The sequence below is a fragment of the Corvus moneduloides genome, chromosome 2, assembly GCF_009650955.1.
Source record: "Corvus moneduloides isolate bCorMon1 chromosome 2, bCorMon1.pri, whole genome shotgun sequence".
Classification (NCBI taxonomy): domain Eukaryota; kingdom Metazoa; phylum Chordata; class Aves; order Passeriformes; family Corvidae; genus Corvus; species Corvus moneduloides.
The window spans coordinates 109,553,818-109,965,614 of NC_045477.1; the positions used below are offsets into that span (position 1 = coordinate 109,553,818).

The 411,797-nt window shown below is 41.0% G+C and overlaps 1 protein-coding gene and 1 long non-coding RNA gene across 43 annotated transcripts; one reads left to right on the plus strand and one right to left on the minus strand.

Moving 5' to 3' along the window:
- Positions 1 to 9,110: 9,110 nt before the first annotated feature.
- On the minus strand, positions 9,111 to 304,740 carry LOC116440251 (collagen alpha-1(III) chain-like). 42 transcript variants are annotated; one of them, XR_004238482.1, is made up of 18 exons: positions 304,488 to 304,601; positions 298,038 to 298,117; positions 266,358 to 266,505; positions 202,240 to 202,301; positions 195,628 to 195,763; positions 189,071 to 189,131; positions 173,415 to 173,553; positions 154,521 to 154,677; positions 143,378 to 143,479; positions 139,158 to 139,253; positions 137,346 to 137,703; positions 135,591 to 135,783; positions 127,932 to 128,024; positions 126,532 to 126,646; positions 100,999 to 101,078; positions 76,959 to 77,178; positions 12,023 to 12,106; positions 9,111 to 9,243 (listed from the first exon to the last, which is right to left on the minus strand). XR_004238482.1 is itself a non-coding variant. In XM_032100816.1 (4 exons), exons 1-3 carry the CDS (start codon positions 304,723 to 304,725, stop codon positions 266,455 to 266,457), a joined length of 369 nt encoding a protein of 122 aa, XP_031956707.1. In that variant the 5' UTR covers positions 304,726 to 304,740; the 3' UTR covers positions 231,517 to 231,727; positions 266,358 to 266,454. The 42 variants fall into 42 exon arrangements, 1 of the variants encoding a protein (XP_031956707.1); XR_004238475.1 differs by lacking the exons at positions 9,111 to 9,243; positions 12,023 to 12,106 and adding exons at positions 69,194 to 70,550; positions 73,993 to 74,102 and having other exon boundaries at positions 154,521 to 154,644; XR_004238469.1 differs by lacking the exons at positions 9,111 to 9,243; positions 12,023 to 12,106 and adding exons at positions 69,194 to 70,550; positions 73,993 to 74,102.
- Positions 112,382 to 124,860, plus strand: LOC116440253. The gene is made up of 4 exons (XR_004238510.1): positions 112,382 to 112,696; positions 116,287 to 116,352; positions 120,492 to 120,606; positions 123,596 to 124,860. It is a non-coding gene; the product is annotated as an uncharacterized LOC116440253 (long non-coding RNA).
- Positions 304,741 to 411,797: the final 107,057 nt, after the last annotated feature.

Sequence of the window (411,797 nt, forward strand, 5' to 3'; positions counted from 1 at the left end):
GAGATTGTGGAGTCTCCATCCGAGGAAACACAAACTCAACTGCAGGCAACTTAGGCAACCTGCTCTAGATGGTCCTGCTTTGTGTGGGAAGTGGACTGGAGACTGCCAGAGTTCTCTTCCAACCTGAAATATTCTGAGATTCTCTGGCAGTGTTAATCCTGTAATAGGAACACTGTGTGAAACTAGAAGATGGTGGTTTAGAGACCAACATAAAAGCAACTCTTTGGTTAGCCATGTAGGTATGGGGATGTTGAGAACATTTGAGATGCAAAGGTAGACACAAGACCACTTTGGGATTTGTTTGACATGGTGAGCCAGTCATGCAAGAGGTGGGGGAAGGAGCTCATGCAGGGACCAAACATAATGACTGGGAAGCTACTAAGAGCTTTATGGAAAATCCTGACTTGTTGCATGGTAAATGCTGTTCACATAAAATTACAAGTGAGATATGTGAGCACCTTTTGTGAGAGAGATCAGCATTTCATGGTTGATAACTGTCTCCAGAGTGAGCTAGACTAATGTGCCACATCCAATGCTCCAGAGCCCTGAAAGCAGTTCCGATCGAGACCTAAACAATCCCTTTGAGAAAGAGCAGGTGGTTCTTTCAGCTGTTCTCCTGTACAAATAGTAATTCCTGAAAAAACACAAAGTGAACAACCTTAAAAGATGGCTTATTTAGTGAAGTAAATCTTCAGAGTTTTCACTTGAAGAGCAATGATTTTTAAACTGACTTTGAACAAATAGTTTGTGAGACTGTTTATTGTGAACTGACTGTAGTCAGTGGCTTGCTCACTGTAGCACTAGCTCAGATGTTTGCCTTGTATGTCCAGTATGACACCCAGCCTGTTCTCAGTGGCCTAAATGTATGGTGCTGATCCTCTTCTTTGGCGAGAGGCTCTAATTAGTACTGCATTTCTCAAAAAAAAAAGCATTTTCTTTAATTGCAGAAGAAAATTAATTAATTCTGGGAATTAATTTTCATGATAACAAGTAATATTTCAACACATTATTATTTATTATCTAGAAAATGGCTGGCAGCATCATGTCACAGGCTAGTTTTTCCTAGTTGTGACTTGCAAAATTCTTTTTTGAGAGAGGCTGCTAATGCACTCTGGCCATTATCACATACCTAATAATTGCAAAGGACATAACTACTTGACTTCAGGATTTTCTTTAGTAAAATTGCTATTCTCAGAATTCTGAAAGGGCTGTGTCAAATGGAATCCTAGAATGCTTCTCCATAAACCCATTTTTATCAGCAAGCTCACAATACTGTTTGTGTCTCTGCTGACATATATTGATTCTAACTTTCCACGACAGAGATAATGGCTTTGCTAATGGCACAGTAAGTATCACAATTTACATCAGCTATAAATCATCAAGTATCTCTAGAGCATATAATCTACCACGAATGAGCTGAGTCATAAATTGTGTGCCTGTTACATTTGTGTCAGTCCAGCAAACCTGTATCACTTATCTCACCCCAGCCTACACATTTCAAAGTGCTACAGGGGAGGAAGAAAAAAAAAATACGACAGATAACTCTAGAAATTGATTTTCAGACATGTAACAACACATCTAAGAAAGGTCAGCAAGTAAACTCCTTCTTGGGGTTGTTGGCAAAATAAAGCAAAATTGACACAAACTAAAAAAAATGGATGACAGCAAATTCATCTATCTGCCCCCTGGCTTTCAAGTGCACCTGTGGCCTCATCATTAGGAGGAAAGACATGGAGCCCAGAGAGCACCACACACATGGACAATGCATTAAAGTGGACTTTTTGTCCTTCATCACGAGCAGGTGGTTTTGCCTTCAGAAGTGGTGTGGCACTTTCCCAGCCTGCTGTGGAGAAGTTCTTCATGGGCAGCCAAGGAGTTAATTTAAATTATTTTCTCTCTGCTCCCTGCCAGGAAGATGAGCCTTCCTGGCCAGGGCAGAGGGCAGAGTGACCTGCTGCTGCAGGGGACACAAATGCAGTCTCAATTTTACATAACTGCTTAAAAAACTTAAGCTGTCATGCTTCAAGACGCAAGGACTTGACTGAATGGAGGGAGCAACCCTTGGCCAGTTTTCCACTAATCTCTGTCCTAACTGCTGTGCATTTTATCCATGTCTGACATTGACAAATGCAGTGGTTGTAAAAGCCTTCAGTAAAAGGAAAAGATTGAGGTAGGCAAGCAAATTAACACAAAGTTTAGCCTCAAGCTGTTCTCTGCTAAATGTTTTCCTGGCATTCTTTCTGCTGGGGCAGCGCTGCTTTGGGACTCAGGACTGTCTCTGTGATGTGCTCTGCCATGTGGGCTTTTAAATTAGCTGGTATCTGGTCAGACTCTGGTTTTCTCTCCCATGAGCACCAGCAGTTGTGAGCAGTGCACTTGTCAGGGTTTCTCTTCAGACTTTCAAAAGTTGTGCCTAAATTTGTCTTAGTACGTAGACTATATAATGTCAAAGAAGTCACACTGGGCTCTTGGATAGTTTAGTTTAGCTTTAGGGGGAAAACAGATCACTCTGCTGGATGGTTTATCAGGTTTGAAAAAATGAATTGCTCTCTTTCTGTGGGTTTATACAGGGCCTTGGTGGAATTAGCTATGCAAGCCTAGTTTTGCTGATCATGGAATCATAGATTAGTTTGGGTTGGAACCCAAAGTTGGGACCTTAAAGATCACCTAGTTCCACACCTCCTGACCAGGGATGCCATCCGCTAGATCAGGCTACCCAGAGCCCTCTCCAACCTGGCCTCAGTCAGAAACAGAAGTAGAACCAAGCCTGACTGCATGAGATGCAAAAACAGTTGATGTGAAGTGACTTGACATGACTTGATGAAGTGAGTCTACAGAACAGGCAAGTGCAGTACTGCCTTTCAGCATAGCTTGAGTGGCAAGCTGGCTCCATGCAGAGTATTTTTAAATGTTGTGATATTTGTCTTAGGCCAGGAAAACCCAACAGATCACCCCACCCATGCTGCAGAAAGGCTTTCAGCTAACTGTGGAGGATGCTCATTGCAGTTAGCAGGCTATACAATGCATACAGCTAACACTAACCTTGACAGGAACCTAACTGAGATATTTTGCAGAATAGGTGTTCACGAATAACAGTTCTATCTCTTGATCTTTGCAAGATCTCATTTTATTTAGAAGTATTTCTAATGGAAGTTGGTGCTGTTAGCATAGACTGTGCCTATGAAAAATTTGTAAACAACAACACTAACATAAATTAAATTGTTGAATAGTGAAACAATTGGCTTATTTTGTGCAGTGACCTTTGCTGAGACCCAGAAAAGCCATGAGAACCCCAGGTTACCCTGACTTCTTCAAAGTCATCATAAGATCCTTCACTATTCTGAGCAGAGATGCACAAGCCAGCACATGGAATTTTCTTATTTTATGCAATGCAGACAGTTAAGCAAAAATAAAATTCTGAAGACAGCACTAAGCACAAAATCTATAAATTCCCTTCACATTGGACCTGTGTAGTCATTTCTTTGGTGTTGAAGACATTTCATAGGAGTTTTGTTTGGTTTTTTTTACTTAAACTGTGCCCATATAAAGCTGCTGTCAAGCACAGGATTCCTGGAAACAAAAATTACTAACTAGAATGCCTTCACATTCACAACTATGTCATGTCATGTCAGGGGTTTCTGCCCTGCTGTGTATGTTCCATTTTAGAGTAATAACTCTTTTTCTTTGTAAACGAATAATATATGATATTTAATATTTGAATAGCCCCTCACACTGTAAAAGAAAGTACATTTTGAAGTGTTTTACTCTTAAATAATACTATAATTAGTATGTGTTTCATTAAAAAGTGTCTCAAGAACCTTCCTATTCCTCTTCCTAAGGAGCATTCAATCAAATTCAGTTATTCTGGGGCTCTGGAACATGAGAACTACTGTGATAGGTTCATGATGCAGTGTGCTTGCTGTGGAATGGGAGCATCCTAGCTCCACAGAGAGCCATAGATAATTAAGTAGAACTGCTCTCTTCACAAAATGTTTTTCATCTATGAAACAATGTACAGAATTTTCTCATTTCTTCTAGGAGCACTCAAAAAGAACTAAAACTCTTTTATTTTCTTTTTCTCCACCAAGATTGTTTTAGGTAGAGGCTATATTTCAACAAAAAATTTTCATTAAAAAAATAAAAAAGTTTTTGTTATAGTTGCCACCTCTTTTTGTTTCATCTTCAAAGTCAAATATTTTGCTTTGGGCCTTTACCCAAAGACTGCTATGATAAATAATAGATGCTATACTGTTTGTAAAATGTTATTTTTATGTTCTTTCTATTTCAGCAAATCCTGCCCTTTTCTAATATTAAGAAATCTCCATGATTGGTATCTAAAAATATTCTTCAGCACAAGAAAAATGATCTTCACTTTCCTTTACTCATTTGTTCTTGACTAAAGTTTATGGGTACATTTCAGCTGAAAAGGAATTAATACCATCATTGGGACTCCCCTGATATCACTGCAAAGAGCTGTGGGTGGGAGGAGGGAAGATGAGAAAGGCATGATTGCCCCTCTATAAATATTCTCTGCACATCACTGGTTCTGCACAGATGTCTGTCAATGACAGAGATGCTACTTCAGAAATTACTTAAACAGCTGCATTCCAGGCAGAGAGGAGACAATTAACAAATGGATTTGGGTTGCAGAAACAGTTTGGTGACAGATGTTTGGGTACAATCTTACTTTTTATTTATGGAATAAATGCTCTTAATCTGATTTCCTTCTATTATTTGCCAGAAGAGCATAAGTAATTATTTTCTAGGTGAATACATCACAATCTAAGAGTCAATAATTTATTATTTTACTAGCACAAAATAGATGCCTTTGAAGTGCTATTTGACTAACCACAGACCTTGAGACCTTGTCCCTGGGCAAAGGACATGCACAATGTTTGATGAGGGAATATATAAAATCTGAAACAGAAGGGCTGCTTTCCAAGAAGAGGACAGATTTCTCAGGGAGAGATTTTCTAGGAGTGTGTTGGTCCATCCCTGACAAATGTCCTTTATGGGGATGTATACTCAACTTTTTAAGTTTCCAAACCCAAAGTAAATTTCTTTCTGGAAATTCACTGGTAAACGAACGAGTCCTAGATTGTTATATAAACACTTCTGCCTAGAAAATAATTTTTTACGTAATAATAAACTACTGGATAACCTGGGGGAACATGAGACAAATTCAATATCCAGGATTATGCAGTCAGATTAGGTAACATACTTGTGCCTCCTTGTCTTAAAATCTATGCATCCTTAATAATTCCCTGGATAACTTTCAGATTTTGATAATGAGTGCCACTATACACTGTTTAAATCAAATTGCTTAGAAGTACCATGGATAAGGGTTTACCTTGCTTGGTAGTTCCCTCTCATTTCACTGACCGAAACAAACCTGGAGGACTCCTAAAGGGACTAGGATTGCACTACTTATTTTTGCAGCTATTTCAAAAAATATTTGAAATATTTTCCCTTTTTCCCCTGCTTTGCTAAATAATCTGTGTGGCTGTTCCAGACCAGCTGGCATTAATAGGGGGCTAAGGAGCAGGAGACAAGGCAAGGGGAACTGGAAAGGCATTTCAGGGAGTGTGGAGAATGAGGCAAGTGCAGTGGGAAGGAACCGGCTGCTGTGATTTAAAGCATGTGGTACATGTTAGCATGGAGCAAAATACACGCAGGGAGCTAATGGAGCTGGTGTAGTCTCTCAGAGGAGATAATTTAAGTATGCTGGATATCTTAACTACCTTTTTTAAAGCCTGGAATAATTTGGTTCTAATTTCTGAGCAGGGCCTTGCAGCCCACACAGCAGTAAGTCTTGATAATTATTAATTATATGTTTTTCCTCTGTTCTCTATGACCTTGTTTGTAAAAGCTGTGAGGTAACACTAGAATATTAAGAGGTTTATGGGCTCTGGCATGCCACCTAGCTGGAAAAGAAGAAAATATTTAAAGAACAAATGGCTAACAGAAAGTATAACCTTGAACTTTCACCCTTTCAGAAGGCACTGAAATGCAGAGTGCACTCATCCAGTGCACATGACCACTGAGGGAGTGAGTGGGTGATTTCCTGGTTTAGCTACAATTAAAATTCACACACACTCCCTTCTTTCAGTCTGGTCTAAAATGGCATCAGGCAGCAAAGGCATACGGCAAACTAGCCATGGAGGAACTTCTAGCTGGAAAACCTGCCTTAGCTTTATCCCAGCAGAGACCCAGATACTGCAGCTTTGGCTTAAGCACTGTGGTGTATCACAAAAGGAAAGACTCAAGTACCATGGGGAACACAAATTAAATCTGAAGAGGAGAAACTTTGGTATGAAGTTTTTGTTTCTACTTCATTACCTTCTAAGAAGCTGCACTACACTCCAAGATCACTGTGTTCCTCGCCAAATGTGCATGTTAGTCTAAAAATCCAGCCTCCTGTAAATGTGAACACTTACGTTGTTTTTTATGTTGTACCTTGTGCCAGTTTGGGCAAATTTTGAAATATATCCTCTGAGAGAAGGCAGGTTACAACTATCCCTCCCTCACCACATTCAGGACAAAGAAGAAATTTTCCTTGAAGGAAAGTGAAAGAGGTAAAAACAATTAATTTAACAAACACACAGATAAAGGATAATAATGCTAAACAATAAAACCTCTCGCTGTGGAGAGAAACCTTCAGAAAATTTCAGAGTCCTTCTGTAGATGTAGCCTCTCTCCCCCCTCCTTGGAGCTGGGTTGTGGTGGGCCCACCTCTAGGGCCAAGGCCTCAGTGGAAAGTCCTCCCAACGTGTTCTGACGTTGAAACAGTCCAGCAGAGAAAAAGGGAAAAAAAAATGAAGTCCCAGGAAAACAAAAGTTCAACTCTCTGTCTCCCTCCAGAGAAAAAAGGCCGAAAGCTGGCTGGAAAGCAAGCAGGGTGCTTCCTCCGCTCTCCACCACAGAAAGCAGAACGCACAGGAGTCTGTGTATCTGTGTCCCTCAAAACAAACTGTAAACTGCTTTGAAAGTTTTGCTGGGCTTTTCTTCTTTCCGCCCTCTCAGGCTGTGTTTAAAGGCACAGAAAAGGCAAAAAATTAATTTCTGGGCATAGAACAGTGATATGGGATACAACATCATAAAGTCTCCCCCAAGACAACCTGCTTAAAGAAATGCTGCCCTTTGATCTTTCTCCAGTTGCCTGACTCCCCCCAAAATATTTTTACCCCACTAGAAATAATGAAGCAACCTGACTTGCAATAGGAGAACAAAGTTCTGGAAACCATGAAAGCAGCCTGTTTGCCAGAGTCACGAAGAAAAAATATAACTGGACCTGGATTTCAAGACGCTGAGGAGATACATATTGCTTTTGACTCCTCTGAAAAATCAATTGGCCTTCAGTCCTTGACACACTCGAAGAAAACATTTCCTTATTAGCTTTGTCTTGGTTTTCTTCCACAGGTTTGGAACATAATGTCATTCTCTGCATGGTAGCTTGTACAGTAAGTGAATTGCAGTGCTGGGAAGAGGCCCTGAGAAATTCAGACACTACAAAAACAGTGTCCACCCACGCTTTTAACATTATCGCACAACACAAGCACAGAATATCTCAAATTAAGTTAGAAATCTCAAACCTTTTATCTCCTTCCCTTTTGACTAACAATGTAATGTGTTTTTCAGCTCTTTAAATTGCAGAAAGTGGTCTCACTAGAGTAGCAAACTTCTGGGGTAAAAATTTATGCACAATGACTAGTAACAGAGGAAAAAGAAATGCAGTTTTGTGAAAGCATTGTCTGCTGCAAAAGGTAGGTTGGCTAGGAAAGTTAAGGCCCTAATAGGTCACCCTTTCTTGCCTGAATAATATTTTAAACACATCACTGTTTGCAGTGTGATGAGTGCCTCAAAGAAGTCACAGCTGGCTCTCAGAGCTGCTTAGAAATGAAAGAAATTATTAATTCTGCTGTCATCTTGCCTTGTCTTTGTCCTCTCCACATTTTCTTCATCTCTCATTTGTGTCTTTTTGGTGAATCCGTAGAGGTATTATCTCAGAGATAAAGAACTGCCTTTTTGCCTGACTGGGCTCTCTAGTGATTGTGGAAGCAAGGTATTCCAAGACAGAAGTGGCTCAGCTCCTCCTGGTGAGGACTAGAAGCTGAAAACTGGTTAGCAGAACCCCTGACATTCAGATTAAGTGCTGCCAAAATTTTCTGTCTGGGAAGGACTTGGAATTGATTGCACCTGGGCCATTAATTTTATTTCACAAATAAAGTAGCTAGCTAATGTGAGGAGATAAAGGTTGGGTAAAAACAGGAAGAGAAGAGACCATTACTGTGCCCACCTGCTGCCAGTCAGCTGGGAGGCATCAACACTAAATACAGCTCCTGCAGCTCGTGAGCACATTGAGGGCAAAAGCAGAAGCACAGGAGGAAAATTTGGTGCCAAGGAAAAGCAACAGTCTTGAAACTATCTTTGGTGCCACCAATGGTTTGGCCCTCAGTCCTTAGAAGAGCAACAATAATTAGTGGACTTGTGTGGATGGATTTTAGAGAGTTGGAAATCCCAGAGAGAGCCATTTTCCAGGTGGAAAAACTCAGTCTGCAACACAAAATCAGGACTGAGTGTGTGTATTTCCGGATGAGTTCCAGTGGGGACTGCAGAGACATGGCTGCTTTACCCACTGTGGTGCTTTGTAGGAACACAGACCACCTGGAGCACCAGGTCTCCTCTTCCACTGCTTTACTCTTAGGGCCAGACATCACTCCTTTCCTTAACAGCTGCTCAGAAATCTCAAGCAATTCACATTTTCTTGTCTTCTTCTCTATTTACTTAGATCAAAATTTAGAAGACCAGATGCAACTTGGGCAAAAAAAAAAAATTAATGCACCATTACTTTATTTGAAACCCCTGCACCCAATGTTACACTTCCAATTAAATATTCTTAAAAAATACATAAGTGCTAGAAAAGGTAGCATGGGGTTATGTAAACAAAGCAGCTGGCCCAGAGGAAGATTTACCCTATTTGCTCCATTAAATTGAGCATGCAGTGAGAGAAATGACCACATCAGTGAACAAAAATCCCTCAGCAAAGGGAAAACACCAACAGATACAACATATAGCAACATCTTTACACCATGCACACTTCTGTCTGTAGTCACCTGGAATCAGATGGATTTTTGAACACTGTGACCCAGGTTATCACATCTCCAGTGTATGTCAGGGATATTACTGGTGCTTTAAATCTTGGGCTTTTTATGGCAATACTGTACAGAACCACATACCTGTCACCTGACAGTATAAGAACACACAGAGTTAAGGATAATAAGATCTTTTCTTAATGTTCTCTTCAGGTCCTAAAACTTTAGTGTTGTCTTTTTTTTTACTAAAATTAATATGTTACTTCTTTTGTAGTGTTCAAGTGCCTAGAACTACAGCTGTCCACAGCAGTCATCTGCAGCAGAAGAATAAGGGTTATTCAGCTTTAATGTGTGATTCAGCCATGAGAAATTGGGTGTCTTTAACCAAGCTTTTAAAATAAGCCAGGTACATCACTGAAGAAAGATGGCAGTGTAGTGAGAACATATTGTCTGGCACAACCAGACCCTATTAGGTCTGGCTATAGCCTTCCAATGGTATTATGAGCAAGACAGCTAATCACTCAGTGCCTCTGTTCCTCAGCTATATAATAAAGGTGATAATTCTTTGCCAGGCTATTCCTTTTCTCTTGTCTCTTCGAGGCATAGACTGCACCGTGTAGGACCATCCTACAGGGTATTATTTTTATATCAGTAGTACCTTCAAATATGAAATGTAGGCTAAAGCATCTGGTTTGGTTGTTATTACTATAATAAAATAAAGGCTATTTTAGATTTAACAAGGGCTTCATCACAGAACACAGCTGCTAAGTGAGCCATCCATTTAGAATTACTTTTGGATTAAGACACATCGGGTTTTAAATAATTCCAACTTTTGAATGAACTGTGATGGCATTTTGTTAATGAAGGCTAAAATCTTCAAGTTTTCCCTTTGTAATGTTTCTTGCCTGGTTAGAGTGTTCTAGCATATGGACCCTGCTGTGTTAATTTTGGATATGCAAAGCATGGAGGGTGCTGGGGTTTTTTCTTGCCAAAAAGAGAAATTCCATTTCTAAGCACAGAAAGGAAATACAATGTTCAAAGCTATTGCTTTGAATTGCATGGCAGCACTTAGTCTCACTCATGTTTATCACCATTTGCCACCCCACTGTAGCTGGGGCTGTGGAGGGGATTTTTCCTCCACTGGTGGGCTGCAGGGGAGGGGGTGCGCTGAGAGAAGCTGTTCTGCAGTGTTAAAACATCCAAACAGGAAGTAAGGCAGAAGGTGGGGATGCACGAAAGTGTAAACTGAAGGCAATGAAGTGCAGCCTGTCCCACTGCAGGCAGCAGCAGCAGTGGGTGGTGAGAGGCACCAGCAGTAAGATGCAGGAAGGTGCAATGGCCTTGAGAGGGATGCTGCCATCACCACAGCACGAGGCACTGTGCAGGACAGAGAGCTTATGAAAACACTTTGACTTGCCTGTGTTACACAGGTAACATGTTTTGGAAGTGTCACGTTGCCTTCAGGCTTTCAGGGCCTTTTGGACATATTCACAACCAGCTCCACTGTGTGCTTCTCTCAGCTGCTTTTCTTTCACACTTTCCTGTTGCTCAATTCGATACAGTGACAGGGATCTGTGCCACAGGAAAGTGTGGCCTGATTGTATTTTCTGTTTGCCCATCATATTAAAGTCCTCTGTGGTCTGGGCTTCTTTGGGTCAGGCAGACTCATGACACATCATGCCAAAAGCAGTGGAGGAGATGGGAGAGGCTCTTACACCTCGAGTGGCCCTGGAGACATACATGAATACAGACAGGGTCTATGTGGTTCTTTCAGACAGAGGGATGGGCAGGATGGATATTCAGTTCCCAACTTTATTAACTAGCTTTTATTAAGCCAGAAAGGCTTTTTAGCTTTGTAAATCTTTTTACTTTGGCCTGGCTGTTTGTGTATTAACTTGGAAGATTCAACAAATTCAGTCTGCTTGTAAGGCTTGAGTCACCATGCTGTCCTGGACCTTAATCTTTATTCCTGTAGCTGGTATATGAAGACCTTTCTGTTCTCCACAGGACCACAAGCATGGTTTTTAAGGCAGCACATTACTTCTTTTTCTTTCCTGCTCCTGCAGCTGTTTTGTAGAAGACAAGATGCTTTGCAGCAAGCCACAGAGAGGCATATTTTCTTCCAAGATGCGGCTTTAACCTGCACAATCCAAGCAACAAATGCCATGTTTTACATAATTGCGGGGAAGTGGATGTAACTAATGATCAATACCAAGAGTTGAACCATTTTCCCCATTTGCAAATTATTAATAAAAGGCCTGGGGTTTAATGATTTGTCCCTCATTCCAAACTAATAAATCAGGGAAGAAACTGTAAATTAGTCACAGTGGATTCACTGAGAAGGCATGGGTGCTGATGGCTGGAAACTTCACAGACAGGGTGAGGCAAGTCCAAGAGCCTTCAGGAGGATCAAGTGAACAGCTGTGGCAGCGTGCTGCCAGGAGCTGGCCACTGGGGAAATGCCAGCCAGATGAATTTTAAATCCTGCCTGCAAGGCTGTCTTCCCAGGGCAATGGTGTGGCCTCACCACATGTCCAGTGTCAGAGAACCTGCCAGTGCTTTCTGGTAGGGAGTAGAGCAGAGAACAATCCCTGCTCTCCCAGTACTTGCTTGGGGACTTAATTATTGTGTTACCGTCAGACTACATTTGCATGTGCCTTCAGACCCAATTACCCTGGATTTCCTTGCTGCATGGGGTTTGATATGCCCAGTATGTTGGGGAACACCTGTCCCAGAGCCTTCCCATGAGATCTGCACACTCTTAAAGAAGCAGTCTGATTTTCCCTGGAAAGCTCACAATCCACAAGAGTATCTAAAATGTGTTCCTCTGCCTTCTCTCATTTAAAATGAAAGCAGCACTTTAACATAAACACTAAAATGTCCATTTGGTTTATATTTGCTCTAAAAATGCCTTACAGACCACTACTTACAGGGGGCTCTGGTGGGAAGCCATCTTCTGCCTCACTATCCATCTTCAGCCTCTCTTCAGGACCATTCAAGCCAGATAGAAATACCTAGGAACACACAAATCTTTACGTATGTGACTTTTCATCAAAATGGTAGCTTTCCTCTTTGGGTATGCCTCCTCCTCACCATACAGTAGATTTAGGGTTCATGATAGTTGTCAGGTTTGGAAGCCCCCAAGAATTGTATTTAGGGCTTTGAGATATCTCACGTGGCATGAGGCAGCTCTGGGCTGCCTGCTGGTACCTTGTTGCTCAGCCTCAGCTGAGTGTGGGCATTTGGAACTGGTGGGGACCACAAGGGCTGTGTAGCAGAGCTGAGGCTTTCAGTGCAGGAACCTTCCTGATTGATAAGTATTGTCATTTCTCTGCAAGTTCCCTTTAAGTGTCTCTTTAGCATTCCCCTGGATTTTAAAAGGTTTTAAGGTTATTCACATGACCAAGATCAAGCTGCTGGTACCATGTCTTTGCTGAATACAGCTGTGCAGTCCTGCAGATAAATACCTGACTCCTCCAGCTGGATAGGTTATCCCTCCATGTCTAATCTGTCACAAAAGATTTGTGTTTGAAAGCAAAATAACAGTTTTCTTACTTTATTTTTTATTACTGTAAATCTGTCAAAGGGAAGCAGCTGGAGCAGACCTCTACATCCCGAGGGGAAAGAAGGAAAAATATTGTTTTGATGGAAAACTCAGCTAAATCACTTAAATTAAGAATTACTGACACTGTGGCTGCTGGAGGTGCAAATAGAACACCTAACTGCTTGAAGCAAGAGTCTGGGAAGTCAGAGAAATTGTGCAAAAAAGAAGCTGTGCATAACAGCCCCTCTTCTCTGGTGCTTGTTAACCTAAGGTTTTCCTCAGCAAAACACCATGGGGTATTGTATGCTGAGGAAATGGTCAATTTACTGTTGAACCATCGGGCTGGAGTCTGAAGAAGCAGTGGACAGGATATAACTGAGAAAGAAGTCAAGGATGAAGTTTCAGATTGTGTTATCCAATGCTTGTGTGTGTGGCCTCCAGCCAGGAAACCTCAGCCTTATATAGCATCACCTGTTTCAGTGGCGAGCAAGAACTGCCTCGCTTGTCCAAGGACACCAGGAAGGCTCTGGCCTCCAGTATGTCCATGCCAGGTTGCAGAGGTGTCCCAAACCATCTGACGTCACCTGTCTTTCCTGACCTACCAAGCTTCATTCAGAGATGAGCATGAAAGTGAAAGCACTGAACATCTCACAGCAATGTTCACACCAGAGGCTGAGCAAAGCCAGGACTGTGGTGTCTCTCCCCAGAGGTACAGGGAGGGACAGGCTTTGCGGCAGCTGGCTGGACAGGGAGGTGAGGAGGAGCTGGGTCCTAGGATGCTGGGTCCTAGGATGACTGAGCTGCTGAGCTTTTGTTCACACCAGCTTCCTTAAGGTACATGGGATCTCTGATTTCCCAGTGCTTCAACGGATATCCCCTGGGAACCCTCCTTGGAGCTGCTGCATGCAATGGCTGAAGCACTCCAGTGTGGAATCAGCATGGTTTTGCTTCTGGGTTACACTGAGCCAGACAAAAGGAAAACTGGGATCCTGGTAAATGACATTAGCCAGATGTTTTCAGAAATTATTCTCCCGCCCAGATGCTGAGAAAGGCAGGGGCAAAGGGGCGTCCCCAAGCCACATCTACACTGCGCAGGAGGGCAGGGTGGCTTTGGGACACAGTGGGGCACTGTTGCTGTTTCTGCTGCTGCCAGGCAAGGCAGCTACACCAGGGAGCATGAGAGGCCTTGCTACAGCGGCAGGAGCTGCCCCACAGAAATGGGAGACCTGCCTGAGCTTAGGTCTCCTCACTGTATCCCCAGCTATTGCAAAGGCTGGAGGGAGTTACTTCTTTTTCCCAAGCAATTTCTTTCTAGTAACAGATATTACATCAATTCAGGACCTTTACTCCTGTCAAGAACTGCTTTACTGCATAAGAAGGCTCCTGGAAGACCACCAAAGTGTTTCTAATGAAAGACATGAAAGTCTGGACAAATTGGTGAAGATGGTACAAAATGATGCTGCAATCCACTGCAGAAGGCTCTTTCCCTACTGAGCAAAGATCAGTGTCCTGAGCTATAAGGGGAAACCACTGCAGCACTTTCCATCAAAGTCACAAGTTAGAGTTAAACATTCACCTTCCCCATGTAATTAAATAAAGACATCAGCAAGGGCTTCAGCAGAGACAGCACCCTAACTTTAAAAACAAAAAGGTGGGTGCAAAATCCTTGTGTGTGAAATGGCAATATTGATTGCAGACTGGATGTGAGGGAGCACACAGGCAATATGACTGAACAAGTGTGTACATACCTCACTATTTATGATAATTAGAGTTTGAAGGTCAAAATGTGCCTTAGATGCAATTTGCTGCATTGATCTCAAAGCTCTTTAACACAAAGAATATTTCTACTTTACAGAAGCCTTTCCCTCCCTTCTGCATGTGCAGCCTGGTTGATAGTGAGAGCTCTGCACCTATATCCTGAGTGAACACAACCCACCCTTGAATGGCATCCCAAGCATGCCATCCATGTTGACCTAGGAAACGTGAGATTATTATAACCCCCTAAATGAGTTTGCAGTAATTACTCAAAGGCAATAAACTATTTTTTATGAACAGAACACAAGACATTAAACATTTCATTAATGACAGCTTCACATTTCTTTGAAGTCATTATGATTAGAGAGACATAATGTAATATTGTCCTGCATTATGAAATTGCTTAGACTTCAGTTTCTCCTTCACTGGTCACAAAATCAAATGTAGTATGTTTTTTTTTTTTTTCCCTTGTATAAATTCACCCTATCCGGTGTGGTGCCTCCAAGGTACACATTACATTTTTATTAGCTGGGCAGTGTGAGTCATGCTATTAATCGGTATCAGTAGCAATACATCACCAGATTGTCCTTTGCTGCACAGCCTATATTTAGAAAGGGAATGAGACTGCTGCTGGGTTATATAATGATGCAGCTATTTATAGATCTCCATTATACCTAGAGAGCACCATCCTGACATGTGAGCTGAGAGCAGCCAGGCTGACAGAGGTGTGATTATAGATTCATCATCTTCCCCACCTTTACCCCAGACACGTTTGCAATTCTGTTTACCTGCATTGTTTCTGTTTACTTCACTGTCAGAGACTGAAATATTATAGTTTTTGACTTAAACATTTTCTTGAAGGACTTTTAAAACTGTATTACAAAAGCTGCAGAGAAGACTACCACACCCTGAATGGACTGAGGCCTGACACTGCTCGCTGATGAAGATAAGATAAAGTAACAACTCAGGGCTGGGGACATTCACAAAGCACAGCCTTAACACCTCCAAGGTGGAGACCACAGCCCCAGGGCTATCAGCTGCCAGGCTTGCACAGACCCTCAAACCAAAGGGTGGAGGGAGGAGACGCTCTGGCTATCTTGGAAAAGCCTGTGGTGAGAGGAGCAGTGACTGCCCATCCTCCCCTGTGCAGAGGAGCCCAGCTGAGGGGTCCTCACCGGGGAGGGGAAGCTTATCCACAGCAGAAGGGGGTGACATGGCCCATCACAGGGGCCCCCCTCAAAGGGGTCCCCAGACCCTGCACCAGAGCACCAGAGATGGTGCAACAGACCCTCAGTGTTGCAAGGGACAGTGTCAAGCCGGCCCCTGCAAGGGAGACACGTGGGCGTTCCCACCTGGCCCACAGCGTGTATTAATCCACGGGATTCTGCACTCTTTGGCATGTGGCGGCGTGGCCACGGCAGCGATGGGGGACCCTCACCACCAGCAGACCAGATGGAGGGGAGCAACAAGATGTCATTGGGACCCTTGGATGGGTGACATGCTTCCACCTAACCCCTGTCACCTCTCCCTGTTCTCCCACCCCCCCCATGCACAGTTTTTTTCTTTCTTTCTTTCTTTCTTTCTTTTTCTTTCTTTCTTTCTTTCTTTCTTTCTTTCTTTCTTTCTTTCTTTCTTTCTTTCTTTCTTTCTTTCTTTCTTTCTTTCTTTCTTTCTTTCTTTCTTTCTTTCTTTCTTTCTTTCTTTCTTTCTTTCTTTCTTTTTCTTTTTCTTTTTCTCTTTCTTTCTTTCTTTCTTTCTTTCTTTCTTTCTTTCTTTCTTTCTTTCTTTCTTTCTTTCTTTCTTTCTTTCTTTCTTTCTTTCTTTCTTTCTTTCTTTCTTTCTTTCTTTCTTTCTTTCTTTCTTTCTTTCTTTCTTTCTTTCTTTCTTTCTTTCTTTCTTCCTTCCTTCCTTCCTTCCTTCCTTCCTTCCTTCCTTCCTTCCTTCCTTCCTTCCTTCCTTCCTTCCTTCCTTCCTTCCTTCCTTCCTTCCTTCCTTCCTTCCTTCCTTTCTTTCTTTTTCTTTCTTTCTTTCTTCCTTTCTTTCTTCCTTTCTTTCTTCCTTTCTTTTCTTTCTTTTCTTTCTTTTCTTTTTCTTTCTTTCTTTCTTCCTTTCTTTCTTTCTTTCTTTTCTTTCTGTTCTTTCTTTTCTTTCTTTTCTTTTTCTTTCTTTCTTTCTTTTTCTTTCTTTCTCTTTCTCTCTTTCTTTCTTTCTTTCTCTTTTCTCTTTGCCTCTTTTACTATTAAATAAAATACATCAATTTTTTGGCATCAACATCTAACCTCGTTTGGTTTTAATCTCGTTTCTGGGAATATTTACACCCTTCTAAGTTCTTTCCAGTTTATGCACAGAGACTTAGCTTGCTTTTCTGAGTTTAAACTGGATCATAACATTCACCTGCAGTAAAAATACATGTAAAATCTCTGTTCAGGCAAAAAAACCTCACAAAATTTTAGAACCTGTTATTACTTGTGGAAAGGTAAAACAGAGAGTCACAATACAAAAAAACCCCCCCAAATTTTCATTTACCTTCCTTTTTGATTGCACGAATGTAGTCAAATGGAGCTGCCTTAAAAATACGCCCATATTTCTAGTAGCACTGCACTAAAATTTTCAGATTCTGAGTTTTTTCCACTTTTTCTCTTTTCTTTTATACTGATTTCTAATGGCTATGAGTAGAAAAAGCAATGAAGAACATTACTTTTTATTGGGCCTGAACAAACATAAGGATGGGGGAGTTAAGCATTTGTGTTGCAGGTAGAAATGTGGTTTTTGCTGTATCTAGCATGTCTTACAAAAAACCACTGGTTCAGTCCTGCACAGCAGTTAGTTCACATGAAATATATTTTCAGACAAGTAGTTGCAAAGCAGAAATTAAAAATTTAAGGTGAGTTACTATTACAGCTGGAGAAGGGGGTCAGCGGCTCTGACCCAGGAAGAGGTGGCCGGTCCGGGGAGATGGTCCCGAAAGGAATCGCCTTCCCGAGATCTGGTGTCTTCCCTCAGCTGCTGGCAGGAGGGCCCACGCAGAAGATGTCAGCTCTTTAGTGATTATCAGCTTATGACTCCAGCTCAGCTCTGCAGGGCAGCCTCCAAGCCAGACCAGAGAGAGAGACGAGAGGCTCGTGTGGCTGGTTCCGCACGAAGGGAGCTTTATTGTGGGTCCCCTCCGGCGAAGGGGTGAGCCAGGGACGAGAACCCTCTCTCCCACAGGGGCCCATTGGGCTTGCTTTTATAGGGATACAGGAGATCAATAAAGGCCAATGGGTTACCGAGGATCTGGGATGGGTACAGACCAATGGGTTACGATGAAATCTGCATTGTGTCTCCTAAAGGATTGTGGGTTTGTCTTTTCTCGCCCTGACCAAAGAAGTGGTTGCCTTTCCAGGGAGTCCTGCTGGGCGATTGTGAAATCTCTTATCTCAGCAGAGATCCCTCCAGGGCAAGGGCTGGGCATACCCCACAAGTTACAAAGAAGGCTCAAAGCATGGTCTCCATGTTTGCACACCTGAGGTATTTCAGACCTTGGATGTTCATTTGTAAATTCTCTAGAACTGTAATTTTACTTGTAGAATAGTAAATAAACCAGATTCCTGCCCTGGTCTCTTGGTCCCCAGAGCACCCCAAACAGAAGGCTCAGCCCTGGCTGGAACTACTGAGGCAATTATCTCACTGCTGCATTTAGCTCACACCAAGGCCTGGTGTTGTCCCACAGTAGGCTCTGGCTGTGGGATAGCATAAGGCTTGGAGCTGGTAAAAAACTGGGAGGCGTGTCAGGTGCACCACAAAGTTGTGCTGACATCCAGAGGGACCTGAACAGGCAGGAGTAATGGGCTGTCAGGAACCTCATAAAGTTTAACCAGGGAAAGTGTCAAGTCCTGCCTCTGGGGAGGAACAACCCCAGGCACCAGCATGAGCCAGGGGCTGTCTTGTTCAGAAGCATCTTTGCAGAGAAGGATGAGAGGGTCCTGGTGGACACCAGCTTTGACAGGAGCCAGCAAAGTCCCTACCTGCAAAAAAGGCCAACAGTGCCCTGGGCTGCATTAGGAAAAGTGTCACCAGCAGGTCCAGAAAAGTGACTCAGCCCTGCTGAGACACACCTGGACTGATGGGGGTTGAACTTGACCACCTCTAGAAGTGTTCTCCCACCTCAGCCTGCCTGCAGGCCTGGGAAGGCTGCTCCTCAGCTGCAGAATCACTGCCTTGATCTTTAAGGTCCCTTCCAGCACTAGCCTTTCTATGACTCTATACCTGTTGAACAGGATGATGTCAGCATGGGACAGTGGGTGCCAGGCACTGCTTGCTGGAGGAATCCATTGGAGTCATCTGAGTGGATCTTCTGTGGATCCTTTATGCAGTGAACAGACAGGGTCAGGTATGTCAGAATGGATCTGTGGGACTTGGAGTGACAAGAGTAGAGTTACCAAAGGTAGTCTGGTTTTCAGCTGCTGTCAAATGCCTGCCTCCAAAAGGGATGCAACACATACTCTGGAGTTGTGCAGCTTCCTATCACAAAAGCAGCCAGGTGCTTGTCCTGCTGTGTAATAAATCACCAGTTAAAGCTCTCCACCAGGTTGTGGGAGATTTGGATCTGTCCCTTCCTCTGCTCCCAGGAATTTATAGCCTTGGGGCATGACTGAGAGCTGCTCAGAGTCCTGCTGGTTGAAGCCCAATTGCACACAAATACTCAGGAGAGACCAGTGACAAGCTGTTGCAGTGGCTAAAAGTAATCAGCTCCTACATGGAGAAGTCAAATGCATTTTCTTCCAGCTTCCTGATTTCCCGTGCTTTTGTTTCTCCCCAGCCCATGGAGGTTCATGCACCAGAGTGGAGCACAGGGAACCCCAGAACAGTAAGGCCAGGTGTCTTTGTGCTGTTGATTGTAGCTGTGCTGGGCAGGGTATAAAGGTGCTGCTTTTTAGCTGCTGTGAGCAGACTGGGTTACCTGATGCCAGGAGTGGGGACAAGGCAAGAAGTGAATATACCAAGGTCTTCATCTGGCAGTGAATGTGCTGATGTCTATAAGACAAGAATTTTTCTCTGTCTTCTTTTCTCTTTTTGATCTTTCCTTTCTTTTCTTATCCCGTCCTCTTCTCTCATCAGGGTGTTAAATGTGTCTCTTTCAACTATTCAGATACCCAATGTTCACAGAGCTGGCAAAAGTAGGATACCCTTGGAAGCTCTGTCAAAGCTGATTGAAACCAGGTACTGACTCAACAGTTTTCAGACAAATACAGTCACAGTGCAATCACATAAACATCAAGAAAACAGGATTAAAAATATTTCCTTGTAGTATCAAAATATTTTATGCAGCTATAGTACTAGTTACCTATACTATAGTACTATTGCCTTGTACCTATGCCTAGAGGTTGTTTTTGCTAGATTTGCAACAGTCCATGTCATCACATTGTCTCATCACATTGTGTCATCACAGGCCACAGTTTAGAGCAAGCACAATAGCTCCAGCTTACATCATCATGTGCTGTTTAAAGTGATTAAAATACTAACCACCAGGCATCAACCTCTTCATTGCAATTAAAAGCAGCTTGTTTCTGCAAATTGAGATAGGTAGTGATACAAAAACCTGATGAAATGGCGCACATTTCATTCCTGGCCAGGGTTGCATTTCTCTCAGGCCCCAGGATTTATTAAATTCCCTCATCCCTTTTAGCCTGTACATGCAATGCATGCATAAGCATCACAAGAGAATTACAATATAAAGGGGGCACTGTCAATCTGATGGCCATTAAAATATGGTCACTGACCAAATCCCTTAATATACTGAGTTACTGCTGTTGGCTTTAAATACACTTTGGAGAGGATTAACTGCAAAGCATGTTAAACCAAGGGCATCTCTCTCATCCTCAGCTGCCACAAATGGGATGTAAGTTTTGCATACAGAAGAAAGGAGAAGGATTTTGACAGCTGGAGATGCTTATCTTTCCATACCACAGGGAAGGCTGGACAAGATGCTGCCTGCCACCTTTCCAAGCTGACATTATCTACATAACAGCGAAGGTGCTGAATGTCAGTCTGTGATAACTGGGGAGCACCTGCTCCATATGCAGAGGAGCTTGCCACCACACAACAGCAGCAGATAATGTTGTTTGAAGTGGGGCAGGGGAGGCAAGGCACAAAGCATACATTCAGAATAGGCACCATCCTCACAAATTAATTTGAGGACTGTTTATTAAAACATGCAATAACATTGCAAATGCCTATGTTAGCTGGCAATCATAATCCATCATATTTAATTAATCCATTGATATTTAACTTACTCTGAACCTCTTGTTAATATATGGAGTTTGATTTATTGTGGCAGGTTGAACTGTAAATTGAATTGTAAAAAAAATATTCCCACAAACACAATAGGTCAAACTGCTGTGGAAAACAAGAACTGCTGCTGAAATGTAAGAGCTTTTTGATGTCCTGGAAGCAATTCAGGCCAACCTGTCCTGACTGGACATGGTATAAGCCCCAGCTGTTGAGCCACTGCAGAGGGGGTGGTGCCATTTTGTCAACACTTGATGCACCTTTGAGGTCCAGAATGTCTCTCTGTTTGGAGAAGAAGCTTTTCCAGATCCGACAGACAGGTTCTCAGAATATAATGATTCAAAACCTATAACACCCTCACAGGATATTATATTGGTGTAATATTACTCTGTGGACCCTGTTTATGTGTCGTGCTGTATCTCAACAGTTGTGTCCTCCTGTGGTGTAGGGCACCGCTCGTGCTTCTTGGTCAGTGAATCCCTTCACCAGCAAATATATGCCTTCTCTATCCTGGTGGTCTCTTCCAACAGGGATGCTTATGCAGCAAAAGTTCTCAGTTTTTCCTCCTCGCTGTGTAACTCAATGTGAGACTCCTGAGACCAGGGTTCAGCGAGGCCAAGTAAGGAGTAACCTCCAGAACTTATTTTTCTGCTGCAGCATAATGAAACTAGGGATACCAATGACACAGGGTAAGAGCAGGTAAGGGGGAACTGAGCTCTCTAGCCCTGTGATTTACTCAGTCAGTCACTTGAGTAGAAAAATAGTCAGAGGTTTCTCCCAGTTACCAGGACTGAGGATGCATTTTTGCAACCCACGACTAACTGTTCTCCCTTCTCTGCCAAATGAACAAACAAAACTCAATTTCCCCTCCCCCCACCAGGCCCCCAGTCCAGGATCAGAAACCAGATCCTTTCTCCCATGGGAGTGCTCACCACATTCATCTAGCGTAAGGACTTTTCTGTCCCAGGACCTTTCCATGCATGGCTGTGCACAGCAATTACTTTGAAGAGGAAAAGCACTTTAACCAGCCCCAGCAAGTATTTAAGGAGGCTGGACCTCATTCAGCTGTACACCTGCCTTCTGCAGAGGTAGGTATATTCCCAGCTCTATTCCCATGTGAATGGAGGCAGGTATACTCCAGAGGTAAGGAGGAATTCGGTTGTGTTACTACATTTAGAGTGCAATTCACCCAATCATTTATGTTGGAAAACACCTTTAAGGTCATTGAGTCCAACCATTAACCCAGCACTGCCAAGTCCACCACTAAGCCATGTCTATAAGCACTACATCCACACATTTTTTGATCATTTTCCACCATTTTCTTGGGCAGCCTGTTCCAGTGTTTGTCTACCATATCAGTGTAGAAATATTTCCTAATAATTTCAATACAACCATACTGTCAGTATAGTTAACTGACCCAGGAGAGCTATTGACCAGGCCAGATCTTGGTATCTGTTGTAGGTGAACCCCCTTGACCCTGCTGACTAGACTGAGTAGAGTCAAGGTTCATGTACTTAAATGCAGCAAATTATTATTAAATTATTCTGGTGTTACGTCCTGTGTCCCATCAGGAGGCTGAGGTTTTCCCTAACCTCCACATCACATCAGCCAGCCCTGTGAGGGTGTCTTGGCTACTACTTGGCTCAAGTGCCACCAGGATGTGATGCTGGAGAGCTGAACTGGAACCTGACTTCCCACTGCTTACAGTCAGGGTCTGGGCATGGTGTTCCCATCTTGACACTTCACAGACCATGCTTAGCTTTAGGTATCACACCCTAAAGCCAGCACGGTCTCATTGCCAGTGTTTCTCACTGGCAAACTCCTGGTAACTTCCCTCTCAGACTGTAGGTTTTTGCCTCCTGGTGTCCTCAGCTGGCAGACATAGCATCCAGACCCTAGAAGTCTCTGAACTCCAGGTTTTAGCTTTGGCTTGCAGATTTATGGAGTTACAGCAGCAAGAGGAAAAAGAACAAGCTTCAACTCCTCATGAGAACAGGGCCTGAGGTGTGGGGCAGGCAGGGATGAATGGGGCAGTGCACAAGGTGTGGCAGCGAGGTCTCATTCCTTTACTAAGCAGATCTCTTGGCAGACCTGCTTTTCCTTAATCACTGTTGAGTGTATTCTCAGTGTAATGTCTACAAATGATCCTTCAAATGTATAAACATTTTTTTTGTTAATAGACACATAGGTAGTAAAATAGTGATTGCTCATTCTTGCTTAAGTGCTGGCGGGAGCTTGAGTAGTTGGGAATAGCTGCTATAAAGGGTTCGAGGCCCGGATCCTTCAAGATTTTAAAATATTTCACCAGGTTTTTAACTAGTGTTAGTATGCTGTCTCTCCCTGCCCCTGATTAGTGGGCTTTGTATTTTGGGATCCTGCTATGCATAAAAGTTCTGCTTTACCTAAAGGAAAATAACACTGCCCTTTAGCAGATATATTGCTTTTCAAAGCAAATTGGTTTCACTATATTTGGAAGCCCATATGTGCTGAAAAAAGTCTTTTAACAGAGAAGAGTTACTCAAAGCCCATAAAATGAGCATACAGTAAATGTTCATTAGCTCAGACCAGCGAGCTCTTTCATTGAGCTGCAGGAGACATAATACAACTGTAGAACATTGTTTTCTCCTTTTCTTCACTTTTTGTTTATTACTATTCAAAGCAGGTGCTATCTAATGGTAGAAACAAGTTTTCTAGCTATATCCCTTCTGAGGTGTTTACAAAATTGATACAATGTAAATTAGGCAAATTCCGAGACTTCCCTCAGCTTTTTAGCTCTCTGTTTTTAAAGTCTCCTGTTACACTGCAGAGAGAGTTTGGAAGTAGCCTATCCTTGTGTGGCACTGGGTTTGGGGCACTCCTTGGGTCCCTATCTATGCCTCACATTTTGCTTTAACCTTAGGAGACCAAGGAGGGCCAAGGACAACTCTTGTTGTCCTTGAGCTTCAGAGAACTGCCAGAGAGCTGGACCCTGGTACCACTAAGGAGCTCTCAGATTCCTCATGGTGAAAGCATTTCCCAGAGCTGTAGCTGAGTGGGTGTCTGTTCTTAACACCTCAGGGATCAGAAGATAGGCAAGAGCTGAGTTATCCTGGGATGGGAGAGCTCCTGGAGAGCACTGCTTGAATTGTCACGCACCGTGCATCCCAGCCTGGGGAGAAGCTGCCCTCCTCTCAGATACAGAGGGAGATGGAGAGCCTTTTATTTTGGAGACAGAGAAATGAGGGAGTGTTACTTCACAATGAGGGAGTATTACTTCACAAGGGAGATTCCTTAATGATAAAATCTTTACAATGCAGATCAGAACTGCTGCTTTGCAGAGACAAGGAACTAGCTTGTGAGCCACACAGTATGATGGTAAGACAACATCCCACGTTCAGCCCCCATTTTCTCCTGCCTTCAGAAGCATTCTAGTTTTTCTGTACACTGATCATTGACTGAGAAAGTGGGACACAACACCTTCCTCCCCGGCTTCTAGGATAATTTATTGCTGATACCACAGAAAACTCAGCTTCTCCTGCCCTGCCCTTGCATGTCCCTATTCCTCTGAATTATTGCCTGAGGTGCTGAGACAAGCTCTCCTCCCTTGCAGTCCAAAAGGGACTTTCTTACCAGCAAGCTACAGCTGAAGCTGTGTGGCTTTCCTTTCTCATTTCATCTGGAGCTGTTTAGGGACAAATAAAGGTGAGCTGACATCTCTGAGTAGCTCCTGGGAGAAGGAAAGCTGAATAAGCTGCAGGGGAAAAGTGATATTTTGTCTTCACAGGACTTCAGTAGGCAGAGTAAATAAGAATACTGCCCTAGATGAATAAGTTAAACCTGGGATAGCTGGGGAGATTTAGCTGTCACAACCATCTGCCTCGCCTCTCTCCTGGAAGCTGCATCTCCAGCTGAATGATTCATGAACCACCTCAATTTACAGCTTGGCATAGTCATAGGAATTAAAATTAATGTGCACTGCCTTTGATACATTAAGCTGTAAGTGCAGCATTGCAGGGACAGAGACACATCCCAGTCAGGGTGTGCCTGATGTAAGCAGGAATACTTGGCTCTGCAAAGAGTGCAAGATGGTTCCTGAAAAGAAGAAACCCATCAGCCATCCATGCCAAATATGTGCCAATAACTTCACCACCCCGAAGCTATTTTCCTGTGCCCTCTCCAAATATGTTTCCTTGGAAAATAAAAAAGGGATACTGGGAAGTATTTTTAGATTATTTGATTCAAAACTTGTTTCCTCAGCAACACTTGTATATTTTTTGTTTCTTTCTGAAATGTTTTAAGATCCTGAATTACAATTGTCTCTAAATAGAACAGCTCTAACAGGCAGTTTTCACTAACTCAGTTTGCTTTGGTTTCACGCAAGGAACTGTCATGGCTTGTAATCACACTTACCAGGAGGAAGGAACAATTATATTCATCGCTTCAATGTCATCTAAGATGATCTTGGAATAAATTTTAGGCTTTTACTGGCATACAGATCCATACAGCAGAACCATGAATAGCATACATGAGCTGGATTAGGTGTATCTCTTCAAAATCCACACTGGGTTTGATCTGCCAGGTATGCCTTGGGAGGTCATCACCAAAGGAATGTAGTTTGTTCCCTTCCAATGTACCCAGTGAGTGAACTCAAAACTATAAAAGGCATCAGGAGGGCAGCCTGTGGGGTTTCCTGTGACTTGGAGATAAACCAGCAGTCTCTAACTACACAGAGCTGAAGAGAAAGGACAAAAGAGGACTTAGGAACTCTGAAAAAAACCCCAAAATAATAAAAGCTTTCTTTGACAAGTTATAAGGAGAAAACCAAACAAACATTTAAAAACAAAGTCTCTTAAGTGAATTGCATTTATATCCAGCTGGTGTTGTGAATGAGTCAAGGACAGATTCAAGTCCCTTCTCCCTGTTTTCTTTCCTTCTCCTCCTTCCCCCATTCCCTCCTCTCTCTGCTCCCCAGACACGCATGCTGTGCCCTCTGCAAGCCAAGTGTGAAATAGCTGCCTTCAGTCATGTGTGACCTGCATCAGCCCTCTGGGAGCGTGGAGGGGAGGGAGCTTTTCCTCTTGATTGTTGAATGCAAAGGGTCATAGGCAAGACCCACAAAGACAGCTATATTGCCTCATCTTCTGCGTGTGAGGCACACAAGTTCCCTCATACAACTACTGAAAATTACTCTACCAGGGCCTTTGAGTTGCATCTGTTCTGCTCTAGAGCCAGCTGCATAATGTTACAGTGATGGTAAATGCTTCAAGGCTGTGGGAGCTGGAGCAGAAAATCCTCTGGGGATCACTGATGGCCAGCACCTTGACCTCTGCAGCTCGTGTTCTCCCATAGCTTGCTCAGGAAAAAGTAGAAAAGAAGGAATCCACATCTCCCTGGTATAAAATAACAGTCTCTTTTTAGTGTCATCTGCATGTCTGAGCCACCTAAAACACACCATCTATTTAAATCTTTTGTATGTCTCTGGTGTACAATTGCTGTGATTGTGAGGACAGGGTTATTTCTTGCTTAGGAGTGATTTTTCTGAAAAAGAAAGTGGTGGTGGCTCTCCTCTTACCTACTGCTGCTCCATAGAATGTGAGCTTTGCTAATATAAGCCAAATCTTGCAGAGACCGGGAGCTGAAGCAGCCCAACATGGCACATATGAAACTGAAAAGTAAATGGAAATTGCAGCTTTGCTTTTATCAGCTTTCAGACAGCTGATTCTTTTTTGTCTTGGCTAGCAGAAGAACCACACCTCTTTTCTCCCACCATAGATCTGGAGGCTAAGAATAGACATGGCAAGTTCCTCTGATATGCTTTAGTCGTGTCTCTTGAGAAAAAAGGGGTAATCACTGGTCCATCAAGTTAAGAATCTGAGAGAAAGACAGCCTGGGAAGCACGAGGTGAGCATATTGATGAACTGCCTTGTTCAGCATTTGTTTAGGTGCCACCTGTTGCTGGAGAGGTTTTGCTTTTCTCTCCTGTGCTTGATTGCGTCAGCATGCGATGCTTTCCTTGCTACTTCCTTCCTCCTCCTCAACAAACAAACAAACAACTAAGTTTAAAGCCATGTTTATCAGGGAGCCAGGGTTGGATTAGCTTACAAAAATAAAATTTTCATGGTGTGCTGAAGACAGACACAGAAAACAGGGGAGCACTTCAACAACTGAGTTTATGCAGTGCTGTGAGCATTCAGTGTGTCCCTTTGACCTCAGCAATCAGCAGGAGCCTCCTGCAACAGAGATCAGAGACTATCATCTCTCTCTCTCTCTCTCTCTCTCTCTCTCTCTCTCTATATATATATATATATATATATATTCCATTCCATTCCGTTCCCCCCCAGCGCTGCTGACCTAGGGGTTACAGCTGGTTTAAATAAGAAGACTAGTTATGGTTCACCCAGCTGTGGAACACCTAGCTGATAGGTGTTCCCCAATTGAATGAAAAACGTGGGAAAATTTTTGTTGTTTAAAAAAATAGCTGATGTTAATTTTCCTAGGAATTATTGTGAACCTAAAGGGCAATTTCACAGCCATGCAGTTGACAGCAGGGCGTAAAGATCAGCTTGTGGCTCTTGGGAAATAGTAGTGGCTACTTTGTCTTCCTTTTCACCTGCTTAGTGGCAACCACATTTTTGAAGGATAATAATTGAAATTATAGCTCGACTTCACAAGAGCATGGTGAGAATGGTCAGTAGTTTGCTTTTCCATAGGAATGTTGCCTAGGAAACATCAGCCTGCAGCAGCTGTATGTTAGCAAAGACAGATTAACTTTGTCTGTGAGGAGGCATGTCAAGAAAATGCTTCTAAAAGGAAGGGGGTGCAGGGAGACAAAGCCCATCCTGTAGCCTGTCCTTGCTCTCCTGCAGTTAAGGCATATCACTAACAGCTAGAGCTGCCAAAGGACCATGGGATGTTCCTGGCACTCACTGGTACACTAATTGCTAAATTAAGGTGACCCACGCCTCTCCTTGGTGCAGTTCTAGAGGCACATGACACACATAGAGTATAACTGAGATGGATCTGCCTGTGCCTTGGTGGGGCAACAATCACTGGGAATCTGAGGATGGTGCTGACCCTCCTCCAAAACACCTGGACAGATACAGAAGTAATCCTTGAAACACTTTTCTGAGGCAGAGAAATGGCATCATTAAAGAATGAGAGGTGACAGATAGTAATGAAGATCCAGTCAATACTGAGACGGCAAAGGGACAAGAAAATAAAAGCTTTAAGAGGAACAGGGCAGCTCTCAGGAGAGAGGGAAGAAAACCTCACTCTTCCAAAGGTATAAGAACTGTAATTCAAAGCATACAGAAAACAAAGCACAGCAGTTTGGAAATGTTGAAGTTGAGGTGATATTGTCAATAGAGGAGGAGATAAGCCACCTTTTGTTCTTTCACAAAAGCTGTCAGAAAGCTACCAGGTGAATCAGGAAATAATTTTCAATATGAGAAAACTTGGAAAAAAAAGGTTTTGTACAAAAACCTAGGGAAAACTGGAACTAGTGAATGAAGGACTTCAATATGGGCTGAAAAATAACTAGATGTCAAAGCTAGCTGAAATCTAGCGGCATGCATAATGCCAGACACAGTATTGATTTCCTTGGAAGACAGGGTCAAGGGCAGGTGACTCCTATAACTTCAGAATAAATACTCTTTCCAATCCAGCACTGCAATCACTGTTAACATCTCTGCATTTCCTGTTAGTGTGAATACAATAATTCTATAAAGCCCATTTCTCTTCACTGCTCAGAAGCACCCTTTTTGCTTCCCTTGTTCATGTTTTTTGTGGGTGTAATAGTTGTACATACATGTAGTAGAGAATGAAAGATTGAGGTGCTGTTTAGAAAAATGGAGGTTCAGAAGTGAAGTTTTTAAAACCCAAGACCTGTTTTTTTGTTCAATCCTTTGCTATAAATCCCAAAGACCTGGGCATCTTCTAGCACTTCTAGAACTATGTCTGTATTCTGCAGCCATACCAAATAGTCTCTGCTGGTTGACACTTTGACTGGAATTCTGCTTTGTGGCTTGCCACGGAACACATTGTCAAGCAGCTAACAACAGAAGGATTCCCAAAACCTCATAGAAATTTAAAAATAGAGACAGAAGAGAGTATCTACTGTCTGTCTTTTCTTCTGGCAGGATTTCATGATCAATTTGTCTAACTTATGCTTTACAGTCCTCCAGTGGTGGAACAGCTGGCTGTCCTTTTCATCAGGAAAGATTACTCTATGTTTACCCTAAATTTCCCTTGCTGCTGTTTAAGCTCACTGCTGTTTTTCGTAGCCCTGTTGGGGGGCGTGGGGGGGGGAATTACTCTAGGTTTTGATTCTATATCTTGATCACATAGCCAAAAATAATTATCAACTCTTTTTTCAAGCTTTTTTTGTGAAAAAAAAATAAACTCAAACATCTCACATACAGCATCCACATCCAGTGCTCAGTAGATTCCCCCAAGAGATCCCACAGGTTTCTTGATGTATGCTGGATATCAGCAAAAAATAGAATATGGGGATTTTTCACCCAGCTACATGGGTTTATTTATCTATTTTCTTCTGAGTCTGATCCTGTTTTTTCCCTGCAGGAGGGCAAAGATCTTTGATTGCAGCTGGTAAACACTGAACGTGTTCTAGCCCAAGGCACACAGTGTTGGGGTTATGCTCCTTGGGAGCTGTGAACTGGTATCAGAGACAAAACCCAGCCAGAGCTTTCTCTGCACTAAGCAAGGTGCTCTCCCCAGGTCACTGATTGCATCTGTCAATCCCTATCATTCACCTTGAATCCTAATGCAAGTGACAGTACGATGTTATGAATGTCCTACAATTGCTCCTATTAGCCCAGGATTCTTGACCTCCTGGACTTCAGGAGATGCTTGGATTTTGAAAACAAAATATTTTTGTCATCATTATAATTTCACACTGTGGTCCTGGTTGTGTTAGGCAGTCAGCAATGATCTTCAGGTCATGGACTGACTTAGCAATGAGTGCAGCAGATGCTCTGAGAAGGTGAAGTCTCTAGAGGAGATTTTTGAAACTGATTCTACTACCTTCCTACTTGAACAACTCGCACCTGAGCTCACCATGGGAAGAAGGGATCCATCAGAACCTGTTAAGGCTCCAATAAAGATGGAACCTGCAATAGGAATAGTTCATGTTATCCATACTGGCACATATGGCCCCTTGTGGGGAAGTTCCTTTCACTCCAGACTGAGTCTTTGCAATAAAGACCTGGTTGAGTATGTTTATTTCTGGATTATCTGGAAGGTCCTGAAAATCCCAGGAACAAATGGACTCTATGTACGTGGACAATGAGTACAGTTGTGTCACGGGCATTAGTGGAGAGTCCTTTGTGCTTGCAAAGGTTATTAAACTTTCAGCAGTTCCTAACCAAATACAGCAACAGTTGGAATCCCCTTTCTAGGGAAGGGGTTAAAAAATTATTCCTCAAACAGTTCCATGCAGATTCTCTGCTGATACAAACTGGTACAGAGCCACTCCAGCAACTGTACTACTGAGAGTGGTAATGAGGTTTCTCTTCTGTTTCATTCTGTAACTTTACACGAGGTGTCACAGCACCTGATGGAAGAACAAGCTTTTATCAGGCCATGTCTCTTTCCTGCAATATCTCTGACAGGCTAAGGCTGTCTGTAGCGTTTTGTGCAGCTCCTTTTGGAAGGATGTTTTTCACCTGGCTCTGCCAACAGCAAAAGTTTCTCCTGTTACTCCAGGTGTTGCCTGGCACCTAGTGATGTTTCTAGTCACACAAATTGGCACACCCAGTTTAACCTGTCATTACTGCCACTTTACAGGTACTTCATGGGTACCCCATTTGTTTACCTTCTATGTAAAAAAAAAACATCATTCAAAATATCATTCATGTACTCATTTTCCCAACACATGCAGGGTATACAGATCAGCTGAAAAATCATCTCCTGACACCAGCTTGTTATTTTTTTCCCAAAAAAGAGTTACTTTTTACATGGCACATAGACATGTCTAGTACAAACCTCTGGAACAGGGAATAAGGAACTTTTCCCTTGTTACAGACCAAAAAGACCTCGTATAGGCTGCAGACTAACACATACTTCAGTGAAGTGAGAATGGACATGCTGAGTAAGAACAAAAGGCCATTCAGCTCTTTTTGAATGTACCCAAGAAAAGATTATATGACATGAGAAACACACTGTGAGGATTTTACATGATTTATTTTCTCAGCTCTCAGCAACCCCTGGTTTAGGGAAAATAGTAAGAAATTGCAAAGGTTCAGAAGACAGTAATAAGGAGGGGTGGACTGGAGGAGGGCACACAAACCAAAAGGAACATGGTGCAGGACATTTGTAGTGAAGACTTAGGCTTTGAGAAGATGGGTTTTCACACTTGTAATAGACATAAAATCAAAATTCTGAATAAAACATGGGATGTGTTAGCAACTGAAGGGCACATCTCTTTGACAATTACTGTCTCTCTAGCTGGCTGCTACAGACCTGACAAGGGACATGAACTGTGGATTACAGATAGAAAAATTTCTTGAAGAGGGGCTGAGCTTTGTTGGATTTAGTGCATAAAAACAGAGGTAGTGAGCAGAGTGTCTGTCATCCTGTGAAGGACAGGGGGAGAAAGAGAAAGGAGAAAACTGGGGTTAGCAATTGGCATGAATCAGCATGGCTCTACTGGCTCTGACAATGCTCTGATGGAGCTCTCCTGAGTCATCCATGTATGTAAGAAGCAGTGTTAGTGACTGAGGCTGTATAAAGAGAGAAAATAACTTTATACTGATAATTATACAGACTGGTAGTTATAACTCATTTTCTGACAAGGAAGGAGATCCATGCATCTGTCAATTTTTCAGATGTGTTACATCAACTATGTATGAGGTCTGACTTTAGGATATGGAGGATACTGGCTTGAGTGGAGCTCTGCCAAGAGTATTAAATGGCAAACAAGCAGAAGCAGTTTTAAATTGAGGCTGGAGATTTTGTTCAGAATCGACTGAATGATCCAAGCTGCTTTCCTGCAGTAGAAATCCTGACTGGCTTGCTTCTGAAATTCCCAGTACTTAGTGACCTGTGGATGTTGAGATATATAAAAACTGAAAATGATGGGGCAGTTTATCATCTGAATTTGCCTCAATGCAAGAGAAAAGCTCAAACCAGAGTGAAAATCATTCATCCACAGGAGTGTGTGTTGAATTAACTTTTTAAAATTCTGTTTTTAATAGACAATGCTGCCATTTATTGATTAGAAGGGAGCATATCACCCTATTACTCCTTGACATCCCGTAACTCCAGGACACTCAACTGTTTCTGCATTAACAAGAATGTATTGAAGAAATATTCAAAACCAAGACTTTTTGGATGATTTCCCAAAAAACTCCAAATAAAATCCTAATGTTCTTCAAGTTATCATAAGCATTGATTTCTCCTTAATTTTCAACAGACATATTATGACAATAAAACATTTTAACTTTACTTGTTCAATAGCAATATTCTTATAGAGAACTCTCTAATTAGCTTGTGTGTTTTTCATTTTCTGCTTAATGGTGACAAATGATATTTAATTCACGCCAAAATTAACAACATTGCAGAATTATGCTGAAGAAACCATTGTTTTTCATTTGAGCTTCACTATTTTCTTCTCAATAAGATGAAATGTATTTCTGTCTGACATACTGGGTCCTATCACAAGTAAAGTCACATGCATTGAGTTTCAGGAAGGAAAATGCTAACAGTTTTAATGTTCCCATACTCAATTTGACAGGGGAAAATAACTGAATTTTTATGGGAAAAGGTTGGATTTAGAGTAAATCATTGTTTCTGAGTGATGATAAAGGAAAGACTGATGTGATTATCATACTTGATAGTGTTTAGGGAAAATAACGATGCATCTGTCACTTTGATGGATTCCCATTTTAGCCAAAGCTGGCAATACAGAATCCTGGGGATACTATTGCAATTTTTATTTTCCAAAACTTCTTTCTCAGTAAACAATTCTTCCTCGTGAGAACAATATATCAAAATTAATCAGGCATGTGTGGGAGAACATGTGTGCTTTTATGTGTGTATGAAAGAGCAGTTTTGAATTAAAAAAAAAAAGGCAAATTACTGATGTACTATGAATCCATTAAAAAGAAATTTTAGGCCCTTTGCCTGCAAGTTGGCTAAAAATAACTGAACAGACAGCCTTGAGAAGCACCTTGAAGCCAAAGTTTTCTGTGTCCCATGGAGGGAACCATGTTCTACTCTGCTCTGGTATGGCAGACCAAAAAGCAATTGAATTCAGCAACCACCACGGTCACTCTAGACTCTTCCTATTGATTTAAAATTTGATTTATTTTCTTCTTTCCCTTCAGATTAAAGTAGGCTGTGGGTTATGGAAGGTGAAGGTATTAGAATTTTTGAGAAGTTAAAGGGGTTTTGGCAAAAATAAGATTTGCAGAAGAATAAAACAGCTGAAGATTTTCAGACAAGCAAATCATTGTATGTTTTGATTAAAACTGCTCTCAGTGAAATCATTAACATTGGTAATTAAATTGTCACTTTTAGATTTCATGATTCATAGTTGAAGGAGATGAATGGGAAAAGTCACACCTCTCCAGTCTTTTGCTGCAGGCTTTCAAGATTTCCTTCATAACCACAGAAGTTAGTAGCTACTTCCACAATCAGCAGCAGTAATACAGTCTGGGTTCCTTAGCTCTGCATTTGCGGTCAAATGCTCTAACACTGAATAGGGCTTGAGAGTCTTTGCATGTTTGGGGCACTGGAGCAAAAAGGAGCCAAGCACACCTGTCTAGCTTGGCTCCTCTGCTACCTGGGCAGTGGGCAGAGCATGCTGAAACCTGTTCATCCACGGGGTCATTTAGGGCTTCTCTCTAAGCCAGCCACTGATTTTCAGGAAATTCATAAAAACACATATTTCTTTTTTTATGGTTGTCCTTATGTTAAATTTGGATACTGTCCCAAGTCTAAAATTTATTAGAATCAAGTAAATAGATATTTAATATACTTAGATGTACAAGAAACTGTGTTCTCAGCAAGCAGGGTTGATAACAGACTATCTCTTCAGGTGGGATCAATACCTGCACACACCATTTTCTTCCCACTGAGAGTTAGGGCTTTATCTGTTCCCTGCCAAAGGTTTGGACACTGCATGATAAACTCATCACTGCCACACAGAGGCAGCCCTGCCTTGGGGACACTGGAGTGCATGCCAGCTTTCAATATCACCTTTCTTGGTGCTTTTTCAAGTCTTGTTTGGTATTCAGGGTTGTAGAACTCCTTCTCCCTTGGTGCACCTGCTGCTTAGTGCCTGTGTCTTATTATTTCAGTTTGCCACTAACCTTTTGTTTCCCCTCCTCCCCTTTTTCTATAAAACCTATGGAAAAAATCAGATAATTGGGAAAGTACAGACTACTGTGCTGACTCATACCCATCAATAGTTCTCTTAACAAACTTGTAAATGGAGGATGAGTATTACTGCTGATGGTCCACAAGGAACAAAATAATTCTGCTTGATATTCAGATCCACAGCTAAGCAGAAGTGGCAGTGGGGACAAACCAAGATACTTCCATTTGCAAATTGACTCAACTAATGCAGAGTACTTATAAAGAAAGAAGACCATTTTAAAGCTTCTTCTTAGGCACTATCAGAATTTAAGCAAAAAATCTGCATACAACTCACTGCAAAATGCTCTCACGAGCTAAAAGGGTCACTGTGAAGATCCATTACTTGAGCTTTCTCCACCTATTCACTCTATGAAGAGGAGGTGAAAATGACCTCTTGCCTTCTACATGGGAAGTGAAATTTACTCACTTTTAGATATGCGTTCCCAAAGGAGGAATGAAGTAATGTGATATTCAGAGCAGCAACATTTAACATTTCAGCCTCGTTGAATTCACAGCTGCTGCACTCGGTGTCTGTTCTTACACACACCAGGCAAGAGGGCTGGGTGACGCTGTGCATGTTCACAGCAGCTGCCAGGCTGGGGGAAAATCTGCCTTTCCTGCTTGGCAAAAAAGACTGAAGAACAAAGTTTCCTATGTTTTTCCCCTCAGGCCTAGGTTTAGATGCATCTCAGGTCAACCCTCTGGGAGGATGAATATTTGTATCTTCATTCTTAAGAGTTTTCCCTTTTTGAAGGCTGAGGTGGTGGAAGTCCTTTCCCGCAGTGGCTGGAGACCACCCTGAGCAGCACTGGCTTGCTCATTGTTCAGACCCACTGCCAGCTGAACATCCCTCCTGGGTGGGAGAAGTGGAGGAAGCAAAAAGAGAACATAACTCTGCGGTCAGTATTTAATGCCTGCCATTAGTGCCTTCTCAGAGCAGTGAGGACTTTTTCTCTCACAGGGAGGTTCCATCAGGCATGCCAGCTTTGTGTGTGGATACAAGGTCAGGTTATGCCAGGGACCAGCCCAGTGTTTCTAGGACTTAACTAGCTGTGTACTTGCTATGTAATTTAGGATTAGAGGGGAATTTCTTGAGTGGCAAAATGTCAAATATAGAAACTTAAAAGTTCCAGAAAAGGTTGTTGTTTATTAACTCTGTTACTGTTAAATATATTGACTCTGTCTGTCTTTTATTGTTTACTAACTATTCCACAAGGTGAATTAAAACCACAGAAGAGTCCCATAATCATATGTTTTCAGATGGCTTTAGATATCATGTGGATAATTACATTATTCCTATTAACTTAAAGGAAATGTAAAAATGAGAAGCTCATCTTCACACATGAGACTATTAATTAGGTCAGATATAATCTATTGCTTAATGAGATCCTTTAGACTTTGAACATAGCTTCTGTTTAATTCAGAGATTTATACACTCACTGTAGTGTACTAAACACAGGTGATTACTGGGATCATATAGGACTAGAAGTGGCCCTGTAAGACAATCAATTTCAGCACACAGTCTGGATTGCACCACATCATTATCACTGCCCCATAAAAAATGGAACCCAAGCTTTGAAGAGTGTCATGAGAAGGCCTGGGTTTATGAATGACAGGGTTGATCAGACTGTGATTGGTTGCAATCTGGATCAGTGCTATTTGTTAAATAGGGAATCTTTTAAAGGGAAATCAAGGGACAGAAGTTTGAAACTTATGTTCTTTTCTTCCTTGGGGTTTTTATCTAGCATTTTTTATCATGATTGTGGACTATATAAAGCAATAATTCATTATGGACCTGATCCAAAGATCATTTAAAGTCAGTGAAGGCAATCCCATGTAATTCAGAAACTGCCATTCACTGCAAAGGGCTCTGGATCAGTTCCAGCAACTACAAAGTCTGTTCAGGAAAAGCTCATGCCCAGACTGTATAGTAGCTCTGTATCAGCATGACCAGCAAATTAATACTGGAAATTTCGTGGGTTTTTCTCTGCTTTGATGAAGGCTTCCATGTAAATTTTCCCATCTGCACTTCATTAGGTATGTTAAGATGAGCAGCTGAGATCCCCAGGGTTGACTAGCATATCATAATAACCACAACCAGTGGTCTGCTAAGCACTAAAAGGAGTCAATCCTTTACCCCTTTCAGACTGCACCTGGAAAGCTTGCATGGCTATAGAAATTTTTTTTTCCCATTAAATAAGCCCCATACATTCATAAACACCATTAAAAAGGTGCTACTGCGGATGTTTTCAAGATACAAGTTAATGTATCCTTAAGGTTAAGAGATCCTTAAGGTCCTCCACAGGAATTCAAGACAAACAGCCAAAAAAAAAAAAGGTCAGTTCTTCTTTGTGTCATTTTACTGGGAAGAAAATCAAATGGTATAACCAATAAATATTTAAACCAGTTGAACTGTCCAACAAGTGAAAACAAAAAAGCTAGGCTAGGCTGAAATTAAGCCCTCAATTTTTTCACCACTATATTGCACACTAGCCTTTGTTAAACTGCCTTTTTGATATTTCTTCATCTTTTATTCTTCATCACCTTCTCTACTGTGTTTCCCTTCATCTGCTCATCATGCCTAATTCATCATTGGCTCCATGTGCATTCATCCAGCAAGAGGTCAAGCCCTCAGTCTGCTCCTTGGGACAGAAAGGTTTATCATTCTTTGGATAGGAGGTACATGCACACATGCTTTCTCCAAAAAAAAGAATAAATAGACAACTGAACCTTTAAAAGAGTGAAGCATTTTAGAGGACAACTATTGACTATTTTAGGCTTTAAATAAAAAAACTATATGATAAACCTGAAATTTACTTTAAAGACATCTTAATACTATTTTGAGGGGTTTCTCCTTTAATTTTAGTGTATCTAAACAGAATTCACAATGATCCTTGATAGAAGAGATTGTCATCCCCTATGTGGTTATCCACCAGCCTGCCCAGTAAAGACCAGAAAAACCATTTAAATATCATTCTAAGAGACCAGTTGGTTTCAGAGGAGAAAGGAACTGAGCTGAATAGTAAGCTGCAAGAACCAAATTATGGTCAAGCAGTGGAAGAGAGCTCTGTGGAGCAAATGTTGTTTTTTATCCATCTGTGTATGTTCAATGACGAGCTGTGTGGTAGAAACGATATGTCTTCCTCTCTTTAGTTTGTTCTTCATAAGATAGTCTGTAGTTTTGCATGTCTTCATGTGTTTTTGCAACATAAAGTTTAAAAAATTTTTGGGGTGTATTATAGAACTGCAGGGGTAGTTTTATATAATACTGCTCAGCACTGTAAATTTGACTGCAGACCTAACATTTTGGACCTGTTCCTACTTCAGTGCTAAAGGAGATTGAAGTACTTAAGAATTTTATATATAAATATTAGGCTTAGAAATCTCTGCCCTTAGAAGGACTTCTTCAGTGCTGGGGGAGGCTGTTTATTTCCTTCTTTGTATATAGAGCCATGGATTTCCCCCAAAGACCTGGTGCCAGCTCTAGATAGTTCATTTCTTGCACAAAACTCAGCAGCAAAGAGGATATGGGTAGTTAGAGATCTCACCCGAGAAAATGGATTTTTTTTGTCTCCTCTATGTAATATACAGCATTCAGTCTTAACTCCAGTCAAATTAGTGGAATATGGGTCTGGGTATCCCACATCCCAGCGTTATTTGGTCTCTCACCATAAACCATGGGAACACCTGACTGGCCTGTATTTCCAGTAGGGTCCAGTGTTGCAGATGCTCAAATACAACTATCATTAAAGAAAGCCTCATTTATAGTCCATGTCCTGGGATGTGGCTTGTTTCATGTACAGCAAATAGGAGACACTGGTGGGAATGTCCCTACCTGAGTCCAAGGGATGGCTGAGTAGGACCAAATTCTGTAAGTTTGGACTTCTCTAAATTTTCAGTTTGGCAGCCAAATACATTTTTAGATGTTTTCTAGGGCAATTAGCCCTTGCTTTGTCCACAGTTCAGCACTACTTAATATGTCAAGAAAGAATAAACTGAAGCTAATCAGTAATGTTGGAGACCAAAACACACAGCAGGTAAACAGAAATTTGGGAGGACCACACTGGAGGGACAGTTTAGGTACTGAGACATTTTATCCAGTGTCTAGGGACCAGATCTACAAATACCCATTTTTACAGGCCTCTAATATTTCCAGCGAATCATATTTTCTGTGCTTGCATGACTGGACAGTGTAGCTCAGACACAGAAGGGGATGGACATCTTCCTGAATTGCTGGAACCCCTGTAAATGATTTATGTCAGGGAAATGGGGAGTCCCAGAAAGCTTGTGGGATCCCCATCCCTGGGAGTGTTCAAGACCAGGCTGGCTAGGGTTCTGAGTGACCTGGTTGAGTGAAAGGTTCCTGCCCATGGCTGGGGGTTTGGAACAAGTTGGTCTTAGAATCTCTTTCAACCCAAACTGTTCTATGATTCCATTAATTGTATGTGCTCACCAGATCTGCTACAGGGCAATAGGCAGTCATCACTGGATCCTGCCCAAGCAGTAAATCCAGTCTTCTGAAACTGTCAGACTGAACTACAGATGTGCATGAAGGAATCCATGATGTCCAGTCAGAGTTATTGTAGGGTGGTTCTGCTTGGGCTGCTGTATGTCCACAAATTTAAAAAAAAAAAAAAATTTAAAAATTATGCATGTGGACAAAATCTGTGTTAGAGCCTGGGTACATCTCACATAATATTGTGTCACTCCACAGGAATTCAGGAGTCCTGAATGTACTTATGCATCAGCAGAAGTCTCACAAAGTGTTCCTATTAACTAAAATTACTTTTTCTGTTATCTGACATGAAAGGAGAGACTTCCTCCAAATTATCTTCACTTTTGATAAAACACCTTGCAGCTTTCAGAAAGGTGCAGAATAATAGAAAATTCACAGCCTGTTCAAAATCTGAGACCATTAACTGAGACTGATTTCCCAGAATAGCTGAGAGAGTGATCACTCCTCCTGGATATTCATGCACAAGAAAACTCTTGTGGAGAAAAAGATTGTCAAATCACTGAAGAAGGACTGGATAAGGGCAGATTAAATTTGAACTTTGCACCTACAACTTTGAAACAATAGCCATATAGGTCCTGAATCCAGGAGGCAAGTTGAGTTATTTCTCAGGGATGCAGTTTAATTTTTTTTTTTTTTTTTTAGCTAAGTGTCACTGACTAATGAAAATATATTGGCACAATCCTCTCAGGTTATTGTTCCATGTGGCTGTACTTCTTAGCTGGGAATTTGCAAGCAGGTCATGACTGCAAGCAATATGAATGCACTCAGCTATTCAAATATTCAAAATATATCATGCTGTATTTATTGGAAGCAAAGTCTGACAAGATTATGTGTATACTAGGAACTGATAATGAAACATGGCATTGCATTGGCACTGGCTGTGTCAGCAACAGAGAAATTACAAACCTTAAATATTTATATAGTAAAATGAAATGCAGCTATTAATGCTTCCAAGAAGCATGCACTGCAGTGCTATAGATAGACATGAAAAACAGAGTTTTGGAATATCTCTAACAGGTCACTTTATAATTTTTGCAGAATAGTTCCTTGTCTGTGGAAACATGGTCTTAAAGAAATTATAAAAAGAGTTGCAAAGAACCAGAACAAGGTCTGAACACGAAAAATGGATGTTCCTAAGGGCTTAAATACACAATGGAAAATGAATGTCGTAAGTAATCCATTTTTCTGGATTGCTGATTTATTCATGTTGATTTAAAAACAGTAAGTACACATATTTCTTTAAAATGCTTTGGAAGCCAATGATATTTATGCTCCTTCAAGAGAGCATATACTTATTTTCTTTTCATTAATTATATTCTTTGAAAAACTACCACTTTGATGTTTATTATTTTTGGTGTGAGAAGATGAGAAATAAACAAAACAGCCCTTAAACACGGTTAGTGGTGCTTAATCTCAGTTGTTTTTTTATGCTGGAAGAAATCCTGAAGTCCTGTGTAGAGCATGAAAAAGGAACCCTGTGAGGACTTAGGATCTGGGCCTGTTACACCATTTCCTTCAGCAGACTGATGGAGCAAAGTTTCCTGTTGCAGTTCCAACTTCATCAACTATAAACCGAAGGACTACAGTAGGGCTGGGATTTTTCTTTACTTATTCCCAAAATGGGGTGAAAACATGGTGATTTCTGCCCAGTGATAAGAAAAACCTGCTTTACTGCAACACCAAAGTTAGTAATTTAAAGTCCTGGGAAGCTATGCATATTGATTTGGATTGTCTTCAGTTGTCAAAGCTGCTGGTGTAAAATTACAGTATTTTTTTTGAGACAAGAAGGACTAAGGATATGGTGTGGAGCACTGTGCTTCAGTTTCTGTTTTCTGCATTTCTCTTTTGGTTGCTTGCTGTTGTGTAGTGTAAGCTCACTTGAACCAACTGAAAAGGTGAACTGGGAAAAAATCTCCTCCCAGCAGTGTAAATCAGACCAATTGCCACCGGGAGCTGCCTTCCTTTTCTCTTGCCCTGCACAGGCTGGGCCCAGGAGAACATCCAGCTGAGACCTAACCCAGCAAAATGAAGCAGTGCTCAGTCTGAAGCCAGAAGAGATCCCTGAACATCTTACCACCTCACCACATGAACTTCAGCATTAGCTCAGACAAGGATGGAGCTGAGTACTGGGATACTCTCAGGTTACATCATCTTAAATTGCTGGGGAAGCAAAAACTTGGTGTTCATACAGTTATGACAGAGCCTTTAGTGATTGTAGCCTCCTTAGCTCAGCTTCAGCAGAAGCATCCATGTGGTAACCAGGATGAATTTCGGAATCTAAGCATTTGATATGAATGATGTATTCAAAATGCTATTTTTTCCCCTCTAACTGTATATCTTGACTCTGAAAAATCATTGACAAAAGAAGAGGATGCATTGTGCAAGCGTTTTTTATCACTTGTCATGAATTTGACAAAATGTATCTTGTGTATTGTGTTTCATCACCACAGACATCAGACTCTTTCTGAAGGCTATGGAAGAACAAATCCTGCAAGCTGCAAACAGGCAACGCACCCACACTTGTGCGACACGGTCCTGAGGCTGTCCAGCCACTGGGACTCTGTGTTGGCAGAAGGGGGGACATGGTTTGGTCTCACGGTTTTAAGAAAAGCCTGTTCTATGCTTAAAACCACAGTCATGGTTTTGGAGCTCTGACCTACTAGAAAAATGTATTGATATCCCACTGTCTGTGTCACATGCCACCAAACAGCTGCTGGGACCTCTGTATATGCAGTGATCCTCAGGTCTTCAAAGTTTTAGGCAGGCCAAGAAGCTTATTTAAAAGTAGAAGGACTTATATTGAGCTCCATAACCTCTGAGCAGAATTTAGTCTATCATTAAATGCCTGTCTTTTCTTCCAACTATAAGCTTCAAGGCTTGAAAAAAAAATATAAACTTTTTTCCTTATACAGGCACAGAAATGCTATTGCTAAACTTAGTGCCTGTGGCATCACATACAAAGAAACAGGAGCTCAGGTTAATAGAGCTGTATAGTGCCTAAATTGCGTATTTTGCTTCTTATCTTGCAAATAATGTGGCAGCCTGCTTTGGTTTATCTTGGTGGATAATGACCATTTACAATTCTGTGTGGATGTTCCTTAGAAAGTGAAATAGTCATTCTGCATTTCCTCCTCAAAGTTGCTGTTCAGCAAGGGAAATATCATAGTACTAAAAAAGCCCTGAAATTGTACTAGAAACATACTTCTAGAAAATGTGGCTGATTTCAACTTTTAGGCTTAACCATCCCTCAGCATTCAGCTTGAACCTGGTAGATGGATATTTTTCAGCCAGGATCTTTTTCAACTGTCTGCTCTTCCACAAGCCAATTGATCAACTTGATTAAACTAAGCATCAAGCAGAGAAATACAAGGAATTCAGAAGAGTTTATGGTCAGAAAATACCACAGCACTCAAACCAGAAATTGCAGTAATTATTTCTGTTGCACAAAAGGGCATAAGTCTTGTCTTCTAAATTTAGCAAATGGGAAGGCCCCAGCAATAAGGAAAAATATATTTGCATTATGCATATTCTTCATGTGTAAAAGACTCTCTATGGGAAATACTGTGGTAGATCTGGTCATGAATACTTAAATGTCTTTCGGGAATTTGCAGTCAAATGTCTTTTCCATTTTAAGAAAAATCCTTCCTGGTTGAATATGCTCCAGGGGGTTTGCCTGATCCTGGACTGGGGTTTCCATTTTGCCATTAAAGTGAAATATCAAATTACAATTTGCAAGTAAATTTGCAGTCTATAGTGATAGCAATATATCATTAGATACAGAGAAGTATTTCCAGAGCTCAGGGAAACAACTCTCTGCATTCTTAAATGTCTGAATATTTCAAATAAAAGAGTGTCAGCAACAGCATTTTAACTATACTTCCTAATGGGCAGTGGCAGGGGGAAGTGGAAGGATATTTCACATCCCGTGTTTCACATCACAGCAAAATCGAATACAACCAATGGAGCATTCATGCATTTTTTAAGACTTGCCATTACTCTGCAGAGAATTTAGCTTATTAAGTAAGGGTTCATTTCAAGCAAAGTCACAATATTTCATATCAGATGTTGTTTTTCTCCAGAATTTTTCTGTTGGTTTTTTGTTTCTTGTTTGGTTTTTTTTTTTTTTTTTTTTTTTTTTGTTTTTGTTTTTGTTTTTGTTTTTGGTTGGGTTTTTCTTGGGGTGGGGGGGGTTGTTTTGTTTTCTTGTTGTTGTTGTTTTGGGCGGGGGCTTTTATTGATTATTTTTGTTTGGGTTTTTTGGTTGGTTGGTTTTTTGTGGTGGGGTTTTTTGGGGGTTGTTTTCTTAGTTGGTTTTTTGTTGTTGGTTTTTTCTTTTGGTGGGTTGTTGTGGGGTTTTTTGGAGAGGTAGGGGCAAGGGCACACACACACAAACAAACCCTTGTTCAAATTGGATCAGGACATTTTCAAAGGAAAAAAAAATGAGGATAAATGTAATCTTAAACTCTAGGTAATATTTAATCAGAGAGCATATTTCAAAATAGCCCTCCATATATGTATGTAAAAAAGCAAGTTATATATATGCTCATACTTTGATGATGAAAATCAATAGATTATTAACATGTTGTTCATCAATGAGAGAAAAAAATACAGTGATCAATATAAAGGGATAAGGAGAGTTTTATAGGTCATTTTATTATACAGTGTTTTAACTTTGACAGACATAATGAATGTTCATTTACTTTACTGCCCAATGCCATAGATGAATGTGCCAAAAAAATAAGGGCAACAAAGAATAGAAAATCTGAAACAAATTTTCTATTCTTTGCCTCCTGAAATTTTTTAAATATACCTACCTTACGATGCACCTCTCACATTTCTCTTACTGTTAAAGAGGTGACCTCTTTCTCTCTAGTCTTGCAAGGATTAAGAGCATCCCCACCACCTGGTGCTGGTAGCTTTATTGTGGCACTACAGCATTTACTGCATCTGATGTCAGTAATTTAATGTTGTATAGAGGGCAATAATTTCCTGTTCTGCTGAGCTTGTTTGTCAAAACATGATGCTTTAACACAGTTGTGATGCATTCAGTGGAGAGGAAGAAAACATAACACAGCAATGGTTGTCTAAGGAGCTGAACAGACCTGCATGGCAATGAACTGAAGCACTTCCTTGCCTCACTGTGTACTTGTGTTTTCATCTGTGAGTGCTTTCGTTCTATACAGATTTTCTAAGCCCTTGCTTACTAGGATGGTTGGCTTAAGCTTGCTTCCAGGATATGATTGTAACAACACTCCAAAACCACAAAAATCCCTCAATCTAGATCTTGAGTGACTGTGGACAATTTTAAAATGGTTTAGACACTTTGAGCTAAATTTTTAATGGCATTTATGGAGCTCTGTGATGTCTCTTAGTCAAACCTCTTGCTGGTGATCTGCTTGTATTTGCCTTTCAAATTCCTTTTCTGCTTCCAACACACACCTTTGCTTTCCTCAAGCAGCATCTGCCAGGGACAGTTTTCTCAGCCCTCCTTCATCAACAACATTTAGCAAAATTGACAACGAGCAGTAAACATTTATGTAACAGATTTCAAACCCATTATGAGCACAAGCTTTCTAACTGAGCTTTTACCAATAGCCTGAGAGCTTTTCAGGGATACTGCCTGCACATCTCTTGGAGATTTCCCATTCTTCCCCCTTGGGCAGAGACATTTGTGCCACAATGGCGCAAACCACACTCATGCACAGAAGTTTTCTGTGGGTTTGGGTTTGGTTGGTTGGTTTGTTGGTTTGGGTTTTTTGTTGGTTTGGGTTTTGGTTGGTTGTTTTTTGGTTTTTAGCTGAGTTGCTTTGGGGTTCTTTTTGCACTTGACAGTCACAAGGAAAATATTGTCCTTATCCCCTTCCTTTTGAGAGCTGGAGGAAGCCAAGCACTTTTTTTTTTTTTTAATGACACTCATCAGCAGTATCAAGCCATGTATCACAAGGAACCATTTTGGAATAGCAAGGTAGTTTTTAAGTGTGAATTAGTAATAGAGGTACCTGTTGCCTCATTTTTTTTTAACAATGTGAGGTTTCAAAGTAAACTGATGAATTCTATGTGGCTTTCTATAAATCCATGCCTCATCCTCTCTGGAGTTCCATCTATTTACTTTCCTCTGTGCTGCCTAGCATAAAAGCATCTTTGGTGTTGAATAAATGCAAGTAAATTTTACTCTTAGATGTTTCACTGAGAGTGGGGCAGAGATAGATAAAAAATTAGCAGCCCAGATCATGCTGTTAATGATACATTTCAAATAACTTTTCAGATCAATCATGTCTCTTGTACACTTTGGACACACGAGACAACACAAAGAGATAATCTAAGTCTCTCAACTTAACTTCTAGGCATATTTCTATTTGTTTCTTTATAACCTGCTCCTGAAACTCATTTGAATTCAATAAGTGTCACTTCTTCTGTTTGATCAGGTTATTCCTCTTCTTTCTGACAATAGTAGTCTGTGAAGAAAACTTTAAATGCAAGATTTATCTAAAAAATAAAGGTGAATCAAATCTTTCAACATTAGCACCTGTATTTTGCTCCTGTTAAAGGGGCTTAGGTAATTTTTTTCCTTCTCTCTTCTTGAAACTTCAGCATAGCTTTCACTTCCTTATGAGTCATAAAATTCAGAAATTGGTTATGATATGTTTTATTGCTTCAGTAAAAACAACTTCTCCCTACTGAGGAAGCAGGAGTCTGGGTGCAGAAAGAAATCTGCAAATATGCAGGCATGCTATTCTATTAGATAATATTTTAATTTATAGAGTTTATATTTTCATCACAGTTGTTGGCTAATGAATCAGTTGGAAACCAGACATACTTTGTTTGAATCAATACCAGTGTTTTCAGTATCCACCTACTAACTCAGCCAGTAATTTTCAGTGGATGTAGTGTTCATGACTGATTTGCTTAGCATCCCGAGGCCACTTATCTATGTTAAATGCAGTGGTTTCCTTCTTGTGAGTAAAAGATCAAAATGTTTTATGCAGAACAGTAAAGAATAATGAATTTCAAGTATCAGATTTGGATCTATACATGCAGTTTGGTAAAGTAGACTACTGAGACATACTTACTAGCCCATGACAGTGGTACAAATAGTTGTGATGAATCAATATTTTAAGCTTAGTTAGTCAGAGAGAGCTATGGTATTATTCAGGAGGATATGCAGATATGAATTCTTTCATAATTTACTATGTATGATAGGTTTAAACCAAAAGGTCATGGTAAAGAACAAACTAGTTCTTCACAGGATGTCTGTCTCATTCAGTGGATTAAAACAGACTGTGTTCACTTACAGGCAATTATTCAACATTGTGTTTTCCCTTTATTGCTCAGTGTATATTCCACACCATATTTATTGCACACAATACAGTCTTACTTTCAACACAGATCTACTCAAGTTCTCAAAGATTTCTATGGCTTTGATACCTAGTTTTGAAGCACAAGAGAGGTTTCCATAGGCCCTCAATTCGTCTTTATGGAAGATTTCCCCCTATGTGGACCCAAAATAATTAGAGATACAAATCATCCTGTAGAATTGACTTCTGCTTTTAATTATTTCACAATCTGTTAAAGTTTGTGCCATCTGAAAACAGTACCAGCAATGATTCATACTTTTTTCCATGTCATAGGTGAGAATATTAAAAAGCACCAAGCTAAAAGCAGGTCTTTGGGTAACTTGACTGTTGACAATCCTTTTGGGAGGTGATTTTTTTCCATTAAACCTGTAATTTCATATGTATCATTCACTCAGTTTAACTATCCATTTAAAAAAGGTTCCATTTTATTTCATGTAATGTTATTATTTTAAGCAAACAGTATTAGATCAACTGTTTTTAGAAATCTGTTGATATTTATCCTTTCTGCCAGTTAAGAACCTCATCTGACAAAGAATTTTTTGAGAAGTATTGTCTTTGAGAACCAAATTATAAGGTACAATTTTATTGAGATTCTTGTCCAAGGAATAACATAAGCATGATTGAAAAAAATCTCAAAAGAAAATTTAAAGTGTAAAAGGTGGGAAAGTTAAGTTCAAAAGATATTGAAATATTTATTTTTATTTTTTCTCCATACTCCCCTAAAAGTGATTTTCTAGTGCTGTTTTGCCAGAAAAATGGGCATTTTTAGTTCATTCTGCAGCCAGCTAAAGTGGAGGATTTATGATCCATTTTGAGAAATTTTATGAAAAAAAAACCCAAAGTATCAATGAAAAAATAGGCAATTTTGCCACAAAAGGTCAAACAAGAAAAGATAATTGATCTACTCAATTATGCATTAACAGATCTGTTCAACAAAGTAGTTTGCAAGTGTCCTCTGAGTATTATTGGTTGCTAGGGCTCACCTAGTTTATCAAGAACTGACTCAGATAAAGGAAAACAGTGATTTTCAGACTCCTAAGCTATTCTGAGATGCCATTTGTTTACTTTTTTTCTGACATGAATATATGCAGTGGGCCTTGAGCAATATCTGTCTGGAACCTTTAGAGTCAAGGTCAACATGGATTGAACCTCATCTCTGGGTTGTTTAAGATCCCCAAGACTGCAGAGCCTGACCTTGGGCCTGAGAAGGAGTGGCAAGACTTTACCCTGTTACAGAAATGGTGTCAGTCTGCCAGCTCCCAAGACCTCAGTCCTTATCCTTGTCTGCCTCTTTCCTAAGCTGAAGAAAACCCTACCACTCCTACATTTCAGAGTGGTCATGCCAGCCTCCTTGGATAGGCCATGGAGAAAGGGGGGCAGTAGCAGCAGACTGCTGGTTTATGACACATGCAATGGGAAGCTTAGAGAAGTGATTGCTTTCTTCCATTGGTTTGTGGGCCTGCTATATCCTACTGGCACTTTTACTGCTCCAGTGGCATCACCAACTGCAACAGGAACACAGAAATGATGATTATATCCTCTTAAATATGATTTGTAGTGGCTAAATCAAATTCTATTTAATTTGAAGATTTTATCTGAGCTTTTACTTGCTATCCAGAGACTCAAGGAGCAGAAAATGGCTTACCATTAATTATGAATATCTGTGGGAAACAGAAATCCAATGACAAATTGTGCTGCCAAGCCCCCTTGATGCCTAATACACATTGGTCATGCTTATTTTGTTCCCATAGAGTGGTTTGTCTGTCATATTCCTATCAGCTTCTTTTATGATTGCTTTTGGGTTTATATTATTTTTGATTAGCTCATGTTTTAGATCATTAGTTCAACAAATAACCTGTAGCCCAGTGACAGATAATCTGTACTGAGTGAGCATCATTCAACCAAGTCCTGACAATTCCCCCGATTTAGTTTTTAATAGTCATTTTAAACACTTTAAAGAAAAAGTTAAATGAACATGAATATTGTTCTCAGTTTCAAATTTTATATATCCGTCATTTATTAGAAACCCACTCTAGGCTCCATCATGCTAATCAATCATTTTGGGTAAGTTATTACATATGCATTACGTAAAGAGATAAACACACTTTCATTTTTCAAGTGCTGTTGTATGTGCTATTCTTTCTTGTATGTACAGCCAATGACCATAGGAACAGGTTAATACCAATTTCTGTTTAAAAATTGACCTTTGAATGCCATTAATTTATTGATTTTTAAGTTTCCATATAGTTTAAGTTGCACAAATGGATTTTAAATCACCTACTGACCTATGTTTCTCCTCTAAAGTCCTCCAATTTTCTGGGAAAGAATTGGATTTGGGGCAGTAGAGTCTTAATGGAAAGACATTGTTTGGGTATTGCTCAAAAGTGCTAACACAAAGAACAATGTCCTCCATCAGCACAGATGGCCTATGGAGGAAAATCAGCTGATTATAACATCAGAGAAATGGTTATCTTATTAGGGAAGTTAAAAAAGATTCTGAGTAGGTATTTGCAGCCTTGTAATGTTATATTCTACAGTTTCTTATCAAAACTGAGAGGAAAGAATAGGAGAAATATTGAGGTAGGAGGAAGTATTCAAAGGCTGCCTGCCACTAAGTTCCATGTCCTGATTATAGAATCCCAGAACAATTTAGGATGGAAAAAACCTCTAAAATCATTGAGTCCAACCATTAACTGAACAATCTAAGTCCACCAAGAAATTATGTCTTCAAGTGCCACATCTACTTATCTTTTAAATACCTTCAGGGATGGTGACTCAACCATTTCCCTGGGCAGCCTGTTTTGAAGGTCGGCAACCCTTTCCATGAAGTCGTTTTTCCTAATATTCAATCTAAACCTCCCCTGGCAGAAGTGAGGCTGTTTCCACTTGTCCTATCGCTTGTGCTTTAGGAGAAGAGACCAACCCCTATTGATGCCTTTTCCTGGTCTTAAAATCAAGAGTCATACACGGTTAGAAGGGGAAAAGGGATTTTACCTTGGTATTTATTTTTAAGGATCCTTAGGTGTACACTTCCAGGTCATATGCATCGAGATGCACCCCGCCGAGTGTGTATCCCCCCCAACATTGGGTATAACATTATAGGTTTTACTAATTAGCATATCTATCAAAGATTCCCCAATGAGAGGCTCAAGTGAGCTCCCCTCCCCAAGGAACCTTACCCTGGATGGTTGTATCTTGGTTTACAGAATGTGTTCTGGAGAGGACCTTGGGGTCTGGGGCGCACTGATCCCTAGCTACAAAGCTTCTAAAATGTTTAGTCTCTCAGCTTGACAAACAAATCCAAGAATGTAGGCAAAAAGCACTAAGAATACAGAAGTTGTAAAAAGGTATAACAGGGGTATAAAAGAAAAGGCAAAAATCTTCATGGCATCACTATCTCACCACAACCTCTTTTCAGGTAGTTGTAAAGAATGAGAATATCCCCCTTGAGCCTCCTTTTCTCCAGGATAAACACCCCCAGCTCCCTCAGCTGCTCCTCATCAGACTTGTGCTCCAGACCCTTCCCCAGCTCTGTTGCCCTTCTCTAGACACACTTCAGCCCCTCAATGTCCTTGTCATGAGGGGCCCAGAACTGGACACGGGATTTGAAGTGTGGCTTCACTAGTGCTGAGTACAGAGGGACAATCACTGCCCTGGTCCTGCTGATTGCTAATCCAGGCCAGGTGCCATTGGCCTCCTTGGCCACCTGGGCACAGCTGGCTTATGTTCACCTGGCTGTCAACCAGCACCCCCAGGTCCTTCTCCACTGGACACCTTTCCATCCACTCTTCACCAAGTCTGAAGCATTGCCTGGGGTTGTTGAGACCCAAGGCAGGACCTGGCACTTGCCTTGTTGAATCTTATACAATTGGCCTTGGCCCATTGATCCAGTCTGTACAGATCCCTGTCTACTGTGGACATACAAGTACTATTTTCCTTGAATGCTGTTGTTTTGAATGTCTCTGTGGAGATGGACAGAGAGGGCGGGGTTCGAGACAGACCACTATCTTCAAGTTGCACAGGGGGCATTTGTACATATGCATTATATATCTCTATATAACTCTATATATATGCCCAAATAAAATATACAGACTAGATATAATAGATACAGCATGCACACAAATTTCACAGGTACATCCATGTGCTGCATGAATATATGTTCCCACAGCCTATGCTAGATGCTGGCCAGGTCTGTGAGCATCTCCAAAGGGAAATCAAAAATCAAGGGCAAAGATGGACCAATAACTTCAGGTTACTAGACATGCTCATGCTGCAAGCTAAAGCAGAGAGAAATCATGAAAATCACTAGTTCTCAGTTCTTGACTTACTGTCTTTCACCTGAGGCATGCTTATCTCTTTTGACCACGTAGACTGGCTCAGTGTGTGCTTGCACATAAGCTAGGGGCACAACTTAGCATGTGTTAGTAGGACTGCCATGAAGGAGTGTAGTATTGAAAGGTCATTCACTAAACCTCAGTCCATGTCAAGAGATTGATGGCAAAGATGCCCTGACATTCTTACTGAGAATAAGAGATCACTACCTTGTAATGCTTGTGACCATGCTGTGCCATTCCCAGAACTGTGCCATAGTCCAGAAGATAATGATTTGCAGATCCAAGGCTGAGCTAATCCAGCATACAAATGCCCTGCAGATCCCAGACAAAACCTGGAGACCATCAAGCCCAACAGAATGCACTACAGCAAGAGGGTCTTGATGATCTCAGAGGTTTTTTCCAACCTAAGTGATTCTGTCATCACAGCTGCACAGTTTCAGCACTATGATGAATAGTTTTCTGGTGAAAGATTCTTGTTTTAAACACTAAAGAGAAGCTTCTGTTTACCAAAGTGTAGGCCCCCATCCATTGACCGTAAACAATCCAAATGGATGTGTGCATGGCTGGGTGAAGAGCAAGTGATAGAATGCAAAATGTGGTGTGACACATATGTATATTAAAGTGGGATGAATCAGGGCCATGGAATACTCTGATGATATTACTAGTCAGCTTCTACTTTAGTGAAAAGAAGAAAATTTCTCAGAAGCAAAAAAAAAACCCCTCCCAAAATTGAAAAAAGATATTTTGATGTCATTGCAGTTATTGTCTCTAGACAATTTTATTTTATTTTCTTGCATGTTTTCCTGATGCTACTTGTTCATGAAAGTTAACACTGTAATTTCAAGAAAGTGGCATAATATTTAGCTGAAGATTTTGAAAGCCTTAAAAGGTTGCATCTTAGGAACAGTATACTCACTGGAGTTTTATTTGAAAGCTTGACTCTTAACAGAATTTATTTCTCAGTCTTGCCTTAAAATGTATGAGTTGTGCATGATTAGTGGATTCATATACATTTTCCTTGAATAATCTTTTTTCTCCTAAACCTGTAGAGTGAATTTAGTGGCTTTTCAGTGCTAAAAGACCAAAGACTGTCCTTCTTCCCAATTTCCTTTCATTGGTTTTTTACTCTCACTGAAAGTGGAAGACAAACCATTAGAGAAGCAAATACTCCCCATGAGGCATATTTAATTTAACATGTATTTCTCTTGCAAGAAGGACACAGAAAAACATCTTCTGAGAGACATTTGAAAAAGGAATCAAACAATACTATTGTAAATCACCAAATGCAAGTGCAATCTTTTGAAAATTCCATGGGAGAAGTGATATGCACATGTAAAAATTTCTTGTTGAATTTCAAGCTCAACAGCATTCTCTGCTCCCACTCAAAAAATGACAAGGGCATGCCCCAAATTCACAGTTACAGAATGTGCTTAGGCAAAACACTTTTCTTTTTCTGAGTGGAGGAAATCTATTGTGTGTGTCAGATTTTGAATGCTCAAGGGATACCAGTCATGATATCCATTATTATCAGACAATAAATCCTCTTGTTACTCCAACTATTCTGACAGAGGGAATGCCTCAATGTAATGAAAAAATGTTTGAATTATCAACCTCCTGGCCATTGCACCATATGGGAAGCATTGCTTGGGAAATACTTGTCTAATTTAGCCGTATGTGGCATAAATTAACTCAATGATCACAGGTTAAACATCAAGTTACGTATGATGTAATATTTAGCAACACCCAGACTAAGAAAAACTGGTTAAAAAGTAAACAGTCATAATGTCCAAGTATGTGAAACAAAACAACTACATTTACATTTAGGCATCTAATGATAAAAATTTTGCAGAAATGGCATAATGTGCTCTGCTCCCACCAGCAAAATCTGTCTGAAGAGCAGAGAGCAGAGTGAATTCAATATATGATATCAACTGGACATGTATTAGGTAATTTCTCAAATTATATTCTGGTTTATGCCGTAATTAGATACCTAAATCTCAATGCCCACATTAAATATTTACAAAGTGTCCGTTGCATGTCAAGAAATCCAGCTTTTCCTTGGGAAATCAACTGCAGGGATAGTTTCCTCTTAAAAAAAGCCCCACAAAAGATTCTTAGTGAATGCTAAGTACAAGACTTTCCAAAGGAAAACAAACTGATGACCTAGGAAGTGTGACTCTTTGTCTCACAGAAAACACTATAGCAACTTTTCTGGTTTATAAGGTGCAAGTTTACAAGAAGTGCAAAATGCTGCACATCTGACCTTGTTTTAAGCCATGCGTAGATTTAAAAATTCCTTGGCAATATTTTATATGTTACCAAGAGTCATCAAGCAAGGTAACTCAAATCCAGATCTTCAAACTGATTCTGATCTCACACTGACTTGGCATCAGTAGAACACTGTTGGTATCAATTATATTACTTTGATGATTTGCACTGATACCAATTCAATCAGGAAGACTCACGATAAGTAGATTGTGAATGACTGGATATCATGTGCTCTCCCTTTTGCTTTCCACTAGAGGTACTAAATCAATTTTATAAAGTGCCATACATCTTTATAACTGTGGATTTTTGTCTCCATTAGGTCCAATTATTCTTGTTTCCCTGCCTGTCATTTTTCATGAATGCTTCACAAACATTATTGCAGTGGCAAATTACCATTGCCCTTTCTTGACTTCAAAATCAGTGTAAATGTTTATGGCATTGCTATATGGTGGCACTGTGATAAAATCTGAATGTTAACATAGGCAGGGAGATACTGCACCAGGCAGGTAATGGCAGACTGAAGCCAGAGTTCAGAGCAAGTCTGAACACAGCATGTTCAGAACACCTTGGAAGTGTTTCCTCAGCTCTGGGCTGGGCCCTCCAAACTGAAAGCTGTTGGGAGGTTTACTGCAATCATGGACAAGAGATAAATAAAGAAAAATACATCTTGTCTTCTTCATATTTGACTGAAAAAAAGTGATGGAAAGTAGGCCAAGAGTAAAGAAAAAGAGTCTTTGTATAAAACCATTGCAGAAATACTCACTGGCCATCACTCTCGCAGTCCCAGGAGGTCTTTACTGCTATCAGCTGGTTGACTCATTGCTGCCTATTGATTTTGACTTTTCAAATTTTTACTGAAACATTATTCCAGGTGACTGTTGTTCCTCATTTATAGCTAACTTTTGGTCTGCCCAGTATGTCTTCTCCTGCCACATACTTCTGTTTCACTCCTGCTTGTGCTTACACTTTCCTTTAATGTCAGTTGAATATGTGAGACCTTTGTCATGAGGGAGGCTCATGAGGTGGATCTCTTTGCCATGCAAGTCCTGCAATACCCTTTCTGATCTCAGCACTTAATTAACACCCTCAGAGTGGTGCTGGTTTTGTTACTAATGAAGTCAGCACGAGAAGAAATACCACTGTGGTAGTCAGGGATCAGAGCTGACCTCCTGACTTGGAGAGGCTGCAAAGCAGTCATGGCCAGCCTGACACATTTTTTGAGAGTTTGCAGTAACAGTATCTGGTATTCTGCTAGAGACCTGCTACAGTCCCGGTGTTTCTAGACACTCATCTGACAGACTAGAGATCAAATCTCCAGTTTCCATCTCTTCTTATAAAAATGTGAGAAACCAAGAGATCAGTCCTTCTACCAAGCAAAGAGGCTTTTCACTACGCTTAGTGCTCCACAAGATGATTTGGAAAACACAAAAGAAAATCTGTAGACAAAGACCCTCTTCCAGTTTGGTACTCCAAGACAGATAACTGCAGGCAAGCCACAGAGAGGGCTGTGCTGAAGCCCATGTGGTTTTATTCTTAATCTCAAGCAGAAGTGGTCTAGCCAGGCATACAGCACTAATAAAACACTGGCAGAAGAGCCAACTTTCTTCTGTTTGAAATCTCCAAAATTCATAAGCTACATGACAGAAATAAAAGCAAATGCTACATAGCAGTGCTTAAAAAATAGCAGGGGAAAACATTTTACATTTACAACATTGAAGCAGGGGTCCCATCTCTGATAAGGGGTTCACATTTATGAGCTGACCTCGAACTCAGTGCACCCTCTCACAAAAGCACCCATTCAGTGACTTCAGCTCCCCACCTGGGCCGTGGGAATGAATACTCCCTCTTTTCCTTGGTGTCATGTGCCAGCCAAAGCAGCTTATGAAAGGAAATAAATACATGAACATTCAAGCATACATGAGAGAATAGAAGTTTTATTATCACAGAGCCAAATGTAGCTACAACATGGCTGTAGCAGCAAAAGTCCTCCGGTGAAACCGTGAGAAATGTGCTGCCAAATTCCTCTGTATGTTCAATAGCTGTGGTGGGATTTCCAGGCTCAGCCCGAGTGTGATTACCTGACATGGGTACCACTGCTTCCCATGCCTGTTTAATGATGATACCCAGGCCCTCCAGCCTGCAAAGCTCAAACATTTGTGTCTCATCACTACAATGAGGAACAAGCACAAAAACCTAAAAGATTCATGCAGGAACCCTGAACACCTGCATGCAATCCTCCCTGGTATAAATGACATTTCTGGTGATTCCACTTGCGGCAGTTTTTATCCTCGGTGTAAAGGATATACCTTACACCCAGAATCTGTTTTGACGGAGGGAGGAGCAATATCACTGTGTCTCCCTCAGGGGCATCACTTTATCACCATCCAAAAAACAATTTTCCTTGTGTCAGGATTGAGGCCATTGTAAGAAACGCTTGGAGCAGCAGAATTTGAGACAGAAAAAATGTAAAATGGAGGCCAACCCTCAAGCATGAGGAGCCTGTGTGAACTGAAGAGCTGGGGGATGTTGGTTAAAGCTGTGATGTCTGGCAGACCTGTCTACACCTGGCCAGCCCTTCAGACCTACTGCTCAGTGGGCTCTGCACTACCCATTGCCTCCACACATGGGATGAGGAGATCTCAGCTGTGGGGCAGGTCTTTACCTGTCTTGTAAAGACCCAGGCCAAGACCTTCATGGGCACAAAAAATTGTAAGCCAAACCTCCTTTTTTTTCATGATATTTCCCCTGCAGATTTCCCATTCTGATGGAGATGGTGAGACTTGCTGCAGGTGGATGAAACCTCAGAAAACAGTCCTCAGAGCTGCATTTCCCTCAAGATCCACGTAACATAGCAGACTCTAGAAATATGTTCCCTTTCTCAAGAGAAATGGAAATGGGTATCACCTGCACTGTGGGAGGTGCTCAGATTGAGATGGAGTCCCTGCAAAGGAGTTAGTTAATACAGCTCCTGGCATTTCTCAGCATTTACAAGGGTGGTGTTTTCTATTGCAGCTGAACCCAAACTGCACCTGTAATTTATTTGGCTCTCCCAGAATGGCTGTTGATGGGCAGGAAAGAAGAAAGGCCTGTAGGTAGTTCAGATGGGCAGTAAAAAAGGAAAAGATAATTCTCATAAACTTCTGCTGCTGGTAAACACATAATTCAGACCTGAAGCTCATTTCCAGGTCTTTCATAATTCAGAAAATCCCCATATTGGAGACTTTGAGCTAAGACAAGTGTCTTGCACTTACATATTTTTAGTATACAGAGAAAGCACTTAAGCTGAAAACCAGAAAATTTGAGAAACCAGAAGTGCAACAGAAATGCCAGAGGGCACACTCTTTAACCACCCTGTAAAAGCAGAAAAAGAACTACTACCTAATTTCTATATTATTTGTTTTAATTCAAAAAATAAATAAACCCCACTGATTTATGGTTCAGGCAGTCCACTTATTCTTCCTTAAAGCAGCCACTTCAGTGAACAGATTTATAAAAAAGTCAAATCATTACAACTTTCTGAACCCTTGCAGTTTCAGATCTGTTAGTAATCTTGGCTATTCAATAGGAAGTATATTCTATCTGTAGTTAATGACCTTTGGTTCCTGCTGTGAACAAAAATGACAGAAAAAAACCAGTGCAACCCACTCACCCTTAATATTTGCACAAATCACCTTTGCCTAGAAAGGAAATGCTCTTTTATTTTGTTTTGTGCTTCTCCAACTTCTTCAGGAAATGAGGAGTACTGCCTTTTCTGGCAGCACCAATTAAATAAGCAGGTTTGTGGAAAATTACACAGCATCCTACATTTTTAATCCAGTTGCATGAAGCTATAGTCCTGTGGTGATCCCCAGCATGGCTCTGCTGTTTTGTAAGAGCAGACAGTGGTAGAGCTGATGTGCTAGAGGCACTATATATGATAATTGCATACAGGTTAAGTGCTTTGCAAATTAGCTGTGCTTCATCATCCACTTTCTTTTTACTGCCGTTCAGGTTGGCATACCAAGTGTGCTGAAGGTGACTTGTCTAATCTGCAGCAGCTGGAACACCCTGCCATCCCCACAAAATGATTTCCTGCCATTTTCAAATGAAGCTTTAGGAGACGGCTGTTGTTCCGTCAGAAGTGACACATGGCACCACGGATTTTGTCAAGGAGCAGCCTTCTCTGGGGCTTTATGTGAATCACTCTCTGAAAGAGCATCTGGGCTTAGGAGGCCCGTTTTGGATTCAGAACAGCACCTTGAGGTGTTTCTCTCAGATTTCTGCAATCCACCTCCATCCTTCCCCAGGTCTCCCCAGCACAGCTGTGCTGAGAATTACCTCTATGCACTGGTAGGAAAACCCCTACAGTGGCTCTTGTGACTGACATTTCCCTGGACCTTCAGGTACTTCAGTGAGATAATGCAAGATGCGTGCTCTCTCTAGGTGTCTAAGGTAACAGAAAGAGATTATGTTAAGTGCTTGGTAAGAGGCATTTTCCATTTGCAACATTCAACTTCATTTAGCTGTAATGCATGAAAAAATTGACCCACGTGGGTCTTAATCTAGCCATTTAATTGTACCCCTGAAGTGTGAATGCGATAAGCATCACAGATTTCGGCACAGTTGACATTTCTTTTAAGCAGATGACAGTTTGAAAGGATGGGAGCATATCCTTTTATCACTGCAACAGATAAATACGCTGCAGGGTGATAGAAACAGCTTTACACACTGGCAAGTGACAGAAGAGAAAGTGGTGGGGAAAAAGGCACAAAAGGCAGGACAAATTTAAATAAAAAATGAAGCACAAAACATACAAGTGCCCTTAAAGCCTCTCTGATGAATTCACATTCTGAATAACTGGTGCAGTTGACCAACAATTGTCGGTGAGAAAATTACAAGACTCTTATACAAGACTCTTAAAGCTTCCTCAGAAGTGTCTTTAAAACAGTGGATTGTTCCATGGCAGGGGGGAAGGGACCCCAACAGTGGATCTTGGACATGTACAGTGGTAAAGCTGAAGGGAGACAAGGACTTTTGGTAAAGAACAGGAAGGGGAGGCCCTCATGTTCAAAATCCTGTCCTCTCTCACATCAGTGTTTTAAAAAGCATTTTGTTTGTTGGTCTAGGAGTCTCAGTCCTTTTAGCAAGCCAGTATAGTGCTTTCTGGGATAGCAAGACCTAAGAATTTCCAAGAAACATACCTTTTTTCATGGTCAGAAGCAGTATTTTCCAGTGGTGGGCTGCAGAAGAAGCAGATGGGAATGGGTAAGGAAAAGCTCTGGATGAGGATCACCAGGACCGTAGAAAACAGGAAACCTGTGTTTTTAAGGGTCTTTGGTTGCTGTGGGAAATTGCCAAAGGAATACTTTTCTGACAGCGTTTAAGATTTTCAGCAACGCATTTTTGTCATTGACAATATGTTTTTTCATGCCCCCAAATCATCTGAGTAGCTGCCACCTAGTGAGAAACTCAGCTGAGACTATAAAGACTGGAAGACACAGGCACCTATCGAGTCGCCTGAAATCGGGCAGCTGAATTTCCATATTTATCAACCTAGATAAGCAGAATTAGCTGCCAGCTCAGGAAGATCCTTGGACTGAGAATCCATTATAACCTTTCCTATCTCAGGTTCTGTAACCATTGATTGTTTCCTCCTTGTGTACTTTCAGGGTGTGATAGCAGAGTTTCAATGCATATAATGGTAATTCAATTACATGCAAGCACCTGTCTAGCATATATGTATCTTAGCTTATCATTGGCTATCAACTATCTGTCAGATAACGTGGCAGAGTGAGAAAATCTATTACTAATGGAGCAATAGCTTCAAAAAGCAGTAACATGGGACCCTAGCAACTGTAAATGTGAAAAACGCCATTTGCATCTAAGAAAGCCTTTGGGTTTCTTTGTAAGAAAATTATTTGAGGAAGTGATAAATATAAGGACACAATTATTGCAAACGTAAAATAATTTCCTCACCCATTTTACAAATATTTTATTCCTCCCTACCCCCTATGAAAAAAGACCCTAAGCCTCTGGAGAAAGAAACAAATTCTAACAACATTACTCTATCAGGCAGGTAATTGGAGGGGATCTTTCTTCTCTCTTGCCACAGATAATAAATTACAGAAGTTTTTGAGAACCTAATTATGTCACTGAGGAAACACTAACATGACAATATGAATGTTTTCTTCAAGCTAACATGATTTTGGGAAACCGTTATTTTATTTTAAAAGTACTGCAGAACTCAACTCTGGTCTATTTTTAAAATGATGGATTAAACAGAAAATTTTTAATTAAATACTACCCTGGCTGCTTTGCCACAAAAAGACGAAAGACCAAATGTCAATTTGAAATTAAACTCATATAGAAGCTGAGCAAACAATAAGGGGATGCATCACTGAGCAAATTATAGCAGTGCAGATATATAGCAGATATCCTGATTATGTTTTATTTATTGTTGTTAAACCACTAGGCAAATGCAACTCCACAATACTGTGTTTCATGACAATACTTTTGAAGAACTTGAGGCAATAAAAGCATGCAAGTTTATGCTCACTATGTATCCATGAAGACTTAATGGCTGCTCAATACAGATTTGAAGCAGTTGCAAGAAAGGCCTCAGCACTGTGATACTCAGGGCAGAAAACCCTCAGCTTCCAGTACTCCAGACCAGGAGTCAGTGATGCTGTGCCAGCCCAACTAAGGATGCATTTCCTTCCTGCTCAGTGCTCTCATGGCATCCACAACACCCATCTTACAGAGCAAGGATACTTAAGCCAGTCCAAAGGGAAAACTAAGAGAAGGTTGCTGCTGGAAATTGTGAGACTGACTGTGGGCATTGTCCTGAGAACTGTCTCAAACTCATATGTGCAGGTAGGCTCAGGACCACCACCACAACAGGTGGACATGCTCCTGTCTCCCAGGCCCAGCTGGCTCTGCCAGGTGGTACTGAAGGCCAGAAATTGCCTCTTTCATGCAGGTTCTAAGCATATAAGAGCAGACCCCCTTTGTTTTCTTGGTCCTCTGCAGCATTGCTTCCATTCTGAACTTCTTTTTCCTGAGGAGGAAGGAGTGGTGCTTTCTTTTCACCATAGAAGCATATCTATACCAGCAGCAAATTAGATACCCCAAATGTAGGTTTCAATTCTTTCCAGGGCCAGGATAAATAAGAATTTGTATCACCTGGTTTCTAAGAAGGTACATTTGCAGCAAACCTAACACAAAGTAGAAGAATACCTTGCCTCCGAGGCCCACTCCTTCTCTGAGTGAGTGGAAGGCTACCAGTGCTGCCAAGATGTTATTTGAGTATGCCAAGCAAGCCAGGATCTTCAGGAGACTGTGATGGGGCCACCTGTCAAATATGTAGGTGGGCTTTTAGGTAAGTGCATTTTAAGATGGGGATGTTTGTCAGTGTATGCAATGGTAAAACTCCAGGTAACTGAGATTGCTATGGAAAACTAGGGGACTACCATCAGGTGCCTTAAGAAGGGTGAGTAGGGTTTTCTTGGATCATGCTGTTGGAGCAAGGTGTGTTACCTCTAAGTCACACTTGGTGTGACAATAGTGATTTCAGATCTCACCCTAAAAGTTTTGCTGTAGCAGGGAGAAAACCTGTACTGGAGAGAACCTGAAGATGCTGAGTCCTGAATCATATTCTAAACTGGAACAAAAACCCTTTGCAAGTTACTAGACCTTCTTTTTTTGTGTTAGGACATAAAACATAGGCAAAATATGTAAGGACATACACCTCTGTGTGGAGCTTAGGAGCAATAATGGAAAAGACTTAAAACTCATGTTGAAACAAAGTCTTGTGGAGTGAAGGATTTTAATTTTCTTTGTCTCACTCTCTATTTAAAATTATTTTTGTGGACTGCTAAAAACCTTAAAATGAAGGTACAACTCTCCTGACAGTATATTTAAGTCTGTTCACGATATATGCAATTCTCTTTGTTTCCTTCCAGAGAAATACCGTGCTCCCTCTCCCAGGGCTCCAGAGAACACCAGTACCAATCCTTTCAAAGACCTCCCTGTAGCCTTCCTCCTCAATTTTTCCAGATTCTCTTAGCCAGAGGCACTTTTTTTTCTGCATTCCTGTTGTTTTTATGACAGATCTATTCAGATAAATTTTTCATTTTCTCTTCCATAGAGCTACAGTTTGAGACCCTAAGGGCTTCCAAATAAAATGTAAAAATAGCATGAGAACAAAGCTTCCAGACAGTCTTTCTTCAATCTGCGTGGAAACAGCAAGATTTTTAGCTCATTACACTACCTTTTCAAAGTCTTATCTTTTTTTGGAAGTGTTTTTGAGACACAATTTGGATTTTAAAAGTCAGGTTTTCATTCCTGTTTTTGAAAAAATCCTGCCCATCAGTGGATTCAAGTGTAAATAGTGGACTCTATTTAAAGGGGTAGAAAACAAGACTTTTGAAGTTTTGATGTAATTAATCCTTGTTCCACTGCTTGCTGGTAGATCAGGGACCTGGACTCAGGTGGGCTCAGCCCATCTTTTCACATGGTCTCAGCACCCCCCACTACTTGCAGGCACTGCTGTGACTGCCTCCATTCCTCCTCAGCTCCTCTGCAGCTTCCCTGATCTCAGCACCAGGGCTCCCCTATAACACCTCTCTAACAGATACTGTTTTGTCCTGTTGAATCCCTATTTACTATTTTGTCTGGCATCTTTTTCACAAATTCTCAAAAAAACCCTAACTTCAGGCTTTGTCTCCCTGGGTCTCCTATCCTTATCTGTGCTGAACACCTTCCCAGCACACCTTCCCAGCTTACAGAGACCTTTCAGGCTTGAATTAATCCTTTCCTCTGTCTGGGTTTGCACTTGCACGCTTTCCTCACACTATACCTTGGGAAGCTTTTCTTTTCTGCCTTCATTTAGTGCAGAGGGATGCAATGTCTAGAGAGGAAGGAGGCCTGTATGGAAGTTTTTAAGCATGGATCAGAGCATTTAATGAAGGTAAATCATGAGAGACAAAAAGAGCAGGAATCACCAGTCAAAAAAACTGAAAAAGCTAAAGAAAGTATTTTATAAAATCATACATTGCTGCCTTTCTCCTTAAGCCCTTCCTTCTACATAGAACAGATAGCCCAATCTCAAAAATAAACCTCAAAAATAAAGAGAATTGCAGAAGGAGCTGTGAAGGCAAATCCCTTTTTTTTACAAACATATACAGAGCTGAGGGTCAGAGACAGTGAGGCAGAAGGAGCTGTGAGGGCAGCACAGGCACCATGGTGACAAACGTAGTGGCGCTTTCTGGATGCCAGAACAATTCCCCTTGTCACAGTGTTTGCCAGAGATCAGGAGGCAGATGTGCCTCAAACAGATGTTTCCCAGGGACAGAGAATGGGACATTTCTAAAACATTGGAAATACCTGAACAAAGGTTTGTCTGGGGGGAGTAAAGTCAAAGAGAAAGTTCCTCTGTGCTGAATTTCCTTCTGCTCCACCTCTGACAGACGCTGTGGTACCGACATTCCTTCTCCACGCCTCGCCAACACAGAGACAGCCTGCAAGGGTTTGTGCTCTAAATTATACATGGGGAAAACCAGGTCGCTTTTCATTCTTACAATACCACCACAGTTACCACTACTACTACTACTAAAATAATAATAAATCAGGTCTATCCCAGTCTGAGCATCAGCAGATGATTCTTAAACCAGGGAAGTCTCCTGCATATGAAAGGTAATAAAAACACTCAATAATGATGTGGGATAACTTCCCTGACTATCTGCTACCAAAAAAAAAGCAAATATGATCACTGCCTTGAATTCGAACCTGGAAAACTACTAAAATGCCAAAAAGAAGTGGGATTTTGCCTAATGACTAAAAGTTTTAATCCTTCCTTCAAGTAATGAGTTTGGCAGTATTAGTGTAATGTGCTTCATACCCTTTGAAAAATAAACATTTCTGGTTTAGATAGAATCTAAATGAGCTTGGAATTAAAATAATTCTTCATTGGCTTCAAATTAGATGGATTGGCCATGTCTGAGCATTACTGGTACTTTATTTAAGATGACATATTGGCCTGGCATTTCCATTTTTAATGTGGGAAGCTGTGTTTATAAATAAGACCTTTCATCTAAGGAACAGCAGCTTAAATTTTTTGAAAACTAGCAGAGATCTATTTAAATGGTGTCTTGCACACTGCTCAGGCTGGGTACCCTGAGAACATGTAAATTTGTCTTACTTATGATAAATGGACCCACGAATAACTTCCAAAACTTCCATTTTTTGCCTCCTGCAGTTCTTCCAGCCACGAAAGCATTAAAGATACAGTATTTCTTGGATGCTTTGATAGCACTGAGGAAGGTGTGCATTTGATTGACATCTTTCAAAATATTTCTGGCTTGACATTTTCACGTCATGTCCTGTAAAGGAGTTATATGCATCATACTGACAACATGAAGGAATTTTTTCCTCCCCAGTTACAAAACCAAAAGTTATCCAGAACAGTGCAGGAAATGTAGCCTGGAGATATTTCTAGCCCCATCTCTTCCAATTTTCTGATAGTATCTATAAAACTGTTGCTACTCTGGCCACCAGGAACTGAAGCAGAGCAGTGGGTGGGTTCTATCTGCCTTCCTTGAGGGGTAACCTTGAAGCATGTGATAGCATCAAGCCCAGCACAAATATAGCAACCATGGCCATTTTCATTCCAAAAGTCATCCTACATTTTACACACTAGTGTGGAAGTTAGAGCACTAAATGAGAAAAGAAAGCCCCTTGATCTCAAACCCTTCTCAGGATGACAGTATCTCCCAGAGGATGCTCCTCTGCACCACCAAAGTACAGGCCAAAATTGCCTCTGAGGACAGAGGCAATTTTTATTTGGTCAAACTGTAGTTGAATCTGATGGAAAGAGACAATCCCAGGCACATCTGCTCCTGAACAAGGGGACTTGCTGCTAGGATACAGCTGTACAGGGTGGGATCCAGGAGCAGCAGGGTGCCCAGAGCTTCACTGTGCTTCAGACTGGAAGACATGGAAGACTTTGCTCATGAAGCAGAAGTGAACTCACCCATTTTGTGAGACTCACAATGATACTGACCCCAGTGACCAACAGTCAGCATCAACATCAGAAGCAAACAAATTGCTTGTTCCTGCAGCTCTCAAATAACACCTCTCTGCTTCATATGGCTTGTAGTGGTTTGGTCCAAAATACTCATTACTGTTTACCTGCTGTGAGATAAGAATTAGGAGAAATGCAAAGCAGGCACCAAACTTGAAAGAATATAAAGAAGTTTATTAACAGACCTAAAAGAAGAAAAAAAATTATACCACACCTTCAGAACTCTCCTCCTCCCCCCACCTTCCTCCCTTCTCCCACTGACAATGTAAAAAGACAACCCTTAAGATGTTCAGTCTGTTTATCACTTCCATAACAACCTTGTTCAGTCCATTTAGAAAGAAGAGTCTCTCTTGCTCATGCTGTGAAAACATTATCACAACGAGACAGCCGCCCACTTCCAAATAACTTTGTTCAGTCCATTTAGGAAGAGGAGTCTCTCTGCTCGCATGCGAGTCCCTTCCCCCGACTTGCAGCTTTTCCCACAACTGCTTTCGAGGGTCCACTCTTGAAGGTTTTTGGGGTACAAATTTAAGGTTGAGCCATTCAGAAACAAAAGTTCTCTTCACCCATCTCTGGGAGCATTTCATCTCCAAGAAGAGAGGCCCTTCTCCTTCCCTGGGAGCAAAGGGTTTTCCTCATCTTCATCTTTAGGACTATCTCTGGGAGCATCTCTAGGAACTGAGGTTTTCTCCTTTCCCATTTGGAGCAAAAGTCCTCATCTGGTCCATCTCTCCCTGTCCAAACTTCTCATGAAATTACAGCTGCATCAGCATCTGGCTATCTCAGCACAGGTGCTGAGATCATAGGTACAAGCTGAACACTCCACCCCTCATATCTTCATGAAATTACAACGGGATACTCTGATATATCATAGCTTCACAACAGAATTTCAGCTTTAAGCATCTCCTCTTTCTCTTCCCTCAGGTTTTCAGCTCTTCACAGCACTAAAAGGGTTAATCTCACCTCAGCCTTGCAGCTGGAATGTGGCTTATCACAGTGGAGAGTGGGGGAGAGCTGAGCTGCTCCAGCTGCCCACAGCAGGGTTGGGGGGGGGGGTGGTGTCCGCGGGTGGAACAGGGCCCATCGGCTCCAGGATGGCCGTGGCCCGGCCCAGCCCGAGCAGCCCCGCTCGGGCCCCGCAGCCACCTGTCCCAGCACCGGAAACAAGAGAGAGAGCTGGAGGGGTTTGTCTATTCTTAAGTGTGGATCACAGAGGCGGTCACAACTTTAAGTGGCTTAAAGAATTGTCCATATTCAAACTGGCCAGCTGATAGGTACGTACATTCCTTGGGGGAGTAGAGTAGAAAGTAATCTTAGACAGGCAGAAAACAGTTATTCTTTTAATTTGATAAGCCCTTTCCTAGCAGTTGGTCAGCAGATGCAAGCAGGAGTTGTATCCACATTACAGTTGCAACAAAGCCATCCCTGCACGCTAAACATTTTCAGCACTTGCTGATGAGAGTTTTGCTTTTTGGGGACCCCCTTCTAAAACGAAGTAGCCCAATTACTCAGCATGCTGGAAATGCAGCTGAGTGGGAGCACATGGGATGGAAGACCTGGGCTATAAAACAAGAAGAACACTGGTCAGAGGATATAATTTTATCCTTTACACTGGAGCCCACAGCAAGTATGCCACATATTGGAGCATCTTGAAGGGCTGCTTTAGATCTGGAGCGAGATCAATTCAAAATCTGAGAATTAGCAGGTAACTTTGTGACTGGGAAAAACTGGCTAGCAGCTTTGAACTATACTGTCTTCCAAGGCTGGGGAAAACCTGTTGTGAAGAGGCAGTGTCCAGGGTTATTCTTGTTTTATTGAGGAGGGCATCTCCCATTTTTATTCTGTGCTTGCAAAGCATTGAAACTGTGGCTCCACTGCAAAGTAGCTGCAAAGTTCCTAAGGGTTTAAGACAGCCACTTTCAGCAGCCTTCATAAGAGGACCAGAAAAAGCTCAGCTAAAGCCAAACTGCCATGAAACATCCAATAAAGTCTTCTCTTTCTGCAACGGGCAGGCAGTAGCAATGAGATACCAGTCCAAGGGACTCTATATCAAATTACAGCTGTGCTGAGGAACGAAATTGCTGCTGTCAGTTATTTGCAGTTAAAGCACAAGCACAGCAGGGGGAAATACCAAATGCTTTTACAGTGCCCTAATGACTATGAGTCAAGAGCATTATTTATGTTTGGCAAAAAACCAGCGTGAATCCAGGGAGGTAAAGCACTGTTGCTGCCACCAGGCACCACCTGCTTTCCCCTGCTGACCTGCCTGCCCCTGGGGGAGCCCAAAGCAAAGCTCAGAGGATGAGGGTCTCCAAGCGGGCGAGCAGCACCGAGCTGCCCTGCCAAGCTCTGTACTGGTGCTGGTGCCTCTGCATTGTCAACCACCACCCTCCCATGTCTCCTTCCCTGGTGGCACCAAGAAGATGGATATAAAAACTAGACCAAATAATTTTTTATTATTTTTAATTTCCACAAACAGGATCTTGATAAATTAGGTTGCTAGATTTTGTTTGTAGCAGCTAAACAATCGCGTAATGGCTGAAGAGCTAATGAAATGTACTTCAGTCACTGAACTGAACTGGTACATGATTTAATTTTCCCATACGTTGAAAAACTATATAACTATCAGGATTTCTTCTCAAAAAATGTTTGAAAGACAGCTGATAAATCTAGAAGTGTTTATTCTATTCTTCACATTATTTTTCCTTTCTAATAGGGGTTAGGATTCCTCTTGACCTTCTAAATTTTAAATTCTTTTGTCTGTAGATCATATTAATTTGAATCTAACAATTTAGATCGAATCCTTTAACATCTGCTGTCAATTAATTTATGAGTTGCATTCACAGAGTACAGAAAGAGAGTATACAGCAAATTATTTTTAATTTCTTCAGTATACTAAAATGTGGAAGAATTATTAGAATTCACCACACTTGGGCCAGGGATAAGAGTTCCTTCAGGCTTGAAATTTCAAATTGGCTTCCTAATGAAGTTATATTCATAATGCAGAGTTTAATTATTACACTTGATGAGATATTCAGAAGACTTCCACTTTTATGGAGCTGCTAAAACTGTAGTTAGAGTTAATTAATAGTACAATAATCAACCAGTCTTTGTGTCTGGGTCAGATTTCTTTTATATAAACATAGTCCTGAAAAATCCATATCTGAGCTCTGTGTAGTTACTTGGACTGTCTTCACAGCTGCTAGGAGAGAAGGTACCCAAACCGTGCTCAGGTGGACCCATAAGCTGGTTACTGCCTTAGGGATGTCCATCTCCTTGGCTAAGCAGGGAGCAGAGCTGGTTTAGCCCAGGTGCCTCACATTTAGGTAGCTGAAGTTAGGCACCTAAGAAGGACTTAAGTCTTCATCTCTTGGGATTATTGCAGCTTTTTTTTTTCAGGCAACAGAATATTCTCAGGTTTTTTTGGTAATTTCTAGTCATGTTAAGTCTTGTGGAATTATACACAACTAAAGCTTCAGAATAGAGCATTAATCCCATCATACAAATTTAATCAATTAGACTTTGAAGTAAAGAATACAATTCCGATTTATGCTTCTTACATTTCCTTGCCCCATGCCTGTCATCCCTGTGGAAGACTGCTTTTTCAGATCATGTATCCATAAATATAGGAATATACGTACTAGTAGGGCTATCATTCCTATTAGCAATATGTACCATTTAAACTGTTCATGAAGAAAGGATATCCTAAACTGATGCTATAACTTTTTTCAAAGTTTTTTCATGCAGTTAAGTATATTTGAAGAGATCTATAAATGACATGTATTCCCAATATGTGTATGGTATATCACTGGTTTGGATTCTTATTTATCTTTATTAGAAGTCATATCTCAGTAATTCTGCAATCTAAATTTTTGATCCTCAGATAATGATATCTTAAAAGTACCTACGAATTCTTGAAACTGGGTCCCTTGAGACTACAACATAGTGATACACCAAAGAAAGAGTCAGGACTGAAAAACTTGCCCTAGTTTTTTTGTGGTTATATCAGGTTATATACAAAAAGTTAATTTAATCATAGTGCTTTCATAAGTATTTCAAATGGTTATTTTGAATATATGTTTCAGAGAGGTATTTTGAATGTAGGATCCCATGAGGCCTGTAGCAGTAAGACCATTAAGTATCTGTGTATAATATACGAAAAGATCAAAGGGTAAGATGAAAAGAATAAAAATATGGCCATGTTTGATGCTGACATAGTCTGCCAAATGCTACAAATTGAAACTGAGGATTGATCTGAAATAAAATGTTTGAAGAGGATCAAGGATTACAGAACTTTGTAAGCAGTGGTAAGGGCATCTGGAACACAGACAGCTTTTTCATCTATCCTCCCAAAAGTCAAATGGAAAGGGGTTGAAAGGGACAGTCAAATCTGGCAAATCAACAAATGGTTACAGGACTGGTGCCACAAGCCAGGGGTTTGGCTACTTGGATGATGGGACTTGCTTTGAGAAGCCTGAGGAGTGATGGGGCCCGTCTGTCAGAGAAGGGAAAGATCTTTGGTCACAGGCTTGCTGAGCTGGGGAAGAGGCTTTAAATTACAGTTGCTGGGGAGGAGAAGCCTCAATCCACCCCACTCCTACCAGTCTGATGCCAGGGCCAACAAGAAATGCTCAGAGCCTGGAGAGGATTTACAGGTCAGCAGGAGAGCACCAGAAGAGCAGCACCAAGGAATTACAGCAGGGATTGGGAGAACGAAGAGCTGCCCACCATAGGAGAAGATCAGGTCTGAGACCATCACAGGAAGCTGAAGGTGCACGAGTCCATGTGACCTGACGAGATGCGTGCACGGGACCCCAAGGAAGCTGGTGGATGAAGCTGCTAAGGCGCTGTCCCTCATATTTGAGAAGTCATGGCGGTCCAGTGAAGCTCCCACTGACTGGAAAAGGGGAAACCTAACCTCCATTTTTGAAAAGAGGAAAAAGGAAGATCTGGGTAACCACAGGTTAGTCAGTCTCACCTCTGCACCTGGAAAGATCATGGAGCTAAACTGCCTGGAAACTATGCCAAGGCACATCGGAACTCAGAAGGTGATTGGTGACAGCTAACGTGGTCTCACTAAGGCATACTTAGGATATGTACCTAATTTCTAAGTAATAAAAAATGCTAGGCGATATTTTTTATTTGAAATAACCACCTACTATTCCAGCTGCAGATGTATCATTCAGTTCCTAGATTCTGTTCTGTAGCAGAATCATTTTGCCTTATCTTTAAATAAAACTCTATTCAGAGGATATAGCCTGGAAAAAATATGCCTTATTCGTGAAATTGTTGCTGTAATCTAATCAATTAAGAACTTAATGTGTAGGCTTTTAAGCTACTTTTGACAGAGAAAAAACATTTAGAATTCAGATTGTGGTTTTGGTAACTGTAGCATCAACTGTGAAATGAAAATCAGGGTGGTTTTTTTTTTTTTAATAATTCAGAGGTTCTTTTTTATGAATGAAAGAAATTGCAGTCCTAAAAAAGTCAAAGCATGTAATCAGAACTTGTAAAATATTCCATTCTGTTTTATGACATCTCAACTCCAATCAAATAAACAGAGCCAGAAAGAACCGGAGACTTGATTGACTGTTTAAAGGAAAAGCTGTCAGTTTGATTACAGGCAAGTGAACAGACACATTACTAAATGTAAACTGCATTTAATTTTATTATGCAAGCAGCTTTAATAGCGTCACAAAAAAGTTATGCAAACTGAAACACTGGGTGCAATTGCACACAGATTTCTGATAATAAGTGGGGGCTGTGGATCAAAGCTATTTTCAATTTAAGTGTTCTAAATTTATTAGGGAGCAAAAGGTAATTAAAAATGAGTCAGCATCAGAGGAAAAAAATCCCCCCACCACGTTGTTTCCAACCCAAGTGGTAGAGCTTTCAAGTAGGTTTGTAACAGTAGGTTCTTGCAGTACTGCAAAGAAATGACTCTATGGTGCTTCTATTCAAAATTTGCAGCATTTTTTGACTCCCTTTTTGCTCTGGTTTCATTCCCCATGTGTAATTAATTTTGAAATTCAAGATTACTCATTAAGTGAGATGGATGCTTGACACTAAGCTTGTGCGGGTTTTTTGGTCTACCCACAGAAGGAAGCAAGACACGAACCATTTCATAGAATCATGGAATCATTTAGGACTGAAAAGACCTCAAAGACCATCAAGTAGGATGGTAAACACAGCACTGACAAGTGCACCACTAAGCCCTGTCCCTAAATACCAACATCTGCATGTCTTTTAAATACCTCCAGGGATGGTGATTCCACCACTTCCCTCAGCAGCCTGTTCCAGTGCTTGAAAACTCCTCTGGTGAAAAAATTTTTCCTGATATCCCATCTATATCTCTCCTGGAACAACTTGAGGCCACTTCCTATCATCCTCTCTGGTTAGGAGAAATCATTATTTTTCTTCACCTGGCTGCTCAGGGGAGATAGTTCAAACCAGACTCAGATGAGGACTTCTGAAAATGCTGGGATATGCAGCTGCTGTAAGCCCAAAAGTGGACTTTGCAGCAGTGCCAGTAGTTCTGGGTTGCTGTATGTTGAGGGGAGATCAGACTTCAGCTGGGTTCTCCCACAGCCCATGGGACCCTGGTTTGCCAAGCTGGAGAGCCCCTTCCTGCCTGCTTATTCCTTCCTCCTGACCCACCCAGCAACACACTTACAGACCTGGAACTGCTCCAGTAATGCACAGCTGAGAGAAATGTGCAATTACAGCATCTGATGCATGTCAGACAAAACTCAGGAGGGAAACTGAGATGGGGAGATGGGCAGGGGTGGCTGCTACATGATTCCCAGTAGGAGGGCAGCACAGCTCCCTATCTGAGCACCTGTTCCCAATGCAAAGACAGGAAAAAAATGTTGGGGGGTTTGTAGGTTTCAGCCAGCGAGCCTGCAGTAAAACACAACAGTACTGAAGCAGTAGATGGCACATTCTCACAGCAACGATATGTCCAACAAAAAGCAATTCTGTAGCAGGCTTTGTTGTTTTGGCTTTAAAAAAAAAAAAAAAAAAAAAGAAAATTTAGTCACTAGAAAGGAAGCTGGCAAAGCCTGGAGATCAGTGATCACAATCTGATTACATTCAGTGTGGAAAAAGAGAGAAAAAGGGTTAGTTTTGTCAAGCTGAGGGAAATTATGAAAAGTGATTCTTTTCTGACTGGCAATCTTTTTTTTTTCCTGGCTCCTCAGAGGACTGTTTAGAAACTTATATTAGATGACTAAAAAGACATGGATGTACAGTTGAAAAGATGTAATGTTTTTCAAAAAGCTCCTTTTAGTTCAGTAGCAAAATGAAGGTGATAATTTGAGTAACAGACGTTGCAAAGAGAAATGGGAGGAATAGACAGCAGTCAGTGCAAACTCAGGGTAAGCTTTTGGAGCACAGAAAAATGGAACAGAAGTCAGCAGATAAGAACTTTGGAAAAGATACAATCGAACAGCAGTGTGAATGGTGATATCTGTATTAGGAGAAAAAGAAATCTTAGTGTACTAAATATACCTGTCATGAAGAAGAATAATAGCACAGCTAGTAATGAAGGAAAATAGTAGAGTTTTCAACAAATAATAATAATAATAATTTTTTGTTTAGAAGGAAACAGAATAGCTCACTTATTCATGAAGACACAAGATGTGCTTATTATTCAAAAGGCACTGAAAAATAAGATATTATTTCTAACTGCCAGCTATTCTTAAACTAACTGGCCTGAGAAAGTATCAGCACAAAAGGGCTAGGCAAGGAGATGTGTGACTGATGCAGCTACCTTCAGTACTGTTAAGTCATAGTGCTTAACAAAATTCCACACAAAAAATGCAGCTATTCTGACTTCAACCCCAAATATAAAAATTAATTAATAATTATCAGAACAATGAAAGTCACTCAACACAATTTGACTGCAACAAGGCTTGGCAAAACAAACCTGATTTTATTCTTCAGTGAGTTTGCTTCCTGTCTGATTGCTGTACTACGTATACATAATAGATGTAATGGATGTATTTTTATTTTTTATCATCACACACACATCTACACACACATCCCAGTTGAGAAATTGGCACTTTACAATATCAATAACCTTACACTAAACTGTTTTAAGCTCTCAAAGGGCAATCCATGAGGGCATACCTTAAGTGGTTTTCACCAAAATTAGTGCTAAGGGATACTCTTCATCATTTCTATTTGTGTTCCAGAAATAAATATAAAATCATTCCTAATACAATTTGGCTTAAGCCTATACACAGGAATTTATCTAATGATAACTGCAACGAGGGCAGAGCACCAACAGAGAATGCTCTCACCATAAGTTGAGTCCCAATCATTACAACAGAGTCAAAAGAAACACTGTATGTGTTGGAACATGGGGTGCTGGTCATGCAGAGACTAAGACCCTCTGTCCCAGCACAAAGCACTTTTAAAAGATTTAAGTACCTTAAATGAGAAACTGAGTATTACTACAGAAGGTAACAGTTTTGGTGCCTATATTTTAAAGGAAATTAAAATTATTTGGGATGACAAAAATTATTGAAAATATTGAAAATTATTAGGTTAAATTAAATAAAATTAAATTTAATTAAAAATATTAAAATTTCTCATAGTGAAAAACTAAGGACTCTGTTTATCCTGTCAAAGAAAGGACTGGGAAATGACATGAGCTGATCGTCTTGCTGGAGAAAGATGCAAAAGCACTCAACTTTAGCAAAGATCAGCACACAGAGAGTCAATGGTTGAATACTGAGGTCATCCACAGCCAGGTGAGAAATAAAGCAATCTTCAAAAAATGACAGGCCTTGACAGGACATTAGAGGAATAAATTTGATAACCACAAGCCAGGATTAAGTGGCTTTCTGGAAGCTGTGCTTCAGTTAACCAGGGGTAACTGGTCTCTGGGTAAGGATAATGGGACCAATATTAAGCCTTTTCGTGCAGATCATCAGGCTGCTTGTTTAAAGGTTCCCCTCTAATCTTAAACACTAAAACCTGGTAAGACAAAACATAAGAGTCAGAAGGATAAATGCTGAAAGTATTAGAGGACGTTTAAAACATGTAAATTATAGAGATGATACTGTGCATCTCTCCATCTTGGGTAAATACCAGTATAATTTTGATTCTGCAAAGATCTTAATTATGGTAATGATTTTATGTGGGTTAAGTCCTCAATGTTTCAATAGAATTTAAGCATCTGTTTAGATCAATCAAAGTTTTACCTGAATACCTAAGACTGTGAAATTTCCCTTCTCAATATTAAAATGCACCTTCTGCCCAGTTTATCATTTGTCACTGATTATAACTGATTTCCACAGTCTTTAAGGAAAGAGGAACCAGACTGAATCACATGTTTTTAGTAATCTAAACCTTTCTGTAGCAAAAAAATTTTTAAAATAGAGGTTTGTCTGAGCAGCCAGGTAAGATGAATATAATGGCAAGAGATCACACTTGGAAAAGAGAGTTTGTGAATTTACTGGAAACTTTGTAACATGAAAGAGTATGAGAAAACCTGAAAAATCATACTTAATTTCATGCTGTTTCAATATGCCCCACAATATATTCAATGTACATTGTTGCAGAACCACAAATACTGCCTCTGTGTCTATATCAGGCACATCTGGTCTTTGATAAAACAATTCCTCCACCCTCATCCTCATCCTCAGTTTCTATATATTGAAACTCATCCTTAATGAGATATTCTTATTAACGGCAGTGGAGAGCACTGGGTCTACTCTTTCCTTCCAGAAACACATGGTAAAAATTTCCAGTTTCTCATTTTGGCCTCCAGAGGTCATCCAGACCTTTACCTTGGAGTGCAGTGTGTGCAGAGCGAGGGTGGCTGGAAAAATCCCATTGATAGCTTCAGTGACTCATCAGTCTTGTTATGGACCAGAATAAAAAGTGAGAAGATATATTCTAAAAATATACCACGTGGAAAAAAAAGAGAAAAAGAAAAAGATAAAAGAGGAGGGGGAGGAAGAAGAGGAGAAGAAGGAGAAGGAGGAGAAGGAGGAGGAGAAGGAGGAGAAGGAGGAGAAGAAGGAGGAGGAGAAGAGGAAGAAGAAAGAAAAAAAGAAGAAGTACAAGAACAAGAACAGGAGAAAGAAGAAGGGGTAGGGGAGAAAGAGAAAAAGAAAGGGAAAAAGAAATCTAACCAATTAATTACAATCTTTTAAATATGTGTTAGAGATTTCTTTGGTTATTTTATTTCCAAAGTGGTCCCCAAATGTGTGGAGGGAATGCTCATGTGTTTCCTGGCACAACACAGAGCAATCTTTGACCACGTGGGAATCACAGAGACATCTCAAGCAGCCAGACAGAAAAGTCCAGATGTCTTGTAGACTATTATACCATTATTTTATTCATTTGGAGACAAAATGCCAGGCTGTGCAAGTCAGATAATTCCTCTGCCCCAGTGCAGTGACAGGGGAGAAGATGTGAGCACATCTGTACCTGCAGAACCTTGTAGGTGGCCACATTGCTCCTGCCACTTCTGCCCTGATGAAGCTGACACAGGAAGCTGGGTTGCGCTGGAGAGGCTGAGGGATGCTGAAGCCCCTCCCCTGCAGTAGGAAAGACAGATTTTGGCAATAGGTTGTTAAGTTAAAGTCTGGAGTCAATAATTACTGGACTCAAAAGAGTCCTTAGCTGTTCTGTTTGTGAAGTTAGTATGTGTGTAAAGCACCCATTTTCCTCTGAGAACTGCCTTAATCTCTTTGGAAATTTGGCAGAATATACTCAGAAAGTACATTACATTTATTCTTAATTAAGAAATTCCAAGAAAGTATTTAACCTGTGGTCTCAAAATGAAATGTGAAGGTAGTTAATGAGAACGGAAATCTAGTCTGAATCTGCAGAGAAATCAGCAAAGTTTTTTATGTAAAAGATCCAGTAGAATGTATCTATATGGTATGGAAATCTTTGAGGGACTATGTCAAATGAAATCCAGGCTATTAGGATACTTATAAATGCAATGTCTTTGTTTCAGTGTTCCTCACAATGTCGTTCCTTGTTTTGCTACTTAAATTCTTCCTACATAATTTGTAGTTATCATTCACAAACTGCCTCATACTTCAGCCCTACTGATTATATCATTCCAAGGGTGTCCCTAGTCCATGTTTCCTCTTCACACAGACATATTCCTCAATATAACAAAATGAAAGGAGTGCTGAAAAAGGTCCCCAAATGTGTGATATGATAATGTATAGCAAGGATAACTGCTGGAACTGGAGAGACACTTGCAGGAACCTAGAGTGTCCTGGAGAAAGTACTTCCATTTTTTACAGGTTTCTGCACTTAAACCATCCTATGGTTTCTGCTGCTTCTTAATAAGATGCCTAAGATTTTTTATCAGGTTTTGAAAAATAATGGGCATGATTTCTAGAATAACAGTATCTATTAAAAGGTTGCAGGATGTAAAGTAGCATGATATTACCTCGAGATGATTACATATCTCCCTTTCAACGTATTTGTCAGCTTCAGTTTTTCTTTTAATTTCAAATTTCTACCATTTAATTATCAGGGAGACTGGAGAATGGAGAAAATTCCAGGTTTATGCAAACCACTGGATTCCTTGTGTACATGAGAGGTAAAAGTGAGGGCTGTTTAGATGGAAAGAAATCTCAATAACCTAGAGATAACAATGCTTGATACTTTCATGGCAGTGCATTCGTTCTTGTCAAATCTATGAGAACATATTAGCATACTTCAATTTAGATGACAGGTTTTCTTTGTTGCTTTTACGGACAATTTAGTCTGTTCTCAAATTCAAAAGTGCTTTAAATGACTTGTGTTGAGGTCTTGTGATCCACTTTTATGTGGTTTAGTGGTGGACTGGGCAGTGCTGGGTTAACAGCTGGACTTGATGGTCTTAAAATCCTTTTCCAACCTAAATGACTCTATGGTTCTATGATCAGCAATATCAATAAGGACATCCTGAGTAATTATTCTTTGGCTTTTGTGATATTCAGCAACACAAATAAAAGCAAGCATAAACACATAAACACATTTTTTTTCTAAAAAAATGGCAGCATATGTTATGTTTTAGCTTGTTCCTTTCCCTAGTTTTCAGTCTTTGGGATATTTTACTTGCTTTCTCTTTAAGAAAATTATGTGAGAAACTAATTCCAGATAAATGGCTCAGAGTACCTACTCCTCTTTGGAAAAATATCGAACAGAAAGGGGGAAAATCTTAGAAGACTTGCAGTTCACCTTAATATCAACTCCAAGCACAGTAATGGCACCCTGCATGTCCAGGGCAACAGAACAAATTGGCAGCCAAGGAAACCCACTGAAATATTTGAGAAGTGGAACTTGACTTCGTACTATGTCAGGGATATGGTGGCATTCTCTCCTATAAATCAGTAACAAAATCAAAATTAACTGCTCCAGGTAGAGATGCAGAAATGATGCAATTTTTAAAGCACTGTGCATATCCAGTATATGTTAGCTGATATGAAACTGAAATTTCTCATTTGCATGTTGTTATGCTTTTGTAACAGACTTGAGTGCTTGGTGGCCACAGAAGTGAAACCTATACCTCTCTGCAGAATTAATGCATGTGGAATATATAATCACTCTATTAATTTGGGAAATTTTGAGACCTATGGTATTAATTTATGCTGAAAGGGGTATTTCCACCAGAATTCAGATGAGTCACTTTCTCGGGGAAACACAAAGAAACTTTCTTTGTCTGAAGGTTTTTCTTCACATTCAATTTAATCTGTTATCAGGCAGAGAATGTGTAATAAGCTGCCTTTGGTGTTCTGCACCACGCTTACTGTACGTGCTTATTGGCTTTAGGAGATCTGCCAGAGCAGCTATCAGAGTACCTATCTTGTTATGTCATCCCTAAAATGCTCTTGTACAACAAACTCTTGTTCCTGATAACTTCTGTAATGTTTGAGTTGTTTCAATTTATTCATTGAATATAATCTCCCAACGACTTAAGAAGGTGACCTGCAAATAAAGCTTTGTGTAGTTCTATTGCGAAGAGTCTGGTATTTTTCAAAAATGCTAAAATCAAATTAAAAAGTAACCTGTATTCCTAAAGGGAACACTATGCATAAATGACATCCCTCTGGAACTTATAGATAAGATTTAAAACATCCTGAGGAATTCTGTATTTCTTCATTTAAAATCTTGGTATTTTTTCTTGGAGATTGTACCAACAAGCACAGAAAATACATGCACATTAGAATTGGGAAGGTGTATTTCATGAACGATAAACCCCATCAGCACAACTTACTGCCTATCCTGAGCTGACAGTTTAAGAACTCGGTAAAATACTCTGACAGGTTAAATAAGTGGTAATGGCATCATTATAGCTGTGATGGCCCAAGAATGCGAGTGAGGAATATGTGCAGGGAGCAGTACAGGCATTACTACAGACCTTGGAAAAAGCAGTTTTAATTTCTCACCTCAGAGGAACGTCCTCCCTGCAAGGAGGCCCCTTTTTACCAGCCAGGTGGGGGCCACAAGTGCCCTGCAAAGAGCACTCACAGCAGCACCCGAGGGCCTGGCTCTGCACTCCTGACTTTTTGGTGGCTTGTGGTTGATGGCTGGTTTGTGGAGGTGATTGTGTCAGCCCATGGGAGTTGGTAATTGCTGCGTTATTGCTGCTCATTTTCATTGCGGGCTCTGGTTAAGAGAAAAGAGTGGTGAATAACGGCTTTATGTTGAAGTCAAAGAGTGAAACCAGACTTTCAGTCCTCACTATTGAGAGGCCACCTATATGCTCCAGGAATCCAGCAGTTACTAATTAATTGAACAACATAATTACGTTAAACTTAGAACAAATGTTCTCCACCATACTTAGTTGAAAGATTTCTCCTTCTGTTTCAGCCTGAAAGGAGATAATTTGTGCTGGAAAGCCCGAAAAATATCTCTTCTGTTTACAAACCTTTTTAACCTGTTTTATAGTTCTGTTAAAATAATAATTTATTATATGTTTGTGAATTTGGCTTGTTTTCCTAGGACTCGTGTTTCTTCCTGACAATTTCCGCACTTACAGTTATGTACTCCAAAACACAGAGAAAATAACCAAGACAGTGAAGAGTTTGTTTAAACTACCACATCAAAGAAGTATGTAGCTAAGACCTCTTAAGGCCAGACATTGATAAAAACCCGTTCAGCAAGTACAAAACAGTAACTGCATCACTGTAATCAAAGCGTTCTCGTGAAGCCCATGATCAAGTGAACACAATACTGGGAAATAAGAACCCATTTCTTGGAAATAAAGTCACTTTTAAAAGGAGAAAATTCATTGTGTGTGTACTTGCAAATGAATTATACCTTTTTAGGTGCTTACAGAACCTTCATCTCTAGAAGGGGTAATATAATTACAGTTAACCTGTGACCAAAAGCTGAAAATGTACTTTTGGATGGAAAGATAAAAGAGTCATCTGCAATGTACAATATATTGAACTGGATAACAGCATTTGCTTCAAAGCTCAAGGACACCTCAGCATCTATAATTAGAAGGGCTCTCAAAGGGCACAGACAGATTCTTTCAACTGAGGTAGGTGACACTTCTTTTAAAACAGCCCCACAGCATGAAAGTCTGACTTCCTTTTAACCTTTTAAGGAAAGTGAAAGACAAGTACTGTCAGCTCTGCTTTTGACTTTACCATCTCAAAGCAGATATACCTCAATAAAAAGTCAAATGATACAGCCAATAGATGTAGTTGCCTTTTAAACTGCAATTCTGAAGTCTAGTGCTGACTGAAGGAGGTTTTCAATATTAATTTATTAAGGTGTCTGAGTTTTTATAATCTTTCTGGAATTATGTTCTCTCCATTCTTGAGTGTGACAATAAAGATTTATACTTTCCCCTCTCTCCCAAAAAATCCCTGAGATATAACCTCCTCATATCATGAAATTGAGGGACTATGACAGAAGCTAATCCTGACCTTGGAGGAGGCACCTTACAAAAGGAAACACCTATTTACTTAGAGGAGGGCCCAAGAGAGGCTTTGTTGCCTTTCTAAACACTAAAGGGTGAGTGATAAACATCAAGTATTGAATGCTGTGCATAACAAGCAGTATTGGAATGTCATATATTTTTCTCCTTTCCTTAAGTATTTTAAGCTTCTCCTGCATCTGGATAATTGATATGCTCAAGGCAATACCTCCCTGTATGATTCAGATACTGAAAGGATCCATGAGTCTCTAATGGGAACTGCATCTTCATGCAATACAGTGAAATAGCATGACTTCAAAAAGTTCATTATTTTGATTATTGAAGTATCATCTCAGTATTATCTTCAGTACAGCTACTGTGGTACAAGAAATAAATTTATTGGCTCTAAAGGGCATATTATGCTATCAGGTTAATCTGAACCAAGTTCCTGCAAAAGCTCAGAGTGAAATCCTACCTCACTTTCTGGAGGCAGACTGATTTTAAAGCATAAAATAGATGAAGCTGTTTTAATATTAAACTGTTGCTATGCTTTTATTAATTGATGCTATGAACTTAATATAATAATTTGTGTTGATTTTATATATTAGTCCTGTTTGAAGTTTGTACATTGTGCTGCAGCATACTGATGGGACACAGGCAGCTTTGGCTAGCATCCAGGAGTCTGAAATCATCAGAAAACATTTTTCTTAGTATGAACCAATGCGAAGCAGATTCTGTCTAGAATGGTAGAAAGTCTAAAGGGGCAGTGTTGTATCCCCAGTGGTCTGAGCTTGTGTGCACAGCAAGGCTTCTGGGGAAAAAGCAAAACCAGTCCTTGGGCAAAGCAGGCAGGCTTTTGGCACAACTTCCCATCCCAAAAGCTCTTCTTTTGGGAACACTGGCTCCTCTTCAAGGCTGAAATAGAAGCCACAACCCAGCTGCTATTTAAAGGTTGAGAGCAATTGCTCTGAATTTAGTTTAATTCCATCCATCAATTAGACAGATCTGAAAGGAAACGCAACTGGTACCTGGGGAACGGAGCAGGATTTTAGCAAGGAAAGAAGTGATAAGGTCAGTGTCTCCCATGGGATAGAGAAAGACCACTGATTACCACCTGTGGAACATGCAGATGCAGACTGAAATAAATTAAATTCTAGCAATTATCAGAGTATGCTAATATTAAACTGTACCAAATAGGAATCACTTGAATCAGCATATGATTAGCAAACAAGCTATTTTATTTGTGTAATGCAAGAAGCTAGTTCTATGATTCTAGGGGAGGGGTTAAATCTCTCCATTCTTTTCCAAGCAGTTGTAGACACAGGTGGAATTAGTCTTTATTATGCAAGATATTAGAAATATTTTTTTTTTTCATCTGCACCCATGCTTTAGGGACAACATTTAGTTATCCTCATCAGCCAGAAATCCCTCTGGATTTCAACTACATCAGTACAAATGTCTGCCCAGGTGTCAGGATGATGCAAAGAGCTGCTGGCTGGGGTTTGCTTTCTTGGTGCCAGACAATGAGAAGGAAGCCCTCAGCCTCAGATCAGCCCAGATCCAGGGTATCTCATGTAGCATTTACTACCCCTCTCAAAGCTGCAAATGATGGTCTGCAGGTGAGATGCAGAAAGCATGGTCTCTCTGGAGACCCTAAAATAAGGAAAACAATCCCTGACAAGTCCTGTGACTCTGTCACAGCATGCACATGTGTTGGTAACATACTATGCAGCTGGAGAAAAATTTGTCAGACTTCAGCTTACACCAGCTTGAGCTATTTCTGAACATAGACCTCCTGAATTAGGTTGAGATTCACCACAACAGCAATATAAAGGCCGGATGGTTTTACAAATCAGTTTGAAATTATGATGCAGTAATGAAATGGGTAGGAAAAAAGGTAACAATGTGAAATGAGTTTTTAATTCCAAGAAAGCAAAAGTAAGGTAATGATAAAACCACTGTTCAGTTTGCACACAGGTCTTTATTCACTCACAGACAAGAAAATTCTTTAGAGCAGGAAATTATAATGAGAAAATGAAAAAAACACTAGGCCAGCTTTAAAAGTCAATTTTACCGGCAGAAATATCATCTTTAATTGTAGGAATAGCCTGAATTCTGAGGACAAGTAGTATGATCTATCTTTTGCTCGAAGTAATTAGTTAAATTCGAAAAAAGAGGTGATTAAAGGCACATTTGAATTAGTCCTTAGACTCTCTAAGAACATTCTTGTCTATGCTGCAAAGGAACAAAAGCATTTTTATGGAAGTGAAATAACACCAAGTCCCAAGATGTCACATGAAGAGAGCTTTAATAGTTTCGATGACTCCTAGTTCAACAAGAAAACTGGCCAGGGTCATTACAGGTGGGGTGGACAAACTATTCCACAGGTATAGGAGAAAGGTTCACGAAGGATGTCTGCACTTCAGGCGGCTCTCTTGAAAGCTGTTTATTGCATAGACAAAGTTACAGCATTTCAGGGAGTGGGTATCCAGAGCCAGCCCTACAGCTGCCAGCTCCAGCTGTGGGCATACCTGAAGCCACTTTCTGTTCAAGTTACAAAGCATTTTATACCTTTCTTTGCAGAGTATCTTAATACATAACAACCAATAAGCACCATACACAATACTTTTACATTTGCCCATAGCCTATCATAGCTACTACCATCACCATCTTATAGTCATTATTATCCAATCACAAGAGTAAGTAAGTTACAATTTAAGCTTACAATGGAAAATTCTCAGACCTCTCTTCTTCTTCTTGCTACATCAACATTTCTTGTTTGCCTCCGATCTTTTTGGTAAAAACATGTTTTCTATTTACTTATGCTCTTCTTGAGACTTATTTACTTGGTGAAAAACATGTCTTTGTTTGTAGTCACATACCTTTGTCCTAATCATAAAAACTTCCTTCCAACTCATCTCCAACCTTTGCCTTCTCAGTTATTCAGTGGTCAGTGTTTCAGCAAAACATCTTTTATTCTATATCAAAACTTGCTTTCATTTCTATTTCATCCTTAGTTTCTACATTCAGAGATCTTTCTGCCAAGCCTACATATCTGTGAAACTTTCTTACCAAACTTTCATCCTCTCCAACACACAGGAGAAACACATCATGCCTTGCCAGTGATTTACACATCTATTTGTTATTAGACTGAATTCATGGGGGTTTTTTCTTCATCCTGGCAAGGTATAAACAACTCCAGTGCAAATACAACCTTGACAAATTTATTCTGAAAGGCAGTGGGCTTAACAAGCTAACTGTGCCATCATGTCATATCCCTAACCATGTCAGAGTTGACTTTCTGTAGCATCTTCCATTATCCATCTGTCAAAAAAGTAGGAGCCCTCAGCTTCTTGAGAGACAGACAAAAAACTCTTACTTTCATCTGCAGTAGCAATAAGCAGCGGAAGAACTTTCTCTGGATCCTCCCTGAGCACTTCACTACCTTGCTTTGCCTTAGCACTGCACTAAGAAAGAGTCAAGGCAGAGAGGAACACGCTTGTTTTAAGATGGTTAGAGAAACCGGACCTGAGGATGTTTTTCCAGAGACTGACCACTAACCAGACCTTGTCCCACCTAGCTATGTTAAAATGTCAGAGAAGGACTAACAGTGCCTCCACCATCATGCATCCCCATTCAAGGAATAGTCCACGGGCAGGGACAGAGGCCAGGATGCTCTGTGTCATCCAGGCAGGGTCTGTGCCAGGAGCAGAGGTCAGGCAAAAACAACTTCTTGCTTCTGAGGGGAGTCTTGTCAGGAATTTCAGCAGCAGCTTTTAAGAAGGATGCCAACGAACAAGTCTGAATAGCAATGATTTCCAGGGCCACTGACTCACTCCAAGCAATGGGTATCCTGGTGTGAAGAGCTGTGGCACCAGCCCCAGGAAACCAGTGCCTGCCTGGGGCACTGCAGGCTTGGGTTGTATTTATGCAGCAGCTGAAATCGCTGTGCTGGGGATACCCACACTGTTTGTTCTGGTTGACTTGTTAAAGCAATTTTCTGCTTCTAACAGCACTCCTGAGTGGTCATGGGAACCCAGTGCCACCATGTGGCACCTTGGTCAGGAAGCCACACTGGTGGCTTCCCCAGACACATGGCAGACAGATGGAGATCCCCACTGCTCTGTCATTGTATATGGGGGAGGAAGGGAAGGTCTCCCTGGCCTCTCTCCTCTTCTCCTGCCAGCCCCTTCTACCCAACTAAATCTGAATTTCCAGTGGCACGTGGGTCCCCACCCTCTGTCTGCTTGGTCCTGCCGAGGTGCACCTCTATCCTCACCAGACCCCTTAGATCCTTATGTGGCCCCCAGAGACACAGACCTGTTACCATGAGCTCTCCTGGCAGAGGGTAATGAATAATGTTTCCCTACAGGCAACACACCCTGAATTTTAGCCCTCTGCTAGTCTTTAGCACACTGCCCAAGAGAAGCAGAAACCACTTACGTGTTACTTATTCTTCCTAAATTTGTTCTTGGGAAGAGCTGAGGAATTATGGTTGAAATATTTAAAAAAATCCCACCTAAGGCAGAGGCAAGCGTAGCAAATTTCAGCTTGAGCAGTTCTGTGTAGTGATAAAGCAATGAAAATAGAGCTAATGGCAAATACTAAGCAGACTTAGCCCCAGGCAGTTTTATTAGCTCCAGCAGGAATGTGTGGTGTTTTTCCTACAAATACTGCATTGAAGTGCTGTATCTCTCACTCTGCTTCTGTTCAGCTAGCAGCAAAACCCTAAGCAAACTTCTCTGTATGCACAACCCTAATTGAAAACAAAGTAAATTAAATGAATTCTAAGCAATGCCAATAACAGCTACTAGTTATTTTGCAGTAAAAATACCAATATTTTATCAGTTTTTAATAACTGTGTTTTCCTGCTGTTTGCAATGACAAGAAATTTCTTCCAGTAACAACACAGTTCTTCCCATGAAATTATTCAGCAGGCCTCAAATGAGCAATATATTAAAACCATACTAAACAAAATTACTGAAATGTAATTGTGCTGCAAAAAAACATATAAAATTTGAATTTCCATTTGGTGACTTTGCCTTAATCTCATTTCCAGCTAAACTCTTTTGCAAGAGTTTCCATTCAATAACTTTCACCATCACTGATAAATGGAAAGGAAGATATAGTGCTGGGTAGCACAAAACAATTTCTAGGGAATGTATTATACACATTTATCTTATTTTATGCTTGTAATTTATAAAAATAATTTGTGATTTTTTTTTAGTCTCTTCATTACCTGAAAAAAATATTTAAAGTGTTTATACAATTGCTCTGCTGTGAATGCAATTATCCTGAATGTGCAATTAGACTTTCCAGTTAAATTATGATAATAAGTTTATTTAGAATAGTTCCAGTCAAATATTTTTTTGAAAAGCTAAAGTTCTACGTAAAAAATGAAAGGTTGGTTCTTCACCCGGCCCGTATTCTCACTCCAGTGTCTGGACTTGTGGCACACTTCTTGTGGCCTTATGTTTTATGAGATTCGTCAACCAAACAAGAGGTAACAGCACTTTCCTCATGCAGATATTCAGGAACAAAATTCTTAGGTTTCATTTCCAGAGAAAGCAAAGAAAGCAGTGCTATTGTTGAGCCTGCACTGACATGTTCCCAGCTGGGGCCACTGAGCCCCTTGCTCTGGGCTCTCCCTTCGCAGAGAGCCCAGAAGGGCTCAGAGCACAGGGGATCCTTTCAGTACTTAGTCTGGGTAAGGAAGGGGTCTTCTTCAGTGATTCAGGAGTCTATAAAATATTAGAATCACAATCCCAGGGGTTATTCAAATCTGTCTTTAACACTGTACTGAAAAGAGTTTCTTTGGTTGCTGCTGAACAGAAATACTGAGAAAAAAAATCCAAGAGTGTTGAAAGGTTTTGTGGTGACAAAGAATTTCCAGATATTTCAGAGAATGTTAAAGAATAAATTATTTCTGGTTTATTGAATATTCCTCAGATAGTAGTTAAATGTCAATTCAGCCCCAAACTGTCTTTCTCCTTCATGGTACCCTGCCTTATTCAGAGGCCAAATGATCTTATTGTTGAGCCTGGTGAGACCACATCACATGAGAGAATGGAGACTTATGCAACTCCCATGTGGTAACATGCTGATGGAGAAACAGCTTTTATGCCAAAATCATTCTTACAGAACTTGCCCATCCAATTCTAATTAGAAATTGGAAAATTTTAATGAAAGAAAACCATGAATATTTAAAAGACAATAGCCTGCTGGTAAAGTATTTAAATTCAGCTCTTCTGCTTCTCTCTTTTCGCCCACCATCCAGCCTTTGCCAGTGCCTCTCTTGGGGGACTCGGAGATGCACAAATTGTAGTCTCTCTTCCAAGCACTGGCTCTGATTTCCTTCCAGCCAGTTGTGGTCAAAAGACTTGCTGGGGAGAAAAGCTCCTTCTTGCAGAACAGTACTTGTGAGGTCTTGCCAGAACAACCGGGCTTATCCCTCACCACTCCATAGTCACTGGCACGGATTTCTAGTGAGTCATTGCTGCCAAAATAATCTGAAATGGTAGCTTACATCTAGAGCCATACAAAATATTTTCACTTCAGTGACAATGCCCCTAATTTTATTGGTCATTTCCATGGTAAATACTCCACAGCATGGCTAGAGTTTGCAGTCACGATCAAATGTTGTTTTCATAGGTGGTACAAATGTGTAAGGCTGAAACTAAGTACACAGGCATGTTGGACAGCTCAAGGCACAGGTAGCAGCTAGGGAGATTTTTAACTTGGCTCCATATGGTAGGCACCTAACTTCCACACAAATTACAAAAGTTAGGTACTTAGCCTGCTTGGCTGTTTTGATATACACTCATCAATGTGTGCCTACACTGGCAGGTCTCTAGATACCTTTAAAACATACTCCATTAAAGCATAAATCTCCTTACAACCACTTGAACTTTCTCTGTGCTAGGACTACCTCCTGAAGGATATGCAGGCATCTGTCTGCCCCCTCACCCCTTGAAAGCCATGTGGAACTATACATATCTCATTCTGTAGCCTTGAGAGTCTGGGCTCTTGCACACAAATCAGATCAGAAATTGGAGCCTCTTTATTAAAATGTATCTGGATTTTTTCAGTTAAAGAAAGAAGAATACAAAAATTACTCCTCTATTCTCACATACTAGCAGAAAATTAGCTTGAATGCACAGAATTATATAGTAATAAATAAGTCAAGAAAGAATGAAGATTGCATTAAACACCAAAGTGATCATCAGCAGTGGCAGTTAGCTTCTTTAGGCTCTTTTAACCACATTTTCCCATTCTAGTTTCCATTTGTTAATTTAAAACAAGTGTGTATTTTCCCCGCTTGAGTTTTTCTTAGCTGTAACGGTCACCATGGTTATCACAAAGACAATTTAAATGTTAGGAATGCACAAAATTTATGTTTAGTGGTTCATTCCAGAATATACTTAAAACTCCTGAAGCCTGTGGATAACAAAGGTGGTTAAAGAAACCTCTCTGCTCAGTCATATTTATTTCATAGATTTGTTCACCTGGATGGTTAAGATTTTAATAGGACACATTCCTGAGAGATGGAAATCTGCATCTGGCCCTTAAACTGGCTGTATGTTTTACACCAAAGAATCGTTGTGGGTTGCAAACAAGAGGAGCTATAATCCTGGGAATGGGCCTAGGAGTGCCTTGTCCTCAGTTAGTACTTGTACCAGGCAGTTCCTTACAGAGAGGAGAATTTATTACCTCTGCCTCCTTCAGCAGTGCCTAATTTCCATTCAGTAGTTTAAAGAGGAGAGTGTTATACATATATCTGGGGAACCAGGAATTTGACTCAGGTTCCTAAAATATAGGCAGTCAGGATTTCTCTCCACTGGCCTCCAAAAAGTGCCCATCTGTCCCTCTGTCTAAACTTGGCAACCTGAATATTTCCTTTAGGAGAACTCCTTTACAAGACATCCATAATTAAGGTGCAAGATTTACTTACATCTTTTTTAAGATGTATTTTAAGATGTATTTTATCCTTAGCTGGTGGTCCTAACCCTTGTGCAGACCCTGCTGGCAGTGCTTTCCTCTCCTCCTCCTCCCCTGCCTGCCTCCAGCTCTGCGCCACTGCCATCCACACCTGCGCTCCCAGGCAGCACAGGCAGCAGCAGGACTTCCAGAGGGGGAAACGAGCCAGCTCAAATCGTCCCCACTGTGGGTATTCCTTGTTAGACTCCTTGCAGCTCTCCAAACTCATCCCTGATTGCTGTCTTTGCTTTTATTTTTTGTTAACAAAAACCATTAAGCTGGGAACACTGAAATCCCCACTGAGCCTTCTCCTTTTCCAAAACTGCCATATACAGCCTGGCGCAGCTGTAATGAGAGTCTCAGAAACACAAAATCAAGCCAATGTAGTAAATTCCCACTGGAAATGATCACTGACATCTATAAAGTTTAACATTATCCTCTGTCTAATATAAAGTCCCTTGGCAGAAATGATGCAGACTTGCCTTCACTAAATGTATTAGTGGAGATGGGGGATAACTCTTGCTAATAAATAGACTGTAAATACTCCATAGGTTTCCTGCATCTGAAATGAACAAAGCAAATGGAAAATTAAAGGAAAAGGAAGAGGAAAGAAAAAAGTGTTTTCCTCTTTTATTCAGGTTTCTGTTTGTTGGGGTTTTTTTTATTTTCTCAAGACAAAGTAGGAACTGTACAATTACAAAATCATTTTCCATGCATCTTGCTAGAGGTGGCATCAGATGAACTCCAACATTTAGACCCAGCTGAAGGTTCGTGCAGGCAAGACCTTCAAGTTATGTGAGTTCAGTGTTTGCCCTCTTGGCTTTGATATGATTGTGGCCAAGTCACTTAATTCTGTGTTTCAGCCTCGCTTTTGCTCTGGTAGTGAGAACTGAAGCCAATTGGTTTTTGCAATTATACTTATTCATAGCAAAATCTGAAGGTTGCTCAATAATTATTATTTTCCTGTTTTGTTTTGCCACCAGGAAAAAATCCAGCATACAGACTCAGAGCAGATGACATTAACCAATCTGCTAGTAAAGCTTTGACTCAATTTGTTGGAACAGCAGTCCCTTGAGACTCCCATGGGTCCTGTTTGCTCAGGACCAAACACCTCTGCAGACACAGCATGTGGGTCACAATCTGGGGAGCTGTGATTCACAGCCGTGGCCTGAGCACAGGCAGAGGCTCCAGGGAAATGAGGCTGACAAAGGGATCCATGTGACCATTTCCATTGCAGGTGTAAAGACGAAATTTTCCAAATTCACATAATTTTACTGTCTTCAGAATTTGTCATGCTGATTTAATTTTCTTGCCCAAACAAAAAGCAATACAGAAACATATAATTTCCAAAGAAAAGAAAATATTTTTTTTCTTTTTCCTCTTAATTTTCTCTTATATAATTTATTTCCTCTCTCCTTGTCCTACACCTGCAAAACTAGGCTTTCTAAGGAATGTCCTAATCTTGCATGTTGTAGCATAGCAATGCTTTCCTTTTGGCTGGAGCTTAGAGAAGTGATGCCAAAATAAAAGAAAAAAGAAAGAAATATGGAATTACCCATGTATTGAATTTATCTCAAAGGGGAGAACAAGAGACATTACACTTAAGAAAATCCAGGTGTATGGAACAAGCATATACTGCCTTAATTGAAACCCAGAAACATTTTAATTGCTAGAAAATGCTAATAAGCAAAACCACTGGTTTGTTAAGTGAACATTTTACTAAATCACAGGCATTTAATTTCCTCTCATGCATTTCAATAGCCTGCATTGCCTGAAAATAAAGCACTAAAAGAAATGTGAAGATTCTGTTTACCAAAAAAAGATTTGTTGTGACAATTAGAGTTTCTTCAAAATAATATTTTAAAATATTATCCATCAGCTAAGCTCAGAGAAAGCACATAATATGACATTAATTTGCTTCTAGCTTGAAATAGAGGGCAGATTTCAGTGAAGTGTCTTGAGTAACCTTAGCAAGGGAATTGAAAGGTGCTCCTTGTATGACTAAGGAGATGGAAAGTTCTGGCACTTTGGAAATCCCAGCAATGCAATATCCTTATATTTCTAATCAGAGCAACTTCATTAGTGCATTTTTTAAAGAACTGTAAGTGATTGACCGATAATTAACCAGTGGAATTGATTTTGACTTCAGACCATCAGCCCACACATTGTTAAGGCCATTTGACTTACTGACAGATAACTTCTCTGCAATTCAGAAAAGACTTCTGGAACAGAATTAAGACATTTTGCCTAGAATTACTCTGGAAGATTTATATTAGTTGTCCATGTTTGATACGACCTCCATTTTATTGCTCTGACTGGACAATTGGAATATTTCTGGTCTTTCTACTAAAACATCAGAGTGGCCCTTGAAGTAAACTCAATTCCCAGTCGGCCTATGAATTTTCTCAGGACAAATCATTCATGCTGAAGGACAACCTCATTTCTAATCTTTCTTTCCTACTGAAAAAGATGTGGCAGTAACCCTCCCCCATGCAGCCAGTCAGCCTTGGGAGCTATTCAGACACTGCAGTGAGACACCCCCATGTCATCAAGGCTAAGCATTCAGTATTCAGATAATGGGACTTTTCAATGAGTTCAGTGCAGGTGTGAGTTGGCATTCACTGTTTGCTAACCAGTCTTCCCTCTCTCTGCCCACAAAACCATGATTGCACTGGCCCTGCTTTATTAAGAAAATTGGGTTAATAATGTATGGGGAAATGTATGCCCCAAGAATATTGGTATAGACAACACGAACACTGACAGCTTAAAGGGACAAGCTTCTGAGGAACCAGCAGCTGTGTTTGGGCTGGGACTGGAGGTCCACAGAAATGAATGGACCAAATGACTTCAAAAAAAGCACATTTTTCATCTCAGTGGTCACATTCAGTGCTTCAATGAATTTTCTAAATTCATTGAAGATACAGAAACTGTTACACATTATTCCTCTATAAAAGGAAGTGCAGCTCTTAATCTTTTTACAAACCTAATACAAGTAAGAACTTTGGTGAAGCTATACCAACTGGAAAAAAACCCAATGAGGATTGCTTTAGCAGAAAATGGGTGATAAATATAGCCTTGTGAACTGTGTAAGCCAACCCAGTAAAAGTGTTACTGTGCAGAAGACTGGTAAAAATCTAGCAAAAGCATAGGACAAATAAATGGGAAACAGTACAGACATCTCAACTGTGCAAGGCTTACAGCACAGTATATACAGCTTATAACTTCTATTTCAGTAATATAAAAATATATTTAATCAAAGCTACAGAGAACTGTTTTATGAAGGAATTCTGTGTTTCTTTCAGTGCTACTCTTCAGCTGAGTACTTTGCTTCCATAGGTCACTTCCACACACAAGAAGCAATTGCTTTTTTTACAACATTTACCCAAATTATTTTCCATGCCTTATAATACTAAAAAAAAACCAGCTTCCCTCTTCTAGATTTACAGAAGGTTTTTTGCATCTCCTGAATAGAAATTGATTTCATCCATGATGACAGGCTGCTTCAAGGACACTGACACATGTGACATCCACAGAGTCCATCCCCATTTCCTGGGAAGGCTGGCATAATTTCCTCAGTCATCCTCATTTTCACTTTACCATTTCCCCATGTTTTCTCACAAATGGGGGTATCTCAAACACCTTGCTGAAGGACAAATCAGATAGATCTAGATTTATCTTAATTTTCTGTAAACAGGCATTCCCACCCACTGTGTTTGCTGTTCTGCTGGATGATGTCATCTCACAGCAGGCCCCAAAGTGCTTCAGTTCCACTAGAAGTTCAGTCATGCAAAGGATCTGGGGATAAAATACTTGCTGAAATCTCTCTTACTCTTTCAAAACAAAAAACCAAAATAAAACAAAACAAAACAACAACAAAAAACCCAAAACACACAAACCCACAAGAAAGAACCACAGTGCCTGACCATCTACTTGCACAGCCCTGCCATCAGCTACTTTAAGGCAGTGTCATTCACCTGAGATAACTCCAGATCCATCAGGCAAATTTCACTGCCCAAACATTTCTCTGCATGATTCTGAATATTTCATCCACATTATAAACGAAACTCTTTCTTTTAATATTGACCTTTGTAATTTGACTTCTGTTCACTGCAAGTTCAAAACTGCTTCTTAGTTCAGGTAGGGAATTGTTTTTTCAAAGCAACACCCTGAGGCACACCAAAGTAACAAGGAAATTCAGCTGGCACGCTGCTCTCTCCACTCCTTGCTTGCCAACAGGAGTCAACAAAGGGCTGCTGCCAGCAGCACTTTAGGGGCCGCCTGGGATGAGCCACCTCCAGCAGCAATGTCCGAATTTATGGCAGTGCTGGTGCCTGTGGACTGTAAAGTTTTTCTGTACATCCTCAAGCACCCAGAGTTTTGTCCTACCCCTGGCAGTGTTCCAGGACAGACTAGATGTGGCTTTGAGCAACCTGGTCCAGTGGAAGGTGTCCCTGCACATGGCAGAAGGGTTGGAACTACATGGCCTTTGGAGTGCTCTCCACCCCAAAACACTCTATGGTTCTATGATCACCTAAGGCTGTAGGTCCATCTGACATTCTCAGAGACTTGTGTTGCTCTTCTTTCCATGGGTGACCCAACTCACCAAGGAGCCCACACTTCCAAAGCATAAAGGCAGCAGGCTCTTGTACTTGGCAAAGCAGGAATAATTTTGCTCACCCAGACTGACAGACAGTGCCATGAACCTGCCTGGAGAATCCTTTCATCATGTCTGGCCCACAAGATAAAACAGGTGAGAAATTTTCTAAGAGATTATTGTCACATAAAGAATATATTCTTGGGCCAACAAGTCATGAAAATTAAATCACAGAAGTTTTATTAATTCTCATTCTGTCTAAAAAAAAATCAAAAATCCAAACAGACATTAAAAACCACAGGAAAAAAAGAGTAAAGTTCTTATAAAAATAATTAAATAAATATAAAAGATTATAGTTGTGCTTAGCAAACACCCAAACACTGAGGAGGAGGTATATTTTACATACTGACCAGGAATCCTACCTCTGTTTAGGGTCCAGAGAGGATTTAACTTTGCACTGCTGATGAAAGGGTGAAAGAATCTGAGGATAAAATGAACATATATAAAGTGGGAAATGAGATTTATGTGTGAAAGTCAAATCCAGAGTCTTGCCCTTTCAAGCAAATTGCATTTGTGTAAAAAAAAATACATCTCAATCTTTAGTTCACACAGAATTCAGTAGGTTTCTACACACAGATATGGGGACCTGCTTACACAAACTCCTGTGAGGAACATGAACACAGAATAATAAGAATAATAGATTTCTATTCTTAGTATGGAATCACTAATAATGAAGTAAATCAGTGCAGAGCAATTTCTCTTTCAAATACAATTCAGTGGTGTCAACAAACACCATTCCAAACTCATAATGATTTTTTCTGCCCAAGGCTGCGTGGGAGAGACAACATCTATTTTCATTCCATGTACAGTTCTTAAAAACAACATTGTAATTGAATGATTCAGAAATGCTGAGTCTGGGAGGAGTTCTTTTTCCCAGTGCTTCAGAATAATGTTTCAAAATCCCAGAAAAAGTCCCCATAAAAATGTAGGGGTCCCATTATACATGGCATCAGTAAAAGTCTATGGTCTAACAGTCTTCACGCTCTTCAACAGGAGATGTCTTAGTTTATTTGCCCTGGAAGTTGTCTCTGCCTCCAGTAGACTCTCCTCCTCTGGCACATGGTTCCCAGGTAGCATTAAAGCAGAAAGCATCAGGAAACTACATCTACTGCTTCCCCATCCTCTGCTTAGCCTCCCAACACCATGCAAGCAGCTATTCACATTCCTTGCTGTTCCTCTGGCTCCTCTGGTCTCTCCTGTTAGGATGTGTCATAAGGATGTGCAGGTGTAGATCCTTGACTTCCCCAGGGAAGCCTTGGAACCTCCTTGGGAGCCTCCAGCGCTGGTCATCAGGCTCTCACAACGATCCTCACAGTACCCCTCTTGGGAAAGGCCAGCTAGTACTAAAAAAGAGCCCAATAGACAACTTCTTTCAACAGCTTTTGAAGGTATCTGACTTTCTTACTGGCTTTTTTCCCTTCTGTCTTTATTAACTTCACCTTCTAATTAGGTCCCATGAAGATACATCTCCTCATTTAACTTAAAAGGTTCATTGACCCTCTGGCGTACTGCTGTAACCCAGTAACCTGTGAGTACAGTAATTAGGACATTATAAAACACTGAGTTGATCTGCACACTTCACATTCAGAGGAAGAGACGTGTGCTGTGTTGCAAAGAGAGCTGGCTGAAGCAAGGGAAGCCCAAGTGAAGCAAAAATTAATATTTTAAGAAAGAAAGTTGGGATTATTCATGGGAAGAAGAGATTGATTGGAGCAACAAACTTCAAGGAGAGTTGCTAAGGACAGCACTCAACTTGCTTCAAGAAAGCTCCAGGAGCAGTAAGCAGTAAAAAGAGAGCAAAAGGCAGGAGAGGGAAGGGCAGCAATCACTCATTGACTTTTGTAACACATTCCTACTGCAGCAGACTCGCAGCAACAGAGCACATGATAAGAAACCAGCCAAGAGTCACCTCTCATCACATGCTGCTCCTGGTGTGACCTGTGAGATGAAGACGAACCCAAATTGTCTTCACTGCATTCTTACAAACAGTCATGTAACTGCACAAGGATATTTATCCAAATTCAAGAGGCACCATTTAATCGCCACGGAAATCGCAGCACCTTTCCTAAAGTGTTTTTCTTGTGAAGACAACCGGCTCATTCTATTCTTATTTCTATATAAAACTATTTCATTGTTTTTCAGCCAATAAAAGTAGAATGTGTCAAAATGCCTGATAGCACCAAACACCAAGAGACAGATGAAACTGCAGATACAAGCCGGTGCTATACATCACTGTGAGTATGAAGCAGGATTTCAAGCACTTGTTTCAGACATCCCTGAAAGTAATGGTTTATGAACCACATCCTGGGCTTTTTAATCATCACAGATATACTGCCTTCAACAGGAGTGCACTGCTAAATATATGTGTACTAATGCACAACATGATACTCTAAAACAAGTGTATCGAGCTTAGATCTATGTCAAAATAAAAAGCGGATTAAGCATGTACATGGAACTGTACTTGTCCCAATGAAAATTGCAGCTCATTAAATTGCTAGATTTAATGACAAGATTGTTAACATTAAAGAGATATCTGCAAAATCCTTTGGATCATCCTGGATTATCTCTTCAACTATTCCTCTTACATAATTTTTAATTTCTTTGGCATTAATCCTGTTATGGAGGAGGTTTTGAGCAAACACTTTAATTTTTGCAAATTGATTTCCATGATATCCCTTTTCCATTGTGCCCCTTCACCACTCAAGCTCTGCAATAATATTATGTAATGGAGCCCACACATCACCCTTCCCTCTTTTATAAAACAGTCACATCACACCATGTACTTTAACAGGCACCTCAGAAAAATGATTTGCTGGTTATAAAACCCACACACTATTCTTTTTTTTTCTATTTTTTTCCCAAAGAGATCCTGATTTGCTTCTTCAACATCAATTATTTATCCCTGTAGCAGCCTGAAAAAATAGGCAATGTTAGTCATTCCTGTAAATCCTGAATAAGGGATGTTAACGATTACAGTTTACAAAACTGTTACTGCAGGAGACACCTCAAAGTTCATCAATGAAATAAAGTGCACCTTAAAGTCTAGTGCTGTTCCTATTAATCAAAGCTTTCCCACTTTATAGAAGCAGGCACACTTTGAGAGTGTGCCTGGGGAGCTCAGCTTGCTATAATTCCATAAACATTTGTCTTCCCTGCAGAATCACGAAGCTGAAGGGAAACAATCAGGTATGATGTAACTTAGAGCAAAAACGCTGGGATGCAGTTCAGGGACTGAGGGACACACCTTCTACTTCACCAGATGTGCGCCTGTGAAACTGGGCCCTTAAAGCCCTGCATTTCATGTTTGGCCAGTAGAAAGAGGAAAGGCTGTGGTGATGCACAGACAAACTTCAATGCCAGTTCAAAAAAACCTTTCTCCCTGTTTTCGATTTTTAAAAAATTTTAATTCTCTGTTGTATTAGAAGATATAACACCACTGCGTCCATAGTGCACCTAATGGTTTAAAAGGAAGGAGTTTCTGGAAGAAACAGCTATCCCAGTGTTACCTGGTATCTGACCATATTCTTTCTCTCAAATATCATCTTTATCAACCATGCTTTGTTTTCACATTAGAAGAAACTTTTCCTCTAGATGGTCAGCATGAGATCCAGGTAAGTGTGGGATGATATTTTTGGCATTTGCTTGTTTAAAACAGACTTTATGCCAATGATAAACAAGCCTCAATGGACACATTCCAGGCAAAGGCAAGACTCCAGGATTCCATCTCTCCAACAGGCTGCTACCCAGCCTTTCCACAATCAGCATAAGAACTCACAAATGTTCCCATTTCATTTCCATATTTTCCTTGTTGTGAACCAAAGAGGTTCACGGGAAGCTTTAGAAAAATCTTTCAAAAGAGATTATTCAATGAAAGACATATTCTCTGCTCAAACAGACCTGATCCCCAAACACTATGAAAAATTTTGCAAATAATTGGAACTATATGAGCCAACTCTCATCTAAGCTGTCAGAAAAGATCGGGAAGCACTTGCAAAGGACTAAGGGCATTTGGAAGCATGCCAGAGGGATTAAATGAGGAATAAAAATTTTGTGGGTCTTTGAAGGAGATGGCACAAAGAAGAAAAGAATGGAGAGGAGAAGACAGCATAAATAATGTTTCAAAGCTGGAAGTGTCATAATCCGGTCAAAAGGGAAAAAAAGATGGCTTTAGCAATCTGTGTGGTAAAGCTTGAAGGGAGATCAGAGAGTGTGTGTTATCACAGACAAGAAAGAATGTAAAGGGATCTGGAGGAGGAGATGTAAAATTGTTTCAGTCCAAGTTTTCTCACTGTAGAGCTCAAAACCTCAGTGTCCTAGCCTTATTTGAGAGCATCACTACAAAAATATAAGCAGTATTCACAATCATTTCTGCTCCTCCTTTTTCCCAATCCCACATTTCACAACTTAATAAGTCATCATGGTGGATGAAAAGACTTTGGCAATATTTAAGCTGTTGGTCTATTTACACGGCAGGTGCAACAAAAAAAGCTGCCCTTGAGTTTCCATTCTCCATTAGCCTTGCCAGCAAATGAATTTGTTACTAGTTTGGGAAAAAATCACATTTTATGTGGCTGTGGGTAGAGAAGGAGGAGAGGAGCAGGTAGCAACAACCTTTTCTCTCTCTTAGTGTGGGGCTCATTCCAGCTGCATTGTTTATACTTAGGCTTTGTTTCTAGGCATTTTCCCTTTAATCATATATCTCTATTAACACACACATATTATGAGAAGACAAAAAGGTTAGGTGTAAAAAGTCAGCTATCAACACCAAAATTTGGGCTGTCTTCAAAAATCAGTATCAGGGTATGTAGAATTGAAGCAGCATCCTACAGAGCCACCTTGGTATAAAATCTCCCTGGCTAAAAAGTAACCATGTGTCTCTATCCTATACAAACCAGCTACTGCCAGGGACAAGAAATGGGGTTGCATAGTGGCCATTCCAAGTGTTTTCTGGCAACAGAGAAATAAATGTATGCCCTTGTCCTCTGGTCCTCTGGGTGTAGGGTGTTCAGCATCCTCGGGTCTCAGGCACTCCCTCTCTCACCACTTTCCAGGTCTCTTATTTTCTCTTCTTCCTGCCCAGGCACCTCCCCCTGCTCTGCCCTGCTCCAATTCCCAGCCTGCTCTGGCTCGTGTTTCCACTGCTATACAATCCCATCGGGGTGCTGCTTCTTCACCTTCTGGCTCTCCCCCTGCTCCCCCACCCTGGTACCCCCATCCTGTGTTGTGCCACTTCTTTTTGGTTTCTCACTAAGACTTGCACACAAAAATCCCCTGGCCCACACTGGAAGTACCAGCTTCTCATTCCTGATCTATGTTTCTGACACCATCCCCATTCTTCCCTACCTTGTTCCTGACAATGTTAGATGCTCTTTTGACATTATACTTTCAGGACAAACAAATTTTTTTTCCCCTTATTTTTATTCTTGGAAACTGGTCTCCCACTTCTGCTGAAATAGAGAAAAAGTCTTGAAAGGAAAAGGCTACTTTTAAAGTCAGCTAACACTGATGGCCTGCCCAGGAGATCCAATCCAGTCCCATGTTGTTCAGAAAATTCTGATATTGTTTAAGTGAGATCATCAGGAAAAATAATTAAACTTGAGCACACAAATTGAAATTCACCCAGCAAAAATAAGCTTCTCCATAGCCCTTCTAGTCAAGAGTAAACCATGTCCATGGACTCTGACCACAGATGAATGTGGTGATAGGTGATCCTTTTTTTTTAATAAAAAAGGGAAACATGAAATCTGTTTGTTCAGCATGTCCACAATCCCACTTCTGGGAGCCAACACAGTCATACCAATATATCACTGTCACTGCTTGAAAAAAAGCCCCAGATTTATGGCAGGCAGAGAACCCTAAAATAAACATACCACAAACAGTTCTGGGACCAGTAGAAGAAGCAAAGCCTGATTTATTACAGATGAATTATAGCTGAATTTGCTAACAAACTAAGCTCTAACCAATCCTTTTCCCTTGGCTGAAACAGCCAAAACACCTATTTCACATATGACCTGCCTAGTGCAGTTGGAGATGTGCTCATGTTACTCTGTGCCTTACTGGTCCCACCTCCCTTTTTTTTCCTAGTCACTTTTCAACTTCAAACCTGTTAGAAAATTGTGTCTCTAAGTCCTCTATCTCCGTGCAAAATTCAGCAAAACAGCTTGAAAGTCACTGGAGAAATTATACATATATGTGTATTTTCTTCATACAGACATTAGTCGAAACAATGAATCTTAGATCTGTGCAGGAAACTGATATTTTTTCATAATTTTCCAAGCACTGATACAATTTTTCCTTTAATAAAGGAAAGAAATATCCATTGATTCGGTAGATCATACAGGTCTGTAGATCATTTTTAGGTCATAGAAATATAAAATTCAAATTATAATATCAGTGACCTGCAATAACCAAGTGTGTTTACAGAGGAGTGTGTCACAGCCAGCCCTCGATGCCTCTGACTGCTGATCCATGTTCATGCAGCAAAGGCACACACACTGTGCTGTGGGGCACCTATGTCAGTAGCTTCTGGGTCAAGCCACTAAAGATCTTTCAGCTTGGCTTCCACGTTGTTTCTTAAATGTATTAGTGAGAATATCCAATATAAAAATATCCTGGTATATTTGATGTGATTTCTCCATATTGTAGGAGGAATGTCCAAAATGATGCCACATTCCCATAGGTACAGCTTACACTATGGTGAACAAACAATTCCAAAAGTCAATGACAGTGAAGACAAAGACCTCCTAATGTGAAGTATCACCAACAAAAATTAGTTGGGAAATAAGCAAGGGGAAAATAAAGAACTGGTAAGACATATGGAATAACCCCAAATCTCCGAATAACCTACGACAATTTACACACCCTTCAGAAATGCAGTTTTTGAGTTAGTGTATTTATGTGGAACACATATTGCTATTCCACCAGCCCATGTGAATACAGATTTAAGCCCTAGGAAGAGTATGTTTTTTCAGGGCACTCACTGATACCTTTTTGAATACCTGTTCTGCATATCCTATCCTATCCTATCCTATCCTATCCTATCCTATCCTATCCTACCAGACCCTATTCTTCTTACACTGCACATATCATTGCATCTTGTCAAAATCTTTCAGCTGAAGGTTACATAGTATTACTCAAAACTGTTACATACCACTTTCAAAGTTTTTCAGCAATTGTTTTATTCTCTGGATGATCTTTTCCTAAAAATAATAATAAAAAAAAATGCAAATTCATATTACACTGACTAATTTATATACTTTTTAAAAAATCCAGATAGTCTCACAAAATGCAAAGTGAATCTTTGCATTCCTGAAACTACAAGGGGATTTAATTAGACAGAAGGTAGCTCTTGGTGCTGGGGCTAGTAGAGTTAGCATCCCTACAGCCATTCCCATGGCTAGAAAATGCCAGCTGGTAGCTTTTGGTGATTTTTGCAGATCAGACACCAACAAATAATTTTTAACCTTTTGATTGCCCTTTTGCAACTAACCACTGTGCTTGAGTGCCCTTTTTCTTCTTGATTTCAAGAAGTTCTAGGTGTAAGCTGCACATCTAAAAGTGTCTGTGGTCCTAAGCTCTAGTGACTGTAGGTTAAACACTGGAATTGTTTTGGGTTTTTTTATGAAAGGTATCTGAAAGCTGCCCCTTCCAGAATCAAAATGGCATCGGGTACTTTTACTCTGAAGTGACTGTTGGGGACAAAGGCCATCCACCTAAACGTCAATATTTGCTGTTGTTTTCGAGTATCACAGCTGTGTAGCTCCTGAACCAACTGTATTTGACCTGCAAGTCCTAATGATGCAAAGCATAACGTGGTGTGACCTTGTAGAGTAGACTTCAGGGTTCCAGCATTACAATAATGACACAAAAAGATGGCTATGAAACTAAATAAAGTGCTCAAAGTTAAAATTTCTCTTTTAAGATCAATGAAAAGATTTTATTTGAAGAAGTTATGGCCCATTTCTGTTAATAATGAGGCTGCTGCCAGACAACCTAAGAGATATGTCTCCCCAGGCCATGGTACAGAACTAAAACCAAGTGAAAGAGACTACAATATATTAATTAATCAGTGGACTTCCAGATTCTCATTAGCAGTCTCCACTGAAGTTTCAGTAATTCCTAAGCATTCCATAACAAAATAGAACCCACTTCAGGGATTCAAGCAGCAACAGATTAATTCAGCAAACTTCTGAACCTAGTGTGGGGATTGAGTTCTAATCCTAAATCTAAGGAGGATTAAGGAGGAAAATTCCATAAACACAGAAAGGTCAAGACAAAACCAAACAGCCAAAAAACAGTGAGGTAAGGCAAGGCAAATTTTTTATCATAGGTTCTCACAAAAACTACAGGATTTGGATTGCCTGATGCCATTAAGAGATTTTTCAAGGGAACGCAAATACTACCATCTACAAATTAGTCTTTTCAGATGAACTTCCCTGAAAGGTTTGGGTTTTTTTTTTTGGGGGGGGGGGGGGGGTTGGTGGTGGAGTTTTTTGTTGTTGTCATTTGGTTGATTTTTTTTTTTTTTTTTTACATTTTGACTTAATACATATAAATTAAAGGGTTTAATTAGTGAAAAATCAAAAACTTTAAATTTGCTGAGACATTCTGAAGGCTCCATGTATCTAGTCAGATGCCAGGAAGCCTGGGTTTCAATTACTTTGCATCTTGTGGTGAACAAAGATTTCTGTTGAGTTGTGTCAAGGCTGAAGTGTGAACTTATTAGACATGTTACCACTTATTAGAGACAAGAAGATCTATGAGTGGAGGAGTGGACAAGAACAGGAGGATTTGGCTAAGATCAAATCCTTTGATATGTGCTTCCTATGGCATAGTGCTGCTTAGTCATGAGGAAGTGATTCAGGTCAAGGAGTCCTTTTTTGGAGCCAGATAAATACAGTTTTCTAAGAAATTTTACAGAACATTCAACTCCTGTACATTTTCCTTAAGTGTCCTGTGTTTCTTGACAAAAACAACCCCAAAAACCAGAAAAACACTTTTCTTTTCCCAAGAGTTCCACTTTTCATCTTCAGCATGGTGTTACAAGTTCATGAGGATAAAAAAAGACAGCAAAAGGCAAGGCAAAGCAGTAAGTCAGTCCAGCTTATTCTAATAAACAGTGTTACTGTTTCAGTCACCATCTAGCTAAATGGTGCCCCACTTCAAATATTAGCATTATAAGTTCCCAGGGGAAAAAAATTAATTCTATAATTTTTAACATTAAAAAAGAAAAAATCTACTCAATACAAGTAAGAATGCAATACTCTGGGAACTTTGAATTAAGTTTGCCATAAATTAGAGGGCTATAGAAAAACGTATTTTAGGAAAGGCTGAGTTTCTCCTTAGCAAAAGTTACAGTCTTTTTTTTCTTTTCTAAATTAAGTCAGGATAACTCTAGAAGTGCTCTTCATCAGTTACTCTACTGATAAAATGCTGTCTATGCAAGGCAGTGAAGAGCTAAGGAAATCACAACGGTCTCAAAGAGTCATAAAGAAAAAAGCCAGGGACTGTATTGGAGTGGTCCTTCACCCACACAATTTAAGTTTGCACATTACTTTTCGGTATCTCAGTCTCGGTGGCAGGGACTTATTCAATGCATGGAAGTATGAAGATGAACAATGGCTTTTTTCACCTTATCAGAAATCAGCTCCACAACTGCAGTGAGCAGATATTCTGCACAATGCAATGACAGCAAGGGAGGATTGAGTTCTAAGTTTAATTCTGCTGGCAACAAAGAAGTTGCAAAACTTTCTACAGAAAGTGAGGAATTTCTCAGCATGCATGAAACAGGGTTATGCCAGCTTATATTCGATCTCTATTCTTATTTTTGCCCGTATTTGAAAAGCTTTTGTTAATGATTCTGCTTTAAGTCAGAAAATCAAGCTAGGAACAGTGTAGAGAAATCTAATAGATTATCTGGGCTACCTACCTGAAATGGATCATTATCGTATTATTGCATAATATACTCTTCAAAGAGATGGTGTCTTAAGCAATAATCAATGTCTGAATCTGTGGAGCAAAAGGAAGAAAGTTTGCTGGATTAATAAATGTTCTTGACTGAGTAATTCAACAGAACAAAATATAGAAAGCAAAAAGATCTTAGTATCGTGCTAACAAGTTCACAAAAATGCAGGGAGGGTAACATCTGTGAGCCATATAAAGTAGGAGGCAGAGAAATAACAAATGAGACAGATGCTGTCAGAGATGGAAAGACTCACCTGCAGGATAAATGATTCCATCTAACCAACTCTAGCTCAGGGACCTACAGCTCTCCCATGGGCTCTGAATTTTTTTAGCTGGTTTAGAATTTTCCATTTTTTTCTGGGGTTGCAGTACTGCGAACATACTATAACTCATTTATATTCAGGATAATTTGATTTGGTTTTTTGTTAAATTTGTTTTGTGTCAAATGAAAACCCCAGGGATATTAGCTGCATTAATACATGCAATTACTAGCTTTTTTTTACCAGCTGAATGTCATTTTGCCAACTTGGTAAAGATCAGTAAGGCTACAATAAAAAGAAATCATGATTTTCAGACACATCTGTTAACTCTGGGGGCTCTCCCACCTTCCTCACTACAGATGATGAACTACAAGCAAATGGAGCTCATTGGTTTCTTCCTGGTAATCCCATTGCACAAACTTATTTTACATCACTTTTGGGATGAGAGACAATCAAATGCACAAGCAAATACTTCCATAAATTTGGCATTCCTATGATGAGAAATGTTTAGAAGTTCAAGGTAATTCAACATTGGAAATATAAAGAAGAATGTGTAGTTAAGTTTGGGCCATTGTATTCTGAATACTAATTTACAGGTATTTTGTATTAAGAGGAGGTAATCCACATTTTTTTTAGTTTTTCTTTTCTCAGTGAAATCTCTGTGAAAATCCAGAAGATTCCTCCCACAGTGACTTTGAACCACAAGTATGCTGACCTTTAAAAATCAACACCACTTTGTGGTTCCGTTCTTATCTTTCCTCTCACTGACAACTATGATAAAATTGTTGGCAGACTGTCAATATCTCAGACCACTTCCAGTGAGTCACTGACTGTTCAGATACCTCATTATTCACAGTCCAGTTTCCTCCTCAAGCCTCAAGGCACCATTGGTGTGGGAAGTACAAGGTGTTAGTTGTGATTCTGGATCTGGCACCTTAACAGTAAAGCTATCCTGCCTCGAGCCCTGAGGCAAGAGCAGCTATATATCCAAGTGGCATTGAGTTTCACAGCTGCCATAGTGGGGTTTTGGCACATAAAATGCCTGTGCTGCTTTGGGGTCCCATACTCAGGAAGGCTTTGCAGAGGATATTATTATATTAGTTGCACCCAAAGAGCAACAGAACAGAGAGGAATAGACAAACATTCTGTGTTGCAGTCCCCACGACGAAGCCACATCCTTTCCCCCAGCTGTGGCAATGCTGCTGCAGGAGTCCCACCAGGAGGAGCATAAGGAACAGGAAAGGTGAAGATTGCAGTGAAACAGAGCAGGACTGCAGGAACCCAGGAGGTGCTGGACTGTACAGGCTGGGGATGAGGGAACGAGACAGGCTTGGCAGGCTGTGTCTGGGATGAGCAAGGGGAAGATGAGAATATGGGGATTTGTTTGGTGAGATGTTAGGCACGTGGTCACACTTACAGCTCTGGTTTGGTTAGAGAAAAGAGGTGACAGAAAGATATTTTTTCAATATCAGCAAGAAGCTAGGTCTTGAGGCAATGTAAGTCAAAATATAAATGTAGCTGCTGACCATGACGCCTTAACACAGATTCTCACCTCTCTTCTTAACCTCTCTAGCTAGTATTATGTCCCACTTCTGCTCCAGTCATGGCATTTTGTTACAATGAACTTTGTAGCTTCTTTGGCTTCCTATGGAGATCTAGTAATCTGGTTGGGGTTTTTTATTTTTTTATTTCCCCAATAATCAAATCAAGACCAGCAGCAGGTACTTTTGTACAGCTGACTAAAAAGACTCCCCATGTTTTTGCTTTTGACATGTATAAATGAATGTAATCAGTTATCACCATTGAAAGGCACTACAGTGAGCATTCACTAGGAAAAAACAAGCAAAAATCTTGTTGAAAATCCACCCTGGTGATTTTTGCATCACATATTTGTGTCCTTATAGTATTTGAACTAAATTTCTTTTTGTGATATTTTATAGAGGCATATTATAATCACACATAATTAGCTGAGTAAGAAAATTAACACTGGCTTCCTAAAGAAATACAATAGATTTTTCAGATCTTTGTTTCAAAGCACAGTAAGAGGTGTCAAAGCCCTCACAGTTGAAAGTTTCTGGCCCAAGTCCAACCACTGCAGCTCAGGGCCATGCAAAATCATCTGCTGAGGTCAGAAAAAGCAGACCCCTGCTTGTGTGACACTGCCTGAAAAAGTAAACCCTGCTTCTCATCACAGAGCTGCTTCCAGGTCTGTTTGGGTTCCTGGTGCTTTCAGTCCCTCAGTCAGAGGTTCTTTGGTGTCTTCTCTGTCTGCAATCCTCATATACCCCTTCAGACTGAGAGAGATAAATACACGGATGGGGCACTCTTTAAAGCAGTATGATCAAGAGTGTCTTTCTAATGGCTTCAAGTGGACTTTGGAGTAGGCCTTGGTGCTAGTGCCTATTGTCTGAGCAGAACAAAGCTTCATGGAACTGGAGCCTAGCCATATAAAAATTGTGAGCCATCCTAGGAGCTGGCTACTATATTAACTCCACAGATTAGAAGGTCTATTCCTTTTTGTTTTTCAGGGGTAGGAATCAAAGCTCTGTGGCATATTAAACATTGTCCATTAAGTATGATATGGCAGAAAACTACCACCTGGTTCTACCTAAACCTCTAAAAAATTGGGATCTTAAGCACAGAAAAGCCCTAAAATGCTGAAGCACATCCCTGTCTCAGGGGCACTCAACAACAGTACGGCGGAAGAGCTTAAAAATAGGGCCCACCTGTTTAAATCAGAGATGGCTGAAGACAGGTAGAGACAAGTAAAAGACTTCGCAATTAAACTGCAATGTAAGAAAAAAATCATCCAGAGCCTTTATGTTCCTGATTAACAATCAGTTCCTGGGCTGCTTGAGGAAGCCACTGATAAACCATGGCTGGACTTTTGACCACCCTGAGCTATGTGACTCATGTGGTTGCCTCCACCATTCCATTTCCTCTAACACCCCACACTGCTGCTTCTGATTCCTGTGATGCATAGGGGATGTCTAAACTCAGCTCTGGGGGTGTCTCTTCTGTAGTGTGCACCTCCCTCAGCCTTTGTGAGCTGAAGCTGTAACACATCAGAGTTGCTGGCAAAGCCTCTGCATGGCTGTTTCACCAATGGCAGATGGTGACAGTAGAGCAATGTGGGAGAAAGAATGGATAGAAAAGCTTCAGCTTGAGTTGGTTGTCTTGTGTGACACAACTGCAGTTACCTTCTTTCAAGATTACTAGGCACAATACTTTTTTTCTTTAAGTGTCTCACCTGAGGCTCTTTTCCTTGTTCCTCTAGCAAATTTGAGACTATTTATGTTTCTATTAATCTTCTACTAAGACATTTTTCATCTTTCATTCTATGATCTCACATTCTCTTTTCTTTGATAAAACAGCTCTTCTGTTAAGGCACTTCTCTATCACATTTGGATATAACAGGCTTTGAAACAAATTAGTCCTTGATTAGTCCCTGCCTGTTTCCCCTCTCTCTCTGCCTTTCCTTAAACTTATCACAAAATTTCAGTGAAAAAACACATTTCCACTTAAAACTTGAATTCTTGAGATTAAAACATGTGCAGTGAAACTCACTACTTTTTATCTGAAATGGTGTAGACAGCAGGTAGCATTTAGTGTATTCCCTTTTTCTCAAAATTGCTGTCTGTATTTTTTTATGCTGTTGTTCTGTACCTTTGCCATATCTGTATTGAAGAATACATTAGAAAAAGAGCATAAAGGAGGATAAAATGGATTTTTTGCCTCTCTGGTGTCATTTTTTTTGCCATTGGTTTCTGTGAAACGATCAAAGCCATCTACCAAGATTGCAGGAAAAGGTTTAAAATGTGTTTGTCCTCTGGTTTCCTGCTGCTCTGCCCGAGCCTCTTTTCCCCTTTGCCATTTACAGCATTGGTAGCTTCGTTAGCAAGGGATTACAACAACCAAAACTGCCCTGATTCTCCAGGGAGTGTCCTCCCTCCTGTCTTCAATTACCTATTTAGCTACTGCTGTACATTCAAACCAGGCCCTTTTCCAGCTAGTTTGACCCAGTCAAACAAACAAGAGCAGCCCTAACCTGACAGTATATCCCCGTTGAAAGGATCCCTGCTGGGTGAACACATCCTCACCTGACACAGAGCCTCCCCAGCCATGTCTTTGCTCACCCCATAGATTTGCAGGAACATGGATAAAGACCAGGATCAGGGAGACAACTGCAGCTCCTAGAACCTTGGCCATTTATAACTAGTTCTAAGTCACCTCTTGGACCTAAGGGTTATGCACCTTAGCCAAAAGTGGTCTCCATGCCAGTCAAATTTAAGCAGAAGAAACAGATAGTCCAGGTCTGAAAGCGTGTGCACCTTGCTCTTCACACTTCCCTCTTCCTTCCCACCACCCAGGGACTGAAAGTTTTGTCACTGCTGACAGGCTCAGATTCTCACATCACACTTACCCCAAGGAATTGTAAAATGTCTGGCTTTTCTGCATAGAAACATGGATTCAGATGCACTCCCAAAATACTGAAGGGAAACATGCAAAGTTAAGATAGCTCAACAGAGAAACCATGAGAACAATCATTCTCAGCCAGTGAAAGAAGCTGACAAAGGATTCATCAGTGACCTCTAGAAATTCAGAAAATCAGTGGTAAAATATGTTCTGCCACCACAACATGTAGCTCTCCAGTGGATTCTAATGAAACCAAGATGATGCTGAAAATAGAAGGACCTCCCAACAGCTTGTTTAGCACCAAGGAGGTATCAGCTCCTTTGGGAATCTGAATAAGAAATACATAACTAGCTTATTGTATAAAGAATACAAGTACTGTCAAAGGTGGTATCATGTCTTCTGCAGGGACCGTCTACACAAATCCAGTGAATCACAGGAAATCTGCTCTACCCCAAAAAAAACTACTTCCCCTGTGTACAGCAAAGAAAATGTCATACTCTGTTAAAATCAGTTAGTTACTGGAAAAATTTTTAGCTGGGACCAAAAAAAAAAAAATAAAAGAATGGGAAAGAAAGCTACTATTACAGTCTTGGTATATTTAAATGTTTCTTGATTTTATAAACAAGGTTGCATTGATAGGTAAAATACCAGTGTCCATCCTGCGTGCCTTTGAAAACAGCCATCAAGGAAGATTAAAACTGACATTATTTCCAGTCTAAAAATAAGCTCTGAAAAGCACTGTACTGCATGTATCTCTCAGTCATGCTTTGTTCCTTTTGCAATGCTCTGGCACAAATGCGCTCTCAAACCAGCTGATAATACTGATCACCTTGCAGGGAGAGATAAAAGGAGTCTCTTCTGAGAGGACTGAGAACTCTTCTCTTGTCTGTCTTACCACTGGGAAAGCACTTGCAGCACTGGACACTGATTTCTGAACCCAGGAGCATGAAGGTAGCACTGCTGCAATCACGACATGCTTCACCATGGGCAGAAAGTACAAACAAGCTCACATCCCCATTTCTGAAGAAAAATTGCAGCAATTCCCAAATCTAACTTTTTTCCTATTGGTACCTGTAAATTGACCAGATAGACCAGTTCTGCTTAACAAGTCTGGTCTTGACCAAAATATCACTAAAATTAAGGGGCCTCTAGAACAACACTGCTTTAACCATACTGATGCTCTGATTTGCAAGAAGACAGGTGAAATTGTGAGCTTAATCCTCTCTATTTCAATGCAGAGTGCCCAACAGATAAACCTTCACTACCATCAAAAATTTCTCCATAGCAGGACAGCTGGCAGACAAATCTCCCAAATGGCTATTCAGACAGATTCAGAAAAAACAGAATTTAGGCAAATTCTGGACAGCCTTATGTGTCCTCCTCCCTCAACCTGCTGGCCACGCTTCTCTTGATGCAGCCCAGGACACAGTTGGCTTTCTGGGCTGCAAGTGCACATGGACAGCTCATGTTCAACCTCTCACCCACCAGCAACCCCAAGTCCTTCTGGGCAGGGCTGCTCTCAATCTGTTCATACCCCAGCCTGGATGGCACTGGGGTTGCCCTGACCCAGGTGCAGCCTCTTGCACTTCATCTTGTTAAACCTCCTGAGATTCCCATGGTACCAGTTCTTGAGACTGGCCAAGTCCCAAGGCATCCTGTACTTCAGGTGTGTCAACCACACCCTTCAGCTTGGTGTTATCTGCAAACTTGCTGAGGGTGCACTTGATCCCTTAATCTATGTCATTAATGAAGATATTAAATGACACTGGTGGCAGTAAGGACCCCTGAGGGGCACCACTTGTCCATTGGCTGAGCTGTTGACCACGACCCTCTGGATGTGATGATCCAACCACTTTCTTCTGCACCAAAGAGTCCGTGCACTGAGTCCAGCTGTCACCAATTTAGAGGGAAGGATGTTGTAAGGGACTGTGTCAAAGGCTTTGCAGAAGTCCAGATAAAAGACATCTGTATCCCTTCCCTTGTTTACTGATGTGGTCACTCCATTATAGAAGGCCGCTGGGTTGGTCAGGCAGGACTTGCCCTTGGTGAAGCCCAGTTCACCTCCCTGTTCTTCACATGCCCTAGGATGGCTTCAGGGAGGATCTCTTCCATGATCTCCCCAGGCACAGAGGTGACACTGACAGGTCAGTAGCTCCCAGGGTCCTCTTTTTGACCCTTTTTGAAGACAGCTACAGGGTTTCACTTTTTCCAGTCACCAGGGACTTCACCTGCATGCCATGACTTTTCAAGTATCATGGAGAGTGAATTGGCAACTACATCAATCAATTCCCTCAGGACTCTGGAATGCATCTTATCAGATCCCATAGACTTACATACATTCAGGTTCGTCTGTGGTCACAAACTTGATCTTTACTTACAGTGGGAGGGACTTCGCCCCCCCAGTCCCCACCCATCCTGCTTTCTGTCCACTCAAGGTGTGGGAAGAGAGGTTGCTATTGAAGACTGAGGCAAAAAGGTTGTTGAGTACCTCAGCCTTTTCCTCCTCCACTGTTAGCAGTTTACCAGCGTTGTTCATCAGGGCATTCATCTTCTCTGGTGTTTTCACCTTCTTCCTCTTCTGGTTAACACACCTGTAGAAGCCCTTCCTGATACTCTGAGTCCCTTGCCAAGTTGAGCTTCAGCTTCGCCTTGGCCTTCCTCACGCTATCCCTACACAACCAAACTTCATCTCCATACTCTTCCCTGGTCACCTGCCCTTGTTTCCACTGCCTGTGCATTTGCTTCTTTTCCTTTAGTTTGACCAGCAATTCCCTATTCAGCCATTCCAGTCTCTTGCCTTCCTTGCCTGACTTCTTGCTCCTGGGGATTGCCAGCTCTATTGCTATTTTCATAACTTTTTGCATAGGAAGAAAGGTCCTATGAATTATATACATTGCTGTGCTCCAGAGACCCCTACCAATTCAACCTACAAACCTCAGTGCACTCCATATTTGCATCTTCTGAAAGACTTTCTGAGCACAGTGCTGGGCATTTGCAGTATTTTATGGCCACTTACAAGACCATCAGATACCAGAGTCTTGTTGGGCTGAAAGAGAAGCAAAACCTCCAATTGCTGAAGGCCAGGACTGCTATGCTGACTTAAGTGTGTGTGCCGATTTGGGGAAACTTGGAAATATATCCTCTGATAAAAGGCAGGTTACAACCAGCCCTCCCCCACCAGGTTCGGGAAAAAATGAATTTTCCTTGAAGGAAAGAGATAAAACTATTTATTTAACAAACACACAGGAAAAAGATAATGATGCTAAATAAGGAAACCTCTCGCTTTGCTGAGAGAAACCTGGGAAAATTTCAGAGTCCTTTTGCAGATCTCTCTCTCCCCTCCTTGGAGCTGTGACGGGGTGGTGGGCCCACCTCCAGGGCCAAGGACTCAGTGGAAAGTCCTCCCAATGTATTCTGATGTTGAAACAGTCCAGCAGAGAAAAAGGGAAAAAAACCCAAATTAAGTCCCAGGAAAACAAAAGTTCAACTCTCCGTCTCCCTCCAGAGAAAAAGAAAGCCGAAAGCTGGCTAGAAAGCAATCAAGCAGGGTGCTTCCTCCCGCTCCTGCCACTGCTGAACACAGAGAGAGTTTTATCTGTGTCCTTGAAAACATGAAAACAAACTGCAAACTGTTTTGAAAAAGTACACTTTTCTCTCTCCCCTCTCAGGCTCAGTTTAAAGGCACAGAAAGGCACAAAATTAATTTCTGGGCATAGAACAGTGACATGGGATACACATCATAAAGTCACCTCAAGACAGTGTGCTCCTCCTTGAAACATGTTGTGGTCAGACCCCAGTGAGCTGCCTTGTAGGGGTGACCTGCCTTGTAGGGGTGACCTGAGCTGGTGACTGTCCCCTCCAACTTGGAGATTGCACTGGAGGAAAGCTGGGGAATGGAGCAGACTCCTGCTTCACGTTGGTCGGTTGGACAAGCACTACAGCTTCCTCCTGTATGGCCTTGGCAACAGCAGTCCCATTCCTTTCCATGCTCCCAGAAGGTCAATGTCTATTCTGACCTTCTCAAACCTATTTTAGTTTTGCTTCTGACAATTCTACTGAGGCCACCTTTGGACAACAACCGTGGAGAGCAGTGAGTCAATAATTCTGCTGTGGTGGCTGTCCCTCAGTGCTGCTACAAACCCTTCTAAATCACACTGCTCAGAACATGTGGAAATTATGTGTGGTCTTCCAGGAAGCTTTTCATTTGCTATTCACTTCCAGCAGCAGGAAAGTCTTTCTCAGATTTCCATTTTAAACATCAAATCAAACTAAGTCTGAAGATTATTGTTTTCCTATGCAAAATGAATGAATAATTAATTGCCATGGGATTTCTCTGTGTAGTTCCCATCCCTGAGGAATTAGATGGAGTCCTTGAAATTGAAAACAATTAATGAACACAGGATGTGCAGTCTCTGCATGAATATTTTGGATTATTCCACATCATATTCTGCCAATAATCCCACTGTTGCTAAAGCACACATCCAAAGCTCACAAGTTATGGCATGTGTGATGACGATACATTTCCAATAATGCCCCAGATGTGATCACCATTAATTTCAATGGAACCCTGGCAACAATACACATCCAGCACGTATTACAGTGGCTGTAAGAGAGTCATTACGGTGGGATGCAAATATTTGAAATTAACAATGGACAAAATTTGGCAAGTGCTAATGGAACCATTAAAACATCTGAATAACAAGAGAAGTGTTTACTGTTCCCCACAATGGAAGGATTTAAAACTATTCAGACCCTGAAAATTAAGCTCTTCGTGTTGTTCAGGAAACGCAGCAGTGTTACCACCACTGGTAACCAGCCTCTCCCAGCCACATTCTCACTGCCCATACAGGTGTCCCAAGATCATCACTGTTCACTGCCCTATTGATTTATAAAGGGTACCTTGGGATAAACCCAGTCTAAACCCAAGAAATAGAAAGGATAGGATTAGTTTACAGCTAACTATTATGGCTGCAACCCTGGCCTTGTTTGCTGCAGACTCCCCACTATTTTCTAGCACAGATTCCTTTGCAAAAGCCCTCAGTCTGGAAACAGTGTGTTTTAATATGGAAAATCTTTTTTGGCCTGTTTGTATCCTTGCTTTAACGTTAAAGGACATCCCTTTCTTATCAGGAAAGAGCATGGCCACACTGGCCTTATTCCAATTCCTAGAGAACATATGTATCAATAACACTTACATAGAAGTATTAATTTGTTTCAGTGGCTTTTGCAAGCTGAATGAACTCAAATTCTCAGAACATCTAGTCTGTTTCTTCCCAGATGTAGATGCTATAGAACAAATCCTAGCAATTAATGAGTAAACTTCAAAAAGGCTTGAAGTTGCTTTCAATGGAAAATCAAATGTTTGAACAATTTTTTTCAGTAATCAGATCCCTGATGACATAAAACTGATCTGGAAATCTCACAAGCACTGTCATTGCAAGGTCAGCAATTCAAGCCTGAGATGCCACAAAGCCAGCTCATGATATCTTGAGGGCTGCTCCTGACAGTAGAAAATGCAGATGGATATAAAAGAAAAAAAGCATCTTTAGAGTTGAACAGAAACAAAATTTCTCCGTTAATAAAACAGTGGCCCAAAACACCAGAGAGATCCAAGCATTCCACCTGAGAGGAAAACCCTTCCATTTGCATTCATAGTTTTGCAGATACCAGAGAAATCAGAGGAGAAACTTGGAAGAAGTCCCAGAGATAAGAAAAACTTCTGACAATTTTGTTCACATTCACAAATATAATCAGCGAGGAGACAATAATTCACAATTTCTGATATTTCTGATGAATATGCTGAACATGCTGGAATTTACTCCACTCTGACTTTCAGAACTGCTGCCTTTTGACTTTAGGATGAAAGCTTGGATAGCTCACCAAGTAACCCAGACTGGTTCATCTGTTTTCCCCTAGCCTGTTTCTTACCACATGTCTCATGAAAGACATTAAACACATACAGACTGTAAGGAATCAAAATACCAGATACTACTGCATAAATGTGCACAAGTATCTCAGTGAATCGTTGGGAAAAGGGAATGGATACTGGTTGAATTCATTAGGAATAAGAATTGCAAAATATATTAGAGTCCTCTAGAAACTGTGCTGTGTGCTCAAGAGCCTGGTGCTCCAGCTGCTGTTTTGTGGAGCCTAAGTGAAAAGAAAGCCTCATCCTGGGCCTAGGTCACCACCTTAAATGGTTCCCTCCCTAAGACATGTCCTAAATGCTGCTGTTATTCTTTTGTGACAATTATGCTTTGTATGAACAGGAACTTGTTTTATACAGCTCACTTATGCCCAGAAGGAGAAACCTCACTGGTTTTGTGATCATTTTCAGCAGCAGTGTCCCTGAAGGTGGCACATTTGGAAATGACATTATTTCATACTGCTGCATAGCAGCAGTTGGCACCCCAGTCTCTCAAAGATACTACTTGAGCAATATAAAATAGCCAACACCCACAAGGAGAAACAGATTTCTTCTCTATCCCAAAATATACCTCTGCAGAGTACCTGTTGTATTGCATTTAATCTAATTTACTAAAGGAGAGTTGAACCCCCTTGCTGCAATCAAGCTATTTTTAAAAAGAGATTGGTGATTCAGCTGAATGGTGACTAAATCACTGACAAATTTCCCCTGTCAGCTTGTGTGTATAAAAAGATGCTTTGCTGGAATGTATCATCTGCAGATACCACTATCTTTTTGGAGTGATTGGGGGTTTTCCAGTCAAACTATATTACTTGAATAATTATTTAAAATTATATGCATATGAAGCTTTTAGCACGTTTCAGAAAGGCACCAGGTCATACAATTGAGCTGTACTGGGTTTGCACGGCCAGGTTTTGGTCACAACTGGGGCTAGCAGTGGCTTCTGTGGGCAGTTTCCAGAAGCTTTCCCCAAATCAAACAGAGCCAATTTCAGCTGGCTACAAGATGGACCCACCACAGGAGCAAGACTGTGCGAGAGGAACAGCTCTGCAGACACCAAGGTCAGTGCAGGAGGGGCAGGAGGAGCTCCAGGCGCTGCTGCACAGATTTACCTGCAACCCATGGTGAAGATCATGGTGCGGCAGCTGTGCCCCTGCAGCCCATGAAGCAGAGATCCATCTGTAGGCCCTGCAAGGGATCTACACTGGAGCAGGTGGATGCCCAAAGGAGGCTGTGACCCCACGGGAAGCCCAAAAAACTCATTTTGGAGCCATTATGGAGGATTGTCTCGCATAGATGGGACCCCCCACTGGAGCAGGGGAAGAGTGAAGAGTCATCCCCCCAAGGAGGGAGGAGTGGCTGAGACAAGGACTGACTGCAGCCTTCATTCCCCATCCCCTGAACCACTGGATGGGAGGCAGGTAGAGAAAAACAGGAGTGAAATTATGCCTGGAAAGAAGGGAGAAGTAGGGGAAGGTGTTTCTAAGATTTCGGGTTATTTCTCATTATCCTACTCTGATTTAATTGGCAATAAATTAAACTAATTTCCCCAAGCCGAGTCTGTTTTGCCCATGACAGTAACTCATGAGTGATCTCTCCCCATCCTTATCTCGACCCACAAGCTTTTCATTGTATTTCCTCTCCCCTGTCCAGCTGAGGAGGGGAGTGACAGAGTGGCTTCAGTGGGTACCTGGTGTCCAGCCAGCGGCAACCCATCACACGAGCCACAACAGAGAGAATGTAAAACAGGTATTGCACAAGATCATTAGCAGCAACTGCTTGTTTAATTTACTTTATATGAACTGAATGTATCTTCTGAAAGGCTAAACAGAGATACATTCCCATGAAGAGAAATGCAGAGTCATCCCCCATTCTGAATGTTAGTCTGCAACTCAAAGGGTGCATGCTGAGTTGCTTGCTTCTCTGCAAGCTGCTGCCTTTGGCAGGTACGGGATTACGTCTATGGGCTAGAGACGACTCTGATGCCTCCTACAGCTGTTCCTGCCTGCAAACTTCCAGTTAATATAGCAGAATAAGGAGGGGAGAAGGTGAGTTCTTCATTTACATCAGCAGAGGGAAAGAAATTAAATCCGTAAAGTAAGCTAAACTGGAAACGAAGTTGAGCAACAACTATTACAGTCCCTTGAGTAGGGCACTTAATTACGCTATAGCTCCTTGGAAACTGCCTTCTAGGGACTATAGCAGAAGCTCATGTTTATGACACTTATCAGGATGTAAATTTGGAATATAATAAACCTGACAGTTCACTAGTGGGTTTTCTTGGTCCTGAAAAACTGATTTCCTAAGAAATTACTTTTTAAGATCTACCTGTAGCTCTGTCTGGTTTCTCTGATGATTTACAGGACCAGGTAACATGTTTTCTTGCCATGGTGAGAGAGTCTTAGAGAGCACAGATGAATGTTTGTCCTTCTCTTCACCTTGATTTTAAAATCTCCCCGTTTATGTCAGCGAAACATGTTACACATTTAATTAGCAATTTCATTGATGCAGAGTTAAAGACAGTTTAGTAAATAGTCTGTCTATTATTTCTATCCTCATAAGTCAATAATGAAAATTATGTCACTCAGAGGACAGCATATGCAAATAAATGTGCATATGATAGACTGCAAGCAGAATTCACTGGCATCTAATAGGTGTTTAATTGCTTTGGAGTGCTACTAAAAAAAAGCAATATTATTAGGATGTTTTTCTTGCAAATGGGTTTTAGAAGCATACGGTCAGTGCTGTATAGTCGCAGTCTTATAATTAAAACTAAATAGGTTAGAAATTACAATGTAGAAGAAAATAAAAGCTCAGCAGCAAAGCATATATACGGCTAAATAGTGTGTGGTGTGTGGGGCTTGTGGGTGCACCTAAATGCTGTGCTCCAGCACTACACCTGCCAGGAATTACCATTAGGGCTTAGGAGGGACTGTGGCTGTCTAGTGAGGCCTCAGAGAAACAAATACTGAGCTGGGGCTGGCACGAGTACAAATTAACCAATTAAGGCACCTGTATCAATATAAGCATCCTGACCCATTGTTTAATGGGATAATTGAAATTCTGTAGAGGAAATAAAGTTGATTACAGGGATCAAACAGAGGGAAAGCTCTCTAAGCATTTGTCTCTTGCTTGTGACAAGCTGTAGCTTATGAGGCTGCTGACATGGAACAAATAGCAGTATGGGGAGTGAAACGTCAGGTCATGACTTTTTAGTGATTACAATAAAATTGTGTACATGCTTGTCTATGAAGAAATAGACAAAGTTCTGCATGTTTAAGAATAAATGTGAAGTCTATATTACAACTTTTTGTATGTATCTGAATTCCCAGAACATCTTGGTTTTACGTGATAAATTCTTGGTATAATGCAGTTCAGCAGACTTTCCCATCATTTTGCATGAATCTAGAAAATAATTTACAATACAGTCCTAGGTGTCTACTCCTTGTTTTTGATGGGTGGATTTGCCCATGAAAGCATATGATGGTGGAAGAGAAAAAGTCAAAGTGATGAGGGGCTGGTCGGGTTCTTCAATCCAAGGAAATAAGATGCAGGTGATTTACTCCCTATAAACAGAAGACAAACGGATCTCCAGAGAGAAGGAAGAATGAAAGGGAAATTCACTGTATTCTCAGGAAGCAATCAATCACAAAAGGTCAGCAGGCCTTTCACCAGAATATGTTTGAAGAAGAAAATGAAAAGTCATCTGTGGCTTATTGTGTCCAAATGTATGATTTCCTTTGAAGGATTCAAAATACTTTTGTCCAACGGAAATTGAGGCCTACATAACTTCTCTTGCATGTTTCTGAAGAGTAAGCTGATTATTTGGGGGGAAAAAAATAAAATCAAGTGCAATAAAAGACCTAGCATTATCTTTTCTTCATGTGTCAGATGAATGTTTCAGGTGCACAAGACTTGTCATATTTTATCTGAGATATCAACAGAGAAACAATTAAAAAACACCTAATGCTTTCTTTATTTATTTATTCTCATTCTCCCATTTTTATTTGTTTTTATTTAAATCTGGCAGCCATCTTTGGAGATGGAGTTAAACTGAAACTATTTCCTAAAAAATTGGAAGGTACAGTATCCATTATTAAATACGGTTATATGGTATCTGGAGGCCAAGTACAGTTGGACTTGATGATTTTTGAACTTTTCTTCCAACCTGTGCGATTCTAAGAGTTTTGTACATGCTCTCTTGGGAACTACTGACTGTGCTCATGGATTGTGTGATTAGACCCAGCAGATTCCTCAAAAAAGGCCCAGGGTCAAGCCTGGGCCCTTTCTCACCTCTCACTTTGCACAGGATAAATTGTACCACTACTTGATCTAGCCTGGAGATAAACCTGGGCTGCCCTGCCTGCAAACCCAGCTCTGCATTCCGGACAATTTTTCATTCAACAATTTCACTAAGATTTGGTCAGCATGTTTTTCTGCACTGAGCCACTCTGATGCAGTGTGTTTCTCCCTAAAATCTGTACAAACTATTGTTCTCCAGGCTCAGGAGACACACTTGTGGGATATATTTTTTCTATATACTGGAAAAAAATTTCCATTTACTGGAAAATACTAGATTTTCCATATTTTCCAGTATATTTCCCTGTATTTACACTGTTTACTTTCTAATTCCTGCCGTTACTCTTTGCAGGGCACAGATCTTTAAAGGACTCCAGCTGTAATGAGCTGTATTTCTCAGGATGCAGATCTTCCATTGGTAAGTATAAGAATCCTATAGTTCAGTTTTGGAACTGCAGGAGCAGCTGGGAACCATGAAATTGAATAAGGGCCAGTGTTACAACTCTCTTTGGGCTACAGAAATTTGCAAAGCAAAAGTCTTCCAATTGAGGAGTTTAAAAGAATTTCCTTTCAGTTGAAAATGTCCAACCTTTCTGTTCCAATTTAATGGAAGTCTGGCATTTCAAAATTTTCCCTAATTTTACATCAAAACCAAAGATGAAAAAGGATAGAAATTCTCTATTCAATAATAGAAATTCTCTACTTAATAATGACTGACATTGACTAGAACACACAGCACACCATAATGTTATTGAAACAAATAAAATAAATGAGTACTCTGTAAGCTCCAGAACACATAATGAAATGAAACATAATGAAACACATAATAAAACACAGAAGTCCATTAAATTTATTATTATTTTCTATAATGAGAGTCTACCCATCTTATCAAACTTCTGTGATAAAATTTGGCCCTTCTGGGCCTGATGAGTTTTGCAATTTGTACAAATGAAGCAATTCTTACCCAGCACTATACACACAGAAGAAAGGTGCACGCTGACCAAAAACAAGGACGTGCAGAAATTTTTTAAATGAAACCACACTGAATGAGCATTAGGATCCTTCTGTAGAAGAAAATTAGAAGAACAATCATATTGGGACAAAAAGATGATGAAAAAATATGCACTTTCTATAAGCCCATGATGAAGTTAGTGTCTCAGCAGATGCCAGATTCTGCTTTGAAATCTGTTTATTGACCTGTAACTTATGCAAGCAGGATGACTCAAAGGTAATTGACAAGAGAGAAAAAGAAGTAATATGTTGTTGAATGTGCCCTGAGCTGTTTTCTCACCACAAAACTCTCCCATACATGTATGTCTTGTAATTAAATATTATACAAAATTCTTGCTGAATACAACTATCGTGGCTTTCAGATATGTCTGTCCTGGAAGAGCTCACAAAAAAACCCCAAAAACATAACAATAAAAATAATGTATTCTGCTCTTGGCATTTCATATAGTATAAGGTATACTCTTTGTTGCCAGTTGCAGCAACAAAGCCAACAACAGCAGCATGTGATTAGGACTCTGAAATCTCTCCTTTATCTGAGATTGCTTTCTGAAATCAAATTCAGGCAGAGAGAAAAGGAGAAACAAACAAGTTTACCGCAGCTCTGCAGTAGCAAATAATCAAGATAACTACTTGAGGAACATAAAGTGAAGCACCAGATTCTTCATATAATATGATAATTGAAACACAGGTGTTGAATATCCAGTTATGTGCAGATCTCTCTCCTCTCCGAGAATGGAAAGGGTGCAGAAGGGTTAGCCTGAGATGAACAACGATGCAGGGGAAAAGAGAGCCAGTCTGTGAACTAGAGGACAAATCTATCTCAACCTAGAATTTGTCATCGCCTGTGTTGTACAGACAGTCTGCTCAAACGCATGACAAACGACACTGCTATTCATAGAGCAGGCATAACACAGGTTGCCACAATCTAAATTGTTACCAATACTGTCTGTCCCATGCACCAAGAAATGTCATGAATTAAGCTGTAGAGTACCACGGGCTGAAGGTGTTCTTAAGAGGAAATTACAGTTAATACAGCAAAAATTATCTAACAATTAGTTATGTGCAACTAACCGTTATGGGTTGTTAAAAAAACAAACAAAAACCCAACCACTGAGGCTTTTAGCACCTCTTTTTACAGTTGCACTGCATTTCAGGAAATGAGAAATATTTAATCTCTGGTTATAAGGAAGTAATATTTTGTTTTGACATCAGGTCTGGGGAGAAGATTCATCCAAATGCTCCACATCAGTCCTTGATTTGCACAGCTATGAAAACAAGGGTGCATCTTTGACTTATTTGTAGCCCTCTTCTGTCTTTTTAAATATATTTTAAGACAGGCACAGATTGTCTAGCCAATGAGTTATACTGTATGCATAAAAAGATGTGGATAATAATGTTCTGGCTTCTTCATACAGCTTCATGGAGAATCTTGGCCTCAGGCCAAACAACTGCAAAAGCAAAGCTTTTTTTCCCCTCAGCATTTTAGCAAAGTGCACATAATACACCTTTAAGTAAATTAGTGTTATAACAGGTTTCTACTGATCCATCTTGAGGAGTCAAATGAGAACCAAAAATAAATCCTGTTTTCAATTTCCCCTGAGCAGCAAAATGATTTGAAATCCTTCCTTGCCACAGGAAACAAACAGATAAAAACCCCAAGTTTGGCAATGATTCAGTAAATATATGTGCCTGTTTAGTATTTAAATCCAGGATCCAAGGAACTCTTCATTAGAGAAGAACTTGCAACATATCCAATAAAGGTAGGAAGCAAGTGCGGCTCTCCAAGAAAACCCCTTCCTTTGTAGTCAGGTGCTTTGTGGCATTTGCAAAGGAAAACTCAACTCAGAGCATGCAGCAGATGTTAAAGCCTCCTCTGCAGAGAGGTGCAGAACACGTAAATAGCCACGTACCATAAGTATACCTGTGCTTTAAGGGACTGGCAAAGTATAGGTGAAGATATGAGCAGATACTATTTATGGGAATAAACAGCACAGGCTAAAAAATAGATTGTAACTTCAACTTGAATTATGAAAAGGGGAAACCCCCCCCCCCATTTGGAAAATTCCTGCAGAACAGCAAAGTCATTGAATCAGTAACAAACACAGCAAGCATTTTGAAGCAGAAGAGCCCTTATCTTTAGGGCTGATGGAATTATATGCAGTTTTTCAAGTAACTGCTCCTGGAGTTGTCTGAGATAAGTGATTGTATTTTCAAAAATGGAAACAAGATGATCTCATTTGAAAGTTTAGTACTTCCTTAAAATATTTATGTAAAAAAAGTGGTCTCTAGCAAGGAGATTTGAATGTGTTGAAGAAGAGGACAAAAAGTAGAAACAGTAGCTCAGCATTCAGCTGAATTTTAGTACATACTTTTTTAAAAAGCATAAAACCATAGTGTATGATTTCATAGATATAGCTGAGATCAAATCCCTGAAAGGAGATTTCACTGAATGTACTTGACTGGCACAAACCAGACCATCTCTAATTTTGCTAAAAACACATTTCACTGAATGTACTTGACTGGCACAAACCAGACCATCTCTAATTTTGCTAAAAACACATGCATGTTATATTATTTTTCTTAGTGCCTGTTAGTATAATTGGCATCAAGAAACAAAAAGAAATCTTTTTTTGTATCATTGTTGCTAATGTGATGTTCTGTTTGGTTTTCAGCAAGGCATATGTATAACACTCGTCACTAGTGGCAGCGGCAGTGTAAGGAGGGAGCATGATTATCATGACATCTAGCTAATTAAGATTAGCCTGAAGAAAGCAAAGGATGCCCTCCTCTCCAACTCTGTAGAACTAAAAGAAGGGGGAGAACAAGGGAAATATTTATAACAGTTTATATAAGAAGTGCTTGATTTTGTTCTGCTTATGTGGAATTGCAGCTGAATAAAGTGAAAGGAGAGAAACGGAAAGTATTTCCCGGTCCTTAGAAAAATAACAAATGGGTTGTTAATTGGCAAGTGCTTAAAGGGCTGGTTCTAATCAGGGTAAATGGGCTTGTTTTTCCAACACTGGGTCCCACATCAAAACAGCAAGAAACAATTGAAAAATCTCTGCTGAAGAAAGCAAGAGGAAGTGGGTTGTCACCAGCTGTTCAAAGACAAAATCCTGCAACAAATGTGTAGCAGCAGATGCCGTGTGAAGCTCAGGGAATGTAAATGCATATGAATCATCACATAAGCTTAGGGGGGACAAGCTGCAGGCCAGATCCTGGGGGCAAAGATTTTTGTGACTTTAACCATCTCTCCACTTGCTTTGTACTTTGTTCAAGTACACAGTATATTTTTTTGGAAGAAGGCATTTTTAAGCCCTGTTAAAGAGCCCTAAGCAGAAGGAGAGTATCTTACAAAAATACTATTCTTTGGGCCTATGACATCAAAAAAGGAGATGGTCCAACATCTTTGTCTGTCCAGCAGGGAGAAGAGTTTAAAACATTTCCCCCTTCCCCCTCTTTTTTGAGGTTCATGATAATGATAAAAATCGTTAAAAGGATAATTTTTATAATTTCCAGCATTTCACTACTTGTTTTCCCCTGCAGTTTCATAAATAGCTGAACTGGCACCCTGGGAAAGGATACAAAATTGGCATAGCAGCAAAAATAGAAGAACTACCTGCTGTGTTTCACTGAGATAATCCCAAGGATCCCATCTCAGGTTGGTTGCCCCTGGGCAGAGGGATAAGACTTTCCAAAAGTTAAAGTATGATGGAACTTGAAAGGAAAGTGACAGAAGTATGCTCTCCAGGAGTTTTCAACAAAATTCTGTTTCTCTAAAAGAAGTAGCAAGACAGAGACAGAGGGAGGAGTCCCAGACTCAGCTCTTGCCTTGGCTGTCCCAGCTGTACATATTTAGGCACTCTCATACTCTAGTCATTATAAAAAACACACTGATTTGCACAATTCCATAATCTTATAAGAAAATAGGTCATTGGCGATTATCAAATTCTCATCCATTTAATTTCAAAATTCTCTTCTTGTTTTCCCCCAGCAACACCAAGATCTCACACAGAGAGGAAAAAAAGGCTTTAGCAGAAGAGGTGGATCTACATTTTGCATGGAGGTGGATCTACATTTTGAATTCATTTTTATGTTTTATGCTACCATGTTCCACAGTGACAGATCCTGAGAACTCCCTCCTCCCAGTTGCCCTCAAGGCAGCCATCCCCAGTTTCTCCACCGAATTCACGCTGCTTAACATGTCACAAACAAGGAGAGGCTTTTTGTGCTTTAAAGGAGAACTCCAGAGCCGACTGGAAAGAGTGATTTAATTACGTGAAAATATGATGATATTTTGATATTAAAACATACTGATACGTGATCTTTCCTAGTTTAAAGAAAACAAACAAACAAAAAAAAAACCCAAAAAAAGAGAGAGAGGGAGTGAGGAGTATGGGCCCTCAACAGCTGGTGGTGCAGACATTTGGAAATTCACCTGTGCCAGAAGGCACACTGCAGGAGTATCAACCCAGTGGGGAAACAATGACACTCTGAGCTGCACTGGGTGATGATTTTCAGGCTCCATTGGAGTGATGCCATGAACCTGGTGGAACCTGTCACATATACCTGCAGACTCTATCAGTGGTTAAGGGAGGCATATAAGATTACAGTATTCTTTGGGATATTTTATCTGCAAAGCTACCCTTTAAGAAACAAAAAGCCCCAAACGCATTTGTACCTGATCTCAGGAAGGAGGCTTGAGGACTGGGCTTTGCCATGTCTCACTGCAGAGCGCAGGCAGGAGCCAAGCATTAGCAAGTCCTTCTTCTGTACCTGGGATAATTTAGCAGGAAAGGAATGAAATGAGCTCCTGCTGCCCTTTATCCCCTGCTTTCCAGGCATGTGGTTGAAAGAAACCGCTAGTGGCATTTTATGTGATCCAAGCCAGATTCTTCTCCAGGCTGATGATGTGTTCACTTCTCCAATTGCACTTCCCATGGCTGGTAATCGGGGTCCCCCCATGGGAAGGGATGGGACAGCCCGGGGGAGCCTGACAGCACACAGGCTTGTTCCTGGATGCAAACTGTGACATGAATCCACAGCTCATGGTGTTTGGTTCCTCAGGGATGAGAGTGGACCACAGAGCAGTTACTGTATTTCCAAGGGAGGGAAATCCAGCCTGACTTGGTTTTGTCATAAGTGATTAGATTTTATAGTGTGCTTATGTACTTCTCCTAATCAAATTAGCATGTTGGCTCAAAATCAGCCTAGCAGAAAACCTCTCATTTTCTTACCCATTCTGCTTCATTTATCACCTGGAATTACCAAAGTTTTGAGGTTTTCTTTTCTCTCTGACTAGGCCCAGTTCTGCTTAGCTTATAAAATTTGAAACATTCATTGCCCAAGGTTGCAAGAGCAATGAATATTTATAATTCCATCTTCCCAGCACACTCAGAGGTGTCTCACAGTGTGACTTCACATTAGAAATGTCCCACCTGTAGGGATCACTCAGAAAAACACAGATTACAAGTCTGTACAACATAGAACAAGGTCAATACCCAAATTATGGGAATTATCACGTTAAAAAAGGTTGCATATCTGATGATGCACTGCACCAACACTGATTTATAGGTGCTGTACTAGTGACTCTCCCCTGTGAAGACAGAATTTCAGCTATTAAGTTACGCCATTATTCCCTGGTTCTTTTTCTGAGGCTTCTCATGAATCAGCTGCAAATTGTATAATGCACTCCTCTCACCTTTTACAAAGTTAGCCCCATCTCCAACAGCAAGAAATGAAAAAAGAGTTTCTCACCTGGCTTCAGAGCCCAGGGAAATATTATAGTTTAAAGAACATTGTGACTAGTGCTGGTGACAAAACACAGGCAGGACTCCAACTATGAGAACTGCTTAGAAAATACTGCAAATGAAACTTCCTGACCCTCCTGGCACCTTCTGTTAATTTGCTGCAAATATGAGTCTTTTTCTAGGCTGAAGCCACACTTTAAAAAACACAACACCCATCCCATTCATCCCCAAAAATGCAATTAAAGCTTAATGTTAATTCAGATTATTTTCCTATTCAAGACAGAGCTATGAGGATTACAGTCAGTTTTAACACTTGTCAGGAAAATATGGTTCCTTCCACTTTGCAGACAGGCAATTAACATTCAGCAGCAGCACTGAAATTAGAAACCATCTAGAGGCCATTTTAGGCCAAGAAAGTTTTGCCATTGATTTTAATGCATCAAGATATAACGTATTCTCCAGTATCCTGCCCTTTCCTATTTTTCCCAAACTTTGGGTGAACCATTAAATTGAAGCCTGCCCTGTAAATCCCATAAGCTATTAATGTAGTTCCCTTAGCTGGAAGATAGATTAATGACCTGAGACTTCTGTAGAATATTTGCTACTTCAGTGCAAATTAATATCATATTTCATCCTCATTTTATACGCACATCCAGCACTTCCTTCTGCAAAGGATACCAGAAGGAGCTGATTATTCAAATGCCAAGATTCTAAATCTTATCTTCAAATTTTTAATCAAACTGTTTAACATGAGTCTTAAATTGCTGCATTTCCATTTTTCATACTTCTCTCACCTAATTTTTCATGTTAAGAACAAAGAAAAAATTTAAAACTCAGATGTGTTTAGGAGGGGTTTTTTTTAATACTAATAAAATTTTTTAAATGCTTTATGTTTTTCAGGACTCTGCTCTCCTCCATACCTTGAGCTGGGACTAAATACAAATGTCTTTCACTTCACCCAGGTCTAAGTTCTCAGTTTTAAAAAAGGTAGTTTTAAATTTTCTAGGTATTGTATGCTATCCTGCAAATAATGATTTTGTCCACAGTCTGCTATATTTTTTTATATTCTCAATTAAATTACCGATTTTTCTTCACTGCTTAAAAGAACATTGTTCACTAAACACATTTCTCTGACACTGAATGCAATTGCTGGAGAAAGCAAAATCATGAAAACATGAAAATGGCTTGAGACACGTTTAGTTCTAGAAAACTGTGGTCAGGCTTCCTTTCTGTAGGAATTAAAATTTATGGCAAGGTCTCCAGTTCCTCAGGCAAGCACAGCAGGCTATTAGAGGAAATAGAAGTGGCAGTGGGGGAAAAGACGAAGTTGTTTTCTCTTACTGTTCCTTCTTGCCAGCACTTTAAAAAAGTTTCGTCTTTACTTGTAAACAGTAAAACTAGGTTGAAACTTCAAACTAACAGCAAAAATGTTCTTTCTTACTATACTTCAAACCCTCAATAATAATATTACCATTAATAAAAAGAAAAAATGTTATGAACATCACAGAAAACACCGGTTTGGAATGAAACTACACATTTTATTTTCTGTCTATATTTGCTATTATAAAAAATCTATGAAGAAAACATAGTCCCTTTACAAAATTTTTATTCTTGAATCCTTATGCTCTGTTTTGGCACTAGCATTAGGTATCAAATCACAGGCACATCACAAATTTAACGGAGACTTGCAAACACATTCACTTACACTTGATCAAGCTACCTTGTAAATTTCATTAGCTGGTATTGAGGATTGCTGTGGTCAAAACAGTATTGGAGAGCATATTTCAGACACTCACCCCTCTCTTGATTAAAAATATCCTTTATATCCAGTCTTAACATATTTAGAACTGACTGTGTCATTTGTAGAGGACCTGCAAGGAACATCTCATTCAACTGGCTGACCACTTCAGGGCTGACCAAAAGGTAAAATACGTTGTTAAAGGTATTCTCTAAATGACTCTTAAATGCTGACAGGCTGGGGACATCCACCACTTCTCTAGTAAGCCTGCTGCAGAGTTTGACCACCCTCTTGGCAAAGAAGTGCTTCCTAATGTCCAGTCTAAACCTCCCCTGGTGCAGGTCAGCAGTCCCTCCTGAGTGTAGGAATTGTATTGATTTACCAAAATATGAATATTGATCTAATATCGATATCCAACTGAAATGGACACAAACTCTCTAACAGTTTAGAGTTAGAAAGTGTATGTTTTATTCGGTGCCAGGCACTGCGTGGGATAGCTCCCTAAGATGCAGGGCCCTGATCCAAGCAAACACAAAGCTTTTTATTTACAAAAATTATGACTATCCAAAATACAATGCATATTCATAACATTAACACCTCCCATTCTCCGCTTCGTATGGAAATGAGCTTAAATGTCATTAAGCATGCGTAGTGTGTGTTCTGAATGGAGTCGGTGGTCTTGAACTGGGTCAGTGATCCTAAAAAAGATGAAGTAACTCATCTTCCTCATTTTGACCTTTTTGCCTTTCTGAACTTTAACAATCCTAATTACTTTAGTGACCTCCAAATTTCTTCTTGTGTGACTTTTGAATAAGTTCCCACAGAAGGAGGAAATTGGTAATTGTCCTTGTTCCCTACACCAGCTTATCAATGTTTCTGTTCCTTGTTCTAAGCACAGCTAAGCAAACATGCAAATAACAAATCATCAATTATTCAGTAATCCATTACTAACATCTTGAAAACCCTTTCAGGTCCAGCTCTCTTAACTATTCCAATTAACTCTAGCTGGGCCCGAATTCCTTCCTATTCTAACTAATTTCAACACAGCTAGCCTACAACTAAAATCTTTATGTTTCTTTTAAATCTGTGTTTCAGTATCTGCCAGGTTAGTGGTTCTTCTCTCCTCTCCTGCCACCCCATTTCCCAACTGTGCTAATTCTCACTGCACTTCAAAGCAGCTGATGCCCTCCACAGTTCTCCTTCCTCCAGCAGCTGATCTCTTCTTTGTGCCTGTATGCACGCTTCTGGACTGACTTTCCTGGGGATTAACTTTTCTATGGATCAACCTGCTACATCTTCCTGTTCAACGAGGGTCTCTGACTCTTCCTGTCTTCTCCTCTCTCTTACATAATTTCCTTAGTGGCCATCTGAATGTCACCATTTGTGTGACCATGCTGTGAGTCCTCCCTTCCAGCTTGCGAAGGGACACTTGGAAGAAGGTTGGGCCATGCCCTGAGGTTCAGTTTTCAGTGAAATAACCATGAGAAAATACTCATCAAGGCAGAAAACAGAGCAAGAAGTCAACAAGCGATACAGATGATACCATGAAGGATGACCAGATTTCACAGATGGTTAAGAGGGAGTGATGTGAAGATGGCCAAAGTGGGAGGTTTAGATTGGCTATTAAGAAAACTTTCTTCACCGAAAGAGTTACTAAGTATTTGAACAAGTGACCCAGGGAAGGTATTTAAAATATTTAAAAGTGTGGATGTGACACTTAAGGACATGGTTCAGTAGAGGACTTGGCGGTGTTAGGGTAATGGCTGGACTGGATGGTCATTTCCAACCTACATGACTCCATGATTCTATGGAATCTCACATATAATGGAGGGGAGAATAAAACACATTTTAAAGAGTAAACCCTTGCTAGGTCCCAGGGACTGCTAGATGACTGGCTAGGTAACCCTATCAGAAACACCAAGTTTGGATACAGAGGTAGCAAAAGAGACTTGTGAGGAAAAAGTAACCAGGGTACAAAATTATTTGAGTAGACACTGAGAAAGGGAGGTGATCAAGATAAATGGGAGAACAGGCATGGGAAATGTAAGGGAGGGGAACAAATGGGGACAGCTGAATTGCTGTTGCTTGAGCTCTGCACCTGATCACCACAATCCATCCCATCTTCTCATTCAACTTGACTCCTATTTTCTGTGTAAGGTGTTGGATTTGTCTACCATGAGAATTCTTGCACAGCCCCTTGGTTTGAGAAATAGCTTTGAAGTTAGAAAAGAGAGATAAAAGGTTACAGAAGTAAGAGAGGTAGCAATATACAGAACATGAAAAAATTCAGACTGACAAACTCCCCCTGTCCTGGTTTCAGCTGGGACAGAGTTAATTTTCTTCCTAGTAGCTGGTACAGTGCTGTTTTAACTTCAGTACGACAATAATGTTGATAGCACACTGATGTTTTGGTTGTTGCTAAGGAGTGTTTACAGGACAGGTGACCCAAACTGACCAAAGGGACATTCCACACCACAGAACACTGTGCCTCCTATATGAACTGGGGCAGTTACCCAGAAAGGAGCTGATTGCAGCTCAGAGATGGGCTGGGTACCCGTCAGCGGGTAGTGAGTAACTGTGTTTAATTAGTCTCTTTTAGGTTTTATCTCTCTCTCTCTCCCCCTATTCTTTTTATTACTATTATTGCTATATTTTACTTCATTTCAATGATGAAATTGTTCTTATCTCAACACATAAGTTTTACTTTTTTCCCCCCATTCTCTTTCCCATCCCACTTGAGGCAGGGTGGGGAGTAAGTGAGCAGCTGCATGGGACTTAGTTGCCAGCTGGGGTTAAACCACAACACCCCCATAAAATCCTATTCAGACACTGCTATTGTTATTAGTTCATTGGTGCCCAAGCTGCTAAGCCTTTTGGCAAGGAAAATCAGAATGCAGTTGACTCCACTCTGCTGTAGCCAGCATGCTTCCAGTGCCCAACATAATTATTTTAATGCCAGCTCGAGTACCCCTGCACTGCAGCACTGCCATACTTTGTCTCAGCAAGGAAGAGAGAGAGATAAACAACTACACCTCCACTCAAAGCTTCCCCTTCTTTTGTCCTAGAGGTAACACTACAAGCAGCACTAACAAAAAGAAATAAAAAGAAATAAATTGGCACTAGTATTGCCTCTGAGATCTCAGTAACTCTAACTGTAATAATCCAAATAAATTAGATAATTGGAAGACTCAATAGAAGCTTTCATAAAAAACACTGAGACCCAAGCTATCCTATCTATAATACTGACGAGGGGAAGAAAAGGGAAACTCACTAAACCAAAATCCAGAGGAAAAAAATCAACCTTGATTTAATAATTGAAACATCATGTTCCCTAACATTACACGTGACATGGTGTGGCATGACTTCTCTGATGCGCCAAACTCACAGACAACTGCCTGGTTTAGATGTTATTAGTCTGCTGACACCCTGTCTGTCTTAATTCTGCCATTTCCAAGTAGAAATAAAGTCACAGCTCTAAAACATGGTGTGGATACTCACTCATTGCACTTGTCTTTCCAAGCGAGCCTTCCCAACAGATCAGTTTACAAAGGCCAACCCCATTTGGCTGGTGTCATTCTCTTGAAATCTAAACTGTTTGAAAAGATAAATTATTGTTACTACATGCATAGCACCTGTCATATTTTACCCACTGAAATGTGCTATAAAATGCATTTCCAGTGACTGTCAGGGAAGGAAGGATTGGTGTTGGCTGCCACTAGTGACAAGTCCCTTCCTCCAGCCTTTTGCCTGAGTTGTGCAAAGCCCTCATGAAGATTTATCTACATCCTTTATCAGACTTGAGGAAAACCTCGACCTGGGCTCTCAGGTACTTGCTACAAATTCTTTCAACTTTAACCTGTGAAATAGATGCTGTCTTTCGACTGTTGGCAATTAGCTCAGTGTGAGAGGATGACAAGGAGGAGATTCTGAGCTCTTGTTCAGCAATGATACTGCTGCTCTTGGTTTGTCAACCAGCCAGGGACAAACAGTTTGTTGTGCTAGTGTTATCATTTTACTGAGCAGATCCCCAGTGCCACACTACAGCTGGCAAACAGCAGAAACAGAAGTAGCTCCATTAAAAGCATGTGCTGCACTCCAGCCTTCTATGGGACACACTTCTCACATCTGTCATCTTCACTCTGACTTCCCCACGTCACTCACATTCACCCTGGATTTTCCACATCCCCACATTTGCCACCTTAAGAATACCAAGTTTGAAGGTTTTCAGCCTACTGAAGAAAAAACACATTTAGCATTCACACAGTGAGAAAGCTGTCTTTTCCAAAATGTTACATTTAAGATTGATTCAGAATCATAATGGAATGAGACCTCAGCTGAGAAAAGGGAGAAGATGAAGTTAATTAAAGTGCTGTCCAGCTGGAACTTGAAAATTCTTCAATCAAGGAAATATATCATACCCTGCCTCTTCCCATGTACATTGAAAAATAGCAACTGCTGTGGATTTAATTAAAATTTAGTTTTTAGTTAATACTCTTTACTTGATTCATTATTATTCAGTCAAGATGCAAAGTTATGACCCTCATCATGAAAAGAATGCTTTCCTACATTATGATAACCTATGTGATTTTTTTGTTGGTTTTGAATTTAGGCAGTTTCTTATAATACCTAGGGAAAGCTGGAGAACAGAAAGGTTACTAGCTCAGCTGGTTTAACTTGGCCATTTAGTTTAAAGGTGGAGGTTTCTGCTTGCTCTGTTTTGCTCAATAAATTTTCATTGTTTCTCAACCACAGATTTGAAATCAAAATGTCATATTTAGAGACAGATACTCAAAGATTGCACAAAACTCTTTCTCCATCAAAGCCCATAATCCACATTTTTTCACTAGTGAGGAACTGTGCTGCAGCTAAACAAGCCCACCTTGGCGCAGCAATGTATTAATTTTAATCTCTCTGTGGTTTCCTCATCACCTACAGAATCCAAATCCCAGCTCACCAAATACACCTGTATATAATTTTGAAAAGATTCAAACACATTTCTTCTTCCAGCTACAAGCACAACAACTCAGAGATCTTTTGGCATCAAGAGCAGTAACATTTATACCAGCATCCCTCAGCTGCAGTGCCACATTATGAATAAAGGATGAATTCAAAATCCCTGCAGGGGTGGATAACTCAACCTGCAGTTGCTCTGTCAGCAGGCCAGACTGCTCTGAGCTGGTCCCATGCTCCAGTGGCATAGACCCAAGTCTGGTGGGCTTTGCACAGCTGCATACAGTCTCACACTGACAAGGTTCTGCTGATTTCAGAGGCTATTTGGATCAAGATGGGATGGTACGTGGCCCAGGCTAATAGGATGCTCCAGACATTAGCTGGTCTCATCCTGCTATCTGCACTGCCTTCTCAAGCATGGGCATGCTGAGGAGCCAAAAACATACCACATCAATCAGTTTTCACCACCTGAACATGCTCCCTACCACCCTCTATGCTGATAGATTGGATTCACTTTGCGAACTGAAAATAAATCCTCCTGGCCTAATTGATAAATCAAATCTACGAGCTAAAGGCACTGCTTGACTGTCTGCCTTAGTGGCTGGGGAAAATGGCAAAACAACCACATTACAGACTTACATCCTGCCTTCAGGGACCAGCATTCAGCAGCAGAGGAATCTTTTCACCCTTCTAACATAACTGCCCACCCAAACTCATACAGAGATGCTGTGTTAGTCTCTGTTAGGGCAGTGAAGAGCACAAGCAGAGTCACTGGGGCTCCTGAATCAACATAAAAAATAAGCATGGTCTTTAAAAATATGCATAGTAAGAAGACTGCAGTTAAGGTGAAAATGTCCACTTTAACCTGGAGATGCAAATAACATAACAAAATAGGTTTAAGGCTTGTAAGGGATAGATGAAAGAAAATCTTATATCCAGTAGTTATCTGGGTTCCCACTGTGTGGTTGTGTAAGTACCATGCTTTCAACGTGTAATCTGTAACCCCAGCAACCGAGATTGTTTTAAAGGGGACAGGACTGGAAAATAAGGTCTCCACTCCCCAAAGCATGAGATAACCATCACAAAACAGCATAGGCTTAGGCAGGGAGACACATCTGGTAGGAAGGAGTCAAGGAGAGGCTGAGGAAGTTGCAGAAGGGTTAGGGTCAGGCAGGTGAGGAAAGGAAAATGCTCTCTGATGCCTACACACCTGCAATATGCACCACTGCTCACTTACAGGGTCTGTTTCATTTTAAATCTTTGTTGCATGATTAACCTAAGGGTTTAATAAATTAAAATGTAGTTAGAAAAAATAGAAATAAAAGAATCCTAAAAGAGGTTTCCCTCCATAAGGACTAGGATAGAAATGAGGAAAGATAACAGACAGCTGCTGCTCTCTGTGACTTCCTGCTCCACTCTCCACCTCAGCAGTTACAATTTTATGTCACATCAAAGATTCATAGAATATGGATCTAGATGCAAGAAAATGCTACCTAGATTTTAGAGAGACTATATTCTTCATATTAAGAGGTTTTAGTGTCTGTGGTTTTTCACTGTTTCATATCCTTTACAAAAGGAAAGGAGGAAACCTCACAATACTTCCTTGAATAAAAACCTTTATTTTGATGTTTTCTGTTCTGTAGACAAACTCACATAATGAAAGAATATGCAACATAAATAAATCCCCCAGTTTAACTTAAAACATGGTGGATAAATCCACAGAAAGCCCTATACAGTATTGATATACTTCTATTCAACTTTTAGAAATGTGTTTCCATGTGTCTAGGATAAACCAGAAAAATAGACAAAAGACTCAGCATGACTATAAATGTTTTTAAAAAAGAAAAAAAAGTAAAAAAACACCAAATACATTAAGTGTGGGAACTGAAATGAACGAATTAGTATTCCTGAAATTAATTTTTCACATTCATAGTAGTGCAGAAAAACTAAATTTAAGGCAATGTGATAGAGGACATGTCATTTACATACCTCCTTCTAGAGCAGGGAGTAGTGCTGACAAGTACACATGACATAAGAGAAAAGAAAATGTTGTAACGCTCATTCAGCAAGACCCCAGGAAGATCCACACAGAAAAATGCTTCTCTCTCTGAATTGTCTAGTGCAGCCTTTGAATTTTCCGTAGTCTTATTTCATGTTAACCTGTGTTAATCAAGAAAACCCAACTCACTGCCTGTTTTAGAGACCCCAGAGGCACACTCTGATCTGTGATGGTGAAGCCTTGCTACCAGGCGGCAGGAAGCAGAGGTAGGGCAGCAGCACAGCCTCTGCACCAAGGGCATGCACAGAGCAGAGTCAGTGCATCCACAACAATTCACAGCGATGTGGGTTTGAATTAAGAGCCACCACGTAAAAAAGTAGCCTGAAAAATGTGGTCCACAACACACACACTCACTGCTTACACTCGGATGAGTCTGAATATACACCACAAACATTTGCCAAGTGTCTAGACAAGCACTTCTGGTGGTATTAGCCGAGTAAATTTGCAGTGAGTTCGCACAAGCTACAACAGAGCTGTGAACATCAGCCTAGAGAAGGCCAAAAGAGGTAACAGATTAATCACATGGGATCAATTCCCATCTTTAGAGTAACACAGTGGGTCAGGCACATCCACACAAGAAAATGGTTTAAAAACAGAAGAAACGAAAAGATGATGTCTGTACACAATACCACGCAAACCAATACGTTAGGATAATGGCAAGCTCAAGTTCTACTTGCTTCAGTTTCCCATTCCTCACTGAATTAAGTAGCTAGAAGGGATGGATGATACCATGTGGAAGAAATAGGCAAATTAAAAGGATAAAATGGGGAAAGCCAGAAGGAGAAGAGAGACGACCAAGAGAAGGTAGAACAATTTTTGTCAATTCACTGTCCTTGCTATATTCTGCTGTATTTTTAAAAGATAATTTTTCCCTTTAGAAATACTCATCATTGGCCACGTGCCTGGATGAGTCAAAAAGAAGACACATGGGCACTCAACAGACAGGGAGATTTAATATATTGCCATTGTTCTCTGGAATTTATTTCAGATAATGAATGTTCTAGAACAGAATTCTTTTCCTTTGGTCCAAATATTACAGAAAATATTTAGCTTAAATCAGTCTGCTAATGTATTCTCATAACCGTGTATCTTTGACAGTAATGTTAGCAGCTAAAAATCCACAAAATAAACAATATAGAGAAAACTAGGTCATCAGTCATACTATGGAATGAAAAATGCAATCAGAGCTACTTTTAATAAATGCTCACACAGCATTTCTGCACTTCTGGGTTTCTTATACAGAAGCTTTGACATCGCTAAGTATTCGATGTTGAATTTTTATTTCCAAAAGAAGTTATAAATTAAGCAGCCTATTGTGCCTAGAGTAAGGTTATGATCACTGTACTATATGTCAAGTCATTCTTTCAGACTTTGTGCTAAAAATACAACCTTGTGAAAATCCCTGCTACTGCTAACAACCCTGCGAAGTTCTTTGAAGTGCAGTGTGGCTGTCAAATATGTCAGCTGCTGAGGGAGCCTCTCATGGTGCTGAAGAATGAAATATTTGATTTGTGAGTCAGGAAAAGTGGAATAGAGACGTGCTGACACAGAATTGAGCGGTTCAATAGCCTGATCACCAGTTCTTGAGCTGGGTAGGCAAATGTCGGATGCCAGAAGTAGATCAAAGCGCCCCAGGTTGCTGTGAGCTCTGTGTGGCACATTTGGAGCCATTAGAGAGTCTGTCCCTACACTGCACTGCAACCACACAGAAGTCTGTGCAGAACAGAGGCCAAAATGCAGGAGGAGGCATTAAGGGAGAAACACAGCGAGACAAGTGTTGGGAAAAGCAATCTGCGCAAACCAAATCAATCGGAGGGACTTGTGGCTTGAGGCATCCTGCAAGACCTTAGGTTGAATGCAGCATCTCTGGCACATCCAGCCACACTTTGCACTTCTGCTGTTTGGGAAGGATGTCCCACAGCCTCTCCCCAGAGATATGGTCTTTATAGGGTGAAAGAACATAGCTCAAATGCTGGTTGTCAGGGCCAGTTCCTACTGTTATGCATTATATGCAACATCTGAACTCTCTGATTACAACCCTGTTATGTTAATCACTGCCCAAAATACTGTGAACCCCCACTCCAAAACCAAAAATACTATTATCACTCATATAGTTTTGATTGTGCTGAGCATTTTTTTCAATATACTAGAAAAGAAAAAAGAATGAGCACTAAATGAAGAACATTTAGTCTTTTTCATTTTTAAATTATAGCTACACCTCCTAACAAGGGACTGCAAAATAAAGTTATGTCAGAGGACTTTGAGTTTGCTTCTTCTTCTGCAACATAATGCAACAGATTTTTAGTTTCTCCATTTCTAAAGTCATAAAAGAAGCTGCTGTCACTCTGCTGACAAAAAACAGATTTCTCTTCTTATTCCCACCCTCAAGATATTTCCAGGTTTTTTCAAGTTGAATCTGAGCTAGTTTAGAAATTGTTATTGTTTTAATGTAATGGTTTGGCTTTTAAAATTTGGACATATTTATTTGAAGGAAATAAACCAGAACAGTTTTACTTCTCTTTCTAATATCCAAATATTAGAAGTATTGCTCTATGCTTTAGTTCTCCAAGGCTCAAATCTCACTGAAAGAGTTTCTTATATTTTTCCTTTATTTTTTATATTTATATATGAATTTGAATCTGTCTTAGCAAATTCCTCCCAGCTTCTAACAGAAAGTAGCCGTAAGTGAAGACTGACATGTGCTATTCTCCTCAAAATCACTTTGCCGTGTTATTCCACCTGATGTACACGTGTTTGCTACATTATTTTTAGTATAAGTTGTAAATTAAGCAGCTTATTGTGCCTAGAGTAAGGTTATGATCACTGTACTATATGTCAAGTCATTCTTTCAGACTTTGTGCTAAAAATACAACTTTGTGAAAATCCCTGCTACTGCTAACAACCCTGTGAAGTTCTTTGAAGTGCTAAAGATGAAAGATGAAGCACTGAATTTCAAGAAATTGTAAATCCTACCACAATTAATCTGAAAATGCACATGCCAAGCATGTGCCAAGCCATGAACCCATGTGATTAAAGGAGAAAGCATCAATCTTCTTTTAACACTGCCTAGATTTTATATCACAGCCCTAATGTTTTTTAAACCAAATTTTAATATTTGACTATGGAAAGGGTGAGTTTGCTTTGTTTAAAATTAGACGTACACCCAAGGAAAGTTGAGGGAAATTGCTGGCCTGTAGGGTTAGGCAGGAAGAGCATTGGTCACACCCTCAGTAATGCCTGGATGTCTGTGAAAGTCACAAGAAACACTCAAGAGTTTTTAGAAAGAAGAATCTCTGTACAGGTGTGCAGATTAACCTTATACTCTTGCAATGAGTTCCACTATCTTTCAATTTAAATAAATAATAACTTCCAAAGAATGTTAGAAATAATGAAGTAATGATGAAGTGCAAAAAGGGAAAGTAAGCCAAACCTCAGCCTGAGGTGGCTGGCAAGTCATAGAAACATTTTTACATGCTTAAACTAGCAGGAGAGTTGAATAATTGATTGGAAAATTTCAGAGAAAATAAACTTTCATTGGAAGATAAAATTTTGTGCCCAGGGGGTTTCACTCAGAAAGTTCATTTGGTGTTCAAGCACTCCACTCCAGACAATTCATGTCCAGGAGCGGGAGTAACACATCAAGCTACAAGTCCTGACAGCTCATTAACGTGAGCTCTGTATCCCATGAAAACAGCCACCTGGCCCTCCCATCTGAGCAAGCCTTCCCAGAGCAGTGGCACAGCCTAGTGTTCCCAATCCGGGCATGCTTCCCTCACCCCAAGCTGTCTCCCCTTCAGCTGGATCTCAAGAAAACAGATGAGCCCTCACTGCTGAGCCTTTTAAAGGAATCTCACATTCCCATTTAAGACACACCTTATTAGAGATCATTTGGAGCATTTCCTCAAAGAGGAATCTTACTGTGCTTCAGTCCTGTTGCAATTCATCAATGTTGATTTTTTAAACTGGTGTCCACTGTATTTATTTGTTGACTTTTTCAATATTTACACAGGATGTAATGATCCACTGATAGTTCATTAAGTGGTTCATTTATCTTGTTACAAACCAAACTAGGAAATCTCTACGGAATGTGGCCAGCAGGCCAAGGGAGGTGATTCTCCCCCTCTTACTCCATTCCCATGACACCCCACCTCGAGTACTGCATCCAGCTCTGGAACCCCCAACATAAGGATGTGGACCTGTTAGAGAGAGTCCAGAGGAGGCCATGAAGACGATCAGAAGGTTGGGGAACCTCTCCTATGAAGAAAAGCTGAGAGTTGAGGTTGTTCACCCTGAAGAAGGCTCCAGGAGACCTTGCAGAAGTCTTCCAGTACCGGAAGGGGCCTACAGGAAAGGTCAGAGGAACTTTTCACAAGGGCATGCAGTGATAGCATATGGGGGAATGGCTTTAAGATGAAAGACGTTTAGGTTAGAAATTAGCAAGAAATTCTTTATTGTGAAGGTGGTAATGCACTGGAACAAGCTACCCAGAGCAGTGGTGGACGTCCCATCCCTGGAAGTGCTCAAGGCTAGGTTGAACCAGGCAACCTGGACTAGTGGAAGGTGTCCCTGGCCATAGAGGGGTTGGAACCAGATGATCTTTAAAGTCCCCTCCAACCCAAACCATTCAATGATTCTATGATCTACAAACCACAGATCAGTATGCAGAACCAGTGCTTTCAAAATTCCTCTGTTCCATGTATTTCCAAGAGAAAGTCACATTTTTTAAAACCACAAGTGCAATCTAGCCACTGTACCTAGAGCCTGCAGGGCAAGTGGCTATTTGGAGCACAGATCCTGAACCGTCCCTGTGCTAGATTGTCCCTGTGGTTCCCTTTGCCTGGCCCCTCTTCTTGCCACCCTCAGTTCATGGCCAGAACAACCAGGTCTCAGTCCTCCTGAGGGAGACTGAATGATATTGCAACACAAACAAATATTAGCAGCAAGATTCTTGAAACCCTCTGAAAGGGAAACAAAGGAGGACTCTGTTCCCACCATTAGACCTGTCTGTACTATCACACAGGGAACCTAAGTCACCGTTCCTTGCTTCTTCATCAACATCCAGCTTTTCTGGTATTCATTTTCTGGTATTCAGTCTTCGGCTGCGTTGGGCTAGCAGCCACTCCTCGACGTATTCTAACTAACCCCACTGGAATCAGTCACATTTTTCCAGCTTTACCCAGAGATTACAGACAAGGACTATGCAGAGTGTTGGTCCAAGGCAATGCAGACATTTAAGATCATAGTATTAGATACATTAGGAACTTCAGAGTAATCATGTTCACACACTGCTGAAGGCAATGTATACATTTTACTTTGACTAAAGAGGTGATAAGATTTTTCAGGGAAAAGCTGGAGATTATTAAAATGCTTTGTGATTAATTATTGCATTTCTTTTATAGCTTTTTTTTAACTGGTTTGTAAAGTTGAATGTGATAAAATAGCTTCAGAACACTGTATTGAAATGGAAAAAGAAAATCCATTACCTTTGCAAGGTCCTCCCTTTTCCAGTAATTATTTGTTGAATTCAACAGAAGTTAATTAGAAATTTCAGAACTTTTTTCCAGAAAAAAATGGATTTGTTTTAGGAAATAAAAAAATTTGCTCTAATTCCAAATTTGTTTAGCAAGGAAATTTCATACTTCCATTTCTTAATGATCAGAGCATATATAACCAATAGTAGCTGCTCTTATGTCAGCTGTCAGGGGAAAAATAATCAAAAAGACCCCATACATATTACTATTTGACCTTTCAAATTATTATTTCAGGTATTTAAAACTGTATGCCACAGACATGTACATTTTACCCCGTGTAAAGCAGAAATTCTCACCTAGACCCAATTAAGAATTGCATCTGAGTGCACATAGTAATGTTCCCTCAACACCACATCCAACCCCAGCTTGTACCTGGACAGCCTGGGGGTCACTGGGAGGCCAGCAGCAAACTGCAGAGAGCCAGGGGATGGGTGCCTTCGCTATTCCTTGCTCCCACATGCTCAGAGATCACTGACACTTTTGAGGGTCGGCATTAACAAGACTTGGCATCAGAATTATTATTTTCTTCCTCTTCTCCCCGAAATGATTCTGCACTGTGCTCTTATATACACAAACATATGTCCTCATGGCATGGAGTCAGTCTGTGGAGTCCAGGGCACATTCACCCTGGCTTAAGGAGGGAGAGAGAAGTAAAGATCTCAGTTTTGTCATCTTCTGTCACACTGGTGTGTACTTTATTCTGCAAGTGCTTCAGCTGGAGCCAACAAACCTGTATGGACAGAGTAGAGCACTACTCAGGTTAAATAAGATTAAATAAGGGTGGCGGATTCAGGTCAAGCCAAAGGTAAAAATATCATTTTTTTTCAGAAATAAAAAGGTAGATACCATAAAATAGGAAAAGACAATACATATTTGACAAAATTTTGGATGAAGAGACAAGCCTTGTAGACCACTAAGACCTAGCAAAGATTATTGATGCCACAAGCTCCATGTCTGGAAGCTCTCCATCTCAGTGGGAGCACTGAGACAACCAGAACAACCTGCCACAAAATCACTACCTGAGGAAATACTGCCCTCATTGATTTCTTTGATTTAAAAATTATTCCTGTGCTCTAGTCAGCCAGATAATTGTTTTACAAAAAGAATTACTAGTATCAGAACTTCAGCAGCTCTGCAATGTCCCTCGTCAAGCAAACAACTAACTCTTCCACCCACTCAGTACACCTCCACTTGTGAATTGCAATTAGCATTGCAAATGTCTTTCCCTTTTCAGAACCATCGATTGTGCTGTTAAATAGCAGCAGAGAGTTTAAATGCTTAGAAATCTGCTTTAGCTTCCATCCTCTATCTACCTACCAAACTATCTATCAATTACCTATTTATCAATCTATCAATCAAAAAAAAAAATCCAATCCTATACAGATACTACCATCACACAACCATTGTACAACCTCCTAGTTATGGGCAGTATATATTATACTATAGTATTCCCACTCACATTTCAGAAGCTTTATTTAATGTGGTCTAAATTTCTTCCCACCCTTTAGGGGAAATATTCCCATTGTACACCTCCCCTGAGCATACCCTATATCAAAATTTTATGGCTAGTTAAAAGAAACAGTATTAGGCCACCTCATCTTCTGTGAGCCTCTTTGTTTTTTCTGCTTAATACCTCACTTTATTTAAACCTGGATATATAGATATGTATGGATGTGTTGGATATAAGGAGGCAGAAAGAGAGTGAGATATTATAGTTGCTCTTACACGCAAACATTGCTTTTAAGGGTGAACAGAAAACTGTATTATGACTGACAGTTCAGAAAATTGCAATGGTGGGCAGTGAGCAAAACACCACATTGGTATGAATATTCTTAATACGCCTTGCAAAACCCTGGTATAAACCCAGCAATTTACCACACACTGCAAGATGATTACAAACATCGTCTATAAACCTGAGCTGGCCTAGGGGTGGAGCTGAGAGATGAAGCAGCAAGACTAAGAAATATTAGGGCTCTGAGGAAGAGATTGAGCTGGACCCTCACTCTGCTGCACTTACATCCCACATCACAACCTCCTCAATTAAGAAAAAGAAGGTAAAGTAGTAAATACCTGAAAAAAAACCTGAAAAAAAATAGGTGACTCCCTTTTGAGAGGAATGGAGGGCCAATATGCTGACTAGACCCACTGTGTCATTGGTTAAAGGTCATGGGAATCAGGAGATACCTGAAAACTGGAAGAAAGCAGAAGTCACCCCAGTCTTCAAAAAGGGCAAGAAGAAGAACTCAGGGAGCTCCCGGCCAGTCAGCCTCAGCTCGGTCCCTGGAACAGTGATGGAGCAGAGAGGAAAGTGGTGGATATTGGTTAGCTCAACTTCAGCAGGGTTTTCAACAGTCTCTCACAATATCCTGATAGACAAACTCAGAAAGCGTGGACTGGATGAGTGGACAGTGAGGGGGATTGAGAACTGGCTGAATGACAGATCCCAGAAGGTCACGATCCATGGCACAGGGTCTAGTTGGAGGCCTGTCACTAGTGGTGTCCCTCAAGGTTCAATACTGGGCCCAGTATTGTTTAACATCTTCATCAATGACTTGGAGGAAGGGGCAGAGGCCTCCTCAGCGAGTTCACTGATGGCACAAAGCTGGGAGGAGTGGCCGATACCCCCAAGAGCTGTGCAGCCCTTCAGAAGGGCTTTGACAGGCTGGAGAGATGGGCAGAGGAACGCTCTGAAACTCAGCCAGGGCAAATGCAGGGTCCTGCACCTGGGCAAGAACAACCCCAGGCACCAGCACAGGCTGGGGGCCGACCTGCTGGAAAGCAGCTCTGAGGAGAGAGACCTGGGGCTCCTGGTGGACAACGAGCTGTCCATGAGCCAGCAGTGCCCTGGGGCCAGGAACACCAATGAATCCTGGGGTGCATTAGGGACAGCACTGCCAGCAGGTCAGGGAGAGGATCCTGCCCTGCTACTCAGCCTCAGTGAGGTGTGTTTGGAGTGCTGTGTCCAGTTCTGGGCTCCTCAGGACAAGAGAGACAGGGAGATCCTGGAGTGGGTCCAGTGGAGAGCAACAAAGACAATTAAGGGATTAGAGCACCTCTCTTATGAGTAGAGGCTGAGGGAGCTGGGTCTGTTCAGCCTTGAGAAGAGACAACTGAGAGGGAACCTCATCAGAGTCTATAAGTATTTGAAAGAAGGATGTCGAGAGGAGCCAGGCTCTTCCCAGAGTTGCCGAGCTTAGGACAAAAGGCAACAGGCAGAAACTGATGCACAGGAAGTTCCACCTGAACATGGGGAAGAACTTCCCTGTGCAGTGACCAAGCACTGGCACAGATTGCCCAGAGAGGGGGTGGAGTCTCCCTCACTGGAGATGTTCAAGAACCATCTGGACAGACTCCTGAGCCATGTGCCCTGGGATGCACTTGCTTGAGCAGGGAGGTGGGACCAGATGACAATTCTAACAACTTCTGAGACCGAAGGATGAGCAGGGTATGGAAAACCAACACATCAGAAGGGCTTTGTTTATCTCAGTCACAGGAAAAGCTCCAACAGGGCTTCATTTGCATTTGCACAAACACCAAAGTGTGCTACAGTAAGGCTCTTGTCCTGGGTTGCAGTGTATTCTATCACCATCCTCATGAGCTGTTGAAATCAGGTGGGGCAGTGTTTCCTTGCCTCCTCCCCCCAGACTATCTTTCTGTTAATGGCCCATCATTGTCCTGCCACATGACTCAGAGATAGCTCCCTCTGGACTATCTTCTGTTAATGAGCCTAATCAACACTTTGCCTCATGACTCATGACCCCATTGTGAGATGCTCCACCCAGAGGGAGGAACCAAGCATCCCATCGTGGATATAAGCTGGGTCTCTGAACACCAGAGACAACCCTTCCTACTGGATTTCCAGAGGACAGGAGCTGCACAGCCACCATTGGACTTTCTGAGGAAGAGCAGACTGTTTTACTACAGGATCACTGCTTCAGAGGACTGCAGCCACCATTCTACCAGACTGCTACCACCACCGTGCCTAACAGGGTGTCAGGTTGTACCTTGACTCTGTCAGTTTGAACCCGTGTTTTCTTTTACTTTTTTTCCTTTTCCTTAATTTCCATTAAATTGTTATTCTGACTTGGTGCCTCCCACTGGTTTGTTTTCAAACTAGTACCGTTCTCTAAATTGATTAGCTGGAGGAGGGGAAAGCAGACCTTCCTAGCAAGTTGCTTTGAAGACTCATTTGCATGCAGGGCATGATGCGATGAGCAATCGCATGAGGTGATCCAGAGCAGGGGCATCCGCTCAGCTCCAGAGGACTCCGCCCCGGGAGAGACCACAGAGTTAATCCTCAGCTGCAGCTACCAAGACAGTTTTTCCTGAAGTGCTTGGGGGACAGACTAGTTTTTGACACAAGTTTACCATGCTTAATTTGATGCTTTCATAGAAGCATGTCCATCTCCATAATCAAGAACTTTTCTCTTTGCTTTCCTATTTTGATTTTAAGCTTGTCTAGCCACAGTATTTTGACAAATTTAGAGTACATCAGCATTAGGGATGTAATACATTCAAGTGATGTTGCAGACAAGCCGTATGCAAACTGAGACAAGTCTGGGAATCCATGGGGTCATGGTGAAGTGCTAGGAACAAAGGGAAAAACTTCACGGGGAGGGATTATTCACTGGTTTCTGACACAGAGTTTCAAGCTGAGAGAATCAGCTGCTTTGAAAAAGTCTCACATCATCACGTATGTCCCTTCTAATAAAAACATCAGGTAATCTTATGTTCCAGATGTAAAGTACTCAGATAGCTTGCTTATTGACTGCACAATGGTATTCAATAATTTACAGTGGTAAATTCTTCATTAAAGCTGGTTTCTAGCTGTGTCTCAGAAACTGAATGTTCATTTAAGTGAAAAGTGACCCTGAAACCATTGATACTGAGCAATCTGACCTTATGTGGGAAAGTGTGCAAGTCATCAGACAGATTGCAATAACGTATCTGAGAGGTGAAAGATAAAAGCCCAACTACAGTTGGCTTGGCAAAAAGTGTTCTCACAGGAACATACTGCTCCATCAACACTGCCATTCACAGAAACAGACCAGCTTTAGGCATGGTTTCTAAGATGCAGAGGAGTCTGCAGATCAGACAAAAATCCCTTCTTGAAAATGAGAACTTAAATTATTTGCTGAACTGAGATGGACCAATCAACCCAGGCGAGAAGAGAGTAATTCCCCAGGAAAACTGCCGTGTATACAGCTGGCCTGCATGATGAGAAGGGGAGCTTGAACTTGTGGCTCCTGCCTGCCAACAAACTTTTGTAAGTAACTAGACCAAGACCATTTAGTAACTAGACCATAGAGACTTGTTTTAGTCTCTATGAGTTCAGGAACTCAATGACCATTTTATATATGTATATGAGAGTAAGACCATTCACCAGGCAGGTGGTCCCACACTCTTGCATCTCTAACCTATAATTTTTCATTGGAACTACATTTCACTGCTCTAGTTCCAGCACCTCTAGGTGAGCTACATGCCTCACATTTCAATCAAGGTAATTTCCAGCTACTGATAATTTTTATCCTCCTACTCTTACACTGATTTATAGAAACTGTGATGAAAGATTAGGAAAAAAAATCTGTTAGTGTTAAATTGCTTCTTTTTTTTAATAGTAAGCTGGTTACATTAAACAAAAAAAAATATTAAACTGCCACACTGACATTGAGCAGCAAGCTGAATTAGATTTGCTTATTGAAAAAAAATTCAGCAGAAATGAATTTATATTTCCTTAAATGCTGCATACGTGCAAATATTCTTAATGTTCAGTGAGCAGGCAGTTCAGTAAACCTACAGCATGCTATAAAACCTTAGCAGCATCTGAATGGGAATATCACAGAAAAAGGAAATATGGGTGCAAAATATGCTGGGACAGAAATCACCACTTCTCTGTACAATTACATAGTTTATTACAGCTGATCTTTCACACAATTAGTAAATTAGATCAGGATGTTCTAAGTTCCTCTTTTCAGCAATCTGCAAAATATTAAAAGCAATAAAATAATAAATGCAGACATTTATACTGAAGTGCCTATGGGGCAAGTTGCCATATTTCAGGCTTACTAAGGACTTTATTGCCAAATCCCAAATTATGGGACTCTGACATAAAATGAATCCTTTTAGTGCAGCTGTGTTTATTTTAGTACAGAGTATGCCTACGTTTGTGCTTTAGTTCAGATCATGAACATGCTTTTGAAGGCAGATTGTGCAGTTGCTGCCACTTAGCATGCTTTGATTCATATGATGGAAAGGCCTCAGAGGATACTTTTACAATTAACCAGATTCTTTTCAAATTAAATCAAACTGGATGATGGGGTTGAGGAACACATTTACTGTCCTCCAGCTGCCATGACCATTTTGTCCTTTGGACCAGAACAGAGCTAGTTTGAAGCAAAACTCACCTGAAATGGGAAAAAAATTGCCCTCAGTGAGTCCTCAGCATCAGCTGGATCTCCTCCTATGGCACTGAACTTCTTGCACGTGTAGGTACAGCCTCCAGAGACCTACAGTAAGTACCAACAATTCCTTTCCATCCTTCATAAGGAAACAAAATCTCAGCCTCAGTGTCCTGTGGGTTTCCCAGGCAAGTGCTTTTGAGCCTCTGATGTACAAATGAGATCACAAATTAACAACTACAGAGAAGTTTAACCTAAGATCTTTCCCAAATGGCAATTGACCTAATATTATCCTACAAAACCACCAATGACGTTTCAAATCCTGCTGGTGTATGTCATTAGAACAACATTGCTTATGTCATGTCATATTCATGGGCTTACATGAAAACCCCCAGAAACAAATACCTCCCTTTTGTCTTTATTTTAGACTGTAAGGCCACTGGCTTAGGCACCACAACATTGTGATATGAGAGTGGAAATCCCCATTCTGTTCATGACTTGTACTTGCTGCTGCTTATCAATTCAGCAACATCACCTCCCTGTGTATGTACTTCATGAAAGCTAAGCATGCTGGTCCACACATTTAGCAATTAGGGATTTCCACCTTTAGTTAAGTTATGCACTGTTACTGAAGTGTCTCAGAAGGACAGTCAGTCTCAGTAATACAAAACCTCCTACAACAGATAATGGCGCTACTTCAATGTCAAGTACCTAGACTTGTTGAAATATTTTAAATTTAAATTTGAAATCAAACCATAAAAGTTGTACAGGATATTTTAAGTCAAGTATAAGCTCTGCTTCTGTGACCTTAGACTTATCTATATCATTTGGTGATTTTATTTATTTTGCTTGAGGATAATAAATAACGGGAGTAACAGCTAGTTTCCATGCAGCCACATAATGATTAGTGCTCCCAAGGACAGAGCTCAAGTGAATGTCACCCCTTAACCCTGTATCCCCTCAGGAAGTTTAGTTGTTAACATAGTCTCAAACAAGAGCAAAGTAGTATGTAGCACATACAAATTGCATAGTTATGTAATTATGCAAACGACACTTGCATGAAATATGTCATCCATAAGAGAAAAAATACCACTAAGCCTTGTGGAAAAGAGTTTGCTGCATTTAGAGGAACTAAATTTAGATGCCTAATCTAAACACCAAGGCAGCCATTATCTGATTCTGTTTATAATCTAACCAGGGAATAATTGCAACTCACTCTGCCGAGGAACAACATAATTTTCAAAGTAGTGGGTGGAAGCCAGTGATGCACTGGGAGGGATTAGGAAATACATGAGCTGGATGGCAAAGTCTTTGATTCTGAATGGAAACAGAAGGAGACCCTGGCACATCCGGGTCAGCAGTTTCCTACCAGCCAGGACTTTGAGGACATGCTGTGTAGACCATATTCGAGTCCTTGCCCACACATAGTAGATCCACTTCTGTAGCTTGCCAACAGATGTATTTCACAGGCTTTTCTGGATTTGATACAAGGATAGAACCAATCTTGAGTTTCCTGAGTTCCCATTGCCTACATTTTTATAAGGCTGTGACTGTGTTACTCAGTTTTGGCATCGCAAATGTACAGTTCACTTTGCTTTTATATGTGTGTGGCATAGCAAGCTTTAAGAGGATAACACTGGCATGCTCTAGCAAAGCAACCACACCAATACAATCCTCCAGGGGCGTGTTCCACCTTAATGCCAGGGCCAGCCTAGGAGCTGGTAATGCTAGAAACTGTGTGTAAGAGACATCTTTCACTAGCCAGCAGCACAGGACTGACCCTAGGAAGTTGTAGGAAAATAAGAACCAAATGGTAAAATGGAATGTCTGAACATGGAAGGTCCTCTCAGGAGTTCTTAAGAATAGCAAAGCCGAGGCAGGACTTCTGCCTGCCTGTCATTTAACTTAAATCATAGCTATTCCCTGACAACACAAGATCAATTTGCAATGCTTTGGAGATTCCGTGTGTGTTTGCTTTGCTTGCTTTCTCTTTATTTGGAGAATATAAAAGAGGATAGGAAAAAAGACAAAATTTTCAGAGGAAATCTTGTTCCCAAGGCAGAGAGCGAGCAACTGGAACAAAAAAGCCTTTTCTTGATAAGGAATAGAGTGGAATTACAGAGCCATGAACAAAGCAGCACTATGTAAACCAAACTTAACACAGCCTGATAGGCCAGTCAGGTGTATAAACATGTGGACATCAGAAATCTGCTTACACAGAAACAGAAGTGATGGCACTGAAAAACTTTTCAGAGAACACATTATTGCTGAAAGGCGGGTACAGAGTTTAACCCAGACTGGGAAAACTGCCTGCACTTTTGGTTTTCCAGTGAAGGTGGTAAAGCAGGAGTTATTTCAAGCCTAGACATGTAGACACAGGGAGCAGAAGAAGTTGTTTGTGAGAGGTAGGTGAAATTGCCAAAGAACATTAGGACTGGGTGGGAGTTAAGGCTGAAATAAGTAGCTGTGGGGCAGCTGAACGATCATATCCCACGAGGAGAATTGGTCATGCTCATCTTACAGAGAAGACTCATATACTGAGGAATGACTTACCTTTTTTTGAAAGTGCAAAATGTAACAGAAGATCCCAAGATGTACATTATCTACAGCAAGAGTGGAAAGCTTAGACCACTTTATCACTATACTACAAAAGAACTTGGTATCTTCTGTGTAAAGAGACTTTATGATGAATATTTAACATCTTTTCAAGATGCAGTATCAAAACCACTGGAGCTTCTAGAAGAAGAAGAAAAAAGAGAGGTTCATGGAAATGTCTGTTAAACTTGCTAGTTCTGCTAAGTGGATAAAGTGGAAGGAGAGCCTTACTTACACAAAGAAACCATAACAGGGGCAAAGCTAGCTTTCAGTAGTAGGGGGAAAAAAAAGAAATCTCAGTGGGGGACCAGAAAAAAGGCAAGACAAAAAAGGCAAGAGAAAATTATTTAGGACTCATCCACAGAGCACAAGAAGAAACTAAATTATGAAGACTGGTGCAGCTAAACTCCAAAACTCAACACCTTTTGCTATTCTGAAGCTGAAACTAGAACAACAGGTGCTGCAAATCCTGTCAATCTTTGTAGTGGTTTTGTGAGGTGGGCAGATGGGCCCATTATAAAATCATCAGCTTGTACACAGCATTTCAGTACAGCTCAGTTATGACCAGTGCATCTATTTCCATGTTTCAATTCCCACTTATTTCCTTCTTTGCAGTGAAGAGAGCACAAATGCAGAGACAGAGCAATTAAATTGTCATTCACAAAGGCTGGAATTGAAGCACCTCTTCCCAATAGGGGCATCTATGCCTGCATTCACATTATCACTAGATCCTTCACTGTTTCCTTTTCAGTGGTTTTACAGTTGCCTAATAATTAGATATTCCCTTAACTGCTGAAAAAACTCCAGGAAACATGATATGAAAAAGAAAAAATAAATGAGAAAGTGGTACATCTGTCTGAGGAAATGCAGAGAAAGCCAAACTCCATCTGTCTGCATTCATCTGCCTGGACATCCAATGTAGATTGTCCAAAAGCCACACACTTGCAGAGTAGGTAGAGCTGCCCATCAATTTGCACACCAGAGCTGGCCACATTAGCTTGCCACCAAGAGAATGTGCTGATTCAGCCTTTTGGCCAGCCCTGCCTCATGTCCCATTAGCCCTGGCCATAGGAGACTTGCCCAGTCTCGCTGTTCCCAGATGAAATTTATTCCCAAAATCTATCCCAACAAACCACCACAAAATACTATCTTAGTTTCTTAAGCTATAATTAGATATTTCATTCCCCTTGCACTGACCTACTGCTTTTGAGAAAATTTTGCCTCTGTTGCTAGATAGGAATAGTCTTTTCCATATGTAACAAGTTTTCATTAATTGTTTTTACTGGTGTCCTTTCAAAATCACAGGCCCCAGCATATCTCCAACTAACACCTGGTGACAGTTGCTTTAAAATCTGTTTCTGCATGCAAGAGTTGACGGGCGAAAGAGGACAAGATACTGGCATTGCAGCACAAATAAAGGTGGCAGGTCAGGTCCAGAGTGAATGACAACAGCATCCTTCAGGCTAGGTAGGGAAGGGCAGGACAGGGAACACAGGTGCAGTGCAATTGAGGGGCAGATGGGGAATAACTGATAGGAACACATGGAGAGAGGACAGATGATCCTGAGGTTTATAAACCCTTCTGTATTTCTTGAGGCTTAGCAGCATTCAGCCAGAAGCAGGAGCTCATTTTATTTAAAAAGGTGCTATCTTGGCATTACAGAAATAGACTGGTCTCTGACTGGAATGACATTAATCAGTCTCACTATCACTGCTATAACAAAACTCCTCTCTGTAGCTACATAGGATATGGCTACAGATATGCAGAATATGGCTCCAGCAGAGCATGGTCAGGGACTACTGCAGCAGATGATTTCCTAACAGCAGTAGAGCCATGTCTGTATTTATCCATCCTGCTGAGCTCTGTGCCCTGCTCCTCAGAAAAGTGGCCTTTGCCATATCCCAACACGACAGATGTATCAAAAGATCTGCTTCTTGGTGACAGCGTTGCACATAATACCAGGTGCAGAACACGAGATGATATCAAGGAGTTGCTTAGCTATCCTTGCTTGCTCAACATCTGTAAAGTAACAATGATGAAGCTAATTAATTGGAGGCAATTAGTGCAGGTATCTGAAGCAGAAAGAATATTGTACAAAATTAAACAGATTGACTTTGGATGTGGTTGTGTCTTTTTCTACCTTGTCATGATAATTTCTATTGAGTTACACAGTTGACATCATGGGAAGAATTCAGTTTGGTGTGAAGATATTTACGTATAGGCATTCACAGACAAATGCCTAACCTCTATCTTTATTAGCAAATGCTAAGGAGCTCCTTAGGGAGAGCTCACTTAGACACCTGCCTAGAATTCAGATGCCTAAACATAGACAACCCATGCTGTTTGGGTGCTGTGGAGATCCCTGGACCAGTCCCTAGCTTATGCTCCAGGGAGTGCTCCTGGACCCCTCTGATACTGGCCAGTCTTGTGCAGACATCTGGGGGACCAAGGGGCACCTCAGAGGGCCCTCAGAACTGTGGGCAACTGAGAATTGTCCATAATGGCCTTGCTGAAATTATTTGGACTGTCTTGTGTTCAAGAAATGACTGGACAAGGCATTCAGTGCCATGGTCTAGTTGACACGGTGAGCTTCAGCCAAGGGTTGAACTTGATATCAGAGGCTTTTTCAACCTAATTGATTCTGTGACTCTGTGATCTGCAATAATTTTCTGTATTTGTTTCCATGAATATATAGCAAGGTTTTATGCTTACATAATGTACATAAAAATAATGCTCTTGAAAGTAGATGGTCTCTGTCAGCTGAAGTTTCAGTTATGTAAATAATTTACTGTATCTTCATTAAATCCATGAACTTTTCCTTTGTTAAAAAAAAAAAAAAAGCAGCAAACAAAACCAAACATATATCCCAAAGAAATCTGTCTTTGCACACAATTTATTTGTATTTCTGAGTTTTATAAATGAGCTCTCCACATGTCTCCATTAAATTTTTAGTTCAGATCAGGAATGCATTTCTGAAGCCAGATCTCCCAGTTTTGCCCAGTTACCATGCCTGCTTTCCCTCTTGATCTACACTCTCATTGTATGTTTCAGAATCACTAGACTGAGATTCTAGATATGATGGGGGATTAAAAATTCAGTATTTGGAGAGACATTTAACTACTGTTTTTCAAAAGCTGTGGTGAAACAAGGAGCTAAGAAATTAGTAAGCAGAGAGACCTTCCAAAATAGAAAGAATCTTCAGAACAAAACACAAGTTTATCTGAGGGTTACTGCAAAGGGAATCAGTAGCAAACACAGTAGGGAATCAAGGAAGAAAACATCCAGATTAATATATTGCATGAATCATGAAATATTACTGAAATAATAATGCATAGCATCTCAGTAGCTTTTTTTGGCAGATTACATGGTCAATGGAACAGGATATAAATACCAAACATTGATTTTAATAAGGCATTTGAAACATTCTGAAATATTCTTACATTCACTGGTTTGGACATACTCAGGGTACCATGCTTTATCTATCTGTAATATCACACTGAGACATCTGACGTGGTATTTCCACTATATTCACATTTGGGAAAATGAGGGGACCGTATGTCAGTTTTACAAATAACAATATTTTTCCTTGGGGATGGGACAGCAATCTCTTATTTTAAAAACTGACCAAAGAGATCTCCATTATTTATAGTCTCACGTTCAAAGCTGCAGAACCCACTTTTCAAGCATCACTGAAGGTCAACAAGTGCTGGAAAGAATTGTTAATTAATTTGAGTTCCAAATGAGGAGCATAGCAGGGAAACACGTTGAGAAACCATATAGCCTGTCTTCTTGACTAAGGCTCTGGAGAGAGACTTGGGAAATTCAAAAAGAGCAGCCAGAAACCAAGTCAAAATCTGCTGTTTGTAATGTGGGCATCATTATGTGACTTGATATCATAAAATCCAGACAATAACCAATTTCTTGGTTCATGGGAGGAGCCCACAGAACAGAAACACAAATACCTAAGGCAATGCACTAAGGAGCCTCATGATATTGTCTAGAAACACTGAAGGAGATACAAACTGGAGAAATGCAGAGAAGGGAATCTGATGAATCATACACTGCAGGATAGACACTCTGTGGGAGAAAGGGAACAGAAAGGTAGCAAGGCTGAAAAAGATATGAGCAGTATACACAGGAAGAAGGGTCAGAACTGGGACTGTGGTATTCAGTAACAACAAAAATTAAGCCCCAACTAACAGCCAGTGCAATTTGCAGCTCTTTTATTAGTGCTCCACTGTGTGCAGTCTGTAATACAGAGCTTATGAGCAGGAAGGCACCAGGTCCCCCCCCCACCATGGGTTTACCAAGTCCACCTGGGAGATGGCAGGGGTTGGGTGGCACTTCCTGCTGGTATATTCTTGAAAGCCCACCCCAAACACTGCCATCTGGCTATCTTCATGCCAGGATGAACTGGAAGGGATCCAAACAAAAGCAAGACAAATGACAAAGAGCTGGAGGGAATGACTTCAAAGGAAAGATTAAATGAGCTAAAATATGCATAGCATGGCTAAGGAACCACTGTAGGTCAGGACACAGGGAATACAGTAACTATGAGCCATTCTTAGGCAGAGGTGTAAATGAAGAGGTCTATCATTAACAGTAAATAGGCAGGCAGAAGAATTTGTCATCTTATTAATATTCTTCTCCTTCAATTTTTGCTTGGTACATGGTAGCTTTACTGTATCATCATGGAATGCCAGCAGCAGGAAAGACACAGGCACTGAAAAAACACCCCTCTTTCTTACTAGTGAATTTTGAATTTTGTTTTATAATTCATTTCATTGCCTCCTCTCCTTTCTTACTGCTCTAGGCCAGGCTCATCATTACACAGGACTAAAGAACGAGTTTTCTATGAAACCAAGAATATTTCAACAAGGCATGTTCAAAATTATTTATGAACATTTCCAGTACTGCTACAAGATTGCTCCTTCTTCTATGCCTTGCAGGACCAAAAAGTCTTGGAATTCCTTGGGTTCATATAATTTCAATGAAATAATAAATGATATAATGATTTTTCATGAGCATTCCTCCTCCCATCTGTTTTTGTTGTTATTTTTTTGTTGTTGTTGTTTGTTCGGGTTTTTTCTGTTCTTTGGGGCACAGGCAGAGACATCTGAAAACAGATTCACCCAAGTCTCACCTCTCAGAAGGAGAATCCTTGTCCTGGCATCAGTTCCCTGTTTAGGTAGATTGTAGCTAATCAGGGAGGGCAAAGACTATCTACGGAATTTGTGCCTAGGACAATTCTTTCCATGTTACTCTCCCCTATGTCCAAATGCTAATTTTTCAACAGCCACCTTTGTACTGTTTTCCTTACATCAGTTTCTTCTTTGATTACTAATGATGGTAAACTTTTCTCAGTAAGGATTTACTTCCCTTGTAAACCTTTTGAAGATGTCACTCCCACTATACCTTTTCTTCCTTCTCACACTTTACGCACTGGTGTAATTTATGCAGCTCCTTTTGTGTTATTTTTAACATCAGAAGGCCACTACCTCGGCTGCCTATAATCACACAAGTGAATGTTTAACACTGAGGAAGGTTTTCTTGAATCATGGAAGACTGAGTTTCTTCCAGGCAGTAACATTACCCCCAGTGATATGAAAGAGAAAGACACTTGCTTTGCTAAAAATTGTTTTAAAAGTATGAGTTAAGAGCATCTCATTCTTTATGTTTAACAGCCATTTGACCAGGAACTGAAAGAACTGAAAGAAAACGACTGAATCACAGAAGTTACAGCTGTGCAAAGCTCGCACACTGGGACTTGCCTTGTCTGCTCTATGTTCTGCTCTTTATATTATGGAAGAGCTCCCTACACCACCATTTGCTTTCTTTTTCAGGTCATATACTCATGAGTTTATTTTGATGAATTTCCCCATAAAAAATTGGGTTTGAGTAATCTCTTTATGGGAGTGGAATGGTGCATTTTGGCAAAGAACCTCTGTATGATATTGATACTTCTGTGCAATATTATGCATACATTACAACCAAAATTAAATTTCACACTGCGGTATTTTATATTGTCAAAAATGAGCAGTTCTGGGGATTCTATTTTATTTAGAAGTGAAAATAGATGGAATTCTATTTTTTTACAGGATCTGGTAATACCTTTTCTTTTCCCTTCTTGTTGCTTTCCTGGTGAGCAAGCAATCAAATTTTAAAACGATTATCTTTTCCCAACCTTTGGCTATAGTTAACAATATCACTTAGAGACTGCAGTTTGAAAAGTTACAGTATAATTGATGCAGCATGAAGTGAATCAAGAGGGCAAAGTTGATAAGCAGATATTAACATAATCTGCTCCTCACATTCCAGAGAAGTTCACATTCTTTCCCAGCATGTAATTTCCTTATAGAAAAATACTTCTACCTTCACAGCACAGTTCTTTCTTGGATGCACAAATGACAGCTTTAACATCCTGAAAGACACTCTGTAGTCTTCCCTGCTGACATAGCCTGGACATTCGGAAGTGAAAAATGCCCAAGTTTGGGAGGGCTTTTGCACAGAGAGCAGTCAGCCAACAGCAGCCTTCTCATGCAGCTGTTTCCACATACATACAGAGCCAAAGGCATGAATAAACCTTTTAGCTTCCTAATAACATGTAAACACACTCAAATCAGTTCTGCATTAGATTACTGATTCTCATTTATGTTACTGCCTGAAAACATATGAGAGTGGCTCAGAGGAGATTCTTTTTTTTTTTTTTTTAATTTACTTAATTGTTTGAATAAGCAGACATTAAAGGAAAAGGGCAGATTAATTTGTTCTCTGAAGGGATGCATGCATTGCTAGCTTTCCAGTGGGGCACACTGTTTCCTCTCTACTGCAGGCACACTTCTGAAATTAAAAATTCCAGAATAAAGCCAAAGGTTTAGATACCACCTTATTTGGGCTCATGATTAAGCTTTCAGGTACTGTTTACTAACACGGCCATTTTCCAAATCCGACCACACACTTGTGAGATGAACCAGTTTTGAAATACCCCATTTGCCCATGCTCCACACAGAACCAAGGAGTCATATCTGTGATATCTCACTCTCAAAACCAACACAGCAAGTTACTTCTGCTGCTTCAAGTAGTCTCTGCATCCAGCATGGGCACCAGCGTGTGAAGAGAAAGGGACAGAAGGATGTGAAAAAGGACTGAAGAAGTCAAGTGTGGTGGGGTTCCTCCCTCAGCATCTCTCCTGGATTCCTACCTGGAGACTACAGTCAGTCAGAAAGCTCAGCAGCTTCCCCATATCTCCAGATGTACTCACATGGCACATGATGCCTTGAAGTGGCTACCTAAAACCAGAGGCTAGACAAGAATAAGAGACTAAAAGTAGGTATTTATTAGAAGGGCCTTCAAAGGTACACCTTGGGAGTATAAAGCCTATAAGGGGCTCCACCCAAGATGGACCCTGGGTCACAGGTTCTTCGCACTTTTATAAGTGTGGTCCACTTGCATATCAGGGTTAATTCTCCAATTATAACTACAGTTAATGATGTAATTACCCCAAGTTTGCCCCTCCTCTTCAAAGGCTTTTAGTTTACATATTTTGGGGCCTGGGACAATCAAGGTGTTTTCAGAGAGCAAACCTAGAGAGGGTTTGTTATGTCTAATCAGCATGAGAGAACAGCAGCTAACAGGCCACATGAAACTTCAGAGTTACACAGTAGGCAGTACAGGATTTGAAAAATATAAAAGTTAAAACCTAAGGCATCACAAATAGGTCCTGTAGTTATATGTGGCTATTTGCCAGCTAGACACGTCAGAGGAGACCCTATAGGATCTCCTTCCTGACAGCTGTTTCCCAGAAATAGAGCCAGTGTTAATAACAGAAACAGGCAGATGCAGCGGTTGCTCAGCACATCGGAAATGAGGCCACTTGCATTTAAGAGCTTATAAATGGATTTGGTTTTCTAATTTCAGGACCTGCATTTGAGGGAAAAAAATCCTAATTCATCATATGGTTTTCATTTTTAACCTCTCTGTAGATGTGCAGATCTTTAATTTTCAGTTCCGTGTATAGACATTATAATATCTCTAAGTATAAATCAGTCAAATGGTCTTCCTGTATATAAATTTAGTATTCCCTGATCAATGTATCTTTCATATGCATGAAAGAACTACCCCACACGCTACTGTGTGTAGCCTCCTACATTTCCCTGTTCTTTTATTCAGTGGTATTGGATTTTCTTTTTTTTTAAGTGGTCATACTCCTTTGACAGTACATAGCTGTCTTGGTTCTGTCTCACAGGTTTCTACACATCAGAGACCAGCTTTAAAACTATTTTGACAGGTTAAAAGCTGGGATTTTTCCAGGGACAGGATGGAGAGAAGCAGGAATGAGAGAAGTGAAAAAGAGTATTCCTTGACACCCCCTAATCTCCTCAGAGCAGATGGCACTGTTGTTTTCAAGTGGCTTCTGTGCACAACAGCCATTGCAAAAGAGTGAAAGTTGGAATGCTGAAAATAGTCTTTTTGGGAGATACATACATATCTGTCTGTGCATCTATCCAATATGCCCAGCTGTGAATGCATGAGCAGACAAATGAGCAAAGCTTACCTTCCTTCTTCCTCCCCCTGTCCATTCACTAAAATTAATTGTTCCCCAAGATGCTGTAGGCCACATTGTTAATTATTGTCTCTCTCTTCTGCACCTGAGGCATCACACTGGTTTAGAAAACAGCCTGGAAACAGATGGAGAGCTGCTGGAGATGAATCTGAAGGTATGTGAAAAAAAAAAAAAAAGGATACAGACTTTATGATACTGCAGGCTCAGATGGTCTATTAATTTTCAATAATATTCTGGAAAGGGAGGAGGTCTCTACATGTTTTTAGGCTTAATTTGTTTTCAAAAAAGGAGTTACAAGAGCCAATTACTTTTATGATTTCATCACAATCATTTACACGCTTAAAGAATATTTATGGGAAAATATTCCAGTCATCCCTGCACCAGCCTTGCTGTTCCTTAGACAAGCCTTCCCCAGCAGGCAGCTGTACATGCACTGTGCCTGACAGCACCAAGGCTGCCTGTCTTGCAGACCAGACAGAAATGCCAGCTTGAACTGGATGCAGCCTCTTGCCTGCTGCCTTAATGCCACTGGCTCATCCCCAACACCTACCTAGCAACCGGATTCTGCCACCATGTTGCCACAGAAAGCCACAGCAGCCTGGGGCAAAGCTGTCCCTTACATGCCCAGCCTGCCTCCACCCCACTTGCATGAGACAATGTCCTGACACAATCTCAACAAAAATGCTCCACTCTTTGATCCAGCCTGGCAGTTAACAAAAAGCCACTGCAATTGTTGACACCAACTGGTTTTTCATCTTCCCATGCTGAGGATCAAAGCCAGTACAACCATAACAACGAGGCAGGGATGTCTCTAATGGTGCTCAAAGCTGTCCTGTCCTTGCAAAGGCACACAAAGCACAGGCATCCAGACCTACCCGGTATGCATCATGCCAGCTTCAAAACAGGTAAAAGGGTTTCCCTTTCACAAGTACTTCAATGTGATCATTTTCTGTGTAAAAGTACCCAAGAGACGTATCCAAAAACCATAAGCTCTTCTAATAGAGCCATCTTAGCCTCTTCTAAGGGAAAACTACTGCTGCACATAAGGAACATTTGCAATTTCTAAATGGGGAAAAAAGCCTTTCAGACTTGGCTGGAAGTTCAGCTCTGCACATTAGCCAAATTACTTTAGAAAGGCAGTGGAAAAGTTATTAATAGATTTATCAAATGACTATCCAAAGGAATCCAGACATTTTAGCCAAGAAGCAAGAAAAAGCGAGTTAGATATAACACGATCTCTGATCCATATAAGAGTGAGGAAGAGAAGGTGATATTTACAATGCAATGGCCACCCTTCCTTTTCCAATGTTGGCATTGTGCATATTTTTCTGGAGCAGAATCTACTTGGTAGAGACTGGTACACAATTTGTCATGTGTTTTACACAGTTTGCCAGGCTGTTATATGAATGTGTAAAGGAACTCTGGAACTTAAGTATGGTGTAATTTTCTGCAGTACCCAAATTCTGCATATAAGTATTTTGCAATCCAGTAGAGATTTTCAACTGACATCACTTTATGAAATTCTTGGTATAGAAACAACTAAATGCATAATGCATTGTATATGCTCCCATACATTTAGCTTAAATCACTAAATCTACTGTCTCTCACTCTTTTAAAAAACTCATCAAACATAATAATAATGTCACAAGAATCAGTCTGTATCATTATCACCTGTACAGGTTAATAAACAGTTTATTGTTGCTTGACCTTGGGATTCCTAATCAAGGACTGGAAGTGAAGGATTCTTAATTTGCCTTTTCTCCTGTTCTGCAGATGGTGCAAAACATGAACATTTAAAGCCAGTAGGGCTGGGTACTTCTCCAGCTCCCCCTCTCTCTGCAAAAGCACTATCAAGGCCTCAGGCACTCCATCTGCCCCATGGGTAAGAGGTGGAGGTAAAGGTGGCTCTTGCTGAATTATCTTGCCCCTCGGTGCTGCAGAGGATGAGATGGGTAACTGGCCAGCAGTGGTGCTAAGCCAGAGCACTGCAGACCTCCAAAAAGCAATGCTGCAAATAATACTAACATTTGATCTGGAAAGGACAATCTATTTCAACACTTCTTTAGATTCCTTTCTTCCTGCACTGAACCTTTTGTTTTATTTTGGACAACAGTTCTTCGGTAAAATGCAACTGTCTTCAACAAATTGCTTTTCCCAGCTGTCACTGTCATTGTACCAAAAGTTCAGGGTGATTTATTTGACCTGTAGCAGAGGCGTAAGACTAAGACTTTAGCTCTTCTCCATTCTAACAGGAGTGTTTCCTCTGGTAGGAGCAGTCCACTGATGGGGGCTATTGACTGTAGATAGGCACAAAAGAAAGATGCCAGTATGTGGATACCTATCAGACACTCTAAGGTTTGTAGGCTGGGCTGAGAGCAAATTTGTCCAATGGTGGGGATATATAATAGACTGTGCCCTGGCTGTCATAGGCCCTAAGACGCTTCCTCCATTTCTGCCTTTTATGAGGGAAATGAGAGAAGATCTATGAAATCAATTCACACTCTCAAAACGGTGCTTTAGTCATGGGTCACACAATTAGCCACATCTGCAAAGCAGTACATTTGCTGATTGCTAAATTCTCACTTCCAAGAACCTGGGCTAAATCTTAGTTTAAACACCTTGGTACATGGAAAAGATGTTGCCACTGCACACCTACATGCCAGGTATTTCAATGAACACATGAATAAAGGAAGTTTTTTTCTCTGGGAAAAAAAAAAAAAAGGTTGTGGCTGAAAGTTCTGGTCTGTTCTATATCATTTGTATCCCCTCTTACTGTACCAAGATATTTCTATCCTTTAGAGCCACATGATATTTCTGGTGAGAAGTATATCTCAGATAGACTTTATCTGTTAACTTTTAACTCACACTTGGTACAAAAACCTTTTACAGCTCCACAAAATAAGATTTTCCCTCTAGCATCAATTATCATTCATCTAGCTATTGAAGAAGCTGACAGGTCTGTATTGTCCTTGCTCTCCTTTTTCATGCATCTTCAAAGATATTTGCCTTTCTTTCACCTCATGGCACCTCAACATCCTCCTCACTTCTCAAAGATATTTGCTAACAAAGCTTTCAGACATCATCACTCCACTGTTAAAAATTCAGCATTGACATCCATACATGCAACCTGATTTAAAATTGTCTTACTTAGCCAGTTCCTCACCCCTTACACTGCTAAATAGGGTTACTTCTGTAGGCATGTAAGGCCTGGTGAAGTTACATAAGTAAAATAAGTAAATATAAGTAAAATATGCTAAGCAGTCTTCTAGTTCTGATAATGAACAATAGTAAGGCCAAAGTGCTGCTATTTACAAAATATTGGGAGTTGTTAATAGACATCACAGACTTTGTTGTATGCGTCAAACGGATCATATAGGACATCCTTCTGTACAAGCCTGCCAATGACTCCAGTGACCTTGCTGAGCTCACCAGAGAATGATCAGCCCAATGCAGAGAGGACAAAATAGAAAGCAAAAGCAGAATGAAAAACAAACAAACAAACAAGTTCTCTGTCATACCAATTAGCAAAGCAATCTTTTGGGGGATGATGTCAGCACAAGCTGGCATCTGCTCCTAGGAGGGGAAAAAACAAAGTGAATGGCAGACAGGAGTGAAATGTTTCCAGAGAGAGGGAAGACTTGCTTTAAACTTCAAACAGGAGACACTGCTAAAAGAAAAGGAAATTGAAGAGCATCAGAACAGGCTACAAGTGATGAAAGCAAGCCAACATGAAGGAAAAGGAGAGCAATCAAGGAGGATAAAGAGAGCTCCATGAAGTAGTTCTGCCAGGGGACCATGTCAAAAGCCAAAACAAGTGCAGCTTTAGCACTTTAGTAGAGGAGAGAAATCCAACCCAATGGTAGCCAGGAGAGGACCCAGAGGTACATAAAGCCTTCACTGAATGGATGCACCATGAGCAAAAATGTAAGGAAAAGAAGAAAATTTGCACTAATGTCTCATACATTCTCTCATAAAATCTGAACTTTCCCCAAACCAGCACAGCCAAAGCAGCTAAACTAATTGCAATATTTACATGTAGTGCCTGCACCTGTTAATAAGAGTGATTATTAATTTTCTGCGCATAGGTCACGTAAAAAAGTCACGTAGTTTCTCTGTGATTTAGTTTCCCATCTGTAAAGCTGCCACCTCTGCTTCATTAAAGGCAAAGAGGCAATAAATTGAGAAGGAAGAATATAAATAAAGAAGGACAAAGCAGATGATTTAATGGCAACATCAGGCTCAGATCCAGATTAAAATAAAAAGTATATAAAACAGTGAAACAGTTAACTGATGTATTTTATAATAAAAACATAAGCATCTTCCAAAATATATCTGGAAAGGGAACAAGACAATTCAAAGTATCAGTATGAAATTAAATTCCTCTCTTTGTTGTAGGCATTCACAAGCTCCGTTTCCTCTATTGTCTCCCATCTAGTAAGACTTTTCCCCCTTCTTTACTCTTCCTAATTGTCAAGGTTTAAAGGACACTGAAGAGCACAGGATGGGTTCATTAGAATTGCAAAGTATCACCGAATACCATTTGCAGCAGGGCACCATTTATCTCTGTTGCCACACCATACTGTGAGGTGGCACCAAAAAGCAGACGCTGCAGTCCAGAGCTAGGGAACGCTAATCATCCTACATCAGACCCAAACCATGCAGGATTCAAGGTTAACTGTGGTTGAGAACATCTGTTCAAGACAATAAATGACTCCCAACAGCAACTGGGAGTGGGCTTTACATTTTCGACATGACCAGCTTCTTTCTGTTGGCCTAGAAGACCTGGGTCAAATTCTTGGTCATTTATTTCAATCCCTTATGTCTAAATAACCACTTCTCTCTCCTTCCTTCAGCAGAGGACACAACTACCTCTCCTCAGGCTCTTTGAAGGCCACCAGGTTGTTACCCACAGTAAAAAATGAACATGACCATGTCTTTCTTTGCTTAGTTGCAGTGAAGTAACAATACAAATTACAACTCCTGCACAGACCTCAGCACAGCAGTCTATGCATAAATACCATTACACAGTTTAGCTAAAGGAATCTGTCCAGCCAGTTGCCCAGGTTCACCCTAAAGTCATGTCCAGACTGGCACCTCAGTTTAGTCTGCCCCAGAAATTTCTACCTTTCCCCAAAGTTTACTTTAAAAATATTTCTATTTTAATGTCTTTCATATTAAATGCCACACATTATGTCCTGTCCTATAGCAAAAACAAGCAGAACTGGAAAAGGTACTCAGTCAGCACTATGTTGTGGTGCCAAAGCACAACTAAAGAAGTAACTATGACATTGCCAGATCAGAGACTGCACATTAAATTACTTTGCATTTGGTCTAAGTCTGTAGTCCTGCTCTTATTTAAGTCAACAGCAAGCCTGCAGCTAATTGCAACAAAAGTAAGATATATTTTAGGGAGCCACCATAAAGAGGTAGGCAGGATTATCTAATGACATATGCGTATTTTACTAAATGTGTTACTTGTCAAGCTAATTAGTTACCCTGCAAATGAAAAGGTCAACCCTGCATAATATTTGCATCTCATCTTTCTGAGTCAAATTTCCTGTACATGGTAGGTGGAAAGAAATAAATTCTACCAAAGTTGTGAACGGCTGATAGGAACACTTTGGCAGGCAGAGGAAAAACTTGCAAAAAGCTGTTCAAGGTTGATTTGAAGCTAAGAACATGGAACGTGTCTGTCAGGACACCAATCCCATGTCCACCAGCTCCATATCGTGCAATTTGTTTTGAATAGCTCTGCAGCCGAGCAATACATTGAAACTGTCAGTCACACTTTTTTCACTGCTTCTGCTGCTCTTTACTAATCCACATGTGCAAGTTGAGGAGAGACAAGGCTCATGAAATCACTCTACTTTTGACCCCAAATTGCCATTCTCTAGAGAAGAGTTACCTGACAAGCCATGCTATCGTGTGCACACTCCACTGTGTGCATATTTCCCCCTATTTCTACAGCTGGAGGAGAAATCCACCACAGTACAACTATTCTACACCTGCAGCTTACTAATTTTGAAGGTCTCAGAGACTTACACATCTACAGCAGCCCTTTTCTTTTCCAACACCTTTCTCATTTACATATATCTGGAGTATGAAAACTTGACACAAAAACAAATGCTTGAAAGATATTGACAAAGCCATTAGAAAGAGGTTAAAGAAAAATCATCAGAAGCTTTCTTGGAAAATATCAAACTGAAACAAACAGAATGTTTCAGGGCAGTCAGCAGATTAACCAGGAAATTTGGAATTTTTTCTTTTTCAGTGAAACAGCCAGTTTGTGTTTCAGTCTGTAAACATCCTATGTCAAAAGAGGATCTTCAGAGACTCTTTGTCCTTGCTAAAGGGCTTTACTTAATGGGGTGTTACATGAAAAAGCATATCTGTCTTTCAAGAAAATGTGCCCTGCAGGCTCACTGAAACAGTGGCAATATCTAGGGGAAAAGAAAACCAGGATATGAAATATGTCCTGGCTATTGTAGGTTTAAATATATATTAAGTCACTCTGCCAGGACTGAAAACTCTGGTGTCATAAATTTCCCAGCAACCTGTGTGCATTAAGTAGGTGTCAGGGGACCCTGCTCCCTTTGACAAGGAGTCACATCTTCCAAGCAGTGAATCTCACTGGCAAAGGCTTGAGTCTTGCTTGCAGAAGCTGCCCAAGCCAGCTCTGAGCTCACTCTCCAGACAGGCTCTCCACTGCAGGGAAGCCACAGGGTCCTGGGGCGCATCCCCCTGCCCTTGGGCCGGCCCTCTGCAGCACTTCCACTGTGACTGACACATGAGCTGGGAATTTAAAGCCCTTACACCTATATTACAAAGGGTTATGTCATTCTTCAAATGACAGATCATTTGAAATACCTGAATTATGTCAGACTATTTCCTTTGTGAGCCAGGATAAGAACTTTGCACCCCACTTAGCTGGCCTATATGTAAGAGGAGCAAGTGGATTGCTTAAGATACAATATAAAGAAAGTTTAGCTGATAACTTGTATTTCAAAACCCTTCATTCCCATATGTTTGAACCAAAGTTTGAAATTCAGATGTACTTAAAGATGCCTTCTTTTTTTTTTCTGGTGCATATACAAGCTTATGGACAGCTAGCACTAGGAATCAGCTAGGCTGTTACAAAGGAAGTGAACACATACTCAGTTCTAGGCTTCGGAGAAGACATATCCCCCTCCCTATATCTTTCATCAGGCAGGATTTTCCTGAATTCAAATGGCAATGAATATGGCACTCATGTCCACCCTCCTCTACTCATGGTTCATCTAAGAAATGCTTCCTTTTGGCTCTGAGTTACCCATCTTACCTGTCAGAAGGGATAATAACTCCTCTGTGTTACATCAACTCAATTATCTAAAAAGGAAAAAACAAAATTTCCTGATCTTACTCGTAACACTTGCACAAGAGAGATTTAGGAGGTAGCAGTAAATTTTAAACTTTTTTCTTGTGTGATCCTGGCTGAAAGCTCTCTTTCCTCCCTCATTTGATTTTGATTTGGTTCAAGAGTTTCTATTTCATATGCAACTGTTGAAATCTTCTGGAACTACTAAAAGCCCCACAATATGTACAATTGTGGAATTAATCTGAAAAGGTTTTGGTGTTTGGAAGGCAAACATTCTGTGTCAATTTTAGCATTTTATGAGCAACTGAAATTCCCAGTGTTTACCTCAAGGGCCCAAGTACCTTTAAACCCAAATTACCTTTGAAGCCAGTAACCAACAGTTCCATTTGGTACCCCTTCTACTAGTTCAGCTCTGTGTTGTGCTATTTTCTCCACATCAGTCCCAACTGTCCTATTCTTGAACTGCATTTTGTCCTGCTCTTTAACATACAACTTGCTGTAGAAAGAGAAAATGTGAACAGCAGTGCAGACTTATTCTTAAAATAAATGCTCCCTTAATCAAAATTGGATGACTAACAAGCATAAAATTATGGCTCTAATACCACATATAATCGTTTATCTCATTGCAAAGAGGCATACATCATTTCCATTGTGTTCCAGTAGTGTTTTATACCCACTTTACCATAATCTAAATGAGCATGCACAGCACAGACAAATGGAGATTTTAGCCCATCTTATACATTTGCCTGGAGAGCACAATGATGTTTGTTGTGTGTGCTTTTAAAAACTGTGTTCCTATAAATAAGCACATTAAAATGTAAAGACAAAGCAGTGGGCAATCTCACTGCCTGAGCAGTTTTAATTGTGAGATATACTTTTCACAAAGAAGGCACGTTTTTAATTTATTTTTTTTCTGGACAGCAATTTTAATAAAGTATATTTGAAACTTATATGAGCTGTGGAATAAGTTTGTTGAAGGGAGTTTAAACCTGTGGATACATCAGCTCAGCACGTGGGTACTGCCAACCATACTGTCCACTCCTCATTATCTGGGATGCACTTAACAGTCCAAACCAGGGACTCAGCTTTAAACAACTTTAAAAACTTATAAAAATGGCAACAGCCAGAGTATGTATTTCTTTCCCCGAAATTACTTCTGCACAAAGGCTGTAAGAAGCTTTCACTTCTCCATCTGCAGCATTCTTCCTGTTCCCAAAACCACCACAGCTGTGAAGTTCAATAATGCATGGTCCTTCAGGGAGAGCAAGTATGGCTTCACGTGACAGTATTTGCAAGAGCTGATAGCCAGCTCCCATGTATGACTTTACAGCCTTTTCTGACCTTGCAGATATGTGAGAAACTGGCACTTGAAACTCTGACACTTTTATGAAAGACAAGCTGATCTTATACCTAATTTTAGAGAGCTGTATAAAGCTCTTTTTCCCTCTACACAAGGATAACTCACTCGGCACAGCTGATCTTACTGTACATACTGAAGTATGTGGCTTTACAAGCAGAAAGATATGCATACTAAAATACATGGTAAAATTCTCTTCTGTATAGTTAAAATCATTTATCTGTGACATATGTTGCATGAAGATGAAGATGTGATATGGTCTAAAGGCTTTATTGTTACTTCACTTGGACTGAACTGCATTGCTTATGCTCAATGCACCATTTGTGCAACATGCTTTTCTGATTCTGCCTACAACCTAAGGCTACCATCCAAAAATCAAAGGAGCAGTACAATCTTGACACAAATTAACCTCAAAAATAAACTATAGCTGTATTAAAGAACTGTGGAGTTCTTCCTGGAGATTATTTGCTCAAAGAACAGGAACATGACAGAGATGGTAGGAGGATGGATTGAAGATATCCCCACTCATCGCAGGGGTGTTGGTCTAGATGACCTTTAAAGGTCCCTTCCAACTCAAACTATTCTATGAGTCTATGAATGATCCTCAGCAAAATAAAAGAGATAGATGGATACTCTGCACAGCACACTAAACCCTTTAGAGTTCAGCAGAGTATCATTCCTCATTTTCCATCAGTCTTTCTTGTATGGATTTAGCACTTAAGAGAATAACTGTATTACATATAGGTGTAAGTATGTTTATATGTGGAAATTAAGTATTCTGTATTATTTATCTTGGTACGCATTGTGCAGGTAGTTTATTATCTGTATGCCCAGCTCTAATTATTGATTGACATTCAATGTTCTGCTGCTGGGGATGGGTTTAATTGCATTTCTCTAGTACTTTAAACTTAACTACTGCTTTCCTACCAGCATAATACTGAAAACATTATTTTGTCTCTACACAGTCATGTTTCTGCATTCATTCTTATTTTTTCCTGCAAAGTCTGCTCTCTTTCCAATAACCCCCCTCTTGTATACCAGAGTGGTCTTCAGCTTTGACCACTAATTCTGCCTCATTTGTCTCATGTCTTCTTACAAAGTATTCCCCTTTAGTTTGCATGCTTTATTTTTTTTTCTACTAAGTTAATTTGAAATTCATTTCATCAATCCTTGGTGTTTATCTCAGCTTAGCTTTTTAGAGAAATCAATTTTGTGGGTGTCTACATATGACATAGTGTCAAGAGACTCGTATGTCCAAGCACAACATGTCCTTTAATTTACTTCTCTTTGGCTATTCAGGACTGTTCACACAAATATTGCACATTCATCAAGCCTGATTGCTTGGTCTTTAAACAATAGTAATTCTTCTTTCCATATTACACATCCACAGAATCACAGAATGTTCTGAGCTGGAAGGGACCCACAAGGATCATCAAGTCCAACTCTTAAGTTAACAGCCCATACAGGGATCAAACCCAAACCCATAATCTTGGCCTTATCAGCACCATGCTCTAAACAGTTGAGACAATGCCATGTATTTCTCCCTCTAACTTCTCCCAAAAATACAGAAAAACTACTACCCTCTTTCTGTCTTTTGATGTTTCCCTAGCTGTTAACAAGATGTGAAAAAAAAAAGATATTCTAAAGGCTTTTCTTTACCTTAATAATTTCTCTGGAATTTGTGAATATCATTCATCTAGATCAGTTACCTTGTCAAAATGTAATGGTTCCATATACCTAACAGTGTTCTCTCACATAATCATAAACCCTTTAGTACCTTCTGTGGGAAAATACATTTTCATCTTCCAGATGTGACCTTCAGCTTTTTTCAGAAATGCCTATACTATGGAAGAAAAAACATATTGAGTTCTCTGAAATATATTCTTTACTAACAATAGCTCTTATTCATGTTGCTTTATGACCTTGCAAGCTAGGTTTGACAGATAACTCTACATATTCTATGCTTATAAAACCATTTCTTTTTACCATATTAATGCCATTAATTAGCATTATTGTTACCACATTAAAGTCTAAATTTTGCTTATCAATTTATCACCAAAATCTCCAGCCTTCCTTGCAGCTACAAGAACTCTCCCTTTTTCATATAAAGCATTTTCTTCCTCCATAAATAATTTTATTGAGTGTGAGGTAAAGTCTGGGTTGTCTGGTCCAAGCAATCTAGCTTACACTTGACATTCACATACTTTTCACATATGTAAGTGTATACTTTGAGAGCTTCTACCTTCTGCATCAGACTGTTGTGCAGAACAGAACCATCTGTAACCATCTGTAATGACATATACAGAAAGGGGGAAATTCTAATTTTGCTTTACACTTCCAGACTTGTGCATGGGACGTTGGGTGTTATAAGAGGGAGGCAAAAGTTTGCAGGCCTAACAGCACTTCTAGCAGTGGAGAGCACAGGAGTAAGAGGATGCATAACATACATGAGCCTGTTCATTCATGTAGTGCAAACTGACAGCTGTGAAATTCCATACTGTAGACAGAGCTTGGCCCAATGTGTATGATATTACACACATGGCAAAACTTCAACATTCCAATCCAGATTTTTTTCACACTGCTCAGGTATGAAGCACCCATCTGGCACTTTCCAACCTAAGCCTGTTGATAGATCCTGTGTTATTCGTTTTATATCATTTCACTAATTGTTCCCTTGTGAATGTTTTGTGGATATGCAGAAAGAGAGAACCTGAGTGTACAAATGTATCTGTGCAATGTACAGGGTCTGAAGAAACTAACTACACTACCAACAACAATGAAATCAAAGTACACAAGCAGACAGTTGTTACTGTGAAATCTTACAACATGACACATCACCGCACAAGACACATTTGACCATCCAAACTAAAATACATACACATGTGTATATATATGCTAGATAACGAGCTTTGCATGGTTTTCTCCACAATTAGATCGTTACCTGAGCAGTAGCAAGTCCCTATTTGAGACAGCTGCAATGCAAGCTTATTCATTCCAAGCAGTGCTATTCCATGAGTCTACGCCAGTTTGCACTGATTCCATTTGCTCCCCCTCATCAGTTCATGCTATCACCCTCACTATGTGTCTTTTACTGCTATTGTGCCTTTCATCTGCAGATCACTTCCCTTTCATGTACTGTCATCTCCACCTTTTTCCTTAGAATAGTATTTCACTTTACTGATTCTATATTTCAAGCTTGCAGCTCTCCCTGCTTGATTTGTCTAATTGGCTCTTAAAACCTTTTTCACAATGAAGTAACTAATTAAATTATTTTGACCAGTTTCCAAAATTTTCCTGAGGAAATGCATAATGTATCACAGTTTGCATTATAAATTTCTTAAGTATTTCATTTAGGTCTTTTTGGACATTTTTGTCATCATTGGGACAGAGATAAAGAAGCAAGTTTGGCTCTGTAGGGAAGCTGGCTAGAGAAACTGTTTCCAAACAGTCCTATTTATCACTCTCTAAGTAATACAATATAACTAAATTGTCCTTGAAGCATAGACTAAGTATTCCAAACCTATGGAAGTGATCTAACCGCCACACTGCAGAATCAGGGTTACACTTACTCCTACTCCCACTCCATAGAGCATTGAATCATTAAAGCTTTCATACAATCTGCCATGACTTCTGGGGCAGGGTTTGAAAGTACTCGTCCTCCCCAACAGTCTATATGCTGGGGAACTTTCCAGGTCAGATTGTGCTTGTAAAAGCAGAAAAAGGGGCTGAAACAAGATGTCCTCTTGAAAAGGCTGAGGAGGAGGTGAGAGGAATCACCACCTACTTCTGCTCTGGATCCCTTTTAATAGAAAAGATTGATTCTTCTATGTGGTTTTTCTGTGAAGAGGAGGATTAAGTTCCTACTTTCATGGCTGTAAATTATGTGTGGAGAGAAATGCATGCAGAGAAATGCACAGTTAGGCACGTAAGCCTCCAAGAGGGTGGGGATTTAAAACAGGAGTGAGTCCTCAGGGCTTTGCTATTGCTACCTCAGCTGGCTCAATGCTTAGGTTTGTGCATACCACTATGGATCATACATTCTTTCTTTGCCATTGTAGAGGAAACCTACAACTCCAACTCAAGGCCACAGATTCTGCCACAAGTCTCCAAGTATTATGTGGTATCAAAGTCCTTCTTTGACCAAAACTTAAATTCTGTAACTCATCAATAATGTAATTACTTCTTTTACACATGCAATATTGTATGCTTTTGATCACTCAGACACATGAAATGTTTCAGCAGCTGGAACAGAGCAGGATATATATGCAGGTATATGAATATCAGCACTGTCAGGCAACATACTGATGTACTGTGTTTAAATGCTTCTGTACCAAACCTGGTAGGTGCTGAAACCATTGATATGTACCTCACCTGCCTGCTTTCATACCTTACCATCCCATGTATGACACATCAGAGGTCATGCCTCCACTTGTTGTGTGTTTTTGTGGCCTTGCTACAGCTCTGAATTTTCTTCTCATCCACTGCTCCCCTGACCACAGCCAGGATATTGCTCCCTGTGTGATCCCACTGATGCAGCAGGGGCAGGGGAAAGGAGCAGGGCAGAGCTGCCAGGTACACTGGGATGGTTGGAAGCTGTAGGTCCTGCAAGAAGAGCCTATTGTATGGGGTTTGTATTTCAGGAGTGGAGGGAACAGCAAGGTTTCAAGCTTCCTGACATCCTCATGCTACAAATTGCAGCATGATTTACAGGCCTCCTTCTCTCCCCTAGTCAGGTGCACCATCAGCTCCATAGTCAGCAAGACAGAGCGAGACGTTAAATCTCCCCTTCCACCACCCCTCCAAACTTCACGGAAGCTTTGTCCCAAGGCCCTACCACAGCAACTGCCAGCTGGGATGATTTCCTCACACACTGAGTCACAGTGTGGGCTGGACATTCATCCTGAACTCTGACGAAACCACCTAGCTCAGAACTTTGACAACCTGTGACAATAAAGTTACTGAGTGATCATGACGATTTTCTGTTAACTCTTTTTTTGCATGTTGCATTTGCTAAAAAGACAATTTTAGCTCCTGAAGAAGGCATTCTAAGCGAAACTCAGAAAAGCGAAATAGAAAGATCATATAAATGGGATTTTCTCTGTCATCTCTCTATGCTTTTAATTATTCTTGACATTGTATAATGTTAAATTGTAAATAGAAAGCATTTTGAAAATGTCCTAATATCCTGAATCTAAGAGAATACCAGAGCTAGAAAATATGCTTAAGAAATCAAGATTACATAGCAGACTCAAGAAGAAGAATTAAACTGGGCTTCACTGCAATGGAACTTAACAGCTACAAAAAAATGGGAATCGTGAGCTCAAGCTGGAAGCTACAATTGAAATGTAAACATTACTTATTGAAAGCAAGATGCTGCATTAATAACAGCAACCACAAAAGCTGAATACTTGTGGCATTACCGGATAGAGCAGTGATGCTTTTTCACCCTTTCAAGTGGATCTAATTCAGATGATGTCCCCCAGCTAACCCAAACGTTCAAAGTCCTTGTACTTGATCCTTCAGTAGGGCATGAATTTGTTTTGGAATATTCTAGCTGAATTGATTTCTTTTTCTCTTGCCTTTCCATCTCATACAAAAATTACTCTCATCTCTTTTCAGGTCTTCTGTGTCTTAACTTTGCACAGGTAAAAGGACTGGTACTGATGAATATATGACAAGCATTTCCAATTCTTATAAATTAAGCCAGAATATTTACAAAAAATCAAAATTAATTCTGTCTTTTCTATGCTTCAACCTAAAGGAAAGAGCAATTTCTGCTTTGATTTGTCCAGAACACTTTGATAACTACATCAATAGCTACAAATTCACCCCAGACTATGTGGGACGAAGTTTGGCCCATAGAATGTGCCTGCAAGTATCTCAGGGGTTCAGCACCACTCTCCAGGAGGCACCAACCACTGACTTCTCTGGAGTCTAGGGATGGCCAAGAGAAGTCACAAACATGGCTAGAATTGTTTTTGACTAGTACTGACACAAAACTAAAGTTATGATAGTAAAACCATGGCAATAAAATGATATGTGCTGATATAACTCTGGTGAAAGTTTCAATGAGCGATTTGAGAGATCAATAAAAATTAAAGTCTTAACATAGTAAATAAATAGCTTGGAAGTATTTCAGAAATGGATAAATGAAGCAGAAAAATTACAAATAACTAAGGCAATTTCTGTGTATCTCTGTCCAAATTGACATTTATTCCATTATACCATCCTATTCTAACAGTCCCTCATTTAGACAACTAATGCAACCAACAAAAACCCAAAGAAAAATATCTTTTTTCTCCCTAGAACACTAGCTTCTTGATTACAGTGAAGTGAACCTAAGACTTTGGGTAACTAAAGGTGACTGGTCAGAAAAGAGAACACTAACAAACAGTACCTAAGATCAATGTAATCTGACAGGCCCAGCTGCAGAAGGGCAAGGTCAGTCACACTGCCACTGTGGAATTAACATCCACAGTAATAAGCAAGACAATATGGGTCTTAAAAACTCTACAGCTGAGAATACAGATTTTTGTTTTTTCACCTGACCCAAGCAAAAATATTTCGCTGTAATTGCATGATGTGAGAAAGAACACACTTTGAAGTTTAAGAGTTACCTGCCTACTTAGAAGCTGTTTTCTAAGATAGGTCATTTTTGTTCCAAATGTGACTGATCTGTTCCACATGAATGCAAATTCTCATTTCTGCTTTGTTATTTGTCAAGAAAATTGCAATCAATATTATTTTAATCCACCTCTTATATACAGTGTTGAACTTTTATTTGTCTCAATGAATAAGTAATTTGAACTGAGATTGTGCTCAGCGCTTTCTGAGTATCTAAAAAAAAATGCTGGATTCTCCTTTTCACTTTTAAGCTTTGAATTATGGACCATATCATTGCATGGCAGCAACTGAAGTTCTTAAATTATAAATAGTGAATTATCTTCTTGCTTTTTTTATTTAAACAAAAAAGTAGACAAGTTTGGGAGACAATAAAAATTTCATATAATCAGTTAAAAGTCTATATAAATTGACATTTTTTTTTTTTCCTTTTCAGCTTTTAAATTAGCATTTCCTAGACTTGATTGCAATAATTTAGTTTTAGAAAAGATTGCCATGTTGGACATACATATGTACCAAACCTTTACATTAACACTAACTGCAGTCCCCAGAAATTATGGGAAATTTGTGTGTACCCACCTAGGGAGAAGGTGAATTCTCACAACCCCAACATGCTTAAATGCATATAACAAAGGTAATTTTGGTAATTTTTCAGAAGAATAGAAATAAATGTCCTGCTGTGATGCATATTTCTGCACCCAGACTGACATTCCTCTTTTGAAGAGTTTTAGCATCTGTAACAAGTAATATTTATAATAAGTTAAAAGTAGGTCTTGAGAAAATCAAGCTGACATTTAGAGAGCTACATTTGGTGCAACTCAAATTTACTGCAGCTGCAGTATAAATAATCTGAGCACTGCCAAAGATGAGCTTCTTACGTCTGTATACACACAGAACAATTTAAACTTCTCCACATTTAATTTCAAATAAAGGACAGTTTTACGGCTGATCAGTGCAGTACACAGGATCTCAAGCATGACAAATCCATGAAATGTGAAGGAACTTCCATCACAAACAGCCTAAGAACACAACAATTTCTTCAAAATGACTCCACAGCCCTCTCCACTCAATCCAGCTGTAATGTGGGAATTTGGTGTAATTCCCTCTTAATTATGCTGAATACCGTTTGCAGGTAAAATGTGTAGAAATTTAGAGACTCGATGCTCTCTACAGCACTTCACATTTTTGATAGTGCTGGATAGACAGGGGTAGGGAAATGCAGGAAAAGATAGAACTGGAATTTAAGGATGAATTCTTGCTATAGAAAACACCTCCATGCTAGCTTTTCCCCAGGTACTGCACAGCAGCTGAGCCACAGATGCTCAGCCCCTCTGTGGGTTTGGAAGGGTTACAGCCAGCACTGCCACCTCCTCAGGGATGGCATGGGAGCCACATCACTCACAGGGACTAGAGACTCCATCCAGTCATTTTGGCCCAAAGAAACACATGGGATGGAGGAAAATGAGACGCTCAGGACTCGGGTGGGCCAAGTCAGTATTGGAAGATTTTGACAGTTAGGGCACACTAGATTTAAGGAAGGATCTCTCAACTTGTCCTCTTGAAGTCAGTTTTTTTACAATCTCAAAGTCAGTTTTTACAAGAAGTTTATGGACCATGGACTTTAAGGAAGCATTTATGCTACTACAAGTTTTAAATTAACATTTCCTGGACTTGACTGCAATAATTTAGTTTTAGAAAAGATTGTCATGTTGGACATACATATGTACCAAACCTTTACACTAACACTAACTGCAGTCATCAGAAGTTATGGGAAATTTGTGTGTACCTATCTCTGGAGAAGGTGAATTCCCACAATCCCAAAAGCCTTAAGGATAAGGGAAACAATGGTGTGCTGATTCTTCTAAAAAATTGCATTGCATTACATCAGTGCTTGCCTTATCCACATTTCAGTGTTGTCTCACCAACAGCATGGGCTGTGGTAAACTGCAAAGGCAATAGAATAATGGTGGAAATAAAAACAGAGAACTCTGCTGACAAACATTTATTCAGATGTTGTTTCTCATCATAAAAATCAAGTTCCTATTTCCAAGCTTAAAAATTATATAATTCAGATGGTATTTTCAGATGTCTTTGTCCATCTTCCTATTTTTTTTCCTTTGGCACAATTCTTAAATTCTTAGAGTTGCCTTATCGTTTTAATGACATAACATCCAAATTGCTGCAATGTATTGACTTTCATTGAGAATTATTCTGAATATTTAAAGAAATAATGGATATGCTTGAAAGTGTTCCAGAATTAAAAAAAAAAAAATTAGGCATGTGTTGATGTTTAATAGAATTTTTATTGAAATCTGTAATTTTTAATTCATTAGCTCACTTTGAAATCGTTGAATCATCTCATGAAGGAATAGAAAGCCTACGTTAGATTTAGGAGACTAATCATGCAATCAAAGAACAATTTAATCCATATTCAGTGTGATCTCTACAGAAACAGAGTCAGACTTTAAAGTGTTCATTGCAACCTTTTCATGAACATTTTTACTTTTCAAGATAAATTACTCACTCACACAGGAACATCACTGATTTTGCAGGAGTGTCATCATCTAAAACCAAGCCGCTCAAAACCTTGTAAATTATAGCTGAAGCTACAATTAAGAGTAACTTCTGATATATTTAGGGAAAAATATGAAGTTACATTACACAAATGCCCTTAACCTTGTCCTGCACAGATTATATTTAATAATTACATTTAAATATCTTATCCTATTAGGATCAATTGGATTTTTTAAAAATGTGTTTCTTCTTTTTGGCATCCTAGAGAGAAGAGAGAAAGTTGCTGAAGTACCATACCTATGCATTCCTTCCGCTGGCTCAGAACAACAGCTGCACATACCTGTGGGCATAATTTTGCAGCTAGGACATTAACCAATATATCTGTCAGTCAGGAAGACATAAAAATGACTTAAGTTGCATCTGTAATTGAATGTGCCTACAAAGTGAGGGCCAAAAAAAAAAAACACAGACAGCAATTAAAAAGTCTACCCCTTCTGGCAGATCTGACATGACCCTGATCTCTTGTGTCATATACGTGTCAACACTGTCACTAGTGCAATTGTTCTGAAGGGTCTGTTCTTGCCTGACCCCACTGGGGAAGTCAGAATCAGGCCCAGAGATGCTCCGATCACCAGATGGATTCTACAAGTGAGATGGCCTTCCCAGTCTCATTCACAAAATGATTTGTTGCTCCCACTGCCAATGGCAGTGTCCTTGCATCATAAGCTTCATTCTTCATGCCAGATTTTTTCAAGAGCAACAAATCATCCAACATCAAGCTGTGGCTGATATCCCACGGCCTGTCCCTTAATTTTATGATTTCTCAAAATAGAGCCAAGGCATGGAACAGCATGAGGGAAAAATTCAATGCAGCTTCCCTGTTCTAAGCACTGTCTAAACTGGAAAGAGGAGGGTATCACAGCCAAAATAAACTTACTGGCACAAATGCAAAGTCTGCACCTGTCTGAACTTGCACAGAGAACAGTCTGTGATTCCCTGGTGGAAATCAGCTGAGGATGCTTATGTGCTTCTCTCCCACCTGGAAATGATGAGCAATTCAGGGTCTGAACAGGGTCTGTGGCTTCAGGGCTGATCTTGTATTGGCTGGTCCATCAGATTTGCTCCTCTTCTGAGAGGGCTGCAGATCCCAACATTAGTCTTGTTCAGAAGAGCTCCGACTGAAATAGGTACAGCAGAGAGAGATCTTTTACGTGCTTTGCTTTTTCATTTGCTTGTCTGTAAGACAGTGATTCTCTCATTTTTTTCCTATACATTTAAAAAAAAAAAAAACCAGAATCATGGGACAGTTTGGGTTGAAAAGGATCTGGTTTGAATTGCCAACAGCTCTGTAGTACCTTGAAACAATGCATTCAACTGCTAAAACTTGAGCAAAAGGGAGACAAAAAAAGACATAGTACATGGTGCTCATTCTATTTCTGACAGAAACATCCAGATATACAGATGGCTGGAGCAAAGGCTACTGAGTTGCTCTGCCTTTCTGGCTCTAGAAAATGTCAAACTGGTTGATTGCTGCTGCATTATGCTAAGCAACACAAGTAAAGGAGTCCTCTTCTGTCATACTGTAAGTGTGCTAATATCTTCCCCGTTATCTCTAAGGTGCAGGAAATCCTATGAGCCATATTTTAAAGGTGAGATGATCTTTAAGTTGGAGGTAGAAAACTACTTTCTTAAGGTAGAAAATTCTGTCAGCATCAAAGTCACAGCTGCTAATTGACTTCTTTACATGTTGGCTACATGTAGCTGGGGCAGAAGAGGAACTTTCAGGCTCCTGACACCAATACACTGTCCAAACAAGCACATCTTCTAATGCAGCACGGCTGGGCCACGTCAGTTCATCTTCTACCTTATCAGTCATTCCTAACCAACTTTCTTATCATAACTACTTCTTCATATCATTTCTGGTTGCTGCAACATTATGGCCCAGAGGCAAACAACTTAAAATTTTTTAGCTCATAATTTCATGCATTTCTAATTTATTGTCTCACTTTAAATCCCCATTAAAATGAAAATAGAAGAAGGGAAAAAAACAAGCCCTTTGCATGCTTATTCACCAAGCAGATTTCTTAGGTTCTTAGAGGTCTAATTATGATATGAAAACATGATTTCCAACTTTGCAGACAATACTAAATTGGAAGAGAATAAAAACAAATGAGGAATAATTAGGTAGTGCAGCCAGATATAAAAAAAATTTAGACCATTTTATATTTCAGGAATAATAGATGGCAAATGCAGGGCTGTGCAAGTAAATTGAGAATAATTAGCCTCACAGTGTGGCATAAAAAGTAGGACCTTGTTTAGAAAGATAAGAGGCTACAACATGCTGAATGAGATAAATTCTGAACTTTGAATGCAAAATTTACATCTAAGATTCCCTTACTTATGTGACTTGCTTATGTGACTCCCCCAGAAATAAGATAGAACTCAGTGTCAGCAAGAAAAACACCACCTGGCCTCTTGTGAAGGAAGGGCTACATGGCATAGTCTAAGAAGAACACTTTCTTCCACAGTAATTACACAGGACTGTATTGCCTAAATAATGGCCCATAGGCTGTATTCAGTCTGCAGGACATCTCTGCCCAAACCAGTATCTTTCTCTGGGGGCAGAAAAGAGTGGGGAGAACACACCAAGGAAGCATTTTGTTTCTTTGCTCGACTGCTCCTGCAGAAGAGCCACCTGACTCTGCAGCAGAAATGCACTGCTTGTTTGGAAAGAGCTCTAGGCTGATCAGGAGCAGTCATTTTTTATTTCCTTATGTTATGTTCCTTAATGTATTCAGGCCTGAAGTTAGAAAAAGGTTTCCAACAGTTGAGCTGGGAGGTTCCAGGAGAGCTGTCAGTGGGAACAACGGTAGCAAGATTCCTTGCTGGTTTTAAAATGTTGCCTCATGAACCATGACAGATTAAATGCTGAGATAGCAGGGATGGCAAGGGACATCACTCAAGGAGATCCCTATGGTTTCCTACGCTGCTGCTTTCCACTCTATATGCTGCTGCCTACTTCTCTGCTCTTGACTGAAACACAACCTGTCAAAAAAGCCCTCTTTTGCATATATCAGCACATTAATTTTCAGCTATGTGATATAGGAGGTCCTTCTGTATCAACCCAAGAAAAACAAAAAAGGCTCTTTTTTTTCTTGAAGAGATGAAAATTTGTTCAGGAAGCTAATTTTTTTTATTTTGTTGAGAGTTGTCTGTTTATTTTGAAGGTGGGTGAAGATGGAAAATGGACAAACGCATGAGGGAATTAAGATCACTGCTGGTGATTCAGTACTGCAAGGGATTACTGACTATGGAATATTTTCACTGAACAGAATTAAATAGACCTCTCTCGAATAATGATGTCTAAAATCCATCATTAGTTCATGGAATTTGAAAAGTATTAGGTTGATCTGTTTGCCCATCTAGAGATGCCCTTATGGGGGGTGAGGACTTACTTTCCTAAGTTTTCTTGTGGTAAACTTTCAGCTCATTTCACAATAGCAAAATAGCGACAAAAGCTTCATTCTTAGGGCATTTATACATTTCTTTCTAGCCATGTTTTCCATGGAATAGTTCTGAATTATTAGCCATCTTTCAAAGCATGCAAGTGAAAGGACATTCAAAGCTTCCAAATGCAATGAAATGTATTTCAGCATTTCAGCACTAAATGCCTGCATAATTTATGGCAGACTGCACATAATTTCTGTGTATGGCTATACCTCACACAGGCTCATTTCGCATTTGAAATTCAATTCTGCCAGCTGACTAATTGATTCATTTTCATAAATACTCTAAAATTCATAATAAGAACAATGCTTTGTTGTAAGATATTGTTTTGGCCAGTACCAAAATTAACTATGAATATTTACTTTCAAAAAAAGCCAGTGGGACCAAGAGCAAATAATGAAAATAGTGATTTATAATTTCTTTCTACAATCCCTATTGTTACTTGAGATTCAGCAAAATTTCAAATCCTATAAACCATCCCCCTTAAAATACAGTTATTACGTTATTCAATCTCAGTTTTCTGTTCTCTGTCACCGTCCCCCCATCCCTTCCAAGGGCCCTCCCTCTGCTGGGATCCCTCTAGCTCTGTCTCAGGATGTGAGACAGTGAACATGCTCCTGACATAAGCTTTGATAGCCACCATATCCATGACCCTTCACCAGAAGGGTTGAATTAAGATGTTTTCAGGGAAGGTGGGAAATAGTTTGATTGCAGGAAGAATGATAAATTGTTCCAAAAACCCTGAACATATACCCTGAAGTCACTCTGGTTTTCAGAGCAAAGATCTGGTTTCAAACATACAAGCTCAGACTGAGGCAGTGTCCTCAGGAAGCGCTGCTGAGGGCTGCAGTTCAGTTCCCACAAGACCTGTTGGGTCAAGTTGTGCAGCTATGGCAGGAAAGATGGGATTAACATAAGTTATGGGAGCTGATTCGTTAGTCCAGTGCAACTGTTCATCATCTGGCTTGGAGAGCAGCACCTGCACTGGGGATGGACAGTTCTACCAGCTCTAGACTCTTGGGAGCATAGCCCAGCCTTGTCACATCACCCTTCCCCCCAACTGCAGTACAGCAGCTCTCCCTCCTGCCTGACCATTAGTCTGTGGCACTGACACCTGGCATTTGGGAAAACAGGCAGGATGGGCCTCATGTAGCTTTAGGACTAAAGATATTCATTTATAGTTAACATCAGTTTTAGAGTAGCATGATTTTAAGTGTATGAACAGTAACTTAAAGGCTGTGACTATCATTGAGCTCTCTATGTCCCAGAGCTCTTTAAAAGAGTTCAGGGACAAGCACACCTTCCCCTGAAACCCATCAGCTTCCCATTCTTCTTAACTCTTTGCTATTACTTTGGGTTGTTTCAGCCCCAGACCGGGCAGGAAGAAGCAGCAGAACCAGATCTGCCCTCCAAAAGGGGTCTGTAGTCTTCCATAGCCCCAAGGAAAGCCTACCATAGAAAACCTCCCTTCAAATCCACCAGCTCTGCTCTGAGTCCTCACTCTGTCTGCCAGGTACTTAGGAAACCTGTAACTAGGAATCACAACTGCTGGAAGCTGCTCCACCCACACCAGGAAGCAAGCACCCCATGAACTTGCACTGCAGCCAGCGTGTAGCTCCCAGGGGGGCTGTGCCTGTGGCCACTGCTACCATTAAACAGAGGCTAAGGGCCCAGCCTTATGCTTGGCACCAGGGACCCACAGCCTTGGCTGTATTCTTGCCCTTCTTTTTCTGCAAAAGACATGTACAGTTTGAGCCTTTTTTTTGTCTCCAAGAATTAATCCTGACATTTAATTCAAGTATAATTTTGTTAGTGATACATACATAAGTCTTTAATTTATTTGTTGTTGAGAAAAGCAACTCTGTATAAATAAAAATAAAAACTATTAAAAAGTTAATAAAAACAGCCTGACTTGCTCTGCAGAATTTGCAATGCTCCAGGATTCAGCAAAAATAGAATGAAGTACTTATATCTTCAGAAAGCATTAAGCCAAGTACTTCATCAAAGGTTAAAGTGCAGAAATATGAAATAACTGAAAACTTGGCTCACTGGACTGCAAGCTGGCCAAGAAGAGGAAGTGAATTTGAAGAGGAAAAGAATTCATAAGAGGTTGTGACAGAGATCAGCAGATCTTCAGCCCCTCAATATTATATTAACAATGGCACCAAAAGTTTCTGCTGTCAGTTCCTGATAGTAAATTCTGGTTAACAATAAGGAAAGAACAATACAATCAGAAACAGGAAAATGTAAAATATTCATGCACTGCAGTACTCATAAATAACAATACATGAGAGAGAGAAACAGTCAAGAAAGGGATCACTTTCTAATGGAAAAATGTTGCAGAATTACAAGGAAAACAATTCTGTTCCAGAAGAAAAAGTCTATACCCAGTTCAACTAAAAGTGCAGTTCCTGTAAACAAGAGAAGCTAAATCACCTTAGAACTAGGCTCAGCTCTCAGGAAAGCTGAGAAAGTCTTAGGTGTATATATAGATATATACATGTGTGTATATGTATACATAATTAGTAAAATATAATCTAGATTAAACTGAAGTCAATACTTTGTGAAGAGTGAAAGCATATGAATAGGCACACATTTATACAGTACAAGTTTTATCTAACCTGCAGTGTCCTATTGGTCAGCCTTGCAGTGTCTGTGATTTGTCTCATACCACATTACCGAGTATTTTCCACTCTTGCCAGTTTTGCAATCATCACAGGTGCTCTGTTTTATGTGTATGAGGTTCACCATGGGTCCGGGATAAACAGACAAGTCATGGGCACCAGCTGTCCTGCATCACTAGAGATGCATCAGCACAGATTGTGCAAGCAGAGAGTGGGACCCACATTCCTAGCTCAAGTTTAAAAACAGGGTGTTTTTTTCCTTCAAGCCCTATAGTTTCCTCATAATCCACAGAGGTGTTAAAGCAGACAAACTCGCACCTTTCTCTAATCAAAGGCTCAGGGCTGGCCTTCCAGTTGTTGCCTCTCTGCCAATGCTCTAGTGAAGTCTAAAATGAAGCATAAGATTTCAAAGAACTTTCTCACCTCTTTAAGAAAGAAAAGGAAAACAGACAAAAGAAACCTTGTAATTTAAGTTTTTACATAGTGTTTGCTTTGCATGCGCCTTTCAAATATTCCCTATGGGACTGTGTCTCTAACTAGACACTCTTTTTGCAATTTTATCATTCAAAATTCCTGAGGAGTAACATTGTAACTGACCATGTAAATGTAATAAATTTCCTTCATCCTTTCACAGGACGCTGGTTCTTTCCTTGTTAGATGCCAATGCTATTTAAAGGAATTTCTACAACTCTTTTGTCATTCTGAGTTCCAAAAATGAGAGAAAAACATGTTAAAAAACAGTCTCTTTCAGGTGTGTAACTTTTCCACACTCTGATCTTGGACAAATTTGGCTACGAATGCAGACAAACACTGAGCCAGGAAGTAGGAACTGAAATGAGATTTTATGCTGACATTGGACAAGTGGACTCAGAGAAATTATGAGTTGCTAAAATTTCAACGTGACCGGTGAGGCCATGACAAAAGGATTTTGAGAACCTCACAGAGAAGAGGTCTGATGATATTAGGCTAAGGATAATATTAAACAGGAGAGAAAATACATACTACTTCTTCAGAAGAAAAAGGCCATCCTCTGCTCCTGAATGGTAAAATATGCAAGTGGCACCACTGAGACAACAAGTGCTGTAGTGGCTAGATCTTTGCACAGAACCGGATGGATTCCTTCACTGCAAAAGGAACCTCAGCACAAAGAAATGAAATTTCTTTCTGGGAATTGGTTTTAATAGTGCAGGTTACAAAGAGGCAGTGCTGTTTTCAAAAGACTGTTCCTCATTTTTCCAATCAGTTCATAGCAATTTTATCCCATAATATATGATTCATGTCAGAACAATTGCAAATTTTTTGAAATCTATGACGCAGCACCTTTATTAAATATTTAGGCATGAAAATAAAAAAGGATGACAGAAATATAAAGACACCAACTGTTTAAGAAATCTACAGTGGAATAATAACCATAAAGAATATCTCCATAATAGATGTTCAAAAATAAAAGCTTTTGATTGCTCTTGCTTCTGAAAATTGTGTTTATCTAGGTAAACATCATTCTCTTTGAAGACCAGACTATCCTTTAACAAGCATTATTTTCCTGTCAGTCAACAATTTCCACAGCCATGCAGTTGCAGTGTGGCCAAAGTTCTCTGGATACTTCATTACCAATGGCTTGCACTCCTCCCAGTGCCACTCTGTTTTTAAAAACCACGCACTCTTGGAATTACTAGTTTTCATAACTGAAATTATTAATGAGAAAAACTTGGAGGGAAAGGAATGTGTCCCTAGATCTCTTCACAAAGGGCAGCATCTCAGGATATAACAAAGAGAGAAAGCAAAAGCTGAAGATGAATATTCTTGTTTCAGTTGACACGTTCATTTTCCCGGCATCAGTCTAAGAACATTCATGCAAAAAGCAGTGGGAAATAGCCTGGAAAAATTAAGCGACCTCATCGTAATAGACGGTGCCTTGTGAGAATGAACTTTAGCAAAATCTTTTCTATGCCTTAGAATCATGGAGTGAGGACTTCCAATTTGCCTATCTATGGAAAGTCCCCACACAACAAACTTCTTGAAAACAAAAGCTATTACATGTCTTCTGGTTCAGAGCTTACCACACAGGACTGTTCTTTCAAGGGCAGTTTTCTTAATCCTTTCTCAAAGGTAGGTTTACATCTTTCCAGTGAAGGGCTTATCATTTTTCCTTTATTAGATTCATGGTCATCTGCATTCATTGCATTGACCGATGTCTGACTTCCTAGTATTACAAGCTTTATTTTGTCCAGAACTAGATTCCTGCTTTCCACTGGAAGTTATGAATCCTTTAGTAAAAGCAAGACTTACATAAAAATAAAGATGTAAATTTCAAGTGGGTATGTAAAACTGAAAGGCAGAAAACTATGAAGACGGACATAAGGCAACACATCACTAGGAACACCAGTTTCTTTTTGATGTGTCATATTATATCCCCTAATGTCATGGCTGAATGACCCCCCCCTGCACTTTGAAAAGTGGTTTCAGTGGGCCAGGCCTTTAATTACTATGAATGGAAGTCACAGTCATCTAACTGCACTAAACGGATCCCCTTTTTATTCCATTTTCAGACCTTCCAAATACTGCAATTTTTAACTGTATCTCCAAAAATCAGTGGTTTTTGTCAAGCTGCACATTATTTCTCTGATTCTCATCACATATCTCCTTCCATCATCAATTTATTTTTCACCAATGAGATCACTAATAATCCAAATGGAAATTTGGTGCAACCACTTATAAACTGCTTTCCATTACAGAAAAATAACAGAAAGTCGAATAAAGTCTTTCATGCATCTATGTAAACTATGAAAATATAAATAAAAGAAGCCAAAGATTGAACATAATAAACAGAAAAAAATCATGAAAGTAACTTCCAATACACTAGAGACACATGATTAACCACAAAGTCAGGAGATACTAACCCAGAAAAGACTTGCAGGAACTCATGCCTTCTGATCAACGAATCAATATGGTTTCACAGAAGAGTCTTATTGTTTAAAATACCCCTGTGTTCACACATCTCACAACTTTGACATAATATCTTACTCATACACTCTGCTTACTTATACATTCTACCCACTTATACATTTCACTTGCTTATCTTATACTACTTATACATATACCTATCACTCTACTTATACATTTTCTTACTTACACTTTTACAACTTCTACATAATACAGTACTTATGCATTTTACCTACTTACACATTTTACCTACTTATACATTCTACCTACTTTTACATACTACTCTACTTATGCATTTTACAACTTTTACATAATATAATACATACACATCTTGCAACTGCTGTGCATGAGATCTCCCATTGCTTGATTGGTTTCTCGATTTTGTCCATGAGCTCCACACACACTTTTCTGAGAATATGATTGGTTTTAATCCAGTGCAGCACAGTCCTTTTTTATCTATTCCTTGCTGTCTTGGTATTTAATTTTTCAGCTTCTTTCCCAATTTAGCCCAGTTTACCTTTCAGTCCTAGATGAATTCCTGAGGGCTCTAACAGGTGGGGCTCCTGATCCAGGCAAGCAGCATAGAGATGATAACGGCAACAAAACCCATCCAGTGATCAGCAGCCAAGTTAGCCCAGGAAATCCAAACAACAAGACAGCAAAGAACATGGAACAAATATAAACCTATCCCACCTCTCCCCTCAAACCTTCAGACTGGAGCTTAAAAACCCTCTTGGGGCTGATGTGCTGCAGCTGAAGGTGGAAAGGCCAGGTGAAGCCAGTGAGGGTAATTCCAGCCTGGTCCCACTCTGAGGGCTCTGGTAAAAATAACTAAAAATGGTTTGGCTGGGGCACGCTATCAAGGTTTAAATACTTTACAACAAAGACTACAGCTTTGGGCAGAATTTCTCCTTCTTTCCAAATGCTGATGTATGTATCAAAGAACAGTGACCATTTTTATGTTGAACCTACTTGACATAGCATGACAGATAAAATCAACCTACAATGCTAAGCAAATAAATTCAGAGCATGCTGATCTGAACACAGACTTTCTGTTCTACTGGAAAACACCAGATTTGTTTTCACTATGATAGGAACAAAAGGAAAAGCTGAATTTTATTTGTAAGGAAAATAATTGGATAAACTAATACGTTCCACTTCAAAAATTAGTATTTTTGTTCTGATTTTGATTTAATATTATATTCTAACTATAGGTTGTAAAAATAAGAAGTATTTTGAAATGAGAAACAACAGTATTTCATTATGGATAAGACTGAAAATGACATTTTTATCATTTCTCCTTAATTAGATTTTATTGAAAGTGAAGTTTCACACAAAATTTTGTTATTTATAAATAAAAATGCTTTTTCCAATGAGAAACTTTTATTTTGGAAGCCTCTCAGTTTTTACTTCTACAACTGAGAAAATAATGTGCCCATGTTATCAGTCCATAGTACAACTTTTAAATGGTCGAGAATTTCACCAGAGCCAAATCAAACCAAAATCCACTTAGGTGAAAACCAACTTGTTGGAGCTGACAGACTGTTAAAAGTGTAGATACTAGAGACAAGCCAGAAATTCCGTGCAAATTGTGTGTCCTGTACACTGTATACACTGGACACCAGTAAGCAGATAACATTAGAGAATGAAGAGCATTAAATGTCAAGGGCAGCAGACACAGAAAGAGGAAGGCAACGAATGCACTTAAGAAGTCATCAAGAAGTGGAAGCAATGAAGAAACACTCACACAAATACACTACAATGTGAACAAAAATGATGCTCTTAGAGGCTACTGCAGCAATACATTATGGGAAGGAAAAAGTCAGAGTATGCACCAAGACTTTAAGTGTAATCACTACAAACCAGGCAAAATAGGAAAAAAACAGTCAAGGTATTTTATATCTTGCATAAAAATCTTTATTCAGAAATCAATCTGGGGAACTAAAATTCTGCAGAGTCCCTAATTATGCTCAGTTCTGTATCAACCAGCAAAAAAATGGGGAAAAAATCACTTCCAGCAAGAGATTAAAACAAGCAATGGCTCAAAACATTAAAACCATGCACTTAGCCTTTATTCATACATGCAAAATTAGTCTAAACACTACGAAGAAGTCCAAAAAAGATGAGCCATGAAGCTCATTAATCTCAAAATCAGATTATGTGCTGAATTATGTGCACTTAGCCACCCAATATTAAAAATTACAATCCAGTAAAATGAAGGAAATGGTTGTACTTCAGACTGTCATAAAACACTGCTTGGAGAAGTCAGAGCTGAAAAACAGTATGTTGCCTAGTATCCTGATAAAGGAGATCACAGGTGAGGAAGCCAAAGAGAATGGACTGGGGGTTCTGCAGGAGCAGAGGTGGCAAAGGGGGTCACTCCAAAGGATTTGCTACAAGCAAATTTTCTTTAGCAGCTGTGGGACAAATCCTGACAACCACACTGCCTTAGAGGATCAACAGAAAACATGCTTCATGCCTACTGGGTAGTAGAATGCCTCCTTTCCTTTAGGAGGCAAAAAATGCTAAGGTGAAAGACAAGTTTTCCCAAGCCAAGTTCCAGCACAAGAAAATACAACTGAAGGCACTCAGCCCCAGAGACCTGGGGTGCTCAGGCAAAGAAACACTCTTACCTCAGGTTTTAATTTTTATTTGATTTATATCAGAAAGAATATTTAATAGCTCCCCTACTCACCTATGTGCTCTGTAATGCTCACACATACAGAGTATGAAGATGAGACAGACTAATGCCTCTCTCCACTGAAATTACTGTAATAGCAAAGCCATTTTGCAAATGACAGTGTAAGTATCAGCTCAGATAATTCTGGAAAATTATTGCCTCAAATGAAATGCTGCCTCAGAGCTGAGGGTATACATTTTATTCTTTGGTCTTTTTACTCTTACTTTATATATATTGTTTACTACTCTGGAGTAGAATTTCTTTTTTTTTTCACCCCCACCCTTCAGCATGAGGCCAGTGCAGTCATTTAGCAGGCTTTAAAGCCAAAAAGGATCTCAGAATCAGCTGACATGGATGCTGAGTGCTACTAAACAGAGAAAGGTGAACAGCTTGTAGGATGAGGTGGAGATCAGAGGCATGCACTCAGTCTCCCTTAACCTGGAAAATGAGATGGGAAAGCCACACACAACTCCAGGCAGCAATTCATTCATCTTAAGTGCCCTAAAATTGCTCTGCAGAGGTGCCACTCTCTCTCCACACTAATAGATGGAAGCCAAATCATTAGCATGCACTAAAGCAGCTGATTTTTGAAGCCTTAGAATACATTAAAGAGATCCTACGCTAAAGACTATTTGACCCTGCAGGACAATGACAAGGAAGAAAAACTTCACAGGACATCACCAGAAGAACAGTAAGGGTGGAGTAACAAGGTGACTGAAACAGTATACAGGTTTGCTGGTTGTTTGCTTTTCGATTTGTTGATATATTTATATTTCTGAGAGGTAGAGTACTGCCTCATTCTATTTATGCTACTAGTAACTTGGTATTTATTACTAATAATAAACATTTTTCTTAAAGTGAGTTTGTGTATTCCTCTCATTGTATCAGATTGTACAATTATCAAACAGGAAGGGCAAATCCTTTCCTTGGCCAGATCCTTGGAGGTTCTTAGTCCACAGGACACTAAACACAGGCTTTATTCATTATGTGGAAAACATCCATAATACATTAAGCACACTCCAAGAATCCTCTAAGAGGGTTGAATATAAAACAAAATCAAGTAGGGGAAGAATATGGAGCCTATATACCTCAAAGATGCTCTGAACTGCAGCACATTATGATCTGTGTCATACAGTGCAAATAGAGAAAATTCGTTCTTTCTCAAGATACTATTTACTATACCCAGTTCTTCAATGACATTTAATTTATTATCTGTTTTCTGAGCCACTTGATATTTTCTGCGCTTCAAGGCTATGGTATCTGCTTTTGATACTTTATGTGTGAGTTATCATAGAGTTTTAATTGTTATACTAATTGTAGTAATTCATTTCTCGTGTTGTCTTTCTACTGAATTCAGACTCCACATCAATCTCATAAATGGATAAAATGAACTCTGTTACTGAATTTACCTGGTTGCAGGACACCAAAGAATCCTTTCCAGAAACTCAAGTTCCCAATCTACAAAAACTCTCATAATAATGGACCATTCGGTGGACAAGAAATTTGCTGAATGATAACTCTCAAAGAGTTGTGTCAATGGCTTGATGTCCAAGTGGAGACCAGTGACAAGTGGTGTTCTTCAGGGGACAGCACTGGGATCAGCACTAACATCTTTGTCAGTAACATGGACAGCGGGGTTGAATGTGACCTCATCAAGTCTGCCAACAATCCTAAGCTGTGTGGTGTGATTAAGATGCTGCAGGGAAAAGATGCCATCCAGAGGGACCTTGACAGGCTTTAAAGATGGGCCCATGTGAACCTCACAAAGCTCAGCAAGGCCAAGTGCAAGAGCCTGCACCTGGGTCAGGACAGCCTCAAGCACAAACACAGGCTGGGCAGAGAACAGAGTGAGAACAGACCTGGGGAGAAGGACTTGAGGGTGTCAGTGGGTGAGAAGCTGGATGTGAGCTGGCCATGGGCAGTTGCAGCCCAGAAGGCCAACAGTGTCCTGGGATACATCCAAAGCACCACGGGCAGCAGGGCCAGGGAGGGGACTCTGCCCCTCTGCTCCACTCTGGTGAGACCCACCCAGAGTGCTGCATCCGGCCCTGGGGTCCCCAACATCTGAAGGACATGGACCTGCTGGAGTGAGTCCAGAGGAGGGCCAAGAAGAAGATCAGAAGACAGGCTGAGGGAGCTGGGGTTGTTCAGCCTAGAGGAGAGAAGGCTTCAGTGAGACCTTCCAGCAGCCTCACAGTACCTAAAGGGGCTACGAGAGAGCCAGAGAGGGACTTTTCACAGGAACAGGTAGGGATAGGACAAGGGGCAATGGTTTCAAACTGAAAGAGAGCAGGTCAAAATTAGACATCAGGAAAAAATTCTTCACTGTCAGGGTGCTGAGACACTGGCACAAGTTGCCCAGAGAAGCTGTGGATGCCCCATCCCTGGAAGTGTTCAAGACCAGGTTGGATGGAGCTCTGAGAAACCTGGTCTAGTGGAAGGTGCCCATAGCATGGGGTTGGAACAAATCTATGATTCTACGATTTGAAGACTTGAGGATTCCGTTCAGGGCTTGTCAATTATTAGTTCAAAGTTGGAGCTAGGAAAGAAATTTTGCTGGTTTTGGAATCCGTAAATCTGTTGGTTATTTCTGACTGAACTGTTTGATAGGAAACATACAACATTATAGTCAAAAAGAATTATAAGGACAAAATTAAAAGCAAATGAAGAAAAGACAGAAGATAGTCACAAGCTATTTTGGTGCCAAAACTGGAAAGCAGGTATTACTGCATCTTACCATTTAGACAATAATTTTCTTTTTTTTCTTATCTCCTTCCCTTTATTACAGTTTTCCTTACATGCAATTACACTATTGCTTTAGTTAGGATGAAAAGTAAATCTTCTCTCTCCGCTTGGGTTCAGAGAGGTCTCAGAGCAAGTGAATTAGTTTCCTAGTAGGGTTACTCAGTGGTCAGTAATAATAGGGCCTTGTACATTTAATACTTTCTTGATAACCTAAGCATAACAGAGGTCATGCTTTGCTAGATAAGGGGATGTGTGGGACTGAAAACACTGGGAGACATTAAATGCAAGATGTTCTTGACAAACTGGAGAAATGGTCTGGAAAAATGTAATTCACTAAGTGTAAATTCTAGCTCTAGATTAGTGTACACAAATACAACATGAGAATCAGCTAACTACAGCAGCAGCCATGCTGGAAAAGATCCGGAGGAGGCAAACAGAAAATGACTCAGCACTGATCTACTGCTGTGGAAATTAATGCCCCTTATGCTAGGAGCTTATACTCCTTATACAAACAGGAGTTTAATCTCTAAGTGGTACAAAATAATCCTCTTTCCTACTTTCATCACCAGCCCTGGAGTCTCAGCAGATCTGATGTGTCAGGTGTTGAGTATCCTTTCAAGAAGAATGTAGACAATCAAAAGAGAACACAAAGGAGAATGCTGAATAAGGTGAAAGAGATTTGATCTCTGAAAAAAAAAATTGAAATTTGGAATTGTTTTATCTTGGAAAGAATGCTTGCAAGGCACAAAAGAAAGTATGTTCTTTGTGAATCAGAAGAAATATGAAAAATTTAGATTGTAGCGAAGGGCTTTGAGAAGTTTTTTATATTGGTTAAACCAGTAGAATAAATTTTTCTGGAAGTTGTGAACACTTGATCGGCATGGTCTTAAGCACTGTTTGATTGAAACCATCAGAAATGTCACAGGTAAAGGGATCTTGGCTGGAAGCAAGACTCCCCCATCCAGATGGCAGACATGGTTCAACTGAATAGCCTGCAGTCTGCCTGTTGCACTTCGTATTTTTGCTTTGCAGATGACAAAAAGACATACTAGGATTTAATACTTTGCAAATTCTACAAGAAGATAAACATAGGCTTGGCTGGTCCAAAACTTCCACAAGGCATTGCACCTACTGTGTATGCACAGGCAATGTTAGACGGGAGAGAGACTTCCTATACAGGATGCGTGATCATCAGACAGCCCTGGCAGCACTACTGCTCACACACATCACCGCATTAACACACTGCACATGGTGGTGCTGAGGAGGGGGAGCAATGTCCTGCTGACCTCTGCTCTTCATTCAATGACCCCCCAGTGTCTCCCCATCTGACTTTCATGTTGCTTTTGAGGGATGGTCAATTAGATCACTGCTCCTTTCCTCCTTCTCATTGTTTCACCTGAACCCCCTCTTTACTTCATTTTTCTTTTATTTTTCTATCCCTTGCATCTCCTCAATTTCTTCTACTTGTAGCAATTTTTCAGAGCCATGTCTCCTTTTTCTTCAACATGGTTTGCATCCATCTAGAATGTGAAAATGTACTATTAGCTTCTCTTCAGCTCTTGCAGCTGGGGCTTCTTTAAGGCCTTGTCAGAGATCATACCTTTAAGTGTCAAACATGGAAGGGGTTCACAATCGACATGGAAATGCCAACAACTCAGAGTATCTCACTTACCAAAACAATCCTGCACCACGTCAGCCAGCCTGCTTAGTTTTCTGTTGTCAGATTGTTGTAGGTTATGAGCAACCATCTCCAACAGAAGTGATGGGGATAACCCAAAAGCATATCAAACCTGTTATAACTAAATACTGTTGGAAGAGGTGAGACTGGGTTCTTTGACTCCTAGTGGCTTATGAAAAAGCAATCCTTAAATATTATTGTATTTGAAAGACACCAGTTAATTCTGTATAATGTACACTATCAGCAATTGATACACTTGCTTTGTTTAGGGAAATTTGAAGAATAAAACAGATTGTTGTTTCCATCAAAACACTTCAAGCTGGATTTAATAGTGCTGAAATGCTAATTGTGAATTGTATTTCACATCATACACTGCAGACTAATTTAAAAAGAGGAAGACATATTATGGCAAATACCACAATGCATTCACTATGAGTCATCTAAGCATATGATGAACTGGAACAATACCAGCAGCACAACATAAAGCAGCTGAATTTAAGCTAGAGGGAGTACAATACCTTTTGATCAGGCCTAGTATATGCTGAGAATATATACAGCTGCACATACACCATTAGGTTTCTGGCAAAGAAAACAATGTGAACATTTTTTGTCTCTCCCTCTTCTTTCCCCAGTGCAACCCTTCCAAATATATTTGCATTAAGTCACTAAGAAGCAAAATAAGTAGTCTTGCTTGTATGAAGAACAGGCAGCTTCAGCATCAGTTCCCCATGTTCCACTGTGATGCTGACCATGCTCATATTACACAGATGCTTGCTTTTAGCATCCTAATGAGAACTTTCAAGAATTCAATTACTATTAAATTAGCTTTACTGAATGTTATCAGAATGCTTCTGAGGGTTTTTTATTATCCTATCAGCACAGGAAGGAAGGAATAGCACACTGTCAATCCAATTTTTTTTTTTTGGTGTACTTTTTACAAGGAGGGGAAGGGTCAAGCATATGATTTGCCTTTCTCAGGGGAAAAATATGAGGGGACCTGACATCTTTGGGAATTCAGTACTAGTTCCTTGGAACTTGAAGAAAGCCATTTTTGTCAAAGCCTCTCAGTCACCACCACCTTTTAGTAGTCACTGTAGCATTTCCAGAGACACAGGCTCTCTGAAACAAGTAGTCAGGATCCTCATTATCCCAATACAGTGCTGGAATTCAAAAGACATTAGTTTATTCTTTGCCTCACATAACTGCAGGTCTTCTCTGAGGTGAAAGAAGCTCTGAAAAAGCCCAGATGGCTTCCTCCAGCTGGGTTCTGAAGCCCTCTCAAAAGCCCTATGACTATATGATTCTGAGATACCTGGGTGTGGAGTGGTGGTTGCTCCCAGGGATACCTCTGCTTTCAGAAGAAAGGTCAGAACACTGGTCCCTAGCCTTTCCATCCAATAATAATTTATGTTTTCCCCAGTACCTTAAAGCATTGTCCAAAGCAATATTACAAAGGGTAGTGTTCTTCAGTTATAGTTCCATGGTAACATTGTGTGAACATTAGATATTTGTAAATAGGCATTACATGAACACATTACATTTCTCTCAGCTTTCCTCCTTCACTTCCCTGGATACTCGTATTTTTCTCTAAAATATGCACTAGAAAGCTCTTTGGTACTTTACTCCTTTGATTTCCATTCTGGTAGTTGTGTTTCCACAACTTTTTTTCTGAGGATCAAGCATTAACAGGCCTCCATTGGTTCAAAATTGTATTCTGTTTCTGAGATGTGTAACAACCCCGTTAAGAACTGAGCCAGAAACTAGAGTAGGGATTTGATATATAAATCCTCAGACATTCCACTGTGCCCATCATTCATCAATAGCTCAGTCAACTGCCCTACTATTAGAAACAGAGGATGCCAGCAGGGATCAAAGCACAAGGGACTCTGAGTGCATATTAACTGAATTAAATTGCCAATGTATTAAACCTCCATGAATTCACAGGTTAATTTTAGCTTGTTTAGAAACTAAACTTCTACCGGGTGATATAAAAATACCCACATACAAATACATACCTACAAAAAGTGGGAATCAATACTCTCAATACATTGCAAATTTAAAAGAATCAAACACAATTAAAACCTGCTTAGCTTAGCAGTAATGCAGAAGAATATAATTATTTCTCTCAGTGCTTAGATTACCTTCTCTGTTAAAACCTTTTCTTCTGGAAAACTTTAGCTGTTCAGAGAGCATAAAGAACAGTAAATAAATATGTGGCAATAGTAATTTAGTTATTCATAGTACTGGAAAAATGGTTGTACTTATTGCTTCAGCATATACAGTGCCATAAGATTGCCTTTTCTAATTTATTGAACTAAGCCAGGAAACAATTACCACCCAAAAATGCCAAATCCCCAGGTACACATACACCCAGCTAACTCATGTTGTGACTGCAATCTGGAACATCCCTGGGCCATGCAGCCACAGGGGACCTCAGTGACACTGTAAGGTGGCAAAACATAGCACTGTGCTCGTGAATCAGCAGCATGGCATGTTCCATGCAGGAGGCAGCATCCAGAGGGTGCAACATTCTTCCAGCATCAGCCACTTTTGAGCCAGGCAGGCACCATCCCTGGGGAGAGCCGATGTGCTCCCATCTCCCATCCTTCAGAGCCAAGGCAGGATGTATCCTGATCACTTGCACTCCAGGGCAGATATTTCCATGAGCCACCAGCTGTCACAGCACCAGGAGCTTCTGCCAATGAAGGGCAACACACAGCAAAGGGATGTTAGGCCCAGGCAGCTCCCAGAGGAGGGCAGGGTTTCCATTCAGTGCTGTACAGACATGAGGAGGCACCATACAGGTAGGAGGGAGTGAACAGGCATCCAGTCTGGCTGGCCTTGTCCTTACACCTCCCTGAGAGGAGAGCATCTCCTTCTGCTGCACCCACGGCCTCGCTGCCCACCTGCCTCCTCAACATTCACAGAGCTTCAAGAGCCAAGTGATTCAGATTGTATTTTTTTATTTCAAATGAACCAAGGGGCGTTGTCTAGCATGGAGCATACAAGCCATGCATCAGCAGCCTTTGTAATGCCAGAAGAGTAAGCACTGCAGAGAAGTCTCCCCACTGCCAGTATATTGGAGAATTAGATAACACACCATGTTTTTAAAGCTGTGCAAAACCAGGAGAGTTTCCCAGCTACTTTCCTTCATACTTCTTGTACATTCATTTTTATATGAGATTTTAGACTAAACTTTGAAGGCTTTTTCAAAGTCAGACCTATGGCTTTTCCCTGTGTTTATTTTTACCCAGCTGAGCTTCCACTTAATTGATCAAGAAGAGCTTTGGGGAGACCTTGGTATGCCTGAGAACAGGGACTTCCAGCATTCCCTCCTCTTCTGCTACTCCAGGATAACTGGCAGCAGCACCACAAGCTACTTTACCTCGTCACCTCACAGCAATAATCAATATAAACTAAAAAAGGCAAACAGTGCAGCTATTATTTGAGAAAGAAACTGCAAAGACACCCATGGTCTATGGTCTGTGGAGATGACTCATTCCACAGCACAATCTAATTCCAAAACAATTACAGCAAAATCAAAATCCTCACACAAAGGAGAGACAAAACACAAAGTCTGGACCTCTGCTGAGCACATGACTCTATAAAGCTGACATGACTGCAGAGATTGCACTGCCTTTTAACCATAAAACATAATTGTCCATTTTCTTTAAACTCTTCCATGGAGAATTAAATGGTAAAGAAAACAGAATTTTCTGTTACAGAGAACCATACAAACGATACAGGGCAGTATGGTTCAAATGTGAGTGCTTGCACACCAAATTTACTACTGCAGTTTAATTCAAAAAGAGAATTAGCATTCTTTTCCTCCACTGTATCTAAAATAAGTTACCCGCTGACCAAAACCAATAGATTATCATATTAATTGGTAACTTCTATGTTCATCATATTGTAAGAGAAAACCACAATTTCTCTAAATACGTTCATTACTCAGATAATTATCCAAAACAATTATGCAATACAATTACCCAAACAATTACTTAGGAGGGAAATTATCTCCAGATGCATCACAAGCTATTCTATGAAGTGCTCACTATTTATCATTTTAGTTGTATTGGCTATGATTGATCAAATGAGTCATACATTGTTCTGTCAATTCTCCATTGGGAGCAAATACTTCTAGAGCAAATATCCACTAATTCTAACTTCAGGTGGTTTAACTATCACACATGTGAGCTCACACTTCACATTCATACTCTGTGGCAGAGAAAGTCTTAACTAACCAAAATCTAATCCTGATAAAATGCCACTTGACTATGTATTGCATTGTCTGTACTTGCCCTTTTCTACCTGTGAAAAGCAAACTAGGCCAATTTCTGTGAAACAACCAGACAGATTCCTTCTCTTGATCTGAAACTAGTCACTAATTTGGTAGCAAGACTATTTTAAAAAAAGTTTTCCATGTCAATGCAGAAAGTTAAGTGGTAACTATTGTGATCTCATACAGTATTGCAAATTCTCAATCGTGCAAAAAAACCCTTCAGCTTTTATTTTAGATCTGACTTTACGAGCATCTTGTTTTGAACTTAATATAGATTATTTTTTAATTATTACCTTTTCTTGAGGTTTGGAATGAACATAGGAATTCAAAGCACAACCACAACCAAAGCAGGCAAACTTCACCTGTGTTTGTGGGCAATAAGAATGGAAATGACAAACCAGACTTCAGCATCCATTAACTCTGAGTAAAAAATTTAACAGACTAGCTGCTTTATAATTAAAGTTTTAGGACACACTATGAAAACCCTAAGAAAGCATAGGGCTGAATCAACAAAGTCTTGAGCAAGTTCACCACCAACTTATTAGTAATTCTGCATCATTGCATTTCTAACATTTTTTTTGAAGTTTCAAGGGTCATAATGCCAAGGCTCACTGAGGTCCAGTATGGTCTTTGAAACACCTTAAGCAGCAAGGTTTAAAAAGCCCACAAAGTACACCTCATTTTACTGTTTTAAAACATAGCATATTAAGATGTTCCAGTTTGATCATTACAAAGACTTGCCACAGCTTACCCTGACAGCACATTCTTCCAAATATTCTTAGGCCTTATTTTCAGATGTTTTTCTCCTAGTTGGACAGATTTGACAGTACAGATAGGCAACTAAGCCCTAGGGCTAGGCATGAGTTTCACTTCTTAACAATATTTTATCTACAAAGAGCAGCATACGAAAAGACAAGTTGCTCTGTGCTCTGCAGCTTCTATTGACTTTAAAACGCAAACTCATACTTCCTCCTCTGCTCTCATAGAAGAATTTAATTGGTGCCAAAGTGAAAGATCCCAGCATGACCTGTCTCCACTCTAAGCCACTCCAGCTGTGATTGTGAGCAAATTTGTACATTCAGACACTGCTGCATGAGAGACCTTCCTAATAAGCTGAGATTCTGCACTGATGGAGGAAAAAAAGAAGTGCTTGGTTGGAAACAGGGAGAGCTGAGACTTGGCTTACCCCACCCTTAGAATTAAACAAGCTTTAAAGGCCTCAATAAGGACCAAACGAAAATAGAATAAGGACCTGACTATTTACTCCACACAGAAGAGTTAGTACAGGTAATAGTGCTAACAACTTGTGTAGGTAAGTGTTAACCTATAGTTTATTAATCTATATTGTATAGGCATTAGGATTGCAGTTTCTCACACATTTTTTCCACTTTTCTGACCAGAATCTCACTAGGGATGAGCCTCCTTTGCACTCACTAGGTTTTTGACTGCACTATGAGAAAGTCTGAGTTAGCTTTAAACTACCTGCTGCTGCTTATAATGAAAAGTGAGCCAGTCAGCCTCAGCATAACATGTTCACTACCTACCAGTGCAAGGTGGGCATGCTTTATCACAGAATCATAGAAGGGTTTGGGTTGAAAGGCACATTAAACATCACCTAGTTCCAATCTCCCTGCCATGGACAGGGACACCTTCCACTAGACCAGGTTTCTCAGGATCCCATCCAACCTGGCCTTGAACACTGCCAGGGATGGGGCACTTCTATGGGCAACTCATTCCTGTGCCTCAGCACAGTCACAGTAAAGAATTTGTTCCTAATAGCTAATCTAAATCCTTTTTCAGTTTAAAACCACTGCTCCTTGTCCCTGGAGCCTTCTGTTCTCTAGACTGATCAACCCCAACCCTCTCAGTCATTATTAACTACAGTGCTGCTGGATGGGCATCCTTTGCTTACACACACTGGCCTCTTTGCTCGGAGTGTTGTGAAGGGGATGGTCTGATGCAAATATACCACACACACCCATCACTCATATGGCAATATCCTCAGCCAACACATGTGTGGCAACCTGTTCCTCTTTATGATTTTGACTTCATAAAGCTTAACCCTTGCACATTAAAAGAAGAATTTAACCACAAAAAAATTTAAGCAGTAGTTTGTCTGAGTGTGTTGAACTAGGTATTAGGAAAAGAGGTTGACTATTTCTCAGTACTGTCAGTGGAGAACCACAGCATGCAGGTAAAGAGCAACAGAGTGAAGAAATTATTGGAAAGATAATTCCAGTTGTTTAAAACAGTGCTTCAGATGAAGCTAAATGTGAACACAGGCTAAATGGTCTCAGTGTCCTTATAGTCTTCTAAGGAAAAACTGAAGCCTACTGAAAACAGCCTTGTTCTAGAAGAATTTTCCCAACCTTGAGTATTTTTCTATTTATCTTTAATGTATCACAGACATATGAAAAATATACCACACACCAATCTGGACTGAATGATGATTTCATCCAATTAAATGTATTATTTTAAACTTAGGAAAATAATGACCAAGAGAAATACACAAGCAATAGAAACACCTCTAAAATTCTATGTCTTCATAATTAATAAAACATAAAACCACACAGTTTGCTGTAACTTCACCTTGAAACAGTTGAGCATTATCTCCACATGCTCAGAGGCATGCTTTCTACAACCAGTGGAACTAGAAAGGAGAGAAAGCCAGAGGTGAAAGGCAGAGCTGGCACACGGGTATTATTCTTTTCTTGCTTTTTTGTGCAACTGAATGGGTCCATAGCCTGAGTTTGTCACATTCACTCCTTTCCATCTCACTCATAAGCAGAATACCTCAAAAAGCTCCTCTTCCACTTTTGAGACTGCAAGGATGGATAAATCAAAATTTTCATTCTTCAGTAGATGTCCTTCCCCCCGGTAGCTTGTCTGAAAGAAGTTTCAGCTTGGCACACTGGGAAGTAGTTCATTGCTAAGAAAGAAAAAGGTCTTATTGAGCTGCTATGCCATAAGAGAAGGTAAGGAAAAAAATAACCTGCAGGATGAGTTCAGGACAATGTCACTCAAATACAAATAATGGACAGAAGATTTAATGGCCTTTGGGGTACCATTACGGCTGAAACTTGTGATCCAATGAAGCATTTATTTGCCACTGACTGTAATGGGACTATGATTTAATTGTTTTTGCGTTCTCCCGAAGTGTGGAAGACTCAATTTTTGAAACTTCAGGCACAATTCTGGAAAGAATGAGTGAAAGAAACTAGTCAAAAATCAGAAAATGTAAACAGTAATTACAAAATGAGTATTTTCTTTAACGGGATTTTTGAACAGAGAAATAGCCATGTAGATAAAAGTTAATCAGACTATTTTTTGTTAAGTCTAAAATGTTTTGCAGAGAAGCATTCATTTCACTGACATTTTAAAGAGGGTCCATGCCAATTTCAAAAGGAAAACAAGGAAGAGAAAAAGGAATCAAAATGCTTCCTTTCTCAATTTGAAAACTGACATTTTGATTCAAACATTTTCACCTAACAGAATTATAAGGCTGTGACTTTGTGCCAATTTGGAACAAAAATAGATATATAACCTTCAAAAAATCATCATAAAATCAATCTCTTTCCTTTGACCTGCTCTCTAATTCACTGGAATTATATCATATAGCTTAGAAGATGCCAAGAAATGTCCAAAACCAAAGACATTATGGAAGTAGGCAAAAAATAAGGTAATTTTTTTTAATGTGACCTCACTGATTTTGAAAAAACCTTGGCTTGATGGCCTCTTTAAATTGCTTTTTTCCTCTATATGTGAAGCTGTAAATCCCTTCTTGCTACTAGATGTTTTTGAATCTCTAGTGATCTCAGATCCAACTGCCTCACTTTTTATTAGCAAAAAGAAAAAAGAGTTGTTATTTGCCATACCACCAAAATTTGAGAATATAACTGCTGTTGGATGGGCTTTAACTGGAAGCTCACTTCTGCTTTCAAAAATATGCATTAATGGCAGGATGGGCACAGAGGACGCAAATCCCTCTTCCTGGCAGCCTGAATGTGTGATGTTGGCAGGTAGGAAATCAATGCTTCTTTGGAAACCAATAATACAAAAGATGGGCCAGAGTTTTTCTCAGTGGCTCTACACTACGAAACCTCCTCTTAGGAACTCCCAGAGTCCATTTCCAGAGCCAGGTCTTTACTCTGCACTGCTGTTCTACCCCTGCCTGGATGGGTAGAAATCCAGTGGAGGCAACATCTGGCACAACTTGAAAAGGTGAGGCGGAAACAAGCTAATTAGGAGCCTGTCACTAGAGGGCAATGCAGCTCTACAGCTGTCCCATTCCTGTCATCCCGTGTGTCCAGCCTGCGTTCTCCAGGAGCACTGGGCAGCCCCTCGCCCGCCAGCAGCCTGGGCCAGGGCGCAGCAGCACTGACTGCGGACATGGTGCCTGGGCCTTCGCACATCCTGGGGCTCTGCTCTGTGAGGAAATGAGAACAACCTCACTCTAAGTCTAGAGGAAGACACTGCTTAAACAGAATCCATTTGATTAGGTGGAGGGATGTGGGATTTTGCAAAACGTGTAATGCTTGGTGTGTAATTGGCAGGCCATTAACTGGGGCAGGGGACATCTGCAGGTAACGGGACCTCCTGGCAAGGTGATATGGTAGGAGACAACAACAGAAGAGAGGCAAGAGCTTGAGGGAAAATTGAGTCTTCATATGAGCAAGCAAGAATCCCATTTAAGATCCAAAATCACACCAGTTGTTAGGCATCCGAAACAGCATCTATTCACAAGCAGTTCTGTGCAGAGAAAGAGAGAGAGCAAACAACCAAGTTTTCAATGGGCAGAGTCCAAAGGATATGTCAGATTTTGAACTCAGTATTGAGGTGCAATAGGCTTGGTGCCACTGTTACATTACAGGAGTTTGGTCTGAGATTCTCACTACTTAAAGAAGATGCTTATTTTCACAGAAATGTAAAAATTTCTCTTTTTAATGCAGATTAAAATTCTCTACCCAGTTATAAATCAAAAATTAACAACTTTATCTAGGTCAGGGCATTGAAGCTACATTAAAGTTTTATCCTCATTCACTAAATTTTAATTTTAATGTGGCACATCTGACAAGTCTTGTGGGACTACTTAGAATCCATTGACATCCTTCTGTCACTAGTATCATTTTGTCTCTGCAACGGTGTCACAGTCGATGGCTGTGCAGGCATTCACATGCATGTCCCACATATGTCAGCTAAAGCTCACACACCACAGAAATAAACAGCTTTACCTCTAGAAACACAGATTTCTATGTAATCACTTAAAGGTGAAGCTATAAATCATTTTTTTATCCCTTCCAGCCTTTTTAAAGTTACTGGAACTGGTTGCCTGTAAATTAAAACTCCACAACAACTCTACGGTTTAATTTGCAAACAATATTTAATTACAGGAATGGCTATGAGAAGAAAAAAAAATTTGCATATGTCTGTCATCATTTTTATGACTATTTGTGGCAGAAATGTTGATGCACAATTTGACAAAACTGTCTGTGGATCTGGAAGACATCTGATTCTGGAGTAGAAACAGTACCACATGATTTCTCTAGTCAATCAGTCCAGAATTATGGCAGAAATTTAGTGTTTCAACTATTGTGGCCTTTAGTGTTTGAGCAATTACCAGGCTTAAATACAGGCCTCTCACAGAATAATAGCTATGACACAGTCATGGAATGTCAAAGTACATTCACAGATCATTCCTTGGAAAAATTCAGTGCCAGTGTTTCTAGAATACAAATGGTGATATGCATATCTATAAGGTAGATGCAAATGGATTCATATCAACTTCTTGGAAATTAATTTGCCCCAGGAAAAAATCCCCAAACTTTTCTTCTCTTTGTATTCCCAAGGAGCTGCCAAGGCTTGTCATCAGACCTGCTGTTGGCACGGCTATGACTCAATAGAGGAAATACCCTGTCAGTCTGGGCAGCTGCTAATCCTGGCCTTGTGTGCAAGTGTATGGAGAGGGGAAAGATGTAGGACAGAAAGAGACATTCCTAACACATGCAAAATGGTAACACATGGCAGAATTACAAAGAGATTTTCTTTTCAATTGCAGTTGTGTCCCACAGCACATTCCCACTGCTGCTGTCTTGCTTACAGGTTCCCCCTGACACACTCAGGGGAAACACCACTTGTCTTGTGTTTCAAAAGATGGAAGGTGTTGCACTAGGTCTGAACTCACCAAAGTACTACATCACCCTGCATTTCTCATCACAGTCCTGAAATGTTTTGCTACTGGAAAGCTTTTAAATCTACTTCTTCCTTCTGTGACTCTGTACATAGACCAACTTTTGGGCACTAGAGGCTTCTAACAAACATGGGGCTGGGATGAAGGAAAGGAAGGACAAAACACATCCAATAATATATGTTGTATCTAATTAACGTAAATTGGCAGTGCTCTCACCACATCTTTGACTTTCAACTCAGCATGCACTCCATTCTGTCCCAACCTGTTCACATCACTACACAGCAACCTTTTAACCTGAATTTATGGACAATGTTAAACGTTTTGCCTGTCTCACAGTCACTTGAAGCTTCCTGCACTGTTTCCTCACTTCTCTCCTTCAGAATCACTGCTTAGTATGGGGAAATTATGCTTCACTTACTTTCTTCTGTAAGAATAAAAATGTGAAGATAAAACTCCAAGAGTGCCAAGAAATGTTTCTGCCCATTAGAAATACTGGCCTGGTTCTAGCTAGTCCAGCCTGGTCTTCAGGTGGGAAGACTAAATAATGTACCTCACAGCAATAAGGCACTGGTAACTTTTCTTCAGAGAAAAATATTTTATTTACATGTGCTTGGTATTGATAATTGACCTTCTAGTTCAAAGCTGAAGTGCTACTCCTGAACCCAGCTACAACTAAGTCCCGAGTATTTGTTCTTTTTGACATGTTAGGATTACATTTATTGAACTTCAGCTTTGTTTTTAATTGAATGCTGATGCACGATCTTACCACTTATTAGCCTTTTTTCTCTTTCTTGTTGCAGACCCTTAAGCGTTCCAAGCACCATTCCTCCTTAAAAATAAAGCTCCTACTTGTTTGCTTTTTCATTTCCTTAGCCAGACTTCAGATTGCATTTTCCTGAACACCACAGCTATTTAACCAGGAGAAGGACTAAAGGACAGATTCCTTCTGACATTCTCAGCATGCTGCTGTGAAGGCTTCTGGCTTCAAGGGCCCATAATAATGGAAGATGAAAGCTTTTTAACAGTTCACCTTCTTGAGTAAATTACCAACATACAAAGTTCAAAATAGGTTCAAAATTCATATTCCCCTCCTCAGAAACTGACACCAATGAAAGCAAAATGTATCATGACCACCACACATTTTTGCATTTACATACAGCAGAGAAAAAAATTACTTTTTTCCAAAGGAGAAAAAAAGAAGTAAATAAAAAGGCCATTTTATAGGGCCTAATTTCAAGGATATTTCAGGATCCATCCTCCATTATTTGTGCCTGGATTAATATCTTCAGGCACATAAATCAGCCAATTCTTCAACTTGGCTTCCTTAAATTACTTTATACATAATTCAAGATGGAACTAAATTCTTTTCTTCTTACTTGCACCCTCCCTCTTTACACCTGCAGTCAGTCATACTACTACGTTTTGACAGATAGAGTGGCTCAGTGGCTTTTAAACCCTCTGATAGTAGCAAATGGAGAAACATTTTTTAAGCACGGCCATTCCTGTGGCTGTGGGCAGGGGGGAATTCTAATTTCCATCAGTAAAACTTGTGAGCTGCAAGGAGTACACTGAGCATTGGTACCACAGAGTCCCTGAAGCCATGGAACCATCCAAAGCGCTCAGAACAGCTCAGGCACTTTGTTCCACTGACCCACATTCACCACCAGGCCCTGCCCATTCAAATAAGCTGTTTATAGTCCCCTAAGTCCCTCTATCAGTTGATGCTTGTCACTGGTTAGCATTCTCAAATACCAAGGATATTTCCTAATTGCAAATAGGTAAGGACCTCAGATGTTACAGCAAGGGAGCAGTTTGATTAATGTTGACCAATATATGCAAAAAAGTGAAGAAAAGAGTCACCACTTTCTTTTAGACATCAAATACGGCACTTTGCACCAAGGAAAATCCCCCACTGAGTTTGTAATTGCCTGGTAGAGGACAAGTAAAAAAGGAACTCAAAGAGTTTAAAACTTCACTGATCTGTCATAATATTAACCATTTTCCAACTTTTACATGGCCCTGAATAGAAGATAGAGCTAAAAGCAAAAATAAAATGTAAAAATTCCCCAAACTCCTTCATCTTCACATGAAGATGGATTTTTGCAATGAATGAATAACCTCTTTCACTTTTAATTTAGGCCTACCCATCAACATGGCTGTTATTATTCACAGCAGCAAAGTGATGCCACACTACAGCAGAAATAATAGCTGCATCTCTGGGTTCTGTTTTCCCCAAGAATTCACAATGTTATTTAAATAAGTCTAGTATGCCATAGGTACAGCAGACAAGGCTGCTTTTAATGAAGGGCTATTTTTATTTCTGTCCCAACTTTATATAACATGACTGGAATTTGCTTGTGGAAGAAAGGATCATTAACAGCATGCCATCTCTCCCCTGCATGCAAGGACTCATGACACCCTTGGACATTTTCAGTAGTCATGTTGACATCTGTATTCTACCAAGAAGCACTATGTCGCTTACTAAACAGCACAGGAAAGACATTATCCTTGATGTTTCCATAATACATGATGCAGTGTTTTCCTGAGAGAAGCAAAGCAAGAAATAAATCTACTGCCAAGTAAGTCACAAACTGTGGAAAAGCCATCAGCTTCTTCATCTATGCTTGCCCAAGACCAAGCACAAAGGGATGCCACTATCTGGCTTGTGACTGGGACTCTGATCCTGCTGCTACACAGGACCATTGGGTCTTCTCTCCTGCATGGCAGGGGAGTGAATTATAGCATTGAGTAAAGCTTTCCCTGATCTAATTCCACAGCTCAGTCTTACAAAAGGACGTTAGTGAGACGCCCAGACCACGTGCTGCTATGATAAGCACTGGGTGCTCACGTCCCCAGGGCCCACCTGACCGCTCCCTACACGCTTTCCATAGGGATATTTTAATTCAGAATCCAGAGGAGGTTGCTCTGCAAAACTAGCTGAAACAATGTTGTATGTGTGCTTCCCAGGTTACTTTTTGAAAACAAATGCAAATATCTTCAGTCTTATTATTGACACATAAAATAATATAGAAAAATTAATTACAAGTGATACAAGAGGCTAAGTTATTATATAGTACTTAGAATTTCCATCCTTTTTGTGGACAGCCTCCAAGCGTATTTATATTTCTTTGGGTGAACTTCTGTAGCATATTCAGTATTTCTCCCAAAGAGATAATTTGGGATGTACCAACAAATGCAACTGTAAACATATAGCCTACCTTTCAAGACAGTTGACAGCCAGTTGTGATGGAAGATAGAGTCATCTTATTGTAATTCAGATCTGCTGAAAACCAAACAGAGAATTAAGGAATGAACTGGAAAAGCACCTTGATGTGAAGATCTCTGTTTAACCACCTCAAAAATAACTGTTTCTCTGCTTTCAGATATATTATTGGCTTACTTATTCCCAGTCTGTGGGGTTCACCTTAAAGGCGTTATTTAGAGCTGCTACATTCAGGGGTAAGTGATCACTAATCAGAGAGGAAGTAGGGAAATGTTACATAACTCAGGGAAAGGATCTCCACAGCAGGCTCTTATCCACCAACCAGAAGCAATTTTGGAACTAGCCATGACTTGCAAGGAGAGGCTAATATACAAATAAAACCCAGATGGACAGGCTTTCACTGGTACAGATGTTTTACCTTTTTACTGACTATTTGCAGAAGATACAAAATACACCAGGTCCTGAAGAAAAGGCTATCTTGAAGTGTGTAATGAGCACTGCCAGGAGGCAAGAAGTTTCTTCCAGGACCTGGTTCCCAATGCCTTAAGGCTGCAACCCACTGAATCAGTGCAGGAGAGGTTCTGCCTCCAAGTAAGCTGTAGAGGTAAAAGAAATGAAACACGCCACTTAGGAGGTAGGGCGCCTGGAAGACTCTGAAGCTTTTTGCTCCTAACTTGCTGAGAGATAACCTTGCTGAGAAACATGAAAGCCCTGTAGACTGCCTTTCATGTTTTATGCGCAGGTATTCCATATAGCCAAAATGAAGAACACATTCTGAATACCTACCAACCTCAAAAAATGCTCAAAATAGTAGACACACCCCTAAATTCTACTGAAGTTATTATAATTTTGCAGTTCAAATTTTGAACTTTATGAACTTTTATGATTGCTGAACTCAGAGTTTTATAGTGGCCCAATTAGGTATTCCATATAGAAAATATTTCAGCCTGCAGTGCTGTAAAGATGGGATCCTTTTTGAGCAATATTCTGTTTTAAAATAAAAATACATGCCCAAAAGTCCATAATATTACAAGGAACACAAGTCTAAAAATCTTCCTAAAATCAAGCATGTGTTTAAAATTATGCAACTTGTATCAGATTTAGGGCTTATAAAAATAAACTACTTATTCAACAAAAAGTAGGTTTATGTCACAGTTGGAACACAATAGACAACTTATAGTTTATTCAGAGGAACCACAAGTGATTTTTGTTTCTATCAGTATAAGTATGTTGTGCATCACTTACATGTGCGTGTAACAGCAGTTCCCAAACTTTGATCATTTTACTCATTTCTACTGCAATGCACAGCTAAGTGATTAGCTCCCCATTTCTCTGATTAAAGTAGGTAGCAAGGAAAGATGTGTGAACAGTATGTTGCTAATGAAAAAATGTGGGTGCCAAGAATGAATTGCAATAATTGTAATATTTGATATTAATAAAATGAGATAAAGAAATTAGTGACATACTTTCCCAGCTGCTCACTCAGTCACCATACTGATAGGTAAGCTGCTCAAGACTTATGTATTAGAGACTTAATACAGCTAATAATAAATTATAATGAAGTCTGAGCAAGGTATATGAAAATGACTGTGTCCACATGACACTTTGTACTGCAGGAGGAAAGGCTGAGTCAGCAGGAGGCTGGAGAGCTGTAGTAATGAAATGAAAATGAGCTTTTCAACTCAAGGAACATCAGAGAGATGGAGTTCTAACTCCCAGTGAAAGCCAGCAGGCAGAGCATATAACCCACCTGGCCCTATACAAAGTGATAAAGTAAGAAAAATGCAAGCCCTCTCCCAGCACCATGCCCGGGCTGGAACGGTGTGCAGAAAACATATTTACTGCAGCTTTGTGCCACATTATCTGCAGGGCTTCAAGTCTCTACTGCAGGGTAGGATAGTTAGCTTTCCTATTAAACATGGCAGGATACGGCTGGAAGCTGAAGCAGAAGAGATTGTGTTTAATGAAACTTCCCTGGGTCTTACACTTCAGTGGTATATTAAGACCCAAAAGCATTTTAACCGAAACCTTGGACTTTTCTGTAGAATTCAAAATACAGACCCTGTGTTCCAGTTTAGCAAATGAAGGATGCAGCAGTCTATCTCTTGTTGAGAAATACTTTTTTCCAGGTATCTGAGTACAACCCTTGGGGTGACTAATCTTCTACCTCAGTTTGAAAATCCCAGCTCCACTGGTATTTTAGCTGGGGACAGGAGTGTGCTTTTGAAGAGACTCTCCTAAGCATTCCCCGTTACTTCATTTTGCTTTTCACTGCAGGGCAATCTCAGAGCACACAGGGTGTGTTCATTTGGGATGAAACTAAACTGGGGTGCCCTGAGTGTGCTCCATTGCTCATGGGCACTCATTCAGCAGGGTGGAAGTGCATCTTTAAGAGGGTGTTAGTGTGGATGTCGGGTCTCTTGCATTCTCTGCTCACCTCTGCAGGATCATCCCCCCTGCAAATACACAACTGTGCACCATACATACAATATAATATAAATGCCAATATAAACCCCTTTGTACAGCTTCACAGGGACAAGAAATGTAAGAGTAACCAAGGGCATATAGACAGACTAGACAAGCATATTGTACCTATGAAATGCTCCTCACCATTACTGCAAGCACTAGTCTTTGCATGCTAGGCATGTAATTCTTGTCATGTTGTCTGTAGCATCATGACAGAGGTTATCATTTCTGGAGGGATGTGGGCTGAAGATGAATTAATTTCATATGTATTCAGATATTTTCATTTTCTCCCACATAGAAGAAACAAAACGAGAGGCAGATTAGAAGGAAAAACCTTTTAGTTTTAAACACTCTTTCCTAAAATTAAGTATTTTCTCTGGAACAGCATATTAGACTTCCTTAAAAGAAGACCTGAATAGTGAATAATAAATAAAATAAAAATATTTATTTCTTTAATAATGAGATGTTGGAGCACTATATAAATTTCTTTCCTTTGTTGTTGTTATTATTACTTGATTTTCCATTTCAGTGAAAAACTGTTTGATACTTGGAACCAACAAAGAGGCATGCTTCTGTTGAATAATGCTAATTCATATTCAAGCTGTGCTACCTAATTACAATGCATTTTCATGGTACCATCACAGATTACCATGGGTGATTCTTGGTCAGTTACAACTTACTTAATTAGCAGGAACTTAACTGTTACATTTTTTGACTTTTCATGGATTGAATAGGGTACGCCCTCCGGCTCTCATGATCAAACATACTCCCTCCACAAAGTATAGGATTAAAGCCATTACCTTGATCAAATCACAAGCAAGCATCTTTTTGCTTTGCTCCACAATTGTAAAAATGAAAGCAATATTCGCAAACCAAATGTATTACAGTGAATAAAAAACTGACTCACTCCTGGAAAAGCAAAACACAATGTATCTGAGGAACTTCACCCTAAAAAGCTTCATTCTTGAATAATTTTAAGAGTATTTTTAGATATTAGTGTAGGTGTTGGGGAAAAGCCCACATTGCTTTAAAGTCTGCCTTTTGTTTAAAACACCATTTCAAGAGATGATGTTATGCAATTAGAAAGAAGAAAGGAAAAGAGTCTTAAACCAAGTGGTTCAACCCAGTTATAGTAATAGAATTTCACACAGCCTGTACAAGGTTCTGTCTTAGAAAGCTTTAGAAATATTCAGGTATATAGTTTAGTAGATCATTGAGATTTATGTTCATGTTAGATGAAAATATCAATATAAATCTTTCTTTCCAAACAGGTTGAGACCAAATTATTCTCTTTACAAGTAAGTCTCAATCCATATGCCTATATGACTCTGTCTTAAATACCAAGTCCTAAAATACTGGAATCTTAAATAGATGTTTTTGCTACCTGCCTTAGATTAACTGCAGTCCTTTGTGTCATGCAGTGGGCACTGTATCAAAGAAAAAATCCATCTATGTCTAGGAAGAGGCTGAGCTGGTACTGGAAGGATACTGTCTATAAAAGAAGAATAATACAGCAAAGGAAAACCAACATTTTTTTCCACAAACCTTAGAGACAGTTTCTGAGGGAGAAAAGACTCTTTACTTTCAGTGCTGCTTGCACTCCTTACCCCTCTGCTTAAGACTGCCAAAAAATTTACACATACCAGGTCGCATCAATAGGACTTTCCACACCAATGTCTTTTTTTCTGAGGACAGCCATTAGCAGATACTGAATGGAAGTGGAAGGACAGAGAAGGCACACAACCATGTTTTGTTCTGATATTCCCTCTTCCCTTCTGGGAGTTTGGGGACCACCAAACTAGGAGGTTACACCCACAGCATGGTGCTTTACAGGTTGTCAGCCAGCTTCTTGCCATGAATCCCCTGGACTGCTTTTTAACCCAGTTACATTTTGTACACTAATAAGCTCAGGCTTCAGTTTATGGATGAATTCTTGGTGTGGTTTAAACAGCTTTCACGGGGTATCCCTTATCTCTAGACATGTGAGAAGCAGTTTAGAGAGAAAGGGGAAGAGGGACTACAGGATTGAAGAAGATCAAATCTCTGTCTCAATGGGCTTCAAATCACAGAGGCTTTCTGATGATATTGGAAAATTTGTCCACTCTTCTCTGTGTGTGCTTACCTGGACACGAATATCTGAATTATTTAAAGTCTGTGTAAAACAAGACCGTGTAAGTTGTTGCTCTGGCTTCCAGCTGGAGCCTCCATTGCAATATATGACCCCCAAAACATGACCTTTATCTCTCAAGAAGGCATGACTTTGCAAAATTTTTGCTTTTTGTACCATAGGTCTGTCAAGAAAACTAAACTAGAGATTATTGGGAAAATACACTCCACTGGGAGCTTGGGGCTACTCAGTAAATATGGCAAACAGGTTACAAGTCAGATTTACTCCAGTGGAGCCTGCCAAATGGTGTCACCAGCCATATGGAAGATTTAATGTCTTCTCATGTATCCAGCTCAGAAATCTTCACACTACACCACAGATACTCCCATCAACTTCTAAGAAGGAGGTGTTTTAGGACAGCAGAACCTTAACAATGAGAAAAATAAGGCTTTTGAATTTTACTCTTTTTTTTAAATCTGGCTGGAAAAGCTCAGTGCCTGTATTTTAGTTCCATTCCTCTGCAGCTCAGCAGAGGTAACAGAAATGACAGGGTGGCAGGCAGGCAAGTAGGCTGATCGCATTAACTCACATCCTAAATAAATAGCAAAGGCCTTTCCTTTCAACAATTTATGCACTGACAGGCCACTCCAGCAGCTAACACATCTCTACCGAAGTCCAGAGTGCCACCTCTAAAGAATACTTTACCTTTAAGGATACAACAGATCCAAAGCTCAAAATTAAAGATTAAAATATTTTAGGTAATGACAACAACATACATATTTAAACTTAGTTCCAAATGCAATAGGGTACTTATTTACCTATGAAGTCCTAAGGTCAGATCTTTTTTTTTTTTTTTTGCTAGAAATACTAGGAGTTGTGGGAAGATGTCCAAGAATTTTAATGTTAGCAGCTCACCATGTCTATTCACCTGTCAGGCGCTGCACCATATTTAGCAGCTCCTGTCACCTCCATGATGACATTTGTCATTGGATTGCCATTTTTGCCTATTCCTGAATACCCTGCAGCTGCTTCTCTGGGAGTGAGTCATCCAAAACTGTTAAATCTGAAAGCCAGTCTCAGCTTGGCTTCCAGCAAAACCAACACATATGACAAATCATCTACACTTGTGTGAAGGTGGTGGAGGTGTTCAAGGGACTTGTAGTGAAACCCTAAAGTACTGTGGGGAGGCAAAGATTCTAGCACCTGTATTAAAATGCCCTAGGGTATATTACCATGTCCTGCAGCCGTAGGGAGGAGGAGAGAAGATCCAGCAGGCAGGAACTGTGCAGCAAGATTGATTTATTTAATTATTTTACAAACTCTTTTATAGACTTTTTTCTTCATATATTTTCTTTTCGTCTAATTGGACGAGGATCAACCACGCCTTGGGGGTGATTGGCTAAAATCCTAAACCATCCATTGTCAAAATATTTTTCTACTTCACTATAAAAAAGACTTTTCAAGGCTGCAGGTGTTTCATTGTTTACAGAACTCTACTATCTCTTCTGTGAGAGAGAAAAGTCTCATGGACTTAGAAAATAGCAAGAAAATTCTTGCTAGCAGCATTTTTGTATCCACACACCTGCACACTTTGCATGGTATGGAAGCTCAATAACTCCACTGTAAGTCTCCTGGGGGCCAACCAGGAAAGTCAGTCAGCATCACGTCATGAGCTGCAATTCAATTGTGGTGAGACACCTATTCCTTAAAATAGGCTTGATGGGCAAGAAGAATCCCATGCCCTCACCCACTGCAAACTTGGTATGATCAGCACTCAAGTTATGCAGATGTCCCCATTCTCCCATACGCAGAATTCACAGAATCACAGAATATGCCAAGCTGGAAGTAACCCACAAGGATGATTGAGTCCTGATCCCTCACAGGACCACCCCAGAAATCCCACCATGTGCCAGACAGCATTGTCCAAATGCTCCTTGAAATCCTTCAGGCTTGGTGCTGTGATCAGTTCCCTGCGCAAACTGTCCCAGTACCCAGCCACCCTCTGGGTGAAGAAGCTTTTTCTAATACCCAACTTAAATCTCCCCTCACACAACTTCAGGCCATTCCCTTGGATCCTGTGCCTGCTCACAGAGAGATCAGTGTCTGCCCTTCATCTTCCCCTCACAAGGAAGTTGTAACTGCAATGAGGTCTCCCCTCAGTCTCCTCCAGGCTGAACAGACCAAGTGCCCTCAGCCACTCCTCATACGGCTTCCCCTCAAGGCCCTTCCCCATCCTCACTGCCCTCCTCTGGACACTCTCTAAGAGCTCAATGTCTTTTTTAAATTGTGGTGCCCAAAACTGCCCCCAGTATTCAAGGTGAGGCAGCCCCAATGCAGAGCAGAGCAGGACAATCCCCTCCCTGGCCCAGCTGGCGATGCTGTGCCTGATGCCCCCCAGCACCCAGCTGGGTCATGTTCAACTTTCCATCAACCAGGACCCCCAGGTCCCTTTCTGCAGTGCTGCTTTCCAGCATCTCATTCCCCAGTCTGTCCATACATCCAGGGTTGCCCCTCCCGTGTGCAGAATGGAGCACTTTCCCTTGTTGAATTTCACATGGTTGGTGATTATCCAGTCCTCTGATTTATCAAGGTCTCTCTGCAGGGCCTTCCTGCCTTCCAGGGAGTCAACACCTTCACCCAGTTTTGCACAGTTGCTCAGTGTCCCTTCTGGTCCTGTGTCCAAGTCTTTTATGAAGATGTTGAAGAGCACGGCGCCAAGGACGGAGCCCTGTGGAACTGCACTAGTGACAGGTCACCAGTCTGATGTCACCCTGGTCACTATAACCTTTTGTGCCTGACCCTCAAGCCAGTTGCTCACCCATCACATGATGTGTTTATCCAGCTGTGCGCTGGACATTTTGTCCAGAGGGATCCTATGAGAGACAGTATTGAAAGTTTTACTGAAATCCAAAAAGATTACATCAACTGATTTCCCTTGATCAGCTGGGGGGGGTTACTTTGTCATGTAGTTACATTATACCAGAATCAAAGTCAAATTTAAGATCCAATCTCACCAAACTAGGACAAAACACTAAGCAGTTATGAACACTATATACGTAGAATACTACATACGAAGACATGTGCATACGAAATTACGCGTTTATGCACATGAAGCTTCTAAGGAAGGTGCCTTCTGATCAATAAGAATATTAAGAATTATTTAAATTAATTTCCAATTGATCAATCTTTATATCATTGAGAAAATATAAAATGGAGTTCAGCTGGACATAAATTGATCACACTAGGCAGCCTCTTAAATTCTAAAAGCAAAAAAATTTGTATTTGGCTGCAGAAATTCTTTCCAACAGCAACAAGAAATAAACAATAGCAATGCATTTAGTTACACACATATGGGAATGAAACAGCAAAGTTATACACTGACATTTTGCCAGTCGTTTGCTGTAAATGGTGCATTTTTAAGATTGCCAGTGATAATCACCAATTTCTTGATGTTCAATGCCTTCCCCTACAGTGATGTTCCCAGAGGCCATTTGAATTTTGCTTGGGGAGGTCCCAGGAGGTAATTTTATTTGGTTTCCGACTTTTCTCTCCTGTAGAAAATCTGATAGGATATTTCAAGTGGTAAATGTTGATGTTCTATTATTACTTTGCATATTTCAGGTTTATAACTGAACTACTGAGTGACATTAGACTATTTTGTATGTTTCCAGCTATTCCAATTCTTTGCTTCATAAACTTCTGAAAATAATAAAATCTTGTTTTGATGGAGCAGCTTCTAAACATGACCACAAGGTAAAATACCAAAAGCAAACATTCAGGCTGTTTATGTAAGCACTAGGGGAGTGATCAGAAGGTAAAACAAAGAAGTCTCAGGAGTATATCAATCAGTGGCAACATTTTTTATTGATTGATTGATTTGAAAATATTAAAAATAAATAAATAAATCCTTAGAATGTACATTTCAGGCTACCAAGTGGACACCACACTTTTCTTTCTCCCCTACACAGACTTCATCTCTTTCATTCCTCTCTCAAAATTCTGATTTCAAAATGATTTTGTCATCTAGGCTTTTTTTTATCATACAAGAATAAGGTTAGGCAGCCCAAGATAAGCTCAACATTTATGTATTCAAATCTGCATTTTGCAGGCACTTCTGCTCTTTTGGCATTGTTACTGTTCCTCGGTTTCTGTTCTTCCTAAGATGAATTGCAGAGTCTTCCTGCAGCCTGGCACTGGTCAGGCCTGATGAATGTGTCCCTTTGGGGTCTGGACGTGGTCAGAGGAGACACATTCTCTCCTGTGAGATTCCTGCTGCAAAATTGGGGAATATAATTCACCAAAGTCTTGAAAATCTAGAAGTGTTAAATTACCAAGATGATTAGGGGTCTGGAGCATTTCATTTATTAGGAGAGACTGAGGGAGCTGGGTCTGTTTAATCTGGAGAAGACTGAGAGGGGATTCGTTAATGCATATAAATATCTCAAAGATGGGTGCCAAGAGGATGGTGCCAGACTCTTTTCAGTGGTGCCCAGTAACAGGATGAGGAGCAATGACCGTAAACTAAAATACAGGAAGTTCCACCTCAACACGAGGAAGAGCTTCTTTACATTGAGGGTGGCAGAACAGGCTGCCCAGGGAGGTTGTGGAGTCTCCCTCTGCGGAGACATTCAAAACCCATCTGGACACATTCCTGTGCTACCTGCTCCAGGTGACCCTGCCTTGGCAGGGAGTTGGACAGGATTATCTCCAGAGGTGCCTTCCAAATCGAACAGTTCTGTCACTCTGCGAAGAAATGCATTAAAAACTCGCAGTATCTCAATATTCACTTATGGGAGAGCTGCGTCAATGGCATCTGTGAGGGCACCACTGGCTCCCAGCCAGCCAGGACCATGGAGGGCTCCCCATGCTGGGGACAGCAAGGCAGGGCCTGCAGCCCAGCCTAGCCCAGACAGGAGTGGGGCAGCCGCAGGATAATGGGGCAGCCCCAGCACCAGGCATCTCCATGGGGCCGGGAACCGGAATGGCCTGAGGCTGGGCTGGGACATGGAGCTGCAGCTGTGCCTGGCTCAGGGCCCATGGCCAGGCAGGGCTGCGGGGAGCTAGAGAAAGGCCCTGCTGCAGCACCCCTGGGGCAGGGGCTGGCATGGGGTCCCAGTGGGGTCCCGAGCCCCGGGCAGGGGATGGGGCGCCCAGAGGGGGCCGAGTTGGCACAGGCAAGACTGGGGGTGTGCTCAGGGCCCTGACAGCACAGGGTATTATTTACATAGCTTTAGGCCAAGGATTAGATAGTGAGACACAGTCTCTCCAAAGCTGAGCATCTGGTGACTGACGAGAAGCAGTGTGTCCAAATTAGATTTGCTGGTTAATGTTTGGGCTGTTTTCAGAGGGCTGGTACTGAGTAAGGCTGATTTGATGTTTTCTATTTTGCACAACCTTCTTTCCTCACTACTGTGCTGATGACAGAGCCAGCTCTAGGCATGAGAACAGTGTTTCTACTGTCTAGTGTATCTGAGGGGGCAGATTGCTCCAGCCAGCAAAACACAAGGCCTTGTAGGATGGCTGGTGAGTCTGAGGAAGATACGTGTAGGAAAGCAGGTATTTCTGGGGAAGAGTGGGCAGAAAGGCAGAGGAAATCTTCCTAAGAGCAGCAGTCCTAAGACCTCCAGGAATACCTCTCCCTGACAGTACACAAGCAAATCCCAGCTTGCCAGGGCTTTCCCTCTTTGCTCCCCAACCAAGATCATAGAATCAAAGATTCACAGAATGGATTAGGTTGTAAGGGACCTTTGAAGATCCCATAGTCCAACCTCCCTACCATGGGCAGGGACACATACCACTAGATGTAGTTGCTCAAAGCCCCATCCAACCTGGCCTTGAGCACCACCAGTGCTGGGTCCCTGTAAGAAGTAGTGCTGCCTGGCACAGATTCAGTTCTGGCTTGGGCCGGTCTCTTCATGAGTGCACTTTACTTTTTAACTCAACTTTCTGGTGAAGTGTGAAGGTGTTGGAATTGCTCCAAACTTATATTCTCCTACAGATCATTAAAATGCCCACCTCAGTGAGGTAGCATGATGCCACAACAGTGGCATTTTCATGCAGAAAATTATCCAACTGGATAGATTCTGAATAAACAACTGAGTTTGGACTTTTATAGAAGGAGTAAGAAGAAAATATACAGGGAAAACAAAGAAATACTGATGTCTCAAGAAACTTTAATGCTAATTTTGCACTCATTTTTCAGCAAGACTCCTACCGGGTCTTGAACAAATCCTCTATCCTCATCTCTTTTGAAATGATGTTTGCAAGCATGAAATCTAATACAGTAATGGTGTCAAGTAAAGAAAACAGTGTCTCCTTATGTGCAGTAAGATAGTTTACATGCAGCTCAAAGAGGGAAGATATTCTCCCAGTGCTCGATGGGAGATTTTTACTGAAAATAAATGAAATTCAATGAGATTTTTATTCTGACGTTAAAAGTTCAAGAAGTCTAGCCAACTTCTAAAAGCAGTTGAACTCCCTTCAAATCACTCTTCCTCTCAAACTTCTACTAAATAACATGTTTTCATATTAAACTTGATGGAATTTCAGAGCACTCAGTTGGGTTTTTTCCGAAGATAAATAAAAGTGTTAAGCTGTGGGCATGTTTTGTCAGATAGGTGTGTCACCTTGTGATTCTGCCAGACACCAGAGCTACAGAATAATGTAGATCAATAACAGTGCAGAAATCAGAAGTGGAGGCACAGCACTTTTACAGTTTGGTTTGGTTTGTTACAGTCATTTTATATTAAAGCCATTGAATTAGAAAAGAAGCAAGCGGCTATTTTAAGAACCTTTTCCAAATGCTGAAGATCGGGGTGAGTTTTACAAAAACAAAAAAGTTTTCCACAGATAAGCACCCAGCTTTTTGTATACTTTCACTGAACTACAGCACAGCACTGTACCATGATAGTCTTTCACAGACCTCTCTCCTCCTGAGGTTCCTAGGAAGGTTCCCAGGGATAGTTTCATAACAGTGTGGGACTTTATGCACAAAATTAGGCATCTGTTAATTAATGTAGGATTGCCTTTATCACAGAAGGTTACCAGGAATTTCCTAACAAGATAAATTCAAGGTGAAATAGCACAAAAAAGTAACTGAGATTAACTGAGGATATCAAGAAACAAACATGCTGATTGAGACAGCTTGTGCTCCAGCAGAGACAGACTTATTTTGTTTCCTGCAGAAATAAGATTACCATCGTTCAGCCACAAAACACAACCCTGCATTGACAATCTGCCTTAGTTTTTTTCCGTGTAACCTACTGCACATTATCATTTTCGGCTTAAAGTTACCTGAACCAAAGAGGCCCCAAATGCAGGCACCCTCCTGAATGCTTTTATCAGAGAGAACACATTAGAGGTTAAAATAGTTCTAGCAACCTTAGTTTTCACTCAGATACTCAGAGCAAATTTTTAATCCACTCCCACTTTTCCTGAACAGAAAAAGGTTATTGCATGCAAGAACTTTTCCCCCAATTTTTATGCACATTAAGTAAAAGCCAGTGTTCCCCATTTAAAATGTTGCGTAGCAGAGCACAAACTCCAAAAAGTCTACAGTCTAATCAAAAGGACAGAGAAGATCATTTTCAGAGGAATACCTCAAAAGGATATTAAGAACTAACCAGAACTCATGGCTTTTCAAAGTCCTTGGCCGAAAGAGACAGTTTCTGTATATTCTATATAGATACAAAAAGGAAAGGGAATTCTAATGTGAGAAGAGAGTCTGCTGAGAGGAAGGGACAGGTTGTTCTCAGCAGGCTTGAATATGAACAAACTCACAGGCAAGCTTTGAACCTTACCTCCTAATTGGTGTTGATATAAGAAGAGTGACTGTGTGCAAGAAAGGAAGATGATGCCCCCGTCCCTGAGGCATGCACTTCAAACCTGATTGAGAGAAATTCCTCCCTTGGTACAATCACCTCTACTTCAGTGAAACTCCAGCATAACAAGCATTTTATATGCACTGCAGAGGGACTAGAATACTAATTTCTAAATGGAAAATGATAAACATCTTCCTCTATTTAGGCTTCTGGCTATGACAGGGAAGGCAGGCATGGATAGAACTCCAAATAGAAATGCCTCTGCAGAGATGAAGGCATTCAATATCCAGTAAAGACACAGTTCTTTACAGCAAATAAATCCCAAACAACAAATTTTTCTGGTACCAGAACATTCATTCACAGAATGATCTTTTAAAAGCCATCACATTTGATTTTGCTTTTGGATAGTTAAAAAGTTATTATATCCCAAAAGGCAGAACATATTTGAATAATAAACTCCTTAATATAACAAGATGATTATGTATAAATATTTGCCCATCACAACAATGTGCTTGAACTACTGCATCTTTAAAATTGTATTAGCTATCCACATATGTCAAACTGGAAGTGAGATTAATATAAGCAAGCGTCTCATTAACTTCCCTTCCTGCATTGGAAAAATGAGCCATGAACAAATTTCAGAAGTTATGAGGGTTAATTTGGATAAGCAGACAAAGTGTTGATGTTTGCCTGATTTATCTTTTGAGTCTGAACTATAAACCTCATAAGCCTGAAACTCTACTTAATTTAGCAAGGTTTCCCTGATTTTTTAGCTCAGACAGAAACGAATGGGAGTTCATGAGATTCTTGTGCCTCAGGCAGGGGATGTACAGGTCTTGCAAGTCTGGATTTTTTGTCTAAGGTGGTTTTTATCAGCAGAAGAAGTCACTTTTCTGCCTTGCCAGTGTTCAGAACAGTAAATCACATTTTTAGTGAGCCTTTTTTTAATTTTTAAAATGGTGGTATGATGAATGATACATCTTTTGCCTGACTATTTTGAAAGCCACAATCAAGTGACAGACAAGGAAGAACTGCTAGCCTCATCTTTTGGATGTTATATAATGACTGCTCCCCATTGTCTCAAGAAGTTAATCTTACACACCTCAGGTTATTGACAGACAGAAGTTTCTCCTCCTTCTCTCCACCTACACTGACTATGAGACACGTTGGTAATTCTAGTGTGAGCATGCCATCCATGCTTTCATCTAGTGTGGGGGAGTCAGAAGATGATTGGGCAAGGCACTGCAGGAACCAATCCCTTCAGCTTGAGGAGAGAAAAGATGACTTCTAGCTCTGATCCTGAGAGAGGGAAGAAGGAAGACCTTCCTTTTGGGACATGTGGTAGAGGGAGGGACGATGGCAACAGCAGGAAACAAAATGATGAATGCAAAATTCCCAAGAGACAGGACTGCAGCATAGCTACAGCATATTGGGGGCAATGGTCAGCACACAGGAACTGGCTGTACTTTCAGACTGTGAAACCAGACTTGTCTGACCCCTCTCAGTGTTCTGACAATAATAGTAACTTTTCTCTGTGTTTGTTCCCAGGGACATTCCAGACGGTTTCCATCATACTGTGTATGATCCTTGTAGACCATGAACAGTTCTGAACGGAAATACATTAATAAAATCACCACTGACAATTTAAAGACACCCAAGTTTTATCAGCTGCAGTAAAAAGAAATCTGTCCAGCTGAGCCTGCAAGGTTATGCTAGTGCTAAAATAGATTGCAATTAAAGAAACTATTAGAAGACTATTAAAGAAAACAGGATTGTCTTCAAGATACTATTTTTTCCCCAGAAGGAGCTCTTCACCATACAACCACATCTACTGGCAAAGGACAACTGGGAAGCAGTTGCTTCTGCTTGATTTACCTGAACTTTAAATAAGTAATAACAGTTTCTCACAGAATGAGCTTTGCATCCGTCATTCACTTCTACCCTGGTAGCACCCTCACCTCTGTTCTAGGCTCAGTAACTTTTTTGAACATGATACAAAATGTATTTGACAGAAACCACTAGTTTTATTTAGAGCCAACAGCAGTCCATCCACTTCATGCCCATAGATACAAGGATTGTTAGCACGTAAGTGACAGAGCAAATAAAATTATCCTATAAAATTCAGTCTTAAATGGATGCTAATTATTTAAGATGTCCCAGGGCACTTTGTGGGCAATAAGCAAAAAATGAAAATATCATTGCTTCCTAAGACACATATTTAAATTCCAGTATCTTGTCTTAAAACAAATAAACTAACCAATCAACCAACCAGAGAACAAATCTGCTGAAGGCAAATACAGATTCCTCTGCCTTCCTATCAGGATGACAGTAAGCCTTAAATGAAGAAGGTTCATCTCTTTTCAAGTGGAATTTAGTGCTTTCCCACCAGGTTATACATATAAGCTTGCACTTGAATGAATATACACTTTTCATCTTCATGATGAGTTATGCAGAAAGAAAAGACAGATCTTGCATATGTCTTTCCTTAAGAAAATTTTGTATTTACATGAATCTGTTCACAGCTTAAGCCATTTCTTTCAGATGTCTTCAGTTAAACAGTCCTGTTGCCTCTTCATTCCTTTTGCAAATTAGGCTGTCACTAGGTCATGCCTTGCTGTTTAGTTATTTTTAGCCTTTCCATTACACCTGGAGATGTTTGCAGCTAAAGTGCTGCCATCTGGAGTTGTTAATGGCATGCTGGTGAAAGTGTAATCACTGCATGACTTTGTTCTGCACTTCCCCGGGGTGCAGAAAAATGTGATACACATTTAATTTATGTTAGTTTGGGCTTACAGCTGCTCATGATCAAATGTTATAATATATACAGTTTGGTGCTCTCCTTCAATATCTTGCCATCAAAAATTACCTTTGACATATCAACAGTTCCTATCAGCACCAAAATACACCTGTATACACTAAAAATAGCTTTAGGCAAAACCTGTTTAATTTTTCTAGGAATTACAAATCTACAAGCCTTAGAAATCAAGATGCAATTATATTCATCTTAGTAGGAGGTTCCTCTCTTGTTTGCATTGCCACTGATTTTGGGATTGCAATTTATCTCTGCTTCTCACTCACTTTAAGCTACAGAAAGGAGATTTTATCTGCATTATCTGATTTGTCTCTGTTATGTCATAGCGGAGAATGATGTATTACTGTCTTAGCTGTAGCCATTTATAAACCAAGAACCTAAATTCTGCCTTCCAGCCAGGGGCTGTATGTATAAGCTTGGGAAAGGACATTATCACGTAGGTGCTTTGCTGTTTCATTTGTTGTCATTTGGGGGTTTTTTTTGACTACAGCATTTTACCAGGGAACAATCAAAATCATGCTCATATTCAAAACAAATGCAATCTTTTTTCCATATTAACAAGTTATTCTGACTCAAAGGAGACTTGGCCTCCTAACTGGAAAAAAAAATGAAGTTTGAATTACAGAAGAGGAAGCAAGAAGAGCTTTAATAGGCTTGCAACTGCACAATTCATGGAAGAAGAAACAACACATGCAGCATGGTACCTGTTGTACAGAAGACCTATACTTTGAAGTGCTGAGCAGCATTATCAGTCACAGCTCTTGTCATTGCTCAGATGTATTCTGCCTAAGCTCCTTACTCTTGGAAAAAATCATTGATTTTCACAGAGACGCTTGATTTAATTCCCCAGACTGTACTCCACTAAAGAATGTACCCCTAGCTTGGCTCCATCCTCACAAGCTCTCTTCTTGGTCACCAAGCACCCCAAAATGCAAGTCAAGCCAGAGACAAGACTCACTCACTCTCACTCTTACGTGGGAGGTCTGCAGTGACTCTTCTCTCATGGCAGTCTTGCAAAGAGCCCAGAGGTGGAAGGATTTGCTTGAGTGTCAATAAATACCAGGTATGGGGAAAGCTGATGTTTTACAGAATGGAGGGAGCCTTCTCATCCCAGATAGGGAGCAGGAAGATTCTTCTGAGTCAACACACACACACAGATCCTCTCCCACATTAGTGCTGCCCAAGGAGGGGGCAGAACAGTATCCCTGATGAGGCTGGGGCCTCCCTTTCAGTGCCACAGAAGCATCCAGCTCTCAGTGAAGTTCAGTCTCTACACTTAGGAGGCAATGCCACCCAGGGGGTTTGAGACCTCTTTTTCTCCCCCCTCACACAAAGTATATTCATTTGAGAAGCACCATTGTATAAAGGCAGCACTGAAGAGAAATCCCAATGCTTTGGTCTCAGGGCAAACAATAGAAAACTCAGCTGAAATTAGACAGTTTTGAAAAGCAGGGCATGTTGTTAGGTAGCCAAGCTGGAAAATTTTGACTCCTGACTTTTATACAAAAATATTTTTGACAAATAACAGTTTGAGAATTTTACTTCGTGTATAACCTACGTGTTTGAGTCACCCCTTCTCTGAAAATTCAGACATAAAACTCTAAATATCAACCAATTTGAGGAACTGATAGTGGACATGTGTGGATGAAGGGGTATGTAAATTCTTGTAGATACTATGTTGACGCAGTTGCAAATTTCCATATTGCATTACAGCAAAAAGACTATAATTTGTCACAGTCACACAAAATGAACTTGGAAAGCTATCTTGGCAGTATTTTTCCTAAACAAACTTCTAGTATCTCTCAAATGTGCTCTATATTTTCCATATTTGCCCAAATGCTTTGAAGTTTTGTTTCTAGCTCTGTTCTTTACATTTTTTTTTTAAATCACATCCTATATAAAAGTAAGATGAGAATACAGTTGAAGAAAACAGAAAAAAACATTTTTTTTTTTGAAACAGATTGCTTCATTCAGACTGGTGGGAGGGAGGATAAAGGCTACTCTGCAGATCTGGTTGTCCATTGAGATGAAGGTGTTGAAAATGCAAGTGAAAATGTGTTAATGTTAACATTAATATTCTGCCAAGAGACAAACTTGACTTTTATATTAGAGGATCTTACATCAGGAGAATGCCTGGAATGGACATGTGGAGGGAACCTTTATATTTAGTTCAACATTTACATACCATAGTTTAAAAAAGGAGAAAAAAAAAATGAAAGAAAATAAAAAAACAGAGAAGAGAAATTTGGAGGCTGTTCCTGTTACTAAAGTAGCAAGTTTTAAGGTAATGGAAAGAAACATCTCTGGCTGAACTTCATTTTCCACATTTGCAAAACACACACCTGTAAGTCTACTATCTTTGGACCGCAGCTGCTGTGCTTTGCACTCCAGGCTTAGCTGAAAGAAAAGAAATGAAATGCTTCTCTCTGGGAAAAAAAGCAGGTACATCATCTTAACAGGACACACCAGGGTAAGAAGATTGTGTTATATGACCAGTGACAAACTTTGGTTTTGTAAGTTCAATATGAAAACTTCTAGTTTGTTTTTACTGTATTCTTAGGTTTGTATTCTTGAAGGAGGGGAACGCACAGATTCCCTTCTAGGCACGATTTTGGGCCAGCTGTAAAATTTGTCATAGGTGAATTGTCAGTAGGATTATTCTCCAGTGTGATCATATTGTTCACATCAACATGAGGGCAGTATGACCAGTATGGTTTTATTAAAGTTTCTTAAATAGATATTTTTTTAATCTAAGTGCAAGAAGGGAATGTATGATGCCAATTTCCTACTAGTATTCCTTAAAAAAACAGGGAAAAATTTTTATATGCCAGGTGGAAACAATGACCTTGTGAGAACTATTTACTAATAAAAGAAGCCATCAGAGGATAGAATATTCATAATAATTGGGAGCTTAATTAGATATCTGGCAGTGCTTAAGCAACTAATTTATTTAAAAAAAAAAAAAAAGCCAGATCAACTACGGTCACCTCTCCAATGAAATGAGGAAAGTGACAGCAATGTTTTCCTTAATGTGTATTCAAAGCTAAAGTCCTTAAGTATCATTTGACTTTAAAAGAATGTTTTGACAGAGAAAAGGATTTCCTTTTGGGCTAATTTACATCAAGATTTCAACTATGGTTGATTCTAAAGGAAATAAAGGAATGTCTCCAAAAACAGTCTGCCGAAAAGAAAAAGCTAAATTGTCAAAAATACATTTTAAGCTTCCTTAAAAAAAAAGAAAGACTAATATATCTCAGGGTATGGGGTGCAGGTACCCAGGTACTGTCAGGGGCAACACCTTTGAGGAACATCCAGGGCTTCCCCATGCCAGGCACAGCAGGTTCCAGGCAGGAATGAAGGAGTGAACTTGAGCCTGCAAAAGGCTGGGGAGAGGGCAAGTGTTTTAATTTTGTATTTGTTTCTCATTACCCAAATCTGCTTTAACTGTCGATAAATCAAGTTAATTTCCCTCAAGTTGAGTCAGTTTTGGCTGTGATGATAACTGGTGAGCAATCTTCCTGTCTTTATATCCACCCAGGAGCATTTTCGTCTAATTTCCTACCCCTGTCCTGTTGAGCAAGGGAGGGAGGGAGTGCCTGGGTGGGCATCCAGGTGCTGGCCAAGGCATTATAACCCACCACATTCAGGGTGGAGGAGCCAAAGAACACCTCCTGCTGCCACCTCCCCACTCCCATCCTATCACACCACACCACAGGTATGTCTTATCCTGCTAATGCAGGCTGAGGTCACAACAAGCAGCACAAGCCATTCCTACAGCGGGACATCTCCAAGGGAAGCAAATTTCCACTTTATTGTCAGGAAACAGCTACTTTTTAGTTCTGCACCATGAGCACAACTGATAACATGAACTTTTTTAAACCACACAGAGGTCAGTACAGCAGAAGTTAAAATTCAATGCTTGTTTTAACAAAGTTAGTGAGATACAGAAAAAAATCACTCTTATGATACAATAGAAGCAGCCTTTTCTACAAAAAACCATAATTTGAAATTCCATAAAGCACCAAATGGGGAACATGAAGCCTTCTACTTCCAGGCATGTGAGCCAACCTTAGTAAATAGACAAAAGGGTACCATTTCATTTGGATCTAAGATACATGTACGTGCTACTACTGCATAGTAGCAAATTAAAAATAAAAGTACTTCAAAAACCCTTGCAACCCACAATCCTTTTGAGTTACTTTATATACCTTGGGGGAGCCCTAAGCTTTAACAGCAGAAGGACATCCGAATTGATTGAAACATGAGGAAAAACTGTGCAAGGTCAGCAAGGCAAGGTAGAAGATAGATCTCTTAATTATTAGGGGAAAAATGTATTTTCTTCAGGAGAGGTTCTGTTTATATCTTGGTTATTTTATCCCAGTCCTTGCACTCTTCTTCACCTGAAACCATGTTTTTATTATTCTTTTTCAGGTTGCTTAATCCAATTTACTCTTGAAATAATTTCTATTTATTGCTAATGCATATGGTTTGCTACATTCTTCCCTTATTTGAACTCAAATGCTTCACTTCAATGCTTTGTCTACAAGTTTCCAAGTCTACTTGTCAACTCCATGTTATGTGACCTCACATTTTTGAAGCAACTAGTCTTAAACCACAGAGAGGTATCAATCTATAGCATTCCTTCAGTGTATTGCATCCCACTATGAGATGCCCTCTTAGCCTCAATTTATCTATGCTGTCTAATATACTACAGCCTGTAGCTAGGTCTGTCTAATCTGTCTTCATAACTCACATCCTCACAGTCCTAGGCACTTACACAATTCTTTGCTGCAGCCTCTTCAATCTTGACAGCAGGTTTTTCAATATGGGAAAGAATTTGCTCACAGCATTTAGAAGCTGGGTGAAACTCAAATTACATTATTATAGATTTAATAATAAACGACAGACTCATTGGAAATAGTTTGAATGACTCCTTTTTGTAGATATTGTTATAAAATTTAATAAAGATAAAACTATTAGAGTTCAGTTGATAGTATCTTTCAAACATTTAAAGGAAAGTAAGGAACTTGAAATTACTGCCAAAAACTTATTTCTTCAGTAAGAACAATCAGCTTTTAAAGTAGATATTATGCTATGTGGTATCCATTTGGGAATTTGCTCCAGAAAAATCTTGCAAATATATACACATATATTGCAGTATGAAACTCTTAGAAAATGGATTAATTTATATTTCCATGGACAGTAATGTCAGTTTTCCCATACATTTAAAACCACTGCAGTATTTCATTCAAGTGTATACTTCTAAGAACAGACATGGGAATGTTCAGGTTTTTGTTTGTGGGGATCAAACAGCACTGAAAGCACACTTTGCATCTGAAAATGCAGAAAACACTGAACTGGTATTGATATGGCATTCACCCTGTGGGGGGATCTAGTGAGGCACAATCCCAGAGCCAGGGTCTAACTGCTCTAAAGGAATCCAACAGTACTTGCTTTGAAGTCATTAACAGAAACACCTGCCCCACCAGATTCATCTTGGAAGATTTCTGGAGACTGGGAAGCCTGAGTTGTGGGTAAGGTGAAGATATTTTATCTTGCATTCTTTAACTAGTAGCTCATTTGCATCGAGAGAAAATCACAACAAAACCAGACCCCTCCATCCTTCCATCACCAAAGAAACGGTTCTACTCAAGTGGAAAAAAACTCCAGCACCACCCCCTTGTAATACCTACTACCAGCATTGCTTTCAGCCATTTTTGTACATACCATTACACACACACAAAAAGGTGAACAATCACTTTTCAAAGATTCATGTGCAAGAAAATAATGCGGAATGCTTAAGTAAACCAGAAGACCCAAACCTGCATTTTATAGGTCACAACAATATTTTGTGTGAAAAATCTGCTGTTAACCTCCTTTGGCACTTCACACTTTGTTACACTGAGACAGGAAAAAATCGAGGAATTACTGTAAAATGCAGTAACTGCAAAACAAGTTTATAAAAATGCATCATTAAAATAATAATAATATTTAATCATATTTCATCACTACTGTAGTTATTCTTTTATCAAAACTCCCAGACAGGATCTGAACCAACTCCTTGACTGGATTCCCAACAAAGTCAAAAACATAACCAGAAAGGGATTAGTTAATGTAGGAAAATCACAAACACAAAGAAACGGAGCCGGGAAGATTTGGAACCTTGGTTGCATGCATAAAACTGATGTTACCTGAGGCACCACTGGACAGCCCAATATATCACAGAAATCTTACATCTATTTCAGACAGTGGGCTATTATTCCTACAGAAAAGAATGTTGTCTTGCCTGTGCTTTGCAGCCTTGTGAATGTTCGTTTCAGTGACAATGAAATTGCATGTAATCTCTTCTGATTACAACAAAATTGCTAGGATTTGCAAAGAACACATTTGAATTCATACATCCAAAAAGTAAACCAAGCTTATAACTTAGGCAACATAACTTTTGTAGATCTGACATCAGACCGTTCTGACTGAAAGGCTTAAGTCTGACTGAAAGGCTTAAGTCTGACTGAAAGGTTTAAGGAGGCTATTTTCGGATCCATCAATAAAAGACAGTTTCCCAAGGAACTGTGATATTTATGTGGAGGGAGAAAATCAGTTCTGCCTGCATAGATAGGAATGTTCACTCTTTATCTGCAAATGTGACATTTTCTACTATGCATTTTGAAATAAAGGTTGTTCAGCAGTGTCAGACTTCCATAGCCGTGATGGGGAGCATGCACATAACTAAGCAAGGGACCTGTGCATCCAGTCACAGCTTCATTGACCTACAGCAGTACAATACAGCAATAATTACCAGACAGCTCAGAAAGAGACCTAAATAGGTAACTACCATCATCATAGAAAGGGATGGAGATACTGAAAAGATTACAGTGGCAAATCTACTACTTGCAATTTTAGCATAAAGCAATCTTTCAATGCTGAATTATCATCCAAGAAAATGAAGAAATACCTTTCTTCCATTCTGCATAAAGTCTGCTTCTGCAACACCTCCTTTTGACTTCAGAGGTGATTCACTAGGATTTCCAGACCTGGATGGTTAAACAATCCAAACAATCCCTTGGGTTTGGGGTTTTTTTCATTAAGTATTATTAAACAAAACACTAATTTAATTAATTTTCTTGGGAGATAAAAATCAAATAGCAATCAGAATACCTTTAATTCCCTCTTTGCTGATCCACAGTATTCAATAAAATGAGAGAAAGGCTTTTGTTTCCAATATTACTACAGCACAGCAGTTTCTTTGTGTGGTTTTACACAGGTTTTGGACACTTGGTTTGGCAACTTTATTCAAACAAAAATTCAGATCTAACCCTTGCAGTGGTGGGAGGAGAAGGTGCTTTTAGGATTCAAATAGAAATAAAAATTCTCATGGAAGACAGGAAGAATTGTATTCCTAGTTGTTCACAAGAGTGTTAAATTTGTCTTCTCACCATCAGGACACCCATTGAAATTCTTAGCCATTAACAAAACAGTGAGGTCAGTGGCAATAAGTAAAAACAACTAATATCCCGCTAGAGAGAATCAAACAAACAGAGCCAGAAGTCAATTTTCAGAATCTTGGCTGACAGCAAAATAACTGTACGTCTCTCCTGAGGTTTCTAGTTTAAATTCTCTGTCAACGTAGCACAACGTAGCACACGCAAAGTCCTGCAGCAGCTGACTTCACTAGTCTCCCTGTCCTCTCCAGCACTAAGGACCAAACCCCACAAGCAATAACATGGTTGGCCTCACATTTAGAAGGCCTCACATGTTAGTCTAGACTCACTGAAGTCTATACCCACACACATAGAACAGTTCCCTTCCTTCCTCTCTGGTCTGAGTTTTACCTGTGGGGGAGACAAGGGCCATGCACTGGGACTCTGTCCCTCTGTTTCCTCCCCCACAATACTAACTTAGAGGCAAGGCATCAGAGACAGGTACTATCATAGATTTGAGTCGTTCCTCCAGCTCAGCAGGACACAAGAGCAGCAGTTTGGCAGTGTATTTCCATTATGTTTGCTCTCCTCTGCTTCCCCATTCAGAGGGGGAAGTTCAGTCCAATCCTTTCTGGCTATGAAGAATTTTGCTTTATCAGAGTGGATTTGCTGCTTCAGTCACACCAATGACAGAGACCTTTAAAAGAAAAAGACTCCATTCCCTAATATCTTCTGCACCTTGACTGTCATGCTCAAACTTGAAGCTTGAGCTTTTCTACATAGTCAATCCACTTGTTAGCAAGATCTTAATCACTGCACATGATTAAGATCTGGGCTTAGATTTCACCCCAAAACTAGAACAGCAGGAGCAAAAAAGCCTCCTCATACTAATGCTATTCTTAAATTCCATGGTCTGGATCATCTTCTAATCCTAACACAGATTTAGTGCTCTTCATCACAAAAGAATGAAGGAAAGAAATGAATGAAACAATTCTACTAGCTTCTTAACCTTTAATGCAGTTTAAGCATTGCCTGCTCTGCAAGTTACTGCACAGTCTGTTTGATCTTTAACACATGAAACTTTAAAACTTACTTATTGCAACTTTGTTCTTTCGCGTTCTTTTTTTGCTTTCTTTCTGCTTTCCCTTTCTTCATTTCCAACATAATCTTTTGAATAGTCTAGCAATTTTTTTTCTGAAACTTACTGTGTATCTGTATTGTCTACAACAAAGATCCACAAATGTTCTTCCCACAGAAGTAAGTGGGCAAAGGCATATAAATCCCTTTGTGACTGTGGCCCCCAAGGCTTAGTGGATCCACCTACAAACTGGGTTTTGAACATACTTATTAAGTGACGGTCTTGTCCCCAGAGCTTATCATCTGATTAGGTAAAACAGGAGGAGGATAAGGTAAGGTTTGTTCCCATTAGCAGATGAGAATAAAGGTATATTTTCATTATCTAAGGTGATCCCAAAAGTCTGTGTTAGAAGCACAGTGAAGGTCATTTCTTCAGACTTGGCATCCAAGCAATATCCTACCTCCATATAAGATGTTTTTCTCCTTATTTGCAGTAATTCCTACTCTTTAGCTCAGGTTTTGTTTATCTAAATATGCACAGTGAACAAGTCATTCTGATTACATGAGTCAAGTTACAACCACTTCTAAGCTGGACCAATGCATGCAAATATGGAGCAAGGAGGGGGCACCAGTCCTCCTCTCGGATATGGCCTCTTTCTTTGTAGTGGGCCACACAAGCTCTGCAGGACAAATATCCACTGTGCATGGGAACATGACTCTTGATGCCCATGTCTGGAACTGTTAATTACAGTTCACATGTCCAGCAGATGTTTATGAGCTCCATCCAACTGTTCCAGAAGTCCTGCATGGAGTTGTAAGTCGGCATTTTCTGCTTTAGTGGCTGAAAAGGTCATAAAGGATCCTCCTAGCATGACAATTTCAAGCTGAAACAGAGGTTACTGGAAGCTCTTACCACTTCTTCAGTTCCTCTTTACTGCCCCTCTTTGCACAGAAGACCTTGCAAGTATCACTATCCCACATTTGGATAACAAGATTAATGAGAGCTGAGCTCCAGAAAGTTCTTTATTAGGCATTTTTGTAATGAACTGTAATAAGTACTATGCCTACTGTGACCTACAACTGCCATTTCTGTGTGACCCAGGCTCTGAAATGTGTCACCTGGCCAATACTGTGGCAGTATAAATACCTAGAATATAGTTATAGATGACAATTCTTTTACCAACATAAATTATCTTTGTTCTATATACTTATTTACAGTATAGTTTTGCCACTGAATCTGAATTGGGAGCATTGCAGTTACATTCTATCAGTATTCTTACACTTATGTAGCATGAAAAACAATTCTGGAAGCATTAATTAATTCTAAACAATCAGCTAGGAACCTTTCTTCTTCAGCACACAAGCAAATTCCCAATGACAGAACAGTGCAACCAGCATATTTACGTAAGGCTAACTTCCTCCCAGAAGATGTAAAATGTGTTTTTGACCAGACAAGAGTGTTATTGTTCTGCAGTATACACAGAATCTTATTAACCTGGCTGAGAAGATAAAAGGAATGGCAATAGCACAGTTAGTGAATTTTAATAGAAAGTCTATATATATACTGACTCTTGTTAAAATGAAGAAAAAGGGAGACATTTTTTTTACCCTGATGAGACAGAAGACAATTAGAGGAGTCGTTCCAAAACAAGATACAATTTTATCAACTGTGTTGCATTTTGGGCTATTGATAGGCCTTTACTTCCTTTCTGATTTTGCCCTATACACAGTGAATGAGCTGATGACCGACTGAAATGAGACAATAAACATCAGGAACTTCAGCACTGCACAGTCATTTTGTCCTTCCTGCTGAGACCACAGCCTCCATCCCTATGTTAGCAGCTTCCTCAGATCCCATTTAAAAAATCCTCTTAACACAGAGGTGTTCCTTCTTTCTCCTCTATGCTTTTCTGCTCTTCCTTAAACAGTTTTTGTCTGATCTTGGTTGAACAGGACTGTTTTGCTGAAGGTAAGAGAAGTCAAAGCCTACATACATTGACATGACTCAGTCTCAGAGTATATACTGAAAACAAAGAGGGGCAGCAATTGCTATTACTGAGAGATAACGTTAAAAAAAAGCCCTACAAGGAGCTCAGTATCAGCATATTACTATTTGGGAAGAGGACAAGAAACAACATTTTTCAGGTCATACTTGTGAGAAAGAAGATTCTGTGCTCAGTTCATCAGTAACACATGGCTCCAAAGCAAATTGAATATTGCTTCATTTTCAGCCTCACTTTATATTTGGGGACTTTTTTGCTGATGTGAGCATTCACTTTATTCCCTTTGCATTTACTTGTAGTTCAATGTGCAGTGCTGATTTAAACCTCTCACCTTCTTTTGTCCCTTCAGATTGCACTCAGCTCCTTTTGTTCTTGTCATGCCATCCCTTTAAGAGTTTATGATGTTCATCCTACAATCTTCTAGGCAACTCTTTTCCTATGTAATATTTACACAACCTGGCTGAACATGGGAACAATCATGGCAGCACTTTCCCCGGTTTCTCTGATTCATTACTGGGGATAATAATCGAATTTTACTTCCATTAAAAACAGATATTACCTATGAGCAACCTACTTCAAAAAGCAAAAATTCTAATAGATTTGGGTTAACTTACAGAGAAAAGTATGTACATGTAGCACAGCCGTAATCAAATGAGGATTTACAGTAATTTATGTTTTATAGCAGAAATTTCATTTGCACTTGTTACAATTCTTAATCAGGTCTCAGAAATACAAACTTAATCCCAGCCCTTTGCATCTTCAGGTTAATGAGCCCCAACCTGAAATAAGGAGAACTTGTTGATCAGTAAAAGACATCCCAACAACAGAAAAGCCTGGCCTTGAAAACTATTCATGCTACATCAGGAGGTGTTACAACTTCCATATTTATAACAAACATAACTCCGACTTGCTGAAGCAGTAAGAGAGTAGAAGTGTTTCAATTGTAGTAAAAGGTTAGGCAGGCCAAGGTAACCGATACTCGAAACAACACTCTCAAAAAGGGGTTCAAGCACCTCTCAGGTTTTTTATTTCACAAGAATATCAAATGAAGTTTGATGAGAGTAAACAAAAGTTTCAAGCCTTGAGAACTCAAGAGGATGCCTGTTTATCACTAGTGCTCTGTGAACTGGAGCAAGCACTCTCAGATCTGCAGTGCACTGGTTGTGCTACACTTTTTGGGGCAGGGCAGGTTTTGAGCAGAAAGGAGGGGTGGAGAGAGGGACTGGTGATCTGTTTCTGGGACACCATAAAGAAACGCACCCTGAAACAGCAATGTGTGGCCATATTACTCCTACTCTGTTGTCACACAGCAATCACACAATAATTAAATGAACAGTACGTGCCAAACAGATTAAATCAGGATTTCCTATTTTCTTATAATGAGGAGATAATTTCTTATTTCTGGTCACAAACAAAGTAAATGCAAAGAAGTAAAGCCACATTAGATGCCTTCCCTCAGAATCTCTTGAGGAGGCATAGAGAGAGAAAACTGTCATCTGAGGTGAGACCTAAACTAAGAGAGACCCTTGGAGGGAGGTATAGAACCACCCACCAATGATTCTGAGCCTTTCTTCAGAGATGAAAAATAAAAATCCACCTACTCCCGCCTTAGGCCCATGATTACCATGAGCATCATGATAGTAGAAAGCAGTGATAAAAAATGGTAACTTGGACCAGAACAAAGATAACTATTGCTCTACTGAGGCCTGAGACTGCAGAGTGGTCAGAGAGTCTCTGCCTTCCAGTCAGGCACTTTTCTCAGCAAGGTGCAAATAGCCTTAAGACATAAAAAAAGAACAGCTTTTCATCAGAGAGTCAGGAGATGTAATATTAATGTCAACAAGCAACAAAAAATAAGATGGGACTGCTCACCTTCTTGATCAGGAGTGAAGAGATGGTCCAATAATCTCTTGAGGAGCACTCTGGGGCCATCATCACACCAGCTTCCCAGAGAAAGGGAATGTGTTGGGCAATTCACCCCAAATCCTCACACTGGTAGGTAGTCACTAGACAACCCTCCCTTACAGTTACAACACACCCTGATATCAGAAGGGCACAGTTCTGGCCTGGATCTGGGTCATGAGGAACTTCGATGCCATTCTGTAGCTGTAAGCTGAAGTGCTTGTCAAAGGATTCATTGCATCTGCAACATCCCTTCATCTTAGCTGGTCTTTTGGCTAAAGAACCCAGAAAAAGAGGCCAAAGGACAATTTGTGAACTACACAGGTATACCTCCAAATGAAGGAGACTGATGTCTTGTGCAGTCTGATGACTGCTATGTTGTAAAATTTCCTTTTACAGTACGTGCTATCTTTACTGCTAGCAGAGGCTCTGGGGGGGGTTTTGTTGACTTTTCTTACTTGCTTGTTTTGGAGAACGGTAAATTGCCATTTCATAGACTGGTAAGAAGTCATTTTTCTATGTATCACTGCAAGTAAAGGGTCTGTACAAAAATGAAACCAACCAAAAAAATGCTATTTAAATATACTTTCTTAAAGTAATGAAGTTGAGAAGCTGCTGCAGTTACCAGCTGACAGATATGTAACTCTGGAAAAGAGTTAATTAATATAGTCAAATAGTTGTACCTTCTGTTCCTTATTATATCTTGTTGTGGACAACACTTCTAGGAATATCTCATTTCCTTTGTCATCTGAGCTGAAGGGGGAAAATGAGCTCTGATTTAAGATCCTATTTCCCAACATCTACTTCATAAGCTAGCTACTATACTTAATCAACAATGAGGCTATAAATATGCACACCTTGTTATTTCAATGTTTCACTTGATGAAACATAAGAGGCCACTAGTGGACAGCTAGAATAAGAATGAAGGATTACTGCAGTAGCTCCTAGATGACCTGATATAATGCAAACTTGATGATAGAGTCAAAACTGGGGGGAGGGCAATATTTCACTCTGCCAGGTTTCACTGACATAGACACCATATCAGGGCTATTATCCAGGATGGAAATTTAGATATGTTACAATTTATTTGGAAAAGACAGGCTGTTTAACAAGGAAACAAAAGAAATGATAGATTGAAACAGCGGAGTCCACCGCTTGTGACCAGGTGTACTATCACAGAAAAGAATAGCTAATAGACTTTAATGAAAGATGCAACACCACTTTTCCTTGGCCAGGTGTGATGTATTCCAATCTGAAAGGACCTTTTACACCTGAAATATTAATGAGAGGCATCTGAAAACAGAAAATGAGACCTGGCTGCACATAGGTGAAAATGTTATGATAAATATGCCACCTATGCATAAGATATATAGAGAAGGATCCATTGAAGAGGAGGGAGTATATATATAAGGAGATGTACAATGAGTAGATTACAAAAGTGTTCACATGTGACAATCCATTTTCTACAGGAAATAAGGATGGATTGAGTTTAAGTTAATGTCCAGACCATCTTTTCAACATGTTATGGCATCAACACTCAGCACCGTTGCTATAGCAAAAGAAAGGGTGAAAACAAAATAAAGAGAGACAAAAAGATCAGTGAAAATGATCCGCTTCCTCCCACACATGCCTTTATTACAGAATTTTGCTTCCAAATGAGGCTGCCCTTCTGTACACATTCACATGAATTGAGGAGAAAGAGTTTCAAGGGACAGAGCAAATAATGAAGCTCTATGAAAATGACTTGCAGAGCCTTACATTTCTGGAATTTCTTCTATGAAAAAATGGCAACTGCATAGAAAGCCCCACCTCTAACAGGAAAACATCAGGTCCAATGAAGTGTTTTCTCCCCAAATAATACATTTTTTTCTTGTGAACCTAAAGGAAGAGAGAAAAAGATTTCATAGTAGCCAGTCACACAGGGACGTGATTCAGAATAAAGGGCTGGAACACAGATCTCTCCAAACACTCCCAAATGTGCTAGTCACTGAGTTTCTGGCAATTCACTTCTGATCCATGCTGGGAAGAAAATACATTCTGAACTATTACAAAAATTTAGGCTATTTCAAATAACAGGAGATATCATCTAGCAAACCCTCATCTCCAGTCCCAGAGATACAGCAAAAGGATCAAAGCTATTCCAAAATCCACTGTTGGCTATGTAGCTCCACATCATATATTTGCAACACTTGCATGGACATTCTCTAGAAAATCAGCAGTAACCCCTCTGGAAATTAATTCTTCTCTTTTTGTACCACAAAAGAGCACAACACATTTTAATCCATTTTCAGTGTATGAAAATCTTTCCCTGATGGGATTTAAAAGAGAAATTAATCCCAAAACAGTGATTCCAGTACGATTCACAACCCTCCCATAAACTCCTCAGCACTGTTTCAGGACTAATTGACAATGCAGTTACATTGTTGGTGATATAAAAAGAACTCTACTGCAGTATTTCTTCAGTGTCTTATGACTTAAGTGCAGCAGGTATTTGCTGAAGCAAATAAAACTATCCAGTAAATCCTCTGTAACATTCTGGGGTAGGGAAAAGAGATAATATTTTCAAAAGCCTGCTACTGTAGAGTTGTTTTCATGATCCACCTGGGAAAAAAAGGCCATAGCTAAACTGAGTAAGACGACTTCACTTAGTTTCTCTGCAATAAAGATGAAATCATCACTGGGCAGCAACACACTGAATTTTAAACTCCGTGAATGGAAAGGATATTTTGAGGGGCATATATCTTTTTCCATTCATGCTGATGAATAAGTCAAGCACTTCATCATCAGACTTCATGATCATAAATGTAAAGTGATTTAAACCCCAGAATTCACAAGAAGTCACAGGAAATTTTGCTTTCTTACCATTACATTTTCAATAGATTGGCAGTGTGGCAGAGCCTCAATGCTGAATTGCAAATATTAGACTTAAAAATTCCTGCCCGTGCAGCACAGAACTATGATGCAAAGAGGCTGGGCAGGGGCTGCTATGCAGTGATCTGGTATCTGGGCCAGTAGCTAGTTCGTCTGCAGATTTTTGAGTCTATTAAGATTAATAAATATTTAAAAGCTCCACCACCAGCTCCAATGGCAAAGAAGACAGAGATCTGATGTTCTGATCTGTTTTCCTATTTAGACAGTCTTGAATAATTCCATGGCAGCGGCAGCCAACTGTGCTGATATTCCCAGTCACTGAATTAGCAGATAATGTTCTGAAGATGTGTAACACTGCATGGGTACCCCTATGGAGAAAAAGGCTCAAACACTGGGTTTAACGGATGCAGTAACCTTGTCTTCAATGGGATCAGGATATTCTTTAATAACTATTTTTTTAAACTTAGACATGAAAAGTCCTGTAAATGTGTGTTGTAGTGAACCTGCCCTTATTACATTCAATATAAGAAACCTTCGTATTTATTGCACTTCTTTTGGTGTTTAAGACAGAACGAAAAAAGAGTCACTTTATCCAAGCTTGGTGATACCTAATTCAGTTTTGTTTGCATCCTGCTGAGATCATCCCACACTCTTGCAGACAGGAGGCAGTTAACTATTAGAATCTGCCAGAGTGAATCAGCAGGATCTATACAACTTCTCACTGCAGACTTCCATGTGTTGCAAATCAAGGAAGGCAAGAGAAAAATGCCTGGTTATATCCCTGATTCAGACAAAGTCTGAGTTACTAAAAAGAAGCTGGGTTATTTTTTGGGAGAGAAAAAAAAAATCAAACAAAAATAACCAACCAAGCAAAACAAAAACAAACAGGGTAATTAGCATATGCCAGAGATGGCACAAGTATATTGCTTCCTTCCAATAAATCACAGAGACACCAGCATAGCTCAATAACAGCAAGCATTGCAAAACTGCTACGTTATATAGTTGTTCTTTCTCTCAAGTACACAATTACAATTAATAATAATTCAATTAAATGAGTGTGTTACACATTAAAAAAAATTATTTTTAGCTAGGAATAAACATCTTTTCTATAATGCCTTTGGAAGATTGGGATTTTTGTTTGGTTGGTTTGTGTGTATGTGTTTTTCCAGTGGAATTTTTATAAGCACACAACTAAAGATGACTCAGATTTTTAATGAAGAGAATTGGGATAAATATTTGCAATAAGACAGAAGGGACAAGTCTACTGCAGAGTCCCACAGTTTTATAAAAAATGCTAAAGCTAAGCTTGTTGAACTCTGGACGCTGTATTAGCAGGCAGAGGCTGGGAATACTAATCACAGAAAACTTGCAGTAAATCTGAGAGATAAACAACAGGGTCAGGGACTGAAAATTTCTGGCAGATAAGCTTTGTGCCAGAAATGTTTTAAGGATGGTAAAAAATACTGCAAAACTGCCATGAAATAATGGAAGAGGGCATCACATTCTCCCCTGAGAAATCTGTTCTCATTTGGGCATGAATCACCGCTTACTTGAATGTGAGACCCTCTTCTCCCAAGATGTAAATTACACAAGTACAGTATCATTGCCACCAGCAGCAACAGCTGCCAACAAGTCCTTCATGGAATTGCTTCCTATCCTGTTCATACAGCAAAAAGGTGCCAACATGCTGAACGTACATACACCCTTAATCGGTAAAAAAGAGAAGCTGTTGCACATACATGAGCTTTTCCCCATTATTTGCTTTTAAAAGAATATCCTCACCACCTTGTTGGAAAACCAGAGCAGAAGGGCAAGGAACTAATGGGGAAATTTTAGTGCATCTGAATGGTTTGAAAACAGAAAGGTGATATCAATTACACTGACAGTAAAAACCATGGCAATTAAATCACTTTGGTAAACAAAATTATTACAATTTTCTGCACAGCATCACTACATTGAAAACAAATGAGAAAAGTTTAGATTTGTAATCAACAGAGAAAAAGAAACTATATAATTCTATTATCTTTAAATTAATTCTGTTGTTGGACAGATGAGATATGTGCTAGTACAAGATACCTGAATAATTAATTTGCATAATTTCAAAAAAAAAAGCATGTGAATTTATCACTAGTCAAGAAGAGTGCATTACTTTCTTGCATAATTTCAAGGTAATGTGCAGGAAAATAGGAATTATAGGCTTTCCTCTTAGAAACTTGGGGGGAAAAAACCAAATAATGTCAGGATGAGAACTGTTGAATGATTTCATAATTAAAACTGGAGTCCTAAAGTCTTTACTATGAAAATGCATGATTTTTTTAAAGGACCAGTAAGTTGTTTCTCCAGCCCCCACTGCTAGAAACTTGCACTTTTGTCTGCAATTCCCAAGCTTCAGCTTCCAGTTGTCCACTCCCAGTGTATCTACTTGTCATGGTTTAACCCCAGCCAGCAGCCAAGCCCCACGCAGCTGCTGGCTCACTCCGCCACCAGCAGGGTCGGGGGGACAGCTGGAAGGGTGAAAGTGAGAAAAATCATGGGCTGAGATAAAAACAGTTTAATAGGTGAAGCAAAAGCCATGCACACAAGCAAAGCAAAACCAGGAATTAATTCACTGCTTCCCACGGCTGGGCAGGTGTTCAGCCATCTCCAGGAGAGCAGGACCTCATTACACGTAATGGTAACTAGGGAAGACAAACACCATCACTCCAAACATTCCCCGTTCTTTTACTTCCCCTTATACTGAGGATGATGACCCATGGTCTGGAATGTCCCTTTGGACAGTTAAGGTGACCTGTCCCAGCTGTGTCTCCTCCCGACCTCCCATGGACCCCCAGCCCCCTCAGCAGCATGGCAGTACAAAAAGCAGAAAAGGCCTTGGCTCTGTGCAAGCCCTGCTCAGCAGTAACAAAAACATCTCTGTATTATCAATCCTGTGTTCAGCACAAATCCAGTACATAGCCCCATACCAGCCACTGTGAAGAAAATTAACTCTACCCCAGCCAAAAGCAGCTCACTCCAAAATTCATCAGACTTCTGCTGTGAGACAGCTTCCTGCTACACAGGCACTATGTCTACTTTTAAATGTCCTCTGCAGTGAACTGAATTTCTTTTTTCAGTCTCTTGAAAGGAAGACTATGATGAAGTGTCAGAAAATAGCCTTGTACTTGCCTTCTGAACTCTTCCCAGCTAGCCAACCTACTCATATGTAAGCATGCAGACAACACAATTGCACTGAGTGGCACTACTTTCATTAATGCCAAAACAGTAATAGCATGGCTATATTTTCATTCAATATGCAGCCCACTGACATTTGCTAGGACCTCACTCATCCCTGTAATGGGAGTTCAGCTCAGGCTCACAGTCACTGCACCTGCTGGGGCCCAGAGCTATTGCCCCACGTCTGCCCGGACAAGCCAGGCAAGAAAGTGCTGCTCACTGTTGGCTGCCCCCCTCTCTGGCTGCGGTTCCCATGTCATTCTGGAAAGCCCATCTTCTCCCATGATAACCCTGATACTTCTAAATGACTCTTCTGCCTTTACTTTATACTTCATTAACCTCTTGTTTTGTGAAACTTCATCAGCAATTATTTTGTTCAACACTGGCGAAAATTTTTTAAAAACCCAGCATTTTTAGAGAAGGATGTGGGCTTCTTCACCCTACTTTCTTGATCTCCCACTCTTGCTAAGGACAAGCATAGCCTTTTCAAACAGAGCATCTGAACTTGCTCATTGAAACATCTTATTATTACATTTTAATTCATTTAATATATGCTATATTGATTTCACTTGGCAGTAATTATTTTTCTAATCAGAATGCTTCTCTGCCAAAAGCCAGTTGTTTTACTGTAGTCCGTGACAACAGTGTTGCCTTTATCTCACAGATTTGTAATTTAATTAAAACTGATACCAAAGAAATAAATGAACTGTTTATTATAAAACCATGTTGAATAGCACTCATCACAATGAAGGGATTATGGCTTATATTGATTGTTATCATTCTTTCCATGATTTGTTAAGAACTGATAAAAGGCTGGCCAATTTAAAGCTACCTAGCACAGCCTGTTAATTTATAAACATACAGATGGAACATTAGTTTTTATTGTGTCCGCCATATCTTCTATAACTCTCCCAGAGATGCTGAACTCAAGTGGTTTGGAGAACTCTTCAGCCAGTTCTTTCAGCACTCCTGGCTGCACTGCAAGATTGCAGTGTTCAATGGGAGCAGCAGCTACTCACCAACAATGCTGCTCACATACATCGCCACATTTCCAGGCACTTGCTCTTCCCTCTGGGTACTGACATTTGAATTTGTGCATTTGCTGACTAGGTGAAGGAAAGAAAGAACACTACAACACTTCTGTTCTTATGAGGGAAACAAAGGGCAACATATTTCAAAATTTTCCAGTGGAACCTAATTCCCAAAATTTAAAACAGTAAACATTGTCTTTCTTTTCTTGAAAATACTTGAAGAGTAGTGAGTAGCTTTGAAAAGAGAAAACAAACAACAAACAAACAAAACCAACAAAAATGCAACGAAGAAGCCCAAAGCCAAGAGGACAAACACAAGAGAAGAGAGCAAGTAGCACAGGAGAAGACAGGTTGGTAACAAGGAGCAGCTGGGCAGTCCCCAGGGAAATCCTGTGACTGAATCACAGCCACTGACCTCCCAGCCAGGGCTGAAGCACGCAGTGAGGCAAGGCATCCTCTGGGAAACAGAAGCCTTTGCTGTGCTGCCAGCCTGAAACCTTTCTGATCGCTCTGTTAGTCCTCTCCAGCAGCTCTACACAGCTCCATATTTCACCCTCACAGAGGAATGTAACACTTGTCCAGAAACTTTCCAAGGATAACAAGGACATACTTACTCCTGTGAGCACAAAAATCACCCTGAAGATTAAATGCAATAAATATGCCTACTCTAATCTTGGGATTATGGAACCCAGCCAAGAACTGGAGTTCCCATCAGCACTGATTAAAGACATGTTTTTTACAGTATGAGCAGGACATATGGTGAGTGGACACCACATAAATTACAATACTCACCAGCAAAGGTCAAAGAAACTGAAAGTGTAGTAAGAAACAAGCAAATAAATGACCAGAGTATCTTTACTGAACCAATAGAAACTTAGGCTCTCAGTGTGCTGTTATAGCACACCATTTTAAGGAGCTGGGCTGATTACTATCTCTCCAGATTGAGAGAGAATAGTAACTAACACCTGAGAATGCTAAAATAACTTTTAGAAAAAGGTTTCAAAATACTCCAAACAAAAAATAGAGAGATAATGGTCCAAATCTAAAGTCTAAAACTGAGTCATAGAACACAGGCATTACATCCCTGTGATCTAAATGCATTATCTTTTCTAAAATTCATGTCAAAGTAATACATGCATAGACAGAGAGCTAACCATAGCTCTCGATGTACAAACAGAAACACATAGCCTATTTTGACAGAAGGATTTTGCAAAGTCTGAGATGTTCCAGAGTAGGAACCAGCAGCCTGTGCAGCATAGGTATCACATGCTTTCATCTGACTGCTGCCTTGAAAATGAGAGGACCATGCAGCTTCAATACCCAGAATATTATGAGACTTTATTCAGATTAAAGCTGAGTATGACATTTGCCAGGCCTCAAGGTAACAAGAAAATAGCTATCCATGCCCAAAATATTTAAATGCCAGTACAGACTCTCAGGTGACTTATTACTGATCACCCCACTTCTGCCAAGGTCTAGGAACACAAACATGTTCCTCGTGTCCCATGGGTTTTGAGTCACTTCCACATTCATATGTTAAATAAATGTTCTTAGCTGAGGAGACAGTCCCAGTTCCTACCAAATAATGACCCAGACTGCTGTGGCAACACAAGAGAAAGAGAGCTCCCCCTTGAGTCCAGAGGAGGACCACTGTCTTGGGGTGACCTTATGATGTGTATCCCATATCGCTGCCTATGCCCAGAAATTAATTTTTGTGCCTTTCTATGCCTCTAAACTGAGCCTGAAAGGGGGAAGGAAAAAACTGAGCAAAACTTTCTCAAAGCAGTTTGCAGCTCGTTCAAGGTTACAAAAAGATAGCAGGTTTTTTTTTTTTTTCCCTAGCTGGGGCAGGGGAGGGAGGAAGCACCCGGCTTGTTTTTTTTTCCAGTCAGTTTTTGGCCAGTTTTTTCTTCTTGTTCTCTGGAGAGAGACTGAGAGTTGGACTTTGGATTTCCTTCTCTGGAATTCCGGATTTTTCCCCTTTTCTACTGGACTGCCTGATTGCTGTAACATCAGAGCACATCGGGAGGACTTTCCACCGGGCACAGAGGGCCTGGCCCCGGCCCAAGCCCCAGCTCCGAGGAGACCAAAGGGAGGACTCGAACACTTTCCCAGGTTTTTTCCTCTACCGCGAAAGATTTTACCATCTAACATTGTTTTCCTTCCCATGTGTTTGTTAAATAAATAGTTTTATCTTCTTCACTTTCCTTCGAGGAAAATTTATTTTTTCCCGAACCTGGTGGGGGAGGGGTGGTTGTGCCTTCTCTCAGAGGATATATTTCTAAATTTGCCCAAACTGGAACAACCACCAAGATGATTGGAGGGATTGAGCACCTCTCCTGTTAGAAAGAGCTGAGAGAATTGGGATTGATCAGCCTGGAAAAGAGAAGGCTTTGGTGTGACCTAATTGCAGCCTTCCAGTACCTGAAGGAAGCCTTCAAGAAAGATTGAGAGGGTCTTTTCACAAGGGCATGTAGGGACACAACAAGGGGGAATGGCTTCAAACTGAAAGACAGTAGGTTTAGATTGGATACTAGGAAGAAATTATTTACTGTGAGGGTGGTGAGACACTGGCACAGGTTGCCCAAAGAAGCTGTGAATGCCCCATCCCTGGAAGTGTTCAAGGCCAGGCTGGATGGAGCTCTGAGGAACCTGGTCTAGTGAAAGGTGTCCCTGCCCATGGCACAGAGGCTGGAACTGGATAATACCCTTACAACCCAAACCCAAATTCTATGATTATGTGATTCTCTTCGTGTCCTCACAATCACAGTCTGGTGCTTCAAAACTTCACATGTCAATCATGCACACAACAGGACCTTTACCATTGTCAATGTGTGGCTTCACCTACATGCCACACACAATCAAAACAGAGCAGTGAGGCCAAAGCTCTGAACAAGAACACTGGCAGGTGAATCTATTGAGAGAGAAGTGGACAAAAAATATCTCCCTGCATTGCTAAGAACCTAATTCTGCCATCTGATCAGTGTTCCTATCAGTGCTCCCTGAAAACAATGAGGCTTCACTTGATTTCAAGAGGATCACCTAAAAGGTCTTTGTATCCCAAAACAAGAATTATTTTCTCTGCTGGAAGTAGGAAAAGGGCTGACTAATACACCACTTTTTACCCAGTGCAAGCCTCCAAAGGAATTTTGCACAGCCACCTGCATGAGCACCCAGGGGAGTCCTGTGCTTGTCTCATCAGCCATGAAATCCTGAGCTGAACAAAGCAAGGTCAAACATTTTCTGTACAGACACTGATGTCACCTTTTCACAAGAATCAGTCTTGACACATTTTTTTTATGTTGTTCTCCATTACAGTGATGCCGTATTTCAACTACTACAAGGAAAAAGAACAGCCTGTAGGCCAGAACAGAACTACAATGGAATGGCAACCTGACACACTGGATGTAAGTGTGCATATATTAAAATAAGCCCTTCTCCTCCTGGTCAGCTGGCACTGAGGAGAGCACAGTCCCCAGGAATGACGTCCTGTTTTACATCACGTGTAACGTCTGCATCCAAAACCGAGGCAGGAGTGGTTCAAGAGTTTGTGGGTGTGTTCTGGATCAGTGCCATGCCAAAATCAACAGCAGCACTGCAAGAAGGTGACAGAGAAGGCGGAAATGCAAATCTGCAGTCAAGACCAGGAGGAAGAGGTGGGATTCTAGTTAGTTATTCTACCTTGTGGGTGACTGCATCTGCAAATTAAAGAGATGACGAAAACCGTTTGAAGTTCAGTGAGGGTACCATTATAAGAGAGGAATAACAGAAAGCTGGTCTTAGCTCGCATTCCCCAATATCATTCTTACAGTGTTCTTGCTAGACAGAGATGTTTCCTTCTTTTTATTCCCATCACCTTAACACTGGACTGAATGAACTTGCAGACGTGTACAGACTAGTGCACATACGATTAATACAGATTTGAACCTGCAATTATCTTCATTAGTGCTTGTTTTGAGTAGTGTGGATGTTTTTCTCACAAAGTGTTCCCTTTGCATCTTCCAAGCAATCAAGTGCTATAAAAACAGCTTTGAAAAACTACCATCGTTTACACTTTATTCTTCCAATAAATACTCCTGTCAATATTGATTAATACTGAATAGTTAATACTACATCATTTTAAGAGCTATTGCAGAAATTACTGAGCAGAGAGAAAAAACCGAAAACTTCAACTTTTCACTGTCTCCAATTGCAGATGTTATTGGTTCCTATTAGCTCATTGGAGGACTTCAAAAACAACTGTATATTTTCCTAAGCTACAAAACATTGAGTGAATTATCCACTGTATTAAAATAAAGATATTGTCTCCAGAATATTCAGATAGTGTTTTCCTGTTGTACAGACATTATTCTGTAAAAACATTTGTGAATTAATTCCATGCTGAAACATAAAAACAGGAGAAAAAGGGTATGAACTATTTATCTGTAAGGTAATTGTCTGTAGGCAGACAGTTGGTTTGTAGCAGACTGTATTTTTCCTTTTAATCCATAGGTCAGATCTCAGGTCCAGTATTCTGGTCCCTTCTGAAAAAACACACAGATTATCAAGGGTACAGTGCATTTCCAATGGTTCTACAGAAGTGCATCCAGTGAAATATTACTAGGTCAGGGAGGGAGCCAGGAGCGCAGCATAAGTAAGCAAAACCTAGTCTTCCTCCTAAAGCTATATGCAGTTCAGCACAACATCTTTGCTGTGATTTTCTTCCAGTTCCATGTACACTAGAGTGAAAAGGAATTATCCCTAGTGTGGCAAAACCATACAGGAGGAAGTAATCTTATATCTGTTTGTCTCGGTTTTGAAAGACAGGTGTCTGCTAAGGAAGGCAGAGGCCCTCCTTGAAGTGGCAGATATAACCCCTTTTCCCTCCAAGTTACTATATTTTGAAATCAAGAGCCTTTAGGCGAAGATGTGGGAAATAGGAATAACAGTTCTTTACTATATATATATATGTATATAACCAGTCAAACAGAACAACAACAACTCTGGCAGTAACAGCAATCACAAACCCAGTCCCAGCCTTCTCGGCTGTCGGGCCCTTTCCCCTCGGGTGCAGTTCCGCTCGCAGCCGGCAGGGGCGCTGGCGGCTCCCGGTGAGCAGGGCAGGTGCGATGGTTCCCCCGCGGCTGCAGGGGGCGCTCCGGAGCGAGCTCGGGACACACGCGGCACCGGTGCCCTGGGATCCCGGGAAGGATGGAACAAAGGCTTCACAAACCCCTGGGCAGCTGATCCCGGGCTCTCAGGAACAGCAGGCTGAAACAGCAGGCTAGAACGGCAGGCTGGAGCGGCAGGGACGAATGCAAATCCCGGGTGGCAGGCGAGATGTATCCAGATGGGAGAACCCCACGGAGGCCCAGGCAGGCAGGGCGAGCAGGGCTACAGCGTAGCGGAAGCTCGAAGCAGCAGCGGGGCAGGGCAGCCACAGCCCGGTCTCCAGCAGGGCAGGGAAAGCGGCTTTTGGGGTCCCGGCGTTGCTTCCAGCAGGAAGAAAGAACGGCCAAAAAGAAAGAAGCAGCAGCTCCTTTCTCTGCAGCTTCTCTCTCCGGACGCTCAGAGCGAACTGACCCCACACCCAGGTGTAGACAAAGGAGTAGCCAGGCCCGCCCCACTCCCCTTTTTGTCTTTCTTAAGTACAGCTATTTGTCCCCTAGCAACATGCATATGGGAGAAAATTCCTTTAACAGGAAAAAAAACTAAGACTAAACTAAAACCCCAACACTGTTCATACTCTATTTTCATATTTCCATGTTTACTATGGCAATTCATTGTGTTTTGTAAGCCTATCATCAAATGATGAATTTTTATTGCATTTAAGCTTCATGATAAATAGAGCACCTAGCATACCTAATTATTACAGCCTATCCTCGTTACCACAGGAAGCTACATTCCAAAGTTGTTTAGGGTAGACAGCTCCCCCGGTCCCAGGTCCTTCCTCATTAAGCCACAATTAGTATGATAAATGGGGGTGGTTATTTGGTTACAGGCAATAATGGCACTGCTTGCTCATCAAAAAATGGGGAGAAATAATTAAATATTACAAGAAATGGCTTAATAATTAATAATAATACCTCAGTCACCAGCAAATAAAGCAGAAGTACATCCAGGTGTTCATTACAGGCTGCAGTTCAAAGCCAACATGGCCTTAACCTCAAAATAGCTATCAGCATTAATGTGGTAGGCAGAAGGATGAAATCGTGCTTGCCCTTGACAGGAGTGCTGCAAGGTGCTTGAGACAGAGTGTGTACAGTCAAGCTGAAGCTGGAGTTGGTAATCATTTTGGCTAAAGCAGCTGCAGCCTGAGGAGCCTGTGAGTGCATCCTTGGTGGCCCCCTAATTCGTAAGTACCATCTAGGCCAGCATCTCCCTGTCCAAAAAGAGCACTTGAGCATCCGATTTTTTAATATACATTGAATTAAGGAAGACTATTCTGAGGCATATGGTCAGTACTAGGTTAAATGAAAAGGATTCCATTTTCTGTCACTTAGTTACAAATACAGAATTACATAATCTCATTTAATTGCACTCTTCACCTCTTTAACATCCTCAGCCTTCTGTCTCAAGCCATCTCTCCTCAGGAAACACATCCTGCTGACTGAAACTGCCTTCCTATAATTAAGCTCAGCATCTTCTTTTCTCCCAGGGGTCCACAAGACCACATCCGTGTCATAGAAATCAAATGCAACAGGGCTCAGCAGCACCTCGAGAGGGTCACCTAATTCGCCTTTCGTCCCAAAGGCAGGATCAACTTCTTCTAAATTGTTCTTGACAGAAGTTCATTTAATCTGCTCTTAAATCCTCCAGTGGCTCCACAGCCTCCCTCAGCAATCCAGGCTGTGATCAGCCTCCTTTACCATCAGAAAACTCCAAATGCTCAAGGTACATTTTCTTTACTGTAATTTAGCCCATCACTTCTTGTACCAGTCTGTCAAAGATACAACTGCATCAAGTCAGAGAATTTTACTTGACTTAATTTACTGCCAACCAACACAAACATACAATCATTGGTTCACAGTAAGGGGAAAAAAAAACCAAACAGAAATCACTGTGCAAAAACCTACTTAAATTCCTGTCCTTCCCCTTCCTGCTCTCAAATACTCTCACTTTTGCCTTTTTTTAATCTCAGTGCACCAAAATTCCTCCAGTGAGGCATGGTTGTATGGGAGGCTGAAGCAGTCTAACTCATTCTAACACTCTATGGTTAAGGTTTCCTGCCATGTTCCTTAGTTTCCCTTTCCCAGTGTGGGTTACCCACGAACCCCAGCCCCTCAGCAATGTCCCATCATAGGTCAACCATGGCCACAATCTCCCTGTTGTGCCCTTTCCCCAAGCATGTTCAAGCATGCAGGTCTGTTGACTTCTCCAAGCAAACTGGTGCCCACAGGTAGATACAACATCCTCTCTGGAGCCGCACCAAGCCGCTTTCGAGCAGCAGCCACACGCTTTGCCTGTGAGTCATGGGCAGTTCAGGGAGGAGGGGCTGGCAGCAGTGCAGTGGTGCTCAGCTGCCTCCAGCCTGAGGGCCCTCATCTCTAGGCTCTTAAGACAGCTGGTGGTCAATACCTGCAGACACGTCCCTGGTTTTGGCCTTTTGTCTTTCCCTCTGTTCCCAGTGCTGCTCCTAGAACAAGTAAAGTGTGGTACTGGTCTCAGGTTGCACAGGCAGGACGTGACTTTTGCACAGATATCCCTGGGGGTAGCCACATCCAGCTCATCTCCACCCCTGACGGAGCCCTGATCTGCTCAGCTGCTCAGAACTGCTCTTCTTACCAGCCCTGCTATTTTTGAAGTCAGGCTCTCTTCCTTCATATTTCAGTTTCATTGCTCTGCTGCTGAAGGTACTTACACATGCGCTTAAGTACTTTCCTTTGCTTAATCAAAGCCTGTGTACTTGTATGCAAACATACTAATTGCAGGCAAAATTGCTGTTATGTAAGCCACTACCTGATGTTTTTCATGGAGTTAGAAATGCACAACAAAGACCTTTGCACCCATTAAACATTTTAGGAAAAGCTTTTAACTTTAGGTGAGGAAATGTGTCATGGGGAATTTGAGTGCATTACCATCAATATCATTAGAAGAGAAGAATAATTTATTCCTGACAGTTGTCTTTTACAGCATGTCATTAGAATGATCCCTTTATAGCATCCATTCATACACATGACATCTTAAGTCATACCAATCCATCTTCCTCAGCAGATAAAAGACTATGATCTTTCTAATATCTCATTTTTTCATTTGAATGCCTGAGTCAAAAATCATTTCACAAGCATTAACAAGTCCAGCCTATCCATTTCCTGGAGTCCTCAAGCACTTTCTAGAGCCATCTTTTCTTCCTTTCTTTCTGCCCTCACCCCAATTTGTAAAGGAAAATTAAGTACAAGAATGCAAGACACTTCCCAAATGAAGGACTAAGTGAAACAGAGCATTTTTACCAACCCAGATTACTGATAAGCATATGATTTTGTCATCAAGAAGCCTGTCTGACCAGATGGAATATACACCTCATCTGTTTGGTTTTCAAAGCCACCCCCCACAAAAATAATCTCTGAGTTGGAGAAGACTAACAGCACATATGAGGACAGCTGTCTCTCTGAGATGCTTGGAACAGACAACAAACCAGTTGGGATTTGGTGACCAGCCTAGCAGAGGCTCCTTGCTCTGGTGCTATGTAAAATTCTCATAATAGTTAATATCGGACCTCAAGCTCTCCTCAGTCCTATCTTAGACCTCTACCGTTCATTTGCTCTGATCTCTCGCTAGACATAAATATCTCTCACTAGAGAGACAAATATGTACACCTCACATTGTGCTTTCCTCACTTAAAGCAGACGGGGAAACTGAGGTAACTTCCACACATATTTACATCTTCATAACCTGGAACCATCATCCTGCAGCTGACCAGCTTGTCCTAAATTCAACGTCTTTTACATTTTTGTGGTAAATCTCAGTAAACAAATGTGCTTCCTCTCCTCTGCAAGTAAATATTTTTTCACACTTAGGTTCTTGACATAACTCTACTGGTTCATCATTTCACACCTGCCTTCTTCAAGGAGTGTAACAGTAAGACTTTCCATTCCATACACTGCATCTAGATGGGTAAGGTCCAGTCTAACATCCACTGACAATAATGGTGTGATATTAAATCAGACTCACAGGATGTGTTCCCTTCATACAAAGAAGGGAACAGGGTAACTGTGTTCAGTCTATGGAAATACTTCATGTACTGACTCACACAGTGCTTCTTTACATATCCTAAGACTTATTTGCCCAGTCTCCTGTTAATTGTTTGCATTGCTGGCCCTCGATGTCAGCATGCTGTCACTGAAGAAACATATTATTATGATAGGGCTTTTAGCACAAAGATTACTTATCAATGGAAGACAAAAAAAAAGCAAGAGTACCCATTCAAGATCTTGTAATATAATTAGCACAGCATAATAGATAAGAGTTTTAATGCAGTAATCACCTCCTTGATTGTGGAGGGAAACATTAACAGTTTTATCTTCTGCTGCAATATTAAAGAACTGAAGTATATTCCTCAGCAGCTGAAGGTATCTCTTCACAGCCAAGTCAGTACCAACCAGAAAAGAGACAAAGAAGTAAAACCTGTACACTTCTGTAAAGGCAAACCTTCAGATTGGTAGCTTGTTTGGTGATGGATAATGAAATGCACATTTATTTCTCGCTACCCCCTGCTCCAATAGGAAAAAGGCAGTGCAAGCCACAATCCTCTCAGTCAGAACATACAAACAATAAAAGAAATATAAGCAGAATTCACCTCACTGTGTCTAGTACATGGCACTGAATCTGAACTTTCAGTCATCCTAAAAGCAATCCTTTCCCAAGATCCACAGGGAAGTCATCTCCCTGTATTTTGTTCATACAGAAGTCAGATTTTCTAGTAGACCATCATATATATTTCTGAAATCCATGGTCAAGTGAGTTCCATTTTAAGTATTTAATATTAGGTAGAATTCTTTGGAGTTATATGGAACGGAGGAGATTTTCTCCTAATTTTTTAATGCTTACACTTAATAGTGTTGCATACTTGGAAATGTCCATTTTTCATGCTGGATACATGCAAGGGAGTGAGGCTGATAAATAAACAAAACCAGCAGGTACAGGATTCTGGGATTCTGGATAACTGGAAGTTACCCAACATTCAATAATTACGGATTTCTATCAAAATACACAATAAAAGATTGAGAGCTCATTGCAAGCAGACATTTTCACTTCTTGCTCTCATCAGCAGCAAGTAAATCCATCTGTTTGATCAAATCTTTGTCCAAGAAATGCACCAAGTACAGTTTGCTGCTAAAGTTGAAGTACATCTGAAAAGGTAAAAATACAGTCCTTTGAGTACTCAAAGACCCTGGGTATTTATGTATTTTTACAAGAAGTTCCTTCCTGTTACTATCCCTATTTTAGCCAAATTCCACTTTGAGTAGATACATTTTCCAGTTTGCACACTCTCTGGGTTTGATGAGATGCTTTGATTGGGACTCAGCTAGTACCTGAAGCACAGGATTGTGGGTGTGGCAGGTACCTCTGCTCCTGCTGTACTCAGTGACCTCTGCAGAGGGACACAGCTCTCTGCCCCATGGGCTTCTACTCTGCAGAGGCCTGAATCCTCCTGGCCAACCAATCGACCCTGTTGCCTTTATACTGGCCATGCCAACCTGAATTTAAATATCTTCCTTCTCAATCTGGAACTAAATCTCGCTATACATGGCCAAGCAAATCCTCTGCCCTCCTTTCTAAAACCCAGCAAACAATGATGTTGACATTCAACTTCTGCACAAACACCCACACATTTCCAAATTTCAGTTTGAAGTGAAATAAAAACAAATAAAAAAGCCTCTTTTTTTCCAATGTTACAGAACCATAGAATCAGAGAATTGTTGAGGTAGGAAGGGACCTCTTGGGGTTATCTTGTCCAACCTTCTCTGCTCAAGCAGGGCCACCTGGGGCTTGCTGCCAAGGAACTTGTCCGTATTTCCAAGGATACACGGATACACGGACGGAGACTCAACAACCTTCCTGAGCAATCTGTGCCAGTGGTTGGTCACTCTCATGGTGAAAAACTTATTTCCTCTGGTTCCACATGCTGTCTGAAGTAGGGTACTTTTAATGGGAACTTTAAATGACAACAAGATTCCTTGACCATGTATTGGTGAGCAGAACACTGCCATTTGTGGATGAAGATTAAGAACTACTGATCAGTACAGCACTGCTACTCTTGTGACTTGAAGAATAAAGCTGATTGTACTCATCAATATCCTCACAATGTGAAGAAATTATCTCCATAGATCTTTATAAATCTATGAAGAGAATTGAGCAAACCACAGGAAAGACTAATGTCTGTAGCATAAAAGCAGAACTGGCTTATGCAACCAGCTTCATGTGTATTTTAGTACTATTTCTTTTAAGCATAGCAGCCAATAGATTAAGTCTGAACTTGAAAGGTCATTTAAGAAAAGTAGGAAAGAAATGCTATCTTCTAATATTCATATTTTTACATAGAAAAAAATTTGATTTCTCAAGATCAAGCTGCTTTCTCCAGCTTCTTGCCTGTGGTAGATGAGCATAGCTATATTTACTTCAGTAAGACTCACCAGATGGTAATAGTGTAAAATAACCTGTGTTTTTAAGCTGTGTAGTTTTCAAATCATATCTTTATATATATAGATAGATAGATAGATAGATAGATATAGATAGATATATACACACACACATATGTTTTAATTCTAATACATGCTAGGAAGATAGAAGACCCTTAATTAAAAAATTAAAAAAAGAAAAAAAAACCAAACCAACCTACAACCATTCAGAGGGTTGACAAGAGTGCCTTTAATGGCCTTAAAATGCCTGCTAAGGCAACTTAGATATTCAAATAGTCATACCTGCTCCTGGTGCTTAGCATGTACCACCACAACTATTCTGGGCAGCCCCAGTTATTCACATTTTGATTGTTTAATGTCTTTGACTTTTTCCAACCTATGTTGATTAGCTTGCAGGGAGAGGGACAGCACAGGCAACATGGCTTCCATTTGATGTACCATTTCACAAAACCCTTACAGTAATCAATGAAAAACATGCCAGAAAAAGAGATGCTGCAATAAATGTTGTACTACATTGCAAAGAAAATCTAACTTTCTACAGCAGAGATGCTGTATGTCATGCAAATGTACATGCAAAGATGCATGTACATTTATCTCTCTGGTGAATAAAGATTTAGCTCTAGTGAGAGAAGGATACACTTGAAAACTGGAGTCATATTTCTCAGTCAAAACAACACTAGGGTACATCTTCAACAGTTTTCATGCTCTTATGTTTTTATTATTAAGCGACTGACTATGGCCTTATCACATACAGCAAGAAAACAAGATGTTTTGCCAGCACATTTCTAATTTGATGGATCATGACTTTTATCTCCCAGAAAGGATTCGATCTTTGCATGTGCTTTTTTATGGCTACTATTTAAGGCACTGAGCCATGGCAGTATCTCACATGAACCACTTCTAGAATACAAAAAATAGTTTAAAAATGCAAGAGCAGGTACCAGTGATTTTTGCAGTAATTGGGGCTGAGGGGTACATGACCCATGACATTCACAATGACTGAACCTTATAACACACTTCGCTAGTGCTTGAGTCTCAGTTTTCCTTTGGCACTCAAGGTACTTCAGTGCCATGCTTGAAATTTAGCTGGTTTTGCCAGTGTGTCATCTTCATATATTGTTGTAAGTATACAAAGAAGAGTAAAAGACACCTTTACTTTTTGATTCCCCTACTGTCCAGTCCCCCTTCACACACCATATAGAGGAAAGGAATGAACACACAAAGCTCTTGTGACCAGAAGTTACAGGTTTCCTGGGAGGGTGATGTGGGCCACATTTTCTTCCAAACATTCTGTGGACAAGTAGGTAGCAACATTTTACATAGTGCCTGTATACCTAAAGCATCAAGTAACTTCTGCTAAGTACATACTCACCTAATCCCCTGCTGCTCCCCACAAGAGGTTGTCAGGCCCTGCTGACTTCTTGCAAAAACTCAGGTGACAAAAGAGCCAGCAGCATTTCTGCACTGGTCTCAGAAATTTAGTATTTAAGTGGAATCAAATCACTTGAGAGAGAAACAAAGCCAGAAGTCATGCAAAGGCTCCTGTGCCCTGTGTGTCAGTGCCATCCTAATTCACAAGTAGAAGGCTATTATTCTACCAACCCAGAATACTACCCACATCAAAGAATAGTGCATGATAACGGCATTAGAACAGATTAATTCTGTGAGATCAAAGCTTAGCAGTTTCTAACATTGGATGGTTCATGATGAATGGTCCATGATGACTGAACAGGCAAAGTGTTTAAGAAGATACACAAGTGCAAGTGCAGAATTATCTTTCCCTGGGGACTCCATGATTTTCCGAGGTGAGCCTATGGATATTTCTTTTATTTTTGTAATGTTTTTTAAGCTACTTAGGTTTTTGGTTTACAGACTTCCAAATTCAGTTTTGAAAAGTCACTGACAGATCACCAACTAATGGAAGCCAACAAGCAAAAATCAAGGAATGCCTGAGCAAGCCACAAGTAGTTTTTTTCTTTGGTCTTTGCAAAGTTCTTCAGAGAACAGGGTCTCTGATTTTCTTCCTCTACTTTTCAGACTTGAAAATAGCATTATCAATGAGCTTCCCTCAGCAGATGCGAATTTTGGTATCTGTGAACCTCACTCCCAGGGATCTGGAGTGCAGACCTGCAATAATTGCATCCTATCTGGATGTACTATGATGCTTTCTGGTCCTACTATGTCAGGAAGCAGCATGAGGGAGCTGTTCCATGAGGAAGAGGAAGCTGAGAGCCAAGCAGGGTGACAGAGCTGGTAAAGGCAATGGTATCAGCAGCAAGAGCCCAGTCTCACCACACCGTGTGAGGTAAGATCCCAGGACAGGCAAGTTGGTAATCACAGAATCATATAATACTTTGAGTTGGAATGGATCTTTTAAAAATCAAGTCCAACCCACCTGCAAACTGATCATGAATATTTCCGTGGATGGAGAATCTCTGGGCAATCTATTTCAGTGTTTTGTCACTCTCATTGTAAAAAACTTCTTCCTTATATCTAATCTAAATCTAATCCTTCATTACAAAACCATTATCCCTGGTCCTATCAGCACGTGCCCATGTAAAACATTCCTCTCCCTCTTTCTTTTATAAATTCCCTTTAAATACTGGAAGGCTGCCATAAGGTCCCCCCATATCCTCCAGGCTGAAAAATCCTAAATAAGTAATAAGACATCAGGCCTGAGGTCATGAAATCAGTCCACAAGTCAGGGCCAGGATCTAGTGTGTGTACAGGCACAAGCAACAGGCTGCAACACCTACTGTGGAGAGTCCCAAGCAGGAAGCAGTCTCATTCCCAAGCAGCTGTGGGAAGCCTCTGCCATGGGAAGCCTTCTTCCAGCTTTTGGTAAAAAAAGCCCAAAGGTAAAAAGGGCTTTTCAAATATCTCTTTCTGACCAGAGACGTGCCCTTGAGTGCAGAGGGCCAAACTCCTGGGAGGGGTGTGGAATTGTGTTCCAGGTTCTGCCACTACTATTCCAGAGGCAAGGGGGGCTTTCCCTGCTGTCTGCATTTCTCCATACATTGCAGTTGCTTCTGTGGAAAATGCTTTACAGGCTGGATGACTGACATGACTTCCTTGCTAAGTGTCTCCTCTCTGGCGTGGCCCTTCATTCACTCTTTAAAAAAAGCCATTGAGGAATTTCAATTTATATTATTTGAAATAACAAGATTTTAAAGGCAGTTCAAGTAGAGGAAATCACTGTTGGAAGGCCATAGCTGAACCACCAATTTCATCTTTAAAATGGATTTATAGCCCATCCTCTCAAAACTCCTATAAAAAGAAACTTTAACCCACAAGAGCTGACATCAGGTCAACAGGAAAACGTCTTCTTAAGCATCACAGTGATGGTAACAAGTGTGTTTTCAGTGACAGTTTAGCCAATGAAAAATTCCCCTGTTTAGGTGTTGCTATAATTCAAAACCTAACTGAAAGTTACACAAATACCTCAACACTTTTCATTTCTTAGAATAGTACTTTGTGAGTTAAGGGCAGGTAATTTCAAGACAAAATACGTGCATCAAAGCTACCTTAAGGAACTGGTACAGGCAATAATGACCTCAAAATGACTACTCACAGAATTAAATACTGTATACAGGAGCCAGCAATTTTAACCTCATTAACTGTAGAGTAACCTCAGTTCACTAACTCAATTACTTAAATGATTCACACAATCACTATTCCTTAATTACTAGCAAAACTTTAATAGCAAAGGTGTAAAACTGTGGAGACATCATTAAAAAATAAAGTTGCTAGGTTGTCCTCCAGTGCTTTAAATTCATTCTGCCTGAAAATGGAGCTTGGAAGAACACTGACTATTAAAGCTATGGTCCTTCCAAATTTGTCTGTTGCTTTGGAAGAATTTGAGATGCAATCTGTGAAAATGGAGAGAGACTTAACAAACTCTGGATCTGATATAGAGAGGTCATCTTCATGACCGTTTTTTTGTCGGCAGTCTTGCATACAAATTTAAGAGAGACAGAAATGGGCTCTGGATCAGTTTTTCACTTTGATTGATGTGGGCGGTATGGTGGTGGTGTTTGATCATTTAAGAAAGCAGTAGAAAAGTTTGCAGACAAATAAGTGAGCTGTCTTGAACCTGACAGCCATTGAAAAAATCAGAGGTAGGAGAAAATATTATCCCGAAAAGAAGGAGACAAGACAGCAATAGACACCTGCAAGTTTCAGGGTAAGGATCACTGTTGAACTACCATCTTAGTAACAAGTTCATTGTGCATGGAAAAACAAAGGGATAGAGGAGGAAGTTCCAGGACATCTCTTGGAAAACTAGCAGGGAATGGAAGGGGAGAGGGAAGGAAAAACGATTTCTCTCAGGGGTACGCTGAAGAAGCAATTAATTACAGAGTGAAGAAGAGAAGCAGTACCACAATCACAGCTGAAAGCATCAGAGGAGTCAAGCAGATCCCTTCTTTCCTCATTTCCTCATTTCCTCAGTGCTGCAGGAAACTGCCCTGTCATGTCATTGGAAGTCAGATGCCAATTTTGAGCTTAGGTGCATAAGGAGGCCTTGGGAATGTTTTTAATAGAGCAGACCGAGACACAGAACTTGCTTCAGTTTTAGTGCAAAAACAAAGTTTGCATGAATTGGTTCCTTATAATACTTTCATATGTTGTTTTTTCCCCTGCTTTCTACAGCTGTGTAAAGCATGACAGTAAGAAAAGTGTCCCCATTAGATCTATTCATTCCACAACAATAATACATACAGTACAACAACAGAATATGAATGAGCCACAAAATAATGAGCCTGTAAAATCTATGGAGGCAAGAAGTCCATTTTTTTAACCAGCTGAGAAAGAGACTACAGAAGCATTTAACCAATTATCTGTATACTCTGCCCTTTTCTCAGCATATCCGGAAGCACAGGCTCTCTTCCCTGACACCTCGGGAGAGGAGCTGCCAAGCATGACTCTGCCTCCACTGCTGCAGCTACACCCACTCCTGTACTCTGTGGCAGCATCAGGGAGCAGCAGTCTCCCTTTTCTTCCTGCAAATGTGAGTGAATGTCCACCAGTTCTAGAACTGAGAATCCCAGACACATTGCTGCCAGTGACTAACCCAGCCTCCGTCACCCTGAAATCTGGAGGGAACACAATGAATTTCTCCATAAGGCATATCCGTTTTTATTGATTGCCACAGTTGTGGGGTCTCTTTTTAACACAATGCACTTAAGAAACTGTCATTTTTGTTTCACACCAGATATGTGCACATGTATGCAATTTTTATGAACTACTTTCCTTTCTAGAGATGAAAGTTATCTGCCTCTGGTGTCTTTCTCTCTTGGGTTTTGTATCCTTAGTGATGCTCCCATACAGGAGCTCTGTTTTGCTCCCTGTAAGTGCCAGTCTGGATTGATTTCCGTTCCTCAGCAAATTCTGGTCACTCCCTTCAGAATGATTTCCAAGTCTTCCTGTGATCTCTCTCTGGCAGTTGGCTGCAGTCCAGGTCCTTCTGGAACCTGACATTGCACTAAGGTCACTTTCTTAAGTGTAGGTTTGTGACTAAGTTGTGACAAAAGGGGAAATAATTTTACTTTCTGCTTTCCCCTTTTACTTAAGAACATGCTGTATATATAGATTTCTGTCTCTAGACCAGCTCATGAAATGTTTTAGTGCTCTTTCACATTTAGCAGTGCTGTAAAATAGCAGCAGCTCAGTTCAGTGCTTTAGCAGTATTCCTGTTACTTCCAGTGCCTGATCCAGCTATTCTAAAGTTAGTTCATGGATCTCAACACTTCCCTCTGCCTGCCTTTAGACTATAGCCTTCTCAGTGCCTGCTGTGTTTGTACCGTCCTGACCAAAGATCCTCCCTCACCCACAGCAACTGTCCTGAGACCCAGCAGTAATGTCTGCAATAGAACTAAATGTGGTCTTTTTCCTGTGTCACACAGAGGTGTCAGGCTTAGAAATGTTTGTTATACTGTCCTAGGAGTGAAATTTAATGTGTCTAGCTACTCTTAAGTTTGCAGGATTGATTTCCAAATCCAGGGAGGCATATGCCAAACACAGCATCAAACAGACGCAACTACCACTGCTCCAAATTTTGGCTTCACTTCATGTCATTACAAAAAGCAGCTCATTTCCCGCTGTGGAGGAGGTGCAGAATTATGCAGGAGGTCAGACTCCATCATTCTGCTGATCATTTCTGTCCTTTACTGTCTAAAAATAAGTTTTCAAAGCCCTTCTTAGGTCTAATGGAGGCTTCATAAGAAATCCTTGAACTGAGATCCATTTCTGGATTCATGCAAACAGCTGAATGGATCCATTTGCAAGCCAAGGCTCTGATCCAGCAGAGAGATACATTCTTACTCCCTTTACTAGCTGTTTTTAAAATTCTAAATGTTGATGCCTCATTCTTCACTTTCTGCAATTTCTTTTAAGTGACTTTCACAAAGGACAGTTGGCTAATATTCAGTCCTCAGCTTTGTACAGGAGCTGGTGGTCACAAAAAGTGCAAAGCAATATTCCAGCAAATTTCCTTGTCCTCCTGCACTTCAGTGGGGTTATTTGCTGTTGCTCATGAACATTTGATTTGCAGCAGCAGCACAGGTGATATTAACAGTTTCTTCTTATATCCTCAAGCTAATAATTCACTGTACCACAGGAAGCCAGTATAAGATGATTGAAAAGGGCAAAAAAAAGTTTTGGGAAATATCTAATTCCTGAAATGGTAAGAGGTTGGATCAACTTTTCTTTTTTTTCCTAACCAAAAATCACAAATTTCTATTTTCACATTATATTTATAGCAGCTGCTGAATATGCTTATGGCAACTTCCACTTAAAAGAATAACCATGATTTTTGTAGATTTGCCCTATATTAAAATTTTTTGGCTTAGCAGTATCTGGTATCTGAGCAATACAATATTACATAAAATTCTTGGATTTTAATAACATTTCTGGATATGGATCAGTTAATAAACTTTGTTTCACCAACCACCTAACAGATACCCAGCTACGACTGCTTAATGAATGTTTCCCTGAAATGAAATCTGGAACATTTCGAACTATCAGACTGATGGAAAAAATAATTCTCTGTAAGAAAACCCTGTTGCAGATTCAGTTCTACATAGCTGAAGCTCACTTTATTTCAATTGGCAGCGTCTTCACGTTTGAAAATCTTCTCATATGGCATTGTGGCAGTCTTTTATGTTCACAGTGATTATTTACTGAACAATATGCTAAAATAGGTTGCTGGAAGTGCAAGGCCAACTGCTCCCACGCAGTCTAGCTTCCAGAAGTGCTGTATCCCTTCTGGACCTATAGGTTCTGCACGGTAAGGTAGGCACAGAGCCTTTTCCAGGGGCAGGCTTGAAATGCTTGAACATTACATTAGGACTAAAAGTCTGCACACTTTGAAGTGGTGTTACACAAAGTCAAGTGGCCGAGCTGCAAATGTTAAGCCCTCTCCCTGCTCTGGGGTGCAAAATGCGGAGCCGCACCTGCAATGGCAGCTGCACCTGGTGATGGAATCTGCACCTGGTGATGGAAGCTGCACCTGCAATGGGAGCTGCACCTGCAGTGGAAGCTGCACCTGCAACGGGAGCCATGCAGTCCATGACAGCTGCCTCTTGCTGCCCTCAGCTGCAGGTGTCAGGATCATAAGGCCACCTATGCACTGCTTGGAAGGCTTGCAACGTGCCCTGAAGAAAACTGTAACACCTTGGGCTGCCATGCTTCCATCTTTCTTTTTATGAGAAGGAAAGACTGGAAAGTGGGAACAAGCTCCAGTGCCTGAGCTTACATTACAAACCTGACAGGGAGATGCCAGCCAGCTCTAGCATGAACCCAAGCTGGATAAGCACAGGCTTGCTTTGTAGTCCTGTTGTACAATCCTGAGCTCAAGGCAATAAATCAGCTTCCTTGTTCCCATCTTAACACTTTTATAGCCCCTGCTACAGACACTGCCTCATAATATTATCACAAAAAATAGTATTTGTGATAATGGTGGAGTTGAACCAGCAGTGAGTGCAACTTAGGCACTGAGCTGATGATGAACACTCACTGTGAAGAGGCAGCCACAGCTACAGTAACAAAACATTGGGGACTGTGGTTCCTGTGATAAACAACATGCCACTTCTTTGCTGCTTCCACCAAAGCATTGTATAAGACACTACTGATCAGCTGCATGTAGGTGACATAGCAGTTGCCAAATTGCTAATTTATGGGGGTTTGTCAGGCAAATAGCAGCAGTGGCTGTGGAAGAACTATTAGCAGATGTGAAAATGGATTTTGCTTCATAATTGTCAGGACACTGTAATACATCGGTAATCAGACAGTTTAGGCAGCTCCACCTTTTTTCCAAAATCATTAATTAGAACAGTTCAGCTAAGCCAATGGTGTACATTTCTCCTGAGTTCATGAACTGGCTTTTGACAGAAAAACATGCAGACAGGAAAAGGGGGCAAAAAACCCACAAAGGTGGAACTAAGACATCCTAGTTAGGGACTGCCTTTTTCTTTTATGGCATAAGTGAAAAGATACCAAAAACGACCTTTTCACAAAACAAATACCTTTCAATCTTGTCAGCTCAACATGAGTGTGGGTATTTCAGCTGCTGGACTGAACTACTAAATGTCACAAACATCAAATGCAGGTGTATTCTCTCTGGTACAGACACTGGGGTTGTAGTGTCATTTTTGCAAAAGTAACAAAACAAAACAGAGCTTACTACACCTGCTGAGGAAGGAAGGAAGCACAGGAGAACATCTAGTCCAAGGAAAGAGATTTCACAACCTCTCTGGGCAACCTGTGCCAGTGTTTGATCGGCCTTTGAGAAAACATTTAAGTGGAACTTCCCGTATTTCAAATTGTGCCAATTACCTCTTTTCCTGTCACTGAGCACTAGAGTCTGGCTCTGTCCTCTTCCCTCATCCCCACCCAATCTGGTATTTATGCCAATGGGTAAGATCCCCTAAATCTTCTCTTCTCCAGGCTGTACAGTCCCAGCTCCCTCAGGCCCTCCTTACATGCCAAATGGTCCAGTCTCTTAATCTTCTTTGTGGCCTTTCACTGGGCTTGCTCCAGTACATTCAGGTCTCTCTTGTGCTGGGGAGCCCAGCAGTGAACCCAGAACTCCAGATACGTCTCACGAGTGCTGAATGGAGGGGGAGGATCACCACCCTCAGTCTGGTGACATCCTGCCTGCTGCAGTACATGGGCACAGCCAAGCAGGTCCCAGGGGCCAAAAGACAATACAAAACTTGTCATAGAATCATAGAACCATTTAGATTGGAAAAGATCTGTAAGATGATTGAGTCCAACTGTTAATTTTGCACTGCCAAGTACACCACAAAACCCTCCTCCTTAATGCCCAAGCATTTGTAGAAATTGGAAACTACTCAGCCAACCAGCTAGGAATGTGAAGGCAACATCAGAAAGCTGGTTGGGGGAGAACTTTTTCAAGTATTCTGGGGAATAATGCTGAGGGATTTATTTTATTCCTATACTTAATCTACCTAATCTTTTGTCATTTTCAGATAACACTAGTAAACTTTTACATAAACAAACTACTCAACTATTCAGCTGGAAGCCATGTGTGGAAGCCATTCTCTAGCCCTTCTCATTGTACAGAGTCTACAGCTGTTAAATGTTGACACTTTTTTTTTTTTGCCTGTTTAAGAGACAATCAATTTATAGAAAAATTTCACAGGTCTATGTAGTTTATCTTCACAAGCCTTTTTACTTTAGCTTTTGGACTGAAACACTTCAAGCACTTCAAACAAGTATCACATGGTGTTCTGAAGCCTGCTACAGAAATCATAATAAACAGCCTATTGTAGAAGAAGCACCTAAACACACAAAGAAGACATGATTCATTGGAACTGGGACAATTCAACATCTTCTGTAGAGAAGTATTTACTTCTTTCTGATTCACCATTACCTGAGGTGTTTCTCTAAGCAGCAGCAAAGTATCAAAGGTAAGAAGAATTTTAACAGCTCAGCATATGAATAACAGACTTATAGTGAGACACAGCAAACCAAAGCTGTCATAACGAAGATGAGACAGACAGGTTTGCTCAGAGATGGAACACTATAAGCAACTCAGTAGTGCTGGCTGCAGACGTGCCTGTGGGAGAAAGGCAATGAAAGCCCATAAAAATGGATAAGAGAAACTTTTAGAGATGCAGTGCAGCCTGGAAAGGGGTGTGGAATTATGACCAAAACTAGACTCCTACTCTATTCAGAGAAATGGGATTTTGTAGGTGTTTGAAATAACATTTGTAGTAAAGAAAAAGCAGGCTCTGTATCAATTCTTTTTTTGAATGAAAAAGCTTGTAAGACCCTGAATAATGACTAAACCCTCAGGTCAAAGGTACACCTACCCGGACAGGAGAGAAATTGAGATGCTATTCTTGCTGAGCCAAGGTGAAAAGAAGATATTCATTGAGCTTAATCAAAAAGTTAACTGAAAGTATTTAAACAAACCTGGCAGAAGAGCTAGAGGCTTTACTGCAGGACTATGGAAAGCCTGAGAATGTCTCCAAAGGCCTCAACACCCACAGCTGCAATTTTTGCTGCGGAAAAACATCCAAAGAATGGTTGAAACCTGGCTTCTGAATTGCTTTTGGAGGTTTTAGGAGGTTTGATCATAGGTTTGCTATTTATAAAAAAAGAGCCAGAGTCAACACATTTCTGGACTAAAATCACTGTAACTATAAAAAGCCATGAAATATAATTTCTAAATATGCATGTTAAGTATCAAGCAGATACTTGATAGCAGATACTCATACAAGAAAGGAGTTCAACTATTGATTTACACAACAAATTTTTGTTCTGGAGAGAAGGACAAAATCCTTGTTATTTTGCACAAAATCACCCTGGGAGGATATGAACTACCTACATTTTTATTTAGAAGCCTCTTAATGCCTCATATTTCATGGGTGATGGATAGCTGTCTATATTTCACAGGAAGACCTGCCATGCAGGAAGGCGCCCTTCAGACAAGAATCACAGAATAGCTGCTTGTGATAATGGTTTACAGTGCACTTGCAGCACATATGAAATCCCTTCAGAAGCAAAGATGGTTTTTATAGAAAAGATAAAACCAGAACTGAATTCTAGGGACAATCAGGCAATAATTCCATTGTGAATTGTGATTATGGAAGAGCCATAAATCAGGCAAAGATCTGCCCAGCAGTGTAACCCACTTGCCAGCAGAGTTATCTGAAACATTCAAGTCTCTGGCAGCAATTTTAACTAATGAATCCACTGTAATTAACTCATTAGCAGTTGTTCCAATGACTTTAGCACTGTAAGCCTCTGAGGCTCCAGAAAGCTAGATATTTTAGAGGTTGTAAATTTTGCTAGAATGTGGCAGATGTTTGCACAAGGCTCTCCTCAGTAAACAGAAGTGAGTTCAACCACCTTCCCCTTCTTGGGTAAATGTAACATTTGTGGCAACCCTTCCAGGCAGAACACATCCTATGGTGCTTTTCCATAGCTACTCAGGCTGCACAGCAAGGCCAGCAATATACACACATCCTTTTATGCTTAACAGTCAGGTCTTTCTTTACTTTTGGGGCTAAAACAAAACCTCCTGCAGCTACAGCTCCATTAGGGACTACAGCAGCTGGCAGTCCTGACTTTGTGCAGCAAAGAACAATAGATGTATAACACACAAAGGTCATTTCTGTGACGGAGTGGGACCTGCTCTAACAAGTTATGAATATGTAGCCAAAAATGGAGTTTGACAGGTATTTTCTGTTCTCTAGGCTGAAGGCCTGCACAATGCACTCTTCCCTTAAGTGGGTCTTGCAAAAGCTACTGAAACCCACTACAGCATCATACCAAGCCCCATATCAGTCGATGCTCCTCCTTGACCAGGACTGCATGACCCAAAGGCTTCCTTGCAAAGCATCCCAAGCAGGAGCACCTTATCCAAGTCCATACTGCACAGGTTCAGGCACTGAGAGAGGACAGGCCACTGGGGGGCCAACTATGCAGCCACCAACTGCATCCTCACTTAGATCTCACCCCGATTCTCTATATGTGCCATGTACAAGGCCAGAATGCTGCCTAGCCAACACTAATCCCAGTGTGCAAGTGGGACCAGAGGGTCTTTCCAACCTAGGCAGCCCTCAGCATCCCCTGCCCCTTTTCATCAGGGGTACAGCCTTCCAGTAAAAACATATTGCAAGAAAAGAGGGAGAAAAGCCACTCCACACCAGGACAGCTATCCACACTTATCGTTCAGAATCCATTCTTGCCAGTACTCCCCAAGGACAACACATGCAAGTCTTGGCCTCCACTAGGCTGGACTCCTTGAAGATCCCTGTTCCACAGGGGGTGCTCTCCTCCAAGTCTTTCTGGCACATGTGTGTTTTACCACCATCCCTGTCAACTCTGCTGCTACTGGTTATGTCACACTCCTCCCCATGGAGAGACACTGTGCCATGTTTTCCTGTGGGACTGGCTCTAACATGCACAACAGAGCTAGAAAAGCCTAGCCTGCCCTCGGTTCATATGCCTAGTACAATCCTTTATACCTAAGGCAGAGGATCTGGACAGACTTGTTGCTTTGAGAATAAAAACACGTTTCAGCACTTAAGTTGTTTCTTGTATCAGATGCTTAATGCAGAATCATCTGCATTTTATTTTTAAATATTGAGAGAAACATTTTATGAACTGTCACTATCGAGTCTGGCAGATAGTAAGTGTAGCTGGGCCATAGTTTCTAGAGTTTCATCACAGTTTGGTAGTAGTTAAGCATTTTCTAATGAAAGATAGAATTTGTAGACACTGACAACATACCAGAACTGCAGGGAGTAGAAAAACACAAAACCAGACAATTCTGAAAGATGTCAGTGACGATCATGAGAATTTGCAGTCCAGGCAATGCCTGCCCAAGTCTGGGTACAGCAAAAACAAGCACCCTGGGGTGCTGCTCTATTTCTTTTAGATCTGGACCCTGCTGACACTAAAAGAGAACTGGGGGAGGAAAGGACAGCTCGGTTATGGAGGCTGGAAGGAACAGGACAGCCCAGTCAGGACACACCCGGGGTGCTGGTCTGACTTTGTTTAGCTCTGCCTGCAGCCAAACTCCGGCTCACAGTAGTGATTATATAGCTCCTAGTGCACCAAAAGCATGGCTCCTCAAAAGCCATGAGGAGATGTAAGATCTGTTGGGCCAAACAGTGTCCAGAACAGCTGGCAGCTGGCAGCTCAGCCACAGACCAAACACACTTAGAAGAGGCACCAAATCTCCCCTGATCTGCTGGCAGAGCAGCAGCTCTGTGCTGGTGAGCTTGAGCCCTTCAGGAAGATAACCTTCCACCACTCCTGTGGTGTTGGCACTAGCTAACTGGGCAGACAGGACAGATGACCCCAGAACAAAGTAAAAAGCAGCTGCAAGTGCCAAGCAAGACAGGACATCACTTCAGCTCCATCAGAGTGTGCCAGACAGGTGAGGATACAGTCCCTGAAGCAGCAATCTCAAACCTCTGGTGTAGCAGATAGCTGAGGTAGCTGTCCCCACATCTTTAGCTAATTTTCATATGCAAATAGGGTCTCATCTTGCATGTTTGATAAACAACCTTTACTACTGCTACTGATGTCTTCTTCAGCACAGATAGACTGTGCACTTGCCACAATCAACTGATACAAACCTAGTCTTTCTCAGTCTGCAGCATTCCAGTTTTTGGAGGAGGAAAAGACTAAATTTGAAGCTTAATTATTTAAAATAAATTACTTACCTCACTTAAGAGTTAGAGATGTGATTTAACAAGTTAAGGACTGACATTTAAAAGTTTAGTGGTGAGTCAGACTGTGCCAAAAGGGTGCAATTGAGAACAGAGTGAAAAGTGAATGTAAACTCTCTGGAGCTTTAATCTTGATTGCAATATTACTGACAAAACTCAGCCCAGAACTGACCCAGATTCATCTTGCCTAGCTTTTTAAACATAGATGTGACACCCCATTTAGAAACTGTTGTCCTACACACCATCTGTAGTTTATGGAGAGAAATCAAGACCTCTGGGGGAAATCAGCCTGATCTGAATCCCAGATCTCAACAGCCTGTTAGCAATATTCCCTTCCCGTTTAAAAGAAGTCTCCTGATTGCATCACCCCTTGCATCTGTGAGCTGTAGGAGTCAGGCTGTTCATAAAAATCTGCTTTAGACACCACAACATCTAGAACTTACCCTCTCTACTCAACTTTCCTAGCTTGCTGTGTTGCCTGCTCTGTCACTCTCCTACAATGACCACAGAGGATTCCTGTGGTTTAGGGGCATGGCCCAGCAGGTGCTATTCTGCACACACAACAGGTTAAAGCATGGAGTTTACACAGCCATCTGGAACACATCTCCAGTTCATTTTGAGCACCCATAGGCACAGGACTCCAGATGAAGCCTCATGAGCCTTTTTTAACAGCTGCCAGTTTGTGGTGGCCCCCATGGCCACCAGGGACACTGCTCTGCTGTCCAACTGGACCCACACTCCTCTTCCGAAAAGCTGCCCCAGCCTGTACTGGTATTTGGGGTTATCCTGCCTCAGCTGTTGGTCATTTTGGCCAGACTGCCAGGATGCTTCTCAATAGTAGCCCTGTCCTCCAGCCTATCAGCCTGGTGTCATTCAGGGAGGGCTCTGCTTCCATTTACCATCTTTCCAGGCATTTCAAAAGGTAAAAACATCCCACCTTTGTTTCCTTTTGCCTCTTTCTGAATCCTCCCATACAAGGGGCATCACTACAAAGTGGAGTAAGAAACTATGTGTGACAGATTGCATTAACAAAGCTCAGAAAAAGGAACAGAATGGGAAAACTTTCACTATTCTTATGTTTTAAGCGCACACAAACAATGCAAGATTCCTATTTGCCCTAAAGGTACATAAATTTTTACTGGCTTTATTTGCTGGAAACAAAGCGTAATGTTCAGTATCACAGCACAATGATAGGGGTCTGTAAGTTGTGCAGTCACTGGCTGGATCAATAAAATAAAAATGCAGTTTCAAATCGACCAAACATAAAATAACATCTCTGAAGGCAAAGAACCAGAACAGTCTACAAGGTTGATGGACTGTTGAAGAAAAAGATTCAAGAGTTCTTTCAGTAAAGTTCTTCAATTTGTCAAGGTGTAATAAACTGGTATTTAAAAATATACACTGTACTATGCTTAGTGTGAAAATCAAGAGAGACCATACCACCAATATAACTAACTAACTAACTAACTAACTAAATAGATTCTACTATCAAAACACTGTATTCATTTTGCATTTTCTTGAATAGGAAAAGAAATATCTTTTCCTTTAGTGAACTCGAGGTGAAGAGGGATTAAAGTGATAACATTCAAAAGAAATGCATTTGTTTATATCATCTAAAATAGGTGGGAAATAATGACACAGAAGAAAATATCAAGATGACAATGTAAGCTATGGAAGATTTTAAGATGCCCTTTCATGCTGAAAAGCAATGCTGTAATAGCACTTTCCAATTCCATGTATCTCTGTTTTCCCTAATTTTTCCCCAAGATTCTCCATATTTATAAGTGGTTACTGTTTCAAACTTGTGATCAGACTTTCAACACTTTTTTTTTTTTTTTTGCAGTGGGGATACTGCCCAGTTTCAGAATTCCTACAGGAAATTAAGGTTCTGCAATCACAGTTTGCATTTAGAGATAAGAAAACATTGAGTTGTCCCCATCCTATAAACCAGCTCCCCAGTTAGGGAAGACAGACCCTAAGAAGATCTTTTTGTTTCTGTTTTTTTCTGGAGAAAAGACAACAGGCTAGTCTTTAAAGCACACCCACATTAGATATGGAAAATCTAATTCCAGGTGTTTCATTGGTATTGACCACACCAGGGATTCAAACACAGGTGTCACAGGGCAGTGTCCTAAGTGGAATCACACAGTGCTATTAGGAGCACTTTGCAAATGGTCCATGAGCTGAGAACAGCAGGAGCATATCCACATATTGCACTGATGCTTCAGGAGTTCATGGGGTGAGAAGCACAGCAGGGCTGGGAACAGGACACTGGGAACAGGCTCCAGATTTTAAGGATAGAACTCCATAGGAAGAGATTGCTTTCCTTAGAGTAAAGAGAAGAAAGTCACAAGAACACTGGCTGGAAGACACCCCCAGTGGTCACCCAGAGCAACCTCCTGCCCAAAGCCAGTACCCGCTCGGTTCTGCCATGGCTTGGTCTTGCTCAGTCTTGAATACTCTGACAGGCAATGAGGGCATCACCCACCCATAGATAAGGCTTCTCCTCGCATTTAATCTGAGCCCTGCAAGCTTCAGTGCAGCCATTTGTCCCTTACCATATGTTTTGACTCCACCAAGAAGACTTGGGCTCTGTCATCTCTATCCCTGTTCTTTAAATAGCTATACACTGCTCTATACCATCCCCACCCTTCGACTTCTTCACTGATTCGCTCAATCTCACACTGTAGTGCTTGTTGACCCACCGGACCCTCTTCTGTAGGTAAAGAGATGCTACTGCTCCTCTGAGGGATATCCAAACAAATCAGGAAACACTGCATTAGGTCACTTCAAGGTTATTCTCCTTTTCTTTCCCTTCCCTGAACTTTTTTTGCAAAACAAGCATATTACCACAAATAGTTGCAATGATACAAATTAACCTTATCTGATAAAAATTAACATGACCCAAAAGCTGTTCCATTGATCCATGACAAAATATGGGGTTATCTTCTTTACTTGAGGTGCCTAACAAAGACAAATAAAGAAACAAAGAAAGATTTACGCCTAGGCTATTATTTTATTCCTAGCTGAAAATTGAAAAAAAGCACCTGAAAAGAGCAATTAATCTTCCTTAGCTGAGCTGACTTATCATAAGAGGCATCGCCTTCTGGAGTTGTCTGTTCACTTCATTGCCTGCAAATGGAGGGTGATAGACTTAGGCTCAGACATCGAACTTAGTGTAGATGACTCCCATGTTACTAGCAGTGTTCGCTAATAATATGCAAGCTAAACAGACAAGCTAACTTCCTCTCCTAAATTCAATCTGGTTTGATAAAGCAAGAAGGAGTAAAAATGTGGTTATGTTTTGATAGAACAAGAAGCAGTTACAAATCTAAATGCAAGGATGGCATTAATGGTGCAATTTGCATCACTCTCCAAAGCTAATGTGCAGCCATTACACTTTCTTTTAGTATAGTGTAAAATGTACATTGTATATTTAACTCAAGAGTTTGGAGACTCTGGGAAGCTTCACTGCTTTCTTACTACAGTGGACACCTTAACTCTGTTCCCTTACTTCATTCATCTCCTCTATGAAATTCCTATACATTATTAAAAAAGGAACACATGACATCTCCTAATGTTATTCTCAATTGCACATTGTTATTTTATATGATTTATATTACATTTCTACACACTCATGATGTGTAGAAATGTAAGCCCTTCTCTACTAAAAAACCACTCCAAAGCCTAAGCTCTAGCATTATTCATACCCCTGCAACATCATGGCAGATTTAATTTATCAGCACCAAAGTGTTTTTCAAAGCTGACAGCAAGGAGTAAGAGCATTGTGAGGGGTCATCACATATCACAAATGTTTTGGCTGGGAGAGGTAGATCAAAAGGCATTTTGGCAAGGAAAAAGAGGACCCCTAGGAACAGAAATGTAAGAAAAGTACCTAAGTTAGGAATTTATCCACCTCCTCGCTCTGGAGTAGAAGCAGTGAGGAACTGAACTGAAACCCTGGCTTGCCCTCAAGCAGCCAGGAGGTGTGATGGACTGGACTAGACCAAGAAAACTGAGAACACACGGAACAAGGGGGCCGGAAAGGGAAGATGAAGAGTGGTACCTTCACTCCAGTGCAGAAGCAGCCCTTCCTCAAGACACGATGCAGTGTCATCTGAAAGCCTTTATGTGCAAGGTCTGATTTCTACACAAGGTGTCTTTCAAAGCTCTTCAATCGTGTAGATCACTGTTCCATGACTGATATTGCCATTCTGTCAAAGAGAAATAGTTGGGACCAGTGAAAAAACTTAAATCTTAACTACTACAGGTTTTTTCTTCTATAAAATGCTTATTTTATACCCATTTATATACAGGAACACCTATGAAACAAAGTAGACAGTACAGAATTGCAATTCTATGCTTTTTAACAGAAACACTGTAGTTCTGCCTAAGCCAAAATTATTCAAAGGCAAAACATATTTAACTGATGAGATGAGAAATTCAGTGTGGCAAAGATCTTATTTAGCCTCGATAAAGTCTGAGCAAGAAAGAGAATGAGAGACAAATTCACAGTAGCACTGGCACTGAGGATACAGAGACTAGCTTGGTGGGGGGAGGGCCAGGGTGAGATGGACATTTAACACCATAGTTTTGGCAAAGACTCATACCCTATAATTTTAGCTATCAACAGAGCATCCTCCAGAGAGTGGTGTAAAGCCTAAATTCTGACTCCTTCCAGTCCCTTCCAGAGAAGCAAAGACAAACTCGATTACTAACAGAGGGATCTGTAATTGTTGACTGGAGTTAAAAAGAAGTATTAATTTTCTTCTGTCAAATTTAAATAGATTTATATTTGGCTTATCAAAGGTATTCTGGTACATAATGGTGCAAAAAAAATATCCAGCAGAGAATTGGTAGCAAAAGCAAAATACTTCAAAATTAAGCCCTGTGCCATACCTTGGAGTCACAGCCTTCAGCTACAGCAGTTTCTGCTTCTCCAGCTCCCTTATCTACCTTTCTATAACGAGTCCAGCTCACAGAAGGTGAGTTCTCTGAGCACATTTTCAGATCAAGAACCTTATTAAAGGAACATAATGTGAGGAAGATAGGACCAAGTGATTGACAGTAATTGTATTGGAAATGGGAAAGGCTGCATAGCCTTTTTGAAATGCAGATTTTCCAGGAGTGTGAGAGGTTGAGATCCAATGCTGCACTGGGTCCATTAAACAGCTTTTTAGTCCAGAAGGGCCTTCAGAGTCTCACTTCACAGGCCACAACATTTCACTGTTTAATTCCTTCATTAAAGCAGTAAGAGTTCATTGTGCTGTATCATATCTAGATTAAAAGGATTTTCAATGAAAAGAATAATCTATAAAACTCCTAGATAAAGTTATTCTAACAGTTATTTAGCCTTGCTGTGAAAAGTCCTCTTTTTTGTCGCCTGAAATAATCTGGTTTTAGAGATTGAGTAGCATCATGCTTTCATTCACTGGATTAAATTGTCATCCTGTATCAAAAAATGTCACTGTGTAGCAACTCTTAAACCACGATAAAATAGCGTACCAACCTCCTCTTTGTCAAAATAAAAAGATTGTGCTTTTTCACTTCTCCTCACAGGCAGCATGCCCAGACCTCTGACTGTGCTGGAAGATTTCAGAGGCATTTGAAACATCAGCACCACAACTGGACTCAGACCCCAGCAGCAGCTTCACCAGGATAGAAGTCACATCATACCTTAACTCCTACAGGATATCTTTCACCAGATATATTCAGGTATCCCTGGTTTCCTTAGTGCCACACTGTACACGGGGTGGTTCCAGAGTTCCCTGACAGCACAATGGCTTTGTACCACCAGTCAGAGGTGACAGCTGTAGAAAACAAGAGCCTGAAACAGCTGAGTGAATGCTGTCTTATGAAAGACTATGTTGTGGTGATGCCTAAAGACTTTTAGCTTTTTTCATGTATTTGTGGCCTTGTAGATTTTTAACATATAGTTGTATAGTTTCTAGTACTTTTCCTGCCCTTTCTCACATTTTAGAATAATGAGCTAACCCTTTCTAACACATTCTTGAAATTCTGTTTAGTCTTATTCTCAAGAAGAGAATTTCTGACAAGGACATCTTGTTTTTCACCAGAATTTGAGAGACATAACAAGATATAGGGCAAAGAACCTCCTGGACCAACTCCAAGGGGCAGACACAAGGGTGGGTTACTGGGGCAACTGATCTCTTATTGGATGTACCTGCAAGATATACTAATTAATTAACCTTTTAATAATTGTGGAAATCCTGTATCACATGTGTGCAAAGCCATATTTGTGCACCTGAAAGCTTTCATTAAAGAACTGCTTTTTATCTTACCCCTCTTGTTTGGAAAGTTTTTGTCTTTTGAGTCTAGGCAGCAGTGGAATCAGAAATACCTGAGCTGGCTTTTAAAAACTTCACTGTGACAGCACGGAGCTCCACACAGCTAAATTTATCTTGTTTCTTGGCAGTCTACAGCATAGACATACTGGGTAAGATTCATCTGGCCAAGTGTAGACATACACATCTGAGCCAGACACCCTTGGCTCCTATATGGACATCTTCTCTGAGAGTAGGTGTTTGAAATAGATTACATGAGTCACCCCTCAAAAGAGCCTACTTTTCTCCATGGATCATACAGGGAACCTAGAATAGCTCAGAGGTAGGCACCTCCAGGATATAGTAAAGTTTGCCAAATTGAATCCCACCCACTCCAAGGAGAGAGGAGAGACTCTTGAAAAAACCCATCAGAAAATTTCAGAAGTCCTGTTTTTGCCTTTTTCTTCTTCCCCTTTCCATCAGGCTAGGTATGAAAACACTGAGCATTTGAGGCAAAATAGAAAAGAGTTTTGTCAAACTTCTTCATTCAAAATGAACTTTTCCAAGTACTGCTTCACTTCAAACGTGCATGTATTAAGAATTTCAGATTAATTTGCTTTATTTAAAGAATCTCTGGTGGAAAGTTACACTTTTCCATATAACTTTCTACCTTGTTTAAAACTATCAGCCTTCTGTCATTACAATATTTTGGTAATTTCTTCCATTTTTCTGTATGATTTCAGATAAGTCTGGAAAAAGGTGAGTGAACACTTCAGTGTTTGCATTACGACACTAATGTGTATCAGGGTACTGCACCAATTGCAGCTTGGTTATTTTGGAGACTTTTCTGTTTCTCATTTGATTTTGGCAAGCAAAAATAGTTATGTGCAATGTGTTGCTTAGGAACTACATACTAGATACTGCATGAACTCAATAATTATTACTGCAGTTGACCTTCATTTCTTTGTAGACATTAATAATTAGAGTACATATTTTCATTAGGATTAGGAAAAAAAAAACCAACAACTTAAAACACACAAATCCAGATAACACAGTATTTCTTTCTGCTTACAACTTTCCAGTCTCATACTGATCAAATGGGAACAGTGTGTAAGTGGGGCTCACAACCTGAGATTCCAAGAGGTCCATGCACCTTCTTCATTTCTTTGATTTATATTGTGAGAACAAAGTGATAGGGCAGGTTGAGCTCATGGTGCTGGAGATAAGGTGTTTCAAGACTTAGTTCAAGAGATTTCAAATGAAGTCCTCTGCTACAAGTTGCTTCAGTAAAAACAGAATAAATTATTTTTAGCTGAAAAAAATCCGTTTTAATTTTTTCTTCCTTTAGATAGAAAAAATTAGTATTTTATATTAAAAATGGTTATTTTAACCCCTCTTCTGTGCTGTTCTCCTGGGATGCAATAGTTTAAGAGAATCAGGAAGATGTGGCCACAGAAATGCCATTTATTTGCCAGTACCAATTACTCCATGTGCTACTGATCTTAAAAGTTGTGCTAGGTAAATGAGCTGGAAGAGACTCACAAATACAATGTTCCTGTTGTCCTCTCTTTGGTTACTCTGATACATTAATCTTCCACGTGCACAGTTTTCTCTTACTGGCCTATCGAGCATGTACATTTGAAAGAAGTAATACTTCTTCCTGTACTACAGCATTATTTCTCTTCTTCCCTGTTTGAAGAAAACAACCAAAGATGTTCTCATTTTAAATGGTGACTGAAAATACAAGAAATTCTCAAAATTGCTCTAAAGCAAGTTAAATTAAAGTTTTGCCTTTGAACTGGGATGGAACATTATAGGTTAAATTTTCATTTACTTTGGGGTATATTTAATCTGAAATTTTGGGTGTTCTTTTGGTCTTTCTCAGCAGCTTTTTTAAGTTTCAGCAATGAAAAAGGTTAGCAGGCAAAAGCTGAAAAGTGGGGTATTTCTGAGTACACTAAATGAAATGCACCTTTTACATCATACCATAAAATTAATTATGCCAGAGAGAAAGCAAACTTGTGTTAGACAAGCTCTCAAAGACTTTTCCGTGAAAAGAATTCAGACCAACAATCAACACAGACATATAAAACTGCATTGTTACAAAGGTTTTCTCCTCAGAACTTATAATTAATGTAAATTTTAATTCCACACTGCAAGATAATGCTGAATGCCCAAAAGATAAATTATGGCAAGGTAGATTTCAAATAGAAGAAACTATGAAGTATTTAAGAAACTAGATTACATAAACAGTGCTACATTATAAGCATCCAGCTTGTGTGGTAGAGTCCATTTTTATTTAATAACAACATAATGCAGGATCATTTACAGATAAAAGAGCAAGAATCCCATTTTTAGACACAAACCAATTAGTTCTTTGAATGAGACATGGATCGTCATGTATTTACATTAATTAAAAATGACGTGAAATCTTATCTAAAGACACTATTGTATCACTATGAAGCATCACTTATACCTTTTACTTGTCAAGTTGTCAAACTTTTTATGAGTAATATCTGAGTTTCCTCAGTCATTCTGTGATTGGTATACAAGCACAGAGCAGTATTTAACTTTTTGACCATGTAACTGCACTTGTTGGCTGACTTGATTGTTTCTGTTGTGGATAGGACAAATTACATTGCACTGGGCTTTGTTGTGGTACAAGGATTGTGTCATCCCTTTTCATTATTTAACTTTTTTTTTTTTTTCAATAGACTCACACTGTAGCTACATCAATTATAATGAAAATTACTAATTATAGTAGTAATACTCATTATGTTGTGCATATATTAACAGCACAAGCAGCACTTGATTCCTGGTGTACAGCACACCAGAAATTCAGCTTGATTTTTGTGGCTCTTACTGCATCCCAAAACTGCTCTTGCCCCCAGACAGACAAGGTCCTTGTGTTACTGCACAGGTTTGTTTCAGAATTGGCACTAACTTGTACATTCATTTTACAAACTTTGAAACATAAGCATTTTCTCTTCACCTCCAGATTTTCTCACCCCTTGACACCGGTCAACTCTTCAAAGCACCGCCTGACAAGGAGACAGAACAGCCTGCACAGAGGCATCCTGCTGGGAAACAGCAGCACCCCCTGACATACATCTGCCACAAGTTTCTTCTAGCCCATCATTAAGACCAGTGGTCATAGACCAAGATTTTTTTTGAAGTCTAATTTGATTTCACACAACAATATTCCAGCTATTGTATTCATTCAACAGGCCTAGTGCCATGATTTAGGAGTGTGCTTTTACAATGTACACAGAAAACATCTTCCCAGGGTGTGAATTCTTTTGTGGTTCAACATACAGAAGCCAAAAAAAAAGTTCCTGGATTTTATGTTTCCACCTTGGAAAAATTTAGTGTTTCTATCCTTCAAAAAAACCGAACAGTTGAATATTTGTATCTTCTGCAAAGATTTTCCCCACAAGATCACGTTTGAGAGCTTGTTCTGGGGATGCTCAATAGTCTACAGCCCTGTGTACTGTCACACATGCTCTGTCTCTCACCAGGCATGGTTCTGCAGCTCAGAGTCCAGAGAGAGGGGCAGGGAGGCAACTGCAGAATAGGAGTTGCTGCAAACACTGAAAGAAAGACAACCCAGTAGGACAAGGCATCAAGATGAGCAGAGGAGAGCCCATGTCATGGTCTCCTCTACTCCTCAAACATGTTTATTTGTAAAATAAACCAAACTGCCAACAGCTTTCTGTGTAAGAATAAAAATAAACAAAAAAACAACCCTAAACCAAACAAACAATCAAAATAAAAAACAAACAGCAAAATGTATGTGTATAGTCCTGAATACTCAGTAGCAGCTTTAAATTGACTGAATAAACCCCCTAAACAATAAATCAATGACCATAACATGAGCACACATCTGCCTCTCATGTGCTACCTGGCATATATAAATATATTTCCAAAAAAAATTTCACAAGGATTCACTTCTGTCTCAACAGTGACAAGGTGAAGGAAGGGATGATGCTGAGGGGCAGGGAGGCAACTGCAGAATAGGAGTTGCTGCAAACATTGAAAGAAAGACAACCCAGTAGGACAAGGCATCAAGATGAGCAGAGGAGAGCCCATGTCATGGTCTCTTCTACTCCTCAAACATGTTTATTTGTAAAATAAACCAAACTGCCAACAGCTTTCTGTGTAAGAATAAAAATAAACAAAAAAACAACCCTAAACCAAACAAACAATCAAAATAAAAAACAAACAGCAAAATGTATGTGTATAGTCCTGAATACTCAGTAGCAGCTTTAAATTGACTGAATAAACCCCCTAAACAATAAATCAATGACCATAACATGAGCACACATCTGCCTCTCATGTGCTACCTGGCATATATAAATATATTTCCAAAAAAAATTTCACAAGGATTCACTTCTGTCTCAACAGTGACAAGGTAAAGGAAGGGATGATGCTGAGGGGCAAGAAGTTAAGGCTGACAGTCTGGAGCAGTACTGTTATTTACTTGGCTCTCAAGCACACCCAAAGCACACAGCTTTGGTACCTACCAGGTAAAGAGAGCTTTTCAGGGTGCTTACTGCTGCAGGGCTGTCCAAGACCTTCACTAAGCTGCAGCATTTGGCATAACTGTTGCAGCAATCCTGCACAATGCCTGTGTGTTTCTCAAAGCCCTTTTCCAAGTCTCTGCATGATTTAACTGAGAGCCAATATTCTATTTCCACCATATTTTAAGTTAACAGCACAAAATTCTGGACATATCTTATTACTCTGCTCGTCTTTTCCCCCAGGGCCTTTCGGCCGCCTCTGACAGCTTTCTGATTGCAGCCTCTCCTTGCCCAGCAATGCTTCAAGTTTCATCATCCAAATTACTGTACTTTAAGTCCCCTGCAGTAACTGTGTTTATTTCCAATATCCCAACAGGAAGACCCCCATCAAGATGAGTCATTCTTATTTCCAAGGGTGTTGTGCTGAGGCCACTCAGAGGAAGATGCCACAGCAGCTGCTTTGTATTAGCCTAGTGGGGGGAAAAAAGCACAAGACCCTGCTTTCAGCTAAATTTCTTTCCAGCAATACAGACATTTTTTCTAGAAATGATGAAAATTACAAACACTTACTCTAACAAAAACCCTGTTGGAAGCACCAGAGTCCTGAAAACCTCTGGACTTGTGCCATGATGTGCGGAAATGGGAAGCGGCTATTTTAAACTTGCTGCTGTCTGGACAGAAAGCGATGCTTTGCTGTGAACTGCTGGGCCTCTGAGCTGTTCATTCATGCGTTGTTTTTTGGCAGCCTTCACCATTTCCACAGAATCACTGGCAGCAGCCTCACTAGAGAGCAGGTAATTCTGACCCTGCAAGTTATCTACCACTATTAATCACAAACAGGTTTTTAGCTGCCTCCTAGCAGTGATTATTCAGAGCTGTTTTAGGATGGTCTAACACTGCCATGAAATCTCACACATACAGATTCTCTGAGGATTCAGAATAATCCTTGCTTTCCACTCAAAGGAGCACAAGGCAAACTTTTCAGCATGTTACTGATGTAGCACAGATAGAGCCAGCTCATGCAGACCTTCAAACAATGGAGCTAGAATTGGGTCAAGATGTAGCAGAAGTCTGAAAAGTTTAGGTTCTAAATCAAAGATGGATTTCCAGCCCTAATTCTGTTATCTTTGAAAAGAATCCTTGCATATTATACACAGGCAGCACAGACTAGTCACTGGACTATAGTATCATTTACTCTTGGGCTCCAGAGAGGTAGTTAAAAATATACAAATGCCCATGTGTATCAGCATAAGAACCCCACATCACCAAAACTTCAAATATCAATGGAAAATTTGTCACCATATGCATGCAGTGCTGAGGTGTGATATGATGTGGCTTTCTGGAGCCACTGCAATTAGTCAGTGATACACAAAATGAGGAGTCATGGTAAGTGCACAGAAAACACAAGCAAGGCCACCCAACAAGCAGCTGAATTTTCGAAGTGCTGCTTAAACTCTTACAGGCGGTTCTATGAACAGTGGGACAGCCCAAGGTCAGAGATGCAGGATACAGTTTCAGAGACGTGGTGGGGAAACATCTTCTCTTAGAGTCCATCTCACATACACAACTTTGAAAGCTGTCATTTTAATTGCAGACTTTTGTTACATTTCCTCTTCCTAGCTACTCTTCTTTTCCCAAGTGAAATAAAAGTGGTGCCTGACAGGCTGTTTGGAAGATTAGGGATTTCTTTGTTTTTTGCTCTTAATGTTCTCGCTGAATTTATTTATAGCTTGGCTGGTTATTAGAATTTGTTCCATATGGTAATCTGGCAATGCCAACACAAGGATTTAAAATTAAAAAATAGATTATTTCAGCAAGAAATATAAAGAATATTTTTGTGATTTGGAAATTCACTCAAAAGTATTGGGACACACACTTTAACCCAGCTTTTCAGGAGAGAAGTGAGGGAGGAAAGTAGCCAGAGGGTAAATAGGAGACTATATAAAAGTAGAAATTTTCTTTCATGTTGTTGGAAAGTGGCCCAAAAGCTCATTGTGTTGAAGCCTACTTCAACAAGAGGAAAGAAGACAGCTTTTCTGGATTAGAGGGTTTTCCAGTCTTCTGCTTCTGTAGAAAATGCAGCTATGAACCCCTGGGAGGAGAGCAAAAAGGAAACAGTCCAGGAAGCAAACAATTTGGATCCAAACTAAGACAAATTAGATACATGCCCATATAACAGAAAATACTAATAAATTACATGGTTTCAGTTTTAAGCATATAGAGAAAAGGCTGTTCTGCAATGCCAAGGGGACAATAAGAAATAAGAAATTATATACATCTAGGTTACCTTGAAAATTATGCTTTAATGTTTCAAATGGCATAGTAATACTACAATGCAGGTTTTTGACCCCTGCTTCAAAGATGCCTGGACTAGAGTTGACCAAAAATCTCAGATACACATTTGATGAGGGGGCTTTGACTAGAAAAGAGAATGTCCCGCTTTGTAACTGGTTAGAATAGAGATTTGGTTTGCAGCCTACCTTCAGCATAAATTTATAAAAAAAGGAAACACACAAGCAAAACATAACAAAACAGAAAACAGATTTCCAAGTCCCACATGCTTTTGAATAAGTATGTCACAATTTCCCCAGAGTATTCAAACCAGGATGGCAGCAGCACTGGAAAAATATATTGCACAGACAGCATCAGTAAGTGAAAATTATATTTTTATTACCAATAAAGTAAAAAGTCTGAAATCACAGAAAAAGTACTTTTCCCACACGGACAAATTATTAAAAAATAAACTCATTTAAAGTGAAGACAACATTCTCTATTCCTCCAATTTCAACAATGGAGACCGATATGTAGAACAGAAAAGACTGATCAGTACAATCTTTGCCAAATTCTGAACAAAATTGTACAGGATTCAATATTATCACTAGCAGTAAGGTCAATGTGACATTCAAATATGACTGATTGCAGCCATAAGGTTTGCTTTTTTGATTTCAGAGTCTTTTGTAAATCCAAGTAAAAATACATAGAAAGCAGGTGTGCTGCTGATTTTGTTTCTATTTTGGCCAATGTGCAAAATAACAGTATCCAGTAGCATCAGTCAAAAAATACAGGTATTAGTGTACTGATAAGGAAATGAATCTTTGGGTTTCATTTCCTCACCTTGCACTTAAAGGAACAAAGGAGTTTGTTACAAAACTAGTCCTAAGAGAAGTGCTGACACATACTGCTCTCGGTTTCAAGACTTTTAAAAGGCATTCAGTTATTGTGTTAGACAGAGTTTTGAACAAAGGCCAAGATTTGTGAGCTTTTACAGAAGTCAGTGAGAGCTGGTTGGCTTATGGGGTCCAGGAAGAAAACAAAACTGTTCCAGAGAAGGGGGCCTGACACACAGAGATGGGACATCATCTGGCTTGATTATTGGGTTGCTGCTATCAACAAGACCCAGCCAAGGGTCCCCAGGTCCATCAGAGAGATGGTGATCTGTCCCAGTCTCTGGGGATCCCCTCTGAGCCAAGCAGCAAGGGAGTGCTGGTCTTCTCTGCCCAGCACACAGAGGAAGTGGCACAACACACTGAGGGACAGCGTTATGGTGGGTCAAATAATCCCATCCCTGTCTGCACCTACACAGTGACAGAGCCCTGAGGCACATATCCCAAGCAGCCTGTCCACCAGGAACACATCCATCACCCTCCAGTGAAGCGAAGAGATGAGTGAGTGCAGGGAGGGACAGAAATATTACGCTGTTCTTGGACAGCAAGAAACCCTGCTGTAGGAAATGGCACAATTGCCAGTGGTGGTTTAAACCAGCTCAATACACCTGAAGAGAAAGCAGATAATACATCAGTAAAACCACAATGGATATTAGAAGTGCTCAGGCAAATTTTGTACTCCATATATGAGGGGAGAAGAAGTCCTGTGCTCTTCCCCTACTCCAGCAAAATCCGTGTGATTTTCATGCCTTACTAATTCATTCAATAGTTTTCTCTTCAACACATCTCAACTGTCATTAAGGTTACACCAATTACAAGGACAATCCCTTGCTTGTATGAAAACATATCTTTATATTTACAACTGTTCACACTTTAAGACTGCCTGGCAAACCAAAGCACAATGAGTTTAACAATTACAGGTTTGTTTCTTGCAGCAATCAAAGGTAAATGATCCTTTTCTGTTCCAGTCTTTCATGCTGATACCAAACTGGGAAATGCTCTAGGCAGGTGGGACCACAAATTCCCGGAAAAAATTCCTCTTTTCTCTGCCCTAGTCAGTGGGCAGGTCAGGGTCAGAGGCTATTGCAACACAGAAGGGGAAGCCAACTAAATTCTAATATTTCCTTTTATTCCCCCATGAAATTTCTTCCTGAGACATACTTTCACATACATGTTTTATAAAAGTGTAAAGGTAAAAGAGATTTTAAGGTCATAATAGGGAACAGCACATCTGTGAAAATTCAATTTTTGTGTAAGTATATGCTGCATTTTCTAGTTTCTTCCCTGATCCTGCAGAAGTCAGGATCTAGTGCTTGCCATCTCATGTATGCACCAGTTTTTCATTTGCCACATCCTTTTACAGTGAATGCAGTGCTAATAATGTTCTTATCCCTTCCAATAGAGCGCATTGCAGCAGTAAGAATACTTCAGGCAAAATAGGATTATCACATCTTACATCCACAGCACAGGACATGTAAGGTCAAAAATTTCCCTTGATTATGGATATCCCAGTTGAGATACCACCCACCTCATTTTTTGAGACTACTTAGCATTCTCTCTGCTATTGTGCTGACAGCAAAAACTTTATGCACTGCAGTTATGGCCATGAGCGCTCTGTATTTTCTAAAATAAGATCCCAAGAACATTTAGTCTAACAAAAAATTAATGACAAGCTTGAGTCGATGAGAGTGGGGTTAGTGGGTGTACTGGCATTATAGAAACACCAGCAGAGAGATTGCCAAGATCTCCTTAAAGGTGCTCACCTCTCCCCAGAAGGAAACCACTCGTCCCCTCCTCCTCCAGTCCCCCATATCATTCACACTAGCCAGATCTCAAAAAAGATGCACTTTGGTGTCAGGACCACTCCTCCAACCGACCATTCCTTGACACAATTCAAAAATAAGCACAGTTTCCCTGCAGAGAGAGCTGCCATGGTGCTTAGCCATGCATTGCTGCAGATGGGTTTATGTTATTTCCAGTTCACACCACTGAACAGGGAGGTCTCCTGCCAGCAACAGACACAGTGCCAGGATGAGATCTGTAGTGTGGATTGTGGACCCTGCTCAAGTGTTTACATGAGTCTCCCAAATAGGAGCACAGAGATTTTTCCCACCAGCTGACAAAGGATGATAAAGTGGAAATGAGAGCAGCTCCTTCCAGTTCCTCTGCACACAGTCTGTCAAAGTTATAAGCAAGCAGGTCTGTGGGACAGCAGTGCTTTCTGTCCTGCCACAGAAAAACAGGCAGGACCTTTGAACTTCATGGAGGATCAGTGAAGAAAAAGGGAAGAGGCTTGGGTATAATCTAGTCCATGAAATTAAAAAGTATTCGGGATGAGATGTGTGGGACACAAAACAATCACTGCCCATAGCTGTGTTCTACCTGGGGAAAAGGGCTGAGAGGAACCAGTTTTATTACCCCATGACTTATCTGAGCCAGGGGAAATACAGGGACACTTCTGACATGGATCATTATCAGTGAAACTGCATAGCTCCTACCACAGCGTGTTCACAGCACATCCCTGAGAGACACAACTCTGCCTCTCAATGGTCTGCAAATGAATGAATTCCAGGAAAAATTATACGCTGCTCTTGTTCTTATATGTAGTCTTGTTCTACTCCACAGGCACGAAATCCTTGCTGCCTGGCCTGGAAAGAGAGGTGAAGTTTAGCACTCCTCTCTGGCAAAAACTTTGCCAGTGAGGCATCCAGCATTCCAAGAAGTCCGGAGGAAACACTATCAAAAACGCCAGCAGAACCTGCTGCCTGCTGCTTTCGTCATGACTTCTCTGGTCGAGAAGGGATTAGCCTTCCTACACTGCAGAAAATGGATGGTGATGAGGGAGGATATAAAGTGGTAAATGAGTGGACAAGATGGACACATCAACCACTCAGGGCTGTAGCTTCCATATGCTAACACAGGAAAAGAAAGAGAAAGCTCTCAAGGAAGTATCAGCATGTAATCCTGATGACAGAGCATTATACTGGATGCTGCACCCAATTTCTTCCAAGAAGAGAAATAATGGTTACAAGAGTAGGAATTCCCTGCTGCAGGACTGCAGAAAAACCTCAGAGTATTTCTTCATTCGTGGCAGGGTTTAAAAGACAGTGCCTATTGGCTCTGGCACAGCTAGTGTATGTGCACACACACAAGCACACACAGCAGACTCAGCCCTTCTGTCCTGTAGTACTAAAACAATATTTGCAAAAGCCTAGAAAACCCTCAGCTCCTGTCCCATGGGACACTCAGACAAACCATAAAAGTGTGTCTGAACGTATTTCTGGCTTCCCACATTTCTGTGCTGCTCAGCATTCTTCTTGAGTCTACCCCAGATCTTCGAGTCCATACATACACTCTCTGGAGGCCTGCAAAACACTCTCTGAGCAAGCATTGAAACACATGGCTTCAGTCTTCTGAAACTATTACAGCTTAAAACATTGGAGCAAAACAAATGAAAAGGGGGAACTGTATAGCCTGAAATCCATGCATGCAAAGGTTCCAGCAACGGAAGTGGGGTCTCCAGTGCAAAATGAAATTCAGCCCTCACCTCGTCTTTAACTTCATTCAAAACCTTCACTGCTTAATGATCAGTAACATTTCATAAAGCTGCTCTGTCTGTGAGTCACAGTGGCTGTTCAGACACACATACATGTGTGTGGGACAGTACAGCGCAGCATGGGAGACTGCAATCACAGGGAAAATGAGTAGCATTCACAGGCATCACAGAGCTGCAGCAGGAAGCAGTTCTGCAGCGACCTTACAGCTCTCCGTAATACCTCAAGAGCTGCTGTTTTCTCTTATGAGCACCACCTGGAGAAGTCTGGAGCCAATCACTGTCTTCAAGGAAAAAAATTCCTCCATATCATGTCTTGTCTCCAGTGAAAAACACCACTATAGCATCATTAACCTGAAGGATATGAATAGAATTCCTGTAGTATTAAATATTTTAGGCTTATAAGATAGGTGTGTGTCAGGGTTCCTTCCCTCCACCATGTAGCCCTGGGAGAGGGGCCCTGAGGGCACAGACACGGGGTTTCCCTGCCCCTGCTCAGCCTCGTTCCCCACTGGTTGGTTTGTGTTCCCTGCGCGGGCAAGGACCCTCGGGTCCCGTGACTGGAACAGTTCCTGGGCAGAGATCCCGGCCATGCGGCTGGAGAAATAAACATCTCTGAAATATCTATCAAGAATTGGTCCATATGTATTTCTTTCCCACAGGCCTCGTTGTCTGATACGCGTGTTACAGTATCCACACTGCAACAAATGGTAGAGAACATGGGCAGACACCGATCCCTAAGGACAGAAAATTCATGAGTAAAAACCGCTCTAGATCTCTCTCTTCTCACCTTGGTTTGGATATTCTCTCTGGACTATGGAAGAATCATGGGAAATGTGGCTCTCTGAACCACAGAAAGAAATGTACCTAGAAGTTAAAGGAATCCTTGAACAGCAAAAACAAGAAAGTATTTGTTCTGGGAGATCTAGAACATTTTTTTAACTGGCTTTTCAAAAATTTCTTCTATATTTCTCGAGACTTACTTTTTGATATTAATCTTCCTGGAACTATTTACGGGTGGTTTTGGTCCAAGATCTTGTGTGAGATGAAGGATCAAACAGAACATGCATTAGTGATTGAACCCCTCTGTGGATGCCTTGTAATCACTGAAGCTCTTCAAGAGCATTTGTATGGTCCCATTACCCCTAGAGCAGAGGATGGCCATAATCCCGTGGCCGAGACTGTGCAGCCACCATCCCAGGAGCGCGTGACTGCAGCCGTGCCAGTGGAGGTGCCTGCGCTGGATGTGCCCGGCCCCCTCGGGAGCGCGCACCTTACTGTGGACCCCATCCGTCTCGAGGTCTGCGGCCGCTAGACCGCGAGTGAGGGACCGATGCCGCAGGCGCCGCGGGTGCCGTGGGCCACGAGCAGCCAGGAACCGGGCATCGGCGTGGCAGGCCGCTCTGAGCACACGGCTCGGAGAGCCCTGCGGAGGGAGAAGCGGCGGTTTCCACAGCGACACGAGAAGCCGCGCAGCGCAGCGCCGAGCCAAAACGGGGCTGCACTCAAGGCGGTGTGGAGTTGACGGAGCGGAACCGCTCACAGGGCACAGAGCCAGCGGCGATGGCAACGCGGGGCCGCGCAGAGCCCAGACACGCGCCAGAGCAGCGCCGCTCGGAGAGCGCGGAGCAGCCGCAACGCGGAGGCCCGGCCGAGACGTCGGAGTCAGCGAGGCGGCGGCCACGCGGGACCAGCACCCACGACGAACACGCAAGCACGTGATAGGAGAAATTGTAGCAATGAAAATCACAGGAACTGTGAAATGGTACAATGTCAAAAACAACTATGGATTTATAACACGAGATGACACAGGGGAAGATTCATTCATCCACAGAACTGCCATCAAAAGGAATAACCCTAAAAATTACCTGCAAAGTGTAGGAGATGGAGAAGTTGTACAGTTTGATATAGTGCAAGGAAAGAAGGGTTTTCAAGTAGCGAACGTTACTGGGCCTGGAGGTATTCCAGTCAAAGGCAGCTGTTATGCACAAAATTATAAACAATATCCATCCCAGCAATTTCCCTACCCACAGCCTGCTTTCCCCTTTTACCCCATACCCAGTATGAAGCCCTTCCTAAGTTTACCCTATCCCCAGTTTATTCCTAATCCGTTTTTCACCCCATGGCTTCCCTATACAATTCCCTTTCCCTACAATTCCTCTCTGATGCCAAGGGGGGGATGAAAAGGGGGAGGGAAGAAATTAAACCCTCTCCTGCCTCAGTTTCCCCAAAAAGCATGCCCGGAGAGTTCTGTCTCCCTTCTGTCAGCCCTAAGATGTTCCACAGAATCTGTTTGGACATTTAAAGACTCAGGAGGGGGGTTTGTTTTGTTTTGAAACTGTCCTTGTTGTTTTCAATGTTAAGTTTTACATCTCCTTTTATTAAAAATAAATGGGTGAAATGTGGAGTCCCTCCCCCCCGCCATGTAGCCCTGAGGGGAGAGACACAGGGTTTCCCTGCCCCCGGCCAGCCTCGTTCCCCATTGGTTGTTTTGTGTTCCCCTGCACGGGCAAGGACCCTCAGGTCCCGTGATTGCCTCAGTTCCTCGGCAGAGCCCCGGCCATGCAGCTGGAGAAATAAACATCTCTCTGAAACAGCTATCAAGAATCCCACGGGCCTCCTTGTTTGATATGCGTGTTACAGTATCCTCACTGTAGCAGGTGTGACCAGGCTTATTTATTGACAAATTTATTTCTCAAATATTTCTTCTGGTTCCTAGAAGATGCCCAAGCTGCTTGGCACCAGTCACAGCTGTGCTGGGCACCATGCTAACAAGTGAAGAAAATACATGGTCATGGTGCAGTGTAAACTTTTTGGTCGGCCTAGAGAGATCACACAAATGATAGATACCTTGCAACCACTGCCTGTGACACTGATTGATACCAACAGCCCAAACAGATAACACATAATGCTTTGTAGGTGTCCTGGGGCAGCTCTCAAGTCTCCCTGTCCTATTCATTAAGGCTCAACCCAGAACTCTTCCAGCACTGTTGTCACACTTTCTCCCTCAGCACAGATAAGGCTGCTGCTCCCTTGATGAGTCTGTACTTATGTTCTTTACCAAAATATAGACTAACACACTGCCATCACCCCCCACTTAACCACTGTCAGTGGGAAAGAACTGCAAGTAGAGACAGTCACTTTATGACGCAGAAGAAGAAAGAGGTGCAAGAGCTATTAACTATTTGAAAATTAACTATGTATCTCTCAGGCTGGGAGAACCAGAAGATGAGGCACTTGCCCTAACAGCATCAGCAGAGTCCCCAGAAAGGAAAGTTGAGTTTGATGCAAAGCCCTGTGCGCCTGTTCCTTTGCTGCAGATGATCCCACAGGACCCCTGCCATTCCCTACAATGCCTTGGGACATTCTTGTACTCTGCTCTGCAATGGGAAGTGGCAGCTGCTCCTCCCCAGGACAGCCTGGTCTTGAATCCTCTTAGCTGCAACTTCATGTTCTTACAATCAGGCACTGTGTCCAAACATCTTTTGGTTTATTTTGTTGTTTTATTTATAAAAGATAAACACCTCATGGGAAAGACAGGCAGGCAAAACACAAATCTACATCCTTTCTGCATTTATTAAAAATTGTGAAAAGCAAATAAATGTTTTGCTGGGAAAAGTAAATGTTCCAGCAGTCAAATATGATCTCATTCTGGTACAGTGTTCATATGTTAGTTGAGTCTCACAATGCCGTTTCAGACACCTGCATGCTGTGTGCATCTCTATTTCTCTCTTCTCCCGTATTTACGCATAACATATTTAAGATACGGACACTGCTGGCAGAAGAGAGAGCAGAAACTGCTCTTATAAACACATCAGTAGTCATGGAATTTCAGAGCCTAAAGAGAGAGTTGATAATTTCAATACCACAAACCAGCACATTCCCCAGTGGCAATATATTTCTAGCATCACTAAGAACTACATGTTCTTCCCACAGTTATTTTCTTCTGCATCTGTAACACCTTGTTTTCTGTAGCCATTTCATTGTGAATGGAGAGACAGTCAGGAAACAGCTCTGGATGGAGAGGGAAACAATCCTTGAAAACCTTGTGTCACTTTCTGATCTTGTTGCTGCAATTTTAGGAATGGAGGTGGCCAGCTTGTTTGCCTTATAACACACAGGAAAAGACTACAACTATGAGCTACAGCCTGCTAGATTTTCTACAACATCCCAAGACCAGAAGGAAATTAATATTACCAAGAAATATATAGAATATCTTCTTCATTATAGAAAGGAACTGTGCTGAGGACTATTAGATGGCCCGTAATCAACAACCTGAAGAACTGGCTAACTAAGACATTTATTTGAAAATTTCACGGAAGTGCCAGTGTTAGAGAGCACTGCAATGGAGAGTTTGATCAACTCCAGTGTTAGAGGAAAATGCCATCCATGTTTGTAAATGCATGACCAGAGAGCCCACTCAAGCTGCTGTAATATCTGGTGCAGTTCTGATACTGTAGTCGAGGTAGCTGATAATAACATTGTTTCAAAGTGATTACCAGGAGTTATCTGTACAGCTAGAGAGGGAAAATTTCTATTGTGTGTGTCTTCAGAGAACAGGTACAACAGCCTCATGCAAATACACGTGCCTTTGTTTCTCTCCCTTTACAAGACTACCCTCCATAGCACTCCATCTCTTCCCTTACCATCTTCCAGTGAAAGACAGCCCTAAAGTCTCTTTTGTTTGTGCCAATCCTTGCAAAAATACCTTTCTTTTGATCTAAGGGCTGCCTCTCTTTGTGAACTCTTCCAACTGAACATCCCATGAAATCAGTCCATTAGTCCTTCTTGAAGCACATACCCTCTGTACACACAACTTTGTTGTAGCTGCACAGAGCCCAAAGCCTCAGCCCAGCAGCTAAGGGACTCTGGCTGACCTTCTCATCATAAGCATGTGTTGCAACACCACTAAAGTGTTCACACCATCCATAATACACAAGGTATTAAGGAGTTCTCAGCATAATTTCTCAGTGTGACTTCTCACAGTAACACCCTGTCTCTTGAAGATGACTACTACTGCACTATTTACTTTCTGGATAGGAAATAAAACCACTTGAATTATAAGGAGAAAGAATTTAACTAAACCTAAGAAAATAATTTTTCTTAAAGTAATACCAATTGTGTGAGTTTCTTTGCATGCATACAGTGCACAATACACACACAGAGTTTGAATCTTTAGTAAATTAAAGAAAAAATGTCACTGCTCAAGAAGCTGCAGCAAAGTCCTAAAAAGTGCAGAGTTCTACTGTTTTTCTTCTCTCCTTTCTTCTGTCATAGATCCTGTAATACTGATTTTGTCCCTGCTTCCAGTTGCTATAGATGGTGGGTGATTAAGATTTAATTCACAACCATTTATGCTAGCATGTCTTGAGACAAATCTGTAAAGGTAAATTGGGTGCATTCATTTAAGTCTCAGACATCAAAGAAACTAAGATGAACCTTAAGCAGATTGCTTTTCAAAAACTAATTTTAAAGCTAGTCTCATGTTTTTGATCATTCTGAGCTGGAGGTAACTCAAATCATTTTCTCTCCATCTAACCTTCAGCCTTGCTCACTGTTCTTCCCATGTGCTGAATGAGAAAGGAGATCAGCAGATCAATTACTTAAAGCCTGTTGTAAAATGGCTGCATGCATTTTATAAGATTCATATTTGCTGTGGAGGATGATCAGTACAGATATTTATCATGTAGTGAGGATGCAGCAGAAAGATTAATTCTTGGAAGTAATTCAGCCTGACGGATAAGGTACTATGCAGATACTGTCCATGTATCAAACCATATCCTGCACACTAAGATAGACAAGGCTGTTCACACACAGCAGTTTTGGAATCATGTTTTGGAATCATGTCCTCTGATAAATATGCCTAGTCCTGACCTGGCTGCAAGAGTGCAAACACTGAATCCAAATAATGCTGTAATTCCTGCCTCCAGCCCCACCTTTCTTCAAAGAGAGAAGCAAAGTACAGCTCAAAGACTATCTGAGGTCTGAACACGGTCTTTGCCCCTTCCAGCAAAACAGCTGCCAGTTTCACTTTGTCAAAGGTCTCTCTTCAAAATGTGCTCTTCTGCATTGATATAGTTCCTGTGCTACCTATAAACAAGGAAGTTTGAATATCCTTTTAAATTCAGAAATCCCACAATACAGAAGTCACTGAAGCCAATTTTTTGAAGTCCTTTTGTTTTTCTTAAATTTAGGATTCTTAATGTCTTTGCTGTCCCAACAGATAGGTAGCTAAAAGGAAGGCAAACTGTTTAAAAAGAAAAAGGGGGATATGAGGAAACCGTACAACAAAGTAACTACAAATGGGGCACTGCTGTAGGACTCCATTTTTGAGACACAGGAGCAAATAACTCAGACTGTCCAAGGCAATATGACGGAGCACGGAATTTTTGGCACGTAACAGTCTCATGATGAATGAAAACACAAATAAAAATCAATGGCTGAGTTGTTCAAAGAACAAATTTTCCCTAGCAGTAAAAAGACTTGAATACTGGCTGCCAGCCTAATTTCATTAGGAAATGCATTCCAATTAATGGAAGATCTGCAAACAAGAGATAATTACTAAGGCGAGACAGAGGAAAGGCCTTACAGCCTTTCAGCCTCTCTTCTTTGGCTGCAGCTTGCCCTTTTCTCCATCCAATTCATTACAGATGGGGTTCATTGGAATTCTGTAAGTGTATTTTCCAACCTCCTCCCCATTCCTGCTGCAGAGGACTCTCCTTGCCTGCTTCTGTCATTGGCCTCATCCCCCATAAACACTATGTACTGAGAAGTTTCCCATGCTAGGGAGGGATGTGTTTGTTCTCACATCTCAGCGTCTGAATGCCAGTTGTGCCATTATTTTTGTGCTACTTGTTCATATTCATTTTGATCCTACATTTCCTCTGCCAAATTAAATACTGGCACAGACAGGTGCCTGAAATCAAAGTTGCGCCTGCTTATGCTCTGGCAAATTTAGCTTTTTCACTTCCATGATTTCATTTCCCAGGAAAACAGCAATTATGTAACCTTGGTAGAAACAGAGGCCAACAATATTAAGCTCACAACTGCACTCCTTTCACCCCAAGGGCTTCTTTCAATGGGAGGATGGAAAGTTTCTTAAAACCAAACAAGCCACCCGGACCTTTTGTTTTAACAGACATGCTTCCCTATTCTATCTGCACGTAGGCAGACAGTTGAGGTACTTTGCCTCCCTCACGTCGTCCCCTTGAACGCTGGGCTCTTACAAAGTGTCTCTGCCATGTCTTTCTCACAATCAATATGGGCCTTGACCCATAGGATATTGGACAGCCCGTCATGAAGGTGTGCAAATTAGTGCCTTCTGCAGAGCTCAGCAGTGAGGAGGAACCACCCCTGAAGTCCCTCCACTGCACACCAGAAGATGCTGCTGCCAGGGACAAGGATGCTTGGCAGGAGCTGCATCTCACTTGGGTTTTTTACCCTGCAGCTCTGCAGAAAACACTCAGTTACATCCATCTATACAGCGAATGAAGCCTAAGTGGCTGCAACTCCATTCTCTTGCTCTCTGATGTGCAGCACGAGCTGATTGTCCATGGACCCAGTGACTGCTATGTTAGCTCACACGGGCCAGCATGGCACCCGAGGGCTCAGCACTAACTGGGCTGCTGCCAGCTAGCCTGGGTATGGAAACATGTGGGTCAAGTCTACGAAAACCAACAGCAACATGAGCATAAAGACAACCCTATTGCTTTTGGGAGACATAAATCTCAGCAGGACACCCACTTCACCATCTGTTTACATTTAACTTACTTATTTGAAAACTCAAGAGTCTGTCCACAGCTACCACATGGCATTACATACTTGCAATATCTTTCCTAACAGGCAAAAAGAAAGGGTAAGCAGAAAAAAAGCACTGGGTTTCACAGAATCATAGAATTGTTATGGTTGGGAAAGACCTTTAAGATCAAGTCCAACCATCAACCTAGCACTGCCACCATCTTCACCATTAAACCATGTCCTCATGTGCCATATCGTCATGTTATTTGAACACTTCCAGGGATGCTGACTCACCCACCTCCCTGGACTGCCTTTTCCAATGTTTTACCACCCTGTCTTTGAAAAAACTTTTCCTAGTATCTAAGCTAAACCAACCCTGGTGCAACTTAAGGTCACTTCCTCTCATCCTGTCACTTGTTACTGGGAGAAGAGACCAAGTCCCACCTGGCTACACCCTGCTTTTGAGAGCAATAAGGTCTCTCCTGAGCCTCCTTTTCTACACACCAAACAACCCCAGATCCCTTAGCAGCTCCTCTTAGGACTTGCACTCTTGCCCCTTCACCAGCTTTGTTGCCCTTCTCTGGACTTGCTCCAGGGTTTGCAAGGGATAAAGGCCTAATTTACCAATGCTAATAAGCTGAGGCACTGATTAAAAAAAAAAAAAGAAAGAAAAAACCAAAACAAACAAAACAAAACAAAAAAAGAATCAGACAAAAAAAACAGCCTATACCACAGACAGCAGTAGCACTATGTTAACTACTGTGATGCCATACAGTGCCTGTTTCCAGAGGCTGATCAGCTCACTATGTGCATTTTAGACATGGCTCTGCAGTTCTGAAGTGTTGGGTCAGATGTGTAATACATCTTTCTCTCCCACTGTGGCGATAAGAGATCATCATTTTAAAGGTCTTCCCTGGCATGGCTGCCAGGGTGTTTGTCTGAGTTGCAGTGGTATTTTTGGAGACAAAGACTTGGACGGGGCGCAGGACAGGTGGCCTGGCAGCAGTGGTAGGAAGCTATCAAACCGCGCAGCGTACATTTCAAAACACAAACCAGAGGAAGAGGAGATAAATCATTTACTGTATTTAACTTAGCATATTGCTACTTTTTGTGACTCATATAGTCTTGCGGAAGACTACCCAGACAGGTTAAGCCAAGTTTGAAAGAAAGACGATGTAAAGTTTACAGACTGCCAGGCATTTGTGAAGTTAGTATGCATAAATGCATAGAGGCAGCAGCGAAAACAACAAAATTGAAAATGGGGAGGAATCTGTATCAGCCCATCTTCCTTCACTCTCCATGGGTTTCAAGGACCTTTCTATGCTTCATTGGTCAAAAATAAACCTGAACCATCCTCTGAAGGCCAGTGCAAAGAGGCAACAGCCAGAAAAAAGCATCAGTACCTTGCACTCCACCTGAAGAGTCTGTTCACAGCACTGCTGTTGGTTGTACCAGGCAAAGCAAGTCCCCACCCTCCTTCCAGTTGCAGGGCTGGACACCTGCCACCATGTCACCAGGTCATTTGGCCAGAGCTGGTGTGCACCCACAGCACAGTCAAGCCACAGGTGGCCCTGACCTGCAGCCCAGGTGCACACAGGAACCATCCGGAACCACATCCACAGCAGGACTGAGAGTGCAGGAAAGCTGGGGCTCAGTGGAAAATGTCTCACACAGCACCTCTGTGCTGTGCCCAAGCCTTGAGCACAGCTCCCACAGACACTTGTGTATCCCACAGCTGATTACCCTCTTACTGAAGGTCTTCTCAGCAGCAGACAGCAAAAAGAATTCTGACTGAACTGAAAAGGTATCCTTCTGTTTCTGGGGTACTTAGAGCCTCCAACTCAGCATGTCACTAGAGATGTACTTGTGGTGTGCAGGGGGCTGTCAGGCACATCTGACCAGACTACACATGATGTGAGATTTGCAAACCCAGGCAAAGTGCACAAGGTTTTCCCTCTCAGCCCAATTCAAGTCCAAAAATTCCAAACTAGGGCCTCCTTGGGAAGACTGCACTGGATAGCAATTCTTTTGAAGGCAGTTAGTTTTAATCCAGTTACCAAGAGCTACACTAATTCTGTGTTCTTCATTTTAAGCTGAATTCCTTGAAAAACAGGATTTTCTGCACACTGGCACTTTTGTCCCCATGCTTTCAAACATGCAGGCTGTTCTCAGCTAAATATGACAAAGGGGAGGCATCACCAACCTGCTGAAATTCAACAAGATTCAAGACAGATGCGGCCAGACAAGGGAAGCCCAAACTGCAGTCCCTATACAAGAAAAAATAATCCCATTAAAACAACCACAATGCCAGATACTAGAGTGCTCACAGGGTGGAGAGATTTTATTGCAGCTTAGCAGTGCGTAAAGCTTCAAGCAGACCTCATTGCTAGTTAGTCACAGGGTAATGCAAATACAAGACAACACTACGAAAACAATCTTGTGCAGAGCTGCCCCCATCTCACAGAACAATTTATGAAAAAATTAGGATGTCACACAATGCTTCCTGCCCTGCAGCATGTGGAATTATCTTTACCAGACAAACTTATAAGAGAAGTCATCAGCTATACTTGGCTAGACATTTTCCCTGCATCCTTCAATAATTTATATTGCATTCATAAATTTACTGACTGGGCTGTCTCTCTCTCCCCCTGACCCATCTCAGCCTGGCCCAGAATGGACACCAGAATAACCTGCTATCATTTCCAGGGTCATCACAACAAGTGTGCCCTTGCAATCTCTCATTCTTTTATTGCAAATGCACACTGTTCCCATGCCGGGTTCTTTCTTCCATCTGAGTCAGGAGAATGAATCATCAAAAATGCTATTGTCAAATGCTTTCTATGAATTATGCTCTGCACTGCAGTGGCTTGCTCTGCTCAGGATTCTCTAGTTTATTGGTATTTCTCCGTGGGATTGCTTTTTGAAATCACTGAACCAAAGTCTGATTATCCCCAAAAGGGGGCAGCCCATTTTAAGCCATTTTTAATGGGCATGAAATTGAAAGCATAAGCCAGTTTGTTACAAGACTGATGTCAAAAAGTAACATCCCCATAGGTGTCCAGAAAATATTATTCCAAAAATATGGAAGATGTATTATATATAGACATTATATAACTCAGCAACACCTGATACCCGTAAGCTCCAGGAGCACATGTACCAACACACAATACCAGCTGCTGTATTTCTCAGCCTCACTTTGTTTCAAGGGCATTTGCTCACATCGGGTACCTGAGGTACAGAAGAGAACAAAGCGTTGCTGCTGATCTTTGATGTACAAGTTTATCCTATTAATATTCTTTAGCAAGTACAGACCATTAAGAATTCTGTGTGGGTTTTGATCCCTCTGACCCTGACTGGGGTAGGAACTGAAGGTGCTGAACGACCTAAGTGAACCAAAACCTGCACCTCCTATAAACCATGCGTACACCAAAATTAGGCATCCTTGCTTATTATTTTGATGTTGAATAAATAATACAAAAGACAAAAATATTGTAAAAAAAGCAGAGTCTAGAAACTAAAACTAGATAGTCTGAGTCTAGAAACAAGGCATATGGTTTGAACAATGAGAGCTTACGAAATGAGAAGTCCAGTACAGCAGAAGCCGAATTACATCTGTGTATTAATTCTTCTTTGAAGCTACTCTTTCTCAAGACTTTAAATTGTTAAGATTTTTTTTTTTAAGGTTGCATGCCTGTGACAGGCAATTCATGTCACAAATAGAAAGTTATTTCCGTTATTTTCAATTTCACTGCTTTTCACCCAAATAAGTAGTCCCCCAAAATTGCTCTGCAAAAGCTTGTATTAGATCCTCCGTCATTTACCCCTGGCAGATCAAAGCTAGATGACTTTCTAGCAATACAGAGTCAGATGCAAGAATCCCTAGATCTCTTTCATTCTGTAAGTCAGACTAGAGAAAAACAGGTATTTTCCTTCTTAGTGTCTACAACATGAAAGTCCTGATCACTTTTTCTTATCTTTAACCAGCTGTTAAAGCTAGGTCCTAATGAAAATAGCATCCTAAGACAATTATTTCTTTAAACAATAACATCTTTAGAGTGCCAGGAAAGAATATCATTTCCTACCAAACTCCACCTATGCTACAAGACACAGAATATATTATGAGAAAATAATTATATCGGGCCTTAGGAATGTAAAAATTGAAAAAAAAACAGAAGTGATAACATTCCCTGTGTAATGATTGTAAGGAGACCAGAAAATGGCATTAAGTATATCCATTCTCATGACAAAGGCTGTAATGAGAAAAAGAAAAGTGAAAAACTAATCTGCTTCAGAAGTCTGCATGATCTGATCATCCATCAGTTACCTATTCCAATCATGTAGGCAAGAGTTTCTGTCTACAGAGCAAATCCACTCTGATAGTTAATCCTGTTGTCTTGTAGCTACCCCTGAACACCTGAGGATACAAAGTATTATGTCCCTGTGTAGCACTGTTCAGATCTAGTTTAACAATTCCACTCATCAAATCCTTGCCATGTACGTATCTCCTTGAAGAACACAGAGGATGGCAATCCCATCTCAGCCACATATTGATTTCATTCCAAGCTGATGTAGCAGGAGCCCAGCTTCCAGGTCTGTCTTACTCCTTTGCAGCTGCTTCTACCAACACACTCCCTGCACAGCAGGAGGCTGAAGCCACAGCTTTAGCTCTTCCTCACGCTATCAGCTGCTTAGTGGAATGTTCTAGGTCATGAACATTTGCAAATTAAACATCATAATGGGATCTCTGAACTACCAGATAATCAGACTAAATCTCTTTTTCTGAAAATTACATACCTCAACTGATACAGAAATTAAAACGCAATAAATAGGATACAACCTTTCCCACCTGTGCAGTACTGTTGGACTGTGAAATTCCCTTCACTGTTTGAAGTACCTAGTTTCTAAAGGCCAGTAACTCTTCATCACATTTTGGTTTGTAGTCTGGAAAAGGCCTCTTTTTTTTCTTGCAAACATACCTCTTTTGTGATCTCATTTTTTCTTTCACCTGCCTTTTGACACACAGACCTTTTGAATGTGACAGTGGTTGTTATTCCTTTCCGGTTTTTCATCATTTTTTCTTTGAAATTAGCATTCCAGTTTGTAGAAATAAAAAGCACCTCATATACTAACTTCAGCATGCCCATTTATTTATAGCTTGTGCATTTTATTCCTCCCCTACTAGGCATCTTCTTCATTGGGGCTTTCAATTACATAGAATTTCATCTCAGCAGAACTTTTTATTACATGGTGCTCAGATCAAATAGTAAGCCACAGAAGATCTTTATAGACAGAGTACACTGCATTTAATATATGTGGGATATGAAAGATTTTGTATATAAACAGCTTTTTAGCCCTAAGTAATGTATTTCCAGTAACGTTTTTTTTTACTGAACTAATATCTTCTCAATTATCTACAGATCAACACAGCTGATCTATTTCCTTAAAAATCATACATATGTAATTTAATATCATAATAACCTTCAAATGTAAAGCCTTTTCAATGTAACTATTTAGCTTCTCATGTCTTATAAAGATATTCATCAGAGAACATGATTCCAAAACAGATTTCAGACTACAGAAATCCTTTCCTTTGTGCAGAATAAATATTCATATACTCACAGAAACACCACTTAAAGAATTTAGGAGACATTAGGAAACGTTTTCCATCCAGAGGAAATAGCATTTTAAAAAAAGAAGTAAAATGTTCTCCTGATTTTGATTCAGTTACATGGAACCACAAAACAGCAGTAGATTTTTAGTTACATACGGAAAAGGGTCTTTGTCATATCATTCTTCCCTTTATCAGTCTATCTTCAAATACCACCATCAACAACCTCACCATTTCACTTTTTTATATTCTTCTCCTGCTCTTTATCTTCCCTTCATATTTTAAGAAATAAGGGGTTTTGGCATTAAGAAAATTCTTTGTAGTTCTTTAACTTTGTAAGCTTTTCTGCCCTTGGCCACAGAAGACCTTCAGTCCTAGACAACTTCTCCAGGAATTATCTTTTCCTTGTTAATTTTATTCATGTAAATACAACATTTAGCTATAAACATATATATGAACACACATACACATGGACCCATCTGTATTTACCTCTCCCTGAACCAGCCTTGAGCTGGCAACATGTGCCTCCCAGAACTAAGAAAGCGGGCTGGGGTTAAAGCTATGACAACATGTCGTAAGATGTGAATTTGCATCAAGGGAAGACACAGCTCAGCCACTTCCAAAAAAAGCACATCAAGTGCACTTTATTTAATATATTTCTTCAAATAAAGTGTTTGAGCAGCAGAGGAACTGCTGGGAGCTCAAGCTCAAGCACGCTGCACTGTGCCCCTGCTCCCAGGGCTCTGCCCTGGCATGCTCTACCTGACGCACAAGACTTGCCCAGCACAGATACACTGACGGTGGCTGGGGCCTGCCCATGTCCCATGGCATGCACAGGCCTATTGTTTTCAGTCAGCTGCTTACAATCACTCGTAAGTCTGTCAAGATTCATGAGCACTTCTTAAATACAATTGTGGGAACAGAAGTTCAACTTCCATGCCATTTTGCTCCATGACAAATAGCGCTGATCTTTAAAGCTTGGAAAAAAAGAATATTTTTATGACCTCATTGCAGTTTTCTCTGTGCTGTGACCCTGATGTTTGTGGAAAGGGCAATGAATCACATACCATACATCTTGCTAATCCTTTCAGTCCTTGTGTTTAGGAATCATCCATAAATAGCTACTGGTCATAGAAAATACTCATGCACCTAAGGCTGGGTGCTAGATTGCAACCAGAAAGTTCCTAATCAGTATTGCTCTTGGCATGTATGCCTATGACATTGGTATGTGTTTCTTTTCCACCAAGGTTGGTCACTATCTTTCATATAGATGATTTAATATCATCTGTAAAATGCTCTGAACAGAGGTATCAGACAGGCGAACAGAAGTTCTCTCAGGTAGGCTTGCAATGCCTGCTGGTGGGAAGGTCACTGGAATACAGACATGTACAGCAGGAGCACTCTTGTCTTCTCATCAAGGGCAATGATAGTCCTGGCTACACATGAGACAGCCACAGCCAGGTTCATTCTTCCGGCAAGATAGAGAAAATAGAAAGAGATAAGGATAGTCATTTTTAGACTGTAACACTGAAAGACCAACACACAAGACTAAGAACACTACACTAAGCCCCAGCTGAACAACGCAGTCCTTTATCAGAGGCACCTTCAATCCAGCCGTACAGCAGGAGGGCACAGTTCAGCACAAATTGAGGGGGCAAAAGAAAGCAACTTGATGTTCTTCTTAAGCCTGATGGGAAGTTAACAGTTCTTATAAGAAATTAAACTTGTGGCAAAAATTGGGGAGAAAGGATCATTTTAAGGCATGACTTCATAGAGGAGAAAGAGATAGTTCTACTGATGTTACAAACAGTTCCAATCTGTAAGTGCTGCTGCAACTGCTGGAGAATATAGACTGTGCATGTTGTAGGCTGCTACCACTGGTAAACTGAAAATAGGAATTGAATATAAAAAAAGAGTAGGCTTCCAATGCAGTAACTGCAGTGGGGGTAGGGTGGGGAAGGAAGTATTTTTACGGTAACAGGAAAAAAAATGTAAATTTGTTCTTGCGAACAAACATCAAGGGACACATTTTCTGTTTTTCATAAATTAAAAAAAAAAAAACCTATTTGAAAAAGAATTTATCAACACAGTTTAAAAAATATTCTCAGTATATTCCTAGAGCAAGACCTGAAATTTGGTTATGCATTTGCTCTTGGGTACTTATCAAATTTTGTATTTAGTGGTGTCATCAGCATGGTCCAGTGGATAAAAGAGCAGCTTGAGACTCATAGATACTACCCCTGGCTCTGTTTCTAGGTGATCTCGGCATGTAATTTCAAAGTCCTCTGCAAAGAAGGCCAGCTTCATTATTTTCCATTTTAGTAGGATGGAAGAATAAATTGTTCCAGTGGGCAAAAGTGCAAGAGAAATGGCACATACAATTACTAACTGTACTAACTGTATATTAAATACCTGGATTCAACTGAAGAGCATTTTTCATTGCTTTAGCAAAAAGGTGAAAAACATGCACATGAATATTAACTGTTCTAGATGCAAAACATTTTCATGCATTAGTTTCAGAGCCCTGTCAGTAGTGAATAGCATTAACAAAAGCTGAACACATATTCAGGGCTGTACTTAAATGCAATGGCCTTTCTGAAGATCAAACTTCTAAATTCTTCTGATTCTTGAGAATGTGGAGCAGAACCCGTTTCTGTGCACTGAGATCCTGTGGACTGATCATGATGTCTAAGTTGTAACTCTGAAGTTGTTTTTCCTTTCTGTCACACACCATTTCAATATTTAGAAATTTCAGTATAATCTTAAACAATCACAGCTCTGAAGAGAGCCACAAAATTCTTACAAATGTAAGCAACATAAACATAGTCACAGGAAAACTCTCTACCAAGGCTTTCATACAACCTCTGTCAAGCACAGCACAGAATCTCATCTAGCCCAATGTAAAAACTTCATCTTTGTCCCTTACTGCATTTAGCCAATTCAGAAATCTTGCCTGAGTTGAGCACTACATTCAGCTGCTCTGGTTACAGGCCAAAAACAGCTGCAACAGAGAACAGAAGGAATAATAAGTCAAATTCCTGGTTTCTTTATCCTGGCAATTTAGGAAGTCTCAAGGAACATGGCAAGAGAGCAACAGGAGAGGGGAGTATAGACATTAAGTCTTAAATTCTAAAGCATACACGTGACTTTCCTTGCTTTCATTTCCGCCAACAAAAACCTTCAACATAAAGCCAATTCTTTAATAAAATATCTGAGAAGAGCAAGAGACTACAATAAGTTTCATCAACATTCAGAGACCTGAATAAAGCTCCAAAGTTCTCTAATCAAATAGAGAACCATGGTCCTCTTGGAAATGGCCATAAATTGCACAAAAAACCACCCTGAATTGAGGTAATATTTTTTTATATGACAGAAGTCTCTAAGAGTTCACATCTGAAAAATACAAGTCTTCCGAAAATCAGAGTCCTTTTTAACTAGAATTTATTTTTACATAATGTTTGTACTGTTACTAATATTCCAATGGTGAATTTACTTCACTGTTAAAAAGACAAACCTTGCTTGCTCAGTTTCACCTTCTAGACAGTGCATTTTATTGGACTTGTGTTAGCTACTCTGAAGAATTCCTTTCCCTATGATGAACCAGAACAGGTACTTAAAACAGAGCAAGCGAAACGGGGCCATCCCTCTTTGGTAAATCAAGCAGATGGACCTTGGGGGTCCATTTTTCCAAATCCTTTACTGTCATGACATTATCTAATCCCTTTTCTCCCTCTTAGTAGCAATACAATGTACATGTGCAAAATACTTCTCTACCCTTACTCAGTATTGTCATTACACGTCTAAGAGCCACAGCTCTCAGACTAAAACCTCACTCATGGCACACTACAGCTTGCACCCACTTTACTAACACTGACAGATCCCTTTGCATCAGATAGCTTTTCTCCTTTCTTAAATTTACTGAGGAAAACTGATATTGTTAACATCTAGGTAATCAATAAAGTGCTAAATAGTCATTGCTAATAACTAGTTCTCATAGGATCCAACAGAAAGGCACACACTCAGTAAGGATTCCCCATTTACAGTCATGTTCCATAGCCTGTCTGCCAGCTTTTAGTCCATTTAAGAAGCATCAAATTGATTTCATTTCAGTCTAGACACTTGATCAAAAAATCATGCCTCACAGAAGCATATTATATATTACTTCCAATGCAATGGCATTGATCAAACTGTATTTGTTATCTCTCAAAAAAAGAAAATAAAGATAGGAATAAAAAGGCAGGTTGATAAAATCTGTTTTCCCAAGATCATGGGTGACTAGACTTAAAGAATGATAGGAAGCTTAAATGTAGTCCAGTTAGAGAATTTCTTTCATTTTTTCCAGGACCAGAGCCAAATTGATAGGCTTCCAAATATCCAGAAGATTCCTTTTGAAAGCATTGGTGACAAATTTCCAAGTTCACTGTAATTTCTCCATGTTTCAAAGCTTTATAACCCAAAGAAGTCTACAGTGAATTCTGTAAAAACTTCTGGGTATTGGTCATCAGGTCCAGGTGTTTAAATAAGTCAAACAGGAGCACAACAGCAGCTCACACAGCAGAGGTGGAGGAGGCTGTTACGTGCTTCACCATCACCACCAGCCGAGATACAGTCTCGGTACTTTACTATCCTTTGCTGACACCTGAAGAAGAGACGTAATTCAATGAATACTCTTCTCTAATTCTCATAGACATTTTTCAACCAGCAACAGCCCACTCATTTTTTCAGACTCCTTTTGTTCTGACTAGGCTTCTTTGAAATAAAAAAGAAGACAAGAAAAAGGTATTTCATCCATTATTCCATTCACCATTGAGATATTTGTCTGCCTTTATCAATTTCCTGAAGTACTTAACCTTTATTTTATAGAACCTTCATGCCCCTACCTTCTCACTTGGTGATTTCCATAGCAGTAACTTTTCTGTGTTGGTTTCCTTTGTCTTTTTGGTCATCAAGTCTAACATTCCTAGACAGAAAAAAAAAATGGTTTTCCATTTTTATTTGTCTTGAAACTTGTTTGCAGCACTATGAAGTTGGACATTTTCATAAACCAGTGAGAATAGGGACTTGAATATATTTATTACAGGAGAACAGAATAAAATCATGATCACTTATGCCTAATTAGCTACTCATTAGTGATTTGCATGTCACACAGAGAAGCACTGTAGGAGAGGAAATGCTGTGGTACTGATGACTACAGCTACCATAACACTCAGTACAGAACTTCGCTGTCACGGAAAATCCTTACGTGCATCCCCTGGAGTTCCATTCTCTGCTGTGGAAAATATCACCCAAGAGAAGCTGCTGGTCAAAGGCTCATGGCACAGATGGGGGCTTCTTACAGGCCATACCACAGCTCCTCAAGGAGCAGCAGCACAGACCAGATGGCTCCTGGCTCACCCTGCAGCACCCTGCATGTTCCCTCAGAACAGCCTTTATAATGGCCCTCTGTAACACAGCAGAGCAATTCTGCCTGCAGCCCACCGTCCCAGGAAAGTTAAGTACATCCCATTGGATCCAGGGATATTGTCTTGGCTCTGGCCAGCTGAGACACACACTAGATAGCAGCCTGAATGGCATTTCAAGATAAGATCCCAAAAGAAAAATTCAAGAACAGGGTACAAAAGTCAATGAATATCGGATCCAGTGAGGAAAAGAGATTCTTAACCAGTGTGTGTAAGACTCCACAGTGGATGGACTATATTTATTAATGGTAGTTCGTTATTTATACTATGTCCCAGGACTGTTCTTTCTGCTGTGCAAAGATCAAAAGAAGCCTTTTTACTTTAGCAAGAAAAGAGTAATTTGCTAGATGTCAATGGACTGTGTTTTCTGTTCTTCTGCAAGTTATTCTTGAAGTTATTCTCTGAAGGCTTAAACGGATTGTTCTTTAACCATAATGTTGTTAAAGAAATGCCAGGAAGTTTATTCATGGTTTATTAATACTGCAGAGGGCCCAAAGCAGCAAGATAATGTCCAGACTTCCAAAAAACAGGCTTGCCAACCATCCCGTTGGCCCGCTTCCAATCAAAGGAAGAACATGATAGCCAAGCTGCAGCTACAATGACTTCAGAAACTGCTGAAAAAATAAAAAGTAGAATGATCCAAGACATAGAGCCCTACTCCAATTTTATACACAAACACCAAAAAAAAAAAAAAACCAATCCCAAAATGCCACTCACATTTAACTTGCACCATCACATAAAGTCCAAATTGGGTCTGTAAGAATATTTTTTCCCCAAATGCTTTTTTCAGAGATCAGGTTAGTGTTCTGACACCAAAAGGCAAACCCCCTAACTAATCGCAGTACATTTATTCATCCTACCATATGCTTTCTGTCCCTGCAGAATATTGATAATTCTGTCATCTGGGCTCCTCTTATCTTTTTGATAAATGAGGCTATTGCCTTCCTAACTTATTAAGGCATTTAGCCTCTCCTTTACATTTGAAGCATGTATCTGATATACAAAATAATTATGAATCCCTTCACTAGAAAATTAATTTGGTGAACATCAACTGGACTCAGGTTTGCAGTTTCTGAGATCTTTTAAGATTGCTCACTAACAAGATCACCTGTATTTCTTCTGTCAGGGCCAAACATGTTTCCTTTTCAAGGTTAGTGCTTGCAGATTTTTGTTCATCTCTGGCATGTTACAGGATCAAAAGTGATAGTTTTCCCAAGAAAAGTAGCTCAGCTTCTTCTGAAGGCACATTCTACTATTGATCAGTCACTTTGCTTTCCATGAAAATGAATGACCGTATGAAACATAGAAGTGTGCTATTGTATTCCTTAATAGAGAGAGGCTCCCAGCACAAAGTCCAGGAACAGACTCCAAAGGCATTGCAAGGCTGTCCCTCACCACTGGGGAGGCAGGGGCCAGGGCATGGTACCTTCAACAGAACAGATTCCACTATGCCCATTCCCAAGCATTCAGCTCCTGCCACCAGGCAATGCCTCCTTGCTTCTTACTCCTCCATATTCCAGAGATGAAAGCAGAGATATTTCAAATGTAATTGCCTGTCCCAGTTGTTTCAACTGTTCATAAAGGAAAGAAATTCCTTTATTATAAAAGTTGCCCATAAAATGGTGGCTGTTCAGTATTTCTGCTGGATGAAAACATTTGTCACTAGATGACATTCAGGCAGCCTTTCTTATTTTTCATAACATATGCAATGAGTTTACCTGAGTTTACCAGGGCTCCAAGTCCTGTAAACACAAGGTGTCGATTTTTTAGAGCATTCTCAAATGCAGAACTGCTTCAATAATGCCATACAATTTAAATCCAAGGATTATGTATCAGTGTTTCTTCTGTAATCCTTTTTCTTCAAAGAAATAAAAATTGACTTTATCAAACTGCAGAATCACAAGGAAAAATCTGGGAGCTTGACGGGCAGAAGCCACTCACTTTTCACAGTGCACTGTTCCTCACCATCTCAGTGCCAAAACATTTCTGCAGAGCTGTCACAGGGGAACTTGAGGTAAAATCCCTAAAATGCATATTAAGCAAGAGTTTGGGTATCAGGAGACAGTTATTCTTCCTAATGAGGTCATGAAGAATTTTGTTTTCAAACATAGTATTTCTGATTCCAAAACTGTAACTTTTAAATAATCTGACGGGTTTTGGACTGTATTTTAACATGTGTTTCAAGATGTTTTTAAGGTTCATTTAAGGTAGCAACTACCTTTGAATATGTACCCAGCTCTCCTGACACGTAAGATGAAACAATTGTTCAATAAATCTTGTCATTTAGCTCATGGGGATTGGGATTTCACTTCAGGTTTTGGCTTAACGAAACCAGGGAGAGCATCCTAAGAGTGGACCTAGCACTTAGAAAGAGGACAAAAATCTGGAGAATTACAACCAAGAAAAGTGTGAGCGGCAGGTTGAGGGAGGGGATTCTGCCCCTCTACTTTGCTCTCATGTGACCCCACCTGGAGCACTGCATCCAGCACAGGAGAATGAGGAGCTGTTGGAGCAATTCTAGAGGAAGGCCACAACGAAGCCTGGAACACTTCTCATATAAAGACAGGCTGAGAGAGTTGGGGTTCCAGTACCTAACAGAGCTGGAGAAGGAATTTTTACAAGAGCCTGTATTGACAAGACAAGCAGGAATGACTTTAAACCACTCTTTGAACTTAAAGGAAGGCAGGTTTAGATCAGTTCTTAAAAAGAAATTCTTTACTGTGCGGGTGGCGAGGCCCTGGCACAGGTTGCCCAGAGAAGCTGTGGATGCCCCATCCCTGGAAGTGTTCAAGGCCAGGTTGGACAGGGCTCTGAACCACCTGGTCTAATGGAAGGTTCCCTGCTTGACAGGGCTTTGGAACAAGATGATCTTTAAGGCTCCTTCCAACCCAAACCATTCTATGATTCTGTAATTTTACTATATGGTTTATTTATTCAGTGATGCCAAGGAGACAGCCTTAGCAGTCTTTGCATATTTCTCCTATAATGCACAGGGACTTTGTTTGTTTGTTTTTTTTTTAAAGCAGTAGTAAATAACAGTCCTAAACAATGCAGTATTACTTCATGGTGTTAAACACCAGTTCATGTACTATGTATTTTGTTTTCTCCCTTCTACTCTAGGCTGCTATGAAAACATAAACAAACTTAAAACATTTGTTGCTCTGCTATGTATAGCTCTACTCAGCTCGGAGTCCTTTTCTCTTGTTCATTATTTCTATCTGGAACTCGGAAACTTTTCTTGAAGCAGTATTGTTTTTCATTTGGAAAATAAAAAAAGGAAGGAAAGAGAAAATGAAGTATTTAAAAGTCTCGCATCTTACAGAGTACACCCAGTTATAAATGTGCTACAGTCAGCACACTACACATTTTATGTAGAAAGAACCAGATGATGGTGGAATTCAGTTCGTGCTAAGAAAGCAGGAACAGGGCTTATAAGAATGCTTACATCTGTCCCTAATTTGCTTGCACACAAACCCACAGTAATCTGCTTTATTGCCAAAGTCATATAAAGAAATTGGGCACCAAGCAGCATAGGTAATCTTGAACTGGAGGCCCTCCAGCCTAATTAGACACAAACACCCAGAAGGCCTGAGACTGAAATACGGCATGTAGATTTTGAAATGTATGAAGAGACAGAACAGTCTCATTAGCAGCCATCCGAGTGTATGCTTAAGCCTCTGAAGTTCCTTTTTTGACTGAGAGAAGGCGTAAGCCATGTCTATGCCCAAGGCTAAGCACAAGCAAAAGCATCCTGCTCTTTCTGGAAATGGCCCTGATCTCCCAACCCCCACCCCCGCACGTTCCTCCTGGGCTTTGTGCAATTCCTGGCCACTCTCTTTGTAAAGACATACCCGCAGTCAGCCAGCTGATTTAGTATCAATAATGCTGGAAAGCCAAAACGTTACAAGTCATTGAAAAATTAGACACAGAAGTAATTCTGTGGATAGTTTATAGAGGTATTGGTTCATCATTCACTATTTAGTAGATACATTTCTTAAGAAAGTTAGTCTTGGAGTTTTGCCAGAAGCCATTTAAAAAGTGTAGTCTTCCTTATTTCAAACCGCTGAATGTTTTTTATTTTTATGGCCTCAAACAACTATTGTTGGCTACTTTCTGACTACAAGCTTGTCTCTCTTTGATTTCATATATGCACCTACTTCATAGTAGTATGAGTGAATTAAAGAAATAGACAGAGGAGAAGTCCATGACAATTTTAAGGCAGAATGGCTGTGGCAGAAAAGGCTGTACACAGAACTGACCTCCACGTTGCAGACTTCAGGCAACATTCAGGGACTATCTATTTTTGGAACAGTAATAGCTACACTTAACTAACCAGAGGGTGTCATAGAAATGTTTTTATCAAGTTATCTCCCTCTAAGTTATTTGGAGGAACAATGCAAGGCAACACATTATTTCCTTTTTCAATTGAATTTTAACATTATCAGGAAATATCACACTGGCCACAAAACTATAAACAACTTTTGCTTTTAGTAAAGTAAAAGGAGCTTTGTGCTTATTTTCTTTTTCTGCAAACAACACAAAGGAAACACAAGGGCACAGAAGGGGCCAGAAATCTTGTATGATATAAAAAATTGTGGATAAAGCCTTCTGTTAATTGACATTCAAGGTCAATTTGTATCTTCATCTGTGATGCCATTTTTGTATCACTGCCTGAGATCACCAGTCAGCCCCATTTTCTTGATAAATTTTATGGGAAGATTATTTGACATCTAACCTTAGCAGCAAGTGCCACTGAAGCATTACTATTACGAAACAAATAGGCAAATGTTAAGTGGGGATAATTTTTTTAAGAACTTTTCTCAAAGATTATTTTTAATGGGTTTTGCATTTGTAAAGGTCTTGTTCAGGGTTTTTTTAAGAATACGTACCAGGATACCCACTGTTCTCTTTTGCCCTTCACTGTGCCTCACGTTTGAGTTTCAAGGAAAGAAAATAAAGCAGTAGGAAAGGAGTTACTTGGCCACAGCGTGGCAAGCCTTACAGTACTGGCCATCGCTGTGTGACCTCACCCAGCAGTGCAAATCAGGGGATGCCCCTCTGGTAGGGGACCCGCAACCCGCCGAGGGAACAGAGCCTTGGCCCGCGGGCCTGTCTGCCTCCGGGGGCACGCGCAGACAGACATGAGCTCACCGCCCACGCAGGAGCCAGCTCTGCTCGGGAGCCACACAGCCTCAGCAGAGAAACCCGTGCCCAACCTGATGCGTCTGTGCCCAGCACAGGGAGCCGAGATCAGGCGGCAGGCATCCACCCCGACGTGCCCGGACTCCGCACAGAAAGCCTGGCGGGCGCCAGGAGGGAGCGCACGGACCAGGCAGCGCCGCTGCCCCGCTGACGATGGGGGGACAAGGCACCAGCGAGGCCGGTGGCCTGCCAGCCTTCGCTAAGGACAAATGTGAACAAGAAGAAATTCGGGGGAAGCGGACAAGCCTTGGCTGGTTGAAGCGCATCAAAGGGCAGATGCCACCTCTGTGGGCCCAGGCCCACGCAGGAGCGAAGCGGCCCCGAGGGCACACACAGGGGCGGGTGTCTGGGACGGGGTCGCAGGTGGGGACCGAAAAACCCGCCCAGGCACGAGGAGGCCATCGGCGAAGCCAGGCAGGGTGGCAGAGGCTGGGAAGGGAGACGCCACGGGCGGGCAAAGCAGGGCGGCGAAGGCAGAGGGCAGTGAGGGGGAAGTCTGCGAGCCCCGGCAGCAGGGAAACAGGGCTCAGCTCTGTGCTGAGGAGCTGCACCCTCCCCGAGGCAGGTGCACCATGCACGGCCCGGGGCGAGCCCCGCTGCCTGACCCTAAGAGCTGCCCCGGGCCCCCTGCATCGCCCCGACCCCGCCACGGGCAGGACCCCCCCTTACCTTCCGCTGCGGGCGGGGCCGCTGCTCGCCCGGACCCCGGCTGCTCCTGCCAGGGGCGGCGGGACCGGCCCGGGGCTCCCCGCGGGGCAGGGGGCGGCCGGCCCGGCCCGGCCCAGCCCGGCGGCGAGGCGCTCCCGGGGCCGCCGGCGGCGCGGAGCCGAGCGGGGAAACCCGGGCTCTCCCGGCTCCCCCGGCCGCCGCGGCACCTGTTGCCAGGGAAACCCAGGTGTCTCCTCATCCGCGGCCATCCCCGGCGCAGCGGAGGGGGCGAGGGGCGCGGGGGCGGCGGCGCTTGCGGCGGGGTGGGGGCGGCGGAAATTTAACAAGCAGCTTTTTCTACGAGGGGCTGGCAGCGTGTCTTTGGGCAGGCTTCTCCCAGTTTGGGGCTCAATAAACCCCGCTCGTCTGTTAAACTAGCGCCTCTTTCAGAAAGAATATTTGTGATTTGGGCAGGAGCTGTCAGTCCCTGCGAGCCGAGTGAGGCTTTTGTGTCCTGGCCTTGCTATGCAGGACTGTGTGAAACAGGTGGAGAAATCATGACCGGATTTCCTTTGGCTTTCTGACAGTGGAGAGCGATGTCATTGCATTGACTGGTTCAGCAGCAGTTCTCCTATCCGTAGCATAAGGGCATGTCAGTGTGGAGGACAAATCACAGGAGAAATTACACCACTCAAAAATGGCCTCTATTCCCTTTTGCTGCACGACTATTTTCCTTGTAGTTAACAAGTAATCAGTTCCAGGAGTTTGAGGGAGGCTGTGTATTAAAGTAATTCTGCAGCTAGCTGTTCTTGCCAGCACCCACTCACTCTTAGGGTTGATCGCTTGTGCCAGTCCTGGCTCTCTCTGTCTTCTCCTTTGCATTTTTCTTTCACAGCAGAAAGGATGGGTCTCTCCATTTGGATCCTTGTGGTATTCCTTTGTTTCCAAAATCCTGTAGTACTCTGCCCATAAACTAAAATAGTGTCTTATAATAAAAGTAAAAATTAATTTGACAGTTTCTGATCGTATATTCATTACAATTAATTTTCTTTTAAGCACTTGAAATTAACTTTTCCTACCCAAGGAGAAGTTTGAAGTTGTTTTATATATTTCCTGCTTCAAAAAACAAAAATGAGGCATAACTGTATATATTTTGGAGATGTTAATAAGCAAGAAATATATATGATTTTGTTCAATTTAATATGTTGAGACCTGACAGTAATGATTTACAAACCATTGTTTGAACCACTCACAACTAAAGCAGTTGGGAAATGTCAGAGCAGATCTTTTTCTCCCTCAGAAAGGCCAGCTCTGCTAAACTGAAAGTTTTCACAGAAGCATACCAGTTTTCAAAGGAATTTTCATCAGAAAAACTCCTAAGATCAGACTCCAACTTCTTTTTTAGGCAACTAGATATAGCTTCTGCATAGGCAGTGTCTTGGCACTGGGGGCCCAGAAGGAGGTGTTACAATCCCGTATTCTTCTGCCAATAGTACTGAGGAGCAGCCGACACTCTGGACAATACTGCTTTCTGCCCCATAGACCTTTTAATCCCATTAAAAAATCACCAGACACTGGCTGGCACTCCTTATCCCAGGAAAATCACATCAGGTTTCAGCATGTGTGCCTCTTCCACATGGCTGGGCTGGAGTGTCTTCTGAAACTCCAAACCAATCCTATCCCAACAAAAAACTGCTTGTAGAGACACTGCCATTGTAGCCTTGGACGGGAAGAAATGTGGTAAAATTAGAGAGATAGCGATATTTTATTTCCAGATATATCCTCCTGCAGCAGTTGCTATGGTTTTGCACATTCTGAAGTAGTTTTGCTGCATCAGCACTAAAAACTGTCGTAAAACATCAAAGGCATCAGCTGAACAAGGGGCAACTCAGTACCTGTGCTGTGTGCTCGTTTCAGGGTTTCTGTGTCAAGTTATGCCACAGGTGGTAGTTTTCAGAGTCCATCAGACCTTCAGACCCCCTCCACACTGACCCACAAGACAAGGTCCTCTACTTTTCCCTTGTTTGTGCAAGACTAAAAGCTCTCTTGTGAATTAGAAGGACACATGCAATGTGTAGCATGTGCACTAATAAATGATCAGTAATTCCTTTGTCCTCACTTCTTTGCATAATTATTTCACCTTTCTCACAGTGTGGGAAATGACTCTTCAGTTTAATAAATACCCCCAAGAATGTGAAGTGCCTTTCACTGAGCTTGGGGCAGTTACAACCCATCCTCCTCAAGCATTCAAGTTACTGAGCCAAGAGAGAGGAGCTTTATATACTGATGTGGCAATTACCTTTCCAGAATGTAAGATTGCTTCTCTCCTCTCTGTTCTTGTTTCTTCACAGGCTTTAAAAAAATGCACATGGAGGGGGGAAAAAAACAAACTCAAAGTTTGTTCTCAGTTCAGTGAAATTGCAATGGGTACTGTTCATTTGCAGAAATACCTGACATAGCTTAATTCTAAAGAATACAAAAAACAAGAGGAACTTTGGAGAATTTTTTCTAATGCTTTTTGACCATGACTGTTGTAATTCTCATGAAACTTCTGTATGTGTAATGCCAGAGTGTCTTGGGGTGACTTTATGACGTGTATCCCATATCGCTGCCCTATGCCCAGAAATTAATTCATGTGCCTTTCTGTGCCTTTAAACTGAGCCTGAGAGGAGGAAGGAAAAACTGAGCAAAACTTTTTGAAAGCAGTTTGCAGCTTGTTCAAGGTCACACAGAGATAGGTTCTTCTTTTCCAGCTGTGGCAGGGGAGTGAGGAAGCACCCAGCTTACTGCTTTCCCGTCAGCTTCTGGCCAGTTTCAGCTTCTTTTTCTCCAAAGGGAGACTGGGAGTTGAATTTTTTTCCTTCCCTGGAATTTCAGGTTTTCTCCCTTTTCTGCTGGACTGCTTCAATATCAGAGCACATCGGGAGGACTTTCCATAGAGCACAGAGGGCCTGGCCCTGGGCCAAGCCCCAGCTCTGAGGAGACCAAAGGGAGGACTCTAACACTTTCCCAGGTTTTTTCTCCACAGTGAGAGATTTTTATTATTTAGCATTATTTTCCTTTTCCCATGTGTTTGTTAAATAAATAGTTTTATCTCCTTCACTTTCCTTTGAGGAAAATTTATTTTTTCCCAAACCTGGTGGGGGAGGGGTGGTGACCTGCCTTCTCTTAGGGGATATATTTCTAAATTTGGCCAAACTGGCACACAGAGAAATGGTACATTTTTAAGCTCCCAGTTTGTCACTTTGCATGAACTCACAATTCATGATATGAATAAGGCTAGGAGTAAAAGAAAGATTAAAAGGGGTATGAAAAGAGCTAATAGTAGTTTTTTTAATATGCTAATTCTTTGTGGCTGGTGTTCAGATGACAGCTGACCTTAAGAAATCTACCAGTGATGAAGATTTTTACCTGTCATTTTGTCTTGCATACAACAACAGCACCAAGTCTGAAGTATTTTTAATAAGGGTACCTGCAGGATATCACAAGGTTTAGATAGTTTGGTCATTTGTCTCATGCACTCTTTCATCTTTCTCATACAAGAAGGATTCAATTAACTGAGTCACAGCAAAGAAACCATGCAGAATTTTATCAGAAGGGTTATATGCAAGAACTATGTGCTACTTCACTGGAAATCAATGGCACCAGTCCAGCAACTAACATATGCTATGGCGACGGTGACACCACATGGGAGTGATGGGCTGGGCTGCAGGGTGAAAGGAAGTGCTAAGCAAAGTACACGGTAGACGGAGGGAGCTATTCCAGGTTTATATTCCCAGTGCTATTTTTAAGTTTTTAGATGAAATTTGATCTCGATACAGTTCTTCTTTCCACAGATACAGTCCTTCTTTCCATAGATTTGGGAGTCAGCACAGCACAAGCACATGGAAAATACTTTCCAGTTACAGCATGAACAAGCTAAGCAGCAGGGACTCACTTCAGGATTTCCATCCACATTGCCATCTGCCCAAGGGAAGGGACAGCATGTAGTTGCACTATTCCTGGAGCAAAGAAAGGACCAGGTAGTTACCAAGTCTTCCTTGCTCTCTGCAGAAAGTTGGTACAGCCCACCTCAAGAGGTTTTTTCCTGCACTGGCTTGTTCATGCTGAAAAAGCAGCAGCAAAGACACATGCAAACTTCTCCTTGTGTCCCTGCCTCAAAGTCTCTTTATTGCAAGTCCACCAATTTTTTAGGGTGGGGAGGTGAGAAACAACAACAAAAACAGAAGAAAGAGATGGTAGGATGAGAATATATTTCCCCTTGTACACATATGACATTGTCCCAGCCTGCATCTTCTGAAGACATTCACAGGCCAGCCCTATTTTTTATTGTTTACTGTGACACAGTTTCTTCAAGTAACAGAGTGCTTAGGATAAATGTCAGACCTTAATTTTGGGAAAAAGCAGTCTGAACATCTATTCTTTACATAAACAAAGGCTTCTGTAAAAGTTATTTGGCCACTTAACAGTGGAATTGCACCATCAAAGAAGAGGAAACTCTTGCAGCTTATTTTTTGAAATGAATGATCTGTCTACAAAGAGCCATTCATGGAGCAAGTCCCTAAGACTGCAAAAGGGAAAGGCTGTTCAGTTACTCAGTGTAATCTCTACCATAAGCTCTATCTTATCCCACAGGTGTAAAATAACAACATCTGATCTGAAACCATCCCTAGAGTACTAAGTAAACATATAAAAACCTAAAACTGTAACTAAAACTGCTGCTAATTGTTAGCTGTTGCCTGTATAAGTGAAGGTGTAGGAAAAGTCAAGAAAAGCGCATTTCATTCCTCAGTTTTCCTCCTGGCTCTCAGCTGCTTTTACTCCAGAAGTGGTCAGACCCCAGAAGCTATTCGGTTTCTTACCATGTTAAGAAGCTGGCCTAGAAGGCATAGACAAGTAACTTATTCCAGTGAAACCCCGTCCTCCCTAGTATGTCCATGACACTCCCTAGCTTTCATGGGGGCATAGAGAATTGCTCCTGCAGACCCACCCACATCAGCAGGATTCCACTTTCCATTGGGTTGAAACTGGGGAGCAGCCAGTTACACCATCAGTGCTACTCTCTTTCCCTGCTGTCAGGGAAGCATGAAGAGCTCATGGAAGCTGAGCACTGAGTCTGACATTTTACAGACTGAGAGCAAGGCTAGCTGCAATGCCTACAAGCATAGAACTTTCATTCACAGTTTCTAAATGTTCTGCTTCACAGAAGTCAAAAGCTCACACTGGTCCCTCAGGAGCCTACCTGGGACCAGAAAATAATTTTATCTAGCACTGAAGACAGCTGGACATTACCGTGATCAGGTTTGGCACGTTCTGGGAGGTTGGTAATTCATTGGACAATATTGCCGTTACGTAGGGTTTGTGTCTCTGCTACATGGATGCATAATTTAAAACAGTGAGATGAAACTTAGCGCACAGTATTCTACTTGCTTTATTCTTATCTTAACCATTGCAGTCAGTCAGTCATTTTATATCTGTATATAGCACCTAATCCATATTGCAATAACTTGTGTACCATGTTATATCGCTGCACTGAACCTCTGCCAGTTTCAGATCAGTCACCTCTGTCAAGTCCCATAGGATAAGAGGGCCTGTAAGACCTGTTCAAAATAATTTTTTAACCTGGATGGCCACACATGATCTAATTTCCATCACCAGCCAGGTGCCAGGGGAAGAGCAACTGATGTGGGGAAAGGCTGTTGGAAATGGTATTCCTGCCTCTGTCATAGCAGCTGCTGAACTTCTGCTCTTTTGTTATCTGAATCTGCACTTGCAATGGCTGCCTGGATAGCCTCTTATTTTAATTGCTATTACTTTCAATGGCATTAATCTGGGGGAGGGAACTTAGAGTTAAAGCAGCATATTTTATGTTTATAGAAACGATAATCATGTTCAGAGAGCAGATTAAAAGGGCTCTCATAATGATGGCAGTGAAGGCAGAAGATAGAGCTTTCATTTCCATAAAGCATCAAGCAAACCCTACTTTACTGCCAACACAATCTGCTGCTGGCTCTAACTATTTATGTTTATTTTTATGTATTTATTATGAGTCTGTACCCTGCTGTCAAGGAGACAGGCTTCTGCTCCTTACCTTTCAGGAATGCATTAATCCTGGTGAATGGTTAATGTATGGGGAGGGAACAGAGCAAGGGGAATACAAACTGCAGCAACCTAGTGCAGTGTAAATCCTGGGAACAAGCTGAACTAGATAGAGATTAAATCTGGGAACTGTTCTCAATCCTGACAATTACAAGCAATGAGAAAGCACAGAACCCAAAATAATTTTGTTTTTTTCTCCAGGTGGAAATTTAATTAATGCATCCCAGGTTGGGGTTTTGAAACAGCAAAATACAAGTTGATGCAGAGTTAATTCTCGTTTCTGCTGCTGGCCCCAAAAAAGCAGGTGTCGTCATGGGCTGTTGGCTGCCTCCTCCTGTGCACAGGGTACAGTGATTAGAACAGCATGAAAAGCCCGGTGAAGCCACCAGAGCTGGCACGGGCCAGTGTGCCTAACAGAAAAGCAGTGGGGGAAGTAGTCTCTTGATGGGTGATGTCGCTGTAAATAAGCCTTAGGTTAGCCCAGAAAAATTCCGTTGAAACCTTACTTTTTTTCCTGTTTGCTCAGTTGCCAAATTTGCTGAAACTACACTGGCTGTATGACTAATCGTGCCTGTTAGTATTTCCCCCACTGTGAGGAACCTAAGTAAAGTTACATTCAGAACACTCATTGCAAACCCAAAAGCACTGAAGGAAAACACAAAGAAGGGAGTCCTAAATTCTAAAATTTTCTGTTCCTGTCCAACTGAACATTTTTCATCTTCTAAACCCTATGAATGCCTCAACTTTTTAATTATTTTTAATTATGTGGTAGTTTAATCCTTGCCTTGCTGGTTCATCGTAGAGACATCAGTGATCCAATCAAATGTTGTGGGAGGTGAATGGATCAGGTACACAAATGAGCTCTAGTAACAGCAATTTAAATGTCTCCTCCACTCCATACCTCTTCTCCACAGCCTCCATAGCAACCATGTTTTTGAGAATCTTTGCAAAGATTCTCAAAAATTCAGTCTCCAGGGGAAAGTAAACCCCTAAAATCACATTAAAAATCTGAAGCCAGAAAACCAGAGAATTCTTGCACAAAGCACAAGAGGGAAACATCACAAAATCTGAACCTCCAAGTCACACATCAATTCCCATTTTACAGTTTTCAATTCCATCAGTGCCAGTTTCAGCATCATTATAGCCCTGTGATGCCTTTAAAAACTAAGAGGGAGGGAGGGCTTTTCAGTGCAGCTCCACTGAAACCTGTGTCTAATGATAATTTAAAGTAATTTATAACCCATAAAGCACTCACAGCAAGGCCAGTATCACAGTATCTAGTGATATTTATGAGTTTGCAGGTCCCAGTTCTATTAATGTGAATAATATGCAGATTATTAATGAGATAAAAGAGTGTTTATTGTTCATCTTTCATTAAAAATACTAAGCGAGTGATCTGCAACCTACTGACATCTGGAATTATGGTTTGTGTTATCTGCAGATTTTGCTTTGTTTGCACTGAATGGGTCAGATCATAAGTGGTTTATGGTGCTCTTTAACATACAGCTATGGCATAAATAGGCTGAAAAGACAGATGCTATGCAAGTCAGCAGTTTACTGATTTGACATTCACTGCATATGCAAGGTTAACACAACTTCTGTCCTGAACAAAAAGAAATCAGGGGCTTCTACATTCCCACTGAACCAGATGAGTGCTGGTAGTTTCAAGGAATAAGGGCACTGCTGCCACACAAGAACCTGCATTATGGCAGAGAAAAAGCCCAAAGGGTAAATATGAAATTCTCTGCTTTCTGAAGCAGCATTTGTGCAAAATGTATGTATGCATAAATACTTCTGAACATTGTTTTATTGCCTTTCATTTAGGGAAAAATGTGGTGGTTACATAAAAGCAAGCATCAAACATTCTTTAAAAATAAACTATAGTATCAAGCCTAAATTAGCAAACCTGTAAGTGTTCTGTAATATCCTCCTGAACCTAAATGTGTGTTATAAGAGGTCTTTTGTATAGAGGGCGTGACATGATTTAACACAAAAAGTAGGGAACCTGATATGAGGTAAGGTACTTAAGCCATGCAGAGGGGAGATTTAAAATCAGGCCTGCGTATACCAGGTAAATAATAACAAGTATGTCACTAGAACATCAGGCAAAGCCGATGTGAAGGCACCCTTTCTGCATTTATCTCCTCTCTCGTACAAAGTACAGCAGCAACACTTTGACTCTATTTTGCTAGAATGTAATTTCTGGCATTATATATTGTCCAGTGCCTCTGCTGGCATTTGTTTTTGGATCTCTCTAGACCCACACCACAGCAGCAGCAGCATTACCCTCATGATGTAGTGCTGCAATCCCTACAACTGTGTATCATTAGTGGGAAATCATTTAAATGCTCTTGTAAACACCATCAGAGAGCCAGGAGACTATTTGTATTTGTTTTACTGTCACAGACTAATCTGCCTTATTCCAACCCTGTCCATCAAATTAGTGTTGGACCAGGTTCAAAGCACTCTAAACCTGCCAACTCCAGTCTGGCTTGAACTTTAATAGAACCAGGCAACCAGTTTCCAGTGCAGACTCTGCAAGCATATCAGTTGCAAATACATGTATTGATAAGGTGCCCTTTCTCCATCAGACAGAAGACTGCAATCCCCATGTTGGAGGTACAGCATTTTGCTCCAAAGGTTTTGTTACAGGTTTTGTACTTCCCATTGGTAGAACTTTTTTGTTTTCCCCACATGGAGAAAATGTAGGTGTATAAAATATTGGATAATCTTCTTACATAAAACATGTTACACTTTTATGTAAGAATACAGTCTATATTTAGTCCGAAGTCTTCCCCTCTGAGGTAGCTCTTGGTTTTAACCCAAGAAGAAGGAGAAAACTTGGCAGAGTGTTGAAACAGAGATTTTCTGACCTGGTCACTGGAAGAGATGGTATGATTTTTAGGAAAAAGTTTTACTTTTCTTTCAAAAAGACTGAATATTCAGTTCAGCCCACCACAGTTAGCTATAAAACACAAAACTGCTAACCAAAACGTAGTTGCTGAGATGGGTTTTCCAGCCTTAGCTGGGTGGGAGGAACAGGAGCCTGGGAACCTGGGACCACAGCTAGCCAGGGAAGTGGAAACACCATCCCACAGAGCCACCAGGATGAAGTTTCTTCGGCAAAGTGGGGTGGCACTAATAGCTGCAGAGCACCCCTGAGGATGTGCTGCAGTGGTGGTATACCCCGATCTGCAGTTCCAGCTCTTCTTTAGCCACTGCTGCTGGAAGTTGAGAAGGAAGCCTCACCTGCCCAGTCAAAGGCCAAGTCTATATTAAAAATATTTGCCAGAAAGAACTGCAGTTACAGGGAACAGGAAGACATAGAGGTGATTAATGTATTTTTTTCAATGCTGAAAAAGTGCCTGTGGGCAGTTCTCAGGAGCAGTGCTGGTAACAAGAGAAATTCTGAGTGACTGCACACTCAAGCACATTTCTTTTAGCCTTCATTCTTGATCTTTTTTGTTCACTTTCTGACAACAATAAAATGTTCAAAGCTAAGCTCCACTGCTCATGGAAAGCAAGATGTTAGCTCGCCTCTCAGCTGCAATCAAAATTTGAATTGTATGTTTAATAAATTGGGATTGCAATGGTTAGTTACAAGAGCTAACAAAAGTATCTCTTAGGATTTGCATAGCAATCCTATACAGGAGGAGCTTCCAAGTACAACTATCAAATATTCACAAGTGCTTGTAACCTTTTCACTTGTGTCCAGATGCTCTCCCCCATACCATGCTGTTCAGGAACTGCCACTAAAATCAGCACAATTCCCAGCAGAAAATACTACTCGGCTTGAGTAAAGGTGACAGAATCGAACCCTTGCAGGGGGAGGATGAGAAAACTCAGTATTAGTTTGAATAATTAATGTATCTGAGAATATCCTAATCTCCTTACGAAGAGAGAGGCAAAATCTAAATACATTATTCATTATGAATTATTCAGTCAGCTGTGTATGAATTATCCTGGGACTATTTCATTGGCTTTTAAAACTTCTTTCTTAGAACAAATAAATCTAGCTTGGGAAAAACATCCCCTTTAGTGGCCAACCACATTTTCAAACTAGTCTGTCAGCCCAAGAGAAATTTAAAATGTTTCCTAGCATTTATATCTACTGTAGCATCATCTAGGAATCCAAGCAAAACATTTACATCATTGTAGCATCATGTAGGAATCCCAGTAATAGCTTCTCATTATCTTCAGTGCAGTGCAGACAAAGATATGACTATAATGCTGTTAGACTCAAATGAAAGTGTAAATGTATGCTAACACCATGAGATTTTAGAAGACTAGGTCTAAAATTCTGGAAAGAAGGATTAATTGTTGACTAAGCATACAATTAGATATGCACACCTTCAAGGCCATCACCATGAAAAACAGGGTTTTTGCAATGTCACACCTGCCACATGTAGTGAGAAAATTTTTCCTAGGACTCCTTTACTAAGCCCTACTGCCAAAACCTCAGAAACTCAAGGAAAGGATGCATCTATGAATAAACAAGATAGCTGGATTTCACTTTCTGAGCTCTGAAATCCCTTGAGTGCAATATACCTACTAAAATTTTTTTTTCAGAGATTTGTACAGTTAAAATTATCGAGGTGGGAGAGGTTTAATATATTCATGCATAACAAAACAAGCCCACTCCAAAGTCATCAGAGAAGACACCAGATCAGGCAACTGAGGTTTCTCCATTCTTTGCATCCGTCTCTTTTTTCTTCGGTCGGACAGTTTACGTCCTACCACAAAATGTTGTGTCCCTAGTAGAATGTAGAAGAGTAACACAGCTTTCTCCTTTGCTTATTCTAATGCAATGAAAGGCCTATGGGATGGACTAGTGGGAATGTCAGGTGCTTAAAACTCTTACAAAAAATACCCAAGAGCAAAACCTTAGTACCGCAATGCCACAAGAAAAGTGTCACCAAGCTCAAAAAAAAAGAAACAAGCTGGAAAAAATTTCTTAGCCTTTTAAGTTAAGACAGAAGAAGGAAAAAGGGAGGATAAGAACTGGCATCACAGATGGAAAATGGAAAACAGCTATGACAGATCTCAAGCTTCAGTGAGAAACTCTGCTCTGTCTCAGCAGGGGGACCTTTTGAATCACATTTGTGATTCTTACTTCACTTATTTGAGGTCTATTTCGCTTTAAATCCTGTGTTCATTCCTGGGTATTTTCTCTCTCTTAATTAAACCTTCATATCTGACTTTTATTAAGATAGAGGCAAAGCTTGTACCTTCCTCATTCTCTCAAGGTTATCTTCTGAAATAGGATTGAATTCTTTTAATGGAAAGAGACGGGGGAGAGAACTGCTAAACCTGTGGGAAAGTTGTAATACCACAGTTATTTCTAAGAATACAAAAGATTATTCTATCTTGTATCTGGACAATCCAATTAGCCTAATGTCTGGGAATTAAGCAGGCTGCTGATCATATTGGAGAACTGACCTATTTCAATGGAAAACTGTTGTATTTGCACAGCAGTCTCACTGTGGCTTGGTAGCTGAGTCTCCAGAATCATCCTGAAATTAACCATGGACCATCACTGCTCAAAGAAGGAATGGTAACTTGTCCTTGAAAATTACAGGCACTATAATACCTGTTCACTCACTGGCATGCACCAAAAAAGTCAGTGTGGTCAGATTTTCAAATAGGTATCCCTGGTTGCTGAATTCACAGGGTTTTTTTCTAAACAAGTATTTAGCTAATGGACTCAGGATCCATAAAATATATTTAAAGTTTTTCCATTTCAGAGTGTGAAAAGAAGCCTTGCTGGTTTGAAAATTTTCAGTAAATACATATCTCAAAAACAAATTTCCCTCCCCTTTCCATTCCTTTTTTTCCATCCTTGAATGACACGGAGTGACATAGAGTTACTGAGTGTTATCACAGCTTAGGAAGTGTGTTTTGGAGGGGGTTTTTTGTCCTGTATTTGGTTTGCTTCACTAGTTCACACTTTGGAGTGTTTCCAGCTGCAACCAAGAGCAGAACCATGCAAAGCTGGTTCCCCTCTGCCACCCACTGGGAGTGCCTTTTCTGCCAGCAAAGGTGCCAGAGCTCTGGACTCTCCAGGGTGTCACATACTTCCGTGGATGGCCACAGCCTCAGTGACAGCTCATCCCCCTCAGAGAAGGGATAAAGAGCCATACAAAGTTATTGGCTATGCTGGGACAGCACCGTACACAGCATAGGGGTTCTCTCACAGAGAAACATTGCTCTCTTCATCCTTCCTTAAATGTCATTTATAATACTTAAAACATTAGCATTTACCTCCACAAGCTCTCCTGATACTTTTTTAATCAGTAACAACACAACTGGAAATTACAGAGAAGTAATTGTTTATCAAAAAGAATTAGTTAAATTTTTGGTGAAGAAAGTTTCACAGTTTCAGAGGTGGGGATTTTTGTGTCACCTTCACATTTTATTTTCATTCTCAAACTTTGTGTTGATCGCCTTCTAGACAAGATAATTACTCTACAGAAGACCTTTTTTAAATCTCTGCATGCTTTAAAAAAAAAATAAAGAAAAAGAGGAAGAAAATTTAAAAAATCAGAAAACATAGACAAAATTAAGAGATGGTTGCAAAAGTATAGCAACATGTCGTGCAAAGCATTTGACACTCACACATGACATCTTTGTCTACAAACTGGAGAGACATGGATTTGACAGATTGACCACTTGGTGAATAAAAAATTGACTGGATGGTCACACGCAAAGAGTTGTGTCAATGGTTCAGTGTCCAAGTGAAGGCCAGTGACGAGTGGTGTTTCTCAGCAGTCAGTGTTGGGATCAGCACTGTTTAACACCTTTGTCAGTTACAAGGACAATGACAGCAAGTTTGCTGACAAGGCCAAGCTGCGTGGTGGTCAACATGCTGGAGGGAAAAGATGCCATCCCGAGGAGTCTTGACAGGCTTCAGAGGTGGATCTATGCAAACCTCATGAAGTTCAGCAAGGCCAAGTGCAAGGTCCTGCACCTGGGTCAGGACAATCCCAAGCACAAACACAGGCTGTGCAGAGAATGGATTGAAAACAGCCCTAGGGAGAAGGACTTGGGGTTGCTGGTTGATGAAAAGCTCAACATGACCCAGCACTGTGCCCTTGAAGCCCAGAAACCAGCCACGTCCTGGGCTGCATCCCAAACAGCATGGGCAGCAGGGCGAGGGAGTACCCCTCCCTCGCCCTGCTGCCCACTACTCTGCTCTCATTAAACCCCATCTGTAATGCTGCATCCAGCTCCAGGGTCCCCAGCTCAGGAAGGATGCAGATCTGCTGGAGTGAATCCAGAGGAGTCTATGAAGATAATCAGAGGGCTGGAGAAACTTTCCCATGAAGACAGATTGAAAGAGTTGAGTTTGTCCATCCTGGAGAAGAAAAGGCTCTGGGGAGACCTTCTAGCAGCTTTCCAGTACCTAAGGGATCTACAAGAATGCTGGAGAGGAACTTTTCACAGACACATGTAGGCATAGGACAAGGGGGAATGGCTTTAAGATAAAAGAGAGTAGGTTTAGGTTAGATACTAGGAAGAAATTTTTCACTGGTAGGGCAGCGAGACACTGGGACAAGTTGTACAGAGAAGTTGTGGGTGCCCTATCCCTGGAAATGTTCAAGTCCAGGCTGGATGGAGCTCTGAGCAACCTGGTCTAGTGGAAGGTATCCCTGGCAGGGACATTGGAACTAGATGATTTTCAAGGTCCCTTTCATTCCAAACCATTTCATTCCATGACATTAAGAGGCCTAGTCATTCAATATAAAGGTAATAAAAGATCTAACTACCAGAAATACATAAAGTTAATAAATAAGAATTGATATCACTTTCTTATGTGGCACTGTTCATAAATAGACCTCAGAGAGCTTTGTATGGGAGATCACTCTCACTCTCATGAAGATAAAGACCATTAATCTTCAGGTGTATTAAAAATACCATTTAGAATTTCAGTCCAGAAGGTGACATATCTCCCCAAAAAGGACTTGCTTTCTGAAATCTGCTCTACAGCTTGAGCATATATATTGTCATATATATAAGCTGGATGAAGAACAGTCAGGTGAGGAAAGAATTGGCTCATATGGGAAAGAACTGGCCTCATATGAGGCACCAGAACTATTTCTCTTCTTGACCATTTTAGCAGTTCTGAACAGAAGGCAGTTTAACTGCTCATGTCTTTCATGATGTAAAAAGTCTTAAGGCATAGAAAGTCATCTCTCCTTTCCTCCATAAAATAGTTTACCATAGAGTTTTTGTAGGAAGGCATATACCAGAAGATTACTGGCTATTTGGATTACTCATCAGGGTCTGATATTATGGTACATTTAAAAGAATTATGAGAAATTTAAAAATAATGTCCCTGTTCACTAGCAAGAAAAAAAGTTGGGACTGTAAATTGTGATGTTTCCTGCTAAAAGATCCCCAAACTCTTTCATTCATCCAGTGCAAACTGTTCAGTGCCTGAACCCTCTTGTGCAGCAGTAAGCAATAAAACTGTCAAAGGTGGAGAATTAGCCCAGCCATCAGAGCAGTGTGCTTCTTACTTCTCTCAGTTGGCCCTATCTCTGCTTTGAACAGTTCACTTGACAGAAAATTCAACAAATCAGCATGTTACCTTTTCAGTGATTTTATTCACTCTAAGTCAGAACTGTACTGCAGGATGGAAACAAACCCTAGGGAAGCCATCTGATCCAGCCGGGCATGGCTGGCTCCCGCGCTGTTCTTCTGCTGCCAGCCATCATAGCAGAGCTTGATGCGATCAATACCACATCCCAGCAAATGCCAGCATTTGTCATCTTAGTGAAAAGGGACATGGCTCAGAAATTATGACTTTAGAATGAAATTCATACAGCAACCAATGAATACCAGTCACTGAAAATAAAATTGTATTACAACCAGTGGCTAACCCGCCAGTGTCCCCACACTCCAGCTTTGAAGGAAGCATTATAATTAGAAGAACAGCATTTCTTGAGGTGGGTGGTTTCTGTATCAGGCTTCAGTCCTAAGGGTAGATATATCATCTTAGATGTTACCTGAATATCTAGGAAGGTGTGAGATCTTTGGAAGCTTTTAATCATTTTGGAGTTTCTTTTAGGCTGAACTTACTGTCTCTGCCTTCTGTTTTGCTTTTCTCCTCAAATTCTTTGATTAATCTGATCCACTTTTTGTTCCAGCTGAAGCCAGTGGCAGTTTCACCTTTGATTTCATGGAGCTTTGGCCTTGTCGATATAAAGGAATTAGCCTTTTCTGATGAGGGTAGTTAGCTGTTAATGGGCATAAGACAAGGGAAAGGCAAAGGTCATGGATAGGAGGACTTGTATCTCCCATACACAGATTAGATAAAGCCGAACAGAAGCGGGGCAACAAGTAGACACTAATAAATGCCAACACTACAAAGCCAGCATGTAAGGATAGATGTTGAGCAGAAAAAGGATGGGGTCCAAGATCAAGCAAAAAAAAACCATTTCAGGCCAGTGCTGTCACAGGAGACATTACACTGACATATTGATTACATATTGATGGGCTCTGGTGTGGACAGGGGTGCTGCTGCCCCAGCTTGAATCCTCTCTATCTCCTGGGAGGAGAGAAACTGCCTACAGCTTTAAATATGTTGGTTTTGTGCCACAATATCCACAGACTCTATGTGCTTTTGATACTGCCCTATGTACAGTACTTGTCACAACTACAAGCAGCTCCCTTTTCAACTACTCAAAGGACGAACGCAGCCACATGAAAGAGTTTTCGTCCTAGAGTTTGTGTTTGCCACTGAGGCCCACCCTGTCTCCTGACCATTTTGCAGATATGTCCAGGATCTGGAAGCAGCACCCTCATGTTAAAATCCTATCTGCATCCCCATTCTCTCACCACAGCACCTGCCACATTTGCAGGGAAGGATGTCCAAAAAGAGAGAGATGATTTACAGAATGGAAAAGGACTTATAAACAATGAGTCATTCATATTCCCTCTGAGACAGAGGCAAATCTCAGCAGCTGCAGAAAGGAACATAAATGCCAATGGAGAGGGTTTGGATGGAACTATAATGTGCATGTTTGAGCCTCCAAACATGACCCTTTGGGGCAGTTACCTGTCTACCAATCATTTGAGGTCCCAAGCCTTAAGCTCATATTCAAACAAAGCTAAGAAATGAGCCAGCACTGTGGTAAAAGCTAAAAACAATGCAGCCCACAATGTATTTTGTTTGTAGAAATGAAGCTCAGTTTTCTATTATACTGAGACTTTTATTATTTTCTGGTAAGTGTTTTCTGATACACTTTGTTAGAAAATTATGATACTGTCGCAAATAGATAGCTCAAGTTCTTGCCTTCCATTTGGACATTTATTAGGGAGTGAAGTCCCTTTTGGGGGGTATTAGTTGTCACAGGTGGATACAGATCAGTGAGGTATAAGACCATTTATTTGTTTCATAGTCTGTAAAAATGTCAAGTAAATTTATCCTAGTATTTTAATGCTGAGAGATACAAAATGCAGAAGACACAAGGAAAAGGGAGAGGAAGCAGTACAGGAAGAGTGTGAGCCAGGGAATATAGAGGGTATCTTCCCATCCTTGGTGCTTTGGTCCATACACTGTTTCTGTTTGGAATGCAAAACAAACCTGTGCATGGCTGCACCCTGATCTGTAGCAAATATAAACTACCACACCACTACTAAGTGGCAGTTTCTCGGACAAATCTTCACTTTTCATGACAACAGATTCCCTTGTAACAACAGTCTAGGGATTTGCTTGGTTGACTTATTGATTACTGAAAGCAGTGCTTTAATGCTGATTTTCCCAGAAGACCATGCAGCACGTTTGATTTTAGCTATCCCTTGCTATTAGTAAGTGTAAATATTCATTTTCAGAATTTAAGCTTATTAGGCACATATCTACAAAAGAATAATGGTTCATGCGAGATGAAAGCAACCAGGGATTTTGTCAGATGAGATCCAATAAGAAAATTAATGTTATAAGCTCTTTGTCTCCATTTGCTATCAAGCAACATGAGCTTAAAATATTGGCATAGATTAGCCTGGAACCATTCAGGCAATATATTCTCCATAGAGTAAGATCTACTTCCTGCAAAGATAAGCACACATATATATGCACACACACACATATTCTTATATCCATGAACTTGGATCCCTTTTATGATATGCAGATGTGTAAGTATTTACAGAATCAAGTGTCAAAGGTACCACAGACCCAGAGAGCTGCTGTCATGCCAGGGGCTAAACTAATGGTTACAAATAGGGTTTTTCTCTTGCTCTTTGACAGAGAATTATGTTTACACTGAAAAAGGGAATAAAATTACTTGTGAGGTTTTTTTATACAGCTGTCATAGCTACCTCTTCACTCTAGCAATGCCTTAGCTTTAGGGAGAAAGGGTCTGCCCACAGCTCTGCCAGGCTGGGTGGCAGAGGGTCAGCAGGGCAAGTCAGAGCTGGGACCTTTCTCCACGGTCCCATCCCGCTGCCCAGAGGTGGCAAGCGGAGCTGGACTGGGGTCTGTGGCCCCAGACATAGGAATGGTGCAGTTCTGGGGCCAAGCAGGGACTCAGAATCAGTGAAAGTTGTGGGCAGGAGTGGGCAGAGATGCAGAAAGCTCAGAGAGTGACCAGGGGCAAAGGCTGAAGCTGAAATGCAGCTGAAGCTCCCAGAGGCATCCCTGCCCCAATAAGGTTTCCTGCAGCCTTTCTCACACAACTCTGCCTCTGAGTTCATACAGTGTTACTCCACTGCACCCTGCAACCTTGGGCACACATCTCAAAACCCTTTGGGGCTGTGAAATTTCTTCAGGACCCCATCAGAAAAGCACATCATTTTATATCCTTTAGAAGGCACTTTTTCTTCTGTGTGTAAAAAAACCAACAGTGAGCATGAACAAGATTTCATGGTTTTGGTGATCACAAAATATATTTTTCTTTCTGGTTTTTGTGGGTTGTTGGGGATTTTATGAACTAAAGAGGTGATTTCTGGTATGCCTTTTGCCTGTTTTGTAGAAAATGCCTTTAAAAACTTCAACTATTGTATTTCTTTTAACTCCAAATAGTGAACAGTATTGAATTGCTGCCATAAAATACGAGTCTCCTAAGGAGACAGACATGATTACCATATTAATATTCCATGTAGTAACAAATATATGAAATGGTAACTCATTGCTCTGGGAAGAAACACACTCTGATGATTGAAGAAACACATCTGAGAGAAAGGCTGCTATTAACACCAGTGTAAGTGACTGGACATACAGCATGCAATAAATCACTTGAGGGTGGGATTTGCAAAAGTTTTTTGGATGGGTGGAGACTGCAAATGTTGAATTTGGCAACCCCCATCCTTCTAGAGTATTCAGTAATAAGAATGACCATAAATGTCCTTCTTCTGATATTTGTATTCACAAATGCTATGAAAAGCATAACGTAATGCCTCAAGCAGAAATAAATTTTTAAACATCTTTCTCCTTGAGAGGAGGCTTCTTGAACAACTTTATATCCCACTTCATAAATGATGGGATTTTGTGGAAAGATGTCTTACAGTTTGTCCTTCTTGGCTCTTAACCCACAGACTTCATCTGTTTCTGCCATTCTTGGTATGCCTTTACTCATCCTGTATAAGCATTCAGCAATCCCTTATTACAGTCTTAGAGCTCTTTATTAACAAGGATTTTGATCCTGCTCTGCCAGGTTGCTGTTGTGCAGCCAGTGAAAGCACATCTGCCCTCTCTCCCCCCCAGCAGTATTGCCTAAGCCCACCTTTCCACCCTGGCATTGCCCTTTTCCACTCCTGTAAGGCTTCCACGACCCACCCTGAGATCAGACAAACTCCAGCACAGCCCCTCTCACACCGCACTGTTCTGGAAAACCCTCTGAACTGCTGACAGTGCCATCTGCAAGCAGTGCGCCGGCACAGCCGGCACAAAGAAGCACCACTGAGGCACTCCTTATCTTTTAGCAATCTTCTAATGAACATGTTTCAAAAAGCTCTAGATTCAAAAACCAGAGGCATGAAACACCTTTAGCAGACCTCAATGGAGAGAAGTTAGAGTGCAACAACCCTGCATCTTCTATCACAATTTTTAGTTTAAACGTAGCCAGGAATATTCCACATTAGGCTTCTAAATTTGATGCCCACAAAGGGAATTGCTAAACTGACATTGCTGGGAGCTATTACAGTGAAGGAATGATGCTTGTCTCTGTCTGTATCTTGACATAAGTACATGCAATATATATGAAATGTTTTTCAAAATTACTATAAGCCAGAATCTAGGCAGCCTCTGATGAGGGCAGTCATGCACTTTGCAGAAAGGTCTATCTATGTAATTTTTACCTGCTGCATTTCTAGAGTGACAATTTTAAATCCTAAAAGATTAAAGATGCTTGAAAAGGGCCACCATCACCTGATGAAGCAGCTTCAGAGCTAACAATACTTACACTTTTCTTCTAAAGTTGGGAGTGTTACTCTATTGACTTCAGATCTTCCCACCACTTTTGTCACACTAACTAGCAGTTTGCTTTGTTGCAAAGAGGGTGAATCCATCTTTTCTCTGTGGTCATAGTGCCTAGGGGAAGTCACCTAGGCCCACATTACAGCAAGAAAGATTTGGACTGGATAATAGTGGGAAAACTGTTCTAACAGTAGAGTTCCTAAGTGGCTGCACTCGTAATTCCGGAGGCTGTGGACCCTTTCATGCTGGAGATTTTGAAGAACTGGGTACACATTTGCCAAGAAGTGTGTTAACACATCTATGAGGGGACAGAAGCTTCTCAAGCTTCTGGTTGCCTATGAATCTCTGAGACAGAATATGTCTTAAAGCATTAGACTGAAATAGAAGAGCAGTTTTCCTTTTTGCCCAGTCCCAGAAGAAAAGCAATATTCCTGTGCCTCACAGTACTGCAATGAACTCAGCTGTGAAAGCTGTCATAACAACATTCATCCAACTGTGCATACAAAATGCACACTCAGTTACCACAACCATTGTAAGACTAAATGTGTGTTTACCTACAGCTATTGCTTGCCCAGCCTTGCATTTTTGCGCAGGCATTGACTGATAGGTGCAATTACAGGGGCTGCATGCATAATTCAATGCACAAAGACCGGGCTAGGTTCATAATTTTTTTTCCCCAAAGAAGCATCAATCTTCTCCTTAGAAAGAGGAAAAACAGGAAAGACTGGTTAATAAAAATAGCAAATAAGCTAGCTATCACCACTAGCCCAAGTGTTTCAATTACAATTCATTCCATTTCAGCTGCAACATTCAAGACATAGCATGAGAATCACGCAGTGATGTGCATACTCCCACACCCATGGAAAGTGGATCATACATCAATATACCATATACTACAGTCACTACCTGTATTTTAAGTCTCTATTCCTTAATAAAGACTTAACAATTTCACTAGATTTTGTGGAGTTTATCTAGATTTACTTTGGCAGAAAAGTAAAGGAATGTACTGCAGAGATGCCTGTTTCACTCAGAAGTCATTTAGTTCTTAGAGACAAAGGTTTGGCTGAAAACAGCATAGAAATCCAAAGATCCAAAGTGTGTTGGAAAAAAACAGAGCAACCCATCATAACCAAGCAAGAGATTTTCAGTGACTAATGCCATAATTTGATGGCAGTCTTGAATTTAACAGAGAGCTTGGGAGTATATGAGTGTATCAGAACAAGGTGCTTGACTCATAAATAAACCGCTTTAAGTGATGTCATATTTACAGGCCAAGATGCACAGCCTGCGTTTATTCTTGCTGAATGCCAGGCACTTGGTGAGTAAAAAAAATAATTGTAATTACAATTTTTTCTTTTTTCTTTTTTTTTAATTAGGCTTCTGGATTGGCCAATCGTGCCATATTGTGGAGTCTTGAATGGCTGTTTCACTGCCATTTCCTTCTCATGATGCTTCTGAAAAAGCCATTTTTCTATTCTTATTTAAACATAAGGCTTTCCAGAAAATGGGGAGCTTACTTTGAAACAATCGTTCCTGGATGGTTTTATTGATGTTATAGAATCTTAGCTGAAAGTTTTCATCAGTCTTCACCAGATGATGCATAATCAGCTTAAAAGAAAGAGCTTTTAGTCTTAGAGAAGACTAAATCACCCTTCCCATTCCCAGTGGGCTGAGCCCCATCCAGCACCTCATAGGATTGCTGCTTCCCAAAGAAGCTGCAAACATCAAAGTAGTCTGATGGCAACAGTCTGGCAATGAACAGAATGACATGGAAGGTTTCCACTCACATGCTCTGGATTTACTGTTCAGTCCCTCGATGTACAGAATCATGTCTTGACCCTTGACAGTGATCAATGATTATCCTACAGAGTGTACTATTGATAATCTCCTTGTTCTTACTGCAAATGCCAGCAGAAGTTCTGCTGCTTTTACAGTCTGTCCATGCTCTTGAACTTGTCTTTGAAGGCTGTACTTACACCAGAGTTGGCTGAATGACTTGGAGTCTGTCACCCATGCTCATGACTCTGCAGATCGTCTTCATCAGCTGGTATTGCTTTCAGTCTTCATCTGGCTGAACCTGTTGATTGATTATTATATGAATGAAGACTTGGGGAGATGTGTAATGCAGTATTTGTGAGGCCTTCAATTCTACTTTTGAACTTGAAATTTTATATTTCCCAAAGCACTGCATTTAATTTTGCAAGACTTACTTCAACAATATGCGTGCATTTTCTAGAGCAAGCAAATATTAAGCTTCTGTGTCCATATGCCAGAATGGCAACTATGTTTGTGTTCACTTGAGACAAACAGTGAGAACATGTGCATGTGTGTATAAGTTCTAAATGTATAGTATTTATCAGGCACATTATCCATACATTATTGATGGACATCAGAATTCCCAGCCACATTTCAAACAGTTTTCACAGCTGATCCTATAGCGGCTAAATTCTTCTCTCCATAAAGATTTCTAGAAGGACTCATGGGTGCAGAGTCTTTAGCACTGTTGTCACCTCTCATTGTCATGTTGTGACATGAACATGAATTTTAATTGCAGATTTTTGTTCTATCAGCTGTATCAAGAAGTAGCTTTGAAAAGACAATACAGTTATTTTAAGGCATATTGAGGTTTTTAGCACCCGATAATGACAGTTCAACAAATACCCATCTGAAAGTGATATCCAGAGACTATTCCTTGTCCACTCATCTTACGCTTTATCTCTGCCAAGATTCAAGTAGCCATTTTTTGACCCCCAGGGTGAGAAAGGACAGACCAGATCCCCACAGCAGCTGGCTGAGGGATATTGAGAACTGAGGAAGCTGGTGGCAGAAGCCCACCATACCCACACTAGGTATTTTCTCACTGTAGGGTTGGAAACTGGAAGTTGCAAACATGGTTGTGAAGGGGGAAATGGGATGTTGCATAGGAGCAGAATCAGAGTTACTTGATTCTCAGGGCCACTTGAGGCCATGTGCAAATGCATCACACAGACACAGAGCTAATCTCAAGATCTGTAATCAATTGTTAGTAAGGGACAAGGAGCAAAAATAAAATTCCCAGATATGACTAAAATTGTTTAAACCCTCAAGTAAAAATTCTCATTAGCATACAATACTCATATTTCACATAGCTCTTGAATATGTCAATTCAAAAATTATCCACAGAATTTTTTTTGTACTTCCCCACAGGCTGAGCCTGGCCCCACCACACAAGGCACTTTCCTGAAGCTTGAAAGCTGTTTAATCTTCTTTTCTGGCCCCTGTTAGATAACTTCTAAGTGGATTCTCTAAGCTCCTTATACTAAAAGGTGATCATAGTGTAAGGCCAGAAGTTCCCAGGTTCCCTTCAGAGGGTGGACACATGCTGGGCATGACCAGTAAGCTGTAAACACAGATAGATTTCAACCCATTGCACAAAAGGGCTTGTGTATGCTGGAGCAAATATACGTATTAGAAATTTCCTCATGACAATAAGAAATCACTAGGAAATTACTGGGAGGGAGAAGAAGACAAATATTTTTAAACGAGTGGTCTGAACCTGTCCCTTGGTGACTGATTGAAATGAGTATTATGAGGTCTGGATTCAGCCTTTTATTATGAGACACTGAGGTTCTGCAGTATATTTTTTTTCCTTTCTTTAATTTCGATCTATGCAAAAAATTGGCATGAAATACAAATAAATGACAAAGCACTGAGAATTAGGCCATTTGTCTGTAAAACCAGACATAATCCCCAAAATAGCAAAATACAGAAAAATGCATCAAAATGTATTAGCGGTGACAGGCCATATATTACACAGGCTGTTAATGCAACTGTAGGTCACTTGTCAGTACCAGTGACTCACAGAAGCCTCACAGTAAATGTAAGAGGCGTCATACAGACAAATATTAATTAAAATAACAATTACTGCTAAGTGCAGCATTTTGCTAGATACAATGACAGCTGGAAGACTGGTGAGGTGCTCACAATAATGAGCAAAGTAAACATTTCCACCCTCGAGTATATACCTATATACATATATGTATATATTGCTTGTAGGAAAGAGCTGAAGAAATATGCAAATCTCTATGAATACATCATTTTAAATGCTACAATAATCTTTCTTATTTCAAAAGCCCTCTAAAGAGAGATTTAAAAACCCCATAGCTGTTGCCTTACACTGACACCCATAGGTCTTAAGAGGCAGTGGATTTGCCCAGTTCATGTGGGTTTTCTTTCACCCCAACCTTGTCTGGCTTCACTTACCCCTAAATCCCTGTTTTCAGCACAGTGAGGCTGGGCTGGCCAGCAGTGGGGCAGCCTGCAGCAGGGAGCTCCCCCAGCATCCCTGTCCCCAACACTCAGAGGTGACCAGCAGAGCCAGGCTGGGGTTGGCCATGGGGACAGGGCACCTCTGGGACCAAGTCAGGGAGGCAAGTCTAGGATCAGCAGACAAGATTCATAGGGATGGGTACAACTGTACCACAGCATGAGGGCTGGAGCTGAAATGCAGCCCTGAAGGCCAGGGATGGTTCTTCTCACAGCTGCTTCTGGCCACGTTGCTGCTCTTCCAGCATTGAGAGTGCAGTTTGCATGGTGTGCCAGTATCAGAGCAGCCCAACCACTCGTGTTACAGAACGTGGCAGAGCCTGTCCATGTGACCAGGGCACCTCATATTTTCTTCTGGAAGTCTCCAGATCTTCAATTTTTTTTGGACAATACTAAACATGAAGGGCTGATGGATATGGCCCCCAACCTCAATGTCGGAGTGCCACTGAACAGAGAAGCCATGCTCCAAACTTAGCACAGTGACAGTTTCCTGTCCAATTCCCCTTTGGCATGTTTTCATGAGGCACAGTTTGTTTTAGACACAGACTTACAACATTGCATCTTCTCCACCTTTAAGCCCATACGTGGGAAGGATATTGGCATCCTCTCAGTGATTCTGCACTGAGTTCCTGTTAATGTTCCTTAGCATGAGAGGTGAGTCAGAGCCACTCTTCACATCACTTTCATCTAGAAAACAGTGACTGTGTTTCTGTGCAGGCCAAAGCGTGGGGTCTTACAGGCATAACTTTGCCACAATGACTGTAAGCCTGCAGGAAAGCTATATAGATAGGACATGAGGAAGTGCTGAGTGTGCTGCTCTCATCAGTGAAGATGTGAAATAAAGTATTTCCTGATGAAGGTTCAAGGGGCTTTTTATAGCACATGAATTTTGTGATTAACTCACCAGAATTATCACCAGAGGTTTCACCTACTGATACATGTAGGCAGGGTCATAGATCAGAGCACAGACCTGGTGGGGGATGTACACACACCCCCTGTGCCTCAAGGCATGTCAGGAAGGTCTGTGGAATCACCTGCACTGAGTAAAGAAGGAGCTTGCAAAGAAACATCATCCCATGTCTCTCAAAGACAGGCCATCCACTTGGCCTATGAAATTTCAGATCAATATAGTAATTGTTTGAGTAATTATGGTGCTATTTGCTGAGGTGGTAGTACTTTCCCATTACAAGCTGTCTGCTCTGATGGATTAGAGGTAGTCTGGTCTATCACGGAGCTGAAAGGGTTGTACCCTTTCTGGATAACATTTGTAGCTGGAAGAGAAAAAGGTCATTTATAATTATTTTTCAGGTATACTGGCTTAGCTACTCATTTGATTTATCACGTGTCCTTTCTGACACAACATGAAATAATAAGAGAGTTAGATAGTCTTTAGAGGAAACAGGCATCCAACTCATAGAATATATCAGTTTCAATAACACAGTTCAAAGAAATACAGCTCCTTTCAATATATTCAGGGATTTGTTCACCAGTTTGGGTTGAGCTGCTTTCAAAATAGATAGAAGAAACCTCCTTGTGTGATATAACCAGATGCCATTTGCAGAGACTGTGACATATGGTCCTTCAGACGTGGAGATAATCACAGAGGATAATTCTTGAGAGCCCGTTAGGATTCCAGAGTAGCTGTCTCTGCCATGTGGTGCTTGCTGATGTCTAAATATGATAAATTCACTCACTTTATTTTCAAAAACACAGCTGAAAGAGTTTTAAAAGGAGTAGCATGAAAGCAAAAAAGTATCAACCCTAATTACTCAATCAAAGTGAGAAATATATTCCTGATTCCATCCAACTTCAAGGCAAGTTAATGAACTAAATAGAAATCTGCAGCTGAAACTCACTGATATGAGAATAATCTAATTTTCCACAATGAATGCAATAAGGATTTCAAGGGAGCCTACACAAGCTTTTGTTCAATACATGGCTTGGGCAGGCAGTGGGAATACCTCGTTCCTTAACCCCTTTTCTCCCCTAAAGAAAACCAACCCTTGTATTCAGGGTAAGAAGCAAAAAATTTAAAATTTATGTTGTTATCACAAAAAGTATTTTAAAATGGGCCTTAACACAGAGGCTGTAAACTACTGGCTTCCCCAGCTATGCACAGGGGGTCCAGGCTGGTATTTTGATCATGTGCCTCTCCCAATCTGGTATTCAACCATCAGTATTGACAAAAATAACTATCTGGAAGAAAAAAATCACAGTAGACAGTTGTGACCATCTAAAACTGCAGCAGTGCCTATGCTGCACACCTTTACCCTACACAGAAAAGGGCCAGGGCTGAAGAGCTAAACCCTTCTCCTAGCTCACTCCTACCACCATGCCTGGGTAGGCACTGGGGCCAAGGACAATGCCAAGGACTGGTCCCAAAGGGAGTGTGGGCAAGAGTCCATCAGCATCAGCTTGACATGAGATCACCATGTCATTGGACACATACAGCCACACTTTATGCCATGAAACCACTGCTCAACTGGCCTGTGGCACAAACCTTAGAGAGTACATCAGGTCTCAGGCACTTTGAAATAAAACACATGCAATAACACCCATAGTTTAAGCTGCAGGCTGAAGGTCAGAGGCTGTGCAATGCAAATGCAACCAGTCTGCTCTGCAGTGAGCCTGCCTTACATAGCATGGTGCAAGACATTTTGTGCTCCCTTAACCTGTTAGGCATAATCTGTAAATCACTCCACAGGTCCGAGATACATAATGAAAAAAGCTCCACACACCAGGTCGACAGAGTTAGAAGTTTCTTTGGGCATCAGATTACTCCCAAAACAACCTAGAAAGATGTGAAGGGAGATGGTGCCATCAGTTGAAACACTGAAATAAAGATTTTAGTGGTTGTTGCCACAGTAGCTCTAGCATGTAAAAGGAAGTCCTACAGGCTTCACAGGAAGATGTAGCACATAGGAAGACATAGCTGACTTAATGTCAGCTGATGAATCTCTATCTCCAATGATATATTTACTGTCCTATTATTTGGTCTCTCTCCTGACACAAGGAATCTTTCTTGTGTTGTTTTTTTCTCTCAGTGCAACACAAGACACACTGGATGAAATAGCATGCAGAAGGTGAAAGTCGTTCTGGCCTTATACACCTGTGAAAGCAATACGTGTGAAAATGGTGCCAAAGTATCCCATAGGTATTTTTAAACCAATACAGTTTGAAAACTGCTGAGTACTCAGCTTACCTGGATAAAGGAGACTAAAATACTTCTGCTGAAGCTAGAATGGGGTCAGTTGTTGGCAGACATGCCTTTCCACAGAGGCATATTCTATGTGTAGTATGTGACTGCTCACTTGTTAAGAAATGTCAGTGCCCAGCTCAGATGTGGAGAGTGTTCAGGAGACCTCTTCATGTCTTTTAGATCCAACATATCCCACTCCAACTGAAGAGTACAAGAAAATTGCTCAAGTCTTCAATCTCTTATATGCCTTTTAAGCATTGGAACGGGCTGCCCAAGGAGGTATTGGAGTCACCAGTCAAAGACTGCACATGGCACTAGGTGCCCTGGTCTAGTTGACAAGGTGGGGATTGGTCAAAGGTGGGACTCCATGCATCTTTTCCAGCATTAATGATTCTGTGATCCTGTCTTGCCTGAGAGGACAATCAGTTATTCTGTGTGGATTGTATAAAGCTTGGTGTGCATGCTCTGGAAACCTGTGCTTCCAGACATCAGCCGGTAAATGAGGAAGGAAAGACTGTTTCCAATTCACTTGTAAAGTTTTAACTGCTCACAAGCTCATCTATGCCACAAGGCAGCAGCAAATTGGCATTATCAGACTTGGGAATATGAATTTTGTGCATCCCAGAGTAACAGAACATCCACTGTCTGGAGGAAGAAAATAGTATGAGCAGTTAACTTTTCGTATTTGTCATTCCTTCCATTTTAAGAAATGAAAATGCTTCAAGTACTTTCATTAAACTCATTTAACAACAGAGGAACTAGAACAAAGACGCAGGATTTCCATGCTGCAGGAGATGCTAATCACCCTGGATTTGTTTCCTACAAAAATGACACAGAAAAATAGGATGTATGAATGGAGGGAACAGAAGTTTTGGACACCCATGATTAAGGCATTTTTTAACTTTTGGATTAAAATAAAGCATTTCTTGGCATTCCAAAACCAAAGCTTTCCCCTTTGATTCACTGGCCAGAAATGAAACCTTTTGTTTTCACAGAAACTATTCACAGTTTGCAGAATAGTGTGAGTTGGAAGGGACCCACAAGGATCACCGAGTGATCAGAGTCAACATTAATCTCTGCGTTCAACCCAGCTGCAAAAAAGCCTTTGGGGAGTTGACTCCCCACATCTTCCTGTTCTTCAGATGGGCATTCCTCCCCAGCCAAACTGTATTTTCCATGGCCTCACCACACAGCAGAGGTCTAGGAGAATCCTGTGATGTATCAAACTGACTCAGCCACAAGGAGGAACAGCCGTTGTTTCTCATTTTTCACGGGCACAGTTTCATCAAAGTCTTTTTTCCTGTGGCAACTTTCTATTTTGATGAAACGCACTGTTTCTCATGGAAAAATATGTGATGTTTTCTATAGGCTATTAAACACCCCTCATAAAACAGATTTGAAGAAAGAACGAATGAAGACCTTTACCACTGAAGGCAGACTTTTCCCTGTCAGAAAAACAAAAAATAATATTTGAATTAATTTGGTAGGTAATTCTTCTAAAATGATGGAAGTTTATCAAGCATTTATCTGTAAATGTATGTTACACTCAAAGATGAAGTAACACATTCTGAATTTAATAAACGTGGGTGTTTACATAGCACCAATGACTTCAATTTTGTATGGCATGGCTTGTATTTTTAAGAATTATTTATTAGTAATTTAGGAAAAATGTACAGTCTGAATGTTAAACTCTGTAATCGTTCTGTTGTGCTACTTGTTTCTAAGGGGCAAATTCAATACAATTCATGTATTTTCCAGTGTAGACATATGTATAGGAAATCCCTTCTATTACCCATGGCAAAATAAATTATTTATTTCTTCACATTCCTCACAAATTCCAGTCCTCTTTTTGACTAGTAATTACACAGTCATAAATCACAATTATCATGAAATATTGTGTTATTAATAACATGCTGTCCAAAAAGTCAACAATAATATTGAGAGCTTCTGTAAATTTGCTCATTTCTGCTACCTGTTGATAATCTTGATGGATCATAAATGGTCATCTGAGTCATATGAGATTGATTTTGTTATCTGTTTGGCTGACATCCAAATTGAATGAGAGGAAAAAGAGCTAAGAAATGATGGAGAGTTAGAAATTCCAAGTGTATTTATTTTTGTTATCATAGATAATTTCAAATACTCCCTCCAACCATTCTGGCATGAGAACAGATACAATAATGTGTCCTTAGAATTGCAGCTCTATGGATCAGTTCTACACATGAGCATTCCAGGGTATTCTTGTCTTCTGTGAGCTTCCCTGCTTAGGCACTGTGCTAGAGACTAGAAAGTGGAGGTCATATTTCCCCAACAGACTGGAGAAAGAAACCCTAGAGACAAAATGGGCTTTGATATAGGTACAAGTGTAGGTGGAGGGGTAGGTGTAGGCGTGGGTATAGGCATATACTGTCCCAGACAAATAAAACTATTTTAGAAACGGAGATTTCCTTGGTAGCCTCCCAGAGGTGTCTGACAAAAAGAAGGACAAGGAAGACAAGTCTCCTCCTCGCTGTCCACAGTGGTTCTCCAGCACTGCGCTACAAGGTGGGGGGAAGGAGAAGTTTCCTACTGTCTTTGGAGACACGGAGCTGTAAAGTGAAACAGCCAAGAGCTATTTATACAAAGGAAAAACGTACTTCAGGCTCCCCTCGCCTGTCGGGGTGGATGCCTGGAGATTCTGATCACACGGCTGCTGGAGGCTGCCTGGGACAGAGACCCCACACACATCTTCCCAGCTGGGATGAACTGCTCCTCTACGAGCAGGAGCACGCAGCAAGGAGCAGCAGCCAGCGCCAGCCCCCTCTGCGCTCCTCGGCGCGGCGGGGGATCACTCAAAAGGGGAGGAATCTCCTCTCTCCTGCTCTAGCAGCTGAATTCCCTCGCCACCACGCTGGGAGCTGGCGAGGAGGACGGCCTGGGCCAGGGCTGTCGTTACCGATGTAAATTAAACAGTTACCACCGCAGGGTGACTCTCTGCTCTTTTCCCTGAGCAGACAGCTGCTCCAGAAAACACATGCTCTGGCTGCTCAGGCTGAAAGGAAGAACCGCAGAGATTTTATTTATAGATGCAATAGGCAGGTGTTCCGCATTTAATGTCTGCCCGGTAAGAGCTGGAATTGCCTCTTTGCCCACAACGACTACGTACTTGATTACTTTCTGTGTACGTAATGCATTATATATACTCTATACCTCTCTCTTCCCATTGGGATTCAGTGCATAACCTCTGTACAGCTGTGTTGCCCTCTCCTGCAGCAAAACATTTACTGATCTTATCAAGACAGAAAGATAAAGTGCCGCAGACTGTGGAAAACTAAACTTTAATGGAAGAGTTCACGCCAAGGTGTGCCTGCTGTGTTTCTGGATGGCAGAAGAGTGTTGTGCAATGAACGTCCGTCCGTCATTTCAGCACGAAATGTTTCATCAAGGCTTGGAAAGCCGTGTATGAAATATTAATTAAGTACTGCTAAGTCTCACTATACCATTGTGAAACTGGCACAGTGCAGCTTTGTGCAGGTTGTTTTCAGAAACTGTTGCCTTTTATTTCAGCTACTTGATCATAGCATGCTGCATAATTTATATATGTAAGAGCCTTTTGTAGGGCACTTTGGTAGAAAAGCTCATAAGTACCACAGAAGCTGGGATCTTGTCAATATTAACAAGGATTTTTTGAGGCTGGCAAACAAGCACAACAAAAGCAGTTCCTGTGCTTGTTGCCATCCATGATTTTGGTAACTGCAGGTTTGCTACAATGACTTCTGACAAAGCAGTAAGAAAGCAAAACTAAGCTCTCCCAAATCCAAATGAAACAAAAAAGACACCTTGCTGTTAATGCAGGATGCCAGCCATACTGTGGCACAAATGCATTTTGAAAATGTATGAAAATGAACTTTCAAATGGTTTTCATTTGAACTGAGGGAGAAGGCAGATCCTTTTGGGATTGCAGTGCTATGCACCAATCACCAAGAATGCAGAGCATAGAAGCATGGGCAACTCCACTGTAGATTGCCTCTGACAAAACTGGGAGATTTTTTTTCCACAGTTCTTGATCAGAATAAATATTCTGACATGCCATTTTTACATTAGGGAAAGGCATCATCAGATTGAGGATCATTTTGAAACTCTTTCCCTCTTTGGAAATACCTTTTTTGTGTTTGGAAAAATATCCATAGGAAAGAGTAGAGAGGGCTGTGGAGGGCTGGGGGGTGTCCTCAGAGGCTACTTAAGAGGCCATTAGTGTCAAAGAGACCATCCGGTGAGCAGACCTCAGCTGGGAATCATCAGGAAGCACCACCACAATGCTTCCTGCACAAGCAGGTAAGCAGCAGTGATGCAAAAGTCAGGCATGGCAGCACGACAGCACAGCTCCAGACCTGTGAGTGTAAGGATTAATGCCACCAGAGCTGCCTACCCAAAAGCTCAGTGCCTATCCCAAGCCAGGTGTCCAAACTCCCTTGCCCCACAGTGCAGAGAGCACCTTCCTCTCCTCCTAGGCTGTGGAGGGAACCTCTGTGATGAGCTTGGGTTGGACCCCCTAAAATTTACAGAGCTACAGCTGGGTGAGGGGAATGCAAGGGATGTGCCAGGACTAAGAATAAAGCTCGCAACTCTTTGCTTTCCAGCTCTACAATTAAACTGCTAAAACATGTTGACAATATGCCTGAATCTTGTTGGAACATCTATGGCAGAAAAACAGCTTATGCCTGCGCCTGTAATTACTTATAATTAGAATGTGTAATTGGGATGTGGACAAACAGCTAGGCTCAACTGCATACAGAGGCCTGTCCCTGCCACAGCAAAATTTTTAGAAAGATCAAACAACAATAATCACATTTTGTAGGTGCTAATTTTCATAGCCTGGTAAAGAACCATATACAATAACTTGCTGAACAATTCTGGTTGTTTACAGTTCTGCACCCTTAAAAGACAGACTGTAGTCAAGATATTTTGAGAAAGCCAGTGTGTTCTTTCACATTCTTGACAATGTCTGTACAGCACAGAGGATCACCCTGGTCTGCACTGTGCACAGGGCTATGCCACACATCCTTGAAAAAGTGATGGTAACCTGAGTAAGTAATGGCCTCTAGAGCCAGAGCACAGATAAGCAAAAGGAAATGTGGCCCTGGGTATCTTGTTGGAGAAGGGTGCAAAGAGGTGTGCTTGATGCTGTTTCCACTGCTGTGGCTGCCCAGGAAAAGGGATTCAGCAGCAGCAGCTGGGAAGCCCCAGGACATTGGTGTTGGACAGTCCCTCAGTCAACACAGCCCCTCTCCTTGCCTCTGACTGCCATCCCTTGGTACTCCAGGCCCACATGTTTTCCCATTGGCACCTATGGGCAGAAAAACGTCTGTATATAAGACCAAAGGCAAAGGGCAAGCTGGGCAAAAAGATGACTTGGAGGACCAAGCCATCTGGAGGACACAGCACAGACTGTGCCAAGACAGCCCATCCAGGCTCTGCCAGGCGTTCCACCTCACTGCCATCTGTGCTCTGCCCAGGGCCCCCAGGCACAGACCACGAATCCAAACACAGAGTGCTACTGATACCTGTCAGAGAGGACATTCAAATGGAAGTGAGATGCTTTGCCACTTCTGCTCCCCCATTTTCCTGGCAAGGGAATAATTCTCCAGAAAATGGAAAGTATTCAAGGAGTTATTCGTGAACATGGCGATGCCACAGCATCTTCCATGTCCCACCAAGACAGTGATGCTGGGAGAACAAAACAGAGCAGGTCACACAAGAGACAGCACTTTTGTCCTAACCCTTATGGCAGTGTTGAAGAGCTGAAAAAATGTAGAGGAAGAGGGTTAAATAAAAAAAAAATTTAAAGTCACAATATCCTTGAGGAAGTTATTCAGTAGATATTTCCGTCTGGTACATAATGAAGCTGCTTCTCTATCATTGATGGGTTTTATTCTCCACAGGTTCCCTACAGAAATGTAGACAAGTACCAAGCCTGCTCAGCCTACAGGAAAAAGCAACTGCTGACTTGCAAGTAGAGCCAAAGCCTCAGTCAAAAATAGGCTGGATTTCAGGATTCACTCCAGTAGGAAGACGAGGCACAAATCTGGAAATTACAGGTGAGTTTCTAGGGAACTGGAAATGCATCTGAGAAAGTGCAGCTTACCTGACAGGAAGCATTCTCCATGCCCTCTGCATCAAAATATTTGCAGGGAGGCTAAAGCAAGGAGAGACAAGAAGGCTAAATTTGGCCAGCAACCTCCCTTGCTGCACAGGAGACCTGATGCTGTGCAAATATTTCCAGTCAAAGACATAAACTGCAGCCCAAAATCCAAATATGTTCTCAGACACACCTATTTTCCCCAATATTTACTTTTTGTAAGTATATTATCAGATGGCGAGTAAAAATTATTTCAGATCCCTAAAGGCACATAGGCACCCTCATGCTCACAAGAACACAGTGGATGGGCTAATTGTTTAACTTCTCAGTTTTCAATGGTGGCAGGCTATTAAATCAGCTTGGAGCTGACTCGGTACGATGCCCTTCAGTTGCAGAGCTGAAGATTTGTTCCTGTTCTCCCTAATTACTTTGGCATAATTAGTTTCTGCATTGCAACTGACTTGGCCTCTCTCCTGCCAGCACAGTGTTTTGTCAGTGGCTACTCCAAAGTTCACATGTGCCATTTTGCCCTTACCTACCACATCCTCTATGCCCCTAAGTCATTTGGAAGAAGACACTTTTTGCCTGTGCTGATCATTTAAGCACTGTACGTGTCCCTAATTATTTTCTTTAGTAATCTATCTAATAATGAAGTAAAGGTTCTTTGTAATAACGGAACTCTTACTCTTGCAAAATTCCAGTCCTCCTTTATGGTAGCTGGCTTTAATGATAGTTCATGTACTTTTGCTTACAGATGAACCACTCTTGAATGTTTTCAAAACTCATAGATGAGTACTATCTGGCCCTAGTGATTAATTCATTTTTAAATTGTTCCTCATTTTTATTACCTGCAAGAAAACAAGAAGCTCTAGAGCAGGTACTTCCCCCTTGTCCACTGTGGTGAAGATAAATGCAAGGAATTTGTTTCATTTTGCTGCAATTTCCTTATTATCCCCAACAGTTCCTTTTCAAAATGACAGTATCATCTGATGGACACATTGGATGGAATGCATTTGTTTCTCTCACTACATAGTTTATGCAATAAATCTTCTTTTACTTTTCCAACAAGCTCTGTGGTTGGCAAGCTATCCTATGACTACCAATGCACTACTGAGCAAATAATTTGATTTTTCCCTCCAATGATGGGGGTTTTCCCTTTTTTTTCCAGCCAATTGCTACTGCAAGCATACTGAAACTGCCTCCCCCTTCACAGACTCCTGATCCTGAGGTTCTTGGGAAGATTTTCACTTTCTTTCCCCTCCCTACTAGTTACAGTCATCTATAAAGTGTGTGTTCCTTCCCACTGACTTCACACAATCTTAGAATTTACTTTTTTCCTTCCTTTGCTTGCTTAAGAATACAAACTGCTCTTTTAAAAAACATACAGCACCTTGCAAGTGTTTTAGCACACCTTTATAGCACAAATTTTAAAAAATTACACTTCCAGTGAGTTCTTGTACTGAAAACCCCCGACACTTTTCTTCACTAAGCCTGCAGGTCCCAGGCCCTCTGCAATATGCTGCAGAGACACAGAGGAGACAGAGAGTTCCAGCTCCAACCAGAAATGGAAATACAAGCATACACTATGCAGCAACTTTTCAATATTTAAACACTCACCAGACTCTACAACACTTCACGTAGCACAAGATAATCTAATTTATAATAATACTGTGGCAAAATAAACCAATATATATGTCTTCAACCTGCACAGCCACATTTGGAGAAATGTCATTGTGGGCACAGTAGAAGCAATGTGTAATAAATGTTTCATTGGCTCCCACAGGTAATATTTTTGCCAAGGCAGCTGGAGAAACTGTGCAAGTTTACTAGCCCTCATATTCAAGCTCAGCATCTATTTGGGGAAAACAGCTGAGGACTATACGCAAATTTATGTCATAAAAATAATAGAAAGCCTCAATTGCAGTGACATATTTAGCTCAGACAGTATCACTCCATTATTGTTGTTGTTATTGCTAATACTAACACCAGTATTACAACACCCAAAGCATGGGAAGTTTCAAAGTTTCATATATATAAAAAACAGATCTTGCATGATGGGGATAAGAATTGACCAGAGCTGGGAATCCCAGCAACTGCATTGATTCAAAATTGTTCCAAAGCTTTCTTTTATAACAGACCTTTTTCCAAGTGCAGTACATGGGGATGTGCATAACACAGGGATGCAAGAAGGTAGTAAATACATATATCCTCTTAGAGTCGGCTTTTGACTGTAATGGTGGCTTCTGAATGAGTTGGATTGGCTTTTCAGTGCCAAAAGTACTGGAGACCATTACTTTCAATGACTCCCAAGAGTTGAAGTAATCTCCAGAAAGCCCAAGACTTCTGAAAAGTCAGGACGCTTAATTGCCACCCATTGCTCTCATGCTTCTCCTTTGCCATGCTCACCTACAAGGGATATTTGATGGAGGGATAAGTGTCCAACACACCATCCCATCCCTGACCTTGCATTTTCTAAGGTGCTCCCCTTAAAAAGGGGATCTCCCTTCTGGAGAGAAGGGGTCAGACTTTTTTCTGGCCTGAACAGACCAATTAAACGTGTACTTGGGAATCACTCATTGTTAATGCCAATGCAGGCAGGAGAAAGTGCAAATATCAACTCCTCCAGGAGGACAACAACATTTCCAGGTGGCTGCCTTTGTTGATGTCTTTCATCTTCACCAAGAAATGGAAACCAGAGCTGGGGCTGAAACCCTCATTTTTCTGCTGTGGGCCTTTCATAGAACTTAATGCCAATTCCCAGAGCATCACATTGCCTCTGAGAGCACAAATGGTGAAGTTTCTCAAGGAGCCAAAAGACCATGGAGTGTTCTCCCACATCGAGGAAGCACCATGTACTCAGAAGGATCCTTCAGCCCTTTTCCTGTAGGCACCTAACTCAAGCATTTAACCTTGAAAAAATGTGTCCACACATCACAGTAGCCACAGAAAGAAAACATGTCTTGAACAACATTCACCCTTTCATCTTCAACACACATCTAAACAAGAATGATCTGTAACAAGATTGTACTATTTCTGTTTGTCTTGTTGTGGTAATAAAAATATTAATAAGATAGGTATTAAGTTATAGTGCTCCATTTTCCTGCATTAGTAATTCTGATGGAAAACCATATGGACAGCTTATACTGTCCCTGGGCAAATATTAAATAAACAAAAGGCTCAAATACAATAATCATTAATATTTCATGAAGTTGGGAAGACCAACAAGAAAGCTTTTCTTGGTCACTTTACCTAGCACTCTCCCTGTGGAATTGAAAATAGCATTAATGAGAAGCAGAAAGAAATATCTCAAGCAGGAAAAGTACACACCGAGTATGAAAATGAACTCCTTTTTGGATGTCTCAGAGAAGCAGGGCTGTGCAAGAGACAATATTTCAGATGTCTTAGCAGTATATTTTGAAAAGTCAGGCAGCCAAGTTCTATTTTGCTTGTTATTTTATTTGCTGTTGCCCACAGAACTTTTCAAAACCCTGCTCCATCAAAACACCTTACAGATGCTGTTTCAGGATGGTGACAGCTAGTCAATATGGGACAATTTAGACCAGTGGATAACTCTGAAAACTGTGGCAATCCACAAGTACTGTGCAGTACCCACAATGGTTTAACCGGCACCTGAAGAGGTGCAGGAAGTCCCTTCTTCTTTCACTGCAGGCTGGAAGGGATCCAGCCCCAGGATCCCTGGAAGAGAGTGCCTCAGGAGCGGGCAGGACCCCCTCAAGCCAGCAATCTTATGGTCATTGGTGCCCATGGGGGTTTGCATTTGAAACCTACATGAAAAAGTGAGGAAACTCAGCCGCCAGTATAAGGGAAAGCAGAGACCCAGCTGACTCTGCAAGCACTATGCTGGAGCTGCAGAGCAAGAGGTTTTTGGATGTGTGCCATGGCCAGGGTGCACATGGTGTTAATTTGTGTCCCCTCAACGGGATTTGTTTTCTTGGTCTTAGACAATTATAGCGCAGACATCTTCATCTGGACTGGCTGTCTAACTCAAGGAGGAATAGGTGCTCCCGGGGCATAATTCACGTTCTCCTCAGATAGATGTCTGAAACAGAGCCGATGAATAATTTTCTAGAAGCACCTCCAGACTCTCTGTTGTCTCCAGAGTCATAAAGGTGGCCAGACAACCAGATCAGATGTAGGCTTCTGCTTTTTGGGCTTATAAAATTAAGTGAGAAGAGGGTCACCTTTTGTGACTGAGTTGCATTAGACTTGTACGTGATTCAATGTGAATGCAGCAAAGAATACAATCACCTTCATGTAAAACAAAGGACACCGTAACTATAATTTTCATCAGCCTATGTTTTATTGAGCTGAGCCACAATTTTTTCCAAGTCCATTTACGAGGAAAATGCCCACTCTTCCTGAAAAAACTCACAGAATAATGTATAACTTCTTGGAGCACCTCTTTATGTCTCCTGTGGCATTTGTAGTTTTGCAGGGCATGCATTGGTCCCTACTTGCAGTTTCTAATGCCCCAGCTGGGATGTCTAATATTCAGAGTGCATGTGCTCTGTAGGCAGTTTATTTATTTTTCTTTCTAAAAATCAGTCTTTTAACAGGTGTGGAGGGTTTATTCTGGCCATGGCCATTTATAATTATAATAAAATCACCGTTTTATTGTGACCCTATATTCTTCAACTATGTGTACACCCGACAGATTTTCCTGATGTCTAGAACACAAAATGTGCTGCATGCTCTAAACAGTGGTTGATGACTACTGCTCTATTCCAGTAGCATTCCATGCCATAAAAATATCTTCAGCCTGCAGCAGAAATTATATTCTGTAGTGCTCTTTTATTTTAATTCAGTTCAGCCTTGCACAGTGATTCTGTTCCCGGAAAAGGAAGAGTTGGCAATCAATATGTTTAGACTATCTGTAGACTTTACCCTGAATTAATTACCAATTAACTCAATGTACTTAGCACATTTGTAAAGCCCACAATGGACATGCTACATATTTATTTATGGTTATAGACGTCTGTTTCTTACCCAAAACGGATCTTCTAATCTTTATGTAAAAAAACATTATTTTTTTATTGTTTTGAGGAAATGAGAAATGGTGTCCATAGTAGCATTTATTAAATGTGTTAAATACTTGCTGCTAATTGACTGTTAATAGTTCAGAGAACTAAAAGTCTACAGTAGATGTATCTGCTAGGATTTGTCAGGCAAAAGCATTTTTTTCATTCACCATCAAACAGCGTTGTGGTTAACTCCAGACACTGCTCTTCAACCAAGACCACAGCACACAAGCATAGAGCTCTTATTCTGGTGCACCGGGCGATTTAAGTGGCAGAGACCAGAAGTTCACAGTGCTCCACTGGCTGAGAGTGAGTACCTGCGATGTCACATGAACTCCAGACACATCCCAGCTTTCCTGCCTTTTCTGGGCCTCCCATAAGCATTTAGAAACAAGGAGCATTTGAAGACTACTGTGAAGCAAAATGGGCAGACTTCAAAAAATGAAATTAAAGTTAAGATGCTCTGACATACCATAACAATTCACAGAACTTACAGGTAATTCAGAAAGTGATTGCAAGAACACGTTTCCCACTTGCTACTCATATATATCAGCTCCCAGGGAAGGCTTCATGTTAACCTTTCACCACAGAAACATTTTCAAATTAATTCCATTTCCTCTGCATTTTATACTAGAAATAGAGTTTCACAGAGTTTAGAACAGAGTACTGAGTAAGCTTTAATGTACTCATTATGCCATAACTTGGCCTTTCCTTGATTTTAGCATTTTAAATTCACGTTGTCTTGAAAGAACACCTTACCCAAGGAAAGAAAGAAATTTTAGGGAAAGCATCTGAAAAGAAAATAAATGAGTTTAATTAAATAGCCATTTTCAGGTCTTTGTGGTTTATATTTGTGGAGCAGATTCTTTCCTAAGTACTAAAAGTCCACGTTGTTACATTAATTTAACTAATAGGCATTAGTTATGACAGCCTGCCTGGTAAAGGTTCTGAGCCAGTGTCGTTTCTATAGATTTATACACTTGGAATTGTGCTCTTTAAATGAGAATCTTGCCTGTGTCAAAATTAAATTAAACTGAATTAAATCATATGCCTGATCACAAAGACCTAAGATTCTTTTCAGAATCAGGTCCAAATTATAATCGTAACTCTAGCTCAACTACCGAAGAAAATTAAAAGGGAGTTCCAACTTCATTATACTCTGCTGAAGTTGCCGGCTATACAACCAGGGCAAAATCCTTATCTGAGCAAAGTGACTGGTACTGGAGCACTTCCAGGACAATTACTGCCACACTCACAATCTGAAAACCTCCTACAACAATGACATCCTGTGGAGAATGGCTCCTCCAAGAACTGTGATCATGGTGGGGTCAAATGCTCACAACAAGATGAGCATCTAAGACTAAAATTCAGGTCCACCAAGTCCCCACTCCTACTCCCCACCCCCTGACTCCCAGTTTCAGACCCAGAAGGATCTAGCAGTGAAGTTCTCGCAGGATGTCTGTCATTTGTCTGTCATTGACACACAAATGTCTCAATGGGTTGATGTTTACCTCATCTGAAGTACTGTAGTCAGTCATAGTCCTGTCTGGCCTCAGAGCACACCAGTCAGAGCAGCCTTCACAGAAAGCAGAGTAAGTGATGCTCTGCCAGCTTTAATCCAGTTGTCCAGTGGTTCGCGGCACTTAGGTGTGGCACGGTCATAGTGAATATACAATGGGAGCTAGGAAGGGTTTTTCCTCAAAGAGAGAAGATGCTACTACTACGTCAATGATGGAGTAAGGTTCAGAGTGAGCCAGGATCCATCCTGCTGAATTTGGACTCCTGTAGGAATCAGGAGCTGGAAAATGGTGTCTCTCAAAAATATTTCATTTTGTATTTATGTGGTTCCCACATGTGCTGGCCAAGAGCAGCCCACCTGCTGCTTATATATCCATGACAAAGGCTCTTACCCTACCTTAAGCTACTTGAAGCATCAATGCATGAGCAAGCAAATGCAACATCTGTAAGGCAATGTATACTGGGAGCCTTCCCAGCATGAAGCCTCTCTCAGCTGTGCCATGCAGAATCTCAGACCCTCCTGCTGACAAGCAAATGCCTCAAGAAGTCTCAACAGAATCACAGAATCATAGAATCATCCATATTGGAAGAGACCTTCAAGATCATCTAGTCCAACCCAGCACCACTATAATTACCCCTAAACCATATCCCCCAGTGCCACATCCAGATGCCTTTTGAACACTTTCAGAGATGGTGGCTCCATACCTATCTGGGCAACTTACTCCAATGCCTGACCACTCTTTCAGTGAACAACAAACTTCCAATATCTAATCTGAACCTCTCCTGGTGAAACAGAAGGTCATTTTCTTTCATTCTTTCCCCTGAGACACGGCAGAACAGACTGATCCTCACCTGGCTTCAACCTCCTTTCAGATTATTGTAGACAGCACTGAGGTCTCCCCTGAGCCTCCTTTTCTCCAGATTATACAGCCCCAGCTCCTTCAGCTGCCCCTCACAGGACATGTTTTCACCAGCTCCATTGCCCTTCTCTGGACATGCTCCAGCTCCCCAATGCCCTTTTTGAAGTGAGGGGCCCAGAACTGAATGCAAGATTTGAGGTGCAGCCTCACCAGTGCCAAGTACAGGGGAACAATCACTGCCCTGGTCCACTGGTCACAGGATGCCATTGACCTTCTTGGCCACCTGGGCACATGCTGGCTCATGTTCAGCTGAGTGTCAACCACCACCTTCAGGTCACCTTCTTCTGGGCAGCTCTCAAGCCACTGTTCCCCAAGCCTGGAGTGTTGCATGGGGTTGTTCCAACCCAAATGCAGGACCTGACACTTCACCTTATTGAACCTCAGTCCTCAGCTGATCGATCCAGTTTGTTCAGATCCCTCTGCAGAGCCCTTCAACCCTGCAGCAGATCTACACTCCCACCCAGCTTGGTGTCATCTGTGAACTTACTGAGGGTGCACTCAATCCCCTCATCTAAATCATCGATAAAGGCACTAAGCAAGAGTGGCCCCAACACTGAGCCCTAGGGAGCACCACTTAGGATTGGTCACCACCTGGATGTAACTCCATTCCCCACCACTCTCTGTCCAGCAGTCCAGCCAGTTTTTACTCAGCAAGAGTACAGCCATCCCAGCCATGAACAGCCGGTTGCTCCAGGAGAACACTGTGGGAGACAGTGTCAAAGGCTTCACTGAAGTCTAGATAGACAACATGCACAGCTTTTCCCTCATCCACTGACTGGGTCACTTTGTCACAGAAGGAGGTCAGGCTGGTCACACAGGACCTGCTTTTCATAAGCCCATATTGGCCTGACCCCTAGCTGTCAAGCACGTGCCATGTGATGGCACGCAGGGTGATCTGCTCCCTGAGAATGTCTGGCACAAGTCATAGCACAAACATACCAGACTCACAAAATCAAAAAAATAACACCATGTCCTTATACGCATTGCAAATGCAGGCTTAGGTGGGCCCCACATCTGTCAGGCTCTTTTCAGTCAGAAATGGGACCATGGTAAGAAAACTTTGGGTATCATTATTGATCACAAGTGATCTCTAGCCTTCAATCAATATAGCATTTGTTAAGTGGGGTATGAAAGGTTTGAATTACATGAACATCAAAACTTTACCATGAAGCATCAATTCATTTGGGCTTATCTTTGCTGGCCAGACCACAGTCCTGCAGCACCCATGGACTTGTAACAAATGGTGTTAGAAACTAGTGTGAGTGAGATGAAGGTTTATACTTTGGTGGAAAGAAATTCTATCATATTTATCTCTTCCTTAAAAATATGTGGCTCATCTCAGGGTGAGATTTAAGGAATCTCTTATCATACAGCTGGATCACAGTCATCACAGACAATCTAGAAACCTGCCAAGTATCTGTCATTAAAAGGATCAAGGGAACAGCCCTTCCCCTTTGATGTCACAACACTAAAAAAGAGCAGATACAAACAAAAGGAGACACAATGCACAAATCCCCAGATATCACTCCTTCCACTCAGAGGGTCTGTTGGGACTGGGGGTGATAGTTGTGCTGTGCTGGTGACAGACCACCCTCTACCAGCCCACACCTGCCCTGGGAGAGGGAACTGTTCTCTGCAGCTGTTGCAAGCTGTAATTCTGATACATACCCAAAATATGCCAGACGCCAAGCTTGTACCTAGCTTTCTCCAACTTCCCAAACCCTGCATAGCTCATCATTCCCAAGGATCATCTCACTGGTTTTCCACTCATCTCTCTTTCCTGCAAAGAAAGCAAAATATCTTTTTCCAAAAGATATCTGCTACAATCAGGATCCAGCTTTGTGCAGCTACCGTGCCCAAAGGCGGCTGCTTGTTAGTCAGTCTCAGAAGTCTCTTTGAAGGCTGGTTTATTGGCTGCCTATGAGAAGACTGAGGGAGAGTGAGTTTTTTCCTTTTCTTTGTATTTTCTTTTAAAGAACTTTTCTTTCTAAGTAATGCTCAAAGGAATGCCTACTGCTCCATGCAATATTCTCTATGGAATGGGGAATTACAGTTCAGCCTTCTGTAGAAAAACATCAGTTATTTTAACAGAAAAACATAAATTATTTTTACAGAACACAACTTGTATTACTGTGCTTCCCAAACACATGCAACAAATACATGTACATACAGCACACCTTTATTTGGAAATGAAGTCTGATATTGCATTTTTCCCAGATGCTGAGGGCTTCCTCACCTATTTTAGTGCAACCAAGGTATGTCAGTATAGCTATTGTGTCTCACTTTTCATTTTCCTGAATAACTTTGAAAACTGTTGTTCCCTGGCAATACTTCCATGCACATCTGCATTCAAAACAAACTCATCTGTGCCCTTCTTCAGGGAAGGGATGGGGTGAAGGGAGTGAAGGGTGATAAAATAGCTGTCCTGCCAGCCCTCAGCAGGGCAACACAAACAAAATCAGCAGCCCACTTAATTCTCTGAAAAGAAAAAGCACATTCCTCTGGCAGAGCACCTTATAAGTACTCCAGATCCAGCAGGGATCTCTCCTATCTGTGCACACTGAAGGGCCACGGTTTGAATACCAGAAGTATTACAGTGAAGATTGCATGGAATGAGCTCTCTACCAAGTCAGGATCAAGCTGCAGAAGTAGCTGTAGTGACTTGCTAAAGTGACCTGGACCTTGATGACAAGCTGCATTCTCCATGTAGAGAGTAGTAGCAGCCATGGAGGGTAGCCACAGGCCTCAGGCCCTCACTCTAAAATTCCTTACTACAGCATCCAAAATCATTGGATAACCCAAATCTTGTCATTTCCACCAGGACACTGGTAAAAAGGTAAAACCTCCTCTACTTCTGCCAAAAGTAGCTGAGTTATCCTTCAAGCTTCCTTGGTCCCTAATGAGTGATCATTAATCATGGGTATTTTCTAAGCACAGTTTAGAGTTTTAATAAATGCCAAATAAAGAATTAACAAGGCCATAATCAAGCAAATGTGTTCCTTGATCACTGCAGCAGGAAGGCTCAGAGCCAAATAAACCGTGTGCTGTAGTTCCAAGCCTTTCCTGTGTTCCTGCACATTCCTCCACTGGTTGTTTGTACAGAGGAAGGCAGACTCATGTTTTCACATGTCTGTTGTCATAGAAGAAATCTGACTTCTCATTGCTGCTCCAGAGGGAGAACAGAAATGAGGGGAGAGGGGTTCCTGATCCAATTTAGGACAGTGTGTGCAGGACCTGCAGCTCACTCACACACAGTTGTGGTGTCCACAAGAGATCCCTTTAGAGGAAGGAAGCCACAGGAGGGAGATGGTTAGGTTAAAGCCACAAAGCACATGCCTTTTCCAAAACTCAAATGAAACAATCTCTTCCTCCTCCACCTCAGCTTGCAGGTACTTCCTTCTCTCCCAGCCACCTCCTGCTGCTCCAGCTTCAACTGGGAGTCCCTGCCCTTCGAGGAGGGGGCAGTACAGCAAATCCAACACTAACTTCCTCCCTGTCCTGTCTCTCCCACCATGGCTTAATTTATGGACAAACAGCTGCAGGCAGAAATGGAGCACAATTTCAATGACCCATTCCAAGTGCACAGGGAAAAACCCCAAGAAATGTGCAATCTATCTTGGGACAAAACAAAACCATGCCGCGTGCCAGGCAGAGGAAGGCAATGACAGGAACAGTGCCCAATCACAACAGTTGGCTGCTGCACGGACTGAAGGCATCATAAATGCACACTAGGAAAAACCATCAAGCTGAGCTGAAACCATCTGGACCCAGTTAGGCAACAGCAGTTGGCTGGGGAGTGCGGAGGATGGTTTGAAGGGGAGTAATGCAATCACTGGTTCCTTTATGGATGGCAACTCTCTAAAACCCTCTCGCTCCTCTTCCCAGCAGGACTCAGTCCTAATCTATGATACCCAGGGCAAAGTGCAGTTGAAGAAGAGGCCTTTTGCTATGCAAACTACACCCTGCCTAGGAAATAAGATTATAATGATCGGATCTATCAAATCAATGGGAGAAGGTGAGGGTGATGCAAAATGCTGCAGCAGAGGCAGTCACCACTCAACCAGTGCCCAAGAAACACCCACAGCATAATGAGGGGGCTTCACAGCTTTGGATACGTACAATGTGCTGGGTCTTTAGTGATCCCAAAACCTAAAATGAGCTTTCTCCTTGTTGTGGACCTCACTGACCTCGACACAGCTGAGGGCATACAAGCCTGGCCAGAGAAGGACTGAATTTGTCAGTGTCTGCTTCCATTGCAGTTTTGACACAGCATCAGACAAGTCACTTAAAATCAGTTGCATTCTCTATAATGGTGTTTTTTTCACTCCTTGCTGGTGTGACACGACACCCCAGGCCTGACAGATGCAAGTGTCACATTTGAAGCTAGGGGCAGTGATTCATGGAGCATGTGATGGCAGCTAAGTGTTCATAACAGTCATGCATTTGCCACACTGAATTCATGGAGATCTGTGATTTATTTTCTGCTGCCAGGCTCTGAGTCCCTCCCTACATTTAGTCCTGCCTGATCCTCACTCCCAGTCTTACCAGGCTCCCACTGGATCTCAAACCTCCCTTTCAGCCTTCTGTCCCCTGCCCTATCCCATCCCTCCTTTCCCATCATTTGCCATACCCATATGCAGCCCATGCCATGGGAGCCCTCCTCAATCTCCTTTCCCAGGTTCTGTCCCCTCCTGAGCCCCACTGAAGCCCCAGGCCCACCAAAAGCCTCACTGAAGCCACCTGGAGCTGAAGCCCCTCTGCTTGCCTGGTGAATCTCTGTGCCTCCTCTGTTTCTCATGGATGTTCCCAGTGCCTGACCCAGCTCAAGCTGGAGGTGTCCATCCTCTGGAAAGCTAATGTTAGGAGTTTTTTAACCTTTTCATTTTGCTGAGCTGCTATGGGGTTTTATCCTTTCTCTTTTTTTCTGCCTTTTTCTGCTCCCGATCTCTTTCCCTCCCACTTTGCCAGCTTTCATTGTCTTCAGACTCAAATCAAAGAGAGCCCTTTTTGCCCTCCCTGGACAGGGCACTGGGAGATGTCCTCTGCCCCCAACATCCCCCCAGAACCTGTCTACACCCTCCTTTAGGAGAGCTGTGTCTTCAAAGCACTCTTCCATACCAGACTATGTATTCAGTTGCACAAACTTCCTTTGTTCACTGTAAAAGAAATCAACTGATGTGCATGCCTATTTACAAATTACTCAATCCAACCCCGCAAACAGTTGCAGTAGAAAATGGAAAAAAGTTTAGAAGTGTAAAATTGCATTAGCATTTTTTAAACAAGACTATTTGCTTCAGAAAATTTCATGGCCAACCTGAAAGAGTTTCTTTTAATACATGCTGCCAAAAGGAAAAATAAATGTATTTTGGGTCAGACCGCAAGAATTCCTCCATGTTTTGGTGGCTGGTTACAAAAGCAAAGACCTCATTAGCTTTGTTCTGATGCACCTTTTCAAATCATACTGATGTAACATTTGTTTCAGATTCATGGGTAGAAAACTTACTATTAAATATTATCTAATGCATAAAAATCTACATGTACATTTTGTTCCATATAGTAGTTACCATGAAACCAGTCCAAAATATATCACGTGTGTAGCATGTGTTTGTGTATGACTCTCCCCCCACTATACATCCCATCATGCCTGCAAAGTCTTTAAAATGCTTTTTGAAAATGCAGAAACCTCAGAAAAGAACTGCGAAAATTATTCCAGGGCTGGAGATAGCATTGCACCACAAGGCATTTTAAAAGCTTGCCAGGAAGAAGACTCCGACATTACTGGATTACAGTATCTAAGGGCCTCTGGGGGAAGCTTTTCTAGGTGGCAGAAGACCCTTTAATCCACCAGAAAAAAAAGCATTAAAGGAATAATGGTTGGAAGCTGAGGTTGATCAGGAATTAGGGAGATGGTTTTAATAGTGAAGATATTAACCAGTAGAATAAGTGGTGGGGGATGTTCGTGGTGTCTCAAGGTCTTTAAATCAACTGTGGATGCTTTTCTAGAGACCTGATTTATCAAATATGCGTTACTGGGATCCTATAGGAGTATTGAGGTGAGATGCCTGCAAGTCCCAGTCATCTTAGCAGACTATGTTGAGATCCCTCCTGAATACATGACATTAATGCAATCCTTCTTCCTCAGAACTTAGTTTCTAGGATGTGCGACATGGCAAGGATTGTGACATCTCCCACACTTTACAGAACAAGCCATGGGGTGTCTAATACCTACAGATGGTCTGAGAGCAGCTTTACACCTTGTACAACAGCACTGGATCCTGATGCCATACTGAGGGAGAAGCATTCCACTGTCTCTGACCAGAATATCATTGGCTGGATTCCTAACATAGTTTACTGTGGCATCAGAGACATTCACGGAACAGTTTGACCCAGTAGCACACCAATTATATCAGGCATCTGACTACCTTGTGAGATCTTGATGGAGTCATGGAGAAGGTGGAGTGGAATTTGCTTTATTCTTTTTATTATTCTATCCGTACTTGAGGAAATGGAGATATTCCCCTCCTGAGTGGAGAGCAGAAAGAAAAGAGGTACTGAGGGGAAAAATCCTGGCATTTTTCATCATCATTCACAGTTTTTTAAGTCCTTTGTACTCCATCCAGACTGTCAGCTGCAAACCTCACCAAACCCATGGCTGTGGCGCTTCCACATCAACTTGTTCATTAGGTAAGGACAGTAGAGGCCGCCCCTCCAGCACAGCTCCACAGCAGCAGGCAGAGCCTCTTCCATTTGACCCTCCAGCCCAAAGTTCAGGGAAAGAGAGCTGGCTGACAGCTGAAGTGGATACAAGGAGAGAAATCCACCTCCAAGGGCTTTCTTCCCCAAACAGTCTCTGTTCTAAGAAGTTAATGAAGGGGCTTGCAAAGTTAAAAAATATTGTTTGTATGTTTTATGCTGCCAGTTCTCCCTGATTACTCCTGATGTGCAATTTATAAATATTTACCCACATTTTTATTGGGCAAATGAGTTACCACCCAAGTTGGTGGTACTATTCTTGTCAGTAATTTATTTAAGAAAAACATGCTCATTGTTTTATTAAAAGGTCATTAATTTAGCTGAAAAAATCATTTTCTACAGGAGATATTCCCTCCTGTGATTCAGTAACACAGAAATAAACACTCTCTAATTGTGCAGACACAAACTGCCTTCTAGAAATGAACTTCCCCACAACATTTTATTCAAGCAGTTTGTAGTTTAATACTAAACCAATTAAAAGCAATATAGAGCTACATGAATAGGATATTAATTTCCTCACCAGAAGTGGAAATGAGTGGGTGCTTTGATTCCCACAAGGAAGGGAACTCCACTAACCAGCAGTTTATCTACAAAGGCTGCAGCCTCAAATGCGGGATTCCCCGTGCACAACCGGATCATTACTCTGTGTGGATATTACTGCTACAGCCAAAGCCTCATCCACTCTGCAGTAGCCCCAGGTAATGCTGAAAAAATAAAGCAAGGTGATCTTCTTACCAAAAAAAAAACATAAAAAGCCCCACACTTTCCCCTTGTAGCTTATGAGACTGTATGAATGTGAACGTTACTGTGCCAAAATCTCTCGTGTAAATTGTCATTCCAAATCAATTCTAAGTATAAAAGAAGTGCTTACATCGAACTGATCTTTTCAATCTCTTTTTTCCATTTGCAGCCAATAGTGAAAAAGAACATTTAATCCACTTTCAGCATCTTCTTTTATTGAGGATTAGCCACAGGAAACAATATTAGTTATCTCTCTATCCACTGGGGTGCCATGCGATGCTATTCAGGTAGGGGGAGAAGCAAATTCAAATGAATTCTGCTGACAAAGCTCCTGCAGTCTGAAGTGGGACTGGATCATCCATGGATAAAAGCCAGCACTCCAGAAGCCATTTCCTATTCCCTACTTGTACCACAGGTGTGATGGCCAGGCCAAGCAGAGAAGGATGTAGCAGGGTCACTGTCCCATCAGCCCTCCAGCAAATACACTAATAAATATTTCCACACGTTGAGAACTAAACCTGCTTTCATTAATGTGAGAAACAGATGTATAACAGATCTAGCATAAGGAAAGATACAAAATACAAGGTAACAAAGTGAAGAAGCAGTAATGATGATGGGAAACTTTTCCAGAGTTTTATAATATTAATTGATTCTTTAAATGTTGCACATCCCAGGCAGGCAAGACTCCTATTTAGAGTGTTGTATATCAAAATTGGACAGATCACCCAGAGAGGGGGTTTAATTTATTTTTAAGCTGCAATAATCTAGTTCTTGTAGAACAATTTGTCATATGTCACCAAATAATAATTCAGGGCATTTAAGTTTCTTAAAACCACAGCAGCTGCTTTTCCAAGTGCTCCTAGATCTGTGCACATTGTTCCAGTGGGCTTCAATATGTTCAATGCATCTCAATGAGGTTTTATGTAATTTTTATACTCATATAATATGAAATATTACCCACACACATTGTCAACTTCAATATAACAGCAATTTACTCTACTATTAAACATTCCACTCAAGCAAGGTTAGATCAGATGAGGAGTTCAGGAGATTTGCAATGGGGAGAGAGAAATTCAACCCAGCCAAGTATCTCCAAGCTTCCCCAGCCCCACCATGTTTTGCTTTCCCCCAGAACTCACAAAAATCAGCTTTGCCAGTGGTAGCAGTACATTACTTTGTTCCTTGTGGGTTAAATACTAACCTAAATTTTTGCCTTCAAATGCCTAGAACGACGTCCCTCCTCCCACTTTCTTCATGCAAGTTCACACTGCAGGGTGAAAGGAGGGACAAAATGTCTTAAACCTTTAGCTGTAAACCTAAAACATCTCTCCTTTGGCTTATGGGAGGTTCCCTGTCTTCATAGATCCACCAACTGTTTCTTTTAATACCCAGTAAAGCAGAAAGGATCTTTATATCCCTCATAAGGTCAGCTACACAGTTCAGTACAAACATACAGTTCAACAACCAAACATGCCATATATTTTTTTCTGTTTTCAAGCTGTCCAGCAGCATACCACAATATCTGCAGTGTGAGTTAGTTGCAATAGCCTCTGTGAAGAATTGTTATCTTTTAGCTGATCAGCAACATACACCTTGCCAGTTTTGAGCATCTTCATCTAAAAGCATTTTTGTTTACAGAATAATAAAGCGATACATTTTTGTTCCGTGACTCTGAATGTAATGCATGGGTTTCCTTGCAAGCCTTGCTGTGGATCTGAAGAAAAGAAGTCTATCATCACTTGCAGTATTTGCTATGATTTTCAATTTCCATGAATACTGCTGCCAGAAAACTACTTTACAAAAACATTTGAGTAAAAAAAAGGGAGTAAGTGTGAGTATAGCCAAAGAGAAATTCCTTAAAAATGTGAATGAATATTCACCCTGTTCCCTCATTGTTTCCAGGCTCCTATCAGTTGGAATTACTACCCTGTTTGCTGGCTAGAGCTGGATATTGATTCAAGCTAGTGCACTTTCACGTTGTCATCTTACTATATCAGCTGGTGGAATTTCACTGATTGCAATGAGGGGAGGAAAGCAGAGAAAATCCAAAGCAGATAGAAGCATCCTTAAATAGTTTATCTGTGGGGACTTAACCTAACTTCTTCCCCACACCAACACACAGATTTTCTAGGTTCATCTTCCCATTCATTTTCTAACTATCTCAGTGTAGAAGCCTCTGGAAGTGCCAAGTGCTTTTTAACTACTATCCTGCAAGAGTTCACATTGTCACCCATCTGCCTGCCACTGAAAATACACCCAGCATCAGTTTTCACAACAAATCTGTAAAGACAGGGTCTTGCTCAACTATCTTAGTTAATGAAAAGCTATTACTTTGATTGCAAGTTGGTAATTGTTCTAGCCCTGCAGAAAATACCATTAAAATAATTTTTACAGAATTCTTTTAATAACCAGCTATTTTTGTGGTGCAATTGCTTTTAAATCTCATGAGGCCAATGTGTAATACATGACTGTTCCAGCTCACAGCTCTCAGCACTCAGAGGGCATATATCAGGTTTCAAGTTGTTAATTTGTTATGGTAATCAATACCTTATTCTTCTTAACCACAGAGGCAAACTCATTTGCTCTTTTTGGTTTGATATTGGATTATGAATGATTTACATCCATAGCTACTGCAAATGCCACATGACACTTAAAAGCATCAGTTAGGGATTTAGAACTTGCTTTTCACTGGGTTTTCAACAGAATTTGTCTGCAAGTTGCCAGATGACAGCACCAGAAGTATTTGATGGTTTGGGACCATTGTTCCAAGATGATCACATAGATAATGAAATATTCATAAATATTCACATTAAAATAAATTTGAAAAAATCAGATCTGATAATCAGCCAGTCAGCCCTTTCCATTTTACCAGCTACCATCCATGCCTGCTACAGTAGCAACAAGCAGGCACTTGGAGCTTACCAGCTCTATTACATCTATCAACACCTTTGAGTTGTGCAGGAACATGAGTAAATCTGATAAACACTCCTGCTAAACAGATTTGTGTCAGCTGTAAAGAGGCTTTTCAGAGTATAATTTCTTGAAGCATTTCCCAGGTGTCATCCTAGGTTATAAATTATATGTAATCCAAAGTGTAATCCAGAAGTAAAAGATACAGAATTTTCAGCATTCTTTTCCCAGTGGTTGTAACTTCATCTCACATCATCTCTTAGGCCCTCCTTAGACCACCACATTGATGCTTTGTATGTTTAAAGAACATTGTGAGGACAGACATGAAGGGCCATAAATATAGACTTGTTTACAGGATTGGGGATTTATGATATTTCAGATATATTCATTTTTTAATATTTTTAAAGGTTAGAATGACATTTCTTTCTTCAATTATTTCCCTGAGTTTCCCTGTCATTCATTGGAAGCCTCATTCCTTCTTGTGATTCCTCTTTTATATATAGTTTTTAATTGCTTTTTATTTCCTTAGCACCACAGATTTCCCTACCTTTCTTTTAAAATTAGTTTATTACCAAGTGCCATGGTGACACTCCAATATTTCATCTGGGATCTGGGTGACACTAAACTGAAGTGGCTTCGTTTATAGGCCATGTAATTTTGATGAGTCTTAATTTTGCATGAAGATCAAGAAGCCAGGGCAGCAAAAGTCATTCATGGAAAGTGCTTTCTCTGTGGAAGAACACTTGTATGATGAACTCGTTCCTTGATTGAAACTATTTCTAATTACATTAACCGTATTCTCCCTCTAATCTCCCACCATTACTAAGCTTGTTATTTCATTTCCTGAAGCCCTTGCACTTCCTATCTGACAGATCCCACATGAAAATATTATGGCTATATCTAACTCCAGCATATTTCAACCTGATGTCTTTAGCTACACCATAGATATTGAAACATATGAACCTTTTATTTTGCTAATAATCCAAAAGAGAGTGCTTTGGCATAAGATCAGTCAGTGCTTGTCTAATGTTAATGGTCCTCAGAAAGCACTGATTCAGTAATTTATTTTAAAAATTCTCATTGCTGTTTTGTTTGTGATAAGTATGTACTCAGAGCATTTCCAGAACAACTTGACACAGAGCAAAATATGGGAAGCATTTGCAGGAGTTCAATCAGCTGACACTCAGTACATGAAAAACCTCAGGGGACAGGAGTTTGCCTTATGCCTTAAGAGTGAGAGCTGTGCTCTGCCAGAGCACAGCAGGAGGCACCTTCCAGAGTAAGAGCTATATAGCACTGACACTTCAAATGCTGGATCCCAGTCTTCAAACCTCAGCTGCAATGTCCCTTATTTCAACCATAAAATTGGGAGAAAGGGTGATCTACAAGTACCAATACATTAATCACATTCAACATCAAATCATTGCATTGAACTGCATCTTAAAGTCATCTGGAAGGTGGGTCTCTCTAAGCAGAATCAATGCTACAAGTTCCTACCTCACTCTTATCACTGAACAGAGCTAGCTGGGTTTAAAAGAATATGATTCATAAATGTATTTGTACACTTAGCCTTTGAGTTCAGCCAAAGCTATTTCTAGGTCTTGCTAAACATCAGTATTCTCAAATCCAGTAGAAATTCAAATTAATTTTCAGTTTACTTCTTCCCTACTATCTCTGCATCAGTAGCTGTATCTTACTACCACCTAGTCCAAGGTACCGGGTTTTTTTTCCGCTTAGGTTTTCAGCTAAGCACCTTCTATTGCTGCTAGGAAAAAAAAAAAAGCCAACAAAAGACATGCTTATATGCCTTCTTGGAGCACTCTCTTGCCTGATGTCTACAAAGATGTCAGCATTGAGCTTTGAGTGTGCTGAGGTCACTGTACCATGCTGAGCCACTTTGCCTGCCCATTTCCCTGGGCTCCTCAATATGCTATCAACATCAGTTTTCTCCCATCTTATCCCTAGATTGCAAGCTTCTTCTTCCCATTGTAAACTCCTCTGTACAAGTCTGTGCAACAGCTAAAGGGTCTTGGTCTATGAGTCAGTGTCAGCAGCAGCAGCAGTAACTAAACCCTAAAGGGGTTTCACAGGCTTTGCTACAAATTAATAGTTAACTAAAAATTCATACAGACAATTCAGTGTCCACAACAGAAAATCTATGATTACGAAAAGGAGCAAACACCACACCAATCTTACTCTAAAGGGCAGATCTTCAGATTGCATAGAAGAGCATAACAACATCGGTGTCAGTATAATAATGACAACTGATACCAAGGACAGATGTGTCAGTCTTTGAGTAAAGTTTACATGATGCACAGGTCTTTTTCATAAGGATTTATTGAGCTCAATATATTGCTAACAGTTGTCATAGGGCTTTCATTTCACAGTTTTTAAACCAGCAACAACTCAGTAATCCCATGAGGGAAATAAAATATCATATGACCTAAGCACCCAGTGCAATTTTTTAAAATGAAGCATTCCTAAACAGCCTCACAAGCCAAAGTTATTCACTCAACTAATCCAGGAGAAAATGTAGATGCCAAATCTGTTCTGAACCAATTTGAGCAGTACTCACATAAGTCTACCACCCACATCCTGCTTAGTCAAATCTTCTAAGCTTTCCTCAGCAGTAACTATGGTGGTGTCCAAGCTTTTTGAAGATAACTGATGCATGGCTAAATATAGAAAAGACAGTCTAGAAAAAAGAACAGCTGTGAGTTTGTGTATGAACAGGGAGACAAGCAACTGCCTCTGACTGTGTCTGAAAACAGCAAACAGTCCCACAAAGAAGGCAGGGCTTCAAACCACTTCAGCAGAAAGACCAGAAATGTTCCGTCCATTCTAGGCCCCTTATTGGGAAGCTATCAGCATGCCTAATGATTTGATGAACTTCTACACATGGCACAGAACCATCCCAAGGTCAGGAAATGTGAGAAATAAACCTGCCAAAGAGAACACAGAGAATCTTTCTTTGTCTAGAACTTTCAAATACCTGGGAAAGCCAAGTAAAAAATTAAGGTCAAAACTCCAGTTGCTTCAAATTATTTTTTGGTGAGGTTTCAAGGAATCGGTAGAGTAACTGAAGCACAGAAATATCTGCCCCTAGCAGAGCCAGCAGGAACCCAGCATGGATTTGTAGTCTATCATATTTAATGTTGTTGAGTGATCCAAATGAATTAGCATTGATTTTTCTATATATTTGTCCCTCTCCAAGATGTAATCACTTATTAATAATACCAAAACTGCTATTCTAAGAGATATTTTGTCTCCAAATTATTGGGTTGGTTTTCCTTTAATTTTCATATCTGTCTCTTTTTTTAAATGTTATTAACAGGATCAAAGTTTCTGAGAGCACATGTGTACTAAAACTGGCTTAGTACTTCCTCCTGTAAGGAATGATACCATAATCAGATAACCTGTCTCTCCACCTTTTCCCAAATCGTGGCTTCATTATACAATGTGTAGGACTATTTCTGACAAATAAGTAACAGCTAATTTGTACACAATGGTCTACATGGCACATCAAACCCTTTTTCTACCAACATTTATTTTTTGACCCCTCAGGAACATACTTTTTTTTCCATCACCTTCCTTCATATAACACTAATTTTTTTTGAGGAAAATACTATTACTATTGCAGAGATCTGGTAAAGTCTCATAAAAGCAAGGAAAAATGCAAAGCTTGTGCATTGACACCAGCTGTCAGCTCAGCATTTAGTGAAAATGTTAAGAGACAGAGCCAAGGATAAATTTGAAAGCATAATCTCATATATATCATGATGAATCATATCTTGAAATGTCTTACCTTAACTAGCCTGGAAGGGTGATTGTAAGCGAGTTGTAAACGAGATGTCTGAGCCATTTTGGAAAGGAACTACATAGTGTGTGGCAAATTTATGTGCTGGAGGAATAAAAATTTACTAGCAGCTCTTAAAGATGGTGTGAATATGTATTAATTAGCAAAGTTACAGTGACATCATTGGTAAATTTCTTTTTACAGAACTACAGATATAGTAGAGATATAGTACTGTAGGAAGCCATGTAGACATAGGCACGAAAATCAAATAAAAGCTCTACTGGTGGTCAGGATTCCTAGTTGAAGTTCAGAACAATATTTTGCTTCCTCTGAGGTCCAGAGTGAAATGCTAAAGATACTTTTTTTGGCTATAAATATCTGTAATGCTAGGATAACATCACAAAGGTACTAGGATCTGGCATCATCATACAGAATAAGGTTTCCCTACAAGATCCAAATGTCATCAAGGCATGCAAATAATATATGATTTAGCCACTTTAGATTTGAATAAACCATACCCCTTAAACTTAACATCACTGGACACAGGCACTTGTTCCATGGCCCCTATCCCTTGCATCTGTGTTAAACATAGTGTCATAAGAGGTTAAGGGAAAAAAAACCCACATCCAAACTTTTTTCAAAAAAAACCCAGCCCTGTCTGAGAAGACTTAGGACAAATGTTACATTATAAATGCACAGCCACATTGCAACTGAGGAAGGGGTAAGTGTGAAAAATAAGCACTGCAAAGTTTCTCTATATATCTTAAATGCAGAACAGTTTAAGCTAAAAGATCAGAATTTAAAAACAAACCTGAGGGTGGATGAGGGTGTTAGGATCCATTTATTAGAGACATGCCTCCACCCAAATTGAGGTGCAAACAAGACCATAGGCTGAAGTCAATAGTACAGATTTTATTTACCCATAAATGTGAGGTAGAGAGAGGTAGAAAGAAATAGAAAAGATGGAGAGGGAGAGAGAGGGAGGGAAAGAGAGACAGATTAAGTAGAAAGATACCACCACCCATGGATCCAGCAGCATCCCACTGTCCTTCTTCACCTGGTCTTCTCGGTGATGGGTTTCCCAAGGTTCCAAAACTTTTCACTACTTATACATTTTAACAAACAAAGGAGTTAATGCTCACTGGATACACAGTTCTCTGACTCTGTTAGTTAAATGATTCCCTTGCTTCCAATGCTAATCAGTCCCATGCACAGTCTTTGTCCTCTTTTGACTCAGTGGGTTTTTTGATTCCGTGGGTTGTGCACGATCTCCCTCTGCCAGAAGCACCTCCACCCAGTGGGAGCTGACCTCAGCACAGTTGCTGAGTTGTCTTCCCTTGGGTATTTTTTGCAGCGATACATTCTGCTCCTCCAGCTTGTTTACCTCCCCTCTAGGCCTGAGATAACACACAGACAATAGTAACATTTTTATCTTATTTCAGCTCTCATCAAGTGCCTTAACTTACAGCCCACGTTTCAGGAATCCAAAGGTATATTCAGGGGCCAGGGGGACACTTTGGTGGTCACAGATGCCATCTGTCCCATACCTTGGGGTGATCTTTGTTTGACTGGCAATGTGCTTAGGGGCAGTTGTCCCCTCCTCATGTTTTGGCACAACTGGGGAATTTTTGTCTGGATTCATTACCAGGATGTGCTAGCCAGACCTCACCAGGCCTGGAGTTAAAGCCATTCTGTGTCTCTGTCAGGGCAAAGTCCATCTGTGATTTTAACAGTGTTTGAGACAGGCAATTGTGGTCTCCCTACAGAGGATTAGAAGTTTTGGGGAAATATTTGCCTTTCATCTGCACTCAGCAGCAGAGACAACAAACAATTTTGCCTGCAGTGTAAGGGGGAAGGGACACAGAGGAGCCCCATCTGAGGAGCAGTTCTGAAACAGGAACAGAAAGGTGTCTTCAGGTTTCACAAAGAAATCCTGTGTGACAGATGGAGCAATTGTAGATGTGAAGTATATTTGACGTTTGCATTTATTTATTTCTTCATTTTTCTGTACTGTAACTTTGTTGCCAGTAAATAATCAAGAACTTAGCCCTTTGCTTTACTGTTTTTTATCTGAATGCATATCTAGTGATCAAAGTGACTGCGATGATTGTAAAAAATAGAAAATGGGGTATTTGCACTTCCATGGAGATAACATATCTAAGCAAAGAAGTCTTCCAGAGAGCTAGGAGCCAAGACAACTTCAGGACTTCCAGGAGTTGTCTGTTTACAACCACCTTCCCTTTGTGAGCTGACATTGTGAAATAGCAGGATGGAAGGAGAGATTTCCCTGGGGTGCATTACCCTGACCCCTGTTGCAGGTGGTAAAAAAGATAAGGCATGTTTTCAAGAAATTCCTTATCATTGCTGAGTGTTATAACCATCTCCTAGTATTTCTGTGAGTGAGAGGCATCCTGTCCCTATCATTTCTTAGTCCATATATCACCTTTTCAAATCTTTCTAACTTTGCATCAACAAGCTCATTAACAATTCAGTGCCAAGCCTAAGTAATTTCAGGACTGGTTTATTGTCGAATTAAGAATGAAATGGCCAGCAAGCAATGGCTGCACATCTCAGGTTAGTGCTGCCAGATGCTTCTTTCCCTCAGTCCCCCTTACTTTGGCCAGAACTGCAGGAGCCTGTACTCCCACCTCTGTTTTTCCATCCTCTATGAGGAGGTGATGAGTGCCACATGATTGCATGGCTCTGGGCCCTCCTCTGTGCAGCAGCAAAAAATCAGTGTGTTTTGTTCTCCATAGTAATTCAGGAGAATTCAGTGTAAAGACTGTGATTTATTAGTAATGTATTTATGAGATACTGAGATAGAAAGCCTTTAAAACTACTGGGGAAAAAAAAGACAACCACATGGGCAGTAGCTTTAAAAGCAGTAAGAATTCACCCTGTTAAACACTGAGCATCTACAACTTGCTCCTTTCCCTACAAGCTCAGGACAACCAGTATTTCACACAATCAAGTTTTAAAGACTTGGTTGCCCCTGTTAGATCAGGAAACCCAGCTCCTAGGCACAGCAGAACCTTGTTGCACAAGGACAAGGACTGACATATGTGGAGATTAAGGGGTTTTTTCAATTTGGTCTTCTGTGTGAGTAGGAACTCCAAGACCTTTGACCCTTGAAGACCTCAGCAAATTAGGCTTCTACTGCAAGGTGCAAGTCTGCAGTCATCACTTTTCCTTTCCCTAACAACCAAGTGACAGGTACCTATAGGAAAAAAAGGGGGGCAAATCTGCTGTAATTTAGAAAGTGAACAGCTCAAACAATCCTGCCCACGGGGAGAGGGGATAAGAGCAAGAACAAACTTACAATAAGTGTTAGTTCAGTGTTAGTAAACAGAGTACAGTCAACATACTTCTGGTATTACATCCTGACTGCAGGAAATAGGCTACGGTAGGGTACAACAGGATCATTTTCAGTTGAGAAAACAGATAAATAACTTCTCTTCCAAAGTCTTAACATGAACTGAAACTTGTGGGAGTCTATTAGAAAGCTCATTCCAGTTCAAAAAATATAGGATGAATAATTTGTCTTAACTACATATACCTGAAAGATCTTCTTGAGGTTCACAGATAAATCTAAGATCATGTCCATTCAAGAATATTAATTACATCTAATTACAGCACATCTAAGAACTGTATTATAAAACTATTTTAGAAATAGTGAGGATCTGAGTTCAATATTAAAGGTTAAATTTACAGTTTCAGAACTGAAAGATAGCCATGAGGTTTAAATAAGAATACCAACATAATATTAAGTGTTTTTAATTAGAGAGAAAAGTTAGTTTTAAAAACTGACTAACACTTGTTAAGTGAACTGTCAAATTAATTAATAAAATTTTAAATCTTAGCATATTTTGATATTTTTGTTTTATTATTTTGTATTATTTTGTATTTTATTTATTATTATGCATTATTGGTTTTGGTTTTAACTTTAATATTTTTCTTTTTAATGCTTTTTTCCATGACTAAACCAATTCTTTCTACTTTGTCTTATCCATCTGGGCCCCTGCTGGGAAATGTCATTAATGTTTCAGACCCCACTGAGTGGAAATAGTGCTACTTGATGAACAGAGATAATTGAAACAGGGACAGGTATTTCTGAAAGTATTTCCAGAATTCCTTAGAGACAGACATATAAACCTGGAAAATATTATTTAGCTTTGTGCAGAAACACAAAGTAAGAGGGCAGAGACCAGTGCTGCTGCTGATTTGCTTCTCAAGTGCAACACAATATTTTGGTCTGGTTTCTACCAAGTTTGCAAGGCTTAGACAAAGGCCAAAACTTCTTTGAAAGACACTCAACCACCTGGAGAAGGACAGCAATTTTATATAAAAAAACATATGTTACTTATTCAGCTGCTCCATCTTTCTGAAGAAATTGTCCTTGGTCCCACCAATGTGTACAAGCTGTCTGGTGTAACCATCTCCTGGCCAGCATCTCTGGAAGCCATAACTCCATAACTGGTGTCTGAAAGACACTGGTTTGAGAGAACACTGACACAGAGTCAGTCACCAGAGCAGCTGGCAGGGCTGTGCTCACCCTCCGTTTGTCTCTGCAAGGTGACCACAGACCTCACCTCACCATGGCAAGCAAACACCAACTGCTCTAGGTGGCCTTCGGTGGGACTTCGGAGCACGTGGGGTGCTTTAGGTAACTGGCAGGCACACAGTCTTCTCCTGAGGCAAGTGTAGGTTGTGCCCCCCATCCAAAATAAGTGAGTTAGTTCACAACGGTAAGAGCATGAATACTGCTTATCACGCAGGTCCTGCCCACCTGTCAATGCCACAAAGGTAACAGGAAGGTGTTGAAAAGAGTGCAAAAGGAAGAGACATCTACGGAGATGAGAGTATTTTCTATCAAGTGTCTACTTAGATAGTCAGCACTTGCCATTTTCACAATGTCTCTGAGCAATCAGGAAAAGCAAGTGGGAGAGCCATGGAGACTGAAGGAAGCCCCTATACACACTGCAGTGTGAATGCTTCCCCTTGGGAGACTGCTTCTGAGAACAGCCAAGGCACCCAGCTGTGGCCACCAGGCCTTTATGGCAGACCCTTCTCAACAGGAGGCCCCTTCTGAGGGATGCAAGTACACCAATAGGTGCAAACAAGCTTCCATCTGCAGAGCCCTAGCTCCATCTGCCTTGTTTATCTGGGACTATATTCCTATTTTGTGGATAGACAGCATCATCCTCACTGTGTGAATTATTATAGGCTGCAAATGACTTGCAAAGTATGGGCACACATACTCCAACCATGTAGTACAGCAAAGACAACTTTTAACTAAGTAGACACTGGCTAAAGGGGTGAGACAGTCTGTACTACCACACACAGCGGCTGGGGGCTGCTGCTGCCTGCCTCTCATGACAGCACTGGTGAGAGGTTTGCACAGAAAGCTCCAGCAGAAAGGATGTTATTTTACACTGCAGGTGGTTTCCAAATGACTAACTCCAACACTGGAAACAGCTCAAGCACGGCAGCACAGAGCTGTGAAGCCTGGTTTGTCCTGTTTCACAGCAGCTTCCTGCATAAACAAGCTGTTTCTTTCACACATCTTTTTACTCTTTCCAAATCCCATCACATTGCAATGCAAAGGAGGCTGAGTTCTGGATATTTGTTTTTTACCAAAACTGTTCTCATTTCTCTGTAGGCATTTCCACTGAAAATATCCCAGCCGGGTGTAGTGACAGCATCTGAAATGTGATAAGACATCAGAGACATGAAAGAGATCAGCACTTAGCCTACTTGGAGGGGGCGGAGGAGGGGGTGGTTTATTTCTTCCCTGACATCATGTTGCTGGGTGAAGTAAGATTTCTCCCTACAGCCTGGGGCTGTTTGAGGCTGGGGCACCCCATCGAGGGCTCTGGCTGGGGCTGGGCACCCATGAGTGCCAGCCAGGGCACCTTCAGCCCTCTGAAAGCCATGGCCATCCCCAGCATGTGGCATGGAGGCAGAGACTGACAGCTGCTCCCAAGACTTCCAGCTCCTCTCCTCCTGTCAGCAGCTTGGAAGGCCACCACTCTTCCCAGGGAAGTGACCCAACCTGTAATCATGGTACAGGGCCAAGCAGCTGGAAGGGTGTCAGGGAGGGAAATGTCTTCCGCAGTGGAGATGAATGGATGGTGGATCCTTCAAATTTAATTCCGAGTCTTGAAGATGTCAAAGAATTACAAAACTTATCCAAAGCAGCAGTGTACAGCCTTTGGAAAACACAAAGGTACAGAAATGCTTCACTGATTTTTCCCTGGATCGGGTTACCAAACCTGATATTACTCTGACTAATTCCACTTCTTTCTCCCCTCCATACCCTCAAATACAGCTAATTTTAGCAAGAAAGTAATGTTCCTTAGACTCAGCAAGGCACTCTGAAGTTTTTTTAACAATTATTCAATTTATTTAACAATTTACACACTGTGTCAGTCCCAAAGAAAAGCACAGCTCTGCAGACCCAAGTATGATATGACACAATCTGCTCCTGGGTTTCCACTCATGGAATGGCTGTATCCCACTGCTGACCCACACTATCAGTGCACTCCATCCCCTCGGCAGCCTGAAGTTCACTTTGCAACCTGAATGTGAGTTAAGCTCACTTAACAGACACAGAAATCAGGATAAATTTCTCAGCAACAAATTGGATGCCTGCATTTCACAGTGAATTAATTTGGAATTCTTATCCCATCATGGTAACCACATTTTAAAAGAATCACCTTGCTATCATAGTAGCTTTAGTAACTGTATGGAGCTAAGTAAAAGTGTAGCGTTACCTGTTTTGTGGGCTGGCTGGAAAGAGCCAATCAAATTTTGCTCAAAAGAGATGTGCATTATTTCCACTTATCTGCACTTTTCTTTGGCTGCATCAGTGAAAAGCAAAACTGAGAAGTGTCCAGGAAAAAAAAATTAAAAATACAAGTAAACCTGCCCACCAAAAATGGTCTTTTTGATTTGAATCCCCAGGCATCATTTTAAAATTAAACATTTTAATTATGAGTCATAGCTGAAAGTTTATTTTCAGTCCCATATAGTTAGGCTTGTGATGTTATCCCTAGGCAAAAAATAAAAGGTTAAAACATTTCTACTTTGACATTACGATAAATCGACACATTATTTCACTGTCACTATTGGCAGATCACAAAATAATAGAAATTATCAAAACAAAGTACAAGCAAAAGGACTAAATAGAGGGAAAAACCCAAACAACACACTTCCGGGCTTTGAAATTGAAAATTTAGACACCTTGTCCTGCCCCGAATTTTTTGAAAGGCAACATTTTGAAAATCCTGGATTTTGTTCTAAGACCAAACCAAAAATTAATTTCAATATGTGCAGATTTTGAAAGTTAATAACAAGGTGTTTCTCCTTGTTAGTAGTAGCTTAACAGTAGCTTCTCCTGCAACACCAGTGTGAACTGATGTGAGATTCCCAGACAGGTTTTAGAGGTCAATAGGAGAAAGGCAAGTTTTAATCAAGATGACTTCTCCAACTTAGAGAGAAATGTTGAGACTTTTTCGGCAGACTTCAGACAGACAACGGGGGGGGGAGGGGGGAGGGGCGGGGAGTGGGAATCCATATTCTTTTTCAGTGACATAATTTGCACTTGTCTTGCAAAACCAGGCTGAAATTATTTTACATCTTATGAGAGGCATTGGTCACACAGAGAAGCCAAAAAAACTTATGTACAGGAAAAATAATCTGAGAGAGCATAAATAAAGGGAATAGGCTAGAGATTTGTGTAATGTCCCTAGAGAAACTGGATCCGAGGGCATGCAGAACATTGTGAAATACATTTGAATAATGCCTTTGAAATAGGAAGAATGGGAAGACATGAAAAGTGATACAGGAACTGTTAATTTACATCTCTCCACTCACTGTCTGTGCAGGCATCACACCATTGCCCTGAAACTTTCAAGCCTTAGTGCCTGTCACCCAACTCTGACAAGGCACCAGAATAGTGCCTCGGCACTAATGGCTCACAACGGGGAGCAGCAGCTCAGTGACTCTCCAAACTGGGCCGGTTACTTGCTGATTTCCCCAACTACTCCACTGCGGCTGAAAGTGCATCAGGTCAGGTGGAGCTCCTGCCTTCAGGTCTCATCCTCAAGGAGCACCAGAGTCGAAGTTGATTGATCTGAATGAAAAGAGAAGAAAGTAAAAACACTGGCATCTTCTACTTACCAGCCATATCCAGTGAATGCACTCTCTTCCAATGTAGGAAGGATCACCTTATCTAGTTCAACCTTCTATCTTTTGTTTTCTGTGCTGAGATTTTCTCTGAACTGTTCCCCAAGACTTGACTTGAAGATTTGAAGAACATATGGTGGAACCTGACCAGAGTAAACCTTGCTCAGCTGTAAGGCTCATTGGTAAGATTTCATAAGATGACTCTTCCTTTTTTTTTTTTTTTTTTTTTTTTTTTTTTTTAAATAAGCCAGTTTAGGAAGGCAAAGCAATTCACCAACAGGCCAGATGAGACTCAGGGCCAGGGTAAGTGAAGCAAGAAAGCTGTTTGTTTTAGACAGGACAAAAGAGGTCCTATATTGTTTGCCACCTCCAAATCTTCTCTCAGGTATCCGATCAAACATCACCCCTAAGAGCAGCATCAAAATAAAGACTACAGGCATTCCTTACATCCTTGCTTCTGTTTAGATATTACTACAAAGAAAGGGCCTCCTGCACCTTTGTCATCTGGGGTCAGATTCATCAGGGGTAGGGTAGGAGGATGAAGTTACCTGTGGAGGAGACACCCTGTGACCCCTGAAAGCCCTGATCCAGCCACCTGTTCCAGCTCCACTCGTTCTTGCCATCCTTCCTAACATAAAGCTTGGGAATTAAGCTGGCCTTAGCACGAGATTAATGACAGAATTGCACCTGTTTACACACAAGCAAGGGCCAGCCATAATCTGGTCTGCACAGATAAGTGGTTTACAGGGAGGAGCAGAAAGCTCTAAACTACAGAAAACAAGAAATTGAAACCAAGCATGGTACAAAGTTGTTTTGGCTTAGATCAAATGACACATACACAATTTTTGAACCGCAGAATTTATGTGCTTTCCTAGTGATTAATATTTAAAAAGATTGTTTGGCAATGGACACTCGGTACATGTCTTGCAAGGACTTGGCACAGAGAAGAGGTAAGTAATCAGAAATGTGCCAAAGACTTGTCAAGGAAAAACTTACGCTCAATACTAATCAAGCTCAAATCTGTGCCAGTCCTCCCACTCATCCTTTCATAGGAGAAGGTCTTTCAGCGTGAGCCTGCCCATGCTGCTTCAGAGACAAGCAACACCTTTCACAGTCAGCTGACAAAATGAAAGTTTGTGAGGCTGAAAACAGAAAAAAAATACAACTCACCTTCTGCTCTGCAGCAAGGATCACTGCTGGGTGCAGAGTCCTGCCTGTTCTGCTCAGGGGACTTCCAAGAGTAAAAGACTTAATTTGCATGTCTGCAGCACTAAGAAATAAATTTCATCATGCCCCTCATCCAGCCTGTTTCAGTCCCCAGTGCCATTGCTGTGGCAGCTTGACAGCAGCCACCATATTTTTCTGCTACAAAAAAATTCATGCTAGAGGCTGTATCAGAGACACCAAACTCATTAAGAGTTGTCCCTGTCTGGATGAGAGATACAGTTGCGGAGCAAAGTCATCTCTTCACTTGACACGTCTGGCATTGAGTGTGCTAAAGGGCTCCCCCAGGATACAGCCCATGCCCAGCAATGGTGTGGGGCAGGGACACACAGGAGGGGCTTGTCTGGAGTGGACAAAGGACTCGCAGGAGGGGATTGTCTGGTGTGGGGCAGGGACACAGAGGTGACTTTTGTCTGGTGTCAGGCAGGTTTTTTCTGGCATGCTGGGGCAAGTTGGTGTGCTCAGGCTGTGGTTTCCTACTCTTTTTAGAGGAAAACCTCTCACAGGACAGCCACAGACATCACCTCCCAGAGCCAAGCTTCTCCTTGTTGGCAGGGAGGCGAGCACCAGCTGAGCGTATGCACACCCCTCCTCCTGCCCTGCGCTTCCAAATGGTGCTCCTCACCTCCCGTCATAGGTAACATTTACTCTTCTCTCCCACCTTCCCTCACAGGGTCTGAGGGTGCCATTCCAATATTAATGAGCATGGCTCATGACAGTCCTGCAAAGCCCAGCGTGCTCATGTTGCAGGATGGAGATGGAGAGGTTAATTATCATCCTGGGGGCGGGAGGTCCCTGTTGGAGCCACCGGAGTTGTTAGCACTCCTGTCATTAATTTACGGGGTAATGACCTTCTTCTGGATGACTCACATCCAGGACTTAAAAAACGGAGAGCTATTCATACCACTTAATTTTTTGCACCTGAATTAGAAGATGTGTCCCCCAAAGTGCCTAAACTAAGTGCTTTGAAACATCTCTTGAATAATATTTCTGTCTCCAATGACTATAGAGAGATCCCAGAGACACAAGTCTCTGTCTGAATATGGTAGTTATAGTTAGCTGGTGTGTACCCCTGTTTCCTGTACAGTTTATGTACCCTGATTTTATTGAGGCTTAAAAATATAGTGCATCAAAAATCTTCTGAGAATCTAAACCCATTTATCCAATTTGCAACTGCCTATGCACAGAAAGTTTCACTGACTTCAAAATGTTTGTTAATATCACTGTACCCACACAGGGTACACATGTTTAAGCAACTGCAGAATCAGAACTGCATTTGGCTGGGAATCTGAACCAAATCCTCCCTTAATTTTTTGCCATTTATAAAAGTAAATATATTTAACACTATATGGAGATAAGAGCTTTTCAAAAAAAAAAAAAGAAAAAAAAAAGGCAAAAGAAGAAAGCAGCAGTTGGTTTCTCCCAAAGACATGCAGTCTCCTACCTGCCACAGCTAAAGAGTATTCCAGAGCTGCACACATCACTGTTAATACTATCAAGGATACTGCATGAAAAGTGAATGCTAAGGAAGCCAGGGCTACACTGGCACCTGTGCCACTGAAACACAGGAGAAAAGACAGGCACAGCTTGCGTCACTCTGGCAAACAGCATTAGAAAAAGGCAATTAATCTAGCAGCTTCCAAAGCACATCGCAAACATTACAAGAGAAAATATATATATTGTGAGGGCAGTCATTTTCTTTTTTCTTTTTTTTTCTAATCCCTTTTCTTTCTCTCTCTAATAAACATTTTGAAATGTTAAAAAAATAGCACTTACACATCATTTCTACAGTGTTCATTTCCTAGCAGGGAAAGTTGATCAGCAAACACGATCACCACAGTGCCAATCATGAGTCCAAAGTCAATTATTTTTCCAAACTGACTAAAGCAAGTCCCTTGTCCCCCTCAGTGAGAGATAACACACAGGTGTACAACCAGTAGGCACCCAATGGGATGAGGGGAGAGGGGGAGACGTGGGATAGGAAGGGGCCAAAGCAGTGCAGACACATGCACTGTTTGCTTTAGAAAACAGCTCAGAAGCAGCTCAGAGACAATAGAAATCTTCTGGCTCTAATCTGCAGATTGAAAAATATTAAGGTTGAAAAAAAACTCTGATGGAGCAGCTAATATTTCAATGCTGCTGTTGTCTGGGGACATTAGCAGGAAATGCATCCACTGTTTCTGGCACATCTGATTTTCTCTCTTCCCCCATCTCTCAGCAAGGGTTCACATACATCCTCAGAAGTCCTGCACACCAGAGTGACCTGTGCTGCTTCTCTTGCTGCAGTTGGCAGTAGGGGAACACCACTGTGCTTCAGAAAGCATTTCAGGATCCCTCATTCCCAGGACTGGCAGGGCTGAGACCAGATCATGGAGCTTCAGTGATGCTGCTTTTCTTTCTCTGCCTGATGGATGCAGAAAACATGGTCAGGCTGCTACAATAGAAGGAGCCCTGGACCCCAGTTTGTAATGCTATACTACTTGGTCCCTCCTTTTGCTCCAGCAAGAAAATTTTGCAGGATGCAACATCATATTGAAAACTGTTCCCTCTCTCATTGCTAGATAAATTGGCCATGAGGAAATGATCCTCTCATGGTGGTGGCTTCAGGTGTAAACTGTGATCTCAGAGAAAGCAAAGGCAGAGCAGTACAGAGTTTAAAAACTTTTCATTACATCTTTAATTTCAGTGTAACTTTCAGCCTATTATCTGAACAATAATTTCTATCAGTTTTAGATTCTCACTGCTTTTCCCCCCTAAAATAAAAATCTTTGCAAATTATTGTTGTTGTTGTATTTATCACACTTTCTACAGCAGGACTTATGGCATCAAGGATTAATGAGCAGATAACCAAGAATTAATATAGATAAATGAGATCTACCTACCTCTATTTCAAGCACTTACCCCCATACACTGCACACTGGAGCAAACAGATCAGATAATGTATCTTTCCGTGCATCCCTATGGCACCAACCCTCCCTAATACCATCAAAGTATCAGGACCCCAGGGAATCTACAGTCCAGATAGGCAAGACAGAAACAGGAGAGTGAAAGTGGTGATGCACTTGAGTGGAGTATGGTAGGTGCAGGAAGGGAAAGGTGTATCAGTTGGGAGAATGGGATGATCAAGGAGAGAACTGAAAACACTAAGAAGACAAAAAGGCACTGCTAGGGACAGCATGAAGTGGAGGCAGTAGGAAGGACAATGAGGATAGGTGACACAGCTTCTTACACAGGGAGAGCTGACACATCCATGTGAAACAAAAGCAGCCCAGTCACAGCTGCACAACCTCCTTTGACTCATCTCTCTTCCCTGGCCCAAGAGCCTCCAGGGCTGTCCTTGACAGCTGGGCACCCAGAGACTTTGGTGGCACTGTGCCAGCAAAGTGACACTCCAGAAAGGGGACAATGGGGAGCCTTGTCCTGGATCTCAGGGCTAAAAGAGGCATTTGGAGCAGCTGTGCTCAGCCCATTCATGAGAGACAGAACCGAGGGTCAGCCAGTTATCCCTGCACAGACCCAACCAACCCATCTCTGATTACTGTTCAGAGGGGCACTCAGACTGGCTATGAAGATATCAAGGGATGGCAAATCCATCATTCCTTTCAGTCATTGATTCCTCTAGTTAATCCTCTTTACTGAGAAAAAAAAATTGGCTTCACATCTCAGTCCCTTATAATCTGTCACCCTCAAAATATAAAACAACAGTCCTGGAAGCTAGATGTTCAGGATAGTTCTGTGTAAAAGTCTCTTAAAAAAGAAATTCTCTTGGACAAACAGCAAGTGTTTTGACATCTGACCAACCAGCCACATCTGGATGAAAGCATTCATTTTAATTATATGGGCATATTCTTTTGGATCAACTCATCTGCCAACATTGTGCACCTGTATTATGTACCTCACATTCAAAAGAGTGCTGTTTTATCATGGAACTTCGCAGGGCGAGCAGGGGGAGCCAGGACTGCCCAGAAGAAGATGTCTTCACACACAAACAGGCAGGAGGTTTCATTCAAGTATGTGCTTTGTAGAAATGCCAAGAGAAAAAGAAAATGGTGTTTTTTTCACATGGACTCAAAGATGTCATTTTCTGCCCAGTTGCCTTGTTTTATGGAATGTCAAGTAAATCTGCCCGTTTAGTAGACATACTCAGGCAATAAAACCCAGTATGTGAACAGAAAAAGGACTGCTTATTTGGCTTTAAAGTATCATAAATCAAAATTTTCCTTACACAAACTTGTGCAACAAAGCTTGTGGAGTGTGAGCCAGCAGGAATTTCAAGGAAATAACTGTATTTGAAAGTCAGCCACAGCATCTGAACATGACAGCAATGAAAACTTATGCAAAAATAACTGCCCAAAGAGAGAAAAATGCACCTGGTATTAACAGTCTAGTAAAGATACCTTAGGGATTCAAAGGTTAATGGAGGTTTTAAAAACATTAATGCTTTCATTTCAATTATTTTAAGAATAACCATATACTTAATGCTTTGCTGAGACTCCTTGGGCTTTGCTTTTCTATAGCCTTGAGATCCCAGCAAGGGCAGTTCACCACTTGGTATAAGTAGATAGTAGTTTAATAAGAGCATAGGACAGATATTTTTTCCATAATTATCTGACAGGTTTTTATCCACTTCCAATCAAAACCTTCTTCCCACTGAAACATTTAATTTGCTTAAGTTGAACTTTAAAATTCCCTTGCAGCCATCAGGCTTGGGGTCTGTCTTAATATCACTAACAGTAACAAAATAAAATTTATTCTATGGCAACACTTTAACCTTTCAGAAGAGTTTTCTTCTCTTCCCAGTACTGAAGGGAGGTTCAGAATTATCTATCAGCAAAACATTCCATAAGGGAGATGAGAGACCAGACATGAACTGCAGACCAGAGCAAGCAGAATATATATGCAGCTAGGGGAAAAAAGTGCAATGTGTGTGTTTTTCAAATGTATTTCATTGGAGGGAGTTTAAAGGAAGGATTAACGACAGACAGAACTCAAATCTTATCTCTCTAAAGGGCAGTGAGCCTTTTGCAGACAAGAAATGCTTTCAGCTTAATTGTGGAGTTAAGTAAATAACTATTTTTTGACTAGGCAGAAGAGCAAAAATTTGCAAGAATTTGAATTGTATTTGAAATTATCTGTGACTTTAAATTAAGAGGTCTCTAGAAATAATGCTGGGTATCATCTTTCACATAGAACTGGAAGTGAAATCGGCTTTTCTACACAGAAGGTCCTCTCCACAGTACAATAAATTGTATTACTCCATTAGCAGAAATGTCAAGCTCAACTGATAATTATCAACTGGCTTTGTAAAACCACCAGCCATTCCTCATTAAATTTATATAAGAGATCTAACTGGAGAAGTCCATTCTGAGATATCTGATGATCTTTTACTTAATGTAACAACCTTCTTTCAGCACAAGACTGACTTTGCTGCAAAATGGGCCGTGACTTCCAGGCTCCAGGGTTTCACATCAGGCAGAGCAGGTTCAGAGCATCCTGCCAGTATGAGCAAAACTGCACTCTACCCTTCCAGGGAAGAAGGATGCACCAAAACTTTACTCCTATCATGGAAAGTCTAGGGTGGAAGATGTGTCTGTAAGCCAGACAGAGGGATGTGAGAGCTGGGGCTTGTGGGTCACCGGGGAGCAGTGGTTTTTGGTGTCCATATGGATGGCAGCACCAGTAACAGGTCCCCTGGCACACCCACAGCAGCAGCATCAAGAGCAGCCCAGCTGGGTCAGCCTCTTGTCTTCTTTCTGCCTCAGCAGACAGTGTGCATCTACAGGATGGGGTTCGAGGCACCTGAGGGAAGTTCCTGGCTCTGTTGAACACAGCGGTGGATTTCCCAACTGTTCCAGTAGTGCTGGTGTTTAGAAAAAGGGCTGTAAAAAAACATCATTGGCTTGCTGGTGAGAGGGATGAGCAAGGAAGATTGTTTTGGTTTACTCCAACCCACTCTGCTTTATTCCTAATAGCTGAATTTATGCAAACAATGCAGAGAAATGTATATCAACCAACTCAGCTGAAGGGATATTTTTTAAATCAAATGTCATCAAGATAAAATTTTGCCAGTTCTGCTACAGAAAAAAAAAATCAACAAAAAAACAGAGAGTCTGTTCTAATTTTAGACAATCCTAACACTTAATTTACCATAAAGGTTATGGAGATACCCAGACAGATTCTGGGGGTTTGCACATTAGGGTGACACTATTTATGGTACAGTCTCAGTGAACAGAAGGAGGGAGAAGCATAAAGGCTTAATCTGTTCCCCCTGGAAACCAGAGCAGTGCCCTGATGAGGCAGGACTGGGCTGCCTGCTCTGTAGCAGCATGTATAATGGATGAGACTTTCAGGAGGTGGGTGTTCAGGTGCCAAAAACTGATGCACACAGAACCGTTAGTCACTTCTGAAAAGTCTTTGGCAGGATCCCTAACTACATGGAACCAATCCATAGCTCTACAGCTCACAAGTGGGATGCTACAGACTTAATGGTCTGCTCTCAAGCAGATATATGGTTTGTTTTTGTTGAGTTATTGAGTTTGTTGATGGCTTCTTGGAGCAGAATGGGATTGAATGAAAAAGGGAAGGTGATTCACAGAAAAATGTCTCAGCTGACCAATATACACCTTCTCTACTCTGTGTCACTGGCTATCACTGTCAGCTCCAAATACAGACAACTTGGAAATATTTTTTCCTTCCTTTCTTTTTATCTCTCACCACACAGCAGCACGAATGTGTGTCCTTCTTCACAATGACTGATGAAGGCCTGAAAGCATTTTAGGAGCAATAGGGCTTAAGAAGAGAGGATGAGGGATAAGCCTGATCCTAGACCTGCCAGAGCAGTTCAGGGTGAGAACCATGGGGATACATCACACCAGAAGGGAAGAGGTGGCAGCACCAAGCCTTTAACCAATTTTAACCTCTGTCAGCGGAAGATACTGGTCACCAGGATGAAAGGGGTGAGAAATGAATGAGGTTTGAAATGGGCATGGCTAATTTCCTCCTCAATCATTGGCAGTTTATTTACTCTCAAGTCAATAACTTAGTAGTTGTAGCCAATGCCATCTCCTTTCTTCTACGTGATTACCCAAAAGGATTAAAAACCAGTTGTTTTTACTGCCTCCTCCTTTTAAAGCCATTCATGAGACTGAGCTTCAAAACAACAACAAAACAAACAAAACAAAAAAAAAAAAAAAACCAAAAAAAAAAAACCCAGAAAAACATAACAGGCAGTAGAGAGCAAAGATGCACACAACAGCTCCTCAACCACTCAGCATTTTGGCTACATTAAACAAGACACCCTACTGGCATTCAGAGGCCAGAGGGACTGTGGCAATAACAGCGCCTCAGAACAGAGACACTTCCACGTGCCATGGCAGACACCTCCCTGAGCCCAGAGAAGGCACTGCAGACACACTGACAGGGACACACAAATCAGAAAGGCAAGAACTGCAGCACAGATTTCCCCTCTGTGTGGAGCTAACAAGGGCTGCAGGGGATGGACAGAAAGCTGCCCATGAGAGCAGTGAGGGGCCTCCCCTGAGATGACAGCAGTGCCCCACTACATGCTGCAGAGCAAGGCAGAGCAAGCGCTTGGAACTTTTGCAGTCAGCCTTTTCAGTGGCAACGTATCTCCCCTTGAGATGATACTGCAGTGCCTTCATCCACCTCTGACATGTCCAGCAGCAAATTCTAGTAGCCCACATACCTATATTCTTCACTTGGGTCTCAACCCATGCAACTCTTCTGGCATACACTCAGACTTCTAATATTCAAACTCCTCAGTGGATCTGAGCAAAACAGAAAGCTTGGCATGCCACAGAGAGCAGGGGCAAAGAGGCAAGTTGTGAAAATAGCCATGAGGAGGATGTAGGGGGAATGGCTTTAGACTGAGAGTAGATTTAGATCAGATATTAGCAAGAAGTTCTTTACTGTCTGGTGAGGCACTGGCACAGGTTGCCCAGAGAAGCTGTGGATGCCCCATCCCTGGAAGTGTTCAAGGCCAAGACGGATGGGGGTCTGAGCAACCTGGTCTAATTCTAATGGAAGGTGTCCCTACCTACAGCAGGGAGGTTGGAATGCGAACATCTTTAGGACCCCTTCCAACCCAATCCATTCTGTGATTCTATGATATCCTAAATCCTTGCTTTTTGTTCATCTTGGACTTCACAGTGCCATTTAGGAACCTGTTTATCCAAGCAAAACATTTTTCTAGATAAGTAGTCCAAAACTAAGTTTAGCAACTCTACACATGTACCTGAACATGGATAGACAAAGCCATTCCATTGCAGCACAAAGTATACTGTGTTGGCATGGCTGGTTAGCAGTCAACACAGAAATCAATTCAGCCAAAACCTGACAAAAACCCCAGCCTGTTCATTTGGTTCCCACTTACCACAAGTAAAGGAGATCCATGGGGATTTTCAAGAGACAGCCATGAACAGTGCACTAACACTAAGATATTATGTTTAAAATCTACAGAAGGGCTCTGGTCAAACATCCCCTCCTCCCTTACCCCAGGATGAATTCAGCAGTGACATGATCAGCTCCTGGTCCTCTAATGGTGCAAGTCTGTCAGATTTCATATACCTTCCATGATCTGTGCATTTGACAGGCGTGTCACCTCTCTGCAGGGCTCAGATACAATCTCAGGCACTGACAAGGGAATGAAGACCATTTGGCTTAGGTACCAAATTGCCAGTCAGGAGAACAGGACGTTAGTATTTGCCTCTTCCCCAGGCAGCTTTTGACATTTTGCAATTTGCAAGCATTACCAGAGGGCTTTTCACACCTGCCTGGGAACAGAAGTCAGGGCTTCATCATGGCAGGTCAAATCGAACACTCTCTGTCACAAGGACTTTGAGAGCAAAAGTATCCAGCTCTGCTATATAAAATCAACACTTCACCTACAGCCTGCTTGACAAACGAAGAGAAATCAGACCAATATCAAAATCTCTTTTAAAAGTCCTCTGGAACTCATCACTACAAGTAATAGGTCAACCTGTCTTCAGGTAACTTATTCCTAGTCTTCAAAACAGAGATAATCTACTTTTAAGTAGCACTTACTGGAAGGCTGGATACCTCAGCTTAAAACAAAACAAAACCCTTAAACTCAAGTATTTACAAGTGGACTAAGCACCTCTTACATCCAAACAACACCAGTGAGTTCACCAGCTTAACAATTACAAATCACTGATTTAAATACCACTGCTACCCAAATAGCATATGTTCTGAGCCCTAACACCAAATTAACTTTATCAGCCTAAATCCATGCATCTCATTTCTATTTTCATCAAGACGCTTGGCACAGACCAATAAACTGGAAAGGCCAAGATGCAGGGAGAGAAGGGATGGATAAGCATTGCCTGGCTTGCTTGAAGCACAGCAGCCATTGAGATTGGGGCACACCAAGCAGCTAAACGTGGAAGCAACTCAGCTGTATAAAGACATTCAGTGAGGCTGACAGTTTTCTACCTGCACTAAAGCACATGGGTTTATCACCTGAATTTCACTGATCTGTGCAAATTACTTGCCGAATGTAAACTAACTCGGGCATAATTTGCATAATCAGCAACATGAAACTGAAGGTAACATAGCACTTGTGTATTCATGCCTCCCAGGAATCAAAGAAGTGCTAATATGAGTGCATAACCCTGTCCACTATAGAAACTCACCCAGGAGGACAGCTCCAAAATTGTTTGTTTTCTGCATGAGACAAGTTATGCACTCATTACAGACATGGGGGGAGCCTGCAGCCGTATCCCCCCACCTTGGAACTACTGAGCTCAGGTCAAAACAGCAGTAAAAGTGCAGCCTGACATGGCCATGCATAGCCCAGGATAAGCATGTGCTGGCTGAAGCCTGCAGAGCATCTTCATTCTTCCAGGTCACTGCTGGCAAAGCTAAGTGAAGAGCAGTGCAAACCCATACACAGTGCCAGTTATCTGTTGCAGAGGGGATTCTTGCAACACGTGTATCAGACAACAAGGCCTGTGGAAAAGAATATATGGACCGATTCTTGGTAAATATTTTCAGAGATGTTTATTTTCCAGCTGCCTGGTTGGCGACTTGGCCAAGAACTGAACAGTCACGGGACCAGAGGGTCCTTCCTGGGCAGGGGAACACAAAACAACCAATGGGGAACGAGGCTGACCAGGGAGTAGGGAAACTCCATAGGCCCTGCCTCTACCCCCAGGCCCCTCTCCCAGGACCACATGGCAGGGAGGGGAACCCCAACATTTCACCCATTTATATTTAACAAAAGAGATTTAAAACTTAACATTGAAAACAACTGGATAAACATGAGATAACAAGAACAGTTCCAAAACAAAACAAGCCCCCCTCCTGAGTCTTTAAATGTCCAAACAGATTTTTTTTTCTGGAACATCTTAAGGCTGACAGAAGGGAGACAGGACTCTCTGAGCATGCTTTGTGGGGAAACTGAGGCAGGAGAAGGTTTCTTCCATATGTACCTGTTGGAACTCTAAACAACAATAGTTAAATTCTTTCCCCACCCTCGTCATCCTCCACTCAGCATTGGAAAGGGATTTTTGGGGAAATAATTGGCAAAGGCATGGTTTTGTGAGGGAAACCATGGGTGAAAAAATGGATTAGGAATACACGGAGGATAATAGGATATAGGATAAAGGGGAAAGGTAGGATTAGGAAAGGGAGGCTGTAAGGACTGCTTATAATGGGGATATTGTCCGACATGACTACAATTTTTAGCATATAAACTGCCTTTCACAAAAATACTACAAGGCCCAGTGACCTCTGCTGCTTGTAAACCTTTCCTTCCTTGGACAATCCTGAACTCTACCACTTCTCCATCTCCTAAGCTTGGGATATATTTTTTGGGGTTATTCTTTTTAATAGCAGTTCTATGAACGAATATGTCTTCCTGGTTGTCACATCTCATTATAAAACCATGATTTTGTTTAACATTATACCATTTTACAATTCCTAAAACCTTACCTACGATGATTTTTTCCTTTTCCTGAGGGGCTGCTGTTTTCTGTCTTGCTGTGTTTTTGCTTTCGCTTGCTCCTGTGTTGGAACTGCGGGTGCTGCCAGTGCTGCCGGGACTGTCAGGGCTGCTCGTGCCTGTGCGCTCTCACCGCAGGGTTTCAGCTTCCCAGGGTTGCATTCGGGGACGCGCAGGCCGGGCCAGGCTGCGCCGCTCAGCTCCCCACGCGCCGCCACTGCTGCCACCTCTGGTTGCAGCTGCACTGCTGCTGCCTGGGGCCGCGCCCACGTCTTGGCCGGGCCCCTGTGCGATGGCCCCCTCGCGCCTTGCAAATGGCTCCGTCCTGGCGCGTGCCTGGGCTTCAGGCGGCTCAGCTCCGCCGCCATCGCCACCGGCCGCCGCCCGCACGCCGCCCCTCTCAGTCAGGCATTCATGGGGCTCGCTCCACCATGCACTGCGCGGGGCCGGGCGGGCACCGCCGGGTCCTGCCAATCCCGCCGCACCTCACTCTGCTGCCGACACTGCAGCTCGCGTCACTCCGCCCACACACAGGAGCTGCCTCGCTGCTGCTCGCAGAGTGCTCGGCGCACGTGGTCTGGGTCGCACGGACTCTGAGGCAGGCTTCCCTTCCCCAAGACACAGCTGACATTGTTCAAGACTCTCAGTAATTAAATAATAGTCACAAAAATATTCTTCCATCGGCATATATTTTGACTCAGAAATTAACTGTGTCCAAACAGTCTTCCAAACATCTTTGGTAGGAATCAAGTCCCAAGAAACATAGAAAAACCTCTTAAACAACCATGTCAGGAAGTGTTTCAGTTCCTTTTGAGTTTGAATTAAGCTAAAATTTACAAATCATTGTTCAAGAATCTTTTCAAGCTTAATATAAATGTCCATATGCGGCTCGGAGAGCCACACGTTTTTCCACAGTTCCTCCATAGTTTAGAGATGGAACAACAAAACAAAAACAACAAGAGAAATCCAGAGTTTACTCACAAATCACAGTCGCTGTCCCAAGGGATCGATGTCTTGCCCGCATTTTTCACCATTTGTTGCAGTGGGGATTCTTGCAACACGTGTATCAGACAACAAGGACCATGGAAAAGAATATATGGACCAATTCTTGGTAAATATTTTCAGAGATGTTTATTTTTCCAGCCACATGGCTGGCGACTTGGCCAAGAACTGAACAGTCATGGGACCAGAGGGTCCTTCCCGGGCAGGGGAACACAAAACAACCAATGGGGAACGAGGCTGACCAGGGACTAGGGAAACCCCATAGGCCCTGCCTCTACCCCCAGGCCCCTCTCCCAGGACCACATGGCAGGAGAGAGGAACCCCAACAAGTATCCAGGCCTGTAGCATGATTCAAGTGTGTCTTAGTTAAAAGGTGTTAGACAAAATGATCATTTGGCTCTTTTCAACTAAATTCACAGTCATCAAGCCCCAGGGGAGGCTAATGCCCCACCTAAATACCTGTCAGTCAAAAACAAAGGTCACTTGCATCTTTTTGTTGATGTCTACATGAGGGCATTTAATTACTTCATAAACCTGAGTGTGAAAAGGATTGATACTCCCGTTTTCACCAATTACTCATAAATCTGTTGGTCCACATCATAAACATTTTTGAAGAGTATGTTAAGGATCTTAACAATATTTTTCCACTGTCCTGAGAGACTTTAAGAAAGTTTCTCCCACCCATAAGCGAAGACCACTATGGAGAAAATGTCTATGTGAATCCATCAACACCAGTGCTGTGGAAAATGTTTTCTCTTCTGACATGGTACAAAATTATTTTATAAGCTCTCCATGAGAAGCTATTCTGGGAGAAAAAAGGGGAAACATTCTTCATTCCCACATAGCAGAGGGGAAAACTGTGTGTCTTCATCTCCATGGGATTGACCAGGTCTAAGTCATTGTTCTGAGGAGTGCCAGGCCCTGTGCTCTGGGGCTGGGCTCCTCAGTCCCAAAGGGATCATGCAAGCACCTGGTTGTAACTCCATCAGGGGGGTTCTGAAAACATCAAGGATCCAGGAATAGCGTGCAGATCTACTACATATGTGCCAGTCGCCTTGCTGGAGGTAAAAACCCAGGAGAAAGAACCTCAAAAATTACTGGAGCTGTTGGGGGGGGGGGGGGGGGGGGGGGGGGGGAAGCATTCCTTGCTGTAAAAGGCATCTTTATCTGTTCAGCTCATCCAAGAGAAGGTTGAAAGGTGGCTTGATCACAATTTACAAGGGGCTGCACCAAGACACAGATGGATGCCATGTCTCTTTCACAGCTATTAAAGAGCCAACACTGGGAAGTCAAAGCTAGACAGATTCAGATTAGAAATTATGTGTGAATTTTTAACAGAGCAGGTAATTAATCATTGGAACATCTTACTCAGGGATGTGGAGTACTGCAGTCTGCATCACTTGCAGTCTTTAAATAGATGTTGGATTTTTTTTAAAAGAAGACATGCCAGGTCCCAAACAAGAGTCAGAGGCCCAGTGCAGGATTATAGGCCAAGAAATTTTAGTCTGTCCCTATTCATGACACAGGTTTACTAACTATAACTCAGTCTCCAGGCTTAAATATCTCTGGAGGGCATTTGTATCATCCAACCTCAGATATGCCCAACCTCTCTCTACAGCTGGAAGAGGCAGTGAGTCTTCTCCAGAGGGTGATGTGCAGCAGGGGCCAAACTTGCATGCTCTGAACAGCCACTTTGCACAACTGAGGTCGTTTGTAACTGAGCTTAAACTCCAGAAAACTGAAGATAAGCTCATAATCAGAAAAACAGCAAGTCATCCATACCTCACAGCCTTCCTCCCCTGCCCCACTCCCTCCTTGGATGTGCAGGGAGGCACCGGAGGGAGGCAGTGAGCCAGTGCAGAGGTAGCACCCCTCTCCTGCTCTCCCTCCAGGCTTGTGCTGCTCTCACAGCACCAGAGTGTCACCACACAAGTCCTGCTGAAGCTGCACTCTGCTCCTCACCCAGCTTACAGCCAGTTCCCCTCACCATCAGGGAAGCAAATCCATTTTAGAAGACTTCAATGTATAGTTAAACAACATATTGCTATTTTCTAGTGCTTCTGCTGTAGGAGAGAGGAGTTTATTTAATACAAAGGCAAGGCTTACTGGAATATTTGATGGAATAGAAAGATTCAGTTGGATCCCAAATAAGCTTGGAAGAAGGTACAGGTTACCTCTTTACAATACCACTGTGGAAAGAAGCCTCACATCTTCAGTGGCAAGTCTTCCTACAAATTCCTCATATTTTTTTAAAAACTGCAGTTCTTTCTATATCTTTGCAAATATTTGGCATTTTCTGTGCAGTTAACACTTGCTGTTGCCAACAGATGTTATCAATTCCTGTTTGAAATACAAGAAATGAACCATCATAACTTTGTATGCATTTGGAAAAAAAATTCTTCTCCAGGAAAAATACCAAAAATCCAGACTTCAAAATTTACCAAACTAGAAAGGAATTCATAGCCAGATTCATGACCAGATACCTGTGAAATCTGATTCAGCAAGTCACAGCCTGAAGTAAGAGCCAATATTTCTTAGCAGAAACACAAAGCATTTTAGCTATTGAATTTGTTAGGCCTGAAGATAACAAAGACCAACCACTGTAATTGGCAGCAGACTGATCTCCTTGCTTGAATGCAAAGGCTAGAGCAGACTAATTTTTATAATTATACATAAGATGCTGAAAAATTAGATGCCTGGCAATTACAAGACGGAAGAAAACACACCTTGTTCTACAGTAGCTAAGCCCAAGAAACACATGTGTTCATTTGATGATAAAATTCTTCACTGTTTCTTCTACATAGTTTCAAGAAGTTACATCATGGGTCTGCAAATTATTTGCTTCATCAGACTTTCCAAAATACTTCTGATTTTAGCTTGGTAGCTGTAACATCCATCCTGGCCATGAATGTTTAGGATCACCACCCATATTCATATAGACAGACACATATATATAAGTGTGTATATGTGTATACCCCCATATATATTTTATACACAGGTATATATTTCTAGATATAAAAGTTTCCACTAACAATTTGACAGAGATGTGACCTTTCCCATTACTGAATGCTATTGCATTTTGACTACTAATGAGTAGCAGAGCTTAGACGTTAACACACGGAACAGGCAGGAATTACTTCTGTGTGATGCTTATTTGTGGATCTTGACATTTCTCTGAAGTCAGCCACTCAAGGAAGCAGCTATGGCCACTTGGAGGGCTTAGAAAAATGGAGGCTAACCTAAAAAAATCAAGCAAATTTGTGATGACTCACTGTCTGACACGTCAGTGTACCCATCACAAGATCCGCTGGGAAGGAGGACTTGCCCGCCATTTCCTCAACCCCATATATGACTTGGAATCACAGAGTAATGCTAATCAGTACAGAGAGCTAGAGTAGCTTCAGAAGGATACTCAGAAAAATAATTATACATGATGAAACATTTCCTGACACCTTTCAATCCACTTGGCAGCATGATGCTCAAGGAGCACAGGAACAGCCAACATTCAACCATGCCCTTTAAACAGTTTGCCTGTAGAGACAGTGCATGACTCACAAAGCAGGGTATTCTCAGCTGAGACAGCAGCTTCTGACTCAGCAGTGAGCAGCCAAATGTCTGCTGGTAAAGGTGATGAAAAGGTCAGTCTGATAACTTCAAGTGAAGGAGGAGTTGGTAACAAGTTGAGCTCCCTACCTTGGGCAGCACACTTTGGCTGGAGAAGCTGCAAGGCGTCCTTCTGGTGCTGCAAATAATCAGTGAAGCAGTAGATACATTTTGAACTGATTTACTATTTCTCATAACTACACCTTCCAAAAACAAGCTGTTCTTTGGAAGTAGACAATGACACGTGTGGCACTGCCACACAGAAACTATCCTGTGAGTTCTTCTTAAAGAAAAGGAATTCAAGAGCAAAACTCTTCATGCTGTTTACGGATCTTAAGCAAAATATGTCCCAGGCTAATATTCACCCATCCCTTCTCAACAAATTATACTTGCAACTCAAAGTATGTCACAGCACAAAAGGGCATTAATGAGTCAGATGTTGAATCGGTCCTTTGGATCCAGCAGGGAGGGGCCCACAATGAGCCCCAGGGTCTGCTGCTCTGCCTGCAGAAGGACAGGCACAGCCAGCCAGACACAGCAGTAGTTCTCAGACAAAGTCCTGGGGTACCACATAGAGCACTGGCAGTCAGAGAGGACAGAAGTTTCACAGGTAAACCTGATGGCTGACTATTGAGAGAAGTCCTCCTTTTCCTGTATTGCCATGTAAGACAGAAATTATGGCAACTGGAAATGAAAACATTAAAGATGAAACTAAATGTAGAGAAACTGCACTCAAGCAGATGCTTTGTGGTTCTGAGTTCCTGTGAATTTGGTGAGGAGCTCAGAGCATAACAAACACACCTCTAAAAGAAGTAGCTACAAAAACTCATCATCGCTTTATGAGCTGGGTTTATGTTCTGCAGTGACATTTTACTTGCTAATAGCATCTTACATTACCCTTAATAGCACCATAAAGAACACCCCAAGAAAATATTCAGTATAAATTTAAGAAAAGTATTACATACAAACTGAGAAGAACTACTTCAAGGATGCCATGAATTGTCCAATATCTAAAGTTTTCTTTTCTTTGCCCAGGTTATAGACTCACTAAGGGGTGCTGTACTTACTTGACACTGGCAGTGGAAAATGTTTAATTTGCCCTTGTAAAGGTGAGTGAAAACTTTCTAGAATGAAAAGACTCAATCATGAGAGGACTCCCATCCATCAACTCAAATGTGCTCCAATTCATCCAGTCTTTAAGTATAGGTCTGTAAAGAGCAAACATTGGGCCATCATGACTATGGAAACAGAGGAGATTCATATTTACTCAGATGAGAAGAATTAAAAACAGGTAAGTTCACTGGGCATGCAAAGAGGCTGGTGCATAACCTGTGGGTGTGAATTATGGTGTGAAATCAAAGTGCCTCTCCTATGCCACGAAGACAGAAGAACTCACTGCATGCGTGAAAGATGGTGTGAGGGCATGGTGGGGTGTGGTTCTGGTGGTTCTGTGGTCCTGGTGGGCAAAGCCTGCCAGAACAGCAGTGGAGGCCTGCTTAAAGTGCAGGGAGACAAACTTGGTGCAATCACAGCCCTGCTGCTTTTTGGACTTGGCCGCTGCTACCAGCTGTTTCACAAACTGACTGGGCAGCATCTCAGAGAGCTCTAATGGGCATGGGCCAAACCAGTCAGAGAATGTGCTGTTGTTTAGGCAGCATGGGCAGTCAGAGAGCCAGCTCTCAAGAATGCTTTGTGTTATTCTGCTGCAGATTTTCAACCAATGCAGCCAGGTTGGCACAATCCCTTAGCTGAGCGCATCCCACCCCTGAAACATGGCATGCCTAGGGAGGGAAAGGGGTGTCAGTCCCAGCTCCTCTTAACTCTTGGGTTTTACCCATCCTCACAGAAAACTACCACTACTGCCAAGGTTGCTTCCTCTCCTCCAGGTCTCTTTCCATGATTACCTGCAGAGATCAAATGTCCTACAGAAAATCAGCGCAGATGCTACAGAGCTATCAGATGGCAGTGATTCCCCAGCTGATTGCAATATAGCCTTTTTAGTTCCTTGACTCACTTCACAGAGATTTAGGAAGAAGGGAGTTCCTGCAGCATAGGATATTGTCATTATGCAGCACAATCAGGCACTGTGATGAAATGCTCTTTTTTCGACAACAGGGTTCCCATGAAGCCGTGAGAAGACACAGAGGCTTGTGAGACTGACTGGACTGGCAGATCTGGTCTTGGATTTCTCTGTCAGGTATCCTGAGCTCTGTGAATAAATGCCACAGTGTAAATGACAAATGAACCTTGTTCACTACCTCAGTGAGGTATCCTGCCCTGGCCTGAAGGGAACAGGCTTCTCTCAGGCAGTAAGGAGGTCTGTAATGGAACCTCCCTGCCAGGGCAGGGCAGGCAGAGAGCTTGAGCTGAGAGGAACCTGCAACCCACCCTGTTACACATCACATATCTAGAGTAGAAGAGGGAGAGGGGAGGAAACATTTTGCTGCTCAGAAAACTCATCGGCTTCTTAACAAAACGGGGGTAGGCACGGCTGAAAGGAGAAATGTGACTGCAAGCCTGAGCACCCTAGTTTCTGTTGGGTTTTCTGATCTTTAACAGTATTTGATCATACAGAAAGCTATCTCATAGCTTGCCCATGCCATTACTCTGTGGTTTGTAACCTGCAACCATCGGAAGTAATATATCCCAATTTCCCACACAGCAGGACCACTCACGAGCGAAAAGTGAATTTGATTCTCGAGCGGTTGGTCCAGATGCTGTGGCTGACACTGGCTCTCGCTCCTGCTTCTGACACAGGCCACAACGGAGCACTTCTCTCTGCAAAGCAACATCAGCATGTCAAGAAAAATCAATGAAAGCAAGGGGGGAAAAATGCCTCCGGCTCTGTAGGGCTTTTAAAGCATAACTGCACTTCAGAGCTTGGAAATAGCACAATGCTGAGGAAAGTCCCAGGAGAGCAGAGGAAAGTAGGAGTCACCTTTGGAGGAGTCTCAGGTCTCCCTCTCTCCTGCTGTTTTTGCTGACTTTAACTAAGGTAGGTCAAATCACATGTTTCAGCGGCTTTTCTGCAGTTTATCAGCTGTTTCAGTGGTATGAGGATCCACCAAGTACTACTGCAAACTGCAGTGCCAGGCATACTTTGAACCCACGCCTCATTTTCAGAAATGCAGCAGAAACACAGCACCAGGAAACATAATTTGTATCTTTTTATTTGTGCACTTAAGTGTTTTTTCATGACCAAGCAGTAGATAAGAGAAGTTTTTGTCTCACACAAATCTCTTGTGTGGCATTTTAGCACTGAATGCCCTTCAGAAGCTGGTAATGTGCCACTTACAAGGACTGTGCTCTATAGAGCATTCAAAATGTAAATGCCATTCCTCTGGGCCAAAGTCTAGGACTGCAATATCTTAGGATGATGAACTTCTGGCAAATCCAAGTCAGGATTCTCATTAAAGGACTTGAGACAAACTGCAGAGGTGAGCAGCCACAGGAGAAAAGACGTGATGCTTTCCAGGCTCTCCTCTTGCTGTGGACTCAGGAGACCCAGAGCCCAGAAGGGAACCTCTAACTAGAGTTCCAGACAGCTGTTGAGTGACAGAAATACAGCTGAAAAGGATGTCATCTGCTCTGAGCAGCTGGCAGCATAACTGAATTTCACTCATTTTAGAAACACCTGGTTTCTGAAATATAAATTTTTCAGAACTTCTGGTGTGCAGGGCATTTTAAGGCTGTCCCAGTGCAGCCTAGTTCCTATCACAACTGTTTTTAGGAAACATGATCCAGAAATTTCACTATTCACTCAGACTAGTTCCATACCCCTCAACCAACGGCCTCCTAGTAGAAATCCCAGAAGGGCTCCTTCTTGTCAATGCAGCCTTCACAACCTAGGACCAGCCATACTTCATGGACAGGTCTTTCAGCTTATAGAACAATCTGTCCTCAAAACATTTTGCCTTTTTTCCTTCTCCATATTCTCTCCCACGTACTTTCCTGAACTCCATCCTATAAATTTCATCTATATTTGAGCTTGGCAAAATTATAAAATATTATATCATTTAATGAAATGTCAAGTCATTCAATGGTTCAACAAGAAAAACACTCAAATCATAGATATTAAAATAACAAAGCACGTATTCAAAATGATGCTTCTGTTTTACTATAGACATTTAAAAGTCTTAATAACACAACACAGTATTTCTTTTAAACTGAAGGATGTTAGGACTTGGAACTTTTTTTGACCAAGTCCTTTAGTCACGTGCACAGACTAAGTGATTACACTCAGCTACATATCCATTTCAAAGGACATACAAACCCCTGCAGATATAGACGGCCATGTGCTTCACGAAGTTGACTGTCTTCCTACTCCACTGCATACCTCTGTTTATCATTTTCTGCTCATTTTCCTCCAGATTATGCCCTTTGAGTTTGCTTTATCTGGCTAACTCAATCTTTTGTTCAGCCAAAAAGTTTATACAATGTCTGTTTCACATGGCTCAGGGTGAAAAAATCTGTTGTTCAATGCATCACACCAATAGAAAAAACAATTATTCCCACTGTTCTTCTCCAAATACCTTTCTCTACTCTTTTCCACAGTCAGGCAAATTCAAAGACTCAAAGGGATCCCTCTGTCAATATCTCCTTTGCACGGAAGGAGTATAAGAGAAGAATACTCAATGGTGCTAATGCAATAAGGAAGCTACTGTGCAAGCCCTGGGCCACAGAGACAGTGCACAATGTTTGCATTACCATTTCAAGAAGATTTTTCAAATCATAGCCCTTGAAATCTACTATTTGCAAATGAAATTGTTTTTCACCATCCTGGGAATAAGGGTCAAGAAAAAAGCTAATGATGGCCTTACAAATTTTACGCACAAAACAAGCATCCCTTACGTGCAAAGCTGCTCTCAAGAGATCATTTCATTAACAGCTGCAGAGTCTGAATTTTTTGGTCCTGATATTTAGACAGGAATCCAAAAAGCCACCGTGAATCACACAGACATCTCAGGCTCAGCTATTCTCATTGAATCCCAGCTGCCCTCAGGGGCTATTTGGAGTGCTCCTCGCTGAACTACTCTGCATATTGTCCCTGACATTTCCAATCCCATTTTACCACACTCCTCCTTCAAAGGCCAGGTGAACTGGGAGGCCATTCAGTCTTACAGAGCTGTGGCTTCAGAGTCAGCCAGCATAGGAGAAAGGGGGTTCTGAGCAGAAACTCCTGCTGTAATTCACTGGGAATTATGCTCAGCTCTGGGGTCCTGGACTGGAAGGGCCTTCCCAGCTGCTTTGTACATGCTATAATGTTTCAGACCCACTGCTCAGGTATGACACAGGTATTTGTGGGTCTGTGTTGTCAGCATGGCAAGACAAGTACTACTGTATGCAGAAACTACAACTAGAGTACCAAGATCAGAGACTTAAAGGCTTAAAATGGCTCTGACACAGAAAGGGATCACCAGAAGCACCCTAAGAAAAGATGTTTGGTGGAGGAGAGTTTTTCTCAATGAAAATCAAAACCCAGTTGCCTACTGAAACAATGCACCCCAAACACGCCTCGCTACCTGAACACCAGCCTCACTCTATTGCCTTTCCAGCAGCATTACTGGCATCCTTCCCCTCAGAGTTAGCTCTAGCAGAGCTACCTTGCTAACTCTAAAAAGTAAAACTGAAGTTAAGATGTTGTAATCAGGGACTAGAAAACAGTCTTTTTATTGTGTTACAAGTGTTAGTAGCCCATTTTGTAGAAAAAATTATATTGCTCTGTGGAGCAGTAAGCTCAGGAGCTTTCTACTCATTATCAGAACATGGCTCCTCAGCAAAACAGCACTGATCCATACACACATCCTCCACACTGGCACAAAGAACTAGGCCAGGCAGCCTTTTGGCCCCCTTTTTCACTCTTCGGTTCCCAGAAGCCACACAAGCAAAGCATGCAGACACCTGATTCTTCCTTCAAAAAGCTTTAAACCATTCACCTCAGCCAAAGCAGGCTTAAATTACCCCTCTGGGAAGGAAGCTATCAAGCCTACAATTTTACTACCATACAGCCCAGTTTGTTGGCCTTTCTGGTTATCTCCTCCATGGTTCATCTGAACAATTTAGCCAGACAAAGGCTTTTCATCCACAGCCATGTGCCACCCACACAGTGGCAAAGCCTGGGCTCAGCAGGTGAGGCTGGAAAGGAGGAACACAGTGGGGACCATCCTGGAATGTACAGCCTTGCCATGGCCTCTTTCCATCTAGCCACCAGGTTTTTGCTGCACACTTGGGGTGAGCAATGTCACAGGCACAATGTTATTGATATTTGGCTACTCAGTTTCTGCCAGTCACTGTTTGAATTTATCTCAGAAGGATGACCAGTGCTGTTTATACCCAAAACACTAATATATCAATCTTGAAAATACCCACACTCAAGAACAAACCCCAGTGGGGCATTTATAACTCAACCAGACACTACAAAGTCATTCTTTTCTGCACCTGACTTTCAGGAAAATGACTCCTAATTTCACACCAGCTTTCCAGAGGCAGGCCTGTACTGCCACTCTTGGCTTTTCATTGCAGTGGTGACAACAAATCAGTAAATATATAAAAGAGTAAGAGCTGAAGGAGGAAAAGGCAGAGAATGTGGCAGGAAGGGGTAAATCTTCCAGGTCCCTGAATTAAGAGGTGCCTGTTACCTTCTCTGTGAAAGCTTTCTCAGAGCAGTCCTGCAGCCTTTGCTGGTGTGGATTATCTGTGATTCCCTGTCATTTCCTGGAAGACAGAAACAGGCCCACAGGCTGCACCTGTCAGTGCTCAAGCTTCATTATACAGAGTAGGATCCAAACAGGCATCTCAATTAATCATACTCATATATTAGTAAGTAATTCATTAATTCAATAAATTGCTTTAGGCCATGGCATAATCAGTCATGTCAGAGATTATAACAAAAATCTCAAACCAAAGTGTTAAACATGGACCCATCCTTGCTGATGCATCATCTTTAGTAATCATTCACGGCAGAACAGGTATACTTTACATACTTTAAGACAGGTGGCATGACAAATTAATCATCTTAATTGTGCAGATTTCCTCTATCAGATCTGCTGATTGAGCAATATAAGTTCTAAACTGCAGAAAATTCACATGCAAACCAACTCAGAAAAAATAAACATTTTTGTGATCTGCTCACTGATAGTTGGTAAACACTCTGCTTGATAAATGGGACTTACCTGTACAGTCACATGCAATTCCTCATCCTCCAGCCTTCAGGCACAGGGCTGAGAAGAAGCAGCCCCAGCTGGAGCTCTGAGAGCCCACACTGAGCAAGCTCCCAGTGCAATGCCATATCTTCATCATCCTAGTTTCTATTGTCTGTTACCACACAGGCCACTGTACCACAAAGGAAATGTCCATCAGCAGGTTCCATTCATTTGGACCTATCCATTTGGTAATGTTTTCATGGCAAGGAAGAAGCTCTACATCACAGAACTCAGAGAACTGAGCTTGAAGGACCTCAGACCCTGACGTCCACTTAGCCACACCTATTTCATCATTAGCAGGTGCCTATCTAATTTGTTCTTACAGATCTCAAATAATATAATCCTCAGGCTATGTATCCCAGTCTTTCATTTTGTCTATGTCTAGAAATTATTTCTTATCATCTTCCTACAAGCTAAGCTCATATACTTCTTGTTATGTCTACCACACACTTGGAAAAGATTCTGCTCCCTTGCTTCCCGCAGTAGCCTTTTGTGCCTCTGAAGTTTGCTGCCTTCCTCTCCATCTGGTTTCTCCTTTATACTCATGATTCAAACTGTGATATTTTGGGGTCAATTTCCCTTACCTACGCAGGTAAAACAAATGCAGACTCAGATAGAACAAGACTGCCTGTAGATTAATACTCGTGTCATTAAGTTTGTTAAGACAGGCAAAATTAAGTTAAAGCTAGAAAAGGAGAGAAAGAGAGAGCTTTTTAAAAAAATTGCCCTACATACAACATGAACTTGTTCCTATTGACAGACCACTTTTATATCTTTTTAAGCCCAGAAGAGAGAGGGCAAGCTTCAATGCAAGGAACAAAGTAAGCCGATTTCTCCTCCTTCTGCAAATGAATTAAGTTGTAAGTCTTATAAAGGGACAGAACAAGTTGCATTTGTGAGCAGAAATTGAAAAAGCTTGCTGAAAAATTCACAGTTCACCTGTTCCCACGAAGAGGACTCTTTTTCATCCCCCAAAATTTCCCATTATTTGACAAGTTGCCATTAAGTGAATATGCTTTTGCTTTCGTTGTCCCAGCCTGTAGAGGGCATTTAGAAGTTGTGTTATATAAAGGTGTGTTACTGTTCCACTCTGCCTGAATTGAAGAACACACATCGTCACGTGTCACACGTGGTAGGAACAACACGAGCTGTACAAACGAACATCAAGTCCCATGCAATGGCCCAGACATGACAGGCTGCATTCACAGCATGAATTCATCATTGTAGTTTTCGTGATCTGTCTATAACTAAATTTGCAGTTCCTTGCATATCCAAAGCTGTTACTTTTACATATGAAATGATTACACTTCTGGCGAGATAGGTCTCACGTGGTTAGGATTAACATTTTATCTCTAGTTTACAGCCGTAACAACAGGCCTTGCTCTTGGAATTGTGCTTATATGCTCTGCCTACTTATAAATAATTCTGAACTTTTCTGGCCATTCGTTAAAAGAGATGCTTTGAGTTGTCAGAAGCAACATGAGATCACCAGACACCTAACCCTGGGGAGGGCTGTATACTTCTGTCGCTGCACAGAAACCCTGACTGCTGTAGAAAGCATTCAGCAACTGAGGAGACTAAGCTCTCTGTAAGAGTGAGTCCTCCTCAAAATGGAAAGGTCGTAGGGATAATTATTTTTATGTTAGGGTGTGGATAAGCTCAGTCGATATAAAATGTTTTCCAGATCCTGCCTGCTGTATCACCATTTTCTTCCAACTGAGAGCCAGTACACTAAGGGTAAGACCCATCACACAAAGCTGTTTGGGAGTCTGGTCTATACTCAGTGGGTTTTGTCCTTACAAAGTCAGCAGAGACAGAGGGGCGCATTCCAGAGGGCGACAAATTTTATTCTGAAACAGGTAATGGCAATACATGAAGTGGCTCCCCAAATGCCTGATTGAGATTATAGATATAGCTTTGCAATTGTTAAGATACAGCAGTATGAATTATCTGAAAGGGGAAAAAGTAATTATTTTACAAGCAAAGATCCTGATTTTATTTGAAGTTTGACACTCAATGCTTTGATCAGGGATTAAAGTAGCTGGGCAGCAGCACACAGCATGCAGATTAGGGTGATTCTAATGTCCAGGATGTAAGGTGGTCACATACTGGTGCAGCCCATGAGATGCCACTAGTTGGACCAAGGGTATATCCAGGCCATCCTCTGGCTATGGTACACTGTTTCACAGGTAGGCACGAGCTCCCTGACCTAGGAAAGAAGGTGCATTTCAGGCTCTCTTTGCCCAGCACAACCATGACTCAGGACTTTTTCTTCATACTTCAAAAACTAAGTAATGCAGGCTTTCTCCTGCAGGGAGCAAGTCCAGCTGACCTGCCACTGAGATGCGATATGGCAGTTTTCCTTCTGTCTCCTGATTTGCCCATCAGGTAGAAAGGAGAGCCAGCTCCCATCTTTTCCATCTGTGATATGTCCATGAGTTTCCCTGACACACATGACACCTTCATAGGGGTAAATGTACTGACTTACTGCTGCCTACTTCTCACATCCTCTGTCACTCCCAAGCACTAGGGCTGTCCCTGTAGTGAAAGCAGAGATCCTCTTGTATTCTTCCTTGATCTTGCTGCTGCACATGGAACCCAGTAAAACACAGAACTATTTCAGACCTTCATTCTGGAGCTGGCAGAGCAGAACCATCCTTCTGTGTGATCATTCTGCTCATCAGGAAAGCTGTTGACTCTGCAGCCACCTGAGCACAACACGCAAAGATCCCTCTTAAATCACTCCAGTCCAGTTTCAAGGTAGAAACCTTCCTCTCCACTTGTGCCCTGCTACAGAGGTTAGAGGATGTGGAGGACAGATCAAGAACAGGACTTACGAAAAGAGGCCCCAGTACAGTGAGAAGCAGGTTTGACCTTCCTTCTCCAAGCTCCAGTGTTTTCTACTGGTGTGGCAGAAAACCACAGTGACTGTGCAGTGGCTGAGGATGCAGAGTGCCCTGCTGCTGCCAGTCTGATAAGCAGAAGCGGCTTGCATTTGCTGTCAAAATTTTCTTTCTTCCTTTTCGTAATACTGCTTATTTAACACTTTGTCCAGATGATATCTGGCTGACAGCTGTGCATTGAAAAAGGACAGAATGAACTGCTTTTGCAAATTTCATTATCTCTGAAACAGTGACAAATTACTCAGGACTTGGAGGAAATTCTGTCAGGAAAAGCTATTCTAGTAAAAGGCTAATGACTTCTAACAGAAACCTGTGGTTTTAAGACTCAGAACTTATTATAAATAGTATTCAAATGAATGCTAAAAAGTCTCAGTATAATTATCTACTAGAAACCTTATGGACAATATTTACAGCTACTGAGCACATTAAGATAAAAGCTTCCCACAAGTCATTCTAGAGTATCAATTTTATATATATTTATTATTATTATTATTATTATATGTATTACAGCTTAAGAAATTAGTAATTCTACATTGAACTGAGGAAAAACATTTCAGAAAGAGCAGATAAGTTGCGAACATCAATATTACAATGCAGAGCTTGAAAAAAAGTCAGAATTGGTTTTGGTGTCTTCAGAATGAGCCTCCGTGGATCTAAAGCTATTTGATGTCAATGGGAAGGCTCCTCTAAGTAGTCTTTTGGAGGTTTAGAAACTCTTTACAGTCGTCAAAATCAAAGCAAAAGTCTTGCCTTTGGACAGAAACAGCTCGGCAGCGTACAAAAAACATGAAATAAAAATGAGAAGCTGGAGCGTCTTTCCTGAACAGCAGGAATTTCCTTTTAACTTGTATAGCCTTGGATTGGTGAGGAGAGGTGGAATCCTTGCTTTTGTGGATGGGTGCCCATTTGCCTATATTTTGATGCAAATATGGGTATTTTGTAGTAACTTTAAATGAAAAAAACCCACAGCAACAGAGAAACACTAAGAGTTGAATGAAATGGTGGAAATTCTCACAAATGGTCTACTGACACAAAGCTGATGGATTTTCCCAGCTCTAGGTAAAAGCTAAGGTTGTGTCACTGAAATACTGGGTTTACAAAACAGAAAATTTCCCAACAAAACAGATAATTTTCTCACAAATAAACTGCTTCTAGGTAATTAAAAGGACAGAATTTTAAAAAAAAGAAAAAACTTTCCTAGTGTAATTAGAGTTGCTCAAACTAATGGTCCAAGGAATTCCCAAATACTCAGATGCCCTCTTAATTGCAGCTGAGCAGCTATAATGGTAAAAAGCAGTTCCAGATAACTCAGGGCTGGAGGGTAGACAAGCTGTAAAACTCATTCTTGCTGGAAAACCTGCCAAGGCCAAGCACTGACGGTGACAGCTGCATTCAGCATCATTTCCCCACTCTCCAATAAAGTTGACAAATTAAGTGACATTTAAAACAAGAAATCTTGCTTGAATGTATGTGCAAAAATAAGCCATGCTTCACTCCTGGAAGGGAATATCCTGCTAAGACTGAGGAAATGGCTATCATCAAGGGACAAAAAGCCCAAATATTTTAAAAGCAAAGGGCTGTCTTTTCTGCACACATCCCTATTCTCGTTAAATATGAAGGATGAAGACCGATTCTTCCCACAGTACAAACACATTCCTGACTTTAAGTAGATTTAACTAGACGGCTTCATTGGGATACTCTCTCCATTAGGCATATGTTTAAGCATCTCAGTAAGCCCAGGGCTGATTTTTCAAACAATTTTATTACACAAGTAAACAGCAATAAAAGGGATTTGAGAAATAAATGTTCAAAGAAAATCCTTATTAGTTTCTAGATTTTGAGGTTAAAACAAGATTGTCTCCCAACACAGGGTGTGGAAGAGGACCCACTTTTCAAAGAGGCTTAGAAGCCGTCTCCTTATTGCAACCCTAAAACTCCACAGGCCATTCTGAAAAGGTGGCCATGTGGACATTGAACTGATTTGAAAACATGTCACATCCATTCATACCTTCTGACTATTACCTTTGAGTGACCAGGTGATCTTTGCATAATATTTGCATGTTCTTATGTTTAAACTATATTCACAAATATGATCTGTGACCATCTTTCAACAAGTACATAAGTACCAAAAATTGTACGTCAGGGCAGACAGGTCAAACATTTCAGGGCTTGCTACTCCAGGCTGGTACTCAGTAAATTTTACATGAAAAAAGTAAATTTTCCTATTTCATCTTATACTGAGATTTTCGAGTCCAGGGGTTTTGTAGGTGGGGTGTTGGGGAGGAGTGTAGTTTGGAGTGGAAGAAACAACCTGACACACTCAATCCAGTCCAAAGGAGGGAGGGCCACCATGATGGTCAGAGGGCCACGCCACAGGATATTTGGGAGGATCTGTTCAGGTCGGGAAGGGAGGGCTCAGAAGGGATGTACTCATTGCCACAGCTGATGGCTACAGAGCAGAGAGAACCAAGATTTTAGCAAGAGAACAAGAAGAAATGGGCACAAGTTAAAGCTATTAGACATACAGAGAGCAATTCTCCATGAGAGTGATCAGACATCAGAACCAGTGTCCAGAAAGCTCAAGGGATCTCCAGCCCTGGATACGTTCAAAACTCATCTGGAAAAGGCCATGAGCAACTTGGTCGTAATTTTTAATTTCACCTTGTTTTAGTAGGGAGGATGAATCATACAATCTCCAAAATACCCTTGCAGCCTATACAATGCTATGATTGTATGATCCTCTCTATACAAGGATTTAAAAGCACATACATTTTTGGCAAATATTATCAAAGCACTTTCTAGTGACATTTGCATATGAGTGGTCTCATTTGCATATCGAGAAATTCCTGGGTGTTAAGCAGTATGCAGGTTTTTAAATTTCCTTTTGTCCATTTTAACTGTGTTGTCTGACATAAAAATGAGAAATAATAGCAGGCAAAACCCCTTTTCTCAATTCTGAGATAAAGAGTGGTATTTTCCCTTAAAATATCTTTTCTCCCCAAAACCAGTAAGATTGAATATATGTTCTTATATGACTATACTCTAAAAAGAGAAAAATATAGACAAGCATTATGATGGATGATTTAAATTATAAATAAATCTTTTCATTGCCACAACTGGAGTATAATAAACCCATAACTCAGTTTCATGTATCTTGACCTAAGGATGCATGAACTTGTTCAGAACAATGGTACTTTCTAAGTACCACAGATTCAATATATCTCATTTCCCTTTTTCTCTAGACATATACAAAGAAACCCATTAAATGTTTTGGATTTAGCCAACACATTTGAATATAATTTTTTCTGTTTCCTCTGAGTTGTCTCCAAAGTGAGACGTACTTCTCAGTGGCTCAGACAGTAAACACAATAGAAGTTTAAGAAAATAGAAATAACAGCAGTCCTGTCTCTGACTGATGGTCAGATGCTAAAATTCTGTCTTCAACAGCAGCCAGAACCAGTGGAGTCTGAGAGGGAGGTGAATAAACGACTTACCCTCCATGCTCCTCCAGCCTCCACCAATCTGCAGCTCAGGGACTTTCAGAGCCTGAGGTGATTTCCATGTACTCAGCAACCTCCATAGATTGGTGAGTGCTAATGACCAGCTTAGTCCATCATTCTTATGTATGAAGTCAGGATTGTTGATTTCCAGTATGTCCCATTTTAGATTAAATTTTCTTTTTTTCCTATTTTACTGCCCAATCCCTAGCTATGCAATATTTTTCTGCAGTTCTGCACAATCAGCTTTCATCTTTACTACTCTGAAGAATTTAGTATCATCAGTACAAGTTTGTCAACAGTCTATATTCACTCACTTTTACAGAACATTATACATAAATTCATTCATAAATTCATGTTTTAAATTCCACAGGTCTTGGTGCGAAGCATTCTGAATCTCTCTTCTCTGGAAAAACTTACAATTTTAACCCTCTGTTACCTACCTTTTAAATAACTATTTTCTTTTTGCCTTCCTTCTTGTCCTTGGATGCCTAGGCTTGTAAAGGAATCTTGGGGGAACTCAACAAAGAGAGGTGCTGACCTCTTCCCCCTGGTATGCAGTGGCAGCATGTGTGGGAATGGTTCAAAGCTGTTGTTTTGGGGTGACTTTATGATGTGTATCCCATATCACTGCCCTGTGCCCAGAAATTAATTCATGTGCCTTTCTGTGCCTTTAAACTGAGCCTGAGAGGGGGGAGGAAAAACTGAGCAAAACTTTTTCAAAGCAGTTTGCAGCTTGTTCAAGGTCAGACAGAGATAGCGACTTTTTTTTTCCAGCTGCGGCAGGGGAGGGAGGAGGCACCCGGCTTGCGGCTGCCCCGTCAGCTTTTGGCCAGTTGTTCACTTTCTTTTTTTTCTCTGGAGAGAGACTGAGAATTGAACTTTTTTTTCCTTCCCTGGAATTTTGGATTTTCTCCCTTTTCTACTGGACTGCTTCAATATCAGAGCACATCGGGAGGACTTTCCATAGAGCACAGAGGGCCTGGCCCTGGGCCAAGCCCCAGCTCTGAGGAGACCAAAGGGAGGACTCTAACACTTTCCCAGGTTTTTTCTCCACAGCGAGGGATTTTTATTATTTAGCATTATTTTCCTTTTCCCATGTGTTTGTTAAATAAACAGTTTTTATCTCCTTCACTTTCCTTTGAGGAAAATTTATTTTTTCCCAAACCTGGTGGGGGAGGGGTGGTGACCTGCCTTCTCTCAGAGGGTATATTTCTAAGTTTGGCCAAACCGGTACAGCTGTATTGTCAGGGGAGGTTTAGACCAGTTTTAGAGATATTAAGAAGCATTTCTTTACTGAGAGGGTGGTGAAAAGGTGGAACAGGCTTCCTAGAGAGGTGGTGGATGCTCAAGCCATCAATGTTTAAGAGGCATTTGGACAATGCCCTTAACAACGTGCTTAACTTTTGGTCACCCTGAAGTGGTCTGGCTGTTGGGCAAGATGTTCCTTGTAAGTCCCCTCCAACTATTCTATTCTATTCTATTCTATTCTATTCTATTCTATTCCATTCCATTCCATTCCATTCCATTCCGTGTCAAACTACTTGTAAATTTAAGTGGGTAGTGTCAACCAGATCTGCTGCAGCTACATGCAAAGAATACCAAAAGGAGACACACCTTTCCACTACAAAATATGTGGAGTGACATCCTCCAAACATGATATTCATTCTTACTTCCATGGATTATACTCTTTACTGATTCAACAGATCTGCTCAGTACAGATGTTTGACATCAGATTTTCCCTAGTCCCTTTAAAAACCAGCAACTTATTTAATTCCTAACAAATGGCAGAAACCAAGGAGTTCTGCAAGAGAGTCTCTACATCACAGCTAGTAGCTGAGCTGTTTTATCCTCACATTACTCTGGAATGGTGAGGTAAATACCATCTCATCCCAGTGACTCGCTGTTTTTCATTTGGTGTCTTTGTTCTAAAATCAATCACATACTTTTGGTGATTCAAAAGTTCAAAGCTGAGCTAAGTGCAAAGCATATTATATTCCAAAGCTGTATAAGTGCCTCACTTCTGTTTGTAAGAAACAGTTATGAACATGATGTCTTTAGATGAGCTACACAGATAGATTCCATAGATAAAAGTATTTTCTAAATTGAAGTATCCATTCAAGTAATTCAGGTAGACCTGTTACTATACTCTCACTCCATACTTAAACAGTGATGAAGTCCCAGCTGCATAGTCCTGTCCTTGTCTTGAGGCACCCAATTACCTTCAGTCCTATGTACATTTGGGATTGTTCAATCGATGAAATATAATCAAATGCCTAAGCACAGCAGAAAAGCCCCTGATGTGGGTCTACACCAGTGAATTACATTTCATAAATTGTTATCCTCTGTAAGTATTTAGCACAAAAGCACACAAAAGAAAAAAAAAAAAGATGAAAAAAGAAAACGTTTCATCCATTGGTGCAATCTCCTCTCTCAGTTAGCACATCTCAGCTGGCACACAGTATCTTACTATGTCATGGTAACGTGTTCATGGATTCGCTTTCTTTAGCAAGAGCTCAGCTGCAGACCATGGATTCCAGTAGACCAGTACAATCTTGTTCTATATTTTTCCACAGTGGGAAAAAATATGAGCTCACTGTTTCAGAGACTGAAAGTTTTTGTGCAGCAATACAAAATTTTAAGTAGATCCATTATATATCCCTATGGATTTAGAAAGAATGCACTTCCTTGCCTCTGGAATAATTCTTGGATGCAAAAAAAAAAAAAAAAGTCTCTCCCTCTAATCTGTCTTCCTGGCAACAAGGCCAGCCCTTTATCATTGCCCTAATGTTGTCAATTACTTTCAGTTAATGCCAGATCCCTCTCATTAATGTCAAGAAAACATAAGCTCCTCTTTTTCCCTGAATTCCCCTTACGGAGGCAAGTTTTGCCTGTAGTGGAATGTGTGCCCAAATGCAGTCAGTTGGAATTGCTACATGAGGCTGTAAACACACTGCCTGCCTAATGCTCATGCTGCTTAAGACCTGAGAGGATGAATAAAAGAAGTTTCATCACTGTATGCCTCTTTTCTTACTCAAAGTAGGGATGAGGAATTGTGAACTTTTTTCCATTGTAAATTAACAGGCATAATAATCCTATCAGCGTTTGTATTTTTGCACTGGTAAGTGACTTCATTGAGCAGTCTGTATCTACCTTAGACAACGCACACAAAAAATAATTTAAAACAAAGCATTCGGCCAGTGCAGCATGTGTGTCTGTGCAGGGACTGGCCTGTGCCTCCACCCAGCTGTAGCAGTTCTTGCAGATCCACCCTGGCAGCCCATCACTTCACCCAAACCCCCTCCCTTACCTCACACCACCTCCAACATCTCCCAGCTGCAAATCCTTCCCACTACTCGTCAGCACCAGATTTGGCAGAAGCTTTTTTACATAAATCTGTAACAGAGAAACCCATGGTGTTGGGAGTGGGGGGGGGGGCAGTATATTTATTGCTTTTGCAGGGCAGAGGGGAAACTCAGATTATTAAAGCTCAGTTTTCACCATTGTGGAAAAAATAGGACTAAAAGAAATGGTTTTACCAAGCATTTAAGCTGCCCACCCACAGCATGTACTCAGCATGTGTATTCAGGTCAGCATACTATTTCCTATGAGTCACGTTCAGCTGTGCCTTAGCTGCATATTTTAGTCAGAGCGATCTTAGCTGAAGCTAATCTGTGCTGTGAGAAGGCTGGCAGTGTCCAAATTTGTTCTAGTATCCTGGAATTTGCTCCTTTGAGTGTTGTGACTCATTATAATCCTACAGAATTAAACTGCTCCTGTGTACCATTCCCACTGAGCTAATGAAATAGTTAAAAACCCCATCTGTGGCACAAAACAGCAACACAATTGTTATAGAATTAATAATACAATATGGAGGTGGGTTATATAGCTCAAATGCAGCTACACCAGCATTAACTACCTGAGCATGTTGCTGAGGGAAAAAGCCAAGGCTTCTTTTCATAATGCAGCTGCCTGCTTCAAGTTCCTTACTCCCCTTCTCTCAGCCAGTAGCATGACTATCAGTTTTGGCTATACAAATGTGGGGAAAAAGTCACAGAGCTGCTCACAGGAGACCACTCAGCCCACAGAGGGGTGGATGCTCACCCATGCTTGCTCTGCTGCCACTGGCATCTCCCAGCCTTTGGTGGCTACTGCAGGCCATGGCTTGGGTGCCATATGTGAGCCCCCAGTCTCCCCAAGCAAAGTAACCAACAACCATGTTGTGTCTTCAAGAGAAACAGGAGCTCCAACTCTAAATCCACCCAGTGAAATATCCATGTTGCCATCTTCTTCTAACCTAGCTTATCCTGGTCCCATGAGCACTACAGAGGACTTTGTTGGAAGTTAGCTGCTTACATGAGTTTTACGACTCCTTGAGGCTTGCCCACCCCTTTGAAAACCCAAACCCAAGGACTTCAGTACTTGTGGTGTTGCAGCAGCAAGTTGCATTGTTAAGAGATGCTTTTTGTCTCACAGCTCATAAGTACAACCTCTAATGCCTGTTAGGGTGACAGCTGCCACAGCCCCAAGGGATGAGGAAGCTCCAAAGCTTCTTCCACAATAAGCGGGGGAGAGGAATAGCCAGGAACAGCAGAAGGGAGGAGAGGGGAAGACCAAGCAGTTTACAAGATGGTTTTGTTTTCCCTGTGACCAGTGAGCTCACGCCAGTCACTGCAGGATTGAGTTCCTCATCCAGCCTTGGCTGCACACACAGAGTGGAGCAGCAGAATGGCTCCCCACACCCAGCAACTATTCCACCAGAGGCAGAAAAATTTACTGACTTTGTATTGAATGGGTAGGCTCATCACTTGGGATTACAATTAACACTGGAAGGAGATCCAAGACGTTGTAAAAGTTTAAAGGGATGCCTGTCATGTAATATTCTTTTCACCTTAAATTATATAAAAAATCTGGAGCATATGCTTAATAAATAAGAGCAGAATTAATCCCCTAGCTGTCAGCAGCAGTGCTCTGAAATGGTGACTTACATCTAATTACACTTCTGTTTAAAGCCTGGTTGCAATCAGTTAGCTTCTGCCCTGGCTCACAAAGAGAGGAACCATGGCTGTGATGTGAGATTACAAACTACTACAGGGGCATTTACACTTATGCTAAAATAGTTAAAGCTGAATGGAGTCAACACCTCCAAACTGAAGGGCAGAAATGCAAAATGAGAGCTTGCAACCAACACCTACCAGCTTTTTATGCCTGAGAAAGGGCACAGGAAAGCTTCTATCTTTAATGCTGAGTTCAGATCCATTTCCTTTTGATCCTCACTCCAGCATCCATGCTGCCACCACTAACTGGCCAGGCCATGCCACACCAGTGCAACTAAAGCTAGGTAAGAGACTTCAGAGGCTTGTTTTGGGGTTCTTCAGGGAACCTATAATGCCTCCTAATAAGCAAGATTAAGATAGGAGTAGCTACTAGACAGCATAAGCTCATACATTTTTAGGGTATTCTTAATAATGTTTTATTTCCTAAGACATTATAAGAGTGAAGCACTCTAACCACCTTATAAAATGCTTTCTGATTTTTCTTGCCTTTTTCTCCTAGATGAAAGAAACTTATGTTTCTGGCTTAATGTCTATTTCCATATCGAGGCTGATATCCAGTGTGGGATATAAGTGCATGAGTTTTATAAGCTCTGTTTCCTCAAATGCAGGTCAGTAGCAAAAGACCATATACCCCCATGCTATTTGCTAGAGTTAATATTGCTGTAAAATAAGAGAATTTTAGTCCAGGAAATACTTCCTACATACAGCAAGCTAGTTTAACATTTTGGGCCTACAATTTCAGACTAGTTTGTATCAACCCTCAAAATGAGGATTGGAACCAATGAGCTACTGATGAATGAAAGGAACAGTGCCTGACCAAAGAGGAATTATAAATTAAAATCAGCCTTTGTACTAAGATGTATCAACTCAACTTTGTGTTCATTCCTATTGTTGTAAAACCCCATCTCACGGCTGACTTGGCCCACTCTGCTCCTCTGCACACTTGGATACCCCCAGCAAAATGCATTTTTTCCAATAGGACCTGCTGAGGCCCACAGTGACTTCTCACAGTGCATGAAGTAAAGCTGGTGAGAGCAGACTCTCTCCCCAAGTCACACCAGACTACATTAAAGCTTATGCTTATATTGAAAAACCTGTCTTATGATTTCCATCAAAATTGTTTTTTATTAAATTCCCTCTAGACACAACTGATTGGTACTTTTAATAATGTATTCAGGTTTTCTCCCATCAATCATCAACCAAATTGTTCTTTCTTTTTTTTCTTCCATTATTACTGAAATATTAGCTCCACCATGCAGCACTAATTAGGAAGGAGGATTGATTGAAAAGGCAGCATTTCATTGAACAATTGTTATTCCATTTTTTTGCCAGGTTAAGGCAGGCTTCTGCCATTATTTTTACATAACCTAGCCCTTAGAGATAGAAGCAACATCCTGCAGAGAGCAGAAACTACTTGCTTAGGAATACATCTATAAACCTGACAAGAATCAGCATCCAGAGACTGCTCCAACTCCAGTCTGCAGTCTCTAAAGTTTTCAGCTGAAGTATAGTGAAAATGAGTTTCTGCAGTGCTGGATCCTAACCAGAGAGAAGAGTGGATACTGCAGGATTTCAGTCAGGAATCTTCAACAAAAAGCAGCAACAAAAAAACCCCTCCCTTGCTTTTATTTGATAGAAGAGTCTGTAGGAGCTGTCTGTGTGAGGAGGGTAAGAAACTTGTTATTTTTCCTGGCATTGGGAGTGCAAATAAAAGCTTCCAGCAGGCAGTTTTGCTAATAGGGATTGATTTAATGTTAGAAGTGGTCTCTGTTCCATCCTGGGGATGCAAGCTGGGGAGGGGTCGCCCATTGCAGCTGAACTCATCTCTTAACCAAGTGAGTGCAGAAAGGATAACCTAAGGGGCTCAAACTAGGCACAGACACCCAGAACCTTCCCTCTCCCTCAAAAGTGAGAAAGTTGCAGCTGAAATCTGAACCTGTGGCCAGAAATGACACAGCAGCAGTGTCTTTGTAACTGATTGAAGTAACCCTGGAAGTGACATGCCCACTCCTTGGTATGTGCCATTATGCTTTTACAATATTCGTTAGAAAGAGGCCCAAATTACAAAACATGGATATCAATTTGGCTTGTCCAGTGGGTCAGGACCTAGACGTACCACTAGCTTGAGAAGATGAAGTTAGACAACATAAATTCCTGGGCAGGATTTGCCTTCACTTCAAGGCATCTGAACTTGGAGCTGGTTGGGAGGAGGGCTGAGGCATGAAAGAGTGATTTCCCTATGAAATAGCTCCTGACAAACATAGAGGTGGCCAGAGGAGCAGCTCCTGCTACAAGAGCATCCAGCAGCCTCTTCTGAAGTGGAGGGGAACTGAAGGAGGAAGAAGAAATAGATCTTTCTGGGAAATTAGGTGAGTTCATGAGGACATCTTCAATTATTTCATGAGGTCAGGGAGCTGAAGGAGTAGCCAGCTTAGATCAGTAACTCCAATAAACTGTACTCAGTCCTAACAGCATCCTGAAAAATCTCTCACAGGTCTCTTCCCTTGAGTCAGTGGGTCTTCACAAAGAAAGAGAAGCCCAAGCACTTCTAGTAGCTTTATTTCAGGGTTTAGCCCAGGCATGACTGCATAGCAGCTTATTGTTTGTTCAACAGCACAGCAGGAATTTCTTTCCAACAGAAAGCAGGTAGCTGGAATCCAGGAGACAACCAGAGATATTCTAAATACATAGGAAGAGGGTAAATAGAAAGACTGGAAATTTTGTCTGAAACTATGGTTAAAAGGAGCAGATATGCTGTCCTCTGTGCATGTCCACTGCTGAAACCACAGCAGCCCAATTTCCAACAAGGCTTTCATAACACTATCACAATACTTAACTATTGATAGAAGCAACTGCTATCTGGATGGATGGGAAAGTAGCACAACACGGATGATTTCATTGATCTTGAGAAAAGGCGTGAAAATTAATTTCATCAGGGTCAAGGAAGAGCATCTTTTCAAGCCTCTCCTTATTTCTCCACTTCCTAAAAGCAGGTTCCTTGGTCTCACTTCCTTCATGAGTCTTCTTTCCATCTCAGACCAAACCAAACAAAACCAAACAAAACCACACTCGACTCTTGCTGGCTCATGCCACCAGAGGCGAGCAGAGGAATTGAGGCAGTTTTTGTGTCCCTTAGGGATGAGCTCTGAGTCTGCCTGAAGGCAGTAAAGAGAAGGATGCTTCATTCAGTTTTCCACCTTTGGAAGAATTTTAAAAACTGCTGAGATCACAATTTGCCATCATTTGACATTGCTCCCACTGTCTTCAATGCATCCTGGTTCAGGTCTCCAGTGAACTGAAGATTCTGTGCCATTTCTCTCCAAACCCCAACATCTCTCCCCCAAGGCAGGTAGTACTTCCCAGAGCTGTTTCCTTGTCTTTCTCAAGGAATCCCAGCACATTAGCTCCACCTCTCTGCAAGGCTCCTCAAGAAAGTTCTTTTGTATAAAACATTGACCCCGAAAACTGCAAATGAAAGACAAATTCAGCAGATAAATGAGCTGGATATTATTTTATTGTAATTTAAACAATCATTTTTGAAGTGTGTAAGATTATATAGAACCTGTAATCAGAGCCAAGAGATGTCACTGAATAATACATGACATGATATAAATTAAGGAAAGAATGATTATATGTAATAAAAAGAATAAGAAATTTCTTCTTGCAGGAAGGATAGGAACCACATTATTGCTGAGCAGAGAGTGATAAAAATCATCTCCTTATGAATAAAGCAATGGGAAAAAGAAATGCCAGAGAGAATGGAAACGACCAAGGAAGGCTTGGCCAGGACTTAGTAAGCAAAGCCAGGGGCTTATAACTCTTCCCAACAGAGCAGTGCAGTGATGCTCACAAATAATTTATTCCACAACCAATGAATAAACTATTGATGAGTATTTTTTGTTTTTCAAAGGGTTTTACTTCCTACAACTTCTTGGCTGATAAAAAAACCTGGCATAATGATAAGCTGAGTCGTGTATAGAAAGGGAATTGTGAGCCAGCAGGAGAGCAGCTTCCCCTGTGCTGGAATTACCCTGCGTGAGGGGTCCTGGCACAGAGCACAAAAGCCTCACCAGGCCTGGTGTTGTGCTCACGGACACCACTGTTCCACCCACAGATTTACCTCATTCTGAGTCAGCTGATGGGTTAAAAGTGCATTCATTCCATGGCAATTCAGGCCTCCACTATCTCCTGTATTGAATAGCTATATAATAAAAGAAATTGCCTGTGTCCAACCACCCACTGTAGGCTAATCACTCAAGACAGGATCATCAGCCACTGGGGTGTGATGATACCTCTAAGAATGTGGCAGCCTGGCAGCATCAACACTCAGAAGCTTCTAGCTTGTAACTTGCCTGTCCCTCAAAAGCTTGTGTCCCCAAAGAAAGTATGAGACACCATAACTTGTACCCTTAAACCAGAAGTAGCGATGGTTGAATAGAAGTTCATACAGAGTTGAACGACTTTCCACCCAGCTTAGAGGAAAAAGATGAGAAACATAAAAATATGCCATGCTGAGGACAGAGCAGCAACATAACTGTGCCTCCTGTCCTGTGGTCTGAACCTCCACTGCCTTGCAGAATGTAAAACAAGGTGGTGCCCATACTCCAGCCAAAAATTCTGCCACAAAGGTGAATGGCAGGGTACAAAGGGGTGTTTTCTACAAAATGTAGTGACCACCCATAGTGTGAGGTGGCAGAGAATCAGACCTTCATCTGCTGGGCTTGAGAACTTTCACTGGAAATCAGACAAAATTAAGCCCCTGTTAAAGACAAACCATGATGTTTCCAGGATAGGTCTATAGATAAAGATGTGCTTTCAGCTTGAGAATGAGCAAAGTGCAAAAATCACTTTTGCATTCAGTCTAATTATCTTCTTAAATCTACGCACTGTAATGATCCTCCTATCCCATAATATGCCAGCCCTTCACAAGTATTTCAGCATAGGTACAACACCCTTTCAATTGCTTTCTTTCTTTGCAGCCAGCCGGAGAAAATAACCTTATTAGGTTGCAGCTTGGGCTGGGAGTAGGAGGCAAAAGGGCTGCAGTGCTCACTGAAGAAAAGCTGGTCAGCAGCTGGCATCGAGCAGGGCTCCCAGCTCTGCTGCCTGGGTGGAGCTGCAAGTTCCCCAGATCCCAAAATACAGCATTTTGCAATAAGCAAAGGGTTTTTTGGTTGGGGTTTTTTCAGTGCTGTGACTTCTGAAGAGAGAGAAATGCCCCGTTAATCAGGAAAGAAATTATGTTACCACAGCAATTTAGCATGCAGGATTGATTTCTAAATGAAAAAGATACGCAGTCTAAACATCATTTCTAGTCATTTTATGTACAATACATATCTCTCCATACTGTCTTCATTATAAAATACTAGTTCTTTCAACTTCTACAGCTGCTGTCCCTGATGGCTGCATATCCATTTTTCCTCCATTATCTGTTTACAGTGTAACATGTCCAGAGGACTCTCTCATAATGATGGGGTACTTTTCCAATTAATAAAAGAAAAAATTGGCATTAACACCTGCACCTTGCTTCATATATTCATCATGTCTCTAGAGTCTGCTGTGGTCTCCCTTGGCACCTATGAGTTTGGGGTTAGTTTTCCAGCTGCTCTCACCTTCTTGGGGCAGCCATTCTAAAACCCTCCCAGTTTGCACTGGTGTGAAAAGGGTAATGGATAGTTTTTAGTGGATGAAACTTCAGACAGAGTTTATAGTTTATTATTTTGGACAGAAATTATAGTTTACTGTTTGTTACAGAGTAGTCTAGACAAAATTTTTTCTGATCAAAAATAATCATCTTCATTAGAAAATTCTATTCTATTTAGAAAATTCAATTCTATGAAGGTGATGTTGTATATCCAAGAAAGAATTTCTAGCAAAAAAAAAAAAAAAGCTTTTTTGCCTACTTCAAGTGACGACTTGCAATCTTAAACCTTACAGTCACAGAAATGCATGAGCTCAGACAAGTACCTTGTAAATTCTACTTCTTCTGAGGTGACTGAAACTTTCATTTAAAAGATATGAAGAAAGCTTGGAAATTGTCTTTTCTGACTAGCAGTATTTACAGATCTTTTTTTAAACTCTATCTGTTTTTTCATGGTTGGCTTGTAAGTTAGGAACATTGAGAATGCCTTGGTGAGTAATAAATATTAATGCAAATATTAATTTATTTAAGTTGAAAGACTCAGTGTCATATCAGGCTTAAAGAGACCCATTAACCACTACTTGAAATTTTTAATCTTTTTAAATACTCATGATCTTGATAACCCTCTCCTGATTTTCTCCATCTCTACTTGATAAACATTTTGGATAAAATTCTGTTAATAAAGCGCAGTATATCAAAGAGAGAAAAAAACAAGTTTAACAGGTGAATTATCCTTCTGAATTTTCTTTTGCACTTACCTGGTCTCTTTCAGCAGAGATCTCAAAATATTTTATAAGAGCATATTGAGTGATAGATAAATTACACCTAATAACACCCCAGGAGGTAGTACAGTTAGATAAACAGAAACATAGAAAATTTAATGTCAAAGGTCAAATAAAAAGTGATTTGTAAAACCAGGGCAAGCACCTAAGGAGTCCTAACTATGGTCCCTGCAATTTGCTCCACGAAATATGTCAAGCCTGATTTGCAACTTTCTTCATCCTTGTGTAATTATTTAGTGCAGTACAAGACAAGTGTAAAACAGGAGTAAAATTGGTGCCAAATCAAAATAGCACAGGTATGAAAGCATGAACAGGGGAGAAGACAACGCAGAATCCCTAAATTCTTGCCCATCATGACCGACTTGTCTCTGGTTCATTAACTCTCTTGTTTACCTACCAACATAAGTGGTAAATGTTGTAGTGCTCTGTTGACAAAAGGGTTGGCTAGTTATCATTTTGCTGATGGATGACTCCGCAGCAAATTAAATCATTATAGGTGTACTCTAAGGTGCATACCACTTTTTCCTTCTGGTTTTTCAGCAATGACATGTAGGTAGAATTAGAATTCAGATTTTTTTTTTTAATGTGTTGTATATGGGGGCTAAAATCTGGGTCTTCAATTTAACAGAATTCTCTTAAACATAGGTTTATATCACATACATAGATATTTTAACATCTTGTTGCATAGGAGTCACTTGAGACTTGTTTCATGACAGACTATTAAATGCAACTTAGTTTGAACAAATTATAGAAAGAGTAAAGTAACATTAAAATACTTCTCACTGAAGTACAAAGTTACTTATTTAGCAAACTGCTTCTCATAACATTATCCCTTCTTGTTACCAGCCAACACTTCAGAACACACTCATTCTCAGTAGCAACTAGCAATTTGTATTAAAGCATTTGAGAGATTAAGAGACAGTCGTTAGACCCACTGTATTTTGGATTCATCCTACCTAGAAATGAACTAGAAGTTTTATATTGGAAAGATATTTTAGTGGCTAATGGAGATCCTACATAATAAAGCACTGGTGGGGATGAGGATATCTGATGATACTTTTTGTCTTCACTAACCACAAAAACTTTTAACTCTACTCCAGTTCAGATGTAAATATTTTATTTTGACACAAAATGCTTATGTTTTGAAGCAGTTTGGTTGGGTTTCACTGTAATGGTACGTTCCCCTGCTGTGAGCCTTTGGTCCATGCCCACCTTTGGTTGGGACATTTTTCCTGAGCAGTCTCACCTCCCCTGTTACAAAACAGCCTTTTCCCACTACTTGCAGGACCTACATTTGGCTCCAGCTGGGGTAAAGAATGACAGTAACATTTTCAACAGCCTAAAAAATTTAGAAAAAATGTAATTCAGAAACTGTATTTATGCCCATTTCATTGTTTTCCTGTGAGAATTCATTTTTTAAAATGTTGATAATTTGTCTTTTTTCCTTGACAGGATAAAAGCCAATGTTAGGAAAAAACGTTAAATTTTCATCAAGATCTAACCTGATGTCTCCCAAACATGAAATCAAAAAAGAAAGACAAATTATTCCTTAAAAAAAAAAAAAAAAAAAAGGAACTAACATCCAAAACAAAGCAGGCATTTTCTAAAATCACAAAACCAGAAAAGACACTGCAAGTAACTTTTAAATTAACAGCAATGCTAGTTCATTCTGCTGAATATGATATTAAAAAATCTGTTTTAAAACATAAATGGTAAGATACCAGGCCAAGTGTTTTTTATAATGATTCTTTGACTAAAGTGCTTTTCGTGGTACTGTCCATCCAAAGACCTCACAGCAATTTTCCAGCACTGATGCGCTAACTCCCCTGACATTGACAAATACACTGCTGTTCTCTTTAGCAGTTATGGGAGATGAGTCACAGAATATAAAGTCTCTCACAGGAGGCTTTACAAGCAGCCAAAGTTTTCTAGGTGTGTTCTGCAACTCAACAAGCAGGCAATTTCCTGCACCCTGTGAGTGCCAGGTTCAAAATCCTCAGCTGTACCTTCAGCAGTGTGGGTCCTGCACAGCTCTCCTTGCCCCTCTGTGACATGGACGTTTTCTGCAGCCCCCATCATCACTGCCTTGTCAACACCTCCAACCTAAATATCCTTAATTTTTCCTCTATAAAGTATGCCTGGATACCGTTCTAGAAAGGTCTAGATGGAGCATTTTATGCACTCTACTTGAAAGCCACCCTCAGCTGCAGACCTACCCTAGGACACCTGACTGTTGTGTCCCTACACCTGGTGCCTCTTCCCAAGCTCTTGTGTTTTGCTTCACATGCTCCTTAATATTCATTTCACTCCCAAAGCATTTCCCTCACCTCACTCCAATTCCCACCCAAGTTGTCTGGAGAGGGGGTGGGTGGGTAAAGACAGGAGGAAGAAGAAAGTTGCAATTAAATGGACCCCAAGATACATTCATGCTACAGTGAGA

What these genes read in the sequence shown, in the direction of transcription:
- LOC116440251 (XM_032100816.1), bottom strand. Translation starts at nt 304,725, where the DNA reads ATGAGGAGACACCTGGGTTTCCCTGGCAACAGGTGCCGCGGCGGCCGG. An exon ending in GGCCCCGCCCGCAGCGGAAG is followed by an intron (nt 298,118 to 304,487) that starts GTAAGGGGGGGT and finishes TTTTCTGTCTAG; the next exon opens with GAATGTTAGACTTGATGACC. An exon ending in GGAAATCACCAAGTGAGAAG is followed by an intron (nt 266,506 to 298,037) that starts GTAGGGGCATGA and finishes TCTCTTTGACAG; the next exon opens with AATGGCAATATCAGTCATGG.